Source organism: Zalophus californianus, chromosome X (assembly GCF_009762305.2).
Source record: "Zalophus californianus isolate mZalCal1 chromosome X, mZalCal1.pri.v2, whole genome shotgun sequence".
Classification (NCBI taxonomy): domain Eukaryota; kingdom Metazoa; phylum Chordata; class Mammalia; order Carnivora; family Otariidae; genus Zalophus; species Zalophus californianus.
The window spans coordinates 125,441,687-126,018,402 of NC_045612.1; the positions used below are offsets into that span (position 1 = coordinate 125,441,687).

The 576,716-nt window shown below is 41.0% G+C and overlaps 1 protein-coding gene, 1 long non-coding RNA gene and 1 pseudogene across 10 annotated transcripts; 1 reads left to right on the forward strand and 2 right to left on the reverse strand.

The window, feature by feature from the left end:
• Positions 1 to 61,955: 61,955 nt before the first annotated feature.
• On the reverse strand, positions 61,956 to 101,271 carry LOC113930259. Its single transcript, XR_003522498.1, has 6 exons — positions 101,186 to 101,271; positions 78,230 to 78,372; positions 72,386 to 72,527; positions 68,883 to 68,972; positions 66,422 to 66,549; positions 61,956 to 62,459 (listed from the first exon to the last, which is right to left on the reverse strand). It is a non-coding gene; the product is annotated as an uncharacterized LOC113930259 (long non-coding RNA).
• Positions 101,272 to 143,712: 42,441 nt separating this feature from the next.
• On the reverse strand, positions 143,713 to 144,555 carry LOC113930258 (annotated as a pseudogene).
• Positions 144,556 to 162,260: 17,705 nt separating this feature from the next.
• Positions 162,261 to 442,667, forward strand: NLGN4X (neuroligin 4 X-linked). Of its 9 annotated transcripts, none has more exons than XM_027609210.2 (9): positions 162,261 to 162,685; positions 194,178 to 194,348; positions 197,717 to 197,803; positions 229,668 to 230,456; positions 329,030 to 329,089; positions 332,531 to 332,683; positions 427,948 to 428,133; positions 431,829 to 432,618; positions 441,118 to 442,667. In XM_027609210.2, the coding sequence occupies exons 4-9, from the start codon at positions 229,985 to 229,987 to the stop codon at positions 441,965 to 441,967; spliced, it is 2,511 nt and encodes an 836-aa protein (XP_027465011.1). In that variant the 5' UTR covers positions 162,261 to 162,685; positions 194,178 to 194,348; positions 197,717 to 197,803; positions 229,668 to 229,984; the 3' UTR covers positions 441,968 to 442,667. The 9 variants fall into 9 exon arrangements, with proteins under 9 accessions (XP_027465011.1, XP_027465016.1, XP_027465013.1 ...); XM_027609212.2 differs by lacking the exon at positions 162,261 to 162,685 and adding an exon at positions 163,128 to 163,243; XM_027609214.2 differs by lacking the exon at positions 162,261 to 162,685 and adding an exon at positions 163,524 to 163,596.
• Positions 442,668 to 576,716: the final 134,049 nt, after the last annotated feature.

A 576,716-nucleotide genomic window follows, 5' to 3' on the forward strand; every position in this document is an offset into this window, starting at 1 on the left:
TAAAAAGAATACATTAACCAGAATCAAATCTTGACCTTTGCTTTGCCTGTTTCGGGAAGGGAGATAAGAGACAGAGGTTTTGTCATGTTTAGGTTACGAACGGCATTCCATTTGGGGAAGCAGTCACATAACTAAAATCTAAAGTTCACCAGGTCTTTATAATGGAATAGAGGGATTGGGGAGGAAGCAGAATTCTTTCTTTCCTTGCACAAAGCATTGGCTTCTGCGATGTTCCTTGCTTTTACTTCTCAACATACAGCACTAACTACCTACCAACATTGCGCTCTAAAAGATGCACCTACTTGGGACAGACCATCATCCCGGAAGCAAGGATACCCGTGTTTCTGGGGAACCAACATCACCCCTGCCTCTGTAAAACATATCCATGTTGGTGTGGCCCCTTTTGTTGACCTCTGCCAAGCCCACTTCCATTACTGGATCATTTTTCTCAGTCGCTGCTTGCTGTGGTTTATGAATATCAGAGTACACTCATTTTTTTTTTTTTTTTTTTGGCCAAAGTCCCAGAAGAAAAAGTTTCTGCTTTCTTCACACCTGCCAGCCCCTTACCACAGAGCCATGGAGTATAACACCCGCCGACAAGGACCCACAGAGAGCTCAGCCTTGCTCCCCGCAGCTTTCATCTGAAAGAGCCAGCACAGCATGGTGCATTTCAAACCTGGGCATTATATGCTCCTTGGCACGGCCCATTCATCATCCAGAAAGGAGTTTAGCCACCTCTGAGCGTGCACAAGGAAAAGGCAGTGAAGGCCCGATCCTCAGGCCTCGATTAGCTGGCACCCACAAGTAACTCCCACCACGTATTCAAACCGTCATGACTCATCTTCGGGAGCACCCTGGAGAATCCATTAATCCATTCCTCGTGGTTCAGTGTATATCCTTTCTACATGAGGCCAGGTAGAAGCCCAGTGTTTCTCTGAAGCGTGGTTGTAACTTTTGGTCATGCTTTGTGGACAAGTAGATTGTGTCCTTGACAGCTTGGTTGGATGCCTTTTAACTCCCAAAACTGCAGAGAAAGAGAGGAGCATAGCTGTGCCTTTTATCCGCCTCTAAACATGTTCATTACCATTTGGCAGGAGGAACTTGCTCTGTTTTTTTTTTTTTAAGACTTTTGAGAGAAACTTCCTTAACGTGCATGTCTGTCTGTCTATTGTCTATCTATTTATCTGTCTATCTAATCTATCACAAGGACAATTACTTGTACTTAGGCACGTGAACTGACAGACACACTTCTGCAGGTCCGTCATGGCGCGTCTGAAGGAGAATGCCAAAGAGGACGATCGGGGACAAGGGAACTCAAGAAATTTTGACTTTCCCGTCTCATTTGCCATACCACCTTGACCGTGGCATTCCCTTTCTTTCTTGGGTTCTGCATTGCCTTCTTACATGGATGTCTTACTCCAGCCCCAGAAACTGAAGCTCTAACTTGGGTAGAAAAGCATGGCATGAGGTTGTATGTCTTTGTCAGGGTTATAGGAATGAAAGTCCACTTTATCTGTTTTGATTTCTGTCCTTTTTCCATTACGTTTTGTTGCTTAGACCTCCACTGAAGCACAATATCTCAAAAACCAAGAACTGATCTTTTTTAATTGAAGCACACTTAACACACAATGTTAGTTTTATGTGTAGAACACAGTAATTATTCGACAATTCTGTATGTTCTGCTATGCTCACCGCAAAGGTAGCTACCGTCTGTCCCCATACAGTGCTATTACAGCACCATATGGACTATATTCCCTGTATTAGACCTTGAATCCCGTGACTTATTCTATAACTGGAAGCCTGAGCCTCCCACTCCCCTTCACCCATTTTGCCCATTCCCCAGCCTGCCTCCCCTCTGGCAACCACCAGTTTCTTGTTTGTATTTACATGTCTGTTTCTGTTTTTATTGTGTGTTTATATATTTTGTTTTTAAATTCCACATATAAGCAAAATCAACAGTATTTATCTTTCTCTGGCTGACTTACTTCTCTTAGCATTATACCCTCTCGGTCCATCCATGTCATTGCAAAATGCAAGATCTCACTCTTTTTTATGGTGGAATCACACACACACGTATACACCACATATTCTTTATCCATTCATCTATGGATGGGCATTGGGTTGCTTCCATATCTTGGCTACTGTAAATAATGCTGCAATAAACATAATAGGGGTGCCTATAGCTTTTTGAGTTGGTGTTTTGAGGGTTGCTTTTGGTAAATACCTAGAAGTGGTATTACTACATCCTATAGTATTTCTATTTTTCACTTTTTGAGGAACCTCCATACTGTTTTCCCCAGTGGCTGCACCAGTTTGCATTCCCACCAACAGTGCGCGAAAGTTTCCTTTTTTCCCCACATCCAACACTTCTTTCTTATCTTTTTGATACTATCCGTGCCAAAAGGTATAAGGTGATATATCTCCTTGTGGTTTTGATTTGCTTTTCCCTGATGATGAGTGATGTGCGGCATCTTTTCATTTGTCTCTTGGCCATCCGTACGTCTTCTTTGGAAAAATGTTTATTCAGGTTCTCAGCCCATTTTTAATTGGATTATTTGTGGGTTTTGGGTATTGAGTTGTATAAGTTCTTTATATTTTTTGGATATTAACCCCTTATGGGATATATCATTTGCAAATATCTTCTTCCTTCCTAAGTTGCCGTTTTGTTTTGTTGATGCTTTCCCTTTGTTGTGCAGAAGCTTTTTATCTTGATGAAGTGCCGATAGTTTATTTTTGTTTTCATTTCCCTTGCCTCAGGAGACATATTTAGAAAAACATTGCAAAGGCTGATGTCAAAGAGGTGACTGCCTGTGCTGTCTTCTAGGATTTTTATGGTTTCAGGTCTCACGTTTAGGTCTCTCATCCACTTTGAGTTTATTTTTGTGTGCGGTGTAAGGAAGTGGTCCCGTTCCATTCTTCTGCAGGTGGCTGCCCCAGTTATTCCAAAACCACTTGTTGAGGAGATGGGCTTTTTCCCACTGTATATGCTTGCCTCCTTTGCCGTACGTTCATTGACCATACAAATACAAACATGGGTTTATTTCTGAGCTCTCTGTTCTGTTCCATTCATCTCTTGCCTATTTTTGTGCCAATACCATACTGTTTTGATCACTGCAGGTTTGTAATACATCTTGAAGTTTGGGAGTTCAAGCTCTGTTCTTCTTTCTTGAGATTACTTTCCGCTATCTCAGGTCTTTCATGGTTCTGTACACAATTTAGCATTATTTGCTCTAGTTCTGTGAAAAATACTGTTGGTATTTCGATATTGAATCTGTAGATTGCTTTGGGCAATATGGACACTCTAGCTGTATTAATTCTTCCAATCCATGAACATGGAATATTTTTCCATTTGTTTGTTTCCTCTCTAATTTGTCTCATCAACGTTTTATAGTTTTCAGAGTACAGGTCTTTCTCTCTTTGGCTAAGTTTATTCCTAGGTATTTTAGTCTTTTTGGTGCAATTGTAAATAGATTTGTTTCTCTCTTTTTAAGATTTATTTATTTATTTATTTGAGAGAGAGAGACAGCGCACAAGCGATCGTGTGTGGGGGTGAGCAGAAGGAGAGAGAATCCCAAGCAGACGCTATGCTAAGTGCAGAGCCGAACACAAGGCTCCATCTCATTGACCCTCAGATTACAACCTGAGCCAAAACCAAGAGGTGGTTGCTTAACAGACTGTGTTACCCAGCTGCCCCATTGGATTTGTTTCTTAATTTCTCTCTCTGGTACTTCATTATTAGTATAGAAACACAACCTATTTCTGTGTATTAATTTTTATCTTGCAACTTTACTGAATTCATTTATTATTTCTGATAGTTTTTTGTTGAAGTCATTAGGGTTACCTATGTGTGTATCTTCTGCTCTTCAAATAGTGACAGATTAATTTCTTCCTTACCAATTTGAATGCTCTTTCCTTCTTTCTTTCTTTCTTTCTTTCTTTCTTTCTTTCTTTCTTTCTTTCTTTCTTTCTTTCTTTCTTTCTTTCTTTCTTCTTTCTTTCTTTCTTTCTTTCTTTCTTTCTTTCTTTCTTTCTTTCTTTCTTTCTTTCTTTCTTCTTTCTTCTTTCTTTCCTCTTTCTTTTTTTCTTTCTTCTTTCTTCTTTCTTTCTTTCTGTTGCTCTGGCCAGGACTTCCCATACTATGTTGAATAAAAGTGGCAAAAGCAGACATCCTTTTATGAGTAATTTGACATTAGACAAAGCCTTCAAACTATGTCTCTTTCTTTGAAAAATGAACTTCACATTGTATATGCCACTAGGTAGCACAATGAAAGTTCTAAACTATACTTGTTAATTAAAGCGATTACAATTACGAATGTCAAAAATTAGCCATGCGGGTGAGGTTCTCTTTTTAATATCAGTGTGAGAAATGATCGTCTTACATCAGTTTCTTTGTGATTGCTGCTTCCGACACCCCCAGGGATGATGTCTTGCCAGTGTCAGTAAATGCCACAGAATGCAAGGCAAATTTGGGAAGACAAGAGAAAGGTCCTCAAAGCCTTAATCCCACCCTATTCTTCAAGATCCGGCCCAAACATCTCCCTCAATATCTCAGGGAAGCAGAGCTGATTACTTCTGCCTTTCACCATCATGGCACTTAATTCATAATTATAGATTAGTCGGGGCGCCTGGGTGGCCCAGTCGTTAAGCGTCTGCCTTCGGCTCAGGTCATGGTCCCAGGGTCCTGGGATCGAGCCCCGCGTCGGGCTCCCTGCTCAGCGGGAAGCCTGCTTCTCCCTCCCCCACTCCCCCTGCTTGTGTTCCCTCTCTCACTGGGTCTCTCTCTGTCAAATAAATAAATAAAATCTTAAAAAAAATAATTATAGATTAGTCTAGGGTAGGGGTCACCATGCTTTTTCCAGAAAGGCCCAGTTGGTATAGATTTTCAACTTTGCAAGCCTTGGTGCCTCTGTCTCAAACATTTGACTCTGGTACTCTAGCACAAAAAGTAGCCACAGACGATATATAGGTGAATCACTATTCTTGTATTCCAGTTAAACTCGATTCACAGACACTCCGACATTTGTGTTTCCTATAGTTTTTAGTAGACTACATCTTGAGCATTTTAGGTTAACAGAAAAATTGAACAAAAGGTATAGAAATTTCCCTATGCCCCCTGCCCCCACACATGCACAGCCTCCCTTATTATCAACACCCTCCCCTCAAAAAACTCCCCTGCCAGAGGGCACATTTGTTGAAAGCAGTGAAGTTATATTGACATATCAGATCACCCACGGTCCATAGTTCATATCAGAATTCACTGTTGGTGTTGCTTTATGGTTTGTACAAATGTATAATGACATGGATCTATTATAGTATGATACAGAGGATTTTCACTGCCTTAAAAATCCTCTGTGTTCTGCTGAGTCATCTCTCTCCCGTTCAACCCCTGGCAACCACGGATCTTTTTACTGTCTCCACAGTTTTGCCTCTTCCAGAATGACACAGAGTTGGAATCATAGAAGATGTGCCTTTGTCTCAGATTGGCTTCTTTCACTTAATAATAGGATTTAAGGATTTAAGGATACCCAGTACCTTCCTATGGCTTGAAGTCTAATTTTTTTTTTTTTTTTTTTTTTTGTGCTGAACGATATTTCATTGTCTGGGTGGACTACTTTATCCATTCACCTGCTGAAGGGCATCTTGGTTGCCTCCAAGTTTTGTGAGTTATGAATGAGGCTGCTGTACCCATTCGTGTGCAGGTTTTTCTGTGGACATCAGTTATTGACTGATATGGGTGAATACCAATGATGATTCCGCTGGGACTATATAATAACAGTAGAGTTTCATATAATTTTCACACGTCACAAAATGCTATTCTTCTTTTTATTTTTTCCAACCATTAAAAATATTTTTAAAATTATTCACAGGCCATGCACAAACTAGGTAGCTGGCTGAATGTAGCCGGTGGGCTGTAGTTTGTAGATCCTTGGTCTGGACCCTGCTATGGGTGTCAATACCTAAGTGTGTTTTTTTTTTTTTTTTTCCTCGAAGCCTTTAAGCCTCTTTGGGGTAGTAAGGGTTAGCTCACATTCATGTTCAGATCCTGAGCACTTATTATAGTGCCAGGCATAATTATTAGTAGAAAGAATAAAATTTGCAATAAAAATCTGCATTTCCATCAGTGATAACTACCCCCCCAAATGACCTTGAATATCCACATATTTCTCCTACAGCAAAGTTGAGAAGAGATTTCTCCAACCATAAACCAAATGCATTGACAATGCAATGTAAATAGCTCAAAGGGATATTAAATATTGAATTTTAGACCCCTTATAGTGATAAATAAATTTCCCGAAACGTGTCTCAATGATGCATTGAAAATAGTGGCACATCAAAAGATTCGGGAACGATTGCCAAGCTGATGCCGTCTAGCCAATTCAAAGTGAGGTGGGGCTTCCTGTCGTACTTTGCCTTCTGTGTCACAGACTTGTTTGTGCAAATGCATATTAGTTTAGAAAGAAGCACTTTAGGTTCAGAGGCCTGATGCAAATTAATTAATTAATTCAGCCTACAGCAAAACATCTATATCAAAGGACTGCAGCAGTGCCAGAGCCATCAATGTTTAAAACATGAGTTTCCATTTCATTTTATTTTTAGAGCATCGCTTTCAAGAATGTATTCAATGCCCTTATCCTCCATGCTGATCTGCAGGTTGACTTCAGGATCTTGGAATTTAAGGGCCTAAGCCAAGTGAGGGGTCGTGGTCTTCTGACTCCTTCACAAGATGCCAGGAAAACCGCCAAGAAGCTTTGTCCAGGGACGTGTGGTGATCAAATGAAAACTTACCGAGCCCTGTGTGTCCCTGATCTTTCCAACACCCCAACTTTGCCATCGGCTGCCCTTGACTTTACACGTTCAGACTTGAGCTACCTGTCCTCCCCATCCATTGTCTCCTTCCTCATTTTCCACTTTACACAGGACTTAAAACACTCACCAACACTCTGACTCAGTCTTGTCACCCTTTCTGGTCTTTGTTCCTGTTCGGATAACTGGCTTTTGGCTGAAGACCCCACCCCCACCTATGCTCCAAGCCTGCAGACCACTGTCTTTACCCAAGCCCTATCTGCTTCTTTGATAACCCAGCCCCATAAAGACAGGGGTCTTGCCTTGATCTTCCCATTTCATGACAACTGAGTTTGGTTCTTGGACATGGCCCATTGCATATGGCACTGCTAATTCCCAGCATACTTTGCATACATGGCTATCCTCTTGAGTTTGTGAAGGGGAGCCCCTGCAGGGTCCTCAAGCCCACACTCCTCCCGTCTTCCAGCAGCTGGGATCTTTGCAGCCTGTGGATACAAATGAACCCTTCTCTGTTCAAGGCCTGTTATGCCCTTTCTGCCAGCCAACTGGGTCCTCACTTGCCTGGCCCTCCCCTGTGGGGAGGGTCTAACTCCATGTCATAACTCTCACCACATTCCTTGGTCAACAGCCTAGACCTAGACCTTCCAGTCCCAAGGTTTGAGGATATTTACCTGTGATAAAGTGGGGCCTGGGCTTTTGGATTTAGGGTACATGTTTAAACCATCCATGTTTTATGAAAACATCATTATCTCAGTTGGTCATGACTAGGTATAGTGGGTTGATACTTCAGATACTCAGGTCTTAACCTCCGGCACCTGTGAATATGTCATTTTTTGGAAGTAAGGTCTTTGCAGATATAATTAAGATGAAATCATACTGGGTCAGGGTGGGTCCTTAGTCTAATGACTGGCGGCTTCACAGGACAAATTAGAAGGAGATTTGGATACAGAAAACACCACGTGAAGACCGAAACAGAGGCTGGAATGACGCATCTGTTGATAAAGAGCTTCAAAGATTGGCAGCAACCACCAGGAGCTGGGCAGGAGGCCTGGAACAGATTCTCCCTCACAGAACTCCAAAGGAACCAACCCTGCCCACACCTTGATTTTGTGGTCATTTATGACAGCTTCCAGAAATGAATACACTTGTGCAAAGGACCGTGGTTCACAGACATGACATGAGGTAACTCTGGAGACAGAAGAGTCCTGTCATTCCCTCGCAGTCCGTTCAGTTGGAAAAAGCTCACTTCTGTGATGCCAAGCAATATGGTTGAAGCCTCAGGTTTCTCCTTTTCACCAACCCTATGAATTTTTTTTTTTTTTTAACGAATGGAGAAACGACTTGCTTCTTTGCCTAAGGAATTATCACCCAGACTAATGGCTTTCAATAGTATCTCTCTATGCTGACATCTAAATCTTTGTCTCTAGTACATGCCTCTCACCAAGCTGCAGACACACGTACCCACCTGCCTTCTAAGAGCCGATATTTATAAGCCCTGACCACATGCAATGATTTTTATGATTTAAGTGGTTCACCTCCACCTGTGGAGGAATATCGTCTTTCACGTCCATGTGCCAGGTAAAGAACTAAGGGCATGGAATAGTTAGGTTCTTGCCCAAGCTCCTACTACAGCAGTGAGAGAAGCTTCAAGAAATACATTTGATGAGAAGGGGACAACACACGTGGTCCGTAGATCTGCACCATAAACACGCAGTGCAGTATTAACCAGTGGTGACTAACCAGCAGGGTCGTGTCATGGCTTCAGCATTTGGGCGCGTGACTCAGCCACCCACCATGGCCACAGGCCACCTCTCTCTGAATTTTTGCACTTGTAAAAAGGAGGTACCTTATCTACCCCATAATGTTGTAGGGAAGATGAACCATCTGGCAAGTACCAAAAGCATAATGAGCATTATCACAGTTGTTAATACCACTATCATCATTGGGAGGATAGTAATACAAATCATAATTACACTTACCATGGAGTGGCTTTTTTAGTGCGGTGCGTACAATGAACGTGCATCATCTGTGGGAGACAAAAACACTCCAGGATTTAGTCTTGATCCAGAATGATAATCACAGAGCTTGGATTTAGACTACAAGGAAGGCAAACACAGCCGTGCCTATTTGTTTACTTATTGTCTACGGCTGTTTCCACAGGGCAGCAGCAGACTGGAATAGTCACAACAGAATCGGATGGCCCGTTAAGCCTAAAATATTTATAGTCTGATGCTTTACAGGGAATGTCTGTCAGCCCCTCCTACAGATTATCAGAGGTACTGAGCATGATGTCCGCCGACCCCTACTGCAGATTACCATATGTTCTGAGCACGCAACCTTGGTGCTTTATATACATTGTCTTTAGACGCCCAACTACCTGCTTGAACAGGGTCTGTGTTTGTCATTGTTGCTAGGTGCTCAGAATAGTTCAGTGTTCGCAGAACACCAGATAACAGCCAGGTGGTGTGTTAGGATTGGAGGTTCTGGAATTCTAATTTTGAAGCTCTATTCCACACCCCTGAAAACAGAGGAGCAAGTTCCTGGGGCTTGAGCAAGTAGAATCAGGGATCCCCTGGCATTGGATTCATTTCAGGGAGAACTTGGGAGAACTTGAAGTTGGTAAGATGCTTCAGTGCTATAGTCCTCTAACAAGTGGAGACATGGCAGAATACCAAGGAAACGGGACTTCCCACGCAAATGGAGCAGAAGACCCTTCTACACCACATAGTTCTGTAAACGTAGGCTAAGTGCTCCCCAAGAAATAGCTACAGGCCTATCCGCATCTCGACTGTGTGCCTGAATGTGCCTGTACATTTGAAAATTACCCATGCTTTATAAATACCAACAACGCATTAACCAAACATCTAGGTACATAGATATGTATGGGGCCGTGAACTGCCGCCGCCGCACAGACCCATAGGAACAGACTCTCCTCCAGAGGGCTGATCCTCTGTTTCTGTTCAAGGAATGCTAATTTCTGGATGTTCATGGCAAATCCTTATCACGGCAAATTATCCCTGGGAGTTACACAAAAATGTCATTTGTTTCAAAGAGCTGTCCAACTTTAAAAATTGTTCTAAGACCTCTGTTGGGTAGGTGAATTCAAACAAAATGTATTTAAGCCTTTATTGTTGTTCACAAATAAATAAAAATAAAGAACATTCATGGCGGTTTGCACTTCTTTGCCACCCGGTAAATACATAAAAGCCCAAGGCTTACTAATAATGAACTCTGAACGAGAGTTTTTCTCTTTATCGAAAGTAGTCACCGTGTCTATATCAGCAGGTAATATTCAGCTTCCCACACTGACTTGAACTTTGTTTTAAAGATCAGTTCTGAAAACAATCAACTAGAAACGAAGAGCCTTGGAGTCTACTGGGCGTAATCCATCACAAACAATGAAAGAGCCAGCATTACCTTTCTGGAAATCTGTCAGGACATCGAACCACACGCACGAGGCAGACAGATATATCTTCTGGCAATTACGTTTCCTTTTTGGTTGACATCCTCAGTATAAATGGTGGTCGTCATTTCTTTAGTCTTGTATTTAGTACATAATGACTCCTTTATAGAAATTAATCATCATACGTTTTGCCAAAGTAAGAGATCACCATCCAGATTGTAATACCTTTAATCAGCTTACGTAGTCTTGAGGGAATCACATCATGAAAAAATCATAATATTACTGTCTAGACTAATGCTGTCCAACACAACTTTCTATGCTGATGGGAATCATCTGTATCTGGGCCACCTGGTATCAAAGCCGCTAAAAATAAGTGTCTATGGAGCTCTTGAAAGGTGGCCAGTATGTTGGAAGAACTGAATTTTACGGGTTTTTTTTTAATTGAAGTGTAGTTGAAACACAGTATTTCATTAGTTTCAGGTGTACGGCAGAGTGATTCGACAAGTCTATATACGTTACGCTATGCTCACCACACCTGTAGCTAGCATCTGTCACCTGTCGCTATTGTAATGCTATTACAATACCATAGACTATATTGCCTAGGATGTGCCTTTTATCCCTGTGACTTACTCCATAACTGGAAGCCCGTGCCTCCCACTCCCCTTCTCCCGTTTTATCTGTCTCTCCCCATCCCCCACCCCTCTGGCAACCATCAGTTTGTCCTCCATATTTAAGGGCCTGTGTCTGCTTTTTGGGGGTTATTTCTTTTGCTTTTTTAGATTCCACATAGAGGCAAAATCATAGGGTATTTGTCTTTCTCTGACTGACTTATTTCACTTAGCATTATACCCTCTTGATCCATTCCTGTTGTCACAAATGGCAAGATTTCATTCCTTTTTATGACAAATATTCTTTTTTTTTTTAAAGATTTTGTTTATTTATTTGACAGGGAGAGAGATAGCGAGAGCAGGAACACAAGCAGGGGGAGCGGGAGAGGGAGAAGCAGGCTTCCCGCCGAGCAGGGAGCCCGACACGGGGCTCGATCCCAGGACCCTGGGACCATGACCTGAGCCGAAGGCAGACACTTAGCCAACTGAGCCACCCAGGCTCCCTTATGACAAATATTCTATTGTATATATACATACAGCACTTTCTCTTTGTCCATTCATCTATCTTTGGACGTTTAGGTTACTCCGTATCTTGGCTATTGCAGATGATGCTGCAATAAATATAGGGGTGCATATATCTTTTTGAATTAGTGGTTTTATCTTCTGTGGGTAGATACTCAGTAGTGGAATTACTAGATCATGTGGTGTATCTATCTTTAATTTTTTGAAGAACCTCCCTACTGTTTTCTACAGTGGCTGCACCACCTTGCATTCCTACCAACAGTGCATGAGGGTTCCTTTTTCTCCACATCTTCACCAATACTTGTTATTTCTTATCTTTTTGATACTCACCATTCTGACAGGTGTAAGGTGATATATTTCCTTGCAGTTTGACTTGCATTTCCCTGATGATGAGTGATGTTGAGCCTCTCTTCATGTGTCTGGCCATCTGTATGTCCTTGGAGAAATGTCTGTTCAGGTCCTCTGCCCATTTTTAATTGGATAATTTGTGGGTTTTTTGGTATTGAGTTATATAAAGTTCTTTATATAGTTTGGGTACTAACCCCTTATGGGATATATCATTTGCAAATATCTTCTCCCATTCTGTATTTTGCCTTTTAGTTTTGTTGGAGCTCTTTAGTTTGATGAAGTCCTGATAGTTTATTTTTGCTTTTGTTTCCCTTGCCTCAGGAGACGTATCTACAAAAATGTTGCTAAGGCCAGTGTCAAAGCGATTGCTACCTATGTTTTTTCTAGGATTTTTAGGGTTTCAGGTCTCACATTTAGGTCTTTTATCCATTTTGAGTTTATTTTTGTGTGTGGTGTATGTGGTCCACCACGTGGCATATGTGTGGTGAAAGTGGTCCCGTTTCATTTTTTTCGCATATGGCTGTCCGGTTTTCCCAACACCATTTGCTGAAGAGACTGTCTTTCCCCTGTTGTGTATTCTTGCCTCATTTGTCAGACACTAATTGACCATGTAATTGTGGGTTTATTTCTGGGCTGTCTATTCTGTTCTGTTGATTTATGTGTCTATTTTTTTGTGCCAGTACCATACTGTTTTGATGACTACAGCTTTGTAGTATATCTTGAAATGTGGGATTGTGATGCCTCCATTTTTGTTCTTCTTTCTCAAAGCTGCTTTGGCTATTTGGGCTCTTTGAGATCCTTATAAATGTTAGGATTATTTGTTTGTTTTGGTTCTGTGAAAAATGCTGTTAATATTGTGATAGGGATTGCATTGAATCTGTTAACTGCTTTGTGTCATATGGACATCTTAATGATCTTGATTCTTCTAATCCATGAGCATGGAATATTTTTCCATTTGTTTGTGTTATCTTTGTATTCTTTCATCGTTGTTTCATAATTGCGGCCAATCCCAATTTTAGCTTAAATTGGCACATGTAGGTAGTGATGCTGTACTGGAAATACAGGTCTCTTTACCAGATGGTATTAATCTGAATAATTAAGTAAAACTTAGATTATTCAAAACCAATAATAATACTAAAAATACAGAGTGATTTTTATGTATGCCAAGATATATGAGGTCAGTGATGGTTACATTTTGAGCCATAGCTAAATTTGCACATTAGCCCACGTGAATTCGGGAGCCCCCTTCCATTGTGAGGTTCTAGATGCAAGATTATCTCATGTGTCATGAGGGTGTCCCTGAAAACTTTTATCATTGCTTTGTAACAATGTGAAGGAGGAATTCTTGGGTTTTTATCTCTTTCTATAAATCTAATCATTTGCTGGTTTTCAAGGTTTCCATTCTGGTAGGCTGAATAATGCACCCCACCCCTGCCAATGTCCATGTCTTAATCTATGAACCTTTGGATATGTTATTTTACATGACCCTTATGGGCTAAATTGCTCTTCCTCCATTTATATGTTGAAGTCCTTACTCCTACTATCTCAGAACATGACTATACTTGGAGGTGGGGCCTTTAAAGAGGGGATTAAGGTAAACGGAGGTTACATTATGGTGGGTGCGCATCCCGTAGGACTGATGATAAGAAGAGTAGTTGAGGACATAGACATGCACAGAGGGATGACCATGTGAGGACATGGGGAGAAGACGGAGTCTACGCGCCAAGGAAAGGGGCCTCAGGAGAAAGCAGCCCTGCCCATGCCTGGATCTCGGACTTCCAGCCTCTAGAACAGAGAGGGAATAAACTTCTCTTGTGTAAGCCCCCCAGTTTGTCGTACTTTCTTATGGTAACTCTCTCTAATGCATTGGTAAAGGGTCTTTCTGGATGAAATTTAGCCTATGGGCCTTGAGATGGAGAGATTATCCCAGATGATGCAGGTGGGCTCAATCTAATAAGAACCATTCTTGGTTGTGTTCAGAGAAACACGGCCCAAGAAGAGGCAGGAGAGATTCAAAGCATGAGAAGGACTGAGTCTGCTGGGACTGGCTTTGGAGATGGAGGAAGTGGGTTATGAGGCAAGGAGTGTGGGGGATCTCCAGAGTCAGAGAACAACTTGCCGCCAACAGCCAGCAAGAAAAGGAGAAGCTCAGTTCTACACAAGGACACATATTTTGCCAAGAGCCTGGCTGAGCCTGCAAATGAATTTCCCTGCAGAACCTCCAGATAGGAGTCCATTTGAGCTAACACCTCGATTTCAGCCTTATCTGTGAAATGCAAACTGAGATTTGCATTGAGCCACTAAGTGTGTGGTAATTTGTCACAGGATCCATAGAAAACCAACACACACCTATACAATCATTATCATTCAATATTAATAATACCTGGTATTCACAGTTTATGGAGCCCTTTAACTAATTAGCAAACTCTTGAGGGAAGAAAGATTCTCCTTTGGTGCTGAAATCATTGATGTTTCCTCCAGGAAACCCATCCATCAACAGAAAGGTGACCAAAGGCCAACATACTTAAAATGGTTTTTTGCAACTGCAAGCCCCTCTTCTGGGTAAAATACTACTTATGTCAAGGACCCGATTTAAAACCAACTAGGGTAACTACAGAGAGAGTTTCCATGTTTCCTGGAGGAAACCCATCTATAAACAGAAAGGTGACCAGAGGCCAACATACGGAGTAGATACAAAGGTACTTAAAATGCTTTTGTGCGGCTGTAAGCACCTCTTCTGGGTAAAATACTACTTTTGTCAAGGACCCGACCTAAAACCACCTAGGGTAACTACAGAGAGGGTTTCCAAAACCTGATTTACCTACACAGCCTTCATGGTGGAGTGCGTTATAAATCCCCTCAAGGTGTAAGACTCCAGGGGCCACATTCCTGTTCTCAGCATTGTCAGTATAAGTCATTGGATTACTTATAGCAAATTAGCTGCAACTCTGCAGACCAAAGGTTGATGTTTATTCCCCCGCTGGGGTCGACTCGTGGCTTTCTTGGGCATCCTTCTTACGCTGGCTTGGGTTTAGCACACTAACATACCATAAATATTTAAATTTAATTGTATTTTTTCTGTTATTGTTGCCAACCAAATCATTTTTCCCTAAAGAAATGCATTAGGCTTTTGGTTCACCATGAAACTGCTAAAGGTACAACATAATGATTATATGCACTCTTCACAACCAACGTTCAACAGCACGATTTATTACCCACCTGCTACTTAATTTATTGTAATAATACTTCATTCTACCAGTATTGATTTAGTGCCTACCACATCTCAGGAACCTTTCAAAAGGCTGTGTGGAAATAATGGGAATAGACTTCCAGTGTAGTAGGGGACGTAGGCAGGCACAAAGGGGTGATGCCTGCTCCATGGAAAACAAGTGGACGGCCCCCAATAGGGCGAGGTCGCAGAGGATGAGGAACATCTGCCCAGGGAAGACCAGCAAAGATGTCCTGTCTGTGAAAAAATGGATGCGTACTTGGTCTTCATGAGTGAGTTGAAGATCCCCAGGAATGTCCCAGGAGGAAGAACAGCCGAGGTGGAGAAAAGAGCAAAGGAAAATACTGGGAGGTATACAAGAACCTATAGCACTGCTTGAGGTTTGATACGGGCTAGAGCAGAGTTAGAGAGTGGGGAAATGTAGCCACTTTCTGTATTTTTCCGTCTGGCTCACAAGAGAGGACCATGGATCTGCACTTCTTCCTCCTAATCTGAGGATCACACAGCTTAGCTCCAATCATTGACTTACCTCATCTCATTGGTTCTGTCTTGTGGTACCATACCACTGATGGTTTGATTCTGGCTTTAGTGAGTCCCGGACATGTTTCATGTTACCCATCTCTGCAACTTTCAAAAAATGTCTCTTCAAGGATCCTGTCCCCTGTTTATTCAGTTAAATGTGAATCTAGGTTCTGCTGCAAAGGGACCTTACAGGTGGAGTTAGGGTCTTATCAGCTGACCTTAAAATAGAATGTTTTGGACTATGCAGGTGAGCCCAATATAATCGTATGAGCCCTTAAAAGTGGAAGAAGCACTCAGGGAGACGTGTGGGAGAGGGAGACAGAGGAAGGATGAGGTTCATCAAAGCAGGAGGAAGACTTGACCCTTCGTGGGTGGCATCAGGGGGCCCAAAGGCCAAGGCATAGGAGGGACAGATTCCAGAAGCTGACAAACTTGCAAGGAAACAGGGACCTCAGTCCTATAACCCTATTCTTCTAACCACAGGAATGTGTCTGCAAATGAATTCTTTTCATGAGCTTCCAGATGAGAACACAGCCCTCCCTACACATTTATTTTGTTCTCGTGTCACTCTAAGGGGAACACCAGCTGAGCCATGCAGTGCCAGGAAATCTCATCTACAGAACCCGCAAGCTAATAAATGGGTGTCATATTAAGACACTAACTTTGTATTAATTTGTTATGGAGTCATAGAAAAGGAATTCCCCATGTCTTGGAGATCCCTGGTGACATTGAATGGAAGTGGTTTCACATCTCAACACAGCACTGGGGAAAAAAATGCCCTGAAGATCCAGCCTTTTGACACTCGACCTCCTTTTTTAACATGAGGAATTTCAGAGGAGTTACAGCTCCCTGAACGTGATCCCAGACTCATGCCTAAACTTGCCTTGTCCTTCCATTGCAACAACACCAAAAGGACATGAGCATTTCCACTTACTCAGCTCTGGGACAGCTCTGGGATTACCACCATCACGTTGACGGATGCGGACCAAGCGCATACTCTGTGCAGGATTAAAAGGGGTGCAAATAGTAGAAGCAAACCATCTCTCGATCTTTATATGGATCTTGCACACATAACAGGATATAAACTTGCCTTTCCAGAAGGTCACTTCAAAGGACAACTAAGTATAAAACAGCACATAGCCAACGTGTCTCATGGGTGTGCTGCCCATACAGGGCTGGAGTTGTCTATCGAGGGAGACTGTGGAATGATGATTTAGGTGGGGTTTCAAATGCCCATCAGGACTGGAAACAACACCACCAGCAGGAAAAATAGCATGGAACTGGGGGGAAAGTTCAAGAAAAGTTAAGATATTGTGAGCAGGCCAATGGGGCTCAGAGGGTTAGAAATATAATGAGGACAAGACTACGGAAGTCCATGGAGGTAAAGAATGAGAAACTGAAGAAGGACTTTCAGTGAACAAGTGATTCAATGAAATACATACTTCCCAAGAATTCCTTTGTGTGGCCGTGGAACATAGGATGGTGTGTGCCAGGCGTAATTGAAGGCACAAGACAATTTAGGAGTCATGGTTTCCCTTCAGGTTTGACTCTGTAGCGGCATGCTTTATTTCAAGGTGTCTGCATGGAAGAGGCAAGATTCAGAGAGTTTGCAAAACTCTGACCAACAAGAAAAATGACACATAAATGTCGTGGGTGTACGGAGAGATTGAGGGGGTGGGTAATTCATGGTGATCAAATTAAGCATGGCCGGTTGGTTCCTTTTAATTTTGTGTGACTCAATCCAATTTTCTAAAGCAAAAATCTACAGCTAAAATGAAGAAGGGTACGATTACTGATAGCAAAAAATTGTGTTTTATGAGATTGTCTGTTATATGTTTCATGGTCAAGGGGTACATTTATAAGAGATGAAATTAAATGTATGTACGTATATGTGTAATATATATACACGTATACCCACATAAATATCTAGACATAATACATGTGCATAGATATTTTTCATCTCTCAGCAATGCACCGTTTGGCCATACGATATATAGAGAACTGGAATTTTAAAATCAGGTCAGCCCACAAGAAGGCACTCATTTTAAAGACAAGGAAACTGGAATTGAGTTACTCAAAACTTAAATGGTAAATGAGCCCATTAGAACATTGTCCTTCGAACTCATTTCCAGGGACTCTTGTCTTATTAAGGTATTTCGTGTGTCCTGAAAGCATTTGATTCAAATTTGTGAAAACGAATGTTGAAATTAGATTGCACCTGTCACCCATTATTCAAACTTCTAATTTCCACATTTGTCAAAAAAATCACTTTTCATTGACTGATCTCGTGAAGCCACGTTATAAAATTTAAGCTAAAAAAAAAAGTACATTCGCAAAATAACCCGTTTACTCTTTTATATTTTGAGCACATGCAAATGGGTTCATTTGGCAGCATGTGAAGAATCCAGGAAGACACACACCATCCGAAGTACATGGCTTTCCCGGGGCAGTAATGCTCCCACCTCTTGTGTAGGGTCGTTCAAGACAATAAACTGGAATGTTCAGCTCTGCTTGGGATAGTAGTTACAGCATGGATTGCCCCGAGTCCCTGCAGAGCACTGGGCATTATGTCATGCCATAAACATCTTTTATAAGCCTTGCAGGTGTTTGTCTTGCAGGTGTTAGCACACCGAGTCAAGTGACTGCAAAAAATAAATAAAAATTGGGGACTGAGGAGTGTCACCAATTTCTGCTTGCCATGATCCACTGATACCGTCTCAAAGCCTGCTTTCAACTGTTTTGGTGTCAGCTTTGTTGAAATAAAATTCACAAAACATACATTCCACCCATCCAAACTGTACAATTGAATGGTTTTTAGAATATATGCAGCCTTGTGTAACCACCATCACAACCAGTTATACAACATTCTCATCACCCCCCAAAACACAGTCTACCTCCCTCAGTCTCCCCGATTAACCCCCCAACCTTAGGCAACTACTAATCTACTTTCTGTGTCCATATGGATTTGCCTGTTCTATGCATTTCATATAAATGGAACCATACAGTACTGTCATGTGACTGACGGCTTTCACTTAGAATAATGTTTTCAACAAGTGTTGGTGACGATGAGGAGAGAAAGGATCCCTCTTGCGCTGTTGGTGGGCATGCAAACAAGTGCAGCCACTCTGGAAAAGAGTATGGAGGCTCCTCAAAAAGTTAAAACTACAACTACCATATATTCCAATAATTCCACTACTGGGTATTACCCAAGGAATATAATAACCACGAACTCAAAAGATATATGCACCCCATATTTATTGCAGTATTATTTACAATAGCCAAATCATGGAAGCAGCCTAAGTGTCCATCAAAAGATGAATGGATAAAGAAGATGTGATATATATATCACATGTATATACATATCAATTCCTATATACCGGAATATTACTCCACCATAAAGAGAATGAAATCTGACCATTTGCAACAATATGGGTAGATCTAGAGGATAGATCTAGTGGAATAAGTCAGTCAGAGAAAGATAAATACCACATCATTTCACTTATATGTGGAGTTAAAGAAACTAAACAAAGAAACAAAGAAACTAAACAAAGAAAAGACAAACAAAAAAACCCAGACTCTTAATTCTAGAGAACACACTCATGGTTATCAGAGGGGAGGTGTGTGGGGATGAGTGAAATAGGTAAAGGGAAGGAAGAGCAGACTTATGATCATGAGCACTGAGTCATGTGTGGAATTGTTGAATCACTGTATTATATACCTGAAGCTAATACCACACTGTACGTTAATTGTACTGGAATTAAAAGAATATTTCCAAAGTCTACCCATGTTGTAGGATGTATCAGTCCTCCATTCCTTTTTATGGCCAGATACTATTCCGTTGTATGGCTACACCATATTATTTATTCATTTGTCCATTGATGGACATCCACCTTCAGCAATGTGTTCTGCACTGAGTAGAAATTTGTCCCTGCTGACACAGATCAGCCGTGCCTAGTGTTCATGGCATGGTTCCCCATCAGTCCTCAGAAAAACCCAGAGGGATTTGGTGGTGGATGATGTGAAAGCTATAGTGAATTCCAGGTCAGGTTCCCATTTATGAGCTCTTCATGCCGGTCCATGTGCTCTCACTAAATGAAGGCAACAGCCAGCCATGGGAGGATGGGAGTTCTCTGGACGTGGGTGGTTAAGACAGAGTCAGACCTCGAGCACAGAACTTGGCAAGTGTTGCCAGCAGGCGTTTGGGGAATGGGAACCAGGACAGAAGGGGAAAGCTAATAAAACAGGCAATGATTTTGAAAACAGCGTCAACTGGAGGTTGGAAACAGTGTGGCTAAGCTTCTCACTTTTACTGCAATCAAGAAAGTCGGAATTAATTCATAAGGTTCCTGTGACTCAAGACTAGAGGTATTCTTGGTGGTTATGGGGGGAAAAATGCCCTTAGAAAAGCCACTCACAAATGAATATGAAAATCGCATTATCACCCTACCCTTCACAGTCCTTAGCTGTATAGCCTCTGCCAATTCCCCCAAATAGTTGCCATGGACGAATGTTCTGTTGAAAATCCCATCCTCTGCCCGAATCCATCCACTGAAAATTGCATTTTTATTCCACCTGTAGTGAATCTGTATTTGCTCTTGAGCAGTTTCACTCCACTCCACTTCATGAATATCCCACTTCTTAGCAATTTCTAGAAAATCACTTGAAGCTTTTATCGCTTGTGAACATAAGTGTGTTTGTACATACAAATGGAACTCTACACAGATGCATGAGGGATCACTTAAAGCAACTGTCTTAAAATAATGGACCAAACCTGTGGACCCAAGTGCTGTTTGTCAAGGTGCTCCCTACCATTTTTGAAATTCCTTTGGTATAAATTGTTTTAGAAAGACATTTCCCACACGGAAAAAAAAAAAAAAAAAAAATCCGCGGGTTTTTTTTTTTTTTTTTTTGCTTTAAAAATCTCTTGATTTTCACAAAGGCAATATGTTCCAGTTTGCTAAAATTGGTTATACTTATCAATTGCATTACACTTATGAGCCCCATTATTAATCTTGAGCTTTACCAACTAAACACACTTTTATGTATGTTATTGTGTTGACTCACTAACAGGCATAGAGGGAAACTGAGGCACAAAGCTACTTGCCTAATGTCACATGATGAGTCTTTAACTTGGGCCAGAACTCACAGGCTTTATCTTCCAAATCTCTTCCCATTCTCTCCCTGCTATGTCATGCTGCCATTTTGGTAACCCACCATATTCACCGTAAGTCAGCTCTGAGTGAATTTGGCTATTTCCCAGAGACTTAAAAAAAAAGTCATCATCAGTGGAGACAGAAAAATAATGACTTGCTACCTCTGAAAACAATAGCACTTATATAAAAATATATAGGCCACATGGTGTAAGGGAACTACAATTAGCTGGACAGAGAAGGGCACCCACAGGAGGGTGCCCACAGGAAGTGCTAACTAACTTCTATTTATGCTCTCCATGGGCATCGGGACTGCATTTCACTCCCCCTCGTGCTTTTATTTTGAAAATGTCAAAACTACAGCAACCTTGTAATGGTAACACAATGAACACTTACATACCCTTCATTGAGAGTCGCTATTAATATTTACCTTTTTTCCCACATTTGTTCTCTCTCTACTCTTTTGGATTATGCATGCTCTCAAACATATATATATATATATATATATATATATATATATATATATATATATATATATACACAAATACGTAAATACATAGGCAAATATATAATGCACATATATGAATGCATATTAAATACATATACATTGTGTATATATACACATACATACATCCTTCTGAATCCATTGGAAGTAACTACATTTTACTGATAAATACTTTTTAGTGTGCATCTCCTAAGAACAAAGACATCCTCCCACATATCCATAATACATCTCAGGTATTTAAGATCGATAAAATAACGTCCAGTGTTCATCCCACGTTAAAGTTGTCCAATTGTCACAAGATTTCATATTTGTATTATATGTAATGACATTACATCTATACTGCAATTACGTACATAAAGACTGTACGTCTATCTAATTGGACTCTAGTTAATAACCATGCTTGGCATTTGCTTGTAATGCCTTTTTGCCCTCTATAAATCTAAAATTGCCCCTCTGCCTTTTTGGTTCATTTCCAAAAAATTGACATTTTTGAAGAGTCCATCCTCCTTGTTTCATAGACTGCTCTTCAATCTGGATTTGTCTAATTGCTTCCTTCTCGTGATTAGATTCAGGTTAAGCTTTTTGGCAAGAATATTGCTTATGTAATTTTTGAGCAAATCCTGTCAGGAGCCCGATAATGTCATTTCCTGCGTTTGTTCCAAGATCATACCTTTGATCTAAGATATGTATCAACTCAAACAGGGTAAGAGGGGCTGAGGAAACATTAGTCTCATCACAATTGCTTGTCTTACCATTCCGTCTTTCAAAGAAAAGAAAGGAGACATACTGGAATATTTTAATTAAGAAACACATTGACGTGGTTTGGGTTAATAGCTCACTGACTCTGGAACAAGTTCCGACATTTTCTAATTGAGATCTACAAAATATTAGCGCATTAGCTTAGCTGTGACATGAAGACCCACTCAATGTGTGTGCACTCAGTATTAGAAATCCCAAGTTCTCTACATGACTCTAATTGCCCCAAATTGCTGCAATTTTCTGTAATACCTCAATGGCACTTAATCTCACCTCTAATCCTCCTACAAGGCAAAATGGGGATTTTCGTATGACCCAGCCGGAAATCAGGCAGGTTTCTGTGAAGGTTGCTGACTTCTGGGGTAGCCAGAAGGAGTTAATCATAAATAAATGAGCATCAAGTGCCTGGCCTAGTCCATCCCTGAAAATTGCATTCAGTGCATACTCATCCTTTCAAACATCCTTGAGCATTGATTCAGGGACATTTTAAAATCTGTAGCAATCACAGAGAGTGTGCATGTTATGATAAAAAGCATCAAGGTGAGAAAGAGAAAGGGACCATTGTTGGTTTTCATAATCAAGCGGTAAAGTTGAGAGCCTGTCATTCTCATGTGAACAATGATGTATTAATACATTTAGCAGTGTGCCCATATGTCTGCCAAAACCTTGAACGTTGGACAAGCAAAATCTGCGGATTCATTCACAGTATTCACATCGCAAAGAAAGACATCAGAAAACTTAACTATTAAGCAGGTAAATACAGTCTGTGTGTGTGCGCGTGCGTGCGTGCACACCAAACATCTATATTGTAGCTTTATTACTAAAGCGTATTTGTAAAATATAAATAATTGCCAGGATACCTTGTGTAACTCTCTGTTTCCATTTTTGGAAAAAAGAAACAAAGAAATGTGTAGACTTGGGCATAATTGCATTGTGTCTAGACTTGCCCATAAATACACACTAAAAATGCAGAGATTCCTGCAAGCTGAAACTTACAAAAATTTGTGTGATAGGATATATTCCTCCTAAATACCGATCATCATGCATTTATTTTCACAACCGATTTTGACTCAGAGATCAGTGGGCATTCATTTAAGTGACACATTAAAATATCCTCTGGACTGAAGATAGCACTGCTTGAATTAGGAGAGACCGTGGTAAAGAGAAAATGCATCCTTTCCGAAGCTCATTTCTAGCGTCACTGCCTTCAGCATGTCATAATTTTAAGTCTTCTTTTACGATTTCCTCCTGGTGAAAATGTAGAATGCCGGCCACAGTGGGTCAACAATCCTTGTTAAATCACCTCTCTTCTTCAGGCCACAGATGTGTGATGCATATTCCTGTAGTTTTGGGTTTTCCAGTGTAACTAGGGTGGCGGGGTTCTTGCATTCCTCGTTGGAGGTCACCTTCTTTCCAGAATTAAATAGCCAAAGCAGGTTTCGGTATCTTCATGTTTTCATGGAAAAAAAAAAAAAAACAACGTTATTTTTTTCTTTAAAAAATTTCTAATTCCAACTAGAAATTCTAATTCAAGAAATTCCAACGGAATTTCTAATTCCGTTGTAATCAACATAAAATGTTGTGTTGGTTTCAGGTGTATAATACAGTGATTTAACAATTCTGTACGTGACTCGGTGCTCATCACAGCAGGTGCACTCCTTTGTCCGCATCACCTGTTTCCGCCATCTCCCCACCCACCTCCCCTCTGGTGACCATCAGTGTGTTCTCTAGAGTCAAGAGGCTGTTTCTTGATTTGATTCTTTTTTTCTTGTTCCTTAAATCCCACATATGAATGAAATCATACGGTATTTGTGTTTCTCGGACTGACTCATTTCACTTAGCATTGAATCCTCTAGACCCATCCACGTTGTTGCGAATGGCAAGATGTAATCATAATGGGGCTATCGTAAATAATGCTGCTATAAACACAAGCGTGCATATAGCTTTTCAGTTTGGTGTTTTTGTATTCTTTGGTTAGATACCCAGTGGTGCAATTGCTGGATTATAGGGTAGCTCTATTTTTAACTTTTTGAGGAACTGTCTCCACACTGTTTTCCAGAGTGGCTACACCAGCTTGCATTCCCACCAACAGTGCACGAGTCTTCCCCTTTCTCCGCATCCTTGACAACACTTGCTGTTTCTTGTGTTGTTTTTTTTTTTTTATTTTAGTCATTGAAAAACACTATTTTTTAAGTCACTAGGTTGGAATAAGCTTTTGATCTCGAAGCCACGGGTCTTCATTCTATATCAGCTATAGCAAGTGGATGGCAAACGATGGAGTTACCTTCCCAGGATGAAATCTTTTCCTAAGGCAAAAGCCCTCCCCACCTCCTTTTTTTCCCCCCTCTTGGGGAGATGCATTCTCTTACCTTCTATAAGTCTTTTGACTCCCACAACGAGTTTCCACATAGAAAATGTTCTAATATACTTAGACCAGAAATTTTCTTCATTTTAAGCTCCATATCGGTCTCCCTGAGACTTTTTCATCCAATAATACAAAGCCCCCTCTGCTCTCTGAAATAAGACTTTTTCATTCACAGATTATAAGAGTTAGACTTTATGGAGTGGATCTTTCTATCCCCACGCCATCGTTCAGGATTAGATTTGCAGAAAGGTAGAATTTTGGGTGAACTGAAATACACACCTTTAAAGATCTCAAGGAGAACCGTACACGGTGTGATTTTGATCATTCCTTCCAGTACTACCTTTATCTAAACCCCAATCTCCTTTACACTTAAGATTCAAGTGACTCTTCTTGTGAAGAGCACCAGATGTTGTATGGAAGTGTTGAATCACTAAATGCTACACCTGAAACTAATATTACACTGTATGTTAACTAACTGGAATTTAAATAAAACTGTGGGGAAAGAAAAAAAAAAAAAGATCCAAGTGACTCTCCTTTTCCAGACTGACTTCTGGTTCTCTCTCAAGACAGATCTTGGCTCTGGTCAAACTGGTCAGTTTTCGAAAGCTTCAGTGTGGGTTGAGTTTTCCTTCCCCCCCCCATGCATCAAAGCCACCAAATCCTGATGTTCCACTTATCTTAATGAAGGTAGACTGGTTGTTCTGCTGATCCATCCCCATGCATTCATGGAGAGCCAGCTAAGGTAGTAATATCAACAGAGCCCACCCAGCTGAGTCTTCTATGCTCTGTATTCATGCATGTGTGTGGACATGCAGTGTGTATGTGCTCTGCACAGGTATGCACACACAAACACACGTGTGCATTTTCCTCTCCACCTTGAAGCCACGTCATGCTAGGCACACACACTGCGGAGTCAGGCAAGCTAGATTTGACGTCACAACTCAGCGATGAGCTGCTGTGGCCTCTTCTGTCTGTGTTCTCAGCTCTAAAAAGTAGATCAGTGCACCAACATTTATGAGACTGTTACGGCTGGAAATCAAATGATATATACATAGGGAAGGAACCTCCTACGTACAAAACATTGTTTCTGTTCCTCCTCCTTTGCAGGATTAAATGACACTCACTTTGTATTCTGTTCAATACTGTAACAATAGAAGCTTGATAATTATATGTTGGTGCATTAATTGATTTTTAAAATTGATTAAACATCAACCCAGTTAATTATGCCTCCTCAATTTTCCAAATTGCTTAAAATGGCATGTCAACCTGTCATCTCCTTTACCAATTTTAAGACGCAGGTTCCTGGGGCAGAACACAAAACAGCGTTTACAACCCTGTCTTTCGATGATTTCCCTTAAAAAGTCCTTAAATCATCGGCAGCCGATAAGTGTATCCTTCTCGTCCATACGCGGACCCCAGATGACTCCCTGCTTCTGACCATGTTGGAGACAATGCTGGTTTTAGTCTCTTCTCTTAGACGCACCATCCCCTGTTTGCCCTCAAGCTACATTGTCTCTTCACGTAAAAACCAGTCAAGTGAAGAGAGAGAATGAGGTCCCTGTGCCAAGGAAGCAGGGCGCTGGTAGGGAGAGTGGCAGGTTCTCCAGAGTGTGTGCAAATAAATTAATTCACTTTACCATTGTGAAAATGGTCTGGGAGGCTTGTTCTTTTTGTCAGCTGGGGAGAGGCAGTTAACTTCAGCTCACTGAACTGAGTATTGGATCTTGCTAAGTACTGAAACACAGCCCGACCTACCACCCTGTCCCAACACACAATTCTTGAACAGACAGAGCAGGTAATTCCCTGGGCGCCGATGGGGCATCGCATCAGTGCGGCCAGAGTTCACGTTATCTACCTAATTTTCCCCAAAGTGGGAGCCAAATGAGTGATGATTTTCCCACTGATCCATCCTGGCATTTCGTGCCCTGCCGTCCATTTTAAGGACACTTGTAAACATCACACTTGTAAACAGAATTACATTTGTTTCCATCTGTTCTTTGGTTACTGTTATGGATTAAGTGAGGGCGTAGTAAACTGTTTCTCTTACAACATCCTTAATGTGCTTCCCAAGCAAATGTATCCTTATTTGTACGTTTATGGTAGGCACAGACACTTTGGGTCGATGGGTCGGAGTCCAAATTCCAATGTCCCCCTTGGTGAGCTTTTTAAATTGGTCACTTCTCCTTGAGCCTTTGTTCCCAACATGTCAGAGGAGCAGAGAATACCTGTTACTATTACTGACTATGTCATTGTCAGTAAATCTTTTTTAAAAATAAAGAATAGACACTGTAACACAACAAAATCAAAGACAGCCACATTGAGAGTTTTAATCGTGAAGGTCTTCTGCTGCACTTCCTGGTGGAGCCATTGTGGTCCTCCGCCATCTGGTTACCCCATCAGCCTTAGATTCCTTTACTTTTTCTCACAAAAATCTGTGCTTTAGACAAAGGCTCCTTAGGATTTGGAGAATAAGCTGCAATGTGTCCAATATTTTTGACCTTGAACATGACCTTCTCCGTGACATTACAAATCAAGGAATTGTCTTCCCCCAAAGCACATAGTGCATTCACCCCTCTTTTTGGAGACCCGATCAAATGCCTTATCCCAACAGACTTTCCCACTCCCTATAGTGAGAATACACTAGGCTTCTAAAAGCACTTGTCAATTTATATGCCTTCCCCTTTTAAACCGCTAGGGTCCTTTTCTTTGTATTGTTGAGATATTTTTGTTCCAAGTTGGGGTAACTGGACCGCAAGAATGAACACAACAGTACTCCCTAATTCTTAGAGCCTCAGGTTGGTCAATCACGACAGCTTAGGGTTTCTTTTTGGGAAGATGACCTGATGTGTGGCGATGATCTTTCTTCCAAACCAGATTCAGAGCCTTAGGGACTGAGGCTAGAGCCTGGGGGCTTAGGGTCTACTAGTCCAGTGTGATTTAATTCAGCCCAGGTTATATACGCTTTTGGTCACCTTGACCACCTTTATCTATTTTAACTCTGAGCCCTGTTGCAGAGCTTAGTGGAGGACTTTGTCCAAGTAGTATGTCTCCCTCACACAGCATTCTCTCTGAATCACATTGACACAATTACATTCAGGGCCAGAACCTAAACTATTTATAGGAGCACAATGGAAAATGTAAAGGAGGGACTGTCCGCTGTCCTAGCAGATCCACGGGCATCACTCACATTCACAGGATCATCACAACGGTGGCCAAGTCTCCTGCCTATCGGTATGGCAGGTGCATCCCCTTTTCACCATTAATCTGGTTTTCTGCGCCCATGACTCACCCAGGAGAACGCTGACATGTGCAGTAGAATCTTCCAAGATATTTGAAATGTGTGCACAATAGCAGAGCATTTGCCCAGCTCCCTGGTGCCCTCCGCCACCTTCAGACGCCAAAGGATAAAGCAACAATATGATACTAGCATCTGGTTGGTGGATCCAAAGCCCAGAGCTTCTCCCCCACACCACCACGGAGAGAAATTCTTCCATTTTTGGTACGTTAATTTTGTACTTTATGAACTGTTTCAAGGCAGACAATTCTTATATAATGCCAAGCAGAGGATGGTGAAGGGGTTCTCTGCTGTTCTTCCTGAAGGACCTGAAATATGGGAAATGCCCATCTATGTTCACTGAACACACTGAAGGTATTGCCTGCCCTGTGTATTATGGGTATTTGCCTAAAACATTGATTTCTTCTATGAAAATGTGAAGCTCATTTCATACTGGGACTGTCTTATTTTACACATTTCTCAGAAGATGCCTTTTGTATAGGGGGCACTCGTTAACTGTTTATAAAGGGGCAGCCTGTTTCTAAATATCAGATGCCATCCATGTCAGAATGAATCATAATTCCGGTCTGTCCTCCTTGTGGTACAGCCTGAGCCATTAACTTGCCATTTCTGAGATGCTCACTTATTTGAGGAAATAACAGGTGTTTGGAGGAACAGAGATGCAGGCAGCACTTCATATAGTTTTAGAACTACCTGCATTTCAATCATAAGGATTCCCCAGATGCAATTTTTACGTGAGAAATAAAGACGTAGAAAATACGCTTTGTTCAGCTACATTGATTTTTTTTTCCTAGCCTGTGTCTATAGGACCATAGTGATTATAGTAAGAACAGCTGAAATAAAATGTCTGCTATAGATTGGCTTTGCTCCCCGGTACAGCATTATGGAATAGAATCCAGAAGCATGATGCTCTTCATCTTGAACAATGCAAGCACTATAGGCTGATGTGCTTTATATTCTAACTGCAAAAAAAAAAAAAAAAAAAAAAATTCCCCACAGATAGGCTACACGTAAAGCCATGTCTGCTTACAATATACAGGAAGAAATACATGCCAACAGTTAAGTTAGCATAATCACTTGGTGGGGATTTATCTTAAAAACCGCATTGTGGGACGCCTGGGTGGCTCAGTCGGTTAAGCGTGTGCCTTCGGCTCAGGTCATGATCCCAGGGTCCTGGGATCGAGTCCTGCATCGGGACTCCCTGCTCAGCAGAGAGTCTGCTTCTCCCTCTGCCTGCCGTTCCCCCTGCTTTGTGCTCTTTCTGTCTCTCTCTCTCTGACAAATAAAGAAATAAAATCTTAAAAAAAAAACCCACATCATCCATGAAGGATAAAAATGGCTTCAACGAATCAATCCTACATGAAACATATTTTGATACTAAAATTTAATGAACTTATATATGCAATTTTTCTTGCTTTGTGCTTTCAATCTGAAAACCTGGGAGATGCCTGCTAATATTAATGCTTTTCGTGCAGAGGAGCCATGAATCAAGTGAAAGGGTGCCGTACCAAGGATCTGATGGGTTCCTGGCTCCACAAGCTTCAAGATCATTGTGGGGACTTCAGCCATTCCCTTTGGTTCTGTCTTCCTTTCTGGTTTGTCCTAAGAGGCTGCTAGGATTAGTCTGTGCTTCTGATGGTAAATAAAGGCAGATTTCTATCACCACCACATAGTGAAAGTTGAATTAGCTCTTTGTTTTTAAGTTTTGTAGTTGACACACAACGTTATATTAGTTTCAAGTGTAACACATAGCGATTTGGCAATTCTGTGCCTTACTCTGTTGCTCACCACCATAAGCATAGTCCCCATTTGCCACTGGGAAGACTTAATTATTTTACAATTGGAATTTTACAATTTATACTCCTCAATCCCTTTCAGAACCCTTTTGCCCATAGACCCCCACTTAGCAGCCACAAGTTTGTTCTCTGTATTTATGGGTCTATTTCTGCTTTTTCTCTTTGTTCGTGTGTGGGTTTTTTTTTTTTTTTTTTTAGATTCCACATGCAAGTGAATTTTTATGGTATTTCTCTTTCTCTGTCTTGTTTCACTTAGCATAACACTCTCTAGGTCCACACATGTTGTTGCAAATGGCAAGATCTCATTCTTTGTTATGGCTGAGTAATAGTCCATTCTGTATTATAGACCCCATCTTCTTTATCCATTCATCTATCAGCAAACACTTGGGCTGCTTCTGTATTTTGGCTGTTGTGAATACTGCTGCAGTAAACATAGGGGTGCCTGTAGTTTTTTGAATTGATGTTTCTGTTTCCTTTGGGTAAATACCCAGTATTGGAATTACTGGATCACATGGTAACTCTACTTCTAATTTTTTGAAGAACAGCCACACTGTTTTCCAGAGTGGTTGCACCAGCTTGCATTCCCACCAACAGTGTAGGAGGGTTCCCCTTGCTCCGCATCCCCGCCAACATCTGTCGTTTCCTGACTTGTTAATTTTAGCCATTCTGACTGGTGTGAGGTCATATATCCTTGTGGTTTTGATTTGTGTTTCCCTGATGATGAGTGATGTTGGGCATCTTTTCGTGAGCGTGTTGGCCACCTGGATGTCTTCTTTGGAAAAATGTCTGTTCAGGTCCTGTGGCCATTTTTAAAATCAGATTATTTGATTTGTGGTTTTGGTGTTGAGTTGTATAAGTTCTTCATATATTTGGGATATTAACCCCTTACTGAATACAGCATTTGCAAATATCTTCTCCCATTCCATAGGTTGCCTTTTCCTTTCTTCTCAGTTCATTTGGATTCGCTGAGCAAAGCTTTTTTATTTCGATGAAGTCCCAGTAGTTTATTTTTGCTTTTGTTTCCCTTGTGTTTGGAGACATATCCAGAAATATGTTGCTACGACCAGAGTCAGAGACATTCCTGCCTATGTTTTCTTCTAGGAGTTTACGGTTTTAGGCCTCGCATTTAAATGTCAGCTAATGTTAGCTAATAGTCAAGTTAGCTTATGACTTACATTTTCTCTCTTAACCCCTCAGAAAGTGTATGAGGTAAGAATTGTGAGTCCATTTTACAGACGAGCTATAGAGCTGTAAAGCAGGTGTTGGTGGGGTCACATGGTCTATATTGAGACCACTCGACTCTGCTTCATTGGGCCAGCAGCCAGAGAAGGTGCTCAATGAATGGGCATGTCTGTGTTCCAATAAATCTTTATTTATAACAACAGGCAGTGGGCAGGATTCAGTTCATGGGTCATAGTTTACAGACCCATTTTCTAAACGATCATAAGTCATAACCTTAGTTGAGTTGCTAAGTAAGGTTTTGAGCATTCCTGAGTATGTGTTTTTATTTATTACATAAGATCCACAGTGAAAATGTTGGAAACTACAGAGAACTCTAGAAAATGGCAGTCATGCATCTTCCAGAGACAGTCCCTCATAACAGGTGTATTTCTGTCTCATCTTGGTGGTACTGCTGGTAGATTCCTATATATACATTGGTTTTGCTTCACACACATCATATCATTTTTCTTTGCCATTAAAATCCTTCATGAATATGGTCTCCGTCTGGATGCCACCATCACCCGCTGCCTTATGCCTGCATCCAATGACATGCTGAACCCTAGATACAGAGGCTGGCTCTTTTGCCTCAGGGTGCATGCTATAGACTGAATGTTGGTGGCTCCTCACACCCCTGCAAAAAAAAAAAAAAAAATCCATATGCTAGAATCTAATCCCCAGTGGAAAGGAGGTGGAGGGTGATTAGTTCTCACAAATAGGATTAGTGTCCTTATAAAAGAGATCTCAGAACCCTCTGTTACCCTTTCCTGCATGTGAGGACATGGCAAGAAGATGGCCATCTATGAACCAGGAAGCATGTCTCACTGACCAGGAATCTGCCAGCACCTGGATCCTGGACTTCCAGCTTCCAGAGCTGAGAAATCAATGTCTACTGTTTATAGACAGCTGCCTATCCCCTCTAAGTCCCCTGTTAGAGCAGCCTGAACGGACTAACACAGTGGTACTGAGTGACGCATGGGTCATGCTCCAAACTTCCCCATGGGATCAGGTTGAAGTAGACGTACATTGAGATCACATCAACCTTGCTTCTCCCACCCCAGCCCTATCCTCCTCTCCTGAGAGCTTGTCTTCCAAAATTCACATGCACACATGAGAATAATCCTCACATGCTCTTGCAGAAAACCTGACCTAAGATACTGGTTTTATATATATATATATATATATATATATACACAGAGACAGACAGACATCTATTTGGATCTTGGTCTTAAAAACCTCATTTTAAAAGATCCTAGGTCTAAAATTCTAATTCTTAATTCCCATTGTTTTATATATTTTGAAAACGAACAGGAAAAAAGATCCCTGTGATTTCCTGAGAAAAGTCTAACAAGGTGTTATAAAAGCTTACAAAGCTAATCACTTGTCTTTAGGTGTGAGATAATCCATTTGCTGAGTAAGATAATGGGTCTGTCTTCTGAGTATTCAACATCATCTCAAAGTACAGTGGTGAGCTGGAGGCTTTACGGTTGAGAAAAATAAACTCAGGGGATTAAAATAAACGTAATAGCTGGAGATCAACGTAATTTAAAAGTTCTCCCTGGGAGGGACATAAAAGTAAAATGTTTAGTTTTGATCTTCGGTATAGAATTCAAAGAATGTTACATGTGTGGGAAGGAAAGAACACATTTCTACTGATAAAAAAAAAAACAAAAACAAATCGTGGGCCTAGCTACCGTTCTCAAGTCACCGTGCGATCAACCCTTGGAATCCATTGCCCCAACTCCAGTGGAGAACTTCTTAAAACTAATCGTTTCCCTTGCTTTTCCCTCAAGCCATCCAGGCTGTGTCTCTGTTACTGATTTGGGTGTGTTTGTTTCAATGTGCCCAAGCAACTATTTTCACCAACATTCTAAACAAAATGCAGGAATAATCAAACTCCTTATCATCTTTCTTAAGGGTTTTGTTTTCTTTTTAAGTCACCTGAATACACGTTTAAAGTAATAGAAGCATGACTTTTTTTCTTTTCCACAACAAACACAAATGCTTGTCTTGAGGCAGAATTTTCCCCTAAGGCATAAAAAGCTGGAAGCGTTTCAATCCTGTTTGTTTTTCATGAATGCCCTGATCTACTCCATGAAACCTTAGTAGGATTTACTTGAGCATGAATTACCTATCGTTTCCCTCTCTGTTGCTGTAATTCTAGTAGACAGCTATAAGGCTGTCAGCATGTCATTCATTCCCGTGATTGCAAGTGCCAACAACTTCTTGGCATCAGAAACGCCGTGGATCTCCCATGAATCCACACTGGTGGGTGTTCTCTACCAGAACCGACCCCGATCCATCGGATTCTACGCTGTGTCAGCCATGTTTTTTGTGTGTGTCCAAATCATATACCAACACACTCAATGTAGAAACTCCTGGTCCTAACTTTAGTGGAGTCATTAATATAAATTGTGCTGGCTTCTTAGATTTCCGTGTGTTTTGGAGTGAGCCTTACAGACATGTGCTATGCTGTTTGACTTCAGTCAGCGACGCCTAGTATTGCTTTATGTTCAGTGAGCACTGGAGCTGGCTCCCAAAAACACAACAGGGTGCCTCACTTCCCATTTCCCCATTGAGTGACATCACATGCATAGCTTGAAATCAGCCCCAGTAGGAGTACTTACACCACAGAAATTGGTAAACGCGACAAATCCGAGTTCTCCCCCAGCTCCTCTGGAGAGTCTGTTTTGAGTCTTCTGCTGTCTAAATCTCTGACACAGCAAGAATGATTAAGAATAAGGCCGAAAGCAAATACACCCTTGCACCTGAGTACAGAGGGAATGGGACGCTGAGTGAAACCGCCGAAATCTTCACTGCTGATTTATAAAACGGAGGTGGTGTCTTTGGGGGTGATTAGGTTTAAATGAGGTCGTGGGGGTAGGGGCCCATGATGGGATTCGTGTCCTTGTGTTAGAAGAAAAGACACCAGAGCTCACTCGCGCTCCACCAGAAGGTGGCTGTCTCCAAGCCAGGAAGAGAGACCTCACCTGGTGCCCTGATCGTGGACGCCCCACCTCCAGAACAAACGTTCTGTGATGGAAGATGCCTGGTGTGTGGTACTTTGGTTTGATAACCTGGGAGGATCTGGACACCTGGCAAGGAGGAAACCAGTGGTGGTTGATGATTTTCACTGTGATTTTCCAAAGCTTCAGAAGCACTGTTCTGATACCATTGCAGAACACATCCATGTGTACAACCTGATTTTGTATTGAAGATGGGCATTTAGAAAGCAGAGCATCACAGTAATTTTCCACTTCAGACAGGTACCTTCTGGATGGAAAATTTAAATAAGCATTCACATTTCAACAGGAGATTAAAATACTCCCATTGGCCAGGTCTGGACAGGTAGAGGCTCCAGTGCATGGATGGAGATGTAGAGATATCAAAGTTTACTAGATGTACAACGTATTTTTTTAAAGATTTATTTATTTATTTGAAAGTGGGGGAGGGGCGGAGGGAGAGGGAGAATTTCCAACAGACTTCCTACAGAGTGCAGAGCCTGACGCAGGGCTCAATACCAGGACCCTGAGATGACAACCTGAGTGAAATCAGGAGTGAGACGCCCAACTGACTGACCCACCCAGGCCCCCCTACAACATATTTTTTTTTTTTATACTCTCCTTAAAATGGTCCCATGACAGGGGTGCCTGGGTGGCTCAGTTGGTTAGGCATCAGACTCTTGGATTCAGCTCAGGTCATGATCTCAGTGTTGTGGGATTGAACCCCCAGTCGGGTTCACGCTCAGCATGGAGTCTGCTTGTCTCCCTTGGCCTTTCCCCTTCCCTTGCTTGTGCACATAGGTTCTCCCTCTCTCTCTGAAATAGGTAAATAAATCTTTAAAAAAAATAGTCCCATGACAATTATATCCAAGTGTTAAATAGCTAGCTTCTGTGTTTCAGATATAATTTTATTTATGGTAAGAAGATCTGGCTGAATGAAGGCTAGCCATGATAAGGGGAGAAACCAGCAGCATGTCCCACAGTGAATGACCAACCAGTTCTAAGCACAGACGACATCTTCCAAAGGAAGGGAGGTGGGTCATTTTGTCTTGAGGGAGACCAGAGAACTGAGGAGAAGGGAGGGATGTTCCAACACCTTTTCTCCCCACTCCAAGATGGGATAATTCTGTAGCAGGTGGAAGTGTGTTGCAAATAGAGTGTTGAACAGCAGAAGGGATTTTTATGTGCAAAGGGGGAACATAGCACATGATTCAGTAAAGATGGATAAAACTAATGAATGCGGGAAAATGTTTACCTAACGAAGAGAACAAAGAGAGGGAGTGGAGGACACAAAGGGTGAACAGGAAGCTCAGGGGATGCTTAGGGGGTGAAATTAGGGATGGGTCACTGTCCATCCAAGGGGACCCGTACCATGTTCCTGAACCAGATGAGACCCATGGTGCCTGCCTGGGCAAGGTCCAGAGGGAGCTGAAGAGAGAACTGAATTTATTGATGTGGGTCATGTTGAATGGTTCTGTCTGGTAAAAATGTAATAGGAGACACTTGTGTCATTTGAATTTTCTGGTAGCTACATTTGAAAAGAAAAATGTAGACAAGATAGTGACATTGATTTAAAGTCAGTATTTTATGTAACCCAATATATCTAAACTGTTCTTTCAACATAGATACTCCATATTAAAAATGTTCTGAGGAGGTCATGTACATATTTTGAAATGAGGTGTGTGTTTTGTACTTACAGCCTATGTCTGTTCAGATTCCCACGTTTAAAGAGCTTCATTGCCTTACATGATAAATGGCCGCCATATTGAATAGCACAGGTCGATGCTGAACAAGTGCCCATGGTGTGGGTCTGTGCCTTTTAAATGTGATTTCTCTATCAGATGAAAGCTCCAGCCAACCCCCCTGATAGGAGTTTGATTAATAAATAAAGTCATCTTTATGACTCATCTGCCATCTTGTTCATAGGGAAACAGAAACAAAACTCAAGAGACTAAATATGACTCAGTATGTGGAAGAACCAAATTTAACATCGACTCTCTGAGTGTTACACTATCTCCAGAGAATATTGACATTCACGGTGATGGATTCTGGAGCAAACCATCCTATAAAGAAACACATCTGGATCTTCAATATTTGAAGAAAAGATAATTATCATTAGGAAGTTCACTCAATTTACGATAGAACTTTTCAAGAGAATGTAAGATACACAAAACATTCTTGTTTTCTTTTCCGTGGGTCCTTTTGGCATTAGATCCTCAGTTCATTGCAGGTCCCTCCTCTGAGAAAGAATGGGACGAGCCAGGGAAACAGGCATGGATTGTTATAATGCGTCTTGGTATTCATATTGAATTTCACTTTATGATACCTTCTTTTAACCCAAATTAGTACATAATGATTTAAATACACACAATTATATGTTTTTATTCAAAGTGCTCATTTCCTTTCTAAATTGAATTCCGTTCATCCAAGCACTGGCAGAGTGTTTATTTTCAATATGTGTGATTATTCCAAATTCTACTTTCTCTTACAACCAGTTTTTTTGTGAACATAAAGTAAGTCCTACACAGTTTCCTGGAAAACCAAATTAGTTGTCTGTTGGTGAAGTTGTAAACCACAGATATCTGGAAAGAAAAAAAGTTGTATTTGTCAAATTAAATGCAGCCATTCAAGGCAATATCAAAGTTTATTATGTGTTCCTGAAAGCTGTGAAAAAATTGTGAAAGTCGCATAATGATGTAGGTTACAAAGTCCTTCATAAAATGACATGGATTATTTGCACTGCATGCTCACAATTTTAAAATATATATATTTTTTAATTTCATTAGTTTTTTTGACAAACAATAAAAGGTACGGGTAGAAAGGCATTCACAGCAGAGCATAAAGAACAGAAAACACAATCCCCATGACTCCTGAATTTCTTGAAATAATGTCATATATCTTTTGGCTTATTTCAAGTATCTTTTTTCTATGTTTGTTTTCAGTTATTTCATTATTTTATACATTTCATTGTTAAATACACAGTGTCTAACATTCTCATTAAATAGAATGTAATCTAGTGATTGTGATTTCAATCCTCTGTATTTTTAAAATCTTCATTGCTTGTGGCTGTCCAGTTTTCCCAACACCATTTATTGAAGAGACTGGCTTTTTTCCATTGGATAGTCTTTCCTGCTTTGTCGAAGATAAGTTGACCATAGAGTTGAGGGTCCATTTCTGAATTCTCTGTTCTGTTCCACTGATGTGTCTGTTTTTGTGCCAGTACCATACTGTCTTGATGATTATAGCTTTGTAATAGAGCTTGAAGTTCAGAATTGTGATGCCTCCAGCTTTGGTTTTCTTTTTCAACATTCCTTTGGCTATTTGGGGTCTTTAATGGTTCCATACAAATTTTAGAATTATTTGTTCCAGTTCTGTGAAAAAAAGTTGGTGGTATTTTGATAGGGATTGCTTTGGATGTGTAGGTTGCTCTAGGTAGCATAGACATTTTAACAACATTTGTTCTTCCAATGCATGAGCATGGAACGTTTTTCCATTTCATTGTGTCTTCCTGGGGAAGGTATGTGTTGTAATGATCACTTGGTATTTTTTAAGACTGATGAATCACAGACTTGTACCCCTGAAACAAATAATATATGTTAATTAATTGAAAAAAATTTTGTTGCTTAATTATTTCTTCCCAGAATCAAAACCGTAACTTTCAAATATATGAAAATTTAGTAATTTTGAAGGGGACCTTACATTAAGTATGAATCAGATTTGGAAGAAAAGTTACTCACCTGAGCACCTAGTGTCCAAGGATTTCTGCTTTTCAGGTTGTCAGATTGGACAAACACCCCTCCAGGACACCTGTCCCTCTAGACTATAATCTCCTTCCTGGGCTAAAGTGTGTCCTTCTTTGTCATGACATTGGACAGATCGAGTTACTTCTAGAACATGTGATTATTATGCAGTCTTAGTCTCTAGCATAGATTCCAAGTCTCCCTTCTCTGCTTCTGCCCCCTCCCATCAGAAACTGCCTATTTTTATCTGTTTTCCCACCCTCTTCCTGCTCTGTCTGAAAGGTCCCCTGTGTCCATTTGAGTATTTCGGTTCAAATATTTCCATGGCCAACCAAGGCACCGAGTAGTCATTTTGAAAGACACCAAGGCAAGCAAAAAACCCCCCAAAAAAAACAAAAAACAAAAAAACTCCTGCAATCAAGGGGTTTAAATCGAGAAGGAGATGAAATAGAAGATTGTCTTATAAATAAATGATGGGAGTATGCCCCTCCTTTTCATCTCCATGTAGCTTACCCTAATTAATGTGCACGTTGTCACTATTCATCATTCAGTAAAGATAAGGATTTGATTCCCAATAATGAGTAGAACGTCCATGAGATGTCCATGTTTATAATTGACCCTAGGCTGATTAGTATTGTAGCAAATTAGTGACAATATATTATTAATGACTTAGCGCTAACTGATGGAGAAGGTCAGTCTAAATTAGTGAAAATCGTTTATTTCTAGAGTACTCATTTACAAATTAAGTGCTTGCAGATTTTGTCCACACTGCTGATGGATAATGAACAAAATATGCTCGTTTGTCATTATGAAATTAATTATGGCTGAATATATAGCCTTTTTTTTCCCCCCTCACCCAACCTAGGCTGATTTAGCCACTTAGCAAGGCCCTCATACTTTGGATAGATATCAGGACTTTCTGGCCCTCCAAAGCAGCCCAGCAACTTGGCTCTCAGGTGGTAGAATTCCAATGAAGGCCGACTCTGCCAACAATATGAGTATTTATAGACACATTTTGATGAACTCAAGAAGCCCTCTACTCTCTGTTTCTGGACACAAACCCTCTTCGTGAAAGATGCACATAGAGATAGAATGATACTCCAAAGGCAGGATTAAGCAAGCGTTAGGGTTGGTTTGGGCAAAGTGTCCCTTTGAAATGTGAAGGATGGGGACATATGACACAAGACATACGGGATTGTAGATCAAGAACATTGTCCCAAAGGCATTGGGTGGGAGATGGCTAGTTTCCCTTAACCACGTAAGCTTGCTGTGTGTATTCATTCTTCCTGGCAGTTGAAGCATATAGCCACACTCGTGGTGGCTCCGAACAACGCAGATTCATTTATCTTAGAGTTCTGTAGCTCAGCTGTCCCCCATGGGTCTCAGGGGGCTGATAGCAAGGCATCTTCGGGGCTGCAGTCCTTCTGGAGGCTCCAGCAGGGAATCTGTTCCCTCGTCCTCCCAGCCTCCAGAGCTACCTATATTCCTTAGTTGTGGCCCTTTCCTTCCCCTTCAAAGTCAGGAATAACAGTTGGAGTCCGCACACCTCAAGTCTGATCTCTTCTACGTCCATCTTTGAAAGTGGGTGAGGGGCGCCTGGGGGGCTCAGTCGCTAAGCGTCTGCCTTCGGCTCAGGTCATGATCCCAGGGTCCTGGGATCGAGCCCCACATCGGGCTCCCTGCTCCGCGGGAAGCCTGCTTCTCCCTCTCCCACTCCCCCTGCTTGTGTTCCCGCTCTCACTGTGTCTGTCTCTGTCAAATAAATAAATAAAATCTTAAAAAAAAAAGTGGGTGATTCCATTTTTTATTCCATTGAGCCCACCTGGATAAACCAGGACACTCTCCCTATTTTAAGGTCAGCTGATAGGCTTTAATTCCGTGTGCAGCCTTAACTATGCCTTCTCACGCAAAGGAACAGTATATAAACAGGTGGGAGCATGGCATTATTCTGACTACCATACTCTACAAGCACATGTCTACGCCCATCACCAGAGAAAAAGTATTTCTTATATCCCTTATAAATAAGGAATCTCTGTTATAGATTTCAAAAAGGATGTTTGGAATATATCCTTTATGGGTACCTGTGGATTTCCGATTAGTGACTTAGAGTGCTCACTTCTTATACTAGGGAGCAAGTAAAGTTAATTTTCGTACACAAATACATCAATCAGGATATAGCGAGGAGATTTAAAGCAAATTGTCAAAAAATGCTAAAACACCACGCATGAAATGCAGTTTCTACTAGGAAGTAAGCTGAATGTTATCTCTTTAATTTATTGAGCGAATGTTTTCTGAGTCACAGGTGCCCAAAATACAGGATTAAGAAAGAAAATCTCAGAGTAGCAACAGCTCACAGACAGCTTTCGTCCAATTTCCTCATTTTAAAGATGAGATATGTCAACTGAGAGAATTGATGTAACCTGCTGAAAATCACAGATATAGTTAGTGACAGACAGAGGTGTGACCTAGATCTTCTTAATCCAAGTCTGGTTTTAGTAGCAGAAATAAAAGTTCACCCCTCATCTCTGATAGTAACCCTCATGGAATTTTTATTTAGAATTATTTAAAAGTTTCGGATTAGAATTATTAAAGAAGAATGCTAAGGGGAAGAAAAGGAGAGAACAAAAGGCCTTTACCAACAAACTCTACTGAATTCAAAAAAATCCAAGTACAACTCAGTAGTTTGTGAATTATTAAAGTCTGTACCATTAATCTTAGGAGCCGTTACATGACGGGCAGGATGGCAATAGATATTTACTTAATAAATAGATATTAATTGATAGATATTAATTAATAGACATTAATCAATATTTAATATAGATATTAAATAAATCCTTTGCAGGGAGTTCATCTGTCTCTTAGATTCAAAAATCTCTTTTCCCCTCTTTTGAGCTATAACATGAATGCATCAACTTTCCATGCAAATAGAATGAGTCTACCAAGTTCAGGCTTAAATACTCAAGTGGGTTTCAAAAGGGCTAACCACAGAATTTAAAAGTTGAGACCTGTGAATGAAAGCGGGTAACTTCATGAACCCTCGTTAAAAATGTAAAATTTCAACAAAAATTCCTATGAAAACTCTTAATAGCACACGATGAAAAGAGTTTGCTCATGCAAATTGTAAATGTGACCGAGGGGGAAAAGTATAAAAGTGTGTGACGTGTCCCCCAAGTTATGAAATAATTCAAGATAGGTGCTTGTGATAGCATTCTTTATTAAGGCAAAATTTTTACTGACAGATCTTCTGAATGAAAAGACACCCAAATATGTATTTGGACTCTCAGCCTCTCTTCTACAATGTGAAAATTACACCATCACGTAGAGACTGAAATCGCAATTTATATCCTATGTTAGTAGAAACTTTATGTTGATATATCTAGGAAATTCCTGATACAAGCAACCCCTCAAAAGGGTAACCACAGATCGAGAATATTTTTGTATGTGTTTTTTTTAATAGCTTTGCTGGGGCATAATGATATGCAAACATTCCACCTCGGATTCAAACAATGACCACCTGATATTATAACACTTAAGGCAATGCATATTTCCCAAATACTGTCAAGTATGAACAAGAAACTGTGCGCTTTAATTATATTTTTCCACATATAACTCGTATACATCACCTCAAATGCACTAAACAAAAAATATGCATATTCAGTGGGTTCAAAGGAAGGGTGAAGAAGTAGAGATTTATAGAGTGATTTGAGAATCTTTCCACTCAACCACTTCAGTAATATGCCATCCAAACTATGTTCTCCAGAAAACAGAATGCTAAATTCCAGGCATTTTCCATGATAGGTGATCATTTTGTGCAAAATAAGTTTGCTTTCCTCATATGGGAAGCCTCTGAGGGCTGCCCGCTGGTTTAAACTTACAGAAAAATCATGAATAAATTGTGGGTTTCAACTTCTCAAATCCATGTGTGAGTAAAAAGCATTAAAAAAAAAGTAGGAAAGCACTCCTGATTCTCCACTTAGCCACTAATAATAGAGTGAGCCCGTTCTTTGGGAAATACAGGGAAAACGGTTTAAAATCCACATCCTCCTAGAAAGGGTAATTTTTTTTAGGGCAATTAAGAAGGCAAGTGATTCTGGTGTTCGGTAGGGTTGAGAGTGTATTAAGGTGAGCCCCAGGTGAGCAGAAGCAACGCACATTGTCCATGCCCTGCCGCACCTCACAGGATTATTCCAGACTTTCTGTTTGGGTTCTTGGGAACACAGAAACAAATTGATGTTCCTTAACCTGCGTTCATAGGCGTTGTGAATAGAAAAGAGTTCTTGCCAGCAATGTCCTGCAGGTTGCTGAAAGGGCTTCCCTGTCTCTCCAGCTCACTCCGACCCCCACCAACCCATGCACACAACTCGGCTGGTCACACGGGCGACGTTCATCTCCACCAGTAATTTCTGAATGACAGACTTCTGTTTCACACAGAAGGGCTCTGTTGAGAATCAGTCTTGAGGATCTTTCAGAATGAGATGTTTCTATTCCATAATTTCAAGGCTCTGAGCATTATTCTTTCAGGTCAGTAGGAGCCCACGCAAGGAACACATGTGGACTCATTATAGACGAAGGGAAGTGAAAAGGATTTTTCTCATTTGGAGTTTATCCAGCTGGATTTATAGTTGATCTAATAATTGCTTTAATAGGGGTGCATGATTCAGAGCACATCTTCAAACATCCCGGTACCTTTGGTCGTTCCCTGGAACTCGGCCCTTAGAAGTCACCTGAGTTGTAATCACCAGGGCTGAACGACGTGAGCAAAGGGTACGCTGGAGACTTGTGTGATTCCGAGTTAACAAGTGAAGCGTTGGTACTGCTCTGAATATTGGGATGGTAGTTTCTAACTTTAAGTGAAAGTCAAGATCAGTTTGAAGGGCAGTTTTTTTACGGAGCACATTTTTAAGAACAAGTACACACCTGGGTAAGGGAATGCGAACAGAGCCCGTTGATGCCTCCAAGAGGAACTCATCGCTTTGTGTGGTAGAAGAAGTCACTGTACTTCGTTCAAATCCTCGCAGATAGTTTTCAGAGCACTTGTGGGAACTCTTCACTGTCTTCAGACCAGCATTCCTGATGCGTTCTGCGGATTACTATTCCTAGAGTATTAGTGGGTATTTGTTACAGATGGGCTGGATTGTGAGCCCAGCCCCTTCCAAATTCAGATGTTGAATTTCTAACCCCAATTACCTTGTTAGGAGGTAGGACCTTTAAAGAGGGGATTAAAGTAAAATGAGGTCAGTAGGGTAGACCCTAATCCAATATGACTCATGTCCTTATCAGAGGGACAACCGTGTGTGGACAGCGAGACAAGATGGCATCTACAGGACAAGGAGAGGGGCTTCAGGAGGAACCAGCCTCTGCCATGCCTGGATCTCAGACTCCCAGCCCTGAGGATTAAATTGTGAGAAATAACTGTTGTTTAAGCGCCCCCAATCTGTGTTCTTTGTTATAGCAGCCCTAGCAAACTAATATCACATAAAAAAAGCAATCCCCACTGCCATGAAAGGTTGGGAAGCCGAAGGGAAATGCAATCCAACACAAGTTCTTCAGGTGAGCGTTTTGAACAGCATTGTGTTTTCTTGTGACCCTACAAGAAACAATGATTATATGTAGTGCATTCCAAACTTCTCTGGCCACAGATCCTTTTAACTCGAATAACTCGGAGAAATCTTTGTTCTGATACATACCCTATGGAAGCATTGCCCTGCACCAAAGTGCTCTAATTAATAGAAATATCCATTCATCTCCAAATACCCGCTGTTTGCATATCACATTTTGCCAGCATCCCATTTAGTGTTGCTGTATAGAATTATCAACCAGGAAGAGTCCTCTGAAAAGAGGTAAAGTCCTGATTTCTCTTCCAAGATGCATCTTCCGACATAAATGAAAAAAAAAATTGCCTGTAAGCATAACTAAAAAAGCAACACCTCATATTGGCGTAGTGGCTTGAAGTTTACCGTGCTTTAATACATCTTCCTCCCCCATCCCAAAAATCCTGTGAAAAGAAGAACTTTCTCTTCTTTCCTTCTTTCTCTCCTCCCTTTGTTCCTTCTTTCTTTTGACAGAGAAAGAGATGAGGAATAAATGAAGCAATTTTAGGCAGCTTATTGGAGTATTTAAGACTGTAACTTTGGAGTCCGTTGAAGCTGCCTAGAATACTCTGCCTAGGAAAATCCATTAACCCATCTGAATCTCAATTTTACATCTACTCAGTGAGAGAAAATACAGGACACACTTGTGCCTCTCGGGGTCAGATTGAGAATTAAATGGGCTGATAAAAATAAGCAAGTAACAAAGAGCCTGGCGTAGCAAATACTCAGGAAGCACTAGGTGTTGTCTCTATCAAGTTTATCTTAGCCCACAAAGGAATGGTACAGATGACTCCCAAATGGTATCCTCTGATATTCCGTCTCCTCTGCTTTTCCACTGCAGATAAATCACTTTTTTGAGACTGGCAAATAGGGACTGATTGCTCAGAGCTTAATCAGAGCTAAGTGATCTGATAAAACTACTATTTTTATCCTACAAAGAAAGATAAGCTCATCGGAATGCAAATCAGCAAAACTGTGGGATCCCCCCCTGACATTTATGAAGAAACTTAGAACTTCAAAACATATCCCCCCAAAATAGTGATGCCCACCAGTGTGTCAGTGAAATATATTAAAGGGGTGTTGGTGAAAATTACCTACACACCAGAGAAAGCACAGTTTACATTCAGCATATGAAAGTTGAGTCCCCAGTTCTGCTTTATGACCCTTAAAATCTATCATCCAAATAAAGTGCAATTCTTACCTTTGTTTTGTTTTGTTTCTTGATGGGTTTTGGGCATGTGTGTTTGGGTCTTTGATATGAGTTTCTTCTGCCTTGCAACTACAGATCTTGGGTTCCTTTTCATGGCTCCGTGTTTACTTGGTAGTAGAGACAATCCCAGCATGCTAGTTAGACACCAGTTAGCACTTCCAACACTCACGTATTATTCAGTGATGCACAGGTGTGCATGACAAATATGCTTCTCTTTGCCACATTTAAACTTCAGGCCTTTCATGAGGTCAAGTCATTTTCAAGAATAAATACATGTTGCCACAGGCAAACAAAAGAACACAACCCTATTCCAGCAATTCAACCCACAGTCAACTTTTCATACATCAGTGTAACACAAAGGTTGCGGGCCACCCCGTTTAAGCATGGAGCTGGTCTGCATGGTGTTTTGTTGTATTTGTTTTTTCATTTAAACTTTTTATTTTGAAATAATCATAAATTCACCTGCAATTGCACGAAAGAGTAGAGAGAGATTTTGTGTACCTTGCATCCATTTTCTTCCAAATGCAACTGCTGCTTTTAATTTTTAATTTAAATTCAATTAATTGGGTGAATTAGTGAGTTAAAAGTCTCTTATGGTTTGTCTGGGTGGCTCAGTCGGTTAAACATCTGCCTTCAGTTCGGGTCATGATCTTGGGGTCCTGGGATTGAGCCCCATGTTGGGCTCCCTGCTCAGCGGGAAACCTGTTTCTCACTCTCCCTCTGCCCTTACCCCTGCTTGCTCTCTCTCTCTCAAATAAATAAAATCTTTTAAAAACTAAATTAATTAACATATAGTGTATTATTAGTTTCGTAGGTAGAGTTTGGTGATTCATCAGTTGCATATAACACCCAGGACTCATTACATCATGTGCCCTCCTTAATGCCCATCACCCAGTTACCCCATCACCCCAATGTTTATAGCGCCAATGTTCACAATAGCCAAACTATGGAAAGAGCTCAGATGTCCAATGACAGAGGAATGGATAAAGATGATGTGGTGTATACACACACACACACACACACACACACACACACACACACACACACAATGGAATATTACTCAGCCGTCAAAAAGGATGAAATCTTACCATTTGTAACAATGTGGATGGAACTAGAGGGTATTATGCTAATGAAATAAGTCAATCAGAGAAAGATAATGATATGATTTCACTCATACGTAGAATTTAAGAAACAAAACAGATGAACATAGGGGAAGGAAAGAAAAAATAAGATGAAAAGAGAGAGGGAGACAAACCATAAGAGACTTTTAACTCTAGGAAACAGAGTTGCTGGAGGGGAGGTGGGTAGCTTTTTATTTTTATTTTTTACACACTTATTCATTCATTTAAAGATAGCGATGGTGAACACATTACACATTGTTAATCTTCACAATATGATGAAATTAGTACTGCCCCTGTGGGACCCCCTAAACTCTGCGTTAAAGTATCAGTTTGTTCCATAATATGAAAGAGCTGATGAAAGACGAGATTTGGAAAGTAAATTTTATTGACCTGATTTGTAACACCTAAGTTTGACAAAAACATATAAAATTTATTTAAAATCTTAGTGTTTTCAGTTCTGATGGTTTTATTTCCTTGGTTTACTGCTTATTGCCTTTGCCTACAATATAAAGGATTATTTTTTAGTTTCTGGACGGCAGAGATTCTGTATCTAGCCAGAATAATTTCCTATACTTTATGTTGACTTTATTATATTCTTCATTATTTAATAAATAAAAAGAGCAAGGATTTCCTCTTCCTCACTTGTAAAAGAACTAAGATTCTTTATAATCATATTACTTTCTTTTTGTATTACTTTACAATGTTTTATTGACGCTACCTGTGGTCTTTTACAAATGTGATTTATTGAACATCTAAAATTGGCTAGATTTAGATTTTAGAATTTGATGTCTTGTTTCCCTTAAAAATCGAAAGATTCAGCCACAAAGACCTATATTTTCACAGGCAAACAGGGTGTGGGACTCTGTGATTCCAAATCAAATAGACACACAGAGATTTGTCAGATTTTCAGCAAGAGGTATTTGAGTTTCCATGTGACCCCTAATCTCATGCAGTTTGCTAAAGAGAGGGGTCACTGGAGCCCTAGCCGGATCCCCCCAGTCATGTTGTTTCCCTGCCTAAAGTCTGGGGCCGCGCTTCTGCACGCTTGCCCCATTGACCTTCTCGCACCCAGCTTATCCTTTTTTTTAAATTTTTTTAATTTAAATTCAATTAATATATAGTGTATTATTAGTTTCAGAGGTAGAGGTCAGTGATTCATTAGTTGTGCATAACACCCAGTGCTCATTACCTCATGTGCCCTCCTCGATGCCCGTCACCCAGTTACCCCTTCCCCCCACCCACCTCCCCTCCAGCAGCCCTCAGACTTATTCTTCACTTATTCTTCATGTCAGTTTTACCCTCTGACCTCACTGGCATTTAAGTATGAGACTCTTGGCTCAGGTTACTCTGACATAATTCAGAACCAAATGCACGTTGGTTATATGTCTGAGAAGTAGAAAGACATCAAGACTGTTGATTGCCCATCAGAGAATACGTGCTGATCTTGCGCAAAAAGACAGAAATCAGAAAGAGTGAAGGAAAATCACTGGAGATTTTTTTGACACTGCCTTTCGGTATGAGACCAGATCCGTGTGTGGGCCCTCATCATGGCTCAGGTTGCTATGTGTTCTGTTGACTCCACAGGCCGTCCACTCTTTAAACCTGCTCAGGAACAAAAAGAGTGTCCCAGCTGCCTGTTTGGTGCTACAGATATTGAGGTTGAGTCTGCAGAAGTCCCTTAAAGGAGTCAGTATGGAGGACCACTGACCTGCCTCAGTGGTAAGCAAATATCGATGAAGTTGGCCTGGTTTGGGTATGGGCCAAGATAGAACATTTGTCATCACGTGGGACGCAGGTTCCTGTTTTTCATGTTCCAGGATGGGCTCACGTTCTTTGGTGATGGAGATGACGTTGCGAATGCCAACCTTAAGTTTCCCTGGGTCACTGTGGCTTCATCCGCCACAGGTGTACAAAAAACCAACTCGTTAAGAGCCTTCCCGGATGGAGCCTATTTGAAACGGCTCTGGACCCCCTCTTCTGTCCCTAATGCTGGAGGAACTTGTGCCCATCACCTAGAATCAGCAAACCTCTAGTGCCCCCCATTTATAGGGACACTCTGCTATTGCATTTCCTTCCTTTTGCTATATGAGTATCCAACCTCACGGAACCGTGCACCTGACCTAGGGCCAACCTCTGAGCTATTTATTTGGCACGGAGGTATTTGTGGGTGTGGAGTTCTCTATATATGCATTATATAATGTAAATATAAATATAATATATAATTATACAATAATATATATAATATGATATATAAATGTGTAATACGTAAAACACAGGTTGCTCTTCATTCAACCTTTGCTCTTATTCATAACCCTCGTTTTATGGGTGCTGGTGAGTAAGTGCTGTCCAAACTACCCTGTAGATGATCAGGTCGGACTAAACACATTCATCTCCCTCTTACCATACTGAACCTCTTTTGAGGCTTAGCTCGGTGTCCTTACAGCCCATGGCATGTTATTTTTGGTCCTCAGTTTGGCAAAATGCTGATGCTCTTTGAACTTTAGTATAAAGATACCGTGTCTTATTTCTGTTGACAGATAATACATGTAATATTTAATTCAATTGAGCATGTGGAAAAAAAAGTGTCCATATTCTCAAAATAGAGACTAATATCAACCCTAAATAAAGAAGAAAGGTGTTAAGTATGATTTTTTTCCTGATGCAGATGCTTATATTTGTAATTGAAAAATTTAATCTGTCTTTAGATTACCCGAGGGAATTCCAAGAAGTTTTAGCTCCTTTAAATAACAATAATTTTATAAAATGCTCTGAAGTATTTGTCAATACACAATAGTAGTAATCAATCTTTCTAAACTTTTGTTAAGTTACTTGGATTCTGGGTCTTTAATTGATGGATATTATAAGCGATAATGCTATTTCACTTGCTCTTCAAAGAATGAAGACAGGAGCGAGATGTAGCCCTAAATTTGTAATTACTTCCACTTATTTTTTCTAATTTACTTTTAGAATTCAACATTTTGTATTAGCTAAGAAGTCTATTTTGATCCATTCTTTTTTTTTTTGCTGGTGGCAGGAAAATGGATTTCAACCTTTTAATTTACCTCTTTCTTATAAATCTGGACTGGGGGGACTTACTATGTTTAATAATTATTTCTAGAAAGAACATGTACGACTTCCCTGGGTTCTTTTTCTTAACACTAAGTAAATATCAATAATAGCAAATCTCGTAATCATACGTAAATCCCATTACTGGAATTCAAATTACTTTGTGAAGTTTTGAGAAAAGTGAATGATCATATTTTCCAAAATAATCTACTTTATTATAACTGTGGATTAATTTTTCAGTCAATGCACATTTATTAATTACCATGTTCCTCTTATAAAATATCTTAAATTGACCCAGAGTAGAAATATAGAGAGAAAATTCTGAAAAGCAGTTAATCTCAGTACAACATATCATATGTACTTATTTATGCACTTTTGTTCCCCATATATTTTCAAAAGGACTTTGCTACCTTTGGGCTTTCGCTAACTGTGGTCGTTAATTTCATCCCAAGGTAGATATATTTTGGTAGGAGCCTACTTATCCAGAATTTACTCTGTTCTGCGTTACAGTTTAAAATCAAGTTTGGGCATAACTAATTCCACAGCAATGATGTTGTATGCACATTTCTTAGAGTCCAATTATGTGTTTTCTTGAAATAATGTGTGTCGACCCTGTCACTAGAACCATTTTTGCTTGCATGACCTACATGATAACATGGACCTACATCCTTACCACAGCTGGTTTGGGTCTCTTTTTTTTTTTTTTTTTTTTTTTTTTTTTTTAGGGACAAGGAACAGAGAGGAGCACAACTAATTCACTGTTCCCTTGACTAGTACAAGTTCTGTATATCTTAGATTGTAGTTCTTTTGGAGTTGAAGACTATTGCATTTCTGCATGGTCTGCAATAATTATTGAGTTTCCTGAATTCAGTCCTTATTTGGAATCCCTGGAAAGATCATTCTGACAAGGGGTATAGTTTCCCTTACATTGAACTCAAGTTAAGATGCTCCCTGGTGATAGACAATCAAACTTGACTTTACACCTAAAGAAAAAATACAGAGCCCATGCTAAAGTGATGAATGAACATGAGTCACAGAAGTACATTTCAAACCATTATGGGTGGTAGCATTTTAAATTTGGGGCTAGGTTAGCAAGACAGATGGCAATCAATGACATATCTTTTTTCCTTGACATTTCACATAATCTCCCTGATACTTTGCTTGGAAATTAAATTATATTTTCTTGGATGTAAGAAAAGCCACACGCACAATGAAATGATAGAAAGCATTTGTGATAGATGGTTGAGAGGTATGGGTTACGGGAGGTGAGCATGGGTAGGCAAAAGGGTAAAAACTATAGAAAGATGCCATCTTCCATAAAGTATGGCGCAAGAGGGACACATAAGATTTCTGGCAGAGGGGCGCCTGGGTGGCTCAGTTGGTTGGGCGTCTGCCTTCGGCTCAGGTCATGGTCCTGGAGTCCTGGGATCGAGTCCCGCATCGGGCTCCCTGCTCCTTGGGAGCCTGCTTCTCCCTCTGCTTCTCTCTCTCTCTCTCTCTCTCTCTCTCTGCCTCTCATGAATAATGAATAAATAAATAAAAATCTTAAAAAAAAAAAGAAAAAGATTTCTGGCAGATTCCATATTAATTCTATTTGTTGGTATTTTTATAAATGATGCACCCAGGCATGTTTAGCTCAAGGGGACCATCAGCAGCAGCATATTCGTAAGGTGGAACTCTTTACAGGGAGGTTACACATCATGTATTTTGGTATATTATGTGAGAGACTGGGAGGGCCAGTCAGAGCAAAACTGAGCTGTTGGGATTTTTGCATCTTTGTGGATCACTCCTTCACAGCTGAGGTTTTGCTACAAATATTAATGCTTCAAATGGTTTCCCTTCTGCTGAAGGGCATGTTACACTGCAAATTGTCAAGGTAGATGGATAGAATAACAAATGTGCAAAGAGGAAGAAGTCTAGCTCCCCAGTGACGGTGGCTGTTGAAAGAGTGGTTCTGCCTAAGGCTCCTTGGAAAGAATACCACTGAGATTGAGCAATATGAATGAGAGGAGAGAATATTGGTATACCTTCCTTCTCTGGTTCTCTGGAAAGATTATGTCTGTAGTGTGTGAGGTAGGGATTCAGTATGGCTGGGCACAAACAGAGACCATGGCCCCTAAAGCACGTAAAGAATATATTTTAATTTCTGGATTGATTAGCATTTCTTTCCACACACCAGTTCTCGGATGTGCTTATAGTTGCACTGAATATCTGTGTGACATCATGCCCCAATACTGATTTTATTATAGCAGCATGATCATATCTGAGTCATGAACACTATCCTCTTTCTGAGAAAAACAAAATAATGAGTCAAAACTCACATGATATTTAAGAGAATGACTCCTAGGCAGATGGGTGTCAACTCTGTAGAAATAAGGACATAATTGATCAGTAATGTGTTTATGGAATTAAGCAATGAGGGTCAGAGAATGGAAAAAGTTTCAAATAGCTGAGTTTAAAAGAAAGGGAATCATTTTGGGGGATTGTGCGATAGATAAATGTTTTTGGGCAAGTATATCTCAGGGTGACAGTGGCCCCCAACTGGTTGCTTATGGAAAGTAACTAAGAATCCATGCAAACAAAGATCATTTCCACAGCAGGAGAAATGAATCTGCCCACCGGGATAAAGACACAATAGTTTGAAAGAGAATTCTTTTGCATCCTCACCTTGAACTTGGCATTTGATGGCTAAATTTGCGGCTTATTTCCAAACCCCTCAAGACAGTTGCCAGACATGGGGTTTGTAAGGTAAATCCCATATTGTGGAAGCAAGCATAAAAGAATAAAACATATATACAAAAAGATGTGCTGTATCTGAGTGATCAGCACCCACATCATGTGCTCGGTGGAGTGAGATGTAGGTTCAAATGCAGACAGATACGATACCATTCCTGCCATCGAGCAAGGCACAAAAAATTAACGTGGGACAAATGCGCCTAATAGTAGAACCATATATTTATCAACTTGATACGTTTTCTTGATTCAGTATGTTTCACCCATAATATGAAAGAAGGTGGGACACCTTGGTGGCTCAGTCGGTGAAGCATCCAACTCTTCATTTCAGCTCAGGTCATGATCTCAGGGTCCTGGGATTGAGCCCTGCATCGGGCTCCCTGCTCAGTGCAAAGTCAGCTTGAGATTCTCTCTCCCTCTCTCCCTCCCACTTGTGCTGTCTCTCTCTAAAATAAATAAATAAATCTTTAAAAGAAAGAATGGACACAGCCCACTTGTAAGATCCTTTGCAACTCTGAAATTCTGTGATCATGAAGGGCCATGATGGGTGCTATGATTATCCTAAGAGCTCAGAAGGCGGGGGGGGGGGGGAAGTAAGGGGAGCCGGTCCAGTTAAAGATGATTTCCATAGTCGGTGGGTTTGGGGCTAAACTTCAAAGGTGCTTGGCACCCAGGTGGACAAAATGGAAATGGGGAGAGTGCTTATTTGGATGAGAATATTAGCAGAGATTGAGGGAAGGGCTGTTGATTGGTGAGACCATAAGACAAAGTTTAACACAGAGTGTTCATTGAGAGGCACAAGTTCTAGAAGCAGACACAAATGTGGGAGCAAGACTTAACATGGCCTTGAGGCGAATGCCAACAGGTTCCTTTTGGATATGTAGCAACAGCAAGGAAGTAATGCAACATATAGAGCAATCGGAAAAGACTTGGTTTGGCCAAGTGGAGCAAACAGAAGAAAGACAAACCATGCATGCCTGTGAGGGGTCCTCCTCTCCTGGAAATGCCATTATAATGAGAAAAAAAAAAAAAAAACACATGCACATGTGGTCAAAAGGGACAAGATGAACCTCATGTGGTCCAGCCAGCTCTGCCATGGCGGGGGAGATGGCCCAGAGGGGATTTCGGTGGAAAATGGGATTTCCCTAAGCACGCGCAATTAGCCCCATTTTAGCTTCTACAAACCTACCTGCTGCATCTGCCACTGCTAACTATAAAGGATATTGAGATAACCCGTCTACAGCATGGTCTATGCAACTCTCAACAAACCTCAGAGATTGAGTTTAGATAGTGCAGTGTCATCCGCTAATGTGATTTCCCAAGGCCGAGCTAGCTGCTTCCTGCTTGGTCTGCCCCCGGGTTTCCCCATCTTGGCACTGATGACATTTGGGGTCCGATACATCTTGGCTGTCTGGCTGTCCTGAGGAATGTTTAGCAGCATCTCTAGTCTCTACCCACCAGAACCCAGTAGTGAGCGTGCCAGTCGGGACAGTGAAAATGTCTCTAGACGTTGTCAAAATCCCCTAAGGGACCCCATTGCTGCTCCTTTCCCCCTTCACAGCTAAATGCAGCAAGAAACCTCACTTTTGTGTTAATGAATTAAAGACTGGAGGCTCTGAGTTTTCCGTGCTAGGCTCCGCATCCCCCATGCCTTTATGAACCCAGAGATAATTCGGAAAAAGCCTAGGCATTAAAATTTCCGACTAGGTGGCCTCAGCTATGCACAAAAACCCTATCCCCTCCTTCAATATTTTGGGCGCTAAAACTGCCAGACAGAAAGGCTCTAGTCAAGCTACTCCTCCTTTCCCTCATAAAGGACATTTTGGAAAATAGGGTCACCTCTGAAATGATTGCTTTCATCGTCCCATGGGACTTTGGAAGATGCCTTTCCAAGGTGATCCCTGGGACTCTGTGCTTTGGGAGCCATGCTTTAACCCAGAACCTCCGAAGGTCCTTCTGGTCCCCGTGACACGCCAGCCTGGGAATGCGGGCCTGAGCCAAGCAACGCCGCGTGCTTGCCTCTCCTGTCCCTGGCACCGGGGCACACACACCCGGAGCAGGCCTCCAAGGTGCATCGAGGGCTGTGGGAAAGCCCGGCTGAATGAGCTCATTGAAGGGCAGTGATTACAGTGAGGACACTCTGAAGCTGGCAGAGCCTTCAAAGGGTTCCACAGGGGCATTCCTCTGCCAGGGAGAGCGAGGAGGTAAAAGACCTAAAGCCCTAGGACCCTCCTGCTTATTAGCAAGCCCTGGAAAGCGGCACTCTCTCCTCCCCCATAAAATGAAGCTATTCGGGATCCTTCACATACCAGACAGCAAAACAAATCACTTTGCCAAACGTGAGCTTTGAAGTCAAGGACACTCAGCTCTGGAGCGCGCCCTTCTGTGTCTTATCTGTCGAAGAGGCTCTGCAGTTATAGGGTGTTTACCCAAGCGCGCCATACACCCCAGGGTCACAACAGAAGGGGTATGGCAAGCAACCATTAGGCGCTGACTGTCTTCACTGTGCCGAAGGGGATATGGAAACGCTCCTGGAGCTTGGGTCATTTGCATCACACAGTCCATGAATGGGATTCAAAGGGTTTGGATATACGTTTTCGAGGTGGAATTCCTTTCACTTTTGGAGATTATGAGCTCTGTCCTCATCAATCCTTCCCTTGGAAAGAACACCAGGGACGACACCCAAGCCCTTCATCCTCTGGGCGCCATGGAGACTGGTTAGATTTTCTGGAAGACAATTGAGTTGGGTGCCCTCCCTGCATGTCCCCGCTCTGATACTGGGTGAGCACGTCCAGCACTCCAAATACTGCTGGCTGACCTTGTTTCTGTGACTCCTCCAGTCCCCGAACCCGCAGTAGGCGTCAGTGAGATTGGCAACACTCGCATCTCTGGTTATGGCTCAGTGCTCCCATAGTCTGTGGTGCCCTGTCACCCCTGATTCCTTCTGAAGTTACTTTTATGCCATCAGGCATCTTGCCCTTCAGCCTGGGTGAATGCATTCCGCCCAACATGTACACATCAGCACTTTGAGTTCTCAGTAGAGAGAACCGCAAACCTCATGTCCCCACCAGACAATTGTTGTCTTGCCTACTGGACAGCATCCCCGAGGCCAGCAGAGCACACCATTGTGATATCTAGACACCAACACATTTCCAGGGGCAACGGGCAGCCTTGGTTCTAAGGAAGGTGACCACGGGAAGCCATTGGCCATTGGGGAAGCCATTGGTCCTTGCAGTGGATGCGCTGTGGGGCTTGAGATCAGTGGCTCTACCCAAGGATGCTGCAGACTTGAAATCCTACCGCTGTTTGAAAACTCCAAATTGCTACTTCCTTCTCCCCAGAGAGTGAGTCCTCTACTCCGTTGAGACTGGTATTTGAGGGAACCATACACAATGCATTCTGTGGACATTGGAGAAATGTAAGACACGGTTTGACTTTCAGAGGCTCCATGGAAGAGCCGTGGATAGATGCAGCTTGACAGCACCGAGTTCCTTTTTCATGCGTTCTTCATGAGCGCTCATCTCCTGAACCTGCAGGAGAAGGAAGCTGTCCTAAATACCTTCCCCTACACACATTACCTGGCCTTCAAAAACATAAAGCCAAGGGATAGTAGAACAAAAGTGAAGGATTTGAATCCCGGGAAGGAGTTTGCTTTGGCAGCCTTTTACACCTGTGTTATTAGCATAGGACATAAAGTTAGTTATTTCCAACTTTTTTTTTTTAACAGCAAGACAGGTATAAAGTCAATAAACACATGCTAGATCAATACTTGCTTCTCCATGACACCAGATGACAGATCAATATCTCCGCAAGATCATTTCTTAAATGTCAAGTGACCAGTTAATTTTCTTGTACTTATTTTTGTGCAGTGAGATTGATGGGAGCATTGTTTTTGTTTTGCTTTAAGAAGAACCTGAACTTAGGTTAATGTTGAAGGAAACTCCCTTTGGGGACACCTGGGTGGCTCAGTTGGTTAAGCATCTGCCTTTGGCTCACGTCATGATCTTGGGATCCAGAGATTGAGCCCCCAAGTCCAGCCGCATGTTGGCCTCTGTGCTCAGCTCAGAGCCTGCTTCTCCCTCTACCTCTGCTTCTCCTCCTGCCCATGCTCTCTCAAATACATAAATAAAATCTTAAAAAAAAAAAAAAAGAAACCCCCTTTGGCGTGTCTGTACATGCCCACCCATCACCAGAACTGTGCACAGAATATCTGTGCTTTCTTAGCAGCCTGTGAGCTCATGAAGTTTGGTCCTGGCCTGCCGTTTTTTCCCAGAAAGCCCGGAGTAATTAAGTGGAGAGAGCCTGTTTTGTTAACTGGTGCCAAGAAAAAGGATCAGAGAAGGAAAGGTCACCGTGAGGAGGAGGGGTGGGCTGTTTCTTCATTTTTAACAAACACTGTGCCTTCCTTAACGTCGCTGTCTTCCGACACCACATCATTTGTCAAATGTTCATCGAATCAAGGGGTGATTTAAACAAAGCATAATGTGGCGCCAAAAAAAAAATGTTCCTTTTGTTATTGGTGAGAGTAGCCCCAAGATCAGACAATGATGGGGCCTCCAAAGGACAGAAAGAAACACAACTAAGTTTATTTTACATTGTACCCAATCTCTGGGTATTTGGGGAGATGCCAATGTGTTTGTGTGTGTGTGTGTGTGTGTGTGTAATTTTTTTTTTATTGAGAGAGAGAGCACATGAGTGGGTGATGGGGGTGGTGCAGAGGGAGAGGCAGAGAGAATCTTAAGCAGTCTCCACGTTCAGTATGGAACTCACTCTGGGCTCAATCTCATGACCCTGAGATCACAGCATGAGCCAAAACCAAGAGTCAGACGCTTAACCGACTGAGCCCCTCACATGCCCCTAATTTAAAAAAAAAAAAATTTCTGCTTTGGCACCATTTGTGTTTTCCATAGGCATTTCTTTTGAAGATGGAATGTAAGGGAAATATGAAGGACTAACTGCTAGACCCCCAAATATGCTTGGTGTGGGGACTAAGAAAAGACATATAGTAACCTTTGTTTTCAGTTACAAGCCATTAACCTTCTCCTTTGTTACAGCTTCCCCGTTCTGAAAAGGCTCACGGGCCATTGCTAAAAATCAGAATTGTTAAAAATAAAATAGGCAGATCAATAGAGGACATAAAGTTGCCCACGTGATCAGGCAGGCTGCTGGGGGTGGCAAGGAGAATCAGGACCTTACCAGTGCATATATCTAAAATCTAACATATGTTCCTCTGTGTAGCACTTCACACACCTCCCGTGGTCTCTCCAAGGCAAAACAGAGTATGTCATTAAAAAGAAAGGAAAGGAACCACAAAATGGAAGAAAGTAGTAGAATGAGAAGATCTCAAAAGAGATGAGAAGATGCAATTTGTGAATCCTGACTGTATCCTGCAGAGGAGGAGGAAGAAGGCATTATTTTCAGAACAAATGGGTATATTTGGATGAGCACTTGATAGCACATGATAAGATCAAACTACTGTGATTTTTCATAAGTGAGAAAGTGTGGAAGCCAGAGAACATCATCCTTCCAAGGAGAAGCACACCGTGAGCGTGTGAGGCTCGCAGCAAAAACATCCCAAAGCCAAACCAAAGTCATCACATTTCACGTGTATCCGAGGTGCATGGTTTGCGTGGCTCCAGGTTGAGCTGGGCGTCAGGGACATGTGAAGAGCTCTATGGGAAACCCCCGCCTGTCTCCAAGGGATCCATGCAGTACATGGGTCTGAGTTCACGCCTGATGAACAAGGATACAAGGCTGAGAGGAGCCAAGTAGGGGACAATCCAAACAGATGGACATGGAGGTTCAGTGGCAGGACCGAGAGAGAATGACCCATGTGTGAGGCGCCAAGTAGGCTGGTATTGCTCTGTTCCAGCCAGCACACAGAATGCATGGCACTGGGTAGCACTCAGCCCATAATTCTTACAAGACCATGAGTTCAGCAAATCACCTTGTTCTTGTCTCATTTCCACACCTGAAACTGGAAATCAGGATCCCACTCAAGGTAGTCATCTCCCAGGTCCTGCAGGAGGGGTAGCCACACTGTGCAGTACAAGCTCTGTTGAAAAGCAGGCCAGTGAGGCCCAAGAAACAGTCATGGTGCACACCCTGCCCTTTTGTGGCCTGTGCCTTGATGGTTGAGGGTGCCCTGTCTCAGCAACCATGTCATGCAGACTCACAAGGGATGCCATTTATGGAAATATTTATACCCAGAGTGAAATCCATGTATTGCACGCATTGGTTATCATTCCTGAATGGAACACTACAAGCATGCATTGCTTATCATTCCTGAATGGAACCTCTACAAGTGCAAATTGGTTATCATTCCTGAATGGAACCCTACAAGCACGCATTGGTTATCATTCCTGAATGGAACCTCTACAAGCGCACATTAGTTACCATTCCTGAATGGAACCTCTACAAGCAGGAAAGACTCTGCACCCTGACATTATTACTGGGGTGTGGATCTAGTCCCTTACTCCATGAGTCAGGTGCAACCAGCAAACATGCATCAAGTAACATTGAGCCCCGGAAGGCACTGCAGAAAGCAGAGGATCCAAGAAGACGGAGCCATGTGGAGTCTTCACAGGTGCATGTGGGAATGAGCCAAACCCACACAAAAAGGTTCCAGAACAATGGGTTTGAACGCTCAAATCCAGCACTGGGTGTTTCAGATAAAAAGCCCAGAGCCATTATTTATAAGCACGTTTATGAAGACTGATGGAGGACAGACTTCTCCTGCTTTGAAGGCAGACGGCTTTCACTGCAGGACAGGCGTACCTCCTTTGTGGGAAGGGACAGGCTTGAGCACTCCCAAGACAAGGAATAAAATGGAGGGGAGGCATGCAAGGTGGGACTTGGCCGAATGACTGTGAGTCCTGAGAAGGCAGAGGTGTGTGTGAGTCGGAAATGCCCGGGAGCCAGGAACACTGACAGCGTCACTCCCAGTGGGAGGGCACAAGAACATCAGTCAGGCAGAGAGCCAATTCAACCTTCCCCTGCCCTTTGGTGTACACAGACCCTCAAGAGATTGCACGAGCCCCACCCACGTTGGGCAGGGCCATGTGTTTTATTGGATGCATCAATTCAAATGCTCATCTCATCCACAAACACCCTCACACACACACACACACACACACACACCCAAAAATAACACCTGACCAGCTAGCTGGGCATCATGACCCCTCGGGTGGACACAAAATTAGCGGTCAGCCTGCCAGGGTGGATTCGGACTGTGCCGTATGCCCCCCTCTCTTCCCTGTGATGCCACATGGACATTGCAGAGTTCCCGAGAGCCCTTTAAAAAAAAAAAAATCACGGATGTCCATTTATAACACTGTGCTGAGACATCGGCTGTCCTGAATCAACAGTTGCTATGGTAACAATTAACAGTTCAGATCAAAATGCTATTAACGTGGAGGCAAAAGAGCATTTCTTTGAAAATGAATAAAAAAAGATTTCCTGGAGTATGAACCATCATTTAGGCTCTGTTCAGAACAGACCTCACTCTGGACCGGACACAAGCATACATGATCTAGAAGCTCTCCTTGCAAATTTGCCAAACCTGAGTGCTTTCTCTACAAGTGCATTGCTGTCGTGGTTGTATGTGTGTGTGTGTGCGGGCACTCATTCTCAGGGTACAAGTGCAGAGTGATATAAAAGGTTTATCAACAGGGGCGCCTGGGTGGCTCCGTTGGTTAAGCATCTGCCTTCGGCTCAGGTCATGACCTCAGGGTCCTGGGATTGAGCCCTTGCATTGGGCTCCCTGCTCCCCCCGGGAGCCTGCTTCTCCCTCTGCCTGCTACTCCCCCTGCTTGTGCGCTCTCTCTCTGTGAAATAAATAAATAAATAAAATCTCTTAAAAATAAAAAAGAAGTTTATTAACAGATAGGTGTGTGAATCTTTCAAAATCAGATCTCCCGAAAGGAGGGGACATTTCCGCACAGCCACCTGCGTAAGGCATCGGTCCTCGCTTAAAAGGGCTCCTGCGTAATTAGAAACTGTCCTGCTATTACCCACCACCCTCTTTAGAAAGTTATTAGGCTGATTCCTTAGTAAGAACAGTGTAAATAGCATTAGCAGAAGGACTTAAATTGTTTCCTTCTGAAGACTAACTCCTGGGTAACGAAAGTACTTTACTCGTAATTATTTCAGAGGGAAATTACCACCAGAGCAGAACAAAAGTGAAATTCTTTACGTTACAAAATGTTTTTCGTAGACTCTAGGGGGAAACAAAAACACACATTCGCATCCTTGGGGGTTTCCTTTGTAAAACTTCCAGTGGCATTGGCCTTACTCTATAAATGCTCAGACTCACTCTGAAATGATTTTTGACCTGGATGCACGCTCCACCCCACCCTCTGGGGTTCTTTATACAATCCGTTGCAGCCCCCTTTTTTGAATTAAATATACATGTATCAAACCAAAATTGTAAGGCAGGGTTCTGCAAATTTCTTCTTGAAGGGCCACATAGTAAATATTTCAGACTTTCAACTTTTACAAACCGAGAAGCAACACTGCAGAGATTATGTAGGTATATATGCTATACAGCCATGTAAAACTTAACCACTTAAGCATCCGGCAATCGAGTTCGGCTGAGGTCATGATCTCAGGGTCGTGAGTTTGAGCCCCGAGCTCGTAGACTGCGCTGGGCGTGGAGTCCGCTTCTGACTCTCTCTCTCCCGCTCCTTCTGCCCCTCCCCTGCTCCCACTCTCTCCCTCGAAAATAAATAAGTAAATCTTCTTTAAAAAATAAAATTTTAACCATTTAGAAATGTCAAGGCCACTCTTAACTCACCAACCATGACAAAAACAAAGAAACATGGATGGCTGGTCAGATTTGGCCCCTGATCTAAAGTATCAAAAATGCCCTAATACAGAGATGTTAGTAGTAAGAAAAGTATTAATTACAGTCACTGAAACTTTTAGGTCCAAGCTTATGGAATTATTTCACACATTTTACGTTAATTTACAGAGTTCCTACTTCCCTACCATCATTTTAAGTGATACCCCCAGGGGGAGTTTTTAGGGAACCCATTTGATTTAATGCCAAGAGGACAGAACCGTCTTTTTTGTCTGAAATGTTCATAAAAGGGACATGATTTGTGGCATCGGCTGGCATGTGAATGAGGGCCAAGCAGCTCTGTATGCTGTTTTATTGACATTGCCCTCAACAAGACAGGATTTAGAGTAAACCAATAGGTAATGCACAATACCACCAAATCCTTAGAAGGGTTTTCAAGGATAAAAGACATGTGATCAGGTTTCCAGTACGGACTTTGGACTTTTTTTACCTACTTGCATGTAGGGTCCTCTACTGACTGGCCTGTTCCAACCATTGTTGAAGAAATAAAACTTCCATTGTAGATATTTCTGTATATTTTTTGGAAGCCCCAATGAGGGTCACCCCAACTCAGTTTTGCAGAAATCATCCTAATATGTGAGACAGTGGACATTGCCAAATTAAGTACTGAGTGTCAAAAAAGAAACTGGAAAATGCGTGTCCTGCTCAACCTTGTAACTAACGTTATACAGAAAAATAACGGGCGTCATGTCCGATGTCATCTCAACACCGAGACAGAAGACAGGGAATCAGTAAAAATCATGGCAACAGATGCTTGACTTGCTTCTTGACAATGAAGTAAACTGTAACCCCGGGGTCAGGAGGTCCATCCAGCTTTCTGGCCCTATCACTGACCACTCATCATTTTGTGGTTAGTAACGTGTTTCCCCTTCTCCCCTCTCACCCCCACCTCCCGCCAGCCACAGGAGTTTGATACCCAACTGAGAAATTCTGACATTCTAGCCAGCTATAGACATTTCTAGAATGCCTACCTTCCCCCCCCCCCCCCCACCAACCTGTACGTTTGGCTCAAATGCTCCTTGATTCTTAGGACCTGGCCTTGTTTCTTGGAATACCATCACAATGACTATTCCACAAAAAAAAAAAAGTATCTTGAAAAGAAACAATCATTAGAGGATGTAATAGAGAGAGGTGCTAACCAAAGCTTCAATGGCAATTCTATTACAGGATATAAATGTATCAAGACATCACACACACACCCTAAATGTACACAGTGCTCTCTGTCAAATATATTTAAATTCTTAAAAACCTCAGAAAATACCTTAGCAATGGCTATATTTTTTCTCTTGTGACCCATATAAACCCAGAGCAGTGTAAGCCACAAGCTTGATGGTCCGGACAGAAAGAGAGCTTCTCCCTCTCCCTCAGCCTCTCCCCCCATCATGTGCACTCTCTCAAATAAATAAATAAATAAAATCTTTGTTACTATTAAAATGAGGGGAGTTTTTAAACTTACTTGTGAAATACACATAACATAAAATGTACCGTCTCAGCTATTTTTAAGTGAACAGGTCAGGGGCATCGAGTACATTCCCATGATTGGGCGATCATCACCCCCCCACCCATTGCCACAATACTCTGTATGTTGCTAAACTGGACGTCTCTACCCATTAAACACTACCCTCCCGTCTGCCCCTCCTCCCAGCCCCTGGCAACCACTGCGAATATGTCTCTATGAATTTGATGATGTTAAGTACTTCCCATAAGTGGAATCATACAAATGTGTCTTTTTGTGACTGTCTTATTACACTCCAGCATAATGTCCTCAAGGTTAGCAAAGGGAGTTTTTAAAAGCTCGTTTCACAAGGCACAAAATTGTAGAATACAATAACCCCAATTTAGGATTTTTTAGAACATGCACAGGTAGAATTAGTGCTTCTGGGATCCAGTGATTGGTTCCTCCGAGTGTGAACAACATAATTAAAATGCATGTTTCCCTTCTTCCGACAGTGTCCACTTCCTGCAAAGACATGGGGGCAGATTCAGACTTTAGTCTGGGGATTTAATTAGAAACTTTGTACTGAGAGGGAATATCTCCCAATTAAAAAACCAGGACACAGGGTAATAACGAATAAAAATGATTTAAAAGTACATTGGAAACATACCCTGATCTATCTGTGCAAAGTGATAAAGATGATTTGGGTGTTTATGCGCAGCTGTGTCCAATAACAGCCAAATGTGCTCAGTGCTGAGAAACAACGTAACGTGCTTTTGATATTGTCGTTTTCTTAAATGGTCATCTTGTTTTGTGGTTATGTAAAGCCTTATTTGTGGAATGGCTACTGTTTTGCGGCGTTGGGAAGCACTCTTCTTCCCCATGTGTTTTTACATCTTCTTGCTTCATGGCTTCTTACCTGATTATTGATTTTAAAGAGCAGTAGTGCATCCCACACTTGGGGTATCAGGAAGAATAATGTGTTTGTTTGGCCTTAATGCAGTAGGGCAAACCTGCAGGTAAGCGTAAAGGGTACTAGTTTGTAACCGTGACTCCTGAATTTTACTTCGAGCTTCTTCATCAATTCTCCAACCTCAGACGAGATGTGCGGCTTTCATGCACAATGTGAAATCAAGCACCTGGGTAGACCGTGAGTCTTCAAAGGAGATGGTAGCTGAAACTGCAATCCATTAAAAAAAAAATCGAGACAAAAAAGCCCAGAAAGTGAGCAATCCATAAAACAGCCAGATAGTACATCTGCTTCTCATCCCTGCCCCTCCTCGCTCCTGGGAGTGCTCAGTCCACCCTTGGGTCTCCAAGCACAGTTTGAAGACTACTGGTAGTCTCTAAGGGCCACCGCGCTCGGTTGTAAAACACACACACAAAATAATACACAATTATATTAAAACAATGTAAATTAATTTGAATACGAATGATTAATATTTCTTTTTTAAGATTTTATTTATTTGAGAGAGAAAGTGAGCATGAGCACGGGGGGAGGAGCAGAGGGAGAGGGAGAAGCAGGCTTCCTGCTGAGCAGGGAGCCCGATGCGGGGCTTCATCCCAGGACCCTGGGATCACGACCTGAGCCGAAGGCAGACGCTTAACCAACTGAGCCACTTAGGCATCCCCAGATGATTAATATTTCTAAAAATAAAAGATACCATCAACAAAGAAGAAAGTCAGGAATGTGAAAGACTATTTGGATCACATTTTATCCCAACTGTTTATAAGTGATATCAAGAATAAAATAATTCGGGGCGCCTGAGTGGCTCAGTTGTTTAAGCGTCTGCCTTTGGCTCAGGTCATGATCCCAGGGTCTTGGGTTCAGGCCCTGCATCGGGCTCCCTGCTCACGGGGAAGCCTGCTTCTCCCTTTCCTTCTGTGCTCTTTTGCTCTCTCTGTCAAATGAATAAATAAAACCTTTAAAAAATTATTTTAAAAAGAATATAATAATGCAATATATTATAATGCATTCATATACATAAGAATATATGTATATCATTATATCATCTACAAAGAGAAAAGCCAGGAATGCACAAAGATTATTTAAAACATGTTTTACTCCAAACATATCAAGAATGTAAGAATGTATTATAATACCTTTATATACATAAGAATGTAAATGAATATCCGTGTATGTAAGAATATATAAATGTACACACAAATAATCACAGAGTTTGAAAAATCAGTAAGAAAAGTGGGGGAAAGGGCACCTGGCTGGCTCAGTTGGTGGAGTGTGTGACTCTTGATCTCAGGGTTATGTGTTCAAGGCCCATGTTGGGGATTACTTAAAATCTTAAAAGAAAGAAAAGTGGGGGAAAACTCCATCAAAGTAGGCGAGAAACCAAATAGCACTTGGAAGAAAAAACCTGAATGGCCAATAACACATGAACAGCCATCTTTTATTCACGGGCAGAGAAATTCAAGTTAAAACATGAATAAAACTCCCTTAAGTTGAGCAAAAAATTATGTCACTGTGGAAAACATGAAGCAAACTAAGGAAAACATGAAGCAAAAAAAAAAAAAAAAGGATCCTCTTAACTGTTAGAGGGAGCATGGATTGACACACCTCTTTGGGAAGCCTTCTGGAAGCCTCCATAGACCTGAAGATGCATTCAGCCTTCCAGCTAGCTGTCTACTCTCGAGAATCTTGTGTGCACAGAATCATGGACAAGAATGTTCCCTGTACTGCTTGTAATAATGAAAAATTAGAAATCAGCCACATTGGAATAATCCATTTTAAGTAGAATGAATGAACTGTGATTGCAGGTATCAATCCAATCCATGTCAAACTTAATTATGAATGAAAGATGACCTTCAGCATACCATTTACATACGTTTTAAAATGGATGGTAGGTAGGTAGGTAGATAGATGGTAGATAGATAGATAGATAGATAGATAGATCTAGATGATGAATGAATGGATGGATGGATAGATAGATGGATACATAGATATATTGGATGATGGATGATGGATGGATGGAGATGATAGATAGATACATAGATTGGGTGGATGGATGGATGGGTGGATGGATGGATGGATGGATGGGTGGATGGATGGATGGATGGATGGATGGATGGATGGATGGATGGATGGATGGATGGGTGGGTGGATGGATGGATGGATGGAAGGATGGATGGATGGATGGATGGATGGGTGGATGGATGGATGGATGGATGGATGGATGGATGGATGGATGGGTGGATGGTTGGATGGATGGATGGATGGGTGGATGGATAAACAGACAGACAGATGCATATGTATTAGAATGATAAGAAAACCCAGGGATCCAAGAGAATGTTAAACCAAACTTAATTAAGGTCGGCTGGGAAGAGAGCGAGGGAAATGAAATCGAGGGCATGTACATGGGGGATTTTAAAAAATATTTCTCAAGGATGCCTGGGTGGCTCAGTCTTAAGGTTAAGCAGCTGCCTTCAGCTCAGGTCATGATTCCAGGGTCCTGGGATCAAGTCCCACATCGGGCTCCCTGCTTGGCAGGGAGCCTGTTTCTCCCTCTGCCTCTGCAGTTCCCTCTTCTTGTGCATGCTCTGTCTCTCCCCCTGACAAATAAATAAAATTTAAAAATCTTTAAAAAATATTTCTCTAACATGTTTTAAAACCCATCATAGAGAAAGCATAAAGGAAATATGGCAAAGCTCTTGACACTGCTCTGTCCTCCACAATATCAAACCTGCTAACATTATCTCTTCAAAAATATATTTCTAGGATATGAGGAAGATTACATTATTTTCCTAGTGAGAAATGGTGGCTCATAAGTCTCAAGTGCCATAAGTAATTTCAAGTGGAATATGCAATTAATAATTGATATGTTTATTTTCCTCGTTCATTCATTTCATGTTTTTCCCCCTGTTTAAATGTGATTGTTTTTATATATCAGCAAACAGTATCAAGCAACAAATAGTTGAGATCTTCCCATTTGAAAATATGAATTTTTTTAAGGAATAAGTTAGCTCGCACATGTTTTATCGCTAGCCTCCGTTAGTTGCAAGAGTGTAAGTACTAATGTCCCCCGAATGTAGCAAACCCATACCCCTGTGCATGGTGTCCTCCTGTCGTTGCTGTCTTTTTATTTCCCGTAATCAGACTTTCTGGTCTGGACTTTGTATTCCTTTCAGCGAGGGCGGCAATCTCGACTGTGGTGCCCCTAAAATCCTCAACATTTCAGACAGCAGAAAGTAGTATACAATTTGATGTTGAGGGAAGCAAGTCTGGGAAGAGAATACCATACTTCCAGTGAGGAGGAGCAGAGGAATAGTGCCAACCCTTATGGACCCTGCTCGGGTCATCCTTGCTTGAAAGGGAAGAATATTAGAGACTTGTTGCCAATGTTTTTAACTACGTGCATCCTTTATACGTATGTATATGACACACTCGCATGAACAAATATGTCTCTATATATGCCCTACGTATATGTCTCTCTCTCCCTCTGTCTCTCTGCATACACACAATTATTTATCATGATACGTAATTAAACCTTATATTATTATGCTATATATTAACATATTGGCTATTAATATATTAACACTAATACATTCATATCTGTAGGAATGCAAATGAATGTTATGCTAATTAACATATTAGTATATGCATCATATAATAAGTTACATGGTATATCACACAATATATAATTTATAATATATAATAATACATCAACCTTTATTATATTCAGATAATATATTACTTGATATAATAATATAGTTCATATATTTATATGTATCATATTTATATTAATATAGTATTTATGTATTAAGAAATACTATGTGCACAATAATTTAGTGTTTTATGTCACATAGGGTTCTAAATATGCTACATTTGTTGCTTTCCCAATTTAGTCTTCACAACAGCCATGAGCCATTATTATACCCATTTTATACAGAGTACCGATACCCCAAGAGGCAAGTTACGTGAGGTTCCATGACAGGAAGCGCTAAGGGCAAGCAGTGATTTGATTCCAGCCTGTGTGGCCTAGAGAGATCCCTTCCCAACTGTTGGCAGTTGCCATTGGTTTCCACTTTTGCCCAAGTGCATGATGGCACCTCAGAAGATATGAATGAGCCATATATCCAGAAATCTGCCATATTGAATTTAGCATTAATAACTTCAAGGTTAATCCTCACCATATGCATTCTTCATCCGTTGTCACTATTAGAAGTACTGGACCACATCTCGATGTAACAAGTGCATGTCCACCTCCAAAACCAAAAGTGGGGAGATGAAGCATCCTTGGTAAATCACGTTTGTCTCGCTGGGGATACAGATGTTGCAAAGGAAAAGTTGTAGATGCATCTAGGTTAATCACCAAAGAGAATCACGGATAGCCTGGATCTATTTAAGTAGCTCGTGTATGGAACATTCTCTATGTATTGACTATTTTAAGCCCCATTATTACCATTATCATCTACAGCTACATTTATCGTCATCGGCAAGTAATGGAAAATGTTTTGCGAACTCCCAAAGCACTGTGGGCTCATTTCAGAACATCCTGTGCTCTTAATGCATTTCTTAATGATGGTTCCAAGTTGTGATGGGGAGCAGGGGCTTTGGAAGTCAAAAAGCCAGTATCTCATTGCACCCTCTTATTCAGGTGGAGACAGCCCTGCCCATCTTACAACAGACACCAATAATACACCGAGCTCAAATTACCAAGACTTCACTTACCGAAACCAAATGAAATATCAATAATCCTTTTTGAGGTAATTATTGCACATATAAAATCACCTCTGATTTTTGTACAAACAAGCACAAAATGGGAAGATGAGAAGATGCTGATGCATTCAGACGTTGAGATTCTGACCAAGGAGCTTCACCATAAAATAATTAGTTGCAGCTTTAAAGGAGATCTTATGTTATGCTTATCTTTAATTGGAGTTGGTCATCCAGATGAATTGGAATGGCTATCTGTGTGTGAAGAATTGGTAGAAATACAAGAGCCTTGGGTTGGGTTCTTAAGAAACAGAAGCTGAGACAAGAATGTGGGTGCAGTTGATTCGTGGAAGGAAAAACCAGCAAAGAAGGTTGGTGGTGGCGGGGGGGGTGGGGAATGCCAGGAGGCAGAAAGGCATGACAAAGGGACAGCCTCTGCACAATACAGCCTTGGTCTGACATCATGGCAGGGCTCGATGTCATGGTCCCCATGGTGGAGAGGTAGGGTGTCACTTTCCGGGTAGGGCAACTCATTGTCAACCAAGGGCAATGCTCTAGGGGGAGACCAGCTGTGAGCCATTGGCTGAAAGACAAGTGCACTGGCCCCTTGAGGGGGCGCTTGGGCAAGGTACCAAAACAGCATCTATCACACCTACCAACTCCTAGACCTGGAAGTCTCTTTAAGCATTCATTTACAATAATACGTCTCTTCCTGCTGTGACTCCTAACACCTACCACTCAGAAATTCCAACACCTTGAATTCAGATTAAATCATGATTCTTATGCTGGCCAAAATTGTACATAATTTAAGGCCATGGTTCCTAAATCTTTATGTCTACCCCCACTGTAAGGTACAGATTTGTAAATAGCAGGTTGTTGTTTTGTTGTTTTATAAGATTTATTGGCATGATTTCAAAATCTGTGGTTCGTTTTGTACACATGTTTTCCTGGCTTATAAATCCATGCTTAGAATAACGATTTCTCAATAAGAAGCTGAACAGGATTTTTAGCAGGTTTTATAAATCAAGCGCAAAATATATAGTTGAAACTTCTAAAAGCAAGGATTTATGTATCCTCACAATAAATCATGAGTCTAAATATCCAGAGAGTCCCACTGATTTTGTGTTAATCTGGTCAGTTGCTGGGTACATACTTCATGCCTTTTAATCCAATTCATATTCATAATTAGAACACATTATTTCCTTAAATATCTGTCGATTTATGGTTATCTTAAATGCATGCATTTGGAGGAGGTTGGAAGCTTGCTTGCATATTAACAGTTACCGAGGATAAGAAATGCTATCACCATGAGAATGAATGAAAAATGTACAACAATAATATTGAGTCCCATACGTAAAGGATAAAGCAGAATTTGAAATCTCTCCACTTCCGTTCTCAAAAATACACCATACAGTAATTATTCTTATGTGACATTAATTCAACTTTATAACTGTAGAATGTTTTATGATTGACTTAACACTTTTATGTCTACGTCTTTATTTTATTCTGACACTAGGAAATAGGCAGGGTCCGTAGAATTGTCTATTGACTCCAGTTGAGAAACCGAGCCTCAGACTCCATGCATTTCTGAATGTCAAGGAGGCACTCTGGACATCACGGCTGCTCGCTCTGGGTCCTGCCCTCCAGCTGTCCTCAGACTCACCCCCGTGCGCTTTAGCACGGACCCAAATGCTAATCCCAAGAGGGAAGCCTCTTTATGGAGACTCTCCTCCCTTTCCTCAAAGTCTCTATACACCAAGAATCATGCAAAAGTTTGGAAAGTTCATTGTTTTATACCTTTCTCCATCACCATGGGAGGGGACAACGTGTCGGCAACTCACCGTCGACATAAACCACGTCTATAATTGTTATTACAACTTACCTCTCAGCGTTTTATGTGTTGCCAAATGCCAGAGGACACTGACCAGGACTCACCTGTTAGGGCTGATGCGTGGACTAACAGTTATGCCCACAGAGAAATCCCATCAGCCTTGCAACTGGGGAGCTGGTCCACTAGCAGTCTTACTGTCATAAAAAAAGAAATATGGATTTAATTTTCAATAAAGAATTAAATGCTTTGTTAATATTATTAAACATGAAGGTAATGTCTTAAAATTTTAATCGATGATTAATGTCATGTTGGGAAGGCTGTATGCAAGGGGCCTGTCACAGAAAATGTGTTCAGTATTCTATATAAATGACTAAGTGACTGTTTAAAAAGATGAAATAAAGGGAGGAATTGGAATTTGGGTGTGACTAGGTCAGGAGGTTGTTGAACAAGGTGACTTTATAATTTCATCATTCATGCAGGACTAGGGAGAAATAGGGACAGAGAAATTTTACAGGTTTATGAATTTTATAATTATAAAAATATTAATTAAAAAGAAAAGTTTGATCAAATTGTTGGAGCTGTATATTAGTCCTATTTAAAAGTATATGTTAAAAAAAAAAGACGATAGTAGGAAGGGAAAAATGAAGGGGGTGGAATCGGAGGGGGAGACGAACCATGAGAGACGATGGACTCTGAGAAACAAACTGAGGGTTCTAGAGGGGAGGGGGTGGGGGGATGGGTTAACCCGGTGATGGGTATGAAGGAGGGTATGTACTGCGTGGAGCCCTGGGTGTTATACGCAAACAATGAATCATGGAACGCTACGTCAAAAACTAATGATGACTAACATAACATCATAAAATAAAATTTAAAAAAATATATAGGTTTTATTTATTTATTTATCTGAGAGAGAGAGCACAGGCAGGGGGAGAAGCAGGCTCCCCGCTGAGCAAGGAGCCAGATGAGGGACTCGATCCCAGGACCCTGGGATCATGACCTGAGCTGAAGGCAGACAATTAACCAACTGAGCCACCCAGGCATCCCTAAAAGTATTTCTTTATATATATCTCTCTCTATATAGAGAGAGATATATATTCACCTTCCTGAAAAAATATGATTGCTTACATTTTTTCCCTCATTCTCTGGATCTCCCGAGCTTAACTAATGCCTATTTGCCCTCCGCCCACCCCCAAAATTACTCTTTAAAGTCTTGCAATATTGGATGTGGATACTGCTCTTTGGTTCATGAGCCTTAGAGCAGATAGCTCCACTGTCTTTCCATATCAGGAAAGAGCAAACTGCAATGACTTACCAGGGAAAAAAAAAAAAAATTCCACACTGTCTCCTACCCAAGTTATCAATAAACCCTGTTTGAAGAATTCACTCAATGAAGATTGATGGAAGGAGAAATAACCCACCTCCAGTCTAGCTTTGTGAAACATCAGGAGTTTGTGTTCTCTGATTGTTTGCACAACACTGTTTTGGACATGGCCAAATGGCATTCAAATTTGGCTTGGGTGCTCTACCATCTGCTTGGGTTGAGGACACCACACAAAAATGTCCTTATAGCCCGCCATCTCAGTGGTTGTAGGGATGCTGTGGTCAATGCTGACCCCTTTGTCTTTTAACCTCACCATATTAAAGCCCATCTAAAACAATTACAGCTTTCATGTTGCAGAACACCGTTTGTTTCTCCTAATGACTCCATTGACTCTGTTGTTTTTAATGGAATGGCAAATGCTGAGTTCACTCCAATTAACTTAATGGACTAGATTATGGTTTATTTCTATAATTCTAATTTTTATTTACGTGTATTTTTTACATTTTTATCATATGTATTATAACAGGTGTAGGAAATATCCCTTTTTTCACGTTACCCATCCCCAACCCACTCCCCTCTAGCAACCATCAGTTTGTTCTCTATATTTATGGGTCTGTTTCTGTTTGTGCTTGTTTGTTCATTTGTTTTGTTTTTTACATTCCACATATAAGTGAAATCATACAGTATTTGTCTTTCCCTGTCTGGTTTATTTCACTTAGCATGATACCCCCTAGGTCCATCCATGTTGTTGCAAATGGTAAGACCTCCTTTCTTTGGTAAGACTGCATAATATTCCATCACATACACACCACTTCTGTATCCATTCACCTGTTGATGGACACTTGGGCTGCTTCCATGTGTTGGCTACTGTAAATAATGCTGCAGTAAACACAGGGCTACATATATCTTTTCAAATTGGTGTTTTCATTTTCTGTGGGTACATACCCAGAAGTAGAACTACTGGGTCACATGACAATTTTATTTTTAATTTTTCAAGGAAACTCCATGCTGTTTTCCACAATCGATGCACCAGTTCGCATGCCCACCAACAGTGCACAGGGGTTCCTTTTTCTTCACATCATCACCAACACTTGTTATTTTTTGTGTTTTTGATACTAGTCATTCAGACTGGTGTACAGTGATACCTCATTGTGAATTTAATTTGCATTTTCCTCATGATTAGTGATACTGAACATCTTTTCATGTGTTTATTGGCCATCTGGATGTCTTCTTTGGAAATGTCCATTGAGGTCCTCTACCCACTTTTTATTTGGATTATTTAGGTTTTTATGGTGTTGAGTTTTGTAAGTTCTTGTGTATTTTGGATATTAACCCCTTACTGCATATATCACTTCCAAATATCTTCTCCCGTGCAGTAGGTTATCTTTTTGTTTTGTTGATGTTCTCCTTCACTGTGAAAAAGCCTTGTGTTTGGTGTAGTCCCAATTGTTTATTTTTGCTTTTGTTTCCCTTGCCTCAGAAGACATATCTAGAAAAGCGTTTCTATGGCTGATGTCAAAGAGATTACTACCTATGTTTTCTTCTAGGAATTTTATGGTTTCATGTCTCACATTTAGGTCTTTCATCCATTTTGAATTTATTTTTGTGTGGTATAAGAAAGTGGTCCAGTTTCATTCTGGTGCGTGTCCAGTTTTCCCAACACCACTTGTTGATGAGACTGTCTTCTCCCCATTGTATATTCTTGCCACCTTAGTTATAGATTACTGGGTCACAGAATGTGTGTTTATTTCTGGGCTCTCAATTCCAGTGATCTATGTGTCTCCTTTTGTGCCAGGATCATATTGTTTTGATGATTACAGCTTTGTACTATATCTTGAAATCTGGGATTGTGATACCTCCCGTTTTGTTCTTCTTTCTCAAGATAGCTTTGGCTATTTGTGGTCTTTTGTGAATCCATACCAATTTTAGGGTTATTTGTTCTAATTCTGTGAAAAATGCTATTAGTATTTTAATAGGGATTGCACTCAATCTGTAGATTGCTTTGGGTATGTCTCCTCTGTAGTATTTTTCCTTGATTCTTGATGTACGTGGCTCTGAAGTTGGAAGGTCCTGACTTTCCTGAGGATGTTAAAATGCCCTGTGGTGCAAAGCACAGGGCCATGTCTGGAAATTGATTTCCTTTCCTTCCAACATCAGAACAAAGCCATGCCAATACCCATGTGAGGACCAGTGTGAGCCCCAAACCTCCCTGTTGGCTTGGGATCATTTTAAAGTAATTGGTGCCTGAGACAGAAGCCTGCAGAACGAGCCTCCCTCCCCCCTTACCTCCAGGAGCAGGAGCTAAGGAGATTTCCATTTCCATCCTGAAGAAAGACACACACTTGCCTTTGCCATGAGTGAAGGGAACTAGCAAAGAAACTACAAATATGTCCATGAGACAAGACATTAGCATTGAAATCAGCTGATTCTGGAGAGCAAGAAAATAGAGTATGATTAGTGCCTGCCAAGTAACCATGCCCTGAGATCCTTACCAACTCCCCTTTCCCTATAGACCCTAGTGTAAAACAAAAACAAAAACATCAACCCCCAGGTAGGGAAGAAGGTGAGGCAGAAAAACAGAAGTACCATCACTCCATATACTCTAATTGGCCGGTCTACAACAGACTCCAGCTGAGGAAAAAGAAACGTTTTAAAGTCAAGGTTTTTTTTTTTTTTTTTTAATTTTGTCTGTAATTGGATAATTTAAACAACTGAATTAACAGTATATTGTATGACCAAAACCAGTTGAAGGGGAGAGACTCCTCTCATTGAAGGTGTTCATAGAGGCAGAAAGAGCAACATTAGGATGGATTCTGATTCCATGTTAGGAGTCCAAGTGGTAAGGATCCCAACCATGTGCTCAATGAATATTTATCAAGTTCTGACTAGAGCTACAGACAATGCCAAGTACCAGGGAATCTGAGAGAAATGGGACATGGTGCATCTGCTGGATGAGCTCATGGTCTTGGAGAGAAGTACAAACAGAGAGACCTGGGTCCACGGAGAATGCCTCACCCTCTCTGCTGCATGTTCAGCAATAGATCTACCATGAACCCAGTGGTCACCCATTCTCAACAGAGACAATATCCTAATTAATTGAAGGAGTGATGCCATGTTCTCCACTCTCAGGAAATAAGATAATTAAATGAACACTAGTTGACATTTACTTTAAAGAGGCCATTCTTAAAGCATTTCTTATGCGGCTCCTCTATTAAGTACAATCAACATTATGCTTTGGGATTAGTGGGTCATCTTTTAAAATCTTTGCTACAGTTAAAACTGGGAAGACAAAGTGAATGCCCATAAAATAATGAACAATAAAAATCTCAGTGTATTTACCTGTTACTCTGAAGCAATTACAGTAAATGCTGCAGGATTTTACTAGGGTCAGAGGTAACCTGATTAATAAAAAGCCTCATAAACAAGGTGGGATTTGCAGAATGATTAGGATTTATCCCAAAAGAAGGGGGAAGAGAAGTTGTTCCATAGGAGAAAAGGATAAAATGAGCAAAGGCACTGAGGGTTAGGAGAGAGTGTTTTGAGAGGCTTTGCTTAAATCACACTGATGAAAGTAGACTTTGCTCATTGGAGAATGGTCAACATGATTTTGCATAACTAAAAAAGAAAAAAACTTTAGAGTCCTAGAAATCCAGAGGTGAATGGTCAACATGAGTTTGGATAGGTAAAGAGGGAAAAACTAGAAGAGTCCTAGAAATCCTAGAAATCCAAAAATTTGCATCTACGAACAATGGAAGAGCATAGTAAGGTTTGGAGCAGGGAGTTGGGATATAAATAAACCTTAAATGAGATTAAGCTCATAGAAGTCATTACCAGTAGACAGAAATAGGAGAGTCTCCAGCTAATGAAGTTCACTGGGAGGGTGCTGGCATCCCCCAGTCAAGAAGGTGAGTGGGAGAAGTAAAGTCAGGGTGAATGGAAACAAAGGTGTGTCAGATTTTCTCGCTTGCACAAGTATGGCCGACTAGCTGTGCCAAACCAACATTCCCCCCAGAAAATACATAGCAACTCCGGATAAAGTGTAACAAACATTGTTATAATATACAGAGTTCATTATAAGGAAGTGGAAATAATTAATTTCTAGGGGTAGGAATGTAACAGCACAAGAAATAAGAGTGTCCAGAGGGATCAAAACTTCCCTATAAGGGGAGTAGCCATTTCCAGGACAGAGAGGACACAAGACCTTGGTCTGATACCTAGGATGGAGTTGAAATTGAGACCTCTTTTCTGCAACCAAGAACTCAAAAGGCTCTTCTGCTGGTCAAAATTTGCACTAGAAAAAATATCCACCTGTTAATACAAGGAAATAATAAAGATATGTACTCTTTCGATCTGAAATCGATTGGAAAAATGTCTCCTTTGACAATTTACATAGAACTGCTGTAGTAAAGGTGTGGGAATTCGACCATATATTTGGTGCATGATTTAAGAAGACCCAACACAATAAATGATTACCTTAAAATGCACTAGTGTTTGTACCACACCAGCGCCTTGAAGGTGGTTCTTCCATGGAGCAATGCACCCTCAAAATGAGCAGAATTCTCACAGAGAAAGCATATGTTAGGTAAATACACAAACCCCAGTGACAAAACACGCAAGGCAACAAAACATAAACCACTGAGAACAAGAGTTAGTTATGGGAGCAAACAGCAGGTTAGATCTTTAAGAAATAAATCTTTACAGCATATCCATCATCCTCTCCCCAATAAACTGTATCAACTTCCTTCATCTTATTCCCAATAAACTATTTCTACAACTTCCTTCATCCTTTAACACAAGAAATACACCGACTTTCATCATCCCATTGCCCATAAACTATATCAAACGTCTTCCATTATCGGGGTGCCTGGGTGGCTAAGTAGGATAAGTGTATGCCTTCAGCTCAGGTCATGATCTCAGGGTCCTGGGATCGAGCTCTGTGTCAGGCTCCTTGCTCAGCAGGGAGTCTGTTTCTCCCTTTGCCCCTCCCCACCATGCGTGCTTTCTTTCTCTCTCAAATAAATTAAATCTTTAAAAAAAAATCTTCCATTATCTTATTCCAAGAAACTATTTATGCCAAATTCCATCATCCTATCCCCAGTAAACTGTTTCTTCTGGAGAGGACTCCATGACCGGGGCATCTCCTACAATCTCACTGCATTTTCACCTCCCCACCTTGGTCTAGTGATTCTTAACTTGGAACACCAAGTTTGGCTACATCCAGAGATGACCTGTTTATCAAGCAACCCTCAAGAAGCCAGGCAAAGCCACAGCCCTGGATGATTCAATGATTATGACAGAGGGGCATCCAGAGCCTTGGACAGTGATTTATACCCTGGTTGAGAACCAGGACAGTTCACACCAACTCCACAGGATAGCTGATGCTCCATCGTTGACAATTGTGTAAAGACTTCTTTAAATGAAGCAATTGCCCTGTGTGGTGTCCTGTCCACAGGTAGGAATAGAAATCAAATGTCACTATTTTTTTTTTTTCTATTTCCAATGTGGATTCATCATCTTGGACTTTAAGATCCTTTTATACCCACTTATACTCTCCATCTGTTATAGCCCCTTCCAGAAATGAGTCCTGCATCCTTCTTACCTGGCATGTGAAGAATGCTTTTATGTACCATGAAATGATCATGTTCTGACTTCCAGGAATGCATTCTGGTTCTGCTACTCTGGAATTATGTGAGCAAGAAAATATAGGTGTCTACATATACCATGATTTTATAAACATCAGTCATGACCACTTGCTTCCTTATATTTTCCAGAACAATCAATATTTAACCTATAGCTCCCTAATAACCTTTACTTTTTCAATTTTCTACTGGATCAGTAGAGGAAAATCAGTCTTCAGTTACCTTATTACTCTTCCCGGGCAGAAGTTCATACAAAGGCACTTGGACATTCCTGAGGTCATTGATCACACATCCTGAAAGCTGCAGATATTAATTTTGGTTTGTAATTCTTCAATATGCAAAGAGCCTTAATATTGTTTTGATTGTTTGCCATGCATTTTGGTTTTGAGGCTACCAGCTGATGTTAAACATTGCGCTTTATGGGCTTATGGAGTTTCTGGAAATTTATCACTTACAAAACTTGCTGAAGGTAGTAAGAGGCAATGTGGCCCAGTTTTGTTTTGTTGGTTAAGGGTAACGGAACCTGTTTTAGGTGAAAGAAATACAGAGTAAATTCCCAAGAGAGGAAATGCCATAGAAGTTGGAGTGGGAGGCAGACGATTTTTAGCAGAGAAGAACTGGAATGGTAAAAGAGTTTGAGAGCTGTCAAATAGAATTCTGCTAAATACATGAAGATTCTTTGTTATATGAAAAAAAATACAGTGTAAAATAATGTGTATAGAAAGGTAACTTTTGTGTTGGAAAGGGGTTTAAAAAGATTACCTATTCATTTTTTATTTGCATGAAAGAAACACTGGAAGGATACCTAAAAATCTAATAAATAATTTGCAAAAAGATGAAATGTGAGCAGGAAGTGTCACAAAGCATACTTTTTATATTATGGTAAGTTTTGAATTATCAGAAAGTCTTACTCATTTTAACATTAAATGAAATTTAAGTGGTTTGTAAAGGTGATAAAGATGTAGATTAAATTATTAATCCATGATTTTCTAGTGTAAATCCACTCTTCAGGACATAATTCTGACCAAGATTGAATTAGTTGAGACAGTAACATTTTGAAGGTGAGTTACAACTCACTCTTTGAAGAGGAGGCACTTTGGATGTGCCCACTGGTTTTAGGCAAATGATTTATTGCTATATATGTTTTCATGGCTTGAGACTCTCCACAGAAAAATTACTCAAGCAGAACAGATTTCCTCAAAAATGAGATCAAAATGAGCCTGAGGATCAGGGAGGTTTTTGACTCTAGAATGTTCAAGGAATATGTCCAGATTATCTGACAAGCCCTCAGGGGGGAAATACAGAAGTGAGGCAGGGACTGTAATTGGAGTGTAAAGAAAGCTCAGGTTCAGAATAAGCAGACACCTTAAAAAATGCCAAGTATACCAGAAAATGTTTCTAACTATCAGTTGCTATCAGAGTAACATGGCCTATTGCTTGCTATAGAAGACATGTTTTTCATCACTGTTGAAGAGAAAGCTCAACTGGTCTTCTACTTCTCTTCAGTGAGACTGATGGTTAGACTAGACAGGCTACAGCAGACATGGTTACATAGGAATGGGAGACTGGGAAGTCTAGAACGTTGTCTGCCCAGGGTTCATTGTACTTTCTTTGATCCCTGAGTGGTCCTCATACTTTGTTCTGAGCGGCAGTATATCCCATCAGGAGAGGACTCCGTGGCCCATCCTGCCTTGAAGCTGCGTGATGTCATGTAACATGGTCTAGGCAATGGAATTTAAGTGGAAGTCATTGCTTTGGCTTCCACAAGGATGATCTGACATAAACTAGAATTGCCTGGCTCATCTCTTTTATTCTCTCCTCTTCTTGCCTTGAAGGGATGGGACACATGATGGCTGGAGCTACAGCTGTCATCTTGTCACCATCGAGGAAAGAGAGAGCAAGAGAATGGACTAATTGTAGCCTTGACGTTCCTGAACCACTGAGCCAAAGTAAGCACCTCTCCCTTTATAAATGAGAACAGAAACACTTCATTTATTAATCACATTAACAAGAGCTAACATTTCTTCAGCATCTACCCTGTGTTAGGTTCTTCTCTAGAACCTTCCCCTGTCCAAACCTATGTAATCCTTACACCATGTCTATGAAATTAATACTACAGTTATGCCCATTTGACAGAGGAGGAAATGCAGTGCTAACTCACGTTAACACAGGTCCTAAGAGGCAAGTGGGGATTCCAGATGGGGATTCACACACTTCTTCACCAGGCCCCGCTGCATTCCCAAAGCCCCACTGAGCCACTGCTCTGAAAGTCATAGTTGGCTACAATTTGAATAGACCTGATCCCCAGGGGATCACATGCTAGGAAAGGAGTCCCTGAAGCTGTTCTCCTAAATCCTGTGTTCATCACTTTCTGGTTTCCTCTTTGCATCTACCCTTACAGCATAAGTTTATCTTTCTAATATGTACACACCCCTAGAGTGACGGAGACGGAAAAGGAGGAAGGTGTGCGTTACAAAATGAGTTGGCTTACCTGGGAAATGAATTTTTTTTTCCCTGTAAAAAACACAGAAGTACGACACAGAAGGGTCACGTATATACTGACACTAGCCTCTCATCCTCATGGCATCTGCTTCTTCCACTTATGTGGGGTTCTAGTGACCCCCGCCCCCATTCCTGTTGTGAGCAAAGAGAATCACTGAATTAAATGTCTGTTTCCCCATCTGCACGCTTGATTGGACCAATGACTACTTGGAGAAAAAGACTTTCTTCTGTCTCTCAGGAACGCTAGATTTGATGTTATCTCAAGTCACTGGTTCACATGGCAACTCCATCCGCCCCCCCCAACTCCAAACTCTATCAACCCCCATTTCTATTCCATAGCTGGCCATTTGTAAGGCCTTACAAATTATTTAAATCATCTTAAAATATAATGAGCTTTAATTCACTTAAGCTGAGAGAATATTTTATGTGCCCTGTACACAGATTATTTTGTTGAGGTGGTGGATGGGCAGGGAGACAGGTATCATGGAAGAATAAGTTCTCCAATGTCTGTCTCAGAGAGTTGTGTCAGCAAAGAATTATTCCTAGGCACACTGAAAAGTTACAAGGCTCTTTCACATAAGCTACTTCTTGCAAGATGAGAGCAGTTGCAGCTGAAAGTAAATGTTGATCATTTCTCCAATGTCTGTCTCTGCCATATTTATTTTCCTAAAAACCCTGAATAGTCTCTTGAGGGCATTAACAGATACAACCATGGGGAGTTGCCTCTGAATTTGGTCTTCCTGCGGCAAAGCAGGCATTTGTACAAAACAGCATCTAAGAAATAGGTTAGGGATTCATCCATTCGATCATATTTTATAGTCGATGGGTTCCATATAAAGAAAGAGATGCAATGCTAGAACTTACCTTTCCTTCTTGAATTTTAAGCTGGTACTTGTTATTTATCAAGGCGCTACAGATTGGCTGTGCTGGGTGTGATATTTATTATGGATGGATTGCATTCAAGAGTTATTGATTTTATTATAGAACACCCTGGATGTGGGAACTGGGAATACATTTTGGAATTCAAATATGTCAGATTCCAGTTTGGGGGGGGGGAAGGTGGATGAGGGCAGGAAGAATCAGTGTGAGAAGCTTATGAAGTGGACGTGATAAGGCAGAAGCATTGATGTGCACATTATTCATTTGATGAGCCAGAGGCTTGAAGCAAACAGCTGCGATGGGTACAGTTTGTATCTTCAAGACCAATGCTCATTGTAGCACTGCAGTGATTTGGTTCTTTAACGTAACATGTGGTGAACTATAGGGATGGTGAACGTTGGCTGTCCATTCAGAAAATACCAAAACGTATTTCTAATTTGTGGAAAAAATATAAAATTTCAGCAATGCATTATGACAACACTTAGTCTACTTTTATAGGCAACCCATCTTTGACAGTTGTCAAAACATTGGAGCCCAAATATTATGAGAATGTTTCATTTGAAAAATACTAATTCTGCACTTCTCATATTATGCTGTGTACTTGTTTCCACTCTTGGAGTTCATTGCTTTTTCTTGGAAGTCACTTCAAATCTGCTTATTTTTTTAAATAAGTTTCTGTCTTCCACATTCGTCCCAAAGAGTGGGTGATAATAAAGCATTCTGATTTGATTCCTTAATACATTTCTTGCCATTCCTCACTGAGCCGTGGCATAGCATACTAATTCTTTAAAGCCAATCGAATTCACGGATTCTTTTATTTCAATTTTGAATCAAAAATTGAATTTTATTGATCCAAATATTGCTATCTACCAGATTCATTAAACGGTGAGGTTTCTTGTTGATGCTTAAAGAAAAGTTTTACAACATTGCTGGGAAAGAATTTAGTATTTGAAAGTGTGTTGCAGGGTGCCTGGGTTGTTCAGTTGGTTGAGTGTCCAACTCTTGATTTTAGCTCGGGTCATGATCTTAGGGTTGTTGGATTGGGCCACGTGTTGGGTTCTGCACTGGGCATGGAGCCTGCTTAGGATTCTTTCTCTCTCCCTCTTTATTAAAAAAAAAAAAAAAGTGTGTTGCTTCTACTTCTTCACCATATATTAGTGATTAAAATGCCATCATGTAAACATCACTTGTAAACATTCAAATATCGATGATAAAAAATACATTTTATACAGCATTATATAAATTATAAAGATCTTACATAAACCTTAGATAAATTTTAAAATTAGCATGAGCCTTGGTGGCTCACAAAACCTGAGAGGGGGGACTAGAACTCAAAGCGAGAAAATAGCGCAAACCAGCTGATGAAAATTCTCACTCTGTGCAGAAAAACAAAAGTAGCAATACTCTTCAGCTCATCCTGGTCTCCCGAAACACGGAGACAACAATATTTCCACAGAACCCGAATGTGATGATTGACCTACAGCAGCTTCTGGCAAACACTGCTGCACAGTCCCAGTTTTCTGGCTTCCTCATAACATCTAACAGCAAGGACGCACCTGCAGGCAGCCAGAATCCCAGGTGCTCACAGTTTCATCGGCTGACCTCTTAACCTCTTCATTTTTTTCTTTTTCTTTTTTTTTTAAAGATGGTGCTTCTCCAAACACAAATCAGGTCTGGCATTTGGGGCAAAAATCCAAATATGTAAAACTCCATGTGTCTCCTATGGTTTTGGCTAGGAAGTGTAAAACTAGACAACAGGCAATTTTGCTCCTTCCCCTCCTATTTATCACAGAGGGGAATGAACAGCTGCAGCAGCCACGGAAAGGGAATGTCAGGTGTTTTCAAAGTAACATTTGAAAAGAGAGTTTAAGGAATTACCTTCCCTCCCTGTGCATCTCCAAATGGATGCTGGCTGATATCTGACAATTATAGAACTTTTCCCTGTGACCAATTCCAGTCTGTCACTTCCTCTACTTTCCCCCTCCCTTCTAGTCTCTCCATCTTTTTAGAGAGGCTGTGTATCACCCGCTGACACTCCTGTGTTTGGACCATGCACCTCCAGGTTCACCGAGCATTTACAAGCTACTGGCTGTCTGGGTCATGTTTAATTATGGTGTCTCTCCACATCAGATCCCACCAAGTGATGCTGGTGACAGGGAAGGCAAACCCAGACCAAGGCTGACTGCATGATGTGCAAAGCTTCCGACGATCACCAGTTAAGAATGCAAACATTCCCATTTACTGATGATGTTCATCTGGGACACAGCATTACCATAATCTGGAGTAGCCTGTGTTCCTGTAAGGGGATGCTGATGCACTCCTGATTGCACCCCAAATAGTAGGTCTGACACAAAACTCAGAAAGGTAGCATGTGGTAAAAGAAATTCCAACCATGGGTGGACCCTCACTCCCTAGAGGGAATTCAGAAGTCAGTGCCTCCACTTGTCACAATTCACAGAATTCTGAAGGCACTTACCCACATGGGGAAGTTACCTGGAGGACACTCAGGATACTCATGGCTTTGATTCTTAAGGGTATGATAACAGGCAAATAGAGGCTCCTCTAGAAACACGTGGTTTTTTTTAAAAATGAAATGGTAACTTACTGTTGAGGACAAGTTTATTTTATGATATGCATCTTTCAAATCAATTTAAATGTAAATTTAAATTCCATGTAGTTTATTAGTTGTAAAATATTAACTTACTGAAGAAACATTTATTGAGCATCTACTCTGTGCTGAGAACAAGCTATTCCTAGGGAGACCATGATTTAAAAAAAAAAAAAAAGGCTTCCTTTTTTGTAGCATAAAATTTTTTAAAAGTCACTTTTTTTTTTTTTTTGGTTGTCAAATGATCCTTTATTGAAACATTTTCCTTTGTAGTTAACTAGCTGGGCATGCCACCACACCACTGTTGATGTCATCTATGATGCCATGAGGGTGGCGGCCATCTACATTGCAGCCCACAGACTGGGCAGTCCCCAGGATTTCTTTAATGGTTCCAGAGAGTTCTCTGGCTAAAGATTGGTGTCGCATCTGTTGGGCAATATTGACAATCTCATCAAAAGTGATATTTCCACTGTGCTTAATGTTTTTCTGCTTCTTTCCGTCTCTTGGTAGTTCCTCGAGGGCTTTGATAATCAGGGCAGAGGCAGAAGGTACCACTTTAATCTGGGCCTGTCTGTTCTGAATGGTCAGTTTCACCGTAATCCTTAGACCCTTCCAATCACCAGTTGCCTTGGCGATGTCATCACCAACCTTTTTTTGGAGACAGACCCAGCGGGCCGATCTTTGGGGCCAGAGCAGACGTAGCACCGACTTCGCCACCGGTGTACCTCAGGTACACGACTTTGATCTCGTTGGGGTCGAACTTAGGCGGCATGGCGGAGGTGGCTGGTGTCAGATGAACCCGGATTCGGGACGACCGAAGAAAGTTGCACCTTTGCCTCCCCGAGCCGAAAGCCAAAAGTTAAAAGTAACTTTTTATATGAAGGTGCAAATTTACAGAAATTCTGCAAGACTACTCCAGGCAGCATACATTATTATCCAGATTTATCTATTGTTGTTTACCCCATTTGTTTTATTTTTTGCTCTGCTGATAGATAGCAAGTATAGATAAATAAACATATACAGAGATGATTGATGTAGGGATAGATACATAGGTAAATAGCACATATAGAAAGATAAATGCATAGGGAGATGATAGGTAGATAGACAGCAGGTATAAATAAACAAAAATAGATAGATGGTAGATGTAGGGATAGGTGGATAGATATTATGGATGGGTGAATAAATGGATGGACAGATGAATAGATAGATGATTGATAAATAGATATAGATAGATGATAGACAATTCTGACCCATTTAAAAGTAAGTATGCTGGCCCTTTGCCCCTTTGTGTTTCGATGTCTGTTTCCTAATAAAAAGACGATTCCCTCTGTAACCACAGAATAGTTTTCAACTTCAGTGTATTTCACAATTAGTATCTATTGTACCATCTGAATTCCAGTTTTTTATTCAATTAAATAATGCCTTTTCCACATTTTCCCCTCCAGTGCAGGATCCAGCCTAGGGCCATGGATCACTTTAATCATCATGTCAGCCTGGCCCCTTTAATCTGGAAAAGTATCTCAACTTTGCTTGGGCTTTGGTAACACTGACATTTCAATGACCGTGCAACCCTTTGTAATAAACTGTCATTGTGAGTTCTGCTGCTCTCCCGTGTTTCAGCCCTCATCGTGCATGCCTAGCTGGAATATTTCCTAAGTGATGTGTCTTTTTCAGGGTATAGTGAAAGCCCCGCAATGTATGGATATGTGTCCACCTGTGCCTAGTGATGCTAATATCGATGACCTGGCCAGGTATTGTCCAATTTCTCCATGATAGTCTCTGTATTTTCACCTAACCACAAATAATTAATATGTGTGGAAACACTTTCAGACCATCCAAATAGCATGCTTCTCATGGAATCCCCTCCTCCATGGATGGGACATTCATCGGGGATTCCTGCTTAAAGGGATCTTTGCATGGATGACAGCAAAATACTGTTTTTCCTATGCTGACCCTCCTTCTGCAATGCATCCCACATTTCACTGGAAACAAGATCTCTCCTTTCTTCCACATTTACTTATGTCTTTATTATTGGTAAGGACTCATGGATTCCTGATGATTTTTAATTCTCTACTGAGATATCTTTTTCCATAGTGATAAACAGGGATAGGTGTATTTGGGGTGTTTATTTTGTTGTTGTATTACACCATACCATATATGTGATTTTTTTTTAAATAATATATCCTGAAAGCCACTTCATATCAGATCATGAAGATCATTTGACAGCTACATAGTACCCCATTTGTGTGCGCCATGATTAGTTCAACCACCTGCCCCCATTTGGGCATTTACGGACCTTCTGGTATTTACTGTGTGATCAGTAGTACCGTGCAAACAACCTCGTACATTTGCATTCCGTATCAGTGGAGGTGTATCCCTCCAGAGGGTAAATTTCTAGAAGTGGGGATGATTGAGATGTGTGACAAAGGCATGTATTGTCCCGTTACATTTTGTCACTTCCCTTCGGGAGCTGTACATTTGCAGCCCCACGGGCAATGTTTCCCACCAGCCTGGCCACTAGATCCTATTGTCACGGTCTTAACATTTCCCAGTGAAAGAGGAAAGGTATCCCCATGCTGTGTTAGCCTGCATTTCTCCTTGAGAGTAAAGTTCAACATCTTTTCACAAAGACTCATTAAAAGAAAAAATCTTTTCTGTGTGCATTGTCATTTTATACCTTTGCCTAATTTTTTAAGAACCTGTGCCTTTTCTCATTTTTATAAACCTTTGGGTATTAGGGATAGTAGCCTCCAATATATTGCAAATATTTTCTCCTCATTTATCTTTGTTTTTAATTTTGTTTATGAAATTTTATACCATGTGCAGTTTTCTTTTTTAATGTAGGCAAATGGATCCATCTTTTCTTTTATAAATTTTGGTTTTATTACATCTAGGTATGACTCTTAGAAAGCCATTTCCCTACACCCAAGCCATAGAATAATTTTTCCAGTTTTTATCTGACTACTTTCTAGTTCTGGTTCTTTTGCCTTTTCTCTGGTCCACTGCAGATCCATTCCTGAGTATGGTGTGAGGAGTGGATCTAATTTTATTGTCCCTTAAATGGCTGTGTACCTCTGTCATCGTGCCCTTTATTAAAACATCCATTATCCCTTGGGGCTCCTGGGTGGCTTAGTCGGTTAAGTGACTGACTCTTGATTTTTGGCTTAGGTCATGATCTCGGGGTCGTGGGATTGAGCCCCACAACAGGCTCCTCACTGGGTGTGGATCCTGCTTAGGTCTTCTGCTGCTCCCCCATTATTTGCATGTGCTCTCTCTCTCTCTCAAAAAAAAAAAATCTGTTATCCCCAAATGATTTGAGATCTAACTTTATCCTACCCTAGATTTCTCTCTTCTTGGGTCTATTTCCTATTTCTCTTCTTTCTATTCTCTATTTCATTACTTTTCTTTTTTCTTCCTTGAATCAGTTCAACATAGTCTTTGTCATAAAGACTTTGCTGTGTATTTGGTATATTTGCTATGTATTTAAAATATACAGTGTGACTAGAGTCCTCTCTTAGACCTTCCTTCTCAGTATAAAACATGCTTTTTTGATGAAAACAGTCAGAAATTGGTGGGACCTCTTCAGTCCTATACCGTTGTTGACCTTGGGTTCTTTTTTTAAATCTTTCAGAGATGTCAGCCTATCCAAACAGTCTTCAATCCACCGATAATCTGAGCGCATTTTTTTTTTTTTTTGTACACTGACAGGAAAACTACAGACACACATGTCCTCTATTTGCATTGCAGAAATGAACAGGGCTATCTTGATTTTTCATTACTGGTGACACAACCTGTTAAATTATCTCCTCTGTAATTGAACATAATGAACATTAGGGTTTTAGATTGAAATGCTTCAGTATTGTCTTTTATAAACAAATGAAGACCCGATGGATAATTATAAGGCTTCCAGATATTGTATCTCACTCTCAAACAAAGGTAATTTAGTGTTCAATTAATCTCAGGAGGTGGGACAAGCTGTCTCACATAATCTCCTGTTACCGATTTATATGTATTGTTGTATCAAGTAATAGCCTGATCTGAACTGTAATAAAGAAGGGCATTTTCAGCCAAACATCATCTCCAAGTAGCCCATATGTTTAGTCCAGATACTTCAAAAGAATTTTTAAATCTGTAAGAGATTTTTAGAATATGTTTCTCACTATAAAATATGGTCTCTTAAAAGCTCTCATCAGTTTATTACCATAGCTATAATTGATTATGAATTGTTAGTAAATCATTTTAAAAATTCCCTTGCAATTAGGATGTTTTAGTTCTTATTTTTAATTGTTCCAACCAATGCCTCATAAAAGCTTTCTAATAAATTTTCTGTTGACAATGATTGGGAATGCATAAATACAGTAAAATCCTGACTCATGGAATGTTATGATCAAATCCCACAAAATATTTTCTTTATATTTTATGGCTCAAAAAAATCAGACTGTAAAATAAAATCATATTTTGTCCCATTTCCTAGCCTTCTCAAGTTAAAACTGAATTTTATTCTGAAAATATCACAAGTGGATATAAATCATTAATAAATTGTCAGTACCTATGGAATTGCCATAACATATCTTCATTTTATAAATATACCTTAATTTGTTTTTTTTTAAATGATACTAAGTGTATTTGATCTAGACACATCATTTCAAAATGTAGTTGTGACATGTAGTCTAATCAGGAAACATACATTTATAAAAACAAGTTAATCTTCTTAAGCTTATGTTTCATAAAATTGGAAAATCATTTAGATGGTATCACAAGTCAGTAAGAATATAAAGGAGAACACATTTTAATTATGTATCTTTTCAGATAAAATATGAGTAAAATTCCTACTTTAACTCTGGCTAATGATGCAATTAGATCATAAATATCCTAAGTCAACAGATTTAAAGATAGATCAAATACAAGTATCCTATGGTACGAGCCTAATTATAGACAATTTAGCTCTCTATTTTTAGTTGTACCATATCCTGTACCCGTTCCATCTTTTTCAACTAATTTATTCTTTCCTCTGGCCCGCCATATAGAAAATTCTGGGATTGGAATTGAGCAATAGGCTTCTGGTTCTGAATCAGATTCAGATTACTGATGACTGCCAGTTGTCAGTGCCTCTGGTTTTCTCACCTATAAAGTAAGACGTGGGTTGGTCAACATTCAAAATGGCAAATTGGATTTGTCATCAGTTAGAAAGAGCCATATGATAGTCTTTGATGAGAAGAAATGAGGCTTCTCTAGAAACAATATTGATCATTAAGTCTACACAGAATCTGAAAAGATGATCTGGAGACTTGTGTCCCAAATACCTGCTCCAGATATCTCTCAAATGTCAAACTCTGTGTGTAGAAATGAAATTGACTATGGCTGTGTGGTCTGTGTCTCATGTCCCTATTCTGTTCCACTGATCTATTTGTCTTGATACCAGTATTACGCTGTCTTGATCGCTATAGTATGAATGTGTCTTGAATACAGGTTGTATGAGACCTCCAAATTTGGGTTTGTTTTTTTTTTTTTTTCCTTTTCCTTTTTCCTTTTCCCCTTTGGCTATTCTACATATGAATTTTAGAATAAGTTTATCGATTTTAACAAAAAAGCCTGCTGAGATTTTGACTGGGACTGTGTTGAATCTGGAGATTGATTTGGGTAGAAGTGACATGTTGAAACCTACATAGTTCTCCAACGATAAACAAAATATACCACTCCATTTATTTTGATCTTCAAATTCTCTGAGCAGTGGCTTGTAATTTTCAGTGTACTGGTCTTGCACATCCAATGTCAAAGTTATCCCAAAGTATTTCATACATTTAATGTTCCAGTTATTGATGTTGCTTTCTCAATTTCAATTTTTGGATGTTCATTGCAGGTATATAGAAATATAATTTGTTTTTGTAGATTGATCTTTTATCTTGCAACTCTGCTAAATACACTTTGTAGTTCTGGTAGTTATTTTGTATATTACATTGGATTTTCTACATGGATGATCATGCCATATTCAAATACAGTTTTAATCCTCCTTTTACAGTCTGGAGGGTTTTTTTCCCCCCCTCATTGAACTGGTGTGAATTTCTAGCACAGTGGTGAAAATCAGTTGTGCAAGCAGGCATGTTTGATTTGTTCTGATTTTAGGTGGAAGAATGCATTATGAAGAATGCTATTAGTTGTAGGATTTATGTAGGTGCCTTTTATCAAATGGATAATTTCTTCTGTTTTAATTTCTTTTTTTTTATTTTATTATGGTATGTTAGTCACCATACAACACATCATTAGTTTTTGATGTAGTGATCCATGATTCATTGTTTTCGTATAACACCCAGTGCTCCATGCGGTACGTGCCCTCCTTAATACCCATCACCGGGCTAACCCATCCACGCACCCCTCTCCCCTCTAGAGCCCTCAGATTGTTTCTCAGAGTCCATCGTCTCTCATGGTTCATTTTTCTCTCCGATTTCCACCCCCCCTTCATTTTCCCCTTCCTTCTCCTAATGTCCTCCATGTTATTCCTTATGTTCCACAAATAAGTGAAATCATATGATAATTGACTTTTTCTGCTTGACTTATTTCACTTAGCATCATCTCCTCCAGTCCCATCCATGTGGATGTAAAGTTGGGTATTCTTCCTTTCTGATGGCTGAGTCGTATTCCATTGTATATATGGACCACATCTTTATCCATTCGTCTGTTGAAGGGCATCTTGGCTCTTTCCACAGTTTGGCTATTGCGGACATTGCTGCCATGAACATTGGGGTGCATATGGCCCTTCTTTTCACTACATCTGTGTCTTTGGGGTAAATACCCAGGAGTGCAATTGCTGGGTCATAATATTGACCCATTGAATTTCATTGAATTTCACATTGAATTTCAACAAACTGTTTTCTGCAAATATTGAGATAATCGAGGTGGTTTTTCTTTTTTAATCAGTTAGAGGACATTGAGTTTGGATGTTAAAACAATCTTATATATTTGGAATGACCCCCCTTGATGTATTACCCTTTTTATGCAGTTTTGATACCCTTTGCTAACATGCATTTAGAATGCTTGACTGTTAGAAATATTCATCCATAGTTTTTGTTTGTTGTGCTCTTTCTCCAGTTTTATGCAACAGAATACCCACCTCCCCCCACCAGCATATGTATGCTGTTGTTGCCATGCATTTTAGTTTTATATGTATAATAAATTTCACAAAACATCCCTTTCATTTTTGTTTATACCATCAATTATATTTAAAGATATTTAAATAATAAAAAAATCTTATAGGTTTATGAAGGAGCTTCTGCTTTTCACTCTTGTGTTCATCCAGATATCCTTCCAATACTATTTTCCTTCTGGCTGAAGGTATTCTTTGGACATTTTTTTTTTTTTAAGTAGTCTCCATATGGAGCCCAACATGGAGCTTGAACTCATGACCCTGAGACTGAGAGCTGAGCTGAGAACAAGAGTGGACCACTTAACTGACGGAGCCACCCAGGCCCCCCTGGACATTTATTATGGTGCAGATGTGCTGGTCATGAATTCTTTGGGGTTTTATATGTCAGAAAATGTCCTTTCTTTACCTATGTCTATTTTAAAGGTGTTTTTGCTGGGTATAGAAATCTAGGTGACTTTTCTTTAGTACCTTAAATGTGTTTCTTCACCATCTTTCTTAAATTGTTACTGACATTCTTGTCAGAATGTTATGCAAAGCTTTTTTCATCTAGATACTTGTTAGGATTTTATCTTTATCACAGGTTGTGAGCAATTTGATGACGATGTGTGTTGGTAAATTTTTTCTTATATTTCTCGCACTTGGAGTTTGTTGAGATTCTTGGATCTACAGGCTTACAGTTCTTCTTAAATTTTGGGAACTTCTGGCCTCTTTTTTCTCCTTTGAGTATTCTAAACACCCACACATTAGGATACTTGATGTTTTATTACAGTTCACTTATTTTCATTTTTCATTCTTTCTCTCTATATTTAATTTTTGGGTAATTTCTGTTGCCATGCTTCAGATACTCTAATATTTCAATGTCGAATGTTGTGAATTTTACCACTTTGGGGTTGGGTATTTTTATTCCTGTAAAAATTCATAGGCTTTTTTGGGGCACCTGGCTGGCTCAGTTGGTTGGGCCTCTGCCTTCCACTCGGGTCATGATCTCGGGGTTCCAGGATCAAGCCCCACATCAGGCTCCCTGCTCAGTGGGAAGTCTGCTTCTACTTCTCCCTCTGCCCCTCCCTCCTGTTCATGCTCTCTCACTCTGTTTCTCTCTCAAATAAATAAATAAAATATTTTTAAAAATTCAAAGGCTTTCTTTTGGGATTTAGTAAAGTTATTTGGAAGGAAATTTATCTCTTCTCGTCTTGTTTCTAAGGTTTGGTAGCAAGACCTGAGCAGTATTCAAGCTGTGGAGAATGATTTCCCCCCTTACTGAGGCGGAAAATTCCTCATTACTTTATGCAATGTCTTAAGTACTATGAGATTTGTTTTTCTTTCTGGAGGCTGGAATCAGACACTGTTTACAGTCCTCTGTGAACACTGAGCAGTGTTCTAATTCTTTGGATGGTTGTATCCTATCCTTAGATACTATGTATGCACTGTATTGGTTACATAAATGCATTGATTAGTAGTTTGCTAATTACTCAAGGAGGGTACTCTACAGTTCTTTTGGGTTCTCTATGCAGTTTTCCTCTCTGCAAACTCTGTCCTGAGAATTCTAACTGCTTTGTTCTCTCCACTTTCAGGTCCATCACCTCAAACCAGGAGTCTTCCTGGTTCTGCTTGGGTTCCCCTTCCTGCACCACTACCTGGTATCTCTCTCAGAGCAGCAGCTGTTTAATGATAGTACTCACATCATTTGTTAACCATCTTTCTGGAGTAACTGTCGTTCACTGACTGATATCCAAGATCTTGAAAACCCTTGCTTTACATATATTTTTTTCTCTTCTTTTGTCAAGATGACTTCCTGTTAGTTACTCCTTCTCAACCAGAGGTAGAAGTCTTAAGTCAACTTTCTACATCCAAAGTTACATAATTTCTTGTTATGAAGAAATCTGTAATATTTGATCTAGCTCTGAGAAATATTGAGAGCACTTTTTACACCAATAATTTTGTTGCCTGGCTACTTTCCCAAATTCCAAGTTGTATCTGCTATTGTCTTCAGCCCAAGTGAAACAAGTTTGCACTGGCTTTTCTATAATGGAGAAGCAATGTAGATCATTGTTTTAAAAGGCTAGATTTTAAAGCCTGAATCTATCGGTTTCCATCATAGCTGCAAAATTCACCTGTGTTCCATTGGGGAAGTTACCAAAACTTTCCCTGCCTCCATTATCTTATGCATAATGTCTCCATTATGTTATGCATAATGTAAGGATAACAGTAGTGCTGCCTTATGGGACTGTGGTAAGGACTAAATGAGCTAGTATTTGTAAGACACTTGGAACAGTGGTTGGCACAGAAGCACCATATGTGGTTGTTAAAAGAAAAACTAAATGGGAACTCCAAAAAGGAATTATAAATGTTGCAGTGAAATAATGGGAAAGTACTATCTGTGATTTCAGGAACCATTATGTAGACAAATAGCTCTCTCATTCCAGTTGTAATGGTTTTATCAATAAATTATGCTTAAATCTTTTATAGCACTATATCACATCAGTATTTTTTTAAATGGGTCATCCTGACAAGATTGAAATTAAATCATTAATCTTATTTTTAATTCAGAATTCTAATGTTACTTGCTACTAAATACATAGAGTAATTATCAGCCCTCCAGCTACTAACAAAAGAAAAGGCTTTTTTTTTCTTTTGTTTTTTAGAGGAAATGGATAAACATGTGCTTAAAAGGGAAATGTTAAATGGTGTGATGGAAGAATTAGGTTAGTGCCCAGAAACTCAAGGTTGAGTGGATTCAGGAGAGCATCTTAGGATTCTCTCTTTGAAATTGGATCTATGGCACACTGTTTTTCCCAGGAAGGTTAGATGGAGTGACCAGGGTTCCCAACTGTGATGGTACAATCCAAATGTGGGAAGAGGTAGGGGTCGTATTTTGATCACCCAGTCACTTTTTGTCTTGAACCCCTTTGCATATGAAGTTTTAACCTCCCACCTCTTTCACTTTATAATTCTCATTCAGTGGTTATAATATAACATTATCCTAATTCAGAATGCTTTTGAATTTAGGGGAGACATTGGTTTTAGCGCCTTCTATCAGTTGATCAGAACTGGATGCATGAGTTAGGAAAGCATAGTCCTACAGTAGGACAGGTATTTGGACATTTCATGTTTGCTTTGTGCAAGGTCACTTGACTTGGAGCCAGGAAGTCTGGCTCAAGATCCTGGTCATTAAATGCTACATGAACTAAGGGAGGTGCCTTTGGAAGTTGGCTTTACTGAAGTGCATATTCCAGAAATCCCTTTCCTATGTGTTTCCCTTATCCTGTATGAATCTCTAGAAAAGAGATTCTTGAGGGATGAGGAGGGTAGGAGGGAAGGAGCCACCATTTTGCAGGTCACCAATGTAGCTTCTGATTTACTGACTCACCTTGTTGGTGTGAAGCAGTTCTGTGTGCCTCGCATTCCCCGGCTCCTCCTTCTGTTTCTCTAGGGCACAGGCTCGGCATGCGTGTGCACCTCCACCATGAAGAGCCCACGAAGAGCTCCACCATGGAGAGCCGCCATGAAGATTCAACAGGCTGCTGTTGCCACAAGGTGAGAGGCACCAATAATGCACACAAGTTTCCATCCATCTTCCCTCATGCTTGTGAGCTCCAGCCCTCCAGGATCTCTTCCCCTAACATCCCTTGTCCCTTCGGGACCACCTACTCTGTGCATTCCCAGCCTTAGCATCGGGCACAAGGATGACAGCCTGAGGAAGCGTGTTCAGACCACTCCACAACTGTGGGAAGTCAAATCCCTGCCACAAATACAAACACATCCTCTAAGGCATTGTGTTTCCATGATAGCACCTGGGGTGGTTTGCACGAATTGGGGAAAAGGTAGGTGCACAGCAAATCCATAAATACACGTGAGGCTGGGACACTGAGAATAAATACCTTCCTTGCGATGCGTTGCAACTTGGGCCTTCTCTGAATCACAGGTATCAAATAAACATGTTTACCAGAGTGTATTTTTTTTCCTCCACAATTTGTGGAGAGAAATGATCACCAGTGAGGTATCAGCTGGGATGCTTTAGTTGAATAATTAACATAAGGAGAAACACTTTTAAGTATCTGAGGAATGAGTTTTTTTGTTTTTGTTTTTGTTTTTTTCATCCTAGGTCATATCCTTTAGATATGAAACAATGATGATTTTCTTCCTGTTCTTTTAAGAGTAGACATTTATAAAACTAATGCAGTAATGAATTATGGATTCTTTAAGAGATAGAAATTAGTGCAAACAAATCCCTTTAAATATATCTCTTTCTGAATTCCTTAAAAGAAATTAAAAATAAATAGGGGTGCACCAGTCTACCAGTCTTTTGATCAGGAAGTAGCCAAGAGTAGAATGTACCCCAATCCTCTTACTGGTGTCCACATTTCCAACACAGAGAGCCACCTGGCTGGGAGTCAGAAAGGCAAATGCCTTGCTTTGTTGTTGCAGCCCTGTGACCAAATTCCTCACCCATCCCTGACTCACTACCCATGCATCTTCACACCAAAGACAGATGAAGGGTTTAATATGCAGGACAGTTACTTCATGAGCACCATCTCTACTAGTACATGTGTAGAAATGGGATCCCCAAATCATCAGTGTTTCAGGGAACCGTTTCCCTTGGAGGGGTGGTTCTCAAATCGTAACGGATATATATGAGTCTCCCCGGAAACTTGTTTGGATGAAGATTATGTCATAGGCATGGGATCGGTCCTGAAATTCTGCATCTCCTACAAGCTCCCAGGCAATGAGAATACTACTGGTCCAAGAATGACACTTCCCATAACAAGGTCTTTAAAGACCATAAATTAAAGGCCTTAAAGAATGAAAGATTCATAAATTCCTCAGATGCATTTCTTTTTTTTAAGTGAAGGGCATGGTGACTCAGTTATAAAGACCTTCGTGTCTTCAGGATGGTATGTATCTGCTAATGTGAGGTGTCACTGCCTTTATGAATGTTTTTTAATTTTTCTCACCAACTTCGCAATAAAGGATTCATGATGAATAGCCTGGATGTTTTTTACTTCTTCCAAATATTGACTTAAATGTGCATTGCAAGGTTTTATTTGTAATTGATGGTAGAATGTGTACCTGTATTCTCCAATTAAGGAGCCAATTTATCTACCCATCACATGCAGAATATTCAAGATGAGGTCTTAAAAAGAATGGTCACAAAACATGTTTGATTTTGAAACCCACTTTAGTTACATCCTGACACCCCAGAGTGAAACGGAAATTTAGCAATAATCTTATTAATTCAAAGCCCATACCACATGAAGCCCTGAATTATGTGGTAAGGTTATTTTGACATGAAACAAGTTAACAGCCGAAGCATTAAAAGAACCCAACAGATTGGCCATGGAGAAGCAAAGGGGAAGAAAAGTAATGTGTTTACAAAAGACAGGAGACAAAACAAATTAAAAAACAATGCTGACATTTAGAAACGAGAATAGATTAAGAATAAAAAATGTATCAAGTCCAGGCTGCTTCTATAATCTGTTGATTTACATCAAAAAATGAAACCCTCATGAATTCCCCAAATTGTTTTGTATACATGGATGCTCACTAGTTTTTTCTTTGAAAATATAATAATGCTTATTATGTGAGCCTCGTGTTCTCTCTCATACTTTGTAAGCGGCTGGTAGTAGGCATGACATGGATAAAAATGATATTTCTTTAAAAAAATGGGGACAGTATTCAAATCTGTGAAATGATCATTGAATTGATGATGTTATTAATTCTCCTTGATTTTTCATTAACAATCAGGAAAAACAAATCATCTATGATGTAGAAATATGTATATATATTTTTTCTTTTTTAAGGACAAACTAAAAAGAGACTCTAGCATGGCATCCATTTTTGGGACGTGGGTGAGTCTAAGATTTGAGAAATGTTGATGTGGTCTTAGTTTTCGCTTTCCTGGGATGACCCCACCCAAACCACGGATGATGTGTTTGAGCTTTCAGACAATAATACAGTACAGCTTAATAGCCAAGGTCCCTTCTGCTATGGTTTCTACTCAGTAAGTCTGGGATGCAGCCTGAGACTTCACTTTTTTTTTTTCTTAACAAGTTTCCAGGATGTGTCATGGTGCCCTTCTAGACCATAGTTTGAGAACTGTTATTTTACATCATAATCTCTCCAGCTCTTTTCTTCCAATTTCCTATCCTTTTTTTTCTGTATATGCAGGAATTAATTACCAGCGAGAAGGTCTCCATTTTCCTGTTCTTGCTTCTGTACAATACAAATTATCAATACATATGTGCATTGCAGGAAAAAGGAGAAAATGACTTTAGTATTAAGAGAAGCCTTCCCTTGCTTTGGAAATACATAAATCTCTAGCGGAGCCTGTCTGTCAAAGAAAGAGCATGTAGAAAAAGTTTCAGAGGTTTTGTCACCATTTAAGAAAAAAATACTTAAGGTTTGGTTACATGTTTAAGTGGATCGATCGATGGTGCCTCTTCTAACCTACCATTTTTCGTATTAAAACTTTGCATGTTTAACAAAGAGATCTGGTGTGACTGAAGGCCCGATCAAGGACAATAAACTTCTACGCCTGTTGGCCTCAGAGTATCCTAATCTGGGCTTAAACCCAAGAAATTGCCCACCCCCCACCGGCGGATCACTGGTGAGGACAAGCCCAATGCCATTTATCTAGAGATGTGGAAATGGCCAGTCCTTATCAAGACCGATTTGCTAGAGTTTTACTTTTTTACAGAAATGGGATGTTTCCCAAATGGGAACAGAAAGAGTTCCTCAGAGAAGGAAACTCTACCGGTTTCCTGTTGCTCCCATAGCCAATCACCATGAAACTACTTGGATTGAAACAACACAAATTATATTATCTTATGTTTCTGGAGGTCAAGAATCTTCTGTGGGTCTCCCTGGGCCAAAATCAAGATGTTGGCAGGATTGAATAATCCCATGGATTCAAGCTTGTACCTTTCCCAACAGATTCTACTAGGCTATGGCGGGCTTTGGAAAATGGTCTGTGGATTTGTTTGTGCCACATTATCTCATCAGTTCATTTTTTGTGTGCCTTTCCACCTCGTAAATGGTGCTCCATAAATCCGTTAAAGAACAAATCGGCAAAGTTGGAGGCTGCTTCCAGATGATTGGGTGGCTCAGTCGGTTAAGCATCTGCCTTCAGCTCAGGTCATGATCCCAGGGTCCTGGGGTCGAGTCCCACATCGGGCTCCCTGCTCAGTGGGGAGTCTGCTTCTCTTTCTCCCTCTGGTGTTCCCCCTGCTTATTCTCTCTCAAATAAATAAATAAAATCTTTAAAAATAATTAGAGGCTGCTTCTCACTTTCTTGGACTTTTTCTGGTTTGGATGATGCTGAGAAGCAACAGCAGAAAATTCTCTTCACTCATTTTAAATCCTTTTTCTTTTTTTTTTAAGTCGTCACCATGATTACCAGAGAAAATATAATACAGATCCACAAATAGTAAGCAATTAAAACTTCACTTATTTGACGTTACTGAGCTAAAACCACTGTTAACATTTTCACATATAACCTTCCAGTTACCCCTGGGTAAACACACTCTTGGGTGTATATGCATTTTTAATCACAGTTGGGCAACACTGTAGAACTCTGCTTTTAACTGTTTTCTTCACTTCTAAGATATTCTGAGCTTCCTTCTTGTTAGTTTAGATCTATATCACTATTAGAATAGGTTCAGGGGGCGCCTAGGTGGCTCAGTCGGTTAAACATCTGCCTTCGGCTCAGGTCATGATCCCGGGATCCTGGGATCGAGTCCCACGTGGGGCACCTTGCTGAGCAGAGAGCCTGCTTCTCCCTCACCCTCTGCTGCTCCCCCTGCTTATGCTCTCGCTCTCTCAAATAAAATTAAAAAAAAAAAAAAAAGAATGGGTTCAGATTTTCCTGTTGTATGTGTGTACAAGTATATATACGGAATAAGTATGCCCTTTTCCTTGACTCTCAAGGAGTTTTTTTTTTTATTATGTTATGTTAATCGCCATACATTACATCATTAGTTTTTGATGTAGTGCTCCATGATTCATTGTTTGCGTGTAACACCCAGTGCTCCACGCAGAACGTGCCCTCCTTAATACCCGTCACCAGGCTAACCCATCCCCCCACCTGCCTCCCCTCTAGAACCCTCAGTTTGTTTCTCAGAGTCCATAGTCTCTCGTGGTTCATCTCCCGCTCAGATTCCTTCCCCTTCATTTTTCCCTTCCTACTATCTTTTTTTTTTTTAACATATACTGTATTATTTGTTTCAGAGGTACAGGTCTGTGATTCAACAGTCTTACACAATTCACAGCGCTCACCGTAGCACATACCCTCTCCAATGTCTATCACCCAGCCACCCCATCCCTCCCACCCCCCACCACTCCAGCAACGCTCAGTTTGTTTCCTGAGATTAAGAATTCCTCATATCAGCAATATCGTATGATACATGTCTTTCTCTGATTGACTTATTTCGCTCAGCTTAATACCCTCCAGTTCTATCCACGTCGTTGCAAATGACAAGATTCCATTCCTTTTGATGGCTGCATAATATTCCAGATGTTCCATAATATTCCACATCTTCTTTATCCATTCATCTGTCGATGGACATCTTGGCTCTTTCCACAGTTTGGCTATTGTGGACATTGCTGCTATAAACATCGGGGTGCAGGTACCCCTTCGGATCCCTACATTGGTATCTTTGGGGTAAATACCCAGTAGTGCAATTACTGGGTCCTATGGTAACTCTATTTTCAACTTTTTGAGGAAACTTCTGTTTTCCAGAGTTACTGCAACTAGTTTGCATTCCCACCAACAGTGTAGGAGGGTTCCCCTTTCTCCACATCCCCGCCAACATCTGTCGTTTCCTGACTTGTTAATTTTAGCCATTCTGACGGGTGTGAGGTGGTATCTCATGGAGGTTTGGATTTGGGTTTCCCTGATGCCGAGTGATGTTGAGCACTTTTTCATGTGTCTGTTGGCCGTTTGGATGTCTTCTTTGGAAGAATGTCTGTTCATGTCTTCTGCCCATTTCTTGATTGGATCATTTGTTCTTTGGGTGTTGAGTTTGGTAAGTTCTTTATAGATTTTGGATACTAGCCCTTTATCTGCTTTGTCATTTGCAAATATCTTCTCCCATTCTGTCTGTTGTCTTTTGGTTTTGTAGACTGTTTCCTTTGCTGTGCAAAAGCTTTTTATCTTGATGAAATCCCAATAGTTCACTTTTGCCCTGGCTTCCCTTGCCTTTGGCAATGTTTCTAGGAAGAAGCTGCTGTGGCTAAGGTCAAAATGGTTGCTGCCTGTGTTCTCCTTTAAGATTTTGATGGACTCCTGTCTCACATTTAGGTCTTTCAAACATTTTGAGTCTATTTTTGGGTGTGGTGTAAGGAAATGGTCCAGTTTCATTCTTCTGCATGTGGCTGTCCAATTTTCCATTCTCAAGGAGTTTTTGACATATGATTTTAACTTTATAAAATATCTTCATATCTGGAAAAAAACGGTCTCCTTTATATTTCAAAACTTACTTGAAAGATCTACAAACTTTATTTGTCCAAAAGAACTTTCAAGTGTTTCTTCAAGTTAAAACTTTGATATTTTGAATGAATTTGCATTAACCGGGTTGCAGTGGAATTTATCTTTATGATTTAAGTCTTTCTAGACCAGCATGAGCTGTGTCTCCCTAGGTACTCAGTGCTTTCTATTAAATCACATCTATTTTGTCTTAATGTCCTTCCACTGAGATTAAGAAATCCATCTTTCTTCATATAGGTCCAGAGACTTTCTCATTACTATTATTCCTACTTGGATGTGTGTAGCTATTGTGCAAACAACACTGTAATGTTATATTTCCTGACTGGTTATGGTTTGAACCTAAAAACCATATTGACTTTCTGGTTTTTTTTTTTGAAAATATTTTATTTATTTATTTGAGATAGAGAAGAAGAGCAGGGGGCAGAGGGAGAAGCAGGCTCCCTGCTGAGCAGGGAGCCCCACAGGGAACTCAATCCCAGGACCCTGCGATCATGACCTGAGTCAAAGGCAGATGCTTAACGAAGTCAAGAGTAACAATTTAAAAAACAAAAACAAAATAATTACTGTTTTGTCCCTGGGCTTCACAATGAACTTACATAATTTAGGATATTATTTGTTTTAAGTTGACTCTTGTGGTCAGCTATCAGACCATCTTCAGAAATCAACAATTTTGCCTCCTGCTATCAAATGTGTCCCATTATCTTTCTGATGGAAAATTATAAACAAAACTGGAGTGAGAATTCTTGTCATCTCCTTGATTGCGGTTAAAGGAAAATATCTAGGGCTCACCTTTAGTATGACTATCGTTTTGATATAACTTTTTTTATCATGCTAGGAATTGTCTTTCTCTTGCTATTTTAGTAACCAGTTTTATTAGGTATGGATGCTGCATTTTATCAAAGTCATTAATGCTATCTAATTTATGAAGAAAACTGCTTATTCTTTCTGCTCTGTCTGCTAATATAGTGAGTTCTATCCTTGGATATCACCATGTTACCTGCCTTGTATTCCTGAAAGGATCCTTATTAGGTAATGACATACTGTTCTCTTATTGTCCTAACTGCTTTCTCTGTTCTTGGAAAGTTGTAAATACACAGGAATCCTGTGCTTCATCAGAACTTAAAACAGCTCATTACATTTATGGCATAGTCCTTTGGCAACTTTCTCAAGGTCTTTTGGAACCATTGGTCTAAGAATTTTCCCTCTTCTGGAGCCAGTTTTGATCATTTACGTTTTTGCAAAAATAATACTCCGGTTCATCCTCATTTTCAAATTATGTATATATATTATAACATATATATCAAGTTATATATAAAATATACTACATGTTATATATATAACATGTTTCATATGATATGAACAATGAAAAATAGGATTTTCTTTGTATTCTATATATAAATATATATCTTTCATAAGTATTAATTTCTTCACATAGCTTACAATTTTTCACTCATTTTGGATATCTGTAGGTTTTTTAAATGCCTTTCATACTTATATACTTGACATATTTTCTTGTTTGTTCCATAGAAAATCCTATTTAGCATGATTTTATAAAAATACGCTCTTCTCTAATCCATTCACTCCCACTATTATTTATATTACTTCATCTCCATTTGTTCTCGTCCGTCTTTAAAGTCCTTAAATGAAGGCTAAGTTGCCTATCTTCATTTATTTTTAGTAATACATCTGTTTAAAGCTCTGCTATTTCCCTTGAGCCCAACATGCCCAGCATGCTAAAGCTGAAGATAAACTTCTCACATTGTTGACTTTTGATCTATTGATGCAGTTTTAATATTCAGCTTCCCTTCAGCCTTACCTCCTCCTTATCCTCCACATTTCTGCCAGAAACCTTAACAACATTCTAATCAGCATGACTTCTACACTTAAATTCTCCATTACCTGCAAAGTGTCCTTTCAACTCTTTAGGATATCCTCTGTCCTTTCTGATCTGTCCTACTGGTTGACCTTGGAGTCCCGCAACCTCCACACAAATCCTCCTGTCAAGCCTGTAGGCAGCATATTTGATTCTTTGAATAGACCACAAAATCTCCTGCCCACCTTTCCACACTTTCATTCCTTCTCTTCCTTTCTGATCTTTTCTGTTCCCTCCTGCTCCGTCAATGTCACCTCAACTCCTAACACACAGAAGATTCACGATCCGTTTTTGCTGAATGAGCAAAGCACATGATTGCCTAACTCATGCCACCATGTTTCATGGTTTTCTTCATCTATTGACACAATTTCAGATCCATTCATCTCTCACATAATCATCCCTCAAGGCACAGATGATGAGTAGATAATGCAAATCTCATGACCTTGCCATTGCACAGCCTTTTTGACTTAGTAATGACTCAGCTCCCCCATGGCAGGGCTAATCTCTGGCATCTTTGTGAATTTCTTCATAGTTGTAGCCATAAAATATCCAAACCAGAGTGACTTTTGAGGCTTCCTGTCACCACATTGCAAGGAGGCAAAGCTCAGCCCCACAGTGACTGGCCTGCAGATATCATGAAGGTGCAGACAGGGGACTGAGGTCCATTCCCCTGAAACACACCCAATATTCTCTCTGTTTCCCAATAGCTGATCGCCTCTCACTTCCCATTCACACACCTTCACTCTGTCTTTGTATTCCTGCTCCCCTGAGCACATGTGGCCAGGAGCTCACAGCTGCTATATGGGCTACATCCCGACCCCACTGTATTAGGTAAACCTGAAAAACCCTGTCAGAGAAAAAAAAAAAGCAGCTCTCACACCTTCCAACCAAAGGAGACACGATCAAAATATACTAACAGACAGTTTTAAAAAATGCAGTTTTAGGCAAAAACAAGACTCTTACCTCTGGGTGATTGGGGTAGAAATTGGCACCATTTTGGAGGAAAGCTTTTCAGCAAATTGCTTTAGAAACTGTAAGTGTTCATAGTCAACACTGATGATGAATCAAGGTGCCTGTCATAATTGTAGGCATCATGACCCATCTCCTGGAAACCACTGATGTCACAAACACGCTGACCCCCAGTACTGTGATGTCATCAAGAGCTGGGACTTACACTCATTTGACAGGTGAGAGATGCATATAAGCCTCAGTCCTGTCCAGCCAGATGCCAGATCGCCTGCTCTAGGACATGCTCTAAAAAGTGATCATCATAGGGTATGAGAAGCATACCCCACACCTCCATCCCATTGCTAATGTCAGAGATCTGTGGAGGCACAGAGAAGCGGGAAAAACAGCTTATGGATGGAGGAGGGGGGTCTAAGATTTGGTAGCCTAGACTGGATGCTCATCAAAGATGCCTGTATTGGTCTCCAAGAAAAATCTTTACTTCAAATGAAACCACCCCTTATGCATCTTTCTGAAGGGGGAAACAGGCAGGTGTGGATGAAGAGATAGAAAGAGGAAGGTGCTCTTTACCTCTAGGAAACAGACTCATCTTGGTAAATTCGCTCTTTCATGAAGTCCATCTCTCTCTATACACAAATGTATGCTACATTATTAACTCAAAGGCATACTTCACTCCTGTTTCCTTATTTTATACTTCATATTTCCTAACATCCCTTCTCTGTTCCAGGATCCCCCCTGGGGTCCCCCATTACATTCAGTCCTCATGTTTTCCTAGGTCCCTCTTGGCTGTGATGGTTTTCCCAGACTTGCCTTGTTTTTGATGAGCTGGATGGTTCAGAGGAGGACTTCTCAGGTATTTTGTAGAGTGTCACTCAGTCGGGATTTGCGGGATGCTTTTCTCAAGTTTAGACTGGGTTATAGGTTTTTAGAAGACAGAGGCACATCCTAGCAAGGCTATGTTCTGTTAGTATGAGAGCACAGTTGGTGTTGAGCTTGATTGCCTGACAGGGGTGGTACTTGTTGGGATTCTCCACCGGAGAGTTACTTTTTTGTTGTTTACTTATATATTTGCTACATACAGAAATGCACAAAGAAGGAAATGTAAATTACCCCTAATGATACCACCATTTCCTATTGGGTATCTGTCCTTTCACTTATTTCTGTATCTATACATCTGTATCTATATATAGCTATATTTATATGTATCCAATCATTTTAACTTGTTTTGTTCATTAATATATTGCAATTTCGGCCCCTGTCATTACCTGTCCTGGAACACCACCTTTAAATAGCTCTGCGTTGAAATTCAGCTCCTTTTCATTTGATCCATTCTCCATTGGGGGCATTCAGCTTCTGCCATCTCTTCACTGTTAATAAGCAAAACTTGGAAAAACCTACAATTAAATTTTTTGTACACACCAACGATTGTTTACTTACAGTGTATTTCTAGGAATGGAATTGATCATCAAAGGATGTTCATCTGTTTATAGCCTTTGCTAGATATTGCCGTATTTCCTCCCGGAAAGTTTGTAACAACCCATCAGAAGCCTTCAGTGTGCTTATTTCCCATTAAATATTTCCTAATATTTAATGTTAATATATGTACGATGCACGGACACCCACACTCTTGGTTCTATTTTGCTGGAGAATTCTTCCCAAAACATCCTGTAAGCTTTCCTTAACCTAACCCTAGCATGCCTTAAGTATGCAAAGGAATAAACCACAGGCAAGACCTGCAGAAGAATAACCTAGAACATTTGCCAACTTTGCCATTCCTTTTCTCAGGCCAGCTCAGATGGCCAACATGCAAGTTTTCCGGGTGTGATGAATCACCCATCCTGACGGTAGTTTTTAAATAAAGCCACACATTGTTGTGAGCAAGACAGAGAGGCATCAGGCGATCGGCATACATGGGATGACACATGCTTACACTGCACCCTGTGTACAATTTCAGGGGAAACAGCCCATTGGCTGTCACCAATGCTTCTTAAAATAACAGTACACATTTCCTAAAGGGCTGCCTACATTCTGTGGCCATTGCAATTGTGCTTGAAGGAAGAATTGGCCCTGGGCACATGGCTAAGTAGCAGGAAGATGTTCTAATTCCAGAGGCATATGCAGGTGGATTTGGACACATTGTGTTGCAACTCCTATTTAAAGGACCATCCAGGTGTTTGCAGGACCATGACTTACCTTTCCATTAATAAACACATGTCCTTCTATTCAGCCAACACGCAGGGTAGCTTTGAAAAATGCTTCCTCGACCGAACTCTGAAAATCCCTCTGTCGTAAAGGAATAACAATTCATTTTCAAACCCTTTTTTATTGACTGGGTGGATTGTTTTCGCTTTGTAGCTCACTCTAACTCATGAAATCCCATCTGGACGAGGATAATTCTCAAAAACTGCTCTCTCTCTTTGTAATACCTTAGAATTCTTTCATATAATCTCCATACCTGGAAACTGAGCACACAGGGCAATACATAGAAATCCAGCTAACCAAGATTAGAAATGATGGCTATCTCTTTAAATATTTTTAAATTGCTTTAACAGAATATTGACTTCAAACTGTTGAGAAAACAGAATCCCATCCTGGAAATTGGAGCGTTTTTACTGAAAATATGTATTTAGAAAAGTTTTGAATTAGCATCACACATCATTTAACTCACCTCAGCGCAGCACCTGAATAGCAAAAATAAATTAACATTAATTAGTGCCAACAGCCCATAATCATATTTTTAAATATAGCTTTTATTTTCCATCCCAGTGTCATGGGACATTTGAATGTTCTCTTCAGTTCCTGAGCTTTGTTTTTTAATTTTTTATTTTTTTTTTTAATATACCGAATCCACTTTTCCCGTTCTTGGCCTCTGCTGGAAACTACACGTGGTGGTCGGACCGACAACCGATTCTGCAAACTTAGTGTCAAGTGGAGATAGAAGGTCTGGAACGTGGATGAGGAAATGTAACATTTAGTACAAGCGTCACTCCTAATCCTCCATGTGCATCTACATAAGCTAATAGATGTCTCTGGAACACAGCTTCCTCGTTCCTCAAAAGAAAATACATTTTTACCCGTCCCAAAATTGAGAGATTGACAATGACATAATGATTATAGAAATTCTTTGTAAACTGAAAAGTGCTGTACAGTTGTCAGAGAACATTATTGTTTGTAAATGGAAGCGGACAAGTTCCTCAAACTTCTCAACACAATTTAAGAAAAATACATTTCTCTTAATATATTTTCCATCATTTCTAAGATCACCAATACTTTCATAAGTATTGCTACATCATATTTAAGACTTGTATTTGAATATCATGGGATCTATCTTATGTCTGGTTTTTTTGTGTGTCTTGTTTATATTTTGGAGGAAGCATTAAAACTGAATTTGAATTTTGGTAAATATTAAATTCTACTAAAGGTATTTGGGGATTCACACTCTACTATTAACACAAGTTTAAGACTACTTACATAGTACACGTCATTTGGCTATATATTTTTTAGAATGAGTAGACGTACATGGGTCAAAATTTGAACACAGATCATTAAATTCATTGTAGTAGTTTTCCTACATATATGGAAAACCAAGAAAAACATCTGCAGGACATCTGCAAAAGATCAAGAGTTAGCATCTTACTTAATGGTGAAAGGTTGAATGCTTTCTCCTAACATCAAGAACATGACAAGGACAAGGATTTCTGCTCTTACCACTTCTACTCAGCATTGTTCTGGAAATGCTAAGGAGGACAGGGAAGAAAATACAATCAAAGGTATGCAGATAGGAAAAAAACAATTTGGTAGTCAGTTTATTTTAATAAATTCAACAATAATTTCTTAAAAAGGTATGCAGATAGGAAAATAAGACCATCTTTATTTGCAGATGTCATGATCTCATATAGAAAATTCTAAGGATACAAGCTTAATATAAAAAAGAAATCAACTGAACTTCTATATGCTTGCAGTGAATAATCCAAAAAATAAAATTAAGGAAACAATTCCATTTATAATAGCCTTGAAAATAATGAAAAGCTTATCCCAAGAAAGAAGCACAACTTATACTCTGAAAACTAGAACACACTGTGGAAAGAGGAAAGACATCCCATGTTCATGATTTGGAACACTTCATCTTTGTTAAGGTTAATAATACTCACCAAACCACTGCAAATTCAACAAAACCCCAATGGCCTATTTCAGAAATGAAAAAGTTGACTCTAAACTTCATACATAATTGCCAAGGACCGTGATAGACAAAGTTCTTAAAAAGAAGTTGGAGGACTCAATTTCCATCCGTGGGTCCACAGAACGGTCCGCCAGTCCCCAGTAAAAAGGAATGACCTACCGACATGTGCTGCAACATTGGTGGTCTTGGACAACATGCAGTGAGAAAAAGCCAATCACAGAAGACCACATGTTGTGGGACTCCATTTATATGAAACGTCTAGAGTAGGCAAGTCTTTAGAGACAATAAGTGCATTAGTGGTCACAAGGGCTGGAGCGGAGGGGTGGTGAGGAATCGCATGCAAAATGTACAGGCTGTCTTTCTGAGCTGATGAAAATATGCTAAAATTTATTGTGATGGTTGCACAACTCTGTGGCTAGAAGAGAAACCATTGAATTGTGCGCTTTTAAATGGGTGAATTGCATGGCGTGGAATTATGTCTCAATAAAGCGGTTACTTGTGGAAATCAAAGAGTTCTATAGCTTGGACCATTTGTAACTTGAGTGAGTTCTCATAGTGTCAATTTATGTTTCTTCCTATATCCCAAAGTTCATGCTTAGCTGAATTCTGGGAAGTTGGGTTCCTTTTGCTTCTTGAGGATAAGTGAATTAATTCCTGCCTGGATGTAGAGAAACATTTCATGTTTCAATGTATGGAGTTCTAATAAACACAATAAACTGACCATCAATCTGACGCATCGGAGCAACTGTTAATGCCGGGTGCTAAGCCGAGTGCTTTTGTTGATACCAAACAATTAAATGCACAAACAAAAGCATTCCCGTCAAGATGGCCTAGGCCGAGAGATACCTTTTTTTTAATTTGTTTTTTTAATTTCTTGTCTAGTATATATTTGAATGCAGAAATTATAAATTCATGTGTGGTCAAATCAAGAATTCTGTGTAGTGCCGGGGGTTTCTATCTTGCTTCAAAGTTGTGTTCAGTTCAGCACTGTATTTCCTCTTCCTTTCTAGAATCTCTACCTCCATATTTAAATTTATATAAGGAATAAAATAAGCCCTTTAGATAAATAGGAATATCTATCCATCCATCTTGTCTATCAACCTACCTGTCTATCCATCATATCTATCTATCTATCTGTCTATCCATCCCGCCAATCTATCTACCTATTATCTATCTACCAGTCCATCTATCCATCCATCTGTCCATCTATATCTGTCTGTCTTATCTATCGTTTCTATATACACATAGATACTATTTAGAATTATAGATACACAGACACATATATGTCCATGTCCATACGCACCTCTTTCTCCCTCCCATGGCCACATGCCTCTCTCACAAATACTTGTTAAATGTGCTCTCTCTTCCTCGCTCATTGGGATATTCTCTTTGTCATACACTAAATTCCCCTCAGCATGTCAATCTATTTGAGGACCCTTTGTCCTGTTGATTGCTCAGTGATTATTGCTCTGCCAGTACCAAGTGGCTCTGAAACATGTAGCTTTATAGCACATCTGTGTATCTGGGGGGGCCGGTGCCTCCTCACTCCTCTGAGACCCAGCTTTTCTCATGCTCAAAGAAACCCTGTTGGCATTTATATTGAGATTGCTTTCAATTTACAAATTAATTTAGGGAGATTGACATCTTTACAATACCGAGTCTCCCTCGCCAAGAGAAAAATAACACGTTTTTCCACTTATTTAATTCTTATTTAATATATGTCAATGATGTTTCAACGTTTTCTCTAAATATGTTTGTACACGGCTTGTTAAGTTAATTTTGAGGCGCTTTATTTTTTGCTTATTTGGTAATGTGAGTTATCTTTCTGTCAGCTTATTCTCTAACATGTTATTACTCATATGTGGGGCAATTATTGAATTTGTGTGTCAATTCCATAAACAGCTATTTTACTTTAACGTCTTAATGTCTCCATTTTTATTTTTCCGGATCATTCCCTTAGGCTTTAGTTATAAAACTAAACTTTCTGAAGATAATAGGTATAAAAGGTATATATTTTATTTCTCCTATGTATTGCATTAGATAGTAATTCTAGAATAACATCAAGCATTGATATTCTGGGTCATCTTGAAGGCAAATAAAGAAAATCTCAAAGGCTCAAGGCAGAAAAGGTAACAAATGAAACATCAGGGAAGTGGTCAAGATCCAGAAAGAAACGAAGGAGAGCCAGTGGTTCTACACAAGAGAGAATTTTGACCCTCCACGGCTCCTTGGGGATTTCATAGGAGCACATCAACCTGAGATGAGCAAACTCCTGATGGCCCCCCAGGGAGCTGTGCCTGCATCTGCTGACCCATAACATGGTAGCACTTACTACGTTGACCCAGCCGCCTGGATGGCCTCTCTGGTAGCATGAACTCACCCTGGAACAAGATTGCAGAGATGCAGCTTTGGGAGGGCACAGCCCCCTCATTCCTCAATGGAGGGCGTCAGCCTCCACTCTGCAGGAAAGGAGATACTGGTTCACTGTCACCTTCTATGACTAAGATTTTTTTCCTCTGTTCCTCCCTCAACTGTCCCACCTCCATGGGATCCCCACTCCTCATATAGGCTGTGAAAAACAGGTCCACCCCCTTATCAGAAGCCTCACAAGAAGAAGCTGATAGTCCATTTCCTTAGTTCTTAACAAAAACCCCTCAAATATACAAAATGTTCTAAATATAGTATAAAGGACTATTTTTATTTTCTGGAACTATTTCTGAGTAAACATGGTAACTTTGAGGCATCATTAATCCTGAGAATGCGCTAATGTTTTCTACAGAGCAGGAAACTCTTGCATCAAAATAAAGAGATTATCCTGGGGTCATTATGATGGTCTACTCTCCAGACCTTATTTAAGTTTGCCAATTATCCCAATCACATCCTTTAAAGTCAAAAATTACATTCTAGAATCACATGAGACATTGGATTGTGTCTTTCAATCTGGAGCTGCTCCTCAGATTTTCCCTTGACCTTTATAACCTTGATAATTTTGAAGTTCACAGGCTGGATATTTTGCAGAATGCCCCTCAAAGTGGGTTTGTTTTATTCTCTGTATGATTCCATTCAAGCTATGTGTCTTTGGCAGGAATATCTCCAGAAGTAATGATGGGTTTCTCTTTTGTTACTATCTTGTATTGAACAACATTTTTAGTGCCATTATCAATTTGTCAGTTCATTCAATGGCTTCTAATCCATTCAAACTGTCCCCAGAGTGCTAGCTCCTCCAAGTTAGCTTCTGTGTCTTCTGACATGATTTCATTATTTGGGCACTTCCTGACACAAGATATTCCTAACTCAGCTTGTAGTTTTTCTGATCCAGCCCTGGACTCTGCCATTTTTTTCTAAGGCACCCTTGTACCTCTTAATAAACAACGGTACCTAGAAGCCAAAATCTGGGTCCTTGGTGTGCTCATTACCATTGGACTGTCCTTGTTCCCAGACCCCCTTACTAAACAGAATGAGGGATACATGCACACATTTATATCTGTATTCATTTCTTTATGTCTCTGACTGTATCAAAAACTGGGAGTTCACACAAATATCTCGGATCCTATTTCCACACCACAGGCTTCATTCAAGCTTCTTCCATTCCTAATTTTATTTTATTTTATTTTATTTTAAGATTTTACTTATTTATTTGAGAGAGAGAATGAGATAGAGAGAGAGCATGAGAGGGGAGAGGGTCAGAGGGAGAAGCAGACTCCCTGCCGAACAGGGAGCCCGATGCGGGACTCGATCCCGGGACTCCAGGATCATGGCCTGAGCCGGAGGCAGTCGCTTAACCAACTGAGCCACCCAGGCGCCCCTTCCATTCCTAATTTTAACTCCCTTATCCAACCATGAGAACCTTGGCTCCCACTCTGACCTATGTACATGCTTATTTGTTCATCCCTCTTATATGTTTGCAATCTCCCGTAGCTGGTCTTGCTTCCACTCCCCGACACCAGTAGTGCCCCCCTCTCCTCCTCTGGGCCTCAACATCCCACACCAGGTAGCCTTCCTATGTGGCCACTCCTCACACTGGCTCAGGCATCTTGGTCTGGACCACTGAGGCTCTCTCCCTGCCCTGGCATGAACATCTGTCATTCTCAACCATACCCTATGGATTCAGGATGAATCCACAACAAAGGAACATTCATGCATTGGATTAGATAAAGTAACCCTGACTGATTAAATAAACCCCAAACTGTATAATGGTCCAAACACTACAGCAACCTTTCTTGCCTGATGTCCAAACGAGGCTATCTTGAGTCACATATGACTCTTCTCAAAGGAATGGTTCAAGCACAGTTCCTGTCCATTGTTTGGGGCCATAATTTTTCATAGCCAAGTTCTCAGGCTACCATGCTTGTCTTCATCCTGAGAAAGGAAAGAGAAGGAAGCATATCATTAGATGTTTAGGCAGCAGAAGTGAAAGTAGCCCCCATGAATTATGTTCACCTCCTAGAAGTCAGGACCTCACTGCAAGGTAAGCTGGATGCATATGCTCACAACGTATCCAAGGAAAGGAAAAAAAAGGGACATGGCAGTTAACCAGTTTCTGCCAGACAGGACATACCACAGTTCAAATCCAGATTAACATATGGGTACTACATAATGGAAAACTCATGATACTATCAAGGGAACAACCTTCTCTTATCAACGTGTGTGAGTGCAACTCTCCAAACATGTTCACCATTACCGTGACTACTCCTTCAGTTTTGCCGTGTCCTCCAAGAAAGGGGGGCCATCTTTTTTCTAAACCATGTTCCGTGAGCAGACGTGACTCAATGTGACTGGTTCTGTGGAAATTGTCTTATATTATTAAACATAGAAGTTATATTTCCCCCCTCTGGTTTTTATTATGTCCCTGTTTACGGTGCACTGTAAGGAAGAACAGTGTAATAAACATGTTTTCACTCAACCATCTTTGGCCAGGAAGTTCAATAAATGCTTGTTGACACAAATGTATAAACAAATTCATTTTGCAGAAACCCGAGGACTCATTAAAAAACAAAACTCTCAGAAGGGGAGATTCCTGGCACAAGACACATTTCTGGTAGCTTCCTCTCACTTGTTTATTGGAAGGAATCTCAGGGTTGAGTGATAAGAAAGATAACTCCTATGACCTTGTCCATTTTCTTGCTAATGCAGCTCCCAACGCATGTGATGCTGAAATCAGCATCATGTAGATGGTGTCAAATGTGTGAACTTTAAAAAGAAAAAAAAAATGTAAGTCATGACAGTGATCATATTTACCAAATATTCTAAAGTATGCTGATAGCTTCACTATCCTAGAGAAAAGGATTAATGGACGTTGTGCTCAAATTTGCTTTATTCTAAGTCCTTTGGTATCGCTTAGCAAATATTTCATTTTCCTAACATTAAGGAGATGATACCTGGCAGATCATTTTTTATCTGTAGCTCTCTCTGGCTGGTCAGGAACAAAATCAAAAACAAAAACAAACAAAACTAGAGTGGCAAAACCTCCCGTACATTTTAAAGTGAACTTGAGACTCTGGCGTAACCAGAATTTGCCATTTGGTCTGTCAACATGGAAAATGTTAAGGGTCTGGCCAAAGGTCAAGATAAAGATGAAGAAAGATGAGGAACAGTGAGGAGAAAGACAGAGTTCACTGAGGTCACTCCTAAGCTGATATCAGGTGGACAGCATCTCTACCATGAGCGATGGAGGGGCCCAGACGTCACCCCCACAACTGCATTACTCCAGCACGGGCAGCTCGGGTTTGCCTGGTCGACCACGGGTGCTGCCTCCCTTCCCACGTCAGCTGATCCGTGACCCAAGTCATCACTAGCTTTGTTTCCAGACCTGCATAGGATCACCAAGTTCAAAAAGAAAACAATTTTAACGTTTTTACAGTAAACGTTCTCCCTGTGTCTATTTAGTAATTATAAAGATGGGACTCTAGTGTAAAATCTGAGGAAAGTTAAGAAATAGTGTCCTTGCTGTTTGTGGCCTAACAACCACTTACTGGAAAGATTGTAATTTACTCCATGTGAATTTAAAATGTTCGTGGCAGAGCAGAAGACTTCTCAGTTTGCACAGCATGATTCTTAGAGGGGGTGGTGTTGGAAGTGAGACGGGCAGCAATCCATGTAGGAAAGCAAGCCTTGGGAAGGAACATGAGTCTCAGTAGTGAAGGAAGAGAGGGAGTGTCGAATTTCCTCTGCCCTGCCCGGGCCTCGCCTTGCATGCTGCATGCTGCTAGAACCGAAATTCGGTGTCCTCAGACCTGTAGCAACCAGGAGGGACACAGAGCTGGGATGGGAGATGCGGGATGGGTGCGAGATGGATGGAAATCAGCTCTCTGAATCGAGGAAAGCTTTCAGGTTTCCCCCAAGAGCGCAGCCCAAGCTGTACATGGAGGCGCAAAGCCTGGGTTTTCGAACCTAAATGATGAAACCAGATTCAGAGCAGCTCGGAGTAGAATCCCGGTGCAGATCATTGGTAGCTGGACAACCTGTCCCATCGTTCAGTTTCTTCATTTTCAAAGCAGGACTGCTGGAGTCTAGTTTACAAAGCACCTGTGACAATATTTGAAAAGCTGACCCCCACCAACAGCTCCAGAAGTAGGGGTACCTCCTCTGCCGACGTCCTGATTCAAAAACGCTGATTTGCCTGAGAGCTATTCTTACAGGGGACATCACATCATTTTGGAACACTAATTGGATCTTGAAACCAATCCCTGCAATGACGAGGCTCTGACTCTACACGCCTTCTGCAACCATCAGGCTTTTGTAGATCTTGCCTCACTCACAGGAGACGTTCTTAAATAATTAATGATGCAAGAGATTTGCTGAATGGTTATTGATGAGAATGCTCTGAAATAATGTTTTCTGCAATGAAAACAGACTGGTGAGCAAGACATATTTGCCCTGCCTCTTTCTAGCTTAAAATAGACTGGGGGCGTTTTGGCTGGGGATCTAGAGAGTCCTCAGAAATACATTTGAGGAACACCTCACCCAGGGGGCTGGGGACATCCCCTAGGACAAAAAATAGTGTGGAATAGGGGACGAAGGACTACAGGGGAGACAAGCAGGTGAATGAGTCAGTGGTTGGGGTCAGGGAAGAACACCGGGATTATGATACCATTCTGCCATTTTAAGGTTTGCAGTTCTCAGAGGGATGCTGGAAAGCATTCTTCGTGAACGCGGTGGAGTGACGGAGAGATACGCCATTAGAAACTTAGCACCCCAAGCTATTAAATGTAGTTTAGATTGCTTATGTGGGGGAAAAGAAAAAAAGAAGAAGTAACAGGCAAGGAAAGAGTAGGCTGAATGAAAAACAGGCAGAGCTGGGAGAGATTGTGTGGCATTCTGAAATGCTATCCCACGACGAAGATCTGCTCTGTAGTCTGAAAAAAACAGAGCAAAGCATGGGGGAAATCACCCCAGTAACATGGCAGCCAATTTGAGATGGTGGAATGAATACAAAAGAAGGGGACACAAATTATTTTTTCGCAAGTGTTTTTTTTTTTTTTTTTTTAATGATGAGAGAATGTATTAGATTTCTCAGCCTTAAGGGTCCTCCAGAATCTTACTTTAAACTTCAAATAATTGTTGGGACTTGGGAAAATAAAGACCACTGGAGGGGAGGACAGTATTGAAACCATCATACAAAAAATTTTTCCCTAGCTGAGGAAATAATTGAGTTTGGTGACCCGGAGGGCTTGCCAAGAACTTCATGGAAAAGGAAAAGAATCACATACAGGCATTCGAGCAGGAAATACAAGTGACCTAAAAAATGGAAGGAAAAAAATAGATTATCCTCAGGGAGATTTCCACAACAAATGCCATAAGATGATTTAAAAATAATGCGGAGCCTTTAAGGGAAACGGTCGAGGGAAAACATGTGTAGTCTTAGTTCATTTGTGAAAATAAAACAAAGTGGTCCATAGTGGAAAAGGATCAACAATGTAAATATCTCCTGTTGGCAAATGTTTAAATAGATCACATTGCATCAAGTCAATGGATTATTACGTAATTGTGAAAAGCATATACCAATTTAGAAAATATAATATGCTATATTAAGTGTTAAATAAAGTGGATATAAATACGATCACGAAACACAGACGATATACTTGAAAAAAGTGTGGGACGAAATGGAGACAAGTGTTAGTAATTATGTTTAGGGGGCTTTCCTATGATGCTATTTTGTCTCCTAATTATCTGAAACGCAAAGCTGTCTATATTTATCCTGTGCTCGTTTAACACAGAAAAACCAAACCTTAATATTTGATTTTTTTTATGTTTGATCATTTACTCAAATCAGCTTAAAAATATGATTTCCTTTCCAGGTGCTCACAGACCAGAAAGGAAACCGGACCCGGAGGTCAGGCTGTCAACAGGCTGAGTGCATGGAGGTCAGCAGCTCCTTCCCCATCTTTACTGCGTGGGCCCCTCTTGTTCTATCCTGTGTCTGCTCCTTGCTTCTGCGGGTACCGGCTCCTTTATTCCTCCTCCTGCTGTTTCGTGCCATGATGCCTCTGCTTCTTGTTCTCCTTCCTCACCGTCCTTCTGCGTTCCTGCAGACTCAGCTCGCCTTCTTTGAGGCCTCACCATCTAAGACTTATCTAGCTGAGATTTCTGGAAGGAGCATCTTACTGGGCTGCTTGATCCCTGTGCACCCCAGCCCACACCTGACGCGTCTAGCGTCTCCCCCTGGGGTCAGATGCTCTGCACGGGTCCAGTCCACAGTGTTCAGGGCATGAAAACAAGACTCTCCACAAACAGTCCTTCAACAGGGGACATAAACGGGGGCCGCGAATAAGGCAGTCACCATAATTTGAAAATCAGTAGATAAAACCGTTGACCATTTCAATCATAGACATTTAGTTAACTGCTAGTACTCAGCATGAATCACCGTGCCACCATCTAAGGGACGGTGCGGAGGGGGCTGAAAACAAATCCTTGCTTCAAAGCACATCCAGTTCTTTTCTGCCACCTTGTTATAGTCCTTAAAACCAGTGCACACTTTCTTTTAAAAGAATCTGTTTATTAGATTCATGACTCGCTGAAAATAACCATAATCATACTCTTTACTGAGTCATGTGCCATGTGCTTATCACTCATTTAATAACTGACAATCTTCAGAGGCTAGCATTATTACTAATTCATGGCCAAGTCGTGGCTAGAAGTCAGGCTTGGTTAACTTCCAAAACATGGCCCCTCCGTGCTGTCCCCATGATAACGCATCATGGCACATAACACACACGTGGATATCAGAGACAGGCACAAACTAGACCCTCCTCAAGTTTCTGTGCACTCCTCATAATAGGAAATGAATTTGCTGATGCCTCTCCCAGAATTGTATGACTTGTGTTTACTGCCAAGAACAAGAGACCATGGAGCCTAACTGTGAGTAACAGGAGTGGGTAGAGCATTAATTAGCCATGCCCATCAACGTGGTCATAAATTCTTCTCCATCTCTTTGCCCACTCCTGTTTGTGCTCATAAAAAGGGGAGTGTGTCTTGTAAGCACATGTGGCTGGTCTACCAGCATACTATACTTTTCCAATAACTAAGATCATGCCCGATAAGGTCATGCTAACACGAAAAGCAAGGAACACAAAGTAGGACTTTAGGTGCATGTCATCCACTGAAGAAAATGTCAATTAATGACCTGAACAAAAATTAGTGAAAAAAACAAGGTACTTGGAATGGGATTGAGCTTCCCAAGCACAGGGACAAGGCTAAGCTCCTGAGATTAAACCCAGTGCACCCGTATGCTGTAGGAAACGAGAAAATTATGCCAGTAATTCAGATGAAACCAAAATGTTTGCCAGCAATAGCAACATCACATTTTGACTGTGACATGTTTTATCTTGAATTAAGGAAAATAAAATACACAGTTGTGACGTTTTTTCTTCTACGTGTGACTCGGATCCACTGTAAAATGTTTTCTTTAATGAAGAGTGCAAGGTTCTGCCATGATAAAGAGCAGGAGGTTGAGAAAAGATCTCTGTTCTCATACCTTGTCTATCACTTACAAAAGTGCAAACTTGAGAGAGCTTAATAAGCACACTGAGTCCAGTCGTCTCTGTAGCAGCATCTGAAAAACAACACTGCCTTTGGTACTGCTAACCTGTCCACTTGCAGTAAAACAGAAAAAGCATTTAATGAAAAAATACCATCAGAGAAATTTAGAATAAAACAAGGGTGAGATACCACGACACAGGCACTACAATGGCCGAAGTCCAAAACACTGGCCACACCAAATGCCGGGGAGGACAGGAGCGACAGGAAGTCTCACTCGCTGCGGGTGGGGACGGAAGAGGGTGCAGCCACTCCCGAGGTTTCTTCAAAGGTCAAACGCACTCTTCCACTATGATCCAGGAATGGCACTCCTCAGCATTTGCCACACAGAGCTGAAAACTTCTGTCCACAGAAAAACCTGCACACGGATGCTATAGCAGCGTTATTCGTAAGTGCACAAACTTGGACACAACCAAGGTGTCCTCCAGCAGGTGAACAAATACACGGTGGTCCATCCAGACAATGGAATATTATTCACACTAAAAAGAAATGAGTTCTCAGGTCATGAAGAGACATGAAGGAAATTTAAATGCACACAACTAAATGAAAGAAGCCAATTTGAAAAGTCTCGATGGTCTATCATTCCAATTCTCTGACGTTCTGGAAAAGCCAAAACTGTGGAGACAGTAAAGGGATCAGTGGTTGCCAGGAGGTAGGGGGAGGGATGAGCAGGTAGAGCACAGAGGATTTTTAAGGCAGTGAAACTAGTCTGTATGGTATTTTAATGGTGAATACATGTCATTACACATTTGTCCAAAATCATACAAGATACACCACCAGGGGTGAGCATACGCCACCGAGAGGGAACCCTAATGTAAACTATGGATCTGGGCAATAATGATGTGCCGGTGTAGGTTCGTCAGTTGTAACGAATGTCCCACTCTGGTGGGTTGATGACGCGGCGAAGGCTGTGCATGTGTGGGTGCCTGGGGAAGTATATGAGAAATCTCTGCACCCCCTTCTCGATTTCACTATCAACTTCAAACAGTTCCAAAAAATAAAATCTTTCAAAAACAGATTTAGGGTGACTTCTAGAAGTAACCGCAATATAAAAGTTAGCTATAACTAATATGCCAAAGCACAACCGTATCATGGTAGAAGAAGAGAAGGTGTGTGTCTGTTGCATATCTGAAGCCTGCACTATTATCGTGGTTCCTATCTAACTGAGATATTTACTGTGGAAAATAATCTCGCCGCAGGTCCCTGGAATACTGTAAAGCACCATGCAACTATCGGTCTTATTCCACTTTGTGCAGGTATTTTAATGGACCCTATTCCTTCAAGTACAACAGATTTTATTTTTGTGCTGAAAGTATTCACTGAGACTCCTCAAGCACAATTCATGCCTGTTCCAAGCCATTGGCAATTACTTAAGAACAAACAAACAAAAACCTGAAAAGGTCCTAAGGAGGTTAATAATAATATAAATTCCACCAAGGGGAGGGAGATGCATTTAATTAGGAAGTCCCAATTTAAGCTTAGGGATTGCAGGTGCTTCTCACCACTACCACCACCCCCCTCCCCGCCCAGTATAAGCTTCCAGCCCACTGCCTATGGCTGTGTCCTCCAGGGAAATTTCATACTCCCATCTTCTTTACTCACTACTTCAAAACTCAGGTGAACAAAGCCCACTCTCCTTTGCTCCCCATGCCTCCAAACAAAGCTGGTCTCTGTAGGATGACAGTCAAAATATCAAACAACCTCTTTTTCCTTCACATCTACTGAGGTGGTCAGAAGCTGCAAAGAATGTCACTTCCACTCTTACAAGGAGAAAGAGATGGGTTACCTACAGAAAACTGAACATGCCTTGAGCCCTCCAATACGGACAAGACCCTCCAACAACTGATGAGATACTGCAACTCTGTCACCTGTCTCAGCACGAGGGGGAGAGCCATCCTTCAACTTTGGCAAGTGTAGGCGAGGAAAAATCATTCTCCCTCTACCTTTCTAGGTTCTTGGCTGAGAACTCCCTGCAATGAAAGACAGAGGAACAGGACAAGGGTATGGTGGTTATGCAGATTTAAGCCGGTGTCTTCCCTGGTGATAAGAGTTTCTAGAGATTCAACCATCCTCATCTTTCTGGCACAGAGAAGGAAACACCCTTACAAATGGAAATCTCCCTTATAAATGTAAAAAGGTAAATTCTACTAGATTTTCGGAGCCTTTCCTGTGCCTGTAGCTCCTCAAAAATAATCAGCCTAAGAAGCATTATGCCGAAGAGGCATATTTTGGTGTGCCAAATTCTCCCCTTCATCATGTTGGGGAGGAGGAATTTCCTCGGCCCTTCAAGGTCCTTCTATCTGGACTAAAAGTCAAATTGACATGAGACACATTAACAGGAAAAAATCAAATTTAGTTTATACGTATAAGGAATCCACACAGATTTGGAAATTCCAAGGGCAGGCAACAGGAGACTTATATGAGCCGAGCAGAGGGATAGGGTTCTGAGGATACAAAGGGGAACAAGACCGTTAGCAGGAAGGTCATAGGAGGTGTTTGGAAAACAAAGTTGCCCTAAGTTTCTTAGGTAAAGAGGAATGTCTCATTTATACCTCTTTTCTTGGCACAGGCTCTCCTTTCCAGTGTAAATTTAGGCAGAAGTAAAGGGCTTTTCCTGAATCTGCTCGGTTTTGATTGCTTTTAATTCAAAATAACGTCCATGCCAAAGTGGCCCATCTTGAGGCAGCCTGCCATTGGCGCCTACAATAAGCAAGACAGAATCTGCTAAAATATTAACCAACTTTTATAGCTCAACCAAGGGCTAGCATGCCAATCTGGAATAATCCCAAACCCTCTAAAGTAAATGTTTGAAAGAGTTTGAAATGTAATGGATGCCCTAGTTAGCTCATCCATTCAGGTAATCTCTTCCTTCGTTGGCCTTCACCAGCCTATCTACAAGTCTCCAAACTACAGCAAACTGATAGCAATAATTCCTGTCCAAATCAATGCGAATTAGATCCAGTGGAATGCAATTGGTTTTCACCTTGCAGGTTTTGCCAGTGTGATATTCTCTTGATGAGTCAACTTTGCTAGGTTGCATAGTGGGAAGCCAATACAAGAGTTGGTCAATTTTATATCCATTTCTAAATTTATTTCAGTGTTTTTTGTCAGGCAGTAAATGTGCAAACTGATTATATATCTTACCTATTCCCTCATTAATTAATCAGTTAACTAGAATATTTGGTACATGCTTATTTTATAGCTTACTGAGCATCATGGGTTTACCTTTTTCTTTTTCTTTTTTTTTTAAAGATTTTATTTATTTATTTGACAGAGAGAGAGCACAAGCAGGGGGAGCGACAGGCAGAGGGAGAAGTAGGCTCCCTGCTGACCACGGAGCCCGATGCAGGGCTCTATCCCAGGGCCCTGGGTTCATGACCTGAGGCTAAGGCAGATGCTTAACTGACTGAGCCACCCAGGCATCCACATTTTTATTTTTCCTATATGCTCAGGACCCCAGACACAAGGGGAGTCTGTACTTATTCATAAACCCTCAAGTGGTCTTACTGTTTCTCATGAGAGAGGTTGGAAGCAGACTGGGACATGAGACAGAGCCCGCCTCAGAGGTGCAGGTGTGACCGAGATGACCAACGCCTGCCTGGGGAAAAGCACAAAGACTCACAGGCTTCCCTAAATTCCCCACTCATAGCGAAAGAAATCTTAAACCTCTGACCAAAGGTACAGCAGATGACATCACCCCCAAGGCCCAGACACAGATGCTTTGAGGCTAAGGTCAAGGGTAGCAGACAAACCCTCTAATCCTAGGTGAGGAGCAGAAAATCCTTTTGGACCCAAGATCCTATGCTGATGAGAAGCAGAGCTCTGCTATCTCCAGGAAAAGGGCATATGCTCCCTCCCACCCAAGACCAACTGTAAGTGCCAAGCCAAGGGAGGCCAGGGATGCTGAGAAAGTCCCACCTCCAAACCCTGGGAATACAAGAGCAGCCTCAATCTGGGACTAGATTAGGAAGACAGAACACCCCACCCCTTTCCCCCCAACGCTGCCCATCCTTGCCACCAGCTGAGCGTGGATTAACAAGCAACATCAATGCACTGCTGGAGAAATGAAGGAGCGTGAAGAACCCACTCTGTGGGGGTAAAGTGAGTAGGGCAATCCAAAAGCAGAAACCACGAGAAAACACTCTAGCCTCTTAGATACAGCCCTAAGCACATAGTAACAACCCCCCAACACCCACCCCCACACACACTGGACAAGTGTGAAGCCTGTGCTGTCCTGAAGAGCACCCAAACCCAGCTCCATTTGTTGCCAACACTACAGGGAGAAGTGCAATTTATTTCAGTTTTTACCAGGTCTTGCTCTTTTGCAGGCAACCCACTCTTAACAAGACCGCCCTCTCCCTTGCCAACCAACTTGGTTTTATGCTCTGCTCCCACCATCTTGAAATGCATGATAACTTTTGATCAAGGGGCTCTGCATTTTTATTTTGTATGGATCCCTGGATATGATGGAGCTGATGCTCTCCTCTACTATTCTGTCTGTGACTGTCAGCTTTCAACAAGTTAGACCATAACGTTCCATATTGTAATTCAGGAAATCCTCTTGTGTCTGCAGGACCCCTTCAAAAGGTTCTTGGGCCAAAACCCTGTTAATAATAATTCTCAGACACTGTTGCCTTTTTCCCTCTCTCATTCCCTCACTGGTTTGCAGGAAAGTTTTCCAGAGACTACATGACATGTGATATTATAACAGATTGAATGCAGAAGCCAATATGAGAATCCAGCTGTCTTTTATCAAGCTCACTAGGGAGATTTGCACAGATACAAAACAATGAGACCCTAATCACTATTTTTTTTTAAGAAATACAGTCATTTTTAATAAAAGATGTGATTTATATTAGCATGCAAAGGGCTTCTTGTATCATACATCAATTTAATATAATAATAAGTAAATACTTCAAATATTTCTCGGTTTTCATTTCTACTCTGCTAAATAGTGAATAAATGTAACCCAGATTAAAAAATGTTCATTGAGGTCCTGAATCCTTTTTTAAAAGGCAGAGTGGTTCCCAGATTTAAAAAAAAAAAATTGGAAAACTATTGAGTTAAAGCATGTTGCCTCCTCCCTGCTCCCTAAAATAACAATTTCAGAAAGGTTAAATGTGCTCAGTGAGCTGATTTGTGTTGATGTGAGATTCTAATGATGAACCCTGACCCAACCTTGAGGAAGACCCGTTGCCCTTCTTTGCTATGGATACTCCATCACTTCTAAACCTCAGAGACACAAATGCCACGTTGTAGAGCTTTTGGAATATTTAACTGTTTCTCTTCTGTTTTTAGAAAAGGCAGCTAAGGTTGATAACGCATCAAGAGAAAAGACTAAGTGAACTGAAATGTGTCTATACTGAGGGAAAGGGGGCAGGATTTAGTGTATGTGTGTGTATACAGGTGCGTGCATATACCTGTCTAATAAATAAGAAGATAATTACAGGTACAGGATTGGTAAAGTATATGACATTACTACTTTTCACTGAGTATTACTGAGTGCAATTAATACTCCTTTATGCAAAGATGTCCCTGGTCAAGTGGCTTTAGGTGACTTTTCTCTACAAGGACGTCCTATACTTTAATGTGCACATGAATGTGCACATGGTGGTGGTGGGCAGAGGGGGCCGGGTCTATCACATCTTGCTCTCAGAGAGCAAGTTTAGGATGGGGTTGAGCTTCTGCATTTTTGAGCAAGCTACCAGACAGTGCTGCTGCAGCCCCACAGGCCAGGCTTTGAGCATCAAGGAGATGAACACAACCGTGTGGGTCTCTGGTGCCTGTGGTCTTCCTGGACTCCCAGGAAGAGAAAGTGGGGCGGATGAGCACCTAGCAGCTGTATGACCCACACAGATACTTGCACAGTCATATTTATTTGGGGCTTAGGTGCGTTAGGTATATTTATCTTGGAAAGGACATTTTGCCTAAGTTGTAAAACCTTCTGCATTTTCATGTCGGTACTTAAGGAAAATAGAGTACAGTCTCGTTATACTAGATATTACAAGGCCTGCCTCACAGGAATTCCATAAAATTTTCCATTTTGTCCAGAAAATTTCCTCTAAAAAAGTCCATGTTTCATCTCAGTGCCAAGAACTAGGGTTTTAGGTGTCTGCAAAGCAAAATAAACAAGCCCAAATGAATCTGAATGGCCACATGAGAAAATTGTTTTAATCTGTGTTTGTATGACTGATTAAAACATGGCTCTATTTTATAAAACATAAAAATTAAATATGGATGGTCTCTGAAGAGAGCCGTTTACATCTAATTTTTAAAAATAAACCTTTAAATGATTTACATTTTATTTTCCTATCTAAGCACCAAAAGATTTGATTAAAATTTTATCTACTTTGCTATCTACCGCTTTATGCAATTACTATCCCCTTGGATGGTTTTCTTTTTATTATTCTTTAAAGAAAAACTGCAAAGATAATACATGGATAAAGTTGAAGGATTTTACAACCAGGCAATTTCCTCGGTTTTACGACGCTTACACTTTCACAAAATTTTGAGTCAGAAAATCCAAAGTTGGGTTCCGAAGGAGGAATATTCAGTGGTAGGGCAGGTGCTGCCCATTTCTGACAACTGCAGTGGAGCACATATAGGAATACACACAAAGCACCTGCACACTTGCGGTTAAATGAACGGCCTTTGAGCTGCTGACACTGTGAAGGACTTCTACAGTTTCCTGACATATTTACTGTAATGTAGGACCCTCGTAGCCAACGATGCCAGGACAGAGTGTACTAGTTCTGCATCGATATGAGGTTATTACAGAACCTGTTTTAAATCAAATGGGATGAGCAACCATATGACTTGAGATCCTTCGGTTGCCACTAAGCTTGGCACGGATGTATGTGTGCCATGAAGATAGTGCTTTAGTGGAGATACTGAACATAGCAAAGCCTTTGGGTATTCAGCACCTCAGCCTCATGGCAGAAAACCTACTGGCCTTGCAAAGATACAATGCAGTTTTCCAAATCCTGAGCTAGAAAAATGGCATTGCAAAGTCTGTGGGACTGGAGCGGACTGATTTTCTCCTTCAGTTGAAGGGTTTTCTTTACCTAAGGGTCTGAGGATGGCAATATTGGTAAAATGGAAGGTATTTTAGGAAATTTTTATAGAAAGGCAAATGACTAAACCATTTAACAGGAATATACTTGAGGAGGTACAGAGCAGATTCAACTTCCTTTCAATGGAAGACAATTCAGGGATGAAATCTAGGTAGCAACCATTGTTGTGACAAAGAATTACAAACAGCTCAGATGATTCAGTCTCCTGTGAAGAACATAAGTAGGAACAGGATGTAAAAAAGAAGGAAATGCTGGGGGTGGGGGTGGGGCACCTGGCCAGCTCAGCCAGTGGAACCTGCAACTCTTGATCTCAGGGTTATGAGTTCAAGCCCCATGCTCGGTGTAGAGATTATTTAAATAAATAAATAAATTTAAGGAAGAAAATACTGATGTTTTTAAAAACACATCAAAGTGCCTCAACCTATAAAAACTTTAGGTGCCATTCTGTACCAAGACTTTTTTTTTTTTTTTTTTACTTTGGTAGGGCACGGACATCATAAAATATAGTCTCTTAAATCCCCAGAATGTACGAGTAGATGAGTAGAGTATGCATATTCTTGAGTGTACTTGTAACTAACTGAGGAGGCCATTACTTTCTTACACAAAATGTTCCGAAAAATTAATACAATGTTGCAAAATGAGAAAATCAAGTAACAACCTCTATGCTCAAAAGAGAACACTAGGTCTATAAAACAAAAAACGAGCCCTCAAATGTTTCTTTTAGACAAAATTGTCAATGACGGGAGTGCAGCATTTCATATGTGTTTGTTTTTCGTTCTTTTCCTTGAGAATGTCACATGCAGTGGCAAACTTCAGTCCCACAGGGACCTCAAGAAAATGCAATCTCATAACCTGCCTGAGCTTCACTGTGGATTCTTCCCCAGTCAATCCTCTGGATGACCACTCAACCCAGACAATACCTCTATGGAAGCTCAGATAGACTCTGAGCAGAGGACTCCACTGTGCCTGAACTCCTGACCCACAGAAACTGTGAGGTCATAGGGGCACCTGGGTGGCTCAGTCAGTGAAGTGTCTGCCTTCGGCTCAGGTCATAATCCCAGGGTCCTAGGATCAAGCCCAGCACTGGGCTCCCAGCTCAGCAGAGAGCCTGCTTCTCCCTCTCCCAGTCCCCCTGCTTGTGCTTTCTCTCTGTCAAATAAATAAAATCTTAAAAAAAAAACAAAAACTGTGAGATCATAAATGTGTGTTATTTTAAGTTTGGCACCGGACGTGGAGGATTAGTAATAATACCTGGAAGAGCATGACTGGATGCATGACTTAATCTTGTTGCTAAATGTTTTCTGGAGCTGGTGCAATCTCTAAAACAAACACGATTCTAGCATGGAGTAATTCATGTTCGCTCCACAGGTATCAGTAAAGAGGTGAGGACTCTGGGGCGCCTGGGTGGCTCAGTTGTTAAGCAGCTGCCTTTGGCTCAGGTCATGATCCCAGGGTCCTGGGATCGAGCCCTGCATCGGGCTCCATGCTCAGCGGGAAGCCTGCTTCTCCCTCTCTCTCTGCTGCTTCCCCTGCTTGTGCTCTCTCTGTGTCTGTCTCTCTCTCTCTGTCAAATAAATAAATAAAAATCTTAAAAAAAAAAAAAAAAGAGGTGAGGACTCTGGACCTGGAAGAGAAAGGTTCTACAATTTTATCAACTACTTGAAGGTGTCAACTCATTGAACCTTCCTTGGTCTCAATTACCTTATTTGGATGGTGTGGATAATAACACCTCATGGTGAGTTGATTAACTAAATGGAAAGAAATCCCTGAAAGTACCTCAGGCTGTTCTCCATGTTTTAGGTGCTTGATCTATGTGATTTGACTTCCTTTCTTTCTTCTGCAGCCAACTGAGGAGCTGTGGTTCTCTAAAAACAAAATGAATCTAATGTCTTCTATTCCATGCATACTATGGTTTTCATTATTATCATTTTTATTACTCATGGAGAAAGGCAACAGATAGTAAAGCTCCCTGATCTGAGGCAGATTTCAGTAAGTGGAGATCTGTCTCCCTCTCCCTCTCTATGTTGTCTGATGGTCTTCCAAATTGCAAGGCACAGCATTTTGCACGTAGGTTAGATGTATTCATTTAATCATCTATCCAATAAATATACATTGAGGACATCATTTATGCCAAGCATGGGGATAGACCCTGAGGATTAAAAAAAAATGAAAACATTAATTCTTCAAAGAGTTTTCTATGATTCCAAGAGTTAAGGTTTTGCTTTGATTTCCTCTCGCTGTCTCAGCAAGAAAATTCTGTAGCATAAGGGATGAAGGCCAGACCAGAGTTGGCCAGGATGTCGCCTTAATTGAAGCATCATTCCCATTTATAAGATGCACAGTGCTTTAATAGATAAAACCCTATCTTCCTACACCTGTAGAAAGATTTAAAAGCAGATGGTTTGCATATTTTCCCAGGCTTTGCCAAATTTTTCACTGATATTCAGTGACTTTTTACATTAGCATCACTTTGGACTATATACTCTTAAAGACAATACTTCTCAGAGATTACATGTCTACATGATTAGTACAACATGCCCACTTCCATCTAGCTCCTTACACTGAACTCTTGATGAATTATGTGTAAATGGACCGACTTAATTCAATTGATATCATGGTTTGTGCAAGAATGAAAATGAGAATAATTCATTTTTATAGATGAAAGAAGGCAGAGTCCTGCCCTCAATGAATTTACATTAAAAACAAACATTAAATATAGATGGGAGTCTAAAAAAAAAAAAACCAAAACACTTGACATGATATGTTTAGGGACCCTATCGCTCTAAACCATTAGAAAAGACAAACGTCAAACACTTGACCATATCCTTATTCCCATCTATTTTTGATTCTTATCAAACTAAATAGATTTCTTCACTAATTTAATTCCAATGACAATAAAACTGAGCAAACACAGAAATCATAAATCAGCTCTCTGCTAACTGAAATCATACATTCACTAGAGGATTTCATGGAGAGTTTAAAAGAAATTCACAATTTGCTCACATTCTCCATCGCTGAAAAATCAGAAAGGTCAATCATCTTGTTTGGAACTCTCAGGGCACCCCTGGGGGCTTCTACCAGTTGTTTCACCACCCGTTCTGATTCTGTTAATGACTTAAGTCCACAGTACAAGGTACTCTTGAATACACTTGAATGGCAATTTGAGATTTCATTGTTGTAATAAGATGCCTTTGCGTACTTTCCTTTCATCAAAATGAAAAGAAAGGAAGTCTTTTGGAAACTAAGTGAACAATGGTGAGAGAAGGCGGATGTTAACCTTGACTTCCAAGCTGCACACTGTCCCCGAGTTCTGGAGTCAACAGCCGCCACGCACGGGTCTCAAAGAGTCAACTTGAAAAATGTCGCTTCCTGCAGTGTTCCCCAAGTCCTTAGTTTGGGGGCTTTTCAGCAGCAATCTGTCATAGCCCGTGAACCCAGCTCCATCTCTCACACCCCCAAAACGATGAGCTCACTGTCTCTCCCTTTTTTTTTTTTTTCTTTACTTTCTTGGAGAATCTGGGCTGTAGAAAAAGCAGTAAAAACATTTACATCTCACTGTTGGAGCACGAGATGTGGAAACACTCATTTTACAACTTAACCCACCGCTTAAATTGCACTGTGAAGATTGCAGAGATTAAATCATAACTCCCAGGAGCATCGATGGTCTAGAACTTAATGAAGGAGAAGGGTCCATTGAAATATACATCTTTTATATTGCTTCTCACTGAAACGGTCGGCTCATGGTCGATCTGTCTAGAAGTTCTTAAAAAAAAAAAAGCAAGAGTATAATGGCAGAGGGAGTTACATAATGCTGCAGGTTATTTTTAGGATTATTTCCATGCTCTGAAAAATAACTCAGGAGAGACTTACATTAATAATGTGTGTCTAGCTACCTAGGAACACACTGAATGTTCTGAGCAGTGGGGTGTGCTTCCCCTGCTTCTCTGAGAAAAGCCTTGCTGAAGACTATCCTTGCTTTAGCATTTCAGGTCTGACAATGCATGACAAATGTCATCCGATTTTCATCTCATATTTTGAAGCTTGGGAATCGCTGCAAAAATGAAGGTGCTGATTTGGGCTGCCGATAATTGCCGAAAGCATTTGTCTTCACCAGTTACACATTCCAGGGTCCGTCTACTCTTGGACACATACTAAATCAATATTGCTCTGTACCCGTGTTTCATGCCCACGTTTCTTCCCAAGGTAAGGTGGAGAATCTATAAATACCAGCACAGTTTCACATTTCACTTTGTCCTTAAGGTATTTTGTTTTCCCCCAAATCTGCTTTCTTTTGAGAAGAGCCTAATTTCTTTCTGAGCCAGGAGGCAGGAGACACTCAACAGAGTAGTGGAGTCCACGGCCGCCATGCCTTCTAGGATGTGGTGGGGAGAGACACCATCAGCACCTCCACACTCAGTGTTTGCTCACAATTGCAGGAACATGGACTCCACCGCCAGGGGTGGACATGTGCATATTACAAAATGAGCGGGTGTCATGGCGGAGGTACCAAGCAGGAATGGCAAATGGTGCCAAGCAGGAATGTCCCTTCAATTGTCCCGTGAAGGGACACGGGGAAACCCTGCAGTATCTTTACGGTGAATGCCTCCTTTCCCTGATTCCAGAGACCAAAGCAAAATAGCTCAGTAGGGCTGAGACTAGGGATGTCCGACAAACTTTCTTCTCTCTGAGTGTGCAGACTTTTGGGCTCATAGGTGTTGAGAAGAAGCAACTCATAGCACCTGCAAGGTCTGCATCCAAGGGGCTCAGTAAATGCCGAGTGACTTTAAAAGTGTCTTGCTCATAATATTCCATTGTGTGTATATATACCACATCTTCTTTATCCATTCATCTTGGGTGGGAGGGATGGGGTGGCTGGGTGATAGACACTGGGGAGGGTATGTGCTATGGTGAGCGCTGTGAATTGTGCAAGACTGTTGAATCACAGATCTGTACTTCTGAAACAAATAATGCAATATATGTTAAGAAAAAAAAAAGAAGAAGAAGATAACAGGAGGGGAAGAATGAAGGGGAGTAAATCGGAGGGGGAGACGAACCATGAGAGATAATGGACTCTGAAAAACAAACTGAGGGTTCTAGAGGGGAGGAGGGTGGGGGGATGGGTTAGCCTGGTGATGGGTATTAAAGAGGGCACGTTCTGCGTGGAGCACTGGGGGTTATGCACAAACAATGAATCATGGAACACTACATCAAGAACTAATGATGTAATGTACGGTGATTAACATAACAATAAGAAAATTTTAAAAAAAGTGTCTTGCTCGCTCCCACTTCCGGGCATATATCCAGAGGAAATGGAATCGGGATCCCAAAGAGATCCCTGCACCCCCATGTGCACTGCAGCATTATTCACAGTAGCCAACATGTAGAAACAACCCAAAGGTCCACCATCAGATGAGTGGATAAAGAAAATGTGGTCTCTACCCATACAATGGGATATGAACCCACCTCAAAAAGAAGGAAATCCTGCCATTTGTGACACATGGATGAACTTGGAGGACATTACGCTAAGTGTGATAAGCCAGACACAGAAAGACAAATACTGTATGAATGATGTCACTTACACATGGCATCTAAAATAGCCAGATTCATAAGAGGAGTAGGTAGAATGGTGGTTGCCAGGGGCTGGAGAGAGAGGTGTTGGTCAAGGGTACAAAGTTTTGGTTATGTCTAATGAATTAAATTCTAGAAATCTGTACAGCATAGAGGCTATAGTTAATGATACTTTAGAGTATATTTTAAAATGTGCTAAGAGGATAGCTCTTATATTAAATGTTTTACCACACACACAAATAGTAATAATACACAAACAAGGTGAGAGGAAACTTTTGGAGGTCTGGATACATTTATGGCATGGATGGTGGTAATAATTTCACGGGTATACACTCATCTCCAAACTCATGACGTTGTATACATGAAATATGTATACCTTTGGTATGCCAGCCATATCTCAATAAAGCAATTTTTTTAAAGGCTGTTCTGCTACAAATTGCAAGAGAGAAGTTGTCCATTCACCCCAATATGAGTTGGAGAACATTTCTATGAAGGGAATTTCGAGTAGCAAATTAATAAACCTTGTCACCAATGACAGCACGCTGCGTCATATACAAAGTAAAGGCACGTGTTGGAAAGATTTCAGAAAGCCTTTTCCAAATCCCTGCAATGGGCAAGGTCATGAGGATTTGGTGTACCAAATCCAGCTACCTGCCCTGAGCTTTTCTCTCTTCTCATTTTCTAAACCAGGTGCAGGGCTCTGGGTTCTGGGTCAAGGTGTCCCCTCGATGTTAATATCTCTTCCCCAAATAGGTCTCTAAGCTTTGGCTCAAATATCTCCTATCTCATGGTGGGCTCATAATTCTCCTTCCATTTCTCCACTTAATTTTAATAGTTCATGCTCTTCTTTGTGGTCTTCAGGGAAGGACTTTGGAATTTTAAAACTCTTTGCAGGTTATTTAAAATATGTCACCATTTCTAAGGATCAGGGGCAGCTGAGAACTGATAGTAAAAGGCGTCTCTCTGAGCCACGGTTGGCTCTTTAAGGTTTTAGACATCCGAAAAATGGCGCACGACACAATCTCTAGTGTCATGGATATTTGGATGAACTTCTTCCCGTGGGTTGTGAGTGTCTTCTAGTTGTGATTTGTAAGAATGAGCATCTTGCTGTGGCCAAAGTGCCCCCCATAAGAGGTGGTAAAATGTTGAAACTCCCCCAATTTGGTTAAGTGCCTCATAACGACCTGCTTACAGTTAGTGGGACAAGATCTCACACGGTGTGAAAGAGCTTGTGTTTTCTTGCTACTCTTTGCTGATGATGGAAATAGACTCTCCCTTCTGGTATGGGCTGAACTGCATTCCTCCCAAAATTTGTGTGTTGAAGTCCTAACCGCCACCCCCACAGAACTGTGACCTTATTTGAAGACATAACTGAGTTAAGGTGAGGACATTAGTGTGGTCTCTAATCCAGTATGCCTGACGTCCTTCCCCAAAAAGGGAGATTTTGACACAGAGACACACACACAGGGAGAAGAACACCATCTACAGTCAAGGAGAAAGACCTAGAACAGATCCTGTCCTGTCTTCTTGGGCCTCAGAAGGAACCAAGCCTGCCAAGCCCTTGATCTCAGACTTCCAGCCTCCAGCAGACAAGCCACTTCTGCTGTTAAAGCCACCCAGTTTGCTGTGCTCTGTTATGGTGGCCCTAGCAAACTAAGGCAATGCATAAGCTAAACATCCCAACGTGTGGTAGACCGTGGTCCACCATACTAAAAACATGCCCAAAACAACCACAACAAGGTCTAAATGGAATTCGAGGGGAGCAGAAATGTATATAAGTTTAAATAAGTGCAAAATTCTTTCTCTGCTCATAAGTAAAGAAATGCAAATCAAAAGTGGTGGGAACCTCTATTTTAAATCTTTGAATTGACAGCAATCTAAAACACAGATAACCCATAGCGGGTGTTTCCATAGTGATACTATGAATCGGGTAGCCCTTTGAAAGGGAGATTTGACCAAGCAGATCCACACTTAAAATGCTTGTGGCCTTTGACCCAGCATTTGCTCCCCCTTCGGGGAATGCACACTGAAACACACACTCCCCTGCGGCAGAGGGATTTCTGTTTTGCGATGTGTACATTGCAGAACTGTTTTATAATAGCACAGAAATAGGACAAAAATAGCAAAATGACCATCGACAGAAATTAGTTAAATGACGGCAACCCACAAATGGAATATTAGGTAGCCATGAACGTGTGTGTGCGCACGGGCACGCACGTGCTTGTGCACTTCTGAGCTCAGATAGACTTCTTCCAGAAGGTTCCAGGAGAAGATGTAAGAGCCTCCAAGGTAACAGTGGCTCCAAACCTGCTCTCCAGCAACGGTGAATTCATGCTTGCCTATCTTTGTGACCCTTGGGCTTTTCCCTTTTCCCTATGTGCTCTCACTTTCCGTTAGAATCATCCATTAAGTATATTTGAATTCCTTCATTTCCATTAACACGATGCTAGACTGGGCTCTGTTTTTATAGAAGAATCATGGGCTTTCGATGAACAGTTGGCACTCTATGGAGGAGGCTATGAAAACAGAACTGTGGAGCTGGCCCCCGCATATTCACATCAGTGGTCAATGCGGTTGCAAATGCAGCCTGCTGTAGGATAAAGACTAATAATCAGTTCGTTTCTGAACAAAGAAAAGGCCAACATTGCCTCGAAGGTACGAGAGAGCTTTGAAGTAGTATCTCGTCTTAAGATCATTCGTCATTACTTCCATCTCGTACATAAGAGGGCCGGGTTAAAATTGGCCCTGGCCACATATTCACACCCTGTAATTGATTTGATTTCGAGCACATCTTACAATCTGTGTTTTGTGCTTAAAAGGAAAGAAGAAATCATTAATAGTAACAAAAACACGGACCATAAAACTTGCATTAAAGAGCTAGGAAGGGAAAAACCTGACATCTTAGATTTGCAGATTTCTTTCCAGGTTCCAAAAATTATGCCAGGAAGTATGACAACCTTAAAATATTCTCAAGTGCCAACAATTTTCAATGCTGTTGCTGAGCAGACAGGCTGTAATTGTTAAGAACACTTCTGACGAACCCGTGGAAAAGAAAGTACTTGACATTTATTTAATTGTGCTGCATTAAAAGGTGAGTAGTTACCAAAGTGGATATTGTGATGATCAGTAGATTGTGTGTAACAATAAGATACAGATTTGAACTCATGGCCTTTGGAATTTGGCAAAGCCTCTTTGATCAGCCAGACTGTGGATAATTTATAAATATCAAATCAACGGAGTTTGCTTCTGCAGAATTCAGGAAATCTGACAGCTCGACATGGCAGAAGCAGGAGGCTGCTTTCAAGATGCTGAGCCAGCTTTTTTGTCGTGGAAGTGAGTCACTCTTGCCAAGGTTTGAGCATCTCTGGGCAGTCCAAAGGGCCCTGAACTTGGAGTTCTGAACTCCAGGACCATTTCTCTGATTCACTGGTGTTGTGTTTGTACCCTCGAAATTCACATGGTGAAGACCTAACCCGGAGCACCTCAGAATATGACCCGACTTGGAAATAGGATCAATGAAGATGTGATTAAGTTGAGACGAGGTCACAAAGGTGGGTCCCAATCCAGTATGACTGCTGCCCTTATGAAAAGGGCAAATTTGGAGACACACACACAAGGATGAAGCGGAGATGGGCATGATTCATCCGCAAGCCACGGAGCACCACAGATGGCCAGTCAGCAAACCACCAGAAGCTGGGAGACAGGCCTGGAACAGAGTCCCTCACTGCCCTCTGAAGGAACCCACCCTCCCCACGCTTTGATCTCACACTTCTAATATAGAGATATTGATGAGAGAATAAATTTCAGCCAGGACTCACGTCCCTGCAGAATGCCTATGGCCAACAATGAGGAGGGAACAGTTGATTGGTTCCATCATGGGCAAGACATCCCATCTGCAGAACGAGGCTAAACTGAAAATATTTCAAGGAAAACACACTGCACCTTCCTCAAAAAAATTATATTCGATTACTAAGACCTATACTCAAAAAGTTTAAATTGACCCTATGGCCAAACCCTCTGGAAGTTGGGAAAATCAGCCCCGAAAGTAAAACCATGCCCCAGATTAGACTTTACATTTGCATTCCTAATGAGATTTGTGTGACTTCTCGTAGACACAATTTTAGAGCATGAAGGAGGCAACCTTTCAAGTTGACATGTGTGAGTGTCTCCGACTGGCAGAAAGGAGGGTATAAAACAGAATCTAACCACATGAGAAGACTCACACATGAGGGTCCCAGCCCTCACGTTGTATGCCAGTGGGATGTCCCTCGTTTTATTGCATCTCTCCTAAAGCACCTTTGGTCAGCTCCGAAGAGTAGGCATGCATCCCCCGAGATGTGACATCTAAGTGGTCAGCCCTGAGCTCATGTCCTGGCCCCACATTCACTGGCCAGGCAACCACTGGACTTGTCCTGGCCCCGTATCCACTGGGCCGCCCCTATGCTAAACTCTCCGTCTCCCACAGCTCAGCAAATCCGAAGCTGGTATGCTACACAAAACTTGAGTAGAAAGCAGTTGAGACTGACTACACAGAAAACAAGAGAACCTGAAACAGGTTCCGAGGTATGGTGCTCATACTTTCCATGGGCAAATGTCCCCCGTGCCCAATGTGGCAGGGATGGCAAGGGATGTCAATTCCTAGGAGATAGAAGACTTCTCCGATGATGAGCTTGGCTTGAAGACTCCCAGACCACCTTTCCCAATTTTCCTGTTCCTGTTCTCTCTCTTTTCACTCAAAGTCAGACTTTCATTGAGCTGCGGTGGTTCTCCCAGCCTCACCCAGATCTCGCCCCATCTCTCCCTCAGGCAGGCGTTTCTCCAAAAACCATCCTTTCCGGCTGAATCATGGCCTGTCTGTTCTCCAAGGTCCATCTTGGAGTCGCCTTATCAGGGATCTCCGAAGAACTCAAGGATCCTTCTGGGTAACTCTTCCATCCAAGAAGGTATGTCTGTTTGTTTTTCTAAAAGAGTAGCTGTTTTCTGTAAAATGAGAAGTTAAGTCTTCACCAACTCAGGAAGAGGGGAGAAATGCCCCCAGCTTTCAAATGACTCTTAGACCATTCTGGGGCCATGATTGTTTCAGAAATGATTATGGTTTTATGGGGCGCCTGGGTGGCTCAGTTGGTTAAGCATCTGACTCTTGACTTCAGCTCAGGTTCTGATCCCATGGGTCATGAGTTCAAGCCCCATGTCAGGCTCCCTCTCTCTCTCTCCACCCCTCCCCCTCCCTCTCTAAAAAGAAATAAGTAAAAATAAACTTTAAAGAAATGGTTAGGGTGTAGTTTGGGTAGTATAAGATGCCCAAGCAATTGTTAGATGTTTGGGTAGTATAAGTTAGATGTTTACAGTCACGAAGTTTGGCTGTGTCTGAGGGATGTACATAATTCTTTTGGGATCTTCTTCAGGACCAAAACAAATGTAAGTCAGAGCTCATGAATATCAATATTTAAAAAAAAAAATAGCCTGACATGTAGAATTAAACAATGAGTAAGAGCTAAAGAGAGAGTTGAATCCCAAGACGTATTAAGAGCGTGGTTTATATTTTTCTTTTCTTTTCTTTTTTTTGAGTTTACTCGTAAGCTGTCCCAAATACGTGTATTTAGGTCAAAAGCTAGGCTCTGTTACTCAGTGATACCAATCTGGGTTGACCTGGATAGCATTTTTTTTTTTTTTAAATGCCAACACCCAGGTCCATCCAATTCACAGAAATCTTGTTTGAACTGGTAGCAACTGGGATTCTTACCAGGCATGAGTGGTTCTAAACCCCTCCCCAACCCTCCCTCCCCCAGGAATTCCAACACAGAGCTGAAGTGGGGAAGGCCTATCTCCCATGTTTGGCTACCCTGTTAATTTTAAGCAAACTAAATGATCAAATCTGTAACATAAGATTGTCCACAGAAATGCATAAATGTTATAAAAAATATTTCTTAAGATCCTAGCTGCTTCAAACGGCTATGTAATAGTTTTCAGAATAATAAAATAGGCAGAACTTTATATGTAAGAGGAGCTAAGGGATTTATATCTGTTATTCCACTAAACATTCATAACAAGCTCAAATAAACATGATAACATGATCTTCCTTTCGATCTGATGTAAGAATTAGTTACATTTTGGTATGTGAATAAGATGTTTTTATATTTTTCTATGATTTATTATATGAAAATGAAGTTGTTATCACTGATTAGAAGTTTCAATATACTGCACAAATAAGTCAGTTGAAATACAAGAGCACATATTTAGGAACTTTTGACTAATGTAGATATAATTTTAGATTCATTCAGTTGCATTCCTTGCCCTCCCTGCAAAATGATCCAGCAAGCAAATGTAAACAGATAGGAAAGAATTTCCTAGATCTTTGCTATGTGATAAAACGATAAGGCTAGCCAATTGTGTAGTTTCAAATTTTCTAGAAACCTCTTTAAAAATAAGCAAAGCAAAATGGGTGAAATCAGTTCTAGCAATATGTGTGATGTGACCAAATATAGACAAAATATCATCATCCCAACATGTGATCACTATAAAAATCTTCATAGCATACCAGGCATTCTTTCTGTTGTGGTTCTAAGTGTTTGAGATCTGATGTGTATTTTCCACGCTGAGCACATCTCAGGTTGGACTGGCCACCGGTCAAGTGCTTATGGTCACATGGGGCTACCATCTGTGCGGGAAAGACCTGCTTCATTGTTTTCTCCAGGCAATAACCTGTGAACACATCATCGATATCCAAGTAACATAGGATGTTGTTAGAGATGGATGAGGCTGTAAATATTTTCTAGTCAAGAGGCATTTTACCAAGGATGATTCTAGGACTCCAGAGAGTTTAACTGGCTTGCCTAGGTCACAAAATCAATAGCAAAACTAGGACTAACCTCATTCTCAGCACTAGATTGATACCTTGTATACTTGTGTGTGTAAATTTAGCTACCATGTACTTTTTCCTACCACTAGTGTCCTAGAATGATATGCTTCCTTGGGATTATCACTCTAGTATGGTATACAGACACTAGGGTGATCCCTGTGCTTCCCACCCCATAATGTTCATGCACTAAAATCCCCTCCCCTTGCATATGGGCAGGTGCCATGATTTGCTTCTAGCCAAGAATGTAACAATGGCGAAGGAACTTTTCAGATGTAATGAATATCCCAAATCAGTTGATTTCGAGCTTGCTCAAAGGGAGATTCTTCTGGGCTTCATCCAACCAAGTGAATGCCCTCCCAAAGCTGAGGGGCTCTCCTGCAAGCCTGATGACATAAGCATCTATGTTGCAGAAATCCAAAGGGCAAAGAACAATGGGTGACCTCTAGGGATTGTGGACAGCCTCCAAGACCTGTGGGCAGCCTCTAGCCAGTAGGTAGCAAAAGAGGCGGGACCCTCAGTCATATACCTGCAAAGAAGTGAACTCTGTTGATAAGTTGAATGTGTTTGCAATTGATTCTCCCATTTGAAACTCCAGATGTGAACACAGCCCAGCTATGACCTTGATTGTAACCGTTTGGGATCCTGAGCGAGGATCCAGCTAAGCCATACTCCAGAGGCATGAGTGGCAACTATGAGATAATGAATGTCTATTGTTTTCAGTCTCTGGACTGAGACAATTTGTTAGACAACAATACAAAATAAATATCGTATCATCTCTGTTCCCAAAATTTCATCGAGTGTACCCTACAGGTAACTGATGACTTCTTAACAGTGGAATGAATGATGAATTGCTTAAAGACTCTCCTTCAAAGCAAGTGGTTGCTGGAGAGTGAATAAATCAGACAGATCACTTGAATGGAGATTAAGTCATACTTTTTATGCATTAGTATTATATACCTTTCAGGTTTATGGGTCAATTTTCTTGTTTGATCCATTGAGCTTAAACAATCTTAAGGGACATTGCGATTTCCTTTTAGAAGATCGAGTAACTTGGGTGCCCATAAGACATTGTCGTTAAAAAAACAAAAACAAAAACACCAAAAGGCTACTATTACTTCTTAGAACCATAATGTACAAAAGATCAAAATTTTCAAAAGCTATGATGTGGAGTTACATAACAAGAAGAGGATGATCAATTTTAGATTTTGGTCATGGGTCGCAGTTCGAGCTGCTACAGCATGTGAGGACCACGGGTTTCGATGCCACGGCTTTATAAATGATCCTGCTTATACGTCTGAATGATATCTTAATAGCTGTTCCATCAGGGGATTTCTGTTAGTTCACATAAAGGCCACCGCTCGTTTATTAAAAGCCTTTGGCATTGTAATATAAGAGAGAGGAAAAAAAAAATCAATGTGTTCCCTTCAAAAGTCAATAGATTGCTGATGTTTGGGGGTGAGTGTAGAAAGTATATAATTGCAGAGATCTTGAAAAAGGAGAGACCTCATATTTAAAGCTGTCACACAACCAAGAGAGGGTCAGATGTCCTGAAAGCAGAGGTTCTTCAAACAAGTAGAAGAACCTACTTTCTATCTAGGTAGAACTCACAGTTGGTCTAAGAAGTAGGAGAAAAATACCAGCTAAGCAATACTCTTTTCTTAGTACGTTCAGTTCCTCAAATAATAGAACAACAGGGATAATACTCATAGCTTGATTAAATATGTATTCTAAATCACTCACTCTGCTAAGGGCTCTAAAAAGTCCACACTTTACCTAACGACTGTGATGGAGGGAATATTATTTATCCCAATTAACAAATGAGCAAAACGTGCCAGAGAGAAGCAAAGTCTGGATCTTTGAGAACCAAGAGAGAACCAAGATCTCCAGCTCTCGGCTTCAGGGACATTATAATGGAATCATCCACGTATGGGGTATGTATTGCCACGGGACCAATTATCCCAGAACATAGCAGCTTCACACATTGATTAAATGAAACCATTTATTACCTTAGAGTTTCTGCAGCTCAGGAATCTGGGCATGGCTTGGGTGGGTCCGGTGCTCGGGGTCTCGCAAGGGTACCATCAAGATGTTCACCGGCTGAGAAGAATCTGCTTCTCAACTCACCCAGGTTGTTGGCAGCACTGAGTACCTTGCGGCTATAGCACTGAGTGCTCTGGCCGTGTCTGGAGATCAAGCAGAGGCCACTGTCCTATCCCAGGAGCTATCCTGAGCAGCTCACCGGGTGGACCTTCCCACATGACCACCTACTTCTTCAACATCAGCAACAGAAAGCATCTAGAGAGAATCTGGTGGCAGGATGGAGTTCTATGCAGCGTCAGCAAACGTGGACATCCTAAGATTCTGGGCACCCCAAGGAGGGGGGCATATACAGAACACTATACCACAAGATGGCGGCCATTGGGGGTCATCTTAAATTCTGTCCAACACAGGTGGAGCCCGAACCAGCTTCTTCAGTGTGGTTGCTGACTTCAATGGCCCACGGCAGAACCTTTTTCTCGGGGAGGGCCCGGTCCATCTTTTAAGGACTTTCATCTGATTAAGTCAGACCCACCCCAGATGACCTTTCTTTAGCTGAACTCGAAATCAAGCAATGTGGAACCATAAAAGAGACATCTGCAATCTCCCTTAAAATTTCCCATACCTTGTGTCTAGAAAGAAGTCATTCTAAGGGAATTCACACCTTTCTGAACACCAGGGAATGCGGATCATCAGGGTCACCCTGGAAGTACAGGGTCCATCACACTATATTTGAAATGTTTATGCACAGTATCTGAGAATCTACAATTCCAATCACAGCCATCTATGATGAAAGCTAATAAAAGAAATAAAGATATTTTTTAGGCAAAAACAACTCCAAAAATATTTTACCCTCTATAAAGACACTATGAAAAGATATACTTCAGCACAAAGAGTAATAAACTCGATAGGAGGTGATAGGATTCAACGTGCCACATAAGTAAAGGCCATATGAGCTATTTTGGTAAAACTATAAATACACCTTAATTGCAAAAATGACTTTAATGCAGTATTAATATTTATACTGAAAAGTAAGCTGGAATAGAAATGCTAAAACAATCTGAGCAAGGACTGAGGGGTGAGCAGTGTGAGCACACTAACCCCATCGTCTTGGGCAAAAAGAGGATAAAATTACTTAGGGGATTCAAAGTTATTAAGAAATTGGAAATCTGAACGTTTAAAAGAGCAAGTCAGGAACAGTAAGAAAACTGAGAAAGAGAGAAAAGAAAAAAAAAAACAGAAGCTGGACAGAGGGCAAGGTGAGAAATGGAAATGCAATTTGAGATAGTAGGAATATGTCCTAATATATCAGGAATCACAGTCCATATGAAAGGCTAAGCCCCCTGCCCCCATTAACAGGTACAGACACTCAGACTGGATTAAAACTAACTAGATAAAATAATAATGCAGCTCCGGACTATTTACTAGCAACCCATCTATAACAAAACAGCAAAAAGCATTTGAAAATAATGGAAACGAAAATTGCACAAGAACCAAAATGCAGCGGACATACAACTGAATTGAAGACGAAAGCAGGGAACAGAAGTTAGGGTATTACATCATCAGAAAAACATCCCGCTACAAATGCATGATAATCTCAAACTTGTGTTTCAAGGCTAACAACAGTCTTGACATACCTAAAGTTCAAAATGACAGAATTACCCAAAGACACTTTATTTATTTTTTTAAAGATTTTTTTTTTTTAAGTTATCTCCGTACCCAGTGTGGGGCTCGAACTCACAACCCCCAGATCGAGAGTCACATGCTCCAGCGACTGAGCTGGCCAGGTGCCCCTCCCAAAGATATCTTTTTTTAAAAAGACTTTATTTACTTATTTGAGAGAGAGCACAAGCAGGGGGAGCGCGAGAGAGAGAAGCAGGCTCCCTGCTAAGCAGGGAGGCCGATGCGGGGCTCGATCCCAGGACCCTGGGATCATGACCTGAGCCGAAGGCAGACACTTAACGACTGAGCCACCCCAGGGGCGCCTGAGAACCAAACATATTTTAAAACCCCTTCTTCAGTGGGAGAATTGAGTGACCCTCTGTCATGTATTACAAAAGGAAACACGCTTGATCTAATGGATACATCATAAGAAGATAGCTAAATATACACAACAAAAAAAGACATTCAGCATAATTTTTGCAGGGCACCTGAATCACTGACCACGTTTAACCAGTGCTGCAAAGGAAATCTGAGAAAGAATCCCAAAGAACCGAAATCACCAAGACATTGTTCACTTTGCATTGTGCAATTATATTAGATATCAGCAGTAAGAAAGTATAAAATGTGCATAGATGACAGGGCAATTGCGACGTAATAAAACACGCAGGACGCATTGGATGGAAGATGGAAATCAGGAAAAAAAATTTAAGCCATTATTAGAAAACACGGAACAAGAATGACTTTAAATATTTGGCTTAAGAACAAGCGTTCTGGAAATTGCTAAATTTCTCAGCCCAGTTATAGCCGCTACTTACTATTATTGTTCATACAGACCCTAAAATGATTCAAATTATCCCATAAATGCTGATTTTCCATGAGTCACATTGTAGTTTTTGGAACATGACTATTCATATAGAGTATGGCACAGTATGGTCGGCTCAATTATATGCCTCCCTGTGCCCTGAACGTTGAAATCGTAACTCTCGTTAGGACTTGGGTTGTTTATTCATTTTCTCTATGATAAAAGTGCTTGCTCGCTCGCTCTTTGTCACTGTGCTTATAACATATTGACATTGAGAAACGTCCATTTCAAAACCAGCGTCTTTTGTGCCACTCACACACTGTGTAATAGGACGTAGAATATACGTAGGGTATTTGAAAAATGTGTGGATTTACAACATCCCTAAGCGTAGAGGCAGATGATGAAGGGTGAAAACATATCATGCAGAAAGGTAAAAATAGGGTGAGGTCACGAATCATGATTTTTTACGTTGATGTTGAAATTTTAGGCACAGGTTCCTAAAAACCAGGCATTGGATTTTTGCAGCACCTTTGTTAGAACACAGGATCTTATTAAATGTCAGGAAAATGCCATTCATCAAAGAAAACTATCATTGGGAAAGTTAATAAAAAGATGCAACATGATACATGGATAGGTTGGAAATGTCCTTTTTAAAACTACTCCTTGGGTAATTTAGTTGTTAAATGTATAAGATAAATTTCTAACTTTATTTTTCTTAACACTGTAGCTACAATTTAACTCTTTGAAGCGTTGTTTAGGACCTGAAAATAGAAATTGACCCGTGGCTTATAGGAGGACACCAGCTTTCAGCTGAGGTCACTGTGACACAGTAGGAAATCCCGTAGGGAGAGAAAAAAAGAAAAGGTACTGTTGCTGCACAATCTTTGATGGTAAAATTTCTATAACAATGTAATAAGCACATTAAAGTCATCACCTTTCCATATAACCTAGTCCTATAATAAAAGGAACTGAGAAAATTCAATTAGTTGTAGAGCAGTATTAACCCGAGCACGTTTGATTTTAAGTGTGAAGCAATTAAAGAGAAAGCAACATTCATTTAATTATTTTCTCTGAAATAAGATTATCTTCAGAAACCATTTGGCACTTTTCAAAAAACATTATTATTTTCCTCTCTCCTTCCTGTATCCAAATATATATTTGGAGAGTGATTCAGGCATAGATGTTCTGAACATTTAACAGCTAAGAGAGTGGGTCACGTTAAAGCTAATAAAAAGATGTTGGGTGATAATTGCCCCCGAGTAGATCATGTACGCAAGCATTTTCCCCTTCCTAGCTACAGAATGTAAGCTGAGGGTCAGCCCGGGGCCCCGAAATCCTCCTGTCATAGGCACCTGTGAAAGAATGAAGGGCCCATTCATAATCTGCTTGGATGGCCCATCACCGTCCCCAGGGTGCCAGGGCACTTGCCAACCCTGGTCCCTCAGTTTTGGGGGCTGGGGCACACCTTGCATGGTTCCTTCCTACTGCAAAGGGCGGGATGCCTCCTGGGCTCCTCCACCAACCTCAGTGGACACTCTTAGAAGACTAGGGAAGCTGAGGGTGTTGAAGAGGGATTATGGACAGAGCAGTGAGAGCAATTGCTTTCCAATTCCTTTCCCACGCTCCTCCCCTAAGCCCACCCTCATGCCCGGCCTCTCTGTTCCTATTCTTCACCCTCTCCCCAGAACCCCTGAACTCCTCGACGGTGCAGAACAGTTATCTCTCTCTGTCTTTGAGACCTCTCTTTCCAGGTCAGGTGCAGAGACACCACCCTTCACACCCGGAGAGACTTTTCCAGGTGTTTTCCGAAGCCAGGACTGGGCGAACGAACGTCTTGGGCAGAGGCACTGATAGTAACTACTCCAGGCTTCGCGGGTCGGATGAGGTCTGTGTGGCGACTTCTCCGCCCTTCCGGGAAGCACGAAGCATGAAGGCCTGCTGTGTGCTGAATAACATTACCTACAGACAGCGCAACTTAAATTTCCTTTCATCTCCTTGCATCAATGAAGATTCTTCTTTCATTTATTTTTCCAACAGTTCCAGCGTACCCATCCTTTCTAGAGCTTGCAAGTTCAATGGATATGGCTAGACTTGGCCCAGAGACCGTGGTTTTCCAAACTCTGCCGTGAAGCGCGAGGTTCTCCGTTGCTATGATTCTTGACACTCAGTCTGTGAACATCGCAGCAGGCTGATTTTTAAAATAACATTTTTAAATGTTTAAAATAACACCTAAAAAACTGTACGACATGAGGAGGGGCATCCACAGAACAGGGAACCTTGGATTTGAGACCTAGGTCGGATGCCTTTATGGTACAACTTGAAGAATCAGCATCTGTGGAAAATGCTATAACAGTAATTCCTCTGTTGCCCAATTCTGTGGATTTTTGAGCAGCAAACGTGAAGGAAAAGGGAGAGACTGTAACTATGTATCATTTCCTAAAAACGAAATCCTATGGAAAGGAGCTCACGTGGCTGGGATTTGATTATTCAAACACCGAATGGAGAAACGTTATTACTTGCAAGCATTACAACAAAAACACCCAGGAAAAGAAATAGAATTTCACCATATTTTCTCTCCCTCGTTTTGCCTTTTTTTTTTTTAAGTAATTAATAAAGGGGCGCCTGGGTGGCTCAGTCGGTGAAGCGTCTGCCTTCGCCTCAGGTCAAGATCTCAGGGTCCTGGGATCGAGTCCCGTGTCAGGCTCCCTGCTCAGCGGGGAATCTGCTTCTCCCTCTGCCCCTCTCCCTGCTCATGATCTCTCTCAAATGAATAAATAAAATCTTGAAAAAATAAAGTAGATATGGTATCAACTGATTCACATCCATAGCTTAGACACCATGATTCAGATTGCCCCCAAGATGAAACGCATTCTGGAGTGCTCTGCTCAGCACTGATCTTCAATTAAATCTTCAACTCAGAGGCTGAGGGGGAGCAATAAAGAATTACTGGAAGGAAGCACGTTTGCCTTAGGATTTTCCCGTTTGCACCATCCTTGGCCTCCAAATTCCAGATTCCAGACTCCCCTTAGCAAGCATGCTCCAGCTAACGACCCATAGGGAGGCAGCTTTAATTCGATTCTAGTCAAACAGTTGACTTTCAAAATGTACGATGCCCAACCTCTATTCACATTGGCTTTGTTTTAAATTATTTTCATGTTTTTATTGATTAAAACTTTTGTCATTACCCCCTTACCCTCTGGGGTGTGTGTGTGTGTATACCCAATCCCACAGTCAAATTTCCTAGATAGTTTGGGTACACACTTCTCAAACTCTACTGCTCCCAATTAACTAGTGGTCTGGACCCTTCGTATTGGGATTTATGGCAAGAAGCAAATCCCTCCTTCCAGGAAAAGAATGGCCATCATGTGAAATGCAATGCTTGTTGGAGGCTAAATTATCAGGGCGTCCAGTTTCTCCTGCTGAACGTTCTGTCTGCAGAACGAAACCGAGATCAACATTGCATTCCTTTGTGTTTAGTGCGGGGTATGATACTTAATAAATAATAAACCCAACAAAAACTTGTACAATAGCCCTATTCTGCTTAACAAAAATAATCCTCCTTTATTTTTTTTAAAAAGTAACAATTTTAATTGCTGCTGGTTAAAGCAATTTTTTAATAAACATTTCTATCATATTTAAAAGGTCAAGTTCATTCAACTAAGAACCAATTAGAATATGTGACAACTCTAAATCTAATTTTTTAAATCTAATTTTCTGGCCAGGAAATTAAACCAAGGTTACCCGTATAAAGACAGACACAATCCTAAAGATCATAAGCCTTGACCTAGAGAAGGCTATGCAGAACTGGTGGGGAAAAAAACAACTTATTTATAGTTTTCCAGCGAAAGTTCTAAGTTTTGTTTTTTTGTTTTTACCTCTGCATCACTGCATTTCTATTTATATTAAAAGGGGCTAGAATGTTTCAATTTGTATCTTCTGATTCTGTAAGTCCCTCTATAGTTACCCACAGAAGTTACTACATTTATAAATACCAAAGATGTAACAAATCTCAGATTTTCTAGATTACTCCAATAAAATATTTTAAGTTTTCCTATGATTTGAATATCTGTATTGTCTCTGTAACAAAGGTGGGGGTCGGCATTATAGATACATAAACATAACAGTCAAAAAAAAATCCACTTTCCTGAACTTTATTAAAGAAAAAGCAATGATGGTAAATCTCGAGAACATAGTCAATTTTCTAGGATTCTTCCCTTGAAAATGTTACATTTGATTTCCAAACACATGCCAGAGTGTACATGGTTCCCAATGGTACTAAGTAGGTGAGAAGCTGAAATCCTAAAATGTTCATCTTCCAACTTTCCCCAGTCTGTGGTCTGTCTTTGGGTCAGCAATAATTGCCTGAACAGCTACTGTGGCTTCATGAATTTTTGTCTGTAGCTCTCTGAGCTCTTCTATATGCAGCAATCGCAGAATTTGAGCAGCTTCATTAAGAACTGCATCTCGACTGTGTCAAAACCAAGAATATGTTTGTCTAAAGCAACAGGCAAGCCCCCTTTCGTTTGATTTGCTTTAGCAACTGCATCCTGGGTCAGGCGCTCCTGGACCAAAATGCGAATTGCCTTAAGCATTACCAGGTAATCATCATGACGCTGAATCTGAAGAAGGTTAGCCAAAGCCATTACACCAGCCTTAAAATCAGGATTATTTACATCCAAGTTGATCCGTGGCTCTGCATTTTTAGCTGCATTGTCAGCATTTTTTGTATTGTCAGGTACCAAGTCCTTGTATTTTTCAGCATTATCTCCATATTCAAGTGTAACAGCTAAACCAAGAAGCCAGTCAATTGCTTCTTGTCTATCTCGAATCTTGAAAGGACAGTTAACATCTTTGAGATACTTTTCAAAGAACTTGGGCCAGTCACTGCTGTGGATGTTTCTTTTAAATTACCTCTGTCTTCAATCTTGTAGTGTCTGATTTTCTGGTCTTCAAGCCAAACAGTAAAGTTTCTCCCATCCAAGTACTAACCAGGCCCGACCCTGCTTAGCTTCCGAGATCAGACGAGATCGGGCGCGTTCAGGGTGGTATGGCCGTAGACCAAACAGTAAAGTTTCTAAATTCTGTTTCATTTTTGCAGTTGAAGCCAGCCGGGTTGTGGTAGTCGAGGGCCGTCAGCTTGCGTCGGAACATGGTCCCCACGACTCGCTCTGCTCCCCGGGGCTTCGGCCCGGAAAGAACAGGCGAGGAGCAGCCGGCGGCGCAGGCACGGGTGACGCCGCCAGTAATCCTCCTTTAAATAAATGACTTCATTGTTTAGGCCCAAATGTAACTATGGGAGACATTCCTTCTATCCTCGTCTCTAGATTTATTTAAGAATGAAATGGGAGAAAGAAATGCATAAATATGGGGTGGAAAATCCCATTACAGTAAAGTGGAGATAAACGTTTTTAAATGGAATTCTTTGCCTAGTCTCTCCTATTTTAGATGCCTTCAGAAAAGCTGTAACATGTTTTCTTTGATTCTTTCTATAGTCTTGAAATCAAAACTTTTCCTAAATAGTGCCAAACAGTGAGTTTAAAAGTTAAAGAAGAAAATTGCACTGGTTGAAGCTTGTCTTCATGCCCAGACCAAATCAACACTGACTCAATGGCCATACCAAATTGGTTGTTCAATCTCAAGGTCTACCAAAACAAATTGGGTGTGCTTTCTATTCATATGACTGCAGACCTATTAGGACAGCCAATCCACTTCCAAAAAAACAAAACAAAAACAAAAACAAAAAACAAACAAACAAAAAAAACCCTTAAATTCAACTTTGTGTTCTCTCTGGCTCACCCAGAAACAGAATCAACTGTCTTTGGTCTCAGGTTTTTTTTTTTTAGATAAATCCACAGTATCTTTCAAGGCAACTTTTCTTTAGGCTGTGTATGGATTTGTTCACACAAAAACAGGAGTAGCTCAATATAGGGTTTAAGCAAGAAGACTCTGAGCATGAGATGGGGATGTAAGAGATAGTCGGTTTCTTCCTTCTCATTTTCCAAATGAAATAAATCCTGAGGGAAGACACTCTTCCAAAGGGTTGTATTAAGTTATATACTTATTTATCTTGACAGGAAAAGGTCCCAGGAAAATTCAGAAGACAAGTGTGGCCAACTCCGGTCAGATTTGCCGATATTAAAATGAAGCTGGGTTTCCAGAGTTTTTTCAGGCTTCATGATACCGTATTTCTTAGCTAGATGCTCTTAGCCAGGTGCATATATCTACACTACCTTATAACAGGTAGTAGTCAAGATAGATTCTCAGGGCAGATACACCCAGCTCCACCTAAATGGTAATACCCAAAGCAGATTGCAGAAATCCGGTTGTTAACAACTAAAACCTACCCTCATACATTGGAGGGCACTTCTCAAACTTAAGGTGTCCCTCGAAAGCAATCTACAAAGAGGGAGCCAATGTTACTACGACGAGGAGCTCTTTCTAGATGCTTCTGCGTGCCAAGGCTTGTGCAATATGTGAAAACCTGCCGTGATGGACTCTTCTAGTGAAAATGTGCTATTACGTACAATGTATCATATCCACACCCTGAAATAAACATGCACACTGCGTATTAGCTACCTACTAAGATGAGCAACTTGCCACCGAAACTCATTGCCTTTATTACAATCCAAGTGTAATTTACTGGGATTCTACAGTGTGGTGGGAACAGCATGGTTTGGTTTGGTTTTTTGCACATAGTATCTTCAGTGTAGATCTCTGCTTTTCATCCCCAGTGAAGTCAGTAGCCATGCCCCCATGCATCCCCGTTAGATGAGAACACATTGAAAGAAATGAGCACCTGGCCATTCAAACCACCAGAAAGAACTTGGATGTCAGTGATTTGCCTTCCCAGAAATCTCCCCAGCTGGAGAAACCGAGAGCTTTGCACAGCTTTTGAAAAAAAACAAAAAACAAAAAACAAAATGGAACATCATTTTCCTAAGTGTTTTTAAACATCAAACTTGACCAACAAAACATTTCGACTGCCACTCCAAGAAAGTAAATATGAATGACCTTGTAGGAGTAAAGAAAAAATTTTCAATCTGCATAACAGCCCGTACCCCGGTGAAAGCTTCCTGCCTCTTAACCTCCCCAGAGCTGAATATAAGAAATCAAATTTAGCACATTCCTATAGTTAAGTTCATAAATTGTTTCCTGTCTTTTTTTCTCATAAAATAAAATATTCATCTGTTGCAAATGTTCAAATTCAATCACTATATTACTTTTACTGAAATGTCTACTTCAATAAGAGAAAGCAGGAGCTATTATAAGAACTAAATCTTATAAAAGGTTTTTACTAAAACCAGCTGAAATTTTGTGTCACTATTATTAATCCCTTTAAAGTGTGAGATAAATGTTTAAATCCCTCTCCCTCAACAAAACAAAACTCCGTAATCTCACAGGGAAAAAAATTGTGCTTTTAATTTTATATCCTTTAATTATCATTTAATGGATCATTGGCTTATGATTTAAAAATAAGAGTTTGCCCGTCTTTGCCTTAGGTGGACAGATGTAGGATATTTTCTTGATGATTCCAGTTGAGTCAGAGTATCCACTGTAATTGTGCCTGATTCATCCCCACTGGGGAAAGGCAGGTCAGCTTTCTCGCTTTCTCCGATTTCCCAATTGGATCCCTGGGTTACTGATGGTATTCTGGAATCCAGAATACCCAAGGGAGCTTTTGTGTGCCAAGAACACTTACCATGTGCATTTTGCTCATCGTCCATTTTGCTGAAATATGAAATTTCTTGAGCAACTTCCTAAATGATCTTTAAAGATTATCAGTAAAATGAATAAATGAAATCTATAAATTATACAGTTATTGAATATGCTGAGCTAACAACTTCAATGCCTACCTCCTAAGCCCAAGAATAAATTCCCATGCCTGATGTCTTAGTTCCTCTTCTGACCATCTCGCCCTCACCCCCCTTCCCAAATCATGAGAAGCTGGCCCCATCTCCTTTGGAGAAGGGTGGCAGCTCAGGGAAGGCAGTAACCAATCACCAATTGCATTATAACCAACTTTGCATTTTTATCTCAATCTAAATTAGCACTTGCACATGGTAGGTTTGATGCGGTCTTATTTTGAGGAGTTTTTAAGAGTTAAGCATGGTTAAATTTTACATATGAAAACCTGATTACCAGGAAGCATGGTTGCTTTAGAAAGTTCTGTGTCGGAGTGCCCGGGTGACGTAGTTGGCTAAGCAGCTGACTCTTGGTTTCGGTTAAGTTCGGGATCCCTTGGTGGTGAGCTCAGCCGGGCGTCTGCTTGGGATTCTCTCTCTCCCTCTGCCCCTCCCACTCCTGCTCTCTCTATCTGAAATAAATAAATGAATGTTTTGAAAGAAAAAGTTCTTCTATGCTGTCTGTATGAAACTAGTATAATATTGTATGTTAATTATACTTCAGTTAAAAAAAATAAAGTTCTGGATCCATAGTGAAAGGATCAGAATAGAAACATGGAGACCAGAAGAGAAGGGCTTACAGTACCTTCATCACAGTAATGTGAATATTTTGCAAAGAATAATAATAAAGCTACCTGGAACAAAGCACGTTTGTGAAAAGCCATCAAAGCCCAAAGAAACGCAGAAATGGCAAAGTTAAAGTAGTCAATTAACAGATAGTTATACATGCAACAAGAGAAAAGCGATGGTAGACTACGTTTAACTCTTTCATTACTGTGAACAGTTGATGCGTTAATTATATCTGTGAATTCTGAAAGGGTATCCTACATAATCAAGGCCTTATCCACATACTACCCCCCCCGATTCTCTTTAGTTTTGGGGGTGCTATTCTGGACCCCACTGTATCATCAGAACCCTCTGTGCATCTTCCTATTTCCACATTCTGGAACTTCACGTTGGTATAGAATATCAGCAAAGATCCAAGTATTTCACCACGGAAATCATCACCTGCTACAAATCAGGACATACCTTGACCCAGAAACCCCATAGTTAAATATTTTTCCGCATGCCACTATGCTTCACGTATATTTTTTCCACGACATAAGTGCATTTCTTGAGGACAATGCCTTATACCATTTCTCGTCAACATTGAAGTGTCCTGCACTATACTGAGCCCATATGTGTTACTAAATTTATATTTACTTACTTTTTTGAGTGGCTGTGGACGCTATTTGAAGAAATGTAATGTCTTATAATTTGCCCCTTAACTCATACATTTAATGTCTCGTAGCAGTATTATCAACCTATCGTTCATTATCACTGCAGCCCCAGGGAGGCTTTTAAAACACATTTTCCTAATCCACCTCCCTGTGTTTTATGTATAATATATATTAGATATATTTATCTAATATATATTAGATAAGCTCTAAATCTGCTTATGTCCTATGTATATACAGTTGACCCCTGATAACATGGGTTTGAACTGTGCAGGTCCACTTACATGTGGATTTTTTTTTTCAATAAATACAGTGTAGTACTGTAAATACATTTTCTCTCCTTTTTGATTTTTTTAGAAGTTTCCCCTTTATTAAGATTTATTTAGGGGCACCTGGGTGGCTCAGTTGGTTGGGCGACTGCCTTCGGCTCAGGTCATGATCCTGGAGTCCCGGGATCGAGTCCCTCGTCGGGCTCCCTGCTCAGCGGGGAGTCTGCTTCTCCCTCTGACCCTCCCCCCTCTCATGCTCTCTCTATCTCATTCTCTGTCTCAAATAAATGAATAAAATCTTTTTAAAAAAAAGGTTTATTTATTTGATAGAGACTGTGCCTATGAGTTGGGGGAGGAGCAGAGGGAGAGAGTCTTCAAGCAGACTCCCCGCTGAGCATGGAGCCCAACCCCAGGCTCAACCCCATGACCCATGAGATCATGACCTGAGCCGAAACCAAGAGTCAGACGCTCAACTGACTAAGCCACTCAGGCACCCCTTCTCTGCGGTTTTCTTAATAATATTTTCTTTTCTCTAGCTTGCTTTATTGTAAGAATGTAGTTTCCAATACATTTGTAATATGTGTTAATTGACTGTTTATAGGCTTCTGGTCAATAGTAGGCTATTAGTGGTTAAGTTTTTGGTTACTCATGGATGTTGGACTGCATGGGGGGGTCAGCACCCCTAACCCCTGCATTATTCAAAGGTCAACTGACGATATATGTTTCTTTATACCTAAAAATAATAAGATTTTTTTTTGCCAGTTTTTACCCTCTTAGTACCACTCCTGTAAAGAATGTGTTACTATCTGTCACTGTCTTTTCCCATTCCTTGTTAGGAATGAAAATTCCTACATGAAATTCTTCTTCAGTATTTTACTTATGTGTTTTGCTGTTTCTGCTTCTGTGTGGGAAAGAGAATGTTCTTTGAAGTCCTGCTGGTCGCTTTATTAGCTACTTACATCAAAAACATGTTATCCAGACTTTCAAAGCCTCACCTTCCTCATCTGTGTTATGGAGAGATTGAATACCCTCTTGCTCTACTTCTCAAAAATACTCAGTAAGATAATATATTTGGAAAAGTCTCTCCTATTCCCTGACAGGCCTTCCCTCCACTTCCCTGGCTATGCATAAAAATCAGCTGTTCGAGCTGCATTCTGATGAGCATCTTTTCAGAGTGGCTGCAACATTTATGTTCCAGGACTGGCTGATGCTGATGAGGCCTTAAAAGAAATGGATGCTGATTCTTGAAAACACAAAGGCAGAGTCACTGCATAGTTGTGCTGTTTTTCCTGGAAACTGATGACAAACTTGTAAGAAAATATCAGCACACATTGGCCTTCCTGGTTTGGTCACTTCTCTGTCATCCAACGCACCGAGGCACCCGGCACTGACTACTGAGCCAGATTCACTGATGGATTTGACTCCCTGGTACTGCTGTGTACACTTTCAGGAGCTAGGTAGCATCTGAGATTTCACTCCATTTGGAAGCTATCAAGCCAGCCAGCCAGGGTTTCATGGATGCTGGCAGAAGACACAAAACCCCCGGGTCAGAGACAAAACACTATTATTCACAGCACAGCAAAAGCAGTATGATTGCTTCCCTCTCCCCTCCAAGCTCCAAAGGGGCAACGCACAGAGGCCCAAGTGGATGGTCCACATGTATCCTGAGCTGATGGAAGTCAACTGTGTTATAATGGGCCGCACACAAACCTGCCCTTTGCTCAGTAAAAAGACACTAGCCATCTTTCCAGGCCATTGACTCTGCAAACCTTCCTGAAAAGATAGTGCAGAAGACAGGAAGAACCGGTACTTCCCTTGCAAGTCATACAGGACGTGAGAGAGACCTATGAAGAGTGTCTCCTCTCATACATCACTTAGGTAACAGGTTTACGAGGAACGCAAAGCACTCTGTGGATTTGCAAAGGGGAACGTGTAAGCCAAGAAAATCCATCTCTCCTCTGCTTTGTTACAGCTTTCAGTGATTCCAGCTCTTGATGAGTGTTTTGAGCAAGAGCTAAATGTAGGCAGGAACTAAGCCTGGTTTCCCTACTGCCTGTCTTAACAGCTTTTTTAAAATTTTTTTGCCAATTCCAGCAACTTCTCTAGCACTTAATGTTTATACCCCACATGGAAGATGTGGGGACTTGAGCTTCCCAGTGCTACAAAGTGCATGGAGCCAAATTAGAAGGGAGAGAAATAGAGAGGGAGTAGTTCCATTCATCCAGATTCATTTTTTTCTAACACAGGTGTAAGAGTGCGAGTCATTACAGTTCTAATGCCCTAGTCCTTTGCAAATGGAGAGGTCCCAAACTCTTCTCAGAGAGACACAGAGATCAGCAATTGGGCACAAAAGAGTAAGTAAGTTTTGTAGATGAACTACCTGCTTTGCAACTCTGCTATATTTAAATAATTAGATATTATTAATTTCATTGTTAAACTCTTGATGCAAGGTTAAATATCTTCATGGGCTCTGTGTAAGATCAAGTTAATAAATGGTATTTTTAAAGGGTTATTATCTACTGACATGAGACCAACCAGACCTGAAAGTGGAACACAGTTTATGGGGGAAAACGACTCACTTGGGATTCTCCTGTTTGCTTTCGTTCTCTTCTCTCTCTCTCTCTCTCTCTCTGCTTCAGCACTAACGCTAAGTAGATTTTCAATGTCTAGACTATGATAATGAGGAAAAAAACCCTAAAATTGGAAATAATGTAAGAGAAACCATGGTGAAGAGCTGACAGCTTCAAACGAGGCATAGAGGGAAGTTTGTTTCTCAAGGAATTTTCTAGCAGACTTATTTAGCTTCTAAGCCAATGTGGGGTGTCTGATTTCCATGAGAAATGAAAGTGTGTGTTATTAATTAAGAAAAAGGTGGCTTGGAAGAAGCCAGATGGTTGAGGGGTGAGCCTTTGCAGGGAAGACGGCCCCGCTCCTCTGACAAGCCAGGTGTGGGACAGATGGATGAACCCCAGGAACACCCAGTTGCCACGGTCCAGCAAAGACTACAGTGAGGTGATGGTGTTTCAGTCGAGTGCCAACCGGGAGATTAGCTAAAGTCTTAGAGGTTGCAAGTAGCTGCCTAGTTTTTGTGCACCTTTCTGTTCATATAGAGCAGAAAGATTCGAGAAATCCCTCTGGGAGACCATTCTACATGGTTAGAAGTGCTTTTCCAAAGCCCGGGGCAAGCAGCCATGGGTGGGGGCGGGGGAAGACCAGGAGTTATCAGAGCTGCTGGGGCCTGGACCCAACCAAGGGGAGGCTCTCCTGGGAGGGGCAGCCCCAGGTGTCTATCTAGACATGTGGATGGATTTGAGGGCGGCTGAGGTCTCAGGCCATCCAGGACTTCTCCACGGAAAGCTGGGTGTGGCCCGCACACCAATAAAGGGCATGGGGTCCTGGGGCAAAAGGAGAGAATTGCTGAAGTTATGTGAGCCCTGCCTCCTACTGCCCAGTCCTTTCTGGGGGCGTCGGGGGGGGGGGGCGGAATGTGTCTATGTCCGGGTGTAAGAGAGAGAGAGACAGACAGAAAGGGAGGAGGGAGAAGTTTTTCTCCTTAGGATTATGAAACACATTTTGAATGTGAATTTAAGAATAGGAGCTCTACATAATTTTTATTTTCTTTAAATTGGCCAACTTGGAATAAACATTCCTTTGCAGTCTTGTAACCCATCTACTAGGTGCTCCCATTAAAGACTATTGATCTCCGATTGCTATCAAAGAGGGCTTGCTTACCATCGCTGTCGGGGATCTCTGGACAGAATGCTTGATTAGGCTAGTTATGTGCACAGGTGACTTGTGATGCCATGGGCATGGGGATCATGTTCACCTGGGGCTTCACGTTTCCACTCTGTCAATAAAAACCGTGTTGCTTCATTTCATACCAGAGGGTTAGTGATTTTACGACTGGATTAGATGACATTTGCAAATGACTTCACGGTGGTCTCCCCAAGGTGGGAATCTCAACGCTCCAGAATGACACGGTATTGATAGGAAGACAGGTGACACTGACCCTTCCCAGGAGATTTTGATTGATGTTTCTGGAGTAATCTGCCCAAGTTATGAGATGAAAGTAGACTAGAGAAGATGAAACAAAATTCAACTTCTGTTATGTGAAAAGTAAGGGGCATTTTTATTTTATTTAAGTTTTTTATTTATTTATTTTAAAGAGGGAGAGTGCATGCGCACGAGTGGGGGGAGGGGCAGAGGGAGAAGGAGAGACTCTCAATCAGACTCTGTGCTGAGCACGGAGCCGATATGGGGCTCGAGCTCACAGCCCTGAGATCACGACCTGAGCTGAAATCAAGTCTGACGCTTAACCCCACTGAGCACCCAGGTGCCTCATAATGAGCATTTTAAAATTGAGGCCTTAGAGAGCTTAGAGTCCAGTGAGCAACATGTGTGTAGACAGGCACACACACCTCACACACACACCGTCTAAATGCTGTTGGAAGTAGTGGATTAACTGCTTTGAGAATACGGGAGGTGGAGTGATGAATTTTTCTGATGGAGGGTTTGGGGGGAGTGGGTGGTTATATGAGGAAAGCATAAGTCCTTTGGAATTAAGTAATATTTGCAAGCCTCTCACATCCTGGTTAGCCCAGAGCTGAGCAGGTGGAAGTGTGGATTCCCTCATCTCTCCTCCACTTATGAGCTGTGAAATGATCAAGGCTGTTGAGGAGCATTCTGAGCCAGGGTGAAGAAAATCTATTTTGCTTGATGCAGAAATTACAGTTTCTGTTGTCAACTTCTGCCTTTCCTCTAATTTGATACCTTTTGGCAGGATTTATGAGCAGATGATGTACTGTGGTTCATTCATCTATGGTGTGTCCGAAAGAGCCAAGCAACCATTCTGAAAGCTGTAAGATTTGTAGCACATTGGTTCAACTTGTCCAGTGTTCTTTTTGGTACTGCCATCACTATGCATATCCACCCTGGCAGACATAGATGCATGCACAGGGGCTTCTGTCCTATGAGTTATCTGTTCCAACACAGCAAATTACCCCAGACCTAGAGGCTGAAACTCATACTGACTATGTCACGGCTTCTGTGCGTCCACAGTTGGACCGTGGCTTAGCTGAGTGCTCTGCTCTAGGATGTTCATGACCTGCAATGTCAGTGTAAGCCAGGCAGGGGCTGAGGTTTCATCAGAAAACTCGAGTGGGGAAGAAGCCACTTCTGAGATCACATAGTTGTTGGTGGGATTCAGTACCTCCCAGGCAAATGGACTGAGGACTTCACTTCCTCACCAGCTGTGTTTTCACATGAAGATGTGGCACAAGGTCCGCGGTTCCCCATGTAATTTTGGTCACACAGACTTGGAAAATACAGAAAGTTATTTTCCACGTATACCAGGAGAATACCACCATATTACTAATATACCAGTGGCTTATAGCAGTTTGGTCCCCATTCAAAACACATCCATTGGTCTTAATATATATGTTCCTGCTGCTCTGGTACCACATGTACATGTACACACACATGTGCATATATGTGTACATGTCACATGCAAAGCATATTTGCAATACTTCACATCTCAATGAATGAGGATACAAAGCTAAAATAATTATTTTAATATTTTATTATTTTTATTATTTTTTAAAAAAGATTTTATTTATTTATTTCTAGAGAAAGAGTGAGAGAGAGCGAGAGTACACGCAGGGGGTAGTGGAAGGCAGAGGGAGAAGCAGGCCTCCTGCTGAGCAGGGAGCCCGATGCAGGGCTCGATCTCAGGACCCCGGGATCATGACCTGAGCTGAAGGCAGATGCTTAACCACTGAGACACCCAGGTGTCCCTAAAATGTTTATTTTTAAAAAAGAAATTCCAAAATGAACCTTTAGTTCAAAAGGATAAACGACAGCATTCGTCCTAATAATTTTTTTTGTCAACTACACTTTATTGTTTCATTTTTTAAAAAGTTTTTATTTGAATTCCAGTTAGTTAACATACAGTGTAATATTAGTTGCAGGTGTACAATTGAATGATTCAACACTTCCATACGACACCCGTGCTCATCACAACAAGCGCATTTCTTCATCCCCATCACCTGTTTTCCCCATGCCCCCCACCCACATCCCTTCTGGTGACCATCAGCCTGTTCTCTAGAGTGAAGAGCCTGTTTCCTGGTTTGTCTCTCTCTCTCTTTTCCGTACGCCAATTGCACTTTATCTAAACTGAAAATTACACACCATGTGGCCCTCACCAGAGATGTTCTAGTTTCTACTGGCATGGGTGATACACATCATGAGCAAGAGGAGGGCTGTCTGATCTAGCATCAGTACACAGACTACATCCGTGCTGCTCCTCATATTTACCATCCTTTTCTGCACCTCCCAGTGCTAAATTTCTTTCTTTTCAAATACAGGTTCTCTGAAAAATAAAGTATGAAAGTAGGAAGAGAGGTAGTGTACATAGCAGGACAAAGATACAGGGCAGAATCAGGCACGGATCAACCATTCTGGGAGTATAAACATCTATCTATTATATATCATATACATATATACAGAAAGTTATATACATATATACATATAGGTATGTATATGTACCCATTTAGAAAATACATATATATATACAGAAAGTTATATATGTGCATATAGTTACTATGTCTGTATACTTCCAATATACAGAATGATATATATTAATATATAATGATGAAATGATGCATATGTTTATATATAAATATGACCAACACATATTATATAATTATATAATTATATTCTATATTTTATATACAGATATAAATATATATTTAATATACTATACTTAATATAATATGTATTATATATGAATATCTATTATATACAAAATATAATTATACCATATTATATTATTATACATACAATATAATATACTGTATATTTTATATATATTTATAACTACTATATATCCTATATTATTATATATAATTATTTTACTTATTACATATTGTTATATATAATATACAATTATTTTATGTTATAGAGAAATGTAAAAGTATATATTACATATGAGTTAATATATACAATATATATTATATATAACTAACTATAATTATATTCATAATATAAACATAAACACTGTTTTGTATAAATATACATACATACAATATTATATATGTATGATGATAATATATTGTATTTTATGAATATATATATATATTTAGAAATAAAATAGAGAGGGGTTATTTATAATATATATTATATTGTTTGTAACCCTGTATATATATTATACATAACCCTATATAATATATAACCTTATATATATTATTAAAGCTATATATGTTACATATAAATAATAAATTATAAATATATGTCTATTCATATAACTCTATGTATATTACCCATCTCTATTTTATATATAACTATATATACATTTTATATATGAGACATACATGTGTGTATGTATACTTATATATATAATTCTATGTAACCTAGAGAGAGGAAGTTTTATGTACATTTTTCATAATTTTCAAGTGTAGTGTGTGTTCTCACTTGTCAAAGGGACACAGACATTGTGAGAGAATTTCACAAAAAGTCTTAGGCAATAACAGTGAAAAAGTTGCTGCAAATGTCATTTAAAAACAAACTCTAGCTATTTGGGATTTAGTATTCTTGGTTTTCAAAAGCAATAGTAAATGGCTTTCACATCCACAGTGAATACTGTGAAATTCAGGAGCTGGAATACTTTCTAAAAATCAGGGCCATTTAAAAGTCATTTAGGCTAATCATGCCCAGTGATGAAATAATAACCAGGGAAAGAATTTAAAATAATCAGATGGAAAGTCAGCACAGAGCATTATCTCTGTATAGTGGATGCGTGTTACATAATTAATGGTGTTTTATGGGTTTAAAATAACAGAAGGACAAAAGCTTAGGAAAGACTGGAAGTGGACCCTCGTCCATGAAGTTAATTATTCCCATTTCTCAGATGCAAACATTGCATTAGGGGCATGCACAGCCTTCTTATTGGAAAACAGAAACTTTAATATATTTCCTTAAAGCTTTCCAAGTCTTATAAAACACTTTACCTACAAAACCGATGGGAGAGATGAGAAAATCGGTTGTGTCTCTTCCAAGTAAGTGTCTATAACTATATTAACATGGAAGAGAAGGTATGTACCTTACACCTCTCTTAAGTGATTGACGTGAATTTGAAATTCATTATAATTTAACTTAGACTGAAGTCTACTTTGTATCACTGAAAAGACAAGGTTTATTTAGCAACTTTGGAGGATACCATAAGAATTTGTAAAACACTAAGAGAGTAAATATTTTTAAGGTTTCCAGCATGTTTCCCTTATTCAATCTATGTTTTTAATCATATTATAATCTAGGCATTAAATCCAATTTAGGAATACTACTGCTTAAATATTTTGTAATAAATTAAGTACATTATGAAATCCAGTTTTATTTATTATATGTAATATATATGTCTGAATCTCTGTCTATTGTATATCTATCATCTATCATGTGAAAATTATTTCATATCCTATCCTTTCTCGAACTTATTAAAATTCATGCTCTGATGTGGTCTCATGTAATTGTGACCACCCAAAGCATTTACCATCATAATGTTGCAGAGATTTTTTTTTCCAAGATTATGTCTACAATGGTAAATGGGTGCAAAAAAAATACAATAAATAAATAAATACGTAAAAATAAAGTGGGACAGTTGTATTGATAAGAAAGGCCGTTGATTAAAAATATTTCAGAATTAACTACTTATGGGCAAAGACCATGTCTTATTTTTCCATCCTTGGTATTTTAAAGAGTTCTTGGAATAAGCAACCATTCTCAGATGCGCGTTCATTAAATCAATGAATAAGAGTAGCAATCAGCAAACTACTTTAAAACAACCCCACCTCAATCCCCCTACCTCTGAATTTGTCATATCATTTCCGTGCCCCCCCTCCCCACTTCATTGTAAGACTACGCCCATGGTTTCAATCTCCTCATCAGGACCCCGCTCATGAATCTGCCTACAACATTCAGCGGAAGCCTGTCAATAATCTGTTGATTCCCCAAAGCAAGGGTGCTCTCACATCTTCCCCATCACGATCTCTGCAATTTCTGCAGCTCTGCACACACAGTTGACTCCTGTCCACTCCTTCGGGAGTTGAAACTCCTCCCTTGAATTCCATACCACACCTTGCTTTGCCAGGTGGGACCAAGCTGCTCTTCGTGCTCAGACTGCCATTTGCATGCCGACTTCAAAGTCGGTTCCTCCAAAGACCCGTCTCTCCGTTCAAGCTAACACTTTCTCTCTTTTACGCCAAAACTTCAAGTATCCCATGCACTGGGTCTTCCGTCAGATTTATTGACCCTACTCCAAGCTTCCTATTCCTGTCAAATCTCAGTCTTCCAAGGTCTGTGTGCCAAGCACATTGACAGGCTCTGTCAGGATCTCAAGTCAAAGTCTTCCGTTTTCTTCCCACTCAACTTCTTGTGGTTTTGCATATTATCATTTATCTTAGCCTTTCCATCTTGCAACATCAAGGCCATCTTTTCCTAAGGTCCCAGCCCATTGTTAACCAATTTCTAGGATTTCAAGTCTTATAATGGTTATTCCACCCACCTCTTGGTTTTAACTTTTACCATTACCACCTCAGTTTATGAATGCTACAAAAGATTACTACCCGTGCTCTCCTGTTCTAGAATGTTCCTGCTATAAGCCGTCCCTAAAATGAAGCCATACCCTAAAATGCTTCAGGGTAAACTCCCTGAAAGGAAACCTGTGCCTCTTGTGAGCTAACGTCAGCCATGATTCCAGTCAATGGATGTCCATAACCCTCCATAACTTGGTCTGACCAATGTCTCATTATTCTTCTTCATGAATGCTATGAACCTACCATCAACTCACCACCATTAGTATGTTCATGGTTTAATTTAAAGGCTTCTTACAAAAGATTCACTTAGCAAAGTGTCCCTAGAAATGCAGGTCCCTAGAGCTAACTTAAGACCCACTAAAGCTGGATCCTCAGCGTTGAGTTCCAAGAGCATGGAACAAGCTAACAAGGTGGCTCCTTAGGCACCTTGAACTTTCAGAACCTCTGTCTACTCCGCGTCCATTGCTCTCTTCCAGACTTTGTTTACTTGGAATGATTTCCTACCTCTGCTCTCCAATGCCCCAGAAGAACCTTATTTATATATGAAAGATTTTCTCATCTTCCCTTCAGGAAGCACGCTACGCTTCTCATATCCTTCTAAGAAGGCATATACCACATATTACCTTGGATTTTACTGATTTAACACCCTTTTAGATTTTAAGCCTCTTGTATATTATACGTATTTATATCTCCAGTACTGTGTGGCAATTAATCAAATAGTACATATTACTATTACATTAATAGTTATTGTTCTACTTCATCATATTTCTGTTTTGTTTGAATCCTTGTATTAGCTGAGTCATGAATTAGTAGTATTGCAACGGTGCACCTGGTTTAGCCAAGACTGCATTTAGGGTTAATTGCGTCAACAACCCCACAGGAGCACAAACATTATCCCACAATGTGGTTGATGGAGACAACAAGATGGAATCATCAAGAAGAGCAATGGTACAGGAGAGATTATTTGTCAGGTTCTTCCATGTCTCTGGGCCAGGCTCAGTTCATGTCAATGGCCCTTCTTTGTACGCTATGGTTTTGTATCTTTCCACGACCTGTTTCTCCATCTCGCCATACTGCACAATTAGATTTCAAATGCGAGCATAAAGAATTATACCCTTAGCTCTCCAAGAATTCTGGATTTAAATCTTTCCAACTCCATTCACCACATTACAGTCTGTTCTCCCAACAGGTTAAGAGCCGGTGTGTTTGGTTCTTCCTCCTCTGACCCTGGTCTCATGTGATGAGGATTAGGGAAAATTATAAACTCATACAATTACACATTCACTTTTTCTTAAAATAATTACTCAGTCTGCTTAACTATTTCTTTTCCCCCTGGGGCCTGAGCCTTTTTTTTTTTTTTAAGTGTTTTGTTAAAGCTTAATAAGACCATTCAGACCAGGTAACAGATCTCAGGAAACAGGTCTGCTACTCAACCAACCCACCGCTCACACTAAGACAGACATTAAGATCTTACCCATGGATCCAAGCTCTCCCTCTCCAAGTTCACTTTTTTTTATGCTGCCTGAATGTATTTAGACATGACCTTTCCTACACCCATATCAATGGCTGTATTCCTTTCCTTTTTCCTTCTTCTCACTCCTCTCCCTCCATTATTCAGGACATTTCTCTAGGACATTCACCCTTCCCGAGAGACTCAGAAAATACCTCCTTTGCTTTCAGAGTTTTGTCCCCTCCAACTCATTCTCCATTGTGATTGTCCTAAAATGGAAATCTCATTCTTTGTCTCCTACTGTGGCTTATACGATGTTATCGGTGCCCAGCTGTCAACGGGATAAATTCCGTCTGTTCAGCATGGTATTTGGCATCCTCCATACATAGGTCTCAGGACACGTCTTCACTCTCCTGTCTCAGCTCCCTGTTTGCACACTCCGTGCCCTGCTCACACCACACCCCCTCTGCTTCCAATCCCCACCTGCAGGTAGTCGATGATATGCATTATCCACGGTCTTTCCGTAGCTTTTTTTTTTTTTTTTCTCAACTTCTGCATCTGAACCATGACTACTTACTTCTCTTTCAAAGAAAGACCCTTCCTTCAGCATTTCCACCTCTACGGATCCCTATGAACTCATGCATCAGAGGACTTTTTCCACACCTTGTAATCATTTCCTTTTCTGACCTCTTGGCTACCTTGCCCACCAGACCATATGCTTCTTCAAAAACAAATGGGTGTGACTTACTCACAAATGCATTTTCAGTGCTTAGGATCATGCCTGTGCCCAACAAATACTTGAATTCATAAATCAGTCAATTAATTAATACATTCTTGGCAAAGCCAATGACTTTCTAGCCTCCTATAAACTATTGTGTTAAGTGGAGGCTCTTTTCTAAGCTTTGCTTTGGGAAACACATATGTCTACATCTATATTTTTGTACTGATATCCATATAGGTCACTGATTTGGGGGAGAGGCCGTATTTATTAGCAATACTATTGTGTTACTGGATCTTAGATAGCTATTCAATAATGGAAGAAAAATATATTTGTATAAAACATATATAAGGTTCTTCTATATATGCAGGCCTATGTATTTGTATACATCTTTTTGATAAAAGGTGTTTTCATACATAGTATCTCACTTAATCATCCCCAGAAACCCACAAAGACCGATTTTTAATTACTGTTTAACAGGTGTAATCTCTCGGATTCACAGAATATGACAGACTTTCCAATATGTCAAAGCTAGCAAGGGTAGACGTCAAACATCAACGTGGGTCCCCTGACTCAGTATGCATCACCTTCCCCTTTATTGGCCACCCCCCCCGCCCCACCGTGAGTTCCTCTCTCAAAACGTGTGAGGAATCCCTAATTATCCCAACATAGCAAATACTGAGTGCTGGTTGGATGCCTCTGTTTGTCGTCTAAGTGCAGAAGCAATAGTGAGGATGTCCTTTGGGTAAGGGACAGTATCTCTTTCCTTTAATAAATAAATTCTTGGGCCTGTGAAATAATTTTAAGAAAAGCAAGCATTAATTTAGAGCTTCTTGCACGTAGAGTCCTTGTGTTAACCCAGCTCATATCACGATGATGCGAGGAAGTCCTTACTTCTATCTTCTCCATTTTACGGATGTAGAGACAGAGACAGAACATTTAAACCCATGCCTGAGGTCATACGCAGCTTGAGCCCAAGCAAGGTAGTTTTAGCCACCACACTACACCGTGTCCCCTGACTTATCACTTAGGGACTTCAGACATTGCCCATGCAGAGCCAGCTCTTTCCAAGCCAATGATAAATACCAGCTCATATCACTAAAGTTGGAGTTGGCCAGGAAAAGATAAACTCCTGGACCCTGGAAGCAAAGATGAGCTATTTAAAAATCACTGGCCAAATCCTAGCAACACCTCCAGGGTTGTATCCATCAAAAACATGACTGTAAAAAAAAAAAAAAAAAAAAAAAAAAAAAAAACAAAAAAAAAAACATGACTGTATCAGAAAAGAAACCAACAAAAGCTATCGACCCATCACCTGGGCATCAGGGAGGCTCTGTCCTTTACAGACCTTCCGTTGCAATTTGGTGCCCGGGGGAAAAAAAAAAAAATACTCTTGCTTCCCAATATAGCCACACCACCACCCCGAACAGTAACGCATTTGTGAGCCTGACCACAGGGAATAGCTCCTCTCTGCTGGTGCCCTGGCAGTGCAAACCCTCCAAGAGTTAAAGATGTTTGCAAATACTGTAGCGTGTTCGGGGTGGAGGAGAGCCGAGCAGCCAGGGAGCCAGCTTCGTTGCGCGCCCCGTGGTGGCATGGTGGCCCAGTGTGACGCGCTCACCTGTTTCGCCACCCCGGCCCCGGGGATCTCTGCCACAGCTGGTTTGCCCTGGGATTAGCGGCGCTTCGCAGTCCCTTGTAGCTGTGGATGGTTTCTGTTGGGACCGAGTGCGGAGATCTATTGGTTGCTGGCTTTGTAAATTTCATTCAGTTTGGTCCAATAGCAGAGGGGGATCGGGGAGACATCAGGAGCTCTGTCTTCAATCTCCCCTTTTCCTTGCAGACCCGTCTCTGTCTCTCAGCACAGAGCTCTTATTCAGACCTCGCTCTGCCCTTTCCTGCTACGACTCGGTTGCTTTTTCCTCTGACTCTTTAGGGCCGAAACAACGAATTTCCTCCAAACGGCCGCGGCGGTGGTCCCCACATTCCTTTGGAGGAGCAGCTCTGGTGGGGAATTCGAGAAAGCACCAGCTCCTGGATGGAACACAGCCTTCCCGAATCCTACCCTCAGCCAGGGTTTCCCTAGAAAAATCTGGACGTGTTAAAAAGAGCAGCCCCAGCTAATGCAGCTTTTCCACGACTAAGGTAGGTGCCGTTTTAAGACGTGTCTCTGGGTTACTGATGCGTTTTTAAAGCCTTTTAAACATTCGGACTTGTGTGTGCTCTCCCCAGCAAAAGCCTCACCAAAGGCGCTTGAGCTTCACTTCATCCAGCATTTTTTCTTTCATTTTATTTTGGAAATCCGAACAAGACTTTTCTCCCATCTGCCGCTCCATTTCTTAGGTGTGGGTGGGAGGGTGGACATATATGTGTGGCGCGTCCTCTGTCAGCTTCATGCACAGCTCCACAGAAACATTTGATTTTTTTTTCCTTTTCACTTAAAAAAAAAAAAAAAGAAAGAAAGAAAAATTTGGGACCCCCTTGGTTTGGAAGCATTTTGCGGCAATCAGCTATTTGAAGGGCTCTGGGGCCGTGTGTGATGTGTTTACAAAGTAGCGCTGTCTTACATACAAATAAACAGAAGAGTGTGGCGGGGAGAGGAGGAAAAAAATTTATCTGCAGTAGGGGGAGAGCAGGAGCTCAGTGCCAGTTCTCTGCAAACCGGGACTGGAGATACACAGACAAGACTACTTCTGGAAGACTGTGAGCAACCACGGGCTTTTTTTGTTTTTTTTGTTTTGTTTGTTTTTGTTTTGTTTTGTTTTGTTTTTCCCTGCCCCCCCCCCCCTTGTTCTTTAAGGAAACTCAGCTACCACCTCCTGGGGTGCTTTTTTTTTGGCCGGGGGGGGGGGTTAACCAGAGAGAAAAAAGGAAAACAGGCTTGGCTGGGGTTGCATTAAGCGATTTTTTTTTTTCCTCCATCGTCTGCTGGCCTCGTAGAAGATGACGGGTGATGTGATGCACGAAATAACGCACGTGATTGATTAGGACCTGGCTGGGCTTTGCTGGGGAGCGACCTGGGCGCGCCGGAGACCCCGGGTGGAGACCAAATGACGGTAGCTTCGAGCTGTTTCTGCAAAGCTGGGGAGCAGGCTCCATGCCCCCCTTTTCCCGTGCGTGTGGGTAGGGGGGAAGCAAGCGGAGTTAAGCGGGGGGAGGGTGGTGTTTTGCTGCTTCGGGAGCCTTTGGGTCTGGCCTGGACCTTTTCGGGGGGCACGCAGCTGCCTGGCGAGCACCATCCCCGCGCGGCTTGCTCGTCTGCAGGACCACAAAAGTTGGTAGCTGCGGGGACCGGCGCCGGGCGCCCCAGCCCGGGTCTCAGGGGGATGCAGACCCCAAGTCGCTGCCCACAGAGAACCCGGTTCCCGGGAGCAGAGCTCGCGGGGCGCACGGCCGGCCGGTACCCTGGCCTGTGCTGGAGGTGGGGAGTCCGGGGAGTCGATTCCGATATGTGGGCCCCCCCATGGCCTCGGGCAACCTAGTACAAACCCCCATCCCAAAGCTCTCCGCCGTCCCGCGCTGCAAATTCCCTCCTGCCACCCCCCCCCGGCATTCGCGGCCGATTTCTCCCACCCCCACCCCCAATCCCGCGCGGCTCGGCCTGGCCCCCCTCCCACTCCAGTGGGCAGAGCTGATCGCAAAAAATCCGGCCCCCGGCTGCCCGAGGCGGGGGTGGGGGCGCAATGGGGAGTGGGCGAGGGGCTGTGAGACCCCGAAGCCAGCCGGTGAACTTGAGTCCCGCCCCCTCCCCCAGGCCGCGGCGGCGCCCCTTAGCCTGCGCCGGCTCCCGCGTGGCCCGACCTGCGGACGTGCGGGCGGGCGGGGGTGGGTGGTGGGGGGAAGTGTCGCTCGGCCGCAGACCCTGCGGAGGGGATCGGGGGCTGGCGGTGGTGCGCGCAGGAGCCGACCCCTCGGCTGTCTCCTCCCCCGCCCGCCCTCCCGGACGCCCGCCGCCTCCCCGGGCGCGCTTGCCTGGCTGCCTGCTGGACGCCCCCCCGTCTCCCCGCCCGCGCCCCCCGACCCTGCCCCGGCTCCCTCGGCCCTTGGCGGGCGCGCGGGCTCGGAATCCTCGGCACGGGTCTCCCGGGCCGGCCCCGGGGTCTGAGCGCCCGGTTCGGGGCCCCGTGCGGCGCGCAACCCTGGGCCCGGGCGCACCATTCCGGCGCCTGCTCGCCGCCAGACACAGCGCCCTTTCTTCCCCGGGGCGGGGGCGGCGGCGCTCGGACCCCCGCACCCCCGGGCCCGCGGGACCACCTGGGAGCGCGCGTCCCGCTCGGAGGGCGAGGGGCGCGGGGAGGACGTCCTCCGCATCCCTCCCGCCCCTGACCCAGCAAAGGCTTGCTCCCTTTATTATTATTATTATTTTATTTTATTTTTTTTTTTTTTGGTTGCGGGTTGTCTTTGCTCTGACTCCTTCTTCTGAACCGACCGGCAGGTGCGGGTCTCTTTCTATTTATTAAAGGGGTCGGGGGGGAGGGGATGCAGCAGGCAGCGTTAGGGGGCCCGGGGGTGGCTGGGGTGCCGGCCCCCGCGGTGTGTCCCGGCCGCAGCTCGGGCCGGGCGCCGGGTGCGCGCGGACTGCGTTAACCCGAGCGCGCCGGCGAGACTGGGGCGAGCGAGCACCGCGGATCCCAATCTGTCTTTTGGACCCAACTTAAGAAATTTGGGGGTGAGGGCTGCTGGGTGGGGGCTTCTTAAACCTAGCAGGTGCTGTTCTTGCAAGCAGAGTCCACAAGGTGGTAGTATGGATTCTTCTTTTGATTGGATTTTTTTTTTCCCCCTATTTGGTCAGTTGTGGAGGGGGGGGACGGTTTTATGTGCTCATATCCTATGGTTTTTGGAAGGGATCTATCGCTGGATCGGCTCCCACATCCAGGGCGCGTTGCATTAACTGTCTTCTAGTGAGAGGTGGGGCGAGCGAGGTCCCTGCCCGGAGTCAGCACTTAGCAGGATTTGAGGGACGCAGAGAAGCAAAAAAAAAAAAAAAAAAAAAAAAAAAAGAAAAAGAAAAGAAAAAGAAAGAAAGGAAAAGAAAAAGTTTGGGGAGACCTAGTTATCGTGATGCAGAATTTCCAGTCTGTGTGGGCGTTCCGCAGCCAATACGCAAGGGCCAGGTGAAGACCATTGGTAGGTATATCCTTCGGCCAGAAATTAAATTAAATGACCAGGAAAGAAAAAAGATCTGACTTTCCATCAGAACAAACCAACAGCAGCCGCTAACCGAGCTCCACGGTTGGAAGGGAGATGCTTAACCGGTTTCCTAGAGGGTGGCAGAGCGCGGAGAAATGAGCAGACTGCACAGAAATCTGCACTTTTGTGGGGGCGGTGGGGAGCGGGACGGGGGGGCAGAGTGGAGAAGTGTTCCATGCCTTCAGTTGTCTGTAGGAAGGGGTTAACAGCAGTTGTGAAAATCTCAGACAGACGGTTAATGGCACATTGTTGCATCCATCCCTTATTTCCAGAAAAAAAAAAAAAAATCTGGATTTTGTATTTGTATTTGTCCCCATATCGAGAACATAAGAATTTCACGGAGGGTTCTGCAACTATATATTTTTTTTTTCAGATTAGACTTCCAGAATTGTGTTATCCAAGGAAATCCAATATGTATATATATACTGTATATATATATATATATATGGCTTATATGTATGGGATATATTTGTAGATTTGGCAGTTTTCAAGAGTATCATCCTTGACGTGTAAAAAAATGATCAGGACCAGTTGTAGCAAGTGGAAAATTACTTCATCAGTTTTAAATCACTTTATTCAAATGAGAGGGTTGTGTTCTTTGGGAAGCCAGAATGATTTGGAGCAGGAATTGAATGATAATTGTATTTTCATAATAATAGCTGTTCTTTGATGCCGTCTTTAAGGTGTTTTGACATATTTTCCTTGGGTAAAGGAATTGTTGCTTTCCTTTGTATTTTTTTTTTTTTCTTAAACAAATAATGCTGAATGTAGGTTTGGCCAGCGATCCAGCTAATTTTTACTCAAATCTAAGAATAGAAAAAGATACTTGATGCATAACTGATTGCCACAGGAGGTGCAGGTACGGAGCTGTTGCTAAATTTGCAAGTGAATGAACTTGAGGATTGTCAAAAGTTCATTATTTTATTTTATTATTTTTTTGTCATGGAATGTGTAGACTAATGATAAGTATATGGGGGTTTTTCTTTATTTCTGAACTTGGCCTTTTCATTTGGTTTTCTTTGTAGTAATTTGTGGAAAGCTTCTGGTCTCTGCACAAAGATAGCGTGCTTACTAAGCCTGTTACATTGCTTTCAGAATGTGCAAGGGTCTTTTTCAGAACTCTTTAGAATATAGGCGCTCTTATGCCCAGACCACAAAAAAAAAAAAAAAAAAAAAAAAAAAAGCCTGGAGATGGTTTTCACAAAAGTAAACATTCAAGTGTGCATGGGATCCGGCCTCTGTTTAGGATTCTCTCATTTTAATTGGAGCTCCATATTTTAAACATTGAGTATGTGGTTAATTATGGTCAGTAATGCAACTTGTTGATGGAATTTATTTTATTCCAATGAAGTTTCAAGATAAACATATTTTAAGTCCCTAAATCCTCACTCTGCAAATAGGCTTCTTTGGTTAAAACATGGGGAGAGCTGATGTTAGTATGCTGATTTCAAGTGTAAGGAACACTTTTCTTTTTTGTATATAAACCAGTCTGTGTCCTTTCTATAATGTTTTCCGCCTTAACAATATATGTTATATTCCCAAATGAGAAAAATATGTTCAGGGGTTAGTTTAAACCAGTGGTGCAATTTATTTTTTTTTTTTTTCTGGATACCGTATCCTTTGAGAAGAGACTTCATGTTCTACTTAATTACGTTAAATGATAATAATGATGTCAAGACAAGACTGTGCTTTCTATGTTGTAACAGCTGATTTCTTAAACTTGTCAGCTACCAGTTTCCGATCCAATAGACTGCGTTTGCCCGGTCAGGGAGAGAAAGTGAGAATCTCCGAGGTGAAGGCCACGTGGTCGTAGGCAATTAGGTCATCTCTTGTGCGCTCATTCATGGGCCATTCGCTCAATGAATATTTTCCAGTTTTGTCATTTTTCTCTAAACAACCTACATGGGGCCTTTCAAAGCCTCCACTGTTCTTTGCTTCGTGAATGGCAGGATGGGAAACCCTCCTTCTCTTGGGGAGAATAGAAGAGCAGAAATGAGCAGGGGCTAGAAATCAACTGGTGCAGCCGAGACGTTTGCCATTTTGCTGTTGATGGCCTTTCTGCAAACATGCATGCGAAGCTTTTCTCTCTGCAGCGGTTATAACTAAACAAAGATAAATAAAAGGCTCATAAACTCACAGCAACGGAAGGTGGGTAGCAGGGCATAGCCAGTCCTCTTAGGGCTGTCTTCCAACTCCAGACACTGAGCGCTGAGTTCACCTGTTGCGGGTGTATGCATACCTGAGCTCCACCTGCCTCCACAAATTTGGCCAGTTTCCCCGAACGATCCTCTTATCTCGCCCCAACCCCCGCTCCTTCCTCCCAGAGGTGGTACCTGAAGGAAAACAAACCAAACCCCGATGAACATAAACTATGGACTAAGATGAGGTTGTATTGAACTGATTCCAGAGGGGAAAAGAGTGATCGTTGTATAATTTAGGGAGGAAATGAGGAAGCATAAAGCCTAAAACCTCATTGGAATAAATCTCCAGGAGACAGATCTTTATTCAGGATAGTGTTAATGAAATGGCATGTGCTTTCACAGCTGTTTGGAAATGTGTGGGAATTATCCAGAGTTTTGTTTGGGTGGCTTTATTTAAAATGTATGTTCTATAAATAGGGATTCCCTACAGTAACTGAGTTCTATTTTGGGATTACAATGGGACCTTCTTGGTTCTGCATGTTAATGTTGCTGAGCATTCTGGTTTCAAGAGGCTAATTCCTCATGGGATGATGAGACCCTGTATCTTGAAGTTATCATTCCAGGTGCATTTTTAAATTTTATTTTGTTGGGGTAAGAGCATGGAAGCTGAGATCTTCCCTCTTAGCAAACTTTTCAGCGAACAACACAGTATTGCTGACGCTTGGTACAAGGTTGTGTTGCTCATCTCTAGAATTTACTCACCTGGCTTAGCTGAAAGCTTAATGCCCATTGATTCCTAATGCCCATTTCTCGCTTTACCCAACCCCTGGCAACCAGCATTTCACTCTATGAGTTTTGGAATTTGACTATGTTACATACCTGCAGGCATCAATCAGTCCACTCCTCCTCTAGGCTCCATTGCCTTTTGTGTTTCTGGTTGCTTGTGCTTTTTTTTTTTTTGCCCAGGAGGAGCAAAGGATACATATTTTGCAAAGTGCACTTCTTAAAGTGTGGAACCTTGCCTGCTCTCTTTGGACAATAAAAAGAAACGACTTGATTAGTTTGAAGTTGCATTTCTTGGTTAGGTTTTGGATCCTTTAAAAAAAGAACCAGGGTTAATGACCCTGAGTAGCACTCACGGGAAACAGCATTGAAGGTTGATGCTCATTTTTGCAAAGTGTGGCAAAGGTGTCTTGCTCTGTTCCCATGGCTCTGATGGGATTTGCTCTCGGTGTCGTTTTCCTTGTTTCGTATTTCAACATCAGCAAGGCTTGGTTCAGAACTGGGGCACGGACGCATGTTGCATTACTTGGATGGCCTGCGGCATTGAATGGGTGTTGCTCTCAGGAACAATGGGGTGGAGTGTGGAGACCAGAACCCCCTGAGATCATGTGCCTTCATTGTTTGCAAATGCTTCCTACTTAAGGATAGCTATGAATGCACTAGGGGCGAAACAGAAAAATAAACACTTTTTTTTTTTTTAAACAAATGCGTTGTCGGTACCAGTCAGATATGCCCTTGTGGTCTAAAGGAATGTGGTAATAATTGAAACGTGTGTGTTTATATACACACAGATGCCCAGATGCACAAGCATAAGCAAGAGCTATTTCTTTTTTTTTTTTTTTAAGATTTGTTTATTTATTTGAGAGATTGAGCATGCAGAGGCAGGGGTAGAGGGAGAAGCGGACTCCTCACTGAGCAGAGAGCCCGATGCGGGACTTGATCCCAAGACCCTGAGATCATGAATGACCTGAGCTGAAGGCAGATGCTTAACCGACTGCGCCACCCAGGTGCCCTGCCAAGAGCTTTTTCTTGCATAAAATGTTTTTTTCAGCCAGTGCAACACATTACACCCACACAAAATATACTAGAAGGAAAGATGTGATTGTGTCCCATTTTCCCCATTTTTTGTGCCTCCTCTTCATCATGTACCAATCATACGTCATATTGAAATATTCGTCATGTGAGTGACCTACAAAGCACTTGTGAGTATTCCTCATTTGAGGATGAAGACGTTCATCCATAATGGGACCTAAATAAACGGAGAGTATGTATTTAGGGGCAACTATCCACGTTCTCCATGTGTCCTTGAAGTTTTGTCTCCTAATTGGAGCCATATTTCCTAACAAGTTATCGATCACCCACGTTAATGGTGAAATCATCTATATGATCATTGCAATAAGATGCAAACCCCTTCATGGACATCGATCTTGTAGCTTCTTGCATAGTGGGATGGAGAAATGCACCATTTCTCCACGGACCAAACTGGGCCCTCGTTTGAAAAGGCTAAGCCCATCACCCTTTTATCTGCCTTGCCCTTTATTTGTTTGGTGCCACAGGGGCTCTGTGGAGAGGCTGTGGCCATTGAAACGTTGTGGCATTGTGTTAGCACAGAAGAGAAACCCAGTGATTCCTTTCATAAACACCCAGAAGCTTGAAGCCGCAACAGTTGAGACACTCACAATAGTCTCTTTATGGTCTTGGGTCCCTCCCTTCCTGCAGAACTCCTCTGCATTCCCGTTCCGCACGGACTGTTCCTTCATGTGGCGCCTACCGGCGAGGCACTGAGAAATCCCAGCTGACGGTCACCGGGGAAGGTGAATGCGTGCAGGATGCTGGGCTCTCCTGGCTTGTCACTCCACCACTGCACACGAGGTCTTTGGAAATAGGATTCCACATTACAAGACTGCAAACACACTTAGGTCCCCAGCACATCAGTATGTTAGCGTGTAGGCATGAGTGGCCTCTAGACAGTTAAAGCCACAACATAACTACGAGCTGTTTCCTTTTTCTTTTCTTAAAGATTTTATTTATTTATTTGAGAGAGAGAGCGTGACCTGGGGGAGAGTCATGACCTGAGCCGAAGGCAGACGCTCAACCGACTGAGCCACCCAGGAGCCCCAACTATGAGCTGTTTCTCGCATAAAATAATTTTATTGGCAAATCGTATCTAGAAACCTTACATCATTTAACTAGCCAAATTTCATTTAAAAATGTATACAATTACTAGTATATAGGATTACATTTATATACAGTCATGACTGTACTTATATGCTATCCATTTATATAATTGTATTTACATTCAATTTATGTAATTGATGAAGAAAGCCTTCATCATCTAAACTTGGTATATTTCACAATTCATTGGAAAGCTTTTATATATCTTTTTTTAGCTTTAGATATCTTGATGAATGAATTCATGTAGACATAGATATATATATATACACAATTATGTGTTTTATAATTTTATGTAAATATATAGCCTACATAATAAATTACTGTATCAAAAATTACTGTAAATATATAGTACATTTGTAGATCTAGGTAGATAGACAGTCTTGCATTTTCCAGAAGAAAGTATCGTATGTTGTGAGTAGGTTTCCAGGCTGGTCCACAGTATCGATATTTAATGGTCCACAGAAGCTACAGCTTGGAAGATCTGTTACTGCACGCATGTGGGGGCAAGCATATTGCAGTACTAATGGAAATGTAATTAATTCATATCTTGTGTGCTTTTGTGAACCTTTTGGAACCTCTTCTGTCAGGGGGTCCATGTGGCTAGCCATGCATCTTTCCTGCTTGGATGGGTAGACAACTTCTGCTCCTCTTCAAAAAGACTATGAACACCTGAAACTAATTGTGTGTCAACAATATTCAAAAAAAAAAAAAGCATACCATACAAAAAAGACTGTGACTATCTATTGGTATGTGGGCGGGAAAGACGGCCATGAGCATGTGGGTGGTGGTGGCCCCGGCACCCGGTCTGTGCATCTCTCTGCCCACCGTGTGATAGGTTCTGTTGACTTGGTCTCTTGGTGGCCTTGCTCAACATGAAAAACCAATATGGTAGACTCAGGAATGGAGCTCCTTAGTGAGCCCTGGCAGGAAAGAAATTGCGTGACTAAGGTATTTCTGTGTTTTTCTGGAAAACTAGCTTCTTCCTGCACTAGAGGTTTGTATCTTGTGTTTGCTCTTGCCTTCTTCCCTTGAGCTATTTGATTGAACATGTACTATATGCCAGTTATAGGCTGGGGCGTAAGTTTAGTGCTGGTAGTAAGGAGACGAATTGGGAATATGCCAAAACTCTCAAAAACCCCTGGGTGTGAATGCTCATAAGAACGTGGTTAAGGGGCGCCTGGGTGGCTCGTTCATTAAGCATCTGCCTTCGGCTCAGGTCATGATCTCAGGGTCCTGGGATCGAGCCCTACGTCGGGCTCCCTGCTCAGTGGGGAGTCTGCTTCTCCCTCTCCCACCCCTCTGCTTGTGTCTCTTCTCTCGCTGTCTCTCTTTCTCTGTCAAATAAATAAATAAAATCTTAAAAAAAAAAAAAGAACGTGGTTAAGCTCTTTGGGTCATGGATGTATCACTCCCTCCCATTTGTGGTGTGTATTACGGGTTCTCCCCTTCTGTCCCTGCCCCCCCTGCTTCCTAGCTCTCTTCTGTTTTGGGGAGTAATGCGATCTCTTTGGTCCTTAAAGGGCTGAAGGAATCATAAACTTAGCTAGATAAGAGGCAGGGATCAAATCGTCAGGAAACGGTAGCAAATCGTAACGGCAAAGAGTTTCCATGACAATCTAAAAGAATCCTTCTCTTGCCATATGTGTGTGGCTGGGTCTCTTTTTAAAAGCTGTCAAACCCTGTATTTGTAAAACGCTGATTTTAATTTCGGCAAATCTATGAGTAAACACATGCATAAAGCAGAGGACTTTGACTCCACCAAGAACGGCAGGCTCCGGAGACATTTTTCCTGTGCTGGTTGTATGAGCCTTCGGTGGTGGACATGTTCTCGTCGATCCCCGCCGTTTCCTTATGGTCATTATAAAAATCAACAGGCAATTGTTCACTCTGTCAGTATCCCGAAGGGGTGAGCAGCGCCTTGACTCCTCCTGTCCCTGAGTCTCAGAAATTGAAAAATCACAGATAATCAGCTCGTACTGCACCACCCTAGCTGGACTCTCTTTTTTCCACCACGTGAGGTCTTTTAGCTTCACGCACCAGCCTGGATGGGCAAGACAACATTGTCCCAGAGAAAGGTCACTCGTCACTCAGATGGGCAAGACGACATTTTCCCAGAGAAAGGTTTTCCCTTGTGGCAGTTCTTTCAAAAATCATGCAAGAGTGATAGCAGTTGATGGAAAGAGTTCTGAATCCGAGATTCTCTCTTGAGGAGGATCCCAGCTCAACTAATTTGGGAGAACCTCACCTGTCATACCCCTCTCTTGAATTTTACCCTGAAGACAGGCACATTAAGGACGTGGGGAGCCTCGTGCTAATGGACTCAGGGACGTGACAGATAATTTGAGATTCTTTGTAATGAGTGTTAACCCAAATTACATAACGATCATCACAGCACTATGTTGAGAATCCTTGTATTATATTTTATTGACAGAGCAGAAAGAAGAACTAAGAGAATCGAAGTTTCCTTGAGAGTGTTTCAATTGTCAGGGTAAATCTGCACAAATAATCCTGCTATTCTCCCCCCCCATTACATTTATTTATTTAATATCTGTTGGAGGCTAGAAAGACTATGTTGTTTATTATCCATATGACAATCCATTTAACAGTGCCATTTTGCGCCTCTTTCATAGAAATTTAAAAAAAACATTGTGTGGGGTGGGTAGAAACAGTAAAACATGAACCAAAGTCTTATGATTAAGAACAAGGAAGTTTTATATCAGAATCTCCCTTCTAGTGTGTGTGTGTGTGTGTGTGTGTGTGTGTGTGTGTGTGTGTGTGTGTGTGTGTGTGTGTTTAATCTCTCATGTCCTATGTTCACTGTTACAAAATAATGGCTTAATTCAATGTTGATAAATCTTTCTCAAATAAAGGCAAAATCACCAGGGCCATGAGCTTAAATATTAGAAGTCAGGTTCATTTTATAGTTTTCAGATGAAGATGGTAATACTGTTATATTTTCGCTACGTTAACAGGACAAGTCCTAGAGTTGGACAGATAGGTGAAGGTGTTTCATACGGGGTGGGGAGGTGACCTGAAGCCTTGGCAACAAGAAGGCTGCCTGGCGTAGGGGACACTGGGGTGACACCTGTGCCCCAGACGTAAGCCAGCAGGCTGGATGTGTGCTCTGCAGGAGCAGTGACCTGCATATATATATATATATATATATATATATATATATATATATATATATAATATTATATATATATTTAAAGATTTTATTTATTTATTTGTCAGAGAGAGTGAGCATATGCACAGGGAGGGTCAGAGGGAGGGGGAGAAGCAGACTTCCCGCTGAGCCAGGAGCCCGATGTGGGGCTCGATCCCAGGACCCTGGGATCATGACCTGAGCCGAAGGCAGACACTTAACCATCTGAGCCACCCAGGCGCCCCCCTGCATACATATATTGTAAATCGTGCACGTGCCGAGCTCATTTTGTGTGAAGAACTGCAATAGTTAGGATCGCATTACAGAGAATTATTTGGAATTCATGCCATTAGAGAATTAGAATCCTTGGAAAGTAGACATTTGGGGAAGGAAAAAAAACAATTACAAAAAAATACCCCCCTAAGGCCATCAGCTTACTTTGGATTCGACTTTGTCTGTTAGCACAGGGTTAGGGTAAGTAGCTGAAATGTGTACCCCAGCAGGTGACACAGGAGAAAATAGTTCTCTCCGAGGAAAATGGTAAAGCAGACCCAGGGAGAAAGTCTAAGTTACACGAAAATTAAGTAATAGTTAAATGTGCAGGAGGGTGCCCGGGTGGCTCAGTCGGTGAAGCATCTGCCTTTGGTTCGGCTCATGATCTCAGGGTCCTGGGATCGAGTCCCGTGTCGGGCTTGCTGCTCAGCGGGGAGCGTGCTGCTTCTTCTCCCTCTCCCCCACTGCTTGTGCTCTCTCTCTCAAATAAATAAATAAATAAATAATCTTTTTTAAAAAAATACTTAAATGTGCAGAGAAAGATCATATATATAGTGCTCCCCTCTCTTCCCTGGGTTTCAGTTAGCCCTGGTATTTTAACGCAGTCCCCTGTGTTGAGGAAGCAGGTACGTCTCCTCCTGACCGCGCATCAGAAGCTCAGTAGCCTCCCCCTTGGACGGGTCACAGCACCCGCGTCCTGCCCTTCACCTTCCCCGGCGGGCATCGGATCATTTCCCCTCATCACGCGACAGAGGGTGAGGAGAGGACAAGAAGGTATTTTGAGAGACAGACCACATTCACATCACTTCTATTAGAATATGTGATTATACTTGTTCTATTGGATTATGAGTTATTGGGACTCACTGCATCTAACTTATAAATTAAACTTTATCATAGGTACGCGGTGTTTGCTATATGTGGGGTTTGGTACTCTCTGCCGTTTCAGGCATGCACGGGGAGGTCCTGAATCCTTTCTCCCACAGAGAGGGGGGGGACCCCTGTATAAAGCAGGGATTCTAGAATGGCAGAGCAGAAAGTGGGAGAAAACTGAAGTTGTTATAGCATAAAACAAAGCAATGTGAAATGAGTGCTAGGTGGTGAATTGTAGAGCATGCAGAAACGGGCAACAAAGTTATTGCAAAACCACAAAACTAGGGGCACCTGGGTGGCTCAGTTTAGCGCCTGACTTTTGGTTTTCGGCTCAGGTCGTGATCCCAGAGTGGTGAGATCGAGCCCCACATCGGGCTCTGCACTCAGCGTGGAGTCTGCTTGAGATTCTTTCTCCCTCTCCCTCCCGGTCACTCTGTTGCTCTAATAAATAAATAAATATAATCTTAAAAAAAAAAAAAACCCAACAAAAAAACCCCACACAACCCAATAAAACTGGAAGGTAGTCATGGTAGTTATTTGTAATGTGGGAAAAATAGCATCTCAACAAAAGACTCCTGACAATATAGGTTCATAGTAGAAATCAAACAGTAGCATGTTATGAGGATGAAACAGTTCCCACATTTCCTCACTTAAACTTTGTGCTAAGGTGTTTTATGATATATATAAAAATATATACCATATTTTGTTGGTTTTATATATATATAAAATATATATAACATGCATGCATATCTTATACATAAAAAACCTACGTGTATACTGATATTTTATATATTTATTTATATATCTTTTATACAAAATATCAGCATGCATATGTAAGTATATAAATATACATCAGTATATATGATTGATATCTATATAATTTAAGTATATAAATTATATAAGTATTCACGTATATTCACATATGTATATATAATTTACTTTTTATTGGGAAACCTATCTTTCTGAAGATTTTTACTGTATGTGCTGCCGAAGTGGGCAGTTTCTGAAGAGTTTTTTTTTTAATGTTTTATTTATTTATTTGAGAGAGGGCAAGAGAGAGCATGAGCTGGGGGAGGGGCAGAGCGAGAGGGAAGAAACAGACTCCCACAGAGCAGGGAGCCAGATCCCAGGAGCCTGAGATCATGACCTGAACCCAAGGCAGATGCTTCACCGACTGACCGAGCCCCCCCCAGGCGTCCCCTGAAGGTTTGTAAAAGACAAAACGTACCCTGCATTCTGTAATAGCAGAATCGGTAAAAATGCGAACGTATTAGTTACAGCGACAAACTTGGGTTCTTACAGTTCTATTGCTAAACCTTTCCAAGGTCTCCGTTTACCTTTTCTCTCTTTTAAACTTAAGGATGAGACAACGAAGAGGGGAAGCGGGTTGCAATGCTATATTTAAACCATAAACTATACACCCCGCCACCGCCCCCAAATACGCTGTTTCATTCAGAGAAACCAGGGCTCAGCCTGCAAATCCGCAGCATCTGCGGGGCCTCAGGGCATTCCTGGAGCAAGGCGCGGAGCCCGGGGGCGTTTTGTGACACGTTGCCGGGCATCCCTGGGTCTCCAGGTGTTGAAACAGCTATCGGTGGTCATGCCACCCACGGTCTTTGCTTCCTCGGGTTTCTCTTCAAACTTGCGGGTTGGCAACTTCTCCCTGGAGGAAGGACCCGGCAAACTGCATGTGCCCCTAATGGTGTTGCCAGCCATCTGTGGTGGGTGAGGCAGGTGGCTCCTTCTGGGGCTGATCCTCCCCGGAGCTTCCCTTCCTTCCTCCTCTCCTCCTCCTCTGCTGACAACCTCCCCAGCCTGCTTCCCAGGACAAACTAGTAGATACTATGTAAGCTTTGTGGCTATTTCAATTTTATGTATTATTTTTTTCGGGGTGGGGGTAGTGTATGGAGTGCAGGGTACAGTGATTCTAGGAAAGGATACGTCTTCATCCACTTGCAGTTGGGGGAATACAAAAATCTGCCTCGGTGATGATTAAATTGCCTTTATCACATACAACATAGAGTTTGTTGGATTATTCATGATAATATTAGGCAATAACTTAGAATCACAGGTTGTTAGGGCTTGTAAGAACCCAAACAAACGTTTGGATTCCCTCATTTACGTGGAAAGAGAGTCACATGGAGCTTCCATGATTTATCCCAGCTGGTCAGTACTTTTATTTATTTTACTTAAAGATTCTGTTTATTTGAGAGAGAGCATGAGTGTAGGGGAGAGGGAGAGGGAGAAGCAGGTTCTCCGCTGAGCAGGGAGCTGGATGTGGGGCTCGGTCCCAGGACCCCAAGATCATGACCTGAGCTGAAGGCAGACGCCTCACTGACTGAGCCATTCAGATGCCCCCGCTCGGTACTTTTAAAACACTGTTCACCAAACGAAGGTGAATTGCCTGAAATTTCAGGGTCTGATACATCTCTGTTTGCCAAATCATCCTATGCATTCACAGAACAAAGCACACGAGGTCAGTTTCAAAACCTACTTTTCTTTGCAGAAATTTAACAAGGTAAATGATTTTGCTGACAGGTTCCAGGGGAGGTCTTCAGCTGGGGGCGGGCGGGGGGAGGGAAGGCAGAACAGGGCGTTCGGTCCACAGGGGCTGGTCTGTGCATGTCCTCTCTTGGCATGGTATCTATTGATTACCCCAATCTGGGGGTGACTCGGCGAAACCTGTTTTTTGCTTAATTGGAGTATGATTAACATACAATGTTCTGTGAGTTTCAGGTGTGCGATATTGATTCGAAATGCTATAGATTCCTCCATGCTCCCCACCAGAAGTGTATTACAATATGATTAACTCTATTCCCTGTGCTATACTTTTCATCTCCGTGAGTCACCCAGAGGCTGTCCCTCTGAACCCCCTTCACCTGTTTCTCCCACATCCCCACCATCACCCACTGTGCTCCCTCTGGAGACCATCAGTGCTCTGGATTGGAGAGTTTTTTTTTTTTTTTTTTGGTAGGGAATTATGCTAACTGAACTAAGGCAGAGAAACAAATACCGTAGGATTTCACTAATATGCGAAATCACACACACACACACACACACACACACACACAAAACCCCAAAACAGATGAACAAACAAAAGACAGACTCTTCAATGCAGGGAAATCTGTATGTTTACAACGATTCATCCGTATCAGAGTCAGCATAAGAATGGCTGACTTACTGTGAGCATCATGCTCTATCTTGTGCATCAACAAAGCGCACTCTGACCCTCACATTTTTGGATAATGGTCTGTTGTCATGCACACCTGAGGAACCTGGAAGATTAGGGTGTCCCAGCTTTTATGGAGAAGCGTTTTGTGTCCCTGAGAATTAAGTATTGTTTGACACGCAGCTCGTCTGCATAGTCACCTGCCCTTTATGCTTTGCACTGTGACCTAAGATCCCGAGCCTGGAGCTACGGGGAGGGCGCTATCTTGCTGTTCCGCGTACTCAACGATTTTTCCCACGATGCCTTAATGCAAAAGCACTTGAAACGGGTCCTTTCTGATTTCAGTGAGAGGCATTTTGAAACTTGAACTTTGTTGTTATTGCTTTCATACCTCGGGGCATTGATTCCCCGGGATTAAAACCGGGAGCTGATTATTCCAGTGCATGGAAAATTTCAGCGATAAGAAGTTGGGAGACCCCCTCCCTCCCTGGGTTGCAATGCGGATCCTTTGATTCTTAAACATTGATTGATGGTACAGAATTTAACCCTTGTTTTTTTTTTTCCTTTAGGACATTTTTGCAGTACTGTTTTCATTTTTAGAAGTAAGCTTTAAAGTCGTTCTAGATTTACAAAACATGATGTAAAGAGGATAGACGGTGCCTGTGTACCTGCACCCGGTTAGCAGACTGCGTTGCCGTTGGGACGTGAGTCCCAAACAAGGAGCCCGCACCAGCGCATTACCGTGAACCAAACCCCAGACTTTACTGTGATTTCACCCGTTTTTACCTAATGCTCCCTTTCTGTTCCGGGATCCCCTCCGGGGAACCACATTGCATACACTGTTTCCCTTATTTCTCCTGTACTCTGGGGCGCTTTGGATGACCTTGTTTTTCATGACTTTCATCGTTGTGTGGTGTGAGGGTAGAATGCCCCCCCCCCCAAGCTCCAGTCTGTCTGATGTTAGAGAGTATTATGTGTTTTGGGTAGGGGGGGAGGTTGCACAAAGGTGAATGGTCTTTATCACTCTATCAACGGCGCGTACTGTGCACATGACTTTCCCTGATGATGTTGCCCGGCTAAGGTAGTGTTGCATTGCCGGGTTTCTCTACTCTGAAGTCTCCTGACCCCTCACCTTTCCATCCTCTGTGCTTTGGAAGCAAGTCACTTAAAGTACATGCAAGGTGGGGAGCATGGAGAATTCAGCTGCATGCCTTGGATGGTGCAGTACCGATCTCAGGGACTTAGAATTCTTCCCTGAGGAAGATGTGCTGCATCGTCCTAATTATTTCTCTATTGCATCATTCATTTACATCGGTATGGACACGTGGATGTTTAATGCATCCTTCCAGTACTGCTTGGCAGTATCCTCCAATACTTACTGTTACTCCTTTTGCCCCTTCTATTGTTCTGCTGCCGTGATTTGGACCCCAAGAAGTCTTTGCATTTTGGTAAGTCCCAAATGCGAAGACTCTATGTTTAAGAGCATCTTGTGGAGAAATCCCATCCAGGGTTTGGATGTAGAAGGAGGGTGGTGTTCTTGGAAGCTGTGAGTCACCTGCTGTGCCCTTGGGCGTTTCACTCAGAGCCTCGCTTGTGTCGGTCAGCTCTGCCCACCCCCTGCTGGCCCCCGGGGTGTTCAGCTTACAGAACTACTACCTTCCTGCAGAAAACCTCAGTGGACCGGCCAGATGCACAGTATCTTTGACAGAGCTTCCTTGCCTTCGCTTGCAAGCTTCTGAGGCAGGAAGCAAAGCCCGAGAGTGGTGTGGGCGCTGTTCCTTCCCACAACCCACGCTCGCATTTTACGACAAACACGTATGAAGTTGCAGGAACACACTGCTGACCCGAGACTTCCGGGGCAGACCCACGGAGGAGGTTCCGTTTTGTCATGTTGGCCGCCTGGCCCCGTGCTTCTGTTGGCCACAATCGCTACTTGAAAAAAGTAACCTCATTCTCTCACCCCGTGGTGTGCGTTTTGATATAAAACTTTAACATGCACACGGGTGATGGTCACGTAAGTATATCTTAAGAAGCATTCTTGTTGGAATTCTGGGAACTGGGTCCATTTTATAAATAAGGCGTAAGCACACTGTAGCCTTTTCAAGGATTTTTTTTTTTTAAGATTTTATTTATTTATTGCAGAGAGACAGAGAGAGAGAGAGAGAGAGAGAGCACAAGCAGGGGGAGGGGCAGAGGGAGAAGCAGGCTTCCCGCGGAGCAGGGAGCCCGATGCGGGGCTCCATCCCGGGACCCTGGGAGCATGACCCGAGCTGAAGTCAGATGCGTAACTGACTGAACCACCCAGGCGCCCCATATTTCTTTACATTGTATCTATCCATATCTATGCCATCTTGAGCTTTACACTTCCCACAATATGGTAGCAAAAGCCGCTTAAGGGTAATTACAGATCTTCTGAAGCATTATTTCTCATGATTCATTCTCGCAGAAGGTTATAACTTAACTTAATCATCGTCATCATTATTATTTTTTTACCTTTAGGATATTTATTCAGTTTTGGCTCCTGTAACTTATTTTCAAAACCTTCCATGTAAATGCTTCATCATAGAGGATGATGTATTTTGTTGTGTGTATTTCCTTCCATCTAGTGTTTTGATTTGTAAACTTTGATTTGTATCCTTAGAAAAATGACCTTTTCTATGTACTTGAAATCTGACTGGATATTTTAGTATGGAGAATTTCAAGTACTTGCAAAAAAATGGAATCATGAATCCCATGTACCCATCACTCAGCTTGAGAAAGGAAGATTGCATAGTCTAGTCTTTGCTATTTAACCTCACCTACTTCCCCTGTTCTCATTACGGCACCATGGAATTCATCTAAACATATGTCAGTATATTGCTGTAAGTGCTTTATCACACCTACAACTATAATCATCAACTTGCAAGCCAAAAAAGTAAAAAATGATTTTTTAATATTTTGCTACCTCACACAGGGCTACGCATAACAATAGGTCGATCTGTGTTTTGAACTTCTTTTCATCCATCTGCACGCCCCCTCCATTCTTTACTCTTCATCGCAGAGTCTCATTGAAGAAAGGGCTATTTCTACATAACCCACAGGAAAGTAGGTTATAATATCAGCAAAATGTAGCACTCGAGTTATTTTTAGAGGAACATGAGTGTTGTCCATAGTCTTCAGTCTCAGGTTGCAGCGACTCCTTAGTGGGGGTAAGCCCGCGTGGCCTGAGGCAGTGCTGCCCCCCCAGGAGGAAAGCTGCATGAATACGGCCATGTGTGTGTGTGTGTGTGTTCCCTGCATCTCCTGTGTTCTGGTTCCCAACAGATGCACCATGCTCATGAGAAGCAATGAGAAAGAGGAATGGAGATAGACTTGTTCCGTCATTCAGCAGACACACACACTCTTCCAATTTCTTCCCCTTTGCTGACTCAGTCAACCAAATTATGTCACTTTGGTAGAAGCCCATGTGGTGGATTCTGTTGGCAAAGACAAAGACCACAGAAGAGCAACCTAATGTATTACAATCGTCGTTGGCCATTGTTCCTACGCTAATGTGTATTTCTGCACGTGATTTTCTGAATCTTGATGGAAGTGTGCGCCGTTTTACTTATTTTTCTCATTTTATTGAGAAATAATTGGCATCCATCACCGTATACATCTAAGCTGTATGGCGTGGTAGTAGGATTTGCGTCCGTTGTGGAATGATTATCACAGTATCACACTTACCGCCCAAGGTTGAGTTAACATCCATCTTGTCACATAGATACAGTTAAAAAAAGAAGAAGAAAAAAATGTTCTCCTTGTGATGGGAACTCTTAGGCTCTATTTTCCTAACTTTTCTACGTGTCATGCAGCTTAACGATGAGGTTGACGCGATTGTTGTGCTGCCCATTACGTCCCCAGGACTGACTTAGCGTATCCCTGAGAGTTTGTGTTCTTTGACCAATTTCCCGCAATTCTCCCTCTCCTCCCCGCCCTGCCTCTTATAACCACAAGTCTGATCTCTCTTTCTATGAGTTTGGGTTATTTTGTTTTGTTGTTAGGAGTATTTCCTTCTTGTTGTTGTGTTTTTTTTTTTTATTGCTGAATAGTATATTCTGTTGTGTAAATATACAACATCTTCTTTATTCATTCACCCATATCGATAGACACTTAAGTTGTTTCCATGTCTTGGCTCTCGTAAATAATGTTGCTATGAATACGGGGATGCAGATACCTTTCAAACTAGTGTTTTCGTTTTTTTTTTTTTTTTTTTTTTGCATATGGTCCCAAAAGTGCAATGGCTGGATTCTATGCTAGCTTTGTTTTTCATGTTCAAGGGAACTCCATATTGTCTTCCGCAGTGAAGGTAACAGTTTACAAGCCCACCATATACACGGCCATTGTTCTCATGCTAATGCCCCATGTCAAGATAGCTTTGGGACAATCCAAGGACTAACAAAGATGGTTTCTTAGCACACTTGGTTTATTTTATCCCTTTTCCCCCACAGCTTCATTGAGATATATTGGAGTATAACACTGTATAAGCCTAAGGTGTACCCGTGGATTGGATATATTTATATGTAATATGATTACCACCATAGCTTTCGTGAACACCTCCATCCGGTCACATAGTTACCATTCCTTTTTGGTGGACAGATAGTTAAGATTTCGTCTCAGCAGTTTCCAAGCGTCTAATCCATTAGTGTTCACTATCATCACAATATCGTGTATTAGATTTCCATAATTATTCACCTTCCCAGTGGAAGTTGGGACCCTCTGAGCAGCATCTCCCCACCTCCCCATCCTGCGCAGCCCCTGGTAACCAGAATTCCACTCTCTATTCATAACATTATCTCCTCCTTCAGTATAACAGTGACCTATAGGCCCTTGGCAGAAACGGCTGTATGTCTGAGAACAATGACACACGTTACATATTTCACTTGTGAAACAGAATAAAAGGAACGACTTACCCACTTTTCAAAAGAATGCTCTTGCTAGATGAAGGAAACTGTGGCCCTATTGTTGGTGTGGGTACGGATGCATGTGTCTGGGCCCTTAATAAATCCAAACTTCTACAACGTACACTAGAGATCCCAAATTATGGTAAGTAGAAGATCATTGCAATTGATTACAAGAAGAATGCGTCAGAGGACTTTGCAAACTGACGGGTGCTGGATAATATTTAAGACATGACTGGATGTGCTCAGATGTGTGATCAGATGTGAATACATCTCCCTTACAAACAAGATTTACTGCCCTTGGCACTATTGATATTGGGGCTGGGTAATTCTTTGATGTAGGTGACTGCCCCATGCATTGTAGGATGCTTTGCTGGATGCCTGGCCTCAAGCCTCTAGATGCCAGGAGCATATCTCTTCCCAGCTGTGACCATCAGAAGTGTCTCCAGACGTGGCCACATGTCCCCTGGGGGCTAAAAGCCCTCCCAGTTAAGAACTCTGTTATAAAATGAGGTGTGCCTCAGCCACATTCTCATTCTCTTGGGGATCCTAGGAGCTGGGCATGACTGGAAACCAGGGGGCAAACAGGACAATACCCACAAGATCCTTGGAGCGTTCTCATAACAAGAATTGACCATGAATTGTATCTGCCGTAATAAGCATTAGGTTGATGTTCGGGCGCAGTTGTTATGAAGGGCTTTATCGAAAAGGAAAATGGAAGTGATGTATGTAAGGGAGAGCTTTAGAAAAAATAAAAAGAATAAAAAAAAAATTCTTGATAAGCATCTTTCAGATCCAAGTACAGAATGCCACGCAGCTAACTTATCTAAAATTGGGCAAAGCCATGTTGCAGGGGGAAATGCAGTAGATGGGAAGACGGTGTTTGAACATTTGACGTGCAGAGTGATTTACCGTTGTATAGACGCCCGCAAATCGGTGAGTGCTGCCCCTTAGTTAGAACTTCTTAACATCCGTGCCAAACACAAACAATGGGCTAAACAGAAAATGAAACGGAAGACTCATTGAAAACGGGGGTTCTATTTTCTGAGCTGTTACGCCGATTGATTAAGATTAGATTCTCCAACAAAATACGTTTTAATAGTCTGCGAGTGAATACAAGATGAATTTATATGGAAAAGTGTGTGTTGAAGAGACAGTATTATCAGCCTCAGAGATTCGGGATTAGTATCACCAAGCCCAAACAACGCAGATGTAAGATGTGCCATAAATGACTTCATAATAGCTTATTTTGTGTTATCATCGTTTTTAACTTCTGGAAGAAATAGTCACCTTTTACATTCTTACGATAAAAGGGTGATGTAAAGACAGCCACTTTTATTCGGATAGAAGTAAGTCGGCGCGTTGATGTGCCTCATCTGAGGTACACTCCTTCCCTGGTTTCTGAGAGTCTGAATGATACACTGCCGTTATCAAGAATTTAATTCTGTAACCTTGCATTCTGGGAGTGTATGCTGGTCTTTTCCTGTATATATTTCAGGTTTTATATTTGCTACGGCGAATATCATTTCATGGCCTTCGTTTCTAAATGTCCTGTCTACCTCTCTCCTTGCCTCCTTTTTTAAAACTTTGGTTATATTTTTGAAATGCTGACGCCATGGCTAAAATATTCAAACTAACTAATGGAACAGATTTAAAATAAGTTTTTGTTGCACAAGGGAAGAGGCAAATAAGTGAGGGTCCGGCAAAAATATGAGGGGAAACCCACGTATGATGCAACTATTCCATGCAGGGTTTAAGGTATGTATGCAAATTGCTCCCACCAACAGTTTGGTTGCAGTCGTCCTTATGTGGATAGCGGATGCATGTCTGAATGTGAATTATGCCGCTAGCATGCATTCTGACCTCATTCCTCAACCCGAAGCACATGCACAGAAACAGCAAGGTGGTTTTTGTGGGGTGGTAAAATGCCTGGTTGAAAGTAAACCCATCCAGCCAGTCACACAAATGTTCTGTTTCCACAATTCCAAATTCCAGTGTTGGTGTGTGTGTGTGTGTGTGTGAGAGAGAGAGAGACAGCGTGCGACTTTCCCGTTCGGTTTGTCTCCAGGTTTGACACTAGAAGTTCAAGTAGAAACACCACGAATCCAACCATGCCGTTTTACAAGTGAACCAAGCATTGTGGGTTGAATTGTGTCCCCCAGCACGGTAGAATAAAGTCCTCATGCCCAGCATCTCCAAATGTGACCTTATCTGCAAAAAGGTTCTTTGCAGATACAGTTAAGAGGTCAGGCGAATGGGCCCCGATCCCATGACATCTGTCCGTCTAAGACGGGAACACAGCATATGCGGACACAGGCACACACAGTGGGAAGACAGAGTGAAGACTCAGACCCACGGGGAGAAGACCCCTGTGGGACGATGGGGAAAGAGGGTGCAATGCACCTGCAGAGCAAACAATAGCAAGGATGGCCAGCAACCCCCCTGAGCATAGAAGAGGCAGCAGCCTCTTCCTTCGGATCCTTCTGAGCAGCGTGGTCCTGCCGGCACCTTGATTTTGGCATTTTGGCCTCCAGAACCTCGATGGGACAATAAATTAAACCGTCCAGCTTGTGGTGCTTTGTCCCTGCAGCCCTGGGAACCCTGCCAAGATGCAGGGCTGTGTGCAGGACCGACCCGAAGGTAAGCAGCCAACCTGGGTAGAGCCGGGTGAAGGGCAGAGCCCTGGCCCAGCCCCTTGCTAGTTCCTTAGCCTCGCCCGACTTCTCTGACACAGTCGGGCAGTGGGGGGGGGGGGCATCTGTCCTCCAGAGTCACCTTTGTTTCATCAGCGTCTCAGAGACGATGCCACTGCGTCTTATCACAACACCCACACGTTCTGGGGGTGGGGGTGCCGGTCCCCCTTTTTAATAGCAGCCCTCTGCACGGACGTGGTGGGGCTTCGTACTCCTCAACTGTAACATGAGTGGGTTGGACCGATCCCCAGGTCCTTTCCAGCTCATTCTGCATGATTCCAGAGCCATGATCATTGTAATTAAGACTCTTGACTTGAATGCGGCTCGTTTTAAACCGTGATTAGCTATACGCACGCTCTGTGTATTTTCTGAATAAACTTCACTGTGACCTGGTTAAGGGGTGCGTACGAATTGAGAAGAGGGGGCGTGCAACCAGAAATCTGGAGCAAATCCAGAGGTGCTGACGTACTGGACCACGTCTGGATGGTCACAAGTCTGGCTAGATCTCCAAAGCATGGTGCAGCATTTACAGTAGAAAATTTACATTGCGCTAAACCTAAACATGGGGCCTGGGTGTGATTTGTCACCTCCTATCTTTGCCTCTGTCTTGCTTCTGTACCTCACTCTGAGGAAATATCAAGTCCAGCATGGGTTTTCTCCAGCGTATTTTCAACTTCTAATCATGCATTATAAACAGTTGAGCGAAAGAGATTTCTCAACCTTTATAGAGCGGAATAGGATTTCTTTCATCTCCCAGTTGGTGTCAATGTCAGAACCTTTTGACAATATACCGAATGTTTTATACATTGAGCAACGAGTGCCTGTTGGAATTTCTGTGGGGAAGGAAGGCATGTCAGCTCCCTCTTGGTGCGTGTGGTCTGGTGGGGGATGAAGGCACATCTCAAATGATGACATTAAGTGCATGTGACATCATTACCTTAATAGAAGTGGCAGAGTCAATGTTTGTGGGGTTGGGAGAACATGGGGATTCTGGGTCCATGGGACGTCTTCCAAGGGAAGTAAGACCTTCCACTTGAGGGGGGGGGTTGAAACAACTTGAGGAAGCGGTGGGGAAGAAACAGATTTTGGACCCTGAAAGTGTGGCGTTCAGAGCTGGTGCTGAAACACTCCTGGGATGTGAATGAGGGACAGAGCTGGCTTCTGGACTCTTGGTTTGCCTCCGTCCTGTGCCCATGCATCCATGGTTCAGAGTAGATTCCCACCCATTTTATATCTGTCCTCAGAATAATGCTGTTGGGCAGATTGTCAGTGAAAGAACCCACTGAACCCTGTGTCTTAATTGCTTTTGAAGCCTATCATCTATGGCAGTGTTTCTCAAACTTGAGTATCAGAATCCCTTACAGGACTTCTGGGCTCCATCCATTAGAGTTTCTGAGTCATTGGATCCAAGATGGCACCCACATGAACTTGCTGCTACAGGTCTGGGGGGGTCACACTCTGAGAACCATTGCCGCTGGGTCTTTTCACGTTGTATTTCCACAAACGAACGGCTTAACTTTTGAGTCTTGTACTATTTTGGTCCCTCCTATTTGGAAGGTGGCTTTAACACTAACTCTGGGTCTGGTGGTTTGCTTTTGACATCGAGTCTTGCTCTGCTGATTTACACGTTGTATTTGTTTTCAGGGTCCCAGTCAGTTCAAGCCAGTGCATATTTATTGGGCCTCTACCGTGTGCTATGGACTGTGTGGGATATAAAGATTAATAATAACCAGCATAAAAAAACTCATTGATATGCTGGATGCTCTTTATTCCTCCATGCTTCCAAATGCTTGGCTCATAATTCAAATCACTTGAAGGCAGCTGATTGTTTCCCACTTCAGGGATCCAAGGGCACATTCTGTCTCAAACAAAGGTCTTGTAATTCCAGGCTGCGTGTAGCTCTCTTGCCTTCAGAGACTGAGAAACCATGAATAGAGCTTCACTCATTCATTCATTCATTCGATAGTCATGTATTCACACCTTATTTTGAGAAGGTCACCAGACCAGATAATGCAAGACATAGAAACATAGATAAGATTCAACCTCCTGATCCTGGTGAGATCACCGTCGCAGTAGAGAAGACAAAATGATCAATGAACTACTTTTACTACAAGGTATGCGCACCATACATTCCATAAGGAGGATGAAAACACAGACCTTGGGAAATATAGAGTCTTATTTTCCACCAGAATCTTATTTGGCACTGGTATCACTCGTGACAGTTTGTTATTTGTCTTTCACTGCATAAAACATTCCTCTAAAACACAGCTTAACACTGCAAATATTTATTATCTCATAGATTTTCTGGGAGTCAGGAATTGAAGAGCTGCACACAGCTCAGTGGTTCTGGCTCGGGGTCTGCCGTGATGCTGCACTCCAGTTGGAGACTGGGGTGGAAATTTTACAGAGGCAGTGGAGAATCTCACTTATGTGTCCTTCCCTCAGCAGGAGGCTCTAGTTCCTTGCCCCATGAGACACTCCCTAAGGCGAGTCACACAACTTTGGCTCCTGGCTTCCTTGATTTGGGGAGGAGAGAGACAGGATGAGAGGGAGGGACCCTCAGATGCAAACCATTGTCTTCTCTACCTTGATCCCGGAGGTGGTGCATCGCCGGGTCTGCATGCTGTTAGTCACACCTGGCACCAATCTGGAATGGAACAGCGGGAGGGTGTTGGTACCGGGAGGCAGGGACCACTGAGGGCCATGATGGAAGCCAGTGTGTCAAAGAAACTTGTACAAAGGAGGTTGCTTATGATCTGTGTCTCAGGATGGATGGGGTTTGGTGTGAAGGGCAAAGGAGGGTGTGAGTCGATAACGGGTGTGCGGCAAGTGTTGATAAAGGCGCTTCTTGAATGATGACATACATGCATGTGACGTCGTGTCATAATTCACACAAATGCACGTGAACGGGTTGAGTGTCATTTCAAGTGCAGGTGGTTGCGTTGGATGACTCAGTTGAGGTTGGAGAATTCTAGGTGGTGGAACCCAATGGTAAAGCCAATAGATGTTCTTCCGTCGGCTCTGGAGGAGCCCTGTTGTTGCTTTTGCTGAGGTGAACCATTCACAGAATGTCAATTTTGTGGCAGATATGATGGAGGCAGGTAGTGGTAGAGGTAGAGGTTGAGGCCATGAGGCTATTAGTGTGAATTGAGATCTAGCGGCAGTAGACACTGAGGAAATCATGACACTCCCGCGAAGCCCTGGAAGACAGTATTGATGGCTACATCTTGCGTGGAGAACCAAGCAATGGGGTTGCCAGTGGAGGCTGGTGTTATATGTCACGTGATTTCATTAAGGAAGAGAGAGGGTTCAGGAGTTGGGTGGACAGGTCAGCATTACCAGATGCTACAGAGATCTTTTGAGACTCGCAGAGAACAGGTTCTTCTTGGTGATTATAAGGTAATGGGTGGACTTGAAAAGGATGCACTTCTCAGTCCTCCACATTCTCTGGTTTATAGTGTTTCTTTCTGAAACTGGTCTCCCGTGTTCATTATCAAGACCTTCCCCACCATTCTCCTCATCTGCCCAAAAACGTACTTATGTCCTGACATGTCGTATCTTGAAAGAACTCGTCAATAACAAACATTTCTTTATTTCTTCCCACATCTCTCCTGCTTTCTATTCTGACAGCACACCTGGGCTTCGTGGCTTGCCCCGGGCACCAGTGCAGGGGCTGACCCTTCAGCACAGCCAACGTTCTTCTCGGAGTTTCTCCGTAGACTCTGACACGTTCTTTGCCCCTCCTTCAAGGGGCTTTATCCTTCCTTGAATTCCTGAACCTCCTTCCCTCCGGGTCCCCTCTACTGCCTTTCAGTTCCTTTCATGAACTTTTCTGGATCCTGCTGCTCCGTCTACTCCAGCCCCAGACCACTTCTCCAGCTTTCAGATGGTCCCACATAGCTTTGCCTCTGTTCGTGATGTAACCACGCCTTCTACCTGGGAGAGACCCCCATGGCCCTCCTTTCTGCTCTGACTTCTCCCGCAAGCCTCATCCTGCTCTCATGGTTCCGTCTTTTTGGACAACTTCATCTGTGTGCTCTGCCAAAAGCTCAGTTCAGTGCGTCCAAATTCAGCCCATCGTCATTCTTGCCAAGCTTGCCCCGTTCCCTGCATTTTGTTTTCCCAGCGGAGGCATCTTCTGCTGTCAGTCCGTCCTTGTGCACTTTGCATCCCCTCTCTCTGGTCTGCCTGCTGTAGATCCCTTTCCAGGTCCCCTTCTTGCTCTGGCTGTGATACATCTCTACTTTCCATGGCCGTGTTCTCACTTGACGTTTGCTCGTATACTACTGTCCTGGCTATGACTGTTCATTCTGTACCCTCTACTTTTAAAACTCTTCCTGCTCCACCTTCCTGAGTAATAGCTTTTGCATCAGAGGACTGTCCCTTCCAGAAACTTTCTGCTAAGCACACATGGTCTTCCATCTCCTGAACCGGCCATCTTCAAGTCAGTCCTGACCTGTCTTCCCTGGTACTTCCTGTTCTGGCCAAGCTGAGCATCTCTGGGATTCACTGCACCTGTTCCTGGCCTTTTGGCTCTCCCATCCTCAGGCTCTCCTGCAACCCAGGTGCTGTTGCATTCTCTTCCCACGTTGGTGGGGAAAACCACTCCTCCACTCCCGTATTCCTCCTTTACTCACACACGCAATACTTCCTGTCACCAAATGTATGGGGCTTTCCCCACACAGTGACATTCTCTGTGACGCTAGGAGGGTGTCCTACAATTCAGTTCAATTTGACACTAACTGGAGTCAGTGCAGATGCCACCAGTGAAGAGCTCAGTCCCACAAGACCGTCTCCACTGCAGATGTCAATTGCAAGCAGTAGGTCCCCAGGTGACTCACAACTTTTCTCCAATTTGACTACAAATCAGAGGTTCCCACAACCCCCTCCTTGAATTGCATCATTTGCTAGAACACCTCACAGAACTCAGGGAAACATTTCCCTAATGTCTTCCAGTTAATTTTATTATAAAGGAGATGATAAAGGATACAGATGGAGAGATGCATAGGATGAGGTTTGCGAGGGTCCTGAAACAGGAGCTTCTGTCCTCCTGGAGTTGGGGTGCACCACCCTCCCAGCCATGGATGTGCTCACCAACCCCAGAAGCTCCCTGAACTCCATACTTTTCCTCTTTTATGGATGCTTCATCATGTACCCGGGACCAATCTTTAACTCAGTCTCCAGCCCCTTCATCTTTCCAGAGAGGATGGACAGGGGCTGGAAGTTCCAAGCTTCCAACCATGACTTGGTTTTCCTGGTGTCCAGCCCCCATTTTGAAGCTATGTAGGAGCCGACCAAGTGTTGCCTCATTAGAACAAAAGACACTCCTATTACCCAGGAAATTCCAAGGGATTTAGGAGCTCTGTATGAGGAACCAGGGCCAGAGACCAAATATTAGAACAAAGATGTTCCTAGTGCTGTTATCACTTAGGAAATTCCAAGGGTTTTGGGAACTCTGTGCCAGGAGACCCAGAGGCAGAGCCCAATACGTTGTTTTTTTCCCTAGTATTTCACCCTTAACCATACCTTATCCATGACATGAGGCCTAGACTCTGTCATGCTCACTTTCTTCTCTAACTTTGGCATGCATTATGGACCCTTGTCCTCTGGCACTCATTACTTTCTACCAAAGGAGCCAGGCCCCCTGATATTTCCTGGCTATGTGAAGTTGATTTTTTTCATGCTCCGGTTTTCTCATCCATAAGAGAGTTAAGTAGAGAGTCCCTCCATCTAGAGGTGTTTGCAAGACGAATAAGTTAATGAAGCAGGTAAAGTACCTTAAAATATAAGCACATCATAAGGCAGGCTGTTCGCGGCATTTATTTTTAATTTTATCTTCCTCCTTCTTGCTCTGAAATGTTTCACAAAGGATGGCTTCATGTTACACTTAAAATCAACCCAAAATTCCCTTTACTGACCTATTTGGCTTTACACAGTGAACCTCCTGCCCACCTCCACAGCTTCACCCCATAGCACTGTCTGATTACCACCCTGCTGGTATACCAGTTGTCTTTCAGTTCTGTGATCCAACTAAGCATGTACTGAATTAGGGCATTGCCTGTGCCACTTCATCTGCCTTCTCCCTTCCCACATAAAGTGGGTTACATGCTCTCCTGTCTTCATATTTAGCCTACTCTTTGCTTCCTTCTTGGTGCTCCCTCACATTGGAAAGCGTTTTTATTTTTTGCCCACTTAGATGTGTTTTAATGTTTTCCTGCCTTCCCTTAAAAATGTGTGTTTCAGTGAGTTCAGCTCAGAGGAGACGCTCATTGGGTGATGGTTGAAGAAATGAGTAGTTACAAGACACTGTGGATATTCACTGAATGAATGAGAAAAATCAAAGGTTGCAGGTTGAGGACAAGTGTTAACAACCCAGACATCTCAGTTTCTTAGACAATATAGCCAAACCAGAGACAGTATGAGAGAACATCTTTGATCCTTTAACCTATTTGTTGTAGAAGGAAGTTTGTCTTCCCCCTAAGGGAACATGGTTCTTCCTCAATTATTGAGCTTATAAACTAGCATGATTAACTGAAAATGTGTGGATTACTCAATATACTTATGTGATTTGTTTTTAAATGTCTTTTTATCTTAATTTTTTTTTTTTTTTTTTTTGCTGGTAATCATTTCCCTAGACTTTTTACAATTTTTTTTCCCTGTATTTTTTTTTAAAGACAGCATCAGAGAAAGGCTTCAAATTTTTCATTCTAGTCCATGCCTAGAAAATTGAAAGTGATAAATTTTAGGAATCTTAAGGATTTTGGAGCTTAATTATTTAATGTCTTACATGAAAGCTATAAATTTGCTGTGCTCTGCTGTTTGTTTCTACTCTTTGCTGAATAGATGACTTGAGTCCTTTTTAATTTTGTTGTAAAGGTTTGGGTCAAAATTAGCAACGTGGGACAAGAAATGAATTTCTTGAGAGTTCATCCAAATTGTGGGTTGACTTAGGAGGAGTAGAATTGTGTAAAACTGATGGTATGTATTTTAAGTTACGCTTTTTACATTCTAAAGAGAAATTTCTCTCTTCGTTGTTTTTCACTTGACTTTCATAATGCTAAAAATTAAACAATTTGAACATTGTATAAAACTGGGAGCAAATCCAAGGCAGAAACAGATGTTTTATTAAATATGCATCTTTTCAAAAATGGATATAATTTGGAAGATTGTTCTGTTTGAGAGATGGGAGATAGAATTTGGGTTACATAAATTAGGTTACTTATGTTAATTTGAACATTTATCTACACATCTGGAAATATCCAGGATGACCCCTCTGAAACGTAGACATACATTCCCTTCTTATGTGAGCATGCCTTTTATTTATTTATTTATTTATTTATTTATTTATTTATATAGGTACCCAAGAAACCTATCAAAATGAAAATTCCTCTCATTTTCCTTGCAGCAATTTGGCAGGTCACTGCGACTCAAAAGAAAATTAAATAAAGGATAAATAAGCGTAGGAATTTTAAAACATTTTTAGGGGCACTGGGTGGCTTAGTCGGCTAAGCATTTGCTTTTGGCTCAGGTCATGATCTCAGAGTCCTGGGATCGAGCCCCGCGTCGGGCTCCCTGCTCAGTGTGGAGTCTGCTTCTCCCTCTGCCCCTCACCCCCTGCTCCTGCTCTCACTCTCAAAGTACATAAACAAAATCTTAAATTTTTTTTCAATACCTCTGAAATATATTTAGGTTTTAAAAATCAGTTTATCTTCTCCAGTTTTTGTGCGCGTGTGTGTAAGCCTGGTGCAGTCTTTCATAATGGTGCTGTCGAAGCCTTGGGAGCCCCGAGCCCAGTCGTGGTGCAGACTTCTCCAGGACGCCATGGGCTCTGGTGCAGGTTTCTGCTCATGCTTTCTGTAGGCTCTCCTCTGACAAATAGGGCCCTTCTCCCCACTTCTGTGCAGCTCCCAAGACTCTCTTAGAGCTGTCACCTCCACCAAACCTGGTACTTTCTATTCCTTTATCAGTGGTACAAGAGCTCCTGCAATTAATTATGAGTCCTTGCTCTGATGATGCCCTCCCTCACAAGGACACAAACTCACTGGGGGCACGGGTGGTCCCGATAGTCTTTGGAATTCCTTTTGTGCCCTCATTTCTCATTCGTGGTCTGCGTTCATCAGACGCTTGTGAAATGAAATGACAGGATTTCTAGACTGTATTTCTTACAAGTTAGTTAGGAGTGAAGGGATACAATCATTTCAGTGCCCTCTTAGAAAGCCAAGGGTATATGAATGCCATCTTTTATGAAGGTATTTATATCTTTCTATCTTATATTCTAGGTATCATTTTGACCTACCGCCTAGGGTGATTTGCAATGGCCATGAACATCTTCCTGAACCCCCAGATCTTCAGTTGTAAAGATGAAAGTATATGGAGAGGCTTTCTTGAAACATTGTCATAGTGTGGAATAATATATCATTCTCCGTTCCAAGCCTCATATTCCTCAAACGGTCTGTATGCTTTGACTAATGTACTCTCTGTACGCTAAGATCCTATTAAAACGATATAATTTTGTGGTAACATTTGCTAATATATGAATGAACTATAATATTGTTAATATATTAGTAACTCATAAATATTGCTTTAATCAGTGCTTCCCCCTTTTTAATATACCTTGACTATTTGAAAACTATCATCACAGGCCATAGATGTCTTTAAAAGTCTCTTGGGGTGCCTGGGTGGCTCAGTCGGTTAAGCATCTGCCTTTGGCTCAGGTCATGATCCCCGGGTCCTGGGATTGAGTCCCGCATCGGGCTCCCTGCTCAGTGCGGAGTCTGCTTCTCCCTCTGTCCCTCCGTCTGCTTATGCTCTCTGTCTCCCCTCTCTTGCAAAAATAAATAAATGAAAATCTTTTGAAAAAATAAATAAAAGAGTCCTTTCTAGGGGTGCCTGGCTGACTCAGAAGACCATGTGACTCTTGATCTCGGGGTTGTAGGTTCAAGTCCTATGTTGGGTGTAGAGATGACTAAAAAAAAATAAACTTAAAAAAATTCTTTTCTATATCAATGAATACATATTAAGTACAGTGTAAGTCTTTATAAATGATAAGTGTATGATAGGGTATACTTTCTATGTCAAAACTTAGATTTTACAATGTAATGTCACATCACTTCCAAGATAATCCAAAATAATCAGCTATTTGTAGTCATATTTATCTGTCTTTTAAGGTCTTTGAGATAGGCCATCCAGGCCAAATGTAATAGTAAAATCAAGAAGTATTTTAATCTAAGAAAAAAGTAGTATTTTAATCTAGAGAATTTTTTCTTTAACCTTTGAGATATACTATTCAGCACATGACTGTATCTTATAATTTAGCTTCAAATACACAAAGTTAGGCTTCCTGCACCATGTCCCACGGTGAATCATGGAGCAGAAAACACATGAGAAAAATGGCATATTTGCATGAGGGAGTGTTGGTGATTTGCATCCTCCCTTGATTTCAACGGTTAGTCCCAAAGTGGCATAACTAGGATGGATGTCAAATTGGGCCCTTCTCTGTCTCGGACTCCTCAGTGTTGGGGCAGTTTCTCACACAAAAACCAGTCTGGGAGAATGTTATGTTGTGAGTTCACACATAAAGGGTTATCCTCGGAGAAGAAACTAAGAATACTTGGAATGTATTCAACCTTGCACAGCAGGAGACATAATACATTAAGGTGGGGGGTAGGCTCCAGTAAGGGAGGTAGGGGAGATGGTCAGAGGGAGGGAAGCAGGACAGGTGGAGACACTCCTGATGGAGAATGCACCAGCTTCAAATACTGTCCTCCCAGACAGAACGAGTGCGGGTGAACAGAGTTCTTTCCAGGGACTTTCACTCAGCTAGATGTCCACGTGATGGGGCTATTGATTTTGTTCCATCAGACTTTAGTAATAGCAGATTTTAAAATAAAACGCATGGCAATATGATTAATCATTCCATCCTACTTGTGTACCTTAAAAAAACACACAAAGGAAACCAAGAAACAAACAAAACTTCAACCTTAAGATAATAATGAAGGAATGTTTTTCTCTACCCCATCACAAGAGAGAAAAAAAAAAGTACAACCGGTCAGACGTAATCCATACTAATGTTTCTAGAACTTTCCTGAACCACATATATAGTTAACTTCGTAGTTGTGTACCTAACACTCGCCTGTGGGTGAGAGCCAAGAGATGACCTGGGATCAGGTGAAATAGAAATAGGGCCGGTTTTCAAGTTGTAGTATTAATGATAAAGCTGGTATTCAGTGAGCTTCTACTGTGTGCATCACTCATGCACTATGAGGTTGTCTTTGCTAGGGATATCAAATAGCCCTCCTTTCGCTGACAAAAACCATTTCAGCTATAGATTCCCACAGTGTGGGGACGGAGGATGCGGGACAGAAGAGATGTTCATTGTCCCACCTGAGCCCGGGTAGCAAGGTACCTCGTGTTGAGTCCAGCCCTACCTTTGGCAGCTCTGTGCTCTTGGGCTAGTTGCCCAGTAGCCCTCTGGTGCCCTTTTCTCAACTCATGGTGATAATGCTCTTCCCTACCTTCTACGGTTCTTGAGAAGATAAAAAGAATCCGTATATAAAGCAGCCGGTATGTGAAATGTTGACCCACCGCATAGGCGTTAGCTACTGTGGTTCATTTAGCTGAAGAGGCAGCTCGATTTGGTAAAGTGAGTGATGTCCAGGGACACTCAGTTCTTCCTCCCTCTGCCTCGAAGCCTATGAGCCGCGTGACTTAGCCTGTGAACATCGGTTTTTCTAACTGTAAAATAGATGTCTATAGGCACCCTGCACGGCTATAGAAGGGTCAATGAATGCCATTGTGATTGTTTTGCACAGGAATTCATTTTCACAAATATATTTCAATCAACGGTGTTCATGAAACCCCTAATAATAAGTAATTGTGCTAGTTGTTATGAGTGATCAAAGCATCATTAAAATAGGACCCCGCCTTCCCTCAGTTTAATAATGCACTGGCTCGTTACCTTTGAAACCCAAAGACCTCATCTACTTGGTACTGATACTCCTCCAGCCTTGAGGTAGCGGGACGAGTGCATTAAATGAAGTAGTCTCTCTTTCCACTCACTCTGCTTCCTAGTGCTCTCAAATGGTGGGTGTCAGCGGCAAGTCGGTATTCTGTCAAATAGCTCACAAGGAGCCACTTGCCTTGTTGTGATCCTCACTTGCAAGTAGAACGAGCAGCGTTGGGTGAGAGTCACCCTCTAAAGAGAAGATTCAATGTTGAGATGACAAGAATAATGCTCAACGATCCTGGGATGATTACTGCTCCATTAGACACGGGTTTTCTCAGAGCCAAGCCAAGCACATGGCGCTGTGTTGGGTCTCGCCCATCCTGACACATTGCTGTAGGGGAAAGAGCAGTGTCTACAGATAAATGATTTCTAAAACATGGATTGACTCTCTTCACCAATTGCGTTTTGCAAAGATGGAAAACTTTTAACTTAAATAAGCTGGACGGCAGGTAGACATGGGCTAAATGGATTGTCATCGTCAACAAACATGGAACAGAGCCCAAACGAATGCAGACCCAAGACTGGAAACCTCAATCTGTCTCCATGGATTCTAAATCTTCATGCTGCGTGAGGACCAGGTTGGACGGTTGTGGCTTCTTCAGTTAGCCACATCTGTGCAGGTGTCCTGTCATGATTAGCAGCTTGACTTATTAAGAACCCCGTTAAAGATCACTTTCTGCCTTTACCAGCTAGTTCCTATAACAACCCAAAAGAAAGTTTATGTGAGCAATAGAACCTTGACTTTGAAGCAGGCACACCATTCTCTTTCATGGAGTGGACCAATATGTCTCTTTGTCGTTTTTATTTCAATAGGGACAAATGTGTTGAGATGGAAAAGACAGCAAGTATATGTCCATGGAGGTGTTTCTGAAGGCATCTTCTTAGAAGGACAATGTAATGGTGAGTATCGAAATCGTTGACTTCTGCCGACGTACGTTATTGATGCGTTTGCAGCCTGGGTAAATCAAATCTAGCAATGCTTTCTGGATCCTTTGATAGTAAAAATAGTTTTCTTTCTCACAATCTATTGGAAATGAACCAAAGGGCAAAGCGGTGATTTCAAGCTCATGTGGAGTGCATATAATGGCACGCGTTGGAAATTGAGGAGTTTGTAATAATCGCTTGTTCCTCCAAATAGCGACAAGGCTGAATATGTCTCATGAATTAGGTATACACACATGAGAGGCTCAGCTTTCTGACTCACCTCGTATAAACCTTTCCAAAATTCACCCTCAAGCCTATTGGCCACTAGAAGCCCACTCTGTTCTCCAGTGAGCATCTCAAGCTATGAGGGCATTTGAAAGGCAGTGGCCCCTCAAGAATGGGATCCAAAATGTCAGAGGTGTGGTTCTAATGCAAGCCGAGGGGCCCACTGAGACCACAGGATCTTTCTCTCTATCTGGAGAACAGGAATAGAGCACATCCCAAGGAAGGGGAAGTGGGTAGAATACTTTTGTGGTCTCTGGTTGGGAGCACTTGTTAGTAAAATCGTTGCACACTTCAAAATCTGGACCCGTCCCTTCCCATACTTAGATTTGAGAAAGGATGTGTTTTAATATGTTTCAGGTAAATGGTTATGTCTTTTCATGGCTCAGCTGTCAATTCAAGCCCTGCTAAGGTAGTATTTATGATTATATTACTCACATATTCGTTTTCTACCATTTTTCTCATCAGTGTGAATACCAGGCTTCCAAACATTTTCCACCATTGAGACCACAAAATGGCTTTTAGCTTCTTTAGACCCGACCACATAATTTCCATATCTTTGCTCTGTCGGTAACAAACTTACGCAGGATTCCTGGATTCTACAGGATTGTCAAGGTCGTGTTTTTTCTATGAGACCCTTGTTCCCAGCAAACTGGATTTTTAAACTCCTCCCCCATTTCCTGCCATTAAAAAAAAAGAAAGTGCTAGTTTTTTTTTCCAAAGACTATTTTTAATTGACAAAGACTCACGCTGTCCCCCTTTTGTTATTAACATGCAAATTTGGAAGATGATGATAGATGGGAAAATGATTACTATTTTTAGCTGGTATAGGTTATTTTACCAAAGGCATTCAAAATACACGGGCCTTTCTCATCAGCACATACACCTAAATCATCATAAACAGCCCATTATGTAAATTCCTTTGTCTTCTGAATTGTGCAGCCTTCTAAAAAAAAAAACTGGGCTTCCCCCCACCGCCCCCGTTTTTATTTCCTTTTTTCAATCTGGAAGAGTATTGCTGTCTAACCGAGGCATGAAGTCTTGGAACGATTTGTCTTACTTCTCACACGATCTGATTTTGTAACAGCAACCCGATGCGTCTTGGTCATAATCATTTCGGTAGCCGCGGTGCTAGGAGCACTCTGTTTAATACAATCAGGCTGTCCTGCTTCCAAGGAGAAGCCGTGGTAATAGGTCTGGCATTGCGCTCCGAGCCGTGGACCAGTCACAACTCATAATGTGACAGCTCCCACAATGAAACCCAGAGGCAACATTATATAAAGTGCACAATCAGGAGAGGAGAATGAGGACTTCTGAATCTAGAAAGGCCTTTTGGTTTTTGGCCATGGGCACTTAGGCTCAGTCTGCATTTGAAACCAGCAGGCTTTATCGACGTGTATGTGCAAGACGTTGTCTAAATGCCCGTCTGAATCTGGGTGTGCTTGGCGCTCACACTTTGGGGTGGCCTCGATGAGGGGTGCTCCCAAGTTGGAGCACGTCTGAATTGGGGTGTGCTTGGCGCTCACACTTAGCGGTGGCCTCGACGAGGGGTGATCCCAAGTTGGAACTTCCTATATTATGTGCTGAGGACAGATGCGTGGCTAGATGCAAAGCTCACGACAGGGAGTTTTCCTGTTTGGGCATTCCCAACACGTCTCCATGAGAACTGAGAACTCTATGGGTCTTCATGTGGAGTCATTGTCATTCACGAGGGGTGCAGGCTTGTGCATGGGACAACGGTGCCTTGATCTAGGTCTGCTGATAGATGTAAAGAATAGAGAGACAGGCATCCATTCCCCATTCACAATGGGGCTTCTGAGATTATAAATGAGGACAACCAGCTGCCTTGGAAAAACAGATCATTCAGGAAGCCTCTCTGATACTTGAAAATTTCAACGTATGCCACTTGAATCACATTTTCTATACAATGTTCCCTGAGCATTTTCTGCTTTTGTAACCCCTTTGAAGGGAGACTCTTTGCAATGGATTTTCATAGCTGTCTGGGTTGGCATTAGAAATTCCTTGATTTTATTCCCAAGATGGCTGATTAGTTCAGTTCAAAACTGATGGCCAAGGATAATTCCTTCCACGGCAGTCCCGGCATCGTAATTTTCATTTTTAAATGAGGGGATCCAGGGAAGAACCAGGAATTGGGAAGTTCAGGATTATATGGAACTGAATTTATGAGTGTATCAAAGATGCTGATGATGAGGACTTGTGTAGGGGCTAAAAATAAATTTGAATTTTGAGATAGTTCGTTTATACTCTATTTAGTTCTGAACTCAATATGCCGATCGATCTTTTATTAAACATTTTGTGATTCAGAGGGACACAGAGGAGTTTTGTGAATCCATTTGGTACGGCAACTGGGATGTAGATGTAAATATAATAATATAAAATTTACATAAATATAATAAATAACATAAATATTATATGATTTATATAATATGTAATAAATACTTTGTTTTTGGTTCTCCTTGATCCCTTTCCTTTCAACTATTTTCCAAACCCATAATGTGTCCTTTGCACCCACACAATACTGGTTGTTTCCCCCCCTAATTTAATGCCGCTTTTCTGCCAAAACGATGTATTTCAGAGTAGGATAAAGGGGCAAGTGTATCTAGTTGAGGAGAGCATTTTACACTATTTATGAGTTATTTATGCATAAATTAATTCTGTTGCTCTCTGGAGGACATAAATAAACTCAACTTTTGAGTAAATGACCTTGAAACACGTGCAGGCGTAAGGCGAGCTAGCTATGACCTGTCTGCTATGACCTGTGGGCAAGTCACCTGTTTTTAGAGAGGTTTATTGGAACACAGCCACACCCTGGCATTTACTTTTTTTGTCTGTATCTGTTTTACACCTGCTGTGTCAGAGTTAAAAGTTTGTCCAGAGCACAGGACCTGGGAAGCCAAAAAAATTTATTATTTGACCCTATATACCATGAGTTTCCCAATCCATACTTTAGGGCGTGGCATGATGTTTTGGAAAGCGGGAGGGCCGTTCATGGAGAACATCTTGGATTCACAAATCAGTCATGAATATTGATATAAAAATTATTGTGTATGCTTAGATAATACATGCACATACACATGTACATGCATATGATACATGTGTGTGCATACATGCACGAATGTATTATGTCTGTACACATATATACATAAGACATAGGTGTGTACATACATGTTTTCACATGGAGAACATCTTGGATTCACAAATCAGTCATGAATATTAATATAAAATGAAGTATGTATGCTTATATAATACATGCATATACACATGCACATGGATATGATACGTGTGTACCTACATGCACGAATGTATTATGTGTGTACACATATATACATAAGACATAGGTGTGTACATACATGTTTTCACATGGAGAACATCTTGGATTCACAAATCAGTCATGAATATTAATATAAATTGAATTATGTGCATGTGTGTGCAAGCACATATGCATGTATTATGTATGTACATATATGTATACAATAGTATATGTTTTTACATTGGAAATTCTATTAATACCTCTTCTACACCCTTTTAGACACAGAACAGGTGTTTGTAACCTGCAGCGTGGGATGCATGCATGAGTGGGGTCTGGGAGCCCTCGGGAATATCACCTGTGAAATCTCCACGCACAGGGGGAGATTTGATGACCATCCACACGGCGTGTGTGAGGCCGCTGACACACACTGCTTAGCATGCATCCTCTTTAGCTGTTGCAGCAATAATTCTGATTGCTGCGTCTGGTAGGACTCAGGCTCCCAGTTAAGCCCCAGTTGACCGTGGGGAGCCATCTTGACCGGTGTTGCCATGCCCCTGTCCGTTTGTTTTGTGATGTAGAAGAAAAGAACGCTTGATTAAGTGCAGGCAATTACTGTGACTTTTTATCCTGCTTCACTAAACTTTTCAGCAAAGTGCATTCGATAAAGTTAAAGCCAGGGAGTTCATTGATTCCATTTTTGGTGTGTTTGAGAATTTGAGAGCAAGATAATTCTGACTCAGCAGGCTTCCTTGAAGTGGGTAATTAATATCCATAGGGAATGGGGTTGTTTTGTTTTTCTCCGGCAGGTTGTTGGATGTCATACTTGGCGTGCTGTGGTAATAAATATTAACAAAATATATTTCACTTGTAGATGATGGAGGATCTTTTGCTTAAGAATGTTCCCTTATATGCCCTACTTCTTTCCCTTTCTATAGTGATTGATGAAACAGGAGTTTCCGTGCTGTCCCTCAGTATGAATTTATTTAACCATGAGGTGGGGTCGATGGGGAAAGGCAAAACTTTGGTGAGCCAGAATGTAACCTAATCCACACGAACGTGGTTAATACGCTGGAGGGGAGCACCGTTCCCCGTTCCCTTACACGAAACTTCACAGTGTCCTTTAGATGCAGTTGGAAATTGAAGTAGAACATTTTCACTCTTCCCTGTACCGAGACCAGTGTGTGGCATGTAGGAGATTCTCAGGAAGTGTTGGGTGAACGTGGGTCAACACGCTCAACCCTGTAGTTTTGAAGTGGGTCAAGGTCTAGTCCTGGCTAAGTAGACCACATGGGCGAGTGACAATGGACGAATCTTCTTACCTCCTCCTGTCCCTTCAGCTGAGAAGGGAAGGGAATGAGCCTGCAGGATGCCAATTTCATCCGACCCTGGGAAGGCATCCTTCCACTCCTGAAGCTTCCCTACAAATTGGTCCAGAGCTGAGCAGCCTCCAAGAGGGTGCACCTTTTTCTATTTTACAGAAAATTCTTCTGCAGGTCTTTCTTACCATGATTACATTATTGCAGAAAATACGTTTTAGTAAGGGGGGGGGGTCTGACCACCAATTAGGGTATGTGTGCTGGGGAGGGTTTCCCACACCGTGAAGCAGGTCTCTGACAGCCACTGGGTCTCCTGCAATTTAATGTGATGCCAACACTGTCTACATGCAGACAGTGTCAGATCCCACAGGGTAAGGGCTCAGTCCTACAAGAATGCCCACCTTACACTTCAGACACCAACTGCAAGTTCATGCTGGTACTTGTGCTTCTGACCCACAAGCTGTATAAATCAGAGGTTCCAACGGTCCCCTCCGTGGGTTCCATTAATCTGCTAAAGCAGCTGGTTCACAGAACGTAAAAAGAAACATGTCACTCACTAGATTATAGGTTTATTATTAAAGGCTATAACTCAGGAGCGGCCCCGAGTAAGGTGTGGACAAAGGGCATGGAGCGTCATCCTCGGTCTCCCCACATCTTCCTCTCTCCCCAAACCTCTCCATGTTCACCAACCTGCAAGCTCTCTGCAACGCTATCCTTTTGGGGTTTTATGGAGGCTTCTTCATTACACAGACAGGATTGATTAAATCATTGGGTGCTGGTGACAGATCCAACCTCCTGTCCTCCCGGGGATCAGAGGCAGGTAAGTCAGAGATAGGACAGAAAGTTCCAACCCTCTAATCGATCACACAGATGTCTCCACTAGCAACTAGCACCCATTCCTAGACACTTTCCAAAAATCACCTCATAACAAAACCAAAAGCACCTTCATGGCTCTTACCACTTAGTAAATTCCAAGGATTTTAGGAGCTCTTTGCTAGAAAGATGAAGATCAAATAAATTTTTCTTATTATAAATCCCGATATCACATTGAGAAAAACCAAGTATTTTATTTTTACCCAGAGACAAATAAGTATTATTTTCTTCCTTGAATTTTTGCAAACCTGGACTAAGGAGAAAAGAAATACAGTGTCTTTCGGCGTTTGTCTATAGGTGATGGGCACTTGGAAGCGATGCAGTGTAGACTCGAGAAAGTTGTTTCTCCCTGCCCCCAGTATTTGTTCTAGTCTCATATATATGCACAGAAGAATATAAATTATTTAGCATTGACTTATCTGTAATTAAGTCTTCTAAATGGACTAGTATTTTAGCTGCTGTATTTTCTTCTCCAATTACTTAGAAAATTCAAGCCTTCCTTGGGGAACGCTTGGTCTTTCGCTTGTGCTTTTAATGGTAATTGATTGACTTGTTCAAATTATGCTGTTCTGGGAAGGAGGTTAACAAATAAAATCTGGCAAGGTGATAAGCAGAGGGGGTCGGATAAATGAAGAGCGCTCTGTGTCTAAGATAGGTGTCCCCATGAATTTCTTACCTTTCCAAAGTTACCGATTCACAATGAAGGTGAAGTTTACAATGGGAAGTGGGCTGCCTACAGAGTTAGTGTTTCAGAAGAGGTGTTCCTGTGGTCTGTCACTTGTAGGATTTATGTGCAAAAGCCTTTTATAATCATGACTTCATTAGAAGTCTCAACTAATTTAATTCTTTTTAAAGATTTATTTATTTTATTTTATTTTTTATTTTTTATTTTTATTATTTTTTTATTTTTTTAAAGATTTTATTTATTCATTTAAGACACAGAGATACAGAAAGAGAGAGAGAGAGAGAGCAGGAGCAGGGAGAGAGGCAGAAGGAGAGGGAGAAGCAGGCTCCCCGCTGATCCAGGAGCCCGATGTGGGGCTCGATCCCAGGACCCCGGGATCATGACCTGAGCCGAAGGCAGACGCCCAACCGACTGAGCCACCCAGGCGCCCAAGATTTATTTATTTTAGAGTGACAGAGAGAGCAGGGGGGACGGGCAGCGGGAGAGGATCGCAAGGGGACTCCCCACGGAGGGTGGATCCCGGCGTGGGGCTCGATCTCACGGCCCTGAGATCATGACCTGAGCCGAAACCAAGAGTGGGATGCTCCAACAACTATACCACCCAGGAGCCCCTAATTTAATTCTTTTGATATGATATCATAAGTTGCATGTTTAAAATGTTTAAACCAAATACTTGCTCAAAAACTAATGAATGAGGGCAACTACAGCTGACAGTGAATAACCGTCATTTATCATTTTCTGCTCGGAAACATCAGATTACCGTGTAAATGTCTCACGGTGCCGAACCCGTTTTACCATCAACGGGTTATCAGGTGTCTAAAAAGCATTTCCATTTCTGTGGTTAAGTCTTAGAACCAGTCTTGGAGATGATGTGACATCGGCCATCGCTTACATTTTTTAAAAGGAGTAAGATATTACTGAGTTGGGATTCCAGAATATCTGACCAGAATTAGAACGGATTTAAGGAGGAAGTCTGTTTAAGTCAGTTTCGTCTACAGTGCATGAGAACATTTGAAGTCATGATCAACAGTGCTGCCATCTTGTTTTTGTGTAGTAAAGATCCATGAGTGGATCTTCTATTTTAAAGAGTCCTTGGAGCAATTCTTTTTTTTTTTTTTTTTTTTTTTTTGTATGGAAATGGCTAAACTGCCTTCAAAAGAACTTACCAAATGATTTGACTGTTCGGGACTGAGAAAGCAAACACCAGTGGTGTAATGGTGTCCGCATCCTCACCGCTAGATGCTTGAGGATCTTTCATCTAGGTTTCTTATATGCCCAGTATCTGGAAATGCATTGGCAATCTTGCACGTCCGAAAGGCACCATCCTGCTGCTCTGTACCTGCTCTGTATTTCTTAAGAAACTAGTGACAATTACCTTCCTCCATTGCTACTCTTTCTGCCAGGTGTGAATTTCTCATGGCTGCTTTAACCGATGATCACAACCTTAATGGTCTGCACAGCACACATGAATAAATACAGCTCTGGACATCAGTTATTGGGGGTAAATACCCAAGTGTTCCCCCCGGGCTGATGCCTTTTGCACACTGTAGGAGAGAACGCATTTCCTTGCATTTTTGCACATCAGGGGGCTGCCAGGAATCCTTAGCTTGTCGCCCCAGATCACTTTTCACCCCTCTGCTTCACTGGTCACATCTGGTCACATCCGGTCCTGTCTCCTTCTCTGACTCCCTGCTGCCTTCTTCTATTCAGGACCTTGTAATTCCTCTGGGCTCACCGAGATCATCCAGCACCATTCCCCATCTCAAGACCCTACATTTAATCACATCTGCATATTCCTTGTAAAGTCCTTTGCTGTGGAAGGTTATATAATGTTGACTCTCAAACAATATGGGTCTGAAATGCCTGGGTCCACTGATATATAGAATTTCTTTTTTAAAATTTTATTTATTTATCGGACAGAGAGAGAAATAGCAGAAGCAGTGAGAGTGGAGGCAGAGGGAGAGGGAGAAGCAAACTCTCCACTGAGCAGAGTCTGATGCAGGGCTCAATCCCAGGACCCTGAGATCATGACCTGAACTGAAGGCAGATGCTTAACCCGACTGAGCCACCCAGATGCCCTGAATTTCTTTTTATCAATACAGTCTTGTAAATGTATTTTCTCTTCCTTGTGATTTACTTAAGAACGTTTTCTTTTCTCTAGCTTACCTTGTTGTATAAATACAGTACAGAATATGTAGAACGTACAACATATGTGTTGATTGACTTTATGTTTTTAATACGGCTTGCACTCAACAGTTGGCTGCAAGTAGGAACGTTTTGGGGGAGTCAGAAGTTAGATGTGGATTTCCAGTTGCGCAGGGGTCAGTGCCCTGTTGCTCCAGGATCAGGGATTCTGGGGATTTGGAAGTGCATGACTTTGGGGGGGGCGGTGCATTATTCAGCCTACCACATGTAGGTGGCCATGATCTTGTCCATGACCTTGGGAGTGTCTGTAGATGCATCTCAACTGTCCTCATCGTGACCTCCAGGACATCTGTCCCCTTCCTTGGGATGCTCTTCTCATGCCCGATAAGCTCTTGTTTCTCCTCCTCCTTCCTGAGGCTGCTTCTCAGACTCTCCATAAGAGCCCTCCTCACTTCTTGTTCATTAAGGTTTAGTTTAGCTCTCGCTCACAAGCATATGCACTTAGCATGTTCCTTCCTTCTTTGCTCTGTCTCCTTCTGGAATCCCACCCTCTGTACTTGAAGGTGGGTGCGTCTGGAGGACCCTTCCTCTTGTATGAACAAAGACTGGGGGCTGCTGCAATGGCCTCTGGTGACTTGGCCCCAGGCTCCCTATTGCACCCCATTTCTCACATCCCTCCACATGCTTTGTCCTGGGCAGCTCAAACCATTCAGAACCTTCCAGAATCAGTGGTGTTGACTCAGACCCTCATGTGTCTTCAAGTATTGCTTTCTTCCCCTCCCTTAGCTGACCTTTCTTCCTGAATCTGAGGTCCTGAAAAAAACCCCATTCTGTCTTATGTCATGAGGTCACCTGAATGTCATTTCCCAGGGAAGCCTTTCTCCTCCGTGATAATCACTTATTGAAGAGGGCACCTCCGTTTTCAACATTCTCCGGCCCATTTACTTAAATGTCTGACTTCCCGATGAGCCTGAAAAATCCCTCAAGTATAGGACATAGTTTGTATTATGGTAACTACCACCTCCTCTGACACAGTAACCCCACACGGTCCAAAGTGATTTATTTAATTAACTGAACTAATATTTAATTATTGAATTTATTGAATTAGTAACACAAGAGCGATGAAGTCGATCCTTCGTGATAGTGTCACGACTTTGTCCTTCTCTTATAAGTGTATTCATGTTCATTCCATAGCATGTGCATCTCTGTTTGAGGTACATTGTAATGGATTACTGAAGAAGGTATTAAACTTGAGGGTTCTTTGTTATCGTCTGCTAGAATTTATTAACATGCACACAGAGTTGTCAAAAGAGGGCCAAGGTTCCAAATGACCATACCCCATCCTAATGTTCTGGAGAGCTGTGGATGCACCAAGGAAGATGAGAATGAAGTTCTCCCCAAATCACAGAGACTTATCATCACTGTCGCTTAGAGGCAGACAGGCAGAATATTGGTGCCTCCTAATGCGATAGTGTTTTCCCCAAGGAATGCTTTACCTTCACTTGACTTAAAGAAAAATATAGGCCAGGGTAGTGGAAATGAACCAATAACCTTGTGCTGTTTCATATGTCTCTGCTCCAGGGGAGATCCTAAAGAATAATGCTTTTGAAATCAAAGTGAAGATTGCAAAAAAAAAAAAAAAATGCTGTCAGCAGTTTAGACCTTCTGAAGGTCATGTGGAGAACCACTTACCTGGAGTTTACAGCAACTATGATCTCTCTCCTATTATTTTTTTGAGGAAAATCATAGTCAAAGATTTTTTTCTTAACACAGTCTCTGGTGCTAGTTTCTGTTTATAAACAGTAAACAAATGCATTCAGCATTCATTATCTACAATAAACGGACATATCCAGTGTTCCATTGGGAGCCTTTCATTAGGTTTAGTGTAGCACTTGCTCATGTGTGTATGTACTTAGCACTTTTATTCTCTGTAGGTTTCTTGTGTTCAAGTCTTTTCAAATTGAATCCAGTTCCGAAAGCTACACATCCATTTTTCAAACACAAAATGAGGTGAATTTACTAAAAACTCAAAGGGATCTTAGTGACAGGACATTAATCTATTTTAATCATGTCTCATAAGCTCTGAAAAGGTGGTCACTTGACTTCAGCATGATAACTAGCAAATGACAGGGAGTCATAAGGAGATGTCCTTAGGAAGACAGAAAGGGACCCCATGTCACAGCCTTGTAAGCTGAGAAGAAGCCATGTCCTTCTCCATCTTGTTTTTGCACTTGGCTTCAGCTGGAACTTTGGTGGTGTCCTTGTGATTTGCACTTGCCTTTTGGTCCTGAGAGAGAAGCACCTGCTCTCTCCACCCGCTTGACCTGTGAGGTTGGGTTTCGGGTGGCAAGTAGTCAGTAAAGAGAAAGCTGAGCTTAGTGAGAGCCCTCTGAGCAGATGAGGAGGGTGTGAACCCAACACTGAGCAGATGAGGAGCATGTTAACCGAGCACTGAGCAGAGGAGGATGATGTGAGCCCAACACTGAGCAGATGAGGTTGGTGTGAGCCCAACACTGAGCAGATGAGGAGGGTGTGAACCCAACACTGAGCAGATGAGGAGCATGTAAACCGAGCACTGAGCTGAGGAGGATGGTGTGAACCCAATAATGAGCTGAGAAGGGCATCAGAGTCAATGAGCACCCATCTGGTAGCCAGACCATGGTGCCCCACACGCACCCTGGGAAATTCCAACATCTGGGTTTCTCTCTCTTAGCAGTGCCGTAAAAATCATGTAAGTAGCGGGACTCTAAAGTTTAGCCTACTCTCTTTTTTTAAAGCCCTTGGAAAATGGTTTACATTTAGGACGGTGTGATCGTACTGCTGGGATGACATTACTGGCAGCCTTATCCCCTTCTCTTGAGTATATTAATGTTTTATAGCTTTTTGTCATCAAAATATGCCTGATTTTCCTTACCATGCCATTCTCAGAGGTTTGGTGTTTTTTTAGGTCTTAAGATATAGGAGCTTTCTTGGCTCTGACCTTCAAAAGCTTGACTTGATGTTGTCTCTTTGCCAGTACCATGGAATTTAGCTTTCGTTGGTTTTACCTGAGTTATGTAAACTGTGTCAGCACACTCACACGAGTGACAAGATCAATATATGCTTAGCATTTCTATATTTTACTCCTTTTTAGGATAAGTCAATGAGGGATATGTGTTTCTCAGGCTCATGTGCACATGATCTTGAATGATGTGCACGCTGGTGATGATCGCGACTATCAGCACATTGCAATACCTGATTTTAAATAAAATGAAATAGTCCGTGCCCGCTAGAATAATTATGGATGCATTTGTTTGCTCTGTGGTTTTCAGCCTTCCTTTCATGTACACGGTCCCATTTGACTGTGGAACAGGTTAGGCAGAGATACCGTGTCCATTTTCCATGGGTAGACAGTGAGCTCTAAGGAAGTGAATTGGTTGCCGGAAAAATCACTGTGGGCTCTTGTTCAGTGATTGTCTTGTCCATTGGGTCCACGAGGATCCCAAAGGAGGTGGTGCCTTCCTAGAACTACAGAGTGACAAAATCAATAGATGAATTGTGTGATTTGCTCAGGTATCAGAAGTTGGTGGGTGAACATGATCACATCTGATTGTGCTCCAGTATGTCATGTAGACCACCTTTTATGTCAGGTGGTTATAGAAGCCATAGTAATATTCGAGAACACAGAGGGAGAGCGGTATGAGCGGGCCAGGTTCATGGCGCCATCTGAAATCTGTTGGCCCCCATCATCGTCCCACTTTCTAAATGTTGGGTGTGTCAACTTTGTAGATGCCTCCTGGTGTTCTTTAAAAATGTCCAGAGGTTCTTCTACCTCTAAGCAGTTTTTCATGCTCAAAGGACATGATTCTGCATGAGTAATCTGTTGTGTGGCAACTGGCTAGAATTATAAGTCAATCTAGACCATCCGATACAGGAAATAGACACGTACCAAGATATTTTATGATGCTTGTGGAATCAGAACAATGATAGATGGAATAGGATGTTATTTACGTGCACAATGTAAGGGGAATCGTGTGCCCCCAAATACCGTTATTTCTTTTATCACCGTACCACCCTAGCATTCTACCTCCTGAACCCAGCGTTATCTCTTTGGGCTATCAACCATAACATAGGCTGACAATCAGACAGCTTTTCATCTGTGCTAGGACCTGTTCCAAGTGCTTTTTATATACCGACTCAATCATCTCAACCGCTGTATCTAGTACTTACCATTCATATTGGTTTCCTATGGTGGCTGCAACAAATTACTACAAACTCAGCGGCTCAAGACAACACACATTTATGATGTTACACTTCTGGAGTTCCAAAGTCCACCATGAATCTTATGGATCTAGAATCAACATGGCAGCAGGGCTGCATTTCTTCACAGGCTCTAGGGGAGAATCTGTTTCTTTGCCAGAGCTCCCAGAGGCTGCCCCATTCCTTGGCTCATTGCCCCCTTCCTCTGGCTCCAAAGCCACTGGCTTCGGTCCTTCTTATACTATGATCTCTCTGGTTCACTCTCTTCTATGTCCCTCGTTCTTTTCTAATGAGCCTCGTCCTTCCGTTGGGCCCACTTGGGGGATCCAGAATCATCTCCCCATCTCCAGGTCAACTGATTAGCACCTGTAATTCTATCTGCAACCTATATTCCTATTTTCCACATAACATAACATATTCAGAGTTCTAGGGGTTAACATGAGGGCATCTTTGGGCAGCCATCATTCCACCTACCACACAATTACGTTCTTTACTTTAGAGCTGAGGAAACTCAACACTGAAGGTTGGATGACTTCACCAAGGTCATAGGGTGGCTATGCAGTAGAGGCATGGGAGAGGATGACCATGGCATGAAGCCAGGAGGCCATTGTCAGGGTTTGCTCTGGGCTGGGGTAGGGCACGTACTTACCTGAGATCCTCGTGAATCCAAAATCTCTCGGGAGCTGCCTTTTGACCTTCAATATGAAGGAGCAAGTATAAGGCAATGGGTTAGAAATAAGGGGGAGGGGGAAGCAGACTGAAATTAACATAGACAGTGAAACAATATTGACCCAGAATATTAAGCCAATCTGAGCAATTTTGGAATCCTAGGTTTTTGTGTGTATGTGGAAATAGCAGGCACCAACTTCTTCAAAATCTGAACTTAGTGGGTGCTCTTTTTTCTCCAAGAAGACTTAGAAATTTTACATGAATTGTCAGAAGAAAAAGGTGTCTAATGATTCCCCAGACTCAGGATGTGGAGGGAATGCATGCAGGGCCCTCCTCTGTCCTTTGCAAGCACTTTGATTGTGGCTTCAGACATGCGTTAATTGCTTCCATAAACTTGTAAATAATATTTCCACAACATGAGTGGAAACTTTCTCAGTAATCCTTTTTGTTTTGCACATTGTGTCTTTTATTTTAAATATTCAATTTTGCTGATGTATTTTAAGAACTCAGTTAAATTGCAGAGGGATTGATTTGAAGTCAGCAACCTCTTTATATTAACGCTGCCAAATATCCTTTAACGTGAGAGTGCTAAGAAGCACCAGAAAATTTAAAGCTCAATTACCACCGAGGGGTTATATTATTGAAGTGTTTCGGCTCTACTCCGTAGAATGCCATCACATTGGAAACACTTTATATCCCAGTGGTTAAGAGCACAGGATTTAGAAGAAAGAAAAAAAAATGGTGTGAATACTTGGCACCACCTCTCTCTCCTTGGACAGGTGTCAACTTTATATATATTTTTTATTGCCAAGGAAGAACCTACATTGACATGTCATTATCCCCCAAACTTCACAGCTTACGTTAGGACTCCCTCTTGGTGGTGTACATTCTGTGGTTTTGCACAAATGTAGGATGACCTATATCCAGCATGACAGCATCATACAGAATATGTTTATTGCCCTAAATTTTCTCTGTGCTCTGCCTAGTCATCCCTCCCACCCCCTGCCCCAACCCCTGGCGACCACTGATCTTTTTACTGTCTCCATGGTTTTGCCTTTTCTGGAATGTCCTAGAGCTGGAATCATAGACCATGTAGCCTTTTCAGATTGGCTTCTTTCACTTAGTAATGTGCATTTAAGATTTGTCCACAACTTTTCAAACATAGCTTGATTGCTCACTTCCTTTTAGCCCTGAGTGCTATCCAGTTGTCTGGATGGACCCCAGTTTATCCATTCACCACCTAGGGAGGGACATCTTGGTTGTTTCCAAGTTTGGGCCATTGTGAATAAAGCTGCTATAAACATCCACATGTAGGTTTTTGTATGGATGTAAGTATTCAACCCCTTTGGGTAAACACCAAGGAGCATGATGATTGCTGGAATATACATTATTTGTCACGTTCTGTAAAAGGGAAGAAGCTACTTCTTGTCTTGACTTCTGAAATGGTTATTTGCGTTGGGAATGAGAATGCACTCAGCAAAATCATTCTTCCAAAGACAGTGGCAGTGTGTTTGCCAAAGGGATTAATCAGAGCTATTTTTAGGGTAGCATTTCTAGCATGGAAAACAAGCAAGTAAGAGGAGGCGTATGGAAGTGCCCATTTCTCGGCAGACCAGCCCACTGACCTCCGTTCTTTGGTTGAGGACGGTGTAGTAGGCAACGCGAGCTTACTGACATCCGCATCCATGATCACGTGTATCTTAGTAACAGACCTCTACCACGGTGAGCTTAACGGAGGAGACCAATGTAATAAATCATTGATATTACAGAAAATTACATCTGCTTCCTTGTCATCTGCTTTCCTTCCCCTACATGTAAATGTTTTCCACATCTTTGCAACCTTTCCCTGTGTAAGTTTCTCCTCTGGGGAAAATGTATGGGATTTAATTTTCTGTAGATGTAATCCTAAAATTGGAAAGTTAATCCCACAGTACTGTTTAGATAAGCCATGGACTTTTCATTTGCAAATTCAAGGATATGGAAATTGTCATAGATGGTTGATATATTTTGGATAAAAGACTAAAGGGCCAGAGAATGTCTGTAATTCTAAATGAATGCGCTGTCTGGTGTTTTTTGCAAAACAGCTGTATCACATTCTTCGGCTTTGATAGGCAACTCTGTTTAATAGTTTCTTTTCTATACTTTTCAAAGTCATCTTTGTGCTTCTTACCCTGCGGAAATGGAGGGGGATCAGCAGCGTAACTGGTTGCAGAGATAGGCGGTTCTCCCACCCTGCGTTAACTTCAGTGTTGCTGCTACCTCAAACAAGGTGATTGTGGTGTGGGGAAAATGCCAGTGACCACGGCGCCGATGTCTACTCTTTTCTCGCATTGTATTTTGGGGACTGCTTACTCCCACGTAGCATATTAGCATATTCGTTGACTTCAGAGCTTTGTCAGGAGACCTGCAAACAGTCCGTTCCACTAAATGTTCGGGTGCCTAAACATATACGTGAGGTTCTTACTTAGGTTTAGATGAGAGACCCTAGCCTGAGTGGAAACGCTAGTGGCCATTAGGAGACCTTTCGGCAACATATGATGGACAGGACACAGCTTACAGTCTTGAGCTGATTGGATGATGTAGATGGAAGGAAGTGAGAATATTAATTGAGGAAAGTTTAGAGCTCAATGTTGGCAAATATATTTTGTCGTGTGTTTGATGCATGGCACTCCCCCTCGCTCCTGGGGCCATCTTATTCTTCCACATGAATTTTTACTCTTAGCCCTATTTCTTAGTAATCTAAAAATTGCTTTAATCTAACTGTATTAGACGCATCTGTGCCAGATAAAAATGAAAAACAAAAAGAAATACTTGATGACGTGCTATGTAAAGAAGAATGAAATATTACACGAAATATATTGGATCAAGCTACGTCTTAAATGACTTTGGAAAGCATTTACTTTGATGTAATGAGATTGCATCTCATAGAGTGCACTCTCCATGCTTCCAGGTGGTATAATGGTACATGATCTTATGCTACTCCACCATTTCTCTTGCTAGTTTATTTTTTAGTGCAGGTTCTTGTGTTATGTGCAGAGCTATTTTTGTCAGAGTAAGAAAAATAAATCATTTCCACGGTGGTGGAGAATTCCATGTTTCTCTTTATCCAGGCTGGATTGAACACATGCATCGATCCTGCTACCTCTTCCAAAACCCTGTGCTCAGTTGAAGTTCTGTGAGACCACACATTTCCATCCTGTATGGCAAAGAAGTGTCCTTCACCCCCTTCCTCAGGAAACTGAAGAAATTTATGCAGGAGGAATTCAACCCAGACAAAAAAAAAAACCAGGCACTTGAAGATTTAGTGGAGTGAGCACTGAGTGCTTAGACCGAAAACTTGGGAAGTAGATACAGTTTGCTTGCCAGTGGCCAGTCAGCCTTTTCTCTCGCCCTCTCCTCCCACCAGGATGAAAGCCACTGGACTTGCACAAACTGATACTGGAGGATTCTTTTTTATGGGGAAGCTGAACAGGCAGTTTCTTCTGAAAAGAATCCCATAAATGGCATTTGAAGACCATTTGAGTAAATTGCTTTTTCATTGTACAAAGTTCTACCTGCTGAAAACCCCCACATAGAGCTTATTCTCAAATGAAAAAAGATAGTCTTAATCCTACGTATTATAGTGAAAGCTTTAGTAAGAGAGTCTAAAGATAGCCAATCGAAAAGGGTTATCTGGATGAAGCACACAAAGCATCAAATAGAAAACACACAAAAAAATCTCTAGTCCATAACTTGTGGGGGATAAGGCAAAATATTGATCCTGAAAACAAACAAACAAAAAAGAAATGCGGATCCTATGAAAAAGTAACATAATAAGCATGCTTTTAAAACTTGGATGGGAAAGTAAATATGAGGATATTTCCTGTTGGTGAAAGCTAATGAGAGAGTGATAGGAAAAAAATGAAAGAAAATTAAAACTCAATCCAGGAATGTATCATACATGCAGTGATTCCGGAAAGAGGTAGATATGACTTCTAAATAATTTAATTTTTCCTTTGGCATCAAAAGACCTGAGCGTCCAGATTTTGTGGCACACTGGATGCCCAACATGTGACTGGAATGAACCTTACTTCAAGCACACTGTCCTGGGATTTCAGGACAGCAGCTACATTGAGGAGATACTGAGAGGTCGGGATCCTCAGAGCCGTTGGAGGAGCATATAAAAAAAGACAACAACCCATAAATAATCAAGAGTTAGAATGCCATGGGACCCTTCCAAGTCTTTACTGAAGGTTTGGAGACAGAGAAACACTTCTGCTTCTTGTTGTAAGAAAAGCAAATTTTGACAAGATAGAACTCTATCCTGAACCAAACTGTCAATGTGAAGTCACAGTAAAGAAACTTTTACTCATGCAGGTTTCGAAAGATTGACCTTTCATGCACCCTTTCTCAGAAAGTTGTGTGATTATGTCTTCCTTCAAATAGCGGAGTAAATAAAATGGAAAGACTTGGTTTCCAAGAAACCAAAATGGACTCAGTGGAAGATGGGGGGAGGCATTGGGTCTGAGATGAGTGCTAGGAGCACATTGGGACAAAAAGGCTCCGAGAGAGACAGACCTGGAGGAAAAAAAATAAAATAAAAGGAAATAGGCATTTGACCCTGTGCAAAGAGTACTTGAGATGAGCTATAGTTTTGTGGGAGCATTTAGAAAAATTGAACAGTAGACAACAGAGAAAACATGAAAATGAAAACCTGGGGCTGTTACTGTCTCCAGATAGAACAGGTTATTCAGGGAAGGAGATTTTATAGAGTAGAAAGCTCAGTTCATGAGTGACCATGAATCTCCTGGTTACAATAGTGTTAATATTGAAGAGTGATATACCCCAGAATAGTGTTGTCACTCTGCTGGGCTGTATGGAGGGAGGATGCAAACAGGGTGGTGGTTGCCTGCAGAAAAATTTTAGATAGCATCCAGAAATAATATATAATATATCCCCTGAGCAGGCATGGTCATGGTATGGCCATGGGGCTGGGGCCTGTTAGGGTAGGGATTTGCTAGTTGGTGTTACTGATGCTGTTTAAATGATGCTGATAGTTTGGGTTTTAGGACTTCGTGCAAGTCTTTGTTGAGACACAATTTTTCAAAAAGAAGAAAATAAAATAAGGCCCCAGGTGCATAGCATATGTGCAGAGCCCCATCAGAAGCAGCACCATTTTGCAAATTCGGCTGACCCTTAGCATGACCTGGAGAATTTCAGACATACCTGATACCTATGCCTTGGTCCCCCAGGGGTGCTGGCTGCCTGGGTCCTGGGTGCCACCTGTGCAGTGAGATTTTTAGGAGTCCCCCAAGGATTCTAGCACAGGTCAAATGTGAGAACCACGGGTCTAGAGTAGCACAGGTCATTGCTTTGACTTAAAATCCCATCCACTGTTCCCTTCATCTAGACACAGTGCTCTGGGTTAAAAAATTAAGTCGAGGATGCCTATTGAGCAAATTTCATCACTCAGTCTTTTATTTTGTCCCCTCTGTCCTGTGATGTGTTCTTTAGAGAAAGCCTGTAATCACTTAAAAATGACCTAATGTTTTCCCCCCAAAGCTTTCTATTTTCTGGTTATTTTACTTTTTTTCCCCCCACCCTTAACTGAAGTCACAGCATGTTCTTGTTTTGGAGTGCTTTGCCTATCCTACGGGAAGCCCATTGTGCATGGTCCGTGGCGCCGTTCCAATGTAATTGTTCCAGTTTCTCCTGTTTCTGTGACTGCACATGAGGTTGAATTAAATATAATTTCTCTGCTTGCATTTCCCTGGCACTCATTCCAAGTGGCCCCGTGCAGGAGCTCCGTGCATCCGCTGGTCTCCTTCCGTGAGGTCCTTTCAGTCAAGGGCCAGGGACATCATTACCGGTGCCAGAAATTTGTTCAGTGGTCAAGGATGCTTGTACTGAAGCAAAATTTTCTTTCATTATAACCTGCTCTTTCCCAAGCTGCTACAATGGGGAGTACTGAGTTCCTACGCACGAGCACTGGCAATGATCCATAGACCGCTTTCCCTACCTTTCGCAGTGAGCCTCATCTACCTTTCTTCAGTGCACCTTCCACCTTATCAATATCAGACAGGTTGTAGGTCTGCATGTTCTCCAGTGAGATGCCGCTGGCTTCCACAGACATTTGTGTTTGAGTCCCTTTTATCCTCGGAGAAGCTAACTCATTAAAACCATGCAGTGCTGACATTTAGAGTTGGCACCATGACACGATCTTCATCTTGAGTCTCTTTGTCCAACTACTGATTTTTGGAGAACGGACTCATTTGTTCCCCCTCTCTGCTGGAGATGCCTGTGGTCTCTCCTCCTTTGAGGTCCCTTTCCGTGATCCGAGAAACCAGAGTGTTTCTGATGGGGAGCTATGTCTCTTCCCTGCCTCTTCCGATTTTCCTTTGCTATTTATGAGTTTTGGCTTCCTAACCTTGCTCTTTTAGAATATCCTTACAGCTGATGAATTTTTTTAAAAATATTCCTTTGTGTATTTCTATAAGCTTTTAATCTGTGAGATAAAATTGAACACCCAAAATTTCCTGATTGGGGGTGGGTCTTGTAATTTTAATCTAGTCTGTGAAAATCTTAGGGAAGCAGCTACTGTCTGTCACATACACAACAATGTGTACACACCTATATACACACACATATAAAATTGAAGCTTATTTGTTGATACATATTGAAGCCAGTTATCGGGGCTGCATAAATTCAGCACATTTTCCTAGTGACCTAGTTAATTCAAAGGACATACTTCATAGAGGCAAATTGTTTTATATTTGTTGTTTTAAGACCTTTTTGATGAGATCAGCTGACGGTGCTCTCATGTTTGAAGTTGCAGTAAGAACTCTTAAAATGGAACCTTCTCGGTTGGTACATTTCCACTCGGGGGAGTTTGCCAGGTGATAATTTCACATCCAGCTTTCACTGATGTGTGTACCACATACTCTCAGTGACACTGTCTGGGGTGGCCAATTGAAAACACACAGTAACGCTCTTGTTAAGAGATAATTAAACATGGGGGAAATAGAACAATCATGGCAGAGGATTTAATTAGGTTTAATTGGGTTCGGAGGAATAGGCTTCGGTAAGAGAATAGCTCTTAATAGGAGGTCTGAAAATAGCCAAGGAAAGCATTAATTGCAGAAAATCTGTGACATCTGATTACCTTAGGGGAAAAAAAAAAGGACCAACCTTTTTATATCCTTCTGTATAGAGAAGGAGGGGACTGGGAGAAAGAAATCGTCCCATACATACATTTAAGAAATACAAGGAGTTTTGAGATTCAAAAGGGATCAAAAGTGATGCCCATACTGGCAAGAGAGAGGCCCACCCTTTTAGAGCTTCAGGATTTTGCCATTTGTTATGAAGTACTCTGGAGCTTATATAATATTGAGCCTTTCTTCGTTTTTTCTCTTGAGAAATGGAGCATGGGGGTTGGAGGGCAGGGATCGAGAAGCAACAGGGTGATGCATGCCTCTATCAATTCTATTTATTGCTGGCATTCTTTCTCATGGCTTCATAGAAGAGACTCCCCTTGAGCACACAGCATCCAATTTGACATTCCTTTATTTTCAAGTTGTAGGTGTGAAATTTAAGGGGCTTTGTTCAGAGAGAAAGACCATGTGGTTGCTGGAGTCCCTCTGGAGGTTAGAGGTGCCCCGGTCTTGCAGGTGATCCTGCCCCCCCAACCCCCCACACCTATGCAAAGGGCAAACACAGGTGTTTCGGTTCCTGGATGAGAGAAGCTCCAATGTTGCTGTTAGCCACTTGTTTGCCCACTGTTGCAGGGCACAGCTTTGGCCTTTAGGGATGCCAAGGTGACATGGTTTCAGTTTCCACCAAAGGTGTCCAGGGAGAGGTGACCGGGAAGACGTCCTTCACCTGGGTGGATGTGACCAGAGCCAAGCGAGACCTGCAGGTGGAGGGAAGGGTCATTTATTTTCATGGTGGACTGATGCAAAGGGCAAGTCTTCCCAAGGGAGGGAAGAAGAGCCAGAAACGCCTGTACAAAAGAGTTGAGTAGATGGTCTTCATTCGTCCAACCATAGCCACCTTCTCCACCAGCAAAGAGCTGTGCTGTAACCTTGCTGTATCCACAAGGTCATGATAGCTGACTATCTCCTCACCACCCCGAGGCAGGTTGTGTCAATAGTTTGGCCATTAGTCAAGGCTTCTTAACCATCAATGCTTGGGTATGTGTGTGTGTGTGTGTGTGTGTGTGTGTGAGTGTGTGAGAGTGTGTGAGATCCCTTTGTCAGCTTGGTGAAAAATAGACCTTTTTTCTAAAAATAACACTTTTAGGGGCACCTGGTTGGCTCAGTCGGTTAAGCATCTGTCTTCGGCTCGGGTCATGATCCCAGGGTCCTGGGATCAAGTCCCGCATCATGCTCTCTGCTCAGCAGGGAGCCTGCTTCTCCCTTTCCCTCTGCCTGACACTCTGCCTGCTTGTGCCCTGTCAAATAAATTAATTAATAAAATCTTTTAAAAAATAAAAACAACACTTTTAAGTCCTAAGATAAATAAGCTTAAAAGGAAACCAGTTTTACTGGAAGAGTTATCAAGATTTTTTTTTTAAATGTACCATAATAACATATGTGCTTCTTTCCTGTTTATTACATATTCAGATCTGGTTAAGAGCCTCATTAATGGCACAATTTCAAAATGGCTATGAGTATATGTAGTATTGTCTGGGGAAATATATGTGATTTTTACTGGGGGAAAATTGCAGGAATTTCTGATTGTGTGTGTGTGTGTGTGTGTGTGTGTGTGTGTGTGTGTGTTACACTTACCACGTTTGTAGTTGAAGAAGAAAATACCACATTTCAGTTCACATTCAGCAAAAACAAGGATGAGATGTATGTGTTCACATTCATAGAACCCTCGAAGGGCGTCCATTGAAGGGCATCTGGGTAGGAGTGGGGATTGTGGAGTCTGGGTAGAGGGAAGGGTTTTAAACATTTTTCTATCCAGACTTCCTTTTTAAAGCCTGCATGTGTAGGTAGGGATTTTTTCCAGAGCTGGGGGATGGGTGTGAGACTGACAAGGTCTCATTATGGTGGGTGGAGCGTAAGAATTCTTCTCTGTCAAAAAAAAACCCCCAAAATGGCAATGGAGTGGCTTACACTCTTCCTATCATTTTTACTTAAGAAATTTTAAGACTTCAAGAGCAGTTATTGTTGAATGCTATTTACTGCCTTTCTTGGCAAAATACTTTTCACTTTAGTGAATTTTGCCTTGTGATAATGTTCGTGAGGCTTTGGAGGTAGATTTGCAAGGAGATGCCTTGGAGTCCCATCATGTATTCTGGACTTGACCCTGGTTCTGTCCCTCAACTTTGAACTTCTTATTCTTGCCTTTCTGACTCTTATCATTTATTTTGCAGCCTTTCCCCCCCTTCCCTTTTCTTCTCCCTTCCCATGCAAATGTGCGGGAAAGGCTTTTAAGGGAAGCCTCTTGCCCATATTCCCGATCTCGGAAGCCCTGGTCATGTCCTAGACCTGGAAGGTCATCTCAGTTAGGTTCTGATCCCCAAGCAGGAAACCTCTCTGTAGTGTCTCCATTTCTGGGGAAGACTCTGTTTTCACACACAAATACTCCCACTGGAGGGATGCAGAGCAGTTATTTTTGGGGAATGGGTTGGGGGGATGTGGTGCTCAAGACTGAAGACAAATCCTGCCTCTCCTGGGAGCTTGTGCAAGAGTCATGCTCAGGAAGGAAGACGTGTGGAGAAGGGATTGTTTCATAACCTGGAGCTCTACAGCTTATAAGCCCGTCACCTTGTCATTACAAGTGACTGTGCCATCAGAAACCCAGGAAAGGAGAATGTGAACAGTCAGAGCAAACATCACACAGACACGGTAATTTCCAAAATACAGGGTCTTCCATACAAGATGGAGCAGCCTTCCCTAGGAGATACATCTCCTGCCCTCTTTTTTCAACCTGCTGGGGTTATGTAACATCGAAGTGGTCCTTGGGTCATGGATGGTGTCTTGGGATACGTTCTAAAGACACTCTCCATTTTGGACAGCACACAGCTCATTAGGGGAGGCTGTGAACAGCAGTTTCAAAGCTACTTACTGAAGACCCACAGAGACATTCTTCTCATTATCGCCTGAAATGGTTCTTGCCATTGTCTCTCCCTTGGGAGCACACCCTTCTTGTGCACGCTAACCTCAGAGGGTCCAAGTGCTCAGCCATCTGTCTGCAGACCCACCACATCTGAGGTTCCAACTCCAGGTCAAACTGGGTTGTTAATAACTATGCAACTCTTCTTTTACTAAAACTGATAGTTTTCCTTTGCAGGAGAAGGCAAAGTCCTCTCTCTCTTAAATATTGCCTTTCAGTGATTGAGATTATGTCTGCTCATCGTTTATTGCTGCGACATAGCCTTTCTCTAGTACAGCCAGAGGGCCTGGCACCCGGGAGTCCTTACTTTGCTTGCAGACGTGCAAACAAATTTAGTCTCAACACTGGATCAGAATGCTATTTTTTTTTTTTAAGTTAGTTTTCATTGAAACTGGCCGAAACTGGTAAAGTGCCAAAGACTCTACCATGTTCTACTGCTGTGTCAAAGAGGGAACCAAGACTCCCTGTTTTCAAGATAAAATTCCTATGGGTAGAAACCGCAGGGGCTAGACCAGAGGACCCAAAGGAAGTTTATGTCAGAAACATGACTGGAGCTGGGGGTGGGCATAGAGGTTTACCCACAGCAGGTGAGCTAAGGAGAACATCGGGGAACCTGACCTTGCCAATTCTTCTCTGCCTTTCCTGTCTTTCTGACTTCCTTCTGCATCTTTTCTCCTCCGTTTAATTTAATAACCTCTGCTGAGACCTTCTGTTTTCCAAGTGTGAGTATTAATCATCTCTGGTCTTTGCCCTTAGATTGCTCATAGTCTAGCAATGAATGTAAACATTTAGGAAGTAACTATGACATAATGTGAGTGTTCCTTCTCATATTATCTTTTCCACTCTCCATAAATCTTGGTAAGCTTGTATTCACATTCTTGAAGTTCACAGCTTAACTCCTCCTTTACTGTCTTGAAGAACCCAGCTCTCTCTACACATCTAAAATTTTAAATGCATCTCTTAGGCACTCCATCCCAAATTCCATCCTGCACGAGCCCACGGTCCCCACAGAAGGAGGAAATGGGCCGCACTCGTGCTTAATTGTAGCAATTTCAATACAGGCTTTATGTCATCAACTGGGATGTAGACGAGGTTCAGATGGGAATTGGATTGGCGTCTCTTTATATTTGTCAGAGTGGGTGCCGCAGTGGAAGCATTTACTAGAACCTCAGAAAGTAATTCTAATTAGTTAGCATTTCTTGGGAGGATACTTCTTGTTCTAAATTTACATGTTTATGTACATATTTATATATGTTTATATCTATGTGTATTTATATATAGTATATAATTAGAGGTCTATATTCACACACACGTGTATATTCCCACACACTTACAGTCGCATACCCGCTAATGTCCAAAGGTTACATCCTGTACTCTGCCCATTTTATAGATAAGAAACTGGAGGGGTTGATGGTTTACACCCTCCTCTGTGGTTGCTGAAGGAGTTCAAGGCTGGGTTTATGGTAGGCAGCGTGAGTCTAGAGGGCATGTTCCTGACCAAGCCCCAGAAGGCCCCCCAGGTATTTAACGCATGGACGAATATGTGTTGCGATGCGTCTCCTGCTGTATTTCAGTTTTGTTCTTCTGCCGGCTCATGCCTAGAGCCCTCTCTTTGGAAAGGGGTAATCAGCATCACATATAACATGTTTTATTGATTATCTACAACATAAAGGGCATTGAACAACATACCGTGGGGATTTACAAAGAATGGAGAAGACATAATTTCTGAACCTAAGGGGGCTTACTATTTCAGTGGCTTATTTGGAGACACACACACATACATGCATATTCATATCACATTATTATTTTGGATTAGTAGACTTATATATTTAAGAACTTGTGTATATGGGTTATATACTTTGGGGAAAACAGTCTCTATCTTTCCTTCGGTTTTTAAATCTCTTTCGATAGTGCATGGGAAGATAGACATTACTGAGCCAAACCCACAGAGACATGCAACTTTTGATTAACACTTGCATTGTTAAAGAATCATACTCATAAAATGTGCACTATATATAAAAATATAAATATATGAATAATATATATTTATTTAAAAGCAAAAAATTAAACACACATACCCACTGCCAGTCTACAAAATAGAACATTATCAATTATCTTGACATATGCCTGTGGGTTGAGTTCCATTGTCCCATGTCTCAGACACAAGTGCTATCCCAGAATTTGGCCTTAACGATGGCCTTGCACTTTTAATATTTTAGTACAAGTATAGTTCTAAGCAATGCCCTGTCTAGTATTCTATGATAGTATATAAAAAAAACCACGCCATATGTATTCTTCCGTGACTTGCTTTTCATTTTTGAGATTTCTCCATTTTGATACATATGTCTGTATTTTATTCATTTTTCACTATTGTATAGTATTCTGTTTGGGTATTGGGTATGCCAACATGTATTAGTCCATTCTCCTGCTAGTGGACATCTGGGTTACCCTAGTTCTTCTTTTTTTTTTTTTTCCTCTCCTGTGATTATGGCTACACATGGACACTCTTGTGCATGTCTCCAGACACAAATATTTAAGAATCTCTCTACGGGCACCTAGGTGGCTCAGTCAGTTAAGCATTTGACCCTTGGTTTTGGCTCAGGTCATGATCTCAGGGTGTGGGATCGAGCATTGCATCAGGCTCTGCGCTCCAGTCCACTGGAGATTCTCTCTCTCCCTATGCCCTTACCCCTGCTCATGCTCTCTCTTTCAAATAAATGAATAAATAAAGTCTTTTTTTTTTAAAGAAGCTCTATACATACTACCTATATGTAGCAGGTAGTATGTATATGTGTCTCCGTGTGTGTGCATGTTTATTGGCACCAAAGTCTTCTGTATGCTCGACTTCCGCATGGCACACAAAATTGGTTTTCAGTGGGATTGCACTGATTTTCATCAGGATGCTTTGAGGTTCTAGCTGTACCATACATCTTTGCTCAACACTTGGTACCATTTGTCTTCTGAATGTTTGCTAATCCTTTCTGATCTCTTCTGTATCTCGCCAAGAATGAATGAGGTCAAGCCTCCTGTCCTGTGAGACTGTTGGCCGATTTGAGGGCTTACCATACGGACTCATGGAATGAGAGCCACCAAAGAGGGTTTTTAATTTCACCAGCATAACTAAAAATATAATGGTAGTAGTTCTTGAAATATAGAACAAAATATGGGGGCAATGTGAGTGGATCAAAAACGAGATTCTTCAGAACATTGCAAGATATGTAAATGACAATAGTCAAGAGACAGGGCACTTTGAGTTTGAAGACGTATGCCTGAGTTTGGTGACAAAAGTCCACAAACACCCTGGAGATGTTTGCAAGTTGTTTGATTTAGATTTCGAAATCATATTTGGTAATAGTTGAATTAGACACAGAAAATGAAGCATTTAATGAGTCGTTCACACATGCCGATCCCTGTGTTTTCTTTTGATGTGCAGAACATGAATAAGGAAGCAAGCGGCCCTGTTAGGGATAGTTACATGAAAATGCAAACTTGTTGCGGGCTGGGATCATATCTTCTTCCCCCCCCGCCAGTGTCCCCATAACATACAATGGTGATCTTTATGAAATACGTATTGACCTGTGGCTAGGTTTTGGTGTCGCTTTATTTCTGTGGCCATTGTAGGTCCTCTTGTCTACATAGTTCTTCTAGAAAAATGCATATCTTATTCCAAATCCTACTTTCGGGCTACATACTATTGAATGTCTTTCTATCCAGCCAGTTTTGACTGGACCCTATAGAAGCCACTATCTCTTTGTCCTGGGTTTGGTCTGTGTTCTGCATATCCTCTTGCTGCAAACTCCAGATCCTTCCACTGTGGCTCACATGTGTTCCTGACCCATTACGCTTCCGCAGAAGAACAGAAGTAGGGCGGGCAGGTGATGGAGCTGTTGCTCTGAGGCTATAGTGGGGCACAAAACCACCTTGAAGATCATCTTGCCACCTTGGCATCTTTATTTTCCTCTCCAATTAATTTATTTACATCTTAGCTTCATGGTTCAACATGGTGGGCTTGTATGGGATCTGATTTTCAGAACTGAAAGCAAGTGCAGAGATCAATGGGCAATGAGCTGTAACATTTGACAAAAGACTATTGACAGATTGTAACCTTGCTCCCCTAGGAGATAAGACCAGAATATAAATATATGCAAATAATATACTAGTTGGCTGATGGCTGGCATTGAGTGAATCTTGGTAGGGATTGACGGGGGTGCGTGAGGGTGTGCGTGCGTGTGTGTGTGTGTGGTAAGCCCATGCACAAAGTGGACGTTGTACCTCTAGGTAACACGTCCCCTGGGCTACCTCATGGCCGAGCTCTATCTTGTAGGACAAAAGATGAACTGCACCCCACTCAGGCACTGGAAAATGTTGGTGTCCTCCCCAGAAACAAAAGGGAGGGACCCCAGCGATGTCTATAGGTTGCATGCAGTTTAAAGAATGGCTGTCATAGGCTTTCATAGTGAACAGTATAGGAAGATGATTGTACCAGCTCATTAATTTGGGCAAGGACCAGAGTCTGCGGTTCTTATTCCTGATGCTTTGTAAACATTGGATGAAAGTGAGTCTTCATAGTCCCTCTTGGCAGCAGATCTGTCTGTGAGTCTCAGGCCTTCCATGTAGCTGAGAGCAGCACGGAGCAGGGCTGCATCCAGCTCATTCATCCTCTCTCCGTTTTTTGTGGGACAGGAGGTTGGGTTTTTGAAGATGGATCCACAGAGTTCTCTGTCCTCTAATGTATTTTTCACGGTCTGGAAAGGAAAGGTCTTGAATGCCGGGGAGACATGATTTTATTCCTTGTCGGTTCAAAATACCAAAATACGTTTGGTCTGGGCTCATCTTAGTGAGACACATATTTTAACATGAAACCAATCTCTGTTCGAGGGATGGACACTTTGGGGAGAAATGCATTGTGACTTTTATTTTGACCCATTTGTATTCTGATATGCTTGCGTAGTTTGAGCCTTGTCTTAATTACAATCTCAGGCAGGATGACCGCCCTGTAGAGAATCATCCTAAAATACCCCACCAAGGTATAAATCACATCAAAACGCCAGTCTGAAATATTCCTCTTTGTGCAACCTTTGCAGAGAAAGCGTGCTAGAAAGCCCTTCTTCACTTTCAAATTGTATGTATTCAATGAAACTATGATTTTTATTTTGTTTCATTAAAATTTTTTATTCGGCTAATTCCTTTTCTAGTGTGCCTTTTTTTAATTTGGAAAAAATAAAAAAAATACAATATATGAAACAGATGTATGTATATAAGTATATGTAATATATGCTATATACTAAATCTATATGTTTATATGCATATATAACCACATTTCACCCCTTGAGAAATACTTTGCAGTGTGTGAGGTCTACATGGGAGGACTTTTATTTTTTTGTCCCCAGATGTATTGGTTGGTTAAATGCATAAGTTTTTTTTTTTTTAATGATCATGAGGCATATTTAATAGATTTATTTTAAAATTCTTTATGACTTGTAATGTTAAAACTTTTAAAGTTGACCAATACTTGAATGTGTGACGTATACACACACACATCATAATCTTTACTTGTACCCACAGATACTTAATCATTTACATGGCCACCAGAATTCCAAACTGGGTGACTCAGATCTCTGGTTCTCACTCTGTGGGGATGCTGCCCCCAGGGGTCATTTAGCAATGTCTGGAGACATTTTTGATGGTGAAAATTGGGTGGGGAGGTGTTACTGGTATCTACTAGCTGGAGACCAGGGAGGCTGCCCCACCCCCTACAGGGCACAGGACGGCACCCACCAGAAAGAACTATATGGTCCACAATGTCAACAGTGCCGAGGTTCAGAAACCATGGGTTTCAGATTGTATGATTTGTACGCAAATTAGCCAAATTTCAAAAAAGCGAGGAAATAAGGTAGCCCTGAACGTATGTACATTACGTAGAAAGTGCTCACATCCCCCTGGGTACCTTCTCCTAGGTTCTGCTGGTCTGGCCTCAAAACCCTTTTGGGGGTCAGGGGAGGTAAATTTGGGCAGAGGAGAGACTTGATCCTTGGACTCAGCATGAAGTCTAGACCTGACCCTACTTGTAATGCATATGTGGCTCGTAGAAAGTCTCGTCCACGCTGAGTTGGAGAAGTGTGGAGTGGGCCAGAATTTCCCAATGGAGCTAACTTTGTAAGTGCTGACACAAACCCACCGAGTCCCACCTCTGCTGAGCTCTGCATTCCAGGGACGATGTGCTGCCTCATGTGTACCTTCTCATTTCATTCTCAGGCAGTGATAAACAGATCAGGAAAGGGAAGCTCAAAGATTTTAAAGTCCTTGCTCTACACTTGCTCAGCACCAATCCTGGGCTGACTTCACAGCCTGTGCATTTTGTCTCTGTACGCAGGATTCTTTCAAGCACGCCTGTGGTCAAAATCCTAGCATTTTGTGTTTATTGAGTGGGCATTGTCTCTGCCCTACACCTTTGCATAGTGCCTCATTCCTGCTCACCAGACCCCATGTGAAGAAGGTACGATAGAGCATTTACCTAGATCCCAGGCAGCTCGGCTCACTTTCCTCAACTCACAGACTTAGCATTCGAGGACCCAAGTCCGCCAGAGTCACAAATTAATGGTGTCTCCTTTTATCGCCAGGAAGGCCCCAGAAGGAGCAGCTAATACTGATTCAAAATCAGAAGGGCTTTCAGGAAAACAAAAGATTCCAAACATGTCATCACCTCTTTCCTTGTTCTTGTCTGCCTCCTAATTATTCAGAGATTGGATCACTGTGTGGCAGAAATCCAAATGTTGTCCATGGCAGAATTCAAAGATAGAAGCAAACACATACATCCACCATTTGGTGTGATGCTATTTTTCACTTTCAATGGTACAACCCAGACTCGGAGTGCATTTTCACTCAGCTCTGATGAACTTGGCCCAGGGTGTCAGCGACTATGGAATTTCCTCCAGAGGTGGTGTAGCTCCAGTAGCTTTCCCTTAAAAAAAAAAAAAAAAAGAGCTTATTGATATATTAGTCAATAAGTGCTCAACTGTCCACTTAAATGCATCATTATCCTCTAGTCCAGAAATACTCTGAATCACCCACGACATCTTTCCAGGCACGTGTGTCTGTTTTTGAGTTGAAGAACGCTCTATTTAAAGCTATAGTGCTTGCAACACCTAATGTAATGTTTTCTTTCCCTAATGGGTCATTTACAATCCTCTCCCAGTCAGGCCCAACGTTCTGTATTGTCATAAGAGGAATGATTTATCTAGTGAGAGTCATAGGTTCTACATCCACACAACTCTGGGAGATCCCACTCAACGGAGGGTAGCTCAAAGGTACCATCAGCTTTCAGAATGGGCTACTTGGGGCGCCTGGGAGGCTCAGTCAGTTAAGCGTCTGCCTTCAGCTCAGGTCATGGTCTCGGAGTCCTGGGATCGAGCCCCTCGTCGGTCTCCCAGCTCAGCGGGGAGCCTGCCTCTCTCTCTCAAATAAGTAAATAAAATCTTAAAAAAAGTTTAAATGGGCTGCACAAACAAACAAAAATAAATAAAATGGGCTGTGAGGTGAAAGGTTTGCAGTGGATGGCTTTATGTGAAAATCGGGACGGCCGTATCGACGCTTTTAGTTATGACGGCACATACTACAGCCTATGTGTGAATTGTTCCATCTTGCTCACTTTTTACGAGGAGCAGAGTTCTAGGGTGATGATGTGTGTAGCCTCATGGTATACACCACGGAATCGCCCGTGGGGGTTAGAATCCAGAGCCCACGCTCTTCCCGTTAGGTCATGCTCCGTTTGCGTGTCTGATAAATATCCACACGACATAAAGCCCTGTCCCACATTTCTCCTACTCTCATACCAAAAACCGTCGATAGGCTGCATGCATATCCCCTTAGGGAGATGTGGCAGTTTCCTTAGACGTTTGAGAAACACTGTTTTGGGGCTACCTATCCACTGACTGACCAGTCTTTGTAAATAGTGAAATTGGGAGACATCGTTACAGTCTTCTGAACGAGATGTGTAACTTTTGGGGATTTGTGTGTTGACTCAACGGAGACTTGTTGAATATTTTCTAAATGCCGTGCATCGTTCCAGATCATGGGGTGCCCAGCAAGAATTAAGGCAAGTCATGTTCTTGCTAGATTCTTCTCCGTGGAGATGTGGGTGGACAGATTCATCAGTGAATGAGCATTTCGTCGAGTGATGTTGAGTGTTGCAGGGAAGACCTGTGGGTTGCTCGGCTTCCCTTGGCTTCATTATTCTCATCTGCTTTCTTTCCCCATTAGGCGGACTGCTCTGCCTTGGAGTTTTCCTAAGGAATCCTTGTCCTTGGGAGGTGTCGGATGGTCACCGTGTCCTTGGAGCCTCACACCTGCTGGAATTCCCTTCCAGGATTAAGAGAGGGCTGCTCTCTCCTGCAATGGGCTGCCGAGAAGACAGCTGGGTGTGTCCTTAACCTCGGGCTCTGTCTATGACCCATCTCGGAGGCTCCTCTCCTGGGTCTTCTGCTCCCTGGAAAGCCCTCTCTGTCTGCAGGCTCGCTTCCCGGCTTTGCTTGCTTGGAGTTGCATCACACAGACCCCCACGGATGTGGCAGTGAACAATGTCGAGACCCAAGGGACTGTTATGGCTGCCACTGTTCTTCACCCCGGTCTGCGTCATGTTGAACTCCAACGTTCTCCTGTGGATAACCGCTCTTGCCATTCGCTTCACGCTCATTGACAGCCAAGCACAGTATCCAGTCGTCAACACAAATTATGGCAAAATTCGGGGCCTAAGAACACCATTGCCCAATGAGATTTTGGGTCCCGTGGAGCAATACTTGGGGGTCCCCTATGCCTCACCTCCCACTGGAGAGAGGCGGTTTCAGCCCCCAGAACCCCCATCCTCATGGACTGGAGTTCGAAATGCCACCCAGTTCGCGGCTGTGTGCCCCCAACACCTAGATGAGAGGTCTTTATTGCACGATATGCTGCCCATCTGGTTTACTGCCAATTTGGATACTTTAATGACCTATGTTCAAGATCAAAACGAAGACTGCCTTTACCTAAATATCTACGTGCCCACCGAAGATGGTAAGTACTTTATTGAGAACAGAAAACAGCACCTGCTCACTCGGGTGTCAGATTGGCCAAGAGGCATTTAGAATATCTTGTGCATGATTTTTTTCCTATAACCCAGTTATTTTCTTTTTCATATTTTGAATGTAGCTATTGCCCTACCTTATAAATCATGACACTTGTATTTATTGAGCATCTAGGAAATGGACAATGCTATAATTAATGACTTAATTATTATCATGTATTGCCTTTTCAGCATGGTAACAGGGTTTCTTTGAAGTTGGTCACCAGTCTGAGCATACACAGTTATGTAGTATACCTGCATCATCTATAAAGGAAAATGAAATCTAGAGAAAACAATAGAATTAAGAACATTATCATGCTCGAGTTAGCAAACTGAAGATTATAAGGCATGGTTTCTTTTGCTTTAATGCCTTAAGATTTTAGCTTTCCCTCCCTCCCTTCCTTCCTTCCTTCCTTCCTTCCTTCTTTCCTTCTCCCTTTCTTTCTCTCTCTCTCTCTTTCTTTCTTTCTTTCTTTCTTTCTTTCTTTCTTTCTTTCTTTCTTTCTTTCTTTCTTTCTTTTTCTTTCTATTGAGGCTTGAAAGGAAAACCACAGATTGTTTTAAATACAGAAGCAAGTGATATTTCATAAATGGTTGGATTTCTTTGTTTAGAATCTGTGTTGCTAACATCAATTTGCACCTTGTTTCCTCCCAATATTCACAGCAATCAAACGGCAGACGGGTGTCCTTAGATGATTCTAGCTACGTTAGGAAATAATGTGCTTGCTTGAACAAAATGGCTCCTGTGTTTTCAATAACACAGCAGTGAAAATCTGTAAAAAACAATGATGTTTGATTTATTAATTTAATCCAATGGTAGTAAAATTTGATTATCTCCTTCTCTGTGTAGGTTTCAAATTAAAAACATTTTTTTAGAAAGGCTAACCAGACTAAAGTTACACCACAATATGAACACATTCCTCATTTACCATTTGCATGTGCTATTTTTAGACAAGGAGCAAGAAAAGCCTGGAACATAAATCTTCCTGGAACTAAAAGAAGTAATTTACAGAATCAGAGACATCATCTACTGTAGAAACTGCAGTGTGTCCTTTGCAACTTTTAGGGGAGAAATTCCATTTTTCTTTCCCTTGAATATTCGAAGAATGATTTTCAGTTGAGATTTGGCTAAAGGTCTGAAAGAGAGGATTACATTATCCACGATCTCCCAAGTTGTCCTGGACCCGCCATATTGTGCTTTCTGCACATATATGCTACAAGGTAGCTCACGTAGGGTGTCTTGAAACGCCAGGCCCGGGTTGTGTTATCGAGATCACAGAGAACACCCAGAGAAAGAAATGGGAAGATGGTGCTTTATTATATTCGCAGTCTCTGGTGGGTGGGGCCCTCGTCATCATGGGAAGAGATCACACAATTACCTTGCAAAGTCTAGGTCTGAATGCGACGTTCACGGGTTAGAGTGACACTTGGATGCCATGGTTGCACGCAGTGCTCGGACCTGCCTCAATGAGTGCCTTGTGCATAAGCGTGGGCAAAGCTCACTGCACCCAAAACCCAATGACATGCCTCACTTCTAAAGTCGACTGGTGTGTGGTCTTTTTCGTCATCAACTGTGCCAATAAAAAGCAAAAAGAAGGGAAGGCAGAAAAGGAGATGGGGAGAATAAAGCAGGATAAATGATTCAAATCACTCTCCCAATACAGTTGCCTTGTGGATGTCTAAGAGCCGGCGACTTCGTGGGCTCCGCTCCCGGAGAAAAATCAGGAACCTCCCTGATTACAGAACCACCGTGGATGTGCAGTTGTGTGGCTCGAAACCATAAACAGTTGGGCCATTTCACTGTGGTTTAGTACTGAATAGGAATTTGGGCGTATAAAAATGTGAAAAGTGCTACCCCATGGAAAAGCCATCGCACCTTAAGAATAAACCCGGGGCCACCTCTTTACGTTTTCCGGGTTCTCAGAGCATGTTTGCCTGCAGTACCTCGCACAATCTTGACAAGAGAATCAGAAATCCAGTAGGGGCTGAAAAACGTAGAATCTGTTTTCCTACAATATATAAATACTGGCATTTTGTACAAACAACAAATCACAGCCCGTTGGGTCAGGAGTTTTCTAGTTTCTTTTCTTTCTTTCTTTCTTTCTTTTTTTTTTTTAATATTTGCATCCATTTGAGAATCAATGTGGAGCTTTAGATATTTAATTATTGGCTATTCACTGAATGAATAAACTCCCCGTCCTTAATAACACATGGAAATTATGGCATCGTGCTGATTCTTCCAAAGGCCTCCTTTTATGGGCGATCTTATCATATCAATGCATTGATTTAACAGTGTAGACAGCAGTACTGGATATTCGGAATTAAAAATTCCACTCTGATACCTCAGTTTTTTAGATTGATCTCTCTGCATCACCCAGGTAGTGCAGGTGATGACCAGGTACAAATGGACTTCACTGCCAAAAACAGTTCTGAGTACCTAACTATGCGCCGGGCATGCTTTAGATGTTAATGGTTGCAAAAGACACAAGAATTCCTAATTTCGGGACAAGTGTCTACTTGGAGGCAGAACATGGACTCTCCCAAGGTGTCTCCATCCTAAACCCTGGAACCCGTGGCTCTGTGACCTTCCATGGCAAAGGGGAATGAATTTAGATTGCAGGTGGAATTATATTTGCTCATCAGTTGACTTGCGGATAAAGGGAGCATAAGTTGGATTACCTGGGTGGGCCCAGTATTTAAGAGCAAAGACCCTCGATTAGGGAACAGGGAGACACAAATCATCAGAGCTCATGAGCAACAATAAAGAAACATCTAGCCTTCCTGGCTTGGAAGATACCAGGAGGCAAGGACTGTGGGCCGCTTCTAGACGCTAGAAAAGACCAGGAAATGGATTCTCCCCGAGGGCCCCAGAAAGATGCCCAACCACGCTTGCCACGTTGATTTTAGCCCCATGCAACTCTGAGCTACAAAACTGTAAGGTAGCACACGTTGGCTGCTCTGGGAAGCGGCGACATTTGTGGGGGTGCATTAGAATCCTATTTGAAATGCACAGTCAAGTCCCTACCCTAATTGAAAACAAAGTAATCGCTGAAAAAATTATATTGTTGTGGGCCTTCCCAACCCCTACCCTTTCTGAGACTCTTCTTTGTTTCCCTTTCAACCTCAAGTATTATTGATAGAAAAACGCTCTTATCTTAATGCTGGGTGGTTAAAATGTGCTGCTTTGCCGCATGGGTAGCAAGAAGACAATACTAGCCCCAGTTTGTGGGCAGACACTTTGCAGATTTGAGGCATTAAGATATAGTGCATGCATCCAACCTTTTTGTCCACTGGGTTATTACAGCGTCAGGGCAAATCCTGCTAAATGCCATATTTAGGAAATACGGTGATTTTACATAGGGATGTCATAAAGGGACATTTAAATTTACCCAGGCACCTAAAACAAATTTCCAGAGTCAGTGTCCACGGAGGACCTACAGCAAAACATCAAAGTTGTCCTCTTAGGTCTTTAAATATCACCCACAACGTCAGCTACACCTCTCAATGGCTTCTTGTCCTATTTGCACCTATGCTAGCTAAATATTTTGGGCTCCCCACTCTTCCTCTCTAGACCTCAAGATCTGATCTGTTCTGGGCAGAGTGACTCTTTGTGCTATTTTTTGTTTGTTTGTTTTGTTTTCTTCAAGCTTTTTAATGTAAATTTGGTTCCCTCCTCCTGCTGAGCTTATAGGAATAGCTCTAAGAACATGACTGCTTGGGTTAAAAATGCCATCTTGTCCCCTTGCCAGCCGAGGGACTCGGAGGCAGCTCCCTTGGCTTGTCTGTGCCTCCCATTTCCTTCTGTGTCTGATTGAGAAGTGCCAGGAGGTTAAGGCATTCATCCACGTAGAGGGCTTTACCCTCGTATCCTGCACATGTAACCTCTCTCTAGTCCCATATTCGTGGAACATAATTAATCATCAAAAAGGGAACCAGAATGTACCAGAGAAATTGCATGTGCACATGGGGTCTAATATAAATGTCAGCCCCGTGCATAATACATGTTTCCTGTCTAGAACATAATTATTTACTGCAATCGTGCAGGGGTCCGCTTAAGGAATAAGACCAAGGGACCATCATTTCTGCCAGGACTGAGTATGGCTTTAACAAAAGGGAATTTAGAGGGAATACAATTTTTTTTTTTCAAAGAGCAGAGAATTATTCTGCTCTGCTTTATTCCTAAGCTTTGTCTTTTTCAGCCTCAGTTGTGAAATGAATTTCCAGCATCCTATGTGAGTTATAGAAATTAATTATCAGGAAAGCATTAAAATTCATTTCTTGGGAGAGTGCCTTAGAACATCCAAAGACAATAGTACTCTTTTTTTTTTATGTGAGATAAAGGAGAAATTAATTTCCTTTCTCTTCTCATCAAGTCACAGGTATTCCAATTGTATGCAGATACCGGCAGAATCCAGGTGACAAAGTAAAACTTAAGTGAGTTAACACAGTGAGACAGATGTTTTAACCAATCCACATCAGCATGCAGCGATGTGAAAACAGTTTGGTGATTGCCGTTTTCATGTGTCACCTGGATGTTTGACGTTGTGTAGACGTAGCTTGTGAGGGAAGATAATTATGAAAGATGATGGAACAAATATCTCCCTGACAGGGATTCACTGAAAGGAATTTAGTATTTTGTGAAGACAGTTCGACTGGAGTGGATTTCTGAAAACATGCATTTTTCCATCAGCTCAGAAGATTTTGCCCATTTGAACATAGAATCTTACCCTTATTGACAGTTGAGCAATTGTGTATGTTTAGAAAATACTATTTGGGTAGTGTGAATTATACTTGTTTGGAAAATAGAGCAAAATCATTCCCTAAAAAGAGACTGATCCCTTACTTTCCATCAGATGGACTGTAACTCCATCCCATTTGCAACTTAGATGTTTCTCACAATTAGGACAAGTCTCAGTTACGTAAAATGTGTTAAAAACCCGACTCCCCATATGGTGCATATCATAAACAATATTGCAAAAGAACGTTTAGGATGGGAACTGGGCACGTGACTGGTCTGCTAGAATCTGTCCGTTTCCAACAATTTGCTCATTATTTTCTTGCGCACTCTTGCCTCCGGGACACAGAAGAGCTTTATTTGTTGCCAACTCATACCGCTAGTTCGGACACGGTCATTTATTTTCCGTATTGTCTTGGCTGAGACAATATTGGCTCAATATTTCGTGACCTTGGCTATTAGTAATAATAACACTCCTGGTATACCTCCTCCGAATGTTGTTTAGGGTTATAGCAATTTTGGAGTAAGCCGCTGGATCATTATAAATTATGAGTAACAATATAATTATAGAAATAATGGTGAAACGGAAAAGGTCAATATGTTATACACTTAATTTCATGTGAGTTTTAATATGAATCTCCTTACATGACCGTTCACTGGAAGATCTCGTTTCTCGGGTACGGTGGTCCGGAGTAGGTCCCTGCCTTCCTACTGTGTGTTTTGGTTCTAAACCGGGCTGTTTTCACACTGGATTTGTGTCACGTTCCTCCTCTGTGTGTAAGAACACTTGTCCTTGGTGCACTGACCTCTAAACTGTAGCAAACACGAACAGAAGGAGAGATTTCCTTAGCTTTGGATTCGAGGACCACAGAGGGTGTGTGAGATGTGAAACAGTGACCCTACGTAAATAAATCAGATCCACAGGTCATACACGGAACTCACAGGCGACAACGGGGTGGGGGGGGGGGATAGTCTGAGTGATCTATTCCCCTACTAATACTTGTTAAGGTAAAGGAAGATGAAGAGTCTCTATTTTATTAAGTCAATCAGATATTCTATATTTCTTTTCAGAGAAATAGGTTTCCACAAACGTGAAGCAGATTTCTTAAAAAAAATGGGAAAAAATTCCTATTAGATTTCTCTTTGGAAAAGAGATATTTGGAGAGTGAAGGTATATGGTGGGGTGTGTGTGTGTTTGTCTAAGGTGTTGGAGGAAAGCCAACGAGAGAGATCCACAGTTCAATTAAGATCAAGTGTGTTATGATTTTTGGGAAAGTCAACTTGAACGGAGGAACTCCTATACTGTTCCGTCCTCGCTAGAATCCCCAAGCATTGTGATGTCCCAGCTAAGCAGAGCACCCTCTTGTCTGCTGGGAATGCAGTCCTGAGCACAATACTCAACAAGTCTGCCCTGGGGGGTGGGACAGGGTGGTGTTCCCATCAGAAAGGGAGGGAACACAGAAAGTCTTGACTCTTCTCAAGCAAAGGAGCTTTTGTGGTGCATTTCCACAAAAGAGGAAAATGCTCATTAACCCTCTTTCTTCCTTAAATGGACGCCTTCAGCTACGCTCTGCTCCATCTCTTTTGGGACCTAATCATCACTCCCCCCAAAAGGGATCATCCAGTATTCCCCTAACATCCCATCCACCTGCTGTGCGTTGACTTTACTCCCACCTCAAGCCACGCCATCTATTGATCTCCTGACCTCAGCTCTGATTCTTTGTCTTTTCTTCCCTCTTTCAACCCGTACTCTCCTGAGAGCCCTCTTAGCTGACTCATTTAAACATTATTGATTTGAAAAAAAGATAAAAAAATAAAAATTATTGATTTGAAAAATGACTCTTTGCACTTATACCACACAAGGCATTGGACCAATCCAGCTGGGGATAACAAGGAAATGTAAGCTCTTTGCTTGGAAAATGAAGGAGCCCCAGCAAAACTCGAGGTTCAGAAAGTGGGCAGAAGAATTCAGAGAGTTCTTTAGGATTTCAAGAAGAAAAGAAAAAAAGGCAGGTAATCTGTAAGTTGATGTTTTCCATTGAGGATCCATGATGGAAAGTTTTCCACCAATCCTGACATGAATACACAAGGAATACACACCTATGTTGTGCAGTGAGGAAATGGTTTCTGAGTCTCCCAAAGTAAGCTCCTTGTTTATTGCTTCTCTAGATGGGCCAAGACATAAAAAGTGAAAAATGGGAAGGAGGGAGAGATAAAACCTAACAAAACGATAGAAAGGTGTATTGATAGTATAATGTAATGATGCAAAGCACCCACTTGGGTGTTTTTTGCATGGTTACATTTTTTTTTTTAATGCATGGTTACATTTTTGACATTGGAGGATTCATAACTGGAATTCCAACCCAAGGAATTCTAACACACATTTTTCTTCTCAGCGGACTGTGTGGTGAGTTTAAATCAAAGAACGTAAGGTTCCATTCTTACCAAATTCCAATGTACTTTTATCACCTGAAATTTTTAAAAAAATCATTTATTGAAGCTTTCTGTCTTCCCCCCAATTTTTTCTCTACTGAAGTACTTTTATCACTATGTTTTGTCATGTATCCAGGTACCATGCAACAAAGTTATATTAATTTTGCATATTTAAAAATAGTTTAGATCCAAAAAATAGAAGCAAAGCACAGACAGAAAGCTGTGTCTTTCCCAAGAAAATTTAAATGTTTAAAATATATCAACGTAGAATAGATCTTTCCTCTGAGCTTAAAGCATATAATAATGAGATCAAATTCCAGTGTAGCACAAGTTGTTTGCATTTCATCCATTTTTTTTCCCCTAAAGATTTTATTTATTTATTTGAGGCCAGGGAGAGAGAGAGAGGGAGAAGCAGACTCCTCACTGAGCAGGGAGCCCACGTGGGACTCGATCCCAGGACTCCAGGATTATGACCTGAGCTGCAATCAGACACCTAACCCACTGAGCCACCCAGTCGCCTGCATCATTTTTTTTAAGAAAGGGATTTTGGCATGTTGACTATCATTGTCGGAGTTTATCTGCAGTAAGTGATGGAACCAAGCAGGACGTCCACCCCAGAATTGTAAAGACCTCCACGTGGGAGGAACTGAAGGGGTCATTCCATCCCCAGTCCTCTGCAATGCGGTACCTCCCTATTGTTGACACTCTGAAGCCCTACGCAGAGATGCAGCCTCCTCCCGTGTGTTGGTAGAGTTTTGATGCAAACATTATTTTACAAGTCTACACCGGCAGTAGACTGTAGAACTTTAAAAAAAAATTATTCATTCATTTATACCTTCTACAACTATTCCTGGGCATCCACTGTGCTGTGGGCATTGCCTTCCGGCCACCACCCACACTCGGGGGAGAGACACAGACAAGGAACATCAGCCAAGCTGCCAGGACCACCCCAGGACTCCTGATACATTGCCAGTGCCTACCTGCACCAAACCATCCTCCAAGTGGCATTGGTATGAGCAAAGCTGAATCTCACAAAGCAAGACATTGCGAACAGAACAAAGTCCCTGCTGTTACCAGGCTAGCAATGAGAGACGGGCAGTACGTACGTAACAGATACACAGACACCCACTAGGCTGTAAACCTTTTATAGGCAGGGGGACATTGGCGAGATAAAGGAATGAATGCATTGTGTGTCGACTGGTACGCACGGCACGAATGAATGAACGGGAAGCACCTGACCACGAGGCAGTTTTTGAACCTGGCCCAGAGAGACTTTTGCAGCTCTATGAGAGCGTTCACTTCATTGTTACAAAGGGTTGGTGACCCATACCTGTGAAATCTCTACCAACAGAGCTGGAGCAATTTGGGAGGCTGCTTTCTCTCACTCTGTTGCTTGCAAAGTCTTTGAAGACAAGGTGTTATGCCCTTTCTGGGCCGTCTTTTGCAAACCTCCTCAGCAGGTTTACCTTCCTCCTGCAAGTGGCTTTGAGACCTTCCCATCCTCCTACCTAGCTTGCTGTGCATAGGCTGCCCATGGATGATTTGTTCTTATATGGAGCTCTCAGTAACCATGATTACTGCTGACGTCCACCAATAGACATGCATTTGTATGTACTTTTTTTTTAAGATCTTATTTATTTATTTGAGAGAGAGGGGGGAGTACATGAGAAGGGGGAAGGTCAGAGGGAGAAGCAGACTCCCTGCTAAGCAGGGAGCCCCGATGTGGGACTCGATCCCGGGACTCCAGGATCATGACCTGAGCCGAAGGCAGTCGCTTAACAAACTGAGCCACCCAGGCGCCCCTACTTTTTTAAAAATATATCAATGTGTGTCCTAAATATACCCACAGTCAATGTTAGATTTTTGTTGTTGTTGTTCTTTTTGTTTGGCAAATGCATGAAGCTCTTGGCTTATGTGTATTGTGCCTGAAAGTTCCATGCTCTCCCAATTTTTTAAAGAAGTAGTGTCCTCGTTTATGACAAGGTTTAGAAAGTAGTAGAAAATAGGATCCCTCGGCTTCCTGTGACAAACTGTGGGCACAAACCAGGGCGAAGCGATTTGCCGCTATGGCTGAGCTCACCCCTCGGGATGTCGACTTGCATCATCTCTACCAGTTGCAGCCACACCAAAGTCTGTCCGCTGACGTTTCCCTAAAATAACCAAGCCCCAGAGGTGTTATAAGGGAAGGCAGCTTAAAATCATGATAGAATGGCCAACAAGCTAATTGATTTGTGGTTTTGAGGAAGCAGCGCTTTGCCTGATTTTAAATACTGTCGACTATGATTTGATTTCATGGTTCTGGACTCCTTTCCAAGAAATTAATTAAAGTTCACAGGTTAGAATCATTGAGATGAGAGGAATCATCATCTTAGAAGGCTTTCTCTAGACTTAGGGGAAAATGAGCTTCCTCCAGCATTGTGTTCTACTTAAGGCTTTGTTGTTATTATTACTGTGGTTCTCATCACTGTCAACAACAGCAATATCATCATCATTGATATTAGATTATCTCTGAGGAGACCTTATGTGGTCCCAGCCCAAGAGAAATTTGGGATCTACAGAATTTGAAATTGTTATTCTAAGGCTGCGGAATATCATCAGTTAGAATCTTTTAAAAACATTTACAGATCATAGCATGGCTATTAATCCTTCAAACTTTTCTCTTGTCAGAGGGTTTTTGAGTTGATCTGTGTTACGGGTTGAATTGTGTTCCCTTCCCCCCCCCCCCAAAAAAAGAGGATATGTTGAAGTCCTAATCCTGGAACCTATGAAGGTCAGCTTATTTGGAGATGGGGTTTTTAATAGATGTAATAAAAGTAAGATGAGGTCAGACTGTATTCGGAAGGACACTAAATCCATTATGGGTGGTGTCCTTACAAGAGGAGACACAGGGACAAAGACAGACAGAGACACGTAGAATATGATATGAAGGTGGAGGCGAAGAAGTGAGGGATGGATCTCCTAGCCAGGGAGCTCCAAGGATCACTGAAAACCACCAGAAACTAAGAACGGAGAGAGACAGACATCGTGATCCCCCAGACTCTAGGCAAGTAACCAACGCTGCTGACTCCGTAATTTCAGACGTCAAGAAGAATTTATTGTCCCACTGTGAGGACTCTCTAATTTCATACATCTGTCCTGCAATACAGTGGGACAATAAATTCTTGTTGTTTTAAGCCACCTGAATTTAGGGCTGAATCGTTGCTATTAGTAACCTGTCATTTTTGGTTTATCATTGGTTTTCTTTTGTCTCTCTGTGATGCTATTTCCATACAGGGCAAAAAAAAAAAAAAAAAGGTCACCAGCATTTCCCTGTGATATCACCCTTGAGCTCTGAGAAGCACATTGGCCTGGGGATGATGCCACTGGTCCAGTTGGGGTAACAGGCCAACTCAAACCAATTTCCAAATCTAGGGGGGGGAAACACCCTTGGATCGGCATGGTCTGGGTTAGCATTCATTTCTGAATGGGGAGAGGGATGTGTGAGTCCAATAGGGCCTACCTTAGGGTGGATGCAGGTAAGGTAACTCCCCCAAGGGAAACAGGATGCTAAGCAGGCAAAACCCATTGATGTCCATTACCCTCCCTCCTATTTGGAATAGAAACTAGACAAGAAAGACTGGTATGGCTTCAGGGGCGGAAAAGCGCTACCTAAGGTAGTTCTTCCTTTTTACCCCAGAGAAGACCCCGAGGATTTGAAAATGGGAAACTTTGTTTATGAGTTGTTGCTGTTGTTGTCTTGTAAGCACTGTGGACCCCTGCGTGACACAGAGCGATAAAGTGACAGGAACGTCTCACACATCAGGAAATTGATATTCAGACAACGCTGAGGCAGGACCACATTGGGTACTGCACTCCAGAGGGACGTCTGGATCTGGAAGTTGGCCTCTGGTGGCAAAGCAGAGGTAGCATGAGCCATAACTCCAGGTAGAAAATGTGCCCTGAAGGGGGCCAAGCTGTTTAGGACAGGGTGTAACCTACTGTGTCTACTATTTCTTTTAACCATTCCAGCTAATGGGCTAGGTTTACCGAAGGAGTATCCAATTTAGAGAGTTGATCTAGGGGAAATGAAATTGAATTTGAACAAAATCTCAGCCCAAGCTTTTAGAAGGGGGAAGGGCTTGGTAAGAGTTGCATTGTAGGGCACTGGGCAAATGGCTGACAAGGTGGCGTCTACGGAATTCTGCAAGAAGTGGCAAATGGTTGACAAGGTGGCATCTACGGAGTTCTGCAAGAAGCACAGGACATCCCAGTCAGCATCTTCCTTTGCTCATTGAGCTTCTCTGAGACTTTGAGGTGGGTGGGTTCTCAGGATGGTGATAAAACCTGGTCTTCAAATCTTGTGCAGCTCTGTCAATCCAAGTAGGTGCCACCTAGACCCTTACTTCATTGCATTTCTTTGGCTTGTTTGTTAACATTTCCTTCTGTATGAGCCCCTGACATTAGCAAAAGTGCAGTTCATAAATGTATTCATTCAGAGCATCCTTACAGAGCATGTTCTAATTGGCCACTTTCCTGAATGTGGTACCATCTTTTCCCTTGCAGATCATCTGGGGGGAAGGGGAGGGTAGACAATGAACCAGAATTACCATTTCGTATGATCAGTGCTGTGATGTGACCAGTTGCAGAGATATGGGAACATCTGGGAGGAACACGTTTCTAGACTCAGAGGTCAGAATACGGTAAGGAGAACTTTGAAGGACAGCAGATGGCCAAACTGGTGAGTTAGGGGGACTTCAGGTGGAAGGGACAATGTGGTCAAAGATGGCGCCTGGAGGCTGATGTTAATATTGATTCTCTTGGCTGCGCATGATTTAAGAGACTGAGTAAGTGAATTTGAAGTCTTGGCTCAGCCAAACATCCAAAGTACAGTCACTGTTGTGGTCAGTTAATTGATGATGGCATGATCCCGTCATCAGCTGAGCTACAGGGACTATTGGTCGATGTGATCTTACGAAAATTGAGAAACCCAACAAGGATGAGTGTTCGGGGAAAGAAGGGCCTCACTTCCTTTCAGAGATGTGAAACAAGAGGGGAAAATATGACTCATAGTCGGGATCCATCATGCTGCTGCCTATTTTTGCCAAAAAGGTTAATGGGACACAACCTTCCCCATCGATGTGCCTAATTTCTGTGGCTGCTTTCACAGTACAGTGGCAGAATCAAACAGCTTCAAAAGAAGGCATATGGTCCACAAAGTCTAGAATATTTATAGAGAAAGTTTGCTGACCCTTGATGTAAAGGGAAATCTTCATGAAGTCATTCGGGTATCTTCTAGTTAATGCATGGCATAGCAGGGTCCAGAGTTGCCATAGCACAGTTGTTCTCAAACTAACCAGGAACCTTTTCATACCCAGACTGCCAGGCTCCACCCAGTCTGCTACTGACTCATCATTTCTGGGGATGGGCCCCAAGAATTTGAATTTTAATGACTGTGAAGGTGATACTGACAAAGATTTTGTCATATAATAGTCATAGCAGATATGTTTGTGTATCAATTAGAGTCATATTTATAGGGCTCTTTACATGATGGCTAATGATAGGATTCATGATATGAAAAATAGTCATAAATAGGGCCTCAGAAAATTGGACATGAAACATTATTAAACCAAATATAAACAAATACTCCTTTCTGCCATTAAAAAAAGATAGGAAAAAAAAAATAATGAAACCCATTAAAGAAACCATGGTCCATATAGCCTAGACCAAGGTAAATTTCTGGAGTGACCTCTAAGAGCAACTAGTTGCAAAGTGTATCTGTAGGCAGTTAAGAGACACACAACAAGGGATTGTTGGCTATAGATCCTTAAAATCAAATTTTAAGGAAAACACTGATAGAATAGTGGCCCAAGCACACAACCAACCCATAAATAAATAAATGTAGGCAGTAATAGTAGTTGTAGAAGTAATAATAGTAGATGACGATTTTGATAATAGTGGTGAAAAAGACGATGGAAATGAAGATAATCATGGCCATGATTATGATGATGGAGGTAATAACAACCATCCTGGTGACGATGGTAATGATCTTTACGTTAGTGGTGATGGTGATAGCCATGAAGATGGTGATTGATGATGGTGATGGTGCTGATGATGGTGCTGAAGATGGTGTTGAAGATGGGGATGATGATGGTGTTGGGGATGATGATGATGGTGATGTGATCATGGTGGGGGTGCTGGTGCTGGTGACAATGATGATGGTGATGGTGGTGGTGGTGAGGGCAAAGAAGATGACATTAGTTGCTATTCAGAGAATGAGTTTTTTTTTACAGCAAGCACTTTGCACTAAAGCTTGTGCATTTTCTATCAGTGAGTGCACCTAATAGCCCTCCAAAGTGCCAAGTCACAAAGGGGAAACATAAAGCTAGGAGTAGCGGTTCATCCTTTGCCTAAATCACCCAGTGTGTAAAAGGGAAAAGGAGAATTCAGATCTAAGTCTTTCTGAGAGTTTCCCAGGTAATTTTCTTGAGAGTTATTAATGCAATTTAATAAAAGCAAACACCATTTTACTGATAATATTAGCAAAGCCATAATAAAATAGTATTCAGTGCTGAAGAGGATGTGCATGCATGACTTCTTTTGGTAGGCGTTTTTGTCAAGTGCTACATAGATTTTTCAAAAAACAGTATAACAGTATGTGTGAAAAAAACATTTTAAATGCCCATAACTTTTGAACCAGTAATTATATCTCAAGAAATCCACCTAATGAAATAATGATTTTAAACGCTTTTAGAGATTAATGCCTAAAAACCTGTGTTTTGTTATGGTTTATGATAGGAAAATAAAAGATAAATAAAAAGAGATGTAAGTTATGACATATTCCTGGAATGAAGTACTGATCAGCCTGCTTTCATTTATAGCTCTGTATGGAGAGTCTGCCTCCTTCATTGGTAGCTGGATGGCCTGTGATACGTCATGAACCAATTCTAGATCTATCCTCTCATTTTCACACGACCCCTAAGACCCCTACAAACACACGTAGTCCGTGGCTCACTCGGCGATATTGTCTTTAGGTTCTAGATCATCAGCTTCTTAAATAGTATAGGGGAGTAGTTGACATGCAAGCGAACCCGGGGCTGGTGCATTGAATACAGGGTTGCAAGGTATGTGGGGTCTTAACAGGAGAATATCTCAACCTGGACTATGAGCAGGACCTCACTCAACTCTTTCTGGAACAAAGTCTTGTCAGTCTTCTCTACAGGAATTCTTAATCTAACTTTATAGCAGAGTGATGAACAGCAATGACAAAAAAATGAAATGTGCAGGGTATATATTTACAACTCGTAGTTTTTAACAAGTCGGTTCCTCACGGATAAATATATACTTTCCCCCAAATTTTAGTGACAGCAAAGTGTGTATGGTATCTGTCATTCAGTCACCCCCGGGATCAATTCCTACAGAAGCAGATTGGAACCAAAATGCGGTCAATTTCCAAAGGGACAGGGAAAGGGGAGAGAGTCCAACATTTCTTGACCACTTGCTAAAGTGCCAGGCTCTATAGTAGGCAATTTGCATGTATTACCTCATTTATCCTGTTCGGGAATTATCTTGTTGACAGCAGGAGTCCCATGAAGGAATATCTTTAAGAAGTGAAATGACAGGCTCTGATTTGCATTTGGAGATTAATTACTCAGGCTGCCAGTTATCCATTAACTTGCCCAGCTTGGCCTAAGCCAGCATCGAGATGGTGTAATTTGATTTATTCTGCAGAGAGGTGACTTGCCCCTACATTATCTTGGCCTGCTGCCTGAATTTCTGACCACTAGAGACTTATTTGCTTAGGTTAAGGCATCTCATTTCTGAAACCCATCAAAGAAGTGAGCGTGAATTAGATTATCGACGAACTTGACCAGTGGGTTCATTTATGAGATGATGAGTTTGCCAAGCTAGTTTATTAAGAAATGAGGCATCTTTTAGGGTAAAGTAACACTTATGGGGAGAATGGAAGACCTTTATCTCAATGACTTTCTATTTTTTTTTTTTTTAAGATTTCATCTATCTATTTGACAGAGAGAGAGTGAGAGAGAGAGATCATGAGCAGAGGGGAACAGTAGAGGGAAAAGCAGACTCCCCACTGAGCAGGGAGCCCAACGTGGGTCTCGATCCCAGGACCCTGGGATCATGACCTGAGCAGAAGGCAGACATTTAACCGACAGAGCCCCCCAGGTGTCCCAATGACTTTCCATTTTTAGTCTTTGTAGGAATAAGTCTATTGGTAAATACACTGAGTGGTTGGTTCTGCTTCCTAAGTTAAGGCTGTAAAAAAATTTTATCAGTGTTGAGCACTCTAGCAAGACCATAGGGGAGTATCCATAGGTACACTTAAAAAGAAAATCAATCTTTCATCCTTTGTAGAAAAAATAAGCTATTGAGTATTGCATGAAATAGCCAAATTTAGCTATTTCCATTAGGAAGTGACAGTTCCTATGAGCTTTTTCCTCTACGCAATCATTATAGCTATTCGATGATATAAAAAAGAAATATTTTGGCCCTTTTATATACAATTGGTACAAAAAAGTCCACATACAGGAATACGCTAAAGAATGCCCTACAAAAAGAAATGTCCAGCGCTATTAATGAAATGAATCAGTGGTCATTAACATGGGATTTGTGATACATTTTATATGTTCTTGATTAGACTCAAGACCCGAAGAATAAGGCCTAATTGATGAAAATGGGCTGTAATTTTATGCTTTTACTATAATGGCCTCTGGCCAAATCTGGACAAAAGAAGAGCATTCCATTTGTTGCTTTAGATTTGTTTCTCCCATCCTCCTCGAAAATAGAAATGATTTACAGTTTTAATATATTTTTCATGTACAATTAGCATCATTGTTGCCAGATTTATAGAGGAGAAAGGAGAACAGAGCTGTAGTGATTTATTAGGGGCGCATGGAACGGAATTAATGCTACCAGCAGCAGAGTTTAATGGGAAAAAGTGAAAACACAAAAATCTTAAAAATTAAAAGAACACTTGGTGTTAAAAGCGTGTTTGCTTTAGGTAAGCCCTTGCTTGGTCTTACGGGATGCCTTTTTTTTTAATTTTAACAGCAACAACAAAAAATGATATTCACACTGGGGACTTCTTTCCATTTCAGGTTTCACGTGGAATTTCAATATGGTAAAATACATAATGTTGTTATACGGGGAACCCAGGGAAAATCCAGTTACGACTGACATTTTTGGGATATTTTAACAATTCGGTATCTTCTTTCCCAGTTGGCATAGAATTGAAAACCATGTCGTCGAGAGCAAATAGATTTAAAAAAAAAAAAACATTCCCATATTAAAAAAAGAAAATGTCGGGCTTATGTGTTTGTTCATGATGTTGCTTTGTGTATTTGTTTTCTTCGGAAGACTCTTTCATTGGATTTTGGAAGATGAACACATATTTGCCCAGAGGTGCTCATCACAGACTTAACATTTCTTCACTGACCACCCGTCCTTGGTTGAGACTGCGGAAGTAGGCAGAGCTTCCTTGGAGTTAGAAACTCTAACACCCGCTATTCGGGCATTGTCTTTTAAGAGAAAGAGAGCCATGTTGCAGAAAAGGAGGATAAACCAAAGATGTTGCTACAAAGCATCCAGGTATCTGTGAATTTAATGTTCTGGAGGAAAGACCCTAATGAGGGGTAGCTCTTTGCCTATTTAGCCAGTAAATGTGTGCAGACAAAATCAAGCATCAGTAAATAGGCTCAACCAAGCTTGCTTCCAAAATGCTTTCTCTGCCTCCGGACCTCGAAGGTAACTCCTGGGTGCATTGTGGATTATCCTTCCCCTGCATTGGTCTTCATCCTTTCCTGTTTCGATAGATGGTATGCTTACCTTTTAAATCCATCAGAAGTAGTATTCTGTGGACAGGGAAAGGATGGTGTTAGTCCCCGTGAATCTTCCAGGCTGCTAACAACAGAGACCATAGTTATCTGTGAAAACATACATGAATCTCGGCATAAACATTAGACCAGCAGTTTCTTTTCCACTTTGGAAGGATCACTTCAGTTTCCTCTGTAGCTGTTGTACTTTACAGAATCGTTCCCTCTAACATCTCCTAAAACCACAGTTAGTAAGCACCTCATTCACTGTGGATTTTAGCTGTGGGAAATGCCCACTCATGCAAGGCTGGAGTGTTTGCAAGTGGTCCTAATGTTTTTGGGGAGACAACATGACAATACGTTGCAAAATGCCTTGAAATACATTGCACTGCAAGAAGTAATTGGACAGGTGCCGAAGGATGAGTGTATAGGGATTTGCATTGTCAAGGGCTTATGATAGCCAAACAAATAAATAAATACATACAAAATGGAAAGGCTACAACAATTTTTAACAGTCCAGAAATTGTTATATAATTATAGGTGTAATACAAACATGGAATACTAGCCATTAAAATTTCATTATAGGATAATATTTAGTGATATAGGGAAATACTCAGAGTGCAGTAAGTATTATGTTAAAAACATCTAAATCATATTATCTTCTGTTGGTCTTGCAACTTTTTCTTTTAAGTTCTCTTGTACAAATTACTCCGGACCTTCTCAGTTTTATTTCATATAATGACAAGAACGGAAGATGATGACAGGTTGGCACGTTGTGTGCTGAGAATCTTTACAGAGGTGTGAACAGAAATGCTGGGGGAGGCAGGAGGAACCTGCCAGGCAGCTCTGTACCCTTTTATACCAGCCCTTAAGACCCCACGTCCTGGTTCTGTTTTAACCCTACATCTAAGACTGTGAGCGCGCTCTGCTTTAAGTAGTCCACCAGGGTTTGCGTGCACACTGCAAATCTCTTCTCTCCTCTGTGTCCTATCCACGACCGTCGTTTCTGATATTCTTGAAACAGGAATCAGTAGTTTCGATTTAGCAAAGATTCCTCAACTTTTTTTTTTCCTCCCTTATGTCTTTTTCTAAGTAGGACACATTTAAGAAATCCTGACCTCTACCCCAGCATCGCAAAAATGTCCTCCTACACATTTCTCTATGAGTGTTAGAGTTCAGGTATACATTGTTAATCCTCACAGAGTTAATTTTTTTATGTGTGGTGTGAGATAGGGATCCAGTGTTATTTTTCTTCAAAGAGAGAACCGATGTGTTCAACATGTAATATAAACCATGTCTCCTTTTCCAGTGATTTGGTGTCAGGGAGCATCCTAATAGGGACATAGGACACACAAAGGTATTCTATTAATAAGTGGGGCAGGATATAAGGGGAACCAGCAGAAAGTAGTGCGGTAAGCCTGGAGTAGCCATTTTGACGAGCCCTTACGAGAAGTTACAGATGCCCATTTGGGTTGTACTGGTCGTACCCCCTGCTAGGGACATGCCTGGAGGTTGTACATACATTCTCTTCTCTCTTTCTGCTTCCAATCTCCCTTGGTTTCCCTCAGGCGAAGCCAGAGGCAAGAGTGACTCCCTATGGGTTCATGGCAGAGAACCTGAGGGTCTCTGTGGGTCTGAGCTCGAGAGAGGAAATCTCAAAGGAGTCTGCCAAAAAATAACCCAGTACAGAGTTCTAACATCCACCGCATATGCATAGGGCAAGCTCTGTGTTTTATATTTGGTGTGGCTCATTCATCAGTCTGTTCCCGCAGTAGGCAAAGGGTCCCCTGTGTAGAACACAATGGCTCTATGCTGTTGTCCTTCTACATTCTCTTTGCGTTTGTAGGTGCCTATTCTTTTATGGACAATTTAGAATCAACGTGTCAAATTCTGCAAAATTCTGTCATTTTTGTTGGGAGTTGTATTGAGTTGAAAGATGACTTTAGGAAGAAGGGACATCATTCCCCATCCGTGTTAATTTTCTCCTCCTCCTCCTCATTCTTCTTGCGAATAGCATCTTATTTTGTATGTCATTTCCTACTCCTGCTATAAAAGAATGTCTTGCTTGTATATTCAGAAGTCTTTTTTTGGATTTTCTGTTATTTCTGGTAGCTTATCTATCAGATTGCATGGATTCCATAAAAGTGACCATACTCTCTACAAATCATCACCATTTTCTCTCTTCCCCTTTGAATATTTATACTCTTCGTTGCCTTTATCGCTGTTGTTACTGCATTGATTCAGGACATCCAGTGCTGGATTGAACTGTGTTGGGGCAAACTGACATCCCTGTTCATGATCTTGGAGGAAAGGAGTCCACCACTCTTTAATAAATGTGATATTGACTAGATGTTTTGGGGAAAGGGCCATTATCAGGTAAAAAGAAATTATCTTCTATTTCCAGTTTTCTACTAAGTTAAAACATTTTTTAAAATCATAAATAAGCATTGAATATTGTCAGAATCATTTCTAGCATCTTTAATGGCTGGTCGCAAGATTTTTCTTTCTTTCTTTTTTATTTTTTTGGTTGAATAACACAGTAGGTGTTTTGTGTTAGGGCATTTTGGAAACAGCCCCGTGTTGATCATAAGGTGAACTTTCAAAAATCTGCCAGTACTTTATTGTATTGGCTTTGTTAATATTCACTTAGGATGGCTACATCTTTATTCATAAGTGAATTGATTTATAATTTTGATTTAAATTCAAGTTTGACTCAGTTTCTTAGTTTGATCTTCTGATCTTGTACAGTCCTTATAGTTAAACTAATCTTACAAAAATATTTTGGTTGCTTCTTTTCATTTTATATCTTCTGAGCAAAACTTCAGAAAGAACTGAGTTACTAGAAATTGCTTGAAAATAATCTTGACTGTTGAGTTTTTATGTGGGAGAATTTTTTATTACTATTTTGCATTAATAGTCTTTATTTAGATCTATCTCTGTTCTAGAGTCTTTACTTTTTCTCACATATTTATTTAAATTTGTTTTTTAACATCAGTACTTATTAAAATATTTCTATTTTAATATTTTTATTTTATTTGGAATTACTTAAAGTGAGTTCCCTCACTTTTCAAGATTATTCATTTTCATTATCTCTGTTTTGCTTGATCAGTGTTGCCAGAAGTTTGCTTATATTAATAAGCTTTCAGTAAACTAGCTTTCATTTTGATAATTAGCTTGACTCTTTCTTCGTTCCCTATTTCACAGATTTCTACTCTTTATCCTGTATTATTTTCTGATTGAGTTGCATTTATCCTGTTCCTATTAGTTTAGCTTTTTGATTTGCCTCCATGGCTCACTTATTTACAGTCTTTCTTATTATCTTGTAAATGTAGTTGAAGTGTTAATTATCCCCATAAACACTTCTTTAGACCTGTCGGACAAATTTTCACATGTGACACCTAAATTATCATGGGATTTCACGTATTTGTATTTTTCTACTTTTGCTTAAAGGTACACGCACACGTTCAGCGTTCTAACACTTTTATAGGGTGTTTCTATCAACTTTTATTTGATTGGGTTCGAAGAATATATTGCCGTATGGTGCTCCTTCTTTAAAGTACCGTTTATGAATGGTACCTTTTCGAATCATTCTTCATGTGCTCAGAGAATACTTAACGGGATTACTCAGACATTCTGTATCTCCCGTTACTCTTTGATCTCCTACGTCTATCCGTTTCAAGAAGGTGTTAGGGTAATCTCCCACAATATTTTTTCCTTAACATTCCTTTATTTTAGGCATATTGTATAATATGAATGCAAATATATGAGAGAGATTATTGACTTTTTACATGCTTTGATGTTTTACTGGGTATGGTCATAAAAGTGTTGGTGATATCTTCTTAACTACTGTTGGTCTTGCAGTCTTTAATGGCGAATTGTGACACGTATAATATTTTTGTCTCATCTTAACTTTGCCTCCTGGATATTTTTTAGTCCTGTTTACCTTCTGTTTTGCATTTTGGATTTCTTCATTTTCAAGTTGAGGACTCCTCTTGTGTTACATATATCTATTTAAATACATCCATTTTAAGTTTATCTGTATGTTGATAAAGCTATTTGTTATCCTATTTTATCAGTTTATCCCACTTCTAATTTCCCGACTGCCATTATGATACAGCTTTATAATTTTTGTCATCCTGTTTTTGGTTTTCTGTTTACCACCTTGTTCGATTTCTATTTGTTTTCTTTGATTTTTCCCAACTTATGTTGTGTCATCTTTAAGTTTCTATTGCTGATGTCATTGTTACCCTAGTCTGTCTTCTGTGCTCTTTTTCCTTCTTACACGTAGGATTCATGAAGTATTCCTGTACTTGTTTGAGAGTGATATCCTGCAGTTATATTTCTGTGATTCATTTCTCTCTTTGCAGAAATAAATTTTTCCAAAATTTTCTCCAAGAGCGTTTAATGTGGCACATTTTGTAAGATTTTTCATACCTGGATATATCTTCGGTTTTCTTTTTCATTTAAGGGATAAATTTTACTCGGTATAAAAGTCTAGGTTTCTTCCTCTCCCTTCGCCTTGTTGAAAGTAATTTGCCATTTGTGTCCTGTGTCGCTTTTTCTATCCCGTGTTGGTGTGAAAAAGACCATAGTAGCCACATTGTCCTCCCTTTGAATGTCATCAGCTGTTTTCCTCATTGCAAGATTTAAACATATTCTGTGTGTATTTAATGTTCTTAAAAATCATGATAATTGGTGCAAAGGTTTTTTTTTATTTGTTTTTAGAAATAGGCTTGTTTAACTTGTACTTTCTGTCTTAAGCCTTGCATTTTCTTGACTCCTTGGAAATTCTCAGCCATGAATTCTAGCCATTACTCTTTGTTACTCTCTCTTGATATGAGTGTTCCTGTCAGACAGAGGATGACACTTATGTTTATGGCTTCCTTATTTTGGTGTTTAGGGGATTTTTCTCCCTGTGTCGCTCTCGTAGGTACCTTTTGGGAAAATGCCTCTCTTTAGGTGCACCTGTGTATTCCTTGGCTGCATTCTTCCATTTCAGTGCAATCTTTGAGCTCTTACGTAAAACAGTTTTAGTTTTCCTCTCTTCATATCTCTCTTGACTCACCCCTCTTCATAATCGTGTGTTCCCACTTCCTGTAGCCTCCCAGTGTAGAGTATTTAATACACTTTTTACTGAATCCCGTGTTTGTTTGTGTGGGTCAATGTCCTTCTAATAAATAGATTATTCTATTTGTTTTTAGTGCTTCTGCTCTTCACCTGGCTCCTAAATATTTCTTATGAGTTTATCACTGTTTCCACGGGGCCAGCAGATAGCGTGGCAGGTGATTCATGTTCGAGGGCTGCGCAAGAACCCTGCTCTCGATCTAATACCTCTGGGAAGTTTGGAAGAAAAATGGGGTCCTTTCAGAGGTGCCTCTGGAATTCCAGTTCAAGTTCCTGAACCAGGAACATTATATTCTTTCCTTCCTTTCTATCCCTCCCATCCACATGCAGGCTCTTACCTGAGACTCTGCAAAGTTCAGTTGTAAATACTCAGCCTACTGCGTATGGGGTGTAGGGAGGGGATGAGAACGTGTTTTTCCAACCTGGCTCTTTTCCTTGCCATAAAATCCCCGCTCTGGTAGGGAACCAGAAACCTCGGGACCTTTGGTTCTCCTGGGTCTGCACCCTGAACTTCCTGATTCAGCATCATGATGGTAGAAAAAGCAAGCAATCCACCCACACAGTGAGGGGGAGATGAAGCTCTTTCTCACCTGTGAAAGGCTCTTGGGTTGTCAAGATCCTAAGACCTACTTCACCTTGCAAAGGAGTGCAGCCCTGCTATTTACCTCTCCCAGCGTCTCTCCATTTTTGTAGTGATTTCAGAAGAGGTAAATACTTTGATCAGAGAAACAGACAAAGAAACTTAGGTGGCTTGTTCAGAAAATGGAGTGGAAAATTCTGTGACTGCAGTGCTTCTGGAGGATCATGATTTCTGTAAATAAAAGGAAGCCGTTTCCAGATGTCATAAAAAAAAGAAAGCAAGAAAGAGGAATTACTTCTGGCTCCAAGAATATTCTCTCACAGCATCTTGCTGCATCTCCATCTGTTATTGTTAACTTGTGGGCCAACAAACCTACAACAGTCTGGGGTTCTTCAATTGCCAATGGTTTTCAGTGCGTTAGAACCCGATGTGTCTGTCTTCTGTCAGGGTGTATTTCTATGGTTGGCTTCGCGTTGGTTCCTACATATACCCTTCATTTAAGGACATCGGGATGATCTCCAAGACCCGAATTGAACTTGGGAAGCTCTTTGTATCAAGACAGAATAACGCACCAGATTGCGGTTGTGTGGAAATCATGACCAAAAGAATGTTTGAGTATTCCAGAATATTGTTATGTTCCAACCCAGGCTTTGATAGACAGTAAGATTTCTCCCCCATGAAACCCTAGGGATAATAGCCTTTTTTATTTCAATTAGATTTTTGTAGAGGCCTTAGCCCTCAAGCAGGATTTCCCCTCTCATCAAAAGATTTTTCATGGAGCTCTTAAAAATTACACCCATGCTTCCTGAGACAGAAGTACCAAAGGATGTGGGACCTTGAATTGTTGACCAACGCTGGTTACTGCAGAAATTGTTTACTGTAGGAGATGTCTTCAAGACCAGCCATGTTCTCTACACTTTCCTGGGCTTGTGTGAAATCGAAACAGACCACTGTGGATTTTTCATGCTCAATCTTGCTTTGGATAATTTTTCTTTCTTCCCCTTTGCTGGCCAGCATTCCTAAAAGTACTTATCCCGTTTCCTCTTCATCATGCGATCTGTGCTACAAAATCTGATTAAGAAGCTCACTAGAGTCCTGCTAGAAACAGAACAAAGAAACCCATAGAGTCCTCTCTTCTGGGTTGAATATGGTCATTTGCCCTTTCAAGGTCTGGCATTGGGACAGGTTACTTACCTTCTCAAAATCTCAGTTGTATCTGATGGGTAAAGAGGAGCTAATAATAGGACCTACCTCACAGGGGCTGTTGTAAGGATTCGTGAGATAATTGACATAAATTCTAAGCATAGCACACCCCACTCATGGGAGGTCCTTCCTTAATGCAAGCAGTAACTAATATTATTATCCATGATGACACTTAAACTGATTTGACTGAGCTACCAGGGAACTCATCCACTCCCAGTATTGATTGTTCTTTCATTCAGTGACTTCTTTGTTTCCTTTTCTTTTTTTTTTTTTAATAGCTCAAAATAAGTGCCAGACATGATCTAGGTGTGGGTATAAGGTGATGACTCAAACAGTGTTTGCCTTCAAGATTCCCATCATTTTGGGGACTGGCCTTTAATTTGTCCTGCTCAGAGATGCTTGTGTTTACTTGACATCTTGATTCTTGCCTCTGTTCTGGGTAGCAAGGATTATGTAGCTACTTGCCAAATCAGTGATAAGATGTGATGCCTATTTTTTCCCCTGGGGGTTTGTTAATTGCTCTAATCTCCATTTGGGGCCATTTTTGGAGTGTTAATATCATCATAATAAATATGATGGCATTGCCAGTGGTAATATAAATATGGTGGTACCCTAATAGTATAGTAGAGAAGTCATGTCTTCATGATTTATCAGGTCCTGAAAAGTGTTGTACAAAAATTAAAATTTCTGGAATTTTAAAAATTCACATTTACAACATTGCTTACAAATATGTAAGATTGAGCAACACTCGGCCAGTGGTTCACTAGGGATGAGGAGTGGCTCTTCCTTTTATTTTTATTTATTTATTTATTTTTTAAGATTTTATTTATTTATTTGAGAGAGAGAGAATGAGAGATAGAGAGCACGAAAGGGAAGAGGGTCAGGGGGAGAAGCAGACTCCCTGCTGAGCTGGAAGCCCGATGTGGGACTCGATCCCGGGACTCCAGGATCATGACCTGAACCGAAGGCAGTCGCTCAACCAACTGAGCCCCCCAGGCGCCCAGCTCTTCCTTTTAGACATGACATTCACTTTGCTACATAGCCACAGTCCCCGCCACTCCCTAATGGGACCCCAACACTCAGGTTGAACGTGTGTTTCCTGCCTTTTTTCTCCTATATTTTTTTTGAAAGCTCTGAATTTATGCTTTTGATCATGTGGTTGTTTTAGCATTTTTTAAAATCAATAATCCAACATCAAGTATTGACTCAAAAATTCTCATATCTACCAGGTCATCTCACAGAGAACTTAGAAAACATTTCTTTTGACGTTTGCATCAACATACAATATATGTGTAATTATCCAAGTAGATACCAAATATGATAAAGATTCTTCATAAAATCTTGTATCTGTGAGCGGCTTTATTCTTAAGCAGAGGTGTGTACTCATTCATTCACACATATCTGAGTTCATACTATGAACCAGGTACTTTTCCAGGTAGTAAAATAATAGACCCCAGTAGATAACCATCCCTTTCCTTACGGAATTTAAGTGAATAAAGAAGTTAATATGTAGTGTTTTAAGATTTATTTATTTATTTAAGAGAGAGAGAGAGAAACAGCATGAGAGGGGAGAGGGTCAGAGGGAGAAGCAGGCTCCCCGCTGAGCCGGGAACCTGATGTGGGACTCGATCCCAGGACTCCGGGATCATGACCTGAGCCGAAGGCAGTCGCTTAACTAACTGAGCCACCCAGGTGTCCAATATGTAGTGTTTTAAATAGCGGTACAAGCTGTGGAGGAAAATCCTACAGATGAAAGTAGATAGGGAGTTCTAGGAATGAGCTGGTATGATTGTTAAGTGCAGAGGACAGTGGAGGCCAGGCTTGAAGGGAAGACTTTTCTAGAAGTCGGGAACAGCTTTTGCAAAGACCCTGATGTGGTATAGACCTTGTTGTGTTCAAGGAATGTCATGGTGACCAGTGTGGCTGGACTGCAGAAAGAAGCAGAGTGGAGATGAGAATGGAGAAGGGCTGGGCGTTGGACCCTACAAGATTTGTAAGCCACGGAAGGGACTTTAGCTTTTCGATGACAGGGATGAGAAGCCGCAACTGAGTGTCGAGCAGAAGAGTGACAAGCTAAGAGTCACATTTTTATTGGATCACTCTGAGTCCTGGTTGGGAAACGAGCTGTAAGGAAGGAAGTATGGGTATATTTAGGGAGACCACTTGGCTGACATCCCCACTTGGATGTCGGTGGGGAGCTGGCTGGTGAGAAGTGTTCTGCTTCTGGGACTATTTCAGGGGAAGAACCAACAGATTGATGATGGCTTGGATGGGGAATGAGAGAGAAGGAGTCAAGTCAGGACCCCCTAGAGTTCCTTTGGCCAGAGTAGCAGGAAGGATGGAGTTGCCTGAGGACAGGGAGCTTGTACAAGGAGCAGTTTGGGAGTAAGGAAGTGGATTTTCTGCAAGTTAGGGACAACTGAGTATAGCTGAGTATGGAAGTGGGGTGTGAAGGGCGAGGTCTGGCCTGGAGATACCCATTGAGGAGACAACAGAAGGTAGATGGCATTTGTAGTTAGGGGACTGAATCAGAGTTACATGGAGAAGCAAGTGGGGTAGAAGAGGAAGAGGGAGGAGGAAGAGGAAGAGCAGAAAGGGAAGAAAAAGAGGGAGAAGAGGGAGAGACAGAGACAATAGAGGTAAAGCTGCATTATCCAAAAACCAACATTTCAATTATTTGCCACCAGTGGTTCATTTTCTCTCTCTCTTGCAGTGCAGGCAAGTGATGGGTTGGTGTCAGCCCTGCTCTTAATCCGTGTCTTCCTCACTCCAGAATCCAAGCTGGGGGCACCCCCCCCGCCCCAGAGCTGAGGAGGTTGGGCTCATAGCAGAAGGGAAATGTGCAACAGCCCTTCAAGCTTCTGCTCGGGTGTGGTGCGTGCCACATCCAGTCACATTTGATTGGTTCGACCATGTCCTCCTCTGGGGACTTGGTTCAAGGAGCATGGCCGTGGGTGGGGATCAAGAGGGGGAACGGCAGGGGTAGGTCCTGGCGGGCACGTGTGCAGTGTTTCAAGAAAAAAAAAAAAAGATCAAGTGTGCTAAATGCTGCTGATGAGTATAGTGATCTGAGGATCATGGATAACGGGCCACCGAGTGTTTAACTTGAAGGTCACGGTCACCTGGCAGGAGTTCCTTCACTGGAATGTCAGGGCAAATGCGTTCCCATGAAAATGCCCTCACAAAATGACAAAGAAAAGTCAGTAGCTTTCTTACGGGAAACCAAAACCGAAAGAAACCACACCAAAAGGTATCTGCTCCCTGGCATCCAGGAATAAATGCATCAATCCATTAGAACGGTGTAACAGTAATTAAATACTCACACACACAGAGTGAAATATGCTAACGGTAAAACTCCTATCCCCAGGAACTGGCCAACTTTTTGGCACTTGAACATTTGTTGACTGAGAGTCATGTGTGAATCCAGCGTCTGTTCTTTTACGGTATTCATCACCTTCTTTATTTCTTTTGTAAAAATTACCCTCACCGAATTACCCGGGGGCCTCTGGTGAGGTAATTCACACCTTGCTCTTTGTGCAAAGACAGATGTGCACGATACGGCTGTGGGTAGGGTGGGACCACCCTCTTTGAAGACCCTCTTCTGCATCCTAACAGCTCAGAGGAAGCCACTGGACATTTGAAACAGGTGGTATGTCTTGAGGATGCCCGTTGGAAGGGTGAGCCTGTGTGTTGCTTGGAGACATATTCTGGAGAATTCCAAAACGCTTACCTTGTCCTCCTCACCTCCCCAGTTCTGAAAAGATTTCTCTCACTGCAGGGACCATCTGTCTGTCTGCTCTGTTTTGTCTCTGCGTGTCCCTATTTCTGGAAGGCTTCTTCTTCCCAGTTTCCACTGTTGCAATTTCTCCTCCATCAGTGGAATGCTGGGTTTGGGGTTAACTTGTCTCTCTCCACGAGGAGACCCTGAGGACGGGGGCATATTTTTGCTCAGCTTCACCTCTAACAGCACAGGTGCTCCATGATCTCGGTTAGAGAAAGGCCTCCACTGAACCGCGAATTTCCTTTTCAGCTTCTTATCAAAAGGACGCGTGAGGTCCCCTATATCGTCAAGACACAGCATGACTATCCTGGCATGGGTTGCAGTGGGGATTATGTAAAATTTATCTGTTTTGCTACCGACCCGACCTCTCCTCCTAACAATCAAGATGTCTTGGAATAGTTGATGCTGAATTATTAAACAGGCCTCTCTGCCCCTTGCTCATAAAAGAACACACCTCTTTCACAACACAGGCATCGTTCCTAATATTTTTTTCTCTTTCCAGAAACCACTTAGAGATGAAGAGGCACTTTAGAAAATGGGTTGATTTTTAAAACTGAGTTATAGGCATCAGCAGTTGGAGACATGATGACTGGTGTTTATTTCCATTAGGGATTGTTTTTCTGGATTTAATAAAGAAGATAAAGTGCCGAGTAGCTGTTTATCAGCAGGATTCCATGGTTTGTGGGAAGACAGCAGTGCTGTGTGAGAAGAAGAAACTCGGGAAGCTGTCAAGAACGTTTATTAAACTTCCCCGAGGATAAAATTATTTGATAAATAAGTTGTCCACCACCATCACCACGGGCAACCCTGTGCCATAACTTCATTTTAATAATCGTAGGGATGCCCAAATTTGATGTTTAGTTTACCTGACTTTGATGACTACAGCAACAAAGGGGAAAGTAGGTAAGAGACAATTAAAGTTTGATAGTTCAAGTTACGAAACGTTGGACATGTGTGTGTTTGTGTGGGGGTGTGTTTGCCACTTGGATGGAAGGAGACCTGCAGAGACTAGTTCTTGTTAAGAGCTGTCCATTAGAGTAGAGCTTTACCTACATTTTGACACGTGACTGCGTCCTGTCAGGAAAAACGCGAGGGTGCGGTCGAAAGGGGGAACCACACCTCGTAATGGAAATGCCTCCACTGGGAATGTCTCGAAACCATTACAGCTTTTGTCTCAGTATAAACAAGAGCTGAGCACTGGGATTTGTCTGAGTACATTCCATAAGTAAAACAGATTCAATAAATAAGAAGGGTGACTAATAGCCCGCTCAGATGGTTCCTTCTTAGATGCTTCTTGCCAGAGAAACCATTTAAAGTCTCGGAAGCTTTAAATGGATGAGTATCTAATACAGTACAAGGAACCCAGGGAATGTGAAAATATAGAAAAACTTTAAGATTCATTGGTTCAACAAAAGCAGTTCTAATTCTGTAGAAACCTACCACTCAGATATGCATGGATTCTTTAAGTCCATCTGCTAAATCATGTCCTATGTTTTTGGGGAAGAAGCATATATATCCCAGCCTGAATTAGCCCTTACGATCCAGTCCGAGTCAGGACATTTCCAAAAGACCTTGACGATGCTACAAAGCTGGGCCATTTTTATGGTTTCAGGATTGGGATTTATTGCAAAGTTGTACATTCTTACAGCTTTTTCCCCCCTTCTTATTAGAGTTTTTTTATTTCCCTAGTAGGTTTAAAAACTTGAACTACCAGTTAATTTTTTCATACATACTTTTCTCATGGGGCCCCTGGCTGGTTCAGTCAGTGCAGCATGTGACCCTTGATCTCAGGGTTGTGAGTTCAAGCCCCACATTGGGTGTAGAGATTACTTAAAAATAAAATCTTTAAAAATATATATAAAATAAATATTCACTACTTTCTGCTTTTAGATTTTTCTGCTTTCTAAATTGAGTTTAAAATTTTTTGTTTTTGAAGATTTCATCATTTATTTGTGAGAGAGTGAGCACATGAGCAGGGGGGAGGGGCAGAGGGAGAAGCAGACTCCCCGCTGAGCAGGGAGCCCGATGCAGGGCTCAATCCCAGGACCCTGGCATCATGACCTGAGCTGAAGGCATATGCTTAAGCGACTGAGCCATCCAGGCACCCTATTTGAGTTTAAAATTTTTAAATTCTATATATAAATTTTAATTATATTCCTTTTAAATTCATATACATATATATGAATTACTCTTTTGAGAAAATGTTATGTAAGAGTAATGCTTCTGAGAAACTATTATCTACAATGGGTTTTTAAATACATTTTTAAAAATTTTGTTTTAGATTTATGGAAAATTTTGGAAGATAGTATGGTTTCCATATACCCCACCCACCAAAGCCCCCTATTACTAGTATCTTATATTACTATGACACATTTGATACAGTGAACCAATATTTATACATCACTATTGATTAAAGACCACACATCGTCAGATTTTCTCAGTTTCTATCTATTGTGTTGTTCTGTTCTAGGATCCCACGTTACATTTGGTCTCTGTATCTCCTTAGGCTCCGCTTGACTGTGACAATTTCTTATTATTCCCTTGTTTTCTTGTGATCTTGGCAGTTGTGAGGAAGACTGCTCCTTCAATTTGAATTTGGGTGATGTTTTTCTCATGATTAGTTTGGGATTTTGGCTTCTGGGGAGGAAGTCCACAGAGACCGAGTGCTCTTCTACTTACACCGTATCAGGCGTTCATGCTATCACCAGCACGACTTATCACTGATGACTTTGACCTTGATTACTTAGGGGAGGTAACGTTCATCACGTTCTCCACTGCAGAATGACGTTGTCCCCTTTCTAATCTGTGCTTTTTGGAAGGAAGTCACTAATGTGCAACCCACACTTAAGGAATGGCGATTTACCCTCTCCCTCCTTGAGGGCAGGTTTACCCTCGCGAGACATCTGTCTCTTTCCCCCCACTTCTTTATTTATGTATCATTTACTTTTATCAGTATAGATTGCATATTTATTTTATATATTGGGTTTTGATCCAATATTATGTTATTTACCTACAACAAATTTTAGGGAAAAACCTGGAACTGAAAATTTTTCGTTTTTGAGCATTAAGCTTGCCGTAATTTTATCTAGGAGATAGGCCGGCAAAACAAAGTTATATGTCACATTTTAGGACGTAAGTATTTTCGATTCAATCTTGATTTCCAAGAAAGCGGGTTATCTATTCATTTACTTAAGACCCCAGGTTGCTTAAAGTCACTCTCTTAAAAACTAAGGGCTATCTTGAATGATTTTTTTGACAAATATTTACGGTATTCTCTCCTTTAACAGCTGAATTTTTTAAACAAATATTTACAATATTCTTTCCTTTAACAGCTGAGTTTTTTTAACGCATATGTACAATATTCTTTCCTTTAACAGCTTTGGTTTGATGTCTAAATATCCCAGGGCGTGATAATTTACATATGACAAATGTAAGAGCTGAAGGCCCTCATCAGGTCAGAGGTGTTCTGGACACGAATGCATCTACAAAAGCCTTCACATACTTTTATTTTTACTTTCCTTAAATAAAACTGAATAAAACAAATAAAACTGAATAAAACCATCAGTGATACCCTATAAATCTTAAAATAGTAATGGCGGGTAATAGCCATGAATAGGCACTGGGATCTTTGTAGGGCCTCACCCCTCTTGTGGGTTTCGTGATGGGCTCTGCTTTGCCAGGTGGGCTCTGTATTTTCCCATCCCACAGCCCCTGGGTGTTGTTTTCATGGTGCACCTGCCCCTTCTGAGTCACACCTTGGTTCCTCCCTCTGCACAGACTCAGGAATGGATGACCGTGGAGCCAAGCATTCTTTGCCATTGTCTCTAATTTCCTCCCAAGGAAATCTTTTGTTCAAGATTATACCCAACAGGAGACCCTCGAAGACGGGGGAACCGAGGCTCCCAAAGGCGCTCAGAAGCCGTTTCTCCTGGGGGCACATTACGAGTACCTCCAAGGGCCAAGGCATTATAATCTTTCTTCCCAGAATTTTTGCCCACTGTGCTGTTCCTAGTAAGATTGGTACTTGTGTTTTGATCTTTGCAGAGTGAAGGCTTTGAAGATGATGCTCTGCACAGCTTCTTTGCTACTTTAGCATTTTACCATTAAATATATTTCCGGAAAGAAGGATGCCCATGACTAGAGCAGTATATTAGGGAGAACCAACCTGCCGGGGGTACCCGCCTGCAGGGCTTCAGCCTCTTGAGGGGATGCACAGATGTCCAGGGCTCTGATAGCTCAGCTGTCCAGGAAAGGGAGGGTCACCGGCTTCCCTCCTCATGAGGCTTCTGTGTTTATGGGCGGAAGGCTCTTGTGTGGGGGGATACAATTTACCCATCAGGGGATGCTGAAATTTGGACCCACTTAGCTGGCTTATTTCTGAAACCCTGTCTTTGGGACACCACTGCTGTAGTTAGGGGAACTGGTATCTTCGGATTTGGAAAAAGTTTGCAGTCACAAAATAAAGCAATACTTCCGAAAGAGAAGGTACGTTAGATTCAGCTACGGTGCATGCACATTCTGCTTTTTTTCTTGTTGGCTTCTTTGTTCTTTGTATTGTTTTTCACCCGGACTGCTCAGAGAATAAACCCAGAATGCACGTGATCAATGTGTGTCTCATGTTTGCCGCTATTGAAAGTCTGGGTTTATACTTGATGGGCCAAAAAGTCAGAGATCAGGAAATTTACAAAAAGAGTGAAATCCATCGCTTAATTCATACATTCTTTGGTTCATTAGGATTAATCAGCGAATGATGTTGACCATTTTACTACATGAGGGTTAGGGGCACTGATCCCGCACGTAGCCAAAAATCCATGTATAACCTTTTTTTAATAAAGATTTTATTTATGAGAGAGAGAGAGCGCACGTGAGGAGAGGGAGAAGCAGACTCTCTGCAGAGCAGGGAGCCCGACGCAGGACTCCATCCCAGGACCCTGGGATCATGATCTAAGCCGAAGGCAGACGCTTACCCCTCTGAGCCACCCGGCACTCCCTAAATCCATGTAGAACTTTGACTCCACAAAAACTTAACTCACAGCCTTCTGTTGACCAGAAGTCTTACCGATACCATAAACAGTAGAGTAACACGTACTTTGTACGTTCCATGTCTTATATACCGTATTCTTACAGTAAACTAAGTAGGAGAAACAAAAGTTAAGAAAATCACAAAGAAGAGAAAATACATTTATAGTACTGATTTACTGTATCTATTAAAAAAAAATCCATCTCTACGTGGACCTGCACACTTCAAACCCATGTTGTTCGAGGGTCAGCTGTATAAGATGTGCCAATATAATCATGATGTTTGGGTCATGTCATAGTTAGTTCCCATTTTTTTTTTCTTTTTAGACAGAGGAGGTCCACGCATGTGTGTGAGCAGGGTCAGGGGGAGGGGGAGGGGCAGATGGAGAGAGAGGCTCAAGCAGACTCTGCACTGAGCATGGAGCCTGACGTGGGGCTTGATCCCACGACCCTGAGATCATGACCTGAGCCCAAATCAGGAGTTGATGGCTTAACCAACTGACCCACCAGGACCTCTGTCCCCATTTTTAATGCAGTTCTTATTCTCATTTTATGGGCCCTGCCCTTGCATAACCCCACACTTAATGTGATTCAGGGGTTTGCTCCAAACTTAGAGTATGTGGCTCGTTGTTACTGGATTTCTAGTGGTTGATAGCGCTGTGAGTGTGATGCATCAGAGTTCTTGCCAGAAGGGAACAGAGACAATTAAATTTGAATGAGTTTAGAATGAGGTTAGTCCCTTGCTGCTTTAAACACCTCTGTCTGGGAGCTGCTAGCAGCAACATCGCACTTGATGTTGGAGACAGCCTGGAGGGCTTCCCAGAGGAAGTATAATTTTGCCCCAAACCTGAAAGATGAGAATGGAGAGATTGGTCAGGCAATAAAAACCCACACATAATATTCTGCCGTCGGTTCCTTTGATGGTATGGAAAATTGATTTCTCCAACCAAGCATTTTGTTTCTTCTGTTCTTATTTTGCACGCATGCATTAATAAGCATTTTAGGAAAAAAAACAACCCCCAGGATTGTGCAAGTTTAATACAAAGTAAAACTCAAGTACATTTCCGTGAGAAGGCTCCAGTGGAAGGAGGAAGTGGAAGTCAACATTAGAGTTCGAAATCCATCTGCTTGGATTCTTCATTTTGCCGGCAATATAACCTCAAAATTTTGACTCACAAAGTATCCGCTTAGCTCAGATTCTCTTAAAAGCAGAGAATTAAAAGTTTTGTTCAGGATTATTGTTGTATTATACACTGCTCTGTACATTATTATTATATTATGCAAAATTTTGTACGGTGATTTTATTATTGCAGAAAACATGCCAAGAGTAGGGATGTAGGACAAGGTCATGAAGCTTGGAAGGTGCGAGAAGCTATGAAACGTTCTGTTTATTGGGTAGCTCTTGCTTGGCCAACTGGGGCTGCCTGAAAACCTTTCAGGTGTGTGTCCCAGGACCACCACCTAGTCCACTTTCACCCGCTCTTAGCTTACTGTGGATAAGCTCCCCAAACTCCTGGGACGTGCTAAGTAGGTCTCAGCAAGCTGTTCCCTGTGAGACGCCAGAGACCAGTCAACCATCAGGAGCTCGGAAACAGGCACTCCTCTGGCCGTGGCTGAGCCTGGGTCCAAGTGTGTCCACATATTAAGGATTCCTTGTGTTGAAGTTCAAGCTCATGGTTGACTTGTGTATCTGTCAGCGAGACTGTCTGTAGCTTAGTAAGGAAAGGGTAAAAAATGAATCCATACTTCAAAATTGAGGTTATCTGCACTGCGGTGGCTCTCAAGAGTTCTTCAGTCTTTTTTTTTTCCAGGTTGAATGCAGCTTTTTTCCTGGAAAGGCACTGGCAATTTTTAGTTCTCTCTTCCCCGTCTCCCGCTCTGTGTCGGCTCAGCTGCTGGTTCCCCACTGTGTGTTGTGGGCAGCATGCACATCAAAAGTGCTTCCTGTATGTCAGCTAACCCCTTGACAGAAATGAGAGAACCTTACTTGGAAGGATTGTTTTTGAATATGACCAGAAATAATAGTCAGGCAAGCCCAGCCTTAGATAGACTCCTCTCTTTCAAATTGTTCTAATTCCTGACTTATGCTAAAGACAAACAAAATTGTTTTCCTGAGGGTCACATGTTTCAAATATCTTCTGAAATGCCAGCCAGCTTCTGCATGACAGGGGAAAGGTGTGTTCTGCTCTTGGTTATTGTCACCGCCTCCCGAGGGAGTGGCAAGTCACAGACGTCATGACCTTGAGGACTTTCAGGGCCAGTGAACAAGGCTGTTTGGAGATTGTGGGTGCTGACACAGGAGGGAATGGTCTTACGGGATGGGTCTCCTGATATCACATCTAGTTATCTGGGCGTGGCTAAAACTTAATAACAGACAGTAACAGTGTTACTAATAGAGAAGCAAGAACATCAGCTATCATTCTTGGAGCACCTGTGAGCTTCTGCACGCTTACAACCCAGTGAAGTTGGGGTTACGCATTCGGACCCTTTCCATGGATCACCACTGTGTATGGGGTCCTTTACGAAGTGTATCTTTTCCCCTGGACACATGAAGTCAATGTTCAGAATGCTTCCAAATTCCATTCAGGGACTCAGATGCCGGAAGGGATGAAGGTAGTTTGTCAGTGCACCTGACCAGTGACGCTCCCCACATCTGTGGGTGTTCACAGCATGACTGGAAATGGTTAAAATGGTCTAATTAACTATTCACATCCATCATAACAGATCCCAGCTAGAGTGCATGGATTTCCAGCATCCAAGGCTTAACCAACATGGATGAACATAACCTAAAACTCGTTTTTTCTAAATGGGATGTTCTTGGGTCCTTGTTTTTGGTGTTGTCTTCAGACTGGTTAATAAACATCGGGAGGGGCACCTGTTGGTAAAGCATCCAACTTCAGCTCAGGTCATAATCTCGGGGTCCTGGGATCGAGTCCCACGTCAGGCTCCCCACTCAGTGGGGAGTCTGCTTGTCCCTCTCCCTCTGATCTTCCCCCTCGCTTGTGCTCTCTCTCTCTCAAACAAAGAAATAAAATCTCAGAAAAAAAACTATTTAAAAAACATAAAAATAAACACCAGGACAAGTATAGATCCAGAGTCCACTATCCACAAAATATCCCAATCCAACAAAAAAAGAGTCAAAACCAGTTCAAATCGCCAAAGTGGTTTTGTAACTCATTTGGCACAAAGCCTGACCTGACAGATGGCAACGGATGGTCTTTATTTTCCAGTCTGGGGTAGACATTTAGATGCTTTGCTGTAGAAATATTGATGAATTGGACTCTGTATGAGATGATGTTCCCAGGTTCCTCTGGAGGTGTCGCATCATACTTGTAAAAACCAACAGACTCTCAGTTCCCTCCTTCCCCACAAAGCATATTCATCCTCAAGGGCTGCAGATCACCAGCGGTTGATCAGGGGTCATGGTGGTCAATGGTCAAGGGGACATTAGGTTGCAAAGAATAGCAAACAAGCCTGGAATTCATACAGTTGTTGCAGTAGTAAGTCGTATTTACTCATTTCCCCAAGACACCACGCAGCTTAACTATCTCCCTTACGTATACTGACTTGAGTCTGGGTGATGTTTATGGAAGATGATACAAGCCAAAAAAAAAAAAAAAAATCAGCTCCCATCAAAATAATGGCATTTCTCTGTGGAGCAATGAGGTGATGGAGAAGTCTTGGTTTCTTGTGTTCAATTTGCAAGTTAAACTCCCCACGTAATTATTAGGATAGATTTCCAAGGCATGGTTCTGGGATTCTGTCAGTCAGAGCAAGGTGATAATTTCCAAGTTAACACTCATTAGGAAAATAATAATTCATTTAATATAACAGGTTTGATGATACTTTCTAAGCACTGACAAGTAATGAACCTGCTTATATTTGCTCACATAAAACCCATTAGTCTGTTTTAAACAAGCTAATCTAAAGTCTTAACATGAGACATCTTTTAAGGTACTGTTGTTTTGCTCATTGTTTGCCTGCGTTAAAGCACATCAGTTTAAATATTCCATGTTCTGAATTATATTTGTATATACACACATACACATATTCTATGCTGTGAGTTAAATTCATATAAAAAGTGGATATACATTTTCAGGTAGTTGTAAAATAATGTTGATTCCATGGTCTAAGTTCATTTGATTTTGTTAATGAAATTACTGCTCTGATATATGCATTATTATTCTGGTTTAAGCTGCAAAGATGTCTAACACCTGTGAGTCCATCCAGACTCCTGTTGGAGGCACCCCTTAGGTCTGTTTGACTCAAGGTGGGTCAGGGTGTGAGGTTCCTTTGTCCTGCCCTCCATCCTTTAACACCTCCCCCACCCCCACTGTGCAGGTGGCTCACAGGAGTCTACTTCTCATTAACGGTGAGAGCCCCCAGGTAATGTACAGGGAGCTGGCTTTGATACTCTAGCATAGCTGGCCCTCTGTCCGCTGGTCATTGCTTGTCCTCCCTTTCACTTCTGAGTCTTCCCAGATGGCCCACCATCCCTCTCCCTTGAACTATGCCTTCTTTTTCTCCCATAGAAACTTCCCCCAAGTGTGTAGGTCTGAGTGTCTTCTGCATGTTCGTTTCTCCATCAGTCTTCAGCTGAGAGGGATAGAGAGAGAAAGACCTTCAGGATACAAGCAAGAGAAAGAAGACGAGGAAGGAGACAGACATGCAACAGAAGAATACTCTGAGATATAACCTCCTCCCCCCACCAGATTAACACAGAAACTCATGCATATTTAGATCCTATCCACCTGTGACGGGAGTTAATAATACATTCCTTCCATCTATAATACTCTCTGAAGCCCTCACTTGGGAAGATTATACAGAAAGCTAAGAGCTATGCAATATGTTCTTCCTTCTCACCGAAAAACACCAGGTTTCGTTTCTGTATTTCTAGAAATGTGTAGGTACTTGCAATTCCAGGAACTCTTCAGACTGGTTATTACTAAGTAGAAAACAAATGTGTAATTTATAAAAGAGTTTGTGGAGGAGGTGAAATTTTGGATAAACATTAGCATTTTTGGAATCTAAAATGTCCATCTCTGTGGCATCTGAAAACACTAAATAGATTTTAAAGAGAGTGGGGTACTATATGTACATATATGGACATGTACCTCTCAAGCACATAAATATGTACACACAGATGCATGAACACCCACACCACTCATACACCTGTTCCACCCAGACACAAAGACATCACGCACACGCAATCATCTCCTACACAGACACACACCTGACACAGATAGATTCCATAACTATGATTTGCTGGTCATCTGCACAGAATTCTAGAATGAGTGCAACCTGCCACCATTATGGTCGCGTTGGAAACACCCTGACGGTTCTCCCGCTTTAGAGATATTACGGGTTTCTGTGTAGTGCGGAACTGCAAATTATTAATGTCTTAACCTACAATTAGACAACACTGTGAGATGAAATCCTGAAGCATTAAGTGCTGAGGTTTTGAAATCGCGTTACAGAGGTGCTGAGCTGTGGCGAGTCATCCATTAGCAGGTGTTGTGGGGTAAGGCCGTGCCACAAGGAAGCTGCGTGTCATGATAGTAGACTACCAGAACGACGGTGCTGACGTTCAGCGTCAATGCCGTATTGTTCAGGAGGGCTCAGTATGTTGTAAGAAAATTTGGCAGGTGTTGTACGTGATGACGTTTGGCTTACTGCGTTTGGCCGCCTGCTGGGCCCCAGGCAGTCCAGAATCCCATTTAATCACCTTTTTCTGCACCTTACTGTACTCACCCTTTCTTGGAAGCATGGACTCTTGGCTGCCCGTTAGCCTCAGTTGCATTTCCTCCTAAACGGTAAGGAAAGAACAATTGGAGCTGGCCCTCCAGGGGGAGAAAGACTGCAGGCAAGTCATCCAGTCTGGTAGAGTGGCGACCACATGAGCTTGGCCATGTAATTTCGTTTTCTTTCCCTTGTGTTGGTAAAATACTCTACGTGCGCCGCCAAAGGAAGTAAATCTTAAAATTCAACTCAGTGTGACTATCTCCTCTGTTTGACAGAGATATGTTTAGTAGTACCAGGAAATGTCCAAAGGAAAGGAGCTTCAGGACACCCCTGGAGGTGAGCATTATATCCTCTCAAGAAGTACTCTTGTCTTTTCAAACCTGAATAATTCCCCCCAAAACAGGAATTCCACAGTTTCCCTAGGGAGCATCTTCACACAGCAAGTCAGACCATTGCGTGCTTTTAACGGAGTGATTTGTTGATGATCAGAGTACTTATCAAATTGACTAAATATCTTGGCTCTGTCACCCTAATAAATGGCTTCTCTGCAGGGTGACTGGGTGGCACAGTTGGTTGGGCCTCTGACTCTTGGTTTCGGCTCAGGTTGTGATCTCAGGGTCATGGGATCTACTCCCGTGTCAGGCTCCATGCTCAATGCGGAGTCTGCTGGGGATGCTCTCTGCCCCTCCCCTTGCGCTCTCTTTCTAAAATAAATCATTCTTGAAAAGACTAGCTTCTCTACATGTGAACTGAGTCTTTTTACATACATATAAAGTCAACTAATTATATATATAACACTTAAAACATTTAGATGAGCAAATGAGTTTCAGGTCTTTGCTAAGTATCTGAGCGAGACTATATACACACATATAAGATTATATATACGTATATATATAATGTATGAATATGTGATTCTGTGTGGATGCACACACACATGTGCAAGGGTTTCTGCCTCTCCATATCACCTATATCTCCGACTTATTGATCAATCTATCGTCTATCTAACTCCTGGTCGATACCGGATTTTACAGTAAGATGACATTTCAGACAGACCTCCTGTGGGGGCACCTTGCCAAGGTGCATGAAGCTGAGAGTTTGAAAATACTGTTTCTGTTCACTTTGTTTTCTTCTTCTTCGGTACGATGTTCCTATTCCTTTCGAACACCATTTGCCTGCGTCTTCGGGCTCCTCTAAGTCCCCTGTTTTCTGAAATCCAATCCATGTCTAATCTGTGTCGAGCATAAAGATGGCATCCACGGTGATGCTGTCGCATAAAGATCAGTAGGAGGGAATTGATTGTACCGGAGAGGTATGTATTGATCGTATGTGTAACTCCTGCCTGCCGTTCTTCCCCAGATATAAACTCCAAAATTGCAGGCTTTGTTCTCTTCAGTACTATACTGTTGGTACTTAGTACAACTTAATAAATATTTGTGGAGCGCATGGATGAATAAATAAATCACAACATTGCCCCTGGTATGGTATGGCTGGTGTTTCCCTGCTTGGATTCCCCAGCCTACTGTCCGGTGTCTAATTCCCACCGTGAAGACTGATTGCAGGTGGCTCCTTCTGTAAGATGCTTTTGCTAACTGCCCCAGTGTAGAGATAGATTTCCCCCCACTGAACTCCCCATTGAACTTTTATCTGCGTCAATATATTTACTCTGTTTTCTAGCACTCAGCCATCCCAGACGATAGGATTTGATTGAGTGAAGATCCTGGCTTTGCGTTTCATAAAACCAAAGAAACTGCCTTCTTTGTGGCCGTCCACAGATATCGTCTCATTTTGTACAGCCGCTGATGAAGTAGGTGGCGAAGACATAGTTTCACTTTGCTCAATAGATAAGAAAAACAAGGCTCGGAGAGACTGATTCTGCAGGATTTTACTCCCAAGCCGAGCCAAGTCTGTTGAGTTTCCATCAACCACATCTCGCTGTCATCTGATCCTTTTCCCAGCAGACTTTATTTCATCCATGTGGAAGTACTAATTCATGCTGATGTACGCAAGTCAGGCCCATTCCACACATACTTGATGAGCACTTGCTCTACACAAAACATTACGAGGTTAAGAAGTTCCTGATGATGTCACAATGGGCAGTGGGTTTATTATCCCATCAGCTTTGAAAGGCCGGTGCCTAGTGATGGATACATAGGACCAAGCCCCTGGGTAAATAAGGAAATGTGTTCTGCCATCTTGAAGACCAGTCAGGCATCAACTGGGGAGCAAGGAAGACCAAAATAATTGTGGTAACAACAAAAGTCAGAGGACGAAAGGAGAGTCCCCAAAGCTTGATAGAAATTAGGTAAGACTTGCTGAACTGCGTATCTCAGCGTATCCTACCAACATCCTTGTAGGTTATGGCTGCTTTGTTCATTTACCCACCGAATGTCACGAGCACCTCCTATGCGCTCTCCTATGGCTCTAGGACTCGGGAAACAGAACATTGAGTAAAAGAAGACAGGTTTCTAAGTTAATGTAGCTTATACTCTAGTGCGGTGGTTCTCAACGGGGGGGTGAGTTTTCACCCAGGAGCATTTGGCAATATCTTGAGACAGTTAGGGTTGTCATGGGTGGGGTTTGCTACTGACAGCTGGTGGGTAGAAGCCAGGGATGCTGCTGAATGTCCTTCAACACAGCAGACAGCCCCTACAACAATCATCAGACCCAAAGTGTCAGCAGTACTGAGATTGAGAAACTCTGGTCTACTGGCAGAGGAAAACCTATCCACTAATTACCCACACATATAATTTCGGACTGGAGCTAAGTGTTTGATGCTGGAAGCAATCATTTCAGGGGCTTCTTATCGAGCCAGCAGCAGGATACACACTGATAATGGGAACAAGAAGCTAAATAGGGATGGGCCCTTAGGGTAGGCAGGTGCTGATGGGCAGAGGGACTGGGGTGTACAAGGATTCTAGGGTCAGAGGGTGTCTGGCACTGTCCAGGGTCTGAGGGTGCACATGGGGCTCGAAGGCAAAGGGCAAAGGAGTGATAGCAGGAGGGAATAGTGAGAGACCTGGCACGGGAGCTTGGGAGTGTGCCAGCAATTGGTAGTGTGGGGCACATATGATCTGATGGGTTCCTTTCCCCTGCTACTTTCCTGCAATAACACTGAGTCGTTGGATCAACATCTTCTGTGTCTACTCTCATCTAACCCAGTGACAGACCTTTTGGAGATACAAAGACAACTAAAAAGTGGTCTCTTCCCTGGAGAATTCCTATTCCCAGTCAGAAGACATTTGCTGGGCAAGATGAATGATTCTCAAATGCATCTAATTTTCCCCTAATCCTAATGCCTTGTGCTGTTCTAGTTTTTCATTGGCTCATTTTCGTCCTCTTTTAAAAAAATACTTTTTAAAATTTATTTATCTGAGAGGGCATGAGCAGGGGGAGCGGCAGAGGAAGAGGGAGAAGCAGACTCCCCGCTCAGCGGGGAGCCCGATATGGGACTCGATCCCAGGACCCTGGGATCATGACCTGAGCTGAAGGCAGACGCATAACCAACTGAGCCACCCAGGCGCCCGGCTCATTTTCTTCCTACATGTTAGGTTAGAGTTCTTGATTCCTCACTGTCAGATTTTCCCTTTTTCCCTTTTCTCCTTTCCTAAATTAGATTGCAAACAAGACTTGTTCCTCACAGATTTGAAATGCTAGATGTTGATTCTTAACGTTGCAACTGCAAAGGGCCATGAATTGAGGACATCTGTCATTTTTTTTTTTTTTTTGGAAGTCTGAGCTGGAATGGCTTTGAGTTGCATGTGTGTGAAGCATCCCTTAACTAATGAGTCATGCGGAGTCTTTTTTAGTTGAGAGGACATGTGATAAAGGCATTGTTGTAGAACACAAATAGGTCACAGTACATATTTGTGGCAAGAGCTAAGAGTTCACTCTGTTTCTCTTCGTTTATAATCTTTCACGATTTCTCCCCCATCTCATTAAATCACATTTTCAGATCTGGGGTTCTAGATTTGCTTGAGGCTCACATAGGCAGGCTAACTGGCTGGGGTTAGGGTGAGGGAATCTCCAGAATTCCATCCCTCTACAACCGGAGCAATAGCATCGAGACTTTCTTGTTAGATTTTGTTTGTTGCTCATTGTAGACCACTACTAAAATATTTTCAGAAGAATAGCCAACAGAACATCATCACAGCCTACTAGTTGCTTTCCTCTTAAGATCCGAAACAAAGCAAGGATGCCTACTCTTCCCACCTCTAGCTAACAACAAGTTGGAGGTCCAACAAGAAGCATGGGGGGAAATGAAACTCAAAATATGCCATTCACAATAGCAACCCAAAACATAAAATGTTAGGAGTAAGTTTAGCAAAGCTTGGTGTAAGACCACATAGATTTATAGAATGTGTGTCATTTTTAATAAAGAAATGGGATTTGGGGCTTTTTATTAAAATAGTGATGAATCTTTAAGTGATTTGAGAAATTGACAATTTAAGACTTTTGAGCCTTTCAATCCATTAACATGATTTAGCCCTCCATTTTATCTGAACCTTCTTTAATTTTTTTTTTTCCTCAGGAGTATTTGTCATTTTCAGCATGTAAGTCTTACCCATTTTTTTTTTTTTTTGGTTAAATTTATCCCTAAATGAACATGTGTCCACACAACAGGATTGCAATTCTGAGGCATGTGTAAGCAGTAAGCATCCTCCTGTTGATGACACAAAATTAAACTAGTAATACACCCTAAATTTTATAGTATCTGGAAAGAATATGATGACGTTTGATAAACCATCATACTAATATTACCACTGGATTTGTCTCCTGAAATATGAACACCCAGTTAACATTTATTGATTTAATATTTAGTAATTCTTACTTAATCTGGTCTTAAAAATCTTTATCTTGTTTGTAAAGCACAGTGTTGAGGTAATGATGAGTCCTTGAGATGTCCAGCTAGCCCAACACATGATTTCAGTGATTAACTTGACTTGGAAACCTCCTTTTGCTGGGGCAGAAATAGTCAATTCTAGCCGAGTATGTTCCTGAATTTTGTTGTTTCTGTGCTAAGAAGACATGCTCATTGTCCATATGTGTTTGCTTCTTTCGGTGGGATTGTAACATCCACTAGCCAAAGCCCTCAGCAAATTAACATCTTTGACCTTGAAGCCCTCACATCATGGCATGTGAGTGTCCACTCTTCTGCAAGTGGCATTTGAGTTCCAGGAACACATAAGCATTCCTTTCCAAAACTGAATGCCAGTTGCTTTGCTAATACAATTATTGTGTGAGAAGATATTGTACCACCTCCCCCCCTTTTTTTAAGATGCATATTCTAAAGGTTAATTCTGAGGATAACACATTAAAGTTTCACATCTTACCAGGGACAGTACAGAGTGGATTTTCGATGCCAGCAATCTCAAATAATGAGATTATCATTTCCGTTTTCCATTGATGCTGGTCCTTATGTGCAGGAAATGTGACTGGATAAGACAGGAAGATGCAGTGTTAATTGGCTTTGACAGCCCAAGAAAGAATGTGAGGTAGAGCAAAGGAGCTGCCCTCTTGCAGGCTTTGTATGTGTTAGACGAGTGGATAGACGTCCTCTCAGCTCTCCAGAAGGTCACTTGGCTGAGCTTTCAGGAGCAGCACCATGTGGGGAGTAAACCAGATCTTTTCCATAGAATTTGGATCTCACTGTGAAGCATAGTTTCCTCCTGGGGTGCATGACATAAACAGTTCTTGCTGTTATGGAAACAGACAGTTCCATCTTAGGGGTGAGTGTTCTCCATCTGTATAATTAATTGGCTTAAAGATGAATATTTTCAGATGTCCTCTGAGAAACTCCAAGACGTTGGACGTTGGAGACTGTATTCAGATCTAGATGCTGCACACCGCAGGTGCATGGAGCCAAGCCAGGGACCATTTTGATTCTTCCATCTATTTCTTTCCCAAATACTGAGCTTAACGACATTAGTGCTACTGACATTTGTGGGGGGCTGTCCTGTGCATGTACGATGTTTAGCAGCATTCCTCTACCCACTTAATGTCATCAGAAATCCCCAGTGTGATAACCAAAAATGTCTCCAAGATAATGCCAAGTGTCCACCAAGAAGGTAGTATTTGTCCCCATTGTGCGTCACTACCAGAATTTATTGCCTTCTGTTATTACCCTTGGCATTCATGGGTAGAATTTGCCTACAATACTACATGAATGTGAATTTCTTTGGATCATTATTTATAGTCACTGCAATCACGAATGGTGGAATCCCTCTTTCCAAAGACCGGAAAACAACATGTCATACTGAAAAAAAGAAGCCCCAAACCAAAACTCTTTTAGTATTTAAAAGAGCATTGTGAAAAGTCTAGTTCTTTAAGATGGCAGTTGCTTGAAAGATAAAGTGCAATTTAGGAGGTTAACAAGCACAGACTGATTCATAGCAATGAGGCATTGCTATTTGGAACCTACTACGTCTCAACGCCCATTGTTGTCTTAATTGTCATCTTTTTTTTTTTTTTAAGATTTTATCTATTTATTTGAGAGAGATAGCGAAAGAGAGCCCAAGCAGGGGGAGAGGGAGAATCAGGCTCCGGGGAGCCTGACGCAGGGTACAATCCCAGGACCCTGGGATCATGACCTGAGACGAAGGCAGGTGCTTAACCAACTGGAGCCACCCAGGCGCCCCTTAATTGTCATCTAAACACCAGCATCAACAAGAGTGAAGAATTACATGTGTTTTCCAGAGTGGAATGTGATCACTGAAGAGTGTGCAACCCGAATTACAGTATGCATTTGTCAACATTACCATAATCACACACACGTACCGTAATTTTGGAATTGAACAATTAAGTCTCATAAAGATGCGATTGTATTCAGGGTGTGATTTTGAACGTTCTAATAGAATACACATGTTCTAGAACATAATTGTCTAGTACAGATTTAATGCAATTGCCTGTTCCTTCGTTTTTACTTAATGCAACCTTTCTTTCAACACTAAACTTTTACACATGGTTCACCCTGGATGTGTGCACCCTGACTTGGCAACTTCACGCTGTATTTCCCTATTGTCTCTTCCCCTTCAGTACAGATACCCAAAGCTGACTTTTCTTCCATATTTTGTGGTTGGGTTCCTTATCATTTAAGTCCTCATGGCCAGCCAGATAAATAACTCATGCAAATTTATAACTTGAAGTAGATCCTCTGGGGTCTTTTTTTGTAAATTTCCTCCAAGATTTTTGCCTCACCCATTATCAGGTATATTTGAGATGCAGTGCTTGTCCTGTTTAGCGTCCCATCCACCTCCATGATGGAAATCTCCAGTAGACTGACCTACTCACCTTGGTTTGTGAAAGACTTCCCGAGGTCTGGCACTGAAAGCCCTATGACTCAGGAACACCTCAATCCCAAGCAGACTGGGGCATTCGGTCGCTGATTTTAGGTTCAGCGGAAGCAATAGTGGATCCCAGCAGGTCTGAGATAAAAACGTCTGAAATTTGGCAACGTCTTTCAATCACTCCACTTAGATGCCCTACATCATTCCTAACACTTAGGGATACAACACGGATAAAAAATGAAATATTCTTTTACAAAACTTGCATGTCAGTGATGCCAGATTAATGCACGTAACCTCTTTGCATCTCACTTGTGGTAAAATGAGAAAAAAACTTAGCTCCTCCCATGGTTATCATGGCAATGAATGAGAATAGTCTGTAAGTTACTTTGCATAATGCCATTCATTAGAAGACTTGCTAAAACTAGAATTACAGACTTTGGTAACTTTCCAATCAGGACACTGGAATGCATTTCATATTTATTTATCACTAGGGTGAAAAAAATGGATTGTGGTGAAAAAAAAAGTACTTTATTTTTTCATTATTGGTTTTATTTTTTCCGTATGGTATTTCCATTGTTTAAGAATATAAAATACATTAGGGAAACCCCATTCAGTGCTAGGATATTTTTATTGATAATTTTTGTATGTATGACTAAATAACAAGAAGCATCTATTTGGGGAATATAGTCCAAGTTACTCAAATTACTAAATGCATATATACTTATCTCCACACGTACATCATATATATCGTAAATATTTACTAGCATTTTCCAAATATTTGCTTAGGCATTAGAAGAGTGTTCAAATATATGTCTTCTCCATTCTTTATATGTTCTCCTTCTGGAACTTTGTTTAGATAAGATAGACATTTTTCTTTTTTTCTTTTTTGAGATTTTATTTATTTGGGAGAGAGGGAGGAAGAGGAAGCATGAGCAGGGGGGTGATGGAGCAGAGGGAGAGGCAGAAGCAGACTCCCTGCTGAGCAGGGAGCCCTATGCGGGACTCGATTCTAGGACCCTGGGATCATGACCTGAGCTGAAGGCAGAGACAATTAACCAACTGAGCCAGCCAGGTGCCCCGAAATTTTTATTTTCATACAAATGTCACCTAAGTTCACTTCCAGTTGTTAATTTCCATATCTTTGCTGTGCTTTATAAAATTTTTTATTTACCATTATTTTTTAAAGTAAGCTCTGCACCCATCGTGGGGCTTGAACACGTGACCCCGAGATCAAGAGTTGCACGCTCCACCAACTGAGCCAGTCGGGTGCCCCCAAAGAGGAGCTTGTTGGTGTATAACATTTTCTAGATATAGCTTCCATTTATTCTCTTTTCTACTGTGTCTGATCTGCTCTTTGACTAGTCCATGGGTTTGTATTTATTTCAACACTCACGGTTTCCACTTGTTTAATTTCTGTGTGGTCTTTTTTAAGATCTTCTTTGTAATTCCTCGTGATTTCCTGATTCTTGCTTCTCTTCTTATAGTCCATCCTTCATTTATCAAAACATTTCTTACATAGCTAATCATATTTTACATAGAGTTCTCAGTGCTGTATGTTTATGTGTGTTTGTGGGTCTATCTCTGACTGTGAGCTCGTGTTTGATCTTAATCTGTGGGAACTTTCAGGACTATGTTGGTGATTCTTTCCCCAGACAGGTTTGCTGTTCCGTTAGACAGGAGCTTCACGTGTGAGATTTGAGCCCACTTAGGGGCCCAGCTTCTCCACCGTGCCAGAGCACCCCTCTCTTACTGATTTGACCACTGGACAGGTGCCTACTCCCGTGCGCGGATGTTCATGCAACTACGGACATGGTCTCTTCGTGGCCAATCTCTCCCAGTTTTCCCATTACTCAGAACGCTCAGGTATCCTTTAGCTCACAGCGTTGGGGCAACATGTATGGGGGAGATCAACCTTAGTTCTCTTACAACCTTGGATAGTGAGCTCAGAAATTCACTAACAAACTATGTCTTATCACGATGTGATTTTCCCATAGAGGGAATGTCTCTCAGGGTTGTTTTATGTGCTAACAATGTAAGTGGAAGCTATTTCCTTTGAGAGATTTTCACCCTATCAAGAAAGAGTGAGACAGAGGGGGCCAGGTGGAAAGAAGAAAGGAGACGGAAGGAAGGTGGAAGGAAGGAGGAAGGAAGTGGAAAGGGAGGGAGGAAATAGTGAGAAACATCTTCCTCAATTGGGAAAGCCAGTTCTCATACACTCTTACTCTATGAGCCAATTTTTCTTTTTTCCCCCGGAGAGAGTTGGGCTATGTCTTATTCTATAATCCATGTCTGTGAGAAAATAGGTTTCATGAATCTACACCCTTCCTTCTGTTCTCCCTTCCTTTCTTCCTTCTTCCTTTCCCTCCTTCCTCTGTTTCTTCCCCGTGAGACTAGATTTCTCGACCTTGGCTCTGCTGTCCCTGTGGGCTGCATAATTCTTTATTAGGTGGGGCCACCCTGTGCATTGTAAGAAGTTTAGCACCATCTCTGGCTTGGGCCCCCACCTCAAGTTATGTAAACCAATAATGCCTCTAGACACTGTCAAATAACCTCCAGAGTCATCCCTGCTTGAGAACCACTGCTGTTGAATATACCATATGCCAATGAAAATCCTGCTTTAGATCTTTCACACAGTTCAGACTTATAAGATTGTAAGATTCTGGTATTTTTATACAATTTGCAGGGATGCTCTTTAATTGATTCTTAAAACTTACACTGTTGATTTAAAAAATGAAATTGTATTGTTATTTTTATATTCCTACATACAACACCATAAACATGGTTTTTTATGGGAACAAACATGCAACTCGGTGTGCTTATATTAACTACTTCCATACATCCTAAAATTAGGTTCTAATAAAGTAGAATCAAAACAGGGTAAAAGTAAACGTAAAGATAAAGATATGACATAATAATTATTTGCTAATTTTCCATCTCAGGTATGTGACACTAACATTCTACCCCATTGTCCCTAGTACCTTCTTAAAATTCTTAAGATGAAAATAATTTTTACTTACGTTTATCTAAATATATTAATAGTGGAATGGATGGATGATAGATATGTTTATGATGGGAGAATATGGGACGATCAGACCCTACAAGTTCAGCTCAACCCTGAGATTATTAGGAAATACGTACAAAAGGAAAAACTAAAATTAGGTTATTAAAGCATGTTCCAGCTTCATCTTTCCAGGAGAGGTGATCTTAGTGCAGAGCTTGGAGACTGTTAGTGTTTATATTATCAGGTCCTATTGGGACATTTACAAGTTTGCCATCCTGAACCCTTTCGGCAAGATCCTACTTGACCTGGCATCACCACCCCATAAACCTTTTGCTAAATGGAACGGTGGGTGGTTTCCACTCTTTTCCTATGTCTCCCTCCCCCACCAATCCTTTTTCTGGATGGGGAGAGGGTCGTCTTTCTCCGCGTTGACTTCGCTTTCTCTCTTCCTTATACTCTTGGGGTGGATATACGGGTAAGAAAAGGCTGAAAATAATTACATGCCACTTGTAGATATTTAAAATGTATCTTTTACCATTGGTAGGCAACTCCAGTTTAAATAAGAATACCCCTCAATTCCTGTAGCTTTCAATTTTGCTATTATTTCTCAAATAACCTGCTGTGTTCTTAGAAAAATTCTAGGTGCTGTATGGAATTATTGTATGATAATAATTAAGGCTTGCACAGATATATTAATGAGCTCTTGTTTTTACCCAGGCAGTATTGCCATGCATAAAAGTCCTAATGGGTAATAGGGGATGACAGGGAGATACAGTCTCAGAATGGAGAGGGTTAGGTATTCATTCAGTTTTGTTTGCTCAATAGACATTAACATTTACTCATCTTTAACTACCTAATTTAGCAAACGGCACCTACATACCACTCGTTGCAACTTACTTATGTGATCAACGTCAGATTATATATAGTCTTTGTAGAAATTTAGTTTAATGCTGTGTTCGCAATTTTCTTATCATTACGGAAAAATGTATCGAGTGGATGAAATGAAGTTCTTACCAAATTATGACTTGCTTTATGGAATTTACTTATAATTATCTTAGATGCTAAGTTAACATGTTGAAATTATCCCTTTATTATGTAGGGATTGTTTTTGTTCCATTCATTGATTTAAGGAGCATTTTTTTTTTTTTACAAAAAAAGATATTTATTTATTTATTTGAGAGAGAGAGAGCATGGGTGAGCAGGAGGGAGGGGCAGAGAGAAAGGGATATGTAGACTCCGTGCTGAGTGCAGAGCTGGCTGTGGGACTCAATTCCACGACCCTGAGATCATGACCTGAGCCAAAATCAAGAGTCAGGTGCTTAACCGACTGGACAACCCAGGGCCCCCGTGAGCATTTTTTAACCAGGTAACTTGTGTGAGGCGCTGTGCTAGGCTCTGTGGGGAAAATGGTCAAGGGAGGGATGCTCAGTCTTTGCCTTCTGGGAGCTTACGGTAGAAATACAGGGACAACCAACAATACAACGAACAGCCCAGTGAATATAAAGTGCAAAGTGTGATCAGTGCCATGGAGGAAAAGGAGTGTTGTGGTCATGAGCAAGCCAGCTGACCTCGTGTTTCAGAGAGGGATAGAACGGGCGTTCCACAGTAGGGAGGTGAAGAATGGCGAGTGAGAACATCCTGTGCATGGGCCTTGGGCTGGAACATTTGTTGGTGTAGATACCAGCAGAAGAGAGGCATGAGTTCCCTATAGAAACATAGAGAGTGGCCAGGTCATTTTGGTCCCCGTTGGAGGACGTGAAGCAAGGGTGAGTCACGGTCCGTGTTGGGATAGATTCCTCTGGGCGGGGAGCAATGGGGACATCTCACCAGCAGATCACTCTGTGGTCCAGCAATAATACACTTAGACTTGGGAGGTGGAGGGGTAGGTCATGGGGATTCAGGAGGGCCCTTGTTGTGATGAGCACTGGATGTTGTATGTAAGTGACGAATCCCTAAATTCTACACCTGAAACCAATATCACCGTGTATGTTAACTAACTAGAATTTAAATAAGAAGTTGAAATAAAAAAAATAATACTTTTAGACTTTGGGTAAGGGAATAGAAGGTCAGATGGGCTCCCCTTAGCTTCTGTCTGGATCACTTACCTGCATGGGAAACGCTCCAGGTGGGTTACACTCGACGCTTACAAGGTGCTCAACTACAGGCCCATGTAAAGAGTTGATCTTTTTCTGTATTTCTGTCTGAACTGAGGTTGTAAAGAGCATTGTCTTTTCCTACAGTGCAGCCTCATGATGTGTGATTTTGGAAGCCCTTGCCTTCACGGCAAGCGTCCTTTGAGATTAATGCTTGGAACAAAATATTATTCAAGGAATAATTATTTAAATATCATAACCTCCATAATAAGTAATGTATACACAATAAATAGCAACATAAACATATAATGTAAAAGTCCTAGATAGTAAGTGTTAATATGAATGATATGTATTTGAAAGGAAAACCGGAGGGGTGTCAATGATTTAGGGACCGTGGCAACCTCCCACGATTATAAGATGTTCAGTATCATTTCTGTCACATCAAGCATCGTCTGATTGCAAAATCCTGCTAAATAATAATAGTTTAAATATAATAATATCAACAATAAGCCATTCACCTATAATAAATAATATCATTTAATATTAATATTATAATAAATATGGTAAATGACATATAAGTGTTATGTAATAAATTATAATATGAATGAGGAAGGATGATCTGAAACAGAACATTCTAGGGAGGTAACCTGAGTTAATAGAAAATCATAAAACTTGGTATGGAAACGTGCTTGTTTGCAGTTGTCTGAATGTTACTTGCAACGCCACTGTTTTTTTAAGGATGCAACAAAAACAACCAAAGGCAAACTTTGCAGTTACAAAAATTGGAAACGGGTTGATGGGGATACACCAAATTTTTCTTGGAGATGCGAGTAATTGAGTGGGCTTACTGGATAGTAAAGTCAAAAGCTATGTGTTCGTGTCATAATGCCCCGTGATGTATGCAAGTCATGGCCATGGGTTACATCACCGTCCCTGACAGGAAGGACCCCGGTGCCACGTGATGTATGCATTGTCAGGAAGGAGCAATTCCCTCAATTGTATCTTGGGGGAAATAGGTGATATGCTTTCTACCTAAACAAGCAAAGCATTTTGATCACAACCAAAAGATGCTTTAGGACTTCAGTTTTCACGTACTGCCATGACTAATCCTTGTGGGTAAACGAGGCACACACAGCACACATTTGTTGCAAGACTTTCTAGGAAGCAGACACTACATAAGGCGGGGTGTTTTTTCTTTTTTATTATTTATTTGTTTGTTTATTTTTTGAGAGAGAGTGATAGAGCATGAGGGGGAGGGATCAGAGGGAGAGGCAAGCAGACAGAGTGGTGGGGGCCGGCGGGGGGGGGCCAGACAGGTACCATGCTGGACACAAGCAAGAACGGCGTTTTCATGTCTGTACTTTTTATTTTTTTACTCCTCTTTCTGATGCCTTGGATTCTTTTTTCCCCCCTCCCCCCCATCCCTGGGATTTTTATTGTTGTAATAATTCTTACGATTATGAAGACGGTTGCATTTTATGGTCTGTTTATGACAAATCGGAACCTCAGTGCCTCCCCCGATGCTGTGATTTCAGGAACTGAAAGTCTAAATACATAAAAGAAAAAGAGATACCGAAGAGCCTCTTTTGAAAAAGGGATGGTCAAGATGTGTTTCTGAAAGGAAACTGAAGAATTTCACACGATATGTGTTTTCCTTAATTTAACATGAAAACTCACACTTTAGATCTTGTATTCGTGCCATTTTATTTTTTGACATCTTGAAAAAAATAAGTGATTTTGATATCAAAGACATATAACCAGAAATCTTACTGTCCATAAAGGAAAGTAGTTCAGATAATAGAGAAGTACTTCTTAATATTTCATCTTAATTCATTCTTAAATCGCAGCCATTGAAAAATTATTTGACTGCGATTAAGTCAGCCCAAATTCCAGTGACTATACATACTCATATTCTTCATTGTGTGCTGTGAATTGTGTGCTCTTACCTCTGTGGAGATGTGTTCATTAATTTAAGATAATTACGTGAATTTGCCATTATATATTCTTCTTCGGTCATCATTAAACAGGTTCAACACTCAGCAAACATCCATTGTTAACTACGGTTCAAAAGCTAAGTAGAAACTAGTAGATACGGCGCTTTGATGGACAAAGTGGAAGTTTATTATTTCTCTTCTTTCTGGTGTGGATTCCTAAGGGTCACTGGGAGAAGACTTTTTATTGCCCGCTCTTGAGTAACTTGATAGGATTTGAGGAATTCTGTTCTTAAAATGGTGACGGGGACTTGTCAGGTTATACCCAAGGGCTGATTTCTTCTTTATCTCAGACTGACTCATGTAGGATTATGCAGCAGCTTTTGTTAACCAGAGCTAAGGAAATCAAGGTCCCTACAACATGCCACACGAGTGCGTGATGTTCCCCTGGATGGATGGAAAACTGCTTGGAAATTGATGGCTTGTTTCAGGCACCTTGATAATCTTATCATAGACTCTAGCCATGGACCGTGAAAAATGGCTTCTATGGGGGCTTAAGGGAGAAAATGAAGAGCTTTGCATTTTCTCTTGGCATTTCCTGCTATTGTTAAAAAGGTCAGGTGTGCAATTTAAAATGTTCCGTGCATGGAGCATGACAAATGTCACATAGAAAATGGAACTGCTTTAGTTGGCATTTTTGGCCAATTTCCAAAAGGTACCACTTTTCACCTTTCCCCTGCTCACGGACTTGCAAATTTCGGCGCGTGCAAAATGCCTGCCCCGCTGTGAATTGTAGCAGGGAAATGCTGCGGGTGGGATATGGAAATTGTGTGTAGATGAGAATAGCAAATTGAGAATAAAAGTGACTAATTACAGGGCACCAGAAAGGAGAGGGACAAGTTGCAAATGACTGTGTCAAAGCCATTAAGGAAGCTCATAGTCGAAGAAATAAAATGTCTAAAACTCATCAAGAGACGTACCCGAACACATTCACATTAAAGGAAAGCCAAGTCTATTTTACTTTATTGTATTATCCTTTTGCCTGGCTTAATGACAAAAATAAATTCAGTTATCTGTGGGCATGGTCAAATAAGTGTTTTTGCACCTTGCTAGTGGGTGGATGAATTGGTGGAGAGTTTTGAAAGAAATTTCATATTCTCTGCTAAAATTTAAAAAGAGACTCACATTTCCCTCCAGCCATTCATTCTCAGGAATCTGTCTGAGGCGCCCGTAGATTTGGTGCCTGGTGAGGACCAGCCTCTTGGTTCCCAGATGGCTGTCTTCTTTCTGTGTCGTCACATGGTAGAAGGGACCAGAAGGCTTACAGGGGTCTCTTTGATATGGACGCTAATCCCATTCATGGGAGCTCCACCTGCCTGACCCAATCACCTCCCAAAGACCCCACCTCCAAATACCATCCCACTGGGAGTTAGATTTCAGCATATACATTTTGAGGGGACACAAAACATTCCATTTATGGCTTGCATGGACGTAGACGTCCATTGCTAATGAAGTTTTTCTCATCAGGGGAATGAGTAAATGAATTCTTGTATACACTTGTAAATGTAAAACAATTTTTCATTTAAAAGAGAACAAGCAAAGCAAAAATGTGAAGATCCATGATATTTACATTAACACTTAAATCTATATGGGCATTCTATAGATACTTATATATGGACATATACGAGAATATACACATGTGTGTATTTATAGTTATCCACACATTTGCATGTGGGTGTACATATGTAGATTTAAAATGTTCTGTATGTATGCATGTGTGTACACAAATATGTGTCTGTGTGTGTCACAGCCCAGAAAAGAGTCCAGAAATAAACAAATAAGCAGTGTTTACTTCCAAGAAGGGGAGTAAGGTACCATGCCTTGCGGACAGACAGGGATTGGCAGAGAAAGCGAAAACCATAATTATTTCTATGCTCACGCATTCTTTGAATTCTTCACAATAAGCCTGATATTAAGAAAAAATAATCCTGAAGGCTGTGCAGATCTACACCTGTGTGAGAAGAGAGCATGGGGGAGAGTAGATGGTTTAATATGTTGGAGAAGAAAAACACAGGTTAGAGTTTGGACTCAGCTGATGGGATGATTTTTTTCCCAAATCCATTTAGTTAAAGCTCCCTTACATGGAAGAAAGCCACACGTTGAAACAAACACAAACAATTCCTTGATATTTGGGAGAGAATTGATGCATTGTCAAAATGATTGTCCCCATCAGCCCGATTTTGAGATCTGGGCTGAGAACCCCAGAGGGTCCCAGAAGCTTTCTTGTGTTTCACTGGTACAGGGAAATCCATTCAGAGGAATATATGGCTTCCAGATCATTCTGCTTTATAGTTCTATTTCCTATTTGTCACTGCCTTTTTCTGTTTTTTGTTTTTTGTTTTTTGGCTTGGGAGAAACCCGTCAACCAAGGAGCAATACACTATATCATTTACAACATCTTGGCTTTCAAAAATTTTATTTCATATCCTGAAAGGAGTCATTACACATGAAAACACTTTTTTTCCTCCCTAAACCCTGTTTTCCTGGCCTCACCCACCCCACCTTTTAACTCCTATCCATTTGTCTTTTGGAAAGCTAGCGCACTGACATGCATCTGCTTACGCCTCATAATCCCGTCAGCGTCCGGTAAGTGTGACAGATTCCATCTGAGCTTAATGCAATCATAACCCACCTGCCAACAAATAATAGTAATAATGATAATCATAGTTCATTTTTCTAATGTTTACATGAGTTTTCTTGCTTGACTTTTTTTTTTTTTTTTTTACAATACCACCATGAAATAGTGTGCATGAAACTCATGCAACGTCCAGGAAACAGACACTGATTTAAAGGTGTTGGAAGTAAGAAGTGGCAGAGTGTGCACACGCAGGATGCCAACCCCCTGCAGGCCACCCTATTCCAGATCCCCTTGCCATGCCTGCGCTGCTCCTCTCATGGCCCTTTGCCTGCCTCTAACCCCGTAAAGACAAATGCTTCTGAGTTATCAGTCACCCCTGAGAGAGAGAGGCACCAGAATCAACCATAGATGGTTTTCTGAAGACCCTGGCTTGATTCACATCATCAACAAGACCGTATTTCAGTGTCTGCCCTCTGGCAGGTGCAACGTGCTACTGTGGTCCACCAAGCTTAGGAAGATCCTCAGAATGGGTATTGAAAACATGTCAGAAAACATTGCATGAGCCTATGTTAACAGAGTCTCTGTGCAGACTTGGAATACCATGTGCATTCTAGTTAGGGTTATCCCAGATAGACATAAATGCCCCAAACCAACCTATCACATAAATATTTGAAGCAAGAACTCTTCTATTGTACAAGTGAAGGACGAAAGTGCACCTGTTTTAACATGGATTTGGAAGCATTGGTGTTCTCTCTATGCCACCAGCATTGACTGAAAGGGCCCAGAAACAATGGAAGCATACGAGCTTCTTGATCTCCCCTGTTTGGAAGAACTTAGGCTCTATTCATCAGCCATCCCCTAGGTCCTCAGTAGGATCTTATCATTCCTCAAGCTTCCCCTCTTCCTGTTCCTGACCCCTTTTACAACAGTGGCGCTGAGCTCCTAGTCTGTCTCCCGCTTTGACAGGTCTTCCATCAAGCCTTACAGCTCTGCGAGTGGTGCCTCTGCTTTCAGCCACCGGGTGTGAGGCATAGGTTATGGGATCTGAACTGAACCCTCCCTGACGCCCTTGATTCCCTCCTCTGCTTGGGTTGAGCTTATCCTGCTGACCCCAGACATCCGTTTCTTTGGTCCCATAGTGTTGGTCCCTGGAGCCAATGGAATTATGGCACCGATTCGCTTCACCATCAATCACTATGCGGTTTCAGGAAACGGGGGCGACCTCATGGGTGGATGGCAGCTCTCATATCCATTTCCCTTGGCATCCATTCCACTATTCTCTATCTTCCCACCTTCATTGTTGTCAGAAAATAGCCTCCTCCCTCTTCACAGAGAGAACAAAGAATCCATCAAGAATGAACTCCCCGAGACCATATAGCACAGCACGTTTGCAGATCAATTTGCACCCACCTCTCTCCTGTTCTCCAGAATCTGGGCAGCGCTCAACCTTACACTTGTGATCTAGAAGCTAACCCCTAGCACCAACTCAAGTACTTCTTCCCTATCCGTTGGCCATTCTGTCTTTCCACCCTAAACAGCCTCAACCTTGTCTACCTGTTCCTTCTTTTCTTAGGGCAGCAAATCAATCATTTTATTCACTTCTTATGTATTTCCACATATGTTAACAGAATGAACAATTTTATGAAAATTTAAATTGAGGTATATTGACATATTTATTTCAGGTGTATAACTTAATGATTTGGTATTTCTATATATTGTGGAATGATCAAAATGTCCAGTTAACGTCTACATAATTACTATCAATTTTTTTCTTATGAGGAGGACTTTTTAAGTCGACTCTACGAGCAACTTTCAAATAGGCAGCACAGTGTTATTCACTACAGTCCTCCTGCTGTACATTACGTCTCCATGACTTAATTTTATAACTGAGTTTGTACCTTTGGACCCCCTTCACCCATTTCCCCCACCCCCCACCTCTGGTGACCACCAGTATGTTCTCTGTATCTGTGAGCTTGTTGTTGCTGTTGTGAAGATTTCACCTATAATGAGTTATATAGTATTTGTCTTTCTCTGTCCGGACCATTTCACTTAGCATAGTGCCCTCAAGTTCTATCTGTATCGTCACAAATGGCAGGGTTTCCTTTTTTCATGGCGGAATAATAATCCATTTTATATACATATACCAATGTATAAGAGGCATGTTCTTTATCCATGTGTCCATCTTGGCTGTTGTAAATCATGCTGCAGAGAACATAGGGGTGAATATGTTCAAGTTATTGTTTTCATTTTCTTTGGGTAAATACCTAAAAGTAGGAGCGCTGGATCATATGGTACCTCTACTTTTAATTTTTGAGGAACCTCCATACCATTTTCTATACTGGCTGCACCAGTTTACATTAGGACATACATTCCTCCTTTCATTCACAGACACATTTCTTGAAATCAGAAGCTTCATTTCGTTCTTTCTCTTCCCTGTCTCCCCAAATCGGTTTTCCACCCTCCTCAAACTCATGCTAAAATAATCTCATTATAGTACGGCCAGTAATGTCTACATTGCCAAAACCAATGGCAACTCCTTATCACATTTCATGAGTGCTTGTCACCCTGGTCCAGCCTTTATTCCTAAATTTTCACTGTGCTCCTTTCTTCTGGTTCTCTGCCACGGCCCCATGAGGTCCTTTCTCTACTTACTTCCCTCTTGAATATCAGCCTCTTCAACATTTTGTCCTTGGCCTCAATTCACCTCTTTATAGTTAATCTATGATTCAGTCTACCCACACAGTTTCGGCTGTACATCTTTATGAATGATTCTTGTCTTCATTGGCTACCCAGACCACTAATTTCAGTCACAGAGATTGTATTTTTAACTCCTCTGAAAAGGCTGTGTCTGAATGTCATATCAACACTCCAAACTCAACATGTCCAAATGTTGACAGATGATTTTCCTTTAAAGCCTTTTTCTCCCTTTTGCACCTCGTGTTGATCAAAGGCACCCAAACACTAGCATGTCCAAGATAAGAACTCGGGCATAATTTACTCCCTCTTTCTCACCACTTACTCAGAAGCTGTCTGCATCCCATCATTTCTGCCTGGAAAAGATCTCTTGAGTGTGTGCTGTCTCCTCAGATGCCCACAGCGACTGCCGTAACTCTTAACACCATTATCTTAGCTTGGATGGCCACTTAAACTGTCACTCTACTACCTCCAATCCATCCTTCATGGGACTGTCATACGCATGTCCCAATTCTCAGGTCTGATGACTTCATTTCCTAATTAAAGACGAATCATGACCACATCTCTCTAGGCTGCCTGTTTACTACCCCAGAGAACCAAAGACCTTTGAGACAATGCAGAAGGATCTTTCAAATATGTCCGTGTGTTTCTTTTCCAGCGTCAGCTCCCTCCATTTTCCACCTCCGTATACTGTGAGTGTGCTCTTGCTGTTTGCAACAAACTGCTCACATTTCCCTGAGCGTACCCTGCTCTCCTACAGGCCCCCAGGCCTTCTTTATATTGAGCTGTACTCAGATGTCTTCCTCCCCACTCTCCATCTGGGAAGGTCCCAGACCATTATTAAATCTTGTAAAAAGGCTTTTCCCCACTTCATTTTCCTGGAAAATATATACAAACATACACATATACTATACATCCATATGTATGTATATACATACATGCATATAGAAATGCACATATCTATATGAATTCTTTGACATATTTATGTGTTGTTGATGCTCAGGCCATTTGTGTTTTCAAATGTTACTTAGCAAATGATCTCTGGATTGACCAATGCATGAAGTAGATGACTCTTTGCCAAATTACAGAATATTAGAACCACAGCATTGCCTTGGGTGAAACCAGGCTAAAGAAAAGGGGGGAGCAGGACTTGTTTTTATTTTATATTGGAAAATTATCCAGTGCATTATTTAAAATGTTCATTTGCTTCATTTGTGCTAAGTGTCAAGAATTTAACAGAGAATGGGGCGTGAATGGTTTAAGCCTTTATGCATCCTTGCATCGTCGAAGAAATGTAGGGGGTCTTCTGGTGTTTTGTCTCAATCTTTGATAAAACTTCCTGTGGTCACAACTGTATGTTGGCAGCATGACCCCATTTTTGGAAAATAAGATGAATGTACTCTTTCTTTCCTCTTGCATCACCTTGTTTTTTTACCCCTCTTGCGAGACCCGTTCTGAGTTTGGTTTCTGGTTTCTAGAATACGGACCAAGGGTAGAGGGAAGGATGAAAGGAAAATACTTCTTGCTCTAGTGATACAGTGTCATGCCTTCCGGACCTGGTATCTTTTTATGCCCTTGATGTGGGCGATGCTTTTCTTGGAAGTGGTATGCCTCTGTTCCTCTCCCAGCTTCTTCCCCAGGGAGGCAAACCCTGTCCTCTTGTTGCTGGGGCCATGTTGTCCACCAAGCCTGCCGACCTGGAAGAAGCCTACTCGGACACACCCTCTCACCCCGAGGCTTTGACTGGACCAGGCAGGCGTGAGTCTGGAAGCTTCCACTGCAAGGAAGAGTATCAAGGGGACCTCTCCCTGGGAAATCTCTAGGAAACTTTGGGTTTGGAGGTACCTCTCCATTAGCTACCTCTCCACCATGGGGTAGACCAGCTGTCATGTTTGCTACTCTGCCTACTTTGCATTTTCTTTCTGTTAGGAAAGTATTTATGGGGGCGCCTGGGTGGCTCAGTTTGTTAAGTGTCTTGATTTTGGCTCAGGTCATGATCTCAGGGTTGTGGGATTGAGCCCCATGTTGGGCTCCTCGCTCAGCAGGAAATCTGCTTGAGATTCTCTCTTTCCTCTCCCTCTGCCTCCACTCCCCTCCCCGACGCTGTCTCTCTCAGATAGATAGAGCTTTTAAAAATATATATGTATGGAAACCTGATAACCAAGCTGTTTAATAGAACTGTGCATACAATTAAAGTTTAAAATTTTGGTTCTGAGAGTCTAAGCACAGAGTATACCTGCTATATTAATTGGTGACAATTAGTTTTTATTTTAGTTTATCAGGCTTTTTAAAAATAAGCTTAATGTTTTTATTAGATTCAATAGACATCTAATGGCATATCAATAAATGCAATCAGAACAAATTTAACCTAGAGAAAAGGAAAAGAATTGCAGATACTACCCATGTTGTTTGTGAAAGTCTATGCACAGGCATTGAAAAGAGAGAATTACTATTATACTCAAGTTTTTATTATTATTATTATTATTATTATTATTAATTATTATTTTTATTCCATACCATAATATCAGGTGAATTTTTGCTTTGGTGGTGATTCTTACATATATTCTTATGAGTTCATTTTGATAGACTGAGGATGTATCTAGGGACTCACCCATCAATGCACACGTATGTGTGTCTGACTATTATACACATATGCATGAATCAACCCACACACCTATATGCAAGCCCCACCTGCTTCCTTCCCCTTAGACAGGAGGTTGAGGAGTAAGAGAATTCTTTTCACCCTCTTGTGTTCTGCGTTCTCTATTCCTTTCTGGCCTGTCCAGGATCCACATTGTCATCACCTGCATATCCAACTGGTTCCCGGGATACTAATGTGTACTGGGTGTGTGGGGTGAGGGTGTCATTACAAGGGCCTTGAGAGGGTAGAGGGAATGCCTTTCTACTGCACAAGAGGAGGAAAACAATAACCTGGGTTGAACAATTCCACTGTGTGTCCGGTAGTTCTACAAAGTTGTGTTAAAAGTGATGCAGATCTGTGCATCCCCGATGGTGGATTGTCCATCTGCAACCATCTCTAGAGATCGTATCGTCTAAACCTCATCTTAAAGACGTGGCTCGTAACTGTGGTCAAATGAATAGTTGGTAGCAGAGAAGGGAAAAAATAGGGACAAGCTTCTGGACTGAAGTCTGAAACCCCTGCCCAAGGTCCTCCCACCATCCCCTCGACTAGACAGGCACTTTCTCTCTCCATGAGACTGGAGACGCCCGGAGATTGCTTATCAAAGATTGACTATTACATTAAATACTATAATCTTGTATCAACCAGGTCAATTTGTTTTCTAAAGAAAGGCACTGTTGCTATGATTTTCCAAGGGACAGTTTCCAAGCTAAATATATTCCTCCCAAATAATAGAGAGCTTGCTTTCGGTCAGTATTGCTTGAGTGGCTTTATGTAAACATGCCAATCCCTTGAGAATACATTTAGATCAGAAAAGAGACATGTGCTCCTCTCACTTAAATGGCAAATTTCCATGTAGTCCTAAGAGTCTGAGGCCATACCCATTTCTTATATCACATCTAGGTCAAGCTAGAGATAATTTTGCATCCTTGGAAGTAGATGATCTCCATGGAGCTGAGACCCATGGATTCCCAGGAGGTCTAAGAAGCACCCCTTAACCTGTGTGGCACTTTTGTGGGTAGATGAGAATGTATTTTGCACTGAAAGGATCCTATCCTCAGAGGAGTCTGTGACCTAGAAAAGGTAAGGAATTCCTGGTTGGGATTCAGAATGTCAGGAACAGTCACTTGGAACATAACAGGAATTTCTTCTTAGTATATATGAATTGGAACCGTACGGGACTGCCATGTGCTTGCACCGAAAATGGTCAATTATTGTCATTTCGATGGGGCTCCTAATGTGTTTTTCATACATTCACATTATCTCCTAAACAGAAAGCTCCTCAACAAGACAGGGGATCTAACAGCTTCATGTCCTCCCCCAGCAGTTTTTAGAGAATGTGACCAAGAAGAGAAAACCTTTTCGCATCAAAGAACCAAGTGTGTCTGAGTCACACAGACCTTGTTTGAAATCTCTCCTGTGTCCTCTGGAGGGATTTGGTACAACTCTCTGGGAAACTGGGATAATGAGTCCACAGAGGGTTGTGGTAAGCATTCCCAGAAGGTGGGCATTCACAATCAACGTCAGTCCCCTTTCCCCTTGGGTGGCAAAATAACAGGATGGTGCCGATGATCTCCTTAGTATTTTAAACATATGATCTCAGCTCACATTTATTGACTGTTTACTATGTGCCGGATGTAATTCCATGTTTTTAGGATATTCGCTCTCATGGGAAACACACGGGCACAAGTCTCTACTATGTGCCCAACACTGAAGACAGAGCCGTAATGAGTACTGACCACTCTGTGCCGTCCTGGTGCGCATGTTCTAATGTGGGGACGTGAACTCATACAGGTAGGCTCCGGAATAGAAAATGGGCCAACTTCTGCGTGTTGAGTGACTTTGGGATCACCAGAGCAGGATGGGGTGGGGGGTTGGCACTGGTTGAGGAGGAGCTAGGTGAGGACAGGCGTCTGTCCCAGGTGGCATTTGAGTAGACAACTGAAGGAAGCCTTATCTCAGTCAGTCTACTTAGTTGGGCCAGTATGCATTAACTCCACTATATACATATGGAACCTGAGAATGACAATGAGCGAATAACTCCGCAGAGATCAGTTGAGGACTGGGGCTCACAGCCTGTTAACTGTGAACCTCGTGCCCCCCAGCATGACACAAGAGCAGAGCACACCCCCGTCTCCTTCCCCACGGCACGTCCCCCATAGAGTTACTTCGTTCCTGCTCCCCAACCATGACTAAGCGGCAACAGAACAACACTCCGGAATGCTTTCGGTATGATGCCTAAATTCTCAATACTTTCTTGTAATTTGTTATAAATTAGAAAATGGTCAATCTTGTTTTTGTGGCTGGGATCACCGGGTAACATGCTGGACATGTTAGGGTCCCATGTTCCCGTGGACATATTATGAGAGGTTTTGTTCTTCCTAGTCATGGAAACCAGTCTGTCCCTTCCTCCTGCACCCCAGCCAGCTTGGCCAGGGTGAGATGCTAGACTTCATGAGGGACCAGAAGTTAGCGGAAAAGCACCAGTTGGCCAGCACAAGAGCAGACCCAAGACGCATGCCTGGGAGCAGGTGAAATGGCCTACGTATAGGCTTCGTCATCCGCTTACTCACCCACTCATTCATTTATTCTGTCGTTCACTCCATCAGGGAATACTGATGAACCATTCTTCTAGACTCTGAGCATATCATAGTAAACAGGATACTTTCCTCACCCAAGTTGGGGAGACAGTAGATATCCAGGCAAGAAAATCGATTAAGGACAGAATTTCAGACTCTGGGATAGGAGCCATAAGGCAATAAAGAACATGAAAGAGGTATGGGTGATGGAGATACTTTAGATTTCATGACCAGGACAGGTCTCTAAGACGATGAACAGTTGAAGGTCATAGGTAAAGGAGCAAACAAAGAACGGGAGAAATATATCCCAGACAGATGTGGGGCTAAACATTGGTCTTTTCACCATGTGAGACAGGCTTGCAAGTTTGCTATAATTTAATAAACTTAACGATAGCAGTTCAGGGTCGAGCTGCAGGGAGCCCAGCTTCCTTTGTGGCTCGAGGGATTAGAAAGGGGCACATTGCTTAAATCCCATTTGTGGTTTCCAAAACTGGACATGGGCTAAAACGAAGAGTCTCTTATCATTTGCCAAGCAACAAAAAATGCACTGAACCTGGCAAAGGGGTAAGTATCTTCCTGTGAACCCTTGTCTTTTCATAAAGCCAAACTTCTGTATTCATTTCCATTTTGGGTGAGTCAGTGGGTGGTTGGATAATTAGCTGGATGTTGCTGAAATCGGAGGAAGGTAGATAAAGGAAAAAAACAGCAACAACAAAGGACAATTCTTACTTAATGCTGGGGGGAGAAAAGGTTGATTAGACAAAATTTTAAGGGGAAATGACATAATTTTGGTGTGTAAAACTAAAACTTTGGAATGCAATAATATTGATGCCCAAGTGAATTATAAGAAAGGAGCATATAAAATATATTTGAATCCCAGGATACAAATTTTTCTCTATGCATTGGTTACCCAAAACTTCAATGTAAACATTTTCATATACCCACCTGTGCAAATGTAAGAAGGGCAGGTGGAATATCACTTTTTCTATTTAAAACCTATGTGGGAGTGAAAGGAAAAAGGTAAAAAAAAAAATTAAATCTAAAATTTTAATGAAAGAACATAGTGGAAATATGAAAACATGATTTAGGACTTTGTTCTTTTAGGGACTGATCACAGATGATGCTAAAAATAGTCTTGTGTGTGTGTGTTGGCATCCATTTGAAATGAGCACACTGAACACAGAGAAGCATCAGCATAAAGAACCACAGAGCAGTAGCCAGATAGATATCGTATCTCCTCATTCGCCTCTGTTGAGGAGATAAGAAAGACCCACAAGGGTTTGTCTAATTGTTTGGTGTTTTATTTCACTGGTGAAATAATGAATGCAACTGAGCACACCCAGGGTCTTTATCTGCAACCTTCCTCCAAGGTACAAGGTGTTAGCCTTTCACCCGGATTGCATCGAGGAGTTGGTTAAGAGAAAACCACAACCCTGGTCTCAGAGTATTTATCCCACTGTGGGTCAGCCAAGTTTAGCTGCTAAGAAATGAACAGAGCTAGGCCATTCTACCTATGTTTGGCTCCACGGAACTATAAAACAATGCATCAAAACAACTGGGAAAAGGGCCAGATCCATACAAAAACTCTTAGTTCCCAAATGATAATGCAGGAAGCCCTTTTAATCTCTTGCGTGGCTATGGATGGGAGTTTGCACTTCCGACAGTGCTAGCTGATTTTGCTAGGATCCGTGTAAGGCCAGTTTATGGGGCTATAATTGGGCCGTTTTTGGTTTTTGTGGCTTTGTATTTACATGTGATGGATCTGTGATGCTCAACATTAATTCCCATTGCAACATTTTATGAAGGGTCACCGACACCTGTTCTGTCATCGTCCAGATGCTCAAAAGCTGAGGCATCATGTCCAACTGAAGGGCTGGCGTCAGACCATCCTGGAATTAGAGTCATACAGAGATTTTTTTTTTTTTTTGCAAGTAGACCTGGCAAGGTGTGGAAGCTGATTTTAACGACGGGTTGGAAGCAAAAGAAGAAGTTGAGTCTGGGGAGATTTCATGTTTCTGGCTTGAGCGACCAGTTGAGGAGGGAGCGAAAACCACAGGAGTTGTTTCTAAGTGTCCCTCACTTCTTACCTCTCCTCCGTTTGTCCCTTGCCTGCCTACTTCAAGTCCCCATTGCCTTTGTTTGTATGCTGGCCACGTCTCCCTCCCTGGAGCCGCCATCTTTGGTGACTCACCTAGAGCTTTCTTTAGGAAAGGCAGATGGGTCACCTTTGTTTCTTGCTCCAAGCACTTTCCAGGTTCCCTGTTCTTCACAGCACCGAGTCCTGCCATCATCTGTGGTGAGCCAGTTGATGAAGACCAGGTCAGCCTCTTGACGGGCCCCATACCCCTTCCTTCAAGTTTCTGAACAAATGCAACCTTTCCCATGAAGCTTTCTGTCTCTAACCTGGTCAGGTGTGGCCATGCCGACTCAAGTGTATCTTTCTTATTACCTTCCCAAGGCTCTTATTTGCACTGGGTTAGCTGCTTTCTTGACCGTCTTGCCTATATGAGAATGGGCTGTTCTATGTGCCTGTCCCGTGACTGGCATGCAGCAAGCTCTCCAGAAAGGATCGTTCAGCTATTAGAGTACCCTCTGCTGTGATCACACCACACTTTTAAATCCTACTTCTTCTTGGGTATCTCTCTTCTGTACCTTGGCTTTTCATGCTTCATGAATCCATATCAATAGTAAGAGCGAGTCAGTCATACAGATCTATGTTTCACTCTTACTTCCTCCTATCATGTTCCTTCCTGCCCAGTCAGTGGCTATTACCTTCCCCTCTGGGATTCTCAGTCTCTACGTTTGTTTAATTTTGGCTGTGTACCATTGCTGTAATGATTGAGCGGGCTCAGACGTGCAAAATTTCTGTGCATAAACGTAACATGACCTTCGCCCTCATGAGAATCTGGTCTTTGTTTCTCTAGCTGGATTCTTCTTTCAACCAGATGAAGGGCATGGCAGCAACGATCCTGGCCATTCGGCTTACCATAAAGAGAGTCTCCATTTTGGTAAATCACATCTGGATCAGGAAGAGTCCAAAAGAACTACAAGACTCCATGGGGGATGCCACAGGCTTGGGCTTCCCTGAGGGCAGTGCCTTTTGTAAGTGCCACATTCCCTATGGGGACCCTGGCATCTTTGCTTATGTGGTTTTATAGGAGATATTCACTCCTGTGAAGCCTGGAGTTTCTGTGCCGAGAAGGAGCTAACCCCCCTTGTAGACATCTTGTCTTTGCACTGGAGCTATCACCTTTGAGGCAGATAGCTCCCGGATGCCTACTGCCAGCCCTGCTGACAAATTCAGCTTTGTTTTTGTCCTTCCGAGTTTGCTAGCACCATGGTGACTTTTGGAGGTCTTGTGATCTCGCATGTTCAATTAAACCTCAGAAGACCCTCACTGGTCTTTAAAGAGCTCGGACCAGAATCCGTTGTCACAGAATACTGGCTTAACAATTAGTTTTCTCTCTGATGCTTCTTCCCTGCTTAGGAAACATCTTTCTTTCTCATTAATCACTTTTAAAACCCAGATTAACCTTCACCACTAGCAGTCTTTCTTGGTCTTCTCTCATCTCAGACTTTTCTTAAATTGTTTACTCTGTCTTCTCATTTTTCTCTTTTCTAGCTTATGAGGCAGTCCTATATATTATCTCATAACTGCCCCACATCATCTTACCTTTGTTTACGCTGCTTCTCTGCTGTATCACATACTCCACGAGGGTAGAGAGCATGCCTTACTTGTGTTCCTTCTTCAAAGCATGAACTACTGTGCTAGCACACTCAGTTCTCTTTCATGAGCATCCCTGTTACTTTGGTTTGAACATAGTGACACCAATTTGGCAAGGATGTCAGATGTCCTCTAGGTGTAATTTTACCACTGAGAATAAGGCTAGAATCCACCATAAATGCTAAATCGAATCCTAATTTATTCTAATTTTAAATATATAAGCTTGGTGCTAGCATTGTCATTCTTTATGAGTCCCTAATTCATTTCATTAGCAAATATTTATTGAGCTCCAAATCTCTACAAATCATTGCAATACGTGCCGCTGAGCAAATGTGTAATAAGTCAGTGCCTACTACTGTAAGGAAATAAAATATGGGAATAAAAGAAAATATCATTATTTCCTGGACAAGGTAATAAGAGAGTGAATCTGGGCTTGTGCAATGGGGATACGAGGGAAACATAATGGTGTCTGGATTGTAGCATTAGGAAAGGAATCATAAAAGGGGTGAATTTTAACTGCTTCCTAAAGGAAATATATGAAGTGGAGCCATTCGACATTATGGTTGAGGGACTATTGTAAGTAAGGTGTCAGAATAAGAAAGTGTGAGGCATAACCTGGAAAGAACAAGGGATCCTTCTTGTCTAAAGCAGAGTATATTTCAGGATGGAGCAAAAGGGGAACCTGTGGCTAGATTTGGGAATGACCCAGAGTATAGTGAATGTGGGAGTAAAGAGTTTGGGCTTAACTGGGGTTATTGGTAAGACTGACCCCAGTTTCTGGAGAGATGGGTCTCTCAGCATTGAATAGCACGGACAAAGGTGGAGGACAAGAATTGGAGACTCTAGTTTAGGAGCTATAGGGCAGAAGGTCAGCGAGGGATGAGGCAGGATTAACGAGGGGTCTGGAGGCAGTGAAAAGGAGAGCAGATAAACACAAGGGTCATTCCAAAGGTGGACTCAACATGACAGCAGCAAGGAGAGTGAGGGGTCATGGCAGATGCTGAGGGGAGGTTCACGTACCTACACAAGTCAGGAGGAAGATCTGGGATTAGCAGGTCACTTGTAAAGTGTAAAGCTAGCCCAATGCCTAGAAAAAATGGAGGAGTAAGATGTAGGAGTAAGATGGGGAGATCCCTAGAAATAGAACTGTTGGAAGACTATTATTAGTCCATATCCGGAGGCCATGATTTGCGGTGTTAAGTGGTTCAGTTTGTTTCACAGAGGGAAAAAAAAAAAACAACAACAACAACCTAAAGGTAAGTATTTCCAACATTCAGACGTTTAGACTACAAAACCGCCCCCTTCCACATCAGGGAAATCTGTCTCCAGCGTTCTCTTACAGTCCCTAAAAGGGAAAGGAAGTATATGCCCTCCATGCCGTCACTCGGACCAATACCAATCTTTGCTCATGGAAAGGAACATGATTTTGCTGTGAATGGTTTTTTGCATCTCTCGTGTAGTCATCAGCTGTCCGTGGTACTGAATTTATAATGGAGGTGCGGCATCGACGAGCCAAATCCTTGCAGTATGCAAAAAGCTCCCCGGGTGCTGCTTTTATGCTTTCAAACACTCTTCCAGTATCTTCATTAATGATGTTGGGCAAGGGGCCCCGTTGTCCCTGTTAAAATTCAAATCTTGCTTATGACAAATTAAGGGCAGGATTTCAATTGACATTTGGAGATTTCTCCAGCCACATTAGACACAAAATGCATTTAAGTGATGTCATGCTGTATAACAAGGTGCACAGTTGCTAGCTATGTCCAGGATCATGAGGATATCTATCTGATGAGGGCTCCTCTCCCATCCCACTCAACCACAGTGGGAAGCAGAACAAAAACTTGAAGCAGTTACAATCTGGCCGCATCTCACTTCATTTCTTCCTCACGGGAATGCCAGTTCTCACATTGGACAGTCTTTGGCTTCACTGATTTTAGATTTTGTTCTAGACCCATATTTTATTATTGTTGTAAAGGTGTTGTGTTTAACCTTAAGTTAATTGAAATGAACCACATTTTTCCCTCCCACCACCACCAATGATCCAGAACATGAAAATAATCCAAAGGACCAGGGATATCATCTCTTGGCTGTAATTATTACCTTCTTAATTGTCTTGAAAACATAATGGTTTTCTGTTTTATGCAAAGATAACTTTCTTACTGTCTTATGAAAAGATATCGTATGAACTGAGGTAGAAAATGAGTTTCAAATGGGTATGGCTTGATGTTTTCTATCAGAGATGTAGCTTCTGTGCCCAAGTCTGTAGGAAATCTCTACAGAGTGGAATGAACAGAATGTATTATGCTAAGTGAAATAAGTCAGATAGAGAAAGACAACTACCACATGATTTCACTCCTCTGTGGAATTTAAGAAACAAAACAGATGAACATAGGGAGGGGGGTGGTGGAGAGAGACAGGGAAACAAACCATTAGAGACTCGTAAAGACAGAGAGCAAACTCAGGGTTGATGGAGGGTGTGGTGGGGTTATGGGCTAGCTGGGAGATGGGCATTAAGGAGGGCGCTTGTTGTGTTGAGCACTGGGTGTTGTAAGAAAGTGGTGAATCACTGAGTTCTCCTCCTGAAACCAATATTGCACTGTATGTTAACTAACTAGAATTTAAATAAGAGTTTGAAAAAAATTTAAAAAATAAAATATGATATATGAACATTTGGGGAATAACCAAGTTTTCAGTATCAGCTCTTTAGCATCTTATCAGTTTTAATAGCTGACATGTGTTTCTAAAATCTTTCATGTGCTTCTTTTAAGGGTGATACACATTCTTGTTTGTTGATGTTGTTTTTGCTATTTTCCTGTTCTGCTAATCTCAGGAATAGGGACGTTGTCTTATTTTAACAAGTAGTGTGGAAGCAGGCACCTAGGCAAAAAGCTTAATGACTATGGCTTGAGTTGATTGTAGTGGCTTTTTGTTGTATTGGAGTCATACATCATTATCTTCCATCCGTGGAAACTTGAATACCATCCAATTATCTAGGAGATATATAACCATCAGGCATTTCTTCTATCAGCCATCCAGAAAGCTTGGCTCCATTTTTCATTACCGTTATGAATAAAATTATTCTGAAGTTTCACAGTGAAGTGTCACCTCATCCAAGGGCATGTCTTGTTACAAACACAAACAGCATCAGTCCAACCGATGCAGTCCTCTCTAAAATGATGAAAGGTGGTTTATAGATCCTGGTTCGGCATGAGCTATTAGATTGTTATGCACTTCCGGGTGATTTTTTTTTAATTGTCGGGGGGCATTGTTTGAATTTTCTGTTGTACTTTGTGTTTTAATTTCTGAGGTTTGAGATCGATGAGAAAAGAATTCCTGATGATAATTAATGATCATTAACCTTCCTTTGTAACAATAATTGGCTGTATAATTACTTTGGACTGTTATTAGTACTATCATAATATTACTTTCAGGTCTAGATAGTCATTTTTATTTGATTTTCATTCAACTTTTTGTTTTCATAAGTCTTGTCCCTTCAATCCTTAGCGTCAGAATTGTGCCTTTAATTCTTTTATGTCTTACTTAGCACTTAACGGGATAGCATTCATTCCTGGATTTTAGATTAACTGGTGTGATAGGGCTTTATTCTTTTGTGATGGAGTGTTCATCTACACTGTTGCTTTCAGATGAAGATTGTGATTAATTAGAAAAATATTTGAACCTTAGTTCAATAAAACTCAAGCATCCCAACAGATTTTCCCATTGAGAGCCAAATAGTCCTGAGATCTGGGCACACTTGGGTCAGCTGGTCCAACACACTTTCCCAACCTGCCTGGAGTGGGTGGGGGGTGGGAGGCATCAGAGATGAATGCCCACCTGTGGACTCTTATGGAGAGAATTTCTGAGAAATCTTTCTTATAATAAAAAGGACCCAAATGTCTTTGTACCAACTACCTCCCTTCCCCCTACCTGGTTGTGGGCGACCTGCATGGTATTGTCACATCAGGACCGACAGGCTTGAGGACGAGATGAAAACCTAACAGCCAAACATGGCGGAACGGTAAGAGAGAGAGAGATGACATGAGCTCCTGGAGGCATTGTGGAGTAGCTGACTTATAAACCTCTCTCTCTGGTCTTCTTGTCTACGTCTCTTTCTTCTTTTTTGCAGTTCCCAGTTTGGAATTTTCCAGACATGCTGCCAGATACTTCCTAACGATGACTGTGGTCTTTAATCAGTGATAAGATTTTATGTACTAACATAAAACTGTACAGCAAACACTAAGAGACTGGACTTCAAAACATGGATCACAGAGAGGGCAAAATGCTCTAAAGCTACATGGATGAGTCACCAATTATTGGGGATGTGGAAAAGGACATTTGTTTTAGTTTTTAAGGAAAATAAATGGTGCCAAAACAGAATTTCTTCTCTCCTTCGCTTTGGAGAGCAACAGAATCCAGTAAAGCATTGGAGAAAGATTATCATCGCAGTGTTACTTTAAATGAGTGACTCCAACGTGAACACGTTTGCCATTTGTCTCCATCTGTTTTAATTTTTTGCAAACAGCGTGAGGGTTAGACATTGATGTAAGTGGTAAAAAATAATAATGTGACATGCAGATTGTTCTAGATCCTCTAGATAATGCCCACATGAAAGGAGACAGCAGAGATCTGTGATATGTGGTCAGTGGTATGAGGCAGCACTAGCCTAACCAGGCAAGTCCTTGGAGATATGCCGTGACCCCATGTGAACACAAAACACTGCAATAGAATTCTACTCCAGTGAGCCCAACTCAACTACAATATTGGAGCGAAGGAATGTACAAAGAGAAAGGCTTTTTCATAAGCAAGCACACATGTGAGTGTGTGTGTGTGTCCCCTTCAGGGTCAAGGTGTCATGGTAACACTGTCATATGAACATAATAGTGGAGGAAGGGTAAGACGGAAGAGAAGAAATATCCAAAGCAAGAACAAGAAGTTGTCCAGCAAGGAATAATGGGGAAGAAAAGGGAATCTCTGAAGGACGTGAGGACACAGGATCACTCCACACAGGATACGTGAACGAAGGAAGCCCTTACTCACCACAAAGCCAGCTCTCTCAGGGATAGACACAGAACGGCAGGGACAGGCTGCTGAGTGATGCGTAGAACTCCATGCCTTCTGAGAGTTTACTGAGTCAAGATTGAAACAATGAAAGAAAACATGAAAATGGCAAAGCCATGTGGAAAAAAAAAATAAACAAAAAACCAAAAACACACCAAGAGTCTGAAGAGGGCATACAGAGAAGACAGGAGAGGAGCTAATATGTAGACTCTGAGACCAACGCGGAAGTATAGGGCCAGAATAAGGGCTGGGAATGTGTAAGAAAGAGGAGACGCACAAATGACGGAATGATGGGACACTGAATGTCTAGTTAGTAGACGATGTTCATAAGCCAAGGAAATCACTGAGGAGGAAGAGAACACACAGGAGATGTTAAACCTCTGAGCAAGCATCCCGAATGTCAACATCGAACAACCACGCATAATTTTAACACCATGTGGAAATATTGATTCTCTACTAAACCCTCTTAAAATATGTCAGGATGCTAAATTTCAAACCTAGTATAGATAATGTCATTAAAAAAATGAATATCCTACTTAATGATCAATCTTAAGGTTATTATAATTTGTTCAAACCACCAACTTTAATTCCTAGATGAGCATATAATTGAACTGAATGTTAAAAATGTTTGGCATGTTTTCTTTTTTCATATATATTTTTAAATCAGAAATGTAAAGACTTTAAAAGCTGTGTTAAAGACAAAACAAATAATCTTACTGTCAAGAAATGCAAGACAATTTAGGCCCCAAATAAAGAAGGCAATGTTTCCTGACCCATCTTACGTGGTTTGAATAGAGTTTTTAAAAGAAAGAATAGATTCTGTTTTTTGGTGCGCCAAAGCAAAACTTCCAGAGATTGTATATCGGATTCAGCTTTAAAGAGGAGACTCCTGCTGTAGGCTGAGCATCATAATCAACTCTCCTATTAGTTGATGCCCAAATCTTTCACCCTCCCCCCAAAAAACTTGGATGATAAGATAGGATAAAAGTGACCATTGCGTGTGGCTCAATTATCTGTACTACTTTCTCTCTCTCTCTTAACTTTTCTGTGTTTCTGTATTTCCTAAAGTTCTATAATGACGTGTACTAGCTTTTCATCAGAAGCAAGGGTAATGTCTTTCTCTTTGCCCATCCATTGGTGTCTTACTAAGAGCTTCCTAAGAGTTTGTGTTCCAGTCTTCTACTGATAACACCCTTGGTCCCTGTTTCCTTGTGTATCCCCACAGACACACATGCACACAGACCTCACCTAAGAGGCTTCTCTCTCTCTCTCCCCTGGGGTCTCTGTCTTTAGCTTACTGCAGCCCCTCTCTACCTGGCTTTAAGATGACATGACTACAAGTGTGCCTCCTGGAATGGAATGGCTCCCAGAAAAATTAGGTCCTAACCTCCCTTCTCGGAGACGGTGAGACGCCGCACAGGTCTGCGTGTTTCTGAGGCAGTGTGGCATTTGTCCTCGCATGAAAGACAGAGGTTGGCTTTATAAGCATTGAAACGCCTTTCCCAGGTGTGCAGCTGCATCGCCAGGGCAGGTGATGGTAACATCTTGGCAGAGCCAAGCCCAGCTTTTCAAGGACCTTCTAGGAATCTGAGATTTCTAAGGCTCTGTAAGGATGATGCTGGGAGAAAGGAGGTGCAGAATGGTATGGGGTGACAGAAATAAAGGAACGATCCTCGGGAGACCAGAGAACACGTGCAGTTCATCAACTTGTTACAAGTCTGTGCAGAAGGAATATAGATTCACTGATGGTATCCCAAAAATAGGACAGAAATAAGAAATAAAAGGAAATGAAATAGCGGTTCACCTGTGACAAAAAGAGCCAAATGAGCAAATGAAGGCAAAGCCACCTGCATGACTGGAAGTGACCATCTGAATAATTATGCTTCAATAACCTTGGAAGGACATCTCAAGTATTTTTGTATTTGCTGAAGCATATTCTGTACATTTTCTTGACTTGTCCTTAAATGGTTCTCTCTGAACTCACCAGAAATTAAACTTTTCCAATAATTTATTCTCTTAAGATTTTTAAACATTCATTTTCATGCTTTACACAGGAGGGATAACATTGTGTAATTCCAAAAACAACATTTGCATTATATTGTTTTTGATTATTTTATTTTTATTATTGGTTCCCTCTTTCACATCAGGTATTCTAAGCATAAGCATTGTAGATGCATCAACCGTACCCAGTAGACAAAATTTCCTGCCTAGTGCAATTTATATTCTACGGGGACCCTGGAAAATAAATTTAAGAATTAAATAAGTTACATATTATTTTGGAAGGTGAGGGGTGCTATGATAAAAATGAAAAGGGGATAAGGAGAATCAGAGTTGTGGAGGAAAGTACAAATGTAGGCACGGCGGACAATTTGACCTCACTGAAAAGGAAAAGCATGAGTAAAGAATTGAAAGAGGTGACGGAGGAAACCTTGATGGTGTACCAGAAGGGTGCTCCAGGCAGAAGGAATGTACCAGTGCAAAGGCCCTGGGGTGGAAGCATTCCCATTGTGTTGGGGAAGACCGCTAGATAGCAGTGGGTGACTGGGATTCAAGTGGGATGAAGCCATTAAGGACTTTGACTTTAATTCTGGGAACAAAAGGAGAAAAATTGGAGGCATTTCAGCAGAGGGGTGACTGACATGGTGAGGTGTGTTTTAAAGAACCACATTAGCTGCCTTGCTGAGATTAGCCTGTAGGGGCAAGAGCAGAAAGCAGGAGACTGGTCAGAAGGCTCATTTAAGAGTCACCATGAGTAATTATGGCCGTACATCTAGGATGGGAGTAGTGAGGTGGGGAAAATTGCTTGGATTTCTTCTCTTTTTGAAAATACGATTTGCAAGTGATTTGCATGTAGAATGTGGGGAAAGGAAAGGAATCCAAACTTGTTGACTTTAAGCATGGAAAAGGAAGGAGGTGTTCATGGATGAAATTGGAGAAAGTGCTGGTGGAGAGAATCTTGAGGATGAATTGGGGCTTGGGAGTTTGACTTTGAAATGCATATAGGACATCAAAGACAAGATGTCCTCATAGATGAGTGGATGTCTGAGTTTAGGGGAATCTCAAGAGACAGGTCCGTGCTGAGGAGGAAAATGTTGGACGAGTCCACATAGTTGGTATTTAGAGTCATGAAGAGTCTGAAGGTAGAAAAGAGAAAGGAGAAAATCAGAGTCTGGAGTCCACCGACATAGCAGCCTGGAGGTCATGGGCGAGTTTTACCAGAGTAGCAGTAAGTTTGGTGACACGTTACGTGGACCAACCTGGTTGGAGTAACTTCACCACTTTAGTGGTGAACAGGAGCCATGGAATTGGAGTCTGGGTGTATAGATGACAATTTTAAAGAGATTTCCTGTAAAGGAGCAGAGAACTAGGCAACAGTTGGAGGGATATATAAACCCAAGAGAAAGTCACTGTATTTCTCCTATGACGGAAGGTCTAACAGCACGTCGGTATGCAATAGGAATGATCTAGAGGCATGTTGTATCAATCATTTTAGCTTGCCTTACGCTGCATTAACAAATATCCCTAAAAAGTCAAGGACATGTGACTAGAGAGCATTATTTCTCCCTCATGTTGTGCGTTCTTCAGGGATTCGCTTCGGCTCTTCTCCATCTCTTTTCATTCCAGGACCCAACAGGTGGTGCAGACACATTTCTGATGTTATGGCAGAGCCACATCAGCTTTCTCAAGGATTTTTCTTAGAAATGGCACTCTTAAGTTCTGTTCATGCATCATTGGCTAAAACATATCAAACAGGTATATCTCATGTCATTGAGGTGGGGCAATAAAATTCTTCCCATGGAGAGACACTGTAAGTCTTTTGGCCAAGCCTGCCATCAAAGAGCAGCCAGGGTATATTTTTTCCCCACAGAGAGGACTGGAAAGTACTTTGAATAATAACACAATCAGCAGCTTGGATTTCCTCTGAAAGAGAAAAGCAATTCCGGTCTAGCAAGAGAGGGGTGTTTTGTTGTTGGATTGGTAAACTGATGGAATTGAATGGGTGATAGTTAGTCTTAGGTGGGAGCCCTACCATTAACTATAGGGAAACAAACGGAGCACAGAAGATGGGGTAGTTATTGGTTGGTGCACGGGGAAATGGGTTCATGGGGACTTATGGATGTTCTCTTTAGATTGTTGCTTCTTCCTACACTGAAAAAAAAAATTGTGAGATCATAAACCAACAGTGAAGATGGGACAAGGGGGTTTGGGGATGGCAGGAAGCCAGAGAAGGTGTTGGTTGTTTAGAGAATCTTCAAAGGAAAATTTTTGGAGAAATTCAGTATGTTCTCCAGTTTGAACCTCCTGCACATTTATGATCATGAATTGAAAGTGAGACCAGTCAGCGTGGGTCTGTGTTTTCCTTCATCTATGCTCATGGGCAAGGGTGCAGGTGTGCACTGGATGAAAGTTGGGATTTCTCCAGGGCTAGCGTTTTGCTGGGCAAGAATCAAGAATTAAGAATGCTATGTGGGAACTAAGGCTGTATGCAAGGTCATGACTCTACAACTCCAAGGAAGAGACGGTATCACTAGCTCCATCTTGGAAACCCAAAGAAAGAAACTTATCTACCAGGTCCCACAGGATTCTGAGTGTTTTTGTGTCTATGATCTTAGGGTTTGAAAAGAGTTAATAGGTTGCCTGTTTCCCTGCAATTCTCCGTGTCTGAGTTGGAACAACTCTCAGGGTTTGCCCTGAAATAAAAACAACACAGATTCTTAAAAAAATAGAAATGAGTAAGAGAAAGAAGCAAGTTTATGGTTTTGGATTCTCCGTAACTAAACTTGTGCCACCGCGAATGATTTACGCAAACGGAAAAACAAAAATGTATCAATTTCTGCCCAAGTGTAGTAAGGGGGGAGGCACCTAGCTATATAATTACATATGCGCCTGGTAAAATATTAGGTATTTTGTTGAAATTCCTTGGCTCAGGAAAGAGTCCTTGCGCCATGTTGAAAAACAAAACAAACTACTTCGTGTGATGCAAAAGAAAACAAGGTGTGACATCAAAACCGTATTTGTTGAGATAAAAGGAGCAAAACCAAGTATTTTCTCAGTAAATAAATGGCTGGCTGAAGTTCTCATCCTTTCTGGTCACGGTCTTACCATGGTGTCCCAGCTGAAGTTTGGGTTACCCTCTTCTCAACCCATGGAATGTTGTGACATTTGATTATTATCAGGCAGGAACTATTTGTTGGGATGATCCCGTGCTGTGCAGGTAGGGCGGTTAGCACAAAAGGATCTCAGGTTTTGATGCAGTTCATGAGGAGCTTCAAGTCTTGTTGGGAAAACCAACAAGATTGTAATTACGGAATAAGAGAATGTATAATTAACTGCCAGCATGTGTGGGGTAGATAATTAGAGAATAAGGCAACAGATGTTTTAAGGTGATGATTGTGGATTTCAGACAATAGTGAAAAATGGAAGAAAACACCATCAGTGTGGGCTGAAATTTGTCAGGGGGTGCTTTGTGCCTCTGTTGACTTCTTATGCTCTGTTGCAACTTCTCTAGATGGTAAGCAGTGTTACAGCTGAATTTGATATCATTCCCATGAATGGTTGTTTCTTTTGGCTTCTCTTACTTTACCAGAGAATTACCATTAACAGAGAGATTAATTCATAGATACTACGAATTTCCATTGCACTGGGAGGTGACATACAGCTACCAACAAAATCATATTCACTGCTTTACTGGAAGTGGTCCAAATACACAGTAGTGACTCCAGCCCACACGTTGAAGTCTGCTGTGGTCCAATGCATATTTTTTGTTTTGTTTTGTTTTAATTCCAGTTAGCAATGCATGTTTTTGAGTTAATTCCAAAATCTAATACATTTTGATCAATAGGGATTCTCATATGGATTCCTTGTGTTTTCTTCACTATAAAATAGCTCCATGATTAATTTTTCAGGAGACCACAGGTCAGGTGTTTTAGGATTACCTTTATACTAAGTTCTCAGTGATTCATCCTTTAATGAACAGAAGCACATCTATCATATTGAATCCATAATCTTCTTGTTGTGTATTCTTAAGTCAGTATTTTTAAGTAGGTGATGCAGATGGCATAGAATTTCAGATTGTCTACATAGCCAAAACATCTGATCTAAAAGTGCAGTGTTCCTAATTGATCTTGCTTGTTTGAAACCGTGTTTAATGATTTTAATTTTAGGTAAACTTAATGTACCAAATTTATTTTTAACATGTTAATTTGATAGGCCTTTTCCTAAAAAAGCATAAAAGTCCCTTTGCTTGTAATATGCTTGAAATAAAAATTCCTAACAACGAACTGGTCATTTTTATAAACCTGCAAAATAATGCAGGGAGGGATTTGAAGAACAGAATTTAAACAGAATAACGATTTTGTCTGTATTCCATTGCTTTTGTTTTTCTAGCAGGTAAGTTTTTTTCATGCAGTCTTTAATGATGTTTGTATAGTAGAAACTTTGATTTGCTTTTTTCTAGTCACACAGATGGATGGATGTCTTGAACACACTTGTCTACATCAAAATTGTCTACATCAAATGGTGACTATTAAAAATTAGTCTTAGGGGCACCTGGGTGGCTCAGTTGGTGAAGCTGTTGGCTCTTGATTTCGGCTCAGGTCATGATCTCAGGGTGCTGGTATTCAGCCCTGCATTGGGCTCTGTGCTTAGTGGGGAGTATGCTGGAGATTTTCTGTCTTCCTCTGCACCTTCCCCTGCTTGTGTGCATGTGCTTTCTCTCAAATAAATAAATCTTAAAAAAAAAAAATTAGTCTGAGGTGCCTGGGTGGTTTGGTTGGTTAAAGGTCTCTGCCTTCGGCTCAGGTCATGATCGCAGGGTCCTGGGATCGAGCCCTGCATCAGGCTCCCTGCTCAGAAGGGAGTCTGCTTCTCCTTCTGCCCCTTCCCCTGCTCATGTGCTCTCTCTCAAATAAATAAAATCTTAAAATTGGTCTTCGAGATGAAAACTGTAATTTCTTCTATATCCTAGCTACCAATGCTTCCGTTATTATATGTACATTACATACATGTGTATGTATATATATATATACACACACATTTTAACAAAATTTACTGGAAACTTCTTGTCCCTTTAGTATGATTATGATGCTTGGTGAAGTTCCACCCCAAACCCTAAGATGCTGTACTGTGTTGATTAATTTCATTGTGTCTATAACATCTCTTTGTTGATCTTTCAAAATTTGAAGTGTTCATTACACTACATGTAAAAGTTTTATTTTGTTATGATGAGTCAATCAGACCTGTTATGTCAAGAACTTTTTAGGTTGGAACTCAGTGTAGTTTCTACCCACAGTGAGTGTGAAGCTAAGTTGCTTTTGGCTCATGGGGAGGCATTTTCGTGTTGACTTACACTTCATTCTACCAGTTTGGAAATAAAGGTTGTTGTTGGTGGTGGTTCTTCTTCTTCTTCCTCTTCTCCTTCTTCTTGTAATGGTTCGATTTATGTAACATCTTCCCTTACATCACACCATGTAATCAATTACCAGAAAAAAAAGGTAGACTTTGCAAAAAATGAGAACTTCGAGCCTCTGTGGAGACGCATCACGTTAAATCAGCTTGAGGGTCTGCCGTAATCACGTGATCATGACACCTGTGAGCCTTACATATAGACATGATGTACACTGTAATCGTTTTAAATATGAAAAAGAGATTTAAAGGCACTTTGTAACTTAATCTTCTTGATAAACTATTAATAGAGTAGTCACTAATTCTTATTCTAAATGATTTTGAGCCTCTTGATAGTTTTCATACTATTGAACTTTTCCTCTGCGTGTCTGCCTGGTCCTCTCAGCCTTGGTGTGCGTGTGAAAATTGTTTGAGACCCTGTAATCCCTATGCAGTCTCTGATTCTGCAGAATCAAACCACCTCTCGGCAGCAGGCAAAAATCCATTTTCTTGTGGCCACGTTCCTAGATCCCTTTTCCCATAGCCGGCAAAATAGTGCCTCTTCATCTAGGCAAAAACCAAGGACGAAGGCACATTACTCCGTCAACATGATAAAACTGCATTTTGCCATACTTGTGTTTTCAAATATGATCCTAGGACAGTAGGAACTATTGATTCAAATCACCTTGACATCTTACGTCAGCACCGATGATAACGTCCCTATTGGATGCTAGGTGCCTCATACTGTTGTTCTCTTTGTGTACCTATGCTGCTTTCCTTCATGAAACCTGTATCATTAAAAATATTCATAGCATCGCTGAAGTGTCCCTCCCCAGGAGCTAAGAAATTGGTTGATCTTTAGGCTGATCCGATTACCACCGACATTTGCTTAGATATAAAGGCCATCCATCTCCTTCTGCTGCTTTTTGTCAATAGCCTCCTTGTCTTGGTGACTTATGAACCGTTTTGTAACTCTCTATCCAAAGCCATGCATGTTGGATTCATTAATAGAATTTATCTTCACAGTGAACTGGTCCCAATCTGCTCAGCTTCACTCAGTCTGTCAACTCATAATATCTGGTTAAAAGATGCTAATGCAGTGTTGGCTGATCTCCTGTCAGTTCTCCCTAATTATTTGGTTTCAAAGCAATAGTGCATGTTACACATATTCATCTAGCTGTCCAATTAACACATGTTTCCAGGCAATTCTGATAGGGAGGTTGACTTCTTCCTTCAGCCCCAACAAAACAAAACAGAAAAGTGGTCACTTGCATGACATTGAGCTTGGCTTTATTTTTGAATCTCTTACGCTGAGGTTTATCACACAGCTCCACTTACCCATCCCTCCATGGCGTGAAATTGCCCACTTAACAATTACAGCTCTGTCCTGATGGTGTAGACTCCTCATTTGGGTTTAATGAAATAGGAATAGGGTATGAACAACAAAATTGCTGCATCCATCATGGATGATGGTATAGGGTTGACACTAGAGAAGCTTAATGTTGTCAACAGTTTGCATCAAGTGTCCCTCTCTTAGGAAACAGGGCTGGAATAGTAAAGTGGGCAAATGGATACTCCCACTTGGGTGGATTTGGACTTCCAAGATGGCGGGAGGAAAGCAGACATATGCCAGATACTCTAGGGTTTTAGGCAGTTGGAGAGTTTTTCTGCTTGGTGAGTTTAGCTGCTGTCCACCAGCCTCCCATCACTGTGAGCTGTGTTTGCTGAGACAGCGTAGTTGACCCTTTGTCCACCTGAATGATGTGGCTGGCTGACACTGGGAAACTGAGGGTTGTCCTGGGGGCCCTAAGGGAGAACCCCAGAAGCCTGCAGAGGAAGGCAAGCCTGCAGCTTTCATCAGGCATCAAATCACTGTGGAGAATCCACAGTCTGAATTTAATTCCTCTTTCACTGCTCTTTTCAGATGTGTACGTTTATCCTCCAAGAATTCCAAACACAGCACTGGAAGAAATGGGTCAAATGGAACACATTTTTTTTTGTTTTTGATCTGTGGTTAAATTGGATGAATTTTAGAATGCAGCTCGCCTTACTATTCCTCCAGAAAACATGAGAGGTTGTCGTGTGGGGACAAAAATAAGAAAAATCCTTTTGTGTCTTAACTCCCTCATTGGCAAATGACAGCCAAAAAGATTTTACTTGGAAATAATCGTTAGTTCCTAACGAATGCTCATAATACACGCAACCTATTGATTTTTAGTGGCTTCTGTGCTTGGATTATTATAGATCATTGCTCTCTTTGCAAATTACTCTGGAATACAAAGGTGGCCCTATTGTCATGAGAAAAGGAAGGACACTCTTCCAGGTGACCTGAAAAACATCACGTGATGTCGCAAGGTGACTAAAACGATGGTTTCCTGATGCTCCTTTCCAATAGCAAGGAGAGCATCCAACCGAAATACAATAGCTCTCCTTCGAAAGCCTTAGTTAGCTCACCATTTTTGAGAGCTTCCAAAGTAAAATGGGCACTGAAAGATTCTTTTTTTTTTTTTTTTTTGAGGAGCCAGAATCAATTTGGATTATGTGTAGGGAATGCTGTTGGAAAATGTGGTGGTGTTTTCTGAAGGATTTCCATGGCAATGAAAGGATGCTATAAATCAGGGAGGTTGCAACTTCTCTAGATGGTAATGTACCGCCACATGCCTGTAAGGACAGTGATTCGACCTGTCAAAAAAACAAAAAGCAAAAAACCCTCTTTGGCTCCTCATGTTTGTGATGATCCTGTGCCATCCCAGCCGCAAGGAACCCATTGGCTTGCCTCGCCTCGGGTGAGGCTGAGGACGCTTGCCGCGGCTCTGCCCGGCCCCGAGCCAGCGTGCTCATGGAGTTCCAGTCTGCTGCACGAACAAATGGAGAAACACAAGCTTCCCCAGTTGCTCACAAGCTGCTAAGGGAATGATTTGTGTTCCCTTGGAATGCGTGCTGGACGTGGGAATGCTTGCTCCGTACCGAGTTATGGCTCTATGTACATGCCCTCGGAGGATGCAGATAATTGCGGCCTCATTACCGAAGCATCACAACTTGGTCCACATTTCTTTTCTTTACACACCAAAAGGGCATTGTGGGGCTTGGCAGACAAGGCAGGCTCCAGCCTCGTGGGGAATTCCTTTCCTTTATCCGCCTCTGTCCGGATCTTTCCAGCCTTTGTCGTTAATCTCATGTGTCATATGATGGGTATCCGCCCCGCTGAGCATGCTGGCTCAGTGGGGGGGGGGGGGGGGCGCACATGGAACCAAAGTGGACAGAGGGACATAAAAGGGGAAACAGACAAAGAAAAAGAACCAAAACTCACCAGAGAAAGGTTTACAAAGCACACCCCGGGAAACTCAGATGCAGTCCAGATATGCTTTCTCTCTCCAGTGGTGGTACAATTTGAGATGTCAGGGGCTCATAAAGGAATGTTTGCCTATGCTCGGAAATAACTTGAGGGTTGCCGGGTGCCTTGTCTTTTAGGCATTTAGAAGCCATGGCTAAATCGTGGTATCTGTGATGCTCTTTAATTCCAATAAAGGACGGGCAGCCCAAATGCCCATGCACATGGCTAGACTCCAGATGGCTTGCTGGTCCTGCCTTGCTTGAGTCCCAAACACAATGCACATTACCTGGAATTGGAGGGAATGTGTGGGGCTGGCTGCACAGATTCCTTCCCTAACTAGAGATGGGCAGTCACAGAAAGCAAATGACAGAGGATGCCATCCCTTTCAAAGGATTACCTTGGTGGCCCACAGGTTCTAGTCTTCCTCGGCGGCTAACCAAATTACCACTAACTCGGTGGCTTAACATCATGCTCATGTCTCACCCCGCAGTTTCTGTGGGTCAGGAATTTGGGCGTATCTCAGCTGGGTTCCCTGCTCAGGGTCCCACAGAGACACAGATATCAGCTACCCTGCCTTCCTGTCTGGGGCTCCTGCTTTTCCGAGCTCACCGCGGTGTGGCCAGGTTTCTGTCCCTTGTGGTGGTTGGATCACGGCCCCTTCCTCGCCGGTGGCCAGTGAAGTCTGCCTTCAGCTCCTGCAGGCTGCCAAAAGCCCCTTTGCCACATGGGCAGTCTCTTACTCAGGTCAGCTGAGCAAGGATCCTACACAGCAGCATATTCTAATCAAGCCCTTGGCATCGCATCTCAAGTCCATGTAATGTAACCGGATCCCAGGAGGACGCTTCTGTCATCTATCAGGTGCAGCTCATACCCAATTAGCTGGGATTCTAGAAGGGATTGACTCATTAGGCGTTGCCTTAGGGTATGCTCACCACCCCATTGTTAAATGCCCACTATAGGAGTTTCCTCGAATTCCCATAACAAACTACGGTAAATTTGGTGGCTTACAACGACAGAAATGTATTCCGTCGCAGCTCAGCGGCCCAGAAGTCCAGGATCAAGGTGTGGGCAGGGTTGGTTTCTTCTGGAGGCTCCGAGGAAGAACCTACCCGTCCCCTGCCTCCCTCTTTGCTGGTGGGGCTCCCAGTAACCCCCGGTGTTCCTTGGCTAGTGGGTTCTCTGCCTCCATGTCCACATCACTTCCTTGTGTCTCCATCTGTCTTCTCTTCTTGGAAAGACACCAGTCATTGGATTGAGAGGCCACCATAAATCCAAGAGGATTTTGTCTAATGACATTGACAGAGACCCTCTAAACAAGGTCTCACGCTGACTTCTCAGTGCATGAGTTTTGGGGGTGCTGTTCAGTGCATGACCGTCCACCAAGCTCTGCCCATGGTCTGATGCTGCCTAACTCCCCAGTTTCATTTTTCACCGGACTCTCCTGACCCTTTTCTGAAATGTTTTCTCATGTCTTTTCATCTTTTTAAATCCTGGTTCAGGGCACGTCTCCTTTGCTTCTTCAGGGGAAATTCCCCAAACCACCCCAGATTATTAGCAGGTTGCCAAGATGTATATTGCCATGTAATAGTCACATGGCAACCAGCCCATGCATATTTTCATGGTAGGAATTTAAAAATTTAGTGTGATTATTAAATTAATCGTCGCATATTCCAGGAGACTATGGGCTTCATAAGAGCAAAGACGGAGTCTCCTTGTGGTCCGTCTACTCAGCCCTAGCTTTTTAGAACAAATGGACAGTAGGAAGCTGCAACTTGCTTTCCTATGCAAAGCATTCTGTAGTTCTGACAGGGAAGAAATGGAGATTTTGGTCCTGGCTCTGTGCTGTGTTTCCCACATGGGCATTTCACATAGTCATGAAAGGAGAAACAAAGCATCCTATTAAATGAATTCATGCACACAAATATTGTCTACGCATCTGGTATGGTCTGAATGTGTTCTCCCAGATTTCACTGGTTGAATGGCTAATCCCCAAGTTGATGGTATTAGGAGGTGGGGCCTTTGGGAGGTGATCAGATCATCAGGTGGAGCCCCCCATGGTGGGATTAGTGTTTTTATATAGGAAACCCCAGAGAGCTCCCTTGTCCCTTCAGCCATGTGACAACCCCGTGAGTAGATAGCCACATAAGAACCAAGATGCAGGTGTCAGCAAATTCCAAATCTGTGGACACCTTGATCTTGGACTTTCAACCTCTAGAATGTGAGGAACAAGTGTCTGTTTTTTAAGACCCCTTCATCTGTGCTTTTGTGTTATAGCCGCCCAAATTCTGTGAGGTTGCATCTCTGAAGAAGACAGTAGGTACTACGGAGAAACGAAATGGAGAACATATTAGTCATACCGTTAGACATATAGCACAATGACACTATCACACCCTGATTTGTAGTGACTGTTTTTGTTGTTTGTTTTTAGGATTTAAAAAAATCACTTCACATGAATTTCTTCACTTGAACACGGTACAATCATTTGCAACCTCCCATTCATCTTCAGTTTCTTCTGTTACAACTTGAAATTTTTAAAAACTATTGGGTGTGGTTGTCACACATAGTTTTTTTATTGCATTATTAAGTGATAATATTCTTTTCGCAAACGATGTTTACTTGGCCTTGTTCTAGTACTTCATAAGGTATTTTAAATGGTGATTTTTCTGTGTATAATTTTTAGTTCTTCTGGGTCCTAATTTCCCCATTCTTTACCTTTATTTTGACGTCATCCTCCTTGAATTCCTGAGCCTCATGGAGTTTAATTGTGCTTGATTTATTAGATGATTGGAGTGTTGCTTCCTAGGAATTCTACCAGGCATTAGGTAGGATATCGTCTTGGAGTCTGTTCATCTCTGAAAATACCTTCTTGAAGGATGGATTGGCAAAGGTTTTCTACCAGAACCTGATAGATCTTGCTCTGTCATCATCTGCACTTAGCATTGCAGAGACTTTTTTCAGGGGAGAGAGACTTTTGTGTGTTTGTCATCATCCTAAAGGCGTTTGGGGAGCTTACGGCCAGCACAGGGGCAGACAGAGCACACATTGTTCCAAGCGCCTGGAAGTGGGTTGGAGCATCAGGAAAGAGCGCATGAGGAGACTCGCGGGAGCAGAAGGAGGGATGGATGGCCACCACGCTAGGGCGCTCTTTGCCCTTCCAGGCTGTCGTGCTTCATGTCATCCTTCCTCCATGTGCCTCCTGGAGCATTTTCTGGCTGGCCAGCCCCTTTGGCTTCTCTGGGAAATCCAGCATAGCTGAGAATCCCTGCATACCTGAATCTCTAGCCCTCAGTCATCCCAGCCAGGCATGTGGGGCCCAGGGGTGGGGACAGTCAGCAGAGCCTTTTGATGCCTTTGCTCTATGGCTTACCTCCTCTTGCACTGGGCGGCCGTGTGGGCCACCGTCGCCTCCAGCCAGGCCTGCTGTGGCCCAGAGACTGTGTGTTTTCTGCTCGGATGCCTGGGGTTCTGCTTGTTTTTCTTCACTTCAGTAATTTTAAACTAGGTGGCCAGGCCATGTGTCTGGGTCTTGCTCCCCCCTTGCGTTATTCTGGGAACAACAAGGCTGGTAATTCAGAAATACCATCCTCACGCTCAGCTCTGGTTTCCCTCAGGTATCTGCTTCTCTCCGTCTTCCCCATCATCCTGCCTCTGTTCTTCATGACTTGTTTGCATTCCCTTTCTGTCCCTGACTCACTAACGTGGCTGATGGCCACAACGTGACTTCTCCTTTGGATTACCTTCAGCGACCCTCCCTTTTCTTTATTTTATGTAGACGTACATAATACAAATTTGTTTTACATATATATATACAGAAAATGCAAATATTTATATATTATATTTAATTAAGCATGTATTTTATATATTTAACACGTATTAAATACTTATTAATACGTATTAAATATTTATAATACATAAATAAATAATTAACACTCATTAAATATTTATAATATAATATATACACATAATAAACACTTATTAATGCCAAAAATTTATAATATAAATAAATAATACTCATTAAATATTTATAATATAACATAGATATGTATGTAATACTTATTAAAACTTACCAAATATTTATTATATAAATAAATATATAATATTCATTAAATATTTATAATATAATATATAAATATATAATAAATACTTATTAAATATGTTTTATATATTTGTATGAGTATATATACAAAATAAATATGTATTATATGTATACAAAGTAAATATATATTATATATAAATTTAAATATATATAATAAGTACTTAATACTTACTCAATATTTATATTTTATATATTTGTATGTTAGAAAAACATATACAAAATAAATATATATTATAGATATACAAAATAAACATGTATACAAATAAATATATATAATTTAAGTATATATACTTCCTGAGTGATACTATTCTTTATGAAATATATGTGTGTATGTGCATGTGTTTGTACAAAATATACATATATATTTCCTGACTGATTCTTATTCATTAAAATGTATATATGTAAATTTTATATGCATTTGCTTCTATTATTTATCATTTTAAGTTACATATATTTATGTACACATATAAATATATACTGTTTAATAAATGATAAAAGTATATGCATCTATCTGTATGTGAGTATATGGGTGTGTGTCTACATAGACACTCATGACCACATGCAGAGAATGTCACAATAAAACCTGACTATATAATCATGTATGTATGTGTGTGCATATGCGTGTATAATGCAAAAATGTCAGCATCTGTATTAATAAATGCTGTCTTTCTTAATAAATATATGTTGGCTCAAAATCTCACCCTAAACCTTATGGAATACTGTGATAAACATAATCATTGCTTTTTTAAGTATAAATATTTAATTAATACAGAATTTATTTTGCCCTAAGATGAACTTGTTATGCTTCCCTCTTTTTCTAATATTTAGCTAATGGTACTTTCTAAATAGAAAAACTTCATCATACACAGGCTAAAATTATTGGTAGTATAATAAACAATATAATGAAGGCAGAACTGTCTTTACCTTCTTCAAGCCAAAATTATCAACACATGCTTATTTTTTTTTTAAGAATTGATGTTGGAATGATTTTTTTTTTCTGATGTGGTGTTCCATGATTCATTGTTTGTGCATCACACCCAGTGCTCAATGCAGAACGTGCCCTCCTTAATACCCATCACCAGGCTAACCCATCCCCCCACCCCCCTCCCCTCTAGAACCCTCAGTTTGTTTTTCAGAGTCCATCGTCTCTCATGGTTCATCTCCCCCTCTGATCTCCCCCCCTTCATTCTTCCCCTCCTGCCATCTTCTTTCTTCTTTTTTTTTTTCTTTACATATATTGCATTATTTGTTTCAGAGGTACAGATCTGTGATTCAACAGTCTTGCACAATTCACAGTGCTCACCGTAGCACTTACCCTCCCCAATGTCTATCACCCAGCCACCCCATCCCTCCCACCCCCCACCACTCCAGCAAAACTCAGTTTGTTTCCTGAGATTAAGAATTCCTCATATCAGTGAGGTCATATGATACATGTCTTTCTCTGATTGACTTATTTCACTCAGCATAACACCCTCCAGTTCCATCCACGTCGTTGCAAATGGCAAGATCTCATTCCTTTTTGTGGCTGCATAATATTCCATTGTGTATCTATACCACATCTTCTTTATCCATTCATCTGTCGATGGACATCTTGGCTCTTTCCACAGTTTGGCTATTGTGGACATTGCTGCTATAAACATCAGGGTGCACGTACCCCTTCGGATCCCTACATTTGTATCTTTGGGGTAAATACCCAGTAGTGCAATTGCTGGATCGTAGGGTAGCTCTATTTTCAACTTTCTGAGGAACCTCCATACGGTTTTCCAGAGTGGTTGCACCAGCTTGCATTCCCACCAACAGTGTAGGAGTGTTCCCCTTTCTCCACCTCCCCGCCAACATTTGTCGTTTCCTGAGTTGTTAATTTTAGCCATTCTGACGGGTGTGAGGTGGTATCTCATTGAGGTTTTGATTTGGATTTCCCTGATACCGAGCGATGTTGGGCACTTTTTCATGGGTCTGTTGGCCATTTGGATGTCTTCTTTGGAAAAATGTCTGTTCACGTCTTCTGCCCATTTCTTGATTGGATTATTTGTTCTTTGGGTGTTGAGTTTGATAAGTTCTTTATAGATTTTGGATACTATTTTCAAAAATATATTGATATTGTTACACACTAAATTTCTGCCACTGGAAGCTTCTGATTAAAGACAAGTCTTTTATGTATCTCAGATTTTATATTATACAGTGTGTCTTACATGCTTCATAAGGTATGATCAGACCATTTATTATTGTTAATATGAAACAGCTTTCTTTTTAGATATGTTAATATTCATATGTATGAAAATTGATTTTGTGTATTGATTTCATGCCATCATAACTAGTACCTCATCTACTCTAATTTATTTAGTTGATGTTCTGAATTATTTCCCCCTGTGTACATAATCATATGCAAGAATGACTTTATTGTGTCTCCTTTTCAATATTTTCAGTTCTCATGACTTATATTTTTAACATATTGACTAGAACTTGCAGCAGTTTCTTGAAAAATGATGGTCGTGACATCATTTACTTGCTTACGCTTTTAGTGGAAACTCACATTGTTCACCCTTCTCCAGAGCGTGTTCCGTGTAAGGATATGTCTTCACTTCATTGGCAGGATTACAAAAAGGTTCCCTGTCAAAGTAAATATTCCAGATACTCAAATCCTTTAATGAAACATATCAGTTGTGCCAAATGCTTTTTGCCATCTTTCAAATCCTTAGTTTGCCTTTGATCTTTCATTTGGTTTCCATTCAGCTTTGTTCTTTCCACGGTTCATGAGACCCATGAAATACTACCCTTTCTTCCCATTGAACCGTGTTCGGCGTCCCTACCATAAACATAATTCCTGGTGGCTCATGACATAGTCCTCTTTTAAAAGAAATGAACATTTTATTCATCAGAGTGGTCACCAGAAGACACATCAGAATGTGCTCGGATTCCTTACGGTAAATTTGTCTGGTGTATGGTTGCCATTTGAAATGCCCTTTTGCTGCAGAGCACCCTGTGATTGTCCTGCATTTGGAAACCCTGATGGTCTTTACACCGGAGGAGACGTTAAGAGTTGATCATGAGTATCTTTCTATTGAAGTTCTTCTCTCCTCATGATAGTTCTCTTCCAAATTATCCTTACATGAAGATGTTCAAATGGATAGACGCAGTGTGCACCTAGTTTCCCCCTGAAGACTTACTTCCATGGCGTCTTCTATCCGTGTGCATTAATCCATACTCAGATCTAAGGTACACTTGGGTTTACGAGTTTTTCCTTACAAAGAGCGTGCATTTTAGTTCTCTCTCTCTATACTTCCTGTACCTCAACATCTCCCTTGACCTGCTCATTCTCTTCTTTCTGTCTCAGGCTGTTCTCTTTTTATATGCCTCTGCACCGAAGAAACTACATCTTATTTTTACTCCATGAGAAATGGCCAATGGTTTATCCAAATGTTCCCTTAGAGTTTTCCGAAGGTTGTGGTTATCTTTTGTTCTTTGCCACTCCATTCCCATTCTCTTTCCTCATCTTTGGGCAAGTCAGGATGTACCCACCAAAGATGGGTGCCAGCAGGTGGATCTGTGAGAGGTCCTTCCCTGTACCAGCAGTCCAGCGAGTCCTCGTCACTCAACAGGGTGGCCCCAGGCCTCAAGCACACATGTCTGGGGGGCTCGTTGCCAATGCAGACCCTTAGCAGTTGTTGACCCATTGAACTGACCCTCAAATTCCATTTCCAACCAGGTACTCTTCCAGGCTGCACTGTCCCTTACTAAGACATGAAGTAAGCATTAGTTGACATTAAGTATTAACTAAGTAGTAGTTACTCTAAGTGTTAGTGGACACCCGAATACTCTGTACTAGCTGAGTGTGCGGAAAAGGGTATCGAGCACCTACGGCTTTTCCTGACTTGTCCAGCTCTGCAGCAATTGGCTACTGGCCATTTCCATGTACCCACCCACTCTCTCACCTGTATGTTTTGGCTGGTTTAAATGTTGTCTAATTTAAACCCATACCTAGAGATGTTGGAGACAGGAGATTTTCTGAAATAATGCCCAGGCAACATAGGAATACATTTCCTAGGTTGTTTTTTTTTTTTTTTTTTTTTTGTATAGATAGGTGCTTCTTCTCTGTGATACATGGCTACATGCAGGGAGGTCCCAAATGTTTTATTTCCTATCACGTTTATAGAACAATTCCCAATGTGGTAGTACCATAGGAAGATCCTTGAGCAACACTGAACTCTCTTTAGGCTCCTTCATAGGGTTGATAGAAATCCAGCAGATGTAGCCTTACGTTTTCTGTTGTCCTTGGTTTCCTAGGATGTTCATATCTTTGTCTTTGTTTTTATGGGAATTCCCGTTGGGAACTTTCCATTGGGGGATGCTATCTAGACACTATAGTAGGGAGTTACTTCTTAGGGGTTCTTAGGGAGGGACCCTTGCAAAGGAGAGGTTTTATCCAAATCTTGGAAGCTTGTTGGGATATTGACCAGCAGGGAGATGTGGCCATGGCAGCAAGAATGGGTTTTCTTGGTGAAGGACAGGCATTTGAAGATATTTTAACACTATTTACCACCTTCTTATTAACTCTTTTTTATACTGTTAAATATTTTGAGCTGAATTTCATCCTTCCCTGTTTCTAAAACTGAAACCTCTAAGTTGCAGTTTCTAAAACTGAAAGTAATAATAATATAAACCAAAATCCATTACCTGGAAAGATTTTCATAAATACCTAAAATTGCGTTTAATTACCAAAGAAATGAAATCATTAAGCTAGCAGTGACTTTGTCTGTGGATCTCAAAATAACAGGCTTTTAAAAATGGAACTCATTTAGCATAAATCTGTAAACACCTAGAGAGATATTAAGCTTACATCTTGGCCCGAAGCAAATGCTTTATGGGTTTATAATAGAATGAGTTGATTGGCTTAGAGTCATTAAGGGTATGGGATTAAACAGTTGTATTAAAGAAAATCCCATTGTACAATCACCACAAGGTATTCTTTTCTGAACTCATACAATGCTAATGTAAATATATAATAATATTGAAATCAAGGTAAATTAGAGATTATCAAGATGTGTTTAATAAAGCTGGGTAGTATTTTACATTTAGAGCATTGCCTAAGGATTCTGAGTCCTTGGAGGCAGTGGCTTGCCATGTCTTAAAAAAAATCTCTTTATCACTAACGCCTAGGACTGTCTCCGTAACACAAGTGTGTCCTTCAAGTTCATTGCCACAGTCTTGTGTAAAGAATGATAAATGATACTCTGATGATTCCGAGACCCACCCCAATCAGACAGGTCTCTGCATTTACTCCTGTTCTAGAATGTCTTCTTTCCTTCAAACCATCATTTCCAAGGGCCAGGTGGTGCCTTTCCCTAAACACCAGTTGTCCTTCATTGGCTTAATTATATACCTAAATAAGGTCTCAGGGCTTACTTATCTCTGTGTTTTATCATTTATTTCGGGATGCCAAACACAGCTACCTCGCCAGAGACTAACTTATCACATTGCCTAAAATAATTTTCCCCATTTGCTCAGATGTTGCTTTTTGTGTTGACATGATGTGTTGGGGTCCTGGGTTGGAATCCCGAAACTGTGGCAGGTTGATCTCTCGGATCAAGGTACTTGGACCTCTGTTCCCTCCAGTTGTCTCATCTGCACAGTGGGGGGCAAAAATCGTTCCTGACTAGTTTTCAGATGGTTATAAAGTATCTAGAGCAGCGTCTGTCCCTCTCGTGTATTAAGCAAACATTGCAATTTATTTTAGAATAATGCCATAATGAAATAACTGTTGTAGTAATAGAAAGACCAGCAGGATGAGTAAAGGGAATGAAGCGAACATTTTTACTCTGTCACCAGCCAGTATGAATTAGAGACACAGCTGTGTGCTGTAAAGTCTATGATGTCACCATCACCTGGGTCCCCAACTAGGTCTTGCATTGCTTGGGAAAGTCATCCACCTTTGGTCTCCTTCAGCTTCTTGACCTGTAGAATACAAATGTCAAGTAGAAGGAATCGGGGCTCCTTGGAAAAGTAATCTGATTCTAGAAATGGGGCGGGAAATAGACAAGATGAGCCTGGATCACTTTATAGCAAGTAAGTGCTAACAAAGCAGAACAAAACAGAACAATCCAAATAAAACCAAAACCGAATCACAGTGGTGGGGATAGAGCGAAGGGGCACAGAAGCCAAGTAAGAAGCATTCTCACTGGCCAATGCTTGAGCAATTTGTATAAATAGGTATAAAATAAATATCCATAACCTCATATTGACATAAACAACTGAATGAATAAATAAAACAGGGTTTATGAGCTTCCTATTTCTGCTGTAATCAATCACCACATTGTTAGTGGCTTAAAACAACACCAATTTATCTTACAGTTTTGGAGGTCAGAAATCCCAAATGGATCTCACTGGGCTAGAACTAAGGTTTTGATAAGATGGCATTCTTCTTTTGGAGGATCTAGGGGAAAATGTCTTCCTTGCCTTTTTCAATTACAGAGGACACCTGCATTTCTTGGTTGACGGCTTTTAAAAATGGAACTCATTTAGCATAAATGAGAGATACTAAGCTTACATCTTCCATCCACTCTGAATCTACTTTTGATTACATTGCGCCCATCTGGATAATCCTGGATCATTCCCTTATTTAAAGATCAGCTGATTCTTACTCTTAATTGCATCTACAAATTTCATTCCCTCTTGTTGTGTATCATGCCATATTCTCAGTACACGTAGATCCTCTCCTTCAACCTCTACTCCTGAGGTTTGGCCGTGCATATTGACTTCCTTCCAAAGAGTATGATACGGAGAGGGGCAGAGAACATGTAATTTTGCAGTGGAGAAATTTGGCAAACATACCTCAGCCAGGTGGTCAAGGCCAAAGTCAGCAGTGATGAGTCATGGTGACAAGCATGCACCCTTCATATGATGTGATCAGGAGGGCCCTTTATCTCTGTGGGCTTCCTCCCCAAATTTCATAAATTCTCTACAAAGTATTTCTCTTCCGTTTAGGATACAAAGTACTCCTTTAAATAGTCTTACTTTAGAAAATGATGGAATTAGAGCACAAAAAGGGAACATGAGAAGAACAGGGATAAAAAAATGATGGACATCCTTCAGGACCAGGGATGTTGAGATACTTTATTTATAAAATCATACTTAAATTTTAATAATGGAACAGCTATGCATTTGTTTGAAGTTGCTTAAATATTCTCTTTAAAATTTAGAGCTATTTCCCCATGGAGGTTTGATAGAGAGGCTAATTATTAGATGTAAAGGAATATTTTTCTGGCATTTGGGGGAAAGTGTAGATGTGGAGAGGGAGGAAAAAAACTCATGGTGTGTATGGGTTTTGAAATGCCTTTTTTTTTGGCATGCACAAGACGGGTTTACTCTGGAATAAATCCCAGCAGAACCTTTTTTCCCACAGTTCACGATTCTAACGAAATTAGGTATTTAAGAAAACTCCGTTGGTTTTGAGGTCATTTAATTAGCTGTATTTGCAAGGGAAAATACAGCAACAGCTTATTGAAAAAGAACAAAAGGTGAAAAATTAAGTGTACCTAGTACATTAAAGGTGATACCTAATTATGTTTCTGGGTCACACTCTCGCTATCTACAGTTAATTCCAAAATTGCGGTTGGGCAAACACTTTGTGTCAGAATCTCAGTGGGTGATTTTTTTTTTTTTCAGTTGACAAGCTCATTTGAAAATTCTTGGGGAAAGGCAGAAGATCTAGAATAAGCAAACTATCTTGAAAAAGCAGGAGAAAGTTGGAGAGGTTCTCCTTCCCCATTTTAAAGCACACTCTAAAGCTATAGTCATCAGGAGATTTGGGGGCTCCTGTGGAGAGAAACGCAGGATGGAATATAATTTAAAGAGTCCAGAAATAAATACAGTCCTGGCATTTATAGTCAACCGGCTTTCAGCAATGGTGTCTCAAGAATTGAATGAGGGAGAAGTTAGTGTTTCAGTAAATGGTGCTCAAACAATGGGATATTCAGACGCAAACAATGAATTCCCACCCTACCTTCATATCATACACTGGAAGTAACTCAAATACTTAAACGGTGTAAGAACTACAACTCTTAAACGTTTAGGAAAGAGCATAAGAGAAAATCTTCAGGGTCTTGGGTTAGGCAAGGATTTCTTAGATATGAAATGAAAAGCACAAGCATTGAAAGAAAATTGATAAAATCGACCTCGTCAAAATTAAAAACAAACTTTTGCACTTCAAAAGGCGCCATTGGGAAAACCAAAAGAGACGCCCCAGACTGGGAGAAAAGATCTGCAGAGCATATTTCCAGGAAAAGACCTGCATCTGAAAAATGTAAAGAACACTTACATTCCAATAATAAGGGACAAAGAACCCAATTTTAAAGATGGGCAAAATATTTGAGCAAACATCTCACCAAAGAAGACGGTACGTGAGAAGATGCTGGACATCGCTACGTCATTGGGAAGCTGTGGATTAAAACCACAAGGAGACACCATTTCACACCCTTTAGGATGGCTATCACCAAAACGATACAGGATGTAGAAACTGGAACATAATGCAAGGCTTGGCTACAAGATGTGGAAACTGGAACCCCTATACAGGCTGATGGAAATGCCCCATGATGCAGCTGATTTGGAACACAGTCTGGCAGTTTCTTAAAATATCAATTTGCCCTATAAAATAGCAATCCCATTCCTAGATAGCTAACCAAGAGCCAGAGAAACAAATATCCCAACAAAAACATTGTCCCCAAGTGTTTATAGCAGCATTATTCATGAAAGAGCTGCCAAATGAAAACAGTCCAAATGCCCATCAACTGATGGATGGAACAACAAAACTTGGTGTGTCCATACAGTGGGGTATTATTCATCCATACAGAAGAATGAAGAACTGATCCCTGCTATAGCATGCAGGACTTTGGAAACAATACGCTAAGTGAAAGAAAGCAGACACTAAAGACGACACAGGATATGAATTCTTTCATACAAAACACTCAAAAATGGCGAATCTAGAAAGATAGAAAGTAGATTAACGAGACTGAGGATAGGAACACGGAACCTGCAGTTGGACAGAGTCTTTTTGGGGTTGATGGAAATGTTCTAAAGTTAGTTGGATTATGCCGATGGTTGCGCAAGTCCGTGAAAAAGTCAGAGAATGTTATGCTTTGATGAGTTGATTTCATGGTATGTAAGTCATATGTCAGTAAAGGTCTTAAAAATCACACTTTGACTAACAGAGAAATTTGGTAAGGAATCAAAGAGGCAGGAGGTTATCCCGGCTTGCTACTTTATCCTCGATGGAACTACATTATGGAAATGGTGAAAGCATTACTAATCTTCAGAACTTGGCTCTCTTTGTTGGGGAAGAGAGAGCATCCAGCCCGAGACGTATTTCAGATCACTCCCATTTTGCGCCCTGACCCAGTGAGCCTGAAGGCACGGAGAGGTGGGTCTTAGGAGAGGGTTCTGGCATTTCACGCCCCTGACACCTGGCTTGCAGAATGGACTTCGGGCTTACGAAGGACACAGCACATAGCGAGGAAGAGAAGAGAGATTCCGAACAAGAATATTCAGGAAGGGGCAGGATTATAAGAACACGTTCCTGGGGAGGGTAAAGTGCAGGTGTGGGGTCTTCATTAAAGAACGCCTTCTCCATGTTGAGAGCGTGTGTTCTGGATGCTGCGTTAGAACAAGAGGGAGTCAAACTTAAAAGGAACACATTTTGTTGGAAGGAATCTGCTGAATCCGGGAGTACCTTCTCACTCCCATGGATTTGACTACACCCTAATTTTTTTCCAGCCATTTTTTTTTCTTTTTAAATGAAAGAAGTGACCCATTTCTATAGAAGCTTATCAGATCTTCTTCCATGAATGAATGGAATTTTTTTTTCTCCAAAAAATGAGAGGACTTGTTTTGTAAAAGAGTTTTGTGTATCGTTCATGTCGTGTACTTTAGGAAAGGCTTCCCTTTTAGGCTCCTGTACACAATTTCATCATAAATTCAAGTCCATGAGTTCGCTTTGAGATAGGTTCTATACTGATAAACCCTGACAAAAACATCCCCAAAGACAGTCAAGCTCATTTGATTTTTTTTTTACGGTTTTTTTCTTTTAGATATTTCAATGCAGTGGTGTTGTTGGATATAAATAGATTTTGGTATCAAGCTAATGACTCTAAGAGATTGACATATCAGAGTCATGATATTTCCTAAGGGTTTGGAAATGAATGTGTTGTAAGGAGAACAGGTGGGTTCCGACAAGACTCAACTCTACTTTTAGGTAGATGAGGTTGAATTACTGGTAGCCTGGAGTTTCAAGGGGCCCCAGGCACCTCTTCCTGGCTGTCTTCAATGACCTTATATTAGATGCTTGAAATTCTCTATAGTGGGAATAGCTAAGCCTCAAAAATCAGCAAATCAGATTTCCCACCCACCCACCCAGGTCTGCTTGCTAACAAGTGTTGAACCACATAAAATGGACAATATGTAAACCGTAACTGACCTACAAAAACAGCAACTTCAAATCTTGGTTTTGAAACATGATGAGTTCCTTTGAGTTAAGTAGAACTTCTGAAAGAATGTCATTCAGGCACTTTTGAAGTTAATGGATCTGGGATAGGCATTCCCCCAGGGCCATGTCTGTCTATAAAAAGAAGACAATTTAGCTAATTAACCAAACAATTCAAGCAATATGAAATGTTTTAGCATGTTGTATCTGGAAAATAGGAAAAACCAAAATGGTGCATTCTATATACAGAATGTGTAAGAGAGTGTTCTTTGGTGTAGTTGAGGGACGCCCCCACCTCCCATGGAGATTCTTAGGTAGCTTATCTTACAGGTCATCAAGGTAGGTGGTTTTATTTATTTATCTTAAATTCAAGGAGCAATGACACCAGAGTAATACTTCATAAGTGTTTCAAACACAGAGAACATGATGTATAATGTTTTCTCTCGTCTTAAGAAAACCTTATTGAAAATGGTAGTTGTGTTGTTGCTGCTGTTTTCTTTTTATACTAAACAGTAGCAAGTACTGGGTAATAGCTCTCTAGCCACTGACGAGAGGTGACCGTCATGATTTAAATTAGCAAATTGACTGACATTTCTGATCTGTATTTGAAATGCTCTGTTTTAAGTTCTTCTGCATGAAATGAATGTCAATTTTAAGTATCTTATTGAAAATTCTTCTGTGTTTATTACATAAATGTGTTTTCTTTTACCTTATGGAATGTCCTAACGAAAGTGTATTGGTGACATTTCATGAATTTATGTAGATTATCACATGTTAAAATTAGAGGAACATTGAATAGTTCATATGCATTTCTTTTAAGAATGTGGGAGATCCTTTTTAATAATTTAATTTTCTTTTTTTCAAACTCACATTAGCTCTTTTTTTTTTTGCAGTGTTATCATTTTAACCCCGAAACTGCATTTTCACAGGATAGAGAATATTTTTTGCAAGTAACATTTTGAATTTGTTCTTCTTGACATCTTTATGTTTTTATGCATTTTGCATTGCCCTATCTCATTTTTTTGAAATCCAAATGTAACAACATTCAACTTTTTGTGTGACATTTTTTTTTTTCTTTTACTGGGTAGTATCTCTCTCTTTTCTGATTTTTTTGCAAACCTGTTGTTTTTGAATTCTCTTTTTTCCCTTTATTTTCCTTCTCAATATGACCCCAGGAGCCAACACAAAGAAAAACGCAGATGATATAAGCAGTAATGACCGTGGTGAAGATGAAGGTATTTTTTGTTTTTTCAAAGCTCAACCCTGATGCATGGTTTTATATCTCTCTCTCTATTTTTTTTTTTATTTCAATCTCTTTTTCCTCCCCTTCTCTGAAACGAGTACACTTTCGTGTGCTTCTTTATTTCCTTCTTGTTTGGAAACCACTGTCCCTTTTAGTCCCAAGGACCCTGTACATGAATGCAAACCACCTGTGAGAACTATAAACGTTTCTAAATATGAAGTGAGTAAAAAAAGAAAAAATGTTATTTACAAGGAAGCGCATCTTTTTCTTTTTGTTTTTTCCTTTTTTTTTTTTTCTTTTTTTGGCTTGGTCATAAGAAGAGAAAATGAAATTTTAGAACATGCATGTATATGTTCTTTTCTTCCTTCCAAAGGTTATTTTGTAAGTTATATTGTATTTTGGAGCTTTGGTCTTCTTAATTCCTTCTACGAGCTGCCAAACTCTGAGAGACACCTTCGTACAACTTTTTGGGTGTCTGGCATTTCTGCTTTTGTTTGTTTCTTTCTCTTTTTCTTTTTTAAATATACGGATTTAAAAATAGGTTTCAAAGAATCTTCTCTGGTTCACAGTGAAATACATGAAAAAGTATTTTAACGAGATGTTGTTTCTCTGAGGGCTGCTCTTTAGCAGCATTTAAGGGGGTTGGGGGGGCAAGGCTATCATAGACCCGAAAACAAAACTGTCAGAAACCCCCTAGATCTATCCCTTTTCCTTTTCCCACCCTGGCTAGTTTGAAAACTTTTTTCACCAAACACCGCCCCCCCCTAAATGTTCGGTTGCTATGGGAAGTTGCTTCGTGAAGGATCCCAAGTTACTGGACAGATTAGACACCAGAAGCCAATTCCTGTTCTTGACAATATGGAAGATAGTGGCCTCCGAGCGAGAAGGAACACAGGGTATCCCGATGCCTTCAGGAGAATCGATACTTTCAAACAAAGCACACGGCCCCAAGTATGTTGCCGTGGTGCAGGCCCCGTAGGGCGGGTGAGAAGCACCTTTCTCCCATCCAAGGAGCAAAATGCATGGACCTCTGTTTATTGACCACAGAGGACGAAGGCCCTTGAAGAACTTTTGGGTTTGGGGCTGACAGGCGATGTAAGGCAGGGAAGCGTCCGGTGAGTTCTCCCCGCCAGGCGGTGAGAAGTCCCTCTGGGGGCCTTCCCCTCTACATCTTTGCATTGCTGGCTTTGGCCTCTTTCCTAAATCAACTGTGGTCCAAGAAGTTTGGCCCATGTTGCTTTCATGGCTGCCTCTCTTCACATTGTTATTATTTCACTATTATTGTCATTCCCCTGTGTTCACGGGGCTTGTCCCTCCCTCTGACGTCTGTTTGTGAGGTCTTTTGTGATTTAAGACTAGCGTGTCCTGCACCCGACTCGCCCACCCACCTGTCCTTTGCAGACGGCCCCGGAATACCTGCAGTCCTATCAAAATTAAAAAAATGTATTAAAACAGAAAAACTTTTTAATTTTTAAGAAGATTCTATCAGACCACATAAAAATAAGAAAAAATGTATTAAAACTAAACCCCAAACCTTTTCTTTGTTCTGTTGCCCGGCCAGAAAGATAATTTGCCTCTTGTTCTGTATCTCTTATTTGTGCATTTCCGTTTGATGCCTAGGACCTGTTTTCCCAATGCTCGAAATGCAACTTTCTTACCATAAAATGCCCCCTAATTTTCACTGAATAGCAATAACTTGTGATTTCTTTTTTTCTTTTTACTTTATATTAAATGGACATCTTGTTATTACTTCCTCAAGATCATGAGAACCTTGTTCTGTGGGTTTGGAAAGCTCAGAGATGTTAGCCTAACATTTTCTCCAAGGAAACCCCTTCAAACAGCCCTCAAAATCTCTACTTATTCCTTTTCCACAGTGCAGTAGCCAACAGCGTGTACTGGGAAAAGAAATGAGGGCAAATCCACTAAATCAGGATCCAGAGAGAGAGAGGAATAAATCATGCAAAACGCCACACCTTTCTAGACAACTGTGTCTTTCAAAATCCCACGTAGTGCATGATGCTTAGATGATGAATAAAGGACTTTTACTCTATATTTGAATTTTATTTGAGAAAATAAGATCTGTTCTGCTATCTATTCATCATCTGCAGAACCATGGGGCCGTGATACTCTTTCCTGTACTTGACTGTGACCAGTGGGTTTCTCGAGTCTTCTGCATGCCTTAGTGAGGCAGCCAATGAACTCGTTTTGACATTGTGATCGTAATTCATTTTGTTAGCAGCCACCATCTAAATGATAGTGGTTCATTTCCTTGAAATTCCTTTCTGATATTTCAAAAGTGTCTTGGTGAATTAGAAGAAGAAAAAAAAACCTTGCTTGATTAAAAAGGTGAAAATAAATGTACATGGGTACATTTGGGTTTCTTTTGATAACATACAGATATTTAAATTATTTGCACACACATATGTGGATATATCCATATATATACATAGAGAGAGATTCAGAAATAATCATCATTGAGGTTAGTCTTCTGAAACATTCAATAGAAGTGCAAGGACTGATTAAACAGGTTATGTAATCAATACCTTTTTAGAAAGCAGTTTCTGCAAATGGACACATGGTCTCCGAATTTCTGTGCTCACAGACCATTGCAAAACATTGTTTTTACATCACTGCTCAATAAGGCAACAAAGGAATGACTAAGGGTACCCATTGTTTGCACATCACAATGGGAGTTTATAGCCCCTGTGAAAATATGTAGCATTTCACGATTTCCATCTTGTGTCATTTTTATTATGTGGCTTTCGTGTTTGTTAGTTAAATGTGTTGAGCTCTGACTACGGCCAGTAAATGAGAACAAAGACATTTGCTTGGGCATCTTGTTTTGCTTTGTTTTCGATGGTACCCATTTCTGTTCTGTTGATAATTTTTCACCCTTTCTTTGGTTTTTGTCGTCATCTGTCCCCTATTGAGCATTTACAGTCACTGCTGGTCTTGGGTGCTCATTGTGAGGTTGAAAATGAATCTGTAAGCTCACCTTTGAATAAAGAGGGCAGTAGTAGCAAAGATCAATGATCATTTTGCAGTTGATTTCACACTTACCTAGAGGCTGAAAACATCATGCTATGTGCTTCTTCAATAAGTCAGATCTTAGGACTTGAGCCCTGTTTAGGAAATAAGTATTTCATCTAAATTCTCTATATTTCGATGTTTTAGATATATACAGCAATGCACACATGCATTCCTATGACTTCAAATGTCTGTATGCTTCTCAAAATACCATTTGTAGGACTAGAAAATATCATCCCATGGACCCCTTTTCTTAAGCAGTCTTCTCAAGGTGTATATAACTCAAAAATAGACACCTGGTTGATTCCAGTCGAAACAGGGAAAAGTAATCCATGTCCCTTGCCCTTAGCCTCTGTTAATCAGTGTGATTTTTTTATTGTGTTTCCTTACTTGACTTTTTTTCCAGACATCCATGATCAGAACAGTAAGAAGCCGGTAATGGTCTATATCCACGGCGGGTCTTACATGGAGGGCACTGGCAATATGATAGACGGGAGCGTTCTGGCAAGCTACGGAAATGTCATCGTGATAACCATTAACTACCGGCTGGGCATTCTAGGTAAGTCATTGCCTCATGTCAACGCTGCACCAGATGCCGTGACAAACGCTTTTCGTTGTGCGGGGACTGACGGGTTTGAACCGTGTTACTCCAATGCATAGGAAGTTCTACTTCTCTGGGCTTCCTGGATGGTGCAAGAGATATTTGTAGCACAGTCTGCCTTCTTAGCTTGCACTGCTTAATTCTTGAATTGTGTTCCAGGGAACCCCCACCCTTCCTCAAACAACAGGCAGACTCCAAGGTCGCCTAAGTAAAAGGAAACTTCTTTTTGGGGGGGCAGGGCGTGAGAATATCCTGGGAGGCTACACAGCTCTGTAGAGTGAACACCTTTGCCGACGGGTGATGCTTTGGTAACAGATGATGGTAGCCATAGACATTGGCTTTCTTCTGTGGTTAAGTAGGTATGTTACTTTGTTTCTCCTGTGTTGGAAAATCTTTCACCTAATTCCTTAAACTGATGATCTGTGTTCGTTGGGACCCTGCTGTGGGGTCACAAGGACCATTGTATTTGCACACAATGGAGCTCAGCTCTTGGTTGAGTTTTTGCAACAGTTCACGATTTACCATAGAAAGATGCTTGCTAAGTTCATGGAAATCCAGCGTGACTCTCCATTTGTTCTGATGTTTCCTTCATTCCCCCCCACCCCGTGGGGAACTTAGAAAAAATATATGTTGGGCAGGGGGAAATATTTTCAGATTTACCTTCTTTTGGAGTTTTGTCTGCTTGTTGTACACTTTGTGACTGATATTCCTAGGTGTAGGTAAAAACGTTTTCAAGACAGCAATGCTTTAACATGGTGCTGGAAATTGAGTCTCTCACAGTGTGACTCTACAGAGTGAAATGTGTATATTGCAATGTGGTTACAGTAAGATAAATAAAGGGCACAATGGAGTTCTATGAAACAAAAATACAGCTGAGAATGTTCTCTCCAAATAGGCAAATATTAGCAAGAATATTTTATTTTTGCCTTGATGTTTTAATTTTATTTTGAGCATTTTTTTTTCATTTACATGGGAAAACGTTCATCTATGAGAGACCCCTGGAGCGGGGTGTCTGGTAGAAATGCATTTCTAACTTAGAAATGCAGATCTCCCACAGATGTTTTGCAAAGTTGTGCCTTTTGGAGCATCGATAAAGTCCTCGAAATTCCGAAATTCCCTGCTGTTTGTCTGTTTGTTTGTTTCTTCTTTCTTTTTTTTTTTTTTTTTTTTGCTTTAAAGGAAGTAAAAAGCTTTAGCGTCAAGAGCCCACTCCCTTTGTGATTTTATTTCTTTTTCTTTTTTCATAGGTCTCATGAGCCAGGTCTTGGTAGAATCATTTTAGTTAATTTCACGTAGCACTGATTGCGTGCGTGTCCCTACATTTTCCAGCAGCTTCTGGTTAGTCCTTTTGGCCACTAGTGCTTGAAACAGGAAATCGTGTTTCTTGATCTCTTACAAAAGGTCCATTCTAACAAAGAGGTGGAGAGAGGAAACAACGCGTTGGAGCACTGCACAGAGCCTTTTCAAAGAGGACAGTGTGTGGGGCTGCGCGTGGCGTCATCCCACTGAGGAGGAGCTCTGGGCTCTGTTTTCTGAATGAAGCCGTGGACGTGGAGCAAGTTCTTGTTTTGGTGGAGTAACAAAATGTTCTCTTGCGTGCATGATGTGTTGACATTCCTTAAAAGGTTAGATTTCAAAGCAAATTGATTTTCCCCGTCAAGCCAAGCTGTATTATGCAGCTTTACATAGAGAGCGCCTATCCATCTGGCCAGTTCGTGAAATGATGTGCAGATCTGGAAAACACTGTGAGGATGGTGCACACACACACAATATGTGTGCACATATATGCACATATATATATACACACATATGTATGTGCATATATATACATATATGTTATTTAAGAAAATGCTGTAGGGATTATGCATATAAATTATATGTACATATAATTTAAGAAAAGAGGTTTGCTTTTAGAATTTTTCTCCTTGAAAAATTTGAAGTCTACCTTTGGGAACTGAGAGTTAAAAAAAGAAATCATGGTACATAACAGAGCTGTAGCTGGTGACCAAGAAATCAAAGAATCAGTTTAGCATTTCTATGCCGGTCTATTTACATTCCGCGAATGAGCTACTGTGGAGGCGCTTAGAACACCACAGACCCCCTTTTATTTGCCGAGGTGAAATGTGCCAACTTTGCTGATTATACACGGGTGGTAGAGATTTCCAAATGTGACTTAGTTTATCTCCATCACGGATCTTGCATGTGCTCAGATCCTCTTGAAACCCGTCCCCGGCCCGCACTTTAGCTTCAAGGAAGTCGCTATTTTGAGTCTTGAGAAATATTTTTAAACCACGAGGATCCAGATATTTAAAAAGATGATCAAATAAAATGGCCCAGCCCGCGTGGTGATGAACGTTCTAATTAGCGCTTTTGATACGGGTAGATATGTTTTGAGCAAAACGTTGAAATATTGAGTTTCTTCTTCAAAACATCATTAGTGCATAAATGCTCTTTTCCTGCCTGAGAAATGGAAAAATATTGCTGGATATCATTATTTTTATGGAGAAATAAACGCTGTTTACCCATCCAAAAGAGAGGGTTAACAAGAGGAATGATGGTCCAAGCAGGAGGCTGGTGCATGGAGTGAACATAGATTTCAGAACGAGGCGGAAGTGAACTAGCATCTTACCCACATCCCCGTGTCTGAGCTGTGATGCCCAGAAAGGCAGTGAATTTCATCAGATTCTCTGTAGAAAGTTGTAGCATTCTCTGCCTTGCAAGGTGATCGTGGGAAGTTTCCCAGCCCACAACCGGCATCCAGGACACCCGATCACTTTATAATTTCCATTCTTATTAACATCGCTGGATAGCATATTGAGATCATTGTTGATCCCCAGAAGCAGTTGCAACTGGCCAAATATGGAATGGCTAATATCTGTCAAATACCATCCTCTAAACTGAGCCTTAGTTAAAAAAAATAATGATTATAAGACACTTGTCCTATAAATGGAAGGATCTCCACACTTGCTTTTTGAAATCAACCCTATAATATATGGGCTAGTCCGGGATGGTTGAGAGTTGTTAATATGCTGTTAATAAACTGGGATCGTCCCAGGCAAACTGGGAGGTGTCATCATGGGTATAAGAAAGTTAATTATGCCTACCCTTAAGTCTAGTGATCGAACTCGTGTTCCATTTATTTTCAAAGAAGATGCTCTTTTATAAACTTATTTCCTCTTTGTTTTGCTCTACACCTTGGTCATTGGGAAGGCACATCTATCCAACACTTGTGTCCCATCAAATCTACCTCTTATTTATTTTTTCATAACAAGTGTCCAAAGACCTCTGATATAAAAGAGAAATCTCCTCTCCCATGCTTTCTGATGGAAATGCTGGAATTTATTTATGGGTGGTTCTTGCCTCTCCTTCCCCTCATTGTCTCCCATTTTGCCTTTACATCTTGAGTTGGTTAATTCTACCTCCATTCAAATATTCACTTTTGTTTACCTCCCATGGACTCACTACCTTTTTGGTTACCCTGCCACGTGATGCCTCCTGCATGCTTTAAGTTATTTTTGCTTCAAAACGGTCCAACCGCTCTGCATCAGCAGCAAACTCATGGAGAGCCTGCAGCGTGGCCAGCCTTGGATGGCGGTAGCTGTTCACTCAATCCTCGCAAACCTCCCTGCAGGGGTTCGCTTACTTTATTTTCAAACGCACAAAGGCTAGGAGATGATAGGGATGCCCCCCCAGTGGGTTATTGTTTGCTCATTCGTTATTAGGGTGCTTCAGCGATGGTGGTATCTACCGGGCAGTAGCACTGTTGGGTCATGTCAAAGCTCTTTGGCGCCATTGATCTAATGCGTTATGGGCCAGTTGTGTGTGAGAGGGATGTTGTCCATTCTTTGCCTGTCTGCTGAGCATTGCCCATCACGGAGTCAACACCACCGAGGCAGATGGTGACCTCAACAGGTTTCTCACCTGATGGGTATTTTATGGTCTTAAGGAATGTTGCCCATGGATTTATATAACTGACTTTTTCCAGGATTCAGAAAAAAGTACCAGAAACACCTGCTTGTTTTTCAGGTGCTGGTAGCTATTCTGAAATTTTTGTCTCAGGGAAGGTTGTGTAGGGGTGTCCTGAAGTTGTGTTTAAGGCCAGTAATTGCATATATTCGCTTAGGTGCAGTGATGTCATGACTTTGAATAGAACACAGAGATGGTCTGAAATAAACGTAGTCTACTTGCGGAGGGAAAAGAGCAGGGGACTTAAAATTCATGTGACGAGAGCTCTTTGCATGCTGCAATGGTCTGTTCACCTTCGTGGTTCTGGTCTACTCTGTGGGGTCTTGGTTTCCATCTGAAATGGAGGGTGGGTGGGTGGCATTTGGAGGCAGCTCTTTGACATCAGCCAGAGAAGTCTCACTCTTAGGCGTTTGGTATGTTGGTATTCCATGTCAGATTCCATAAAAGGAGTCTGGGAATCACTGGGGCACAGGATCAACAAGTTCCTATGTAAAGAGCTATGATCTGAATCGCATATTGTGTGCATCATGCATGAGCGTTTTGCATCCGTGAAAATTTGGTGGGTCCCTATAATATGCCTTATGCACCTGTGTTGAAAACTGTCAAGGTGCCACGCCGAGCGTACCTCCGTCCCTCTTTCTTTGGGAGTTAGGTATGTTCGCTCTTTGCTAATTGCCATGTTTTATCGTTTTCTTAGACTGTTGTCTTTTCATTGTTTTTATGTTTTATTAAGGATTTTGTTTTAAATTACAAATGGAACCCATCTTATTTATCAAGTCAAGAGTTCGTAAGTGCATATGCCAAGGGAAAAAAATAATTTCCTCCTTCAAGGATCTGCAGGTCTTGACACTACTCTCCTAACTCCCGTTATGTTTCCTCTCCTTGCAGGTTTGCCTTGATTTGATTTCCCATGGGAAGAGTGGCATTTATTTTATCTATTTATTTATTTTAAAGATTTTATTTATTTATTTTGACATAGATGGAGAGAGCATGAGCAGAGGGGAGGGGCAGAGGGAGAGGGACAAGCAGACTCCCCGCTGAGCAGGGAAACTGACGACGCAAGGCTCATTCCCAGGACTCTGAGATCATAACCTGAGCCAAAGGCAGGTGCTTAACCGACTGAGCCACCCAGGCAGCCCAAGAGTTGCACTTAAAACGCAGTTAAAAGTTCAGTGGGTAGAGCAGAGAGGTGAAGTATTGCATTTAAGGAAAAATAAACACTAGTAGAGAAGTCAAGGAATATGGGAGAAATGGCAGGAAATGGGATCCAGAGGCAAGAGGAATTGTGCAGGAACACCCAAAACCAGGACATCGAAAGTCGGTGGTGGAAAGCATGGGAACCCATAGCAGAATATCCTCTGGTGGGCGGCAGAGGTGATCAGCCCCCCCTGAGAACAGGCTCTGGGTCTCCCTGCTGCACTAGTCTCTAAGATGGACTGGGAGGTGGCAGAGGGGTAGACTCTTCAGATAACAGTCATAACATGCATACATTGTGCAAGAGAACATGGGCCTTGCAAAAAAGAAAAAGACGAAATGTTTCTGCGCAAAATATGTTGTCTTTCATCATCTTCTTCATCAGTAGGTTTCTATGCATTTAATCCTCACTTGGAAACACTGTACTCCAGTCTTTGTTGTTGCTGGTGTGGAACATGAACTCTGGGAGTGGACAAGTCCTTGGTCCCGGTCTGTCCTTGGTGGCCATTGGTCTGGACTTTCGTCTTCTGCCTCCTGGTGGCCGGAGACGCCCACTGCATTGATTTGATTTATTCCGCAAAGAAGAGGCATCGTTCAGGATTAAAGTCCTGTCTTTGGGACTTTAGAGGAGCCCTGGAACAAACATGGAAACCGAGGCATTGGGGTAAAGACTCTGTAATGGGGAGGGTGCCTTCATGGAAACGTGGACATAAATCACGACCCAAAGAGGCTCCCTCCTGCTTGGAGGTGACAGGGGTCCATGTCTGTGGCAGGTGGAGACCCCCAGGGAGACGAAGCAGTGTTTTGGGATGAAGAAAGTCATGGTGGGGGAGAAGTTAGAACCCAAGACTTTTTTTCTTTTAATCTCAAGTGCACGAAATCATTGACCAGCCTGTGCCATCCTGTGGAGAATCTCCTTGATCCCTTATGAATGATTCAGAATTTCCTAAAGGAAGGTGGCGTTTCATCTTTATGGGCATCGCCGTTTTTCGAAATCACTTGATGGGAGAATCTATTAATCCATAATTTCCAGTTAACTGACTGCGGAGCATCATATAAGCTTGAGTTCCCAGTCACACGGACATACCTTCACAACTCTCCTGTCCTGGGAATGTTTGCATTCAGAACAGAGTCTCTCCAGACTATTAATTCGAACACAAGCCACGTTCCTTCCTTTGCATGTTTTCTTCATTTCTCTTCTCAGCCATTGTATGAACAGTAGATCATCTTGAGTTGTTTGAGGTCAGGTGGTTGTAAGGTGCCAATTCAAAGTGAATTTCTTGGCAAGGAAGAAATGTAACTCGGGTGTGGCAGCTATCTTGCACATTTAGGAACATAAATGTATTTCTCAGACAAAAGTACATTGTAACATTATTAATTGGGTATGTTGGGTCTAATGCTTAAAGTAGTGCGTCCTTTTATTTGAAAAAATAACAGCTTTTTTGAACGAAAAATCAGAAATATTGTAGAACGCCCCGTGCAACCATCCTTTGGTGTTACAGACATTGGATGTGCGTGAGGTAAAGTCTTTATGCAGGTAAATCAAATACAAGGCTCTGGCGATCCTGTTAATGATTCAAGATTATATGCCCTGACTTTCGTTGCATTCAGTGCGACGCCTTTTATTATGGGTTCAGATGTTACGGAGGGAAGGCTGTGTCCTGTGAAATGGGTGCGGTCATAAACAGGTGAGTAGCATAAATGCATTATCAAGATACACATTGTAGTATAGACGTATGTATGACCTGATCTCCCAGAGAAAGAGCATCAGTTCTACCCAATATAACTAAGACTTGTACCAGAATCAAGAGAACAGTTTTGCAATAAGGAAATATTTCCAGTTGGGACTGAGAAACGATTTCTGTCATTCAAAGTGACCCCCTGCCTCTTTACTAAAATATCCCGATGACGGTTTAGATGACCCCACTGCTCTTTTTTCTTAGAGATCTGCCATACGTTTCTGGATGTCTAAATACCTTTTCCCGTCGTTGTTCTCTCTGTCTCCCTCCTAAGCATCAACTGACACCCTTTAGAAATACCACTCATGCTTTTCTACGGGACTTCTTCATGAAAAGCATGCGTGGATGTCCCAATCTTTCCAAAAAAGCGTCCTGGGCGAATGGTACCTACTTCTCATTTTTCCACACTCTTGATTTTTTTAAGTTCCACTGTGTCTATTTCATCCCCCTCTCTTGTCGTTAACCCGTTTCCTCCTTTTTAATCGTATTTCATCAAAACTGTTCTCTGGAGGATCACTCAGATGTCACAGGTATTTCCTATGGCCCTCCAAATACTTCTCACAGCTTTTCACGCCTCTTCATTTTCTCCATCTTCTTGTAAATGACCCACTGGGCTTGTCTACAGCTGTTCCTTCTCATCGGTATCCTTTCTTTAAAACACTACACACCACCTGCACCTTTAAAGTATACAATTCAGTGGCCTTTTGTATATTCGCAGAGTGGCACCACCACCAACCCCACCTAAGTTTTGAACATTACCATCCCTCCAAAACCCAACCCAGCACCTACCCCCCCAACCCCCAAAGACTCAGGCCATCCCTAAAAGTCCCATCTCTATGCCTTCGCCTTTTCCCGGACGTCTTCATATAAATGGAATCACACACTGTGTGGTCTCCGCGTCTGACTCCTTTCACCAAGCAGAAGGTTTTCAACGTTCATCCGTGCATCTGTAAACTTTGGACTTTGTTACGTTTGGATGGCCAAAGAATAATCCCTTGTATGGATATGATGCGTTTGGTGTATCCATCCATCTTTCGATGGGCATTTTGGTTGTCCCCACTTTTTTGGATATTATTATGCATCATGGTGCCTTGGATATTCACGTACAAGTTTTTGCCTGACTATCTGTCTGCGTCTCTCCTGTGCATATGCCGAGGGGTAGCATAGCTGGGCCATAGGATAACTCTGTTTAACCATTTGAGCAACTTCCGATTTCTTTTCGAAAGTGGCTGCATTAGTAGCAGTATAAAGGTTCTAGTCTCTCCACATCCTAGTCAACATGCTCGTTCGTGTCTTTTTGACGTAGTGGTGTCATATTTGTGCATTTCCCCAAAGGCTAATGATGTTGAACATCTTTCCGTGTGCTCACGGGCCATGTATCTTCCTTGGAGAAATGTCTATTCAGATCCTTTGCCCACTTTTTACTTAGCTTTTATTGAGTTGCTAAAGCTTATTTTATTATTTTTTTAATAATTTTTTATTGTTATGTTCATCACCATACATTACATCATTAGTTTTTGATGTAGTGTTCCATGATTCATGGTTTGTGCATAACCCCCAGTGCTCCAAGGTTACTTTTTTTAAAAATAACATTTTAGATACGTGTTTCTTATCAGATACAGGATTTGCAAATATGTGTTTCCGTTTTGTGCTTTCCCCCACTTTTCTGACGGTTCCTTTTGAAGCACAAATGTGTTGTAATTGTCAGGCACTTCCATTTATGTGTTTGTTTCTTTTCTTTGCTTTTGCTTTGTCTTGTGAGCAAAGACTCTGCCTGAGCCGAGATGATGCCAGGTTACTTCTATATTTTTTTCTAAGAGTTGTATAGTCTTTGGTCTTATTTTCGACCTGCTCCATTTTGACTCGATGGTTTAACTATCATCATGTGCTTTCCGTCCTGCTTTCTATTGACAGAATACATCACACAAAGCAGTTTTTGAATATCAAATGAAACGCGCATCCCGGAATAAACCCCACTTGGGCCCAGTGAATAATCCCTTGTATATGTTGCTGGATTTGGTTTGCTAGTATTTTTTTTTTCTTGAGGACTTTTACATCTCTATTCATAAAAAAGATGAATCCGTAGATCTGTGTTCTGGTGATGTATTTGTCAGCTTCTGGTATCAAAGGACTAGTCTCCGCACAGAATGAGTGGGAAGTGTTCCCTTCGCTTCCATGGTTTTCAAGCGAGTGTGAAGGGTTGGTGTTAATGCTCCTTTAAACAATTGGTAGGATTCACCAGGGAAGCCATCTGGGCCTGGGGTTTTCTTGGAGGAACTTTTTTTTTTTTTTTTCATTACTACCTCACTTTCTCGGCTCGTTCTGTTCGGATTTTGTCATCCGTCCTTGGAGCTCATTTGCCGTCAGACATCCACATGGAAGGTACCCACTTGGAAGGTGATGGCACTTCTGGGCTTATCTCTCACACTACATTGTCCCTACATGTTTCATTTCCATCGTCCTACCCAACCCCACCGGAAATTGCAAAACCAGCACTTTCGACGGAAAAGGTTCCATATTACTCGTAACGCTGACCACAAAGAGGGAAACTTTCACTCACCTTTGTGTCTCTCTCTTAGCCCTTATGGATCTGAAAACAGGTCCTCAGCTTCACATGGCCGCAGCTCTGCAAAATGACTCTCGTTGCCCAAAGAGCCTGGCCCCCTTCTGTCCCCGCATCTCGCAAACCCGGTGCTGTCACGCCAGCCCACCCAGGGCAGAGCCCATCTGCCGCCCCCCACTGTCAGCCTTGCCTAATCATTGCACTCACCTGAGGCACGGATGCAAGAATGCGTGAAGCGTAGCTAGGACAGATCACTCTGCAAAGGTCTACAGATATGGACTCCTTTCAACCAGTGTTACCATGATCGGGGATTTGATCCTGATATTGTGGGTTTGGAAATCTAAATTTGTGAGCTAGGCAGAACTTGATACATCTGTCAGGGGAAGACCAGCATTGACCAAACTGCAATGATTTATTCATTGACCATGAGGCATAAAACCATCTGTAACTATCAAGAAAAGTTGATAGGGCATCCTTCAGCTGGGAATTGGCATGCAAAAGTCACAAGGTGTTATAGGAAGAGCCCTGAATTTAAAGTTTAAAGAAATGAGAGAGGGTGAAAGAGAGCTATATGTCTATAACTTTAAGGGATAACATATGCTTTCCTACCCTTACAAACATAGCTTTGCGAAGAAAAATACAATAGTGGATTTCTTTCTTTCTTTTTTCCTCCTTCCTTCCTTCCTTCCTTCCTTCCTTCCTTCCTTCCTTCCTTCCTTCCTTCCTTCCTTCCTTCCTTCCTTCCTTCCTTTCTTTCTTTCTTTCTTTCTTTCTTTCTTTCTTTCTTTCTTTCTTTCTTTCTTTCTTTCTTTCTTTCTTTCTTTCTTCTTTCTTTCTTTCTTTCTTTCTTTCATTCATTCATTCTTTGATTCAGTAAATATATACTGAAGTCCTGCTGTTTTCCACATGGTGCCTTTCATTGGGAATAAGATAGTGAACAAAAAAAAGACAATAAAAATCCCTGAGCATATAACATTTTTATTGCAGTGAGGAAAAAATAAAGACCAGACACGTCTCATAAAATGCACAGTCTCATATGATATGGTGAGGGCTATGGATCAATATTTAGCATAGAAACCTGCTAGATTGGCTTCTGTTTCATAATTTTCATACCTCTGCTCAAATTCATTATGTTTTGTTTCTGTTTATTCATAGAGTAGACTTATTTCCCTTAATCTCACGTCCTGGGGAAGGACGTGGCCTCTTATTCTGGTATATTAGTGATGTCATGTTTCTGAACTATTGGGTCAGCACTCTTGATGTTTTGGACAATTGTTCTTTTTGTGTAGGGGTCTGTATTGTACCCTGTGGGGTGTGAGCAGCATACCTGGCCTCTACCCGTCCCTGCTCGGTGTCCCATCATGAGATGGAGCAGGGATGCAGATTTCCACAAGGCTGAGAACCACCTGCCTTTGGTCACTTCCCCTCTCTGAGCACAGAGGGTCACACTGGCATGATGTTCCCTGTCCCTCAATTAATTCTGAACCGTGAAATTCACACTCCGGTGTACGTGGCTTTGTTTCTTCCTGTGCATAATGTTTACTTCCTGTAACCTAGTTCTAAGCTCCGCGAGGGCTGGGGTCATAGCTCATATTGCCTTTTGTCTTTGGAGCGTCAACCAGATAATAAAACACCTTCTGGATGATTAGCTGTTGTAGTGTGTTTGACTCCAAATTGCAAAGTGGAAGCCAATTAACAAAGGAGAGAATATATTTACTTGAACAATTTTTTTTTAATTGCAGTATAGGTGAACTCCTGGTTGTCAAAATCTGTGAATGCCTAATTTTACGTAAACCGTATTTATTTCCACACATTTACATTCAGCAGATGTTCCTTTTTCACAGATACTGAAAGGTTCCATTTTCCTCGAAATATCTACTTACGCTGGTGTCATGAGTTCAGGATTTATCTTCATAACATGTGGCTTAGCTTGAAGAGAGACAATTTATACTTGTGGCGTGCACATGGTCTTGAATTGAAACCTAAAGTTAAAAAAAAACATTTTAAAACCTGCATATCTTTATATTTTTATCAGGTTTTGATAGTTATAAAAACAAACCAAAATAATAGAGCTCTATTATAGAGATTTTCTTTCTTTGGCTCTTTCCACGGGTATTTTAAACAATGATGGTAAGCAAGACAATAATAGTGATTTTTTCCAACGGCTGTCTTAATTTTTTTTTGCAAATGACCGGCAAGTTTCTTAGATGATCCTAAAATCTCAATGTGTTAGTTTTCTAGGGCTGCCTTAACAAATTACCACAAACTTGTTGGCTTAAAACAACAGAAGTCTAGGGGCGCCTGGGTGGCTCAGTTGGTTAAGCGACTGCCTTCGGCTCAGGTCATGATCCTGGAGTCCCGGGATCGAGTCCCGCATCGGGCTCCCCGCTCAGCGGGGAGTCTGCTTCTCCCTCTGACCCTCTTCCCTCTCATGCTCTCTCTCATTCTCTCTCAAATAAATAGATGAAATCTTTAAAAAAAAAAAAAACAACAGAAGTCTATTCTCCCCCAGTCCTGGAGACCAGAACTCTGAGATCGAGGTGGGCCAGGGCTGCTGAGATCCAGGCGGGGCAGGGCTGTGCTCCCTCAGGAGGCTCCAGGGGAGGGTCCTCCCTGTCTCTTCCAGCTTCTGGGAGCTCTGGACATCCCTGGGCCTGTGGCCGCATCCTTCCCATCTCTGCCTCTGTCCTCATGTGGCTTCTCCTCTGTGTGTCTCTCCTCTTCTTGTCAAGAGACCAGTCATTGGACTTAGGGCCCACCTAAATCCAGGATGATTTCATCTCAGGATCCTTAATGAATGACATCTGCAAATACCCCTTTCCAAATAAGGTGGCCTTCTGAGGCTCCAAGTAGGCATGAATTTTTGGAGGACACTGTTCAGCCCATGTACCTAACTTTCTCAAATGGGTCATTATTGTGATTTCCATATGTGTGGATACAGGGGGTGTCCGATGTTTCCATCCAAGTGTTGGGGTGTCACTGGCTCAGGATGAAACCTGGTCCTTCACTCACTAGACCACCTTCATAGAAGACCCTAGGACTTTCTGTGACTTCACCTCCTTCTTGTGTCCTGTTTGCTTTCAAATAATGTAGTCATGCAGTATCAAGAAGTTTGTTTTCTGAACCTTTAAAACCTCTCCCCTAGTTTTAAAAGCAACAAAAGCATTTTTCCCTGTTAGCTACAAAACTCATGCCTTGTTCCGGCTACGGGTAGGGCTATATCTCACATATTCGTTTAAAATTCCAAAGCTATAAATATAAAGCTAAAATTCCAAAGCTTTGCTACAGCAAAGTGATAGTCCACCTTTCCTCTTTCATAAAATCCAATTACAAATGTTCCTTAATGCCCTGTCTGGGAATTGCAAGTTGGCCACTTGCCATCTCCAAATGCAGGTCCTAAAGTTTAACATATAAGATTAATACCGGTTTTTAAAAACGGACTTATTCAAATCCATCTGAAGTTTTAAAATGACTCATGGACTTCTAATGAAACCAATCGCCTTCTTATAATGCCTCCTGATTTCTTTTCAATGAAATCAATCACTTTACGCATCACCCTTGACAGCAGCTCTGGTGCACCTGAATCCAGGATCGGTGAGGTGATGTTCTTTATTTCGTATTTTCACTGTTGTCCCAGCTTGCTATGAAGAGATTATTTATTGAACACTCTCCTCTGGTTTTGTAAACACAGGTGAGTGATGATGGTGATCCTTACACACAAGCTGAGGCAGGTCTTGTTGCTGGCGCCCCGTGCCTGATTCACGGATGCCACATGGCCTTCACCTGGGGAAGGACCAATACTCTGAGGCCATGTGGCTTAGGTGGCGGGTGGGATGCAGGACATAGCACGAACGGAGATGCGTAAACCCCGTGAGATCTGTGCCCATTGCTCACACAGAGGTGATTTTTTTTCCCTGAAAAAAATAATATCTTCTTATGGCCTCAACGGCAGAGCATTTTGCCAGCAAAAATAAAATAAAATATTCCTAATTACAGGGAATTCTTAGGCTTTATTTTTTATTTCCTAGAAAGTAAAAGCCGAGAATCCTGCTTCAGATTGCTCGTAGTTTCTGATACTACTAGCCCTGTTCATAAAGCATGAACAGGGCTTCCTTTATTAATTTACACGGAGATCCTTTTTATTCTGAGATTTTTTTCCCATTTTATTGAGATATAATTGACCTATAACATTGTAACAGATTCAGCTATGCAACATGATACATTGTAACACGTACCACAGTACACCGTAACACCTTTAGGTGCATAGTATGATACATTGTATCAGCAGTAGGTGTGCAGACATGATACATTGTAACAGCTTTAGGTGTGCAGCCTGATGGTTTGAGGTATCTCTATATTGTGAAATGATCACCACATCAGTTCAGTTAACATCTATCACCTCATATAGTTACAATTTTTTTTCTTGTGATGAGAAATTTTTTAAAGATTTTATTTGTTTATTTGACAGAGAGAGAAAGAACGAGTAAGGGGAGGGGCAGAGGGAGAAGCAGACTCTCTGCTAAGCAAGGAGCCTGATGCGGGACTCGATCCCAGGACCCTGGAATCATGACCTGAGCCGAAGGCAGATGCTTATCCGACTGAGCCACCCAGGCGCCCCTTGTGATGAGAATATTTAAGATTCACTGTTGGGGGACATTAGCCTCAGTGCAAGTATAAATTTAGACACTGTTACACACTTTCACATAAAGATGAACAGTACAAATATGATTTATAATTCATGATTAGAATTTATGCATTTTTGAATTTGCAGTGGGATTTCTGTCAAAAAAAAGATCTGTGACATTCATATTCTATAAAAAGTATAATCAGAAGTCGGTAGAAGTCCCAACCTACCACCCCATCATCGGTCAGTTCTTTCAGATGGTAGGCAGCGTGTTGGAGACCTGGAAGCTTACTGAGCCGTGGGGAAACGTGTTGGGTTGCTGGATTATGGAGGAGACCCAGGAGGGGTCTTACGGGAGGGGGCCGCAAGCAGGAGCCCCTGCTCAGGGCTCCTGGCCCCAACAGTAGCCAGCCATCCGAGAAGCGTTCCCTGATGTCAGCAACCAGCACAGCGGTGCGGGGGCTCTGTAGTCACTTACCTGTACGTTACCTGTAAGATTACACCTGCCTGCATGTATTCCACCTGCCCTGTGCGCTTGTGGATTCCTCTTACTGACCCAGCACATGAACTGGCACCTCCTTCCCCACACTTACCACTATCACTGATGCTGCATTTGCTCATTCTCTGCCCCATTTGAATAACCAGCCATGGGATCCATTTGGGGTTGCACCTCCAGTGCAAATCCCCATGGAACTTCAAATGTGAGAAGAAAGGTGATAGAAGAAAAACACAGATGGAGAGCTTATGAGTCAGAGGACCCTCTTCAGATAACAGAGGGCAGATGATGGTGCCTTAGCTCGGGGCCGAAGCTGGCTGAAACAGGGACCTAGGGCACGCCTTTGAATTGGACATTTTAACATGGTTAATTTTATGCTACGTGAGTTTCAGTGTAGTACAAGAAAAATAAAGTCTAAAGCTGGCTAAAGTCCTTCCTGAGCTCCCCTATTTAAGCATTCCTAAAAGGAGCCCAGTTTGTGAGCAGTTCTTCAAAGGAACATGTAAACAAACCAAGCGGCAAACAAACAGAACAGGTCAAGACACACCACAACATCCTGAAATGCAAATAGTAATAGTAATAATAGTAATAATAATAATTATAACAATATAACAAAAGAAACTGGCCCCAAGGACCTCTTTTCTCCTTTCTGCTGCATTCAGAGGCATTTCATCATGAGATCAAACACAGCCTTTTTCAACTCCAGGGTCTCAGTTTGAGTTGCTAATTGAATTCCTATGCTTTTGACTAGGTAAAGACCTAGTTTAAAGAAATTCCTTTGAAACTGCAAACCTGTACAAATGAGAGATTTCGGGGTGCATGGGTGGCTCAGTTGGTGAAGCGTCTGCCTTCAGCTCAGGTCATGATCCCAGGGTCCTGGGATCGAGTCCCATTCGGGCTCCTTGCTCAGCAGGGAGTCTGCATCTCCCTCTCCCTCCCCCTGCTCGCTCATGCTCTCTCTCTCTCAAATAAATAAATAAATAGAATCTTAAAAAAAAAAAGGAATTAGAGACTTTTATCTATATGCACTTTTCTGTTCCTACCCATTCCTTTAGGTATTTATTCAACAATCACTTATTGCAAACATGCCATTTACAGGGCCCTGGGCTCACACATGCATATTTTATTTTGTATTTATATCCACTACTTTGTTAGCAAGTGTAGCTTCACTTTGTGGAATCATGACATTTACATTTAAACGGAAACCACTCTGAGTTTGAAAAAAAATTGAACACATTATTACGTGGATTTAACATTGTTCATCTCTTACTCTAACTTCTTGAGAATCACCAAAACCAACTCATCAACTTTAATTGCATACATTGGTGACTTTTTACGCTTGCTAAAGTAATGTTTTTTATTTTTTTTAAAGGTTTATTTATTTATTTTAGAGAGAGAATGGGGGCAGGGGCAGAAGGGGAGAGAATCTCAAGCAGATTTGGTGTTGAGCAGGGAGCCCACATGGGTCTCGATCTCATGACCTTGAGATCATGACCTGAGCCAAAATCAAGAGTCAGACGCTCAACTGACTGACCCAGCCAAGTGCCCCTAAAGTAATGATTTTAAATATTTACTGATGCACATCAGTTGAATACCTGTTGCTCTTTTGGGGGCGGGGGAGGAAAACACAGTGGTATCTTCAGTGATTAAATTAAGGATAACTCTTTAAGGAAAAGCATGTTTCAACTTATCTTTTGTTAGTCAACATGTCATTCATTTCTGTTTTTATTATAATTAGTTAAAAATGATGACTTCTAATAAAGAGAAGGGAAAGTTAATTAATGCCATACCATATCCAGTTACAAAGCCACCGCTAAGCCCCACGTGGACGGAAAGTGAGGAAACAGCATGGGATTCAAATAAAAGCCCTCTGGAAAGTGAACTTGTTTTCAGAATGATGAAAGTCATCTAAGAATCAGTTTTGGCCTGGGTTTTCTACTTTTTCTTAGTGCTATCTTGTACACCCTGAATTATTCTGTCCAGCCAAATGCCAAAATGTTACTTTTCCTTTTCCTTGGATTGTCATACAGTTTGAGACTCTTGATGAGTGGGTGGTTTTCAGTAGCGGTATCCTGCTTGGACGTTTAGATTTAGTGCTGAGACTTATTCTCATGTATTCAGTTGCTTCTCAAACTATTAGAAATTTTTCTGCTTGACTTTTTCTTTCCCTGCACAACAGTGAGACAAGAAGGTGGCTCTGTTCCCATCCCTTAGAGCCCACTTATTTTGCCATCGTTATTAACCTATGGGCTTGCGAACCACACAAGGACCCTTCCTGGGTACTGAGGACCTCCAAGAGCTGCATACCAGAGTGTAAACGTACCTTGTTTAGGAGGACAGAGAGCTCCACTGGGAGATGGATCACTATCTCAAAAGTCTTTATAATATCTGGGATTCTCTCTCCTTTTTTTTAAAGTAGGCTCCATGCCCAGTGTGGGGCTTGAACTCACGACCCCAAGATCAAGAGCTACATGTTCTATGGACTGAATCAGCCAGGCACTCCTATATACCTAGGACTCTTGGCACACCAATGTGTGCCTTCTGACTTCAGCCACTTGCTGACAAGGCTTTAAAGGACCAAGACATGCATTTATCTACCCATTTCTTGGAAGAATACATTTGGGTTGCAGAAAGAGCACAGCAGTACACCATACACTGAGAGCACCTTTATAGGACCTCTGTCATACCTTTGTCTTGGAGTTTTCTATACAGCACTTGCAAAAGGTTTATTTTTTAAAGAAAACAAACAAAAAATTACAGGTAGCCTGAAGGTAAAATATAATTTAAAGAAGGGAGTTATATTGTTATATTGGGCTATGTGAACCTGATTGGTCTCGAGACTTCTCACCCTAGATCCAAATGTCTCTTTTTGCAGAATTGGAATCCCAGCCTGAGAGTGGTTACATGTCAGTACGTCCATGTGATATCCTGTAATTTAAATCCCCAAACATCTAGTTAAATTTTGACACCTCATCTTGGTGGGCTACATTCATTGCTAAAGCGCTGTATTCATCCAACTCAAGAGTTTTCTGGTTTTAAAACCAACTCAAGCTGAGCTAGGAGGAAATAGCAAATCGGTGACCCTTCATGTTAAGTGGTCAAAAAGCAAAGCGTGCCTTTGCCTACTTTTACTTTCCTATTTGTGGCTCTACCCTCCATATCAAGTGCAACATTGTTTTCATGTCCTCAGGATAATTTGTACTTTTCCCTGAGAAGAGGAGCCCTCTGTGGTGAAGCATCACTTTTGCTTTCATCTAAATGGATAGATAGTATTCATTTTGAGAAGAATCTAGTACATGGTATCAAGTTTTGTCTTCCTTTTCATAATTTAAATGTATCTGTGTTGTAGGCACACCTGAGTCTACAAAGAAAGGCTGCATTGTCAACAAATGTGATTTTGTCTTTACTCCTGGTGTGCAAGACAGACATCTGTGTGGGGTTTGAAAATGGTTAATTTCCAAATCCCCTTTCACACATTGGACACACACATTCCTGTTGAATTCAGAGTGTGCGTCTGGCTCATCCCATGTGATCCCTGATTTAGGGAAGCTCCCCAACCCAATGCAACAAATAAACACACATCCTATTATTTCCTTCCAAGTTCCTGAGCCAATTAATTTTATATGTTCCACATCCTTTAAGAGAAGTGAGTGGCCAAAATCCAACAGTTTACACTATAAGAGAATAGAATCGAGTGCGTTTCATTGTGGATTTGCCCTTCATTTCTTTCCTAGAGTTTTGGTTCATACTACCTATAATTAGTAACTGGTTTGCCTTCCCAGGGCGCTGGTAGGGCTTGGTTTTCTTGTTCAAAAGCCACGACTCTGAGAACACTTCCAGGATCTTGACTCATTCTTCTACCTGTTTCTGAAATGGTCCACAAAAGGGGTGGGATTTTCTTAATCCTCAAGCAAAATGCTTTTTGCTTCAATGTCTCGGATCTAAGACCAGCACATAGTCCTCGATCAGAGCCCTTGTTCTGCAGGTGGAAAGTTTCTCATCACCGTCTGTGACCCTGATCTCTGTATTGGCCATTTGCTGTAAGAAATTTGGGATTTTCCTGTCCTGACCACAGCTCGTCTCTTCCAAACCTAATGAAGAGTCATTTCAAATGGTGCCATTTCTTGGTGATGTATCTTCAATGAGCCACACATAGTATTCCCTCTGATTGTGCCTATACAGCAAAGCTGAATTTTCTTTTTTTCTTTTTTTAAGATTTTCTTTATTTATTTGACAGAGAGAGACACAGCGAGAGAGGGAACACAAGCAGGGGGAGTGGGAGAGGGAGAAGCAGGTTTCCCGCAGAGCAGGGATCCCGAAGCGGGGCTCGATCCCAGGACCCTGGGACCGTGACCTGAGCCGAAGGCAGACACTTAACCGACTGAGCCACCCAGGCACCCGCAAAGCTGAATTTTCTTTTCACGTGGTTTGGTTTTCTTTGTACAGTTCACATAGGCGCTTGGGCATGACTAAAGACTCCTGCTGACCTCAACTCAATAGTGTTGCACACAGAAATATTTCTGGGGGTTCCAAAGCAAGGTTGAGAATGTTTTTTTTTTCATTCGGGAGTAAAGGGGTTCATCTGGAAGTCATTTCATAGACAATATCCAGACTTACTGTGGCAGGAGATTTCCCTGGACCAGACATCCCTGTAGGTGTACTTAAAATATTATCAGAGTCGGGACGCCTGGGTGGCTCCGTTGGTTAAGCGACTGCCTTTGGCTCAGGTCATGATCCTGGAGTCCCGGGATCGCGTCCCGCGTCGGGCTCCCTGATCAGCGGGGAGTCTGCTTCTCCCTCTGGCCCTCCCCCTTCTCATGCTCTCTCTATCTCATTCTCTCTCTCAAATAAATAAATAAATAAAAATCTTTAAAAAACAAAAAACAAAAAAAAAATATTATCAGAGTCTGCACTCAATATCTAATCAATGCTCCGCGTACCAGGCTAACTCCTCTGACACAATCTGCGTGTCTCACTCACCACAGAAACTTGTAGAATGTGTGTGGAGTGGCATGATTTTTGCCCTTAGAATTGAAATGTCCATCTGACCTAAAGAGAAGCAAAGATCAGGCTGAAGAGATTTTGCTGACTTTATCATTTGTTGGCCCAAATCAGACACATGTCGGAGAGACGTTGAGTTACACAGATGAGAATAAGAAAACCACACTCCTGTTGACATGATTTACAGAATTTTTACTCTAAAAAGCTAGAACTTCCCAAATAATATTTTTCTACACTTGTTTTAGAATGATTCTAACAGATTGCAAGAAGCTTAAAGCAGAAACAAAAAATGCAAAAACCTTCTGCTCATCAATAGCTATGGCATAGCAACATTCTTGCTATGAAAATCTATTAGGTTTTTTTTTAAGTTTAAGTATTTTAACTATTTTGCAAATCAATACATTAAAACATTAAAATTTATATTTTATGAAGGCCACACTAACCAGCCTCTTTATGATAGCTGTTGCTTGCTTTTTGTATGGTAAAATTGGTAAGGAAAAAATTTCCTCTTTTTATTTTTGCTGTGGGTTTTTTTGCCTTTTTAAAGAGGCTATGATATATGCTTAAAGCTTGCGTTGCCTCTCTCGCTGTGTCTCTGTCTGTCAAATAAATAAACAATATCTTTAAAAAAATAGGAAAAATCTATTCCCACAGGGGTTTCATAATGATCCTAAGAGCAGTAATAATAACGATGGCTTTCTGTCTTTCACTGAGTCCCTTTGTAAAGATCTTTGCTTGTGACGTCCCACTCAATCCTATCTAAAGGGAAGACTCTATTTGCTTTCATTTACCAGACGTTTACTGCAAGGCTCAGAGGGGTTGAGCGCCTTCCCACTGACAGCCTGGCTGGTCATCTTTGGAGATATGATTAGAATCCATGTGGTTTAACTGTAGAGCCTCATGGATGGCCATTAGGAGGATTTGTTACTTTAGGAGGGATATGTATATAAAACCTTCTTATATAACCTCAGGGCTCTTATACCCCTTTTCTAATTAGCCCTTTGCCTTAATATCACACAATTCCAGAAGGTGTGTGAGCTGTCCAGTGTGTGTGAATGTTAGCAGTAGAATAGTGTCAGCAACGATGTTGATGCCCATGCTCTGGGCTGTGTAGGTTACATGTTCTGATTAATTGAAATGTCAACATTTGGGAGAAAGTTGGATTGTCAGAGAAGGTTGAGTGAGATGCCCTTGGTAGGTTGAATCATTCTGGGTGAGCTTACAGCCGTTCATGAAAACCCATTGGCTCTGCGGGCGGAGACACATTTTCTTGTGCCCAGCACACAGTAGGGATGCACAAGCTGGCTCACACATTCCTCCAGAGGCTGACACCCTAAGGATAACGTCATGCTCGTCATCTACTTGGTAACTTCCAACGACTTCCCAGGGCATCTTTATTTTCCCAGGTCATATATTAGCGCTCTTCAAACAGAGACTACTAGATACATCCCCCTATTTGAATCAAGTTGGCTTTATTGACTCTTTGCAAGAAGGGAGAATGCACACCGTACGGGGCACTCAGTAAGAGGAAGTCAGAAGGACTTAATGGGATGTGGGCTTCTATGAAGTGACTTTAGGGAGAATCCCAGGAAGCTAGGCATGGTTTTGGAGTGGAAACTCTTAGGAAGTAGGGTAATTCTATGATTGCTTATCCAAAAGGGGGAAAAATTAGATGAAAGCTGGATACTGTAGCTGGCAAAGAATCGCTGAGTGTCCCTCAGTTTTTTTGCCTGATGTTGCTGTTCATGAAATATTTATATTCCACAGGAGAGCACCACAGCCTGGCTATGTGGGCTGAGCCAGCTCCTAGCCGTGCTTATGTGGTAACCCCTGGCCACCAGCCAGGTACCAAGGCCTGCTTTTCTCTTTCTCGGGTAACCAAGGATTAAATAAACCGAGGAACATGCTCCAAATTACACAGAGAGCAGGAAGCAGCGCTGATATCTCAACAAAAACTGTAGCATGGGGTCTAGACTATCAACATCCAGCTTTTCTTTAGGAAAATGCCAGCATGTTATTTGTTGCAGAAATCAGACGTCATATGGGGTCAGCCCATTCTCCAGCGGGATCTCATTTTCATCAGACACAGCCTTCAGTATTGAAGGAAGCTGAATCGCAGAGTTGTGCAGCTGGTGGACAGGGAGGCGCTCTGTGGCCGGCCAGCAGGTGCTGTGTCTATTCTAGAGATGGCGAGGACGGGAGGGCTCCATGTACAGCCCAGACAACCTCCTCCATTGGCCTTGCTTGGGTGGGGATGGTCAATACCAACGTCTTTGCCTTTTTAATTTTCTTGCTCTACGTTCCATGGCTGATTAAGACCTGTCCCTGCTGAACAATGTGTTCTCTGAGTTTGATCACTGTGCTTGAGTCTTCCCAGGGCAAAGGCGCCAGGTTGAGTGCTAAGCTATGGCTTTCTGCACTGCTGCCGAATTCCACAGACCAACCCCTCACTCCCGTTTCTTGTTCCCTTCCAATGACAGCTATTGTGTGCAAGCCACACTGGGAAGGGTCTCAAATTCACCCAGAGCTGGAAGTAATTGTGCAGCATATACACAGAGGGTACACGTACAAGAAAGGCCAAGGTGTATGTTCGTGTGCATTTCTTTGTAGATTTGAAGAGCACAGTGAGGGAGAAAAACCATAAGAGACTGTTAACTCTAGGAAACAAACAAGGCTGCTGGAGGGGAGGGGGGTGGAAGGATGGGGTAACTGGGGGATGGGCATTAAGGACAGCCCATGATGAGATGAGCACTGGGTGTTATATGCAACTGATCAATTATTGAACACTGTATCTGAAACTAATGATGTGCTATATGTTGGCTAATTGAATTTAAATTTAAAAAAAAAAGAGCACAATGAAATTTAAAGAAAAACACGGACAAAGGACATCTTGCAGTCGGAAGGCTGATTCTCACAAATTGAACCTTACTCTTCTAAAGTCTGTGATTCTGGTTTTTGAGAGCCAGAAGCATACACACACAAAAAAATTCTTGTTGATCCAATATGTTAATCCTATGTTCTGTTGTTCCTGAGGTGTGAACACATCTCATTTTGGATGAGGTTGCGTGAACCATGAGAATATCATAGTTATTTATTTTTTTAAAATAGCAATATGTCTTAGGTTGTCAAAAATTCATTTAAAGATTGTAAGAGAACCCAGTTAGAAAACAAGCTGATTGGCAGCTTTGATTCTTAGATCAAAAACTTTATACTTTCTCTCCTTTAGGCTGGTAATGAGTCCTGTGCCATTTCAACCACCTTTTTAAAATTTTTTTTAAGATTTTATTTATTTATTTATTTGACAGAGAGAGACAGCGAGAGAGGGAACACAAGCAGGGGGAGTGGGAGAGGGAGAAGCAGGCTTCCCGCGGAGCAGGGAGCCCGATGGCAGGGCTCGATCCCGATCATGACCTGAGCAGAAGGGAGATGCTTAACGACTGAGCCACTGAAGCACCCCCGTTTCAACCACCTTTAGATAGCTGGTGAGTGTTACCACAGTCCGTGAACCATTCCACAGATGGTAGCTGAGCTCAGGCATGCATGGGAGTGTTCAAGCTGCACGTGGCACTAGCAGGCAAATATCACTAGTGAGCAAAGAGTAGAAAGAAAAAATATATATATGTATTTCTCTTCTTGTGTAACTAACTGCTTCTGATTAACTAACTGCTTCTGAAGTCAGGGCTGGGTCAACACCATGTTGGGCCCTACCTGGGTTTTTGTTTGCTTTAAAGCTCAGGGCTAGGGAAAAAAAAAAAAAAAACTGCTCTGAAACCTTCCCTAAAACAGACTGTGTTCATGAATAGAAGGCAAGGAGACACGGTAATTTCTAAAGCAACGAGTAGGCAAATTGTGCACATTTTTCAATAGAATCCACTTCATGCAAGCATATCTACCTGCACTGTATTAAAATGAAATGGTGACAATTTAAACTGCAATTTTCAAATATACCATATAACGTGTTTCAAGTCTTATTTCTGGCAAATTTTCTCAAAAAAACATACCCCATATAGATTTATCTTTTAATTTTGGCATTTATTTATTGCCAAGAATGTCATATTTTCAAAGCAGTTGGGCCAAGCACATGATCAATTTTTGGCTATTTTTTTTTTTTAATGCAACCACAGCATGCCTTTTCATTTTAGCTGCTGGGGAAAAAAAAATCCACGATGTTTTTGAAGGTATCTTTGAAGGATCAGAAACCCTGGAGATAATTTTTTGGCATATCCCTCAAACATTTTAACACATTTTAACATGATACAGAGTCCTTTTATCATATCTTGGGATTGCATCAACCAAGAGTAGAACTCCACCAACGGTGCTCATGTTGAGAAATGGATCTAAACAAAACCGCTCCTGAAAGGCGCCCTAGCGGACATGATGATATGATGCACAGTCAAGTTCTGTATGTGCAGTTTTCCTACACAGAGAATGTCCCATGAAATATTAGAAACACGTGCAGAGAACTTGAAGATGGAGCATTAAAGCAAAGATTGGACGGAGGCAGCCCAGAATTGCATCTGCCCTACTGGGTGCCTTCCCATGTGGTCAAGCCTGTATTGGCCGGCAGCCTTGTGAGCCATGTGGAGGCTGAGCTGTTGACTTAATCTCTTAGGGTGTCATTTGCTCATCTGTAAAGTGGAGATCATGACAGAACTCCTTTGATTCTCCGGGAGTCTCAAACTTGTTATTACACATGATGTGGTAGGAAAAACACCTGCCGTGCGGAAGGGCTAACTCAAGGGAGCGGTTATTATTTTTATTTACAGATGGTGAACTAAGGTTTCCAGGAATGCATGTAAGTGTGCCCAAAGTTACATATCTGGCTCCTAGCTGATAAATGGAATTGAAGGGGCGCCTGGGTGGCTCAGTCGTTAAGCATCCGCCTTCGGCTCAGGTCATGTTCCCAGGGTCCTGGGATGAGTCCCGCGTCAGGCTCCCTGCTCCGCGGGAAGCCTGCTGCTCCCTCTCCCACTCCCCCGGCTTGTGTTCCCTCTCTCGCTGTGTCCTTCTCTGTCAAATAAATAAATGAAATCTTAAAAAAAAAAAAAAAGGACAACAAATGGAATTGAAATCCATGTGGTGCTAGAAGTCTCCTTCTTCTTAGGGCCCGGAAGCTACCCACACATCACGGAAACCCTTTCTTAGTCAATGCCTTTAGTCTATACCCTTTCCTTTGGAAGAGGTCACCAGGCAATACTTGTCTAGACCTAAAACGTTGATTTTAAGAAAGTTCTCTGGTAACTTGGTTATTCACTGTCTTCCCCAACTCCCGCTCTGTTTCTGGCTACTGCTTTGTGCAAGTCTTCTAATTTTTCTTAATTCCACGTTGCTAATTTATATTTTCCTCTCAGATAAAGGGAATTTGAATAAATCTTTCTTGGAGAAAGCACGTGAGGTGATGAGCACTGGGTGTTATATGCAACTGATAAATCATTGAACACTACATCTGGAACTAATGATGTACTGTCAGTTGACTGACTGAATTGAAATTAAAAAAAAAAGACTTCCAAGGTGAAAAAAGCAAAAGAAATTTTTAAAAATATGCTTACACACTGTACGTTAACTAAGCAAAAAAAAAAAAAAAAAGATATGAAATATACCAGAATGGAAAAATAAGTTTATCATTCATAAAAATGAAGTTTTATGATGAAATAAAAAGATTAAAATACACTTACAAATTTTAAAAAGTCAGAATAATGAAGTGCAGACTCCATGATCCCAATTTCATAGTGTAAATAATATATATGTATGAAAAAAAGGCTGTACTCTGTATATCCCTAAATTGACAGGTGACTTCTCTGGATGAGAGGGAAGATGGTGTTTTTATCTTTTCTGGCCAATTCTCTATAATTAGAAAAATACAATAATTTTTTTTAAACTTCTGTGCACACGTTGGGAGAGAACGCCCACGTGCAGACTTTCACTTATGTGTTCTTGCAGCCCTTTCTTCTCCCTGCCCTGCCCACCCCTCTCTGAGCCCAGTGCCCTGGGCCTTCTTCCCACATGTGGTCCAATACCAGCATTCTCCCACCCGGGGCCCTTTCGTTCTCCAGATGCATCCCTCTGGTGCCCATTCTCCCCAGGGCCAACGGAGTGATTCATCCACAGTCACTCCTCACCCCTGCTGTCCTGGCTCCAGGCCTTTCCTTGCTCTTCTGGTCCCTGCTGAATGACTTCTCACCTCTCCATTGTGTATGAGAATTTCTAAGGTCCGGCTGCAGGCAAAAGAAGATCATCGTTTCGTGCACGGATGTCCTTTTGGGTAATAAAGAAAGAAAGAATGGGTGACAGATGGTAGGGGATCTTGGGAGATGGTGGAAGAAATGGTTGCTCAGGCAGAAGACTTGGGAAAGTGTGTGTGTGTACTATACTATATATTTACACGTATACACATGTGTATATATAGTATATATACTTATATATAAGTTCATATAGTACTATAAATATAAGTTGATACTATATGAGGTTATATAGCATATTATATTATAGTACAGTATATAGAATGTACTATACTATATTTTAGTGTATATATGATATAGTATAGTATATGGAATACTAGAGTTTAGTGTATGTATACTATAGTGTATACAATAATACTGTACTATAGTATATACAATAATACTATACTATACAATAATACTATACTATAATACTATAGTGTATACAATACTACTGTACTATAGCATACACAATAATACTATACTATACAATAATATGTACAATACTATAGTGTATACAATAATACTGTACTATAGTATATACAATAATACTATACTATACAATAATACTATACTATAATACTATAGTGTATACAATAATACTGTACTATAGCATACACAATAATACTATACTATACAATAATATGTACAATACTATAGTGTATACAATAATACTGTACTATAGTATATACAATAATACTATACTATACAATAATACTATACTATAATACTATAGTGTATACAATAATACTGTACTATAGCATACACAATAATACTATACTATACAATAATACGTACAATACTATAGTGTATACAATAATACTGTACTACAGTATATACAATAATACTATACTATACAATAATACTATACAATAATGCTATAGTGTATACAATAATACTGTACTATAGTATATGCAATAATACTATATTATACAATAATATTATAGTGTATACAATAATAGAATAGTACATAAATAATACTATATATAATACTATATGAACCTACAAGTGTATAGTGTATATACATATCTGTATGTATGTAAAAATATGTGCTATCTATTTATACATACTGAATATATATACATATATACAGAAGTCTGAAAATATATAGTATATACATGCATATATGTATATACATATTTCCAAGTAATATATATAATATATAAGTATATAAAAACACATAAAATATATATGTAAAACTTTCCAAGCTTTGTTATAGATGCATGTATATATAATTTATATGTATAACATTTGATATTATATATAATGTATATATTATAGTGTATCTACATGGTTTCATATAAAATATACATTTATATGTAACAAAGACCTACACCTATATATTTTATGTATTATATACACATATATATAGTACATACATATCTTCACAGAGTCTGACTCTGTTCAACTAGTCCTCTCCCCTCTCCCCCAAAAAGAAGTAGACACTAAAAGAAAATGAATTTCAAGTCCGACGTGATTTATCCAGAAGCAACAGAGTGTACTTATCAGTACACTAACCACACTATCTTATCACACAGCATTTCCTTTGAGGCTTTTATGGAAACACAATATATGTTTAAGGGGACATTATTATCTATGCAATAATTAACTGTGTTCTTCCATGGTTCTGCATCCCTCTCCATTAAGAGAACAAGACATGGATTCTTGCTGTCACCTCTGAGGGCAGGTGCACACCACTCCAACCCTGGGACGTTGCACATGCAAATGTACAAATCTCCACTTATCTCTGTGTGGAAGCAGACCCTTCACCCTCTGTCATCTTCCAGCACCTAAGTGATGGGGGCAGGCAGAAAACAGAGCTGAAATCAAACTCGGCAGCAACACAAAATGCCCCAAGGGCAGAGATGACAGAGAAGCTATAATCCCATGTGTCTGCGTCGGGCTCTCATCTGGAGGGGGTTCCTGCAAAACTGCAATTCTGGATCGCCTTTAGACATCTGATGAGCTTCACTGATTGCATTTTGATCTTTATACCGACCGAGACGCTGTCTGACATGATGGGATTGGGTCTGACTTTGGACCCTTTCCCAGAGATATGTCTGGCATCGTCTGGATGGTGTGAATGTCTTTGTTTGTGACACGGTATGTTTGGGTATCTGTCCAGGGGACATGTGATGAAGAAACATGCACTCCGGGCTTCTAAGAAGTCTAAAGACAAGAGCAAGGGGTCACTCACAGAAATACAGCCTTACAGACGGATTTTCTTGTGTGGATTTGTGTATATGGCAGGTGCCCATGGACTTCCTCTTGAAGGATGACCTAGTATTTTAAGGCCTCAGAAGAGGAGTTGGTGGGCATTGATAACCGGTGTCATGGAACAGAGAGAGGCTCTTGCTGCTCAAAACAACGTGATGTGTTAATTTGCTTCCAGAGACACCTGATATCTTAGCCCTCCCTGATCCTAGCCCCTGTACAATCAAGCATGTTCTTTTTTTTTTAATTTATTTTTATAAATAAGTGGGTGAAGCTTTTTACAGCATCGGATTGCCTTGTGCACCTAGAAGCACAATTTTATAGGAAGTTCCCCAAGGGAAGAAGAGGCCAGTGCCTTCATGGGACATTATTTTCTATTAAATAGGATTCACTTACTTAACCAAGAGAGTTCCTTCAGTTTAGCAAGTGAGGGTGGAGAAAGTCTTGTGAATATATGGCTAAGTTGGGCAACCTGGGTGGCTCCGTCGGTTCAGTGTCTGCCTTCGGCTCAGGTCATGATCCCGGGGTCCTGGAATCGAGTCCCACATCGGGCTCCCTGCTCACCGGGGAGTCTGCTTCTTCCTCTCCCTCTGCCTCTTCCCCTGCTCATTCTCTCTCATTCTCTCTCTCAAATAAATAAATGAAATCTTTAAAAATATGGCTAAATTGAGAGGGATTATTAAAAGTATTTACTCATTCGTTGGATGAGCAGTTACAAAGCTTATTAAAGCAGAAATAATATCAAACAGGATTATCAAAGGTATTATTAAACATCAGAATATTGGGGAAGACCAGTGTCCAAGAACATAAATTTTTGGCGTTACTGATATACTGACTTTCTTATCAGTAACAGTACATACATCTTCTAACATCATCGGTATTCAGACAGCGATGAGTATGTTTAACCCACAAGGATTGCCACCAATACAGTGAATGTGTCATCCATCTGCCATACAGCCATGCCAATCTTCTTCATTGTAATTACCACGTTGCAAACAGGTGAGAATTGTCTACAAGTCCCATTGGCGTTACTGCATTCCACAGGGCTTGACCAGGAGGTCAGAGACCCTTCCCACCAGGCTGACACCCTCACTATCCCTATGGATCTTCTAAGCGTCTCTGAGAAGGGCCAACATGAACTCAAACTTATCCTCCAAAGTCCAGGAGGTAGGCCTGGTGACCAGTTTCTCCATGGCAAAACACAGAATGCGTCCAGCACTTTGCTTTGGGCTGAGGATATGTAATCTTTATTATTGTTATGTTAAAAAGAGAGTTAAAAACAGAATGAGATTTCAGGGACCTTGTGGGTTGTCTTGTTCCAGCCTCAACACTTGGTGAGTGTCTGGTGTAAAATATTAGAAGTCCAGTAGTTCTCCAGCGTCCTGGAGGTGGAGACCGACAGATGGGTTCCAATAAGGTGCAGACCAACATCATTCAGCATAGCATAAGTGGGAAGTGAAATGATTCTTTCCGTGGTTTGCATTTTCAGTGCACTCTGTAGACTTCTCCCTCCCCTTTGGCTGAAATACGAGGCAGGAGGCATAGCAATTCTGGGCACTCCCAGGTTGTAACAATCCAGTTCGGGCTATTGCAATGTCTCCTCCCGTGTAAGGTTTTCTCAGTCTCTGGGCCGACCACAGTTGGGGCAACTATTCAGCAAGAAAGGAGGGTGATGTTGGCTTCAACCCCTCACCAAGAGGAGGGGGCAAATTTGAGGAAACAACAAAACTCTCACAAGGCCGGCAGAGTTAAAATCTGATGCCACTGCTTTGTGTGGGTGATCGGTGGGTGTCTACAGCTGAATTTTACCATGGGTGCATCTATAATTTCCAGGGTCCTGTCGTGGGTCCCACCAACTGCCATTTGTTGGAGTTGGGTTAACTCTCTTCTGTTGAATGTTCTCACCCATGGCTATCTTCACATGGATCTATTCTCTCTCTCTCTTTTTTTTTTAAGATTTTATTTATTCATTTGAGACACAGAGATACAGAGAGAGGAGAGAGAGAAAGCATGAGCAGGGAGAGAGGCAGAGGGAGAGGGAGAAGCAGGCTCCCCACTGAGCCAGGAGCCCGATGTGGGACTCGATCCCAGGACCCTGGGACCACGACCCGAGCCGAAGGCAGACGCCGAACCATCTGAGCCACCCAGGCGCCCCAGATGGATCTATTCTCTTAACACCCACCTGGCCCTATGGGTGGTGTTCTTAAAAGCAAGGACTCTTTCTAGATGACCAAAGAATGATTCTTCCTAGGAGGTTCACCTTTGGCTCTACATCATCTTGGTTCACAGCATCCTGTCTTCGGAAGCCCTCCAGTATCTTCAACCTCTACCATATTCTTTTCTCTGTCTGACAAAACCTGAATGAGCCTGATGGGCCAGTGATGGCAGAGCCAGCCTCAAGTGTGTTAGCAGGTCTGGCATGGATGAACTAGTCCCTTGATTAAAATCCTTGGCTCTCCTCCCCCATGGACGATTGCGCCTCCCACAGGACAGGAGGCATTTCTGGTTGTCACTGTGAGAGCTGGGAAGGCTTCTAACATCTAGTGCGTGGAGGACGGGGCTGCTGCTAAGCCCCTGCAGTGCGCAGGACAGCCCCCACAGAGGATGGTCTGATGCCAAAAGTCAACGGTGCCAGCATGCTCTAAGTGAAAGCGTTGTCTTACTCATTTATTAGATGATTATTCCACGGCATTAGCTCTCAACTGGGGGCAAGTTTGCTTTCAAGGGCACATTTGGCTATGTCTGGACATATGTCTGGTTGTCCCAACTTGAGGTTGGGGATGGCATTGACAGAGTAGAGATCGAGGATGGCGCTACACATCCCTCAATTCACAGAACAGCCCCCAACAGTAGAGTCATCTGTTCCATAATGTCCCTCGTCTTGAGGCTTAGAGACCTTGGTTTAGAATATAGGGGATGCTTATTGGTGCCCATCAAGATGCTACCAGATGGTAGCTTTGATGAGGAGCAAAGATCACAGATCCTGAACTCCCTAGAGATGAATCAACTCCCTGGACACTCCCTGGATATGAGTCACAGCTTGGGCACATCTAGCTCTGTCTGTGATCTTAGTTCGTGGACATATGACTTCATCTTTCTGCGTCTCTAAAACCTTTGTTTGTTTGCTTCTCTATGCTTCATAAGGTCCAGCGCTGAAGGTAATTAGATTGTACACGCTGGTGAGGTTTATAGGAGTGCCTGGCCAAGGGCGAGCATTCCAGATGTGTTACCCTGTTCATAGCATCCTGTTTTCAGCTTTGGGAGGTACCCGGAGCAAAGGGGGATAGTAGCATCCCTCACACACAAAACCCCGTCTCTCAAGAGATAGACCCTCCGTTGTCAAATAATTCCACTGGTCGAAATGTATTAAAATCCTCTTTTCTTGCCTCTTCCCTCAATTCATTAAATGGAATCAGATCGTGCCACTCTCAGGATATTAAAGCGAAGGTAAAATAAAGCAAACAGAAGGAAGGCTGTCTCCACGTTGCACATGTGAGTATTAGCGTCTTTATCATCCCTTTCAATTATAACTCATTGGCATTATCAGCCCCAGTGGATGTTACGTGTCTTCTCGGGGGTTTTGATCAGTGGCTGGCATCATTCAGACTTGTTTATGGTTATTAGTGCTGATGGGGATATAATCTTCACGTTCTTCCTCTGAATCCTGCCTCCCGAGGCAGAGACCTTATTTCTTCGCGGGTTTCTGCGCCTGGGAATTCTGAAACTCCACCTCCTCGATTTCCATCTTGCTGGTGTGAGAACACACCAGCTTGAGGAAACTCCAAGCCTATAACTTATTTAGGTGTTTTTATTTTTTTCTCCGTAATAGTTTCTAATGTTTCAAATAGACGTCTTGTACACATTTTGTGTTACTGATTTGTAGGAATAGTATTCAGAACTAATGTTTGTTTTGTTAAAATCTTTTTTTTTTTTTTTTTTTTTTACACAGAAACCTCCATTGCTCGTGTAATTTGCAGTGAATTATTAGGGGCTTGAGAAGTTATTAGCCAATTGCTCATGCATCAGGTTGGGAGGAGGTAAATCCACCATATCACAGCTGGGACCTGGGAAACAGGGCTCATGACAACCCCCCTTTGGGTTTTGGCAAACCTGGCAATCTTTATTGCCTGTTATTGCTGGAATATAAAACACAGTTTTTGTTTAATCAGTTTTATAGCCAGCAGATTTATTAAATTATGTTATCTGGGAATTTTCTACATACACACTAATATCATCTATGAGTAAAAATAATTTTGATACTTCTTTTCGGTCTTTATACATGTTTGTTTTTCTCACCTTGGTACAGTAACTGCCAAAAAGACACAAAGATTTGAATATTTCTTTTTTTGCTTCTGGCTGTAAAGACAATGTTTCCAACATTTAAACAATATCTCTTTGTATCTTCTAATGTTAATACAAGTTTGTGACTTGGGGTAAACCCAACTTGGTAGTGGCATATTCTTGTGCTTTTCAGATGTTGCTGAACATTGTTCATGATTGGCTTGTTGGCTTATCATTTTTTTTCTGGGTTTGGGGTGCATGGTATACTATCATATGACACATTGAAGGATATGTCCTTTTCTTACACACACTTGAAGAGTTGAAGGTCGAGAATATCTCTTCCCAATGTTTTCCAGACGATAAGTGCAGCCATTTCTGCATGGAGTTTTCTTTGTGGCATGAGTTCTGACACCCAGTTTAGTATCTTAAATGGCTATGGAATCGTTCAGGTTTTCTTTTTTTTTTTTTTAAGATTTATTTATTTGACAGAGAGAGCACAAGCAGGGGGAGTGGCAGAGGGAGAAGCAGGCTCCCTGCTGAGCAAGGAGCCCAATGTGGGACTCGATCTCAGGATCCCCCAGATCATGACCTGAGCTAAAGGCAGACGCTTAACCGACTGAGCCACCCAGGCGCCCTCATTCTGGTTTTCTGTTTATTTCTGAGTTTGTTATGCTGTATGTTTTTGGAAGTCTTTCCATTTCTTTTAAATGTTCTGTCATCAGAACATTTCTTTTATCTTTTTACTTCTACAAGTGTGTGGTGGTGTTCTATTTTGAATGCCCCAGATATGTATGCTTTTTCACTTTATCAATAAAACTCATCAGTTTATATCTTTGATTACACTTTTCAAGGAACCAACTTTTGGTTTTCTTCTTCACTCTATTATATGTTGACTTAATTTTCATTAATTACTATTCTTTTAAGATTTTTATTTCTCTATTTTAGACAGAGAGAGAGAGCATGAGTAGGGGAAGGGGTAAACGGAGAGGGAGAGAGACAATCTCAGGACGATTCTGTGCTGATCGCAGAGCCTGATGCGGGCTCGATCTCACAATCCTGAGATCATGACTTGAGCCGAAACTGAGAGTCGCTCACTTACCTGACTGAGCCACCCGGGCATCTCTCACTAATTACTGTTCTTATCTCTATTACTTCCTTCTCATTAATGTTACTGTTGTTTTTACCTATTATCTTCTTGAAACAGAGGCCTATTTTATTAATGTTCCCATACCCTCGTTTTCTAATATGTTAATACATACTTGTAAATTTTGCTCAAGGAGTGCATTAGCTGCATTCCACAAATTGGGTGATACTTTTATGGTTCATAGGAAATACTGTGATTTCCATTATGAGTTTTTCTTTGACTTGTGAATTTTAGTGGAGGCAATTCTTGAGGTTCCAAATGTGCTTTTCCTAGTTACATTTATTTAATTTTATTTCTTGTCAGTGTGTTTCCCATCCTTGAGGAAATTATTTTGCAGCAGTTGGTAGCAATATTCTATATACATCTAACAACTCAGGTTGCTGAATTACATAGTGCATATATTCTATGACTTTATCAATAGTTTGCATTTTCTATCATTTACTAGAGTCTCTTAAATTTTCCCACGATGGTTATGGAGTTTTCTCCTCTTTGTTTATACTTTTCTATACTTTTATTTTGCATGTTTTATGTGCTTATTGATTTAGGAGATAATTTCTAGAATTTTTATACCTTGTGACAAATTGGAATTCTTATTATGATGTGATCCTTTATTTCTGGTGGTACTTCATGCCTTAATGTCTATTTAGCTCGATATTAACATTGCTACATTTTTAGTAATTGAGTTGTCTATCATTTCCATGTTTTTACTTCTGGCCTTTCTGCTGACTCATGTGTTAATTGTAAGGGTTTTTTTTTTTAAAGATTTTATTTATTTATTTGGCAGAGAGAGACAAAGCGAGAGAGGGAACACAAATGGGGAGTGGGAGAGGGAGAAGCAGGCTTCCTGCAGAGCCGGGAGCCTGGAGGGCTCGATCCCAGGACCTTGGGATCATGACCTGAGCCAAAGGCAGATTAGCCTAATGACTGAGCCACCCAGGCGCCCCTTAGTTGTATGTTTTATAGCTAGTACATATCGAGGTCTGATGCTCTTTCCTTTTTTAACTGTAGATCCACTTATATTTACATTTCCTTTTTGATCTATTTGGGTTTAAATCTTCTGTCCTAAATTTGTGCTTTTATTAATTCACTTCCTCTATGTTTTCCTTTCTTGCTTTCCTGTGAATTGCTCATTTTTTTTAAATCATCTAGTTGCTTTCCTCCCCCCTCCCACTATGCTATAAATTAAAACATTTTGACTGTAATCTTTTAATGGAGAATGCTAGAAATTCCAACAGGGGCCCTTAATATAATCACTAATTTTAATTAACATGATTTCCACTTCTCTGGAAATATACCTAATTAGTATATTATACCTCTGTATTCATCCACGTAACTTACCTGCTCTTACTGCCATTTGATTTTGGGTGTGTGGTGAGGAATCTCAGAGGAAATGTGTTTATTTGATTTAGTCTACATTAATTTTGATTTCCTCACAGCCACACATTTACTTGTTCCTCATTACTCTTAATGCCTCTAACTTTATGTGTGAGCATTCTCTTAAAAAAACAAAACAAAACCCAAATGATGATCTAAAATATGTTTTCAGAGTATGTGAATTTTAAAACCCTCAGATAGCTTGATGAAAGTGTCTTTATGATTCCTTCCTTTTGAAGAATATTCTTGCTGAATTTTAATTTTCAGTTATTTCTTTCCAGTCATTAGAGAAATTCTTCTCCTCTTCTCTGGAGTCCAAAAGAATTTAGCTGTCCCTTTAAGAGTTACTTCTTTGAAAATGATACATTCCCTAGATTTATTCCCATTCCCATGATTTTTTAAGATTGATTTCCTTAGAGTTTCTGCAGTGAGCTATTGCATTCTTTTCTTTTATCTGATTGGAATAACTTAATCACCTTTGACTTTTGCAAGGGTGATTTTCTTAAGTTCTGAGAATGCTTCATCATGACCTCTTCCAACATTGTATTTTCTGCTTTCTTTTCTATTGGTGGTCAAATTGCACATAGCTTAGACTTTATCCTTGTGACCCCATGTTTACCCCTTTTGTTTGTATTTGCACTTAATTTTGTTCTCAAGCTTCCTTCTGAATATTTTTCTCCCAGACCTACATTCTATTCCATGAAGTCTCCTTTCTTCTGTATCTAATGGGTGGTTAAGCCAATACATGGAATAAATCATTTTGTTACATAGTTTCTTTACACTTCTGGAATAATTTTTGGACCTTCCTTATAATTTCCACGTTTTGGAGGTTCTTATTTCTGTATTTTCTTGTATATACTCTTCCTCACTGTCTTTTTTTTAAAGATTTTATTTATTTGAGAGAGAGAGTGAGAGAGAGAGAGAGAGAGCACATGAGAAGGGGGAGGGTCAGAGGGAGAAGCAGATTCCCCGCTGAGCGGGGAGCCCGATGCGGGACTCCATCCCAGGACTCCAGGATCATGGCCTGAGCCGAAGGCGGTCACCTAACCAACTGAGCCACCCAGGCGCCCACTTCCTTATTGTCTTAAGTGCTACCTTTTGTATTTCTATTATCTCAAATGCCTGTGGCTCTGTTTCTCTTCCTTGTTTGTTTATCTCATTGTCTGATAGCTTCATGTCCCAGGCATGGAGATAAAGCACATTTTAGAAATTCTCATATGGCTTTCCCTATTTCTAATGCTGTTTTTATATTCTTTTTTGGTCCCTTTCCATGACACATTCTGTACAGTTTTTCCTCACCTGTGCTGATATGCACTCCTTTTCCCTTCAGCTTTATGTAATCTGTCGTTCAGCTCGACTCATCAGTTCTTAATTTTTTTTTCATTCCTGTGATCCTCTGATCTAGAATTTCTTTTTTTTTTTTAAGATTTTATTCATTTATTTGACAGAGAGATATATAGCGAGAGAGGGGACACAAGCAGGGGGAGCAGGAGAGGGAGAAGCAGGCTTCCCGCTGAGCAGGGAGCCCGACGCGGGGCTCGATCCCAGGCCCCCGGGATCATGATCTGAGCCGAAGGCAGACGCTTAATGACTGAGCCACCTGGGCGCCCCTTGATCTAGAATTTCTCTTTGGTCTTTTATGATGTTTCTTTTCCCCCTGTTTTAACAGTTTCTCACTCTCTGCAGAAATTTTCCATCTCTTTTTTTTTGTAGTTCTTTGTACATTCTTCCAAAATAGTTGGGTTATCATATGTGTCTCATCATGAAACTATCTCAGTTTTTGCAAGGTCTCTTTCTAGTTACTTCTCCTTGGTCTTACCAGTGGCTTCTTCTTTATTTCTTTATGTGCTTGGTCATCTTTGTGAACTGGTCATTATAGTTGAAAAGAAACTACTTATAGTAATAAATTGATGTTGGGGTTAATGGCCTCTCCCTCTAGGGCAGATGCCTATGGACATTAGAATCTCATATTATTTCATCCACCAAGACCTAATGTTCTCTGAATTGTTTAGATGTTGCGGAGGTGGGCTGCATGGTCCTGCAAGTCTGAATTTCCTTTGGTTTCATGCCTCACACCTGAGTGAAACCCACGGAGGGAGGGAAATATTAGGGAGAATCCGTCAAATTGCCCACCTTTAGCAGACACTGGGGCTTGACATTTGCCTCCTTACACCATGGTGGTGGGCAAGCCACACCAGTTCGCTCCACATTGGAAAATGTCCCGGGGAAGAAGCTGCTTTGTGTGCTGCATATCCTACTGGTCTACCCCTACCTGGATCATCACTTTCTCATTGGTTTTAGTACTGCAATCTCTAAATATGATTTTAGCCTTAAAAATTTTTAAGACGTTTTATTTAATCATGCAGATTTTAACTTGTTTTCAGTAAAGGGGTTGTCTTGTATTACCTAGTCTGTTACTACAAGATGTAGATGTCTGATTTATTCTAATTTTAACACAAATGAGAAGGTAGGAGATACCAGTTTATAGAGATAATGCAAAATATTTTATTAGAGCTATATTCTCTTAAGAGCAGTTCAGAATTCAGAGAATTGCTTTTTCAATTTACAGGCATTAAATAGGCAATCTTGTTCCTAACAACCCGAACTTCAAAGAAATTTCAGACAGTTCATCATCATTTAACAAGACAGCACATGCAACTTGGATTTTAATTAGGATTTATGTTAGAGTTATGGATGAGGAGATATTTTCATTAACATTTCTCTGGGAAACACTGAGTCATACTCTTGGTTTTTCACAGATTTCTTTACACTTTTCAATCACTATTTGAGTGTTTCCTGGGAAATGTGAGTTTGGTTATTTTGGTTTATTCGAGAATGTTTGATCTTTTAAAGTGCATGATTAAACGCCATTTTAGAAATAGTACTCACGAGTGTTTTAAATAGAAATTACCAAAGCTAGCGTTTCATTGAAAATTCAGATATTTAAATTTTCCCAATCAAAATATTCTCCTTTATATTTGCATAATGGGATGTAAGATCATTGACCTTAAAGATCAATGACAGAGTTATTGCCAGGTGTTCATGAGTATATCTGATTTAAATCTATCATATGGCAATCATGATAGCTACTTTGCAAAGTTACCATGAGAAATAAATGAGACAATGCCTGTAAAGAGCCTGGCTAGCTTCTTTGTATATAATAATTACTCAATAAATAATAGTCCTGTGATTATAGAGCTACTGATCAGTCCTATAGCAGTGAATTCGTGTTTGAAATCCAGGCATAATATAAAAGAATAATGCTATATTTTACACCAAAATTAAAATTTCCTGGGATGGTAACAATAATACATTTTTCTAGGAAAGCAAATTAGGTTTTTTTCTATTGATAATTTTGAATATTTGACTCTGCTTGGCCTCCTTTCAAAGCTTAGTTGCTTTACTCTTCATGCAAACCAACTTTGAAAATTTGCAGTCTTGAGTATGCTTGAATAACAGTGAATTTCAATTCAAGAGAAGGGAAATGTGTGCATCAAGAGCACCCATGCAAACCAAGTTTGTAAACTGGCTCAGTGGAATTTGGATAAAATTTGTATCAATTGCTCAATGAAAAGCAGAAAGAAGAGCAAACTAAAATGTTATCAGAATATTCATACTTTAGAAATGGGAACATTTCAAAATTATCATATCTCTCAAGAATACCTCAGAGCATAACATTTTCAACTATCTGTCATGGATAATTAGGTTTTTTGTTTGGTTGTTTATCTTTTAGTTCCGGTTCATCATAGAAAAGTACTCTGGTGTTTGAATATATACATTATGTAGTAATAAATCTGAGAAAATACAAAGTCTCTGCATTGAAAACTATCACTGAGGGACATTAATGAAGACCTCAGCAAATGGAGGAAATACATATAAATATGTATATATGTGTATGTGTGTGTATATATATATATATATATATAGTTTTTTTAAAGATTTTATTTTTTAAGTAATCTCCACACCCAACATGGGGCTTGAACTCACAACCCTGAGATCAAGAGTGTACATTCCATTGACTGAGCCAGCCAGGCACCACCACATATATTTTTTAATAAAAATATTTACATATTAAATATATTTCATTTGTTATATATTAAATACATATCATATATACACATCATACATGTATGATACATGTATGATACATACATATAACATATACATATTTGCTTTTATATATATTTATGTATCATATGTCTTCTACTATATATTATATATACACATATATAATATATACATATATGTTTCCTGTTCATAAGAACACTCATGGGATGATTCAATATTTTTAAGGTGTTCCCTTGTCCTGAACAGTAATTAATAAGGGACTAACATTTCATCAGATAAAAATAATTGATTGAATTTTGTGAAGTGCCTGAAAATGATTCTTTTTCAACCTGGCGTGTATTTACTGCAGTTCAATTAATTTTTGTGCATACATCCTTCAGCAGACATCTGGAGAACATCTGCTTCATGTAAGAGCAACTTGCCAGGCATTATAAACTGATTGTTTGTGCCCTCTACCAATTCAAATGTTGAAAAATTGACCTGAAATTGGGTGCTATTACGTGGTAGGGTGTGGGTCCATCCAGGTGGGAGATCATTAGGTCATGAGGGAAGAGCCTTATGAATAGGTTTGATGCCCTTATAAAAAGAGACCCCAAAGAGTTCCCTTATGCCTTCCTTCATGTGAGGACACAGCAAGAATGTGTCTGTCTGTGAACCAGAAGAGAACCTGCCCCAGACACTGAATCTACCCACACCTTGATCTTGGACTTCCAGCCTCCAGAACTGTGAGAAATCAATGTCTGTTGTTTATAAGCCCCCCAGTCTATGGTATTCTGTTGTAGCAGCTGATCAGACTTAACACGCCAGGTGTGTGCCTACAGACTGGTTCAAGGAGAAGGCACTTGGGACCCATGAGCAGGGAGCAAGACTAACTTTAAGCATTTGGTGGACCTCAGTGGACCTCATCTGGTGGATGCTCAGTGGACCAATTTTAAGCATCTGGTGGACCTCAGTGGACCCAACATAGCCCTTCCATGAGCTGTCAAGTAATGGGTTGATTTTTGAAACAAATTACTTTGTCCAGCGATGAAAAGATGGGGTCCTGTGTTCCAGTTTTTTGAACCACATCTCCTTAAATCTATGGTAGGGTTTTTTAACCTTGGGCTGATCGTTCTCCATGGTGGGAGCTGTCCTGTGCTCTGTAGGGTAATGAGCAGCATCCTTGGCCTCCACTCACTAGAGTTTGTAACACCACCACCCCACTTCCTCCCTCAGTTGAAAAAAAAAAATTCTCCAGACACCGTTACAATGTCCTGGGGGAGACAGGAAACTACACAGCATCAGTGAAATGCTTTATACTATTTTTTATATGGAGAAGAATTACATTGAATGAGTGGTTTTCTCTAGCCTAAAACTATAATGTGAACTGTTAAAGCAACAGAGTCTGTTTAAATAGAGATAAATATTATTCAACACTAAATCTGGTTTCCACCCCAAAAATGTGATCAATTTTCCCCATATCTTTGATTTTATTAGCATTTTTTAGAAATGCAAACAATTAGACTATAGCATACTGTTGACAGTATGCTTCTTATACGATTTGTATATTGAGTTTGGTTGTGAAATCCAGTTTGGTTGTGCAATCCAGTTGTGAAATCACTGAAGACTTTTTTTTTCTTTTTTTTAAATTTTTTATTGTTATGTTAATCACCATATATTACATCATTAGTTTTTGATGTCACTGAAGACTTTTTAAGTGACGTGAATTCAGAAGTTTGTTTCAATAGTTTGAAATCTTTGAAGGATAGAAATACGGCACATAGTAGAAGATTATCAGGAATCTCTTACAGAATGTGATTTTTTTTAATTATTGATTTTTTAAATTTCAGTATAGTTGATATACAATGTTACATTAGTTTCAGGTGTACAACTTAGTGACTCAACAAGTTTATACATCATATTACGCTCACCACAGTATAGCGACTCTCTGTCCCGTTGCAAGATATCATCGACTGCGTTCCTTATGCTGTGCTTTGTATTGCAATGACTTACTCATTCCATAACTGGAAGCCCGTATCTCCCTCTCCCCATTTTGCCCACCTGCCAACTCCCTCCCCTCTGGCAGCCATCAGTTTGTCCTCCATATTTATAGTTCTCGTTCTGCTTTTTTGTTTATTTATTCATTTTTTACATTCCATTTATGCGTGAAACCATGTGGTATTTGTCTTTCTCAGTCTGACTTACTTCACTTAACAAAATACCCTCTCAGTCTACCCATGTTGTCTCAACTGGCAAGATCGCATAGCTTTTCATGGCTGTGTCGTATTTCATTGTGTATAGACAATATTTTCCTTTTCCATTCATCTATCAATAGCTTTTGGGTTATTTCCATGTCTTAGCTATTGTAAATATTGCTGCAACAAATATAGGACTGCATATATCTTTTTGAGTTAGTGTTTTCATTTTCTCTGAGTAAATACCCAATAGGGAAATTATTGGACCATATGATATGTCTAGTTTTAATTTTCTGAGGCACCTCCATACTGTTGTCCAGTTTGCATTCAAACTGGACATCAGTTTGCATCACCTCATACTGCACCAGTTTGCATTCCCACCAACAGTGCATGAGCATTTCTTTCCCTTCGCATCCTCGCCAATAATTGTTTCCTATCTTTTTAATGTTAGCCTTTCTGACAGGTGGGAGGTGATAACTCATTTTAGTTCTGATTTTCATTTCCTTGATGATGAGTGATGTTGAGCATCCTTTCATGTGTCTGTTGACCTCTTCTTTGGAAAAAAATGTCTATTCAGGTCCTCTGCCCATGTTTTAATCAGATTGTTTGTTTTTATGTGTGTGTATATGTGTATATGTGTGTCGAGTTGCGTAAGTTCTTCACATATTTTGGATATTAATCCCTTATCAGATATATCATTTGCAAATATTTTCCCCCTTCAGTAAGTTGTCTTTTTGTTTTCTTGATGGTTTCCTTTGCTGTGCTTATTTTGATGCAGAATGTCATTTTCAATTCAAAAGCATCTGACTTATTTTACAATTATTTATCTAGGAATATTGGTTAAATTTCTGAGTAAAAATAAATTCTACCCAATATGCAATGGATATGTATTTGTATTTCTACCAGTGTTTCTTTTTTTTTCTTTTTTTTCTTTTTTTTTTCAGCTTCAACAAGGTTTAAAATTGGCTAACCTGTCTTCCTGACCCTTACTCTCCCCATGAGGTCTGGCATATCTAGAAACTAATGAATAGTGAAAAAAAATTTATTTTCCTTCCATTGTCTTGTTTATGATCTATGTAATTAAACAGGAAACAAATTAAATTCTATAATTACTTATCTTATAAAAGACAGTTTTACTTCACTACTTACGTTGGATAGTGGAACAGAAATGGATATATGGAAAAATGATAGGCCTTTCTCTTTAGTTCAGTTCTGTTAATGTGAATTTAATGCTGCCCTATGTGAGACCAGTTATTGAGGGAAAAAAAAGTGTAGATCTGTCTTAAAGTGTATTTACTAATATTGTTTATATTCATGAGGAAGATATGAGGCGATATTATTGGACACATTTTTAAAAATATTTGAATACCACGGGAAAGTAGAAAAAAATCATAGTTTTATGAAATTGTTCATCTCTCTTTTTCATCATTAGAAAAACACACAATTGGAACAGACTACCGTAGCGCCTGTTTCCATATAAGCAGAGGGCGAGGAAGCTGGACAGATTTTCCTGTTGTTTTCTGTCTTTCTCAAAATGCTATGGAGACTTAGAAGAAAGTACCTTAAACATACTGATGCAAAGATCTTGATCAACAAAGTTATTTGTGTAGTCCAAAGTAAAGGGTGGGAGGCAATCTGTTCAATTTTAAAAGCTGTAATATAAGCATACCAGCCGCAAAAGGGGCCCACTTATTTTCTTTTTTGAGAGCAATAAAAGAAAAACACATTAACAAAAGGGTAAGACTCTTCAGTGTATATTATTTCCTCTCGAAAAATGAGTTAAGTGATTTCGCAGCAGGAGAGAAGCATATTTGCAAGGAGTTCCATTAGTTACCAAATGAGTTTTCTCTGTACTATGTTTTCACAGAATAAGCAGCGTGGAAAACTCTAGTGTTTTTATTTCTCTTGTGTTTAGTCACTTTGCTGTAAGATCTCTACCTCAGCCTTCATGGTTTTGATGGTCCAGTCTCCATGGGGTGGCCTTTGGTTAACTAGGAAAGACATGATCAATTTGTGTCTACCCAAAGGATACTTTCATGTGTCTGCAATTTAACATGCAGCATCAAACAGACAGACTGTATGTTTGCCGGAAACTTTGTAATTATTAACATCAAGGAAAGTACCTATGAGGTGGTGCTCTTGGTTTGAAATTACATGGCAATCCGTAGATGTTGCTTTGTGTTTACTGGAGGTCTCAATTGTCTATCCCTTTTCCTTTGGCCAACCGACCTTCCCGAAAGGGACGTGTCAGTTGTGGGCTCCAAGAAGAGTGGATTGAGTTGGCTTTATACCTGGGTGGTGTGGCGTTAAGGAGGAGGCAAAGGGAAGGAAAGAGAAGCTCTGCAGCTGGAGGTCCTTGTTGCTTCTGTTGGAGTCTTGTCTTAATATTAAAAAATTTAAAGTTGAAGGTTCTGCTAAGAAGTAGAAAATAGCTTTTTCCTTTAATATACAATAATCTGTATCTTTTGTCAAGCCATTATGTATTTAGTCTTGCTAAACAATTGTGTGTTTTGTCAAGCCATTTATGGTCTTACTAAATAATTGTGTAACATTATTTCTTCCCAAAATGGCTTCTGTAGAATGATAATCAAGTCTACATGTTTTGTTAAACTATAATAAATTCACCTTGTACAACATTTTTTGCAGTATTTCAGGGGATTTGGATTTATTGTTTCTCTTTTCTCCCTTGGTGAATTTGAATTGGCATCCCCTCAGCTTCGGCTTTTTAGCTCTTGGTCTACTATATCCTGCAGAAGAATTTTAAATTTATTATGATGTCAGTCAGTACAATTCAGGGAAGGAAAAACTCATGAGTTTATTTTCTCTTTGAATTCATGGTTTCTCTTTCCTCCTTTTCTTAGTTTCCCTTGAGCCTCTCCAACTACAATTTCTCCTCACTTGACTTATTTCATGACTTTGGATTGAAATTGAACTTGTCTGTCTTTTACGGACTGTCTCTCAAGCCTGTCCCTTTTGCTGCATCCACGAATAGGCTTCAGATATCCATATCTGAACTACTTTTCATTTAAGCAGGCCAGGTATTTGTTCTTATTTCTGAAAAATTAATTGTATCTGTTGTTGCCACTCCAATATAAGGAAAGGTATATAGGGAACTATCTGTTTACACTCCAACACACCTTGTACTCAGGTCTCCCAGAAAACACCACTGTTCCTCCTGTCTACAGAATTCTTCCAGAGATATTTGTATCTAATCAACATTTAAATGCCAGTTTGCAATACAACTCTCCCTAACATTTTGCTTTTTCTACTTAATAACAAAATTGAGATGGCCTGTTTTGACACATATGAATCTACCCTGTTTTCAGGAAGGTTCCATGACAGTTGGGCGGTTAGGGACATAATCATAATTCTTGACCAGCTTAGGTTGTTTCTAAACACTGACCGCTATAAACCACGGTGCAGTAAGAGCAGTCTCGGGGAGTGAGGGTTGGATTCCATATCTATGTTAAATTTATATAAATGTTGGAATATTTACAGAGTTTAGGAGGCTTAACCAATTTAGCTTCCAACTGTAACCTATGAAAGTGCACCTTGGCCACATTCTTGTCAAAGTATTGTGTTGTATAAAACACAAAGTAAAATGTGTAAAAAAACACATTTTATAAATGTGTAATTTCTGTATATCCCAGGTCAGTAAACTTCTATAAAGGGGCAGATAGCAAATATTTTAGACTTATGGACCATATGGTTTCTGTCCTAACTGCTCTGATCTGTCATTGTAGTTTGGTAGCACCATAGATGGTAGGTAAATGAACAGGTGTGGCTTTGTTCCAGTCTCTATTTGCAAAAGCAGGTGGCATGTTGGATTTGGCTTATGAACCATAATTTGCTGACTGATCTATCCAATAGCTCAATAATAATTTTTAATTGGTTTCTTTGTATGAGTTAGGTTGGGAATCTGTTCATGTGTTTAAAATCCATTTAGGTATCAATCTCTGTTAACTTTTAAATCCTTTGCTGGTATTTCAAAATGCAATTGAACTTTCTTTTATTGGTTTGTGAGAGCTTTTTATATATTTGAAACCTAATCATTTTCTTTTTTCTTCTTTTTCTTTTTTTATTATTATGTTATGTTAATCACCATACATTACATCGTTAGTTTTGGATGTAGTGTTCCATGATTCATTGTTTGCATAGAACACCCAGTGCTCCACGCAGAACGTGCCCTCTTTAATACCCATCACCAGGCTAACCCATCGCCCCACCCCCCTCCCCTCTAGAACCCTCAGTTTGTTTCTCAGAGTCCATCGTCTCTCATGGTTCATCTCCCCCTCTGATCTCCCCCCCTTTGTTCTTCCCCTCCTGCTATCTTCTTCTTCTTCTTTTTTTATTTTTAACATATAATGTATTATTTGTTTCAGAGGTACAGATCTGTGATTCAACAGTCTTGCACAATTCACAGCGCTCACCGTAGCACATACCCTCCCCAATGCCTATCACCCAGCCACCCCATCCCTCCCACCCCCCACCACTCCAGCAACCCTGCGTTTGTTTCCTGAGATTAAGAACTCCTCACATCAGTGAGGTCATAGGATACATGTCTTTCTCTGATTGACATATTTCACTCGGCATAACACTCTCCAGTTCCATCCACGTCGTCTGTATGCTGAAAATTTAATGATGTCTTGCTCAGCTGTTGCAACAACTGATTTTCTTATAAATTCCTATTTTTACATAGAACTAAGTAAAAATGATTTTATGTCCCTCTGGTTTGTGACATTTGCACTTAAAAACAATCGAACCTTATATTGGTGTTCACTTACATAGTTTTCTAAGTATTTTCAAGCAACAGTGTGGTATGTGACTTTTACGACCTTATTTTGAGATGCCTTCTAATTTTACAGGTGAAGAAACTGAGGCCCAGAGTAGCCTGAGCTGGATCATAGGTTGTAAGCATGGAGGTGAGACTACAACTCAACTTTGGACTTTAGTCCTAGGGTTGTCTTTTTCCTCGTACCTCCCAGCTGTGTGGCTGCCAGTTGCCATAGGGATTACAATAAAACCTCAACAATCGGGCATCCTGCTTTCTTGGAGGTACAGCCTAACTCCCAACCAGAGAGGTGCAGGCATGCACCAACAGAGTCTTCTTCCCACGCTGGCTCACCAGCAACTCTGTTCTCTTCAAAACCCTTCACTTCTGCCAAAGTTTACTTTTGCTTACCTTCCCTACCATGGGATGTCACAATGGGGCAGGAGGTGCTGTAACTCGGATAGTGGCAACAATTTAAAAACACTTGTTGAGATGACTTCCTAACGCAGAGATAGATATTAGAGCGGTCTCTCACAGAGAAGTGAGATATCCTGGGTTTTTCACCATTACTGTGGGACAGCCAGCCATGGATATTAGCCACCCACACACACCGAGGGTATCTTTTACGTGCTTACGTTTCTCTTTGGTACATCACTCGCTCATGCATGTGCAGACTTTTGAATGGACGAGAATCATGTATTCAAGTTTTCACAGAGTAGGCAGTAGATACAGTTGACTAACTTTTATATTTACTGTGTTCATTCTGCAGTCATTTTAATACTTCGCCAAGCTTTTTTTTTTTCTTTTCTGTTACATGTTTAGTAAGGGGTTAGCTCTTAAAAACGTGGCATGTAGATTTCTTTGGACTTTTAGTGATCAATCACTTGTTTCTCAGTATAGGAAGGATAGCAGTGTGGAATTAGTCTCAAAATACCAGCTTCCATGAGTAAATGCACAAAACAAAAAGAATTTGAGAAGCCACTGAGACACAAGATCTGGGGGATTATTTTCCTTAGTTAAATCATTACAAAAAATTATGATCACACATTCCAAGTTATTTATTCCTAGTTTGGTATTTTGCGTTTGTGTCTCTTAAGTCTAAAGATTTGGTAGTAAATCAGGTAAACGGGATGAGATTATATGGACACACAGTGTGGGTTTGGGGGGTTACCTTTCACATTCCTTCTGTGTCTTAAACACTTCCATCGTTCCTTAGGTAATGTTTACTGAGAGGGTGCAATGCTCTAGATTACCATTATCTAAAAAAAATGTTTCAAATTGTGCTCAGAGCAGAAAGCAATTGCCATTAAGGGTGTTCTTGCATCTGGCACAGGGCAAAATGTTAACATAAAATTTAAAAAAGGTTCTTGAACTAACGTCGTACTTCCCTCTCTCCACCTACAGAGAGTGGTCTTTGCTTTCAGGACACACATTATGATTCAATAAATATTTTCACTCCTCTGACCCAGAACAGAACATACTGTGGGAACACTGCAGGGTGGCTGTTTTCGAAACCCAATTCTGTCTAATATAATTTCCCCAAAGCCTGTTGTGTCATTTATTGTGCAAATCATGCCCAAATGAGGATATGGGCATTGAGATGAAATGGATTAAAGAAATGTGTCATCCCCTTGCAGAAAGGAAAGTGTCACGGAGGAAATTGTGCGTGATGGGACCCAAACACTGACATCACTCCTTGTTCCCTTCCTATTTGCTAAATTGACATCTACCTGCTGAAATAATTTCTCTGAAGCGAAAATCGGGGTGCATTATCCTCAGTTCTCGTGACTTGCTCCTTCTATTAGGGGCAGTTTTAAAGTCCGAGAGGAGGGAATGATTCACATCGTGACTGCAGGGTTCTTGTAGCTGGTGTGTAAAGGAATAGTTGAAAATCATTGCAAATCACTGCAAATGCAACTTCACGGTTTTCATGAAGACTCGCCGGACAGGATTTGTTATGATTTTCCCAGGCTCCAGAAACACCAGCCAAAGCTCAGCAGCTGATTTGCAAAGCATGGAGCTAGGCGCAGATGGGGTCTGAGTGAGACTTGTCCCAAAGCTGGTCCCATGGAGGGTTCCTAGGAAGAAGATGTAATGATCCAGCCCTGGTATTAGTCACATGGAGAGGGGTGACATTCCTCTGCTGACATGCTCTGATCTGGTGAATGACAAGTCTAAATGTCTAGGCAACCAGGGTTTTAGGAACTAGATGAGAGAGGTGGAACTAGGGATGATTTTCCCATTGTTTGAGAGTTTCCCATAACTATTTCCAATAATAGAAATTTTATTTATAATAATTATTAATTATTTATAATAGCTCTCAGTATTGCTTACAGTTGAGCTCTCTAGCTATAGGATGGGCTTCCTCGGGACACTGTGAATTCCCCATCATGGAAGGTGTTTAAGCATCAGCTAGGAAAGCAGTAATCATGATGGTGCAAAGAGCATTCCCATTTTGGAAGGACATCTGGGTTGAACCAGCTTTGTGGTTCTTTGCCATTCTGAGATTCTCTTAAGTCCATGTCTTTAATAGCAAAACCTTCCCCAACATCATTGTTCTAATCATGGCCAATTGTATTGATTGATGGTTGAGTTAAGGTATGCCTCTCCCCACCCCTCCAAAGCCCAGAAGTTACAGTTGAAAGCAGAGGCTTCTAGCCAGATAAGAGGGTCATATACTCTTAGATACCAATATGTCTCAGCAGCTGGTGCGTAAATGGTCCAGAAAAACTTAGCAATAAAAATCACACCTTTTTAAAAAAGCACAAACTGCTGTTTACTGGATGTTTGGGACCTAGATTTCATAAACTCCTCGGGGAATACTGTGATTACTCAGATTACTCAGATGCATGAATTCATTCATAGGAGTTAGTTTTCTTTTCAAATGTGTTGGGATTTTAGATAAACCGTATAAACATACAAAGGCTCACAATTGTAGGGAAGGAAAAAGTTTTCTTTGACTCCTGTGGCTCCTGGATAGGTCTGAGATTTAAACCAATAAAGACACATGAACATAAGAAAAGCATAGATATTTACTTGGTATAAGTTTTGCATGACATGGGAGACTTTATAAAGAAACAAAGATTGGACGAAGCCGACCTCAGTTCTGATGCTGGGTTTGATGACATGTGGACAGCCATGCAGAAATGTGATAGGGTGGTTTGACATAAGTATCATTACCCAGTGGAAACAGGCCTCTTTATGGGGATTCTTCCCAGGGTCCCTTTGGCTTTAGAGATAAGGTTGCTCCTTTGATGGAGGAAGTGGTCAGAAAGATCAGTGTCCCTTGAAGCACAGTTTCTAGCCCTTTCAGAAAAGAATGAAACATCTAGAACTGGAGAACTCAGTGAGATGAGTTTTCAAGGGTCCTTTCCATATGATTCATTGATTCCTTCACTGAAAAAAAAAATATAATGATCAGCTGCTTAGCTTGTGGCTTGTCCTCCTTCTAAAGATTGAGGTCACACTCTGCTGGGGAGGTATATCCATAAGTGGAGCTTTGCCATCTGGAGGTAAGTACAGGATGAAATGCTCCTTGACACCCAACCCAGATTGGAAATGAGATTTCAGAGCTCTAAATTTGAGGACTTCCAGGAGTTAAATAGATAATGAGGGGCAGATATTTTATTCTGGGTTTGGTGACATGTGGACAGCCATGGAGAAATACGATAGGACAGAGTTTGAGGTAAGTATAGTTGACCAGGGGGTAATGTGTCATAGGAGCAGGGTTGAGTCCTTAGCAAACATCACCTCAGTCACTGTCTGGGGATAGCAAGTAAGCAAGGCTCCATACTTCATGGCTAACGTTTCCAGAACTCACGGGCCATAATCTTTCCTGCCTGTCCTCTGAGCACTTTTCTTTGTGTGTGTTTCTGTGCTCCGAAGGACGGGCAGCCAGTCTGTATCTGCTTCTCGCGCATGGACCCAGGCATGGTGCTGCCGATACAAATTTAACAAATAAACTTTTTTGGGAACCACTTTCCCACCAGCCAGATTCAACTCCCCTGAGCAAGACTGAGTGACAGGGAAGCTTATTGCCCACAAAGAGAAGGGGAGTGGAATGGCTCAGATTTTTTCCTGAATTTCTTCTGCCTTCCTTAGCTTTCGGTCTGGAAATTTTATAGGGGAGTTTCCCTGTGCTGTTCCAGAAGCATCCACAAGAAAAACCAGACAGGGGCCAGGACACAGAAGAAAAGGAAGCATCTTTTCCTATCCAACCCCTACCCGGCACTTCTACTATAAAGCGTGTTAGCACTCTTAGATGGTAGATGAAAAAAACTCAATTCCACAGTGAAGATTTAAAGACAATTCTGTGACAGTCACACTTTTGTAATATTTTAGTGGGGTCCACAATACATTTTGCTGTAAAAATTAGTATTGCGTCCTAATCAAGACCCCAATGGCATCCAATGCTCTCTGTGTCCCTGGTGTTGAATCTCTTCCCCCATCATAAAATGGCTTCATTCTGTCAACTGAAGTCCTTTCTCTCTTCATCTCAGATGACAGACTGAACTTGTCCCCAGTTTGGAGCATGATTGCTGCCCACTGTATTGAGGGGTATGAGGAGAAATGTGCAGGCACACCGTGTTTCACGGAAATAGTAAAACTGGACATGATCCTACAGACGTTGCCTCCACTGTCAGGTGTAGACTTCTACAAGTCTGCCCCTTCCTTCCACATTTTAAGTCATCGAGTTCCACAACAATCCATCCTAATACCCAGTTTGGACCACAGCCAGTTTCTCAAATGACTTCAGCTCGCATCCTGACAATGCAGCTGAACCTTGACATTTCACTAAATGATGTATCTTCTACCTTTGCCATTGAAACTATCTTGAAGGCGTCATTTCAGAATTAAAATTTTATATATGGTTGCCGTGCTTTTATCTCTGATGTCACACAGAAGCTTCTCTGAAGAGTGTATTTAAATGTGACATTAAAGCATGTCGACATTTGTCTGTATTTATCTGGCTTTAAGTACCTTGAATTATTAATAACGGGCCAATGTGCTACGTGGTGATTCACTACTTTTCAGTGTTCTAAAGTACAATATATTCATTGGCTTTTCCACTTACACTCTATAATATCAACATACTGTTACATAAATTGTACCTTCTCCATGAATTTTCATGTTCTGTGAGGTATAGGAACAGATCAGCTTTGTAAAGAAGCAGCAAAGTATGCCCTGAAAATTTAAGCTGTGTGAGTGGAAAATCAAAATGATTAATTTACTAAGCATTTATTAATGTTTACATTAAGCTGTGCATGACTCAGCATCTTACTCATACTCAACGTCTGTTACTTTACCAACTGCCGGTATTATTTTGTGACAGCATATCAAAAACAGCAATAAAAGTAAAGGATATACCATATTTTACCCTTTGAGCACTCTAATGAACAAATGTTGCTGGGTGCTTTTTTTTTTTTTTTAATCACCATTAAGAATATTTCAAAGCTGTACCTTTTCAGTTTCTGAGAAGTTGATCAATGATCAACTTGCGGAGATCATTTGCAGAGATCTTGGCATGTGGCTTGTTTTTCTTTATACAGTGACACTTTTCCCTCCAGGGCTCCTTGCAGCCAATGAGGCATTAAATTTTATTAACGGAAAAAGATGTTAAAACTGAAGTCTACTGAAGCAGATCCTAAGAGCTGTTTCTTGGGGGTTTTCTTATGGGGTTTGGGCAACACATACAGAATTTTCCCTGTCATTCAAACCGAATGACTCTATTTAAAATGCCTAGATACCTAACATACCTTTGCCTCGTGGGGGTCATTGCCTACATGTGTTGTAAAACATTTACCTGGAAATGAGGTTTTCTTCCTTACAAAAAGTTTGAATGTGGGTCCATGAATTACCTTTTCACAGCTTCCACTTTATCATTTGCCTAATACAGGTATGCTTAGGAGGGAAGGACTGTAGCAGGCAAGCCTGGTGTTCTGCTCATCACTTTGCTGCCTGATTTCAGCACCTTCCCAGGGGACAGTTCCAAATGGTGCATGTCACCATCATCCCACGGATTAAAAATTGTATGCCGTGGTGGTCTCTCTTCGCCATGCTCACTTCGAAGCTGTTGAAGACCAGGCCATATGTAGGCACAACCCAAAAGAGCGGTGGAAATCACCCCAGCAGAGTCCAGGGATGGCTCTCAACTGAAAATGGGGAAATGGAAAAATGCCTCATTCAGCCTCCTTTCTGTCAGACAGTGGAACAGCTCTGAAATGCATTCTACAGAGTTCCTTAGAGAATTTCCCATAAGAACTGAATTCCAGTTGCCCACCTTAGAAACACACTCTGGCAAGCTCCATTAATCGACTGTTCCCCTATTCAAATAAACTGCCCAGACCCCAGTGCTTCTCTCAGGGGGTGCTTTTAGGGTAACCCTAAAATAAGGCAATGGATGTAGAGGTTAGTAGTTTGATGTGTGATGCTTGTCTTGGCTTGCCATGTGGTGAGTGAGAATCCTCAGGTGCACTGAACACTGCTCTAGGCACTCACCATATGTGCATCACAGGTAGTGGGGTTGTTCTTGGACTCACGCTGGTAACCCATTCAACTAGTGTCTTGGTCTGTTGGAGCTGCTCTAACAGAATACCATAGATTGAGGGGCTTATAAACAACAGACACTAATTTCTCACAGTTCTGGAGGCTGAAAGTCCCAGACCAGGGCACATGTAGATTCAGTGTCCAGGCCCTCTTCCTAGTTCATAGATGGCCAACTTCTTTCCATGTCTTCACTTGGTAGAAGGGGTGAGGAAGTTCTCTGGGGTCCGTCCTCTCATAAGGACACGGATCCCGTTCATGTGGGCTCCACCCTCATGACCTGATTACCTCCCAGTGGTCGCATTTCCTAATTCCATCTCACTGGGGGAATAGGTTTCAATTTACGAATTGTAGGGGGACACAGACATTCAGTCTCTAACAGTGACATGGGATATGCTTAGTCAGAATGCCAACTAATCACTGCACAGCTGTTCCTTCGATTCAGCATATATATTCGTTACCCTCATGGCCCACATAGCACAGCTGTATATTATTGGTTTAGACTTATCTGCTGTTTTACATATATCAGATAACTTAATATAGAGGAGGGTTAAATTCTCATATTTTTATAAATTTGGACTGTTATTACTAAAGGCCTTGTATAGAAAATCCTCTCTTCTTCTTGAAGTTGCTAAGCATTCGTAGAGATACACATGTCCTCTTACTTCCATTTTAGTAGAAACGACTCCCATCTAAAATGAAAGACTGGCTGGGCTGCATTCTTCTTTGGAGGCATTAATTGGCCGATTCAACCTGGCTTCCTTTCTCTTTCTGCCCCTTTTTAGATGGCAGCCCGTTCTTACCTTAGTTGTAATCTTTTTAGAATACCTAGTAGTAGAATAAATCGTACCATTCCAGGCATAGAGTATAATGACTGTTATATTAGTAACTTCGCATTGTATTTTAATGATTTCTGTTGAATGCTGCCATCAGCCAACTGTGCTACCGAACCTTGAAATTGAGGATTCTTTTATTGATTTCTGCATACCCAGCAAGTGACATAGGATTGTGTGTGCTGCCCATCACTGCCGCTGTGGACAGGATTCCCTACACACTCTATTAAAGGCAGTTACTTATATTATTGTCAAGATAAAATTCCCCCTTATTGTTTCTCCTTATTTTTGTTCTTAAAATATTTGTTAGAGAGCTAAGGAGATGGTAGAGGGGAAACTATGGAAATCCATAAACTCTCCTCCTGTTTTGATTAAGATACACTCAAGTATATTTTGGGTTCTGCCACGTTTACTGTCTGTATGTTGTTTTCTTTATCCAAAAAATGAATGTACGTGGTTGTATTTAATTCTCTCGTAAGGTACTGGCAGAAGTGTGGCTTTGGATTTGCCATAAGTCTCCTCTCTGAGTTTATGTGAGCTTGGGAAAGTTACCCAATATCTGAGAACTTGGTCTTTTGTGTCTTAAAATGAGTGCGTGGGGGAGAAGACAATAGTTTTTCTGGTACCCTTCTAGGTTGCTGGCTGGGGCCCTTGGCACAAAAGACAGATCAGCAAGAGCTCTGATACCCCAGCCCTAGGCATTATTGTCATCCATTTGACTTTCTACTTCCCTTATCTATGCAAACATATGTAAACACTTAACATCACATAGTTTGGACTCCTATATTGACTAATATATGTCAGCACTATCTCCTTCCATCTTATTATTTGGGAACCCTTCTCCCTAGAACTCAGGACAAAATGAGTTTTTGATTCATGTTTATATGAGCGTAGAGTAACCAGGTTACAACAGAAGAGAAAGAGGTATAAGATGGAGTGGTGTGAAGTGATGGTGAAGCTTTCATATTTCTCTTTGACTTATGCCATGTCTTGGAGAGGCGATTGACTCTACGTGTGCATCTATAGTTGAACTATAAGGCCACCTTTTGAACACGACTTTTGAGTGTTTAACATACAGGCGTACCCCGTTTTCTTGCACTTTGCTTTATTGTGCTTTGCAGATACTGCATTTTTTTAAGAAATGAAGCTTGTGGTGACCCTGCCATTGATCAAGACTACTGGCGCCATTTTTTTTTTCAACAGCATTTGCTCACTTCATGTTTCTTTCTCCCATTTTGGTTATTCCCACAATTTCACATCTTTTTTCATTATTCTTCTATGAAATGGTGATCTGTAATCAGTGATTATGACTCACTGAAACCTCAAATGATGGCTAGCACTTTTTTAGGAATGAAGTATTTTTAATTAAGGTATAGACATTATTTTTTTTAGACATAGTGCTATTGCACACTTAATAGACTACAGTGTAATGTAAACACAACTTTGATATGCACTGGAAAACAAAACAATTCATGTGACTCGCTCTATTGCACTATTCCCTTTATTATGATAGCCCCTTTATTGTAGCTGTCTGGAATGGAACCTGCAGGAAATCCGAGGTATGCCTGTAATATATTTTTTTGTGTGTTTTAAGATTTCAGGTGATAAATCCTCCTGAAGATACCTCAAAGGTTCACAAAAATGTAAAAACATGTTTAAAGTTTGAAATGACTCATGTGTTTCAGTATCCATGGCAAAGAACTTCTCTTCCAACCTTAATAGGATTTCAAATTGACATTGACATTTTAGTAAATCAGAATTAGCTTTTTCTTTTTAAACTCCAGTGTCTTATGTAAATGGCTGTGCTGACTTTTATGGAATTGAATATTCCAGAAAATGTCACGGAACCTAATATAAAACAAGTTAACATTCTCATTTTTAGATCTTAAAGGGATATGGTGTTAAAATATAGATTTTGATATCCATCCAGCCTGTGCTACATTTTCTATGCATGTGAATTTCAAATTCAAGAATTTAGCGTGTCTGTGAAGGGATATCTATCTTTATTGAAAATGGGGTTGAAATTTTGAAGGAACTATTATAATTTACATAAGTAAGAGCTGCTTTGAAAGTCAAAGGCTCTCTTAATGGAGTGTCAATAGGTTTCTACGGAGAACATTAAAAGCTTTTCCGTTTTATTATCATGACTCTACCAAAATACCTATTCAATTCTGAAGGTGAACCTCTTGTTGCAAAAAATCACTATTCGAAATTTAACTTATTTTCACAAAAAAGATCCTATAGTGTTATACACACACGATAAAATTTCTCTCCTAAAATCTGAAATTTATTATTGATGTGAAAATTGGAAACATTTTTAGAAGAAAACTTTCTTGAAACAATATTGCAAGTTATGGAAAACACCACAGTAAAGTATAAAAGTCACAAACTTGACAGAATACTTACACTAATTTTAAACTAATTGTTGGATCATATGGCCAGGCTCTGATGGCAAGCTGGTTGGTTGCATCTTTTTTTTTAATGAATATACATTTGGTTTCCAAAAACCTCCCTTTCTGAGATGCCAGTTTACGTGAAATTCTCCTCAATTTTATGATTATTTCGTCTTAAGGGATCATGTCTTTGGAAGGCTCCTGATTAATGCGCTCATAGAGAAGATAGTAAATTAGGTCTCTCACACATGGTGTGAGATTCTACTGTGATGTGTAAGACACAACCACATAGTAAAGATAAATTCTTCCTCATTCTCCATCAGAATAGAAGCATCCTTTGGCATTCTTATAACTTATTCCTTCCTAACTTCCACTATGACATTTGAGTAAGTCCTTTAACATATCTATTTAAGATATATTCACGCTTGAAAATGTATTGTTTTTAACATCTTCAAGCAATGCAGAAATTCATGGCATAGACAGTGAACTTCCTCCATCAGTATGTTCTGTATATATATTTCAGTTGTTTCTTGAATCATATACATCTAATATACAGCTACACCACACACACTTATGCATTTATGTACATTTATTTTTAACGCTTTTGCCCAAAATTGGTATTCTGTCATTTCTGCTACTCTACAACTTCCTCGATTCACTAAAATCTATATCCGTATGGAAGTTTACAGAAACACATCATTTTTTGAATAATTGCGTAATATTCAACTTCACGCACCATTATTTAACTGCTTCCTTGTGTTAAAAGATAAACAAGCATATTACAAATTTTAGGAGTTTATCTGAGCAAAATTCCATTCAAATCAGGCATACAATCTAGCAGATGGAAAGGAGCTCCCAGGAGCTGTACAAAATGAAAGCCTTTTGTAGGCAGAAGGAAGTTGTACTCATAAGCAAAAAAAAAGAAAAGCTGGTTGGTTATTGCAAGGTTGCCTTCCTTTGGTGGTTGGCAGGGGTCTGTCAGGCAAGTTACCTAACTAGTGCTGACCAGGCGATTTCTAGATTGACTGGTACTCCCATTTCTGGGAGAGCCTAAAATGTAGTGAAACTAAGCCTCAGTTTCATGACCTAGAGCTTAACATAAGTGACTCCATTTGGGGCCTGTTTTCTTCCTTTTAATACTTTGTTTTAATCTTCCCTTGGGGTCATTTGTGGACCATGTTGCCATGAAAACTCTCTTTTTCTACATTTGTACTTTGTGGAAATTCTGTAAGAAATCAGAAGCTGATTAGGACTCAATCCATTCACAGTGTCCATGACATGGTATAATGGCGCTGGAATAAGTCAGACCTGCTGTGCCAATTAGCTCACATCTCCATAGGTAACTTTTTTGTTATTGATAAAATGCAGACTGATCTTTCTCATGCGAGGCTGGAAGTGCCCTGTAGTAGAAATGGAAATCACAACAAAACAAGCAAATGTTACCCGCCCCTCAGAAACTAACAAAAGACGTTCCTTGAGGGTCTTGGGCCCCAACTCCCAAAATACTTTTATTTTAGCTTTTAAAGCAAGAACTGAAAGTGTGCTTTGTCTACCCTTGCCTTACGCCCTGTAGTTTATGTGATGTGGAACACAGCATATATATACAGCTGGAAGGGAAATTGAGATGACAAAAACCACAGACAGCATGATATCATGTGTGTGCTAGTTGTTTTGAGGAGTATACCGTTATTTTAATGGCATGTCCACACTCCAGGAGCGGTCAGCCACCCCTCCATCAGAGAGCCCACTCCCACAGGTATCCACATCCCAGTCCACTGAGCTGCTTGTCGTTAGCATGTCAGAAACTCATTTTGCTCATGAAATGAATTGTTATGTCACAGTGAATGTGAGGTTGGACTCCTTGTGGGTGACGTAAAAGATATTCAAGATATGTGGATTGCCTGGAATATTTTAGAGACCGTCTTCGAGGTGCACAGATCCAGAGCTGTCCATGCCTTTGACGCGGCCCCACACTGCTAGCTTGAAGCAGCAAGAGTCCCGTACAAAGCCACTGAGTAGGGAAAATTTCTCACGGCTGGGTGCTGTTGAAAGAACACCCCTGTGCTGTCCTCAGAGATTTGTCAGTTAGAGGAGCAGCAAGATAGACCTCCTGAAGGTGTATAGAACAATTTACACACGGTATAAATACTCATGTTCCATTATGAATTTAGGAGGCATAATTATTTTGGAAAACCGGGTTTAAGGTTATAGTAATGCCTTGTCAAGCATTTAAAGTGGTCTGCAACAGCCATAGCTCCTGAGACCCCAGGTAGGAAAAAATACACTTTTATCCACTTAGTGGAACTTAGGCAGGCGGTTCGGAGAATGTCAAGTTAATCATTGTGTAGCCCTGGTCATTCTGCTATTCCTTGCTCAATCCTCATGGCCACCATTCCATGATAGATGGAAAGAAAGATGCATGGTTGGGTAGACGGATGGGTGGATGGATGGACATATGGACAGATGGATGGACAGCTATGTAGACAGATGCATAGATGGGTACGTGGATGGATGGATGGATAGATCATGGATGGAGGGATAGATAGACAACGGATGATAGATAGATGCAAGGATGGATAGATGATCGATGGACATTTAGATATAGATAGATGATAGATAGATAATGACAACTGAGTTGGGGGAAGATAATACCTGTTTAACCTCACTCTGATCAATTTAATATTATACTCTTCTGTTTTGTCCAGAAGTCTGTAAGAGATCCAAGAATCATCATTACCCGGGTCAAATGCATGGATGTGCTTTTTTTGTCAATGTTCAGCTTTTCCCCCCCTCACTGCTCCCTGCCCTCCCAGACCCTGAGTTTGAGTTGATTTCTCAGCAGACATCATTTAACGGCATTCCACATGCCCATCACCTGTAGTCTACAAATTTGGGTAGACAGACGCTTTTCCTTGTCGGGGAGAAGCCAAAAAGGGTTATTATAGTAAATGTATGAAAATGGTTCTCATTGCTCAATGGTACTAAAAACCCCAAAAAATGACATTTGAAAGGAAATCACTTAAAAGTATTTTATTATTATTATTATTTATGTATTTGACAGAGAGAGAGACAGCGAGAGAGGGAACATGAGCGGGGGCAGAGGGAGAGGGAGAAGCAGGCTTCCCGCGGAGCAGGGAGCCCGATGCGGGGCTCGATCCCAGGACCCTGGGATCATGACCTGAGCCAAAGGCAGACGCTTAACGACGGAGCCCCCCAGGTGCCCCTTAAAAATATTTTTTAAAAAAAGAACCAGCATTTTATTTCTCTCCATCATAGGGAAAGCATTGGTCTTAAATGCTTTTGGAAACATTATAAGGGGGGAATTAAGTTGATTTCATGTTTAAGAAAAGGTAAGATATACATGAAACTATATGGAAAGCCATTTACAACAAAAATCGGCCAAGGGCTATTGGTTACTGTCGTTGACAGGGTTTGGTTTTTGGACATGAGGTGGGGCTCACCCACATCTCAGTTTGTTAGGAGTCCAGGGAATGATTCTAGCTCTCTTAGTTAAATTCACAAAATCCTGTAAACTTTGCAGGAGATGCGATTTTACTTCACGTGCCCCTTGCTCTGTTCAGCCGACTAACACATCTGAAAGGCAGACAGCGCTGACCAGTGGCTGCCTGGGTGCATGCGTGGGAGACCCAAGGGGGTGTGGCGTTACCGATGTTTGGATGCATATTTCATATCACGACATAGCCTCCTCGTGAGGAAACAAAATCTCGTCTAGGTCTTTCACACCCAATGATTGTATCAATGCCAAGGCAGTAAGCTCATGTCACATGTGTTAAATGCAAGAGTCAGTCCTGGGGCTCCTCTTCCCTGAGGTTTCTCCCCAGAATTATGGTGCTAATGATGCCAAGACAAAGTTACACATGGAAGCAAGGCCCGTTGCAAATAGGGCAAGTCATAAGGCAGAGATTAATATTTTATTTATTGACACATGAAGATGCAGGTGGTCATAGAGTGCATTGGATTTGTATCAATAACTGGCACTTGCTAAAATAAAAAACAGGGTTCAAGAGGGATGCTTGTGGATGGATGGAAAACAGTTTTGAGGTGTCCCTTGCAAATGATTGACTACTCTTTTTTGTCTCTCTCCATGTGTGTCTATTCCTCTGTCTCTGTCCCTGTGCATCTTTCTTCCTTTTACTTTTATGCACACACACACACTCTGCCTTTCTCACGTCTTAACACACAATACCAGCAAGAAATGCCAATAACAGAATTGCAAGGCGGACTGTTCTTTTAGGTGCAAAGTAGCTTTCTGTTTTATTGTCTCTTAGAAACACAAACGAACACGCACAGTAATAAAACAGATCAGGATACATTTTGTCATGTTCCACTTTGTAGCAATCCAAAACGAGCGCAGAGTGGATTGTTTTCTAACGTTATGCCCATTTTTTCCAAACGCACGTTCCCTACCTCCGTGGCTTTTGGTTGTTGATTAATCCATGAATGCTGGTGACCGTTGCCCTGTGTGACAAGAGGTTTTGAGCCGCGACATAGCTGATTGTCTGCAAAGCGGTCTACGAATCCGTTCGTTTCCTCAACAGTGTGACTAATTCAGAGCACAGACAGCGCGAACAAGGACCCTCCGTCTTGGGAATTCTGAGATCGCGTGGCTTAGGCGGCTACCTTCTGTAGCAGACTGCTAATTTTTGCAGGTCCTTTCAGTTTCTACCCAACATGTAATTTATATCTGTGTATCACCTCCAAGGGGTACATGCTATACTGTTTGGAAGGCACGTGGTTACAATTCATCCATTTCCTGTTTCCCCAGTGAACTTCTCGTGTCCTTGACTCTTCAAAAATATCCTGCATTGTCTTCCAAATAAACACGCTCTACAACCAGCATTTCTTGCATCTTGGAGTGGTGTGGTTTGGAGGTCTGCACTTGCAGAGGATTTTTGTTTCTTGGTGTATTTTGTATCCCTCCTTGTTTCTTGAATTTAATAGTTATTGGGAGACCTCAGATTTGAGAGACCGGTCTTACTAGGAATGACACTTGACTCCGGTTTTCTTTGCCAGGATAATGTCATAATGTCACCTTTGATGGACACGATAGTTGTAAACTATTGTTAATGTTATGGTTAAATATGTTTCTATCACTATTCACCCATTTTGTATTATACAAGGTTATATTGTTATTTTACGCCCTCTTTGAATTCCAGCCCTGGGAACTGGTTTTTATTTGACTGGACCTGTTAGGGAGATACTTGTTTCCTCTGAGATACTAAGCCTGAGCCTGAGGGGATTTTCTTTTTTTCACTACATGCATGGAAATTACCATTCTTTTCCACTGGTTCAATGCATACTTCTTGAAGAATATATTTCTTTTTATGAATAGATGTGTTAAGGCTTTAAATATCTGTATGCGAGTGGGTTTTGGAATTCTCATTGGTGACGAATACATTTATTTTCTTACCTGACACATCGGCTTTTGTCTAGCATCATGGAACTATTTCTGTATCAGTTACTGATAAGGAAAGGACTCTCTTCTAGTGCTGAGTGGATTGTTAGGCCACAATCTGCTTATTCTGAGCTACGCCCTGAGGTGTTGCTCAATGATCAGGATCTGTATTCAGGAAATATTACAAAAACAGGATAAGCTGATAAACAGCAGGGTCTAGCGTAGATGCTATAAAGTCAAAGGCTTCTTTGCAAGTTTGCCAGTTTTGTTTTAGAATCATTTTATGTTTAAAACATCTGATGTAGTCAATGAAGACTTTGATCCGTTTTGAGAGCATCTAGAATACAGTTTGAGAGAGCGAACACACCTAAGGTGTAATAGCATGGGGACATTTTGCTGGCGATTGTCATGTTATGCCATGGGCTGGTGATTCTCCAGTCCCTTCTTTTCCCTAAATGCCTCGCAATCTCCTAAAAATGGATTTTCTCTCTAAATTCCCCAGACCAAAGGGAACCAGAGCTCAAGATCTGAGTTTTCAAAATGGCTGCCCACATCACCTGGAATCCCTGGCGAAAGGCCAGCGCTCCTCCCCTCCAGGCTTTGTGGTGCGGGCATAAATTACTACTTTATTAGCATGAGCATGGATGCCCGGTACACACCGGAGACTCTCCACGGCCCCGTCCATCGGCAAAGACGGTGTCTTTACTTCCCTTTCAATTCACATGCCATGGCAGGAAGAATGAGCCCATCAAGACTGCGGCATGCTGCACGCCTCCTTAGGACCCTTCCTACCCTGGCTGGAAACGGCACAGTGAAACCTAGGCCACGCGTTCCAACACCTGTTTGCTCCTAGGAGAATAAAAACCTCTCGTGTTGTGTTTCCAAACGAGGAAGACAGAAGAATCGTAGTCCAGCCTGTTCAATAGAATTTGGTATGTTGAAATTAAAAAAGAAAGTTCTCAGTTTTTAATTCTAGCAGGAGCTTTTCAAATAAACACAGTGATGTCTTTGACTGGACTCTTTTTTTGTCAATTGCTTTTTTTTAAAAAAAATAGACTTTTTAAATTTCGTTTTAAGTAATCTTGACACCCAGGGTGGGGCTTTGAACTCACAACCCTGAGATCAAGAGTTGCACGCTCTACCACCTGAGCCAGCCAGGTGCCCCTTGTAAATCGCTTTTATTGAAAGGCTTTTTTAAAAATTGTTTATTTTATGGAATGATCGTCGACATGCAATGCTATATTAGCTTTCGGCGTACAACATAGTGATTCGACGGTTCTGTACATCACTCAGGATTCACCTCGGTGAGCATAGTTACAGTGTGTCCCATTACATTATCACGGTATCATTGACTCTCTTCCCCTATGCTGTGTACTTTTCATCCCTGTGACTTATTTGACGTGAGTCTTTGATGGAACTCCCCAACAACTGGGCCTTCAGAGATACCTGCTACTGAAAGATAACCAGAAGATCTCTCAAAATAGCACTGACCTGACCTAGTGGGTGGCTGGCAGGCAGAAGGACCTTGGGTTATCTAGACAAATACACCAAGGTTACTTCCATCGCTCTGTTAACCTAGAGTCAAAGAGGTGTGTTGATTTTTTACCAGATTTGCAGGTTAATAGGAGAACAGTGCCAATGAGGCATACACCATGGGGCAGATGCAAATTTGGTTTGTGGGTATGGTGTGCTAGGGTCTCTGTGCTGCACACAAAGTTTGTCATGGCAAACTATAGGGTAAAAACCAGCAGGCATTCCTTCATGGAATGTTGGTTAGTCATTTCCCAGAGATATCCAAGGTTGTAGAGCTCACTTTTAATAATGGAATTTTCCCGTTGAACCCATATGATGGTCCATTGGATGCGACACCTTGGTTAGACCACGGTACCCAGTTATTTCATCAAACCGATGTAGGTGTTGCTGTATAGGTAGTCTTGTAGATGCGGTTAATATCTACAGTCAGTTGACTCCAAGTCAACTTGAGGTCACCCCCCATTATGTCGGTGAGCCCCATCCAAAGAGCCAAGATCTTAACGGCAAAACCTGAGGGAGAAGGAATTCTGAGCCAACTCTACAGCATCACCTTTTGCCTGAGTTTCTGGTTTGCCAGCCTGTCCGACAGATGTCTGCTTCATCAGCCCCCTCAATCACACAAGCCAATTCCTTAAAACAGACTGCTTCAATCAATTTAACCTCTACAGGTGAACACACGTAACAGCAGTGACTGATTCATCTTGGTACCACTCTTGCTTGGCTGTTTTCGGAGAAATTGGAATATCTTAGACTAAAATATAAGTCACTGTCTGGCATCTATGTCACACATGCACACACCCACTCACCAAGAGATCTATCAACAACCCGATATAAAAATAGGCAATGCATACAGGAAAAGAGACTCAACCGTAGATGATCCCGTGGAGAAAACCCCATCCTTCATGCACCTGCTCAAGAACACTGTTGCCACTCTCCTCCACCAACTTCTCCCTCTTGTATATCTTCGTATCCGCCGGTGGTACCTGGCCCTGTGGAAACGTTCTCTCGTTTATCCCATTCACAAGGACTTACCGTAGCCTCACTTTCACTGCTCCCGTGGACCCACTTCTAACACCAGTCCCCTCCTCATGGAAAGTTCTGACCAATCACTGTTCTCAATCTCTCTCCTCCTGTCCTCTCTTGAGTCTTCTTGCATCGATGTGTGCCTCTGGCCACTCCCATCAAACTCCTGTTGCTAATTCACCATGGACCTCTCAGCTGCTCCATGCAGAGTTAACTCCTCGGCTCTCCTGCTTGCTCTGGTGGGATTTCAGGAGTCCACATCTCGAAATGCTTGGGGGGACGTAATGAGGTTGGGCTTGTCAGTAGAAAATACTGAGAAGGGATAGAGGAGCCCTCAAACTCCCTGTGACCTGCACTGCTTTGCACCTTCATGCCCCCTGCAGACAAACTAGGGAGGGCCCTTCTGTCCACCAGGTCGAACCAACAGGCTGCTCTACATTTCTAATTTTCTTGGTCCATCTGGTCAATTGTCCAATTGTTCAAACATCAGAAAAAATGGGTCAGATGACCTCTTTGGGATTTTGGAGTAGAATCTGAAAAGGCAGGTGGTCAGACTCTGGTGCAGTCTTGAGCTGGAGGTAAGTTCTTGTTTTATTAAAGCCATAAATAAATAGGACATTCCTGGTGCCTGAGAATTTGGAGCAGGTGATAGTCCTAGGAGGTGAGTAGGTATTTTCTATAACAGAAAAATTAGTTGAAAACACTGTAAACCACTGTAAATGTCACTATCCAGAAAGAAGTGTGGGGGATGGGTAAAACAGGTGATTGGGGATGAAGGAAGGCACCTGTCGTGATGAGCACCAGGTGTTGCATGGAAGTGTTGAATCACTATATTGTATACCTGAAACTAACATAACACAGTATGTTAACTAACTGGAATTTAAACAAAAACTTTACAAAAAGAAAGAAGGAAACATACTACTTTGCCTTTGGGTGAATTCTAAGTATTGAAGGTTAATGGTGATTCTGATTTGCAGTGACAGAAACACAAGAGAAAGGCAGTTGAAGGACCACGTCCAATCCAAGCCACCTTTTTTTTTTTTTAAGATTTTATTTATTTATTTGAGAGACAGCGTGAGCATGTGAAATGGCAAAGGGAGAGGGAGAAGCAGACTCCCCACTGAGCACGGAGCCCAACACAGGGCTCGATCCCAGGACTCTGGGATCCTGACCTGAGCCGAAGGCAGACACCCAACCGACTGAGCCACCCAGGCGCCCCTCCAAGCCTTCTTATGCTCACCTTGGGTGGTGACTATTCCTTCTCCATTCTCTGTCCTGAGAATGGTGTAAGGATTTTGCCAGACTGAAGGCAGATCAGAAGACATCCCGGTCTCTTCCATAGTTCATGCCTGGACCAAAGTTTTTCAAGGTCAGAGTGACTGAAGAATATAAACAATTTCAGAAATTCTTCATCCTCAACTACACACCTTTGTAGAATCGTCCCTCAGCACTTGAGATTCTCCTTCACATGTTCTGTAGGTAACTTTGGAGCCTTCACTCTTATGTGCGTTCATCTCATAAATAAAAGTTATTAGCGCCAAAGTTTCAGGAAATAGGTAACATTGTATGACACACATTGAGCTGTGAAATTTGGTTATTTATGTCTGGAAACCTCTGCAAACCTTAAAAAACCAAGACATGTAAGATCCACCAATTTCTTCCGGTGTACCAGTATCCCATCAACATGTCAGATGTACTACATGTGTAACTTTGGCGCTAATAACTTTTATTTATGAGCAACAACATGAAAGAGAGTAAAAAGAAACCAGTAGGGATAATTTTAGTAATACACTTAGGTTATCCCAATATTTCCAAGGGATTATTAACTCAACATGTAATCCAAACTATTAAGGGGATATTTTGCATATATTTTGCTAAATATTTGATATCCAGATACACTTAATCACATCTCAACTTGGGCAGGTCACATTTCAAGGGCTCAGTAGCCATATGTGGTTACAGCTACCATATTGGAAAGCATGGTGTGACCACTTTGATCATTATCAGCCATCCCTTCTGACTTATACTTCAGTGACAATCCCTTGGCTTCCAGATATCCAATCCTGCCGCACCAAATTCATTGGCTTCTGGAAAGACCGAATGATCTTTTCAACCATAGATGACCAAAACTCATCTATATCTTTGAATCACCTCTATAAGTTGGGTCCTGGTCTTCCAGACTCAAAATGGTGTGTTACTTGCCAAACCCATTTTGCCTCTTCCCACATCATCTTTCCTTCATTCTTCATATTGTAGGTCTTCTGGACTAAACTCCAAGTACGTTGCACTTCTCCTTGATGTTTGATGTGCCTTTGGTCTCTAGTGTATATCTGGTTTCTGTTCTGGCTCCAAGAGAGCACAGCATCTCCCTTCTTCACCAGCCATCCATCGTGTCTAGTGGAGAGCCTAAAACAGAGCGCATCCAGAACTCTCTCAACTGAGTTGAATGAATGTATGAAACATTCCGTCTGCTTGTGTAATGCATGATGCCATATACACTGTCGTGGTGCATCATTTTTAAAAAATCACAAACTAAAGCAAATTCCATCTATGTCCTTATTACTGCTACAGAAGTCAGTCTATCACATTTCAACAGGGATGCCGTTGAAATTCGTAGTTAATACACTATGTCAGACCACACTCGATGGACAACTGGTGATCAACCATGTATGCATGATTTGACATAGAATGTGTGATTTGGGGCAGTTTACCGGCATGTTATTCATCTGCAGTCTCAAGTTCCCTCTGTTTGAAGGAATGAGTCTGTGAATAACCCAGATCTTCAACTCATAAGCCATTGTTGCACTTGGTAGGCATCACTAATTGATCACAGCACTCTGTTTTTCTGAGTCAAGAGGTGACTCTATTATCTATCTTTTGGAATCAGCACATGTGATTACACAGATCTAACATACTGGGTGCAACAGACAGAAATCAACACAAATACTCAGCTGCTTTCCCAACTTAGAAGTGGAGGCTTTGCATCTTGTCCTGGCCCCGGTGGCTTTCTTCACCAGTAGAGTGTTCTGGAAGTAATGTGCTTGCACTTTTGGAGCTGAGTCAGAAGAAGCCATGTAGTTTCTGCTTAGGCTACTTGGAATGCTGGCCCTTGGGACACTTCCTTTTGGAACCCAGACACCACATTGCAAGATGTTCAAGCCGCATGGGGAGACTGTGTGTCCTGCTCCCATCAAGAACCTTGGCTGTGCTCTTAGTTGAGAGTCAGCATCAACTACCTGTGATGTGAGTACACCATCACGGGCATCCCAACTCCTTAAGCCCTCAAATGATTCTGTCCCTAGCTTCTAACCGACGAGAACCCAGGAAATCTCAAGAGAGAACTTCCCAGTTGAACTCAGTTAACCCCCAGACCTGGGAGAGATAATCATAACCTGTTCTAGGAAGCCTCACCATTTGGGGCTGGTTGGTTACATGGCATGAGCTAACCAGAACACCATTGAAACCAGGAGTTTTTGTTGTAACAAAACCCCACACCTAAAATATATGGTGTTGACCTCTGGAACTGGATGGCAGATGGGAGCTGGCAGGGCCATGGGCTAGGACGACAGGACGAAAATAGGAGGCTGGCAAATTGGAATGGAGAAAGAGAACCCTATTAAGGACCAGCTTATTCAGGCTCTTACAGGAAAAAAAAAAAATAGCTTTGGGCATTGCACCATTTCACATAAATTTGTATTTGTCTTTTAAAATAGAGAAACGGCATCCCAATGAACATATTTGTCATAAGTAGTTCCTGAGGAACATAATAGTTAACATGAATTTCAGAGGTGTGTGTTATTTATAATCTTAGTATGGTATCATTTCCATTGCATAGCAAAAGGTCAAGGATGTAATTACAATAATAAATTCCTTTTCATTTCTTTTTGTTATGCTTAAATGTCAGTTGTGAGCACCATTTTTATTTTGTCTTATAATCCATGACTTTCCCATTGTTCGAGTCACATAAAGATCTATTTTTACATTACGAATTTTGCGAAACTTATTCCCACAGAAAATAACAATTTATAAAACATGCAGTTTGTAGTTATCTTTCCTTTCAGAGTGAATGTTCAACTAGCTTTCCTTCATTTCTATTCCTACGCAACTGTCTACTTACTCTTTTGTTCACTTCATTCCTACCTATTCTTGAATGTTTTTGTAAAGTCAGAAAATGCCCTTCAAATTCCTTTCAGTCTCTATCTGCCTAAAAAGTATTTACGTTACGTATTTATTTCATTTTCTACTTACAGATACACATTTCCATTCTCAGGTTCAAGTTATAATGCAAATGTCTGCATTCTGAGGATAAAACATGCATAAAGAAAGGACATTTATAGCTGCTTGCAGAAGGGTTCTTTCTTTTTGTGAATGTATTACTTTCCTGTTTGACAGTCTCAGACACACACACACATATGTAATATATATGTGTGTATGTATATAGGTAATATATTTTGTGTGTATATACACGCAATGCCATCAGCTTCTAAAAAAAATGAAAGCTCCATCAAAATTATATCCACTTAACATATGTTCTTCAAATGGAACCCAGATCCTCTGCCCCCAGTATCCAGCCATCTACAGGGTCTAAAATCACTTGAAGCTATTTTTGTTTCTCTGGAGAATTTCAAATTTCCTTTTTGCCAACTTTTCCTGAATTTGCGTACATTTTGTACCTCAGACCTGCATGCAGCCCTCTGGAAACATTCCTTTATCCCTCTGATTCCTTGCCTAATCCTAAATGATATGTCCTTATGCAATATATTTACATGCTGACTTTTTAAGTTTCATCTTAGAGACACTCTCTCAAAGCTCAAAAACATTTTCTTTATTACTTGTGCTTAAAAGTCAGCTTCTCTCCCTCCCCACATTTCTTTCTGCTTTACCGTGATTCTTACCCGACTGAATTCTTTATAAACCGTGGAAGCACTGCTTACTGGTCTCATTCTCTATGTACAATAACGTCATACTCTCTTATTTTTTTTCCTTGGGGGCATATACAAACACTGTAAAAAATATTCGAGCTGTCTAATACATTCAACACATGCCATAATGTCTAAGTACATTTTTGAACAGTCAGCGACAAGAAGTAAAGGAGGTACATAAATGTCTCATCGTCTAGGCAGTGGTTCTCAACTAGGGGAGTTTTCCAGTATCTGGACACATTTGTGGTTGCCATGGCCACGTGGAAGAAGGGATAGTACCGATATCTAGGGGGTAGAGGCTAGGGATTCTGCTAAACATCCTATAATGCCCAGGACAGCCCCCAATGACAAAGAATTAATCCATCTCCAAGTGTTACTAGTGGCAACGTTGAGGACCCCTGGTCTAGGATTATATCGATAAGCACAAAGTATGGCTTGGAACTGCTTTTTCTGTACATGGTTGATGCCTGATTTTTTAACAAACAAACAAAAAAACCAAGATCATGGGAGAAAATAAAGCCTTGGTTATATAGAATTCAGGAGTGATATTTTGCCTGTGAGCTCTATGCAATCTCGGTTTGGAGCAGACAGACGTATCAGGTAAGATACTTCCCAGAATGGTCCATGTGAATGAAAACATGGCACCCACTGACTTCCTTGAGGACCCATATTTCCCAAACCAACCCAACCCAACCCAACCCAAGTGCCATGCCCCTGAAATGGTATAGTCTGTGTGCTTTTGCATCTTAATGCCAATTACCTCCTTCACCTTTGCAAAATTCACTTCCAAATCCGATGGCTCCGGGCTGACCAACAAGGCATGCAGGCAGCCTACTTTCTTCTGCTGGAACCTTTCACAAAATGAATCATATGTCACTTTTCTTTTCCGAAGCAAATGCCATTTTATTTTATTCTGGGAGTTGAAATCACGCCGTACATCTGGTTAAGTGTCGTTCCTGGTGAGTTTCACAATCGGTGCTTCCTCGGGCTGGTTTCTTGTAAGGATGCTTGCTGACCTCAGCCATACATACTGCCTCCACGGCCTCTAGTGTTTCTATAGTGTTTACTGCAACACTTGTCTCCTCCCAGCCTTGCTGCACTTTTTGTGGGCTCCCCCTTCTTCCTCTCCTTGGCGTTTATCATTACGTAGTGTGACTCTTGCATATTGGACAGTGAGACAAGATGCCCGGTAGCCCTTCTACTATGCTCTCCTCCTTTTCTGCTATTGTTACTGTTACTTTTTGTTTCCTTTTCATAAATACTCTTTCCAAAGGCTTCCACCTGTTTTTCTCCTCATTTTGTTATCAAGGACAATTTTGCAACAAATGTATTATCATCACCCCCATGTTTTATGCAACGGAAGAAGGGTTTCATAACCTGCCAGGATATCCAAGCTGATAGTCCACAAAACTGGGGATCCGAAATCCATCTTCTGGCTCCATACTGATTCTCCTTTCTATGCCGCTTACTACTGTTCTACTAAAAATAACACCCAATAAAGTTTTAATGGTGTTTCTCCTTTGGCTGATTTCTTCTTTCACACCAGAGGTGTTCCCAAGGTTGGGGTGAGCCCCTGATGTAGGTATCTTCCTAACTGGTGTAGATTCCTTGGCATTATTCACTTGTGTCTTGAAGTAAACTGAAGATGAAGGGCAGCTTAAGGTCCCACTGGGTGGTTCTGGGGATCGGTGGGGACGAGAGCACCAGGTGAAGACCCCTGCAGAATGAGAACTTAAAGCAGCTTCCCTGCTCCTCAGCAAATATACACTCGTCTCAAGGGTTTCAGACCACACCTCTCCGTGAGTTCTGCCCTCATTAAGGAAGATGTTGCCTGCGTTAGACTGACGGCGACCTCTTTGCATTATAACAAAACCGAAATTTCATCTGAGCTATCCTTGTTCACTCAAGATGGGGTGTTGGAGTGGCAGGTGGGGTGCCCCCAAAGAGGTGGCTTCTTCATTGAACCTCTGGGTCACCTTCACCTAGTAGAGAAGGTATGCAATCAGCCCTTTATAACCTTGAAGGTCAGAGATGGTGTCCACAGTTGCATTTTCCTTTCAAATCTTTCTGGCCTTTGTCAGTCCTGGTAGATATTGTTTGGGGATCATCAGTTAGGCATATAGCCCTAAACGATTATGCAAGCTGCCGATACGCATGTTATTCATGTTCTTTCAGGGTGGGAAGGCACCACGACTTAGCAAGAAATGGTCACTCGATACGTTTAAATGATATCTTTAACTTGGAAGGAGAATTCACCTGCCACTGGGTTCTGAGACCCTCACACTCCATGGAAATATATTTCTGAGCATTTTCAGTAATTATTTCTCCAAATCCCAAACTTTCCATCTTCAGCTTCATCTATGGGATCGGCACTGACTGCTTGTCCCTGAATTTGTCTCTTACGGCTGATGGAACGAAGAACCCCCACAGTCTGTGGCTTTAAACAACATAACTGTATCCTCTCATGCTCCTGTAGATCAGAAATCTCTATTTCTAGGATGGCCTCTCAGTCAAGTCTTACAGAGCCGAAATCAATGTATGGGACAGACTGTATTCCTTCCTTGAAACACTAGGGATGAATCCATTTCCAGCAACATTTGGTTTGTTGGCTGAATTCCATGCCATGCGGTTAAGGTTCTTCTTTCCTTGGTGGCTTTTGGCTGTGGGTCGTTCTCAGCTTCCTGAGGACCTGAGCATCGCTTTCCTCCTGCCCGTTCCTCTGTCTTCAAAGCCACAATGGCAACTTCAAATGCTTCCAATCACCCTGACTTCCCTTCCACCTTGTTGGTCCTTTTCTACCTTCTGTGGCAATCTCTCTGATCGTCCTGTCTCCATCTTTTGCTTTTATGGGTCATGGGACTCCATTGGAGCCCTATGGATATTCCAGAATGATCTGCTCATCTTCGGGTCTGTACCTTTGATTACATTCACAAACTTCCTTCCCAAAAATACCTGGATTCACAGTTGACTCAATAACTGTGAATCCCAAGGTTGTCTTGGGGCGACATCTTTAGAATTCTGCTTTCTACCTTGTATAATCAAGTGTGGAGGTTGGTTGAAGTATCTTCAACAACTGGCTTTGACTAGGCTAGATTCAACTCAACCAGTAGGCTCCCCCAGTGGAGGGAAAAGCCAAATTAGGGAAGGTATGCCATTAGTTGCTTACCCTGCCCCATTCTAAGTAATAATCCTCAGGTGGCACCACATACAGTCTGGGACAATCGGGTTTGCTGCTCATCTGTGATATGGCTGGCCACCACCCCCAATTTTCGTGCTTTCTTATTTAATAGACTCAGAATTTCAAAATCCTTCTATCCCTTAACTTTGTCGTCCACTTAGCATTTCTTTCTTTCTCAAAATTCTGCATTCTGCACCCTGAAAGCGACTGACTCTTGCGATATGGCAGTTGCTATTCTAATATTTCTACTTAGGGTGTGATTTTCACATCACCTTAAAAGAGACTTAGTAACTGAACCCCCTTGAATTCCCATCTTGTTTCCTCTGTTCCTGTGAAAAATCACGGGTTAACTTTTTCCCCTTTACTGGTTTCCAGCAGTGAATCAAAAGGTGGATACATTTTCATCAGTCAGCCATTTGGCAACTTTTGCATTTTTAATGAGCTTTCAATCACATCAAAGAACAAGGGAAGACCTTGGGAACTCATCCTGTGCTTTGGAAGTCTTAATGTTCTTAGCAAGAAAGTTACAATGACTTTGGTCCTAATGCTCTCTTCCAGATATTCAAAACTGTTAATATTTACATGTTTCCTCACTGAAATTCAGAGTCTTGCCCCAACCGTCTTCTATACATATCCTTACCTATTTTATTCAAAGTGATTTTGCAACCCAAGAGAGCTCAGAAAGGACATTAATTTGTACAACTCAATCTGACCTACATACATTTTCCAATATTTGTTTTTCCTGGTGTCCACCTGCTGGCTTGGGGTCTTGCTTAGGCCATCCTGGTACACACATTTTCCATTTCTTAGGAAATACTGCTTTGGACGTGAAATAGTCTGTCTTTAAACTACCTTTCATCATAGTAATTTTAAGATGTTAGCTTGACATCCAGACCAACATTTTAGCTTTGTTTCTAACTGGGATTTCCATTGCCTTGTGCTATTTTGGGATGAGTTTGTAGGCAGTAGCCTGGCTTGCCAATTTAGTGTTCTAGATTCTTACGTTTTAACAGCTTCTCTGGGGCCATCATAGGTTATAATTGAGGTAAGGGAAGAAAGGTATTTTCAAGTAATTTCTGATTTTAGATCCCATTTTCCTCAGCTAAAAATGTATTTTGGGTGTGGGGGATAGAACCAAGCGGTGTCGCTGGGTTAGACATTTCTCTTAATATATTGAACTTAATGTGAATCTTTGTAGCACATTATCTTCACAAGGATATGATTCTATTTCCCCCCATTTATGACACCATTTTGCCAAAGGCAATAAAATTAGCTTCTTCTAAGACAGTATATCGAAGATGAACTTTAAGAGAGGGTCCTACTCATCTAGTTAGCCCTCAGAAATTCTCTATCCTTTGCAGTTCAATTAAGAATTAGACTAAATTGGAGGGGCGCCCGGGTGGCTCAGTTGTTAGGCATCTGCCCTCGGCTCAGGTCATGATCCCAGGGTCCTGGGATCGAGCTCCACATCGGGCTCCCTGCTCGGCGGGAAGCCTGCTTCTCCCTCTTCCACTCCCCCTGCTTGTGTTCCCTCTCTCGCTGCATCTCTCTCTATCAAATAAATAAATAAAATATTATAAAAAAAAGAATTAGACTAAATTGGATAGTTTAATAAAAATGCACTTATAAGATAGGAAAGTGACTTTTAAATCCACCACCAGTACAAGAGAGTAGAAGAAATTGAAAATAAAGTTATAGATGATGATTGAATCTCTGAAAAACATGGTTTTATTTCCATAAATGACTATTAGAAATCAGGGGTGTTTCTTTTTTTCTAAATACAGCTCTTAGTAGAAGAAATGTATGAGAAAGAACATATTTGGGCATGTATCTAACACTGCGGCGGCATGATCTCAGCAGTCTTCCAGATGGCCGAGCTCAGGTAGAAAAAGTGATGAGATGACATCTTGAATTTTTCTGTGTGTGGTTGCCCATTCTCAAGTGAGTTTGGGCTTCCACGAGTATTGCAAGACTCCCTTACCTGGGCAGGAAATGTAGGTTTCCAGGGAAGACTTTAAAAAAATCAACATCGAAGCAGGAAGAGACTCCAGGTACTTAAATATAGGGAGCTCATTGGTACTTCATGTCTCGCATGGCTAGTGTTGTAAAGTAAGTAAACCAAATTATTTTAGGTGTTTCTTCCTGACCTTTTTTTTTTTTCTCTCTCTCGTGTTATTTTAATTTCGGAACATCACTGAAAACTGAGAGCACCACAGGGGTCTTTACCTCTTGCATCACTATGATTGAAGATGATAATTAGAAAAATGCATGAAAAGGGAAAAGCTTCATAACCCATGCATCCTTTTTTGAGACAGAAATGTGGAAAGAGATCAACCATACAGTAATTAGGCACGGGAGGGGAAAGTTTATTAAAAAAGTAAATTATTTTGATTTTAGAGTAAAAAAGATATCAGGAAATGGGTGTTCTATAAACACAGTAATTCAGCCAATTCGCATGATGGAAGATGGATGTCCTGAGCTCCTTGTGGCTCAGACAGCACATTGATCCCGATCCCAGACCAGCCCACTGGGAGCTACAGAGTGTGTTGTCTGTCACCCCATCCGAGTCGTCAGATTTTTTTCACCATATACCTATTTTAAGTATTTTGGCACATCCCAATTTCAATATTTACATACTTACATGAACTATTTCTGCACTCTCCTTTTCTCTGTGTGCCGTGGTTTCCAAATTTCTGTCCAATCCTGCAAATCCTGCAAAAAGCTCCTTGACTCTTGCCCTTCTCTCTTACCCTTCCATATCTGTGTTCCGGTAAACCTGCCAGGACCCATATTCTATCTGCGCATTTCCCATTTGTCGCAGTGTCCACATCTTCGATATTCATCTCTCCTCATCTGTTGGTCTCTGCGTCTGTGGCCTGAACAACACAAAACCAAGCCTTACCACTCAAGACGTTGTGAAAAGCTTGTGGTCGTGGAATAGAATTTTCCGGGGAGGAGTTCAGAGGTTTGGAAGCATCCCACCGGCTAGAAATTATTAAGGGCAGAAGCGGGTACTCTCTAGTAAAGGAACTGAGAGGCACTTATTAGTACGTTTCTACGTATTTTCACATCAATCCCAATACCAAGAGACTGAAAATGCATTTACAAACGTTCTCTTCACATTGACCTTTGGCCTATTTCTGTTAGTGGAAATCCTGGGAACACATGAATAATGTCTTTGAGTAAAGAAGTGGTCACTTATTATTGTTGCATGTTGTAAAAATATGATTGAATGAATAGAAAAGTATACGCACATGCGTGTGTGTCTCTGTGTGCCTATACATACACATACAGATTTATACACTTTATGTATCTAGAGCGCATGCACACGTGTGTCCTTACATAGACATACAGACTGGTAAAATATATTGAGTTTGCATCTGAGATGATGGGAGACTTCTGGAGGTAGATGGGGTAATGGTTGTATAACATGGCGTCAGTATGTAATGCTACTGAATGGCACATCTAAAATGCAAAAATGGTAGCATTTATACTACAGATATCTTGCTACAATAAACAGTATCTATATGTATAATATATAGCATATATTATACACTTCGAATTTGTATCCGCCAAAACCCAAGCTCTAACTTGAAACCTGTCCTTAAGCTAAATGCAGCTTTTTGACACTACCTCTGACCCTTCGATGCTAACTTCTGCCATATGAAACTTGACCTTTGACTCTTGACCTCTGATCGGAGCACTGATGCTGAAGCTTAACCAGAACCCGAATCTGAAACCTAAAGCTAACACCAACCCTGAAAAGAAGATGAAAACCTGGAACAAAGTCCTGATGTTTGACCTTTTTTTTTTTTTCTTTTAAGATTTTATTTATTCATTTGATGGAGAGAGAGAGTACGAGCAGGGGTTGCGGGGGAAGCAAACTCCCCACTGAGCAGGGATCCTGACGTGGGACTCAATCCCAGCGCCCTGAGATCATAACCTGAGCCGAAGGCAGATGCTTAACCATCTGAGCCACCCAGGCGCCCCTGAACTCCTTGATTCTTCACCATTGAGTTGACCCATCATCTCAAAGAGTAAATGTGGACCCAAACCCAAACTCAAATCAAAACCCTAACCGGGTGCTAGGACTAAAACCTAATGGAACCGAATATGAACATGAATCCAAAGCTAAACCCAATCCAAACACCTACCTACCCGTTACCCTTGACTTTTGACCGTAACCCCTGACTCTCAATCCCTGACTCAAACTCCAAACCGAGACCCTAAAGATAGCCTCTGACCATTGGTCTTTCACCCTAGTCCTGACCTTTGACCTCTGTCCTAACAACATGAGTATGATCCCTTGATCTTAACCTTGACCTTTGACCCTAACTCAGTATCCATCCAGTAGATGAGAAATCTACCTGAACTTAAATCCGTACTCCAAAGCTTTCAGCCCTTGACTCTGTAACATGAACCCTCATCCTGGACAGTAATCCAAATCTGTCCTCAAAACTTTTCTCACCTGTATCATAACCCAAACCCACCCTTGAACTCAAACCTTGACCCCGCCCAGCACAGCTACAGATGGGAACCCCACACTTGTCCCCAACACGGCAGATAAGTATCTCAGTCCTGGAGGGTACGTGTGGAATTTGCAGCCCTGCAGCCCTACAGGTAACCACAGAGGTGGGCAAACTCTCAAAAGTTTGTCCTTTCTGAAAAAGGTTTAGTCACTGGAGAACCAGATATGGAAGGTTCTTATTGACCTCTGTGTGTACAGACCACGAAGGGACATCCATGCGGCTTGACCTGTGGTATTGCCAATTACATCACGTTGAGATTCAGAGATCAGAGTGGGGTTCTGTGTCCCTGAAAACCCATTTACTCAACAAATATTGATGGAGTACCCGTGATACACCAGGAACCAGCTAGCCCCCCAGAGACAGCCATGAGCAATAGAGACCCAGAGGCCTGGCCCCTTGGAATGGACATTCTTGTAGTGGCTTGGAGGTAAGTCTGACTCGGATCCAAGATTCACTCCATGGGGAAGTCCTAACTCCTCCCCACTTCTTTCTGCAAAGTTTGTATAGGGCATGCATGGAGACTCTGGTTAACATGGCTCTTTCTGGAGCCAATTTCCTCCACTTCTCATTTATGCATAATGCACTTTCCACTTTGGTCACCAACATGGGAAACTTAGCTACTTCTCCATTTATACAAACATCCACTTAACTTTGTGAATCGTGGTGCGTGTATCTGTGTGTGAATCGTGGTGTGTGTACCTGTGTGTGAATCGTGGTGTGGTTCTTATTAAGTTTAATCTATGATTTGAGGAGGAACTGGGAGCATTTTATCAAAAGAATCGAGAGATAAGCCTTCCAAAATGAACATACACTAGCCCCTGTGATAGATACCTCTCGGGCATCCGAAAATTGGGGATTTTCTACTAGATGTCTCAACCGTAACTCATCAAACCCACTGATCAGCTAGAGCAGATTTGTAATCTGTTCTTCTGTTGGAGTTTCCCTCTGTCATTCAGGATTTAAAAAAGAATGCTCTGAAAGTCAGTTTTCTCCCTGAGATGATGAGTTTTGCTTCTTTGTGGAAAAATAATAGTAAATGTGTGCTTCTATTAAGATAGTTCTGCATACACAAGAGGGGCGCCTTTGATGCTCTATCCTTTCTCCCAGCTACACTTGCAATTTGAGTGATTACTCTCTACCAATTCCAGTAGCCAGCCAGTCAATAGGTCAGAATCCCCAGGTGGTATCACCTGGGACTTCTCTTGCAGAACACATCCCAGGTGTTCGGCTGTGTCTGGAAAGCAGGGTTAAAATTTTATAATAAGTAATACATTCTCCAGACTTGGCAACTGAGAATGGTTGAACATAAGCTTAAGAAAGCATTTAAATAAATCCTTTCTACATACTAACTGAGGCTTAATTATTGAGAGTTTTTTGTTCTAGCTACTGAGAAATGGCATTTGGCATGAGACACAGAAGAATTAGAACACATATCGTTTTCTTCATTCCAGATAAACAACTCTTTTCACATTTACCTGGAACTATACCATACACACAAACCCATTAGTTTCTTTGCGTTAGGAAATTCAAGGTTGGTGGTTATCCTGGTTGTTGAACTGATGGGTTTGATCTGAAACACAAAAAAAGGATTTATCGCTAGGATATATCTGTAACTATTTCATACAATTACGGGATTAGCTTTTTAGGACAATTTCATTCTTTTTTTTTTCTCTCTCTCTTATTATTAGGGAATGCTTCATACATGGACATGAATAATATAACCAACATCTTTCCATACCCAATCTGGCGTGAAGTTAGGACACAGTGAAGGTTTTCGGATCTTTTTCCGCCTTCTAAACTACATCCCATTGGTCCCAACGTAAGGATACTAAGCTTTCTGAATCTTGTTTATCATTTCCTTCTTTTAGGAAATTTTATTTCTTCGAAATTGTCACTCCTAGTATGGCCTTAATAATGTGTATGAGGTATGTATGGTCTGTTCTTTATCTTTTATACATTGATTGTTATCTATTCTTCACCTGGTGTTTCACTGAATACTCTTATTTTGGGTATGCAGCCCAGGTGATGTTTGAAGGTGTGGTTCATTTATACTCACTGATACACAGAACGACATCGTATGGCTGCACCACAAAGCGTGTGCCTCTTTTCCTGGGAACTGGAAATTTACTGTGGGTTGACTTTTCATAAACAGTGCAACCATGAACCCTTCGCACAGATCTCTTGTAAGAGCAGAAATATCTTAACTGATCGATCAATCCACTGTACCATGTTTTATGTGTACATTTACATACACTTCACAGACCTTTTTAAATGATCGGGCTTCTATCCTCCCAAGGATGGCATATGAGTTTCCATTGCTGTTTACCTCTGCTGCATATGAGTTTCCATTGCTCTTTACCTCTGCTGGTCCAGGGATTGAGTAAATTTTATGTTGGTTTTCTTTAACCTCGTGACTGTAAACATTTACTTCTAAAAATAAAGTTTACATGCAAAATACACTTCGCTTAGGTGTACAATTCCGTGAGTCTGAAATTTGGGGCACAATTTTGGTGGCAGAATTTTTTGACAAACAATTTTAACAAGTGGTTTTCCATTTCTCCATAGAGATCTTGTACAACTGTATAGTTTTCTCGTACATTCCCATGTGCTGCCAAATGACATCTTCAAAAAAACTTTCCATAAACTCTTTTGCTGATACATCGAAATAATATTGGCTCTTGTATGTTGATGCTCTCCGTAGGGACCTTATTATATGTTGTCGTTGGTGTGAATAATTTTTAAATTCTGTTGGGTGTCACAGGTCCTGGAGAATACGATTCACAGTACCAAAGCAACTATTTCCCTTTTCCCTCAGACTTCTTTGTTGTTATTCTTGTTTGTGTTTCTCACAGGGCTGGCGAGGGCATCCGAATACACTGTTGAATGGAAATGAGATTGTGTATCTCTGTATCTTATCTTTAGAAGAAAGTCTTCTATAGTTTTACCATCTGTGTTAGATTTGGAGTGGCTTATTGATAAATGACCTTCTTCGTGAAGGTTAAGATTAAGAAGTGTTAGTACTAAGTGATTATCCGACAGCTCATTCCCATTGACCCCATATGATACCAGATTCAGATGTTATATGGAAGAAGGACCACCAGTCTTCCCCCAACAACCCAGAATATAATGAGTCCTACTTATACACAGGTCTGAAGACTTCCTTGCACAAAGATTTTATCTAGTTCATGGAACTACAGTTTGTTAGTTGATCTGTCAAGTGTCTTCTTAATACATGTATCCAAATTGATCATTTTGGGTGATAGTTATTTCTGTGACCATGTTCCTCCAGAATGCTTCTCATGCTTTAGCATTTTTCAGAATCCCCCTAAAGGGCTTGGCTGAAATGCAGACTCCAGAGCCCATCCTCCAAAATGTGGACTCAGTGACTCTAGGGGAAAGAGGATTCATAGAGCTAACTGGTTCCCACATGACGTGGTCGTTGTGGGTCCATGGACACACTTTGAGTAGTTCTGTGTATGGCCTTCTGGATGTCATAAAAATTGTGTGAGTTATCATCCTTGCTTCTTATTGCTGGCCAATTCCCAATCACTCTGTTCATAAAATCTGTATCCATATCAGGCTAAAAGGAACTTATTCCAGCCTAAAAGTACAGAGAGAAGCTTACTTCATGAGTTTTCTCAAACAATTCCTCAATTTTGCACGATAGCTTAGGTTAAATCTTACAGAGAATATCAGTGTCGTGTACATATGCATTTTTAATATGATGTGTAAGAAAGTATGTGTTAAACAAAAGTTAACATACAGTGGTTGATTAACAAATCTTGTATGCATCGTTTCAAAATGGACAAGCCTCAATCTCTAAGATGAGGCTTGAGAAATAACACACATTGCAATTTTCCCTCAACAGATTAATTAGTAGCTCAAGTAAGATAAAAACTAGTCCACCTCGTGACAGGCTGCCCTGACATTTTTGAAAGGGGATTTGCGTTTCACAAGATAGCAAGCTCCGTCAATGCCACGTCGTTCCTGATGGAAGGCACGGGGCTCATGGGCTTTTGCAAAGCTCAGAGACAGCATTTTCAGCTGGAAGTCACCGCCGCATATCCTTGCAAAATACGCAATTGCACAACGGATGAGTAACTTTGCAAAAGATCTGCTATTCATTGTCTGTTGAACAACAAACTAATCTAGCAAGCATGCAGTCTGGAATATCTGTACAACCTTATAAATGTAACCATGTCTGCCTTCCTCTCAATTAATCCCTGTCCCCTTCCCCACTCAAATCACCCTGCTACTGGAAAAGTGATTTTTGGAAGGGAGATGGGGCCATGTGTCACCTGTGAAGAGGCCATTTATCGATTCATTCAACCTCCGTTTAACAAGAGCGTAAAATGGACATCATATGAGTTTGAGAATGTACGGTTTCCAGGACAAACCCAATTGCAGAGAAAGGGGAGAGTAACAAATATTAGATGAAAAAAAAAACAAGATTGTGTGTATGGCTTTGAAAGATAAGTCTAGGAACATAATTGTGTTTGTATCACACGCCTACAGAGCGCTGAGGAATACAAGTTTTAAGCAAGACTGAGCATGAGGACAGTCAACAAAGTGTGGGCATTTGGTAGAGTTTAGAATAGGGGTGGGGTGAATAACTGGGAAGCTGTTTCTTTACAGTGGAGATGGGTCTTCCCTCTGGATTTGGGAATGGGTGTGAGAATGAGTAGACGTGGCTACAATAAATGAGAGAAAAATCAGCACAGCCCGAGTGCTGGGTTTCTCAAAGGTCAGTGATGCCAAAAACACGAATTTAAATGGTTCAACCTCCGAAGCTGGAGACATGCTCGTGATATGGATTCAGGAAGCAGGAAGGAAGACCAGGTTGAGGGAAATAAAGATGCTTCGCTCCATATCGGACACACTGAGCTTTCTAGAACAGGAGGATATCCAAGTGGCAGAACTCCGTGATGCTTGGGGACATACGTGATGCTTGGGGACAAACTGGAGCCCTTGGGATTCCCTAAAGATACAGGCTGGAATTGTCATCAGATGGATGACAAAGCAGGTCAGTGTTGGCTCATGGACTCACATTGGGAGCAGTTCCTTATTGAGAGACGTGCTTTCGTGCTGCAAAAATTAATGGAAATTCTCTCTTGCCTCCTTTTATGCTCCCCTTGGTACTTTTGATGAAGAGAATAATAGTGATTCACCGATACTCTCCATCTGTTAGAAAAACAGATAAAGAAGAAATATTTGTTTTAGGCGGAGTTCCAAACTTAATATTTAACGATTTTTTTCTTGAAGGTTGTTGATACACACTACATCTCCACATACAATTTGCTTTCAGTAATTCCCAGATTCGCTACCGAAATGACAATTGATCAAAAGTTGGCTGCAGAAACTCCACAGCAATCCTTTTAGAGCCTTTTTGCAGCTTCCCGAAACTATACTAAGATCATAAAACACCTTCGCTGTGGAGTGTCTGAGTTCCATTGAGGATGATACCCTTTAAGTATCGTATTTTTCTATGTTTTCTAATTGCCTCATGGCTGAAACAACACACCTTCAGTGCTATAAATTGAGAAAGTCGAAGGGCATAAAGAAGAAAAAATAAATATATTTGTATAAGTGCAGTTGACCCTTGAACATAGGTGGGAATGGTTCTTGTAGGTAGATTTTGGGGGGCAAATAGTGTACAGCACCAGAAATGTATTTTCTCTTCCTTGTGATTTTTCTTAATGACATTTTCTTTTCTCTCGCTTACTTTGTTGTAGGAACACCATATATAATACACAAAGCATACAAAATATGTGTTAATCAACTATTTATGTCCTCAGTAAGGCTTCTAGTCAACAGCAGGCTATTAGCCGTTAACTTTCTGGGGAATCAAGAGTTATACTCAGACTTTTAACTGCAGGGGTGGTGGGGGTCAGTGCTCCTGACCCTTGCATTGTTCAAGGCTCAACTGTAAGTGTATATGGATCCATATAAATATGAAAGGCCCCTCACTGGCCACAATGGGACAGTTCCAGCATCCTTAAGAATAACAGGCATACTGAATTGAAACATGACAAATCTATAATAACCCATGCACTCACCACAATACTCAATATAACAATTCATTGGTTACAAAGAATTCTTAAAACTCGGTGGTGAGGACACAAATAATGGGCCGAAGACTTCAAGAGACACCTCAGAAGAGAAGATATACAGATGGCAAATAACGATATGAAAAGACGCTCCTCCTCATACGGGTTCAGGGAAGTGCAAATTGAGACATCAGTGAGGTACCACTCCACACCAATTAGAATGGCCCAAATCCAGGACACGGGTAGCACCAAATGCTGGAGAGGATACAGAGCATCAGGAACTCTCATTCACTGCTGGTGGGAATGCAAAAGGGTGCAGCCCCTTTGGAAGACAGTTCTGCAGTCTCTTACAAAACTAAAGATACCCTTGCCATAAGATCCAGCAGTCGTGGACTTTGGTCTTTACTCAGAGAAGCTGAAAACACATCTGCACCAAAAAAAACCATCCCATGGATGTTTAGAGCACATGTATTCAAAATTGCTCAAGCTTGGAAATGACCAAGATATCTCCGGTAGGTGAATGGATAAATAAACTGTGGTCCATCCAGACACGGGATATTATTCAGCACTAAGAAGAAATGAGCTGTCAAGGCTTGAAAAGTCAGAGGTGAATGGATAAATAAACTGTGGTCCATCCAGACACGGGATATTATTCAGCACTAAGAAGAAATGAGCTGTCAAGGCTTGAAAAGTCATGGAGGAACCTTACGTGCGTATTATTAAATGAAAGAACCTGACCTGAAAAGGCTTCGTCGTATGGTATACTTCCAACCTTATGGCATTCCGGAAAAGGCAAAACCACGGAGACAGTAAACAGATCAGTGGTTGCCAGGAGATGGGTGGGGGGAGGGATGAGCAGGTAGAACGCAGAGGATTTTTTATCATCCCGTGACGGTAGATCTATGTCATTATCCATTCGTCATAATCCATAGAATATGCACCACCAAGAGTGATCACTCATGCAAACTCCAGACTCTGGGTGGCTATGATGAGACCATGTAGGTTCATTGACTGTCACAAAGGTACCACTCTTGCGGGGGACTTTGATAATTCAGGAGCATATGCAGATGCAAGGGCAGGGGGTCCATGCGAAATCTCTGCACCTTCCTCTCTGTTTTTCTGTGAGCCTAAAACTCCTCTAAAAAAATGAAGTGTATGTAAAAAGTAGAACTCATTGGTTCCACCACTAGGGCACTATCACATTTCTCTGAATACCGATAAATAAAAGAATCATGCTTTCCCCCCCATTTTCCCTCTATGTACTGAATTTCAGAGTAACTTCAAAACTTGGTGAATTTTTATGGATTTCCAGATAATAAATGCAAAAGGACTAATAAAAACAGGCAGTCAGCCTTTTGTAGAACCCCAAATGAAGTCATAGCTGTAGGAGATCATCACCAATGGTTTGTAAAACATCAGTTGAAAAGCTTGGTGGATATTTTTCATAAATGGTGGGATTAGTCGCCACCTGAATCCAATTATCAATCACTATTAAGACAAATAAAAATAAGACAGGTCAGGAGGGCCTCCTGGTGATTTTGATGCCTGCTAACATGTGGAACCATTGCTTCCCATGAATATTTACCTGATTTTTCTAAGATATCAGTGACATAAGAACATGCAAAGATTTTTATAACAGAAACGATCTTGTCTTTATATTTATTTGCTTTCTCTCCAGATCAGCAGATCATATTATTTGCTATTCACTAAAATTGTACAATTTTTTTTTGAAATGTGTGTGCCTACAACCTACCCGAAAACAACTACTTAAGAATCTTGAGCACAGGGGTTTGGGCATGAGTATTTCTTTTTTTTTTTTTTTAAGATTTTATTTATTTATTTGACAGAGAGAGACACAGCGAGAGAGGGAACACAAGCAGGGGGAGTGGGGGAGGGAGAAGTGACGCGGGGCTCGATCCCAGGACCCTGGGATCATGACCCAAGGCAAAGGCAGACACCCAATGACTGAGCCACCCAGGCTCGCCAGGCATGAGTATTTCTTAAAAGATGTGCAGATGTTTAGTGTGGACAGGGAGGGTAATCAAGTATTTGGTGCTACCCAATTCTTTGAAACCAATATGTGTTTAACCACAGACATAACCCGAGAAGCCAGAAATACTGGATGAATGCATGGAACTGGAAATGAAAGGAACCTCCATTTCAGTGGGACAGATAAAAGAAGGTGTAAAAAGCACCTTAAATGATAAAAGGTGTTGTGCATGACGAGGTTAGCTGTTATTTGAAGGTTCTATTTAAATGCTGTGGTCAATTAAATAATGTTTTTCTTCATTTGATTTTTATTGTCCTGAAAACATTTAAGAGTAGAAATTTACTATTAAAAAAAAGTGTTCAAGATCATGGGCTCTTTCTCGCAAGGTGAACATAAGGTCATGTGTTCGAGTCATCCTGTTGACAATTAGCCATGATTCCGCATTGAGCGAATTGGACAGAGTGACATCTTGGCTGACCCAAGTTCTCCCTAGGATGAGGAATATTAGTTGGCTTTGCAATCAACCTCGGATAGTGAGACCAAAAGTATTTCATTTTCCATCATGTGCTTTTAACTCCCCTCAAGGTGGACAGGTTGTGGAGGTGCTTTAAGTATGTGAACATAGATTACAAAACAACAATGTTAAAGTGATGTTAAGGGATCTAACAGGTTGAGTACTGCGGGGGACATTTTCAAGGACCTTTACCCTTAGTGGGAGGCATGTCTGTTCGGCTCTCGTAACCAGCACGCACGCACAGTACTGGTGTCTTTGCTTGCGCGGTTATAAGCAGACTACCATAGACTGGGTGCCTTGAACACAACAGACATTTCTTTCTCACCCTTCTGGAGGCTGGAAGAGGAGGGTTCCAGCATGGTCATGTTCTGGGGAGGACCGTCTTGTGGGTTGCAGACCGCTGACTTCCCCAGTGCATCCCTGCATGGCTAGATCTATGGCTTCTTCCTATAGGGCACCAATCCCATTCATGGATTGCCCTCCACCCTCATGACCGAATCATCTTCCAAAGGTGCCACCTCCTAATAATAAACCTCAACCCTGGGGATTAGGGCTTCAACATAGGAATGTTTGGTCCATTGCAATTCGATCTGGAAGGGGGTTGGCACTGGTCATTCAATACAGGTATCATACCTTATTAACTGGATTTGGCCCAATGTGTAGGTAGCACATTTTATGGACACTACAGTTAAAAATATTTCCCCCATGGGGACTCGTAGCTTCCTAGAGTTTCTGTTTGGGGTGATGGAAATATTTTGGAAATGAGCAGTGGTGATGGTTGCTGCACGTCACTGTGAATATAATTAATCCTCTTGAATTGTGCACTTAGAAATGATGAAAACAGGAAAATGTATACTATACATACACACATATATATATCTTTATATGATTTTTCGTTTTACTTGTACTCAATTTAAGGACGGTGTGAGGCAGCATGAGACTATAATACTCCACACATTTTTTTTTCCTCAAAAATAAACCAAATTTCCTCACAGAGACACAAAATGAACACTTTCAGGTACCTGAGGTAAGCATAAATTTGATCACAGTTTGCAGCAGATGAAGCAAAAAAAAAGAGAGAGAGAGAGAGAGAGAGAGACATTTGATGTTGGGATTTTTATATCTGGCAAGAGAAAACTTTTCCCTTTTCCTTCTGCTTCTTTAGGATATAGGGTTGGTGATAATAGAGGAGGTTGTGCCCGAAGGTTGACGGTTCTCTTTTTCCCTTCGGTGGCTGGCACATTCGCCGATGACATTAAGAAAAATATACCAAAGTCTGGGGTGACCTCGCTCAGCGGAGGCTCTGCCCATTGTGTGTAATGACTGCCTACACTCTTAAGCCTTGAAAAACACTACATTGGTTGTGCTCAGTTTATTCTTCAAATGCCAGTCCTGGATGACTACATCTGCCAGATGCAAGTAGGAATCCTGCTTGGTTTTTAGGGTCTACCCCTGGGTTGTATCGCACTTTTATGGTCTGGGATGGAGCCTACTTGTGTCTCTTTTTCCTGAGAACTCAGCGTGGCTCAGACGAATCCCTCACCCCGGTTCTGAGCTAGCCCAGCCCTTCCTGGCTCGGAGCACCGTGGAGGCTAGAAGAGGATGATCCTAGCTCACCCAGCGATCACAGTGCAGGATGCAGAGCTGCCCATAACAAGTGGGCTCGGGAGAAAAAGGGACACCTGTACCTGGAGTTGCTCAGTGGTATCTCTCTCTCTCTCTGGTTCATTTTCAACATAGCTGAGTCACATATTGAGAGGCAGCATCTGGTCATGTAGCAGAAGCACCTGGGAGAGGGATTGAGCGCATTTCCCTCAGAGTCCCTACTTTTAGCACTTTCTGCCCTTGTCTGTCAGGTTTGCAACCTTGAAACTGTTGTGATGGTAATAAAATGAGTCTATGCTATGCTTTAGCTTTTGAAATAATTGTATCTTTCTTTCTATCTGTGTGCTCATCCCTCCCTCCCTCCCTCCTTCTATCTTCTTCCTATCTATCTGTCTGGATTTCAACGTCTAAAACTGTATGGTAAGAACTCAAAGAGGATTGAAGGTACCAGGTTTGTGGTAATTTGTTACAGCCATAATAGGGAACTAACATACTACATCATTTAATTTGTATTTGTTTGTTGTCAGTCTCCCTAGGCTAGAATATGAGTTTCAGGCAGTCAAAGATACAGTTTAACTGGTTCATTGCTACATTTTCACCACAAGGACAATGAGTGCCTGGAATATTGTAGGCATCCATGATGGTATGGTGAATTGAGCCATATTTCACTGAGTTAAATGAAATAACGCCATATGCCTGTTAAATATTTTATCTCCATTACATCTTCATTATTTTAAGATCTGTGCTTTTTCTGCAATTGACTCCAACTCCGGTTCTGCTTTTGCTTTTTGGCCATTGCAAGGTTAATGATATTTGCTTGAATCCAAGAGTAATGGCTAAAATTCAGGGGACCCAATGTGATCTCCACATGCAGTCTGTGTAGGGAAGACTTGATATGTTCTTGACTCTGGAAAATTACTTTGTTTAAGCAAAAGTTGGTGAGGGGCACCTGGGTGGCTCAGTCATTAAGCATCTGCCTTTGGCTCAGGTCATGATCCCAGGGTCCTGGGATCGAGCCCCACATCGGGCTCCCTGCTTGGCAGGAAGCCTGCTTCTCCCTCTCCCACTCCCCCTGTTGTGTTCCCTCTCTCGCTGTCTCTCTCTCTGTCAAATAAAATACTCAAAAAAAAAAAGCAAAAGTTGTTGAAATGACATTCCTTAAGTGGAGAATCAGTATAAGATTATGTCTAATCTTTAAGAACAGAGAGTTATTGGGGCACCTGGCTGGCTCACTGGGTAGAGCAGGCAATCTTCATCTTGGGGTTGTGAGTTTGAGCCCCACGTTGGGTATAGAGATCATTTAAAATCTGTTTTAAAAAAAAGAGCAGACAGTTATCCTCTTTGTGAGTTGAATTTACTCATATCTGTTTTGTTATATGATCTGTTTAATATTTTTGTATGTTATTTTTCAGTGAGAAATCTTCCTTTCTGCCTTTTAAATTCCTCAGGAAAGCCTTCCCTGCATCTTCCAGTGCCACACCAGGACAGAGTTAACAAAAATGACGATGGCACTTATAACAATAAACGTTAGTACAGTAAGAGGTAGAGTGGGATGTCATAACTGCTCACAAATCAGGAGTGTCTCCTGGTCAGTGAACAGGGAATTGCAAAGATCTTATCTCCATTCCTTGGTGAAATGGCCTTCAGTTTCCACACGAGATTAGATGACAATTCCAACTCTCAAAATCAACCACGACTGCAGGTCCCGTAAGCAAAGTTAACTCTAAAAAGTCTTAGGAGAAGCATCCCACAACATCCGTGTTGTGGTTGTGGGTAACAGGATCTTGAGTGCTGTGTACCTATGGGCTAGCCATCTTTGGGAAGAAAAATAGCAAAGACAGCAAACACACTGATCTTACAACAGTTATGAACATAGTATATAATAAGCGAGAACACAATAAAGCAGAGAGCACTTCAAAGCGTCAACCAAAGGCATGCGTCCCTGCCACTCCATTCTGGAAAATATCTTCAAAAACCTCCCTGTTCCCAAAACTAAGCTTTTCCATTGGGATTTTAGCTCTTCCCTATGTTACCATGCGTACTTGTTACCCATGGGTGTGCTGTTGCATCTCAGATCTTGTTGTTCTTTCTTAATTAAAACAATTTCTGTATGTGTGCTTCAGCTTTGCTGGAGAAAAACAAATGTTGGAAATCTTGGGGATATTCCTGGGCACAAAAAAAGATGATGTGAGCTAGGAGATAATGTTGGATTTTGATCGAGTTGGAAAAGAATGCATTGTCCTTATTACATTTACTTGTTCTGATTGTCTTATGGAAAAACAAGAGCAGACTAGATCAGTTCTGGTCTGCCTCCGGATAGTACCTAGCAGTAGGTACTCATAAATAACACTAGTAGGTCCAGCACCATTCTTGTTTGCAATTGAGGATAGAAAAGCATATCTAAACAGAGAAACGTATTTTGAACATACAGCATTCTTTTATACATATAGTATACTTCAAAAGAGATTATGACAATTATGTTAAAAATAGGATTGTATAAATTGTCTTTTCTCCTATATGCACTTTCTAGGGCTCCGAATACCATATAGGGGCAAAATGTGTGTCCTCTGTATGCTTTATAAGTATACTTTCACGGAAAAACTAGGACTTTCAATTCTAATCAGTTTTAAAATATTCTTTTTTAAATTAGAGTATAGTTTACAATGTTGCATTAGTCTCATGGGTACAACAGAGTGATTCCACAAGTCTGTATGTTATGCCATGCTCAGCACAAGTGTGGCAACCGTCTGTCACCTGCAGTCCTAAAGTATTCTTACTAAAAAACAAACAGAAGCATGCAAATGCAGAAAAATTGTGCAAGTTTTCAATATATCTATGGAAATCTACTCAAATACTCTATTTGTCCCCAGGTTTTAGCATGTTCCTGGGTCATCATGGGTACATATAAATGTTAGTGAATGGCATCTCCATAATTCACAGCATGGATGAAAGCTCTAGTATGTGGTGGTTTGGGGTTTTCTTTTTCTTTTTCTTTTTTTTGCCTCGCTTTTCTTTAAGCACATACTGAACACTTAATAAACAGAATTAACAAATACATTATGCATCACCTTCATGCCAAATCATTTCACAAACAACACGTGCAATCAGGCAGCATGGAAGTTTTCTCTATCATGTGCCTGATCTTCAAGTCAGAGTCTAGGTAGACCAGTAGTCAGTTTTCCCTCTGGACCCATTCCATTTACCGAAAGGGAATCTCTTCGTACTTGGTGTGCATCGGTGCAACAAGTAAGTAGCAATGTGTCTGCAATCAAGGAAGTTAGTGGAGTTGCTGACCATTCGTGAGCACACACAGTAAACAGCGGGCTTGGGGCATCTGAATTCCTACTTTAGGGGTTGGAGCAGGGAGGGGATGGGGTTGGTCTATGCTCTGTGAGCAAAGAGTGGGGCCAGGTCTATGGGAGGAAGGCAGGTTAGGGCAGTGTGGACAGGGCAGCTTACAGGCCCAAGGCAGCCCTTTAAAGAGCATCCTGGATGTAGTCGAGTGGTCTAAAACCAAAGAGATACAGAAATGCAAGCCTTATCCTGGGGGCAGTCAAAAAGTAACATGGTGTTTGTGTGCTTGCTAAAGAGCAAGCTACAAATTGGAAAAAGTGTAAACCCATATTTAGAATTAAGGGGGAAAATCACCTACAACCACATTCCCAGAATTAAGCACTATTAAATGTTGGATTTCCTTCCAGAGTTTGTATTTTACACCTCGCTTTATTATGTTAATAAACATGGGATCATAGGACCCAGTATTCAGCAGCTCACTGTTTTACCTCGAGAGATCTTAGATGTGTTTTTGTGTCTCCACAAATGAAGAACCGCCCATTACATGGTTCAGCCAACACAATTCATGCAACGTAACTTTTATTCATGAACACTGACATTGCTCTCATCCCTTATTTTCAAAATTACCATCAATAGGAATTGATCCTTGGGTGGCTGGCTACCTCTGTGCATTCAAATAAAGTTGTTGTTTTGTTGTTTGTTTGTTTTTTTAATAGAAATAGATCTTCAGGATCTAAGGGTTTTAGGGTTATCTTCACGGTATGGAAATGGGCAGCCAGGATGGAGGACTCAACAGGACATCTTGTCTCAGGCACTGGGGTGCAGACCCAGCCCAGGAACAAGGTGTATGAGCTGTTTCAGAAATAAAAGCAAAAAGATTTGATGGCCAATTGAAAGCAAGTCCCACAAATCTAGAGCAATGTTCTAGTATGGGGTTTCGAATGGAAACGCATCTATAGTTGACTCACAGGGGATTTGGTTCCAGACCGGCCACTGACAAAATTTCATCTCTGTGAAACTTATTAACCAATGACCTTCACGTTTTGATCTCTATTGTGTAATAAACAAAACTGTGTTTATTATTTTGTATTTTGTTTCCAGAATATAACTTTGGTTTTAGCGTGTGAGTTAATATAATTTCAGCTGAAGTACTTTAAAAACACTTGTGCAGCCTCGTTCTCAATTACTGTGGGGGAATTTAATAGGCTTTATGGAACTAATGTAAGGAATCCCATTAACAACTTAACAGGCCCTGTGTTTGGAAACGTGTGCATGGAAATCAACTGTGCTCATAACTGTCTTAGATTTATTCTACTGACATTGGAAATAGATTTTGACCCTGTATGACATTGATGTGATAATTAAATACGGTAGGTTATGACTCATGTCATCTGTAAGTAAACTAAAAACTACAAATAGAGACACTAAATTTCAAGAGCTTTCCCCCATCAGGCTCAGAGAATTGGAGTTTATATCTTCCCTTCCCTTCCGCCCACAGATGTAGACCCTTTCGTCAAATCATACACGATTCCACTAAGAAAACTTAACTTTCAAGTTGTAATAAATGCACCCAGTGAAGGATTTCCTATAAACATCAGAGAAGATAGATTTGCATGTCTTTGGCTGACTTTCATCTTTATACCTCTGCTCATTCTTATTACACATTTTTTCTGGGCTCATTTGTGTGATCTAAAATGAATTCTATCTCTTCTCACCGGAGAATTTTTATGCAAACATTCCTTTTTGCTTTTACGCCATTAAATTAAGTGTGTGTGCACACACATATAGGAATGAGGTGTTATGATTTAATAAGAACTAGTGATTTGCTAATCCTCAGGCTGCTGTGTATCTATGTATATGTATATATCACGTATTTACATATATGTGTGTGCATATATGTAAAGGTCACAGAAGGACCTCTTTGTATGGATACATTCTACATATGTTACAGAAATATGTCTATATGTGTAGGCACATGTGTGTATATATGCAATTAATAAGAATTAATTTAGTCTCAACTGTATTTCAGAAATGCCTTTAAAAATAGTTGAGACTCGAATTCTAGCAATTACAGGTGAATGCACACCCTGAAAATATAAAATATATCATTCTTTATACATTTAGCACTTATCTTGTGGTTAATGGTCGCCCAAAAAAAGGTCTGCTCTGCTTATGTAATGAATCATCTCCTAAAATAAAATGGGATTGTCGCTTTAAAGTCCTATTACAAATGAACAAAAGGGCAGCCCCATCTGACACATCGGGCTTCTAACCATTGACCTGCAGTGCACGGACAGCCATGTGACCTGGAATCATTCTCCTGAGCCCTTTGGTGCAATTCACAAGAATGAGAACATTTAGATTGTGATAACCTGTCATAAAAGCCTGAAACTTCCTATTCTAGTACCAGTGAGAAGACCAAGTACAGTGCCTCGTTTTTATATGATGTTGAATTTCATTCAGCATGCAGGGGGGAAATGTGATTTCGGGTGTTCAGGTATTTCTCATGGATAAACCAGCTGTCTCTTGTGTGAATGTATATGTTGTTGTTCCTTCCAGTGCTTTGAATGAAACTTGGTATCAATGTAGGGACAGTATGTGTGAATTCCAGTGTCTGTTTTGTATCTCTCTCCCATTGTTCCATTGCTGGTGTGGGGTGGAGGGGCTGACTGATTTACAACCTTCATTACAGAGACCTTAAATCTCAAAAGCCAAATGTTTCATCAGCTGAAATGCTTGAAGGATCTGCAGCCAAGAGTGCTTATCAGTGAAAGAAGCCGTTTGTTTAAAATCTCTGGTTTTAGCCAGCCAAGGGGCCGCTTCTGTTAATTCATCGGCAGCATATATGGGGAGTTAAGTCCTCCGCGGTGGGACAGACTTCTTAGGATGCTTCTACCAGCACTCAGCTTTGGTGACGTGCCTGGCTGTTTCCAAATTGATTATCTTGCTCTCACGTTCATAGAATTCCATGATAGTAAATGCAGATACATCTCATATCTGGATTATATCAAACACCGCATTTTCACGATCAGAATAGCAAAGGAATGCACTCTTGCAGAGAAAATAAAATTGCTTGCATTCATTGTGTGCCTGCAATGGAAACCCTGCCTTGTGGATTGTTTAAATTACAAGGGGGGGGGGGGGGCGGGGAAGCCCCTGGGTGTTGCAGTAAATGAAGATTTTGTGGCAGAAACTATGGAAACACCAACTTCAAAAAAAAACAAAAACAAAAACAAAAAACCCACGTTCATTTGCTGAACTTCAGAGATGCATGGAGGAGCTGTTTCCCTCAGGACTTTTGGAAGGAATTCAGAATCGCAAAGATCCAACCTTTCAATAGGAGGCTGTTAGGAAAGCTAAGATTTTCCAGGGTATAGAATATTAATTAGCCTGGCATTTGAAAGGTTACAAGAGACACGTTTTGCTCGGGAGGGGCTCCCGTTTAATAAAGGCTGGTGATTTACCGTATGTTGCAAATCCTCACGGTGCTCTGCGGAAACAAAATAAGCAAATAGGTCATTCTGGGAGAGTTGACAGAGGGGGTGGGGGGAGGGAGAGGCGGTGGAGGAAGGAGGTGTTAAAGACAGAGCCGTTCTGCCAAAAAATTACTAGAGGCTTTAGGAATTAATCACCTCTTTCCTTAATGGGGAAAGAGAGGCTTGTCTTATGGTTATTATATGGCACCCAAACTGCCATTAGGAGCGGGTTTCATACATAAAGCTGCGTGAAAGGGGCTTTTCTCCCAAGCAGAGCGGAATGCATTTTATGAGAAACTGTGTAAAAGGTTGCATGATGAATGCCAGAGCCAGGGAACATTCGCTGGCATGAAACGCTAATTAGTAATTGCTAATTAAATGAGGGAGGGGTTGGTAACGTCTGAACATTCCCACTAATCACTGCTAATCTCAGCTCAATCCCTGTGAACGTCGGAGAAGCCTGGATCTGCGGGACGTGCCCTAAATGCACAACCTTGCAGGTTTCATCCTGCATCTGTTTGCAGATACAGGAGATTGTGAGTCCAATTGTTGCAATTTTAGAAACCCCCATCCCCCCCCCAAAAGCCTTCCCGTTGCTTTATTTTAAACTGGACCCATTCATTTCTGATACCCGCCCCCTCCCCAGCTCACACTGTGCATTTTTTCTCAGGTGCCCGAGGAACGAAGCCTCGCCTCCTCAGTGGGTACAAGCCTTCATCCTCTACTTACTTTGTTTCAGGTTTTAGAAGCCGGCGCTCGGGGAGCTCCTTAGATTTGCTGTCAGCTTTGGTTAGAGAGGAGGTTTGATGGCCTCGAGTTCTGATTCCTGTTATTTCCGGGCCCGAATCAGTCCACGTTCACATCAACACTGCAGCCGGGTGGTCACAGGAACTTAATACACACTAATTGAAATGAGGTGAATGGCGGCATGGCCCTTGGAAATGCAACGGAAGAGGGAGATATCATAATTGGGTGTTTGGGGGCAGGAACAAATAACAAAGTAAAATGGTTTAAAAAAAAACTTTCTATGACTTGCATTCTCTTTTCTTTCTTTTTTTTGGTCAGAAGGCTTATGCAAGAAAGAAAGGGATAAAAAGTTGGGTTAATGTTTGTGCAATAAATCAACCTTGGCAGGTGCTTTACAAAATAATCATAGTTTTGAATTTCAGCAGGAGAGTATCTGTTGACTTCAAACATCAGACGGAAGCCTTTTTTTCCCAGGTCAGGATCTTTCTGTCGTGTGCAACAGGCAAGGAGTCCAAGTCCATGTGATCACTTGACTCCCATAAATGCCTTATTTGCAGGTTCTAAGGGGGAATTAGCAATTTGATGCCTTGAGTGAAATTAGTTCCTCAAGTTACAGAATCTTCCTTCTTCTTGAAATAAAACGTACCAGCTCATCCCATTTCGGGGACAGTTGGAGTGATTTGAATATGTATTGTCATTTGACCAGGATTAAAGACTTATTTCTGTGTGTGACACTAATATTTGTTCTGTAGGGCGAAGATAGAAGTGCATGCTAAGTAACACTGGGGTCTCGTGATGTCTATCACTTACTTTGAAACTGAAGCGTTAAAAGGAATTAAATGAAAATATTGATAACAAATTCAAGGGGAGAAAGCTGATCCATATTGCCTTTATATACATGCACGGTCTCTTAAACATCAACATAGAAATCCCCCCAGCCCAACACATGCACTGATCTTTCCCTGAAAAACTTCTCTTAGGAAACTTTGCCACTTTGCAACCAACATGTGCGCTGGAATGATAAGTCGAATCTGGTCAAATTTATAGTCTCTGGTATATTGTCACATGGTATTGATAATTTAGACTGATTGTGCCTGATCGGGTAGCGTAGCCCCGCACAAACTCACAGATGAGACATTGTATCACAGGATCAGCAGGAACAGTAACCTTTATAACAATGATTTACGTAACATAATCCATCCTGCCTTGAAAAATGCTCTCCGGTGGTGCTTCTCACTTATAGGGAGACGAGCAAAGAATGAACAAAAGGTAGACCAAGAGATACCTTTTCAAGGACCAGCGGTGTGCTTTTTTATAGTTGACAACCCCAAATATCCTGTGTTCTCTTGCAGGGTTTTTAAGTACCGGCGACCAGGCGGCCAAAGGCAACTATGGGCTCCTGGATCAGATCCAGGCGCTACGGTGGATTGAGGAGAACGTCGGGGCCTTTGGCGGGGATCCCAAGCGAGTGACCATCTTCGGCTCGGGGGCGGGAGCCTCTTGCGTCAGCCTGTTGACCTTGTCACACTATTCAGAAGGTAAGTCACGCTGGTGCACGACCCGCAGGGCTGAGAAATGAACACACACAGAGTGCATATCCCAGGTGCTGGGTGCTCGTGTTGCCCTAAGTCTCTCTTGCAGCCTCCACCAAAAATCCCCAAAAGGACACAGACTCCCTTTCTTCTAATGCCACTTTCTTTCCACATGAACCGTATTTTGTCATCTCACTTAAATTAACAATTAGGTGCTGGTTGCAACAATTGGGACAAAATGACTTCTTTAGAAAGACCAGCACTTTGCTTCTGCCTTTCCAGCTTTATTCGGTCAATTTTAAATTTTTTCGTTTCGGTCAACTTGTCATCTCAACCTGGGAGAGGTAATACAGAAGAGAAACAGTGATGTGGGTAAGGGTTGCAGGTTTGTACATTCGGTAAGCGACGTGGCTCATGGCCACGTGATTTTAAAACTCGCTTGTCTGGGGCACCCGGGTGGCTCAGTCCGTTAAGAGTCCCACTCCTGATCTCAGCTCAGGTCACAATCTCAGGGTCCTGGGATCGAGCCCTGCATCGGGCTCCACACTGGGCATGCAGCCGACTTACAAGTGTCTCCCTCCCTCCGTCTCTGCCTCTTCCCCCACCACTGCTAAAAAAAAAAAAAAAAATTACATTAAATTAAAAAAAAAAAATGACCCACTCTAACTCAAGGTGGCTCCCTCATGTCCATTGGTGACCTGTAGCACTGAAGGGGACCTTGAAGCTCATCTACTCCAAAACCATCATTTATAGAAAGGAAATTGAGGCTCAGAGAGGTTGCATAACCCACGTTTGGTCACACAGCAAGAGTCAGAGCCAGAGAAGAAACCAAGCTTCCCAGACCCCGATTCAAACCTATTTGCATCGTTCCCCTTTAGCCATGTGACAGCGGGGAAGAGTGGATGGTAGTCTTGATCTTCTGCACAGAATAGTCTTGCTTACAGATTCATGAACATCTGTGCCAATTCCCGATGGCGTCTCTTTGTTGCTGTTTTATGTACCAACTGCTTTTCCACTTTGATTTTCCATCCTGAACTTCAGACTGCCTCTGAAGGTATTCGGCAGGCCTTAGGAAATAAAAATGTTCGGCTGGAGAAGAAATTTTAGCTGGTCACAGGCACCGAAGTGACAAGAGGGTTTTCAGCGTGGTGAGGAGATTCAGAATTCACCTGTCAGTAAGATGCTCCGTGCAAGAACCACAAGCAACCATCAGTCAAATCAAGGCTGACAAGATTTTGGTGATTTTGTAACCTTAGGGAGAGCTTGAATTAGGGGCTCACACTTGTATTAACCCTTTGTTTTTACAAAAATGAAATGGTGACTAACGAGAGGAGTCATTGGTAATATCCATTCCTACAGCATTCCAGAAAATATTTAGACTTTCCCATTTGTCAGTGGATATAATCCCAGTTCTCGAGTGAGCAAGTAGTCAGGACTGGCTTCCGTAGGAATCAAACACAGTAAACCAAATCTAATTGGAGGAAGAGCATGAATTACTTAAATCGTCAGATCGGAAATGAGCGAGCTCTGTGGCAAGGCTGTGCATGGGTCATGTCTCTGCAAGACAGCTTTTCGAAACCACCCAGCAATATATAAATACCCAGACCGTCGGCCTTAGAATTGTACTTCTAGCCATGTAGACTAAAAACCGATCACCAGCGGGTGCCTGGGTGGCTCAGTCATTAAGCGTCTGCCTTTGGCTCGGGTCATGATCCCAGGGTCCTGGGATCGAGCCCCGCATGGGGCTCCCTGCTCCATGGGAAGCCTGCTTCTCCCTCTCCCACTCCCCCTACTTGTGTTCCCTCTCTCGCTGTGTCTCTCTCTGTCCAAAACAAAAAAAAAAACAAAACAAAAACAAAAACAAAAAAAACCGATCACCGCATGCATGGAAAATGATGCTTTTGTGAAGATGTTCACCACGATATTATAGCAAAGACTCAAACGAAAGCTCCAAGATTCAAAAGACGAGAAGTTTACAAGGAACAGGTGCATTTGCTCAAAAGAACAATAATTAGCATCAAAAACAGGTGTCCAAAAGCCTGGGAAACACAATGTCAAAGCTAAACGTATATTGGACTCCACTGTTACAAATGAAACATTGAGAGGGAAACAGCCAAGTGGGCATGACCCCCAAATGCTGATGTAACTTGTATTTTCTGGTAAGAATTATGGGTGGCATTTTTCTTGATCCATTTTTTCAAGGTTTATCAGGGATTAGATTCTGTAACAAACACACGCGCACACACACACAGAGCTACATCAGTCATGGCCGATCAGTGTTAATAGGAAAAAGAAAAAAAAAAAAGAACAAACCAGGTAACTTGTAGCAAAATTCTTCTAATCCTGATTTTTTTTCACTTATGAAAGCCTTTACAATGGATCAAGCATCAACATCATTTCTTTCCCGGGCTTCCACACATTAATCTTGAGAGCTAAACATGCAAGTCCGTAGTTGTGCATCTCTGAGAGTGTTACCAACTGTGGGAAACTGGCCCCCAAATAACTTTGATGTTGAATTGAGCAAAGCCAGATCCATTTAAAAATCTTCTCTTGGGTGTCATCTTTGGGCAATGCTCCAGTCTTTAGAATCGCATCTTCCTGATTGCGATCATGTTTTCTTCCCTTGATTGCTTGCATGACCTTAAAACTCTATGGGGTACAAACTTCTGGGCTCCCAGCTGAATTATTCTTCCAGCAACTCCCAACCCATCAAAGCTAGATCATGCTGGAATCCAAGAAAATGTCAGGAAGAGATAAGAAACAGAATGCTATCATTTCATACCCCATCATCTCTTGTCCTGTAGTTGTGAAAAATAGAGGGTTTAAAAAGAATTTTTTTTTTTACTTACTGACATTCATATACTAGACTGATCTGATAGGAAATTGTAAGCTACATAGAATTTTACTCATCAAATAGCCCAATTTTTATTTTTTCCACTTCTCACCAAACACACACTTCTAACTTGTAGCAGAATCCATGACAGAAAAGTCTGGGCTTTGGATTGATGCGATTTCAAGATCAGCGATTTGTTGAAAAATACATTTTAGTTGGGCAGTCAACTGAGGATTCCTTTAGGAATCGCTAATTTAATTAATATTTTAGTTGTAAAAGTTTCATGCATTTAATATATTGAGGGTGGAAATAGACATACACACTCTAAATTGATTTCCGTGGAAGTTTTTTTTTTTTTCCCCCCATAATGAAGTGGAACCTAGTTTCTGGTTTACCAGTGAGCCAAACCGTCTTTGACGTCTTCTTGGCATAGAGCATATTTTTAAGGGATGGGAGAGGTGATAACTCTGTGAGGCTTTATTTATAGCATCTGGGCATGGGGATGCCAACACGACGTGGAATTGGGGAAGGGTAAATGGAGTGCACCTTTTTTTATTTTTTAACCACTGCAGCTAAATTGTGAATGCAGTTTCATTCTCTGAGACCCTGTGTGTGTGTGTGTGTGTGTGTGTGTGTGTGTGTGTGTGTGTGTGAGTGAGTGAAGAACATCCCAGAAAACCAATGTCCAGCAGGAGGGGGAGGGGGACAGAAAGAGATGGAAATGAGTAAAAAATCCTGAAAGACCTGAATGCCACTGTATCCAGAAATTCACATGCCCGAGAGACAATCAGAGCCTTCTTTGCCCAGTAAAAGCTGCTTTTCTATCTTTCGGGTTTTCATTTGCATGTCTACAACTTTGCACCTGCAGGTCTGTTCCAGAAGGCGATCATCCAGAGCGGGACCGCCCTGTCCAGCTGGGCAGTGAACTACCAGCCTGCCAAGTACACTCGGATATTGGCAGATAAAGTCGGCTGCAACATGCTGGATACCACAGACATGGTCGAATGTCTTCGGAATAAGAACTACAAAGAGCTCATTCAGCAGACCATCACCCCCGCCACGTACCACATTTCCTTTGGCCCCGTCATCGACGGCGATGTCATCCCGGACGACCCTCAGATCCTGATGGAGCAGGGAGAGTTCCTGAACTACGACATCATGCTGGGCGTCAACCAGGGGGAAGGCTTGAAGTTCGTGGATGGTATCGTGGACAGTGAGGACGGCGTGACGCCCAACGACTTTGACTTCTCCGTGTCCAACTTTGTGGACAACCTTTATGGCTACCCAGAGGGCAAAGACACGTTGCGGGAGACCATCAAATTCATGTACACGGACTGGGCCGACAAGGAAAACCCGGAGACGCGACGGAAGACCCTGGTGGCTCTCTTCACGGACCACCAGTGGGTGGCCCCCGCCGTGGCCACAGCCGACCTCCACGCCCAGTATGGCTCTCCGACCTACTTCTACGCCTTCTATCACCACTGCCAAAGTGAAATGAAACCCAGCTGGGCGGACTCAGCCCACGGCGACGAAGTGCCCTATGTCTTTGGGATCCCCATGATCGGCCCCACGGAACTCTTCAGTTGTAACTTCTCCAAGAACGATGTCATGCTCAGCGCGGTGGTCATGACATACTGGACCAACTTCGCCAAAACCGGGTATGTCCTTCCCACACCGGCTTCTTACTTCTCTTCTGCTCTGTCTGGTTCCTCCATACAAGTCTTGTTTCCATGACCAAATGGTACATAGGATGCAGACATGCACACGTATGCACACACGGTAACGGAGGGGGGCCTCGTTGTTTGAACACCCCCCAATTGCGTCGTGTCGACCACAGTTTTACCAGAGTGCAGAGTGCTAATTGCATTACTAAAAAAGTCTGTTTGCCACCTGCCGGTTCAACATACATGGCAATTCTACGGGATGCTGATCCCAGAATTTCAAGTCTCCTTTGATAAATAATAGGGTTATCAAAACCCATGTGCCACATGGCAAATTGTATTTATTCTATAGCCAAGAGAATAAAGTCAATCCCATAACACATCTAGAAAATACTATGTGTATATATACTCTCTATTAACGCACGTATATGTATTATATACATGTATAGTGTTTCTCTACAGTTAGGAGATTTGTTTCCTATAGATACATATATTTACAACATATTTATTCGTGTAACTATGTCACACACGTTTATTTCACAAATAAATACACATTTCATATATGCATATATGTGCATATATAGGAAATACATCTACATAAATATATATAATACACCTCAAAGGGAAGTTCGTTGGCTAAACCTAGCGGAAAATATACAAGACCCACACATATAACAGATGTCGCCAATGTCCTCCTGAGTAGCGACTCTGCAAACAATAAGAGAAAAAGACTCCCCAATATTCCAAATAGCTACAAACATCACAGCATCTTTTCATTTTTCTCTTGCCTCATACCATAATTGTGGAAGTTAATGAGCTATCATTCTGTTCTACCTGTGTCTCTGGTTCTCTCATTAACCTTGAGCCTCATGCACAGAATTAACATCGGAGATGCGCTCCGAAGGTTGGCGAATCTCCCCGTGGCGAGCCGGGTGTTGGAATTGGGCTCCCATCTGGGGGCAGCCCTGCGGTGCCTGAGTCCTATGCACCTCAAGAGAGAGGATGTGGGGATGCCGCGGGTTTGCGTGCTTACTTAGGGCTTTAGCGGGTGTCATTCTTTACAATGACCCCAAATATTATTGGGTGGCAAGTGGCTTCAGAATATTTTGTGGTCTCAGCAAAAGTATGGCGTGCTTATAGAGTGGCAAGCTATTGCATGGATACCCACTTTGAACTCAGATTTGACAAGTTTGGTCTAAGAAAGGCTCTCATGGAGGCGGGGGGTGGGGACAGGAGAATGTATGGACGTTTGGGAGAGGTGCTTGCCTATCACCTGAAGGTTCTTTCTTTGACAAGGAGATGACAGAGGTCAAGTCCACAAGTATTTTAATATACTCCTTGTTTATTATATTATGGGTGGCACCCCTAACATCCTTAGGGGTGCTGTAACTGTGTACCATGAATGGTGTGCATTAAAACCACAAAAACTTATTGTCTCACAGTTTGGATGCTAGAAGTCCAAAATGCAGGTGTTGGTAAGAACCAAGCTCCCTCTAAAACCTGCAAGGGAAAAGGTTTCATGCTCCTTCCTAGTTCTTGCTGTTTTGCAGGCTGTCTTCCAGGAACATCCCTCCAACTTCTGCCTCTGCATCCCGCGGCAGGCTCCCCATGTGTCTCTCTGTCTTTAGATGGCCATCTTCTTATCAAGGCATTGGTCATATTGGCTTTAGTAGTCCAACCAGCTCCATCTTATCTTGACTGATTCCATCTGCAATGACCCTATTTCCAAATAAGGACTGGGGGTTAGCACTTCAGCCTATATTAATTTGAGGGGGGAACACTTCAACCCATCAGCCCTTTTGAAGGCACGACAATGCCCAGTTTTGTCATTGAACTCAGATGTGTGATGCCTCTCCTAGCAAAGTGTCACATTCTTGAAGCAGGAAGACTCACAAGGCCATTTCCCAAATGGCAGTCATGTCCGTTCACTAACACCGGCATCCACACATAGCATTCTTCATGTAGTATCTAAACACACCATCGTTGCTTACCTTAGCTAAAGCCACATACTTTTTTCCCTTACATGTTTGGAAATGAGCTTCATAAGATTTTCTTAAATGGGAAGCTAGGATCATTCATCACCAGTGTAACTGAACCATTAAAAAAATGGTAAAATCCAAACAAAGCTATTAAATTCTCATTAGCTCCTCTCACCTTGCTAAAGGCTCTGAGGCTGATGCTCTCGCGCTGTTTAAAAAAGAAAGAAAAAAAAAGATAAAGGAAATTAATCAATGTCACAAGATGGGAAAGAGCTCCTAGCACCAAATGGACCCTTTCACCAAGACCTATCAAAGACTGAGCCAGGATTAAAAATACCACGACATTCTCTTATTGGGTGCTTTTTCATACCCACCGTGCCTAAGATTCTATTGGATGCTGATTCCGGAATTTCAAGTCTCCGTGCATAGCACCTTATTTGGAAATAGGGTCACTGCAGATAGAATCAGTCAAGATAAGATGGAGCAAGTTGGACTTCTAAGCCAATATGAACGATGCCTTCATAAGAAGATGGCCATCTAAAGACAGAGACCCATAGGGAGGTTGCCATGGGATGCAGATGCAGAAACTGGAGGGATGTGAATTTCCTCTAATGTGAAATGCAAAGCGCCGTTTTCCAGTGTAAGTAACTAGGGGATAACATTTCCATAGCCCCTGGTTTAACAAGAAAACAGAGGATCGAGGAGATGTGCGGTCTGCTGATTTAGGTACTTGTCAATATGTGGCAAGGTCTTAAGAGGTAGTTGCTGGTTATTTATTTAAATAGGGCGGTGGTACACCAAGGTCTGCGGAGAGGAGTATTTCCTTGTCCCCAGGGGGCTGCTTGAGGGGTACAAAGGAAGATGAGCCAAAATGATGCCCATAAGGGAACAGCGTAGGATAAACCATATCCGATGCCACGGGACTCAGGCCATGGCCCACAGACCATGATAGAAGACAGAGTACCATCAGCTGCTCCCTGTAAGCACTAGAGAGACTGGATTATAGGAGTATCTCGCCATCTGTCCATCACAACACATTGCTACGGGAACAGGAATATATGGCGTCAAGACACACATCCCCATGATCATTTGGTGTTGCTTCCAATCTTCTGCACCTTACGGACAGCACGCTGGTGTTCCTTATTGCTCATACGTCAGGCAAGGCGAATGTACGCCGGTGCTTCTTCTTGTACAACCCCAAACTCATGGGTGTGACCTTCTGTCTAGGTTTTGATGTCTATATCCCATGGTTGGTTTGTTGTTAAGCATGGGAAAGTAATGTTGGGAATATGCTTGTAGGAGGCAGAGAGGAAGGAGAGAGGAGAGTTTCCTTCTAGCTAGGAGGGTGTTTCCGTGACCCAGGTTAGAAGACACACCCAAAACAGTGCTGGAAAAACAACAACATAGGCCAAAACATATACTAGTCTACAAATAAAGCTGACGTGGAAAGTTTTGATTAAAGAGAAGGTCAAGGAAAAACTAAAATGAATTCCAGGGTTTACAGAGGATGAGGAAGAACTGAAATCTGTGTCATCTAAAATCCCTTTGGGAATACGAGACCCGACTGGCCCATAGAACCCAGGTGCTCATGGACCAAACACTAATTTGGTTTGAGCTCTTTGCAGGAAGAAGTGCTAATAAAGGGAACACCAAGGAAGTCTCAATCTCTCTAGAACACGTTGCAACTAATAGCACTTTCCACAAAACCAAAGGATGCCTTGTCCATCAAAGGGCTTCCTTAAATGGTATCAGAGTTGAGAGAAGGGAAACATAGTTCTGAGACGGCCAAAGCAACCAACACAGATTTCCATTTTTTTGATTTGTTCTCAGGACATTGGTGTAGGTCTGCATCAGAGGCCATGACTCTCGATTGTGTTGGTTATGCTGTGATGAATTTGTATTCAACCTTTGCGAAAAAGTATACGTCTATAGACAGTATAGAATATATTGTATATGCTATGATTTGTAATATAAACAGGGTATAATTTTATACAATTTTATACAAAAGGTGCTTAGGGTGGATGGCTTAGGGAGAGCTGCGGCCTATGTCTGGTCTTAAAATGACCTTTCCTGCCAAAACGTATTTTAAGCTGAATGAATGAACATCTCTACCTGGTGTGTAGGTGGAGATGTGTCATCGAACTCATTTTCTTGGTGCACAGGGTAGTGTTCTTAGAGGTGTAGTAACAAATAATCAGCTACTACATTACGTTAGGTGTAAGAAGGACCTTATACCATCAAAAAGAGCCTCTCAGAGGGCTTACTGATATTTTTTAAAAAATCATATTACCTATCTCTAGCAAATAAAATGGATCACAAGAGCTTAGAAATGCACTTGACTATTCTCTGCCAAAATGATGTCTCCAATTACAACAGGTGAAAATTGTGTGTTTCAGGTGCCGGGAAATGTAGATGCAGATACGCATTGAGGTCTTTACTAGGGAGAGAAGATACATCCGTTTCTTTCTGTCCTTAATCATTATGATCTTTGATTTTACTAATGGAAATTAAAACATGTTGCCTGCGGAAGTCAAGTTTAAAAAAGCAAGACACTGATATCCCACTTAGAGGTCTTGCTGTCTTTGGTGTGTTTGACAAGGAAAATGAGTGAGTTCTGTGAGTTTATCTCGGGTTAAGGCTTCTGACTGTGCATCTCCAAGAACTTTAATAGATAGATTGTATCAGGCTAAAGCTTACTTATCTGGATTTTCAAAATCCTCTGCTCTATTCTTTGAGAACAAAATAAATGTGTTTCTTTACCTTTCAGATGCACACCGAATTTCATCAAAAATAGCCCAACATCCAACATGAACAGAACACTCTCTTTCCTCGATGCCCTCCGCTTAATAAAAGGTCCACACAGCTAATAGACCCAATTCAGTGAAATCAGATCAATGGAAAAATAGTAGGAATTCTCACCACCTTTCCTTGCTTTTAGAACAATAAAAATTGATGACAAATGTTCCCATGGCAGATTCCAATTAAATAGGAATTTTTTCAAAAATTTATTCCAGGGGCGCCTGGGTGGCTCAGTTGGTTAAGCAACTGCCTTCAGCTCGGGTCATGATCCCGGAGTCCTGGGATCGAGTCCCACATCAGGCTCCCTGCTCAGTGGGGAGTCTGCTTCTCTCCCTCTGCCTGCACCTCCCCCTGCTTGTGCTCTGTCTCAGATAAATAAAATCTTAAAAAAAAAAAAATTTATTCCAGAAGACTCAAATAAAAGAAACATGAGGTGCTACACTGAAGCCAAGATTTTAAAGAGATAAAACGTTTATTTTTAAATATACTAATGCTTATAAATGAACACATAAGAAAACTCATGGCATTAGGACCTATAATTTTATGTTTTATTTTCTTAATCCCATTAGTAAAATAAAAGCACTGCAGGGAGTGTGTAGTTAAAAGGTAAAACTTCTTTTTCTTGTATACCACATGCATAATGATATCTATATGGCATATATGTAGGTATCTATATATAGGACACTTTATGCAGCATACAGTATGGTATACAGTATACTTTCATACAGTATATACTATACAGTATACTTTTATACAGCATATACTATAATATACAGTATACCATATATACTGTGGTATAGAATATATACTATATGTACTATATAGTATACTGTATATACTGTGGTATACAGTACATACTATATAAGGTACATAATATGCTAGGGTATAATTTTATACAATGTATACTATACATAGTATATATGCTGTGATATCCAATCAATACTATATACAGTATATAGTATACCATATATACTATAGTATATGGTATATGCTCTACACAGTATATAACATACTGTAGTATACAGTATACTTTTATACAGTGTATACCATAGACAGTATATAATATACTGTGTATGCTATGGTTTATAACATATGCAATATACAAATATACCATATATACTGAGGTATAGAATATATATACACTCTATAGTATACTGTATATACTCATACAATGTATACCATAGACAGTATATAATATACTGCATATCCTATTGTTTATAACATATGCAATATACAAATACAGTAGACCATATATACTGTGGTATACAGTAAATACTATGTACAGTGTATGGTATACCATATATACTGTGGTGTACAGTACACTTGTATACAACATATACTATAGACAGTATAGAATATATTGTATATGCTATGATTTGTAATATAAACAGTATGGAAATACAGTATACCATATATACTGTGGTATATAGTAAATACTATGTACAGTATACAGTGTACCTTATATACTGTGGTGTACCGTATACTTTTATACAATGTATACTACAGACAGTATATAATATACTGCATATGCTATGATTTATAATATATGCAATATACAAATATAGTATACCATATATACTGTGGTGTACAGTAAAGACCATGTTCAGTGTATAGTATGCCGTATATACTGTGGCATACAGTAAAGACCATGTCCAGTGTATAGTATGCCGTATATACTGTGGCATACAGTAAAGACCATGTCCAGTGTATAGTATGCCGTATATATTGTGGTATACAGTAAAGACCATGTCCAGTGTATAGTATGCCGTATATACTGTGGTATACAGTAAAGACCATGTCCAGTGTATAGTATACCATATATACTGTGGTATACAGTATACTTTCATGCAGCATGCGCTACATACAGTATATGGTAAACTGTACATGCTGTGGGTATTACCGTATATGACTTTGTAGTCCTCTCTCCCTAAGCAATTTTTGGGTGTTCTACTTTGCCTATTGGCAGAAGAGGATAGTATTTATTAATTTGCCCACACTTTGCAGTGGTTATTTAACCTCCATCACTTACTTCCAGTATTCTCACCCATTCTATAGATGAAGACAGTGAGGACAAGAGAGGCTTAAGAGTTTGCTCAAGACTTCACAGCTGTAAAGAGGGACAGCTGCAGAGCTTAATGCATGGAAATGCTTTTGACAGCCTCACACTGAGGGCAAAAGTCCTTCCCTTAGCAAACGCTGCACCTGTTGGTCACTATGTTGTTTGCATCCTGCACAAAATGCAGGGTCGTGTGTGTGGACTTGGGATCTTCACGGAGGACCTTCTGGTCCCTCAGTCTTCTAGCATGTGAGCTGATAGGCAGTGGCTGGAGGTAGCTTTATAAACGCTGCCCAGAAATTGTTGCCTGCAAAGGAGAAGTTTGAGCACCCAGGGCAATCGATGTGAGTGTGCAGGTCCCTCCCAGCTTGTTCTGGCCCATACATGATGTCTGAATGCTCAGCGTTGTCCACCAGGTGACATTTTGCAGTGCATAACCTCAACATTTCCAAAACAAATAAACACTAAGGTGAAGTATTAACATGAAGTATACTTCACTTTACCAACCCTAAAAAAAAATAAATAAATAAAAAACGGAAGAAATGAGAATATGATATTTTGGGGAGGTTGGTTGTTATATTAAGAAAGTTGGTGACAAAGACATTTAAAGTACCATGTTTGTGGATTATCCTTTAATTTTGACGATCCTTCTGCCCGCGCCCACTTACGTGAATAATAAGACAAATCTCAGGTTCAAAGTCGGCCTGACGCACTTAACATCTACAAAACCCCTCACTTTCTGGCACTGGGTGTTACTTCTTCTAAACATGTTAACTTCACCATACCTAAAAGTGTGATCTTATCAAAATTCTTAGAACGAGTGGAATGTTGTTTGATCTTTATGTGGCTCAGTCTTCAAATATACTCAGTATGTAAGTATTCCTCTTTCAAATAGAAAGCAAACACATGATGCATATTACTGTTTACTCACATTTTGCAATTATAAGGCCTGTTTTTGTTTGAATTTTAACATACCTTTTAGTTATTAAACCTGCACTATGTATTCATCCATTCCAGAAGCCACTCTTGAGCAAAGAGAGAATACCTACTTTTTGAACAGTAGCCTCCAAATCAGGATTTCTCAACCTCAATACTATTGACATTTGTGACAAGAGACTTCCTTGGGTGGGGGGCTCTGTTGTGCACTGAAGAATGTTGAATAGCGCCCCCAAGCCCTCCACCCATTCATGACACTACCCTCCATCCACGACAACCAAAAATGTCTCCAGACATTGCCAAATGTCCCTGTGTGGGCAAAACACCTTTGGTTGAGATTGATGGCTCAAAAGTAGGTAAACATGAAATCCAGAAAAATTTTTTACACCCATCTTTTTTTTTTTTTTTCACTTTTTCCTTGTTGAAGAGCATTTGTTGCATTCAAAACATAGTACAAATGTTATGGAAATGCCATAACTCTGCCATCAGGAATTATTTTTTAAAATAAAGGGAAGAGGGGATGTTAATGAAAACACAAAATGGTAGCCATGCTTGGATGACAGCAGAATGAGTCTGTTGCTCCTCGGGTACTTGGTGCTCATCAATAAACATGTGTGAGTAACTGGTTGTAATTCCCTGTTGTACTTGACGAAGAGATTTATTTGTCCCATGTCGAAGAATGTGACCTTCTTCCTCTTTTTTTTTTTTCCTCCCTTCTGTCTCCAGTGACCCTAATCAGCCTGTTCCTCAGGATACCAAGTTCATTCATACAAAACCCAATCGCTTTGAGGAAGTGGCCTGGTCCAAGTATAACCCCAAAGACCAGCTCTACCTGCATATTGGCCTAAAGCCCAGAGTGAGGGATCACTACCGAGCCACTAAGGTGGCTTTCTGGCTGGAACTGGTGCCCCACCTGCACAACCTGAATGAGATCTTCCAGTACGTCTCCACCACCACAAAGGTCCCTCCTCCTGACATGACCTCCTTTCCCTATGGCACCCGGCGGTCTCCCGCCAAGATCTGGCCCACGACCAAACGCCCAGCCATCACTCCTGCTAACAACCCCAAACACTCCAAGGACCCTCATAAGACGGGGCCCGAGGACACAACCGTCCTCATCGAAACCAAACGGGATTACTCCACTGAACTGAGCGTCACCATCGCCGTGGGGGCCTCCCTGCTCTTCCTCAACATTTTGGCCTTTGCGGCTCTGTACTACAAGAAGGACAAGAGACGCCACGAGACGCACAGGCGCCCCAGTCCCCAGAGGAACACGACCAACGACATCGCTCACATCCAGAACGAAGAGATCATGTCGCTGCAGATGAAGCAGCTGGAGCACGACCACGAGTGTGAGTCCCTGCAGGCTCACGACACGCTGAGGCTCACCTGTCCCCCAGACTACACCCTGACGCTGCGCCGCTCTCCTGATGACATCCCACTCATGACACCAAACACCATCACCATGATTCCAAACACACTGACGGGGATTCAGCCTTTGCACACGTTCAACACCTTCAGTGGAGGACAAAACAGTACGAATCTGCCCCACGGACACTCGACCACCAGAGTATAGCTGCCCGGTTCCCTTCCCCTTCCTCGGCTCCTCCCCCACCGGAGAGAGGGAGAAAGAGAGAAGCAGCATCCCCACGTGAGGAATGTCTGTCACCCCACTGACTTAGGACAGAAACAAAACAAACAGAAGAAGCGACGGGGCCACCGTTGTGTCCCTGTGGACCCATCCCGTTGGCATTTCCCAGTATTACGAGATCAACTTCTGACCCTATGAAATGTGAAAGCGTATACATCGCCGTTCCAGGACTGCTTTACCATCCCCCATCTCTCCAGCAAACGTTTAGAGGGACTATAGGACATCACCGTCTCAAGGACCTGGATGCTTCCGAATCAACGATCGAAGCTGACCCTTGGGGAACTCAGCCAGGGACACTTCAAAAAAAAAAAAATTTTTTTTTTTAAATTATACCCGAAAAGCAGAACAAAACAAACAACAAAAAAGGGTTCTTTACGTGCCATACGATGGATGGCTCTACGGAAGGAAAGAAAAAGTCTGTGGGCTTTTACCCAGCATACAGAGCTGTAATCCAGAGAGGAGGAAAAGTAGAATTTTATTATTAAAAGAGCAGACTATGTAGTAACATACCTATAGTTCTGGGCAAAGAGATGTTTTGCCAGCCTGAACTATATTTAAGAAACTTTGTAAGAAACAGAACAAAAAAGTGTATATAGCTGTGAGTTTAAACAAAAACGCACACAGAGGAAAAAAAAAGAAAAAAACCAACCAACCAACAAAAAAGCTTTTATTGGTGTTTTCAGTTTGAAAGAGCTTTTACCAAGATTGTGCTTTTCATTGTGGTCTGTATGTATATAAATATATATATACATTTAGTCATTCACCTCTGTTTCCTCCCGGACACAGGAGGGTTTTCTTCTTAATTCCTTGTGGTAAGCAAAGACACGGGGCTTTCTAACGCATTTCATTTGTAGGAGGATGTGGTGTGGCACCGTGGACCCAGACTCTCTGTGTGGTGGGGCTCTCCCCCTCTGCGGGTTGCGCAAATGCATGCAACAGCATTCTTAGGAGACCTTGGTTTGAGAAAACTTCTATGTTCGTGTGTTAGCCTTCTCGAAGGTGCAACGCCAGGACGGATCCCCAGCGTGCAGTCTCTGTTGAAACCTTTGCGGAAAAAATTAGAAACACGCACGCACAGAGCGACGGCAGGAAAAACAAAACACAGATCTCGGTCTGTAGTTGTGGTTCTTTGAATATGTTGAGGGAGACTTGCTTCCCACCCCAGGGTCCTGCCAAAAAAGGAAAGAAAGCTTGCCTTTGGTGGGGCCATGCCCTGCCGAGTAAATACGGCTCAGTGTTCACCCACAGCTGCAGAAGGCTTATGCTGCTGAACTACCTGCTCAGCTTAGCTAATCAGATTGAAGCGAGGGCATGTGTCTTTCCTTTTCTCTTTCTTTTTCCTTTTTTTTTTTTGTTTAAGCAGTAAGTCCCTTATTTATCAGTAAGCAAGATTTTTTTTTATTCTTTCTATCATTTATCGGATAAAACATATGCTTGTCTAAAAGTCCTGCCTTTCATGGACTTGTGTGTCAGACCCTGATCAATGACTATTGCAGGCACGAAACCAACCCACAGAAAATGACAAAACATTAAAAAGTGCTTTGCATGGGTTTTCCGGGAAGTTAGGGTAGCTTTGCCCGTCAAGGTAAGATAATGGAAATTACTCACCCATTTTAAATCGGCTAGCTGGGGACAGGAGACTCACCCTCCGACACCTTCCCATGTTCCTGTCGTCCTTTTCCTTCTCCTGAACGAATATTTTGAGTGTCATAAAGTGGAAGGAAAACATAGCCGGTGGTTACTCTGTATTTTGTCTTTAGAGAATTATTGCAACATCAGGAATTAGTAGCCAAAGATATTTGAAAATACTGTCTCTGGGCTCGACTGGCGTTATTTTGGAAACCCAGGCTTAAAAGTCATTGCTGAGTTGGGGATTCTCCCCAAAAAAGAGTCCAACGTCCTTTTCCCCCGGGCACTACCTTCGCAAACTGACCCCCACCCCCCCACGCTAAACCTGCAGTGATCTCCTTTGACGTGTTCGAAAACGCCCTCTAGAAAAAGACAGTCCTTAGAAATGCCTCGAGGTCACACAGTCAGTCCTGTCATTTATCTGGGTTTAAATTTGGAGAGTGGTTGTCTGTATATACGTATGTGAACTATTTCAATCCCTACTTTGCACATGGTGAAACCACACTCCTTTTCTGCAGCTAGAGGTATCACGGATACGAGTTTTGTCCCCCAATTAATTCATCACTTTCTAAAGGTATCGTCAGGTCCTTTCTGCAAGCTGTGTATTCCCCGCCCCGCCCCCCACACACACCTGGGCTACGGCAAGTAGGCTCTCCATCAATCTACCATGGGAAGTGATGCTCAGCATCAGTGTGGGTCCGGTATGTTTGTAATGTGAATTCCAATATTTGTTTAGTATTTCCAATTGTCTTCTGCTAGCAATATGCACACTAATGTGTCAGGCTTGTGACATTTGGATAAGGGGGAAAAAAAAAAGAGTTCTTGTTAAGTGAATAACTTTAGCTTTTACAGAGGATGTGATCAAAAGAAATTTAATACATCTTAAAGGATATCTTATTTCTACATGGAAAGAAGTTATAGAATCTTCATAGAGTTCTATGAGAATAAAATATACTTGCTATCTATAAAAAAAGTGAAAAAAGAGAAAAAATGGGAAAAAAATACGTAAAAACAAAAACAAACAAAAAAAAAAACTTTCCTAGGCTTTTATTCTTGACCTTCACAGGCACGCAGGGTTTAATGGTTTCTTGGGTTATTATTTTGCAGTTTTGTTTTTGATTTTGCCTTAAGTAATGATAGAAGATATATATGGCTGGACACATATGTATAAACTTTTCAGCAGCATTTTTAATAATAAAATATCACAGTATTTTCTAATGCTTTGTGCAAATAATTATGCGTCCGTTCTTTTGTTGTAGGTGGTCTATTTTATTTACTTTTTTCCTTTCCCCCGCTCTGACTGCCTTTTTCGTTTTAAGAGCTCAGTGGTACATCAGACCTAAAGGGACCCACTCAACTGGTAGTGGATTGATTTCTTACTGTGTCTCCTGGCCCACGATGTTTGTGCCATCACAGGGGACGTCCTGCCTGAACGCTGGAGGATCAAGGAGACCCTGGATCACGATGCTGATGTTTCCTGAACGTGTCTGACTTGCAACACTGGGATCTACGACTTCTCCCACTGCCCCTTTGTTCTCATGGTGCTGGGTTTGGCATCGTGTGCGACCTAATCATGCCCTGCAGCTTTCAAACAGCCTCCGTTGAGTAAGTCTTCAAGAGACAGAAATTCTGAGTAGATCTCAAGAGGCTGAAAATCCCCACCATAGAAGGGGGAGCAAATTTGCCAAGTGCTCACGATGCATCTGGCCATCCCCTCTCCTGTTCACCATCCACGAGAGCCCCCAGGGACGCGCACCTGCGTTACCCCCTTTTTAAAGTGGAGGGGAGGGAGTTGTTGACAGTCAGAAATGTTTAGCGGCCAGGCAGCAGAACTTAGGTTCAAAGGGTCATAGCGTGCTTCCAAGCCCAAACCACCAATAAGACAGCAGGAATTTCTACCCCACGGGCATGCATGGCATCACAAATGAGCCAGTTATCACATAAAGAACCCCAGCAAATCCTGTGAGTGTTTGCTGCATTTCTATATTGATTCAGGTCATTTGCTGAGTGTGAGGCAAACAGGATATATAGATTACATGTTACATATATATATATATAAAATATTTTAATAATATATTCCATTATTAATTCAATTGAATTAATAATATATAAGAATATATAAGTATATTCTGTGTAAAATATGAAAACAGTGATTATGTATAATTATATAAAGTAAAATATATTATTTATATTAAATTTAAAGTATATGAAAAATTTATATATTATATATAAATATAATACATATTATAATATAAGTATATTTAATATGGTATAAAATACATAAAATATAGCATATACCATATATAATCTGTAATGTATATAGTTTATATCTACAATACATATTATAATACATTATATATATAAATCAAATAAATATATAAATCACATAGTTTTATATATATTAATGTTATGTATATTATATATTATGTTATATAAATATAGATTACATATAAATATGTATGAATTAATATATAAATATATTTTATGTAACTATATAAAATATACATTATTTATATATTTTATTTTATATAAATATATAAACATACCTATTCATTTTTATATATTTACATATTTTACATATTTATATACATATTTTATATATGGCATATATTATATATTGTCTTATATACAATATAAATATTTAATGGAAACACCATTTTCATGAATTCAAAATTGAAAAAATTCAAAAAATAAAACAAAGTAAAATTGAATGTTCAGCAAATGTTAGGTAGAGGAAGTCACTGTTTTCTCCATCATTGGATGCATTCTTGACCGTTCTAACTTGGAGAGTGGTAAAAAATGGATGTATTCTTTCATTCAGCTGAGTCCCTCACCCATTGATTCACCCAGCAAACCTTTGCCCAGCATGTCTATCACCCCAGACCATGTGCTGGGGGTGGCATTAGAAATGAAAGGGAACACTCTTTCCATGCTAGAACTGGGCGTGAAAGATGGGGACGTACGGGGACGGAGTGTAAGTAGACTTTGGAGATGGTACCCACCATGCCAAGAGGAGTCTACATGCACCCCCCCAACCCCATCTGCCAGGAGTGGTGAGCCTTCTCTAGGAAGCTCCCCCAAACCCCGTGTCTCCAAATACAGGTGGAAGTCCATGTGACTTAACAGTGGTGAGTGCTCAGGGAGGTCAGCGGTACACCTTCTGAACCGAGAAGACGGGACGTGTAGAAGACCATATGGAGAAGACCGTAGCTTTGTGGTCTTAGCTGGAAACTAGAAGGTGTCTCTGGGAAGGGTGTGAGGAACAGCATGGAGCTCATTAAATGCCCCAAATCACAACACGTGCAGTTTGCACACTGTCCTGAATGCAAGCGGGAGTCAGTGCAAGATTGCACAGAAGGGGTATGAACCTATTTGTCATATTTAAGAGCACTCCCCCCCCCCCCCCGCCACTGCCCTACCAGGGAATGTGCTGGATGTCGGACTAATTCTGGATGTTGGACGATTCTGTTTCAGCAGGGGACGATGTATGGGCTGCAGTCTCCCCATTTCCAACAACCTCTCAAAGTGATGGAGATCTTGCTGCTTCCCAAGGATCCCCCAACTACTAGAGTGCTCACGCCAGCTGTAGCCATCATGGTCACAATCTGGGGTTTCCTGAGGGTGGGGTGGGGAGGTGGCAGTGAAAAGTGTTCAGTGGGAAGCTAGAGCAATTGGGACCATCCTCTTGGGGGTGGTGAGGACAGGGTTGGGAGTGAGTGCCATTTTACACCTGTATGTTCCAGAACTGATCAAGCACAGTGGTTAGAGAAGACCAGAGGCACTTTGATCGTCCAGATTGAGCTCAGTCACTTGCAGCAAAGGCAAAAAGCGTGAGCCACCCGGGTGAAGACACCACATGTGCACTTATCCCGAGCAGTCCTTTAGGAGGGCTGCAGGGAACAAGAATTTGTTCTGGGTCTGTGGCTCTCAGGATAATTTCAGGTTGATAACTTTTAGGCAGGAAGGGAGAGGAGCAGAGCAGGTCGAGACTTGTCATCAGCAAAGAAACTGGAGTTAAAGCAGATATTGGGTCATTTTTGGTGGCGCCCACCGTGACTGAGCCATGAACCATCAGACGAAATCTAGCCTTTGCTAAGGCAGCAAAAGGAATACTTTCTCTGCAGATTCTTATGATTATATTTTAAGAAATGGATAGTATATATATTTTAAGAAATGGATTATATATATATATACATACATATATACATATATATATGTGAGAAAGTCTCTTATGACTGTACCTTTCCATAAAATGACTATCAGCATACTTAGAAAACCTACAAATAATTGTGTTTTCTCGAGGCGAGGGTTTTAGGGAAAAACGGGAAGTCTGCCTGCTCTTACACATTAGTCCAAAGCGCAGAAGCAGCTAGCTGGGAGGAACAGACGGAATGCATTAAAGCAAAGTCTTCACACTTCTTGTCTAAGGTCAGTGATCCTAATACAAGTGCCTTGGAGCTTCTGGGTAATGAGAAAAATCGCTAGGGGCTTCAGCCGGCAGAAGCTTTGAAAAGAAAACTCTTCTCAGCCCCTCCCTCTCGGGTCCTGAATGCAGGAGCTTGGAATCGAGTGCCTCCATGGATGTAGGAAGGAAATGTGGAGACACATTTCTGGCACCCCAATATACACCCCTGAAGATGTCGCTTTAAAAACCTAGGAAATCAGATGATGCGTAATTGGCAAATATTGGAAGCGTTATAAAGCTTCAGTGGTAAGATCTGTTTGAGTGCTTATCTAGTCTCTAATGTACCTGGTTAGTAGAGAAATGTCTCCTGTAGGAATTCTGGAAGATATAAAAAAAAAAAAAGAAAAGAAAAGCCCATCATCTCTCTCTGCCTTGAGAAAATGGATAGCTTAAATTTTAGAACTCTTTTCATGCAGACACACCCCCACATACACCCCCCCGCCGCACACACAAATACATAGACACACATTCTGATGCATAAACAATTTTGTAGAGTGTTGCTTTATTTTTTTAAGAAAAACATAATTTAGCAGTTTCACCTATTAGCTTCATTTTGTGTCATTAATCACTGGGACCTCATTTTGCTGAAATAATATTTTTAGACACCTGCTGGGGTTGCATCTCACCTGAATGGATGAATATAGGACAAGAAACTTGGCCTATTAAGGTAACAGAACATAAAGGAGATGGAGGTACGCAAGGAAACAGGGTAAGTAGTTCATAACCTAAGAAGAAGGAAACGCAACCTGCTGTAGATGTCTACCACATGCGTTATAAAACCCGATTTTGAAAGAAGCCACATTTGAATGCCGAGAAAGCACAAAGAAGCCTGTCCCTAGCCAGGTGTGCTGGTGACCTAAGCAATGTGCCTGTTTCAGGAGCTCTTTCCCCTGGAGGAGCATCCACACTCTGATGGAGGCCCAATCACAGGACCTGGCATCATCCTGATTAAAAAAAAAAGAAGAAGATAGAAGGAAGGAAGAGGAAAAGAAAAGAAAAGAAAGAAAGAAAGAAAGAAAGAAAGAAAGAAAGAAAGAAAGAAAGAAAGAAGAAAGAAAGAAAGAAAGAAAGAAAGAAAGAAAGAAAGAAAGAAAAAGAAAGAAAGAAAGAAAGAAAGAAGAAAAAGAAAGAAAGAAAGAAAGAAAGAAAAAGAAAGAAGAGAAAGAAAGAAAGAAAGAAAGAAAAAGAGAAGAAAAAGAAAGAAAGAAGAAAGAAAGAAAGAAAAAGAAAGAAAAGGAAAGAAAGGGAGGGAGGGAGAGAGAGAGAGAGAGAGAAAGAAAGAAAAAGAAAGAAAGAAAGAAGAAAGAAAAAGAAAGCAGGACATCTGCTTGCCCTGGGCACCCATTACCACATTTTTATTATAGACCTAAATGCAATTCAGCAAAGAACACGTTTTAACCTTGTTCTTCCAAATCCCTTTGTAAGCGCATATAAATGTATCCAACACACTAACAGAGACAGACATAAGGCACAAACTAACATTTTAAGATGTGCCTCTCTGTTAATTTAGATAGCATGTAATGTGGAGTGCTGAACTTTTGTATTTTAAATGAATTATCGGGGTGGGGGGGCAACCAGGGGAAGTAGCAATTCACATCCTGTCTGCAAAAAAGTATGCCAAAGTATCAGAGTGTTGGGTGATTTCTGTGTGCTAGAAAAACAGCAACATTCCTTTTATGAAAAAAAAAATAAGCAGATGACAGTAATCTACGAAATGATCTGCATCTCCAGAATTATGCTATCCTTGTTGGTATTTCATGCACAAAATTAGAGGAACGATGACCTTCAACTATAATTAGAGGAACAATGACCTTCAATTGTAAGCCATGAAAATTAAACCCTACATTTACCTTTGTCCTCATAGGAGCTTTGAACGCCGGATCTCCGGGGAAAATAACATAGTAGAATCTGTATGCACTTTGGAGCCAAGATTCCCAGAATGAATGGATTCTTGTCACGGTGTTTCCACCAACAAACCGTAAAGTGCCTCATATTTAATTCTTTCATTAACCATAACATGCTTTATTGCTCGCTACAATTGAGAGAAAGGTTGGAACGACATAATGCAGTATTTCTAGGAATAAGCATCAGGAATCTGACTTTGATTATATGAGCCCACGATAGAATTAATATAAGCCCGTCTTAGAGTGATCCTTTTAAGAGACCAACAGCGTATAGTTTGAGCCCACACTACCTTTATTCGTTGCAGATGGTGCAGCCCTTGCTATAGGTCCAGACCGTTGAATGCTATAGCCTTCATCTTGAAATCAACGTAATTTGGGACAGGGGTTGGATTTCATGCAGATTTTGTTATTGCTCCTATTTCCTTTGTTAGTAGCGAAGCGGATTGTGCATTTGTGTGTGTGTGTTTGCTTTCTTAGCTTCAGTAACTTGTTAAAACGTGCATGCCTTTCCCCTCATTGTTCCCTGTTGGAACAGCCGATGGGTTCCCCAGTAAGAAAAACTCAATACCTCCACTATAAAGTAGTAACGGTAACAGTCGTAATCATGATGCTGGTCCAGATCAAAGAGAGCCTCTTGCTGCAAAGACAGACGGGGAGCCCAGGATGGGCGTGTTGGACGTAGAGGTGAAGTCAAAGACAGTGACATTAGATTCTGGTCACTGCACAAGCAACATGAAGTCAAATGCAGAAGGACAGTGACTGGGGAGGGGGAACCCACAAAGAGCCCGGGAAGGAGAAAGAGGGATGAAGCAGTGAAAGAAGGCTCTGCAAAGGGAGCGTTCCTAATGAAACTTTCCTAATCCGCATGCAGGAACCCTTGTCTCACGAGTCCCTTTTCCTTGGAATGACATCCAAAACCAGAGACAAACCTTGTTCCAAACCCAATTCTTCACGGCCCAAGCACTGGTGTTGGCGTTCATAGATCCCACAACCCTTCCTATAGCCCCCTAGGCTTTATCTCGGCTGCAGGGCGCTCAGTGAACCTCTTCATCAAGAACATCATCGTGAGCTCGGGTGAAGGACACAGGAGAGGAAATGAGAGATAAGAGAACATCAGCCGTACTTTGTGCCTTGGGTTCACTCAGCACCCTTTCCTTTCCACCTCTTACGGGGATTTTTCTTGCGAAATCTTCTACTTCCACAAAACCCAAACCTTTGTCTCTATTCTGTGTACCTCACGTCCTTCGTCTTCATCCTCAAACACATCCCATCTTCATTTTCTTTGCAACTGTGATACCAAAATCACCTCGCAAGGGAGCTTCCTACGAGGCATACTCACACAGGTGTCACGAACCCTGTTCTGTTTTATCCTGCATTTTTAAAGATTCCTCCATAAGACCCGGGAGGCATAGAAATGGCAGAGGCAAGCAAGGTAGGTCCTGCCCCTCGTTCTTTACTACAGCAGGTCCAATTTGGACCAGCAAGGCATCCTCCAGCCTGAGGGATCCGACTGGAGAGGGCTGTTCACTTATTGGATGGGATGGGTGTCCACAGCACTCACTAAAGAAGTGCATCAAAGAGAAAGCATAATGCAGTTTGCAGTCAGGACAGACACCTCTGAGATTTGAATGGGAGAAGGAAAATCGTGTGTTTGTTCTAGTCTGTTGCAAAGAAAATACGGTATTAAGGGTCAGTTGTTGGAATAATATGAAATGATACGTTCTAAAATATGGTTATGCAGAATGTCTCCTTTTAATCTGCATGGTTTCAGTCGAAAACCAGCTGGTAGCCTGTCCCTTGATGTAGAAGGTAGAGACGGTATGATCTTTAATGTGCAATGGGGGAAAAAAAGAAAAAAATGCAACTTCTCATTGACGCTGTTATTTACGATTGAGCTATAGGTGGGAAATACAAAGAACACATTTGCTGTGTTTCTTGGTTGCAATGGACGCTGATAGTAACTAGTGGTCTCACTGGTCTTTTTAAAGATGTGATTGCCGAAGAATAATGACAGTGTTACGATCCCACACTTTCTTGCAGAATTGTAAGTAAAGGCAATTGGAGGACAAATTTTAATCAATGAATGATCACAAAAGATACATCAATAAGGCAAATAAAAGCTCTCTTGCTTTTTCAACAGTGGAAATAAACCTACACCCAACTAGCCGAGGGAATGACTTGTATCTTTGTGCTAAGGAAGCTGGTTAATTAACCTGCAAAGCATGAGTTTCGATAAGAGGGTAACACCCAGGGGCCGGGAGCCAGAATCAGGTGACCGGGAGCTTTTCCTGCTTCTGACTGAATGAAGGTCAAGTGACCTCAGAACAGCCACTTAATTTCTATGCACTTATCTGCTAACAAGGGACAGCATTAGACCAGCTTGCTCCCCTAGGTCCAGTTAAAGATAAAACAAAATTGCAGGTTTGAGGATTTTTTATAAACTCCTATACATCTCAACGGCTCCTGGGTCATGTGATTCTTTCTCAAGTTTATTCCTAGACACTCCTTGAGGAAAGCGGTCACTCTCTCTTGTTGGCCTCTAAGCAACTCTGTGTATCAACCCGGCCTTGTGTGTTTTTCATTTTTCTCTACTCGTTTCGTATCTTCGTTGCTAGCACACCGCCAGGTCCCGGCGGGGCGGGGGGGGAGATGCACAAGAAATGGAAGACAGTGCTTGTTGATCTCACTTTGCGGGAACACTGAACATGGGACACCCGAGGGCACACCATAAGGGAAAGGAGAACATGAGAACGTTTAGGAAAACCATACTGAACGGTAACATAGGGGAGGAGCTAAAGCAAATGGCAGTGCCTCAGACTTGATGGGTCTGGTGCTAAAAGAAGCAGGAGATGTCAGTGTTGGAGAGAAACTCCTAGAATTGCATCCCCATGATGACCACATATGTACACTCACACGCATGCCTGACTGGGACTGTAAATCCTAATAATATCCGTCAGAGGATAACATGGAAAAATCTATGATTTTGGAGATTTCCCAAGACTTTTGTGGAACACAAAGTTATTGGAAATTTTCCTTAAATTTTTTGATCAGTAGCAAGTTTTAATATATAGTCACATGTAGTGGTAATATTATATATCTCCTCCTAGTATATATCCTAGTATTATACTGGCTATTAAATATATATTATATATAATTCTATTTATATTATTTTCTATATAATTATACAGAATTTCATTATGGCTATATATATTATATACAATTACATATTTTATTATTACATACAATTTTATTTATATTATTTTCTATATAATTATACAGAATTTCGTGATGGCCATATAGATTTTATATGTATAATTACATATATAAAATGTTATTATGGCTCTCTCTATTGCATACATACACGCAATACAAAATAGGAGAGGACTGACAAGGTTTAACTCCTGACCCTTCTGTTAATTGACTTTCTGGCCTTAGGGCAAATATTTAATTTCTTAGAATCTTAATTTCTTCATCTGTAAAATGGAAATAATAATTGTACCTGCCACAAGGAGTTGTTGGAGATTAACCGAGTTAATGTATATTAAGAACCAGCACCTAGCACAGAATAAGAATTATACAAATGATTTGCAAATAAGTAAAATAAAATAGATTTACGATTGCATAAGAAAATAATGACACATATATAGTATACGACACATACAATATATACACCATACTATATACCATGGTATATGTACAATATTATATATGCATTCTCATATATACATCATTGGTGGGGAGAAAAAAGGCCTGTAGGGCATACAAACTTTGGTTTTAAAATGTAACAATTGTATATTTTTTTCTGCTTTACTCCTGTAAATGTTACACATAGTATTTGAACATAATTTTTTACTTTTCCTTAACTGCTTGAATGATCTTAGGGCAAGCACAATCTCTACCCTCTATTTTGAAGGAATTTAAACTTACACAAATAAGATTAAAGAATATCCTTGGGACGTGTGGTTTGCGTGTTAATCTTAGCATCGCATTGGACAACAGTGGCCTAGATCACGGTGTTATGCCCTCCATCATTGACAGAACAAATACTGGGTTACGTAAGAGTGGATATCCAAAGTGGACAATCTCTCCTTTTCACGTTGTTATGTGAGAAACACAGAAACCATTACTTGCAAGTGAAAAAGGTTATAGCATCCAGGTCAACTTTCCCTGGTTTGGCTGGATATACATCTCTATCAGCTTTTGGAGGACAACCAAAGGCCAGCTCTGCTTCTTGCTTTAGAAGATATTTTTACTGGCTAAGGATGCTCACACACAGACTATATTAAGAATGGTTAAGAAGATGTGTGTGTTTGTAATGTCTACAAAACATACACTCCATATTTGCCATATTGTTTTCATGTACACGTATAAATATAAATAAATGTATATTATAGGTTTATAAGTATAAATACTATACTCGTGTGAATTTTACTGTGTGTGTGCATACACACATGTCTATGTATACGTATACACGTTTTACTAACGCATGACCGAGTCTTGCTAAGACGTTGATCAGAGTGCTTTGAAACGGTGTCCTTACAAGAAAATTAGACAACGACCCTGAACTCCATTCACGTCTTCTCTCACCGAGAGATGGTATTTTGTGAGAGGTGAGAGAACAAACTGATATCACCCTGGTTTCCATCTCCACCTCCCACACTTCACATGGACACATCCCTGAGAGGTTTTTCGTTTTCCCTCATACGATTTTTAGGGTCATAATATCACAATGCCATATAAATGACACAAATATGATTACTATATTTAGGTGTTCCTATTTTTCCACTCCCTCTCTATTCCCTGTGAAAATCAGAACACCATTATTTTTACAAGAGGAAGAACACGTCTGCCGTGTGTGGTGCTATGTGCTCTGTGTCCACAGAGAGGGATGGTGGATGGTGTGGCCCAGGGACCAGGCGGACAATCTGCAAACACAGCCAGGTGACGAGGCTTCCCATCAGTTCTTCCCAAAGCTGCCTTAAGGCACTCATCTCCATCCTGCACACAGAGCCCACAGCCTGACGGGTTGAATTTATCTTAAAGACAGAGATTCCATGTATTTGCAGAATCCCTTCCAGCTCTGTGAACACTTCTTTCATTCCCGGGGCGGAGGGCGGAGAACAAGCCGGTAACTGAACCTGGATTTTACTCTCAATCAGCAGACTAGAAATTCTGACAAGAGTAGAAGAACATCTATTCTCTTAAAGTTCTCGGATTTATGGTGCATCCTCTAAAAATTATATCATCTAGCTATCTATCTATCTATATCCCAAATCTTACACTGAGAATTTACAGCATCTCAAATTGGAGAAATTTCCACTGCTTTCATACAAATTGGGGAATGAGTATATTCAGGGCTGGTAAAATTGGTTTTAGGAAAATGGAATTACTTCAAAATGACTATGTACACAAATAGATCATTCTCACCGTGAAGTGAATTATACGATGTTAGACCCTCATTTGGGACAAAGGAGATTTGCATCCTATGTGACGTCATGATCCGTAAGAGCTCCAGTGTCCAGGGTCTATTACATTTTTCACTGGAAATTCGACTTGAAATTCTATTTTACCACAAAATGTATTTCATGGCACCACTAAAATAGTTCTGTACTGTGTTAAAATATCTTCACACTGGTGATCCTTTAGGACACGTTCTTATTTTTATGGCTCAGGAGTCTTAACATCCTGAAGTGCTGAATGATTTGTACCGAAACCTCGTTCGGAAAATTGTTCTATTTGGGGGATATTTATTTAGTGATTCTTTAGGTGCCTGATTTCCTGCTAGCTTCTGGGACACCACTCAGTTTCCAAGAGAAGAGCTGACATTTTAGCTCAGAAAGTAAACAACAGGAACAAGGGGAAAGAACCGCATTTTTTGGATACTACGGGATATATGGTGACAAAATAAAGCAGGTGTGTGCGGGGGCATTCTCAGACAAGAATTGCCCAGGGGTGCATGACAGTCTGGTGGGGAACTGAATCTGACCAGAAGGGTGGGAAGAAGCCCATCTTTAGGGTCAGGGAGGAGGAAGGTGTCTAGACAGAAGCAGACTCATTAGGAAGTGAGGACCTTTATAAGAACGGAAGGAAATCCTGAGTGATGGGGTTGGGCAGGAGGTGAGGGAAGAAGGAAATCCTGAGTGATGGGGATGGGCAGGGAGAACGCAGGTTAAAAGCTGATGTCAGTACTGTGCACAGATGCCCAATCTAGGACCTTGCAGTCCTGGGGAGAGATTGTTACTCTTGTAGACTTGTAGAGTCTTAAGACTTGTAGAAGGTGCTGGTTTAAGCAGAATAGTGACAGGGGTCATGCATCTGCACAGCTCTGCAGGGGTCGGGAGCTGCCTGGGTGCAGGGGTGAGAGGGGTGGAGAGACAGCCACCCTAGCTCCTCAAACATGAGTTTGGACGTGTTCCCTCCTCTTCGATTCTTGAGAAGAATGTGACAGGATTGGCATTAATTCTTTATGCGTTTGTCAGAATTCACCACTGAAGTCATCTGGTCTTGGGCTTTTTTTTTTTTTATTGAGGTTTTTAAATTCCAGATCTGTTCTCTTTACCATTGTTGGTCTGCAGAGATTTTCTGTTTCTTCATATGCAGGCTTGGTAGGTTTCTGTGCTTCTAGGGATTTCTTAATTCCTTGTAGATGGTCTGACCCTTTTCCACACCGTTGTTCACAGTATGATCCTGTTGATTTCTGCGGCATCTTTTTTTAGTATCTCCTTTTTAATTTCTTGTTGTATTTTTTTTTAAAAAAACAACTGTTACTCTCACTGATTTTTTTTCTATTTTTTTCTATTCTCTATTTCACTTGTTCCTGCTCTAATCTTTATTGCTCCTTCCTTCTGCCAACTTTGGCCTTTGTTGGTTCTTCTTTTCCTAGTTCCTTGAAGGGTAAGTTAGTTTGTTTCTGGAAGACCTTTCTTCTGTTTTAATGGAGGCACTTACCTCTATAAACGTCCCTCTAAGTATTAGTTTTGCTGTATCTCGTAAGTGGTACGTGGTATGTTTGCTTTCATATATCTCAAGATAGTTTCTAATTTTCCTCCTAATTTCTTCTTTGAGCCATTGGTTGATTGGATGGGCAGGACATGTGGTAGGGACTAAGGAGAGCACTTGCTAGGATGAGCACTGGTAGCACCACTAAATTCTACTCTGAAACCAATATTACGCTATAGGTTGACTAACTAGAATTTAAATATAAACTTGAAAAAAAAATAAGTAAGATAAAAGTAGTGTTTAATTTCCACCTATTTGTGAAATTCTCCCTATAATTTTTTAAAAATAACAATTGGATTGAAGTATAATCCACAAAGCATGAAAATTCACCCTTTAAATGTACCACTTAGCACACGTTAGTGTGTTCACCATGTTGTGCAACCATCATTACTATTCAATTGCATAATGCTTTTATCATCCCAAAGAAAACTCCGTACCATTAGCAGTCACCTCAATCTCTCCTTGCCCTCAGCCCCTGGAAATCACGAATCTACTTGCTGTCTCTACAGATTTGCTTATCTTAGACATTTCTTACGAATGGAATCAGCCAAAAGTGGCCTTTTGTGTCTGACTTCTTCCACTTAGCATAACATGATCAAGGTCCAGCCACATTTTAGTACATATTCAGACTTAATTCCTTTTTGTTAGTGAATAATATTCCATTATATAGCTATACTGCATTTGGTTCCTGGATTCATCAGTTGATGGACTTGAGGGTTTTTTTTTTTCTTCTTCTCTCTCTCTTTGTAATTATTACAAACACTGCGTCTGTGAACATTTGTATTCCAGTTTTTGTGCGGACGTGTTTTCATTTCTCCTACGTATATATCTTGGAGAAGGAACGCTGGGTCATGGGCAACTCTGTGTTTACTATTTTGAAGGACGGCCAAATTGTTTCCTGGAGGAGCTGCCCCATTTTACATTTTTAAGGAATCTACATTTACCTTTTAGGAATCTACCGGGAGAGTATCAGAATTCCAACTCTGAGCTGCATCCTCTTGAGTACCTAACCAGTTTCCTTTTTTTTTTTCAATTTTCACCACTCTGATTGTGCTGTGGATCTCACTGAGGCTTTGATTTGCATTTCTCTAATGACTAATGATATCAAGAATCTTTTTATGTGCTTAGTAGCCATTTATACCTCTTTGGTGAAAAATCTATTCAAATCCTTTGTTCATTTTTTTTTTTTAATTGGGCTACTTGTCTTTTTATTGCTACATTTAAAGCATTTTGGGGGGAAACTAAGTGAGATGAGTATATGGCAGAAAGATAACTCAGTGGGTAGGGTAAGGAAATACGAAAAACTGAAAAATACAGCTGCATCTCTCCCTCTCCAATGCCAACAACTATAATCATTCTTAAATCAAGTGTGTTTTTCTTTCAAAGACATACACCGGCAAGACTTTCAGATCACGGATATGCTGAGAAAGCAGAGTTATTAATGTATGTCACGTTTTGATGCCTCTTGATTTTAGAGAGATACCAACAGTGTAAAATGTGGGTTCACCATAGACTAAGGCATGCTGTAAGAAAATTATGTATTCTAACATACTATTATCTTGTTGTAATGGCCATGGGCAGGTTCTTTCCAACTCCACAAACTCCAAAAGAGTTACTACTTTTGGAGCAGTATTTTTGATCACGCTGTTTGCTAACATGACATTGCATAAAACAAACCAGTGTCCCAATCTCCTGCCCAGGCATAGATGACTGACATTACATTATTAGGAAGTCACCCTTTCCTGAGAAACTGCCTGCTTTTATTGGTACTCTTTTAAGTTGAAAAATTTCTAGAAAAAATATTTTTATAGGAATTAATTTCTCCAATTATTTTCCAACTTCTTATCATCTTCCTACTCCATGTATTTGAAATGACATAAGGAAGAGTGGTCAGATAAAACTTCACCATGTTTTGTGATCACTTTTAGACGAACACTTTGAAATGTGAACTAAGTCTCCTTTCAGCCTTATCCGTGTACATTCTGAAATCCAAAACTCTGTGATAGGAAAATTAGGTATCACCCAACATCTATTGTCGTTGATGAGTAACAGCAATGATGTCTCTCTCTCTCTCTCTTTTTTTAATTAATGTAGACTTGGAGTTAAAAGGGTTATTATTGTTTCTGCCATATGAAGATATTCAGAACTTTTGCATCCCAAATTTTTAAATGAAATCTAGCTTCCCTCGTTTCTCCTGAAATTTAAGACGAGTTTTCCTCATTCTGGCTTTTGCAATAGAAATCGAAAGAAACTACCCACTTCCACCTCCTTAGCATCCCCTCTCATCCTCCTGCTAAATGCCAGTGATGACATTTGTGGCCTCCACGGAAAGATCCCACTGAAATATAAATGCCAACAGAGTCCCCTTTGCTATTTAATGGGCTAAAGCGAGTTAAGCCTACTCATCGTAATTCAGTTCTGTAGGGTTCTCATGTAGTTCGTTGCTTTGAGCCTGTTATTGCCATAATGAACAAGAGATTTAGAACATCAAAGGAAGAAAGGAAGATATATAATGTTTTATTTAGTGCTATCACCTACTAAAATAAAGTTGATTAAAGGAGCAAAATCACTATTTGCCTAGGTTTGATCCAGAATCTACTCATAGCCTCATGAATGAATGACTCCTCTTGTTGATTGGAAAGACTTAACTAACAATATTTTTATCAGATGAAGATTGTGAATTATGGATGTGCACTCTACAGCAAGTCTTTTTTATCAGATGAAGATTGTGAATTATGGATGTGCACTCTAGAGCAAGTCTTTTCTAGCACAAGCAAAAGTTATGCCCTATATGCAACCCATCTTCCACACACGGTGGTAGGGACCCCATTACTTTGTTCCAGCATCAAAACTATCCCCCTTCATTCTCTAACTTTTGGCAAGAGCACGGGAAATAGAGACTCAAGGGGATGGCAAAAAAAAAAAAAAGTCCTATGTGACTACCAGAATTCAACAGGGCAAATAAGATTCTTTGACCTCAGGGGTTGGCTTCTGCCAATAGTGTGGCTAATGAGCCAAATAAGACAGAAATGAACAGAGAATGGAAGAGACTCAGAGTTTGAGCAAATCATGGCACGTTGTTCCTCCTTGTACTCTATTCCCTACTTCAGATTTTATTGCCCTGCAAATTATCTGCTAGAATTTATTTTTCCAGAATATCTGGCACTAGTCATCTTCCCAACTGAAACCCATGATTCTACCTGCAGTCTTATATTCTCACAAATTGTTATCTATGGCTTCATCACAAATCACAGCAAATGTGTCACTTAAAGACAACACACTTCTCTCTCAGTTTCTGTATAAGGAATCTAGGCATGGCTGAGCTGGGTCATCTGTCTCAGGGTCTCCCACAAGACTGCCATTGAGTGGTGGCCTAACTACGGTCATATCCAAAGGCTTGACTGGGGAAAGATCCACTGGCAAGCTCAGTCAAGCTGTTGGCAGAATTCAGTTCCTCCTGGGTTGTTGGATTAAGGGTCTTCATTGGTGTTGTTCTCTGCTCGAGCTGTCCTAACAAAGTACTATATAGACTGGGTGGCTCAAACAATAGACATTTCTTTCTTACAGTTCTGGAGACTGGGAAGTCCAAGATCGAGGTGTCAACAAGGTAAGGTTTTACTCTGAGTTCTCTTCTCTTGACATGTAGATGGCCACCACCTCCCTTTACGTTCACATGACCTCATCTTTGTGTGCATGCAAGGAGAAAAACAGAAAGAGAGAGAGCTTGGGGGTATCTCTTCTTACTATCATGACACTGACCCATCATGGTGGCCCCCAACCTCGTGTAAACCTAATTACTTCCAAAGGCCCCACCTCAAATGCCATCACATTGGGAGTCTGGCTGATAATAGATGAATTTGTGGGGGCACAAACATTCAGTTCATAACAGTTGGTCAGAGCACCCCCCCCGCCAACATTATTACCATGTGAACCTCTCAAACATGGCTACTTATTCTAGCAAAGCTATAAGTTGAGAAGATTAAAAAGAGGTTAGCAAGACAGAAGTCAGAGTCTTTTAGGAACCAATCATGGAAATGACATCCTATCACTTCTTTCCTGTTCCTTTGGATAGAAGGAAAGTCCTGGGACAGCAACACCCAATGAAACAGAATTATGCAAAGATGTGAATACCAAGATTTGAGACTCACTGGAGCTTATCTTAAATGAGCCTTCTACAAGGAGCTTCTCCCCCAACTATCCAGCTTGATACTATTTGGGTGAGGTTCAGACTGAACAGAGATGAAAGATGCCTCTAGTCCTTGTCTGCCTCTCAGCCTGACATCCACTGTGGGTGGTATCTCCATATGTCAGAAGACAAAGAACATAATGAAAATCATGGATTCCAAACTACTTAGTAGAATTCAGAATCTGAAGTAATGTTAACCACATCCCTATAAAAATGCCACAAGGATTACAGAAGGGGTTCCTCCATATTCCTTGCCACAACACAAAATCTTTTCACAAAAGGTAATAAGTGACTGATTCTGTCCTTCACCCTCTCCAGACAAAATCTTTGTGATTGTTTCCAAATATTTGATGCTTTATGAAAGTTGCTATTAATAATACCAATAAAAACAAGGTCTTCAAATTTTTAATGGTGTCTAAAAATGTAGAGGAGAATGCATAGAGTCATATAGGTAGAAAAACATCACATATTATTACAAGAAAATAAGGAGTGATACTACCTACTCTCTCCTCTTGAAGAACCACTGTTTATTCTTCTCCCGTGTAAAAACTCCCAGTGAAGACTGAGTCTATTAGAATAAACCAGACATCCTGATTCTGAGTTAATTCTGGTTAAAAATAAACTTAGAGTGACACCTTCTCTAAAATCCTTGTCTCATCATTATTCTACAGCACATTTTCTTATAAATTTTATTAGAGTGATTATTCACTCTTTTAATCAATGTAAATTTCATGTCAGTTATAACTCCTCAACTACTCCATGCCACTCTCTGTTCCTACATAATGAATATGAACATAATTCCATCTTGGCCATGTACAGTTACTTGAAGTCTACTTAAATGTCAAAGTTTTAAAATTTCTACTTAGAAGGGTATATTTCTACTAAATGATATAATAAAGAAGCCTATCTGCTGGGCATAATATGGCCCTCTTGTGTTCTTCATCTGCGTGAAAAGAGAATTATTGCACAGAAGTACATGAGCTGAGGTTTTGCCCACAGAAACTGAGGTACATTTACTGGTTTTCCTGTAGATCATTTTTGTTATTAATATAAAATGAAATATGAAAGAAATCTATTGGGTCGTAAGAGAGAATACCGCGGAGTTGCAAATCGCTCTAAATATTTGATTTGGTCCACTCAGAGGTGAAATGCACCATATTGCAGTGTCTTGTCTGAAAGCCTTGTCCAGCATGGCCCCCGGTAGACTCTTCTTCATCTGTTTGAACTAGCCGAAGCGTCTGTAAGGAAAAAGAAAGGTACCAATAAGAATAAATACATAATTTCCACTATCGTCACATGCTAGGTGAAGGTGTTCTGATTGCGTCATGCATCTGAGATCGTAGACATTCAGAGAGTTGATATATGTCCTGAAGCTATAGAGCTCATCTATGGCCAATTTGAGATTGATAGTTGCATCTGTTGCACCCCAAATTGGTGCTGTTTTTACTACAGTACTTGTTCCCTCATTATTTGGGTACTGTTTCACGTTTCAAGTTGTAAAGCAGATGGATGATCTTAATGAGTACATTTGAGTCTCGTGAGAGATATTGCATTCAAGTCCATGATAAATATTAATTCCAATACCAGAATATAGAGCCACTTAAACCGCCTTTGTTTCCCCATGGTGAACTAGAGTTCTAAGAGTTTCTACGCATCCTCGAAGGTTGAGTTGGTACCTACAAGCTAGAGCTGTTGATTTACTTTAATACTTTCTCCTAAATACTAATAACTAATCTTAACATATGGCTGATTTTAAGAAAACTTTCACAGTTATATTTATAATATACAGGAAGGAATCAGAAGCCATACATACCACAAAAGCCACACTTAGATCCTTATGAATTTATGCTGAAAAATACAAGAGGCATCAAATGAAAAGCTCAGAGTCTGAAGAAATCATTGTTGTCAGAGAAAGAAGCAATTTCTTTGGACATATTAATGATTTATGAGGATGTCACTGCTTCGCCAAAAAGGATATTACGTACATCACCTGATGCATAATAAAATCATTACAGCCAAAGATGTAGCTGCTCAGTGGATGCTTTAGACTGAACGTGTTCCATCCGAATTCATAGGTTGAAACCGAATCCCCAAGAGGATGGTATGGAGGCAAGGCTCTGGGGAGGTGATTAGGTCATGAGGGTGGACACCACATGAATGGGGTTAGTGTCTTTATAAAAGAGATCCCAGAGAGCCCCCTTGGACCTTCTGTCATGGGAGGACGTGGTGAGGAGATGGCCACCTATGAACCAGGAAGCGGGTTTTGACCACACCGAATCTACGAGCACCTCGATCCTCAACTTTCAGCCTCCAGAACTGTGAGAAATAAATGTTTCTTCCTTAAGCTGCCTGGTCTGTGGCATTCTTGTCATAGCATCCTGAACAGACCAAGAGAGTGTGAATCATGTAAACCTATTCACCTCACAAATCTATATATCAATATATATTCCTGCACCTTTAGACTAATATTCTCTTAGGTGCTTAAGTAGCCTTTACAAGCAGCCTTATCAACTCAAAGATGAACAAGTTACCAAAAACTCTGAAGCTATTAGAAATGATGGGAAGAGAGAGAATGTGTCCAAGCTCTCAGCAGTTCTCTTAAGGAATATTGTGAGATCCTGTATTTCAGATGAGCACTTTGCTTCAAGACGTGGGTGACTCTGGGAACCACAGAGGTTTGGAGGTTGGAAGGGAAATTTTCACAAGCCACCATCAGCAGACTGTATTTGTACTTGGACAAACAAGAAGCCCAAACACTAGAAGGAAAATAATGCATTAACCGGGCAGTTCATGCTATCACCAGCTAGGCAGCTTTCTCCTGGGAGCCAAGCAGTATTTATAAGTGTAGGACACTCCTTCCTTCATTCCACTCCTTCTTTTTAAAATTATCTTGGCTATTGCTTTCTACTTATCTTATTTCATTCCCATTCTTATATATGGACAGTCCCTTCCCAATCACCATCACCACCATCCCCATCACCACCATCACCACCATCCCCATAGTCCCCATTACCACCATCACCATCATCATCACCATCATTACCATCATAGCACTATGATAACCATCTTCCCCCCACCAAATGTTTAATCAACACTTTCCCCTCTCCAAATACAAGGAAAATGAGATTTTTTTTAAGGGACAGAACCAGGTTTTGCTTCTACTGGGTTCAAAAAGGCATATCACAAAAGATGCTATCGACTCTTTACCAAAATCTTCCTTAGAGATATTCTTTGAATCTAGACATGCCCAGTGTATGATTCCATGGGTAGGAGACTCAGGGCCTCATTCAAGAAGGCTAATGCCCTGGTGTAGGAGATTCAAGTAATCTACAGGGGTAACCTAAGTATCCTTTACCTTCACTTGTCCTTTTGTTAGTTAGAACACCAACATGATCCTGGAGGATTTTTCCAATGAGCTGCTGAGAACATCTCACATGCCGTCCTCTCTACATGAAGAGTTGGTTTAGTGACAGTCAACCAAGAACTCTCATCAGTGGTTGTAATCTGATGCCCATCCAAACAAACTCTTTGGACTCCAATCCAAAGCAACACGAAAACTCATGCTTCCAGAGTATAAAAATTAGTTGCCTAGGAGCTGACTACAAGAAGCCAAAAGCAGTAGTCAGCACGGGCAGCCATAAAGATGTGCTGGGCAGATCTTTGAATGCATCGTCGACTGAGGAGCCCAGCTGCTGAGCTCTGCAGTCCGCCACTGCATCTGAACCAAATTTAAGCCTCTTGGGACTGCTCTCTGCCAGTGCCTGGAAGCAGAAGGAACACTAAGGCAGACTTGTTCCCTGGGGTCACAGGATGCCTTTGGCAGCTGATTTGTGACTTTGATTTGAGAATCCACAGCCCTGTGGATCTGTCCTTGAACTGTGCTGCCAGCCAACATGCTTCCTCACCACCGTCCTTCCTTCCCGCCCCGATGCACCACCGGTTGGATACCCATCGTGGTCTGATGGTTGCCCCATTCCCTGCAGGCTCCTTCCCCATGGTCTCTCATAAATATCCCCTAAAAAACCTTTGCAGAGGATATGGACTACTTAAAGAAAAAAAAGAAAAAGCAAGGAAAGGAAGAGCATCTGAAAAATAGACGCACATCTTAATTCTGGCTTTAAACTATATGTTGCACCCATAATTTTCCCATGGAAAGTAGAAACACCAGTTCTCTAAATTATTAATAGCTTATTATTCAAGAAAAGGCACTAAGTCGGATGTATTTTTTGTTTGTTTTTGTTTTTGCCTAACTTTTGACTTCTATTGCAGGCACTCACCGCCTCAGATGAAATAATATCACCAAGAATGTCTCCAGCTCAACTCAACACAGTTGTACTCACTTTGCAAAACAGCGGGAACCTGAGATTCTTTCTGAAATGCTCAGCATTCTCTCGAATTTCAAATCTGTGCTGTTTACTGCCTAAAATACATTTCCATGTGAATGCTTTGCCTTTACCTGAAATCTATATAAAACTGAACTCATTCACCTCAGTGGAAGTTGGAAACATCTCTCCTGTGTCTTTCCCCAAATAGCAGTCTTTCTCCCACAGGCAATGTGAATTTCTCTCCTCCGGGTGACATTTAGGTGGAGCCCTGGACTGCCAGAGCTGACATTCACAGTTGTCTCTGAGTTTGCTTGGCTCTGGTTGGTGGACTTAACTCAGTCCATTCTCTGCTTGCCACTAATCGATCCCCCACTTAATAGGTGTAAGATGGAAGGCATTGATCGCTTGACCTAACTGGGTCATTCACTCAACCCTTGGTGAGAAGGGGAAAAGATCCTTAATTAAATATTGTAACTAGATGGAAATCCCAAAGGTGGATGGATGATTCCAGGAAAACAAAAAAAAAGTAAGAAAATTCTCTGGTGTGTGAAATAACTTTAACTTCCTCTTTCATCCCTGACACTCATTCCATCCATCTGATTCCATTATCATCCTCTATCCAATCATTGACCTTTGTCTCTGGGGGTGGGGGGGTACCTGAGGTTTTTGGATGAGGTTCAGTGATGATTGGGTTAGTTTCCTATTGCCTCTGGAACAAATTACCACAAACTTAGTGTCTTAAACACTACACGTGTAATCTTATAGCATGCTGGATGTCTTATCGGGCTAACATCAATTTGTTGGTATTTCTGTATTTCTTCCCAGAAGCTCTAGTGGGGAATCTGTTTCCCCATCCTTTCTAGCTTCTAGAAACTTCTTGCATTCCTGGCGTCATGGGTCCTTCCATCTTCATCGCCAACAATTGCCAGTCAGGTCTTCCTCCCACTGCTGTCTATGTGACATAACTCTTGTGCCCCCCTCTTCCACATTTAAGAAGGTGATCACAGGATGCTCATGCAGATAATCCAGGATAATCTCCATACATCAGCCATCAGCCAACAACTTTAATTCCATCAGGGAAGTCAACTCCTTTCGGCGGGTGACCCTAACATATTCTCAGGGCCTGAAGACCAGGGCGTGGATATTTTTGAAGGGTGGGTTTGTTCCCCATATATCTTACCAGTGAAAGAGCAGTGAATTTAAAATTGGCACAACCATTTTTGACACAGCTTCCTCAAACCATCCAGGCACAAGGGCCCCTTGCATAAAAGAGCTGAATCCATTTTCCCCCCTCAAATTGCCACGAAACGGCAACCACTCAGCATTTGTTTTTCTTTTGTTTTGTTTTTAAAGATTTTATTCATCTATTTGACAGGGACAGAGACAGCAAGAGAGGGAGCAGAAGCAGGGGGAGTGGGAGAGGGAGAAGCAGGCTCCCCACCGAGCAGGGAGCCCGATGCGGGGCTTGATCCCAGGACACTGGGATCATGACCTGAGCCGAAGGCAGACGCTTAAGGACTGAACCACCCAGGTGCCCCTCAGACAGCATTTGATCATGTCACCTCTCAACTTCCAGAGCTAGAGCTGGGAAAGGGAAAAACAAAACAAAACAAAACAAAACAGAAAAACAGGTGCTTTGGTAATGTTTGGCGTTGCGGTTCTTCGTACTTTTAACCTAAGAAAACAAACCGCTAGCTTGGTAAAGTGACACGAAGGTATCTGATGTTGGAAAACTGCAAACGTCACCCTGTGCAGTGATTCCTACTTCGTTGTCTACTTGAGTTTATTCATTAGGTTGAGAGCATAGACTATTGATTTAACCATAAGAAGTGGAGTAACAAAGATGCAAGCCTCAAGAGGGGCACTCCTGTCTGACATTGAGGAAGTGCCCCCAAGGGGGCCAGAAGGGAGAGTCGTGACTTCATAGACAGATGGGAAGAAAGGGCGAATTCCCAGACTCAGCCAGACCTCACAGGACGTCTGAAATGGAAAATCAAGGTTGTTCTTAGTTTTAATCAAAGATGGGCTGTCAAGCGAGCTAATGGTCAGCCTAGGGGCGTGACTCCTGGCTTGCTCCAGGTGTCTGCATTTGGGAGTGGAGACCTAGCAGCCTACACAGTTATTTCAAGAGTTACGGAAAGTGGGGTGTTGAACTACACACACACACACACACACACACGCAAGATGGGTCATGGTGCACAGTAGCTGTTTCAGGGTAAAAGTAATCCAAACGGTCTTTGTATCTCAGCCTTAGAATCTGCTACCACAAAATATTGATAATATCTTTGTATTAAAAAGAGTACATTTTCCAGTGATAGATGTTTGAACAAAACATAAATCAAAAACATATTCCCAACTGGGGTATATTAAAGATAGTGTTGATACTGGTAATTGCCCTTTTTTTTTTCTTCCACACTTAAGCTCACAAACTACCACATTTCAAGAAATAAAATTTTACCAAATACAGATCATCCTTTACAAAGAAGAAAGATTGTCAATGGCTCTCTAGATAAAAGGCGTTTCCAGTGTGAAGTCCAAACTTGTGGTGGTAGTTTCTGGTACAACAAAATCCTGGTTTGAAGGACAAAGGCTTGAAAAACATGCACTCAAGCTCCTGTAATTAAGACATTAATTGATCATACAGAGTGATTTGTTTTGAACTCAGGATTTCAAAAGGAACCCCCGAGAAGAGGAAGGGTCAAACTTAACACAGTATCTCAAAGACCCATCCCACATTTGTCTGATTAATGCAGCATTTAAAATTACAGCAGAACCTTAGACAACACTGGGTCCACTTAGAAGTGGATTTTTCTTTTCAATAAATATGTGTTCCATACTGTAAATGGATTATCTCTTCTTTGTGATTTTTAAATAACATTTTCTTTTCTCTAGCATACTTTAGGATGAGAATACAGTATATGTTGCATAGAACATACAAAATATGTGTTAGTTGACTATTTACGTGATTTGCAAAGCTTCCAGTTGATAGTACACTATCAGTAGTTAAGGTTTGGGGGAATCCAAAGTTATATGTGGATTTTTTTACTTTGCAGAGCTTTGGCACCCTCAACCCATGAGTTGTGCAAGGGTCCACTGTAATGTCCCTGGAGCTAAGGCTGATTTGTCACACTGACATAAATTTCAGTTGTTTTTGTACTAGGTTTGTTGACATCTAGAAGCACAGCTGGGTCCAACCAAGTCAAATGTAACCATTAAGCTAGCCTCTAAAATATTGGAATCAACAAGAAAAGGGCATGAAATAACCTTGAGATTATTTCTCAGATGCTTTTGCCATTAAAAAGTGATTTCCTCCCAAAGCCACCCCAATCATTTATCACTCCCTTCCTTAGCCAGCGTTTATATTCTGTAAATATTCTCCAATCTTTCTCATCCCAAAGCTGATGTCTTGGTTATATGAACACATCAGTTTACATTACCCGACGCCCTTAAATCAATTGTTTTGGCTGCATTTTATATGATGTCTCTTGATGACAGTATTTAGATTTTTTTTTGTATGGCTTTTAATTCTGCAGCATGTACATTTTATCTCTATTATAGGTCATCACTGCAGTTAATCTTAATTTACTCACAAAATAAGGTTGTCTGCATTTTTAATTCTCTAGCATCACGGCTTGATTCATTTGACTGGAAATTTATCGTAGCTTAATTACTACCCTTTATTTATTTGAAGTAACATTTGCTCTAAACTCTGTGTTTAATGAGTATTTTATATGGAATGCTAATTCTATTGATTGGAATCTCTTAATTCATTCACACATTTCTCATACAAATATATAGCAATGTTTCTTCTCGTAATACCTTACAAATGCCATATGTAAATTACGGGTCATGGTATAAGCCGCTCAGAAAGCTCTTTTAAATAGTAAGTAATTGAGTAATTACTCTGAATTATATTCAGGAATAGAGAAACTGGGAATTTATTTATGTTTAAAGGTAACAGTGAAGAATATTTCTAAATAAATATTTCTAAGTAAAGCTGACTCCGATCCAGTTGCCAACAAATCTATCCAACACATGTACATGACTTTAAAATACTTATCAAACATGGTATTAAATTTTGAGAAACAACATACAAACCCTATGTTATGACTAGGAGCTTAATCGGCGTACATATATCTCTATGCTTATTCCTTAACTAAAAGCAGGTGGCCTTTTAGAAAAATGTGCAAATGTACACACACACACACACACAGTTGTGCACACTCATGGGCTTCAGATGGAGAATACCAATTTACAGTCCAGTAGGGAAGACAAAAAGCTAAGATCAAGAATCTATAAATCAAGACAGAAAATGTACCATAATATTGGTACCATAACATTAGACCAACAAAAGGAGAAATTCACTAGAAGATAAAAGCGCAAATGCACCTTTCTCTTTGTGGAAGAACTTTGTAGCCAGGAGCAGCCGGGGCGGGGGGGGGAGGGCTTTCTTTCCAAAACGTTGTAGGGTGTAGCAAACCCCCAAATATTAGTGTGGGACCCCAGGATTAGTGGGAGTGGGGCTGTCACCACCCCTAGGGCCCAGAGAAATCAAGACAAAGGCAGGTTATCAGTGCCTGAAAGAGGGAGCTTTGATCGGACCTTTTGAAAACCCATGATAGGATCGCTGCACCAATTTGGAATCAGGAACCCTCTTTTTCCTACCAGAGATTCCCACTGGAATTACCAACCTGGCTTCCAGCTCTCAGAGGATCCCATGGACGTAATCCATCCACTGAAGCCACAAGGGACAGAGAACAGAATAGACTCTGGAACCGAAGTCAAATAAAAGATATTTTCTATAATTCTGGCATTTCTCAGGTATGAATGCAAGATGCCTCAAAAAAATCTTGAGCTTATCTCTTGATTCCAGGCTAATTTTGCTTTGGTGTGAGCCGTTCTCACGAGTCTCTTTCTTGAGATTTGATTAGGAGGGAGAAAGTCCCCAGTTCAAACCAATGAAAAGTTTAGACGAGGTGATTGGGGGGGGGTTCTGGAAAGGAGCAGAGGAGACAGATTCCCTTCTATCACTGGACATTACTGTCTGTACTGTGTATTGATCGTCTTGTTCTGTGAAGTGTGGTGTGACGTGTAGGACTGGAGCTGCTCTCTTGGGGAAGGAAAGCAGCTAGCTTGAAGAGCAAGATGGCAGAGTGGAAAGATGGAAGGAGGGCGAGCCTTGCAAGTTTTGTGGAAAGATGGAAGGAGGGCGAGCCTTTGCAAGTTTTGTTGAATCACTGGATTTGTCCACATGAGAGCACCTCTGCTCTGGTGTTTAACGTTTCATGGAATCATACATGGTTCTCATAGTTAAAGCCATTTTGAATCGGAGATTTCTGTTACTCTCAGCCAAAGGCATTCCAATCTGTACAGGTTCCATTAAGGGAGTTATGGGTAACCTGAGTGGTGAGTTGAGAGAAGTTTGTGGAGCCCAGATTCATGGAAGTCTTGAATGGAAGGAATTTTATAATGAGAACTAATGAAAGTTCTTAAGCACGGGGTTGTCTCTTAGAAGGAATACGTTTGGGGCACCGGAGTGGCTCAGTTGGTTAAGCGTCTGCCTTCGGCTCAGGTCAGGATCCCAGGGTCCTGGGATGGGGCCCCGCATCGGGCTCCCTGCTCAGTGGGGAGTCTGCTTCTCCCCCTCCCTCTGCTGCTCCCCCTGCTTGTGTTCCCTCTCTCGCTGTCTCTCTCTCTCTGTCGAAAAATAAATAAAATCTTAGAAAAGAAAAAGGAATACATTCTGTGAGATTAACTGAATCAGAGTGAGATACAAGGCAGGGAGATAAGAGATACAATGCAGAGACAATACTCGAAAATGCAAATGTCAAGAATGTGAAATAGAATGCAAATCTATGAAATGGAAAGCACAACAATACGAGACATTCACTAGAAGATAAGAAACCATGAAACAGATTGACTGGGGCAAGAGCAGAGAAAGGAAGAAAAAGAATTAAACTTTTTGGCCCCAAATATGTCTTTCTTTAATGCAATTCAAAGACTTAATATGTTTTTTAAGAAACTATCTGATCTATAATTCAGATTTAGTTGCAACTCAAATTATCAATGTAACAAAACACATTTAGCTGATGATCATTTTATTTCAAGAATTATTAATGCAGGTGAAATCCCAACTCAGTAAATAGATTTGGTTAACAGGAACAACTTTTCCAAACACAAAATAAATTCCGAAGAAATTAAATAATAGTTTCAATGTCCTTAAACTTAGGCAAGATATCAGTGAAATTACTGTTCATCTTTTTTTTTTTTTAAACTCACGGCTGACAATATGTAATAAATAGCCAGACATTGTGTTGGGAGTAAGTGTGGGAGGGGTGGAAAACACAGGACCTGCCTTCAAGCCATCTTCAATTGTTGTAGATTAAATTTTACAATTGTCAAAGTTAAGAGCCAACAAACAGCGGAAGCAAAGATAGCAAGTACTGTAGTTTAAGTATACGTGGCTGTCACAGCAGTAACAAAGAAGTATCATCTAACAAGCCTTGGGGTGGGGTGGTAGAGAGGATCAGGGCACGGTTCCTGGAGAAAGTGAACCTAAGGTGAATTTGGAGGTATGTCAGTGAATTGAGGAGAAGGAAGCCATGAGTATGACCTTCTTTCCAGGAAGGAAGTTGCTGCCTCCGCCCATCAGGCATGGCTGAGACATAAGCTGGTTGCTCAAGAAGGGAACAAGTCAAGGGTAGAGGCATAAGCGTGGCTACATCTGGAGCTTGATATTCCAAAATGAGATGCCTTGTTCTTGTTTCCTTGCTCTGGGTGACAAAGGAGACTTGGCCTTTCACAAGTGAATGTTGCATGTAGTTTTTACGCATGTGAAATGCTTAGGAGAATCTAAATAAATACTTATGTTCTAGCTAAATCAACCCATTCTTCCTGCCTTGGGGCTTGTATGACCAAAAAAAAAAAGAAAGAGAAGAAAAAGAAAAACAATCCAAGGTTATACTGGCTTTCAGATATTTTTGTCTTGCCAGGAAATAAAAACATGCAATTTTACTATTAAAATCATAGTTATTTTCTTTAACCCCAGATGGAATTTATTCAAAGACTCCTTATATTTCCATGATTAAAAAGTGTGTGTGTGTGTGTGTGTGTGTGTGTGTGTGTGTGTGTGTCCAATGTGATAAAACATTTATGAGTTGATAAATTAATCAGGGTCAGTAAGAGCAACTGGCTTGTACATATGTTAATATGAAATTATTTATGTGAGTTTGATTTTGTAAAATAAATCATTAGCACTTACATATTTAATTTCAGCTTCGATTGGTATGGTTCTTAAAATAAGATTTATTATCCCAAGTGTTCTCACTTGTTATTTTTGCAAAGACCAGATTGCAATTTAACTACCTTCATTCTAAATCAGTGGACTGACAGAGTAAACCAGCTCTTAGAAACAAAATTAAATTGAGAAGTATTTTAATACCCCTTTCTAAGTATAAAATTATAATATTAATGAAATGATTGTATAACTTCCTAAAAGGATATTTGTGAATATAACTTTTCTACCCTTTCCCAACATAAAATCACTTTATGGATGCACCTTACCTCCATATCTTCTTTGTGGTTGGAAAGTCTGAACCATGCTCTGTAATTCCATGGATTCGATAAACTGGCAAAAGTTTTCATTTTCTTTAAATTTTCTTAGTGTTTTTTTTTTCAAACTTTTATTTAAATTCTAGTTTGCTAACATATAGTGTAATATTGGCTTCAAGAGTAGAATTTAGCGATTCATCACGGACATGTAACACCCAGTGCCCATCACAAGTGCCCTCCTTAACACCCATCCCTTGTCTAGCTCATCCTCCACGCACCTCCCTCCATCAACCTTCGGTGTGTTCTCTATAGTTAAGAGTCTCTTTTGGTTTGTTTCCCTCTGTTTGTGTTCCCCCTAAATTTTCTTAGTTTTTGAACAGTCTGAAACTTGGAAGGATTTATCAGAAGGTGAAATCTCTGCTTTTATAGAAATCTTGGCTGCCGTCTGAAAACAGGAATCACTGGCTTTTAAGAACTGACAGATTGGTTCACTAAATTATAAGAAATTCTCCTTTTCTGACATTTCTCAAGACTGTCAGCAAGGTTAAACAAGGTATCATTATTTAAATAGCAATTATTAACATATTTTGAGTCATAAACGCCTGTGAGTATCTGATCAAAACTATTGACCTTGACCAGACAAATGCTTACATGTGTCTTTGCACATAACACCGTTCCAGAGATTTTTCAGCCCGCATATGGATCACTGGTTAAGAATGCCTCCTACGGAAAGTAAATTATCCTTGGAAGAACAAGCCACCTCTCTTAATTTGGGAGAATGTAGAACTTAAAGAGATAACGACCAGCAAAGATTCACAATAAAAATGATATGTTACCAGAATCTCCTGAAATGCGCACGCATAAAAGAGAGTGATTTTCAGGAGTGAGAATTCTTCATGGCCTTAGTGTTCATGTAGATGTTATAAGAATAATATGCGACTCTCAATGTTCAAACACAACTTCCTAAAGGTGGTTGTTTCTTAGGTAGAAATCTGAGGTAAGATCTAACGCTGAAGGATTTTTCAGTCCGCTCCTGGTAGGTACCAGAGTGACAAGTTGTCTTTTGCTGTTGCTGGTGTTAAAGAGTTTGGATTCTCTACCAAATTCTGTTTAAGAATATTCAACCAGTAGGGACACCTGGGTGGCTCAGTCGGTGAAGCGTCTGACTTTGGCTCAGGTCATGATCTCAGGGTCCTGGGATCCAGCCCCTGTTGCATTTCCTGCTCAGCAGGGAGTCTGCTTCTCCCTCTGCCCCTCCCCCCACTTGCGTGCTTTCTCTCTCTCAAATAAATAAATAAAATCTTTAAAAAATTCAACCAATAGATAAAGTGTATATTTTACATAATATTAAGAGGATTCCCCTTTGGACCATGTTGATTTCACGTCTGCTTCCTTGAATTGTTCCACATTATACTTTCTTACAATATTAAAAACAAATTGCAGTTAGACTATTCAGTTTCTACTAGATGGATTAGCATGGTGGTTCAAAATTAATAACTTTGTTTCTCTTAAGTTTGATAGCACACCCTACAATCACCGATCTCCATGATTGTAACCCTGAGTCATCAAGAAAAAGCGAAATTAAACTGGGAAAAAGATCTAAATGCCCACCAATAAAATAAAAAAAAATTAGTGTCATGTTCATACAGGGGAATACCATTAAACAAACAAAATATTGCTGATTTGACCATAGCATAGATGAATCTCAGGAACATTTCATTTAGTGAAAGAAGCCTCAGTCAAAACAGTATGTACCATGTGATGCCAGTGATGGAAAGTCTAAGGTCGGGCAAGACTAGTCCATCATGATCTTGACATAAGGAATTCTTTGGAAACGGGCATGAAGAACGTTCCTTCCTGATGCATGATGGAAATGTTTTATATCTTGTTGTGGGTGATGATCACATGGATACATCTATTTTCCAAATCCATGAAGCTGTGTACTTAAGATGTATTCACTCTGTTGTGCCTATATTATGCCTTATTGAAATATCGTTATTTTTAAAGATAATACATTAAGTTAGCATCTGCTAAAATATATCTGTGGAAGCAGCAGTTCTGCAGGGTTTTAATAGGTGTTAAGGCAATAAATTTCATATATCAAATAATAGCCCATGGGACTAGTGTGCTTGACCTCACAATTTGGGAAACTCTCATTTAAATGGCACTGAATATTTAAGGAACACATTGGATTATTATAACCTGCTTTTTTTAAGAACTGTTTTCCTCCAAAATGGTTACACTTTGGCAAAGTTACCTGAGTGGAAGAGCTCATTTGTGAATGATTCCTGATAAATGACACATTACTGCAGAGAGATGAGGTAAAGATTTTGAGTTTCACTATTTGCACCAAAAACTCATTCTAAAAGAGTACATTTCAGTGAAAGGAAATAATCAAAACATGTTACAAAGTTTCTTCATTTCCTTCGTCTGTTTACTTAACAAACATAAATAACAGACTGGTAATTTTAAAAATTTGGTTTCTTTGTTTCATAATGATGCTATAATAATATTTTTTAAAATTTTTCTCTTAAATTTTATTGCGAGCATCACACTTTCTGGTGGTAATAGGTAACTGACTAGTTCTTCCAATGGACACAAGTAACTATACACCTAGAAATCCATGACATGATCAAAGTAAAAACCCAAATGGGCCTTATAGACAATTGTTTATCACATGTGATTATCTTACCTACAAAATCACGATAACCTAGAAACAATATTTTTCTATTTGGAAGCCATCTTAAATAATTTAAATTATTTGGGGAAGAAAATGTGAAGCTTCCAGCTCTTTAGAAACAATGTAACATTGTGGATCTCCTGAGTGCATTTTAAACTGGGGGATTCTGTGATATTATGGGTTAAATCGACAGGGGTTCATTTTTAAGCCCACTCATTTCATGAAAATTCATGAAGGTGTATTTTTCCCCTTAAATTCTCAGTACATGCTAAATCTGAAAACTTCGATGCTTCCAAATGAGACCGAAATGCTTTGCTACACATTCTGAGCTAAGTAATGTGTGATGAGGATTCTGACAGAGCCTTTTAAGTTAATGATCTTTGCATTGCTGCCTGTCTCTTGTCTCAATAGATTTTTCTCTGACATTTGCAACTAGGGCTGCAGGGCCATTTTTGTCTGCCACTGGTAAACAGGTCTGTTATTTTTATCAGCTACAGCCTACACTCAGAAGGAGGTCAGGGATACGTTCTCCCCAGAGTCTAAACTTACCCAGCTTACTCAGAAATGATGAGTGAGACCATATTTGTCATCACAAACTGAGCAAGAAAGATTTAAATTCTGTGGTTCATTCTAGCGTCAAATTAGAATACAATAAAGTATATGAAGCTGACGTTGCTTGAATAAAAATGGGATATAATTTAATAGAATTTGCATCTGGAACTAAACTTGCTCCCACCAATTACGACAAATTCAGTCCATCTTTTGGCTACTGGCTGAACCGCCAACCCTGGTCATTCTCGCTTTTTTTTTTGCTCCCTACTCTTTAAACACGGCAGAGCATGCCAGTAGATAAATGAATATGTTTTATACATCGTTTGGAGAAAATTATAACCCAGCAAAGAATGGAAACATCCCCAAAGATATTGGTAGGGTTTGGACTGGGATTTTTATATTATCTTTTCATATTTGTGAGCTAATTCTCATTCTAAAAACTCAGATGCATCACACTTGATACTCACTGTACGTTTGATTCTTTTTTCCTTTTTTAAGATTTTATTTATTTGAGTCAGAGTGAGTGTGAGAGGGGTGAGGAGCAGAGACAGAGGGACAAATCGACTCCACACTGAGCAGGGAGCTCATCGTGGACTCGACCCTGAGATAGCTACCTGAGCTGAAACCAAGAGTCCGACGCCTAACCCACTGAGCCACCCGGGCGCCCCTAGGTCTTAAATAGAATTTGTGCTAAATATTAAATCATTTGCTTCAGGGTTTTTGCCTTTTATTCTTTCATGGCCTTGAGCTCGACAGAGGTCATTTTCTCTTAGGTTTTATGCAGAGGCGTTGAGTGTTGGAATATATTATATATTTTTATAGAGATATGGTTCACACACAGAAAATGCACTGATCTTTAAGTTCTCAACTTGATGCTTTCTGTCTATTGCATGCAGAACTATTCGATATATGCACGGAACATTTCCATTATCCTAGACGACACCCCCCTCCACCATAAACCTATTCCCACCAGTAAACTCCACACTTCCAAATGTGGAAGAGGAAAGCATTTTTTAGTTCCTATTGCCATGGAAAAGTTTTCCCAGTTCTTGTATTTCTTACTAATTTGGTAACACTATGTCCATCTATCTCATTTTCTAAAGTCAATAAGACATTGATGGGATTCATCATAGTGTTGTGTGTATCAATAGATCATTCATTTTGATTGCATATTAGTACTCTCTTGACCAAATACATACAGTTGTTTATCTATTCTCCAGATGTTGGATATTGGGATGTTTTCCAGATTTGGACGGTTACACATATAGGTTCTGTAAACATCTGTGCACATTCTTTGCGCAGACATTTTTTTGTGTGTGTGTTGTTAGGACTTGTTGAGTTGTACTATTGATATGCTTTTAGTTCATAAGAAACTACCAATTTGTTCGTATTTAATATACAATATAAATATTAAATATTTTATATTTGTATATAAGGATTCACCAAGGTTTCCCAAAAGGTCATCCAGTTGTGTACTCTCAGCAATGTGTGAAAATTCTACTTGTTTCCTGTCTTCACCAATAATTGGAATTGTCACTCTTTGTCATTTAGATCATTCTGGTAGATATGGCTTCAGATTAATCTTGAGCAAATTTTCACGTGCTTATTGACAATTTTTATGCATTCAGTTCTGAATTTTTAGCCCATTTCATTGCATTGTTCATCCTTCATTGTTCATTTGTAGGCATTTTTTGTATATCCTGGATATGAGTCTTGATATATATGTGCCTATATGTAGAGATTTATGCATAACAAAATATACATGTATGGAGTTTTTCTCAGTCTGTTGTTAGCCTGGTATATCATACCAGGGTTATCCATAACCATGGTTATCCATGGTATATTTGATGCACAGAAATTATCACCTTTGATTGAGTATAATTTGAGTATAATTGAGTATAATTTTTCCATTTGGTTGCTTTTGTGTCCTTTCAATGAAACCCAATTTGACCTACCCCATGGTCAAATTGAAATGCTCCTATATTTTCTTCCTCAATATTTCTCTCAAATTCACATACATATCCCATATAGAATTAATTGTTAGATGTTATCATTCAGAATTGTAGGTCCTCATGTTTTTTAGTTTACCAGCTATTCCAACACCATTTATTGAAAATATTTTTACATATGCTTGGGTCTATTTCTGGGCGTTCTATTTCTTTCTGTGGTCTACTTGTCTACCCTAATGACACAATGACATTTTACTGATGTTGGTATTATGGTACATCCTAATATCACATAGTGTAAATTCTCCTTTTGTTCTTTGTTTTTAAAGTCATGATGTAACCACCTTTCTATATATGTTTCTGGATTCAATTGCTTAATATTTTGTTAAGCATTCTTTCATCTATATTCATGAAGTTGTTGTTCTTTAATATTCTTATCTAGTGATGTGTTTATCAGGTTTTGCTTTCAAGTTAATGCTGAATTTTTCGAACAAGGTGGAAAGTATTCTTGGTTTTTTAAAAGTGTTTCTGCAGTATTGGTATCATATCTTCCTTAAATGTTTTAGAGAATTTACCATTAAATCGATCTGGACCTGGAGGGGTATTTTAATTTTTAAAAATAAAATTTTTTAATTTTAATATCCTGTATCAAATGAATTGCAATAGTTATATACCCACTGATACATATCCAATTGATAAATTGTGCTTTTTGAGGAAATGTTTCTTTTATGTAAATTTTTGCATTCATTATCATAAAGTTACTCATGGTATGACCTTATCATCATTTTAACATCTGCTGTACCTTTAGCACTCCTGATATTTCTGTTTTGTCTTTTTCCTTATCATCCTTAGTAAATGTTTAGAATTTTATTAAAATTCCCCCCAAACCCACCCAATCTTGGTATTTCTATTTCACATGTTTTCTAAAATATTAATTTCTGCATTAATTTTATTAATTTCTTCAGCTTACTTTGGTTTCATTTCACCTTTCTTTTTCTAGCTTGTTAATGTGGAATCTTAGATAATTGATTTTATATTCCTCCTTACATGTAAACACTGTTTAACTGCATCACACATATTTGATATTTCGACATGTTGGTCTTTTCATCAGCGGGCAGGTCAATATTTTCTATTTTCTCTTGTGTTTTTTTTTTCTTTGACCTCTGGGTTTTTACAAATGTTTTCTTAATTTTCAAATATATAAGTTTTCCCTGTTTCTGTCTGTCTCTCTCTCACAAGACACACACACATGCATGAATACACCACAACCCCCTCTTGCTTTTTAAAGTGCCTTGGAGATTTTCTACCTATTTAATTGCTATTAATGTATAATTTAATATCTTTTTAGTCAGTGAATACATTGAGTATGATTCCAGGACTTTAGTGATTTTTGAGCTTTATTTCTAGGGCAGCATATGATCTAATTGAATGTTACATGAGCACTTGAAAATCAGTGTATATTTTAAAGTTGCTGGACATACCGTTACATAAATTTTGATTAGGTAAATTTGTTCAAACCTTCCCTGTCTTCACTGAATATTTCTCCCATCTGTTACTAAATAAATGTGGGTTTTTTTTTTAATGTCTCCCTTTAAAACTGAATTATTTCCTACATTTTAAAGCTGCATCATTAACATTTCTTATATTGAAAGTTTTTTAGAGAACGATTCTTTCAGTAATTTAGTTTTCAATTCACTGTTCTCTGGGCTCCCCTTCCTAGGGGAAATTGTCGGATTTTATCCCTCTTGTTGTTTTCCTGAATAAAATGTGTCTTTCATCTCTGACTGCTTTAAAACTTTAAATATAATGTGTCTTTTATGTCTGACTGCTCTAAGGCTTATATATAACTTCATTTTTCATCAGTTTGAGTATGATGTGGTCAGGTACAGTTTTCTTGGTATTAATCCTGCTTGGGGGTTGTTAGACTTCTCACCTTTCTTGGGTTATATATTTTATCAACTCTAGAATTTTGGGGACTATTTTGTTTTCAAATATTTATCCTGCCCTTTTCTATCTTAGATCTCTTTTGAAACTCCAATTGCACATGTGTTTAGCTTTTGATAATTTCCATCAGACGTCAGGTGCTCTATTCTATTTGTTTTCCAACATTTTATTTAAAAGTTATATCAGTTTGGATACTTTTCTATGGGCCTATGTCAGTGGATCATACACTTTTTCTTTTGCTGTTCCAATCTCCTGTTGAGTGAGTATGTCATTACTCATACTGCAGTTTGTACTTTCTAGTATTACTTTTTAGTGCCTTTTTAGAGTTTCCATCTTTTTACCAAAATAGTCACTCTTGGTTCTTTTGTTCATCTTCTACATTAACTCCTATTACCTATCTCTATCTATCTATATACCTATTATCTATCTATCTATCTATCTATCTATCTATCTATCTATCTTTCTATCATCTATCTATTTATCTATCTATCCATCCATCTATCTATCCATCCATCCATCTATCTGTCCATCCATCTATCCATCCAACTATCTATCTATCTATCTATCTATCATCTATCATAGTTATTTTAAATACCTTGTCTGGTAATTCCAGTATCTGGACCACATCTGGGTCTGCTTTTCTTGACTATTTCTCTATTAAGCATGTGTTACACATATAAAATTTTTAATTCTTTGGATATCTCATGATGCTTGCTTTGCACACCAGATATTTTACATAAAACAATGGTAGAATGTGAACCAAATAATTTTTAACCCCAGGGGAGAAACATATCCTTTTTCCTATTAAGCCCCTAGAGTGTGGGGCTGTGTCAATGTGACCTCTAGTTCAGCTAAATCTGTCTTTTACAGCTTTGGTTTGATTTAACTCACTAATGCCTTCAAATGTTTGGAGAGTATGCTTTAGGGATTTTTTTTTAACATAATTTAATGCTGCGCATTAGCATGATTTCATCCCATGGGTGGTCTTTTTTGTTTACTGCCCAGCATCCAGCTTTTAGGTTTAAGGATTTCCCCCTTATTCTCTAGTGCTGTTCTAATATTTGTTTTGCAGAGGCCTGTTACTGCATTGATGCTCTTCCGCCAGATTTTAGAACACTGCTGCCTTACAATCTAGGAAGACCAGGAATGCTTTGGAGGATCTCTGTTAGCTCTTCTCCCATGCTCCTCCCTTCTGAATGTGGCTACGTGGCACTTGGATGAGGCCTGAAAACCTAGTAGGGGATGTACACCAACTCTCTTGTCCTGCCTTCAGTGGTGTGTCAGTTCTTTGTACCTTTAGCCAAGATCTCATGTGAAGTCAGCAGGAAATGCAGAGCCCCTTTGTGGCTGACCCTCCTCAGATTTCTAATCTGTCTCACCAGCCCATGCAGTTATGGAAAATTAGTTTCAATTTTGGCTTTTGACAAAAATCTTCCTCCTTATCTGCTTGCCTTCCCCTTCTCTTACTCCTTCCCCCAAACTCCTCAGGGATAAGAACAGCCATGGGCTATTCTCTCACACAGAGAGCTCATCTCCTTTACAATTTAACTTAATAGGTTTCTTGCCTTCCTCAAATCTCTGATATGTTTATAATAAATATGATTTGTACCGGATCCAGTCTGTTTGATAGCGTAAGAGTGATTTCTTCTTGTTACTTTCTATATCCTAACTGGAATCAGAAGAAGACCCAATATAAAATTTAAATTGAATGCCTACCAAAAAACAAATGCTGGGAGCTATTCATGTAACCAGCATGCATATGTGTGTATGTGTGTGTGTTTGTGTGTATTATAATATTATATATATATATAATATAATCTATGTTTACATAGATATATAATTGTATGCATAAGTATGTAAGTATATACAAGTTTGTATACATAAATACATACTATATATAAAAATATATATACTTTATATGCATATAAGTATATACATATTTATATGCTTATATAAGTATGCATATATCTATACAAATAAATATATATTTAATATATAAATGTATATTTATATATTAATTATATATTAATTATATTTAAATATATATTTATATTTAATATATAAGTTTATATTTATTATATAAATATATATTTATTTGTATATAAATTTATATTTGTATATTTACTTATATGTAAATATGAGTTTATACTTCCCTTATGTTTTATATTTCTTTTTTGGCATATTTTTGGTATAAGTAAATATTTATATATCTACGTGTGTATCTACACTATACAGTATATATATAATATTATATATAGCACATACACACATGCTCATATACTTATATATAAATTCATACCTGTGAATCTGGTGAAGTCTTTTGTGTTTATGACATTATAGAAGGTCTGACCATTGAGAACAATAACGGGAACCTTTTTATTTGCACTCAGTATTATATGACCTAGCGACTCGGATGAAAATGGCTACTTAGTTTCCCACAATAGACTCTTCAATTTCACAGACCATTTTGTAATGCCCACTAATCCAAGTCTCCATAAAGTTATTCTAATGGGTTTTATTCAAAATGCCTATCTTAGGAAAGCATTCAGTTCTTTATAACCTCAAATATTAAAAAGTTCAAATAATTATATTTTTACAAAGCTGGCATGTGGTTTATTACGCTTTCTAAATTGGAGAATGCATGTGTAGAATGGAGATAAAACGTATTAGGGATATTCTGTTCAAGAGGAGTCTCTTGGGAGTCAGAGGTTCTATGTCCCTCTGTATTTAGGAGCCGGTAGAAAGCAGACCCTCCTGACTCAGACACTAAAACAGTGCAGAAGACCTCTTCTTCAGGACCAGAGGGTGAACTGACTTCCCTACCAGGCAATTACGTCTTTTCTGACATTTCTAATTCTGGATCTTCTTTATACTTCTGTTTCAACACAAACATTGCCTAATGCCATCCCATTTTGACCAAGCTTGCGTCACCAAATACCCATGTCTTCCCCACCTGCTGCTGTTATGACAGCAAGTGTGATCATTTAGCTTGCCATTCTTTGAGTCAGGGTGAGTGTAGCTGCCTGGTTCTGTTGGTAGGGGCTGGGCTGCCACAGGGCTCTGGCCCGTGCTTGTCAGCCTGTTGGCTCTCTTCCTGGATCTAGGCTGGCTGGCGGTTGACTGAGAGATTCCTGGTCTAGGATGGCTTCAGATGGGACAACTTGTCTGGGGTAACAGGGGACAGTGCAGGTGCAAAAGAAAGAATTTATATTGGAACTTAGATATACAGAAGGCTGAAAACCCATGGCCAATATTGTAATCAATCCACCAACCTCTTGAGACTAGCTGATATTCTTGACGAACTCTACCTTCCTGACTCACTTTCATGCTCTGGTTCATCCCAAATTGGCCTGTTTATTCTCACCTCTCCCCAGCATGAAATGTATATCCCCACTAGTCCCCAAATATGATTTTATGCTGTGCAAGTTTCCGTCTGAAGGACAATCCTATAATCAGTGATTATGACCTTGTAGTTAATATATGATTTTAAATGGAATCGTTCAGATGATAATAATGGTTTGATGTGGAACCCATAAACTTAATAGTAAATATTTTTCTGGGGAAAACAAATTTATAAAATGAGGGATATGCAGTGCATGAACTTGTTCCTTACCTTTATGTAAAATTATATCTATTCTTCCAAATATACCAAAAAGCATCCCTACCACCAAATTTCTACTTAGAAGAAAATGAAGTCTACAATTAAAAAAAAATTAAAAGGCATAAATCTGTATTGTCCAATATATTCAGTGTGTGGCTATTTACTTTGAAAGTGAAATATGTTTAAATTAGATATACATTAAAACTCAAGGTCTCCAGAGATACTTAGCACAGTTCATGCTTGGTTACCACAAAACTTACATGTCACTTAACTACGAATACCAGCCATGTCCGGTAGTACTTTCTGTAAAGAACATTTCCATCTATTGAACATTGCTGATATAAATTGTTAAGTGATGTGTAAATCACAGGATCATAGAAATTCATACTTGATACTTGATGCTATTAATCACTGCTGACTCTACTTTCAGTCCTCTGGTTTGGATGAAGGAGAAAATAAAGATGGACTCACCCCTGACATCTCTGTGCTATTAGAAAGGTTCATGGATAGAGTCACCTAGGGAGGTTTTGTAACTTCACTGTCTTGGTTCTTTGAAAGCCACTAAATTTGGAGTGCCTAGGTGGCTCAGCCCCTTAAGCATCTGCCTTTGGCTCAGGTCATGATCTCAGGATCCTGAGATTGAGCCCTGCATCAGGCTCCCTGCTCAGCACGGAGTCTGCTTCTCCCTCTCTCTCTGCCCCTGCCCGCCCCTGCTCATGCTCTTTCTCTCAAATAAAGAAATAAAATTGACCAAAAAAAGCCACTAAATTTGCATACATTCTGATTATTGATCAGAGGATTATTCCTCAACCTAGGACTCAAATTGCCAAGATGTCCATGTTTCTCAACCTGCCCTACATTGAACTTCCTCTAAGATATCAGAGTACCAACAAGATGTTCCCATTGAGTACAATTTCCAAAAGAGAAGCCCGTTCACTGAATACAAAATCATGATTAGGACAGCCAGCTTGGAGCCCTGAGTGGAAAAGATTATAGCTGGCCCCTGTCATTGGAAAGTGGCAACAGGGAAAATAGGCCTTATCACTCAATTCTGATACTTTCTGTCTTTATACATAACCAAAAAGCAGAGTATGGCCTCAGTTGGTCAACCCAAACTGTTGATCATTGCATGGCTTGCTGTTAAAAAGCATGAGTCTCCATTTTAAATTCTATCCAGGAGGTGATGAGTTAGTTATACTTTGTGTTATTGAAAGCATTCCCTTTCTTGTTGACCATGTGGGTTGGGGACTATTTACTTAGGGCATAATTGTTGCATAAAAGTGGAACCACAACATATAAAACAGAAGTATGATGGTGTAGCCTCACCCGCTTTCTTGACGTGTCTTACCTAAAATTTACTGAAGGGCTGAAGGTAGTCTCCCAAAATGACCCTTGGCTCTCATGCATGGTCTGCCATATGCCCCCCTTGCTTGTTCACTTGCTAGCAAGTAGCAACTTGACAGTGAAGTCCAATTTTCAATGGACTCTAGGTAGTGTCTGGGGAGAAGAGAAATCAGTCGGATTTCAGTGCCAATTTGGGTCTTATTTAAAAGCTGAGAGATGAAGCATTGCATACGCAAGCTGATGGCTGAGTCAAGATTAAACACCAACACTTTCTTTTGTTTCCCGGGACGGGTGCCTTCTTTCTACCTGAGGAGAATATTTCTTCAAGTTGTGATATAGTTCTTCAAACTTCCCTGGAATGCAATTAGGTAAATCATTCTGTTATAGATTTTTCAATGCCCCTTCTCTTGTCCTCTTAGAAAGATAAAAAAGTGCATGCCATTCAAAAATACATGATTTGGTTGATTTAAACGTACAATGAGTTGAATCAGATACTCTTTTTATTGGGTCGGAAGAATCCAATTTGAATTTCTAATATTGACAGATCTTTGCATCCAAAGTAGGTCGGAGGATTGAGTGACGGACAAGAAGCCTCTGCCAAATTGAGGTTGGGCTTGAATGGAGGGGGGCCCTTAGGGAGAAGCTGGCCTTTTTCTTATCAACACTCGCTTGGAAAAGAGGATTAGGTCCAAGGAAAAGTGGGGAGTGGGTGGGTAATCTACCACTGACTTTCTCAGACAATGTTAAGACTAAATTTTATGCTGATGATTTCTTTAAGAGCCTAAAACCAACAGCCGATAAGTTTCAGAGGGAAAGACGACATTAGTATGACACCTAGTGCTGGCCATAGTTCTGAAATCATAATATTTGACTTAGGTGAGCTCATTATACCAATTTACTGCCTGTGCCTTACAAAGAATACATAACCTCTTCTCTTTCCTAAGACCTGATATTTATAAAGGCCAGAGCTAAAGTGGTTGACACTTGCTGAAGAGTTAAGATGACTACAGATAGGTTACACACACATTAATTCAGCTCTTAAGATTTCCTGGAAACACAATTGTAGATCCTGGTCACTGATGTGTTTCCCTGCTTTGAAGTGCCTACTTATTAGGGCAAAGGTGCAGGTTGATGTTCTATACAAGGCACCAAGAGAAAGAGCCACTCCTTGGAAATGTGTGTCAATTACCTCAGCAAGAATTTATGACCACTCTATTATAGAGAGGTCCAATAGTTCTCCAACGTGACCTCACTTCTGAATTCTGAAAAGGATGGTCGACATGGACTAGTCTGAGCCTCTCTGCTCCTGCCTGGGGCTGGGGTCAAGGGCACAGTTCACTTCAGGCATGTTTCATGGGTATTTCTTCAGGAACCCAGACAGGAGGGACAGAGACATCTCACTGGAGTTCAAGGGTAACTGTATCCGTGCAGGCATTTTTTTTTTTTTGTCTTTTCTTCACATAGTATTGGCTCATTTCTATTGTCCCAAAAAAAGTCATATTGTCAAACCCGAACCCCCAAATACATGGCAAGGTTGTGGATATATAATTCATAACAGGGGAGTCAAAACTTGGGGCTGATTATTGAACCTTCCACAAACACTTTTTTATGTAATTTGGACAATAAACTATTTACTGATAAACAAGGGTTAAACACACACTGAAGCTCTGAGAGATTTACTCTTTTAGGGGCCAGCACATATGATTAGGATCAACTCACTGAGTAAAGTGTGCTGAGTCAAGCATGGGTTACAGAAATGTCCAAGATTGAGGCACTGGCCTAAAATTCCCATGGACACAAACATAAAAACATGAATTAATATAAAGAAAAAGGGGATATATACAAGAGAAGAGTATACATTTACACCAAACATGGAAGCTGGGAGGTAGACAGAAGTTTTGAAAAGAGCACAGGTTTCAGTTGGAAGGCGAGCACTGTGATGTTGAGTTCACCTTCATCACATAAGACCTTGGGGACTCCATATTCTTCACATCAAACGTCCATGAGGAAGTAGATCTGGATGACTTGACTCTCTAGGATTCACCTATTTCAAAGTAGGATTCACGATTTGAGGGAGGATCTGGAAAATTGTAATAACGACACTGAGACCCCTGGAGCTTAATGAGTTTATGGAAGTCACTTAGCAAGTCAATGAAAGGTCCAAAAATGTGGAGCTGATGTCTTTCAAGTGGCCAAATGATCATATCAGAAACTCCAGATAAGTCTATAAAATTCCATTTGTTCTGCTTGCTGGGATTTTTCTTCACATGACTTTTCAGACAGTGGGTTATAAATCTCCCATGATCTCAGGGTATAAAGAGGTGACACACATAACCTCCTAGTATATCCTGGTGCGATATACTAATCTTTTTTTCCAGCTTTATGAGGTATAATTGACAAAATTTATACATATTTAAAGTGTGCAACATGGTGTTTTGACATATGTCCATATTTTGAAATGATCATCACAATCCAGCCAATCAGCTGTCCATCACCTCACGTAGTTACCATTTGTGTGTGTGTGTGTGTGTGTGTGTGTGTGCATGTATGTGTGTTTGTGGTGAGAACATTTAAAATCTACTCTCTTAGCAACTTTCAACTATACAATGTAGTATTATTAACTGTGGTCACTAAACTCTATGTTAGATCACCAGGCATATTTGCCATGCATAAACGAAACTTTGTATTCCTTGACCAACATCTCACCAATTCCTCCTAGCTCCTGGCTACTACCATTCTACCTGCTGCTTCTATGAGTTCAACATTTTTATTTTTTTACAGATTTTATTTATTTATCTGAGAGAGCACAAGAGCACACAGAGGGGAGGTGCAGAAGGAGAGGAAGACCCTTAAGCAGACTCCCCACTGAGCGTGGAGCCTGATGTGGGGCTCAGTCTCAGGACCCTGAGATCATGACCTGAGCTGAAACCAAGAACCAGGTGCTTAACCCACTGCAACACACAGGCACCCCATGCGTTCAACTTTTTTAGGTTCCACATTTAAGTGAGATCATGCAGCATTTACCTTTCTGTATCTGGCTTATCTCACTTAGCATGATGCCCTCAAGGTCCATCCATGTTGTCACAAATGACAGAATTTCGTTCTTGTTGAAAACTCAATAATATTCCATTGTGGGTCTATTATCTATACCTTGGATATTGCAAATACTGCTGCCCTGAACACAGGAGTGAAGCTATCTCTTTGAGATACTGATTTCATCACCACTCCTTTTTAACAACTCGGCATTAGATTGTCAACTTTTCTAGATGAGATGGTACAGCCCTTGCATACAGATCTGTGACAGTAATGCTCTCCTACAATGGACAGTTGCCCCTAATATGTGCCCTTAAGTGTTTGCCCAAACCTTCAAGAAGCACTGGAATTGTTGAGTTGCTTTGGAGCCTGGTTAGCCATTACTCGGTTATTACTGTCACCAGGCTAAATCAGTGTCTCAGGCAGTGTAGAATAAAGAGCTTGGTAAAACCAGTGGTTTTATGCATTTTTGTAATAAGTGTCTCCAACTTGAACCACTTCTTCACTTAAAAATGACTTCGAAACTGAGTATCATCGCATACTTTTGTGACAGCCCACTTACATTTTTGAGGTGAGGTATTTAGAAATAACTAACCTTGCATGTGGATGACAAGACATGTTATAAATGAAGACAGAAAAGTGCCACCTTTCACCTTTTTATATTTTTTTCACATGTGTCTCCTACAAACCCGAGAGTTAATTAGACTGTTCCATCCCTCAGCAGATTTCTCTTTCCAGGAAAAAAAAAAAAAAAGCAAATTTGAAACTGAAAGCAATGTTCTTTCGGCAACTTCCAGAAGGCTATGTTTCAGTCTCGCATGTTTTCAAGATCCCTATATACATGTGTGTTCGTGATGTATAAATTGCAACTGGTAAAATTAGCATTAGTTTTGAAAATAAGCCAAGCATAGATTTCCAAATTCAACTGAAGATATTCCAGATGCTATATTTCATTGTTTTCTTACTAAACTGGAGGAAGTTATGGTCATGTGAAAGAAAGAAAATATTCTTATGTTTTCAGATAATATATTCTGTTATCAAACATGTCTCTGCCTAGCAGAAAATAAAGTGGGGAAAGGGTCTATGCTGTGATTTAGTAAAAAAAATTTTCATATCAGTTAATTATTGCCATGAGATAGAAATCTTCAGATGTAAAAGGAAACAGAGAATATTTGATTCAACCCACTTAATATATACACAAAAGAGGCCAAAGACAACGATCGTATTTTATTTTTAATCCCAATTCAGTAACTTTTTTCATCTTTTATCTGTATCTATCAAAGAGATATGTCCATACGTGGTATGGAGGAAAAAATTCCACATTTTATAAATGCAGGGGGAAACAGAGGAGAGCAGGATTCTCCCTGCAGGGTATTTCAGAGGTTTTAATACTCTAGTCTATATTGGAACTCTGTGCCTCTTATTTGACCCCAGGACCTACCCCCACCATTGCCTCTCAGACAATCTCCTTAAATGAGTGTTTTGAGTAATAATGCCTGGTAGAAAGGATGGTTATACCCCTGCTTTATCACAGGCTGCCTGGGAGAGTGACAGCTTTCTGCACCCCCAGAGGACATCCTAGCACGATCCATCCCGAGGAATCGACAGGAAGTACTTTCTGTCTACACCACCTCTCTGTCTCAGACTGGCTGACCTACACATTGCCCTTAAGAAGATGGGGATCCCGGGGCGCCTGGGTGGCTCAGTCGTTAAGCGTCTGCCTTCGGCTCGGGTCATGATCCCAGGGTCCTGGGACCGAGCCCCGCATCGGGCTCCCTGCTCGGCAGGAAGCCTGCTTCTCCCTCTCCCACTCCCCCTGCTTGTGTTCCCTCTCTCGCTGTGTCTCTCTCTGTCAAATAAATAAATAAAATCTTAAAAAAAAAAAAAGAAGAAGATAGGGATCCCTAAACTCATTAAGGGCCATCAGAAATTTCAGTGTGAATTCAGACACCAGTTTTAGAATATAATTTGTATAGGCATGCTTAACTCTTAATGTTTAAAATACTGCTGTTCTTATAACATTAATATCAAGAAAACATAGAGTGGATTCAATAGGAAACAGAATGTACACCGCTTTAGAATAAAAAATGGATTGTACTTATATATTTATCCTTTACTAAGAAACACATCATAATGTCATGAGTGCTATATTGTACAAGCACACATTTTTGCTGTAAATATAATCATTGCTATATAGATATAGATATGTCATTGCTATATAGTTACAAGTCATTGTTATATAGTTACAGATATCTCACTGATGAGATACATATATATCTCACAATCCCTTTCCATTCCAATCATTTAGTGCCTTTATAGTACGATTACCTGTGGAACAATACCAACTTCTCTGTAACACACCAGTAATCATAGTCCCAAGGGGAAATGAGAGAAAAAAATAGGACATAAAAAATTGAGAACATTAATGAAAAATCAAACAGTCCAATTAAAAAGGGGGCAGAGGATTTGAGTAGACATTTTTCCAAAGAAAACCTCCAGATGGACAACAGACACATGAATAGATGCTCATCATCAGTCATCGTGAGGGAAATAGACATCAAAACGACAATGAGGGCGCACCTGGGTGGCTCAGTTGGTTAAGTGTCTGCCTTTGGCTTGGGTCATGATCCCGGGGTCCTGGGATGGAGCCCCTGTAGTGGGCTCCCTGCTCAGCGGGAAGCCTGCTTCTCCCTCTCTCTGCGCCCCCTACTCATGCTCTCTCTCTCCAATAAATAAATAAAATCTTAAAAAAAAAAAAACCATACAATGAGATATAGCCGCACACCTGTCAGAATGGCTAGTATGGAAAACACAAGAAACAACAGGTGTTGGTGAGGATGTGGAGAAAGGGGAACTCTCTTGCACTGTTGGTGGGAATGCAAGCTGGTGCAGCCACTCTGGAAAACAGTAAGGAGTTTCCTCAAAAAATTAAAAATACAAGTACCATATGATCCAGCAATTCCAATAATGGCCATCTATTAAAACAAACAAAGAAACAAAAACACTAATTTGCATAGATATCTGTACCCTGTACTCATTACAGCGTTATTTATAATAGCCAAAATATGGAAATAACCTAAGCGTCCGTGGATGGGTGAATGGATAAAGAAGATAACACACACACACACACACACACACACACACACACACACACACGACTACTACTCAGTCATTTAAAAAAATACAATCTTGCCATTTGTGACAACATGGATGGACCTAGAAGGTATTATGCTAAGTGAAATAAGTCAGAGAAAGACAAATAACAGGTGATTTCACTTATACATGAATCTAAAAAACAAAATAAACCAACCGACAAAGCAAAACCCAGACTCAGAACAGATGGATGGTCGCTAGAAGGAAAGGGGTGAGGTTAGGGGACAAAATGTCGGAGGGGATTAGGAAGTCCAAACTTCTAGTTATAAAATAAATTATAAGTCATGGGGATGTAATGTACAGTATGGGGAATAAAGCAGATGATATATTACTTTTGTAAGGTGACAGATGGTAACTGGAATTATAGTGCATACTATTTCACAATGTATACAAACCTTAAATCACTATGTTGTACGCCTGAAATGAACATAATATTATATATGCTAATTATACCTCAACGAAAAACATTGAGAACACAAATTCTTGAGGAGAAACACTTAGGTTATCACACACGTATATTTGATATCCCCAAAGAAAAAAACAAAACAGCAAAATTTCATACTTTTAATTCAAGTATAACATCCTGATATAAACACACATTTAATGGTCAACACATACTAAATCAAAGTAAAAATTAAATATATATTGACAAGGTGCCACATTTGTCAAGAAATATTATTGATACAGCTGCATCACCTCTTGAATGCATCTTTAAACTTACTAAATGTTAAATCTAAGAAAAATGATTCAGCATCACCTTCAGTCGTAGTTTTTATCAGAAATACGTGGTAGGAGGTTGGAAAGGCATATATGTATTGGTTTGAATTGCATTTTCTTCCCACTCACCACGTGCTAAAATACGAATAAGGAAAGGGCAACCCTGAAGGTTAAAACCAGATTTGCTTTAGGGGAGGAAAAAGTGGGAACATGCAACGCTATCATCAGGAAACTCTTCATAGGTTCCATTTCAATGCAATGCACAGAGCCAGTTCGGAAGGGTTCCTGGTCCACTGAATTTTTGTCACAATCCAGATGGCCTGGGAAATTTATGGAACTTTTATTTTGGATCAGGTCTCCTTAAGGGGAAAACATAACAGACCTTCCCTGCATAGCTTCTGTTTAATTAGGATTATGACGCTCATTTTTTTTTTTTTTGGAAGGGAGCTAAAAGGATAATTCAATCATCCTACCCAAGAAATTCCATATTGAAAAGGCCCTTAGGGGACATCTGACAATAAGTTGATTTTCTATTTTAATTGGATGTAATTATGAGACTGTATTTTTGTGAAGGAAACATCCAACCCAATTATTGTAATTGGTTGCTTATTTACCTTCTCAGAAACCATCACCGAACTTATTAAAAGTGGGCCAAATCCCTTGATGCAGTTTTAAAGATCAATTTGTAATTCTCTACTTCATTTGGGTTGTTTTTACCTCCGATCTGAACATATATATAATATATGTATTTACGTTCCCCGTGTTTTAATTTCCATTTCACATTGGTGTTCACGTTAGTTCTGTTTCTGAATTTAATTAACATTTTACATTTCTTAATTTCTTTCCTGGATTTGAGTAATTTTGTCTTATTAGCACTTCAAAGTCAGACTGAGAGCTCCAAGCTGGGGCCTTAGTTGCATGAGTACCTATTTTCCTATTATAGACAAACTCATACATAGTAAGTGGTCTTTAACCTTTTAAATGTTCACAGGAAAATTAAGGTGCAAACACATTAAATACACAGGCATTTTCTCCAAACTTCCGTGAAATAATAAAAGAGGAGAAAATAGCATATATTGCTCTCATTCCAAATAATCGAAATCTGGCGCATTTTGTTAACAAATCACAAATTTTTAAGCCTGAAGCACTTTTCTTAAGACTTGCACACCAGAGTTTGCCATTGCAATTCAGCTTGGAGAATTTACTGCATCGCACCTTTTTCTTGGGCGGCGGGGGGGGGGGGGGGGGGGAGCGGTTTGCCCTTTCTGGAAGAGATATCAACACAATTTTCATTTGAAAAATAAAAACGGGGGCACCTGGGTAGCTCAGTTGGTTAGGCATCTGACTCTTGGTTTTGGCTCAGGTCATGATCTCAGGGTCGTGAGACCGAGCTCTGTGTTGGGGGTGGGGGCGTTCTGTGCTCAGCAGGGACTCTGCTTGTGATTCTGTCTCTGCCTCTCCCTCTGTCTTTCCTCCCTCGCTCTGTCCCTCACAAATAAATAAATCTTTTAAAAAATAACGAAAGTAAAAACATAACAATAAAGAATAACAAAAAATATATTAAAAAAGATTCCATTTTAGGAATTTTCTTCAGGAAATGATGGGGTTGTGTTTAAGGTTTTCAATGAGGCTATTTACCACCACATAGCTTATAAAAAGGGTACTTCAACTTTCTAAATATCTAGCATTAAAGGGCTGAATAAATGATTTGTAATATATCCAGATATTTCATCAATTACTGTCATAATACAGAAAAATATTTCATAGCAAAGGGTATTGTTTATTATTTACCAGTTGAAAAAAAGCATATTTCAAAGAAGGTGTAGAACATGTGGATATTATGGTAAAACATCATATGCTATGTATTTCCATCCATAGACAATATGACTGGAGGAATATAAAACAAAATATTAAGAGTAATCTCTACATAACAGAGAAAGGTCATGTTTTTTCTTTAGGATTTTTGGAGCCATGCAGACTTTTTGACAATGTGTGTGCTTGTTTATACAATGAGACAAAACGGTGAAATCACATTAAAAATGCATATTTAGAAATGCACATTGCCAGTCTTTCAAAGAGATTAATTTACATCATAGCTATAGGATCGTGGGGCTAGAAACCTAGGATTGTGTATCAAAATGTAATATACAAGGTACCTGGGTGTCTCATTAGGTTAAGCATCTGACTCTTGACCTCAGCTCAAGTCTTGATCTTAGGGTCATGAGTTCAAGCCCAGCATGGAGCCTACTTTTTAAAAAAAAATGTAGTATACAATGACAACGATATCCTTTCTTTCTTTGGTGTTCTTGGAATCAGTTTCGCCTTCCTGGTCATGAACGCCCGGAGGCTAAGGGAGAGGCAAACGTGACACACAGTTGAAATCCTTCCTGGTGAAAGCTAAGAAAGAAAAAGCAGATTCATATCATACATGACAAAGAGGTGAGTAGTAACTTGGACTATACCATAAAACCTATTAACATGAAAAATCACTCCCCAAGCTCACGTTTGTCTGCGTTCATTAATATTCCTTTGGGCCTCTTATGCTCCATACACGTGGCCTCCCGAGTGGCCTTAATAATTGGCATGGAGCATTTGCCAGTGAGTGATCGGCAACGGGGTTTATTAAGGAAAATCTCAAAGATGTGGAACAGCTCGACATGTAGGAGTTATTAAGGACTGGTGGGAGACTACAGTGATCCTAACTGACCCATTGTCAGAGTGGTGTGCTCATCGCGATCTGCTGGAGATGTTGACCGCTCACTGCCCCTAGCTTCATCCCTTTGTGAGAATTGCCCTAGACTGCAGGGTAGTGCCTACCCTCAAGGGTCTATGTCCCCCAGGTGGTGGACCTTGACTGGTGTTTGGCGTGGAGATCAAAGCCATTGGCCACTTACTTCATTTTGGGAGAAATCCAATGGGTTCCAGTGCCAGAGCTCCCCATCAGGTAGTGTGAACCCTCTGTTGCACTTGTATTTCAGGGTCTAGAATTTTAACCAGATTCGAGACTAGCTTGAATTTAGCAAGACTGTTTCATAAGTGGTATTCAAGTCCTTCCACCAGGATCTGCAAAAGCATGGTTTTGTCTCTCTCTTTGGGATGTTGGAAGACCTTGATGATCATTGCCTAAACACATTAATTCCTAAGGGGCTGAAAAATAGTGATAAGTCCCTCATACCCATCTTTCTTAATAGTCCACTTGCAATTCAACTGTTAAAGAATTCTCTTTATCAGCTGTGTGGTTACTAGAAGGCAAGACTCTGTAAGATTTCTACGATGGTGTCGAAAGGGCTCAAGAGCCCATTTGAACGGGCTCCCTCTGGCTAAAGATGACACGTCCTGACCATTAATAAAGGTAATGTTTAAGTGTATGAAAACCTACCAAATTTTATTAAATGCATGAGTTCCTGATGATGCTAGAAATATGCACATTGATTATCTTTAGAAAATACTTGTGAATCAGCTCATTACTTTGTAAACTAGTAAGTAAAGGGAAAGAAACATGTACCCCACTTTTCCTATCAAAAACTCTAAACCAAAACCAAAACCAAACCAAAACAAACTCAAACAACTCTAGTTCAGGTTAGTCAATGGAATTTTAATTTTTAAAAATTGAATTTAAAGCAAATTTTCACTGAATCCCTGCAAATACATATTATGTAAACATAGATCTTCAGTTTTCTATGAAAATCTGTTAACGAGATATATAGACCGTGTTAATGTATTGTACTCACGGTACAATAGGGAAAGACCAAAAAATGCGCAAAACCCCAAAAACTAGAAAACAAAATCCAAAAAACCGAAGCGACCACACTGCATTTTAACAATGGCACAGGATCCACTGGGCTATTTCTTTCTTTTTTTTTTTTGTCTTTTTTATCCTTTATTTATGTTTGTTTCTAAAATGCCACATAAGAGTGACATCATATGGTATTGTCTTTCTCTGACTGAGGTTTCACTTAGGATAATACTCTCTAGCTCCATCCATGTGGCTGCAAATAGCAAGATTTCATTCTTTTCATGGCTCAGTAATATTCCTCTGTGTGTGTGTGCGTGTGTGTGCATGTGTGTGTGTGTGTACTCTTCTATCATCTCATTTATCCGTTTATCAACAGACACTTGGGTTGCTTTCATATTGTGATATTTTAAATCATGTTGCAAGAAACAGAGGGGTACTTGTATCCTTTTGAGTTCTTGTTTTCATGTTCTTTGGGTAAACACCCAGTAGTGCGATTACTGGATTGTAGGGTAGTCCTACTGGTTCGCTGGGATGAGCGTTCAGAGTTCTATTGCTCTGAATGCTTTCTGGAGTTCCAGATGGGGCAGTTCCCTTCTGAATGGCAGACTGAGTCTTCTGGTATTGCTCAGAGGTCCCCACTTCCTGGGGCTTTCAATACAGGCCTCTAGGGACAGACCTTTCAGAAGCCAACCTAGGGTTAGGGTTAGGGCCCAGGGGCATGGCAGGCCCTACCTGCTGGCACTGTGGTGGGCTTTCTGGGGTCTGAGTTGAGGGCCTGGGTCAGGGTGAGTGTCAGGCTCAGAGTTTGTGGCTAGGGGCCCCCTGAAAGTGGGGTTTTGCTGGGATGGGCGTGAAGAATTCCCCTGCTCTGAATCCTTTCTGAATTTCCAAATTGCAGGGTTTCATTCTTTGTGGCGGGCTGAGTCCTTTGGTATTGCTCAGGTTTCTCCAATCCATGGGACTTTCGAGCCTGGCCTCTGGGGAGAGACCCCTCAGAAGCCAAGCTCGGGTTAGGGTTAGGTCCTAGGGGCATGGCAGGCCCTGTCTGCCGGCGCTGGACTGAGCTTCCTGGGAGTCCGAGTTGAGGGTGTATGTCAGGGTGAGTGTCAGGCTCAGGGCTTGCAGCCAGGGGCCCACGGAAAGAGGGCATTTGCTGGAATGGGCATGTAGAGTTCCCCTCCTCTGAATGCTTTCCGGATTTCCAAATGGTGCCTTTTCCTTTTGGGGGGCAAGCTGAGTCCTCTGGTATTGATCAGGTATCCCCAGTCCCAGGGGCTTTGGAGCCAGGCCTCTGGGGACATACCCTTCAGAAGCCAACCTAGCTTTATGATTAGGGCCTAGAAGCATGGCAGGCCTGATCTACAGGCCCTGTGGCAAGCTTCTTGGGTTCTGAGTTGAAGGCATGGGTCAGAGTGAGTGTCATGCTCAGAGTTTTTGGCCAGGGGATGTCTGATAGCGGGGGTTCTCTGGGATGGGCGTGCAGAGTTCTCCTGCTTTGAATGCTTTCTGGAGTTCCAAATGGCGCGTTTTCCTTTTGGGTGGCAGGCTGAGTCCTATGGCACTGCACAGGTGTCCCCGATCCCTGGGGCTTCGGATCCATGCCTCTAGGAACAGACCCATCAGAAGCCAACCTAGGGTCAGGGTCAGAGGCTAGGGGCAAGTCAGGTCCAATATGCCGTCGCAGTGGTGAGTGTCAGGAGGGTCTGAGTTTAGGGCGTGGGTCAGGGTGAGTGTCAGGCTCAGGGTTTGCAGCTAGGCCACCGCTGAATGTCAGGGTTTACTGGGATGGGCATGCAGATTTCTCCGGCTCTGAATGCTTTGAGGGGTTCCAAATGGCGCAGTTTCCTTCTCAGTGGCAGCCTGAGTCCTCTGCTATTGCTCTGGTGCCCCCAATCCCTGCAGTTTTAGAGCCAGGCCTCTGGGGACAGACCCCTCAAAAGCCAACCTAGGGTTAGGGTTAGGGCCTAGGGGCATGGGTGGTCTGATCTGCCAGCATTGTGGTGAGCTTTACGGGGGTCTGAGTTGAGGGCTTCGGTCAGGGTGAGTGTCAGGCTCAGGGTTTGTGGCTAGGGGGCCTCTGAACGGGGGGTTCACTGGGGTGGGCATATAGAGTTCCCTTGCTCTGAATCCTTTCCACAGTTCCAAATGGCACACTTTCATTCTGGGTGGCAGGCCAGGTCCTCCGGTGTTGCTCAGATGTCCCAAATCCCTAGGGCTTTAGCTAGGTCTCTGGGAACAGAACCATCTGAAGCCAACCTAGGGTTACAGCCTAGGGGCATGGCAGGCCTTATCTGACAGTGCTGTGGTGGTCCTCCTGGGGTCTGAGTTGAGGACATGTGTCAGGTTGAGTGTCCTTCTTAGGGTTTGTGTCATGGGGCCCCTGAAATTGGGGTTTTTTTGGATTGGGCACGCAGAATTCCCCTGCTCTGAATCCTTTCCGTAGTTCCAAATGGTGTGGTTTCATCTGGGTGGCAGGCTGAGTCCTCTGTTGTTGCTCAGGTGTCTCCAGTCCCTGGGGATTTCGAGCCAAGCCTCGGGACAAAACCCTCCAGTCTTGACATGAAGATGACATTGTGCCAAATGGACCTGCTGCGTTCTTTGAACGCTGACATCCTGTGACAAGCTGCATCACTGACTCAGACTCTGATGTTCAAAACTCCAGGTCTCACGGAGCCAGAGCAGAGAAGTGCTGCCAGGTGGGGTTACGTAGGACCTCCGATCTATGGCCCACACCCCTGCTTTGGTTTCCAGCCGGGAACTCCACAGGTGAACTCTCTGGGAGCGAGCCATCTGCCCCACCTCTCCATTGGGCTATTTCTTATCACGAAACCTCAGGAGCTAGTCAAGGCTGTGTTTTGTGTGCCTGGAAGAAAGTATTTTTCTTACTCTGTTGAGTGTTGTCACATAGTATCTATCTTTGAGTTTAACCTCAGAAGAAATAAAGATAATTTATTGGAGCATATTAAAGCCTCATCATTACCTGTGGTGTGAATTATTTCCTAATGATTCCAGGGCTTCTAATAATAAATGAGATAAATTCAGTCCAACAAAATAGGCGAGATGAAAGAATCAAATGAATTATGACAAAATTAGATAAATATGAAATAAATTACAACAACTCTTTTAAAATACAAATGGAGTAAGTTCAGATATCATCATTTTAACCTCCAGCTTCATTTATTATGTAGTAGGATCATTATTTAATTTCCTTAGAAGCAAAATGCGCCGTAAAGGTGATTACAGCTCGTGCCACATATTTAAGAAATCTCCTTTATCACGACTGTACAGTTTAAATCAGAAGAAAGCAGATAACGATGGTGGAATTTGGGGAATATCCCTGGAACACAAAGGCTTGACGGTCTGCCATCCCACAGGTTGTAAATCACTGAGCACGGCACAAGTAATTTAATAATATTCCAGGCAGTGTTCACAGAGTTCATCATCTTTTCTGCTCTCCACTGGAAGCACACTGAAGAGGGGGGTGTTGGGGGAGGAAATAGGCAACAGGATAAAGTATTTTACAAACACTGGCTATTTAATGTACTTGTCACTGTTGTTATGTAGGGCACTACTATTTGCTACTGAGAAAAGAGATCTGAAACGTTAAACACCTGTACATTGAAATCACCATTTAGTTGTATCACATAAAGCATAACCTGGTTTAACGGGGTCCCAGAAATGTCGGTCGGAGCAGGTGCCAGGATCGAAAGGAAATGAAGGGCCCATTGATTCCTTGTAGTTGGCTTACTCTTTCATCCTAAATAGAGATGGTGATTTGCGTGTATAGGCATATAGTTTTAAATCAATTCTTTTCATATCTCCCCAAAGAATCATGTGTGAAGGACAATCCTCCAGGTTTAACAACCAGCTGGTCTGGGGTTCAAAGCCTGATGCTGGCCTTGTTGGCTGTGACCTCTTGGCTGCTTGACTGAACTCTCCTTATTTTGGGGGCGGGCATGCTATGAGAATGAGAGCTCATGGAGCTGACATTCTTGGCACAAGGTGTCTACTCACTGAAGTGTAAGCTATCCCTCTGTGGCTGAGATGGGAGGCTGGCAGAGATTTGACAAGGCATCCCCAAACATAGCTTTTTAACGGGCCCCATCACCGCCGGGGATGGTCTTAACCATTAATTTATATAGAGAGCAAATATAGAGAGCCACTGCCCCCTGGCTAAGCATAGAGATGTAGGACAAATACATGCATTTTAGGACAGCACATTCCAGCTGGAAGGGAAGGTAAATCAGCTAACAGTGCCGTATGTGAACCAGAGAATAAATTGGGGTAGGTACGGGGATTCAAAATGGTGCCCGTCAGTGGCTGAAAGTGTACTGGGTGCCCAGCCCACACGGATGCTACGGTAGATACTCAGTAACATATAGAGGGTCTTTGGAAACCTAATCTCAGATGTGACATACCATCACTTTTCCCATATTCTATTCATTAGAAGCATATCGCTAGTGCCATGCCAAGGAGGCAAGGTCTGTCGTAACTTCTACCTTTAGATCCAAAACGGCGCATGATACCTGACACAGATTTCAGCAAAATAACACTTTGATAGCACTTAATAGGAGCAAGATACTCCTCCATGGACCTTCCATATATTTGCTCATCTAATCCCTATAAGAACCTTATGAGGTAGTTAGTACTTTATTCACAATTTATAGATGAGGACAATGAGAAAGAGGTGGAGTCAGTGGCTTGAATTCTCCCTGCTAAATTGAATCCACAATTTGAATCCAGAAGGTTTGGCTTGAATGTCTGTGCACCTCACCAAGATGTTGAAGCATTTGAATAATAATAGATATTTCAAAAATAATAAATGTATCATGTGAACTCCCCTAACATAGATACAATTTATAGGTAGTATTTCCTTTGAGGGATTTCGGCTTTAGAATACTTAGAAAAAAATAAATAAGCCACTCAATTAACACCACCCATGTTAGGGACTCACACACATCTCCAGGTGGGGGTAATCCTTATGTGTTTATGATGACTTTGGCTCCTTTTTTCCCCTTGAGTTGGCAAAATCTGAGCCAGGCATCTGAGCCACCGAATCAATGAGTGCATAGGTTATCCGGGGGCACAACCATCCAGAGCCAGGAAGTGGATCCAAGGGAACATGTACCTAGATGCACCCAACAGAAAACCACCCATTGACCAACACATTCAAGTTAGCATATTGATGTAAATGCACGGCCTCAATAACAGATTTTCAATAAAAACTAACAGGCAAATTAGCATGTCTTTTGGGATCCCTGTCTGCATGCTGAAGGTTAATGGTGGTTCTAATGGGAAGAGAACTTGAGCTTCAACTCTAGATTTTTCCTTCTCACCTCTCCTGCTTAGTCTTGTGACATACAATATGGAAGGAATTAGTAGAGTCTACTGATTTTTCATCTTTATCATCCTTTCTTTCAGAATCCTGTGACTTTCGAGGGATATATGAAAAGTTTGATTCCCATGATAATTGCTTTAGTGAGTAACCAAGAAATATGTGATCTGAATCATTATCAATAAAAAGCTTTCTTCCTTGGTGGATTGCATTGGTGTGTAACCAGGATTCCAGGAGGCAAAATCAGACTGACACTGTAAATTCCTGGAAAATAAATCTCAGCTTTCTGTGACAGGTGGTGCTGATTTTATGCGCCTTTGAAAATGACAACACAAAGCTATCCTATCGTCATAAAAATTCATCTAACTCTAAGACCCATAAAAAAGGGGTTGTGTTCAACTTTTATCTCAGTAACTTCTATAAATTTTATTTAGAACCGTGACTTATGGGACAAACCGTTGTGCTCTTTGTAAGCAGATTTTCCTTTCTTTACTAGAAGCCCATAAGCAAATGGCTTCTGACCTTCCTATCTCACATAAAGCCGAGCACCACATCAGCATGCACTCCTGCACCCACAAAGCACACATGATTAAAGTTTGGGGAGCGTCCAGTTAGAATTTCCCATAGCCCGTCCCACCTGACCCTCTTGGTTTGGATTTTATGCTCTTAAAACACACATGTGGCTACCCTTTTAAATCCACAGTGATTTCTGAAGACCAGTAAAGTTCATGGGATGGACACTCCACTTGGGTTTGTGGTTTTTGTGTCTCAAATGCCCCTCCCTCCTGCCTCGGTATCTGGTGGAGTCCAGTTGAATGAATGAAGTCAGTGTCCTAGACCTTCCATCTGGGACTCAGGACCCAGACCCTCCAGGGCTCACCGAGCTCAGGTGACCACTTCTATACTCCCCTAAGACGCAACCTCCTTTGTTAACACGTTCTTAAGTACGACATCCATCCAGACACTTGATTACATGAAGATTGCATCAAGACCGCAGATTATTTTCAACTACTAAGTAGTTAAAATTCACTTGTGAAAATCAAAGTGCTTCTGCTTCCAGAAAGATTTCTTTGCTAGCTGAGCAGTTCATTCTCCCTGTGCTTATTCTTTTAATTGCTTTTCATAGAATTTCACCTGTACTTGGGATACATCTGTCAGCAACACCTGCGTCGGACCCTCCCGGCTTCAGTTCTTCTGAATTATTATTTTTCCTGCAACCTCATGACTTCACCTTTGATGCATCCCTGCCACTCCTGCATTTCTCTAGAGTAGGCCATCCTAGCAAGTGACACACCATAACTCAACATTTTATAACTAGATTTCTGAGAAAAGCCAGGCCCAGCGAGAGACACAAGTCACCCAAATCTTATGAATTTAAAAAAATGGTAATTTTGTAGTAACTTTTGAAAATTGAAGTAATTTCTTTTTCTGGGTTTGCAACAGATACTTTTATAAGAAGAGTCTATGTCTTGCTGGCCATTGCTATCTGTTGCTGGCTTCTTTTTTACTCTTGAGCAAGAGTCAAGAGTGATAGTTCCAATTTTGGTTGTTTAATAAAATTGATATATTTCTGCAAAAACAGTTCCTTCTCAGAAGCAGGGAATAATGTAACATATATATGTATTTTTGTATTACATGTATATATTTTTTAAATTAACATGTTGGCTTAGAAACGAATGAAATCACAAAATACCAGGGACAATTGACCTGAACACCATTTAGTAATAAAACCCAACATACTGTTCTACATTCTATTGTGTCTTTTCCAAGTCACATAAAACCAAGACATCACATCATTCTGGCAGATCACTGCCAAAATATCTCCCCAAGAGATACCCTGCCTTTCAATGTCTTCCTATTTCTGATTTACTAATCATGAAGACCAACAGGAAATCGTCTCATCACTTAAACACATAGAAATACACTATGGATTCATTAGACATTCCAATGCACTGAAGCCATGGCCCCCATCCTCAAGACGACCAAAGACGTTTATTTTGTATAACATTGAAGCACGTCCTCTCACTGCTGTTAAGAATGCCAAGATGAAATTAATGTTCCAAGGAGGGCAGCATATAATTAGTCCCTTTAAGTTCACTTAACCAGCACAAAATAAATTCTCCCTTCAATTATGTTAATGAAAACACTAGGGGATCAAACATCCAGAATTTGCAAGGAAACCTCATCACAGCAGAGGGTTGTCACCACCTCCTCAAGGCCTGTCGACCCCTTCAGAGTTTCCCAGCAACACCTACATTAATTTTGCCATTGGTACCAAGTCCTTTCCGGCTGCCCTGGGTTGACATCAACCTGCCATCTATCTTTTGAAACCACTCACGGAGAGAAGCGAGATAAGTTCCTGACTTTGAAAGAATGGCCATCTTTGGGGTTTGTGTTTGAAACCAACATAAAACACGGCTCTTCTTCCCAAATTGTTGCTAATGCTGACATACTGATGTTAGTGGATGCTTGGTTTGACCCTCTGATTCTCCTCATCTGGTCATTGCACATAAAACCAGCTGCCGTGGGTACTGGCTGCCAATCCCACAAAGATTCATTCCTCTCCAGAAACGGGTCCTTTGGAGTTTCCAACCTTGGGGCTATTGACATTTCAGCCTGGATAACCCATGCTTGTGGGGGCTGTTCTGTGCATTATATGACTTTTAACAGGATCCCTGGGTTCTACTCACTCAATGCCAGTAGCATCCTCAGTGCTGACAACCAAAAGAGTCATTAGCCAAATGTCCGCTAGTAGGCAAACACATCCCTGGTTTAGAAATGGTGTCCTTGGCTGATGAGAGCTGCATTGCCTAGAAATGCCTAAGAGGTCGCTCCCCTCTCTGCTGGGCTAACCCCCAACCGATGACTATTGAATAAGAGGACACAAAGCTCTGCGCCCTCCCTCAAGCCCAGAGCTCCCTGCAGGAATATAGGATGAGGCTGGACTCCAGCTGAAACACCAACTTGGCTTAACTGCTTCCCCTGCCCTACTGGCTTGCCTTACCCTCTTCCAAGCTTTTCTTGGGAAGACACTACCCTCTCAATAAATCACCCACCTCAGGTGCTGCTTTTAGGAAATTCAGGCCAGGAGAGCAAACTCTTTCAACATGCTTATGTTCCTCCTTCTCCTCTTCATCTTTATCATCATCATCATCACCTTCATCATCATCACCATCATCATCATCATCATCATCATCATCCTCACTCTCATCTCAATAGGCTCTGTACCCCAGATAGTACATCACATATTTTGCTCATGTCAATTCTTACCCACCTAGCATCCCTACATATGAGAACAGGCAACACCAGAAGGGTAGAAAAACTCGCCCACAGGCTTATGGCTGATCCATGACAAATAGGAAGTGCATTAGATCTACATATTTGAAAAATAATTCTGGACATAAGCACTGCAAAACAGCATTTCAAACTCTAAAGGGCCCTATCCATTGGTCATTAATTTTGGCACTGGACAATACAGGTGCAGATTTCGTTACAGATGAATTGCACACGGTATTTCCCACAAGTATTTCCCACAAATATGGTCACTACCTTTGGCCATTCCTTCCCATTTAGGTTCAAATAGTATGCAGAGACTGTTTCTAAAGACCAACATCCATTTCAGGACAGAAGCAGAAATGATCCAAGTACGTGTATTATACATGCATTACCGTCTCTGTGTGTGTGCGTGCGCTCATGTGCATGCATGCTAAGATGGCCTGAGAAGTCAGCAAGGGGCTTGTGGTCACACCTGAAAACATACTAGTATCCATAGAGCTGAAATTCACCCTGGTGCCCATTTTTCCGAAGTCAGAAACTCCAAACTGGTGGTTTGCAGAAAGGTCTCCCAGTAATCAGTTTCATAGGCTGAGCTGAACTTTCTGTTTGCTTTTATGGTATGTGAGAGGTCTCAAGCTACATGATAAATCTTGACATTCTGGTTTACAACACCCTCATTTGATTCACTGATGTAGAAGTTCTCTCCCTTGAATGAGGAAAATAAATGACGGCTGAAGTCCCCTTCTTTCTTATTTTTATTTGCAGGGTCATCTCCTGCTATAAGACCCATGGACATCCGGAGTAAGTGACTCGCTCGGTTTCTGCAGTAAGCAAGCTCTTTGTTATTTCTAAACTCTAAACAACCTCCTGTGCTCATTTGTCACTGTTCCTGGACCAGCATATTTCTGTCTGTTTGGTGCCACATTTTATCTGATACTCCTATATCTTTATTTTGGGAAGAAGATTTTTTTTTTTTTTTAACAACGAGAGAGAGAATTATAGCATAAACCATTGTAACTCAGGCCATTCTTTCAAGACTCTGGTATTCTATGTTCAAATCATCCAATCTGGAATATAATTTCTCATGGTCAAAATTGGATAGAACTCTGTTAGCCTCCAGGTAGATGTTAGTCCTGAAAGGCAACACCAGCAGTCTGGAAAGATTGCATTTTACTTACTGAATAGCGAGCCATGCCAACATTGCCTGAAAGAGTCATTTACCATTGCCTCATAAATAAAACCTGCTGCTCCTTTCCCCAAGGCAGCGTCTGTGGAGGGAGGGGGCACAGGGGGAAACTGCTCAGTCACCAGTGAATCACAGCTCACTCCCCGATGAAACCCTGCCCTTTGGGGCTCCTAGTGAACCCCCTGTTTGTTTCCTCTGCCAGAGCATCTTAAAAGGGGGCACATTGCTCCCTACCAGAAGGGGGACTGTTCTCCCTATGTCTACGTTGGCTGCAAAGACAGCTGTCACTCCCATTGGCTTCTTAGTGTGCCACATCCCCTGTGGTTTTGGTAAGAATGCTTCAAACACTCTCCAAAATGGGTGGAAATGTTTCCTGGAATACATTTGTGCTGAAGAAAGAGACAGTCGTTTCAAGAGTGAATTGCCTATATGTTCTTGACATTCATATAGATGATAGATAGATGATAGATGATAGATAGATAGATAGATGGATGGATGGATAGATAATAGATACAGGGATGGATGGATAGATGATGAATGGATGGAGATGATAGATGATAGATAGATAATATATATGTATATTTATATAAAATTGTATGTCACCATTAAATATTTATAATTCCATAACATAATATACTTAAATTTCTATTATATGCTTTAATTCTTGAGATAATCAGCTAAGAATCAAAAACCATATAATTAACTGACATTCCTAGAAATTACAATATGGGGTAGATTTAAAATTGCCTTTCATGAAACAAAAAGGTTTTTGGTATTTCTCAAAAATAGCTGATGTCATTTTTCAGACATAGACACAGATGAAAGCTCTTCTCGATAGGCAGGTGGCATTAGGAGTAGAGAGTGTGAATGGTGGCCAATCCCAGGAAACGAGGACACTTGTGAAACTCGTCTCGAAAACTCGTTTACAAAGCTGAGGCAAATGACTCACACAACGTCTGGACAGAAATGTACACGTGTGCCTGTTTTGTGTCCTCCTTTATCTTTTCAAAGATTCTTCTTTCCTCTCCTCTGTCCCTTCTCCTACACTTTTTTTCTTTCTTTCCTTCCTTCCTCTTCATTCTCTAGGGGAAAGAGAATGTAAAAGTGCACTAGGTGTGTTGAATTCCTTTTGAGGGGGAAAAAAATCCATTTTTTCTTTGTCCTATTTTAATAGATTTCATGGGCCCATTCATGTTCTCCCATGCTGGGGCGATGGTGGGAAGTACGCGGTGTTCCCTGCAGGTGACTCTTCCAAGGAAGAGCATAGCGCTGAGCATGTTGTTTGCAGCGTCCGAAACCAACCTCATGGAAGACGGTGAACAGCCAGGGAATTTTTTTTTGTAAAACTAAAATCCATCCAACTTGTGCAATTAGCCAACAATTCAAGTATGATTATCTGTGGGATCAATTTTCATTGCCACGATGCACATTTACACCGTTTCTCAAGAGGATCGTACGTCATTAGCCTTTCCAGAGTGGGGCTGGAACTCAGGGGTCATAGAATCATGACAATACTAATCTATGAAGAAGTATATTTGTATCTAGTGAGCAAAGAGACATTTCTCAAAAGCCACCACTCTGATGCATTGAGTATTTTTGTTAATGTGGCACTCCTTGGCTAAGGCAAATAAGAAAGTGGGTTTGAAATACAGCTCTTACATCTGAGCTGAACAAATATATCATGAAGAAAGAAAGATGGCACCTTCCCTGCCTTGCCCTCCAGGAGCACTCTCTGCTTTGGAACAGAAAACAAAACAGTGATGCTTTTCAGTTTATTTGGGGCTCAAAGACATAGACTTTATAAAATAGACCCTCCAAGCAAAGTGTGGAGACAGACAACACCCTGGCTCCCAGGAGACATTGGCTTCTCTCTGAGCCCCCCTCCCATGCTTCTTGGTATCTGGAGGCAGACAGCTTCAAAGAGGGTGATGGTGAGTGTTCTCTGATGTTCCCAAGATCACACCTGCTCAACAGATCTGTTCTGGGCTTGCATTGTTCTTTTTTTTTCTTAAGATTTTATTTATTTATTTGAGACAGAGCACAAGTGAGAGTGGGGGCAGAAGCAGAAGGAGAAGCCGGCTCCCTACTGAGCAGGGAGCCCCACAAGGGGCTCGATCCCAGGACCCCAAGACCGTGACCTGAGCCAAAGGTAGACGCTTAACCGACTGAGCCACCCAGGCGCCCCATACATTGTTCTTCTGCATCTTGTCCATTGGATCATTAGGTTGGGAAAATGTCTCAAATTTTCTAACGAAGTAAAACAAATATATTTCGATTCACTGATAATAAATCCTTGAGTGGGCACACTGAGGATTAGAAATCTTCTCAGGAGACGAAAAGTCTGGTGTCAGGTACAGAGAGCTTGGCTTGAATAGGTGTCAAAGGGTGCAGAAAGCTGGGAGCACATGGACATCTCATGTGTGTCTCATGCTTCAATCTTGAACGGTGTGTTGCGTTCCAGATGGAAACGTAGCAGCGATATTTTCTCTCAGCTGAATTTTATGCTGAGCCAAAGGCATGCAACAGATACATCTGAGTGTATGCTTAGGTTCTTCCTCATTCTGCTGTGGCTGCAGGGGCTCCCTCCTCCATGGACCCCAAGGCTCCAGGGAACGTGGGTTGGAGAGCACTGGTGTGGGAAGATGGTCCCAGATGAGGGCAAGCACAGCTGGATTTAAGTAAGGGCCCCCACGGACCACGCCCGAGTCCCAACGTGGTCAATTCTCTTTGCCGCTGTTTCCTTGCCAGTAAAACCGGCATAATAATGTCTCCAAGAGTTACAGGAAGTATAGAATGAGATGACACATATAAATGCTTGGCTCATAGCAGACCCTTCATCAATAACTATTGGTTTAGTTTAACTTGGCACTTCAGGTCTGCCTCCCATCACTAAGGTCATACATCCTTCCCCAACCACACCTTGAAATCCATCCCTGTGCACATCCACGTAACACAGGAAAGGCTCCTCCTGCAGAGCTCCCCAGCTTGCGAACAATTTGGGATTAGCCCAAATATTCTCTCCATCTTTCTGTTTGACACATTCTGGCAGGATGTAAACACTCAGTATCTGTGGTTAGAATGCAATTGTCCCCTATTTTTCACAAGGCTAGGGTCTCCTACAAGCACAAGGGCACTTCCTCATCGCACTCATGCACTGTAAACATATGTATATAATGCATATATTATATATAATGTATATTAATACATCTATTCATATGTATTACACATAAACATGTTTATGTGTATAAGTATACAAATATTTTTATATTGTGACATCTACAATATGTACTCTGTACAAAATATATTTAAACATATGTGCATAAATATATACAACGCATATATATACATACATCCTAGACATGATAGGCACTGAACGTCTGTGTCCTCTGGCCTTTTATTTTATTGACCTTTTCGAATAGCAGGGTTTTGCTTTCATTGATTTTTCTCTGTTGATTTCCTTTTTCCAAGTTCATTGATTTCTGCTTTCATCTTTATTATTTCTTTTCTTCTGCTAGCTTTAGACTTAAATTGTTCTTCTTTTTCTGGGTTCCTAAGGCAGGAACTTAGATTATAGATCGTCAATCTCTCTTCTTTCCTAAAGGATGCGCTGAGTGGTAAAAATTTCCCTGTAAATACTGTTTCCATGGCATCTCACGAATTTTGATCAAGTTCCCTTTCCTTTTGACTTACTTTCAATATTGTAAAATTCTTTTGAGCTACTTGTCTTTGGGCTAACGTGTTTTTCAGAATAGTGTTCTTTACTCTCCAAATATTTTGGGATTTTCCAGCTATGTTTCTTTTGTTGATTTCAAGTTTAATTCCTGTTATTCTCTGAAAACATACTCTGCATGACTTCTGTTATTTTAAGTTTGTTAGGGAGTGTATTATGGCCCAGGGTGTGGTCTATCTTGGTGAATGTTCCATTTGAATTTGAAAATAATGTGTATTTTGCTGTTGGTGGGTGGAGTATTCTATAAATATCAATTAGATCAAGTTGATTGACAGTCTTGTTTAGGTCAATGACATTTTTACTGACTCCCTGCCTGTTTATCAGTTACTAAAAGAGGGGTGTTGAAGTTCTCCAATAATAGTAGTGGATTTGTCTATTTTTTCTTGCAGTTCTGTGAATGTTTGGTCGTGTATTTCGATGTTCTGTTGCCCAGCACATGCATAATAAATGCTTTTACATCTTCCTAGAGAATTGTCCTCTTTGTCATTGCATAATGTGTGTCTTTACCCTTGACAATTTTCCTTGCCCTGAAGTATGCTTTGTATGAAATGAGTACAGCTACTCCAGCTCTCTTTGGGTTGTTTCATGGTATATCTTTCTCCCTTAACTTCGATCCTATCCGCGTCTTTATACTTGAATTGAGCCTCTTGGAGACAACCTATTTTGAGTCTTATATTTTTATCGACTCTGATAATTTCTGTCATTTAATCCTATATTTAGACCATCCCCATTTCAAGGGATTGCTTATGTAGTAAGATTAATATCTACCATATTTATAAATATTTTCATTATACTTGTTCTTTCTTTTTTCCCCTATTTTTCTGTCTTCTCTGGTTTAAATTATGCATTTTGTAGAATTTCTATTCATCATCCCTTACAGTATTAATTATAATTCTTTTAAAAATGTATTCTTTTCCCTAGAATTCTCAATATACCTTTTAAACTAATTCATATCCACCTTCAATAATCATTGTATCACTTCATATACAGTGAAAGCAACTTATAATAAAGTGTCCCTAATTCCTCTCTTCTCCATTACAACATTGCTCTAATTTGTTACATTTATCTGTACGTTAAAATCACCCAATATAGTGCTATAGTGACAAGGAGTTATCTATTAGCTAAATTGAGCATAAAATATTAAGATATTTTATTCTACCTTCATTTTATTCCCTATCTGAAGCTTTCCTCCCTTTATCAGATCCAAAGATCCTGTTTATATGATCTATATAATTTCCTTCAACCTATCCATATTTCTGGCAGACTAGGTCTGTGGCAATGGATTTCTTCAGCCTTTGTTTCTACGAGAAAAATCTATGTCTCCTTCATGTTTAAAGGATCATTTCACTGGACATAGAATTTTATGTTGGGGATTGTTTTCTCTCAACACGAAATATGTCACTCTGGCTCTTCCTGCTTTAGTGATTTCTGATGGGAAATCCACTTAAATTCTTATCTTTGTTTATATATAGGTGAGATGTTTCTCTTCCACCTTCTGGCTACATTCAAGATTTTGTCTTGTTTTGTTTTGAAATTTCTGCAGTTTGAATGTGAAACACAGAGATGTCACTTTGGGTATTTATCTGGTTTGGTGTTATGTGGTCAGTGTCGGTCACCGATCTTGGAAAACCCTGTCGTTATTAACTTTAAATATTTCTTTTACTCCATTATCTGTTTCTTCTCCTTCTGGCATTTCAAGCATGAGTAATCTACGACTTCTGAATTTGTTCCACAATTCTTGGTCATTCGGTTGTTGCTTTCTTTTCATTCTCTTTGAATTTTGGTTTGGGAAGCTTCCACATGAATTCCATTGTCATAGCTGAAACTGGAAGTCTGTCTCCACTCTCTTCACCACCGTAGTGTGGTGCACAACAGTATTGGTGCTTCAGGAGCGTGGCGGATTGTGTCGAGATCCTGGGTGTCTGGTCACGTGGGGGGGGCACGAGCAAACGTGGAAATAAGGTTCCGACAGGATACAATCAATCACCTCAAAGCAAACACCAACACTCACGTGATGGGTATCTTGCAATGGTCCTTCAGGAGTTTACAACTTTACATAAAAAAATATTGCTGGTATCATAAAAAAAAAATGTTTCCAGTTACCCAAGAGATGGCGGGATAGTTGGAAAAACTTTAGGAACCCGCTACCCTCTAGGCATTACAAACACTGTTGAAGAAAGCCTGCTTTCTGTCTAATCTAACATTGCTATGATATAGAGCCTTGGTCTGGGGTCAGGTGTATGATTTATCGACTTGTGCAATTGTACAAAAGAGAACAAAAGGGAATTACTTTTAATGATGCACCCATTTTATACCAGGCAGCATCCTGGACATGCATCTGCAATGGGAGCGTACTCTGAGGTTTTAGGCTGACATGAATTGTAGTTTTTCTTACTCTCCACTAAGGCTGTACAGGAGTAGGCTCTCAGTGTTTCCCCTACCATCAAACTTACACTACATTTTAATTTCTTTCTTAAATTCTGTCTCCCCAAATACCATTAGGACAGGGACTTTCCCTTCTGCCTTTCCTTCCCTCCCTCCTCCCTCCCTTCCTTCCTTCCTTCCTTCCTTCCTTCCTTCCTTCCTTCCTTCCTTCCTTCCTTCCTTCCTTCCTTCCTCTGTCTCGCTCTTGCTGTTTCTTTCTGCAGGAACTGTTTCTAGGTTAACCACATCTTCACCTGCAGAACTCAGTTAAGGCCATAGCCCAGGTTGTTCTCATTCCCTGCCTTCTCCTCTGAGGGCTGAGGACTAATCCTAGGAGCTCATGAACTCGAGCTGTCATTCTCTTGCCCCCAGCTCTTCCCGAACCATATATGTGGAGGAGCCTGAGAAGGAAGGACACCCTGCTTCAGAGAAACAAAGCAAAGAGTGAGTGGCCCTGCCTTAGGTAAGTGATGTGGCCACGTTTCTGCGGATGGGGCTGGAGGGGAAAACAGAGTTGATACTGTTGACAAGAGACAGGCAGGTGAATGCCTGACATTTGCATCGGGTGGTGCAGCCTGAACTGCGTGAGCACGTCTCTCTGTGCGTGTACAGCCTAATGTTTGTCTCTATAAACCTAAATCTGCATCTCATCTCAGGTTGCTACAGAATCCTTAGCAGAATAGCATCACTAATTTTAAGCAGCGGGATGATAATATCGTCTGGGTGGGGAAAGTAAATATAGAACAAAAGCCAATGTTTCCACAAGACTTACAGAAACAAGGGCCAGTGCCAGGGAAATGAACTAAAATAGCCTTTCCGGAGTGACTTGCCTGCGTTTTCCAAAATGCTCCGGGCTGATTCATTAAGGAGCCTTTGAACCAGAAGTGGCCACAAGGAAGAATGTTCTCGTGTAAGTCATGTAATTATTAATCAAACTCAAACATGTTACTGGTGGAGCAAAAACGATTTAGAAAGAATCCATGCCCATAGATTTTCTCCTGAACAACCCCCTCCGACCCCCTGCTGCAAACAGGCCAGCAGGAAGTTGCTTGAGCAATCAAGGCTTCCTTTTACTCTTCCCTGGTCTGTGCGGGAGATGGTGATGGGCTTCCGAGGCGAAATCCTGAAAATCTTTGCAGTTTCCAGATGCATTGAAGGAAAGCCCCCTAAGAGCCTGAGCAACGCCAGCTGCCTGATATTTGGAAGCCTGGCCCCATCATGGAGGAAAGGTCAGACAGGATAATTACTTCCCCCTAAGAAAGTGAAGTTGTTGGATTCCAAAGAGCCCGCAAAGCTATTTGTATCCGTGAGCTGCTTGATAGCGCCTTTGCTATCAGAAGGGCACTCTGATTTTTATCAACAGTGTACATTTCTCTCCTATCGGCTTCAGACCCCAGCCTTTATCGCTGATCCCTGACATTGACTAAGAAAGTCCCAGAGAGTGGCCAGCAATGGAAACAATTTATATTCTTCAAAGAACGGAAAAGTATTTGATTCTATCTGGACCCACAGACAGAGGCTTAAAAATGAAGTTCGTGTAATATTACAAATCTTTCTTAACTGCCCTCCATTTGTCAGTTTTCGATTATTTTAAAAAATAACCTTCTAAATAAATGTTTAGGTTAGGCAGATAATGACCTCGGTCTGGGTACTTAGTCAATTTTTTAGTGTAACCACCAACAGCATTCACAAGGAGACCTTAAAATTCTACTAACACACATGGAGGTGATCTTTATCCATAAACATCGTAAATGAACAGAAAGGGCACACAAATCATCTTTGCCGGGCTTTTCCTGCCTGACGTATTCAAATGTCCTTCACTGCCCTTGTAATCCATGGACCTTTTATAATGAACAAAAGGAAAATCGGTTCAAAATTTGGTGAAAAGCAGTACCTCTAAAGCACATTTCTGTACAAGAAAGACCTACTTTGAAGTCTGGTCTAGATATTGACGTATCAAAGTATGAAAATGATCCAGCAACAATTAGACAATTTGTACATGAGTAGGTGATAACGTGCAGTGTGAAATGAGGGACAGAGAGAAGGTAACAGTACCTAATGTACTGAAGCCGCTATGTGTCCCGGTGATGGATTTGATGGTGTTTATGGAAAATCTGCTGGGTGGATCGAGACATCTATATATTCTTATTTAGTTTTCAGTTCATGTGAACAATTAGAATTTATGGGTATGTGCGTATGTGTCTTTATATATCTACATACTATGTATCTATATGTATCTGTAATCTATATCTATAATGCGTACCTATAATGTTTATCTATAATCTACATATCTATTATCTTTTTATCTGTCTACCGAGTGCTTAAGCTCTAGAACATCAGATGAGAATATTTGCTGGTAATTTCCCAAGACCAAGAGCCGTGTATGGTCATGTATATCCAATAGATGCTTATAGATTGAATATTTCTGCCATGAAGGAAGAAATGAATGAATAAAGAGATCACCATTAAGACAAAAATCTTCCTGTCACCAAAGATTAGTATTCAATAGAAATTAAGTGGGAAAAATCACCCATGGAAAGTAAAGATAAATTTGAAGACACATCACAGCAATGTTATTTAGAAAAGACTTATGGTGGCCTATGTGTGTTTCTTGCGTTATTTGCCTGGAAGGTGACAACAAGTGTGTATGCCTGCATCTGATTTTGTTTAAAATAGAAATAATCTGGTACCACCTGAACCACTTACATAACAATTTCACTGGTGTGCAGTCGTCATTAAATGCTCCTTCAATTTTTACTTAAAACTTGATTTCCTGCTTCACTTTTTCCCCACTACAACTTCTAATAGCAATTTTAATCCAATCACGACATGTCCCATAAGTTGCTAATCATAGGTATATGTTGACCAAATAATCTGTCCTTTAAAATCCTATAACGTATCCTTTCCATAACTTATAAAACTCATCAAGAAGCAGAAAACATTTACCAAGCCCTAACTCCTCGGTATAAGTTCTGTTGAGAAATTTTGTTTGATCAGTATGTGTTCAAAAAAACACATATACAACTATCATCAGACTAAACAATGAGAAGGAATACATATTACAAGTATGGTTTTGTTTCCTGCAGAAATTAAAACTGTTCTTTAAGAAATATTTTAATTAATAGTTGTGTGTCTTGGAAGAAAGCCTTGAATGCTAATCCTAGAGAAAAAAAAAATCATAATCACAATGAAGATACTTGATATAGGAATCCTGTGTTACTATTGGGAATTGGGAATCTGTGAAACAGACCTTAAAATGAAAGTTGAAAGGCAGCAAGGGAGGAAGGAAGTGGGGAGAATAAAACATAAGGAGCAGATGGACAGAACCAACGGTAGCATCCTTCCAGAGCAAAGCGATGTGTGAGGCAAGAGCATTCTACTCGAATTTGGTGTGACTGCTGGTGGGTAGCCCGTGGGAAAGATCTGGATTTCCGAAGAAGCTCTGCCCCTTGCTAGTTGTGTGATTGGGCAACTGCTGGGCATCTTTAGTCTGTTATCCGTGCAGAAATGAAGAGAGATCTCTCCCTCTCATAGTTGATGTGTTGGGGCAATGGGACTTTTTCATGGTACCTGGAAGACTGACCGCCTTTCCGTTATTGCCAACCATGTTTTAGTCCCTTACTGTCCTCTCCTTATATTTTAGAAACTGGGATTTGGTTGAACCAAAATATTACCCATTTGCTGTACCGTCTTCCCGTTGTCCTCGTTTTGCATACTTTTCTCTCTTGGCACAATGTGATAAGTGTTTCTAAATAAAACTGCCCTTGTTTTAAATCCACAGTGTGGGTAATCCTATCAGATAAAGCAAGGAGGGAGTAAGAGTGTTCTTAAGGCCCAATATAGTTTTCAGTGTCTCAAAATAAATTCATTTGATTTCATGAAATAATTATTTTATATATATAGTCTCCATTTCTCACCTTTCCTGACTATAATTGTTTGGAGGCTACTAGCTTTGTCTCTTCCACATGAATATTTCTAGATACATTAAGTCATTTGTTTTAAATATGTATTTACATGAAGAAATACTTAGATTTGTCCAAAAAATAGTAGTGTGCTTTTTGTTCCCTTTCCTGTTCCTGTTTCAAAATGTCAAAATCATATCTGATTAAACTTCTACATTAATGTTTTCAAAACAGTCCACATCCACAAGTCAATTCCTTTAACATTTGGATAACTAATATGTGCAAAGTTCTGGTGAACAAACCTATATTGATTGTGCCCTTCGTGAGGTGATGTATAGTGAGGGTGGTGTATGAGAATGATTAGTTTATAAATTGTAAAGACAGATATTTATACCAGAGATACTAAAGGAAGAAAGGAAGTCATTAACTAAACCTTAGAGGATGGAGGTATAGATTCTTAGAGATGTGGGCATCTTATCTGAAAAGTAGAGAGAAATGAAGATTTTTAATAGACAATGGGGCAAAGAGATTCTAGTGTGAGATAAATAGCGTTAGCCAAGGCATCAAACACTAAAACTAAAAAGTTACACACCCAAATTCTAATCTGCTTTATGTCTGAGGAGCAAAATCAGAGTTGAGTCAAGTTCTTAAAAGATGTTTATTGGTGTAATAAAATATCCTTATCCTAGTGCAAGGTGGGGATTGTCGCTAAGATTACAATGATTAATTACTAAAAATAGTTTGTTTTTGAATTTCAGGAGGTTCATCTAAAAAAAACAATAAAAGGAACAGATACAGCAGGAGAAGGCAAAATTAATCAAAAAATGACACATCTAGAAGTAAACCAAATAGATCGATTGGAATGGAGAACCACAGATCTTATTTTTAAAAATATATACCTTGATCATCAGAATTAAACGTACATAAGAAATATGTAAGAAAGAGTCAGTAAATTTCATACATTTGGGGGTGGGGAAAGAAAAGATTATCATGAAGAAATTGATAAAGAATGGCAGCCACCACTTAACTCTCTGTTTCTATGAGTTGGCTTTTTTCAGACTCCACATATAAGTGAGACCATGCCATGTCTGTCTGACTTACCTCATTTAGGGGAATACCGTCAAGGTCCATCCATATTGTTGCAAATGGCGGGAGGAGGTACAGCGGAAGCAGAGATGATCTGAGAACTCCAGAGCTGTTCTTTCTTTCTTTTTTTTTAAAGATTTTATTTGTTTATTTGAGAGAGAGAGAATGAGAGACAGAGAGCACGAGAGGGAAGAGAGTCAGAGGGAGAAGCAGACTCCCTGCTGAGCAGGGAGCCCGATGCGGGACTCGATCCCGGGACTCGAGGACCATGACCTGAGCCGAAGGCAGTCGCTTAACCAACTGAGCCACCCAGGCGCCCCAGAGCTGTTCTTTCTTACCGTCTCAGGACAAGCTCTGGCCAGACCTACATGCATTCGCTCATCTCTGTAATGAAGTCACATTACTTACTCAGAAGGGAGCCATTTTGCTTATGAAACATCTCCAGTTTCTACTCACACAGTTACATACCCTATGGATGAATGTCCTATAAATTCCTAGAGCCCAGGTTTCTTTTCCATAAGCAATTCTATCCAAGCTAGGTACACCCTCCCTGAAGCATTCCATACATAGAGACTTTCCCTCTGACAAATTACAATAGAGTGCTTGCCACCCTGTTTCTTATCAGCATATTTTCCAGGAGATTTGACCAGTTTATCTTCCTTCTTTCTTTACCAGGGAAGAGAAAGGATGGATTGCAGATCCCTTACTTATCATTTCCTTCCTACTGCTAGTAATAAGCAGTCACACAGAGTGGTTCTCAAGTGGTGTTTTCCAGAACCCGAGATACCATGTAGAGGTTTCTCAGGATGTCCGCTTGGTAATTCCTTCTGTGGTCTATTGTAGGTACCGGGCTTCTGCATGTGGCTCAGCAGGACTCAAGGATTTTCAGTCTCAAAAAGTCATGCCATCTTTGAAGAAAATACAAATGTTTTCCTCTGTGAAAGGAAAAATCTGTCCATCATATACTGCTATGGTTGAAGGAAATGTTTTGTGGAGCATTTAAAAGATTCAGACCATTGGTCTGAAAGGGAATGCTTTGCTTTCATAACTCTACATTCTTTCTTGATTTCTGCCACTGTTTTTATTATTATTTATTATTATTTTGATGGTGTAGTTTCTGTTTGAAGGCCACCTGACTTGAGACCCAGGAAGAGTTAATGTTTCAGTTTGAGCCTGAAGGCAGGAGAAACCAGTGTCCCAGATCCAAGGCATTCAGACAGGAGAATTCCCTCTTACTCATGGGAGAGACAGCCTTTATGGGCTATTCAGGCCTTCAACTGATTGGGTGAGGCCCACCCAAGCCAGGGAGAACAGTCTGCTTTACTCAGTCTATCAATTCACATGGTCACATGTGATCTTAACATGATCATCCCAAAACAGCCTTATGGACAAACCCAGAATAATGTCTGACCAAATATCTGGGCACCCCATGGCCCATTCAAGTTGATGCATCAAGTTAATCATCACCATTACTATTAAATTTTATCACAAATGTTTTACTTTAGGCCAAAAGGGAACTGACTGTTGACTCCTTGGCCCCAGTTCTTCCACGGACAGAAAATATTTTTTCCAAGGAAATGGGGCAAAGAGAAACAAAAGTACTCCATATATATTCATTGACTGTCCATAGTGTATTATTTTGTCCGTAGTTGTAGAAAATATCAGAATGGAAAGCGAGTTGCCTCTTTAAACACCAAGCAACCTCCTAAGCTAATTTAAGGCCATCTCATGGCCTGACCATTCCCCAGGAGGATCTGAAGATTGGTCACTTACTTCATGGTTATTAATGTTGAAATAGGCTCCGGACCCACCCTGGGCTGTTTGAAGGGTTAGCCCTAAGTACCAGGAAGACTTTTCCCGAATGTTTCCCACCTGATTGTCTGAAGCTAAGAAACACTGAAGCTAGTCACCATGTCAATCACCAAGACAAAAGAAGTTCTAGCAGTCTTCCACCAAAGCTACCCATAACTTGGTTGAATTCATGTTACTCTTACCAAAACTGTCTTCCAGGTATGCAGGCTCCAAGATACCTTGACAGTTAGTTCTCAGGAAGGAGAAAGAGACAGGTCTAAGTGGCAGGAGATATAGCTGTTCCTCGTTGAGATCAGTAGCCTTGCTGCAAGAGCCCTTTCAATCCCACATAACAGGATCTACCTGATACCAGCCCAATGGGGCCGTCTGTTCCTTCCATCAATGGCAAAGGAACCCTTCCCTTGCATCACCTCTGCTGCCGCAATATCGTCAACCTTGGCAAATAGCGTCACCTCTTTTGTACTACCCTTCAGATTTTTTCTTTCTTCCTCGTTTGAATCCACAATGTACACAGGTCACATTAGTTTAGTGTTCCCACATCATTTATTATTGAAGACTATGTCATGCATTTTTGATTAGTAACTTCCATTTCTTTTTTTTTTTTTCACACTCTCAGCCCGAGCTGTGGTTTTTTCCTTTTTTTTTTTTTTTTCTCCCTTACATTAGTCATTTTCTGATATTTCCCCTGAGGCCAAAACTTCATTTTCCAATTCTTTCTTGCTAGGATTTCATTTTCTGCTGGTTTAGCTTCCCTTAAACCATAGAATAAAATTTAATTTTTAAAACCTGACCTGTGTCTATGATTTCTTCCATCCTGCGTGCTTCGTTACGTGCTATCCCAGAATAACATACCTTTGGCTGGATTCCATAGTTAGGGAGCAACTGCTTGGATAATTAGGAAGAATAGTCATTTCTAGTCCATAACACTGTTGAAAGGAAGCTCTTCGTGTGGGAGCAAGAGTTGCAACACATCCAGTTACTCGACACAGTAAAACATGTTTAAATGTGCCTAATACATGTCCAATGAACATTTTCCCGTGCACGCCAATGAATGTATCTATCAGGCTGCACGTGGATTTCGGGCTTTACAACGTATGCTCCTCGCTTCTGGGTCAGCTCTGGTACCTGGAGCCATGTCCATCTCCTGCTCGTTGGAACCCCTCGGGGGCCGTGAGCAAGGGACATCTGCTTGCCCGAGGACTGTTCTTGGCTGACAGGAACCGCTGTATCTCAGCAGAGACTGTGGAATCTCCACCATCCGGTCGCTCCCGCAGAAATCTGGATCATCCTCACTTTTGTTGCTGCTTGCTTACCTCCCCAGCCTGGAAGTCTTGCACCGAGCCTCGTGCTCTGTGATCCGCAGGGGTACCTGCCCTGCCCTTAATGAGCAGCCTCGTTGTAGAACAGCCCCATGGACGTCAGTAAAGAGTTATCGGATCAGGGAACAAGGGGTCCCATTCTGTTCTCCACATTTCGGATTTCACTTAGACAAATGATCCCTGGTGCTAAGGCAGTTTCTTTTTCCTGCCATTCTGGTGCAGTGAGCTATTTTAGATTTATATTCTTTGCTTAGAGGCTCTAGCTGTCATTCCCATTCTTTTAGTCTGTATCTATGTGTGTGAGTTTCCTTTCCTCCTCTGGAATAAGGCGAGATTGCTGTCCCCAGGCTGGAGGAGGGGAATCCCTAAAACTCACTGCTTGACAGCCTGGGGCCGTGCAGGGGGGCAGTCTGGCATGCACAGTCTCAGGTCCTCTCTGCTCCAAAGACCAGGGCGAGCATCCTGTTTCCCTGCACTTCTGAGCTGAACTCATATCAACGCGTTTTAAGGTTACCGTACCCAGATGCGGATCATGCACGGGCACCGAGGGTTCTTTTCTCTGCCCTCACTTCCAACATCCTATTTGGGAAATGCTGTTTGAGGACCTGCTGTGAACCTCAGGGCCTGCACCCTCTCCCTGCAGGCAAGGAAACAGCAGTGGAAACGTGCGTATACAGGTGCAAGGTGGTCGGGGTGGAGAACCACCCAGCGCTCTGCTCTGGACGGATGGAGAACTCCTACACTGTTCACGCTTTTGCTTTCCTTGTGATTTTTCGTGTGTTTCATTTAAGCCCCAGCATTGCATACATGGCGAGGAGCCTATTCTGACCCTTCTTCGGTGGGTTCTGTGCTGTGGCCGGTTTTTGTTGAGTTTTACAGGGAGCCAGCCATCCCGTGCGTTTGCATTTTGCTGCTTTCGTGCTGTCCAGTCAGAATGGGCCGCCTGATGCGTACGACCAACACTACTGATGATCTGTCCCCTTGTAGAAAAACATGATGATCCCTATTCTGTGTCACAAGATGATGCCCGTAGCCTTTTCTGGTTTGTTTGATTTTTTTTTTTTTCCCGCCACAAGACAATTTGTGTTGCTGCCCCCTCTGAATTCATCCCAGATGTATTGGCATCAGATTCTTGGTGGTGTTTGTGGATGTGATTTCCACCTGTCTGTCCCTCTCATATCTTCACAGCATAAACTTGGAAAAGATAAAGTTATGTCTATCCAAATAGCTGTGTCTTGAATACCGGATATTTGTGTTAGAAACATTGTTCTTTTCGTTAGGACTTGGAGATTCATGGGAAGGCTGTTTGTTCTCTATGGTAGATGGTCCCAGGCACATTCTAGAAAAAAAAAAGCAAATGAGATGGCATTTTGCAAAGTGTGAGGGAGCTCAGGAGAAAGACGGGTTTATATAAAAAATGCACAGAGGAAAGGAATACAGGTAAATAATGATGTACTAACTGATATAGGATATCCTATATTTAGCTCAAAAACTGGCCTTGATTTGTGTGTGTGTGTAAGTACAGGTTGATATCGTAAAGAATTCAAGGGGAAAAAAATAGATCAGTTCCAAGTGATCATAATGTGACAAAAACCCTATGTCTACCAGATGAAGACAAAGGGTTAAGAGGGGGAAGAAACGGATCTTTTAGTTTGTAATTGTCAGTTAAAGGAAAGAGGATCTTTACCTGCACTAACTGTACAAAGGAAAAAAATTAGCATTATCCTACCACCCTAAAAATAACAATTACACAATTTAACATTGTGTTAATTGTGTTAGCAATTGTTGCCTTATCATTTCCCCCTTGCTAAATATTTAATATTTAAGTGGTCAGATTTCCAGGGGACATTGCGGCACTTCAGTGCCAATCATGAAAGAATATTTAAAAGTCGAATAAAATGTAAAAATGAACATCATGACCAATGTTTGCATGTGCCTGCTTGTGGTGTGTGTGTCGAAATCTGAATGCTAGAGTAAAAATTCAGTGTAATGTGATTTTCGTAAGAAATTCAAGAATTATTTAAGTGGGGAATTAAACAGGACTCAGCTTTCTTTTATAAAAGTGTTTTGAAAGCAAATTACGAACAAACAGTTTAGTCCCACAAGTGCCCTTTGGGGAAATACTATTTGCTTATTGAAACATTACAAAGTATTGAGCATGATTCCATTTAATCATTCTCTCAAAGGGACAATTATAAAAAAAAAAATCCCAAACCAAAAACTATTCTCTGGAAAGAATCATTATTTGAATACAGCGATATTTTTCCTTTTAATTTTAATGTTTAACAATTGCTTTAAGCCCATCGCCAAATCACGCATTTACGTTTTTATTTTATAACTAAGGAATAGGAACCTTTTCTCCAGTGATATTTTGTCCCTTTGGGAGAACTGTATTCATAATAACAAAGTTAATGATAAGAAGTGTTTCCATGACTTGATGGTAACAGGGACTCTAGTTCTGTGCTCCAAGTACAACTGTTGGTCACGGGTATAATTGGATAGGGCTCAATATCATCTCTTTTATCTGCCTTTCAGGGGATCACCACTCCCGAAATGTATTCTTTCCCTCTAACTTTTGTTTTGTCCCTAAGAAATCTGACAAATGATGGAAGCTATCACTTCTAGGCTTTCCTCTGTAAAAATAATAAATACGTATGTATTTAAAATGCTCCAGACATGACTCTAAGCAGTCAGTATGCTACCATTTATGTGTCATGTTCCCCTTTTAACCTCTGAAGAAGTTGAGGCACAGAAAAATGAAGCAAAGGGTCCAGAGTCCCATATGGACAATTGTGCACAGTCCCAGGGGTAGTCAACAGAAGAGTCAAGATGGGAATCCAGTTGATGATATTCCGTGTCCCTTGCTCTTAAATCGTTACATACTAATTTACGTAAGGTAGTGCATTTGGTCATTATCTTTGATACAGATATGATTGTATGAGATGTGGGTGCAGCAAGTCACAATTGTTCTTTTGTTTTTCAGATTTTATTTATTTATTTGAGAGAGACCGACAGAGATAGCAAGAGAGAGCAGAAGAGGGGAGAAGGGGCAGAAGCAGACTCCCCGCCAGGCCGAGAGCCCGACTCAGGATTCCGTCCCCGGACCCTGGGATCATGACCTGAGCCAAAGGCAGATGCTTAACCTACTGAGCCACCCAGGCGCCCCAAGTCACAATTATTCTATAACTTGTTCTCTAAGCCAAGAAACTGGCTGCCCCTGGGTACCATAAGCCTTCAGAAGCCCACAGTCCTTCCATGCTGTCATGTTCTTTCTGTAACAATGTATTCCACGTGAAATCCCTACCAGCTCTCTGCAAACGTTGACCCAAGTACTTCCTAGCGGTCAAAATGGGGTTTCAGGTCCTGATCCCTCTGTTCTCTTTTGCCCAACCCTCTTTGTGAGCAAAAGCATTCATTTATAAAACAGCCGGCCAGGATCAAGTTTCGGGAGCAAATATTATACTAGTATAATAGACCCTTAGTGTGATGTGATTTTTGACCCTATTCATATCAGCGGGCTACTCATCCATGTGGAGTTGAGCTCAGGGCTGTGCGCATGGGGACAGATAAAGATGTAGGATGTCCAGCATTATAGACCTTTCTCCTCACCTTTCCATGGACCTGTATATCTTCCATAAATACCTACATAGGTAACTTCCTCCCATCACAGGGTAAAAAACATGGCCCCAAAGGACTACATTTTTCAACAAAATCCTGGGTCAAAATCCAGGCTCTTTAACTCATGACAGATAGGCTTACTTTACTGTGTGTAGAATTAATTTTCCCCTAGACAATATACAAAGATGTTATAAGCCATATTCCAAAGTTAATCGTTATTAATTGTATTCCCGATATAACGGAAGAAGCTGGATTTAGTGGTGGGAGTCTACCATCCGTCAGAAGGCATGGCAAGCCATTGTTTAAAGTTTGCTCTTCTTGTGACGTTTTAATTTCACACTTAGAAAATCAATTTGGGAGGTGGATGGTAAGGGCAGTGTGCATCTAGCTTACTCAATAACAGATTGGTGACTGCGATAAAACAAATTAAGCCTAATATATTTAGATAGAAGCATCAGATGCATGCAAAATAAAATAGGCAATAAACAGGAAAATTTAGCTGTAGTCTTAAATCTTCGGGGATTTCTGCTGATGGGCAGAATCACAAAACTTCAGTAGAACCGGTTAGGCAATAAACATCCAAGTAAATGGCTTGGCCATGGAGTCCTCTGATGGTTTGTACATAGAGAAGGGACGCTATCACACTGCACAAAGGAAGAGAAAAAAATCACCAAAGGAAAAGGTTGAAGGAAGGAAGGTATAATAGGTTTCCTTCTACAAATACTGCTGTTTTTTTCTTTTCTTCTTCTTTTTTTTTTTTCAAAAAAGGGTCTGTGGAGAGGAATGTGAGAGGAATGACAGATTTATGGAAAGGTCAGTGGAACACCCAGAAAAACATTGTACATAGAATCAGAAAATAGATGCATTGTGGAAAGTGAATCATCTGCCTCCATGGGAATCCAGCGTGCACACACACATTGCCCCCTGCTCCTGAGTGATTCCATCCTAGTTTTTACCTCTGACTTCTGCGGATATGTATTTGCTTCTTGTTTTTATTAGCAGCTTTATTGAGGTAATAATTGGTAAAACAAAGAACTGCACATAGTTAATACACAGAATTAGATACAACTAGATACCTGTGAACATAGGCACGGATCTTTGATGCCATCACCGCTGGTAACCAAGGAAATGAACATATCCATCGCTTCCAAGGTTTCCCTCCTGTCCACCCTCCTTTTCTTTATGGTAAGAACATTTAACTTGAGATCCATTCTCTTAACAAACGTTTTAGGGTCCAGTACAAGATTTTTAACTGTAGGCACTATGGTGTACAGGAAATCTCTAGAACTGGGGTGATGTGTTTTCCACAATGGTCACCTCTGTGGATTAAGCACAATCCTCCATGTGGTCAAACTTGTCTAAAATCAGGCACATGTGCTGTGAATCACTTACCCTCTTGAGGGTCACCCTACTGCGTTGACGAGTGCCCCCCCAAAACTTACGCCTACCCAGAACCTGTGAAGGGGACCTTATTTGGAAAGAGGGTCTTTGCAGATGTGATCAAGGTAAAGGAGGTCATCGTAGATTGGGGTGAGCCCCAATCCAGTGATCAATGTACTTATGAGAAGACAGCAATTTGGATGGGGACACAGAGGGAAGAAGACTTTGTAAAGGCAAAGGTAGAAATGGGAATCACATAGCTGCCAACCAAGGAGCATGAAGGATTTCCAGGAACCCCCAGAAGCTGGAAGAGGCAGTAAGGCCCCTCCTCTAGAGCACCCAAAGGAGAGCAATCCTGCCCCTCCTGGATCTCAGACTTCTGGTCTCCAGAACCGAGACACAATTTCAGGACTTGGCGCCACCCAGCATGAGGTACTTAGCAGCCCTAGGAAATGAACACAGTCGTGGTAGCTTATTGGACCTTTATAATCATGAGGACTTTTGCATCTGATTAAGAAATAGAAGTTCTTCACTATATACAGACTTATGCAGAATGTACATTGTGTCTTTCCTGTTTTAGCCATACATCAATGCAAATCAGCAATGCATTTCTTATCATTTATCTTCCCTGTGGTGGTTTTAAGAGGACTACTCTTCACGTTTTATAAATCGCTCTATGAAAAATACAGCGTATAATTAGCCGAAAGACCTCAGGAGATCATCGCAAAACTGTCACTGAATTTCTAAGTCCTGAGAATGGAAAGCAGAAAGCGGCTTTGAAACCAATTTCACAGGGCAAGCAGTGATTCTCCGATTTTGGGGTACTTACAAATCACTTGTAAAATGCACTCCAAATGCACATCCCAGGCCTTGCCCAGTGATTCTGATTCGGTAGATCTGGGTGGGGCCCAGACAGGTCCATGTGAGTGAGCACCCAGGTGGTCCTGAGGCAGGTGATGAAACCGGTCATTTTTTCCAGAGCCATCTTGGGGTTATATTCCCGTCCATGTCCCTGGAAAGTCCACGTAACTCTGGGCCTCGGTCTCTCATGTGTAGAATAAGGAAAAGAAGTGACAACACCTTCTCTTGCTGTAACGATAGAATGAAGTTAAAGAATACATATATACATTCATATGCTATACTAATTCATATTACATGGTATACCATATCATATAAATATAAATTTTATATAATGTATTACACAAATACTAATATTCTATCTATAATATGGGTGTGTGCGTATATTATCCATATACAAATAAACGTATGTGTATTATATGTAAATGTCGTTGTATTAATGTATACCTCTATAGAATATCGTCAGAATATATGTATTTCTCAGCCCAGTGTGTGGGTCATATTGAGTTCTGCATAAACAACAGAACTTTTCCATTTTAATTTCAAACCCATTGTTTCACAGATGAGAATACTAGAATTGTAGAAATCAGAATGCTCTCAGAATAGATGACACACCCGGGGTTACACACTGACTTCATGCCAAGTCCTTAATAAAGATCAGTTTTTTCTCCAACCCTCTCCTTAAAAAAAAACAAAAACAAAAACACAAAACCTAAAAACGACGCGTTATTTTATATGTGTGTTTTATTTCACATGCTTCATATTTTTAGAGTCACATTATTTTTATGCGGTTTACCCTTTTAGGGTAAAAAAAAATAAAAGATTTTGCTTACTGAACTCTTGGTCATATCATTTAAAATCATGATTGATTATTAAAGTATTTAACTTGAGTGCAATGCTTTCTTTCCATGAACAGACACTTGTGAAAGAAGCTATAGATGAGGCTCTGAATATAAGAATTTATCATTAGTAATTTTTTAAAATATGTATAATTGGGGTGCCTGGGTGGCTCAGTCGATTAGTGTCTGCCTTCGGCTCAGGTCGTGATCTCAGGGTCCTGGGATGGAGCCCCGCATCGGGCTCCCTGCTCGGTGGGAAGCCTGCTTCTCCCTCTCCCGCTCTCCCTGCTTGTGTTCCCTCTCTCGCTGCGTCTCTCTCTGTCAAATAAATAAATAAAATCTTTAAAAAAATAAAATACGTATAATTTCTGAGTAATACTTCCCCCTGCTGTAAATTATTTCAGCATGCAGAAAACCTACCTATGCACTTTTTCTCTGCATATACCTCTCGAAGCCCATCCCCCTGCAGTTAGAAAGCATCCATCGGAGGCAAGGAGGTTTCCTAGATATTTAATATTTGCAAAGCACCTGCAGCTGGCAGAATGGAGATCCATCACTCACAACGTGCACTGACCTTTGGCTCACGGGAGAGTGATCCCCTTGTGGCTGGAGAATGATATCTTGCTCAGTAGCAAAGACCCAGACACGCTTTATCTTCATCAAGGCTGTAATTACGCCGGAGCAGGTGGCCCAGGGACTGAATTGCCTTGGGGTGCATGGAGGCATTAGGCAAAGGATTGGCGGTGGGGGGAGAGGGGTGACCGCCCATCAGGCTGTGATTAGGCTGCTTGAGTTAAAATGAAGGAATATCAATCTTCATGCGGCTCGCTGTAAGGGACTCGCCAGGGAGGCAGGCACACATGAGCCTCAGTCTCCCTGTCGTGTGAGGCTCCCTGTCAGATGGTCATGGGCAGCAGAGTAGAGGGCATGACTCCTTGCCTGGGGCTTCAACCCCAAGACACCTTGCAAAGGTCTTCCTTTTCTCTCATGCTTTGTGTTTTGTGTTTGGTGTTGGTTTTTTCTTGCTCAGTCATTCACTCCACATTGTCCTGTCTCCTGTGGAATGGGGAGTAGGTTGAGTCCCTTATAGACAGAGCCAAGGGTCTAGGGCTTGAAAGCACAATGAGACTTTTCCTGTGTCCTTCCATGTCCGTGTGTCATGTCAGGAGTGATGGAGTCACAGTTGGGAAAGCAGGCAGAACCAACCTCACCTCACCCAGTAAGTCTGCACCCCAAACTACAGTGGTCCGAATGGAGGCGACCTGCATTAAGTCTGTGTGAGTCTCCTATGGCTGCTATAACGATATGTCACAAAATTTAGTGGCTTAAAACAACACGGATGCATCATGGGACAGTTCTGCAGGGCAGAAGTCTGCAACGGGTCTCGCCGGGCTAACATCCAGGTGTTGGCAAGGCTGCATTCCTTCTGGAGGCTCTAAGGGAGAATCCGTATTTTTGCCTTCTCCAGCTGCTTAGGGGTACCTTCCTGCATCTTCGGGGTGCATCATGCTGGCCCCTGCTTGCATCTTTACATCTCCTCTTCTGTGACGTCCCTCCTCCCTCTTACAAGGATGCTTGTGGCTACAGTCAGGCCACCTGGATAATGCAGGATCATCTCCCCAGCTCAGAATTTTTAACGTGAGCACCTCTGCAAAGTCCCTTTTACCGAGTGAGCTCACACATGCACAGGTTGCCGGGGACTGGGATGTGGGCATCCTTGAGGATGGTTGTCTTGCCTGCCCTGATTCCCCTCCCACTTCTGAGTTCAAGCATACGTGAGCAGCCAAGGTAGACCACCAGTGGTTCTTAGTTTATGGCAGGTTTGCAGAGCCCGGGGATGGGGGGAGGGGGCCACGACTTAAAGGCACAGTAAAAAAAAAAAAAAAAAAAAAAGAGGTCAATCCCGTAAACCCGAATTAGAACGCCAAATTAGACTACTCACTCAACTTTATTTGACTGTGTTGGAGAGATTTAGCTATTGAGAATATAGCTCTATGAACTAATATAAGATGGGGTTGTAAATTTTCATTTGTGATGGGATTTAATTTTCATAGATATTGGGAAGGTGATCTTTATTTGCATTTAAAATGGTGTATGGATGGATTAAGAAAAAAATATGATTGATGGACAGGATTATTAGAAGCTATATTCAAAGGGTGATTGCTTTCACAAATGATCGTTCAGCGAGCCAGGCATGGAAAATGGATGATATCTCACTTACTATATGCAATAAGGATGCTGCAATACGCTATACTTATAAATATTTTCCTAACTGCTGTATGAATTTTAGAAACAACAAAGCCATATCTGTCTTACTTGAAAGACCATTTTAACACTATTTCAGGAAGAAGGGGTTTAGCATGAGTTTTATTAGCCTGTAATTTGGAAGTTGAAAACACTATAACCTCCAATGATTTCATGTTTATTGCTCAATCTCTTCCTGATTCTTTAACCATTTCATTGGAATAAAAAAGAGAAAACAGTTACATTATTCCTAAGATAGACTTTTCAGGCTTGGTTTGTCTGGATGAGGATCTCCATTTAGGTTTGTAGCACCATCTTAATGAGACATGCCAAACTACAAAATGTCCTGGGTTGAACAGTGTCTAAATTTAGCCATGCACATAATAAACCTGGTCTCCCTAATTACATGGGAAGAAAATTCGTGGAAAATTGTTGCTCAGATTTAGATGAAATGTAAAGGTAAGCAATCCAAAAGTCACACATGACTTGCTATGTCACCATGGATACACTGAAGCAAAAACAGGAGAAGAATCAAGAGAGGATCAAACGTAGGGTCTTAATTTGTGATGTGCAAACAAGGCACTCGGGATGACTCAAGCAACCGTGTTCTCTCTTTTTTTTTTTCCTTTTCTTTTCCCAGAAGAGTCGGGAATGCTGTGTCCTGGTTAGAATACTGCACTGAATGTACATTCATGTAGTTCTTATGCCCCACCCCACCCAAGATCTTCGGGTTCAACGTCTGCCTTATAGCCAGATACCCCAGAGATTCATACGTGCCCTGGAAGGTGAGGCAGACTTCCTTAGTACCTGTCAGATACCCGGTAAGCCAAGAAGATTCTGGCATGTCTTCTGTCCTCCCTGGAAATAGCTCCTGAGGCTGGCCCCTGCTTGCATCTTTACATCTCCTCTTCTGTGACGTCTAGGATCAAGCTTTATTTCCATCAGATTTGGCTTTTGTACTTGAACCTGGGTCTGACCTTCTCAGGGAAGTTCATCGATCTGGGATCTGTCTAGCAATTCCCTCGAGGACACATCGGGAGAGATTTTTCACCATTTTCCATGCTACTATGAAGCTAATGAATGCCCTGGACAGATGTAATTAATAAGTAGATTTGAGCTATCTGAAAGAAATAATGAATTCCTTATATGTTACTAATTTACCCCGTCCTCATGGGCAGACTTGCTTACATAAAGATCCTAATTTAGAAGTGTGATTAAGAAGCCTGATGCCTCGCAGTGATGGGTCAGGGGAGATAAATTGCTCAGTATTTTCACATCTCACATTTTAATTTTGTACTCCATATAGCACATCTGACGCCAGCACAAATAAGTCCTTTGAAGGTCACCGTGTGCTTTTTAATGTGTTAAAAGTAAAAGTGTCATTCCAACTAGATGTTTTAAAACCCCTAGTGGAAAAAAAAAAAAAACTACTAAATAAAAATCAACCAAAATGTGCCCTCATGTGCTTCAAAATAAATTTAAGTGTGTTTGAGTTTTTGATCGCAACATTTATACCTGTTATGAATGGGATCATCACAATCCTGTATTTATCAAAATGAGATGTTTTAGTCTTGCAGTTTTAGAAAAGACAATTTCCAAGTCCTATCATTGAGTTTTAATTTTATATTATAATTGGGTTTTCAATACTAATACATCTTCAAGACTAATACATAGTAATCTAATGTGTTAATAAGAATTAAGGATAGCCATGAAAGTGAATTCTGAAATGGTGCGTTGGTAATTCTTTTGAGGCGCATGCACAAATAATGATTGTTTGAAATTTTCTGAATGTATGTCTTCCTTGCAATAAGAGGAAGCAAAGATACTCATGAAGATTATAACTAGGAGATTGCTATTTGTTTACAGCATATGAGATCTCAGATTTGACCCAAGCAAAGCACTCAATCTGGACTGTAGAAAAGGATATCTGGATCTAGGTAATTTTTTAGCACAAACCCACTAAAAACAAAACATTTCACTCATGAGACACGTCTTTTAATTCATAAATCAATACCCAATCCTCCTGATTAAGGAGATGAGAAACCTGAGGTCAAACAACGATGCAATTTTATTTCCCAATTTGTCCCCAAACCAGGGCTGGAGAATAGGTTTCCACCAAGAGCTGAATACCCCCCAAAATGTGCTCCCTATGTGTAGAGCAAGGTGAGCGGTGGTGGTCCGGAGAGAGCTGACGCCACTGTACATTGTCTTTGCTTCGGGCTCTTGCATCTTAGTTCAAGGCTTCCTGCCTGGGATATTCCAAGTTTCCCCAGTAAATGATCCAGAGGTTTCCCGGGATGTCACTGACTGTTTGTGACATTTCTGTTTGACCAGAGTCATGTTTGAAATGGGTAGCTCCTTGTTCCCTACAGCAATGCAAATATTGACCTTAAGCTTGCAAAAATGTGATTATAATCTGTCCACCCTGTCCCTGTCCCCTCTTTTTTCTACTATTAGTTACCAAGGAAACCAAGATCATTATGAGGGTTTTCTTGAGGAGAGTCATGCCCACCCAATCCAAAAGGAGCCATCAACACCTCACTTTGCAGGGAAGGGGGGTGGAAATACTTTGAGGGTATTTGGCTGAATCCTTTGGCTAACCTGCGGAGCCCATGTGGCCCCCTCCCCCACCTGTGTGCGTAGGGACTGTTTACCATCATGGTCTCTACAAAGTGAATACAATAGACCGATATCTCTATTTTAGCCTTTTTGGGAGTGAACACACTCAGCCTCTGTGAAAGGCAGGACTCAGTGCGTCACTAAATTTCTTCTCACTTCTTCAAAGGAGAGCAGCAATTTATAGTCTCTTTATCGCTTTCTTCCATTCCTGCAACTTGGCGTATTCTCTTTGAATATTTTCGAGGCATCTCGTCTGCCTGCTGTAGCACAGTAGACTTTAATTCGATAGATAGTAATCATTATGTTTTTCTCACCAAAGTTCAAATCTTACATGTTACACATTTCAAAAGCAAAGGTTGCACGTATGAGACATATTGTTTGATTCCTAAGTTTGTTGCATGCTGTGATCCCTATGTGGTATGTTGCCTGAACATGAGGTTTAAGAAAGTGCCCAGTATTCCTTTTTATTTTTTAAGTTTATTTAAGTAATCTCTACACCCCACGTGGGGCTCGAACCCATGGCCCCAAGATTAAGAGGTGCGTGTTCCACCAACTGAGCCAGCCAGGCACCCCAGAAAGTGCCCATTATTCTGAAATACTGACACACACCTTATGTTTAATGGACCATGAAATACTAATAATTTATCATTCTTCTATGAATGCATAGCAATTCTGAATCAGGTATAGGATAAAATTTTCTGAATACATGTTTGGAGAAACTAGCAAGAAGGCATCAGTTTCAGGTGCCAGCTGACATGACATATTCTTTGATTTGCAATCATGAGATACAAAGATGGCTAGGGAAAAGTAGCATCTTTTTTTTTTTTTTTTTTTTTGGTCCCTACTACACAAATGTGTGATTATATGAACCTGGAATCAGTGAGGAATTCATTTTGTTACTTTTTTTACACAGAAGTTGCTAAGTCATTGAAGCTGAGTTTCCAGAGCTGTCATCTCTGGGGTATGGCGGACATAGGCAACAATTCTCACCTCATAAGATTACTTTGAGGACCAAATGAGGGACAGGAGCACATACAAGTTTTCCATAAACATCTGTTATCATGGTTTCTTTTATACTGTATCCATTTTATGTTTCCTTCTGCTCCTTGAAAAAAAAACATTATTATATTAATGTTTATTATTATACTGAGACTGCTTGATTTGTCCATTCATGCTGAATAACAACCACATTTGAGCAATATTTTAGGAACTCTGCCCTATCTAAAGATCTCTTGATTCGGGAATCTAAGGGAAGTGGGGGTGCTAAGAACTTTACAATGCCTAAAAAGGATTAGTTTGAAATAATTAAATGATCATAGTTCTGTAAATTTACTGTCTTTAAAGTAGACACAAAATGTCTGAATGTTAACTGTTGTAAATTATAATTCAATAGAGATATCTAAAGAGCACATTGATTTATTATATAGCCAATTGGAGTAGATCTTTATAAAATAATATCTAAAGTAGACTAGAAACTAAGTTTGTGATTTAAAAAATCCCTATTTACAAAACTAAGGGATTGGCAAAATTCTCTAACTCCTTTGTAGCTACAAAAGCAGATGGCATTTTGCCGTATCAATACTGACTTTCTCCTCATTGTCTGAGACTGCTGAGGCTCTTCCGCCTGGAAATCCCTCGCTTTCCATATCTCATGGTGGTATATGTACTCCAGGATGTCATGTCCATAGAATTGGCCCTTAGGATAAATTTCAGACAGTTCCATCTTTCTGCATATCTAATTGCTAAGGATGTCTTAACTATGTCTTCTTGAGGGCCATTCCCTCAGAGATTTGCATGGTTAAAATCTTGACCATTTTTTTACTTACTATTTTAGGAATGACACAGTGTCTTTCAAGGGAGAAAAATACATACGTGTCTACCTAGGATTATATATTTAGTAAAAATAGCCTTCAGAAGGAAATCATAAAGAACAGAGTAGAGAGGGGCACATGGGTGGTTCAGTTGGTCAAGCGTCTGCCTTCAGCCCAGGTCATGATCCGGGGATCATGGGATCCAGTGCTGGGATCCAGTCCTGCAACAGGCTCCCTGCTCAGCAGGCTGTCTGCTTCTCCCTCTCCCTCTACCCCTCCCCCCACTTGTGCTCTCTCTCATGCACTTTCTCTCTCTCTCATGTAAATAAATAAAATTTTTTAAAAAAGAAAGGTACAGAGTGGAGGAAAAACAGCATAGAAAATTGAAAACGAATACAGAGAATCAACAGACCCAAATTTGGTTCTTTGAAAAGATGACCAAAATTGATACATCTTTGCCTAGACGGACCAAGAAAAAAGAGAAGACCCAAATTACTAAAATCAGACATGAAAGTGTGGACATTGCTATCAATCTTATCAAAATGAAATGGATGTCAAGAGAATACTATCAACAATTGCATGCCAAACATCCCATAAAATAGATGACATGCTCGAGATGTTGGAAACATATAAACCACCAAAGCCAAAGAAAGAAGAAATAAGAAATATGACATACCTGTAAAAATTATACCTCAAAAATTAGGGGAAAATGAAAATATTTTTAGATGAATCAAAGCTGAGTAAATTCACAAGCCAGCAGACATACACCACCAGAAATTCTAATGAATGTGCATCATCTTGAAGGGAAGTAAAACCAGATAGAAACATAGCTACACAGTAATGAAGAGGGCTGGAAAGGGTAATTATACATGTAAATAGGAAATAACTGTCTTTTATTTCATTAAATCATAATTCATTGTGTAAAACAAAACAATATAAAAATATATTCCGCACTATGTAATACATGCATACAAAAAATATGCGACAAAATAGCACAAGTAAAGGAGAATAGGGAGGTGTCCAATGTGAGGTTCTTAACATGATATACAAAATGGTATAAGTTATTTGAAAGTAGCTGGTGATAAGTTAAGATACTGTAAACCACCAAATAAGCACTAAATCTATGAGCAAAGAGTCACCAAAGAAAGGCCATAGCAGAGCTAAAATGGAATACTAAAATAGATCCAATCCAAGGGAAAAAGAAAGGTATGACAGAGAACAAATAATAAAATGGCAGACTTATACCTTTCTTTTAATAGTCATAACTGCATCAAAGGTAAATGGCCTCATCCAGTCCTGTTTCAAAAGAAATATAAAGTGAACTCAAAGTCTGAACCTCATGCGTATTTTTAAATATTCTACCAGCCGCCTTTCAAAAGGTAAATTGAAATAGGTAAAATCAACTGTAAGAATATTTTAGGGTCACCTGGCTTGCTCAGTCAGTAGAGCATGTGACTTGACCTCAGGGTCATGAGTTCAAGCCCCAAGTTAGGTGTAGAAATTACTTAAAAAATTTTTAATAAGAAAATATTTTATATAACCCAATATACACAAAATCTTACTGTGTTAGGATGTAATAATGTTAAAATATGAATGACATATCATGTCATTTTTTGTGGTTGTTGACCATTGGAAAATTACCCAAGGATTAAATGAGGGATCACAAGGGAAATTAAAACTATTTTGGATTCAATCATATGGAAAATGCAACATAGCTTTTGTGTTGTAGCGTTTGAGGTGATGGAAATTCCTTTATTTTGATAGGGATGTCAATTACACAGGTGTATACATTAGTCAAAACTCAAACTATTTCCTTTTATTTGTGTAAAAAGCAGATGTGTAAGAAATTAATACAAAGGGAAACCCAAATGGTCAAACAACACCACCAACAAAAATATCACATTTGTGAAAACAAGGCAGAAAAATAAAATTCTATATATTGAAATTTTATTTATATGAATAAATGAATTCTATATAAATAACTAATTTGCATGAACATATTTATATTAATATAAATTCTAGAGCTCCAGTCAGGACAAATTTGTGTGCAGCTAGAAGGCAAAATATTTGAAAAAATTATCCAAAAAAAAAATTATCAGAACAACTCAGAGGAAAACATATGAGGATAGTCTTCAATTGGTTATCAGTACAGATTGCATTAGGCCCTTTAGGGGACAATTTTTATTTTTTATTTTTTTTTAAAGATTTTATTTATTTATTTGAGACAGAGAGATAGCACGAGCAGGGGAGAGGGGGAAAGGGGCAGAGGAAGAGGCAGAAGCAGACTCCCCACTGAGCAGGGAGCCCAATGCGGGACTCCATCCCAGGACCCCGGGATCATGACCTGGGTTGAAGGCAGATGTTTAACTGACTGAGTCACCCAGGTTCCCCAAGGGGACAGTTTTTAAATAGAACTCACAATGTTTCTATTGCTTGACAGTGGTGGTCATTTTACAAAACATACAACATTTTTACATAAATCACCATATTTGGCCCATCAAAATATGACTTCACTGCCAGCCTCCAATGACATATGACACTGGTACATCTTCTGGAATCTCTTTCTAGCACCCTCGGGGGGGGGGTACCTTTCTCTAAGTTGTTTAATGGTTGAATACCTGCATTCCATCATCCAGAAGTTTAGGAGGCTTCTCACCTGTTGGTGACTTCCCCTTCTGTTTACTTCATAGACTTGTGGTGACTACATGCTCATCTTTCCTTCAACTGCTGGTCTGTCTCTCGAGGGACAGGAATGAAAGCTATGAGTAAACCCTTCCCGACTCAACCAGATGCCTGCACTCCACCATATGTCCCTTGTCACTTGCCTAAGCACACATCACAGTCCACAGGAAGGTTCTATGACCACCAATCTCTCCTTTTGGGAAAGCATCTACACACATGTGTGGGCATGATCTTGTTATTCCAAAGAACCAGTTATGCTTTTCTGCTCAGAAGGAAAAAAGACAAATATCCTAATTTGGTAGACAAAGACCTTCATCATATTTTCTTAATTTACTTTCCCAAGCCCCCCAAAACTGTTTTTTGTGGTCATTGTGTTTGCCTATAACCATGGCATACGTGAAGGGTCCCCTACAAGATTTGACGGACTCTGATCTAAGGTGTAGACAATCCAGCAGTCAGGAGATCAAACACTGTGCAGTTGGAAGATGTTATCTTGTAGCTGGTTTATGAGAAAGAAGGCATGAGGGAGAGAGGAAAAAAAGGGGAGTCGGGATGGATTTTTTTTTTTTACGGTTGGGAACTTGCCCATACATGGAAAACTTGACAGAACTGTTTCCAGAATTTACCTCGCAGAGAACCAACCACGTGGAGCTAGGTAATGAGGTCTGTCCATATTGTAGAGTTTACCTGTGGATTCACACTACACTTTTATCGAATCTGTCCATCTTTTATTTGAATAAGATTTATCAGAATCAGGACAGGGTACTCTCTCACCAAATTTAGAGCATCTGTCAATCTCCTATCTTCCTGATCTCTCTCTACCCTTTTCCAAAATCAGAAGAACTCTATGGGATTATGATTTCAGCAACACGGTTTCACAGAAGTCAAATAGACCTCAGAAAATAACATTCCAAAGGTCCTATGACCCCCATGAGCTTGCAAAATACATTGAATAATGTGAACATATTACAAGTGCACCAATATCCCAAGGGGTAAGAGGGAGAATCCGCTGAATAATGAGATAGCTAGGTAAAGCAAAATAGATCATCACTGTGTGCCCCTTTATATCATAAATCTTACAGTTTATTCTTTCTAAAAAAATCCATCTCAGCATCTATTGCTTTTTCTTAATCTTATAGCCATTTCTGTGAAGACAAAATGAGTGTTAGACCAAAATAAAAATGTGAAGGGGAAAGAGCATACTTTATTTTTCTTTTCTATTCCTCCCAGAATGAGCTCCATTGGAGACACCTTCTGTTCATCTGAAAGGTATACATCCAAAGAAATGTGTTCATGACGGATCTCTGGGTCTTCCCTCTATTTTTTTCCCTAAAACTTAGACAAAAATCAGCAATTATCTGAACAGACAAGGCTTTGGTTGTTTTTACTTTTATATTGGAAATCTTCACTTTAAATGCATGGATATGACAAAAGGAAGTCTCTGGATACCTCCTCATTCTTCTGATTTTCTTTTTAATTATTTCAGTGAAACCATGGAAAATGAGTCCAGTCGAGTCTACAAAAACTAGACAGGAGCTTTTCTCTTCAGTAACCTTATCTTTTCTTGGTAAAAGGTTGAGTTTATCATGCCTTCCCCAGCTATTTATGCTATTTGAAAAGATCCAAACTGATGCACTTCATTCATATTTCATTCAGAATCATGTCTTTGTATGAAGGCTTGATTTCTTTCCCCCTGAAATCATTCAGACTTTCATTTCTTATTTTATACCTTACATGGAAAGATCCCTTAATCTTTCTGTAATGGAATTCTCAGACAGTCACATAAATCAATTTGAGCCAGTTGCATTATTTAGTCTTTAGAGTTGTTTTATGTGCATTTGCCATTTGTGAACTGGGAGCACATCATATTTTATAAAATAGGTGCATATGGAAATAATGAAATGTATCTGTCACTTGCTCATTAATGTTTATATTCATATTTCTGTCATGGGTTGAGCTCCTACAAAAAAAATGTAATAATCTGCATCTTTCTTTTTCTTTTTCTGTATTGCAAATGCAATTCTGGTAATTTCACCCCCAATGGCAGTAAATGCATAGAGGCTCAGAGTAAATGCTATTAAGCCATATATGCCGTAAATAAAACTTTCATTTGTTTTATCATTTCTATTTTACTTTTTTTGGTGTGTCAGAGAAGTTTCATTTTAATTGGGAACTCTCTTGCCTGTAAGGTGCATTTCTCCAGGACACTGTCCGGTTTACTGAATTGGAGATGGAACTTCCCTATGGTATTAATTAATCCATTTCTTCCTTGTTTCCTCTCCAACATACACAGTGACAGACCCCAGAGGAGGGGAAGAAAACCCACCTGTCCATCGGCCTCTGTTCTATACACCAAGAAGGACTGGAGGAAATGGGGACACATATGTTTGAAATAATGTGGTGTCCAAGATTTCCATATATATATATATATATATTCAAAATGAATACGGATGATACACTGTTCTTCCATATGATCATGGAAAAATCCATGGCAATCTTCAGTAAATTTGTTATTGTCCTTATCATTACTTTATATTCCATAACTAAAGTGCAAGACTTTTAGAAACACAAATTTGACAAAGTTTTGTTCACTTTAATGTCCGTTCACTCTGTATGCTAAACCAAAGTATAGACATTATAAGAAAATTGAAGGGGCACGTGCAACTAGCCAAGGCCCATCCCAGTCTCATTTTTTATGATGATTATTTTTTTAAGATTTTATTAATTTATTTGAGAGAGAGAGCAGAGAGAGCACAAGAGGGGGAAGGGGCAGAGGGAGAAGCACACTCCCCGCTGAGCAAGGAGCTTGACGTGGGGCTCGATCCCAGGACCCCAGGATCATGACCTGAGCCGAAGGCAGTTTCTTAACCGACTGAGCCACCCAGACACCCCTATGATGATTATGATTATTCTTCTTCAAATATTTTTAATGCTTCAGGGAAGGGAAGATGATTTACAGATTCTGGGGAATCACTGGATCAGGTAGCTATTTTCCACTTTTAATCCTTGGGTCACCTACCAGTCAATGGAAAGAGGGCAAAAGGAAGTAGATACTCATTGTAAAGGCGTTAGAAGTTGCTGAGATTGGTTAGCGGGGTGAAGCATTTGTTAAAAGGAAGTGGGCTCCTTTCTGACGGCCGCCGTCACAGAGTCCCAGAGACTGAAAGCGATTAAATCATGAAAAGTTTATTCTCTGATGGTCCTGGGGGCTAGAAAACTGGGATCAGGGGGTTGGCGGGCTTGGTGCCTGCTGAGGATGTAAGGGGAAATCTGCTTCCATGCTTCCATGCTCCATGTTCCATGCTTCTCTCCTAGCTTCTGGGGGTTTCCTGGCCACGTTGATCACGTCTTGGCTAACACACATCTCTGTCTTCATCTGCACATGACATTCCCCTGCATGAGTGTCTGTGTCTCCCCTTTTCATGAGGACACCACCGGGCATATCAGGGCCCCACCCTACTGGGGCACAACCTCGTCTAAATTAGTTCTATCTGCAGTGACCCCATTTCCAAATAGAGTAATTTAGGAAGATTCTATCTTACAGTGTTCTGTGGTCATTGGACACAGTTGGTTAGAGCCTGCTGGTAGTTACGGTTCTGGTCTCCAGGATGAGCGTCTATTATCAGTAAGTCCACAGGAGGAATGTGACTGATGGCCCCTGTTGGGATCTCTGTCTGCAAACAAGATATAACCCTCTACTGATGGGCGTGTCCTCTGCCTCTCCCCATGCGTGTCTTGCACAGCTGTGGGAAGACATTATGGCGAACGTGCCATTGTAAACCTTACCACATCCTTAAAGGAAAGCTTATTTTATTTTATTATTTTACTGGAATAATCAATAGAGACAGGGAATGTTATCGGTGGCTTTCTTTATGGACCAGTAAAGTAACTAATTCTAATAACTCAGTTGTAGAATTTTTTTCTGATTTTAAGCTCATAAAGGCTTGACTCTCCTTTTCAAATCATATTATTTTCAGTTATTTTTACTGTTCTGAGTATGCTGCCCAGTACTCCCGATGCGCCGTGGAGAGACCGGAGAATGTCAGGTACACTTGTCTCATTCCTGATCTCAGGGGACTCTTTTGCCATTTCAGCCCCAAAAGGTGCTGTTTGACATGCTGTTGAGATTTCTTTTTTTAACGTAGAAATCCTTTATATGTTTAGGGAAGCTCCCTTCTATTCCATGCTGCTAATACGTTTTATTAATTATAGTTAGGAATTAATCTCCTTTTAAAATAGACTTTTCTGCACTTACGGAGATGACATGTATCTATTTTCCTGTTTCTTTTAATGTGGTTGTTTACTTTAAATGATTCAAATTTTAATCACCTTTATATGCTTGTATTCCCGAAATTAATCCTCCTTGAAAATGCTGTGTTATGTGATCTGTTTTCCTTTGACTTATCACTGGAATATATATACATGTATATTTATAAATTACATCACAGAATACATCTTACTATATATAATAATTATACATAATTTTATAAAGTTTGCATCAATAAGAAAGATTGTTGGAAGATTGGACTCTGATTTTCTTCCTTTTGATTGTTTTTATTAGGGTTTACTGTCAGGGTTATGCTGACCTCAAGAACATTTCAGAATAGATTCATGAGCCTTGCTAGTTTTGTCAAATATATATCGTTTCAGTGCTGCTATAAATTCTGTCTCCTGTTATAGTTTCTAATCCTTTCGTCAAAATTTATAGAATATGTATTCTATGCATTATTCTAACTTACTAACCTTGTTATTTGCTGTCATTCCTTGACATCCTTGGGTTTTCTACTCATGCAATCAAAGATCTGCAATAATCACAAAAATCTCCTCCTTCCTTCAAATATGGATGCCCTTTGTGTTCTTACCTCTTGTGTTAACTAGTACTTTTAATGTTATATGCATTGACGTTACATGTCCTTACATCATATATACTGTATATAGCATATATACTAACATGATACATATCTTAACATCATACATAAACATTATATATATAATACACATCTGTTTCTCTTTTACTGTTTTTTTCTTTCATGAAAGATGAACGTTAACTTTTATTCAATGCCTTTCATTTCTTACGGAAATGACCTATGTAGACTGTGATTACCTTAACACATTTAATAAATTCACTAATAATGGAAATTCACATTTATCATTGCAATTCATCTCAGGTCACCACAGTGAATTTTTCTTGAAACATCAGCTGGATTCTTTTTGGTAGTTGTTGGAAATATTTCCATCCGCGTGTTGTTGTTTGTGCTGTGTTTCTTGGAGCTCATGTCAGTGCTTTGCTTGCTTCACAGTGAAAATTTGGAACTATTTCTCCTTTTATATGTTCTCAACCAGGGTAAATATTAACAAGTAAATCTTGTTTTCAATGAAAAAAACTGTAAGGCCATCTGGAAATGCTGACTTTGATGGGGAAAGTGGGTGAGGCAGGGAATGAGGTTTAGTCTCTCTGGGATTATATAATTAGTCAGTTTCCAGTTCCTATTTTTTCTGGGGGAAAAAATATGTAAGTACAGAAAATCACCCATGTCATCGTAGTCCTCAAATGCATTGGCACAAAATGGATCAAACAAGTTGGTTTTGGTTCCTTAATCTCCTTCATTGTTGCGATTCCTGTCATCAGTTCTCACTTTATATATTTGGGCTCTCTCCCCCCTTTTAATGATTATCATATTAAACACTTTATCTGCCACATTGTATTTTTACCAAAGAACCAATACTAGGCATTTTCCATTAAGTTTTATCCTTTTTTAGGTCCTTTATTAAAATTTTAATTTTTATTAATTCATCTCTAATGCCTGCAGCACCTATGTGCTATTGTATTTTGGATAATGCTTGGAAAATCCAACTTAGGTTAGAATGCTTCCTTAGGGCATTTCCGCCATTCAGCGGGATTAATGACTTGGTGTAGTTTCCGGCATAAAACGGCTAAATAAATTACTCAGTGTGACTGTGCACAAACCAACGCTCTTGGCTATAGCACTCTGAAAGGTAACTATTTAACGTTTCAAGCCCTGGGGTGCCTGGCTGGCTCAGTCCGTGGAATGTGCAACTCTTGATCTCAGGGTTGTGAGTTCAATCTCCACATTGGGTGTAGAGATTACTTAAAAATAAAATATTTTAAAATAAAAAAATATATAAGGTAAGATAAAACAAAATAAAATAAAAATAATTTTAAGCCTACTTAAAGTATCGCAAAGTATCTCCAAAATGAGCATAGGAAAAAGCATGGATTTCTGCCACCAAACAGTTTAGGGTGTCTGACTGGCTCAGTCAGTAGACCGTGCAACTCTCAATCTTGGGGCTATGAGTTCCCGCCCCACGTTGGGGATCAAGCTTAATAAAAAAAAAAAAAAAAAAAAAAAGCAAACAGTAGTGAAATTTTATATACTTTAGGAATTTAAGCACAGGATTGTTTTCCAAAAGAGTGAGGGAGGCAGGGATATGCTGTTGAAAACATTATTTAGAATTTAAAAGAGTCTTGCCGGTAGAACCCTAGGCAATAAAAAGTTCAAATCTATTACTTCCATTGACTATTGCCCTAAGTTTATAACCTTCATCATCAAAATTTCCATTTTCTTCTTTATTCTTCTAGGTTTCCATTACTCTGCATTTAACTTAGGGATTTCCCAGCATATATACAATTGTAAGAATCCCAGGGTGTTTCAAATATGGCTTTTTCATTGAATCTGAAGTAAGAATGGTTCATTCCATGAACCCAAAGCATCGATTTGAGCCAATCTTTTTGGTGCTACTGTTAAGAATGTTATGCCAGCTTTCTTTGCTGACAAGCCCAATGTTAAATTTTGCCACTTACGAGATGGATTTCTAATATGATAGTGACCTTCAGCTCTTTCCAATGTCTGTGTAAAATACTTTATACTGAAGAAGCGTCATTACCCATATTAGCGCTAATGGAAAGTGTCTTGAAGCCAAATCGTTTTCAATAAATGTGCATTAGGACACTGTGAATGGAACTATCACTGGAGATTAAGGTGGTGCCTTGACGAAATTATGTGCTTTTTGGAATTTTAGCATAATTTTACTTTGTTATTTTAAAAAAATTTGTAAAATAACCTATTCAAAAGCAAAACCCCTACTTTCATTCTTATTAACAGCAAGACTTCTTAAAGTTTAGTGTCATCCACATATTAATTGCTCTGAGAGATGACATTAAATCTTGAGTCACCAAAAAAAATGTAGGACAGTCACGCTAGACATCATTTTTTAATTTCTAAAGTTTTTCCCAGCATTATTGAGATATAATTGACATATAATGTAACATATGATTTGATATAATAGACACATGTGTACATTTAAAGTGTACAACATGATGATCTGATATATATATATATCTATTGTTACCACAATAAGGTTAGTTAACACATCACCCGACAAACATTTTTGTGTGTAGTGAGAACTCTTCAGATCTACTGTCTTAGCAACTTGTAAGTATCCAATTCATTGTTGATAAACTATAGTTATCATACTGTACATTAGGTCCCCAGAACTTACCATCTGATGATGGAGAGTTGGTACTTTTTGATCACCTCCATCCATTATACCAATCTATGTTCTGTTTCTGTGCTTTCTTCTTTCTTTGTCTTTAGATTCTACCTGTAAGATCAGACAATATTCGTCTCTCTTTGTGTGACTTATTTCACTTAGCATAATGCCCTCAAGGTTCATCCATATTGCCCCAAATGTCATGTTTCCTATTTACGGCTGAACTACACACACACGCACACACACACACACACACACACACACACACACACACACACGCACACACACACATCGCTGTTTCCTTATCCATTTCTCCTTCAGTGGACACTTAGGTTGTTTCCATGTCTTTGTTATTATAAATAATGCTTCAGTGAATACAGGGTTGCAGGTATGTCTCCAACATAATGATTTCATTTATTTTGGATATATACCCAGAAGTGGGATGCTCGATCACATGGTAGTTCTATTTTTAACTGTTTGAGAAACCTCCATACTGTTTTCCAGAGTGGCTGTACCAGTTTGCATTCCCACCAACAGTGCATGAGAGTTCCCCTTTCTCCACATCCTCGCCAACACCTGTTACCTCTTGTGTTTTTGATGATAATTCTAACAGGTGTCAGACAATATCTTATGGGGATTTTAATTTGCTTTTCCCTGATGATTAGTGATGTGGAGCACGTTTCCAGTACCTGTTGGCCATTTGCACGTGTTTGGTTTATTTGGGGATTTTTTGCTATTGAGTTGTATGAGTTCCTTATAAATTTTAGATAGTAATCCTTTATCAGATATATGGTCTGCAAATATTTTCTTTCATCCCTCAGGATGCTTTTTCATTTTGTTGATTTTCTGCTGTGCTGAAGCCTTTTCATGTGATATGGACCCCCTTGTTTATTTTTACTTTTGTTGCTTCCCCTTTGCTGACATATCCAGAAAATCATTGTCAAGACCTATGTCAAGGAGCTTTTCTCCTATTCTTTCTTTTAAGAGTTGTATGGTTTCAGGTTTTCATTCTTTTGCACATGAATGTCCAGTTTCCCCAACACCAGGTATGAAAGAGACTATCTTTTCCCCATTGAATCTTCTTGGCTCCCTTGCTGAATATTAGTTGACTATACAGTAGATGCCAGTTTTAAGTTGTGATAATTCTAGATCGACTATAAATACTGACATCTAAATGTCAGTATAAATACTGACATCCCACACAATGTGGAGTCTGTAATAATTTAACTCAGTAGGGAAATGAAATGGCTGTAAAATCAGTACGAGTTATCCAAAGCAAGAATCAATTCATTAATTGTTTCTTTAAAAATTTTCAGTCGGTATTAGCCGAGAGAAAGAAAAATGACCACGGTTTATTTATGTTCAAACTCATAGTCATATGAAGTAAATCTGTGTCTATTCTGAATGTTCTTAAGGCAACTTTCATATTTGCAGATAACAATCTCTTTAATATTTTTACGTCCAACCCATCTAGTGTAATTGTGTCCTAGAGTCTGTCAGGGTGAAGTGTGAAATGTGATCATCACACAGGAGAATAGGAAGGATGGAGTGCGTTTGCTGGAATGCTCCACTGTTTTGGAGGGACACAGATTTTGTAGGGCTGGAGGCTTTGGATCTTCCCAGGGGAGCAAGGATTGTCTAGACACTTCACAGTGGTGATGGGCCTAATATAAGACTCTCTGTCTGAAATTGACATGTTATAGTTTCATCTCCTTTTCCTTCCTTTTTGATGGAAGTGCTAATAAGTAGAAAAATGGCCAAGAGACTGTCAAAGCAAAAAAAAAAAAAAATACTAGAGAAAGAATAGTTCGTTGGGACGTGACTGAATTTTTAAGCAGTTAAGGAATGAAACCGTGTATTACTATTGTTGTCTTCAGCTTTGTTTTCAAGAAAACGATTCCTATGTTATCCTTCAAAACAAACCCCGAATCACCTTGCCTAGGTCTTGCTGGTTAGATCACACACACACACGCACACAGTGAGGGGGAAAGAGAGAAAGAATAAGTAGGTTCCTACATTTAATTTCATTATTCAGAGTTCTAGGCAAGCCAACCTTTGTTTTATGGTCAAAGATTTTTCATTTAATGCCAATAAACAGGTAAATCACAGAAGTTATCCAGAGAGCAAGTGCCCCTGGCTCAACAGACGTTCACAATAACACGTAGAGAAGAAAGAAAAGGAGAAAGGAAATACTTTTCCTTCTAAAGTCAACAAGACTTGCGCTTTTCATCTCATCCACCCCGATGGGGACAGCAGGGGGAACCGGCCACCATGTTCTCCTCACTGTCCTTCCTTTGGGGGTTCCACTGTGACCAGGTTGCTCTGTGGGAAGGTCCTACGTTGCATCCCAAACCCACCCGCCCCCATCCTTCTCCATCCAGCGAGAGCTCATGACTTCATTATCACTTCCTTTTTTTTGAACATTGTATCCTGGAATATTCTCCCAGCACCTCAGCAAAATGCATTCCTGGAGTCCAACAATGATTTCCTTTGGCCAAGTCTTGTCATCTTTCTCCTCTGCTTCTTTTCTTTGACTTTGGATAGTAGCTACCTGCTTCCCAGAGATAACATGGGTAGGATTGGCTCGGACTGCATGCGTGAATCCAGCTTTTCCTCTAGTGGGCTTGTTTGTAAGTCTCCACCACCTCCTCCCCTTTGTGCCCCTTCCCACCCAGTCTCCCTTACTGGAAACATCAATATTCGAGGCTGCAAACTACCACCTCTATGAACAATCTGCACACTTCCAATTTTATTCCCACTTTCTCTACAATATTTTAAATTATTTCCAGGATGTATTTTCCTGACTAACCCTACTCTTATCTAAAACTTTTGGGACCCCTCTTCTGAAAGAATATCCATTGAGTGGGATCAATCAGTACAAGGAATCATTCTTAAACACTGAGGAAAAGGAAGAAAAATTGGGTGTTTTTGGTATTTTTTTTTAAGTACACAAATTTCTGCTCCCTACCGTAATTTCTTCAATGCTGCCCTCTTGACACACCTTGAGATGGGAACAGGGGCCATACATGTGTGTGCGTGGCTTGAGAAACTTTCTCAGTTGATTTTGACACTCATCCTTCATTTTACAGGAGAGATTCCATCTCCTAGAAAAGGCTCTTGGAAGTACCGGCCAGTGGGTTGAACTCTTGGGTCAGAAGCATTACAACTTGGTCACATTCTCCCAAACAACTCTATGGTCAGAACTTTCCCACTCATGGTTTTGGTACTTATTCACATCTTCAGAACACAGGTCATTTCCCAATACTTTTCAGTCGTGGTGATTTTCTCATACTATGGTTATTTTCAAGCCACATATTTATAGGTCTCAGGACACCCAAGAGATATCAATGATGTAAGACAGAGGAAAAAGCCATGAACTCAGAAAAATTTCTCTCTGATGAACACTCTGTGCTACACATTCTGTCCTTGCACACCAGGACTTAGTTCTCCACACACAGCATTCCAGTAGCTCCACAGCATCAAAGATTTATACATTCTTGCCAGTGGGAATGTTCATCCAACGTCATGCAGTAGGTGATAGATCAGGAGCTAAAATTCAGGGGATGCACCTGGGCATTTGTTTCGTTAGTGAAACCAAAGATTATTAGGAAGAATAACTGCCTCAGAACACCTGGGTTCTAGTTCTAGGTACTGCTTTCCAACTGGTAGATCTTGTGCAAGTCACACAATGATTTGGGGCTACATTTCCTTCTCTATAAACTGAGCTAATAATGCTTATCCTCCTCTGAATTTTTTTTTCCGCACTGCAAGAATAAAAAGGGAAAATGCATGAAAAGCACTATGTAAATTCCACAGCATTATAAAGATGAAAGGTATTATGGCAGATATTTTTATGCTTCACTTAAAAGCTCAAATAAAGCAGTCCTTCCTAGAAAGGGCAGTTTGCTTCTGCCTGGCATAAGTTCTGCTCCTGAAAAATATCAAGGTTTTTTTTTTTTTTTTTCCTTAATGAGAAATGAACGAGTTGCCTGTAGTACTTTTGGCCTCTGGCTTGAATAGAAATGTGCAAGACGGACTTTTGCGTGGAAGACACCCTATAAAATGACCTGAAATTCAATAGGATTTTGACAGTTATCCAAGTATCATGACCCCAAGATTGACACTGCATTCTTGTAGAACTCTACCACACACTGGAGCACACCTGTACACAAAGGTTCGAACTACAGGAGATTAAATTGTAACTTGATCTTCTCTTGAGGACCAATCAACCTGAAATCAGCTGGTGTACCCCAAGTGCAGATAACTGATGGGTGTTGTACTATACTTCAGACTCCTAATATATAGAATTGCAGTTAATAATACATTTTAGTGTGTAAAATTAAACTTCCAAAGCTATAAAACTACTCACAACTTACTTATGGAGAGCTGACCTTTTCATTTTATTTAACTTTTTAAAGTTTCTTTTGCATGAACAACACTTTTTAAATTTCCTTTGCAGGGACAAAAATATCACCTCTGGAATTTGAATGTGGTTATTCTTTGAGGCTTCCATTTTTATTTTACACTCCACAAACTGAAATTATGGAAGACATGTTGATTTTAAAAAATGTAAGCTTTTAAAAACAATTTCTTCAGTGATTTTGGATTCAAATGTTTAGATGACTGCTTTCTTTTTCAATGATGCTGTACAGTGATGAATACATACCATCAAATATTTGCCAGTTGATTGACACTGTTGTTAAAATAGTCCAACTATTGTACAATATATGATTCTTTCTGTAAGATGAGCACTATTACACAAAATAAATATCAGAATATAAATTTCAGTTTGGGGTTTTTCCCCATGGTGATTGTTTGAAAATAAACAAGACTTCCCTAAAAAAATTTTTTGAGTTCTTTGGAAGGCTCTACACAGACTAGTATAGCCCATTGTTACTGTGGATTTCCAAATTCTGAATTGGGTGGCATAACAGAAATAAATAAAATCTAATTTCAGAGGCCAGACCTGTTTTCCCTATCAAGCTACTGATTTCAGTAAAACCACTATAATTTTCCTTCTCTAAAGTTATTCACCCTTCCTCCCTTCCTCAACTTCATGACTGGGCTCCTCCCTCTCATCTCCTGCTAGAAGAAATCCAGAATATAGAATGGCATAGCTAGAATAAATATTAAATAATTAGTACAAACCGTAGTAGGCAAGAGAAGAGAATACTCCTGCTTCCATTGTTGGGCTCATATAATATCAGTTCCCCCCCTTCTTTTTGCAAAGATTTTATTTTTAAGTAATCTCTACACCCAGTGTGAGGCTCGAACTCACAACCTTGAGATCAAGAGGCACAAGCTACAGCCACTGAGCCAGCCAGGCGCCCCTCCCTTTATTTCAGATCAAATCATGCTCACAGAGAGGTGATCTCATCAGTCTTCTGACACTTTTCTTTCTCTCACTGTTGCGTTTTGTATTTTATCCCAGGACTGGGACCCACAACGTGTTTTATTGGAAAAGTGTACATACCGAGACGTTATCATTGCAAAGCAGATAAGGACTTGGGTACAGCAGGTGTTTCTATGTCATCAGAAGCTGTTCACCCTCCAGTGGCTTATCAGTTCTGTTGGTGGTGGAGTGGTTGCTGAAACTTGAAAAACGTTCAACACAGAAGGTAAGCGGACTGTCCTCTGAGATAGGACTGAGAGAGTGAGTGGGATGCTGGGGCCATGCTTGACCACCACCCATCGTGGCAATTGTCAAACTGTCATGGCCTGAGTCACATTACTGGAAAAAAAAAATCCCTCAGATGTGTAGAGAGAATGATCTGGCTTCTTTAACTTGACGCTTTGAGGAGCAGAGAGGACTTTGCCAAACTTGTGAGCTTTTTTTCCCAGGATTTTATTGTATTTGCGCTCCTCAGCCTTTTTCTGAGCAAGATTCATTGGTATTATATCTTTTGCATGTTTTCGCAGATCTTCAAAGGAAAATACATGTCTACAACCTCTTGCTTTCCTTATTCTTTTTTTTTTTATACCCTGTAATTAACAAATCTGCATACTGGTCTACCTAAGTATGCCCCAGTTCATTGTTTATTTTATGCTGGACTACACTGTAAACATGCCATTCTCTTAAGTACTGGACGGTAAAATGAAAGTCTGCAGTTCTTATGCCTCTTTTTTCTTTGTTTCTTTCTTAAAGTTCCACACAGGTGGAATTATATAGTATTCATCTTTCTCTACTTATTTCGCTTAGCATAAAACCGTCTGGTTCCGTCCATGTCATTGCAAATGGCAAGATTTCCTTCCTTCTGATGGCTGAGTAGTACTCCATTGTGTATATAGACCACATCTTCTTTATCCATTCTTCCATGGATGGACACTTGGACCTACCTTTACTTTCTTGCTCGGTTGTTGTGAGGATACCATGGATGGTTAGTCTCTGAGAAAACACATCCCCAGTTGATAAAGTATAAGGTCATCTTGAACTGTCAGAATGGATGCATACATTTATATTTGCCACGTGGAATTCATGAATGGTTGAAACATTTTTTTCCGATTTTAATATATCTGTCTATAAACCAACAGAAAAGCTTAATTTTGTATACTCAGGCATATTTAATATCTTTTCACTGTGGTTCAGTGCCCATTCTTTGGTAGACTTGAGAAGCATTTTCTAGCTGGTCATGTGGTGTGTTGCTTTACTTTTCCCTATTCTCTGTGCTCTAAATTTCAGAGCGGATTTCTGTGAGCAAATCACAACATTGTGCAAATTATGACCAGGATTTTCCTCCCGCTCAGAGAGCCTATGAGACTGGCATGCATTCATTTTCATCTCCAGAGGACACTGAAAACAAGCTGGTGACACCAGCCCGCCTGATGAAGGTGTCGGACTTGGTTTTAGATGTAACATTATCCCAAGACAGTGAATTTATGAAGAAAAGTTTCTTGTCATTTTCTTTGGCCTGATGAGCCCTGCATCATATTCCTTTCTTCATCTGGGTCGATAGCACTAAGTATAATCTATCGTTCTTATGATATGGACTCCAGTCAGTCCGTGTTTCAAGTGGGTTTGTCCATTTTTCTCCCACCTCAAACAAGCTGTATCCATTTCCAGACATTATAGAAAGACAATGTACACATCAGTAAAATAACACAGTGGGCCAAAAATTCAGAAAAGCAGGTGGTGATAACAGCATTATAAAGGGAGACAAAGACTTTCTCAACATCTCTGCTGGCTTGCTAGTTTAGGAGCTATTGTTTTTGACCTCAGAGGAGAACACTCTGCACTCCAAAAGCTCACAGGTCCCAGTGAAGGGAAGCGAGAACCTACAAAGGCTAAGGCTCACTCTGCGAAGTTGTATTTTATTACAAGAAGAGAATATATGTGTAACATTCATGCACAAAGGGACAACAAGAGGCTTCAAATAAGGAATTACTTGTGGTAGTGCAACTCACTGATCTCTGCACAGGCAGAGCATCCACACCTCTTTCCTGGGTGCAACATTGAACCCCACTGCTTTGTCCCTCTGTTGCCTCTGATGGTACATTCTTCTGTAACCAGACGCTGTTCTTGCAAATCCCTGGCCACTACTGACATCACTGTCTGGATGGAAAACTTGGGTTTTCCAAAACAGCTCAAAACACTTATGCCGGCTCTAGCTGAGTCATCAAGGTAAACCGTGCCTCTCGTTAGTTCTGTTGACTATTCCCCATGATTACCTTCATTTTCGTTTCACTTCAAAATGATGGATCGCACCACCATGAATAGGGTCATCATGGAACAGTTGTCTTTGTGTGCAAGGGGAAGTCTCACTAATTTTAACAAAAATATAAGAACAAAGGACCTTGCAGTAAATGTAGAGAGACAAGTGTGGGTGAGTGGTCATGAATATTTATTAAATAAAGGTCTCACTTTCATTAACTTGTAATATGTGATAGCGGCTATGTCTATAGAAGTCAAACTGTGGAAAGAGCCCAGATGTCCAACGACAGATAAATGGATAAGGCAGATGTGGTCTACATAGACAATGGAATATTAGTCAGCCGTTGGAAAGGATGAAATCTTGCCATTTGCAATGATGTGGATGGAACTAGAGGGTATTGAGCTAAGTGAAATCAGTTAGTCAGAGAAAGACAAATACCACGTGATTTCACTCCTATGTGGAATTTAAGAAACAAAACAGATGAACATAGGGAAAGGGAAGGAAAAATACAATAAGACAAAAATCAGAGAGGGGGACAAACCATAAGAGACTCTTAACTGTAGGAAACAAACTAAGGGTTGCTGGAGGGGAGGTTGGTGGGGGGATGCAGTAACTGGGGGATGGACATTAAGGAGGGCATGTGATATAATGACATCGGGTGTTACATGCAACTGATGAATCACTAAATTCTACCTCCGAAACTAATAATGTACTATATGTTAACTAAATGAGTTTAAATAAAATCTTAAAGAACATTTATATATATGTATACACACACCACACGTATATGTAAATGTATATTACATACACTATATGTAAATATATGTGTGGTGTACATATATGGTTATAAATATATAAAATTTGGTTTAGATGTTGTAGTATCCCAATATTCTGAATTTTATATATATTATATGTAAGTATTACATGTATTTATATGCAAAATGCATAAACACACTCATAGTATGATGTATTTATAATACATGCATGAACTTATATAGCATATATAATATACACCTAAACATCAATCTATAATACAATGTACAACATCATGTATATATATTATATATGCAGTTTCATAATATCATGTATTAATAGAACACTTGAGGTCCAGTAAGTTCAACAGATCAGGAGATGGGTGCCGTGGAAACCATAGTTTGTGACACACGGTTGCCAAGAGGAGGGGGCGTGCTGCACCCTGAGGGCCCCACGGGGAAGCCCCAGGGTGGTTGGGGAGGCAGAAGAGGAGGGAAAATGTGACCAGGGGCCTTTGCTGTGGTCTCCACAGGAAGGAACAGGTGAGCAGGCTAAGCACTGAGTGGCTCGAATAATTTCGGTGGCCTATGGGTCACAAGGGCTGCCTCTGGTTGTCTGGTACCTGGCTCTGGGGGTGGTGCGGGGGAAGTGATCCACAATGTGAACGCCCCATAGAGGAGGGTTGGGGTGTGGGTCTCACTTTGGTTGGTTTGTATTTGAAAACTTGGAGGGGGGACTATTTGCTTACTATCTTTACTAATTGTAGAGATAGGCTGTGCTTAATTTCCACTCTCCCTTCCCTTCCCTTCCCCCTCCTCCTTCCCCTCCCCCTCCTTCTCCTCCTTCGTCAGTGGAGCTATTCCAACATCCAACCAATTCTCAGATAATTACAAGGCCAGGTGTAATGTGGGTGTATATCCCCTTGTCCTTGGAGGTTTTGAAGACCCCTTTCAGTTCTTCTAGGCGTCCGTGGGATATCTAAAGACTTTGTTGTAAGCAAGCTGGCCTTGCCCATCATGACCAGCAAACCCGTTGATGCTTCCACGCTTGGATTACCGTTAAAGCAAAAGGAAGTGTGTATGTACATACTCACAAGAGAAGAGGACAGCATTCCAAACTGGCCATGAGAACATGTTGAGTCTGCCAGAGTTGGATGTCAGGGGTCAGCAGACTATGGCCACGGACCGAGTCCAGCCTGACATCTGGTTTCATAACCGCCATTGATTGAGAAACAACTGTGGTCAACTCTTTATTGCCTATGACTGTGTAAGTGTGAACACAGTACAAGTGAGTAGTTATAACAGAAAACTTATGGTCCTCAAAACCTAAAAGGCTTATCATATTGACCTTGACCTTTTACAGAAAAAGTTTTCCTTCCTTATTCTAGATCTAAGCAGAGAGCGTGACTACATTAAAACCTAAGTGCAGAGGCAACATATAGTAGCTGTTACACATTGAGTCTGGACACTACCCTGTTATATGCATTTTCCTTCTTTCTTTAGAAGAGGCTAGTTGAGCTGAGGCAGCTGTGGATGGATAACTGAGTCTTTCTCGTCCATACGTCTCCATCCTCCACACGAATGCACTCCCAAGTTTATCTGCTTGAACCAGGCACTTCCTCAACTGAAACTTAGGTTTGCTTTCTGTAGAATCCATTGAGACTTAATGTAGACTTATGGGTAAAAAAAGAAAAAGTATAATAATCAGACAATCAGTATCCTAATAATCAGTCATCATAAAAATGTATTTTTAAGTCTTTGAAAACATTACAATTTAGGGTCTCACATCAAAGGGAAGTTATATTGTTTCATTGCAATCTTAAATTCTTCAGATATTTTATTATTTTATTTTATTTTATTTTATTTTATTTTATTTTATTTTTAAAGTGGGCTCCATGCTGGAGCCCGACTGAGCCACCCAGTCGCCCCCGGATATTTTATTATAAAAGGGCACATTCTGTCCAAAAGTGCTGTGGTTGAGATGAGATCCAAGCACCCTTCAAAGTCATGACCAAAGAGATCAAAAGAAAAGAGTCCCATATGTTCATATAATTCTGGCAATAATCCAGTATGTATGTATAATTCTTGCAAGACACATTAAAATCTGTGGAGGTATATTTAAGGGACGTTTCAAGTATTGTATTTACATGGGATTATATGAAATGGGTGGAATTTTATGTATGGAATTCGTCCTTTGACTCTAAGATCAATGTAGACACTGACAATACATAACCAATTGTACACCTCAGATGTAGAGCATTTCCATCCTTGCAGGAAATTCTATCAGAAAGTACTAGTCTAAAGAGCATTCTCTTTGTACAAGGCAAATCACTGATAACTTTCAATATCATCACACTTTTTATAAACTAAAAGTAATTATTTCAAAATGCATTTTTCAAATTCCATTATGTAGTGACGTTTAAATAATTACACAATTTACAAAATATATATGGGAGCACAGTTGAACTAAGATCAAGATTTTCTTTATCTGAGAACTGGCACTCTATGATTTTTTTTTTCAGGGTCAGTTTTTCAGTATCTATCTTGTGTATCTGGAGACTTCGTTTGAATCTAGCAAAAATGCTCAGAAGATGACCTTTTCATGCAAGATCAGTGAAATGTGGTGGCATTATCATATTGTATGTTTTATTATTTCTGTGTTCGTCCGTTTAATGCAGAGTGAAAAATGATGCCTATCTTTTTTTTTCCCCCTAAAACTCAATACAGTGTTATTAAGTAGGCCCTGGAAGGCATTTATTAAACCTCTATAAGCCAAGGTACTGGGGCAGTCAATAGCTTGGTTATTGGTTTCGAGGGTCTAACTTCATATTTCAGAAATAATTTAATTTGTGTGTTCCATGGACTTGATTTTCAGGGGAAAGTATCACATTTCACACAAAAAAGTGGAGACGTCTGAAGAGATAAGTGGCCGTTTTTCATGCATTTCGAGTAAGTGTTAGTCATCTAAGAATCAACAGACTGCTTCAGGATCGAACACAATAGACTCAGTGAGTGACTCCTGAGCAGATTCTCGAAGGGTTGTCAACCTCACTTGAGGATAAAATAAAATGAAAATGCACTTTATTTCCTCACCTCCCACTTTGTTACATTTCCTAGAAGCATGCTCCTCATGTACTCACCTGGTGGCGGAGTCTTTTCAACAGATTTTCATTGCCTTTCCCATTATGCAAGATTTATCTCCTTGGGAATAAGAAAGGAGACAAAAAAGTTAGGGAAAAAAATAATTATTAACACTCACTCAGAGTGTATGTTTCCCTAAAGAGCACCTTTCTGTTAAATGATTGAGTATACGAAGAACCTCTTTCCCCCCAATGCTATCAATTATTACAATATCACTCAAACAAAATGAAGACCATCTTCAAGAAATGCTTATAAGGCATTTATTTTGAAGTCTAGCTTATTGAAATGTTTATGGCATCACATTTTTAGCAAACCACTTTTTACAAATTCTCACCTTGTTTCTATTTAATATTCTACTTGGTAAATTGGGATTTGGAGGGGCATGTGGTATAGTCCCTTTTGTACTAGAATAGATGTAATTCATCTTGATTATTGTTGTTAGAAAGCTAATCATTAGCAACCATTTTTTCCTACTATAGTGTTAAATATTAATGTTTAGAAGGAGTTGGTCCCAAATTTAGTTATACTCTGTTGAGGAAATGTTAAAATATAATTGCGTGTCAGTTTATCTTCCTTCCCTTCTTTCTTTCTTTTCATCTGCCTACCCCTCTCTCTCCTCTTCCTCCACCTCCTTCACCTCCTCCACCATTGTCCGTGATCCACGCGACTTGCTAATGTTCCTGAGGATGATTGTTAAATATGGTGTTATTGATCCAGCGGAAACAACATTTTATGGAAACTTACCAGGGGGATTTTGTGACACCAAAATTTGATGTTTATTATCCCAATGTGGAATGTTAAGCCCAGAGTTTGATTGGAGCTAATGACTGAATGTGAATCAGTGAGCCACCAGGTAACTTTCCTTCTGCCATATTCATCCAGCTCTGAGCTATGTTGGTTACCCCCAAACCCTTATCTCTGAGGGCAATTGCATGGTTAGTTGATGTTTTAAATATATATTAGTAGTATCTCCTTTATATTTCTGTACTCTCAAGATCTAATGCTTACTGGGGTGCCTGGATGGTTCAGTCGGTTAAGTGTCTAACTCTTGACTTCAGCTCAGATTGTGATCTCAGGGTCATGAGATCAAGCCCCCCGTGTCCGGCCCCACATCTGGCTCCATGCTCACTGGGGAGTCTGCTTGGGATTCTCTCTCCCTCTCCCTCTGCCCCTCCCCCTGCCCTCTCTCTTTCCCAAATACATAAATAAAATCTTTAAAAAATATGCAAGATCTAATGCCTACTATCCTAGGTCACAGCTGACATTCTCTTCTTAGTCCAATGGCTGGCTTATTACTCTGTGTGTGTAAAAATGAGCATTTTCAGATTCTTAGTTATTAGCAATAGCTATTATTATTTGCATCACACAAATACTAATACAGCTCAATATCCTAATTACGTCAATCTGCTTACATCTCTGAATTAATTACATAAGGTAGCATCTAGTATAAAAATGATATTTCATCCATTTATTTGTTTTACTCATGAGGAGGGATGCAGCTTTAATGTGAATGAGCAATGCATATGCTGATTGTAAGTTTCCTAATTGAAAGGGCATGGAAATGACTAGGTCCTTGTGAAATTTTCTAATGATATATGAAGAAGGGTGACATGTTGGTAGACTTATAGTATATATTTTCATTCTTTGCTTGGGCTTAATCTTGCTGACAATATAACTTGAACACAGTTATCTTTTACTGCATCCATTTTTTAAGTGTGAGTATACAGAACAATCTTTTGACATGTATAATTAGAAAATATTTGTATGTATCAGCATGCATTTATTACAGTCAGCTCTTTGTTCTGAGCTGATGCCATCTACATATAGAACACATTTTTGTCAACGTGGCAATTTGCTCAGGAGATTGTAACAACCACACAGGATTGTTAATAAGATAAAAGGGTCCATGATCCATGATACCCAAAGGACTTATGGAGCCATGTTAAAAGAAATGGTACCTGAATTTGGGAAAGACATTACTCACTCGATTTAAACATCATGGTGAAAAAAAAAAGGGGGGGGGGGACAATGGATCTGAAATATTCAAACCCCATTGGCTCCACAGTAGAAGACAATATCTCACATGGAGACTTGAGTAGGGAAGGCAGTATATGACTTGCCTTTAGCTATATCTCCTCTACCAGATTTAAAACCAGTGAAGCCCTTCTGAATCTCTGGAGGGAAAAATTTAGGTTTTCGTGGAATACTAAGCTTGTCTGCTATAAAGGTGTTCCAGCAGCTGTTGAGATATTACCATTTTAAGGAACACTTAAGATGGTAGGAATCCCTACGTGACTACCCCCCCCCCCCAATCCTTTATTACCTGATATTTAAGAGAAAGTCACCAGACTTCAGATGCCTCAGGGGAACCTTGGTAGGAAGAAAGTTTTCCTCAGTCCACCAATGCTCTTCCCTCTTCCTGGAACACCACACACTTGAATAATGGCTATACTGAGTCATAGCATCCAAGAGGAAGCTCAAAATGCCCAGTATTGTATGCCTGTATGTGAAAGTCAACCAATACAAATACTTGGGCAGATGCGATATTTGGGGAGGGTTCCTGGTATGGATGAATTTCATCCAGTGAGCACAAGCTGAAGATGACCAGGGTGGGGCTGGGGGTGAACAGATAGCAGAGCATGAGTAGCCTTGAATCAGGGGCCATTCTGGAATCCATAGTGCCGATGGAAGGGTTTCTATCCTCAGGGAGCATCCGTGCGGATATGACCTGTAAGCAGCCAGCTCACCGAATGGGCTGCTTTTTGAACATTTTATGGGCTTGCCAGAAGCCTACAACTGAGATGGAAGTTGGGAGACGTCGAGTGCACAGAAGAGAGAGACAATAGATTTGTGATTTGTTTGCATAATAACTGAGACAACTGTAGCACAAGTGACAATTCTAGCAGAATACCCAGATGCTGTCACCAGGGAGCAGGGAGAGGCTTGGCTCGGTGTCCGAATGACAGGTTCTGTTCTCTGCTCTTCTGGGACCCTACTCCAAACTCATCTATTGGCTTTGCTGCCTCCGAGGAACTAAGGGGAATGTCCCTCAAACATTTGAGTCCTTATGTCCTCTGTGAGGACTGCCTGCCCAAAGGACAACAGAAGGACCAATGTGGCGACAAGAGAAAGGGTGTGCTTTTGTTTCATACATATGAACAACTGCAGACACCATTTTTAAGGCACATTCAGAATCTCCATGGTTCTTTCCTCACCACCTGCCACCCTCACCTAGGCCCTCACCTCCCGCACACCTGTGCACACACGCAAACACCCACAGACACCGTCCACCCTATGAGTTCCTCAGCCCCTCCTTCTGTGACCCACACAGATCAAACTTGGGGAACCCAGAGCCTCAAAATATGAAAACCCAAGTTAACATTTCCGTCTTTTCCTTTAAGTGTAAGAAATTCGCAGCAGCCTGATGGGCATGTCCTTGCACAAAAGCATCCATTGCCAAATCCCCAATATCAAAATTTTCCACACCTGGATGTTTCCTTCCAGCATCTCTATCATGTCTTCAGCTCTTGTGTAGAAGCCATTGCGAAATGCATTCAGGTTGTCCTTTCTTAAAAAATACTGATCCCTTTCATTTGGTGCCAACCAAAATTCCAAGTTCTCTTTGAACATCAGTTTGTCTCTGCAAGGCACATTCAGAAATTTAGTTTATAATTTATTTCCATGCCCAATAGTTATGAAGATATTTGCTTATACCTGTCTGTTATTTTAGTTATAAAAATGTTTTCCCATCATAGAAAATTTTAATATAAATGTACTACTGTCACTATTCATCTTATGGATATTTCTCTTTAGGCTCTTAACTTATGCAACTTGACTATGTCTCCTTGTCTTTTTCACATCTATTTTTCTATATTTTGTTTCCACTCAACATGCTATCATAATAAGGCATTCCCCATGCTGTTACAATATACCTCCTCAATTGCTAAGCTCCATGTTATTATAAGAGCATGCAGGAATTAGATTATTTGCAACAATTTGACATAATAAAAAATCATCTCAAGCACATTTGAACTGCAGATTGTTCAGTATTTTCGAGGAGATATTTAGTGTGCTTTCTCAATAATTGAATTGCCAGATCAGAGTGCGTGAATCGTTTCCTGGCTTTTCATTCAGATTAACAAACTGCTTTCTCCAAATCTATGCTACCTTTACAAAGTCATGAATGTGATGGGAAGAGTTGTACAATATTCAAGCCAGGCAGGAACAATGCAATCTAAAATTAATACAAGAAATAGAGCAACATGTTAAAATTGAGTATACTTATTCTGAGAAAGGCCAAATTTATTTTTACCCCTTTAAACCCAACGATTGTCAATTTGTTGAACAATAATATACAGGTTAAATTCTTGCTGTCTTAGTATTTTTTCCCAACAGAATTTCGATAGGCTATTTAGATGATAATTTTGTCATATACCCACATAACTGTTTCTAGTGTTTTTCTTAGCCTATTGTTCACTTTTTGTATTTTGCTTTTGCATTTTTAAATTATGAAATATTTCAAGGTCCAAAAGCCGGTAACCTACATTTAGCACACATGATAGTTGTTTCAGATCCTCTCCCCCCCCTTTAAAAATAATAGGTAATATTTACAGATTTGATATTTATAGATCCTTGCAGATTTAACAAACACTTAGAAGAGCAAAGATATAGTAGATGTTATCTGAAAAATACATCAATTAAAAGAAAGTAAAGAAGTTAAAGAAATATAGGAGAAGTGGGACAAAAACACAGCAGACAACAACGTAGATTTTGTCCTATAATGTGAAGGTCGTTTAGCATTCAAAACCCAATTAATGCAACTCAATCAACCCGTCAATGTATTAAAAGTTTTATTGAGATGAAATTGACAAAGGGCACATATTTAAAGTCTACTACCTGTTTAGTGTTGAAAGATATATATACACATATACATTTATACACATCTGTGAAATCATCACTACAGTCAAGATTACAGACATTCCCATTGCCCTCAAAAGTTTACTCACACCCCTCAAACCCAGCCTCCCTCCCTTCCTGGTTCCCAGCACCTCCGCCCCATGCCCAGGGAAACAGTAATCATTTCCCTGGCATAGAGATTCCTTTGCATTTCCTACAAATGTATGTAAATGGGATCATAAGGTATTTACTCCGGGTTTTTGTTTTTGGTGTGACGTATTCACTTGACACAATTTATTTTATCCATATTTTTATGTGTATCAGTAGTGCATCACTTCCTATTTCTGAGCAGCAATCCATTGCATGCCATACTTTATCTATTTCCCTTGATGGAGATCTGGTTGGTTCCAGTTAGCAATTGCAACAAAGCATCTACGAACATTGGCTTGCAAGTGTTGGTTAGACACACATGCTTTGGTTTCTCTTGGGAGTAAATACCAGAGGTAAAAGTCAGTGTGGTCTGGTAGGTGTCTATTTAACTTTATAACCAACTGCCAAACCATTTTCCACATTGGTTACACTCTTTAATATTCCCATCCTCAATGAAAGGCGGCCCGCTTCCTGCATATCTTCCCCCAACCTGGTACGGTGACAATTCCTTATTTGAGGCTATTCTACCGGTAGAAGTACATTTTAATTTTAATGATGTTCCCCAAATGGACTGATACAATGAGCCTGTTTTCATGTGCTTATTTGCCTTGCATAGATCTTCCTTACTGAAGTGTCTGTTCAAATCTTGGCCAATTTTTAAAAAACTAGGTAGTTTGTTTTCTATTTGAGAATTCTCTGTGTATTCTGACTACAAGTTCTTTATTGGATATATGATTTCTCTCTGCTACTTGTCTTTTCATTCTCTTAACAGCATTTTTTGAAGAGCAGATACTTTCAAATTTTAAAGTTCTTTTCACTGATGATTGCGATTTTGGAGTCTCCTCTAAGAAATTACTGGCTGACCCAATGTTGCATTTGTGTCTCTTAGAAATTTCATACATGTAGATGTTCAATTTCAATCTCAATTCAAGCTCATGGTTCATTTTGAGTTAACTCTTTCATATGATGCAACGTAGGTACTGAGGTCGCTTTTTTTTTTGTGGTCTTCTTTTGGCTTTGGTTTTTATATATTCATATCTGTTCTGTGATCATTTGCTTAAAAATACTGTCCTTCCTGCACTAAGCTGCCACTGAACCATTTTTCCAAAATCAGTTGTTCACATCTCTGTGTGTCTATTTCTCCACCATGTATGTTGTTCCATCGATTTGTCTATGTTGTTGATTGATGACACAAAGGCAGAAGAAAAATTACTAAATTTCCTTGCTACCTTACAGCCCATTGACAAGTCTTTGAAACAGGCAGAGACATTCCTCTAGGAGCAAGGAACCTGATGCGGGACTCGATCCCAGGCAGACGCTTAACCATCTGAGCCACCCAGGTGCCCTTCATTCTTGTTTTTGAAAGTCGTTTTGACCAGTCTAAGTGTTTTACATCTCCAATCAACTTGTCAAATTCAACTTGGTGTTTTCTACCCAGCAAGCCTGCTAGAAATTGAGGTGGGATGTTTTTAAATGTATAGATCAATTTGAAGATAATTGACATCTTAACAATACTGAGTTTTCTGACTCTTAATACTCTTAAGTTTCTCAGGAATGGCTTTGGTAGACTGTGTACAGGTCTCTACAATCTCCTGTCAGGTTTGCCCCTGTGCATTCTGTATTTTTGATGGTAGAGTGAAAAGTGTTTCTTGATAAATGGTATTTCAGTTCCCATTCCAATAGCTGGTATATAGAAACACAATTGATTTCTGTACACTGATTACATCTTGGGCAAGCTTTTTTGATGGGCCGTCAAACATTGTGAATTTGACCCTGTTGGGCGTTGGGTATTTTTGTATTCCTGTAATATCCCTGGCTTTTCTTTTGGGACACACGTACATCACACACACACACACACACACACACACACCACACAGAGTTTGTTTCTTTCACATCTTGCTGTTAGGATTGGTTAGTCGGTACCACAGTGGTTGTCAGGCCCAGACAAACCATCTCCTACTGAGGCAAAATCCTTCTGGGCAGCTCATGCACTACCCCCAAGCTTCATGAAGTTTTCCAGGATGGCTTGTTGGAACAGGAGCTGTTCCTGGTCATGGGCGATCTCCAGGAAACACTCCTTCTTACCTCTGGTGGTTTGTTCCCTGGCTGATATAGGAAAGGTATTAGGGTTCGAGGCCGATGGTCAAGAAAGAATTCTTGAGATGTCTTTGGTGCAGAAAGGTGGTTTTACTGAAGCATGGAGACAGGACCCATGGGCAGAAAGAGCTGAACCAGGGTCATGAGGAGTGGCCCATCATATACTTTCAAGTTGGGAGGGGGTTTGGGAGAGCACAAGTGTCTAAGGAATTTTGGAAGCAGGGTTTCCAGGACCTTGAGGGGCCTAGCTATTGTTGGGAGAAGGTCATTTATTACCGTCTAATAAAACCTGAGTCATGAGACCCTTCAGATGTCTATCAGTGGGCCGTATACTTGAGGGATGATTGCCAACATGTATCTTGGGGGGTTTAGAGATAAAGGAAGTTTCCAAAGGAATTATTAATATGTTACAGTAGACTTACAGGATCCTGGGGGTCGGGCTAAGGTTGCCTCTGTCCCTTAGCAAAGTGTCAACATCGAGGCAGCTGAGTCCCTAGAGGAAGGTCACTCTGCCAGTTTCAAGGACTTATCAATGGGCTGTAGGTAGTAAGGAAATTTCATAATTTTTCTTCTGCCCTTGTGTCCCACATCATTGGCCTCATGTTGTTTTGTGTAGATCCTACTATATTTTTTAGGTGGTTACTTGCCCGGCTTTAAGCAGCCTTCATCGTGGTCTTCTCATTGATATTTACTCAAATGAAAGTGTGGGGAGGACTCTCCACAGATCTCCATTCTTCTCTCTGAGTGAAGAACTCTCTTTTCTGGTACTCTGTCCTAGGAACCCTACCTACTCTGGTCTCCTGAGATTCAGAGTTTTCTGGGTTCTGCTTGTCTTCTCTCACCCTAGGTCATGGTGTGGAAACACTCTCAAGGCAGTTAGTAAGCTGGGGCAATACTGGGGGTCAGCTAGTCCGTCTTGTATCTCTCAAAGATCACTGCTCTGTGTTTCCTGAAGAATTCTCTTGAAAGCTGCCTTTCCTTCAATTTCTTCCATGTCTCATGGTTTCATGAGAGATGCTAAAACATGTCTCTTAGTCCATTGCGGCCAGCAACCCATTTTTAACTCCTTATTTTTAATTTAAAATGTGGTACTTTGCTACAGTAGTCCCATTCCTCTACAAACACTTTTACAGAGGATTTAAAAATACTCATTTTACGTGAGGGGAACGTGATTGCTTTCAGTCTCCTCACCAAGGCCACATCACACTTAGAGATATTGATATTTTCACATTTTATTTGCCCACTTTCTTGAATGGGTTTATTAACTCTCCTAGTTTTTATTTTTCTGTTTGGATTCATGTCTCATTGCATTTTAGCTTATATGTGATTGCTCATCTCTGGGGATTGCCCCCCTCCCCTGCCCCCAAAGAACTAGGTCATTAAATGTGAGTTCTCTTCTAACTTGAAAATTACTTTGGCATTTTATAATTTTTCTCTCCGTCTCCGGGTATACGATAAACAACGCCGCTCCCATTTGGTGTAACACCTGTAGGACACTAAAAGATCGATATTCTTAGTTCAATCCCTTAAGCTTAAAAGACCCACCAGCCGTATAAACGCAGCAGGAATGACATCTTCACACACTATCCGGACTGTGCTTCCAATTAACTGCCTTTCTGAATCAAGGACACACCAGAGCCCCCATTTCCAGTGAAACAATATTTTAGTGACCCCATTGAATTTAGGTTTTAGACTGTCTAGGTTTACTAATTCCATGTATCCATTTTCACTCATCTACAATTTCAACCAAAAAAGAAAAGGAAAGAACTTTAATGTTGGTGAGGTATTAAAGCGTGAATAACACAACCACACGTATCAAATTCAGATGGTTGCAAAAGGCAGAGTTACATTTCAGGAAACCTAATTCAACACAAAGCCTTCTTTTCCCTTCTTTTCCCATCCCGGGGAAGGAGAGATTGCATCGGTTTACCGTAAGCCTGGGACAATATATTTTTAACCACCTCCCTTTGTCCGACGGTCTTTAAAGGACTCATGCAAATATCAGCCTGGGCTATTTTTGAAAGCCAAGCCACCTAACAAAGTGAGCTTTAATTAAAGGATTAAGTCGTTAACAAATGAAGAGTGTTTATCTGCAGAAGGGCTTCAAAGCCTATTTTCATGAAGATGAGCGTTCTTTCTCTCGCAGCTGTCTTAGCCTTGGGGCCGAATCTGCAGCCCAGGGTGGGCAGTAGTCCAGAGGGGTGGGAGGAGATGCTAAGGCTGCAGGCAAGGTTTCCTGCAGGTGCTCCCTCAGAGCGCAATTTAGTCTCATTCTGAAATGCGTGTGGAGAAAGGAGGTCACTTCCTTCCCTAACAGACCACTACATCTCCTCCTCCGATTTCACTTGTGTTTGCACAGAATCACGTGTTCAATTAGAAAAGTCAGGTTCTCTGCTCTGTTATTTATTATCACAAAATTTATAGAAAGCATACCAGTACTAATTATTTGCGAAAGATCTCCTGATTCAGATTAGATTCAGGTCGTTTGCAAAAAAAAAAAAATAATAATAATAATAATAAAAGAGCAAAAATAAAGCACATGTTACCATCCCCAACTATGACCTGTAGGTACAATGGAATGCAAAATGTGACTGTAGGGAACCTGCTTCGTAAAATGATGCTATTCATGTTAAATATTTATGCATCCTAAATAGTATTAGTCAGTGATATGTTTCCACTGTGGATTACTGTTAGAAATCGATTCCCAAGATGTTGGATTTCATCAACTTGCACAAGATGAGAATTCAGTTGACCCTTGGACAATGTGGGGGTCAGGGCTGCCGACATACCCTGTGTGCAGGTCAAAATCTGTGTATAACTCTTGACTTCCCCAAAACTTAACTACTAATAGCTTCCTGTTGACCAGACACCTTGGCAGTAAAATAAATATGCAGTCCATCAACACATATTTTGTATGCTACATGTATTATAAACTGTATTCTTACAACACAGTAAGCCAGAGAAGAGAAAATGTGATTAAGAAATTAAAGGAAGAAAAAAAAAAAAGAAATTAAAGGAAGAGAAAATACATTTATAGTATTACACTGCATTTATTTGAAAAAAAATTCACATATACATAAGTGGTTCAAACCCACATTGTTCGAGGGTCAACTGTATTCAGAGACTGAAACTTCTAGAAACTCAGTTCGTTAGAGAAACATAGCACTGTTCTCACCTTGCACAGCAGAATTCAGATCATGTCTTCAGCTTTGATTCCTTCTTTCATCTGATGTTTTATGCATCGTCCCCTGGGAATTTTGCATCATGTGCTCTTCTGAGCATTTCAGAGCCTCTATTTCTTTTGATTTCTAGCTCGGTGAACTAACAAAGACTAGCTGGTAAGTGTGTTCCATTTACCACCTTGAAAACTGAACCTCGAGCATGGCCATCGAGATGAGGAAACATTCTGACCATCTAAGCCTAGGAGTACCAATGAATGGATAGACTCCTCGGCCATTAAAAAATGATGATGTCAGTGCATGTATATTGAATTGGAAAAAGGTCCAACATAAGTGGCTGAAGGAAAAGCAAAAAATACTAAAAATGAGATGCATGGGAGATCCCATTTTTGTAAATAAAAATTTGTGTGGATATTTAAAGACATAGAGAATGCAGGATGATAGAACTCGCTAAGAGTGGTTATCCCTGACTCATGAGATTCGAGATGATTTTGATCACATTTATACTTTTGCGTTTCTACTTTCCAATTTTTGTACAATATTCACAGACAGTATTCCCCCCTTATCCACGATTTCGGTTGCCTGCGCTCATTCTAGAAGCAGATGCTCCTGCTGAGGTGTGTTCAGAGGGTCAGTAGCCTAACACTATCTCGCAACACCTGTGTCCTTCACCACCCTTCATCTCATCGTGTAGGTCTTTTATAATCACAAGAAGAAGCAGGAGTATGGCACAATGAGATATTTTATCATTACTTAACAGTCGTTAATCTCTTACTGTGCCTAACTTATTAAATGTTACCATAGATATGTATAGGAAAAAAACACAGCATATATAGGGTTTGCTACTATCTGTATTTTCAAGGGTTCACTGGAGGTCTTGGAAGCGGTCCCCTGTAGTTAAGGGGAGGGACTCCTCTTTGTTCTTCATTGCAAAAAATAAAATAATAAAAGCTTTGGTGTTTTGCATCAAAAAGATTTAATATGATCTTAAAACGTCTGAATGACTCCGGCACAAAAGATACGGAAGAGAGAAGAATGAAAAATGACAGGGCCACGGGTGGCGCGGGCCCAGATGAGAAATATTTACACTCCAGTCACTGCCACAAAGACTCTTCTGCCGAATAATGTAAGCTGGAAAAGCACGAGAGAAGCCAGAACTATTTTATGCTAATTCCTCGAGACCCATTAAGGAGTATAAGGTCATTTTTTAGAATGTTGCTTTAACTTAATCCATTAAGAATCAACCTATATTTCTCATTGATAAGCCATTATTTACATATGTTGTCAGTGTTATCAGCATTCAGGATTGTGGCAATTATGTGTAGCTAAAACTTCACCAAGGCTAAATGGCTGAAACACAGTGTTACTTCATGTCTTCATTCCCAAGTAACTCAGAGCAGACGCTCTAGTTTAAAAACAAAGTTGCATTGCCAAGAAATAAAAGCAGAAACAAAAAGATGTGGATAGAACAAGAGACTTGGAGAAAATTTCCCTGAAACGGATCCTAATCAATGCCACGGGGGTCTCTATAAATAGAATGAGGAGAGATGAAATAGATAAATTCTTGAATTTACTCCGGAGGTTGTCAGTGTGATTGATAGTTACTGGAATATATAGTTTACATTTGGTAAAGTAGTAATTTTATTGTAGTGATTATGAAAGCTTCAATTAAAATGGCATGCAATTATATTTAAGCCCATTTATCCAGTAGTTTCTTGCCTGAGATCTTCCTCCTCCCTCCAAAACAAAACCAAAAAATAAAACTAAAATCAAAGATAATAATCCTAGCTTTAGGAGTATCTTTGCTTGTGAAATACACGTAGGTAGGAAAAGGAAGGAGACATAGTCTGAACATTTTCAATGAAAAATGAGCATCTTCTTTTTCCAGTGACGTGAACTGTTTTAGTATTTCTCGTTTTCAGTTGCATACGTATTTGCAATATGGGAGTTTCCTATGTCCCATGCCCATCATTTTATACTAACTTCAGCTTTATGTTTATACATTTATAAATTTATATTTACCTTTATAAATCTGTCTTCACAATGCAATCACATCGCTGACACAGCAAAGGGGGTAGAAGAAGCTCAGACAGCTCATGGCCAAGGAAAAGATGCAGACGAGGGGCTGGAAAAACTCTCAGCATCCAGAGACAAGGTGAGTTTTGATTGACAGGGTGACATGGGAATGGTTGAACAGAGAGGGAAAGAGAGAGATTTCTGGGGATGCTACGTAAACGTGGATGTAGTATCATTGCCACCTTGGCAATGGACAGAACAGACCCATCATCACCATTGGTAGCTGTGTGTTTTTATTTGAGTTGACAGCACACAGTGTAAATATGTGGATGAGAAGCACATGAGTGACCTGATGATATGGAAGACATGATGTGTGTGTCCTTGGAGATCATAGAATACTCTAGAACAGACCAGCTACCGTATAGTCTTTTGAATCACTGACCTTGGCCATCTGAACACAGAGATATATGTTCCTCCATTACTTCAGAGTCTTTAGAATTTATGAGGAGGTAGCCTTTGCATAAACTGCTGCAATATACAAATTTCCCACAAATGCAGATCCCAACTTTGTGGCCTTCTCTAACGGACATCTAGAAAAACATGCTGTGGCCCCAGAAAGCAAACAAAAAATACTCACTCACCATCCCTTTACCAAAATGAAGCTTAACAACTTGACACTATTATTAATACTCAAAGTGAAATATTCATTTTGGAAGACCGGCAATCCTTGTGAGCTTTCTTTCACTCACCAAATCAAGCAATGTTCTGGAATTTGTCTTTTTTTTAAATATTTTATTTATTGATTGATTTGAGAGAGAGAATGAGATAGAGAGAGCATGAGAGGGGGGAGGGTCAGAGGGAGAAGCAGACTCCCTGCTGAGCAGGGAGCCCGATGCGGGACTCGATCCCGGGACTCCAGGATCTTGACTTGAGCCGAAGGTAGTCGCTTAACCAACTGAGCCACCCAGGCACCCAATGTTCTGGAATTTGATGGAGCCCTTGCTTTAGATAAAAACCACACCCTTGCCTAAGTGTCTTAGTTTTATTTAGTTTTTTACCCACCACTTCTTTGTTTCCATTGAGAATAAAAGTTCAGTAGATTGGGGAAAAGAAAACAAAGCCATCCAGAGACCTGGTGCTCACCACATGCACGTGGAAATCATTCATGCTTTCCATGTACACATGGTCCATCAGTTCAGTTTACGTGTGCTGAAGAGAAAACCATACTGATTAATTTGGAATCTGATATTGATAATAAGGCAAAATCAGCTGTAGAGAGCCAGGGAATTAAATTAGAGCATGTCTTTTTCATAATTTTAAGTGGTCTCTCTAGACCATGGTAGCTAGGATCTGTGGTATCTACTGTTATTTGTTTTATTTAGGAAAAATTTGAGTTCATAGTCTCTACCATTGTACACATTCTAGCACACCACCTGCTATACCAGCTGTTTGCAACAGAGACACAGAGATGAAAAGCCTGCAGAAGTCAGTTAATGCATAATGTTCTTTCCTTGCAAGATCAGTTACTAAATCTTACCGGTTTAGGTCTGATATAAAGCAGCCCATGCAAAATTCGGCTTCCCTCATGAGACCATACATCATCAGAATATCCTATGGCCTCCATGGCTTAAAAATAATTCAGGAAAAGAGCACAGTCCAGAGGATCTTGTATTGGAAGTGTAAACAGTGTGCTCTTACCAAATTCTTTGGGGGTATTTATTATCTTAAACCACTGCTTCTTTTTTTTCTTCTGACTTTGAAATGCTAAGCTTAAGATATCCATCCCTCTTAAATTAATCTATAAATGTGATGTGGTTCAAACAAACGGACAGGAGGTTTGGCATAACTTACCAAACCGAGTCTCACATTTTGGGGTTGAGAAATATGCTATGATAATTAAGGAAAAAATATTTGAGACAGAAGTATAAGGCAGAAATATTGCTCCGGATATTAATGGATCCTTCTCTACTAACTGTAATAGAAATAGTGGGTAAGTGGAGCAGAGAGAGAAATACAGCATTAAAGAACAAAATGTAAAATCTAGAGGCAAATCCATGTGTAATAGGCATTTATCATACATCAGAAGGTCAGATCCAATCAGTGAGCCATTTCCATAAATAGTGTTAGGACATTTGGCTGTCTGTTGGGGGTTGGGGAGTAGTGTACAGATAGACCTCCACCTGCACAAATAAGATTTTGAGTCTTAAAAACACACAAAAAACCTCAAAACCAAAACCAAAAAATATCATGAGGAGAAAAGAGGAACGGTGTTTTTATAGATTTGGGGGTGGCATAGCCTTCCTAAGCTTTATGTGACTGCAGAGAATCATAAAATCAGGATATTAGATGTCAAAATTCATGATCTCAAGGACCATATTGACTCTGTAAAAGCCAGACACTGTAAACAAAGAAATAAAACCGAAATCGTAATAGTTTCTCTTTTATCATTTCAACACCCAGAAGGAGCAATGAGCCCATTTTAGTGTTTTCTTGAAACGAGTGCTTCAAATAAGTAAGAAAAATATATACTAATAAGATAATTGGACCACAAGAATAATTTTAAAGTACAAAAAAATGTATTCAAAGAAAAGATTTAAATGGTCAATGGACATAAACACATGGCTAGTCACACTACTACTAAAAAAAAAAAAAACCACAGACACGAAACCAACATTTCAGGTTATCATATTTGCAAAATAAGAAAAAGAAAATATAAATTTTTGATTAACTGTGCAGGGAGATGGGCATTTACTCTTCATTTACTCATCACAATGACTACATTTGTTTTGTAAAATAATTAGAACTACCCCTAAAACTGATATTATTTTGATCGAGTTATATATACATGTTATGTTGATAGCATGTTTCAAGTGTTTATAATGTATCTTATTTTCATGACATTTCATCACCTGCTATGCCAGATCCAAGAAATGTATGTTTCTATGGTGCAAAATCTATGAAACTTCTTGTTTAGAACCTTTGAGTCCTGTGTCAAGCTTAGAAAACCTGTAACATCCACACCCACAACCGCTGCTAATGTGGAGAAGACACACCAGGTCTGCCTCATTGCCCTGGCATAAAGATAGAATGCTATGCATCCAACGGAATCATTCCCTTATTTAGGTGAAGAGTAGGGTGCCTGTTTATCTTATTTGTTTTTAAGATTTTATTTATTTATCTGACAGAGAGAGACACAGCGAGAGAGAGGAAACACAAGCAGGGGGAGTGGGAGAGGGAGAAGCTCTTCACGGAGCAGGGAGTCCGACGCGGGGCTCGATCCCAGGACCCTGGGACCTTGACCTGAGCCCAAGGCAGATGCTCAACCGACTGAGCCACCCAGGCGCCCCTGCCTGTTTATCTTAGAATAAACTATCAGCTCTCCTAAATGGAGGAACATCTTAGTTTTTCCTGGAGGAGACGGAATGTTACAGCTTACCTGAAACATAAACCAGTTGTATTTGAGGTTTTGCCAAGGACTGAGACCTCACACGTATCGTCGTGCGTTATTTATCACAAATTCACAGGGCTCACTCTGAGGGTGCACAACCTGTTCATTGTTCAGAAGCATTGCGGCTCAGCCGGAGGTGTCCACCTGTATCTTCCCAAAGGCACAACTACAGATTTCCAAATGTGTGTGTATGTAATGTATATATAATGTATGTGTGTAATGTGTGTGAAATATGTGTGTAATGTGTATAGATGTGTAATCTGTGTGTAATGTGTGTATGTATAGTGTGTGTATGTGTGTGTAATGTGTGTGTGCACTTAGGTGTTTGTTAGCTCTCACTCTTCTAAAAGACAACCTGGAAAGAATTATCTGCAGGGAAGCGTAGTCCATATGAGCTTGGCTTCTGAATCATTTTATTCAGGAGCCATGCTTTGTACTTGTGACAGATGATGTGGAGAACGTTCTGAGGAATGGCCCTCAGGGAGCCAGTTCATACATGATAGCTTCCTATTTCAGATATTCTTCATTGAATTACATTGTTTATTCATGAGAATTGATCATATTTTGGACTCAATTTTAAGAAGATGTGTCCTTATTTTGTGTCTAGAGTTGACTTGCATCTTAAAACACTGGTGAACACTTGCAGGTAACTACCGTGTAACCCCAATACCAATACCTATCTCCTGGTATCTTACTTTGTTTATTGATTTTGACTCGGCATGCTATCTTTCCTAATATTCCCTTGTATGTTCTACTAAACTTTCTTAGGATAGGTGTGCCTTATAAAATATCTTAATATGGTGTCTATATTATCTATATTTTTGAATATCTTATTAAATGGCATCTTAAATGAGGGTTGTGCCTCTGGGTTTAAATGCATGTTTGCTATTTGCCCCTCGAGTGCAGAAGAGAGGTCCCAGCTTGCCTAGAAAGCTGGCTGACCCTAGGACCTCATGCTTTCTTGGCATGTCTATTGGGCAGGTGGAGAAGACTATGTCTACTTGACTCTTTCACCCCCCACCATGCTACAGAAAGAATGGGTAGGGCCATGTCTTGTGCAGTGGCAGCCACTGGCTGAAGAACACTTGTTCTTCACTATTATGTTCTCCTGGAGACTGCCCCCTGGTTCTCGTAAGAAGCTCGATTGTTTTTGATGTAGCCATAAGGACTTGCTGTCTTTAGAAATCTCTCGCTAAAGTGGAGTCCCAGTTGGGATGAATCTGAATCAGAGTGCTAGGAGCTCTTGAGAAAGGACTCACCCAAGCATCCACATTGTACCAAGAGCAAGCTGTCCGAACAGCCATCCATCCCACCTGGCACGTTGACCAGTTCCTGAGTATAAAGGATGGGAACACCTGGCCAGTGCCTCCAAGAGCAAGAGTATTTTCAGATCAGTGTAGCGGAATCGGAGACAGAGACTCCTTTCCCTTTCCATGGGAGAATGGAGAGCAGGAGAGCCGTAGGGAGAACAGGGCTAGTCATGACCACATTGCAGCATCACTTCTGGCTTTGTCTCCACGGAGCTCGTTCAGAGACGCATGCCTTGCTGTAGGGTGTCCTGAGAAGTCCACGGTGCCACAGGAAGTGGGGCAGCAGAAGACAGAACAGCGCAGCATCTCTGCTGAGCTCCCTGGCTTTCTCCACTGATGTCACCTCCAAGCTGGAGGGAACATAGGGGCAATGGCTAGATCTTCAAGGTAACTCTGGGAGCTGTTGGAGCAGCCTCCAGGAATCATCCTCGTGTTGAAACACTGGTCAGTCCTTCTAGAAGCAGAAGCTGAGACAGGGCCCAAGGTTTGTGGAGGGTGTGGTCTCAGCAGAATATTTTCAGGGAGTGATGGGGGCAGAATGGGCAGGACAGAGGCCAAGGCATCCCAGCCTGGCCCCACGGGGAGCTCAGGAGTGTGGACTGCAGCTCAGAGTTTGTTCTGCTTGAGGCGAGAGGTCTAACTTCTTACAGCTTACATCAGTCATTGGGTGTAGGTGAAGGGAGGAAGTCTCTCAAGCCCGTGTATGTCGGCAGCAATCCTTCAGAAATGGGTACGGGTGAGAACAGGACCATCTGGACACGGTGTACCAGCCATAAAGGTAATCTGGTTGCACCATCTGAGTGTAAAGAACCAGATACTAAAGGAGCCCACATTAGCCATTAAGGCACCTGGAAATAGAAGTGACCTGTGAGAATCTCAGCCATGTATGTGGAGAGAGGACAACATGATTCAAGTCTCTCTGCTCACGTGTATCTTCCTATCAACTCCACGTTATTTTTCTTTTGTCTCTTTCATGCAACTTCTCAACTCCTGATTCCTAGCCATAGTTCCCAGCTTTGCAACCAAGCTGAACATAAACAGAGAAAACCATAGCAGGTGGGTGAAGCAATAAAGGGCTGAGTTGGAATAGATGGAAGTGTGGCTGGGTCTGCTTTTTTAAGAGAGTTCCTGTGATGTTTGTAGAGTGTGGCATTGTGCGAGGTTGGACAGGGGCAGGATTTCATAGGTACAAAGAAGAGCTGTTTGATATTCATTCTACGGCCATACCTCTTGCTAAAGTACTGTGCATCTGGCAGTTATGTATTAGCCGGCACACTCTTTGGAAAATAATTTCTTTGTGTCTTTGGATGTGGGCATTAATGTCTTAGTCTTGGAACCTGTTCCATTCTACATTTCAAATTGCATTGTGCTTTCTAACTGAGAAATGTGTTTGTTTCCTGATCTCAATCTTGGGAGCTAGGAAGGGAAGTACCTTAAGAGAGGAGAGATGGGAGACGCCTGGTTTGATTCCAAGGGTTGGGTTTGGAAATACCATAATACACTGGGGAAAAGATTACTTGAAAACAAAGGTTTGGAAGAGTGATTAGATGGTGGAAACTCTTCGTAAGAGGAAGAGCGAACATCCATCTCTTCTGAACCAGTTAACGCACCACCCACACGCTGCTTTCAGACACAGGGATGCTAGCCTAATTTATGTGCTCGCCATTGTTCTGGCACATTTCAGAGATGAGACCCAACAGTTGCCAAATCGCTGGTTAAGGAGAAATTAGCCAATGGAACAAATGAGGTAATACATGAGACATTTCAGGGGAATACGGCTCTAAAGTGTGCTATGTTATTATAATACATCCATTTGTATAAAATTATCTAGACATTTTTGAGGAGGAAACAGGATCTGATGGAAATTATACTCGTCATCCATTTGTCTATCATCTGTCTACCTATCCATTTATTCTTCTGTCATATCTACCAACCTACCTACATATCTATCTATAATCTATTATGTATGTAATCTCTACCTACCTATGTATCTACCTCCGTGTCTATCATCAATCTATCTCTTCCCATGGATATATATGTATGCATATACATATATTACATATATATGGTGTATATATATATATATATATATATATTTATGTGTGTGTGTATAAGGGAAATTGCTAAATTTAAAGGACTTCTCCAGCACATTCCTACCAAGTAAGAAGAGTTTTGTGTCTCTATAAGGTTAAAGGATGTAAACAGCAAAACTAGGTAAGTGAAAAGAACCACCTACACGACCACTCCCCACCTTTCTGATACATACACAGGATGCTGTGCACCCTGCAGATTTGTTTTACAAGTGAGTCGTATCTATTCGGTATTTTGCCTATTAGAAATTAGAATGAAGACTTAAAAAAAAAGTTTCTTTTCTTTATTCAGTTTTACATCACAAAAATAATTGTGGTATCTGTTTTTACAAATGGAATAATTTGGGGGGGCGCCTGGGTGGCTCAGTTGGTTAAGCATCTGACTCTTGATCTCAGCTCAGGTGTTGATCGCAGGTCATGAGTTCGAGCCCCACATTGGGGTCACACTGGGCATGGAGCCTACCTAAAAAATAAAATAATTTTAAAAATGGAATAACTTTTAGAAATAACTATGTTTTCAAAAAACACAATAAAGGCAATGTCTTACATCCTTGCAGCACTCCTTAACGTCTCGCTTACTGAAACACAGCTGGGGCCTTTTATTTGGTTTTGCATTTTGTCCGCTGTGGTATCTAAAGGTATGTAAGTTGTGGTAAACATCACAGTACACTCTTAAAAAGATAAAAGTAAAAAAAAAAAAAAAAAGATGCAAACAGTAAGTCAAGTCCCATTATTTTTATGAGAAGAGTTTTGATTCTGTGGAACCCCAGGTACTCTTGGGCCACACTTTGAGAACCAGTGTTCTCGCAGTCCCTTTGTCTGTCTGTTTCATGTTGGATAGACTACCGCGTCAAAAGCTGCGTGATCCTCAGTTGCACTGAAACAGACTGGAAGCTGCATGCGATGGGAGAGAGATTCTGCCAACTCACGGGACCTAGCCTTAAATCGGGGCCATGTGTTTTCAACGGGGACGTGTAAATATCAGTATCCATTTCTGTTTTCTCTGCACTTCTCAGTTTTCCCAGAGAGAAATATTTTAACCCCTGCTCTTAGCAAGTTTTAGAATGCAGCGTGGAAAGTGGGTTGTGCTTTTCAACACGCAGTGTGTAGACTTTGCTTTAATACTCCCATTTTCTGTATGACACCACCCTGCCCACTAGCTTGTAGCTGGTGTCTGGAAAGATGGAGTCCTTTCGACAGAGACATGATTTCCTGTGGGTCCTCTGCCAGGTCCAGTAGGAGGCGATTCTCTAGCCATGTGGGATGAGCTGGGGCTGGGAGATTTCATTTTTCAGGAAGTCCCGCTTTATCCCCACCTGGGACCTCACCACCAGAGTCTGCTTCTACTACCAGTTCCCAAGTAGTTCTGGTATTTGGGGCCAGGGGTTGTCCCATTTCCTGGTTTTACTCCCCTGAGGATGAGATTTTTTCCAAGTTTCTCCGATCTGGATACATTGGGATTCATCCATCTGCTTGTGTTACTTTGTTGAAATCTTGAACATGTGGTCATCTGCTCTCCTATTTCTGTCTTGAAAAATTTTGCCTCTTACTTACACATTTTTTTTGTCTTTTTAGTGGGTTTATGGGAAATAACAGTTTTTGATTTGCTCTGCTTAACGAGGTATCTGCAAACGCACTCATATTCGGTCCCCCTGTAATGCCTCAAAGTAGCCCATGCGGGGCAACAGTGGAATATTTGCCACTAACTACTTGCATAATCAATTAATTAACATATTCCATCACGTCATGAATATGCATTAACCACCCACTTTGGGACATACACACATGTCCTTCTTTAGTGCATGTTTTCATTCTCTCCCCTTTCCTGGGCATGTCTGTCCCTTATCCTTCATGAACACAAAGCCAAGGTAGTAATAAGAACGATTGAGTTGGAGTCAGTGAGGAGTTGGACGAGAGAGCACGTTGCATTTGAAAAAAAAAAAAAGGATTGGCTGAAGAAGTTCAATGCCATATGCAAATGTGGACTTATTCTTCCAGACATGATTATGTGCCACCTGCTCTCTGAAGCCACACAGATGCTCTGTAGCACGGCATTCCATTGCTACCGCCTTCTCACCCCTAACTGAACCTTTATAAAGTTGGGCGTCCTGTGTGTATCCACCTTTTGGCCTCTGAGAAACATTTCGGGCTTCCTCTAATCTGTTGAAGAACTTCAAATCCTTGTCACCCTTTAGACCTGATGTTTAAAGACAGTCCAGTTATACTGCTTACTGAAATAGTTTAAGCAGGCAAAGCAACACTGCTGCATGTATAAGAAAAACATCTTTTCCTCTACTCTAGACCAGCATGGCATCAAAAGCACATTTTTATTTAAAAAAAAAATCTCATTCTGCATACCTGATACCACCTGGCATGAAATGCCAAACATTTATCTACCTGTCCTACACAAATATTTGAAGAGTTGACATTGCCAATATCAATTACAGAAGCAAGAAGTTACCAAGTGTACAATTTGAATTTTGTTTCTGAAAATAGAATATGTCTGAACTGCAGTCAGTTTTTAAAATAGATCTCCCACAATGGAACA

Coding starts and splice junctions, on each gene's coding strand:
- NLGN4X (XM_027609210.2), top strand. CDS start 229,985: ATGTCGAGACCCAAGGGACTGTTATGGCTGCCACTGTTCTTCACCCCG. Junction 230,457..329,029: donor CTACGTGCCCACCGAAGATG/GTAAGTACTTTA, acceptor ATATGACCCCAG/GAGCCAACACAAAGAAAAAC. Junction 332,684..427,947: donor CTACCGGCTGGGCATTCTAG/GTAAGTCATTGC, acceptor GTTCTCTTGCAG/GGTTTTTAAGTACCGGCGAC.